Genomic DNA, 576,716 nt, shown 5'->3' with positions numbered 1-576,716 from the left:
TGGAAGGACTTCAAAAAGAGAGAGACAACAGTAAATTTATAGATGAATGTTGGACTGCATGGGAGTTGCTGCCCCTAACTCCTGCATTGCTCAAGGGTTAACTGTATATGTACACAATATTTATATGGCTTCCTTGGTGGCTGGGATGGTAAAGAATCTGCCTGCAATGCAAGAGACCCAGGTTTAATCCCTGGGTTGGGAAGCTCCCCTGGAGAAGGGCATGGCAACCCACTCCAGTATTCTTGCCTGGAGAATCCCATGGACAGAGGAGCCTGGCAGGCTACAGTCCATGGGGTTGCAAATGGTCAGATGCAACTGAGTAGCTAACACTTTTTTCGTAAAATATGTGTATACACATATGTATATATGTGTGTATGTATATATTTATAGTTTTCTTTTTTCTTAAATTGCCCAGAGTTAGCTGTTAGGTATGCAGCCATTATGCAGGTTTTCATAACAACCAAGCCCCCCCCCCAGTAGTATGGACCCCAGAATCTGCAGAGGCCCACTGCAGTCTCTGAGATGGCAGACAGAAGGCTGGCGCATGGCCTGAACTCTTGCCAATTGAATCATCCTGTCTGCTCCTGGGACTTTGAGTCTAGATCTAATGTTACAAAGGAACAGTGATCCCTATGTATTTATTCTGAAGGCACAAGTGGGTTCAGTGCTCCAGCCCAGCAAGAGCTGTGTTTCCAGCAGTGAAATACTATGTCTGCTAGCAGTGGGGTCCTAACCAGTCTCTTCTCGTGGTGTGATTTTCACTATTATTGCCTAGCTTCCTTTGGTTTCAAAACTGATTTCTAGGTTCTACAGTATCTTTTCAGTAACTTTGTCAAACTAGCCAATATCCTTTCAGTGAATTCACTTTCTGTTTAAGGTCACCAGAATGGGTTTCTGTTGTTTGTAAACAAGAGCCCTAATACACATAAAAGTAAGAAAATAGTTTCAATATTTTATTAGAATGAGTCCCTAAGTTCATCCGTGGATCAGTTCAGTTCAGTCGCTCAGTCGTGTCTGACTCTTTGCGACCCCATGAATCGCAGCACGCCAGGCCTCCCTGTCCATCACCAACTCCCGGAGTTCACTCAGACTCGCATCCATCGAATCGGTGATGCCATCCAGCCATCTCATCCTCGATCGTCCCTTCTCCTCCTGCCCCCAGTCCCTCCCAGCATCAGAGTCTCTGCCTCTCAATCTAGGGGTTTGGTATTTTGGGGGAATTGGTTGTTGGTGCTGCTGGTTGTTGTGCAGTCGCTAAGTCATTCTGACTCTTTGTGACCCTGGACTGCAGCACTCCAGGCTTCCAAGTCCTTCACTATCTCCCGGAGTTTGCTCAGACTCATGTCCATTGAGTCAGTGATGCCATCCAACCGTCTCATTGTCTGTCACCCCCTTCTCCTCTGGCCCTCAGTCTTTCCTAGCATCAGGGTCTTTTCCAAAGGGTTGGCTGTTCGCATCAGGTGGCCAAAGCATTGGAACTTCAGCATCAGTCCTTCCAATGAATATTCGGGACTGATTCTCCTTTAGGATTGACTGGTTTGATCTCCTTGGAGTCCAACGGACTCTCAAGAGTCTTCTCCAGCACCACAATTCAAAAGCATCAATTCTTTAGCATTCAGCTTTCTTTATGGTCCAACTCTCACATCTGTACATGACTACTGCAAAAACCATAGCTTTAACTACATGGAACTTTGCCGGCAAAGTAATGTCTCTGCTTTTTAATATGCTGTCTAGGTTTGTCATAGCTTTTCTTCCAAGGAGCAAGCATGGTGGTGGTTAGGATGGGGAAGAGCATAAAGGAATGGTTAAGACATCTGCTCTAAAGAACATCAAGTTAATTGTTAAAAAATATTACAGGTTTGAAAACCTCAACTTTCTCACAGTATTAGTATGAGGTAAAAAGTCATGCATTTATGCTTATCATTTCTAGAAAGTCAAGTTTATTTTTAAAAGGTACATTTATAATCTCAATTATTTACTTTAGGTCTTGGTACTCCTTATTTTTTAGCTGAGGAGTAAGTTAGATCTCTATCCTCTGACCAAAGTAAATTAAATAAGGCTCCTCATAAATTCATCTTCTGTAATGTGGACTAAAGGGGCTTTTTTAGTGAAGGAAATAAAACAAAAGGGCTTATATCTGGGTTATAAGTGGGCTCACATTCATCTGACCCAGCAATTCTCTCATACTGAGTCTTTTCATACAAAATTTCAGAGCAGAAATATAGGAGGCTGTTTTATGTAAGTTAGTCTGCCTAGTATATTCTGCAAAGACAGATTTTAAAAATCAACCTCACAATGTTTACAGAGTAACAGATGGCCGCAATTGAATGTTTAAGTTAATATATAATGTGCCTACTACTTGTTTAAACGGCCCGTATGTGATTTTGTTAAAGTATAAATGATTGACACCTAAGCTATGAAGATTAAAGCTGTGAAGTGTGTGTATGTGTGTGTGTGAAATCTCTTTTCCAAGGTAATCAAGTTCTCTTAGTAGAATTTATCACTTGTGAGGCAATTAATACTAAAATTTTAAATATAAGGCAACTAGAAAGTATGAGATCCAGAGAATAAGTGAGCTGGGCAGGTCATCTGACTTCAGAAAATGAAGAAAGGAAAGCAAATCCGTTTTCTCCAATCCTTTGTGCTTTCTTTTGATTTGATTATGTGATCCCCTTCTAGACTGTCAAAGAGAAGTTTAAAAGTAGTCTTTCCCTCTTTAGAGGTCAATTTCCTTTGAAACACAGAGACAAAATGTTTGTTATATAGTTTGTTTATTAAAATCCATTGTCTTCCCTCTTCTTGTAGCTAAGTCCAGGATTATCTTCAGTGTTTATTGTAGTCCTTGCCTGCAGCCAGCAAATTAACATCAGCACAGGTAGCCAGAGAATGCTTCTTATGTGAAAATTAGCACTCTTCTTAGTAGACAAAATTTATCTTCAATGCTTATCAGTTCAGTTCAGTTATTCAGTCGTGTCTGACTCTTTGCGACCCCATGAATCACAGCACGCCAGGCCTCCCTGTCCATCACCAACTCCTGGAGTTCACTCAGACTCACATCCATCATCAATGCTTATAAAAGTCTCCAAATAGCATCTTTTCCCCTAGTAGGCTTTACATACAACAGAGCAGACCTGTCCTACTCAGGCTGAAACTGAAGGATCATCTCTACAAGAAAGCACTTCTTGAGAATTGAATCTCTGGTTTCTCAGCTACCAAGGGAGTACTTTATGGTTATTACATATATTATATATATAATAAGGACACCATATATAATATATATAATAACACCTTATGTATAAGGACTTATTGTTTAGTCGCTAAGTCGTGTCTGACTCTTTTGTGACCCCCATGGACTCTAGCCCCCCAGGCCCCTCTGTCCATGGGATTTCTCAAGCAAGAATGCTGGAATGGGTTTCCTTCTCCAGGGCATCTTCCCAACCCAGGAATCCTCATCTGCATTAGCAAGTGGATTCTTTACCATCTGAGCCACCAGGGAAGCTTATTCAAATAAAGACACCTGTTTGCTAATAACTAAACTGAGGGTATCAAAACACAAGGTATTAAAAAGCAAAAAAAGTATGGGAATACAGTGCAGATCGCACATATACGCAAATAAGTCCTTGTTCTTGGTAGCTTAACAGACCATAACTTTTTCTAAGTGGCTAAATTTTCTTTCAGATTTTGTAGTATTTATTGCATTTCACTTTAATAAGCAATTATTATAGTTAAATAACTAATTACTTTATAGCAGGTGTAACAAATATCATGAGGTGTCGCCATTAAAATGCTTTATCGCTGGTTTTTCAGTGTCACAAAGTAATAATCAAAGGCAGAGCTTAAAAGAAGTAAAATGAGTTCCATTAGAGAAGCAAATTAAGATTTCATTTTCAGGGAGACTCCATATGCTTGAATGCTATATGAATAAATTAGCATAGGCTAGAGACAATAGGTCTATTGAAATGGTTTGTGTTGAATGAGTGACTAGATGGAATATCCTCTGAGTCCACTCGAGGGTGCATTCCTCCTGCAGAAGCCAGGTGATTAGGATCCTTTTGTCTTTTACTGGTTGACAGGCTGTATAGAGAAGGAGAAGGCATTTTTCAGTCTTAATTTGTGACTGTGCTACAGAAGACGTGACTGAGAAGTTAAGAAAGATTAAAAACACAGGAAACTTCTCATTCGTCTATGGGTCTGTATGGGGGTAATGTTTAAAATTAAAGACTAAGATCAAGATGTGAAGGTATTGATTTTTATAATGTCAGTAGCTAGGGATGTTGATTCATCTTTTCAGATCAGGAAGTCAAATGTAATAGGAGTTCACTAGTTCTCCAGGGATATCATGTATTGGGATAAATGTACTGTTGATATAAAACATCAAAAGTAAAAGTAACTAAGCAATCAAAGGATTTACTCCCAAATTACAAATCCTCTCTTTGATTATACATATATATGTAATCATATATATTTGTATATAGAATCATATATATCTGAATGCATATGTATCTTTGAATATATATAATCTTAGAAGTGGTTGACAGAATCACAGAATATTTGAAATATTAGAATTAACAGAAGATTTAACTGTTATTTATCCCTCTATTTTTGTAATAAAACACTGAGGCCAGAGAGTTGAACTGAGTTATTCGGTTTCCATAGTTAATGGGCAGAATAACACTTTCTTAAAGTATAATAATATTTGCATATAAATGATGATCTTTTGATGCCTCTACTTTAAAACTTCAATGTAACTCACTGGGAGAAAAAAGGATTTTGATCTGGCCTGAAATTTCATCTTTTTATTTACCAGTACAGAGGGCATCTGCATTTTTACGTAGAGTAAGAAGTTAATCTGCATTGCTTTTGAAAGTCATTTGCTACTCAGTATAAATATTCTGAACTTCGTTATCTTGCAAGTAAAAATGCGATCAGTTTAACATCCACACCCCAATCTAGTTAGCTCCAAATCCCGATCTGCCCAGGCAGGACATCAGGGCTAGTCCCTTTCCGAGTGATCTCAGGATTTCTGAGTGAACATGACTCACTCAGTAGTGCAGCTCTTAAAATTTCCCTCCAGATTCAGATTCTTGGTGGTCTGCTCTCCCTAGGTCCTAAGCCGCTGCTTTAAGATGCTGCTGTTGTGTTTAGCGCAGAATCAGGGAGACGATTTGTGGCTACTTGGTGTCCAGTGCACTGGTAAAAAATCTGCCTGCAATGCAGGAGACCCTGGTGTGATACCTGGGTCAGGAAGATCCCAGGAATTGAACTCTGGGGAAGGGATAGGCTACCCACTCCAGTATTCATGGTCTTCCCTGAAGGCTCAGACAGTAAAGAATGTGGCTCAGACAGTAAAGCCTGCAATGCGGGGGACCTGGGTTGGGAAGATTCCCTGGAGGAGGGTATGGCCACCCACTCCTGTATTCTTGCCTGGAGAATCCCATGGACAGAGTAGCCTGATGGGCTACAGTCCATGGGATTGCGAAGAGTTGGACACAACTGAGCGACTGAGCACAGCACAGGTGTCCAGAGTAGAACTTCAGAGCCCCAGAACGTATTCATACACTGCTACTGAATCCTTGAGCTTCAGTACTCAGGCATCATCCATTTTTCTACTTCTTCTCTATACTCTCCCCTAGCCTGCCAAAGCCTCTTCCTTTTCCAGAAAGTATTAGTAATATAAGGCAAAAGGAAACTTCCAGAGTGCTGTTCATGTCACTTTTGAAAAAGCACTTATGTTCATCTTCATCCAGCCAAAATAACATTTTAAGAAGATTTTGAGATACATTTTACTCTCTGAGAACTGGCACGAATGATGATGGATCATCATTACTCTAATTAATCACTTCTTGTAAGGATGATAAAGATTTGTGTGGTTTGGCCAAAATATTGAGTCTCCATTAAGAAATATTTTCTCAATTATTCAACTAAAAACCCATCTCTGGAGCAACTTCACAAAGGATAACTTCATTTTAATCTGTACGTCTGGTGCCTTACTTTCTATGAGGTCCAAATGGATCTCAAGTTTCTGGGCCATTGACATGGAAAATGATAGTTGGCAGTCAACGGTCATTAAAAAACATTCTTAGGTTGATGCTATAGCATTGGGTAGCCATTACTGTCATGCTGTGAGTGAAAAAGGTAGAATCATGGTATTTTAAAAATGGAAGGGAACTTAGAAATAGTTTTGTTCAACTCCCTTGTCTTATAGATAAAAGCAATCATATAACAATTTGTCATTTTATACCCAACTTAGAAGTTTTCAGTATTCTTCTATGAAAAGAAGACATACAATCAAATAAGGTACTATTCCTTGCAGAGACAGTTTATTTGAGCATCTCGTTTCTATTCCATTTAACCACTGCACTGGTGTAGCCAGTGGTAATTCTCTTCCTTGATTTATAACGATCCCAGGTGCATTTTATACTCCATCCATGAAATGACTGAAACACCTAAAAAATAATTCACATTTTAGTAAAGAATTCCACAGAAATTCTTTCTTGGATGGGAATATTTTGCAATAAAATGAAATTAGGTAGATAAAGCAATTTCTAAAGTAGTAGGATTCTTAGAGCACTGATAAAATTAGTTGAAGCCTGAATGAGTATCTTGAATGGCTGAGGAGGAGGGGCTCCAAGATAAGAAATTTAACTTTGTGTTTTTTTGGATAAATGCAGTAACATTTAAGTTTCTGAAAACTCAATCAGAATGTTCAAATGTACTTCCTACTGATTGCCTTGTTTCTCTTGTATCATGTTAAACCAGCCTTGGATCTTCATGACTCCCCAGTGATTTCCAATTCTTTACCCTTCCTAAGAGCCGTCTGTTGTATTGCCGTTCCCACTAGATCTGACATAAACATTTATGTGTGAGTTCATCTCCAGCAGAGACTGTGCCTAGTAAATTCCTGGAACTCTGTACCTCCCAACACTTAGTTACTAAGTGTATTTTTTCTCAAGGGATCTTCTCTGAGAAAGGTTATATTGCAGAGCTAATTTAACTGAAGCTAGCACACAGACTTTTTCTAATTAATCAAGACCTTGGTGATAAGGGTGTTGGTGATCACTAAGCGTCAAGGATGGTACGAGCTCTTTTCACAGGTGTTGAAAATCTTCATCTAAACAAAATGGTCATAAGAATTGAAAATATTTATACAGTATTCTTCCCATGAGTCAAATTCAGATAATGAAGATCTACCAAAGGGATTGTATTGACATAGTTTGTTTAAGGGCCATCAAGGTACCATTGACTAGAAGCAAATTGGTTATAATTCACTTGAGGATGTTGTGGTTCCTTGTGTTCATCATCTTCTGAAGCTGACTTATAAAATCAAACCAGCGTCCTCCTGGACATATTTAATAATGCATTCAAGTAGGCATTTTGCCAAATCCCTTTGAGACAGTATTAAATTGAAAGATATTTTAAACATTCATTTGGATGAATGTCACGTAGGTAACGACCTTGTCCAATTCGCAGAGCCTAGTACACAATGAAGCATTGACTAACAGTTTGTTAGAGTAAGATGGGATTCATTTTTCTACATTGGAATTTACTTCCCTCAGTGTGTTATTTCAATTTTATAGAGTTTTTTGTTTTGCTTAAGAAATTAATACATGTTCACTGTAGAAAATTAGAAAAATGCCAAAGAAATGGGAAATAATTTAAAAAATTAACCTGATTCAGAAAAATGACCACTATTTCTATTTTGGTCTCAATCTTTTAAAATGAAATGTATAAATACGTATTTATTTTTATATTTTTTCATTTTTTATAATTTTTAACTTTAATTTTATTAAAAATTTTGTATCAGTCATTATAAAACTAAATAGTACATATTGTTGCATATTTAATATTTTTATACAATGCATGTAATGGAAATATATAATGTGTGAAGTATTAATTATATGTTCAGTTCAGTCAGTCAGTCATGTCTGACTCTTTGCGACCCCATGAATCGCAGAAAGCCAGGCCTACCTGTCCATCACCATCTCCCGGAGTTCACTCAGACTCGGTGTTCATCGAGTCAGTGATGCCATCCAGCCATCTCATCCTCGGTCGTCCCCTTCTCCTCCTGCCCCCAATCCCTCCCAGCATCAAAGTACTGGAGTTTCAGCTTTAGTATCATTCCTTCCAAAGAAATCCCAGGGTTGATCTCCTTCAGAATGGACTGGTTGGATCTCCTTGCAGTCCAAGGGACTCTCAAGAGTCTTCTCCAACACCATAGTTCAAAAGCATCAATTCTTCAGCACTCAGCCTTCTTCACAGTCCAACGCTCACATCCATACATGACTATAGGGAAAACCATAGCCTTGACTAGACGGACCTTAGTTGGCAAAGTAATGTCTGTGCTTTTGAATATGCTATCTAGGTTGGTCATAACTATATGTAAGCAATATAATTTTTTTCTCTTTCTATAATTGGGCACTTGTGTAATTTCTCTTTGTTGCTATTATGAGTGATTCTTTGAACATTTGTGTTCTTAAATCATGGTCTTTTTGTAATTATACAAAATTTAAGCATAAGATTGTCTCTCGTGCAAAATTCCCAGAAGCAGACACTTGGATAAAAGGAGGGGAAAACTGTTAACTAATCTTGCCTTGCAGTGTCAAATTTCTCTCCACAAAATTTTATACAATTCTTCACATTATCAATTTAGGAGAATCTGTTTCCTCCTCCTTAATTAATGTTATCAATTTCTATAATATATTATCAGTTTATAACCCGTGTGTTTCTATGAGAGAAAAATATTTGCTCATGATATTATAATGTCTAAAACATTTAAATAAGCCTTTTACTTTCCCAAAGTAGCGTTCGTATGTATAATTTATAGGAAACTGTGATAGTTTCTACTTTTCTTTCTCATCTTATATTGGTATAATTTAACATCAAATATTTACTAAATGGCTACTATGTATAACGCCTCACTAGAATAATAATGAACAGAAATGTCAGATTCTTGGAAAAGGTGTGTATAATTAGGTATCAGGTTTGGCCCATGATCAGGAAGGCAGACCTCTGGATACAGACTGGGAACAGTAGTTGGTCCTCCTTTTAGCGGAAGTGGTATTTTATGACACACCTGGGATGGCACAGGTGTGGACCAATCAGAAGGGACAAGATTGTTAGATAGTCAACTAGGGGATAGGGCTTCCCTGGTGGCTCAGCGATAAAGGAATCCACCCGCCAATGCAGGAGACATGAGTTCGATCCCTGGGAAGATCCCCTGGAGAAGGAAATGGCAATCCACTCCAGTATTCTTGCCTAGGAAATCCCATGGACAGAGGAGCCTTGCAGGGCTACAGTCCATGGGGTCACAAAGTGTCGGACACGACTGAGCAACTGAACAACAACAGCAACGCTTGGGGATTGCAGAGCAGAGGCCTGAGGGTGCTCAGTGAGCTACATCCTTGAGAAATCTCTACATCCTTGAGAAATACCTATGTCTTGCCTAGAGAAATAACAGCCCTATTTTTCAGGGTCAATGCTCAAATTCTCATTGTTATTAATTTTTCTTATTTTAGAAAATGCCATTGGACAGTCTGCTCACAAAATACATATTAAATTAAAGCACTATGTAGGTATTAAATGTAAATATCTTTAATACTACTTTAATACTGTAACTACTCTTCAGATCCCTTTTATACATAACAAAATAGCCAACTTTGGTATCCTTTATCTTAGCCACTTTGGCATTATAATCATCTTCATTGTTCTGAAGCTAATTTTATTTCTAGAAGTTGGAATTACTTTGTATGATGAAGTACTAATAGTAACTTTACCAACATGGAAAGTGTAGAGAATTCCTCTGGGGCTCCAAAAGAGTTTTGCTATTTTAACCTTTAACTTTATAGACATCTAAACTACTTTAAATTACCAAAATGTATAAAATTAACAATGCGTTTATTTGTAAATAGGCAAGAATGCATGGTGGGCCCTTCAAATAACATCTTTATTTTTTGTAGCATTTCACAAATCACTTGGCATACAATATTTCATATAGTTATGGCAAAATAATTCACAATTTATATATAAGGAAACTGAGGCTCAGAGAAATCAAACTATTTGTCATAAGTACCCAGCCTATAAGTAGCATAATCACAGCCAAATACACACTGCTGCTGTTGCTAAGTCACTTCAGTCGTGTCCGACTCTGTGCAACCCCGTAGACGGCAGCCCACCCCTCTCCCCCATCCCTGGGATTCTCCAGGCAAGAACACTGAAGTGGGTTGCCATTTCCTTCTCCAGTGCAGGAAAGTGAAAGTGAAGTCGCTCAGTCGTTTCCGACTCTTAGTGACCCCATGGACTGCAGCCTACAAGGCTCCTCCATCCATGGGATTTTCCAGGCAAGAGTACTGAAGTGGGGTGCCATTGCCTTCTCCGGCCAAATACACACTACTATGTGTAAAATACATGACTAATGAAAACCTACTGTATAGCAAGGAGAACTCTCCTCATTGTTTGGTGGTGACCTAAATAGGAAAGAAATCCAAAAAAGAGAGGCTTCCCTGGCAGCTCAGATGATAAAAATCTGCCTGTAATGCGGGAGACCCGGGTTCAGTCCCTGGAGGGGGAAGATCCTCTGGAGAAGGGAATGGCTACCCACCCCAGTATTCTTGCCTAGAGAATTCTATGGACAGAGGAGCAAGGAGTCAGACATGACTGAGCAACTAACACCAACACAGGGAACTCTACTCATTGCTCTGTGGGGACCTAAATAGGAAAGAAATCCACAAAAGTGGAGATAGGTGTACAAAAAGTTGATTTACTTTGTTGTGCCACAGACACTAACACAACACTGGAGAGACTATAGTGAAAGTCGCTCAGTTCTGTCTGACTCCGTGAGACCCCATGGACTGTAGCCTGCCCGGCTCCTTTGTCCATGGGATTATACAGGCTGGAATACTGGTGCAGATACTCCAATTTGAAAAAAAAAAAGATCCTCTTTCTAGCTGTATGATTATAATGTATTTAAAATGTCAATACATATATTAAATATATAATATAAATATTACATATTTATAAAAATATAAATTTATTAGTATATTTATATATCTTATAATTATGATATTTAATATATATGTAATGTATATCTCGAAAGAGCTTTAATATAAGGTATTAATGTATTTTGCCTGGAGAATCCCAGGGACGGGGGAGCGTGGTGGGCTGCCCTCTATGGGGTCGCACAGAGTCAGACATGACTGGAGTGACTTAGCAGCAGCATTAACGTATTTAAAATGGTATTATGTATAAAATTATATCTATATCTGTATCTATATTCCATTGGTTATGTTTCTTAGAGAACCCTGTCTCGTATAACCATAAACATCCTTATTTTCTGGTTGTGCTGGATGGAATGATGATCCTTCCACCAATATTCACATTTTAATCCTAGAAGCCTGTCAGTGACCTTATCAGGAAGGAGACTTTGCCAGGATGATAAATTTAAGTGTCTCCATATGGAGAGATTATGCTGGTAGCCCCTAAATGTAATCACAAGGTTCTATATAGGAGAGAGCGGGAGGGAGATTTGATTACAGGAGAAGATGATACTGTGATGACAAGCCAGACACCAGGCACTGGTTTTGATGATGGAGGAGGGCCCCCCTGCCAAGGAATGTCACCAGCCTCTAGAAGAGGGGAAGGGCAAGGAAATGGATTTCCCCCGTGAGTCTCTAGAAGGAACCAGCCCTGCCTTCAGACTGCCTTCAGTCCAGTGAGACTGATTTTGGACTTTTGACTTCCAGAACTGTAAGAGAATAAACTTGTTTTGTTTGAAGCTATTAAGTTTGTGGCAATTTGTTACAATAGTAATAGGAAAAAAAAATGTAGGAAAGTAGGAAATAATAGGAAAATAATTCCTATTACAATAGTAATAGGAAATAGTAAGTGATGAAAACTATTCTGGACTTAGTTTTCTTCTCTCCTGATAAAATTCCTCTACTCTGTGTCTCTCAGGCATTTCACAAGGTGCATTTGCTTCTGGACATCCCAATCCCATAATTTTGAGAGGCCATCTTTTACAGAAAGTCATGTGGATAGGGCCAGGTGTGAGTCCCGGGGCTTGATGAAAGTCTTACTCAAAGTTTCTGGAATGGCTCCAGGAAAAGGCAGTTAAGGATCTGTGGGTCTGGTTGGGCTCCAGACAAGTTTGCCTGTGCACACTTGACACTGTGTTCCTCTCCGCACACAGTGGTCAGTCCTTAGGAGGGAATAAGACAGCCTGAATCTTGGCACTTGGTCCCCTGCTCACTCACACATCTGTATACACAAGCTGATGATGGACAAACCAAGAGAGCAAGCAATATTCTCTGTGAAATATCCCTACAAAGTGCAGTACATTTCTAGAATCATTTGATCAAAAGAGAGATATCTGAAATGATGAAACCCAGAAATTGTCCAGGGAACAAATTTAGCATAATTTAAGGGTAAGTTCTTTGGTTCATTTTTAACAGACCAGAGGTAAAAAGAAAAAAAACAAAAACAAAAAAAACTCTAACACCCAAAGCTTGGGAATCTATGCTTTATTCCCCCAGTGCGGCATCCCTAGGGTTTTCTCAAGTCAGAACTAACAAGAGAATGCTGACCACGAGCCAGCTGCTCTTTCCAGGCAGATGGGCTGGCCACAGTGAGGCAGACATATCAGCGAGGAAATACCAACTCTCACTTCTTTTTTGCTGGCTTAAGACTTGTTAGTTGCTTGATCAGCTAAGAAATCTAAATTGCAAAGCACAGAGTCTATACTTCTGGATAATAATCTGTTTACCCCTGGGAGCCCTGTCCTTTGCTTGACTCATCTGCTGCTCTGCCTTGTTCTTCTTTGAGTCACAATCTACTTGAGATGACATAGCCTCTTAAAAAAATTTTTTTTTTCATTTATGTATGTATTCTTTTTGGCTGTGCTGGGTCTTGGCTGCTGCATGGGGTTTTCTCTAGTTGCGGTGAGTAGGGGCTACTCTCTCGCTGTGGAGCGCGGGCTGCTCATTGTGGCGGCTTCTCTTGTTGCAGAGCTCAGGCTCCAGGGTGTGCCGGCTTCAGCAGCTGTGGCTCATGGGCTCAGTAGTTGTGGAATATGGGCTTAGTTGCTCTATGGCACGTAGGATCTTCCTGGATCAGGGATCAAACCCATGCCTGCTGCATTGGCAGCCCGATTCTTTATCACCGAGCCACCAGGGAAGCCTGACATAGCCTCTTGAAGTGACTTTTCTGTGTTGCTGTGACTTGCACAGGTTTCAGGATACAGAATTTTTACCTTTGACTCACAGCTCTCCGTTTTCCTTTGAACATGGACTAGGAGCAAACCTAACGATTACAGTAGTCAATCGTGACTCATTTTGAATCTCCTAAGAACTGTGGTCAGTCAGCTTATAAGTTGTAGGATGAGTTCTTTCTTGGAAGTCTCCTTAGAAGGAGACTGAAATAAGCCTCAGAAAGGCAGTTCTGGGCATCTTCTGTGGTTGAGATAAAGTATTTGAACTCTGCAGAATTGGTTTATTTTCCCAGAAGATCATCAGCTGAATGGCTATAGACTTCTATTGGGTTCTGCAATTAGTTTACCAGGTTTGATCAGAAACAGACACGGAGGGGACATAGCCTATGCTCGGGCTGGATTCTGATGACATGTGGAAGAAGAGTAGGTCGCAGAAAGGATCTGAGGCTGCAGAGTCTGCAGTGAGCACAGGGACAGGGCGGCTGGAGAGCGTGAGGTCCTGCGGAACACCTGGGAGGAGAGCTTTGAAGGAGAAGGGCAACACCTCTATTTGATTTGTACTGGCTTTTACTCAATGCCCTGATTTTTGGCTCTTTCTGCCTCTCTGTCACCTATCACTGTTTCTTGCTCCTTGGTATTGGAGGGGACAGGCAGCTGAGAGAAAGCACAGGAAAAAGGGGAATGAGATGTGCGGATAAGGCTGACCTCTGGGAAAATTTCCTGTTACCAACTAATGTGTAGAGACCTCAGGTTGTGCACACAGTGGTGAGGGCAGCAACCCAAGTGGATTCACCAGACATTCCCATTCTCAGCTCCCTGAGACATCTGGAATTATTGCCAGTGGTTATCAATTGATACATGCCCTGAACATTGCCATTGTTCATAGACTGAATAAATAGTGTTTGCCATTTACTGGTGCTACATTTAAAATATAACAGAATATAAATTTACTTTTAAATGCTAGTAAATTTACATGGAGGGACTTCATGTAAGTTTACATGAACTATTACTTTTTTATTCTTCATTTGTTCCCCAGTTTACCATAGTAAAATAATAGTACCATTATGTGGACATCTGGAAAACAAAGATTTTTTTTTCTTCAAATTTTATAAAAATCAGTTCAGTTCAGTTGCTCAGTAGTGTCCGACTCTTTGCGACCCCACGGACTGTAGCACGCCATGCGTCCCTGTCCATCACCAACTCCTGGAGTTTACTCAAACTCATGTCCATTGAATCGGTGATGCCATCCAACCATCTCATCCTCTGTCATCCCCTTCTCCTCCTGTCTTCAGTCTTTCCCAGGATCAGGGTTTTTTCAAATGAGTCAGCTCTTCACATCAGGTGGCCAAAGTTGGAGTTTCTGCTTCAACATCAGTCCTTCCAATAAACGTTCAGGACTGATTTCCTTTAGGATGGACTGGTTGGATCTCCTTGCAGTCCAAGGAACTCCCAAGAGTCTTCTCCAACACCACAGTTCAAAAGCATCAATTCTTCAGTGCTCAGCTTTCTTTATAGTCCAGCTCTCACATCCATACATGACTACATGACTATTTCAAAGCCTTTGACTGTGTGGATCACAATAAACTGTGGAAAATTCTGAAAGAGACGGGAATACCAGACCACCTGACCTTCCTCTTGAGAAACCTGTATGCAGGTCAGGAAGCAACAGTTAGAACTAGACATGGAACAACAGACTGGTTCCGAATAGGAAAAGGAGTATGTCAAGGCTGTATATTGTCACCCTGCTTATTTGACTTCTATGCAGAGTACATCATGAGAAACGCTGGGCTGGATGAAGTACAAGCTGGAATCAAGATTGCCGGGAGAAATATCAATAACCTCATATATGCAGATGACACCACCCTTATGGCAGAAAGAAGAACTAATGAGCCTCTTGATGAAAATGAAAGAGGAGAGTGAAAAAGTTGGCTTAAAGCTCAACATTCAGAAAACAAAGATCATGGCATCTGGTCCCATCACTTCATGGCAAATAGATGGAGAAACAGTGGAAACAGTATCAGACTTTATTTTTGGGGGCTTGAAAATCACTGCAGATGGTGACTGCAGCCATGAGTAGACAAATTCTGACATCTTCAAAGGACCAAGTGTTTTGTTGGATAAACAGAGCCATAACTTCCTCCAATACAGTAGATATGCTGTCCATACAATACCAACTTGTCATTGGAGATGTTGGGGGAGTGTGTAACTTCCTCAGTTCTGTCTTGCCACAGCAAAGATTTGAAATGATGGGCCAGTGTTACAGTTCGGTTACAGCTCAGAGTTTTATTTGGCAAGCAAAGATTAATACACCCTCAAGGCGTGAGGGCTGGCAACCCCAAAGGAGGGGCCTCAGTCCGTCTTGGCTTCCTTCTTTTATTCATCTGTCTCCTCCCCCCTAGCCTGCCCTATGCAAATTGGACTAGCCAAGAAGGGGGTGTGTTTGTTTCACCTGAAGTTCTCACTCCCGGTCTGCAGGTTTTCTTTTGTTCGGTTTTCCTGGGCTTTCCCTTTCTTTGTCTTTTAGGTACTGCCATTTTGGACTCCTTTTTCCTATTCCAACTACCTAGCACTCCCCCCTCAAGAGATGGGAGGCCCAGTTCTTTGGGAGTAGGGTCGTTGAGGTCTCTCTGGCTACTTCCTGGGGTGGCGACGGTCATTTGGGCCTCCCCCTTTTGCTAGTCCCAAGCCTCAGAGTCCTTACAGCAGTGTCCATCTAAGGGTGAGTGGTATTTTCTGTGGTCGGCTGTCATTTTTTACATCCTTGTTGAACTGGCACTGAATGTTGTAGCTTGTTGACCTGGGAAGAGACAAAATGGGTTAGACAATTGATTATACATGGAGCAATCATAAACAGCATTCTTATGGTGATAACAGGGATTAATAGGGGCATTAGCCAACTCCAAATTCCCCCTCACCAGGAAAAGGATCCCCTGAAGAGAGGGTGTAGCCACCCAGAGAACTCTCCAGCTTGTTCTTTGAGATCCTGTAGGATCTGAGTATTTTCCTTTTTCCTATTCTAACTACCTAACAGACATGTTTTGTTCTTTCATTAAAATATACATTTGATAGTTCACCTATTAACTTTCAAATTCAGTGGTTTGTCATCAGGTAATGGTGTCATTTGTAATTAAAATATAAACAAAATTTTTCTCTTTATAAAAATAGCATAGATTGAAAAGGGGGAAATTCTTCACTATTCTGCCACTCAGGATATTTACTATTAATCTCTGGGTGTGTATCCTTCTATAACTTTTAAAATACCCTTGCTTATATATATTATTATTTAAAAGAGATTTTTTCCAGGTTCTATATATAGCTTTTTGTCTTTTTTTCTTTGATTTACCAATTTAGGATTAATGTCTTTCTATGAGAAGACATCTTGTTAAAATTTGGAATTCCCTATTAATTCATTTGCAAAAGAATCTGTGATTGAGGTAAATCCAAGTTTCTAGAGAGCAGAAAGAAATTCTTGTTTTCCTTTGAAAGCATGCCTGGAAGGTATGACAAGTTAAGATGATGGCACAGATTTTTTCTAACATGTCTTTCTTCCAACTAAATAATTATGATTTTTTTCTTGCTGCATGTTCTTTTATGCTTTTATTCTCAGTCTGTGATTAAAACCTCTTTAATTAGGAACTAGAGAAATCAGTCTAATTTAGGATTCATTTAAAATTTACTGGCCTGCACTTAATTCTAATCTTTCACTGCTTGTGACCATTTACTAGGGTGATTTTAGCATTACATATCTTCCTCTCCTAAAAATAAAAGTTTTTTTCCCTGAGGATTGCATAGATATCAAACAGCACATTAGTATTTCACATTTTAGCTTAAATGAGATAGAAACTTGCAAACCAAATTTCCCTTAATAAAAACACAAGCTTGAAAATTACAGACTCTATAATATTTCCCTGGCTATAACCTCAGGAGGGGCAAAATGCATCTTCATAGGATAAATGTTAGACTGTAAGAATAACAAAATGAGTTCAGAGGAGAATAACAGAATAATTAAAGGCTTAGACAATGATATCTGTAGAGCAAATAACAGAATTGTATTTATTGCCTTGGTAAAACGGCTGTTAGTGATTATAAACAGAGTTTACAATGGCAAATTGAATATTGACCACTGTTCACCAATGTGAAGGATGAAACAAGAACTAGAAGCCTTAAAGGTCTAAGTTATATCCCTCTAAAAGATTTTTTTTTAAGAACAAAAATGTCATTTATTAGAAAGATGGCAAAGTTGATGGAAAGTGTATTGGATCAGAAGTGAGGAGATCTGAGTTCTGTTTGGGCACTGCCTCTGCCTCATCAGGCAATCCTTCAAACATCCTATTATCTCCCTGGGTGAGCATTTACCATCTTTTTAGTAAAAAGATGGATCTAAGATGTTGATAATATTCCATCAGCCCTGACCTGCTCCAATCAGGGTAATATCATTCTTGTCCACTGTGGCAGAGGCCATCAGTTACCTTTCCCAGCATCTGTTTTCCCCTTCCACCTCAGAAACAAATCCTAATCATTTTAGCTGGCATAATTTTTCCTAGAATAAAAAGCTGTATATCTTTGTTTCCCTGTAGCGCAGTGTGGCTATGTAACTAAGGACTATAATAGTGAGTGAAGTGGAAGCAGATGAGTTGCATGGGACCATGGGAAGGTAGATTTAAGCGAGTTAACCTGGCTTCAAGGGGTCTGTTTTTTTGGTCTCCTTTAGATACAAGACTCAGATGAGCTGGCTTAAACTTCAGAAATCACCTTAGACCATTAGGTAATCTTGAGAACGGAAGCAATTGTCTAGCTAATGGAACAAAGATAACATCCTGGGTCTCCTTAGTGACACCATGGAGTCACCATACACACGCTGGTCTCTGTTCTGTGCTTTTTCACATGCGACAGAAGTTTTATCTGTCTTTGTTAGGCATTGCTAATTGTTTTCCTCTTAAAGCAGCTATATCAAATTCTAATGGATGCAGTCAATCAAATGTGATTATTGTTGATTTAAAAATAACTACAGCTAGCAATTATTTTGCACTTAGTAGATGCCAAACATTGTGCTAAAGGTTTCATGGACATTGCCTGATTTGATTTGTCCAATACAAATACTTATGAGTTGGGTATTATTATCTAATAATCTACAACTAAGAAAATGGAAACTTAGAAAGATTAAATAGTAGCTGCAGAATCATCATGGAGCTCAGAAATGACCCAGCCTGGATTCTAAACCAGTGTGTTATGATTCCAAAGCTTGTTCTCTCAATCATTGTCATTAGTTTCATGCAGTCATTCTTCTCTGTGAGTAAAAGATGTACAAGGAGCACCATGTTAGCTGATACTTTGAGAGAGCCTTATAGAATTATTTATATGTAGACGACATGACATTCAATCTATTTCCTGAACAAAAGTAGGAAACAAAGATCCATTATACCTGCAGTAATACAGGTAATCCAGATTGCCAGGAGAAATACCATTAACCTCAGATATGCAGATGACACCACCCTTATGGCAGAAGGTGAAGAGGAGCTAAAAAGCCTCTTGATGAAAGTGAAAGAGGAGAGTGAAAAAGTTGGCTTAAAGCTCAACATTCAGAAAACAAAGATCATGGCATCTGGTCCCATCACTTCATGGGAAATAGATGAGGGAACAGTGGAAACAGTGTCAGACTTTATTTTTGGGGGCTCCAAAATCACTGCAGATGGTGACTGCAGCCAGGAAATTAAAAGACACTTACTCCTCGGAAGAAAAGTTATGACCAACCTAGATAGCATATTCAAAAGCAGACACATTACTTTGCCAACAAAGGTCCATCTAGTCAAGGCTATGGTTTTTCCTGTGGTCATGTATGGTTGTGAGAATTGGACTGTGAAGAAGGCTGAGTGCTGAAGAACTGATGCTTTTGAACTGTGGTGTTGGAGAAGACTCTTGAGAGTCCCTTGGACTGCAAGGAGATCCAACCAGTCCATTCTAAAGGAGATCAACCCTGGGATTTCTTTGGAAGGAATGATGCTGAAGCTGAAACTTCAGTACTTTGGCCACCTCGTGCGAAGAGTTGACTCATTGGAAAAGACTCTGATGCTGGGAGGGATTGGGGGCAGGAGGAGAAGGGGATGACCCAGGATGAGATGGCTGGATGGCATCACGGATTCGATGGACGTGAGTCTGAGTGAACTCCAGGAGTTGGTGATGGCCAGGGAGGCCTGGTGTGCTGCGATTCATGGGGTCGCAAAGAGTCGGACACGACTGAGTGACTGAACTGAACTGAATACAGGTAATAACTATCCCAAAACCTTACTTAGACAAACATTTTACCTTATAAGAGATTTTTATAAATGGAAATAACATTCCTTGATATCAAAGATTATGTTGGCTATTAAATACAATGAAATATATACAGTTCATAGTGGAACACCAGGTACACAAGAAGTGCTCAACAAATGACACCTGACAGCATTATTATTTACAGAGTCCACAGCGATGATGTGAAAATCTAAGGGAATCAGAAATATTAGGTGCAGATGTAACCTCTGCAACTTGGTAATTACATGAACACAGTTTAGTCATTTAACCTTGAGGCATTTAATTTTCTAAGGAATGGGTAACTTATTTTACAGAATTGTAATTAGAGGTAATGTTTTTCAAGTACCCATTCCAATGCTTGACATATCCTAGAATCCCAGCAAATGGAAGTATTCATATTAGCATGATTATGATTCTCAAAGGACTCTAATAAACTCATTTGCCAACAGTAATTTTCTCCTATATTTATCAGCTCACATGGAAGAGTGTTTGCTCTGGGGTGTGGCTGAGTGACAGCAGCGTGTGTCTGTAGTTCAGAGGCTGCTGTGGGGAGGTTTCTATCGGAGCAGACAGTTGAACTGTGTTCCGAGGCAGACAGTGCACCGGGCCATTCTGCTGTCCCTGCCAAACTGCTGTGGAATTCAAGTTTGTCTCCCCCGATTATTGTTTCTGTGCATGCCTTGATCTCTTTTCTGCCTTTGCCCTGTAGCCAAGGTTGTCCCGATCTCAGTAGGCCAAAAGGAGACTGGTGCTTGCTGGAAACACAGGGCATAAGTATCATGGGAGGGATGCACCCCCTGGCTAGATGAGACTTTACAGAGCGGGTGTTCTCCGTGAGAACATTTTCATGTATTTCTATTTATCATTCTTTTGGCAAATGTTCATCCTTTTGAAAAGTTTTTCTCATAAGAATCAAATAATAGAAGAGTATAGAATGCAAAGGTTTTCTTATAAAAATATTACTTATTTAATTCTTTCCAACATTGACAGTGCTTTTAGAACTCTGTCGGAAGGTTGTCCCCAGCTATTTAGAGTGCATGACTCTCCAAGCCTCACACAAAGTCCTGAACTAGGAGAAATGTTTCTCCATCTCTCCTGATTCCTTTCCCCTCCCTGTCAAGTTTTATCTGAGATTAAAATGTTTACATACCTTTTTTTTTTTTTTTTCATTTAAAAATTTCCAAATTTTCCCATATCCTGCATGGAAAAAAAAATGTGACTCTAAACTCTCGCTTCTAGGCTGCTCGTGATGAAGAATCCACTGGAAGCTCTGGAGGACAGGTGCTTGTCGTCTAATGTTACGCAGCTCTCCTCTCAACTTACCGCCCCAGGAAAGGAATTTTTGCCAGAGCAGGAGGGAGCTGAGGAAGTCTGGGCAATCCACGACAAACCATCTGAAATCAGTTTCGCAGGCAGCGGAATAAACACCTAGCCAGACGTTACGTTGCTTTTCAGAGAGGTGAGTCCTTTCCTGTTTCCTAACTGCCATCTAGAAAACTCTAAACAAAAATTAAGCTGTTGATGCAGAAATAGTTCTTTTTTAAAAGGAAGCCATTTTTTGGGGTGGGGGGAGTGGAGTGAGGGTATCTGAGTGTCATTAAATTGCGGTTTTGAAACCAAGGTCAGTTTTCTTTGATGATAAAGTATGTGTAAATCAGAAAGGCTGAGATTACTACAAAAGAAAAAAAAATGTGTAGAGGATTGAGTGGTTTAATTGTGCTTACGTTCTTTTTTTATAACTGCATTCTTTGAAGGCAAATGTCAAGTTCTGTTTAGACTTTGCAGAGAAAACTTTCAGAAAACCTAGCTTACTTGGAGTATTTCTCTCCCTCTGCTTTTTCTGCTACCATTACTCCTGCCACCCCTGCAAGGATGACATTAAAAACGGCAATGATGTTAGCTTAAGGGCTGCTAGACTGCAGGGCTCTGGGAGGGCAAACTATGCTTCTGACATTCAGTTCAACACCTGCCATTATTTCCAAGGGTGTTACTGTCATATCTCTCTGATTACGTCTTCCTTTGGGCTCTCATAGCAATTTGTGTGTAACACTATTGTGTGTAACACTATCAAATCACTATCTAACTAGCTGTTTATGTGTCTTCTGTACACATGATTTTTTTTTTTATCAGATAGCACTATTTCAGCAAAATTTTTCTGTTTCCAGGGACTGGACTAATGCTTGGTACATGCATGTATACTAAGTCACATCTAGCTCTTTGCGGCTCTCTAGACTGAAGGCCACCAGGCTCCTCTGTCCATGGGATTCTCCAGGCAAGAATGCTGGAGTGGTTTGCCATGCCCTCTAGGATCTTCCTGACCAAGGGGTGGAACCCTTACATCTCCTGCTTTGGTAGATGAGTTCTTTACCTCTAGTGCCACCTGGGAAACCCAACTTGGTACATAGTAAGTGTGTATTAAATTTTTTATTGATTGAATGAAAGCTCTCTAGGCCATGCTCTTCACTTGTAGACAGAGAACCTTAGGGTGTAATCGGATTTAACATTTGATCTTTGGAAAACACTTAGTGAAAGTGTTCCAACAACACTCTTTCATAGAATAAATTTAGTGTGACATGTAAGAGTGTATTTAACCCCCAAATTAGCTTCCTAATCCATGATGAGCTATCACAGCAGGTTGTGTCTGGATGTGTTGTATTGGCTCACTCTGGGTGTGATATCAAACCATTTTCCTCCATTTCTCCCCTTCTCAGATGTTCTATGGAGCCCCTGTCAGAAGTTCAGGGCCGAAAGGAGGGCTGGGCACAGTGTTCCACTTCCACAGAGCATCTCTATTTCGAGCAGAGACTGTAACCTTCATCAGGTGCACCAACCTGTACCATTAAATCCTTGCTGGTGATTTTCTCTGTTTGCACTTCTGGCTCTTTAATAAATACAGCACTTCGTGTGCAGCTCTGCTTCTTGGAGCTAGTGAGTCCGGGTGAGTTAGGGTTGCTCCTGCCACTGCTGGTAGGCTGACCTCCCAGAGGGAGTCTACTGCTTGCTGAATTAGCCATGTCTGCTGAGTCAAGCTGGTGTCAGCCGATGCACTGAAGGCATGCGTATGTGGCAGTTGAGTGCTGCTTACCCACGAAACTTCCCTGATAGCTCAGTTGGTAAAGAATCTGCCTGCAATGCAGAAGACCCTGGTTCAATTCCTGGGTTGGGAAGATCTGCTGGAGAAGGGATAGGCCACCCACTCCAGTATTCTTGGGCTTCCCCTGTGGCTCAGCTGGTAAAGAATCTGCCTGCAATGTGGGAAACCTGGGTTCGATCCCTGCATTGGGAAGATCCCCTGGAGAAGGGAAAGGCTATCCACTCCAATATTCTGGTCTGGAGAATTCCATGGGCTGTATAGTTCATGGGGTGGCAAAGAGTCAGACATGACTGAGCGACTTTCACTTTCTTGGGCTTTCTGGGTAGCTCAGACGGTAAAGCATCTGCCTACAATGTGGGAGATCTGGGTTCCATCCCTGGGTGGGAAAGATCCCCTGGAGAAGGAAAGGGCAACCCACTCCAGTATTCATGCCTGGAAAATCCCATGGACTGAGGAGCCTGGTGAGCTACAGTCTATGGTGTCACAAAGAGTCAGACATGACTGAATGACTTCACTTCACTACACTACCCACGAACAGAAGCATTTATTCTACCAACTTCTGGGAGTGTTGGCAACTGAAGGGTTTGCAAGCCGTTACAACTGCATCACAGTTGAACACTTTCATCCACTCAATCCTACTTCCTTCAATTCTCCCCGGGATATTGGTCCCATAAACTCTCTGAGTGCAAATCTCCATCTCAGATAGGTTTCCCAGAGAACCTCACCTAAGACAGGTAGGAACTCAAACCTACATACCTATTGAGACTTCACGGTGGATGTAGGGAATAAACGTGGGAGAAAGGGAATGATGTCAGCACCTTATAGACACATGACAAATAGTTCTGCAGGCTTTTGTTCATCTGGGTCCCTGAATTCTCCCAGGCTCCAGTGGGAACACTCTGACATCAGCTATGATCAAAGTCCTAGCCTTTCACGGGCTGAGAGCCTGTAATCATTACCACAGGGAATGTCCTGAGCTGAGAGTCATCACACATTCATAAAAATCCATCTTTGGAAATCACAATAGGGAAATAAATAAGCAAAATTCTTAACATCAAGTAAGCTTGAGCTCAAATCTTTACTCTTGTAATCATGAGGTCAATAATTCTAGGTTACTTATTTCGCCATTCTAAGTTTCAGTGTATTTGTTAGATGGTGGTGTTGATGATGATAATAATAATGGGCTTCTCAGGTAGTGCTAATGGTAAAGAATCTGCCTGCGAACGCAGGTGATGTTAAGAGATGTGGGTTTGATCCCTGGTTTGGGAAGATTCCCTGGAGGAGGAAATGGCATTCCATTCCAGTATGCTTGCCTGAAGAATCCCATGGACAGAGGAGTCTGGCAGGCTACAGTCCATGGGGTGGAAAACAGTTGGACATGACTGAGCATACTACTACTAAAGACCATTTGAAATAATACTTGTGATGTTTAAAACAGAAAGCTCATGCAAAGTATACAATTCCTGACATATTGAAAGCACATGGGATTTTTAATTAAGAGAGTCTAATTCTAGGCTTGAATGTACCATTTCAGTCAGTCCAGTTGCTCAGTCATGTCGACTGTACTATTCTCTGCCTGTACTATTTATTCTCTGTTTAAAGACTTTGTGGGAGGACTTCCCTGGTGGTTCAATGGCTGAGACTCTGTGCTCCCAATGCAGGGAGCCTGGTTCGATCCCTGGTCAGGGAACTAGATCCAACGTTTCACCTGAGATCCTGTGTGCCACAACCAAGACCTGACACAGCCAAATTAATTAATTACCTAAATATTTTAAAAAAGACTTTTAGGATGGGCTTAATAATCATTATCTCAAGATAAAGTTTTGCAACTTTTGTTATAGAAACCTCTTCCTAACAACAGACCCAGAATCTTCCGCAGAAGTTTCTCTCCCCTTCTGCTTATGGCGATCCATGTTTTATATGAATGTTCTAGCTTGTTGCATATTTTCCTTAACCTAAAGTTATGAAAATTTATTCAGATCCTCAGTGAGTTAAACAAACTTCAAAGAGAATATTTTCATCTCTGTTCAATAGGTTCTCTGTAAAGTAGTTGGGCAGGGGGGGAAGCCTTATGATGAAACCCACGAAAACTAATGTTTATCTCAGGCTTTCCTCAACTTTGAATGTTGTGCTACTTCTAAGGCAATCAAAGGTTTCCAAGCAAGTTTATACCCACACTGTTTTAGAACTCTGAAATTTCCTGTGTGGCATCTTTAGACTGGCCTGAGTACAGTTTTTGTGCCCACACAAAGGGCATATGGTTGGATGGCATCACTGACTCCATGGGCATGAGTCTGAGCAAGCTCTGGGAGTTGGTGATGGACAGGGAGGCCTGGCATGCTGCAGTCCATGGGGTCGCAAAGAGTCGGACATGACTGAGCCACTGAACTGAAAGGGCATATGAGCACCCCGATCCTCGATGGCACATGCTTCTCATTTCATGCGACTCTCCACCCAGTCCTGGGCAGATCCCCAGCCCCTGGCATTCCAAGCCAGCAGATGGCACCTGCTCTCTCTTTGCTCTTGGGCAGTAAGTGGTGTGGTCGCTACCTCCTCACTGGGGCCACCTTTTCCTGTCAGGACCCCATCCTCTGGTTTCCTTATTCCCTCTTAGAGGTGGGTTCATCTGGCTTTCTTCCTGATTTAACTGTTATGAAGCAGAAGCCATTGGCTTGGTCTCAAAGCTCTGGGCAGGCCCTTGCCAACCAGCTCAGCTCCACAGACCCGCTGATGTCTGCCATTCCCAGCATACTCCCCCTCTTCTTAAAAACACCATATACATGACCTACCAGGAAGTAAAATGACTAATATGTATGGGAATATCTTTTGAGTGTGATGGCAAATATGTGTGAGATAAGGGTTAAATATTTACCCTAGACAGAACTTTGGAGTTTTCATACTCTGATGTATAATGGGTCGGCGGAGGTGAGGGAAAGGAAGTGAGGGAGTGGTGATGAAGAGAGCGAAGCAGGAAACTCCTGTATCTGCCTCCTGCAGGTGCTCGTGACCCAGATCTGGGCAGAGCTGGGCAGCAAACCAGGTCTTCATTCAGCAGGATGTATCCTGGTTGGTTCTCTGCTCTTGCCCTTTCATTAGGTATGCACAGAGTAAGCTTTTTCTCTGGTGCCCTGGGCATTTAGCAAGCTGGTTCAACCTCCACACCACCTCTCTGCTCTTCCCCCATTTGTTTGTTTGTCTTTTTTAAGCATGAACTGAAATGTAGAGAGAGATTCCTCTTTTTGGAAATGAGTTCTTTTCACAAGGTCAGTTTTTGCCCATTACCCACCAAGAGGAGGACAATTTGAGCAAATGATCACCCTTAATTAGGAAAAGTATGAAACTCATAATGACAATGGGCAGTTTGAGTAATTAAAATTACTTTAGCAAAATATTGATTTCTTTTAAATTAAAATGTGCCCAGAAGCTTATTTGTATTTTATATATATTCAAATGACTTTTTGGTTATTCAGTTTTTCTCATTTTAAACCACTTGTGAGCTGAGTTTTCCATTTATGCTGGAGGATGTTCGATATCTCAGAATAATAATTGAGAATGACCCATAAATACTTTAAATTTATGAACCTATCTCTTACTAGCTAAACCACAATTTCTTCAGTATAATAGCTGGGGAAAAACATAGTAGAATTCTAGAGAAAACAGTTCTTGGCTTACGTTCTTATGTTCAGCAGCCTTATTATTGTCAAGAGTCCCCAAAATTAAAATGCAAAACTAAGCTTCTTGGCTCGGCTCGCTTACTTAACCTTAACAAAATAGAAGGGTCTGTTTCATTAATCAGAAGAACACCAGACAGAGTGCATGAATTCTATCTTCCACTTTGTCCTCTGTATTTCAGAATGATGATAATAATAATAAAAGTCCTTGCATTTTGCAGTCAGACAATCATATTCTTTTTGTTTCTATCATGTTCCTATGTAAAATGAATTTCTCAGACAGACTAAATGCCTTAAGGGGCAAAAATTCCTATGATCCTCTCCCCAGGAAATCTTTAAAAATAGAATAAACTTTCATTTGTCTGGGTGTGGTTTTTTCGGCACAGTGTGTCTTTGGCAGAGGGATAGTTGAGCTGACCTGTGGATGTTGCCTGGAGCTGCATGATCACTTAGGTGGAGAATTTTCCCTTAATCTTTGCCAGGTTTAATTTATCACAACAACACATGTGCTTATAAATGCTGTAAAACAAAAATGGGGTGCAATCTTCTTTTCCAATGTAAAGTAATGAAACAGCTTATTTCTCAAATTTGGGAAAGTAAGATTACATCAGGGAAAAGTATGATTTTTTTTTCCTCTTCAAACCTCTTCTGAAAGATAGTGAAATATGATTAATAGCATGCTACTTATGACAATGTGTTTTCAAACAACTGGACCAAATCAGCAAAATGGAACCATATGCTCCATCAAGACCACCTTCATGTTCCTCACTCGAATCTGACGCTGGGTGTCTGGACAGACAGAGGGGCCTGACCATGCTCAGGTGTGCTGATGGGCGCTGACAGGGTGGGTACTGGGTGAGGGCCAGAGAAAGCGATTTCACAGATACGGTTACAACCTGTTATGCTTACATCATCTGTCCTCCTGCTGGCCTCCTAGACATGTTGCGGGCAGCCACAAGTTCCCTGCTGTCCAATCTCCCCTGCTGGGAATGATTATGCTATGAAAGTTTTCACTTTAGCATAACTCCAAAAGAAAAGAATAATATTATCATTTCAGTATGTTGATCATTAACTCACATATACACGCATACACAGAAGATGACAGTTGGTCAATTTTTACAAACTATATTTTGTCTATGGGCAAATTCCAAATCACATTTATTCTTGTATTTACCAGTCCCCTTTTTTCCTCTCTTTCAAAAGGAAGTCCAAAGTTAGTCTGTTTTTTTTAACAGCCAAGGTTTTTTAAGGTATTAGTTACATTATGTGAAAATGCAGGCATGCGTGCAAATTGATTTTTTTTTTAGTGGATTTATAGAACAGTGTAATTATCGCTACATCCCAGTTTAAAAATGTTTCCATCACTCCAGTAAGTTCCCTGTGCCCATTTGCTGTCAATCTCATCCCCCACCTCTAGCCCAAGGCAAGCACTGATTACTTTCTGCCCCATAGATTCACTTTCCCTCTTTTTTTTTTAAACTTATTTTTTATTGAAGGATAATTGCTTTACAAAATTTTGTTGTTTTCTGTCAAACCTCAACATGAATCAGCCATATGTATACATATATCCCCTCCCTTTTGAACCTCCTCCCATCTCCCTCCCCACTGCACCCCTCTAGGTTGATACAGAGCCCCTGTTTGAGTTTCCTGAGCCATACAGCAAATTCCCGTTGGCTATCTATGTTACATATGGCAATGTAAGTTTCCATGTTACTCTCTCCACGCATCTCACTCTCTCCTCCCCTCTCCCCATGTCCATAAGTCTATTCTCTATGCCTGTTTCTCCACTGCTGCCCTGTAAATAAATTCTTCAGTACCATTCTTCTAGATTCCGTATATATGCATTAGAATAAGATATTTATCTTTCTCTTTCTGACTGACTTCACTCTGAATAATAGGTTCTAGGTTCATCCACCTCATTAGAACTGACTCAAATGAATTCCTTTTTATGGCTGAGTAATATTCCATTGTGTATATGCACCACAACTTCTTTATCCATTCATCTGTTGATGGACATCTAGGTTGCTTCCGTGTCCTAGTTACTGTAAATAGTGCTTCAATGAACAATGGGTTACATGTGTCTTTTTCAATTTTGGTTTCTTCAGGGTATATGCCTAGGAGTGGGATTGCTGGGTCACATGGTGGTTTTATTCCTAGTTTTTTAAGGAATCTCCATACTGTCTTCCATAGTGGCTGTATCAATTTGTTTTCCTACCAACAGTGCAACAGCATTCCCTTTTCTCCCAGCATTTATTGTTTGTAGACTTTTTGATGATGGCCATTCTGACTGGGAGGCCTGGCATGCTGCAGTCTATGGGGTTGCAAAGAGTCAGACACGACTGAGTGACTGAACTGAACCGATTCTGACTGATGTGAGGTGATATCTCATTGTAGTTTTGATGTGCATTTCTCTAATAATGAGCCATGTTGAGCATTTTTTCTTGTGTTTGTTAGCCATCTGTATGTCTTCTTTGGAGAAATGCCTTAGATCTTTGCCCCACTTTTTGTTTGTTTTTCTGGTATTGAGTTGAGTTTTTCTGGTATTTAATTGGTTGTTTTTCTGGCATTGAGTTGTATGAGCCGCTTGTATATTTTGGAAATTAATCCTTTGTCAGTTGTTTCATTTGCTATTATTTTCTCCCATTCTGAGGGCTGTCTTTTCACATTGCTTAGCAAGGTATCCTTTGCTGTGCAAAAGCTTTTAAGTTTAATCAGGTCCCACTTGTTTATTTTTGTTTTTATTTCCGTTACTCTAGGAGGTGGGTCATAGAGAATCTTGCTTTGATTTGTCATCGAGTGTTCTGCCTATGTTTTCCTTTAAGAGTTTTATGGTTTCTGGTCTTACATGGAGGTCTTTAATCCATTTTGAGTTTATCTTTGTGTGTGGTGTTAGGAAATGTTTAAATTTCATTCTTTTACATGTAGCTGTCCAGTTTTCTCAGCACCATTTATTGAAGAGGCTGTCCTTGCCCCACTGTATATTCTTGCCTCCTTTGTCAAAAACAAAGTACTCATAGGTGCATGGGTTTGTTTCTGGGCTTTCTATCTTGTCCTATTGGTCTATATTTCTGTTTTTGTGCCAGTACTATACTGTTTCAATGACAGTAGCTTTGTAGTATAATCTGAAGTCAGGAAGGTTGATTCTTCCAGCTGCATTCTTCTTTCTCAAGACTGCTTTGGCTATTCGGAGTCTTTTGTGTTTCCATATGAATTGTGAAATTTTTTGTTCTGGTTCTGTGAAAAATGTCATTGGTAATTTGATAGGGATTGCATTGAATCTGTAGATTGTGTTTGGTAGTATAGTCATTTTCACAGTATTGATTCTTCCTACCCAGGAACATGGAATATCTCTCCATCTGTTTATGTTGTCTTTGATTTCTTTCATTAGTGTCATAATTTTCTGTGTACAGTTCTTTTGTCTCCTTAGGTAAGTTTATTCCTAGACATTTAATTCTTTCTGTTGCAGTGGTGAAGGGGATTGATTTCTCTTTCTGATTTTTCATTGTTGGTATATAGAAATGCAAGTGATTTCTGGGTACTGATTTTGTATCCTGCAACTTTTCTAAATCCACTGATTAGCTCTAGTAATTTTATGATACTATCTTTAAGGTTTTCTATGTATGGTATGGTGTCATCTGCAAACAGTGAGAGCTTCACTTCTTCTTTTCCAATCTGGATTCCTTTTATTTCTTTTTCTCTTCTAATTGCTGTAGCTAGAACGTCCAGAACTATGTTGATAGTGGTGAAAGTGGACACCTTTGTCTTGTTCCTGATCTTAGGGGGAGTGCTTTCAGTTTTTTCACCATTGAGAATAATGTTTGCCATAGGCTTGTCATATATGGCCTTTACTAAGTTGAGGCCTTTACTTCCCTCTTAGAACTGCTTTTGCTGCATCTCATAGGTTTTGAATTGTGTTTTCATTTTTATTTGTTTCTAGAAATTTTTTGATTTCCCTTTTGCTTTCTTCAGTAACCTCATTTTTCCTCTTGATAGTGGTGAAAGAAGAGAGCGAAAAAGCTGGCTATGTTGAGGTAGGTTCCTTCTATGCCTATTTTTTGAAGAGTTTTAATCATAAATGAGTGCTGAGTTTTGTTAAAGACTTTTTCTCCATCTATTGAGATGATCATATGGTTTTTATCTTTCAATTTGTTAATATGGTGTATCACATTGATTGATTTGCATATATTGAAGAATCCTTGCATCCCTGGAATAAACCCAACTTGATCATGGTGTGTGAGCTTTTTGATGTGTTGCTGAATTCTGTTTCCTAAAATTTTGAGGATTTTTGCATCTGTGTTCATTAGTGATATTGGCCTGTAGTTTTTCTTTTTTTTGTTATTGTCTGTATCTGGTTTTGGTATCAGGGTGATGGTGGCCTCATAGAATGAGTTTGGAAGTATTCCTTCCTCTGCAATTTTTTGAAGGAGTTTTAGAAGGATAGGCATTAGTTCTTCTCTAATGTTTGATAGAATTCTCCTGTGAAGCCATCTCATCTTGGGCTTTTGTTTTTTGGGAGATTTTTGATTACAGCCTCCATTTCAGTGCTTGTGATTAGGTTGTTCATAATTTCCATTTCTTCCTGTTTCAGTCTTGGAAGATTGAACTTTTCTAAGAATCTGTCCATTCCTTCCAGGTTGTCTATTTTATTGCCATAGAGTTGTTCATAATAGTCTCTTATAATCCTTTGTGTTTGTGTATTTTCTGTTGTAACCTCTCCTTTTTCATTTCTAATTTTGTTGATTTGATTCTTCTCTCCCTTTATTTTTTGATGAGTCTGGCTAAAGGTTTGTCAATTCTGTTTATATTCTCTAAGAACCAGCTTTTAGTTTTATTAATCTTTGCAATTGTTTCTTTCACTTCTTTTTCATTTATTTCTGCTCAAATCTTAATGGTTTCTTTCCTTCTACTGATTTTGGGGGGTTTTTGTTCTTCTTTTTCCAGTTGTTTTAGGTGTAAAGTTAGCTTGTCTATTTGATGTTTTTCTTGTTTTCTGAGGTAGAATTGTATTGCTATAAACTTCCCTCTTAGAGCTGCTTTTGCTGCATTCCATAGGTTTTGAATTGTGTTTTTATTGTCATTTGTTTCCAGAAATTTTTTGATTTCCTTTTTGCTTTCTTCAGTAACCTCATTTTTCCTCTTGATAAGGGTGAAAGAGGAGAATGAAAAAGCTGGCTTAAAACTCAGCATTAAAAAACTAAGATCCTGGCATCTTGTCCCTTACTTCATGGCAAATAGAAGGAGAAAAAGTGGAAACAGTGACAGACTTAATTTTCTTGGGCGCCAAAATCACTGCTGAAAATTAGAAAGACACTTGCTTGTTGGAAGAAAGGATATGACATCCTAGGCTGTATTAAAAAGCAGAGTCATCACTTTGTGGGTGGTATAGATCCACACAGTCAAAGCCATGGTTTTTCCAGTCGTCATATACAGATGTGAGAATTGGATTGTAGAGAAGGCTAAGTACAAAAGAAATGATGCTTTTGAATTGTGCTGCTAGAGAAGACTCCTGGAAGTGTCCCTTAGGCTGCAAGAGATCAAAACAGTCAGTCCTAAAGAAAAGCAACCCTGAATATTCATTGGAAGGACTGATGATGAAGCTCCAATACTGTGGCCATCTGATGTGAAGAGTTGACTAACTGGAAAAGATCCTGATGATGGGAAAGATTGAAGGCAAAAGAAGAAAGGGGTGGCAGAGGTTGAGGTGGTTGGATGGCATCACTGACTCAATGGACATGAGTTTGAGCAAGCTCTGGGAGATGGTGAAGGATAGGAAAGCCTGGCATGCTGCAATCCATGGGACTGCAAAGAGTCAGACATGACTGAGTGACTGAACAACAACAAAAAAGAAATTTATAGATATCATATAAGAGAATATAATATGATTTTTGAAATGCTTCTTCTACTTAACATATTATTTTTGAGGTTTACCTGTAGTGTTGTACCAGTAGCTTCTGTTTTTTAAATTATTATTATTGGTGAATACTATTCCAGTGTATGGGTATACCACATTTTTTTCAATCAGTTTACCAGTTGATAGACATTCAAATTGTTCACAATTTGGGACTGTTGTGAATGTACTGCTGTGAAAATTACAGATACAAATCTTTGTATGAATGTCAGTTTTCATTTGGACAAGTGGCCAATATTCATTGGATGGATAAACAATAAAGGAATTTTTGTGTCATAAGTTTGTGTTTAACCTTTTTTAAGAAAGAAAAAGTTTTCCAAAGTGATTGCATTATTTCTCATTTGCTTCAGCAATGGGCAGGGGGATCCATATTTTCACCAGCAGTACTTTTTATTGTCTGAATTTTGATTATGGCCATCCTAGGGTGTGTGAAGTGGTATCTGTGATTTTGATTTGCATTTATCTAGTGATTTAGTACTCTTGCCTGGAAAATCCCATGGACAGAGGAGCCTGGTGGGCTGCAGTCCATGGGGCCGCTAAGAGTCGGACAGGACTGAGCCACGTCACTTTCACTTTTCACTTTCCTGCATTGGAGAAGGAAATGGCAACCCACTCCAGTGTTCTTGCCTTGAGAATCCCAGGGACAGGGGAGGCTGGTGGGCTGCCGTCTATGCGGTTGCACAGAGTCGGACACGACTGAAGCGACTTAGCAGCAGCAGCAGCAGTGATTTATGATGTTGAGCATCTTTTCAAATGCTTGTTGGTCATTCAGATTTATTTTTCAGACAAGTGTCTATTTAGATCCTTTCCTTATTTTTCAACTGGAGGTTTTTATTATTGAGCTGTAGAAGCTCTTTATAGATTCAGGACACAAGTCCTTTCTGAGATATATGATTTGCAATATTTTCTGTCAATCTGTGACTTGTGTTTAATTTTAAAATTTAGAAAACAAAAGGTTTGAAATTTTGATGAAGTCCAATTCATCAATTTTTCTTTTATATATAATAATTTTAGTGTCATATCTAATAAATCTTTGCCTAACCTATTTCAAAAATGCTTTTCTCTCATGTTTTCATTAGAATTCTTAAAGATTTTTCTTTTACATCTAGGTCTATATCCAATTTAAGTTGATTTTTTGTGTGGCATCTCATAAAGAGCTAAGACAATGATTACTATTGCTATTTTTTTACATATGGGTATCCAATTATTTCAGCACCATTTGTTGAAAAAAACGTATCCTTTCCCCCTAAATTTCTTTGGCGTTTTGTCAAAAATCATAATATAAATATTATGACCATAAATATTATGGTCATAAATATTATGACCATAAATATAAGGGTTTATTTCTGAACTTTCTATTCTGTTCCATCGATCTATGTGTCAGTCCTTACACTAATCACACTGCCTTGATTATTGTAGCTTTATAGGAAGTTTTGAGATTGAATAAAGTCCTCCTGCTTTGCTCTTTTTTTCTAAATGGAGCCAAATCTTATCTTAGTAATACTCCTTCCACCATATGAAATAGTTTAGTTTCTAGTCCTAAAAGAATTATAAAAAATCATGAAAAAGTGCTTTCATGTAAATTGGTCTTTGCAACATAACAAGCTACCTCAAGACTAGTGGCTTAAAAAACAACTGTTTGTTTGGCTTACAATTCTGAGCCAGCAATCTGAGATGTGCTTAACAGAACAGCTTTTCCCCTGATCTTGGTCATGTGTCTGTGGTCAGCTGCCAGTCACCGTGACTGTTCTGCTTCTGGAGGTTGACTGGGTGTCAGCTGGGGCAGTGTGGGTAACTGGGCCATGTGTTTCTCATCATGCATCTGACTAGACTGAGCTTGTTCCCATGGCAGCAGGGTACCCACAACAGAAAGAGGAAAGACTTCTGAAATCTCTTTTTACATCACTTTTGCTAATGTCTCATTAGTTAAGCAAGTGACAAAGCCAAGACCAGCATCCTCTGTGCGGGATCTATCAAAGGAGAATAGAAGATTATATAGGAACTAATAGGCATTACTGGGGTCCATCCACCACATTTTGTAGCAACCTGGAGGAATTAAATGCTTTGAACATGAAGAGAATCATGTTTCTGGATATGCAAAATGAGTTATTTCAAAGCAACCATTTTTTGTCATTGGAACTGACCTAACACAGATTCCTAATCTATTGAGACTCATGTATCATCCAGTAGCTAATCCTAGAGAAGAATATAGAGAAATAAAATGGTTCCTTATAATTTTCCTTCAGATAGAAAAGCTTTGAGGAAACCCAAAGAAACAAAAATATTTCTGCAATAAGAACAATTAGGGATTTCCAATTCCATTCTTTCTTAATTTAATATGATTTACTTTTAGAGCTATGTAGTTTCAAGAGATTCTGCTGCTGCTAAGTCGCTTCAGTCATGTCCGACTCTGTGCGACCCCATAGACAGCAGTCCACCAGGCTCCCCCGTCCCTGGGATTCTCCAGGCAAGAACACTGGAGTGGGTTGTCATTTCCTTCTCCAATGCCTGAAAGTGAAAAGTGAAAAGTGAAAGTGAAGTCACTCAGTCGTGTCCAACTCTTCACAAGTGCATGGACTGCAGCCTAGCAGGCTCCTCCGTCCATGAGATTTTCCAAGCGAGAGTACTGGAGTGGGCTGCCATTGCCTTATCTTTCAAGAGATCCTAGTGGTCATTGCTGAGGCTTCCCTTGTGGCTCTGACAGTAAAGAATCTGCTGCAATGTGGGAGACTTGGATTTGATCCCTGGTTTGGGAGGATCCCCTGAAGGAGGATGTGGCAACCCACTCCAGTATTCTTGCCTGGAGAATTCCATGGACAGAGGGGCCTGGTGTGCTACAGTTCATAGGGCCGCGAAGAGTCAGACATGGCTGAGTGACTAAGCACAGCACAGTGGTCATTGTTGTTCAGTTGCTAAGTCATGTCCAACTCTTTGTGACCCCATGGCTGCAGCACACCAGGCTCCCCTGTCCTTAACTACCTCCTGCAGTTTGCTCAGATTCATCTGCATTGAGTGGGTGATGCCATCTTACCATCTCATCCTCTGTTGTCCCCTTCTCCTCCTGCCTTCAATCTTTCCCAGCATCAGGGTCTTTTCCAATGAGTCAGCTCTTTGCATCAGGGGGCCTAGTGGTCATATAGACCCAAATCCAAAGGTTGTACCTTACAGCTCCATCAACAAGATAGACATCCTGACATTAGGATCCACTGCTGCTGCTGCTGCTGCTAAGTCGCTTCAGTTGTGTCCGACTCTGTGTGACCCCATAGACAGCAGCCCACCAGGCTCCCCTGTCCCTGGGATTCTCCAGGCAAGAACAATGGAGTGGGTTGCCATTTCCTTCTCCAATGCGTGAAAGTGAAAAGTGCAAGTGAAGTTGCTCAGTCGTGTCTGACCCTTAGCGACCCCATGGACTGTGGCCCACCAGGCCCCTCTGTCCATGGGATTTTCCAGGTAAGAGTACTGGAGTGGGGTGCCATTGCCTTCTCCGCTACTTTTGCATAAATAACCAAGTCATACAATATTTTGTTGTACTTTTCTGGGAAACAGTTACAAGCAGCTACCAGTATTTTGGTGGGAAGACAGAGCTTTATTTCCAAATTCACATTAGTCTAAATTAATTCATTATTGTTTTTTTCTTTATATGTTGTGGATCAACCATTGGCTTTAGTATTTCTGCTGACACTGCTTTTTATGAAAAGACTTGAAATGTTTTAGCAAAGGGGAGGCTTGAAAGCAGATGAGAGGAAGGAAATTTGAGTAGTCTGGACATAGCCCATCAAGTAGAGCTGTGTGGATTCAGTGAGTAGTTTTATTATGTTAGGAACAGTAGTTATGGATGAAATATCTACCCCGCGTCCGAGGTCAGTGGCGGCCAGGAGGAGACAACCCGGGTCCGAGGTCAGGGCGGCGGCCGGGAGGAGCTACCCTGCGTCCGAGGCCAGTTGCAGCTGGGAGGAGATGCCCCGCATCCGAGGTCAGGGGCAGTGACCCTGAGGAGCCACCCATGCCCGAGGCTAGGGCCGGTGGCCGGGAGGAGCAACCCGAGGAGGGGTGGCTGCGCAGGCACAGGAGGGCCTAGAGGAGCTATCCCAAGTTGAAGGTCAGGAATGGCGGTGGTAAGGAGATACCCCTCGTCCAAGGTAAGGAGCAGCGGCTGTGCTTTGCTGGAGGAGCCTGAAGAGATACCCCGCGCCCAAGGTAAGAGAAACCCAAGTAAGATGGTAGGTGTTGCAAGAGGGCATCAGAGGGCAGACACACTGAAACCATACTCACAGAAAACTAGTCAATCTAACCACACTAGGACCACAGCCCTTGTATAACTCAATGAAACCAAGCCATGCCTGCGGGGCAACCCAAGACGGGTGGGTCAGGGTGGAGAGGTCTGACAGAATGTGGTCCACTGGAGAAGGGAATGGCAAGCCACTTCAGTATTCTTGCCTTGAGAACCCCATGAACAGTATGAAAAGGCAAAATGATAGGATACCAAAAAAGGAACTCCCCTGGTCAGTAGGTGCCCAATATGCTACTGGAGATCAGTGGAGAAATAACTCCAGAAAGAATGAAGGGATGGAGCCAAAGCAAATACAATACCCAGTTGTGGATGTGACTGGTGATAGAAGCAAGATCCGATGCTGTAAAGAGCAATATTCCATAGGAACCTGGAATGTCAGGTCCATGAATCAAGGCAAATTGGAAGTGGTCAAACAAGAGATGGCAAGACTGAACATCGACATTCTAGGAATCAGCAAACTAAAATGGACTGGAATGGGTGAATTTAACTAAGATGACCATTATATCTACTACTGCAGGCAGGATCCCTCAAAAGAAATGGAGTAGCCATCATGGTCAACAAAAGAGTCAGAAATGCAGTACTTGGATGCAGTCTCAAAAATGACAGAATGATCTCTGTTCGTTTCCAAGGCAAACCATTCAATATCACGGTAATCGAAGTCTATGCCCCAACCAGTAACGCTGAAGAAGCTGAAGTTGAACGGTTTTATGAAGACCTACAAGACCTTTTAGAACTAACACCCAAAAAAGATGTCCTTTTCATTATAGGGACTGGCATGCAAAAGTAGGAAGTCAGGAAACACCTGGAGCAACAGGCAAATTTGGCCTTGGAGTACGGAATGAAGCAGGGCAAAGACTAATAGAGTTTTGCCAAGAAAATGCACTGGTCATAGCAAACACCCTCTTCCAACAACACAAGAGAAGACTCTACACATGGACATCACCCAATGGTCAACACCAAAATCAGATTGATTATATTCTTTGCAGCCAAAGATGGAGAAGCTCTATACAGTCAACAAAAACAAGACCAGGAGCTGACTGTGGCTCAGATCATGAACCCCTTATTGTGAAATTCAGACTCAAATTGAAGAAAGTAGGGAAAACCACTAGACCATTCAGATATGACCTAAATCAAATCCCTTATGATTATACAGTGGAAGTGAGAAATAGATTTAAGGGCCTACATCTGATAGATAGAGTGCCTGATGAACTATGGACTGAGGTTTGTGACATTGTACAGGAGACAGGGATCAAGACCATCCCCATGGAAAAGAAATGCAAAGAAGCAAAATGGCTGTCTGGGGAGGCCTTACAAATAGCTGTGAAAAGAAGAGAGGCGAAAAGCAAAGGAGAAAAGGAAAGATATAAGCATCTGAATGCAGGGTTCCAAAGAATAGCAAGAAGAGATAAGAAAGCCTTCTTCAGTGATCAATGCAAAGAAATAGAGGAAAAGAACAGAATGGGAAAGACTAGAGATCTCTTCAAGAAAATTAGAGATACCAAGGGGACATTTCATGCAAAGATGGGCTCGATAAAGGACAGAAATGGTCTGGACCTAACAGAAGCAGAAGATATTAAGAAGAGGTGGCAAGAATACACGGAAGAACTGTATAAAAAAGGTCTTCACGACCCAGATAATCATGATGATGCGATCACTCATCTAGAGCCAGACATCTTGGAATGTGAATTCAAGTGGGCCTTAGAAAGCATCGCTATGAACAAAGCTAGTGGAGGTGATGGAATTCCAGTTGAGCTGTTTCAAATCCTGAAAGATGATGCTGTCAAAGTGCTGCACTCAATATGCCAGCACATTTGGAAAACTCAGCAGTGGCCACAGGACTAGAAAAGGTCAGTTTTCATTCCAATCCCAAAGAAAGGCAATGCCAAAGAATGCTCCAACTACCACACAATTGCACTCATCTCACATGCTAGTAAAGTAATGCTCAAAATTCTCCAAGCCAGGCTTCAGCAATACGTGAACTGTGAACTCCCTGATGTTCAAGCTGGTTTTAGAAAAGGCAGAGGAACCAGAGATCAAATTGCCAACATCCGCTGGATCATGGAAAAAGCAAGAGAGTTCCAGAAAGACATCTATTTCTGCTTTATTGACTATGCTAAAGCCTTTGATTGTGTGGATTACAATAAACTGTGGAAAATTCTGAAAGAGATTGGCATACCAGACCACCTGACCTGCCTCTTGAGAAATCTGTATGCAGATCAGGAAGCAACAGTTAGAACTGGACATGGAAGGACAGACTGGTTCCAAATAGGAAAAGGAGTATGTCAAGGCTGTATATTGTCACCCTGCTTATTTAACTTCTATGCAGAGTACATCATGAGAAACGCTGGCCTAGAAGAAGCACAAGCTGGAATCAAGATTGCCAGGAGAAATATCAATAACCTCAGATATGCAGATGACACCACCCTTATGGCAGAAAGTGAAGAGGAGCTAAAAAGCCTCTTGATGAAAGTGAAAGAGGAGAGTGAAAAAGTTGGCTTAAAGCTCAACATTCAGAAAATGAAGATCATGGCATCTGGTCCCATCACTGCATGTGAAATAGATGGGGAAACAGTGGCTGACTTTATTTATTTATTTATTTAGGCTCCAAAATCAGTGCAGATGGTGACTGCAGCCATGAAATTAAAAGACGCTTACTCCTTAGAAGGAAAGTTATGACCAACCTAGACAGCATATTCAAAAGCAGAGACATTACTTTGCCAACAAAGGTCCGTCTCATCAAGGCTATGGTTTTTCCTGTGGTCATGTATGGATGTGAGAGTTGCACTATCAAGAAAGCTGAGTGCTAAAGAATTGATGCTTTTGAACTGTGGTGTTGGAGAAGACTGTTGAGAGTCCCTTGGACTGCAAGGAGATCCAACCAGTCCATCCTAAAAGAGATCAGTCCTGGGTGTTCATTGGGACTGATGTTGAAGCTGAAATTCCAATACTTTGGCCACCTAATGTGAAGAGCTGACTCATTTGAAAAGACCCTGATGCTGAGAAAGATTAAAGGTAGGAGGAGAAGGGGATGACAGAGGATAAGATGGCTGGATGGCATCACCAACTCAATGGACATGAGTTTGTGTAGGCTCTGGGAGTTGGTGATGGACAGGGAGTCCTGGTGTACTGCAATTCATGGGGTCACAAAGAGTCGGACACGAGTGAGCAACTGAACTGAACTGAATTGATGAAGAAATGGAGGTGTGCCCTTGGTCAGAGATGGGCATTGTTGCTGCCGTCTATAGTGGTGATCGATTAAATCACCTGCGGACTTCAGGCTCTATTTAAATATGTGGATGAAGCAAGAAAGATGATGTCTGTCAAAGATGAGTTCCGTCATTAATTAAATTAACAGCACATTTTACTAGCTCTAATTAGTAGAAAATAAGCCACAGAAATATAGTGATTAAAGCATGCTAATCTGATTAGCATCACAATACTGTTATAGGATACTTGATAATAGAGAATCACCAGATAAGACTGGAAAGATGCAGGGATCTGTTTGAAAGTGGATTGTGTGGGTGTTCAGTTGCTTCAGTCAAGTCCGACTGTGCAACTCTATGGACTGTAGCCTGCCATGTTCCTCTGTCCACGGGATTCTCCGGGCGAGAGTACTGGAGTGGGTTGCCATGCCCTTCTCCAGGGGATTTTACCGACCCATGTATCAAACCAGTGTCTCCTGAATTGCAGGCAGATTCTTTACTGCTGAGCCACCCAGGAATATCCCTGAAAGAAGAGGGTAGTTGCAAATGATACCTAAACCTGGAGCTGCTGTTGGATTGCCAGAGTGTTTGAAGGAATATGCCTGAAAAACAGCCTGAAAATCATAAGATATTGTTGAATTGATAAAAAAACCTTCTTTCTAGAAGGAGGGCTATAAAATATAGGACCAACTGCAACAAAAGGAGCTAAATGTTAAGTTCAGTGCTCTCACTAGCTGAGCAAGATTTTAGCCAGTAGGGGCCGAGCCTCTCAAAATTTCAAATTTATGCAGTCTGTAGAGTAGAAAGGTTATGAGCTGCCTGTGCTTTGCTTTATCCAAACCTACACAATGAAGGCAGTGTCCATTTGAGACATTTAGACAAAGGGTATCCAAGTATATTGTGGTTTGGGAGAAATGCAGTTTTGTTCAATTCAATGCAGTAGAAATCATACCATTATATTATCATGCGCATCCTCTCCAGTGTTCTTTCTTGGTCTCACTTTGTATAGAACTAACTTTAGTTTATGGATGTAGATAGATGGAAACTGTCCATTTTCTTTCCACCAGTTTCCAGCCCTCCCTCTCCCCCATTTTCTGGTTTGTAAAGATTCCAATTACCTCAAAAACTGAATGCTATACTAGGTCATCTGTCTCCAGTATTTTCTATATGTATATACGGTGCATTGTTTATGAGGCTTTTGTAATATTTAGGTAACCATAAACCAGCAGAAACCATAACAAAGGTTCACTGTTAAATCATAACTGAAGTTTTTAGAAGGTATTCAATTATAAATTAAATTAAAAATGGTATAGTTTATATTGACTTAGTCTTCTAAAATCTGGCATCGACTATTTTAAATTTTTATTTTCAGTATGGGCTTATTATAAGAATAGATTTTCCTTCAGTTTGGCAAATGCTGAGACATAAGAAAATCATTTTACGGGGCCAGTATTATAACAGAAGGTTACGGCTATTTCAAATCAAACCATTTTTTAAAAAATAGACATTTTATTGTCAAGTCAATGTCATAGATTTCAGCCACACTTGTGTCACCCTGCCTATTGAAATGATTTAGTTCAAAATAAAACAATATATTCAGTATAGATTTTTTATTAAAAATTTCTACTAAGAGAAAAGAATTGTTTTTGGTGCTCATGGCTAGAAAACAAAATGACGTAGTGAAAAATTCTGGGATAGTCTCCAGTTAAATTTATTAACCTAATTCCTTCTATGTATTTAATTCATTAGTTGTTATTCACCATATATAATTTATAGCTCTCACAAACTATGATGTGAAATTCGATTTCAATTGAACTATTACGTGTTTGACAAAGGAAATATATGTATTTTTAGCCAATGAATATTTGTTGAGAACCCCATAAGATACATTATTCTGCCCTGTGCATTTGGTATCTTTTCCCAGGAATATATATGATCTGGTGAATAGAAAGGATACTTGTCTTAGATTTTTAATGAAGATATGCTGATGTGTGTTCCGCACAGACGCTGAATGACACAAACAATAACCAAGTAGAACGCTGACTGTTTCCGTTCAAAGTCTGTTCTTCCTTTTTTCCTTCCTTCTCTGTCTGGAAGCTTTTAGACAGGGCTGACCAAGGTGTGCACCTGTAAGTGGGGAGGGGCTGTGACGCAGTAAAGAGGTAATTGCTTGAGCAAGTTGCAGATGGTAGCTGTGCCCTTGGAGGTGACGTTTTACAACTCAGTTGGCTGAGTGGGTTTCTGCACAGGAAGTGGTAGGTGGGAGCTTGTGGAAAACCCAGTGAGGGGTGCTGGAATTAGAGCAAGTGGAGAAGGTCTCCTTGAAAGGAAGCAGAGGTTTTGGCAGTGATGGGTGTAAAAGGCCAATTGGAGGAAAAGGAGAAAGTCCATGTGAGGAGTGTGGGGGAGCTAAAGTACAATTTATCCATTTTTCTGTTATAGATCACAACTTCAGTGTTCCATCTAAAAAAGTCTTTTGCCTAACCCAGTTTCAAAAATATTTTCTCTCATGTTTACATTAGAATATTTATAGTTTTCTGTCTTACATTCAGGTCATGATCCATCTTGAGTTCTTTCTTTTGTATTATAAAGAGTTAAGATGGTGATTACTATCATGATTTTTTTGCATGGATATCCATTTTTTTCCAGCACCATCTGTTGAAAAGAATTATCCTCTCCTCACTAAATTTCTTTGGCTCTTTTTCAAAAGTAAACTGACTATATATATATATATATATATATACACACACACATCAATATAAAGGTTTATCTCTGAACTTTCTGTTCTGTTCCATTGATCTATATGTCAATCTTTATGCTTGTCACACTGCTTTGATTACTGTGGCTTTATTGTAAGCTTTAAAATTGAGAGGTGAACGTCCTCCTACTTTTGGGGGAGAGGTGGTGCTTCAGAGGGTCCAAAGGGCGTGTGGACAGTCTGACAAGAAGCATCAGAGCCCGAAAGAGAGGAGGAGATTGCCTCTGTGTGGGTGTTGGCGATGAAACCCACCATGGGCCATGAAGGCTGAGATCAAGGTGATGAGAGCATCCTGGTGGGGGATAGAGGTAATGACAGCATTATCCATGCATAAGTGTTGGAGCCCAAGCCGTGTGTGCGGGGCACCTGTGCGGGCATCGTGGCTGGGGGCAGGGTGGGGAATAGGACGTCGGCAGGAAGATTGGTGATAAGGCTGGTTTGATGAGGAACTGGTTACCTTCTGGGGGACTGAGTGAATAAGTAAGTATAGTAAAGATAGAAACAGGTTTCTCATTGTAGGAAATAAGGAAAAATAGAACACCGGCATAAGCTCTGCGGTGTTAGTTTGGAATTGAGGTATGGGTTTGAACTCATGGTTTTCAATGTATAGATAATAGATAGATAGATATGCATGTGTGTACGAAGCTGGTACTCCAGTATTTTGGTCATCTGACGTGAACAGATGACTCATTGGAAAAGTCCCTGATGCTAGGGAAGATTGAGGGCAGAAGGAGAAGAGGGCATCAGGGGACGAGATGGCTGGATGGAATCACCAATGTAATGAACATGAACGTGGGCAAACTCTAGGAGATGGTGAGGGAGAGGGAGGCCTGGCGGGTTGTAGACCATGGGGTCACAAACAGTTGGGCACAACTGGGTGACTGAACAACAACAACAAATAATATAATGTATAGTATGTGCATGCACACACATGCATATATTCACTAGCTCTGTCCAATGAGAGGACTCGAGAACAGTGACACTCCGGTGCCATCCTGATGTTGCCATGTAAAATCCACGCGCCGGTCAAAGAACCAGGACTCCTCAGAGAAACGGCTGATGTAGGGTGGGATTAGGGAAGTTTTAAAATAAATGCAAGACATCTCATTATACTGGAAAGTAAGAAAATACTGAAAGAACAATCAGGACATTTCAAAAGGACAGAGAAGCCAGGCAGGCAAATAAGGGACAATTTTAGCATCAGAATGAAAAAAATGATAGTTGACCTTCTCCTAACAGTAGACTATTAACTGATTAATGTTTAAAAAAGAAGAACATCGTTTGGCAGCCATCATAGTAATAATGCAGGCCAGAAACACCCATGGCTGTTCATCAGTGGTAGAATCTTTGATGAGGAATGGATTATTGTCTTAAAGTACCTTCACAGAGGGACAAAGAGCGATTTTACAGTGAAGAAACCTGGCAGGCTACAACTTAGTCAGGGGGTTAAGGTGAACATTACCGAATGAGACAAAGCAAAATGATACAGCACTGATAGGCTGCACTGAGAACACAGCATCACATTTGAAATGCCCACCAAAAATATATAGGGCTTTCCTGGTGGTAAAGAATGTGCCTACAATGTGGGAGACTTGGGTTCGGTCCCTGGGTCAGGAAGATCCCCTGGAGGAGGGCATGGCAACCCACTCCAGTATTCTTGCTTGGAGAATTCCGTGGACAGAGGAGCCTGGTGGGCTACAGTCCATGGGGTTGCAAAGGGTCTGATAAATAGTTATGAGGAAGCATCGAACAGCCAGAGTGAAGAACATCTTCTTTTTTTTTTTTAATTTTTACTTTATTTTACTTTACAATTCTGTATTGGTTTTGCCATACATTGACATGAATCCACCACGGGTGTACATGCGTTCCCAAACATGAACCCCCCTCCCACCTCCCTCCCCATAACATCCCTCTGGGTCATCCCTGTGTACCAGCTACAAGCATGCTGTATCCTGCATCGGACATAGACTAGCGATTCGATTCTTACATGATATCATACATGTTTCAATGCCATTCTCCCAAATCATCCCACCCTCTCCGTCTCCCTCTGAGTCCAAAAGTCCACTATACACATCTGTGTCTTTTTTGCTGTCTTGCATACAGGGTCATCATTGCCATCTTTCTAAATTCCATATATATGTGTTAGTATACTGTATTGGTGTTTTTCTTTCTGGTTTACTTCACTCTGTATAATCGGCTCCAGTTTCATCCATCTCATCAGAACGGATTCAAATGTATTCTTTTTAATGGCTGAGTAATACTCCATTGTGTATATGTACCACGGCTTTCTTATCCTTTCATCTGCTGATGGACATCTAGGTTGTTTCCATGTCCTGGCTATTATAAACAGTGCTGCAATGAACATTGGGGTACATGTGTCTCTTTCAATTCTGGTTTCCTCGGTGAAGAACATCTTCTAAATAACTGACCTATTATCTTCCAAAGTCTCAATGTCATGATAGCCAGGGAAACCTTGAGAAACTCTTTGAGATTGAAGGACACCAAAACACATGGTCACCAAATAGAGTTTTAGATTGGTACCTTTTGCTGAAACACAAATTCTGGCCAACTGGAGCAATTTGAACATGGATGAGATGGTTGAGGGCTTCCCCAGTAGCTCAGTTGGGAAAGAATCCACCTGCAATGTGGGAGACCTGGGTTCAATCCCTGGGTTAGAAAGATCCCCTGGAGGAGGGCATGGCAACCCACTCCAGTATTCTTGCCTGGAGAATTCCATGGACAGAGGAGCCTGGTGGACTGCAGTCCATGGGGTTGCAGAGTCAGACACGACTGAGCGACTAGGCACAGCACAGCACATAGATGGTTGAAATATATTAACACTAAATTATCTATTTTGATTACTGTATCGGAGATTTGTAGGAAAAGATATTACTTGCAGGAAACACATTGTACAGTAATTGAGGGTGACAGGGCATCAAGGCAGCAAAACTGTTGAAATTTGAAACCATTTAGAAAGAAAAAAAAGGAAAAAACATCAGGAATCTGAAACTATCTATTTTCTGGAGCAGGCTGTGCAGTGACCTGAGTCTTTGCAGGAGAACAAAGCACCTCATCCCATTATGTTTCCATTTCTTTATCTCTTAAATGAAGGAGTTGGACTCACTTATCTTAAATTCCCTATAGATCCAACGCTTAAATTTCTCTAGTTCAAGAGCACTGCAGTTAGGGGTTAGATGAGACTGGGATAAGGGGTCAGAAGGTCTAGAAGAAGAAACACTGGCCGTGTTTTGTGAGAGGTGAGTGTCTCTGTGAGGCCAGGCAGAGGGTGAGGACTCTGAGAAAGGAGAAGCCTGCAAACAGGATTTGAAGGAAGTTGCACAACTGGTAGAGACAAGCTTTTATTTTTCATTGGGAGGTTTCTTGATTCCTTTCTCTTTCTCTTCCCTCCCTCTCTTTCTTCCTCCCCTCTCTCCCTTCTTTGCTTTCTTTCTCTAGCAAACATTTATTAAGCATTTCTCACATTCAAGGCACTGAGTGAAACACTGTGGGGAGAACAGGCAAAAAAAATATATAGTTTCTGTTCTCAGGTTGTTTACAGTCTAGTAGAAGAGAAACTCAGACAACACACACACGGACACACAGCGCTCTGCTGAAACTTCTTTGTGTTTCTCCCATTCTGATGGTCAGAGCTGAATGAGCCTCTTGATCTTGATGTCTTGAGAGATTCCTTCCTCTCTCCCCTCCCCCGAGACACTGCTAAGTTGCTTTAGGCGTGTCCGACTCTGTGCAACCCCATAGACGGAAGCCCACCAGGCTCCCCCGTCACTGGGATTTTCCAGGCAAGAACACTGGAGTGGGTTGCCATTTCCTTCTCCAATGCATGAAAGTGAAAAATCAAAGTGAAGTCGCTCAGTCGTGTCTGACTCCTAGCAACCCCATGGACTGCAGCCTACCAGGCTCCTCCGTCCATAGGGTTCTGCAGGCAAGAGTACTGGAGTGGGTTGCCATTGCCTTCTCTGTAGATGAGGTGACATGTGCCCTTTCTTTCATTGATGGCTGCAAATTTTATCAGAGAAAGGAAATACCTTAGTCAAGTGAGCAGTATTCCAGAGACTTTATCCACCTAATGATTCCAGGGATAAAATGGAAGTTATCACTTTGATTTTTAAATCTCAGAGAAACTTGACTTTCCCTTTCCTATCACAGAGAAAACTGCAATTTAACAATTTATGTATAGAATGGATACCTTTATTAGGGTGAAACTGTGAAAGACAATATGAATGAGGTTCCTCTTAAGGAGGTAAACCATGTTTTGAGCAGGTAAAATGATGGCATGTGTTAATTTGTACACTATTGCTCTATTATGATATTATACTATAATGTTGGAGGATTTTATATGTATGCCAGTGAAAATCAGTAAGAGAGTTCATCCTTAAAAATCCATATTATTTACTTTATAAGTAGTTTTGGAAGAGACATGGAAAATGATATGGCTTGAATAAAATATGTTTTAAATGAATTTCCAAATAAATTTTCCCCTAATGGTCATCCTTGTTCATTAAGCCTACATAAAAGAGACTGAAGCAGCCATTAAGTAGTGGTTCAATGGCTCTCTGTTTAAAGTGTGTGCTACTGTTCCAACCAATAATGTGTCTATTGTCTTGGAAAATGCTAATTGCTAAATTGATTGTGATATTCATGTTCCAACACTCCAGTCAAACACTGAACAATGTCCCACATGATGATGGAAAATAGCTGTTGTTTGATGCACAGCGATAGCAGGTCCACATCTATCGCAGTCATGAAAGGTGGTTTCTGTACCCTGATTGCTTTTCTAATCGAGAATGGCTCAGATTAGAGAAGGGTAGTACAAGATACTAAACCATGCTTATTCTTCTCATTGGTGAAGTTGCCCAAGATTAATAGATGCTGAGCAAGGAAACATTTTCCATATCCGTGCTTGATTCTGCCCGTGCCTGAGAAAGCTAGCATGGCATGACAGAACGCATGACGCTCTAGAGAGTTCGAAACTTGGCTCTAGTTCTGCTCTGGCCCTCTCAGGTTTATAATGTTATAAGTGACTCTTTGAGATCTCATCAAAGAAATAAGGGCTTGGATGAAATAACTTCTGAGTCCCACTTTTTAAATGAAAAATATCACTATCAAATTTTTGGCTGAGTACTTAATATGGGAAAAACTGACAAGTAGCTTCCAACAAGTCTTTCATAAAATAGTTACCAAGTCTGTTTATGTGGGAGAACTGTGCTTATGCCAAAAGTACAAAGATGAAAGTAAATATTAAAATATAGTATGTGTCATCAAGAGTTTATAATCTAGCCTAATACTGGGAGATGAGTGATAAAGTTAGTAAAGCAGTGTTACAATAAATAACAAAATATCATCAAATGTAATGCAAGATCCTGGATTGGATAGTGAATCAGAAATTGTTGCTGTAATGAACATGGTTGGGAAAATGTACTGAATGACTATCAAACCAATAGAATGTGGTAACTGTATTGTGGTTTTTAAGACTATTCTTATTCTTAGGAGACATGTTAAAGTACTTCGGGTCATGAAATGTGCAAGTTAATCTCAAATGATTCAGCAAACACACACACATATACATACACACACCATGTATATATACATATATATGTGTGAGAGAGAGAGAATGTAGCAAAATGTATACAGTTGGTAAAAGTGGTATATGGGTTATTTCTTTACGGTTTTTACAACTTAAAGTTTGATTTTTTCAAATTAAAATAGAATAAATAATGTGTGATACAGTGCTACAGGAATGCAAGATAAGTACATTCAAAATAATTATAACAGTGAGTCCATTGAAACAGGATGTTGAATCATCTCATTTTGTTTCTGAGACCAAAGATGAGATACACTGGTGAAAAGTGTCCTATGATTCTGAAGAGTAGCCCTAGGCACATACCTCCACAGGTAAGAGATGGCCCGCACCAAGCAAGGTCATCAGTCTCTCCCTGCTAATAGCAGAGAAGAGGAACAGTATTCTGAGGCACAGAATGTTTAAATAACTTGCTCAAGGTCACACAGTAGCGAGTTGAGTCGAGGAATCAAAGTCGCCCGTTTGCCTAGCACTTTCCCCGCATTACTTCTTCCCTATACTGCTTCTGATAACAGTGTTGAACTCAGTTTGGATGTTAGACTGTTTTTATTTATTTATTTTTCTCTCCGCACTTTCATCTTTAGTTTGGAATGAAAATTTCTGAAAGAGCCCAAATTATAGTTGCATGATTATTAGTGAATTAGTCAAATTGAAACTTTGCTGATTTGATTACTTCCACAGCCCTAATTAATGTGATTTGTCCTGTCTTAATGATTATATGTGATTATAAATGGTTTGTCCAGACATTGATTTTGAAGACTTTCAGAGTAATCAACTCCACTATGCTGCAACTTGGGTCTTTAAAAATATTATATGTTTTAATACATGTGTCTAAAGGGAAGCACTTACCATCCAATTCTTGATTAGTAGGACTGAGCTTAAAATATGATGAAAGTGATACTGAGCAAACTTTCTCAAGTTCTCATCCAAGATGCTTTTAGGGGAATAATGTGTTACAAGAAAAACACTAGATCAACTTGAGAGTAGAGAAGATATTTTGAATTTAGGGGAGTAGAAGTATTTCAGAAGACATTCACGACCACAGTCATGAAAATGTTTAAATTTCAAAAAAAAGGTACAGTCACCTGCTTAGACAAGATATTTTGGAAAGACAATTGTGAATAGTAGCACCTTTAGAATAATTCTCTAAAACAGTAGAAGAAAACCAAGACAGCATAGGGGGAAAGAGGCTAGTCTTTTTACTGAAAGTAATGGTAACCTTTGGATTCTGCAATTTGGGGTAAAGTAGTCTTACATATTATATCTCTGAAGTTTGTTTCTCTTCACTGTGAAGATTCAACCTTCGAAGTAAAACCTAACAGGACGTGCTTTGTTAATCTAGCTTTCTGGGAAACTGGCTTCAGTTGAATAATAGCCACAGGTCTGTGAGTCCATTCACATTTCAACCAAGTGGCAGCTGCAAACTTAAAAGAGCCATACTGAAGTGCTTCCCGTAAATAACCTCAACTTGAGTTTTGAATACTGTTACTTTTAGGTGTTTTTAAAAGCTTTACTATGTTCATCATGAAGTCTAATGGAAGGCATTCTTGCACTTTGAGAGGAATTATAGTGTGAATATTTTCCAGAATCTAAATTATTTAAATGGTAATCCAAAGAAGTTCCATCTCAGAAGTAACATCATTTAACACGTGCCGTGGAGGAGGAGTCATTGTGCATCGCAATCGGGAACGGTCAACAGTGTCTCGTGTAGACAGAGCAGTTACACAGTTAATCACTAACATGTAATATGTTCCTTTTTCTGGTATCTGATATTATTTTTAATAGTATTTCTGTAAATTCTCTTGGAATAACAGTTTCTCTACATTAAGAAAATTCTTATGTTTTGTGCACAATTTATACCTCTTTTTTTTTAACTTTTCCTCTCTCTATATATTTTTACTTTTTTCAGATTTGTTGTGATATAATTGACATACAGCACTGTAGATGTTTGCATACAGCATGACTTATGGATCATCTGAAATGATTACTGAAATAAGTTTAGTAGGCATCTATCATCTTGTCTAAGTACACAAAAATGTTTTTTTTTCCCCCTTGTGATGAGAACTTTTAGGATTCATTGTCTTAACAACTTTCAAGTGTACCATACAACAGCGTTTACTATAGCCATCATACTGTGCCTCTCAGTAGTTATTTATTTTGCACCTAGAAGTGCACCGTTTGACCACCTGTACCCATTTCTACCACTTACTACCCCTTGCCTATAGTAACTACCAATCTGATCTCTTTGTCTATGAATCTGGGTTTTTCTTTTTTTAAGTTTCCGCATGTAAATGTAACCGTACAGTATTTGCCTTTCTCTGTCTAACTTACTTCGCTTAGCATAATACTCTGCAGGTCCCTCCATGTTGTCACAAATAGCAAGATTTCCTCCTTTTATGATGGAATAATAATCCATTATCCATTCATCCATTAATAGACCGCAGGTTGTTTTCATGTCCTGGCAACTGTAAATACTGTTGAAATTAAATATTTTCCATTTGATATTCTCCTTTGACATTTGAGGGCTGAGCTGTATGAATAATGATAATAAACTGTGGAAAATTCTGAAAGAGATGGGCATACCAGACCACCTGACCTGCCCTCTTGAGAAACCTGTATACAGATCAGGAAGCAACAGTTAGAACTGGACATGGAACAACAGACTGGTTCCAAATAGGAAAAGGAGTATGTCAAGGCTGTATATTACTTATTTAACTTCTATGCAGAGTACATCATGAGAAATGCTGGACTGGAAGAAGCACAGGCTGGAATCAAGATTGCTGGAAGAAGTATCAATAACCTCAGATATGCAGATGACACCACCCTTATGGCAGAAAGTGAGGAAGAACTAAAGAGCCTCTTGATGAAAGTGAAAGAGGAGAGTGAAAAAAAGTTGGCTTAAAGCTCAGCATTCAGAAAACTAAGATCATGGCATCTGGTCCCATCACTTCATGGAAGATAGATGGGGAAACAGTGGAAAAAATGGCTAACTTTATTTTTCTGGGCTCCAAAATCACTGCAGATGGTGATTGCAGCCAGGAAATTAAAACATGCTTACTCCTTGAAAGGAAAGTTATGACCAACCTAGACAGCATATTAAAAAGCAGAGACATTACTTTGCCAACAAAGGTCCATCTAGTCAAGGCTATGGTTTTTCCAGTAGTTATGTATGGCTGTGAGAGTTAGACTGTGAAGAAAGCTGAGCAATGAAGAATTGATGCTTTTGAACTATGGTGTTGGATAAGACTCTTGTGAGTCCCTTGGCCTGCAAGGAGATCCAACCAGTCCATCCTAAAGGAGATCAGTCCTGGATGTTCATTGGAAGGACTGATGTTGAAGCTGAAACTCCAATACTTTGGCCACCTGATGCAAAGAGCTGCTGGGAAAGATTGAGGGCAGGGGGAGAAGGGGACAACAGAGGATGAGATGGTTGGATGGCATCACCAACTTGATGGACATGGGCTTGGGTGGACTCTGGGAGTTGGTGATGGACAGGGAAGCCTGGTGTGCTGTGGTTCATTGGGTTGCAAAGAGCTGGACACGACTGAGCAACTGAACTGAACTGTATGACTTAGTCTTCAATTGTATTTACTTGATCAAGTATCATAAAATGTTTGCTCTACATTCTGTTTCGTTGTATTGCTTCTTCTCAGTTGTGAGACATGCAGGGACCTCCACAGAGATGGAGAGGAAAAATAAAATAGAATCAGGCTAGTGGGTACCCCTTGTGGAGGGCTGGTCTGTACACGGGGAAGGCTGGTGTTATATTTAACAGTGTGTTAGGAACAGCGGTGACTCTGATGATGGGCAGCATTGGGTTACTATTCCAGAGGTCCCCGATCTGTTGTCTAGGACAGGTAAGTAGGAAGTCACTAGACAGGGTTAAGGAGGCTGTGAGGGGAATGCCATCACCTAAGCTTTAAGATGTTCTAGCTCTTTTTGGTCTTAAACCTATATTTTTAAAATTGAGGTATAGTTGATTTACAAACTTATGTTAGTTTCGGGTGCACAGCAAAGTGTTTCAGTCATGTGTGTACACACACACACATATACACATGTGTATGTTCTTTTTCATATCCTTTTTCATTATGGTTTATTACAGGAGTGTTTGTATAGCTTTAGCTAAGGCCCCACCTGGCAATAATTACCAATCATTATCAAACGATATATACCTCAAGTCATGAAAAGTTACCAACTTTTATCTCTATCATTTTCTTTTTAGATGATAGTGTACTAACATACTCTGAAAACCCAAATTAACTTTATTTAAAATCATATTTTACATGATAACATAGCCAGTAATTGGCCATGTTTAAGCTTTTCGTTGAAAGAGATATTAAAATTGTCATAATTATCATTTGAGTTGAATTCAAGTTTATATCTTTAATTATGCCTCAGGGACTTTTATTGCCTTAGGGTTTTATAATTTACTCTTATAAAGATAAGAAACAATTAGTTGAAAGTAATTGATGGGATTTCCCTGGTGGTTCAGTGTTTAAGACTCTGTGCTCCCAAAGCAGGGGCACAGGTTCAATCCCTGGTGGGGGAACTAAGATCTCACATGCTGAGCCAGCACAGCCAAAAAAGAAAAAGTAATTGAACTTGTACTATGGTATATTAAACAATATTTAGCTTATTAAATATTCATCATGTATAAAAAATAACAAAATATTACATATTTAATTGATCTAACTATATCTGTATATAGCCACCCATTTACATATATACACTCTTATTCATGTATTCAACACATTTAACAGGAACTTGCCTGATTCCACGCATGTTTTTAGAACAGGAAATATAGCCTGAGCAGGACCAGCATGAGGGTATCTGCCCTCACAGATCCTGCCTGGCACAGGGATGTCCCTGTCTTCTACCCTTGCTCCCTTTGCAGGCATCGCTAATCAATAAAGACATTCTCACCCTGGAGCCTAGATCTCCTCTATTCAGTGCTCCATTACTGGATCAGAGCCAGCATGGAAGTTGAAATTGATTTGCCATCCCTGGCTCTATGTAAATGACCAGGCAGTCTATTAAACTGGAAGATGAAAATGATTAAATAAAGTTCAAACTTTTTATTTGACAACCGGTTATATGATTTTGAGTCTCTTTCCAGGGACTCTTCACCAAGATAAAATATTGAAAGGTTGAGTAAGATTGGAACAGGATTTTGTCAAGTAACAATTGGGAAATTTTCTATGTCGAGAAGGCATCAGGAACCACACTCCCCTTAAGGAGTCACACTCCTTTCGTTTGAGGTTATTAAGGGATATTTTTAGGGACAACTTGACAAGTTTGTGGTTAAAAGGCCATAGCACCACAATTATGCTCAAGAAAGTCAAAGCGGTTTGTGTGGAAGAAAAGAACTCTATATCTGGGAAGAAAATGAATCCCCATCAGTGCAAGTCAGCAGAGGTGTGGCTACTCGGCCAGAGGATGTCATGATGATGCCATTTCAAAACGAATCTTGCCCGAGGGCTTTTCCTACCAGGGACCCAAGTGGTAACTGGATGAAAGGTGTACCACCAGGAACAGAAGCTGATGTGTGATTTTCAAAGCTGAAGACTCAAGGAAAGACACTACCCGTGTCACAGGAGTGGCAAGTGGAGGGGCCCAGCAGAGGAATCATCAGAGAACACACACAAGCACTTGCACAAGGAAGTCAGCCTTAAAACATGTGCAAGGGCTGAAAAGCAGGAAGCAGACCTGTGACATGTAAACACTCATGTAAAGAGCATGAGTGTTCCCGTCACTTTTATATCCAACCTCCTCCAACCCCGTCTGGTAAAAACAGGAAAGGAATTTCACCTCCACTGCTACCTACAGGCTGCGGTTGAGGGAGGAACTGAACTTTCACTTGAATCCGCTCAGAATTTTTCAATATTACCTAGGAAAGGAAATTTACATTACTTGAGACTGTATTCATTACTTAAAGTTTTCATGGGCCTTTCTATTATCTACATCACCATACAAGTTGTACAAATGTCCTCGTTGTTCTGCCAAGGGCAGGGGGTGTACTATAAGTACCAGCTAGGTTTAATGGGACAGTTAGAAACAAAAGTAAAATTGCTTCTAGAGTTTGTTCATTCATTCATCATCCATCCATTCATCCAGAATGTACTGATACATTGTTGATCAGTTGCTAAATTGTGTCTGACTCTTTGTGACCCCATGGACTGCAGCACGCCAGGGTTCCCTGTCTTTCACCATTTCCTGGAGTTTGCTTAAACTCATTTCCATTGACTCAGTGATGCCATCCAACCATCTCATCCACTATCGACCCCTTTTCCTCTTGCCCTCAATCCCAGCATCAGGGTCTTTTCCAGCAAGTCGGCTCTTCGTACCATGTGGGCAAAGTATTGGAGCTTCAGCATCAGTCCTCCTAATAAATATTCAGGGTTATTTCCCTTTAGGATTGACTGGTTTGATCTCCTTGCAGTCCAAGGGACTCTCAGGAGTTTTCTCCAGCACCACAGTTCAAAAGCATCAGTTCTTTGGCACTCAGCCTTCTTTATACTGATATATTTTACCACCTCTACTTACGATAATTAACCTTTTACCCACTGGTTTAAGTTAGTTTAGCAAGAACATTATTGCTTTCACAGTCTGCACCAGACGTAGTCCCAGTTTCTATGTCAGATAAAATAGACTCGCTGTCTTTGAGGAGCTTATCATATCATCTAAAGAGCTGTGAAAAAAGAGACATGGAAATTTGTGATTTAAACTTTTATAATGCCTAGAATATGAATTTATAATTTCAGTGAAATATGTCAAGAGCTCTGGTAAAGATACACATTATTACCTCTTTTTAATTTCTAATTCCTGCATACTTTCTAATAATAACAGCATTTCGACGTGAGACGAGTTCTTTATTTGTCTGTTTTTGTCTGTGTCGGATCTTCACTGACGTGTGGGCCTTACCCTGGTTGTGGCGAATGGGGGCTACTCTGTAGCTGCAGTGTCCTGGCTTCTCGCTGCGGTGGCTTCTCTGTTGTGAGAAATGAACTCCAGGGCGTGAGCGCTTCAGTAGTTGCGGGTACATGGGCTCAGCAGTTGCAACTCCCGGACTCTGGAGTACAGGCTCAACAGTGGCGGCACATGGGCTGAAGTTGCTCCACGGTGCGTGGGATCTTCCTGGATCAGGGATCGAACTCATGACTCCTGCACTGGCAGGTGGATTCTTTACCACTGAGCCACAGGGAAACCCTGAGACAAGAGCTTTTTAGTAAAGGTTACATGTAATATTAATAATGGGGTACCAGACAGATTGTAAATGCTGATGTTGTATGTGTTAATTGCAAAATATGGATGTTAATCCTGAAGAAATATGTGTTAATAATGTATATTGAATATACTGATTAAAATTGTCTGATTAATCCAACCGTAAGTGCTCTAGAGGCATTAAATTGAGTTTTTAAAGAGTTATTATCTACTAGAATCTTTTTAATTTCTCAAATGCTCCTAATGTATTATTTACTACTTGCTAGTTTTTAAAATCATGAGACTAATGTCATTTGGATGCTGAAAAATATATAACTAAAGTGATAAAATAATAAATCTTTTTTCTTCCAATAATCTACCTTCCCTTTCTAACCTTACTTTGTAGTTAGCTGTTATACACAAATAAATCCCTGGAGACATTGTAATACTACAAGGCTTGGTTTCAAAGTGTATGTTCATATAGAATTTCCTTTGCTTAGCACTTAGAGTTGGAATTATGAACATAATATATATATATTAAAACCTAATTCAGGAAAGGAGAGTAGGTCAGCCTGCTATGGTAGAAGATAAATAGAATTCAAGTGCTCAAAGCTAGAGCATTCAAGGAAATAGACACTTATTTGTTATGGGGCAAGGAGAATTAGGCCTCAGCAGGACATGAACCTAGAATTTCTAGATGTGCAAGCTGAATTCAGAAAAAGCACAGGAACCAGAGATCAAATTGCCAGCATCCATTGGACCATAAAGAAAGCAAGGAAATTTCAGAAAATGTCTACTTCTGCTCCACTGAGTATGCTAAAGCCTTTGACTGTGTGGATCACAACAAACTGGAAGATTCTTAAAGAGATGGAAAGACAAGAACACCTTACTTGTCTCCTGAGAAACCTGTAGGCGGATCAAGAAGCAACTGTTAGAACCTTACATGGAACAACTGACTGGTTCAAAATTGAGAAAGGGGTACAGCAAGGTTGTATATTATCTCTCTGTTTATATAACTTCTATGCAGAGTACATCATGTGAAATGCTGGGCTGGATAAACCTCAAGCTGGAATCAAGATTGCTGGGAGAAATATTAACAACCTCAGATATGTAGATGATACCACTCTAATGGCAGAAAGCAAAGAGGAACTAAAGAGCTTCTTGGTGAAGCTGAAAGAAAGCGAAAAAGCTGGCTTGGAACTCAACATTCACAAAATTAAGATTATGGCATCCAGTCCCATCACTTCATGGCAAATAGAAGGGGAAATAGTGGAAAACTGACCAATTTTATTTTCTTGGGCTCCAAAATCACTGCAGATGGTGATGTAGCCATGAAATTAAAAGATGCTTGCTCCTTGGAAGAAAAGCTATGACTAACCCATACAGTGTATTAAAAAGCAGAGACATCGCTTTGCAACAAAGGTCCCTATAGTCAAAGCTATGGTTTTTCCAGTAGTCACGTACAGACATGAGAGTTAAACCATTAAAGAAGGCTGAATGACAAATAATTGTTGCATTCAATTTGTGGTGCTGAAGAAGACTCTTGAGAGTCCCTTGGACAGCAAGGAAATCAAACCAGTCAATCCTAAAGGAATCAACCCTGAATATTTATTGGAAGGACTGATGCTGAAGCAGAAGCTCCAGTGCTTTGGCCATCTGATGCAAAGAGCCAACATGAGTTCATGGGAAAAAACCTCGATGCTGGGAAAGATTGAGGGCAAAAGGAGAAGGGGGTGGCGGAGGATGAAATGGTTGCATGGTTTCACTGACTCAGTGAACATGAGTTTGAGCAAACTCTGGGAGATAGTAAAGGATAGGGAAGCCTGGCATGCTGCAGTTTATGGGGTCACAAAGAGTGAGACCTGACCTAGTGACTGAGCAACAACAAGGAGAATTAAGAACATAAGATATTCACAGAATTTGGCTTCCACTAAACAACAAGCATTTTATAGAATACAATAATGCATGTTATCAGTTTCATGAGTAAAATTAAGAGATTTTAGATAGAACTAGCCCACAGGAACTAAGCATCACACAGAGACTTTTGAAGACCATGATGACTGTACTCACAGAGCATATGCAACATGGGGATTTGCAGTTGCTGTGTATGAAATGCTGTGTGGCTCTGTTTCAGTGTCAATAACACTGGGTGGTGCATAGTACAATATGTCTACTGCATATTGACATATCTCTGTCCTTTGTCACTTTCCATTTTTCATTCCCTTCGTTCCCCCAAGGAAATAATCTAGAACCGGGGACTCTCAAAGATAATTGTATATCTCTGCTTGGCATGAGGAACACAGAGAAGGAAGTGAAGCATAAGAATGGACATTAGAGCAAGTAGGATCCTAGTATAAACTATAGGCAAGTGGGATCACACTCTTAAAAATTTTTATTTATTTATTTTTGACTGTGCTCTGTCTTCATTGCTGGGCGTGGGCTTTCCCTAGTCGCGGCAAGCAGGGCCTTCTCTCTAGTTGCGATGTGCGGGCTTCTCACTGTGGTGGCTTCTCCCGTTGCAGAGCATGGGCTCTACGCTGGGCACAGGCTTCAGTATTTGCGGCTTGTGGGCTTAGTCGCCCCGCAGTATCTGGAATCTTCCCAGACCAGGTATTGACCCTGTGTCCCCTGCACTGGCAGGCGAATTCTTAACCACTGGACCACCAGGTAAGTTCGAATCATAGTCTTTATAGACATATTTCAGGGTAATTCCGAAGTTCTGTTTTTAGGAGCTTTGGTGGTATTTCTCAGGTCTGACCAAACGTGGGTCCTCTGGACCAAGAGGACAACTCTTCCGAGGGATGGTCTATGTATGGGTTTCATGTGCATGTGAACTTTTATGCTTATGCACAGGTTTATAAAAGCGCTGGTTTGTTGACAACCTGGATCTTGCAGTCACTGTTGTCATTTTCCCAGTGATGGAGGAAAATATGGCTTCACTTGACCCCTGTTATCCAGACCTTTATGCATCCTCTTTCTATGAGATATTTCCTAACACAGCTTATGGATTGAAAGCTGAACAAACATTATTAAGTGGCTCCTAAATGGTTTTTAGGTAAAGTGGATCATAAAAATTCAATTCCACTCTTCCTCACCTGACCCTAAAATACTTGGTTTTAGTTTATTTTTGTCAATAGTTTCTTATTCTATACAATATTTAAGCAAAGGACTGTAAAAAGAAATGTAGAATTAGTTGTGGAGATAAAGACCATTGCTGTAGTATCTTAGTGGGTTGGGAATTTGGGTGTTAAGGCCTATAGGTAGAATTTTGTTGTTATTTAGTCACTAAGTCGTGTCTGACTCTTTGCAACCCCATGCATTGTAGCCCACCAGGCTCCTCTGTTCATGGGATTTCCTAGGCAAGAATATTGGAGTGGCTTGCCATTTCCTCTTAGAATTTTGTTAGATGGTATCAAATATATCACAAATATGAACCTATCCCTAGAAATGCCAGTTTTATATAGAAAAGTGGCTAATTTTTGTTGAGATTCAGTTCCGTCTCTAATTTTGGTGCATTTCAACAATGAATCTTTTGTTATATGTGCATACATAAACTTGTCATCTGAATAGCATTCCAATACTAAGGCTGTGGAAATATGCTTAGAACATAGAGACGTATTTTTAGAGAAAGTGTTCATTCTCCCTGTCTGTTTAAATCATTCTTTTGAAAGCATTTTGTAGATTTTCTGAGTATGAAGGATGTTAGCTAGAAACCTAAATTATATTCCAGTGTCTTTGGCGTGTACCTGCCTTTCATACACCATCATCACTGCAAAAAGAGGTGATTCTTGTTGCCTCATTTGTAATTCTGTCATATAAATTTTAAGGTTTCACAAATCGGCCATGACAGCTAATATTCTATTAACCTGGCTACGCATCTCTTTGGTTAGTTTACATGCTTAATTAACCACATTTCATTTTCTTTCTGGCTTTCATAGTAGCTTCTCTTCATTTGAAATCAAGATTTATGAAAGAGAATGTTTCCTGAGGACTCTCCAATTCTCCTATCTTTAAAGAAATTTCTTTTCAAAGGACCCCAATTAGTCAACGTTGAAGCCAAGAGAAGGAAAAGCAGCCCCTGATGTAGAAGGTGAATGCTGAGGGGGACTCAAAAGCAAAACTTTTGAAGTATGCTTCTGTCACTGACCGTGTGGCCTGTGTGACTGTACTTCATCTTTCCTGGCCTCATTTCACTTGCCAGTTAAAAAGGGCATAATATTTATATCCATAGTGTCTTGTAAGTCATTCATTTTTCAATTTTCCTAATGAATACTTGGTTCATATTGAAGTGAGCCTGTACTATGAACAAATGAGGCCACAATGGAAAAACTCCCTTCCTTCGTGAGAGCCCCAGGGACAGCTCCATTTCCTATTCAGCGTCACACCTTCGCAGATGGATGAGCCCTGCACTGCTGCCTAAAGGTCAGTGTGCAAAGTACTTGCTGACTCAGCTGAAAGGATAAAGCCTGAAGTTTCAATCTACCTGTGTTAAACACCTACTCTCAATCATGTCTGACTCTTTGCTGTCCCATGGACTGTAGCCCGGCAGGTTCTTCTGCCCATGGAATTTTCCAGGCAAGAATACTAGCGTGGGGTGCCATTTCCTACTCCAGGGAATCTTCCCAACCCAGGGGTCAAACCTGTGTCTTTAGCATCTCTTGCATTGGCAGGTGGATTGTTTACCACTAGTGCTGCTGGAAAGTCCCCTCTAGTACCTACTAGAATAAAATCTGGGAACACTTGGGGAAGAATAAAATCTTGTTTTTACTGAGAGCCAAAAGTTTTATGTTCCAGGACACTATTGTTCTGTAGCCATACCAGAGAAATAAGATATTGGGTGTAACTCACTTGGCTTTCAAATGTTCTTAGAACCACATGTGAACAGCCTTTGGCCAGGCCACATCTCTGGGGCTGCACTCCGCTGAACAGACCGTGCCAAGTGAACGCATGCCAGAACAGCACTTGGCTGAGTGGTCCTCACCAGCAGAGGAGTGACCTGGTTACCAGAAGGGCTCTGCTGTGGCTCCCAGTTAGTGAGGACTGATGGGGCTGGAGGCACTGGCCTAGTCACTGCTAGCCAGTTTTCAACATTTTCCTCACAATGTGCCATGTCAGCTAAACCTGTGAGGGTATGTAACATAGCCTCAAGCGTACCCGTGTTTCCTAATTTGGTTTTAGAGGGGAAACACAGTGCAGTGGTATTTCTCATTAGGCGATAGTGTAACACTTAGCAATTTGATTGAGAAAATGGGATTGTTTTATAGTCCAGTGGGCTCCAAATTCTCCTCAGATCTTTATTGCTTGGTCCTTATTAATTCAATAAGCAACCTGCATCATTAATATAGAAGACAAATAGGTTTCATAAGTGAAGTTCAAAAAAACTGAAGTGATAATAGTATAACTGAGAACAGAGTTTCATTTATTTTTTATCAGCGGCAGATTATGTTTTTGGTAACTTCCATGCAAAAAAACCAATATGGCCTTCTCCTGAAGGTGGTAATTGAGATGACAAAATTGTGGCGTCTCCATTGACTGTGCTACCATGGAAACACGTATGTGTTTGTGTGTGTGTGTGTTTAGTCACTAAGTCACGTCTGACTCTTTGTGACCCCGTGGGCTGTAGCCCACCAGGCTTCTCTGTCCATGGGATTTCCCAGGCAAGCATACTGGAGTGGTTTGCCATTTCCTCCTCCAGGGAATCTTCCTGACGCACAGATCAAATTGAGGGCCACAGTAGTTTAATTATACCAAGGGTTACTATTGGAGTAAGCAAGCACAGACACGAAGACTTTTCTGCAGTACTTCTCACCACACCCTTTGCCCCCAAACACTGCTTCCGCTTTAGGGAAAAAAAAATCACTTTTCTACAATAGCAGTTAATTAAATAACATCTGTCCCATTAAACAACTGTACATTGAATAATAACTACATTAACAGAAAAAAGCCTCTGAAGAATAACTCTTTGGCATCCTTTTCTTTGCCAAGGACTCTGGGAGCCATGCCAGGAAAATACAATAAAATTTCCTAGCCTAAAAGTTGTGTCCTTCCTTCCCCACTCTGTGTCTCCATCGTCTATGCCATTAAAAAAAAAAAAAAAAACCACTTTATTATCTTACTAGAAATTTGAGGGCCTTTCTTTAGTTTCTTTGAAACTTGCCTTGTGTTTTCAGTGTTGTGGTTCTGTTTCAGTGGGATGATATTATAACCTGTTCATAAGACCATCATCTCTCTTTGTAGCGGATTTCCCACATTTTCAGTGATCTGTATTTTCCAGATACGGATGCAAACGCTTCATCGCTGTACTTCACGGGGCTCTTATACCAGCCTTGCTACACTTCGCATGGTCTCTTCCTTTCTCTGAATCTCAAAGCATAAGGAGGCAGGGCCATTTCTAAAATCAATTCCTGGCAGGAGAGAAAGGGCCTCCATGCATCAGGAAACCATTTCAAAGGTTAACAGTATATCCAAGGGCATTAATTAAACTTCTTTCTTAAATGAAGGCTCAGTGCTGTCAAAAGGTGGAGTGCATGAGGAGACAAGTCCAAAGCTATAGCTTCCTTCAGAAAAAAGAAATGAAGCTTTTCACAGACAAAGCCTATTAAGCACGTTCACCTCCTGATTGTTAGATGTAACAAATAAGAGGGGGAGAGACTGCGGAAAGGCCCTTAACTCAGGGAACAAAGGCGCCTTCTATATTCTCTGTCACACTATGGTCTTGTCTCTTATTCAAAAAGCCCTGAAGATGGTGATAATTAAGCAAATGATTATACCAAACCAGAGATGAATTTTTAGATGCATTTGATATCAGTTTTCTTCAGGGAGAGTATCTGTTTATTCCGTTTAGCACTGATCCCCGCATAGGAGATTAAAAATGACATAACCTTTGCTAAACAGTTTAAAAGAATTAGAGAATTTTCTTTCTGAGGCTTTGACTGATGAGACCCTTTGCCAACTTATGAATGGAAAAAAATGGGGAAAAAATTACAGAATAACTATCACAGTCACTCTAGTTAGGGCATTTTCATATTTACATCTGCTATCAGCATTTGACAAAATGATGTCAAGGGCAAGGAAATAAACAGCCTGACTTTTGTTGTCACATGGGTACTAAGCCATATCAAGATGAAGTGCAGGCATTAGAAAATCCTAAGGGAACTCTGGGCACACAGACAGCCAGATAGGCTTATCCAGTCACCAGGCAGTACAGTATCTCATATTTCTTAGATGTAAGTGAGTGGCGTGTCAGAGATTAGGTAGAAAGTACATGATGCAGAACGAAAAATCCGTTTAAAATATGTCAGAAAATTTCAAAAGATTGTTTCATTTAAAATTTTCATTTTTGTATAAAAATGATTCAACCTACTTTTAAGAAGAGACATACCATGCTCAGACGCTCAGTCGTGTCCGACTCTTTTGCAGCCCCGTGGATCTTTCTCCAGGGGATCTTCCTGACCCAGGAATGGAACCCATCTCTCTGGCATTGGCAGGATTCTTTACCACTGAGCCACTTGGGAGGCCCAGTAGAGACATGATAGCTGATAATGTTCCATGAGAAGATTGACATGAGAGAACAGCCAATCCCAAGTCTCAGCCTCAGACTGTTACTTTCAGTGTCAGGAGACCGCTTTTCAAGCACCCGTTCCCAGGGCCTGTCCATTTCCGTTTTCCCCTCTGGACTCATCTGGTCTCTGTCTCAGTGGCTCACACCCCCTTACAAACACAAAAAGTTGGGGGGCAAAATAGAGGAAGAGAATGGAGTGGGCTATTTTCAAGGTTGAGGGTGTCAGGGGTGGCCAAACCTGGATGATAGCTAAGCTGAGGAAGGCCAGGAGGAAGCATGGGAGGGTCGGAACCTTGGCCAGGCGCAGGTGATAGCGTCGTCGAGAATTCAAAGCTCCAGAGGCCGGGCTACCGCGTGAGGGGCAGACAAGTCCGGAGAAGATGGACAGTAGCTCCCGAGACTCAGAGACTTGCTTGGTTCCATCCTGAGTGTGTTTTCTGACTGAGACAGGATTGGCTTAGAGCATATTCCTGCAATAGTGGGAAGTGTCTGATCCAAAATGAATCAGGGGAATCCCAGCCCAAGGAGAAAGAGAGATGGAGGACCATGCAGAATGCTGGTGTTCATAATCCAGAGGAGAGACTAGAACTGTGGAAAATATTGTAGAAACACGAAAGTCAGATGAAGTATCCCAGAATCCAGAATTGGAATACATGAAAATAAAAATCCCACAAAGGAGATCAGGAGAAGGAAGAGATCAACAAATAACACTATGAGTGAAAAGAGCTCCCTCCTCTAAGGAGAAATTTAAAAGATAATAGCAACACTATCAACAACTATATTCTTATGATTCTGAAATCTGAGTTGAAATGGCCAAATTCCTGAGAACATATAATGTGTAGAAGAGATCTAAAGAGAATTAAAAGCTTGAATAATTCTGTAAGTATTAAAATAATTAAATAAGTTCAAAAGACAGATAAGTAATAAAAATCCTCAATTAAAACTGCAGAATCGGGTGATTATATAGGTGATTTCTACCAAATGTTCAAAATGTAGAGTATCCTTAGTTTAATTTTTAATTTAACAAACTCTTCTTAATTGTCCGAAAAAGAAGGAATATCCAACTCATTTTATATCAAAAACCAAAAAAGCCATGTGAAAGGAAAATGTGCAGATCAATTTTACTTTATAATATAGGTGTAAAAATTCTAAAAATAATTTATATTCAAAAACTAGAAAATCAAATCCAATGTGTCTTAAAAAAGAAAATGTACCCAGACGAGATTGGGTTTATTTACAGCCGGCAAAGAGGATTTATATTAAAAAATATAATTCCCATTAATAAACATTTAGATGGTAAATAAAATTAACATTGAGCTTTAACATGTTAGAGGCTCAGACAAATCTTTCCATAGAAAAACCTATTTAAATTTGTTCAACTCGGATTTTTTTCAGATTTTCCTTGAACACTTAATTATCGTTCTCCTTGTTCATTCATGAAGTCGTGTGTGACTCTTTGCGACCCTATGAACTGCAGCGTGCCATGCTTCCCTATCCTTCACTATCTCCCTGTGTTTGCTTAAACTCATGTCCATTTTGAGTCAGTGATGCCCTCCAATCATCTCATTCTCTGTCATCCCCTTTTCCTCTTGCCCTCAATCTTTCTCAGCATTAATTAGGGTCTTTTCCAATGAGTCAGCTCTTTGCATCAGGTGGCCAAAGTATTGGAACTTCAGCATCAGTCCTTTCAATGAATATTCAGGACATGAAGAATTACTTAAGCATTTGTTACTGAATATTTAAGCTGTAAATATATAAAAAATGTTTGAGTCTCTCCAGATAGATTCTATATATGTAATTTTTCTTTTAGAACATCATGGTGTGATGCATTAGAAGGGACTCCGGGGCAAGAGGCAAGAGGAAGGAAATTGTAGCCCTTTCATTACTAAATGAGCTAAGGACTCTTTGACTTGTTTGCATCACATCTTTCTAAAATACAGAATTATAATCTTTATCATTTATTTCACCTCCCTAGAGTTTTGAGCTCTCTAGATTAGAAAAATATATTTTTAAACACTGAACAGCTTGTGCACATTTTGTATTTGTGGTACTTTAATAAAACTCACCAACTAAAATTTCTTCTATCACTTTGGATAAATTGTGTGGTACCCATTGTCTAATAAAAAAAAGTTTCGAGAATTGAAGCCTCTAACTTCCATAATCAAGAGCCCACGAGGAACCACAGGGCCCTCCCTTCTGAGCATGTGGCTTTTTGGTGTGGTCATTCTGTCATGCTTGCTCCGACATGGGCATGTTCACTTGAGAATTATTCAGACACTGCATTTTTTGCATGGAGTACATGATATTTACGCAGATGTCATAATGAAAAATAGAAAACCACTAAACTTTTCACTACAAAGCATTATAAAATTTTGTGTGAAACATACAGCCTCCTCCAATCTCTGATTCTCAACTAGAACCTAAGCTCCAACTTCTCCCTGAGTGATACTGTTATCTTAGAAAATCAAAATGCCTTATGGCCAGAAGGGTACCTGAAAAATAGTGGACACTGGTTGATGACTTTTAAAGGACTGAATGGATGATAACTAGAATTTTGCTTTCCATACTGACACCCCACACCCACTCTGGAAGGCAGGACTTTTTTCTTCCTTTTTAAAATTGATAGTGTGCCTAGTTCTCAAAACAGATCTACATGTAATGGATGGATGAATAATTATTGCAGTTGTTAAAGTGAATGACTGAGGCTGTTCAATCTAACACAATAGACATTTATTGAAGACATACCACATTTTCATATGATATGTGTTTGCTTCTAAGGAAGGTTGTTGAGTATGCATAGTACAAAGAATAAAAATAATGAGGACTAAGGCAAAGGGGAAGTCTGTATGAAAAAATAAAAATAATAGCCTCTGCATTGGTCCCCAAGGACCTCACCTCTTTGTCTCCATGCTTTTGGGCAATTCCATCCCTTCGAATATAAGCTGGACCTGGTGGCTTCCTTTTAATTGAATAGAATGTATCAGAAGTGATCACTTCTGAGATTAGGTTCCAAAAAGACAGTGACTTACATCTTCTCTGTTGCTTTCTCAGTATGCCATGAATGTGAGCTGACTTGTGATCAAGGCACCTCAATAACTGAGTGAGTCCTCTGACCAACAAGGACAAACTAAGGACTTCAGTCCAACATCCTGTGAAGAGTCACATCCTATCAGCAACCAGATAAGTGATTCCAAGAAAGCAGATGCTCCTTTCCATAAGCCCTTAGTTGAGAAGACAGCCCTGGCCAAAATTTGATCACAGACATGTATGAGACCTTGGAACAGAGACACTCAGCAAAGCTGTACCCACAGAAACTATCAGGTAATAAATGTTTATTGCTTTTTAAGCCCTAATGTTTTAGATAATTTATTATGCAGCAATAAGAAACTAATACATTCAGAAATAAAATTAACACATCAATACATATATTGTATTGCGTAAGTTAATGGAGAGCCAAAGCAGAGAGGGACACCATTATTTACAAGAAATAATATCCAGACAATAAATACAACTCAATTGTTTATTAGAATCATTGCTTTCCTACGTGTTGCAGTCAGAAGAAATATTTCCCATTAGTTCTTTTTAGGTGATCCCTGGTGATAGCCTTAATATCATCACTACAATGAATAAATAGTGATCCATAGGTTTACTCTCAGTAGATAACATCTCTAAGTGTATGTCAATGGCAGAGTGCTGAAGCTTTGTGAGTATTTTTCTAAGAGGCAACAAAAATAGTGTAAAATACATATTATTTTGATGGTCAAGGTTGATCTTAGAAACTTTAGAATATGCAGATATATGTATGAATTCTAGCTCTTTTCTTAGTAAGAATCGGAGAGTGTAAGCTTTAAGGTTGTAATCAAAACAAGAACCAAAAGTAAAGATATTTTGTCTTGCAATTTTAATGGTTTTTTAATAATTTATTTTATTGAAGTATAGTTGATTGACAGTGTTGTGTTAGCTTCTGGTGTACAGCACAGTGATTCAGCTTCATATATATATTTTTTCTTTTTTTTCTTTATGGTTTATTACAGGATATTGAGTATAGTTCCCTGTGCTATACAGTAGGACCTTGTTGTTTATCTGTCCAATGTATAATAATTTGTATCTGCTAACTCCAAACTCCCAATCCCTCCTGCCCTCACCTGCCTGCCACCAGCAACCACAAGTCTTGATGTCTGTGACTCTGTTCCTGTTTCATAGATAAGTTCTTTTGTGTCATATTTCAGATTCCACATATCAGTGACATCATATGGTATTTATCTTTCTCTTTCTGACTTACTTCGCTTAGTATGATCATCACTGGATCCATCCATGTTGTGTTGCAATTTTAAAAGATCCAAAATTTTTTAAAAAATCAATAGGGTAGAGGGTAGAATCAAGGTCCTTTTAATAAAATTAAGTACAATGACAGAATGTGGTCCACTGGAGAAGCGAATGGCAAACCACTTCAGTATTCTTGCCTTGAGAACCCCATGAACAGTATGAAAAGGCAAAATGATAGGATACCAAAAGAGGAACTCCCCTGGTCAGTAGGTGCCCAATATGCTACTGGAGATCAGTGGAGAAATAACTCCAGAAAGAATGAAGGGATGGAGCCAAAGCAAAAACAATACCCAGCTGTGGATGTGACTGGTGATAGAAGCAAGATCCGAAGCTGTAAAGAGCAATATTGCATAGGAACCTGGAATGTCAGGTCCATGAATCAAGGTAAATTGGAAGTGGTCAAACAGGAGATGGCAAGAGTGAATGTCAACATTCTAGGAGTCAGCCAACTAAAATGGACTGGAATGGGTGAATTTAACTCAGATGACCATTATATCTACTACTGTGGGCAGGAATCCCTCAGAAGAAATGGAGTAGCCATCATGGTCAACAAAAGGGTCTGAAATGCAGTACTTGGATGCAATCTCAAAAACGACAGAATGATCTCCGTTCGTTTCCAAGGCAAACCATTCAATATCACGGTAATCGAAGTCTATGCCCCAACCAGTAATGCTGAAGAAGCTGAAGTTGAACGGTTTTATGAAGACCTACAAGACCTTTTAGAACTAACACCCAAAAAAGGTGTCCTTTTCATGATAGGGGACTGGAATGCAAAAGTAGGAAGTCAAAAAACACCTGGAGTAACAGGCAAATTTGGCCTTGGAATGTGGAATGAAGCAGGGCAAAGACTAATAGAGTTTTGCCAAGAAAATACACTGGTCATAGCAAACACCCTCTTCCAACAACACAAGAGAAGACTCTACACATGGACATTACCAGATGGTCAACACTGAAATCAGATTGATTATATTCTTTGCAGCCAAAGATGGAGAAGCTCTATACAGTCAACAAAAACAAGACCAGGAGCTGACTGTGGCTCAGATCATGAACTCCTTATTACCAAATTCACACTCAAATTAAAGAAAGTAGGGAAAACCGCTAGACCATTCAGCTATGACCTAAATCAAATCCCTTATGATTATACAGTGGAAGTAAGAAATAGATTTAAGGGCCTAGATCTGATAGATAGAGTGCCTGATGAACTATGGACTGAGGTTTGTGACATTGTACAGGAGACAGGGATCAAGACCATCCCCATGGAAAAGAAATGCAAAAAAGCAAAATGCCTGTCTGGGGAGGCCTTACAAATAGCTGTGAAAAGAAGAGAGGTGAAAAGCTAAGGAGAAAAGGAAAGATATAAGCATCTGAATATAGAGTTCCAGAGAATAGCAAGAAGAGATAAGAAAGCGTTCTTCAGCGATCAATGCAAAGAAATAGAGGAAAAGAACAGAAAGGGAAAGACTAGCAATCTCTTCAAGAAAATTAGAGATACCAAGGGAACATTGCATGCAAAGACAGGCTCAATAAAGGACAGAAATGGTATGGACCTAACAGAAGCAGAAGATATTAAGAAGAGGTTGCAAAAATACACAGAAGAACTGTACAAAAAAGATCTTCATGACCCAGGTAATCACGATGGTGTGATCACTCATCTAGAGCCAGACATCCTGGAATGTGAAGTCAAGTGGGCCTTAGAAAGCATCACTATGAACAAAGCTAGTGGAGGTGATGGAATTTCAGTTGAGCTGTTTCAAATCCTGAAAGATGATGCCAGCACATTTGGAAAACTCAGCAGTGGCCACAGGACTGGAAAAGGTCAGTTTTCATTCCAATCCCAAAGAAAGGCAATGCCAAAGATTGCTCAAACTACCACACAATTGCACTCATCTCACATGCTAGGAAAGTAATGCTCAAAATTCTCCAAGCCAGGCTTCAGCAATACATGAACCGTGAACTCCCTGATGTTCAAGCTGGTTTTAGAAAAGGCAGAGGAACCAGAGATCAAATTGCCAACATCCGCTGGATCATGAAAAAAGCAATAGAGTTCCAGAAAAACATCTATTTCTGCTTTATTGACTATGCCAAAGCCTTTGACTGTGTGGATCACAATAAACTGTGGAAAATTCTGAAAGAGATTGGCATACCAGACCACCTGACCTGCCTCTTGAGAAATCTGTATGCAGGTCAGGAAGCAACAATTAGAACAGGACATGGAACAACAGACTGGTTCCAAATAGGGAAAGGAGTGCGTCAAGGCTGTATATTATCACCCTGCTTATTTCACTTCTATGCAGAGTACATCATGAGAAATGCTGGACTGGAAGAAACACAAGCTGGAATCAAGATTGCCAGGAGAAATGTCAATAACCTCAGATATGCAGATGACACCACCCTTATGGCAGAAAGTGAAGAGGAACAAAAAAGCCTCTCGAGGAAAGTGAAAGAGGAGAGTGAAAAAGCTGGCTTAAAGCTCAACATTCAGAAAACGAGGATCATGGCATCTGGTCCCATCACTTCATGGGAAATAGATGGGGAAACAGTGGAAACAATGTCAGACTTTATTTTGGTGGGCTCCCAAATCACTGCAGGTGGTGACTGCAGCCATGAAATTAAAAGATGCTTACTCCTTGGAAGAAAAGTTATGACCAACCTAGATAGCATATTCAAAAGCAGAGACATTACTTTGCTGACTGAGGTCCGTCTAGTCAAGGCTATGGCTTTTCCTGTGGTCATGTATGGATGTGAGAGTTGGACTGTGAAGAAGGCTGAGTGTCGAAGAATTGATGCTTTTGAACTGTGGTGTTGGAGAAGACTCTTGAGAGTCCCTTGGACTGCAAGGAGATCCAACCAGTCCATTCTGAAGGAGATTAGCCCTGGGATTTCTTTGGAAGGAATGATGCTAAAGCTGAAACTCCAGGACTTTGGCCGCCTCATGTGAAGAGTTGACTCATTGGAAAAGACTCTGATGCTGGAAGGGATTGGGAGCAGGAGGAGAAGGGGACAACAGAGGATGAGATGGCTGGATGGCATCACTGACTCAATGGACATGAGCCTGAGTGAACTCCAGGAGTTGGTGATGGCCAGGGAGGCCTGGCATGCTGTGATTCACGGGGTCACAAGGAGTCGGACACGACTGAGCGACTGAACTGAACTGTCAATGGTTAAAACTTTTGTAGTAAAATATAAGCAAGCTACATTAGAAAGAAGTTGTTGAAAGTGAGGGTAAGACAAGTCATCTCCTCCTCCAGGAGCTGTTCAGGCAGGCCAAAGTCAACGACTAGTTACAAGGCATAAGCTTGTCTGTGAAACAGCCCATGGATGGTGACCAGAGCCTTCTCGTCTTCATAGTCTCAGTTGTACTAATTTCCTCTCTGTGCACCTGCTCACTTTATCCTGAACTAGGAAATAACTCTACAATGTGTAGAAATGAAGAGCATCTGTTTTCCTTTGCTCACTGGTAGCATGTATTCTCTCAGACGGACAATTTATGCCATTTCAAACAAACAGGATCCTGTATTCCACATGTTATTAATGACTAGGTCATGATTTTTTCGATTAAGAAGTTTTATTTACTTGATTCTTTTTCCTTTTACTCCTCTTTAATTTTCTTCAAACATTATTTCTGTCATATTTATATCCTTGATGTAATTGTTCTCCTGGAGACCTTTAAAAACACACTTTCCACTTATGCAGGCTTCTAACAGAGCAAAAATCTCATTTTCTGCTCTGTCTTTTCCCAGATTTGATCAAAAGGAACATGAAATTGTGGGGATGTATGCAGGGAGATTTGTCAGTGTTTTCTTATTTACTTCGACTGTGAGGTATAAATTGAATTTGGGGCCCTCTCTTCAAGAATACACTATTTACTATCAAATAAGTTGATGTTAGTGGATCAGATATGGGTAAGGTTTTCTATGATAACCTTGTGAGGTGGGTTAGAGTGCTTTGGGGTTCTGGAATAATGGCTTGCTTTCTTTAATGTGTAAACTTGGCTTTTGTTTCTATCTCCTTTGAACACCCTTGGTCTGCTGGAGAGTCAGTATATTTTTTATGTAAAACTGAATGATCTGAGGACAGCTGGATCACTTATTACTGCCATTTTAACAGACACAGAAGATGATCACATATTGACTTAGTGATTGTGATCATTATTGATTGTGAGAATAGACTACAAGCAGCAGTTAATACCATTATGCCTGCTTCTTGGTTGAACTCACATGGCTTTACTCATTGGTAACTGTGGCTTGCCCAAGTTTGAGGCGTGATTAAAACTTGGAAACTGAGAAGATAATGAAAACCATTTTAAAATAGGAATGTGGCATATGTTAATGTAAATCAGCCATCCAAATTTCTTAATGAATTCATTCAGTACTTAGATAATTATTCAGATATGGAAATGGTGGAGCCATCTGATAATACCTCAAATGCATTGAAGAGCATCCATATATGTGGAATAGATTATTATCCAAAATAATTAAAATTCAGCTGCAATTATAGAATGAACATATTACCTCCTATATCTCAGCACTGTTACATTTCTTTTTTAAAGTGGGACTTATTTATCTTGTGATTACTCTGTGATAATCAATTATTTGCTGTGGGGCTCCTCATCATTGCTATGAATTAACAAAACGGCTCTGTTGTCCTTAGTAATCAGCTGAGTAGAAAGTGAGGAAAAGACAACACATTCTGAGGGCTGCTCAGCACTACCTTTATCTGTCTTTAATATTTGTTAGCTAAATATGGAATTTTAATTCCCTCCCTAATTATCAAGGACTCTTTTGCTTAATGGGCATACCCCTCAGGCACCTTGATTACTTGTACTCTATCTTTTCACCTTACTCTTTTGAGATGTGTTATTTGTAAACTGGCACAATAGTCTGCAAGTATTTCTATGGAAAAACAGAAAGAAAACACTTCACCAATATTAAATAGCATCTGAGAGTTTTGAGCCTTCTCCTGGGCATCTTCTGGGCTTCCCTGATGCGCAGAGGGTAAAGAGTCTGCCTGCAATGCGGGACACTCAGGTTCGATCCCTGGGCCAGGCAGATCCCCTGGAGAGGGAAATGGGCATCTTCAGTGATGTTGTCTCATTTGATCCTCTGGGAAGCACCTCGGAAATAGCTGTAAGGGAATGTGCTTTTTAAGGAGGAAATAGACTCCTTGGAGCATCCTATGTGTAGGTGGGTAAACTGAGATTCAAACTTAGGTCTGGTTGTAAAGCCCACAGTTGTGACAAAGCAACACGTTCCTTCATTTATCCTGCATTGGCTTAGATTTGGCCATCTCATCAGCACTTCTCTTCCGTTTTACTACTCGGCAAGTGACGCTAGAATTTTTCCGAACTTTACCTTGTCACGGAAGATCAGAGATGTTCAAGTTTATGTGCCTCTATTTTCCCTAGAATTTGTGAATATTAAGTAAGCTAATTCTGTGGCAAACAAAATTCTTATGTTAATATCAATGGGCATTTTCAACCCAAGTACAAACATTGGAAATTTGAGCTAAAATTAACCCTGTTGTGCTTCCCTGGTGGCTTGGATGGTAAAAATATGCCTGCAGTGTGGAAGACCTGGATTCAGTCCCTGAGTTGGGAAGATCCCCTGGAGGAGGGCATGGCTACCCACTCCAGTATTCTTGCCTGGAGAATCCCATGGATAGAGGAGCCTGGCAGGCTATAATCCATGGGGTTGCAAAGAGTCAGACACTACTGAACGACTAAGCACAGCATGTGTCTACAATCCAAAATATACTACCAAGCTAGGTAAACACTTGTCATTTTGGTCAATTTCTACATTGCCAATGTAATATTAATAATACCAACAGTAACTGCAATAATGAACTCTATGCTTTACTGATTGTGAAATATAGTCTAGGCTTTCACCCACACAGAAACATTGCTAAGTAGGTTATGATTATCCAAGTTTTTCAAATGAGAAGCAGTATGGTATGTCGTGGTCAAGAGATTCACCCAAAGTCTTACAGCTAGTAAGCAGCTGTGTTAAACTAATATTTTAAAACTTGCCCACCCCTGTTAACATTATATATTTCCCTATTAGTTATACGTAACCTTTTCTCCAAAAAAACCTGCCCTTGGTATTGCATTTATTGCATTTGAGTTTTGTTTCACCAAGAGTTATCATGGTGACGGCTGAAATGATTTTGAAATCAGTAGTAATTACTTATACAAAGAGGATTTTGAAAATTCACAATTCTTCACCAAACATCTCATTGAGAAGTTAAAGATCTCACTCCTTCTTTTCACATGAGAGGAGAACAGAGCCTTATGCATTATAATCTGCCTTTCTCTGTTGGTTCCCACTGCATACCTTGAGAGAGTTACCTGTGGATGCCAAGACAAGTATTGTTCAGAAAATGCTTTACAGGTAGGGCTGTGTCTTCCACAAATCCCACTGATTAGCAGATTGTGGTGCTATGCACATGGATAACTGACTCTGAGAATGATGAATTCAGATTAAAACAAATGAAAATGCCATCTGCTGCGTGGTTACATTATTAACCTCACTATGATCAATAATCAGATATGGGGATCTATCTATAGCTTTCAAAAAAGATCTTGATTAAGCCCACGTATTAATTATGATAAGTCTATAAATAGCCAAAACTTAAGCCAAACTGAAAATTACCATTCGAAAATCTTGAAAAGAGAACATTATAAGAGATCTTATTTGACATGGGTAAAAATGGGAAAGATTGAAGGTGGGAAGAGAAGGGGACAACAGAGGATGAGATGGTTGGATGGCATCACTAACTCAATGGAGATGAGTTTGGGTAAACTCTGGGAGTTGGTGATGGATAAGGAGGCCGGGCATGCTGCAGTCCATAGGGTCACAAAGAGTCAGACATGACTGACCAACTGAACTGAACTGAAAAAATAGTATTTTAGGTACAGAAGATACTGTTATCTAGAGGTCTTCCAAAACTTCAATTGCCTAATGCCAATTCATATATATATATATATATATATATATATATATATATATATATTTACACATTACACATTTACATAATACATATTAGCTTCCCTGGTGGCTCAGACAGTAAAGAATCTGCCTGCAATACAGAAGACTTGGGTCTGATCCCTGGGTCGGGAGGATCCCCTGGAGAAGAGAATGATAACGTACTCTAGGATTCTTGTTGGAGAATTTCATGAACAGAGGAACCTGGTGGGCTACAGTCCACGGAGTCACAAAGAATCAGACACGATTGAGCAACTAACACTTTCACTTTTCATAATGCAAACACAAAAGTAGAAAGTACAAGTTGTAAAATAAAATATATTTCTTCTGCCCTTGTAATGGCTTGTAAAAACTATAGAAATCCTGGAATTCTACATTGCATCATGGAGCCTAATCCAAACTTTCACCCCCATAAATCAGTTCATATAAAGTTAGTCAGCTATAATTTGGTACTTTTTGTCTTTCTCTTACCCTGTTAGGTAACCCAAATGTTTTTCTAGCAAAGTTACAAACAGTAGATAAGTCTCTCAGTTTACACTTTCTCTAAACCATGATGTAAACATTATTGGAGAAGAACATTCCTATTAATACCCTGTATCACCCATACAACTTCTGTTGGCTGTGTATTTTGCCCTTCACAAAGAGATGATACAGTCACAAACTGGAAGAAAGGAAGGCATTTGAATAGTATTTCCTTGTCAATTCATATTCACCACTTCTAAATCACATCCTCTTATTTTTTGCTACAAGGATATGGACAGAGAGATACATGTAGTAAACAAAGAAACTGCAAAAATGGAAAGGAAAGGGACAGAAGAGAGTGGAATGAAGACAGACCAGGCCATTTGTGAGGATGTTATCTACTCTGGGGTGGGGTAGCTGCTGCTGCTAAGTCGCTTCAGTTGTGTCCGACTCTGTGCGACCCCATAGCCAGCAACCCGCCAGGCTCCTCCGTCCCTGGAATTCTCCAGGCAAGAACACTGGAGTGGGCTGCCATTTCCTTCTCCAATGCATGAAAGTGAAAAGTGAAATTGAAGTTGCTCAGTTGTGTCCGACTCTTCGTGACCCCATGGACCACAGCCTACCAGGCTCCTCCATCCATGGGATTTTCCAGGCAAGAGTACTGGAGTGGGGTGCCATCGCCTTCTCCGCGTGAAGCCAGTTTTTGTCACTGGTCTGTCTCTTAATCGTGTCCAGTTCTTTGCAACCTCATGGACTGCAGCATGCCAGGCTTCTCTGTCCTTCACTATCTCCCAGAGTTTGCTCAAACTCATGTCCATTGAGTCAGTGCTGCCATCCAACCATCTCATCCTCTGCCGTCCCCTTCTCTTTTCACCTTCAATCTTTCCCAGCATCAGAGTCTTTTCTAATGAGTCAGCTCTTCCCATCAGGTGGCCAAAGTATTGGAGCTTCAGCATCAGTCCTTCCAATGAATATTCAGGATTGATTTCCTTTAGGATTGACTGGTTTGATCTCCTTGCAGTCCAAAAGACTCTGAAGAGTCTTCTCCAGTACCACAATTCAAAAGCATCGATTCTTCAGTTCTCAGTCTTCTTTATAATCCAGCTCTTATATCTGTACATGACTACTGGAAAAACCATAGCTTTGACTTTACAGACGTTTGTCAGAAAAGCAGATTTCCCTGCTTTTTAATATGCTGTCTCAGTTTGTCATAGCTTTTCTTCCAATGAGCTAATGTCTTTTAACTTCATGGCTGCAGTCACCATCCTCAGTGATTTTGGAGCCCAAGAAAATAAAGTCTGTCACTGTTTCCACCTTCCCGCCTTCTATTTGCCATGAAGTGATGGGACCAGATGCCAGCCAATTAGGTTACCTAAAGATGCTCCTTCCCTTTAGCAACCCTCAAAGAGATGATGGCTTTTTTCCAGCTGAGTGGGGAAGCCGGTTGTGTAAATTGCCCAAAGTGCTGTTGAAATCCATCTCCTGGAGGATTTTGGAACATGTCTCTATTTGAAGAGTCTAATAATTATGACGACGACAAGTATATCACCTGCAGGACATTGAGTGATGATAGAAAACTGAAATTCAGGGTTTTGTGATTCACATACTGCAGAATACATGCCTCCTGGTTTTTCTTTCCTCCCAAGAAAACACCCCTTTGATATGTTCTGGCTGCGAAATTGGAAAGTGTGGCTTGTCTTGTTTTGTTTTGATTTGGTCTTCCTAAAGAGAAATGATCCATAGATTCTTGTGGGGATAGAAAGATGTCATGTGAAGTGTGGATGTTCCTTCCTGTAAATCATCAAGCCCTTAATATTATTGGCATGTCTGACACTTGAGTGATATGTAGATTCCAAGGAGGGTTTACTTTTTTGTTTCCTCCAAGCTTCAGAAGGACAAAAATTACCAGGAAGTGGTGATTATAAACTTCACTGTCTTTTTAAGATTCTTGTTTTTCTTAAAGATGAATAAATCTCATGAAAATAATCCACATACAATATTGTAAATTAAAATAAAATAAAATCTGAAAAAAATAATCCGCATATTGATGTTTCTTACATTTTTATCATCTTCACTTAGCTATTTTGTGAGGCAGATTTATCTATCTATATAATCATAGATATATTTCTCTCTGTTATTCTTAGTCCTTTTGTGTTTTTATGTAGGATGAGAGGTTTTTTAAATTAAATTGTATTTGTTTATTTATTTATTTCTGGCTGTGCTTGGTCTTTGTGCTTTGCGTGGGCTTTCTCTAGTTGCGAGTGTGGGATACTCTCTAGTTGTGGTATGTAGGCTGCTCATTACGGTTGCTTCTCTTGGTGTGGAGCACGGGCTCTGGGGTGCGTGGGCTTCAGAAGTTGCGGCACATGGACTAAGCAGTTGCAGCTCCCAGGTTGTAGAGCATAGGCTCAGCTGTTGTGGCGCATGGGCTTAGTTGCCCCGTAGTATGGATTAGGGATTGAACCTGTGTCTCCTGCACTGGCAGGCAGATTCTTCACCACTGAGCCACCACAGAAACGCTGTTAGTCCTTTTGTTAATGACTGGGAAAAGGTCAACAAATAGGTCTTTTGTTTTGTTTACCTAAATGCAGTTTTTAATGCAGCATAAATATATTTGACAAATACTACTTTCATGTACGTGATTTTTTGTATGAATATCATCTTTAATAGCTGTTTTAAAATGTCTGTTGTTTCAATGTTAATTGAGATCTAAATGGGAAAATAAACACCCCAAAATTGAGAATAGTGATGTTAAGACAAGTATTTACAGCCACTGAAATCATTATCTACATGAGGAATTGCACAGAAAGGAGCAGAAGCCACGGAATGTGAAGTGAGAGGTTTCTGCAGTGGTTACATTTTATAATTTCCCTTTGACACCTGTCTAATTCCTAGAGCAAAGTAATTCTTGACTCATCACTGGCCAATTTGAATGTATTTTGTGGTCTACATGAAGTAAAGTCACCCAGGAATTTATAGTCCAAAAAGCATTCTTGGTACTTTGAAATCTCTTTGGAGTGATGTATGGTTATTTCATCCAAGATTACCCTCTCAACAGGAGAATGTTACCAAGTTAACTGTGCCAGAAAGAGAATGAGAGCTAATTCAGCCAAGTGATAAGAAACTCGGAATAAATAATTTTATTTTAATCTCAGGTCTTCTAAAATATTTTTAGAAAGACCTTGGAAAAAGTCATTTAACATCCTTTCACGTACTCATGAAATAGACTGCAATCATGGATTCCCAGATGGCACAGTGCCTCTGCAGGAGATGCAAGAGACCTGGGTTTGGTCCCTGGGTCAGGAAGACCCCCTGTAGGAGGAAATGGCAAACCACTCCAGGAATCTTGCCCAGAAAATCCCATGGGTGTCTCAAAAGAGTCGGACACGATTGGGTAACTAAACAATAATAATGCTTTATTTACAGCATAGAATTTTGTGAGATCCAGAAATATTGTTCATAGAAATCAGGATGAAAATAAAAACTGGCTCATGTCTTACACCTTGCAAAGTTAGACTTTGTTGAAAACTAAGTAGGAAATTAATTTTTAAGTTTCCCCCCTTTGTATCACATGTGGATTTGTGGTTATGAAACAGTCATACACTTTTAGAGCTGGAAAGATCTTAGGAATAATCTGTTTTACAAATGAGAGAATTAAGATCGAAACAAGTAAAATGGCACACCCAAATCCCCACATAGTTGAAATATACTCTAAGTAAGGTTGTTAACTTTCTGCTAATTCATTCTTCTTCACACTCAAATAAGACTGAAAATGATGATCGCACACTATCATGTCTTCTCTGAACATTTTCCTCTCCAGCCTTATGGTCTGGAGTTTAATGTGGCAAAAGCTTGTGTGTTCTTATGTGACAATGCTTCCCTGATGGTAGTCAGTTGGTCTAGGGAAGATGATGATGGTGATGCTAAAAATAGCCATCACTTTTTCATGGCTTGCCACAAGCCATATACTCTTAAAATGCATAAGTTTTTTCAATCCCCATAACACTTTGGGATGGCTATCTTTTCCAGATTTTCTAAATGGAGGGACTGAAATAGAGGTTAAGTAGTTTATCAAAGATCACACATCTGGCAAGGGGCAGTGTGGTTCTGGAATCTGTGCACTATATAGAAGGCGCTAAGGGTGGTCACCAGATAAGACTGCTTAGAGGGTGCACCTCAGAGCACTATTGCAAAAATATGCCTTTTGCTTTCATTTTTAACCAGTATTCACAACCACTTCCTCTGTGCCAGGCTCTAGACTCTGAGGTTTACAGTGAAGTGAAAGGCGCTCAGTTGTGTCTGACTCTTTGCGACCCCATGGACTATACAGTCCATGGAATTCTCCAGGCCAGAATACTGGAGTGGGTAGCCGTTCCCTTCTCCAGGGGATCTTTCCAACCCAAGGATCGAACGACGGTCTCCTGCATTGCAGGTGGATTTTTTACCAGCTGAGCCACAAGGGAAGATGTACTGAGGATTACAAGTAGGGAACAAAAAGTTAAATATAGGTCCTGTCCCGGGAGAACGTACATTCTCGTGGAGAGAAGCAGAAAGTAAAAGGAACAAACAAGCATGATAGTCCTAAGTGCTCTGTGTTGTGGTGTGCAGTGCCACAGAGCTGATCTTTGGGAGGAAATGTGGAGATTGAAGCTTGGATGGTGAGACAAACCAGCCACTTGAAGATTAAGGGCAGAGTGTTCTTGGCCTGTGGCAAAGGCAGAGGGCAGAAAGGCGCTTGTTGCACTGGAGGGACAGAAACTAGACCCCAGTAGCTGTGGCTAAAGCGGACCCCACTAGCTGGAAGGAGAGTTGGGGGCAGTGAGCGTGGAGAGGTCGGCTGGCCTAACAGATTTGGACTGCCCTCAAGATTCACGTGACCACCTGCTTGACACTGCCATCTCTATGTCTAAGAGCGAGCTCAAATATAGCATGGCCAAACTCTTACTGATTCTTTTATCCCCAAGTTTATTTCTTCTCCTATCTTTTCATCCACACAGTTGCTCAAGACTGAAGCCTATACATTATTCTTAGTATTTCTTTTGCCCTCAGTTTCCACATTCAATCCAGCACAGAGTTTTGTAAATTTTATCACCGTAATTATCTGGTATTGATCCACTATTCACCTTTACTGAGATCTTCATGTTTCTCATCACCATCATTACAGTATGGAATACAAAGACCTTCTAATTGGTGTTCTGGTTTCTACTTTTGACCCAATTAATAATTTTTAACAAGTAAGATGGCATGATTATTCAGTAACCAGCAAATCACATTTTATTCCTGATCAAAAATCTTTCAGTGACTTCTATTACCAGTAGGTTCAAATGAATCAAAATCCTTCACCATAACCTGCAAGGCATCTGTTTTCTCCCCATCTGCATCTCTGTTTTCCTCCTTCTCATTCACTGCATTCTAGCCAACAGGTACTGACTGTCTTATCCCATTGTCTGATCACATTCTTGCCAAGGCCTCTTCCTGGCACCCAGTCTAAAGTAATTCATTCCTAGGCACTTTTTAAGCACTATTGCTTTGTCTTGTTTTCCAGGAAATCTTTGATCATACTGAAATTATTTTGTTTACACAAGTACCCAAGAGGGGCCACTACACCTGTTTAGCTTCACCACTGTATCCTAGCACCTAGAACTGTCAGCACAGTGTAGAGACTCAGGAAATATCTGTTCAATATATGATCCCTTACCTCTTCAACTCATCAACCCTGTGTTTCTTATTATACTGCTAGCCTGAACAATGAAGGCCCAGGAATTGGTCAGGCAGAGACTGATATGTCCTCTATAGGCAGAAGATAGGAATAGCCCATGATTATATTAATATTGTATGCCAGTAATTAATAATAAACCCATTTTGAGTTTTCTGATGTGCTTTGGTGTATCATCCAATATTAACCTGCCAACCACCTTGGAATGTGTATTATAATAGTGTTTTTTATAATGTTGTCTGCCTTTCTGTCATCCCCTCCTTATGGGAGCAGCCTTTCCTTATTCTGCAGTTACTGAGCAGAAATCTTGTGATTGGGTGGAGTTGATCTGCTCCCCAGGACCAAATGCTGGCTGAACCCATGGCCTGGACGATCATAATTACTTTTCTTCTTGAAACCACAGTTGGTTCAGGGCTGGTCACATGACCCAAGCATGACTAATTGCACCACCCTGGGAAAGTTGCTATTTTTTTGTTTCTCTGTCAGTTCCAGAATTACATAAGTCCTCTCAACTCATGGTACCAAAAAAAAAAAAAAAACCAGAAAGAATGAGCCAGCAACTTTCCCACCACGTATATAGGCACTAGCTCCTGGCTGGGAATGAAGCCAACATGGAGAAAACAGTCACTAGTGATGGAGAGAAAGAGAAAGAACCATTATTTGGTTCTTTGAGCAAATGGACACTGCTCAAGTAAGTTAGCACTTAGCATCTTAACACTCTGGGTAATCTGCCATAATAAATTCCTTTCCGTACTGAAACTAACTTGAATTGCATTTCTAAAGCTTGCATCCTATGAAATCTTAACTTAGTCAATTATTTTTCTCATTTTACAATGTGATATAGCTCAGAGAGAAATTAAGAAATTTGCCAGAAAGAAAAACTTTGAGGAAGCCTCTCTGACTTCAGGTCCTGTGCTCTTACTTATCAGTAGATCAGCACCCTCAGGACATCTTCATGGATTACTCAATGAAGTTTCCTCTTCATGAAATACTTTCAAAATTTTACTCTAATGGCAAATAGAATAGGTCTGATATGGACAAACATTACAATTGTTTTGAGGATTTTTTTCCCTTTAAATAAAATATTTCTGCATTTTCTTTCTTTGGTACATATCCAAGTTTCCACATAGGAAAAAAACACATTACATTAGCATAATGCTTTGAATTTTATTTTTGTTCTGGTTTTCTCAAAACTTATTTTTTAGTAACTGGAATGAAGCTCAGCTAAGTGATGGAATTGAAAGCAATTGAAAATTATGTAGAATTATATAGATGTCAAGGGAAAGGTTCATAACACTTGGAAATTGATACAATTAAAGTAAATGTGTAAAACTGATTACCAAGAGAGTGAACCATCTTTTATGAAAGTAAATATAAAAAAATTATCCTCTCCTATATTGGTTGCAGTTTGAATTACACAGAATGGACATGAAAGGCTAATGGACTAATGGGTAGATAAAAAGAAAGATACGTTCTCATTTCACACTGTTGGTATTTCAGAATGCACAAATAGTCAGACTTCACGTTAACAAATGCAGAAATGAGAATGAACAAATTCAACTATTCTTTGACTTATAGGAAAGATTGAATTCAAAGGTTATGAATGCTGAATTGCTCATTAGCAGCCTCATCATATATCACTTTGCTTTTTACAGATGGTTACACTGTCTATTCCATTAATCAAATCAGAAAATTTAATCACCTTAGATTCTTCCCTCTTTTCAGTTCACCTTCCCTGTCATTACCATTTCAACTTACCACTTTTGTCTTCTACATTGCTTCTTTCAGCTTTATTGAGAAATAACTGACAAAATTTAAGGTATTTAAGTGTACTATGTGATGATTTTATATACTTATACACTGAAAGGATTTCCCCCATTAAGTTAACACAGTCATCACCTCACTTATTTGCTTACCCTCTTTCCCCATTTTTGATGAGAACATTTCATTTCCACCATTTTAGCAAATTTCAGTTATGAAATAGAGTATTACCAGCTAAAATCCTCATATTTTGTAAATTAGGTCCTTCAGTTCAGCTGCTCAGTCGTGTCTGACTCTTAGACCTTTTTCATCTTATAACTGAAAGTTTGTGGCCTTCAACCAACCGGTGTATATTTCCCTCATCCTCTAGTGGTTCTTAACTGGCCACTGCTCCTAGTTCAGCTCTTGCTCCATCACTGTCTCTTCCTCTTATTAGGCTTAATAGGCTCTGTCTGTTACAATCCAGCCTCCAGATAGCAAAGAGATTATTTAAAAGCACAGAATTGACTATGTCACACTTAGTACTCCCGAATTCCTATTATTGAAAACATAAAGTTTAAAAATAAGGTTGCCCAAAAGTATCCGTTAGGCACCCGACTTAGAGATGGAATACAAAGTAGAATAAGACGGGAGCCTTCCCCTAAAGGAATATGAATATGGATATATGATTGGGGAGGTAGAAAGTCAGCCCAAAGCAGATCATTTCAATATAACATGAAACGTGTTATAGAGGGAACCCAGAGTGTCATGGGGCTCAATGGAGGAAGACTTAACACAGCCTAAATTTTCAGGAAAGTTTCCTGGTGAGATTATTCCTGAGTCGAGGCTTAATAGATCATGCAGGCTCAGAGGGAAGGGAAGCATAGATGATTATCCAGACCGAAACAGGAGCAGGAGGAAATGAAGGGTTTTTGTTGTTCAGTCACCAAGTTGTGTCTGATTCTTCACAACCCCATGCCAGGCTTCCTATCCCTCTCCATCTCCTGGAGTTTGCCCAAGTTCGTGTCCACTGCATCGGTGATGCCATCCAACCATCTCATCCTCTGTTGCCCTCTTCTGCTTCCACATTCCCTGTAAGAGGGTGTGACATGGCACGTCTCAACAATTGCGAGGTAGGAAGCAGAGGTTCAGAAGGGTGGGAAAGAAGATAAGAAAGAGGTGTCATGAGTATACAACTTACAACCATTCAAGAACATTGATTGAGTGCCTTTTTGACCACCAGGCACTCTGTGGATACAGAATAAATCTGAGAAAAGCTGTCTCAGCTCTCTTGGAGCTCACATTGTATACATTAGGAGTCAAACAAACAAACAAAAGCAAGTGTAAGTTCTGATGAGTGCTCTGAAGGAAAACACAAATGGCTGATAGAAAAAAGTGAGAGAGCAGACATATTCAGACTTTCTGATCAGGTCCCACTTAAATATGAAAAGGAAATAACACATACAAAGTTGGAGGAAAGAGTCTCATTGCAAAGGACCTGAAGTAGGAAACAGCTTGGCTTCTTTGAAGAACTGAAAAGAAGGCCAACATGGTTATAGCAAGCAAGGGTGGCCCGGTGGCTAAAAATGAAATTGATGAGACAGGGAGGGACCTCCTTGGTAAGGCCCTCTGTGTCTCAGTGAATTATATGATTTTTATTTTAAGTCTAATGGGAAACCTTTAGATGGTCTAAAACAAGCAAGAATATAGTATGAGATGGAGTTTGGCTGGATTTCTTGAGTAATGGGTAACTGATAGTAGGTTCTAATTAGGAAAACTTATAGTCCTGTTAAAGGTGAGTCATCTTAGTGTTGGAGATCTTGACTGGAAGAATATTGTAGTCATGAAAGCCCCAGATGATGAGGCTGATATTTGTATAGAGGAAAGAAAAACTTTAAGATATACATAGGAATAAAATCCCCAGAATATTGTAAGGGAGGTTATAATAGTGGAGATGAAGTAGTCTAGCATGATATGGTGACTATGAGTGACATGAGCTGATACTGGAGAATGGAAACAATAGGGAAGGTTTGGAGGAGGTCCTTCCATTATTTCTTGGATTTTTAGAGTCTGGATATTGTAGGATGGCCAAGTGAAAGTTGGCTAAATAAAGAAATCTAAAACAAAGGAAGACCAAGCCAGAGAGACCAATTTCAGAGTCCTCGTTGGGTGGATATTTATCATTTCAAACCATGAGTGAATGTGAAATTACTTATGAACAGTGTGAAGAATGAGAAGAAAAGTAGAATAAAGGCTGAATCCTGAAGAATATCAACATTAAATGGTAGACAGAGAAATATCCTATGATAGAGAATGAATGGTTAAAAAAAAAAAGAGCTCAAGTGATGCCAAGATACTAAAAAGCATAGAGTACATGTATGACACTAACAGCTGCAGCAGAAGACCTCACTGAGGTCATTTTAAAATGTCCCCTAGAGTTGATGACAACAGGGCCAGCGATGACGTTTGTCTAGACACAGGAGGTGTTCACTGGTGGAGCAGAATCCCAGTTACAGTGGTATTAGGAGAAAAGCAATTATACAGATCGATCATCGGAAGTAAAGGGTAGGAAAGAGAGCTTGGTGGCTGGTGAAGATTATTCAGCTTTTTTTTTTTTTTTTAGTTATGCAAAATACATGAAGCGGTTCAAACACTAAAGAGAAAACACAAGAAAAAGGAGAGATTGATGCTGAAGGAGTCTGTTCATTAAGCATGATCCCAGGGAAGAGGTAAAGAACTGAGCTGAACGTCTCTAAGTAGAACGGCACAGGAGCCTGATCTGGAGGTAGACGTTAAGCAGAGAGCAGCATCAGGGGGGCAGCCGTCCAAACTCCTCAATGTGGCCCCAAGAGCATTCACAAGCTGTCCCGGGTCTACCTTCAAGTATCGCTTTTCACCACTCTGCCTTCTGAAAAATGTCAGCCCCTTCCTTATCTTCACAATCTGCTTTAACCACCAGAGAGCTCGGACTCCAGAAAATGTCATACACTTTCATGCCTTCATTATGCTGCATTCTTAACCTATTTCTACTGACTGCCCCACCCCTGTTTCTACTTGCCCTGTGTGCTGTGCTGTCCTTGGTCGCTCAGTCGTGTCCAGCTCTTCGCGACCCCACGGACTGTAGCTCTCCAGGCGCCTCTGTCCATGGGGAGTCTCCAGGCAAAAGTACCGGTAGTGAGCTGTCTGCCCTCCTCCAGGGGATCTTCCCAACCCGGGGACTGAACCCAGGTTTCCAGCACTGCAGGTGGATTCTTTTCCATCTGAGCCATGAAGGAAGCTCTACTTACCCTAGCTCTGCCCATTACCCATTTTTCTCCCACCCAAAGTTCACATGAAGAAATATCCCAATCAACCCTCAAATCTCATAAAAATATCCCCCAAATTGCTCACCTAGACACATATAGAAAATTGATACTTCCTTTCCCACATTCTCAAACATCTGTAGACTATGCTTTCTCATGCTGTATACCTGGGGAAAATGGAATTTCCATGAGACGGAAAGTTATTCCTTCTTTATCTTTGAACCCTTGATGTCTAATGGAATCCCTGGGACATCGTGCTCCTGACATTTTGTTGAATGGCTGAATGAATATCCGCAGCATCCATGTTAAGGATAGCAGCCTTCATATCTCCTCTTAAAATTATTTCTCTAATTATTTAGACATATTCTATCGCTTGAAACTTTAAGACAGTCTTAGTAATATTCAGGTCCCCTTGGAATTCTTGATGATGCTCTTTTGTATCTTCTGATATTACTTCATGACTTGGAGCTGAATAACAACAGCCACGTGTGTGTAATTAATAAAATATGCAAATAGTTTGTATCATTATCTTTCAGCCTACAAACAAGAATGAATAATTGTTACATTTAATGTGTTTGGTTGCATATCTTTCTTCAAATGACTCTTTCCCTCCAAATTTATTATATATCTCATTACTCCATTCATTCATCAAACACTTTTAGCCAGACATACAGATATCAGGAAGAACACACCTTCCTTGTTAGGCGTTAAATCCTCAGGCCTTTTCATCTTATAGATGAAAGTTTCTACCCTTTTCCAACCTTCTCCTATTTTCCCTACACCCCCTTCCCATGGCAACCAGTTTTCTATTGTCTTGTTTTATGTTTGACATTTTTTCTTAGATTCTACATATAAGTGATCCCATGCAGTATTTGTCTTTCTCTATCTGGCTAATTTCACTTAGCATAATGGCTCAAGGCCCATCCATGTTGTCACAAATATCAGGATTTCCTTCTGTTCTCATGGCTGAATAACAGTCTGCTGTATGTATATACCACATGTTTTGTCTGTTTATCTGTTCATGGACACATGGTGACTGTAGCTGAAACTCTGTATTGTATAATTGAAAAGAACATGCAGTCCGGTAGACAGCACTAGGGAAGAATGTTGAAGTTGTTCTGCTCAGTAGAACGTTTGCCCACCGAGTAAAGGATTCCAACTTTAGATCACTGGCCTGAAGTTTGTTTTTGGGGGTAGCTTCCCCAGATGACTGGGAGTTCTGTCTGGAGTTTCCTGAGTCCCGGTTTAGTTGTTGTGGAGAAGGCCTGTGAAGCTTGGGCTATGGCAGGCTATCCTGGAGGGGAGTTGATATTTCTATGTGGTTTTGCAGAGTACAGTCAGCCCTCCGTATCTGAGGGTTCTACATTCAGCTAACTGTAGATCAAAAATGTTTGGAAAAAAATTCCAGAAAATTCCAAAGGGCGAAACTTGAATTTGCTACATGCTAGCAACTATTTGTGGCTTCCCAGGTGGCTCAGTCGTAAAAAAAAAAAAAAAAAAAAACCCTGAAGGAGGAAATGGCAACCCATTCCAGTATTCTTGCCTGGGAAACCCCATGGACAGAGGAGCCTGGTGGGTACAGCCCGTGGGGTCACAAAAGAGTCAGACAGGACTTAGGGACTAAGCAACAATAACAGCAACTCTTTACATAGCATTTGCATTGTATTAGGTATTATAAGTAATCTACAGATGATTCAAAGAATGTGTATAGGTTACATGCAAATATATGCCATTTTATATAAGGGGCTTGAGTATCTCAGATTTTGGTATTCCTTGGTGTCCTGGAACCAATTCCTTGCAGACATTGAGAGAGGATTGTATCCTACTTACAGGGAAGAGAATAGGCCTGAATTCAACACTCTAAGTCCTGCAAGAGAGAAGTTAAGGTTCCTGCCCCTCTACACCATTTTTTGTTCTTTGTCAAGTGGATTAAATACAAATCTGATTGGCCACATTTACTTATTGTTTGCTTTGAAAAGTGAAAGTGTTAGTCACCCAGCTGTGTGCTATCTTTGTGACCCCGTGGACTGTAGCCGACCAGGCTCCTCTGTTGGTGGTTAATTCTCCAGGCAAGAATACTGGTGTGGGTTGCCATTTTTTACTGCAAGGGATCTTCCCAACCCAGGGATCAAACTCAGGTCTCCTGCACTGCAGGCAGATTCTTTACCATCTGAGCCACCAGGGAAGGCTGGTTTATTAGCTTCCTATTTCTTGGAGTTGGCTGGATAAGAAAGCCAGCAGATATTAGTATCTTTTTTCTTTTTTTAATATTTTACTTTTATTTATTTATTTGACTGTGCCAGCTCTTGGCTGTGGCACACAAGGTCTTCATTCTTTCTTGTGGCACATGGGACCTTTAGTTGCGGCATGTGAGCTCCCAGTTGGGGCATATGGGATCCAGCCCCCAGTCAGGGATGGAACCCCAGGCCCCCGCACGAGGAGCACCGAGTCTTAACCACTGGATCGTCAGGGAAGTCCGGCTCTTCTTTTCTTTGTATGTAAACACTGGTTGCTTTAGTTTCCTGTGGCCATCTGGTGGTAAGATTCATTCTTGGGAGGCAAATAGATTCCACTTGGGTCTAGTTTGAACCATCTGCTCAGTTCACTTTACCAAATAATAACTGGGTTTTCTAGTTTAGCCTAGTTAATAACTAAATGACCTTTTGACTTCCTTTTTATATCTGCCACTTAGATATCCCACTGGAGAAGGGATGGCTGGGTCATGACAAGACTCAGGTGTCCTTTGAAACTCTGGACAAAATCGTATCTTATTGCCCTTAAAAGAATCTCTATAGCTATATATGCTGCTCAATCAATAGGAAATAAGAAAACGATTCTCAGTTATAGATCTACGCACAGTGATATAACTGCATAATCAGAACAACTAGATACATTCTACTTTTCATTTTTCATATTGTTTCATGTTACTTGTGACGGATTTGATCATAATTTGCAATTTTTATGAGATTCTTCCCCTTTCTCTACTGCAGCAGACGTATAGACATGATTCATTCAAACTGCATGGAGACCAGGCCATGGTCCCAGAGATCTCTTTGCTCGTCAGAAGATAGAAACATTCATCTGAAAGCCTTTTAAGGCTTTCAAAGAATGGGAATCAATTATTTCTCTTCAGGGAGGAGCTGGTAAAATTGGAGTAACTATTTTATCATATATAACAAAAGCTTTTGAATAGACCTATTGTCAGACTGTAGGAATAATTACCAGGGGAAATGCTAAGCTTCCTTCATTAAAGACATGTAGGAATTATCTCGGTTAGACAGAGTTCTTTCTGAAATAAACAGCATTACTTATATGTAATGCTGTGTGTTTCCTTTCAAAATACTATGCCACGTTAATTCTTCTATGATTATATTTGATTACTACATTTAACATAAAAGTTATAACTTTAAAAACCTGTTTTTCTCCAATACATACAGTGATGGGAGTTTGTAGCCTATGTATTCCCTTTCTAGTAGAGTTAATGATGACACCATTACCCGAAATGCTCAATAAACCAACTGTTTCATTATACTCATTACTTGATCAACTAAACTGCTAGCTTCACAAAATGTAAAGGTTTGTACATAAATGGAAAGAGACTATGGTTTCTAGATGTTTTAGCCTCTTTACCTCAATTAAGAAAAATCCTCATAGCCTCATACATTTCCTGAGACAAAACTCAGTGTGTGTGTGTTTGAGGGAAGGGGGAGAAGAAGGGAACAAAAGGATGGCAGTCATTAACTTCTACAAATCATTTTTACTGTTTCAAAAATAAGAGGTCAGTTTGTTTCTGTAATACAAATATACAAAACACACACTTTTGTTTTATCTTTGTTTTCTTGGAAAAGTATATACCTACCTTAATTTTAATTTCATCTTTGAAATCCCTTTTTTTTCAGATAGTTGATCACACATTATGATTGTGTGGTGGCTTTGCAAATTTGCAGGTGGTTATTACAAATTGTATACTTTATTTCAGTTCCAAACCTCAAATGATACATAATTTCTTGAGTTATTATTATTCGGCAACTTAGCATTTTCTGAAGAGTTGCTGCTTAATAATTATTTGGGTACATAATATGATAAAACATTTTCAGTAAGTTAGATAAGAATATAAATAGCATTAACACAACAATTTGCTCTCTGAACTTCTGATCATTTTATGAGGTTCTTTGGTGTTCATAAGTAAAACACTATAGTCCCTATCAAAGATTCACTTGACTTTTTCCAGATTTTCTTTTGCAAAAACTAAAACACTATTCATTGAAAGTATACAACTTTTACTTAATGTAATATTGCCCAAATATAAAGTTTTTAAGCTTCAAATATTGTATTACAACTGATATGACTGATAAATAAATATAAATAATTCATGTGCATGCATTTATATGTATACATATGATAAACTTACAAAACAATATTTAAAATATGAAGATTCTTGGTGCCCATCTGATGTGATTTCAGATAATATCTTTTCTAACACACTAAAGATTCAAACATGCACCCAAATCCAAATCAAATATTTAGAATGTTGGAAGGAAAAACAGTCATTTGTTTTCTTACACTTATACTCTATCCAGCTCAAGATTGGAAGCAAAAATTATAAACTACAGGGAAATTGCTATGTTGGGTCATAGGCGTCTAACCCCAAATTACAGACCATCTTTATCCTGATCATCATCTCTTATTTACTAACTAAATTACTTCCAGAAGTCAAATCATTCTTCAGTAGTAAATGAGACACTTAGGAAGATGCATATAGCGTTTAGAACCCCTGAAAGAACCCCGTGCCCTGGGTGGGGGTGTTTTACTCTGGTTTGCTGCTCTCTGGGTCTTCACCAGACATCTTGGATGTATCTACCCAACTGGAAGAGCTGTCATAGCCATGCTTCTGAATATACTCAGTGATAGGGTCTCTGCACTTTCTAGTTCTGCAGTGCTGGGAGAATCTTAGTAATCTTGGGTATAATCTCGACTTTGTCTCTGTACCTTTACAGTAGTATCAAGACTGTCTCTTATGACCACATAACGATGTTAAACCAGTTCTGCAGCCTAGGTCTCTAAAAGTAAACTATGAGATAACATATCTTCTGAAGAGGAAGCATGGATTTTGTGCTGCAGAGTTTTTCTCAAAATATACTTTTAGGTAACTGTACAAATGCCATGTATTTGGATTGAAATAAGAAATATTCAATTGACAAATTCCAGATGCTTATTTGCGGTCATGTCGCTCTCTCCAAAAGTGAGGTTTTAATAAGAAAGACAGTTTTGAGGAATCATCTTCCTTCCTCTACCCTATTTTTCTCTGCATAGTAAAGTTTCATGAGTTTTTAGATGGAGGTATATGGAGAGTTCTACAAAGATTTTGACTGTGATGTCATATGATAACGTAAAAATATTATATTTTAATTGAAAAGTTACAATCTAACATCCTTGTAGTTTTATTTTTTCCTTTGTTTCTTTCTAATTCCCATCTTCCATCAACTTGGAACATACCCAAAGTAGAGAAAATTGACATTATTAAGGTTTTCATTTTGTTCCAAGAATACTTTCCTCTTTTTTCCCTTTCTCCCTTTTTTCCCTAGCTCCTTTTTTCCCTTCCTCCCTCCTTTTCTCTTTCCCCCTTTATCTTCTGTTTATTTTATTGCTCACAGGAGTAGAAAGCAAGCTCTCATGTCTGTATAAAGAATTCACCTTTTCTAATGTTATGCTTGGGAAATACATGGAACTTCTAAGGGTTAGACAGAGCTAAGCCTGAGTCTTTAAAACAAGTGAAAATGAAGAGTGCTAATTAATTCTGTTCAGATGTGCGTGTGTGTAGAAAATGGCTTTATAGAGTTCAGCCTGTTTGCTGGGCTTTTTGATTGAGGTTGTTTTTGTTTTTTTTCTTGCACATCAGGGTGATAGTTTCAAAAGTTCTTTTGCACCCATTAGTAACAGCCCACCACAGTAAAATGAACCTTTGGTTTGCTTCATCTGACTGCCCCGTTTGCCTTCCCTCAGATGCCATCAACACGAAAACTGAAACACAGCCAACTCTGGGTCAAAACATACAGAATAATTCCTGTAATGAAAGGAAATATTCCCGTGCCCAGCTTGACTCTCTAACTTCTGATTTCTCTGGATCCACTCTAGCATTTTCTAGTGATGAAAAGGCAGTTCTTGTTAGGTTCTTATCACCAGTGCCTGCAGAGTTAAGAGGCGAGGAAGAGGAATGCACTTCATGTGCCTCTTGAGTCCTGTAGTCTTGGAGGAAGGTTGCAGGTTACCAAGAGGCTGAGTTCAACACCTTGCTTTACCCTTTCCAAAAAAAACGCTGTCTTTATGTAGCGTGACTGCCGAGCCCTCAGGGCAGTCAGCTCGTGCACCCTGGTTGAGCGAAGGTCATGAAGGGGTGAGTGGAGGATGGGGAAACCTTTTAATACATATTTTATATACTTCAGATCACTAATCAGAGCTCTACAAATATATCAACATGAATATCTACCCTTGGGGCTATAATTCTGTTATTAAGTTTTCTGGTAAGAGCAGGAATCAAAAAATTAAGACTTAAAAAAAAATACACCTGACTGATAGAGAAACGCGTAAGTGTGGCACATTGGTTTTGTATGTTTTAAGCTAGACAAAGAAAAATAAACTTTGTTCCGTGTATGTCATCAAGAGAATAGATAAATTATCAAGAAAGTAAAACAAAAACAGAGAAAAGAAATAGTCCAAGAAGGAAAAAAAATGCTTTATATACACCACCTACCCTTAACTTAATGTTTGTGGCACATGTGGCTTCTTATAACATTATTTTGAAACTGTTCAGGTTATGTCAAAGTTTCCATATTTAAATAAAAGTTTTAAATTCCCTAATGTGACGACTTTTTTAAAAGCCCAAGGATATTCTGATGCTTCAGTAAAATTCCAATATTTGAATATATCGCTCCGTTTATGTAATTACTATATATTGTCTTGCTGGGGAATTCTTGTCAGTTTCCATTTTATAAGAGAAAGTTATATCTCACAGAGGTTTTAGCCTTTGGTCCTAGTTGATAGCCTTTGTAAAGAGTAGGCCCAGGGCTGAGGTAGTTCTCTTCGTATCTCTGAAACTCTTTTGTATGTTTGGAATTTATTTTTTATTTTATTACAAACTTTTTTTTTCGTACAGTTTTACTGAGATTTAATAGTCATACATCACTGTACAAGTTTAAAGAATACAGCATAATGATATGACTTATCTATATCATGAACAATGACCACAGTGAGTTTAGTGAACATCCCTCATCTCATATAGATACAAAAGAGAAGTAAAAGAAAAAAAAATTTCCCTTGTGATGAGAACTCTTAGGGTTTACTCCTTTAACTTTTATATATAACCTACAGCATATATGTAATATATGAAAGTTACTCAATGGACATGAGTTTGAGCAAATTCCAGGAGATAGTGAAGGATAGGGAAGCCTGATGATCTGCAGTTCATGGGATCACAGAGTTGGACACGACTTAGCAACTGGACAATAACATAACATACAGCAGTGTTGTTAAATAATACATTTAAGGATTTGAAATGATTTATATTTATCTTTATTGAAGATAAATTATATTCATCATGTTGCACATTACATCCCTAGAGCTTATTTGTCTTGTAACTGGAAGTTTGTACCTTTTGATGGCCTTCCTCCAGTTCCCATCTCTACCCCTGCCCACTTCTTTACCTTCTCCCCACCACCCTGTCCCCCTCTGGCAACACTTGTTTGTTCTCTGACACTGTTTCCATTTTGTTACGTTTGTTCATTGGTTTTGTTTTGTTTAGATTTCCACATATAGTGAAATCACATGCTATTTGGCTTTGACATATGTTACTTAGTCCATGTTTAGAATTTGTTGATGAATATGACGGTCCTTTCTTCCTTTTCACTGTAACATTGCCGCAGTGACCACAAAAGAAGCAAATTGACTCAGAGCTCTTTACTCTAAGACTTTCTCCTTGACCACTGACCTGTGTGTCTCTGAGCTCCAGCAGAGACAGTGAGCTCCAGCAGCTCAACGAAATTGGAAGGATTATAAAGGGCCGTATCGGACACTGGAGCAAGGAATCCATGGAGCATCAATTAGCTGCAACATGCCAATAAAGAGGGATCCAGTGCTTCTCTGACTCTGCCAGCATCTGCAGCCGCCCGTGCCCATGAGAAGTGTGTTAGACACATTGAACTTGGCTCAGCCTTTCTGCTCAGCTGGAAGCAAATTGTAACAGAGAGATACATACTGTGAGATGCATGACCTTCTACAGCAAGATGGTAAAGGTAAAAGGAGGGAAGTACTCTAGGCAGCTCATGCCTTTCAAGTGAATGCAAACTTTCTTTCAAATGAGAAGATGCTTGTATGTAGTAGCATTAAAAAAAACACAGGTGTGCACAGGTGTACAACAATACAGGAAAAAAAAAAGACAAGCAAAACCAATTAAGAAACTTTGGTATTTAATTCAAATTCACCCACTGACTCTAGTAAAAAATTTATATAACTGAATTGGTAATGGAGCAGAAATTAAAACTCATGAGTTATGTTTTGTGCATTTTGCCAAGTTCACCAAATATCAGTGAATCTTTGGATTGAACCATTTTGTCCCTTCTGCTGCAAATTCTTGCATTTTGATTCTATGTAGGCATACCAGAAATAGAGGCAAAAATGAAAGAAAACCAAAAAATCACAAATTCAAAGGTACTAATATCGTCATCAAACGGAATTTCAAAACGCAGAAGCAAAAGAGAAATTCCTCCTCATTGTGTTCATATCTGTGCATAATATTCTAATTGAACCAAATTAAAACTGACCAACTATTTTTAAGAATGAGAGGGAAACAACACGGTGAGTGGTTTAAAGAAAATGAAAAGACTTGTGCTCAAGTAAAACCATCCTTATTTGAGAGGTAAAGCTGTCATAATGCAGGCAGTCACAAGATTTCTCATGCATTGTAAATACTGCTGCAGTGAATATTGGGGTGCATGTGTGTTTTTGAATTATGGTTTTCGCTCAATATATGCCTGCTACACCAACTTACATTCCCACCAACAGGGTAGGAGGGTAGAGTTTTCTCCACACCCTCTCCAGCATTTATTGTCTGTAGGTTTTTTGATGATAACCATTCTGACCAGTGTGACATAATACCTCATTGTAGGTTTAATTTGCATTTCCAGTTATAAAAATAAAAGACTGTCTACGCCTTGGGAGCTATAAACTCTGCCCTTTTCTAAGTGACGTGGGGGCAAAGTCACTAAAATTTTTTTTTTTTTAATTTATATACTGCAGACAACTGGAGTGTAGTTGTCTCACAACGTTGTGTTAGTTTCAACTGCCCAGCAAAGTGAATCAGCTATATGTATACAAATAAACTTCTATGAACCTTGTTTTCAATATAAATTTAAAAAGCGGGAAATATTACACATGAGAGTACACAGACTGGGAGACAGGTTACTGGTGTGTGGTTCTATTATTATTGTCTATCAATAGATATCTGCACTCCCATATCCCAGTGACTAAAAAACCTAAAGACACTGAAGCACTGGCATCATGGTTATTAGTATTTTTAGACAAGTAGCTATAGTATGGAGAAGGCAATGGCACCCCACTCCAGTACTCTTGCCTGGAAAATCCCATGGACGGAGGAGCCTGGTGGGCTGCAGTCCATGGGGTCGCTAAGAGTCGGACACAACTGAGCGACTTCACTTTCACTTCTCACTTTCATGCACTGGAGAAGGAAATGGCAACCCACTCGAGTGTTCTTGCCTGGAGATTCCCAGGGATGGGGGAGCCTGGTGGGCTACTGTCTGTGGGGTCGCACAGAGCCGGACATGACTGAAGCGACTTCGCAGCAGAAGCAGCTATAGTATTCTTGCCCCCTAACATTGCAATTTCTTGCTCTATTGCTGCAGCTCAATGACAGAAGTTCAGAATTATTCCTGGCACCTTCTTGGAAGTATTTCTGAGTATTAAAAAGCAGAGATATCACATTGCTGACAAAGGTCCATCTAGTCAAAACTATGGTTTTTCCAGTAGTTATGTACAGATATGAGAGCTGGACCATAAAGGCTCAGCACTGAAAAATTGGTGCTTTCAAACTGTGGTATTGGAGAAGACTCTTGAGAGTCCCTTGGGCTGCAAGGATATCCAACCAGTCCATCCTAAAGGAGATCAGTCCTGGGTGTTCATTGGAACGGCTGATGCTGAAGCTGAAACTCCAATACTTTGGCCACCTGATGTGAAGAGCTGACTCATTTGAAAAGACCCTGATGCTGGGAAAGATTGAGGGCAGGAGGAGAAGGTTGGGTGGCATCACTGATTCAATGGGCATGACTTTGAGCAAACTTCGGGAGATAGTGAAGGATAGGGAAGTTTGGTGTGGTGCAGTCCATGGGATCACAAAGAGTCAGACACGACTGAGCAACTGAACCACAGTGACGGGAAAATGCTCTAAGAAACTGCCCGTCCTCACCCCATAAGCCTTTTCTAGGAGCAGTAAATGCCTACAGCTTTCTCAAACTCATAGTCTCCCAACCACACTTACTACATTTGTGGTCCCTTGGGAAGGCTTTGCTTCCTGGACCATGGTAGATCCCTGCCCCATTACTCACTTCACTCTCTGGCATACTATGAGATTCTGACATAGCTCTTTTTCTACAATCCAGATTCCAGAAAATAGAGATTTCCCAAGGGCCATTTCTCTTAGCTCTTATTGCTGTGCATATTCCAAATAGCAAAATTATCTCTGTGCAAATATCAGACATCTTTCTGTGTGTGTATAGCATGTTAGAAATGCAAAAAGTGAATGGTCAGAGTTTTTAAAAGAGCAACTAAAATGAAAACAAGTTATTAAAGTCTGGTTGGAATTATGAAAGAGACCTGCAGAGGAAATTCTAATTCAAGGGGCTGCTGAGCCTCCATTCTTAGAGCCCTGGAATTGCATGCATTTTCTGATTCCTCTGAATACATCTGCCCTGCCCCCTACCTGCACCCCACACTCTGAGCTGGACCGGCAGCTGCTGACTCAGTCCTCAACTGGCTGCACGTGGTGGGAGGAATGTTAATTATTGCCTATAATCTACACATTATCCTGGAGAAAATAACAAGGTAACTGCCCATGTTTAAGAAATACATTTATGGAGGTGAGTGCTGCAGTCAAGGGAATGGACGTTTTGCAGACAAGTATTTAGGCAGGAATGTGAACCCTTTTCTCTCACCCTCTACACAGGCACCCGAGACAGAGATTCATCAAGCCAGAGAATGTCAAGACTATGTTCTCATGCTGAAGGGATCTTAGCAAGTATCTGTTCCTTTCCCAGGTAAGGAATCTGAGGCTTGAAAAGACTTAAGTTATTTGTTCAGTTTAACAGCAATAGTAAAAGTTTAATGGAGGAGCAAAAGAAAAGAAAAAAAGCTCTGCAATTACCTTAAGGAGAGTTCCTCCTTAATATTATTAATTAGTTTTAATACTCCATTGATATTAACTTATATTTGTCTTTTTCTCCCATTTCTTTGGGATGCAACACAGGAGAAGATTCCATTCTCTGTATCTCATAGGTGCTAAAATACAGCTCCCTGTATGCATTCTCCGTTCTCAGATCCTTGCAGTCCTGAACTTTTTAGCTTTCCTTACCACTCCAGTGTTCTTGCCTGGAGAATCCCAGGGATGGGGGAGCCTGGTGGGCTGCCGTCTATGGGGTCGCACAGAGGCAGACACGACTGAAGTGACTTAGCAGCAGCAGGAGCAAGACATGGTAAATTAGGGGACAAAAGGTACTCCTTCTATTTGACAGCAGCATTTTGGAGAGGCTGAACCTGGACCTCTGACTCAAGGCTGAGTTATTATAAGAAAAACAGAAAAGGAAGGAAGAAGGTTTGCATTTCCCAGTGTTGAAAACAGTTTGTCAGGATGAGAGGCAGACGCAGCAACGTGTAGCGACTTGCTCTTCTATTTGACAATGGAGAGGGTGAGGGTTTACCCATGTTGTCTTCAAGGCATGACCTGGAATACAGAGTGACCTGGTGTTTCTGGAATGCAACTCTGTCTGAAAGCCCAAGAAAAGATGATAGGTTTTCAAGGCACATTTGGGTGTTCTCAGGCTCTCCTCCTGTAACCTGAATGGAGATGTTCCTGAAAAGCTGTCTACAGAGATAAAGAAATCTGGTTAAAATTCCATTATGTTTTTCTTTGGCCGGCACTCTATAATTGAAGATGTCTTCAGAACAGAAACAGATCGTTGCTTTGTGTGGGGGAAGAAAAAAGCATACATCACATTGCTTAGAATGTGAATAGAAACGGAGAACCTTGCCACTCCCCAGTTAAGGAATACGTCACTCTCAGAGGTCCGACTGCCTGTGCCTCCTTCATCAAATCAGTTCTTCTATTTTGCTGCCACCAGAGACATCTTCCTAAATTGATCTGATCTTGCATTAATTCTCAAAATCCTTTGGGTTGCTTTTTTCTTATTAGAAAATTCAAATTTAGTTCTGTTATCTCATCTCCCTTCCCTTTCTGTTGTCAAAATCTCTTTTCCCTAGTAAGGCTCATTAAAAAAAAAACAAAACTATTTTTAATTCCATGGAGTGGGGGAGGGGAGGCGCAACACAATTTTTTTCTTTTATCCAGACCGTTCTATCCATTCTTCAAAGTTCTTTGCATCCTCCAAGGTCTAGTTGATCAGCTAGGTCTCTCAACAAATAGATTTCTAATTTTCTTGCATGAAATGAATGTGCCCATCCAGTCTGGATCCACTTCTTAGGTGTGGGACACACACAGTCACACATGGCCCCAAGCTCAGAAGCGGCCAGTGCTTAGCTTTGTACTCTGCTCTTAAAATTTGAACAAGGGCCTCTGCATTCTCACTTTGCTCTGGACTTGAAAGTTACACAACCAGCCGTCTTCCTGAACTCCTGAAGTTAATTTAACAATGCTATGTTTCTGCTCTAACAGTTATCATCCACACTGTTGTTCTGAGCTACTTCTGTGCATATTTACCTCCACTAGAGAAGGAGCTCTGGAGAGTCAAAGATCTCCTTTGCTGTGTTTCCACAACACCTGGAAGAGCAGTTTCCACAGAGTGAAGACGTTGATGAGAAGGCAAGAAGCCTGCTCAGAACTCTTCAGGAAAGAATGAATTAAACCAACATCTACAGAGAATAAAGGTAACAAGTTTTGCACACTTAAATGCACCAATCACTTGTGCTTTGTACTGTTATAAGAAAACCCAATCTAACCCTTACAACATGAAGAATAGGTACTACTATGGCGTGATTTCTCCAGATGAGGAAACCGGGGCTTAAAGAGGGAAGGAGGCAGAGGTCACATCAGAAGTGACAGAGGGACTTCACTGGTGGTTCAGTGGTTAAGACTCCACATTTCCACTGCAGGGACATGGGTTCCATCCCTGGTCAGAGATCTAAGATCTCACATGCTGTGTGGTTTGGTAAAAATAAATAAATAAATAACGTGGCCAGATCAAGAGAGTCAGGTCTGGCTCGTATAAAGTCAATGAGCCTATGTTCTTAACTCCTAGAGGATAGTGAAAGTTTCAAGCAATTTAAAAAAAAAAAATCTAAGTAATTCTTTCTAGAACCAAGGCCAAAGCAACAAAATTGGTCTCTCTAGTAGTCCCAGCCCTGAGTTTATAAAATCTGCCTACAGACCCACAGATTTAAGTTGTCAAAAAAGTTTCTTGTAAGAAAGCATTTTTTAGTTTACACAAACATTTTGCTATCTGCAGCCTCTCAGATGATTCCTTCAACAAACGTACTATCTTCATGCTTTAATGTTGTTCTTGTGTTAGTTGCTCAGTTGTGTCAGACTCTTTGCAACCCCATGAACTGTAGCCTACCAGGCTTGTTTAGTCCATGGAATTCTCCAGGCAAGAATACTGGAGTGGTTGGCCATCCTCTTCTCAGGGAATCTTCCCAAACCAGGGATAGAACCCAGGTCTCTTGCATTGCAGGCAGATTCTTTACTGTCTGAGCTACCAGGGAAGCCCACTTACCTTTTGGTAATAAAATTTCATATGTAGAGAGAAAAAGCATTACAGAACATGAATACAGAAAATCTAAGGAGAAATGAATATTACAAAATCAACTGAGCAAGCAAATCCAGCGAGAAGTCAAACCCATGTCAGCTATCATACCAAGGAAGGCCATGGTTTTCCAGCATTCACAGGCATAACAAATTCAGGGAAACTGACTACTGAGAGTTAGTGCAAAAAGACATTTTACTGAGTTGAGTCAATTAGCAGTTTCAACTCACTGATTATTAAATTATGTTTCCTATAATAAACAAACTAAGCCTTCTGTTTTGCCCCTTAATCCAAATTTAAACCATGGATGAGATGTATACAGTGCCTTGAATGTGTTACTTTAGGTAATATATAGTGGTAAAGAATGGTAAAGAATCTGCCTGCCAAGCAGGAGGCCTGGTTTGATCCCTGGATCAGGAAGATCACTTGGAGAAGGAAATGGCAACCCCCTCCAGTATTCTTGCCTGGGAAATCCCATGGACAGAGGAGCCTGGTGGGCTACAGTCCATGGGGTTGCAAGAGTTGGATACTACCTATTGACCAAACTTATCCTGATGTGTTTAAGAATTTGCATTAAACACATCAGGATATCTCCAAACACAATATATATATATACCATAGCTCTGGATATATATTAATTTCTTTAGCACAAGGTTTTCAATAAAAACCTCACAGCATTTGTCTTCCCATTATTAAGTCACTAAAATGTCCAAAATCCTCGGTCTTTTTACAGCTGTTGTCCACCCAAATCTTTTTCAGTAAAAAATACAGATTTTGCTGCCTCATTCTGGAGGTACAATTATTACCATGTCCTTGAGCTTCCTGGGGCTTTGTTTTCAAAGTTATTGTTTTAATTTTTAAGTAAATTGGTTTTCTCCTCCTGGTCTCCAAAAGGCATGGTATAAAGAAATAGAAGTTTGGCTTCTACTTGAACAGGAGTAAATACTATGCTAATATAGCATATGTCCACTTTCATAATGTTGCTTTAAGCTATCTAGAGGCATCTTTATTCTCAATCCATGAATATCAAAGTTCGTTTTACAAAGTAATTTCTAAGTAACTCTAGAAACACATGTATCATGTTCCCATTTGGTCCTTGTTGGATATCTTTTAAATCCTAATTTTGGAAACTTAAAATCATGTGTACAAGGACTGATAATGGGTCCACATGGTTCTTACATCATATAAATGCTGATTTTGTTTGCAGTGGAGAATTTACAAGCAGTATCAGATCTCTTTCTCACCCAAGTCTTGAGTTAGGATGTTTATCATTTTTCTAGCTAACTAATTATTTAGGAATAAAGACTTTTTTAACTACAAAAATGAAATTTACTGGACTTTCACCCACGATAGTGAACAGGTGACAAGGCACCAGTGAAAACTGCCATATAAAGAACAACTGTAAGTGTTGCATATATTTTGATTAATGCCAAACCAGTTTTGATCATCCAAATTAAGATGACAATAAAATGTTCAGAGATCTATTTCTCAATCAGTCACTGGGTAACTCATCTGTAACCCAGTCAATATGGAATATGAAGGAAATCTGTTGTAGCAAATGAGAATAAAACCTGAGACTCTTTAGACCCAGAAATGAAGAAACAATAACAACAATTGTACATATATTGTAAAAACCATTCCAAGAAAGAAGAGAACTCACATTTTACTCAACATTCACCTCGTATTCTCCTAGGTGCTGCAGATGTTAAATAATTTAACCTTCACAGAACTAATGAGCAGGAATTCTTTGTTTTCTTGGCAGATAAAGAAACTGAGGACAGTAAGTCTGGTTTATCTAATTCTGAAACTTAACTTCCTTTCACCAAACAATGGCAAGGATCATTTTGATCTTAAAATTGCTTCAAGATTTTTGGCGTGTTGATCTTTACCTTCGTAAGTAAATGGAAAAGTCTGATATTCTGTACATGTTCATCCCCACATAGTGGATAATAAAAGGTTTTAATTTGTCTATGAATTCCTTAATGGCAACATTTATAATAATAGTCTGGGTGTAAGAAGGGATAACTCTTTTCAGCTCTCTGTGCAAAAATCCAGACAATGATTTCTCTTCCATTTCTAATTCTTCATCTATATGTGATATTTAAATTGAAGTCATCAGCAGATCATAGTGGAAATCAGTTTGTGCCACAAGGCAAAATCAATTGACCGTATTAGAAGAAAGGTTAATAGTCATCTTCACCAACCGCAGCTTTGGTACCAGGTTTATTATCACCCTTGAAATAGAACCTGCATGATCAATTTCAAATATCAGAACATAACACATACTCTACAGGGAACCCATAAAAGAAAGCAGAGGAGGCAATAGCTCCACGGTTAGGAAAAAACACAGTTTTGATCGTGCATGGAAAACATCAAATTAAACCTGGTACTTGGTATTGACTCAGCATACCAGCTTCTCCCAGCATTCCAGCTGAAGTTTAATCTTGGGCTATCTACCCAGAGTGAGGCCTCTGCTCCTGTGGCACCCTTGCTGGCAGTACAGAATTAAACAGGTGCCAGCTTCAGGGGAGGCTTATGATTAGTTTCTTCAAATGTGCAAAAATAATGCATATAGGAGAGCACTCATCAACAGCTTATCATTCAAAACAAAATCAAGAAGAATGAGGCTTTCAAAATTTCTCCTTTTCCTATGATTTGATCTCAGATTTGATGAAAAGTTTGTTTTAGAAGGATTTTTTTTTCTCTGCTCCCAGCTTGGTCTTCAGTCCTTTGCCAAAGTCTTGTGCTCATCCGCTTCCTTATCCCTTTTATTTCTGCACAGCTCTGTATTACTGGGGCCACAGAGGTCTGCTCTCATGACATCCAGACTGAGGCCGTGACAAACTTCTCTCTGTGTGCAGAGAGGCTGGAAGCAGAGAAGGTAATGTTGAAAGGGTCAAAGTGATCAGGGTGAGCTAGAGAAAGTGGCCAACTTACTTACCGCTGCCAGACCTCAGGTGTACCCTGGAAATCCAGGAGATAATATCATTGCACAGATGCCAAGAAATAGTGCATTCTCATACCATCGAGGGTCATTATTTCACCTTGTGGTTGTGTCAAGAATGTTTATTTTAGGTGAATAAGCTTGACACGTTCTACAGTATTTGAGGAAGGCAGACTTGTTGAATGAATGGATAAGAAAGAGAGTGAATCCCATAGATAAAGGCAGACATCTACAGAAAGCACTGAGAGAGACTCTTCTATCACTAAATATATATTTAAAAAAAAACTCAGCGAAACCTGAGCAACCAAACCGAGCTGATATTTCCTAATAACTGTGTACTTGGCACCATGCCAGGTACTTGACATGTCTGATTTATTTAAATGCCAGCCACCATCCTGCTAAATATCTTCTGGTGGCCAGACTTGAAGATGATGATTCCCCCGTGATCCTCACCTCCTGGTATTTGTGCCTCTGTGCAGTCTCGTCTTACAGTGAACAGGGCTGACCTGTGTAACTGGTAAGAGACTGCAGAAAGGATGGTGTGTGGCTTTCGAGGCTAGATGACACAAGCCACGTGGCTTCTGCCTTGCCCACTCTTGGGTCGCTCTAAGGGAAGCCAGCTCCATGTCGCTGGGACACTCCAGGCAGTTCTGTGAAAAGGACCACAAGCTGAGGAACTGAGGCTTCCGATCAACAACCTGCATTATTTGCCAGCAATGCAGAAATAAACTCAGAAATAAAGCTTCAGCCCTAATTAAGTCTCTGATGACTGCAGCTTTAGCCAGTTTCCTAAGTGCAACTTCATGAGACTTTGGCTAGTAGACCCCGGTGCTAGGAACCCAGCAAAGCCAATCCCGGATTCCTGGCACCTAAAAATAATATGAAATAATACAATTTTATTGTTTTTTTTTTTATGGTTATAAGCCACTAAATTGGGGGGTCATTTATTATACAGCAGTAGATAGCCAGTAAAACCTTTATTACCCTCAATTTACAGATGAAGAAATGAAAACTATGAGAGCTAAAGTTACAAAAACACTAGTACTTCTCTTTTTTCAGTATATGCCGATAAAGACAGATCAAAGAGACTGGATAAAGTATGACGTGGGAGCCGAGGAGGAGAGTAACCAGGAATGGACCTACAGGCAAAGTTCACTTATTTATTCATTCATTCAACAAATAAATTCTTGAGAATCTACTGTATGCCAGACACTGTTCTGAGCCATGAAGATTCTGCTAATACCAACATCAAGGAAATCCCCTGCCTGCCGTCTTGAAGCTTACATTCTAGTGATGAGTATGTAAAAGAATACACCAAAATGTAAATTATGAGGTACAATAGAAACGGAAAGAGAAGCAAGTCTAGGGAAGAACAAGACCATGAGAAAGGCAGGCTGCCATTGTTTCCTTCCTGCATTGTGGCTTCTTATGACAAAGTCCTGTAATTCCCAACCCAGGGATTGAACCCAGGTCTCCCGAGTTGCAGGTGGATTCTTTACAGTCTGAGCCACCAGGGAAGCCCCTTGTCTGAGGTGGCCTGAGTGTACTGCTCTGCTCTGTGACATAACACGTGTTAGACGCGGGTCATTTTTCTCTTTTGTATACTCATCTATCCCATGTGCCTAGAGCTGAGCCTGGCATGTAATAGGTCTTTAGTAAATATTTATTTCAATGATTTAATGTCTTAGAAGAATAAAATTTTTAGGGAATTTAGTTGCCAAATAAGCTGTTTTAGGTTGAGCATGTTACTTAAGACAGAGTGAATTCTACCAGTGTAACTCCTCTTCCATTTTCAATAGAACACAACTCATTGTGTAATAAATACGATTTTCCTCTCGGGAGCCATCCCAGAAATTAATTTGAGTGTGCAAGATCTTACAATCTAAACCTAATGCCGTCAACACACAGTCAGGATTCTAGGATCCTCCTAGAAATCAAAATACAATTCCTCAGAATGTGAGTCTATACTCAGAGGTGAACCAGGATGTATGGTGTATGCCTGCATTGAAGGGAGATGGGGGACTCAGACTTTGAATGCAGGGTAACCATAGCCTTCTTAGAATTAGGCATCATGGGATTAGAGTGGTTTCAGTCCTGGAAACATCATGGGAGTGGATTTCACAACAGCAGCTGCAAGGTGAATCCTTGGAAATCATGATGCAAAAGCTTTCCTTCCCTTAGAGAGATCGATTCAGAAACCTGATGAGGTGTATGGGTGTGTGCTCATAAGTGGGTTTGTTTGTGTACATATGTGATTATATGCCTTTGTTTTTTGAAACAGAGGTGTGTGGTGAACACCTTATTAGAACAAGTAGGTGGATAAAGTGTGACACAGCAGCCAAGCTAAAAACCAGGGAAGCGAAGCAGAAGAGCTTAGACTTAATTTTGTGCATTTAACACATGACTCGTTTTGTTTAGGAATATTCATGAATTTGCCTGTACTTTTATTATGGAAAGTGGTAATTCCTTGCATACATAGGTTATATAGTGCTCAAATATGCATGGTTTATACATATTTAAATATGTCAAATCTTTGAGTGAAAATACTGGACTACTGAATATTATCCTAATATTATACTGCTTCGGACTTCCCTGGTGGCTCAGATGGTAAAGCGTCTGCCTACAAGGCAGGAGACCCGGGTTCAATCCCGGGGTCAGGAAGGACCCCTGGAGAAGGAAATGGCACCCCACTTCAGTACTCTTGTCTGGAAAATCCCATGGACGGAGAAGCCTGGTAGGCTGCAGTCCAAGGGGTTGCTAAGAGTTGGACACGACTGAGCGACTTCACTATTATCTACTTTTATACTTCTAATTGTATTAGAGTGGGGTATATCTCTGTCTGTTTGTGGTTGGCAGAACAATGGCCTCTTAAAAAAATGCCCTGTCCTAATACTTGCAACCTTTGCATATGTTAAATTACTTGGTGAAAGAGGAGAGTGAAAAAGTTGGCTTGAAGCTCAACATTCAGAAAACGAAGATCATGGCATCTGGTCCCATCACTCCATGGGAAATAGATGGAGAAACAGTGGAAACAGTGGCTGACTTTACTTTTCTGGGCTCCAGAATCACTGCAGATGGTGATTGCAGCCATGAAATTAAAAGATGCTTACTCCTTGGAAGAAAAGTTATGACCAAACTTGACAGCATATTAGAAAGCAGAGATATTTGTCAACAAAGGTCCATCTAGTCAAGGCTATGGTTTTTCCAGTGGTCATGTATGGATGTGAGAGTTGGACTGTAAAGAAAGCTGAGCGCTGAAGAATTGATGCTTTTGAACTGTGGTGTTGGAGAAGACTCTTGACAGTCCCTTGGACTGCAAGGAAATCCAATCAGTCCATCCTAAAGGATATCAGTCCTGGGTGTTCATTGGAAGGACCGATGTTGTAGCTGAAACTCCAATACTTTGGCCACCTGATGCGAAGAGCTGACTCATTGGAAAAGACCCTAATGCTGGGAAAGACTGAGGGAAGGAGAAGGGGATGACAGAGGATGAGATGGTTGGATGGCATCACTGACTTGATGGACATGAGTTTGGGTGGACTCTGGGAGATGGTGATGGACAGGGAGGCCTGGCGTGCTGTGGTTCATGGGGTTGCAAAGAGTCAGACACGACTGAGCAACTGAAATGAAATGGGAATTAAGGTAGCAGATGAAATCATATTTGCTAATCTGATGGTTTTGAGATAGATTATCCTGGATTGTCCATTTGGGGTCAGTGTAATCATCAAGGTCCATAATGCAGAGGAAGGCAAAGGAGTCAGTGTCAGAGGAATAGGTTATGAGTGGACTGGCCATTGCTTGCTTTGTAGATGGAAGGGAGCCAAGCCATAAGGGCAGCTTGCAGAGCTGGAAAAGGCAAGGAGACGGATTCTCCTCCAGACCCTCCAGAGAGGAGCAAAATCCTTCCAACACTTTGTCTTTAGCCCGGAATAACCATTTCAGACTCCTGACCTCCAGAATTCTTAAGATAATACATTAGTTGTACGCTGTGAACCACCAAGCTTGTGGTAACTTTCTATAGCAGCAATGGAAAAGAAACTCAGTGCTATATGCATTTGTAAATTTTATGAAAACACACATGATTTCAAAAAGTGAAAGATTCAGGACTTGCCTTTGCTTATAGGCTGAAAAGTTCCATCTGGAAGTCAGATCCCAGGAATAGTTCTTTTACTCCAACCAGCATCATAATCAATAATACTTAACGCTATCTTGTGTGTACTTGTTGATGCCTTGCAAAGCTGCCTACCATGCCATATATTTCCTAAACAGCAGCATTTAGAGCAATTGTTTCCATTTAAATACTGCTTTCTACAACCATTTGTTTCTTTTTTCTTTCTTTAATGCATTTTAATTAAAGGTAAGAAGAGAATGAAGAAGATGAGAGAACTAACGCAGCTGCAGTGTGTAGGTGTAAGATATTGCAGCCCTAAGCCTTATGCTCAGTTTGAAGGTAGAAACACAGTGATTATAGATACATTTCTACATGAAATTCTACATAAATCCTTGCTTTGAACATGAGACTTTATGGAAGGCAAAACCGACACTGTGTCTTTGTGTGAATGCACACTGATTTTTTTTATGTTTAATTAATTCTAATGATGGAAATCTATGTTGCAAGTACTCATTCAACAGAAAGGTATTTTTAAAAATACAAATAATTGCACCAATATTTGTTGGGTAAATCCTTGCAGTTACTAATAACAGTGCCAATTTCGACACACAGTATTTTAGCATACAGAATTACTTGCCCTTGCCAGGCAGTAAGAAACATTGCAGAATCAAACAGTCAGTGTGAGAATTTAAAGCCATACAAAGGAGAGCTAATTTAAATATGGCTTCCTTCAGGGACTCTGCTGTATTTAGACCAGCTGACATGTGCTTTAAAGAAGGAAACTCACTTTGACATAAGTAAAACAAGTCTGCCTCAGAAACACTCTACTGTGAAAGGTCTGCAGGTCACCCACTGTCTTCAGTAGATGATGGTGTCTCTTATCACCATTTAGATGATCACAAGTGATACTGAAATCTGTTAAAATATATCACTAGTAAAATATAGAAGTCAGTGGCAAAACTAGAATAAATAATATCTTGTTTCCTACATCGTTAAACTAACAGAAAAGACTTTGTAGGAATCTCAGTCACTGCTGGTGTATTACTGTCATTCATTATTAATGGTAATAATTTTCTCGCCTTATAACTAGTAGCTGGTTTTGTCTTTTTTTTTTAATTTAAATTTATTAATCTTAATTGGAGGCTAATTATTTACAATATTGTATTGGTTTTGCCATACATCCACATGAATCCGCCACGGGTGTACATGTGTTCCCCATCCTGAACACCCCTCCCACCTCCCTGCCCGTACCATCCCTCTGGGTCATCCCAGTGCACCAGCCCCAAGCATCCAGTATCATGCATCAAACCTGGACTGGCAATTTGTTTCTTATATGATATTATACATGTTTCAATGCCATTCTCCCAAATCATCCCACCCTCTCCCTCTCCAACAGAATCCAAAAGACTGTTCTATACATCTGTGTCTCTTTTGCTGTCGCACATACAGGGTTATCATTACCATCTTTCTAAATTCCATATATATGTGTTAGTATACTAAATTGGTGTTTTTCTTTCTGGCTTACTTCACTCTGTATAATAGGCTCCAATTTCATCCACCTCATTAGAACCGATTCAAATGTATTCTTTTTAATGGCTGAGTAATACTCCATTGTGTATATGTACCACAGCTTTCTTATCTATTCATCTGCTGATGGACATCCAGGTTGCTTCCATGTCCTGGCTATTATAAACAGTGCTGTGATGAACATTGGGGTACACGTGTCTCTTTCAATTCTGGTTTCCTCGGTGTGTATGCCCAGCAGTGGGATTGCTGGGTCATAAGGCAGTTCTATTTCCAATTTTTTAAGGAATCTCCACACTGTTCTCCATAGTGGCTGTACTAGTTTGCATTCCTACCAACAGTGTAAGAGGGTTCCCTTTTCTCCACACCCTCTCCAGCATTTATTGCTTGTAGACTTTTGGATGGCAGCCATTCTGACTGGCGTGAAATGGAACCTCATTGTGGTTTTGATTTGCATTTCTCTGATAATGATTTTGTCTTTTAAAACAAAGTCAGTCCCGTGGCTCTCTATCTGCTCGGTGTTCAACTCTACTATTTCCCGATGCTCTGTCCTCTTTCTTTTGTAAATTCTCCTTAAGCCTTTCAGTATCTTTATGGAAATTAATATCTTACCAAATAGAGTTGAGGGAGTTATTTTTATTTATACAATAAATTTGTACACATACAAAGCTAAAACAAACATACTCATTTCAGTTAAATTATTTAACAGTCAAACAGGAGTTAATACGTGAACTTAATATTAAGAATGAAACTATTTCTATGAGAGAAACTTGAATTTCAATCCTGCTCCATTCCTATGTAGTCTTGTGGTCTAAGACAAGTTACTTATTGTATTTGAACCTCAGGGTTTTTGTTGCTGTTGTTAAAAAATTTTAAATCTTCCCCTACCTTGTTGTATTAAATATGTTCATCTAAATTAGGTATACTATATTGACTATCTAAAATATCCTACCTCTGACCCCCTTCTTTCCCACTGGAACCCTGATTTGGTTCAGGTACTTTGATCTTAGGGTACAGAGGTATGTTCAAGAAGTAGGCATAACCTCCACTGGACAATGAGATAAAACAGGAAGACTTCTAAGGCCTCCCTGCAAAGATAGAAGGGGGTGAGGAGACTCTTTCTTCCATGCTGTCACCTGCTTTGTACCTTTGCGCACTATTGCATGGAAATACGGTACTTAGGGTTGCTCCCCCATCTAGTGATGAACAAGGCAATGTCCTCATGGCTGCTGGACTGATGGGACAATCCAGAGCACACCAGCACCAGGATGAACCCGCACCATCTTACAGGCTAGCCTCACACTGACTAAGGCCCATCTCATTTCTCTTAGAAATGAGAGACAAACTAAGCACCTTCAGGCCCAGCAACAGAGCTAGGGGATTTAAGATCATGTGAGCTGTCGATTCCCTCCTGTCCCCTGGCTGGCTCTGAACAAAACCAGAAATAGAAAAGACAGGACTTACTCACTGTCACATAGTATCTCATCATCACGTCATCTATTTTGGAACATTTCAACTCTTTGTCAGATTTTCCAAATGTTTATCTTTTTTTGGTTTTTCCCATCCACATTTTTAGAATTTTTCTATTTTTTGGTGGAAGTCTATTTTTGAAAAAAAAAAAAAAAAGGCGCATCTTTGATTACCTTGGATAATTAGAAATAAAAATAACATTGAAAAGAAATTACAGTGTACCTAAGAATAGGCAAGGATTGTGGCAGTTGTTAAATATTATGATGATAGGTAGTATTATGATTTTGTTAGGTGATGTTATGAGGGAACAATATTAGATCTATAATTTTGCAAATGGGAAATTTGCACAGAGTTACAGATTAGTAAGAAGTGAAGTTAGGATATACCTTTGTTCTGCCCTTTTTTCTGTATTGTGCAACTCATGCATAGGTCAGTACTTACCACATTGGGTGGAAGATAGAAAAAGTAAAAACAGAGAAAGGGGGAAAAAAGCCCTACAGTTTAAATCCAATCAAATATTTTATTTTTAATCAAAGAGATTCAAAAGAGGTCAAGAACAGAGATATCACTGGATTGCTGTCAAAGTGACTGATCCTATTTTTTTATTCTTCTTAAGCCTGTGCATTTTAAAAACCCAGTGAAAGAGAAGTTTAGTGATATATTGGCATGAAAATAGAAAATATTCAAGATCTAATATATTTACCTTTAGATAGAAAATATGGGGAATAGTTATTGGCTTCATGTCTACTATGAACCAGGTATATTGTTAGACAAGAGGATAAAGATATGGTGCTTGCCTTTACTTGAGTATATCATGTCCTGACATTGTGAAGTATAATTTTTCACAGTATTTTGAAACAGGTGAAATAGGTATTAACACCAGAAAATATATATTTGAGATCAATTCTCACTTGGTAACACTGACAATTAAGGCATGAGATAATTAATGATTTTACAAGAATAATCAATGTTTAGTTTTAAAGGATTTTTGAATAAAGACTATTTTAGGCTTTAAAAATTATTGTTTAAATTTTAAAAATTAAATGTGAACAGTGTGCTTATGCTTGTAGTTTTAGGATTATATGATTTTTGAATAGCCCCAATAACCAAAAATCAATCTCAGTTGATTTTAAATATTTGTCATAGTTTTTAGAGCAGTCAGTCATTTCATGACTTCATAAAATGGAGGTCATCAGTTTTCAGTAGCATGGTTTCAGGTCTGCAGTGTACATCTAAATTGCATTTACCCATGATTTACTATGTAAGTTTGATTAACTTAAGTGTGTGGTACATTCTTTTTGTTAAAGTAAATGCAACAAATTAGTGTTCTAAATAGAAGGGGAAATAGAATTAGAGGAAGCAACCCAAATATCTGAGGTTATCTGGGCTGCTTTTAAATGCTTTTTTTTCCTTCTGTTTAAGTGAAATCTCATGTCTATAATTGAATTTAAAAAGGTTGTACCTAAATAATTAAGTTTCTCCCAGTTGGTATGTTCCTTTAGTAACATCTAAATGTTATAGTGTTTTATATATATATATATAGTCAATAAAGTGAAAGAAAGTGAAGTCGTTCAGTCATGTCTGACTCTTTGTGATCCCATGGACTGTAGCCCACCAGGCTCCTCCCTCCATGGGATTCTCCGGGCAAGAATACTGGAGTGGGTTGCCATTTCCTTCTCCAGGGGATCTTCCTGACCCAGGGATCGAACCCAGGTCTCCCACATTCCAGGCAGACACTTTTAACTGCTGAGCCACTGGGTGATGTGAAAGTCTTTTAGAGCAAGTAAGAATTATGCTTTTAATCCCCTCCATCATCCCATCAGATTTTGTTGCCATAATATGAAAGTAGAATTTCTGATTGATCGAATTTTTTTATACTGCACTTTTTCTACTTCTGGATGATGAACTTGCATCATTTTTCTTTGTTTTTTATGAACTCTGAACATTTTAAACATCAAAATAAACAGATCCTTCATAATCAGAAAAAAACTTCTTCAGTTTTGAAAACCATCATTTTATTATTAAAACTTATCCGAGTGATGTAGAACACTTATCATTTTAATGTGGAGACACATTATTCAGTACAGATGACTTGTTAGGGAAAATTAAGTCCATTATCCTCTAGGGTTAACCACAATGTTGTACTGGGTAGATAAGTGGATAAACTCTCACACCCTGGCATGGAAACTCTCAAACTGTGCCACCTGTTATCTGTTTTACCTGGGGAAAACAGATACTCAGTGATTTTTCTGCTTAGCTTCCTCTTCTGTAAATGGTTATAAAAATAGTAGCTACTTGGTAGAGTCGGTGTGAGGATTCAGTGCATTAATCTATGCAAAGCCCTTAGAAAAAATCCTGACATTGTATCATGCTATATTCAATGTCATTAAGACCCTGATGCTGGGAAAGATTGAGGGCAGGAGGAGAAGGGGACGACAGAGGATGAGATGGTTGGATGGCATCACCAACTCGATGGACATGGGTTTGGGTGAACTCCGGGAGTTGGTGACGGACAGGGAAGCCTGGCGTGCTGTGGTTATGGGTTCGCAGAGTCGGACACGACTGAGCGACTGAACTGAACTGAAGAGCCGTAATAGAGTATGAGGCTTCTAGGTGTTGCAGTGGTAAAGAATCCATCTGCAATGCAAGAGACACAGGTTCACTTCCTGGTCAAGAAGACCCACTGGAGAAGAGAATGGCAACCTATTCCAGTACTCTTGGTTGGGAAATCCCATGGACAGAGGATCCAGGTGGGTTACAGTCCATGGGGTGCAAAAGAGTCAGACACAACTCAGTGACTAAACAACAACAATAGAGTATGAAACACTCTTGAAAAATTAAGTCCCCAAACAGGTTATTACGGAAATATTAAGAATAATTGAAAACATTCTGTGCCATTTTCTCAGGCCCTCTTCTCTGTGGGATGACACAGCTCCAGAAGAGAGGGCAATTGAGTGTTTGCCCTAAGGATGAAGATGGATAATGCCAGTGGATCCATGAACACCAGAAACATGCAGATAACTTAAAGGAAAGGAAATACAAATGGCCAATTAACAGTGAAAAGTCTTCAACCTTAACGATAACCAAGGAACTGCAAATTAAAATAAGGACAAGATATGATTCACTTACCAAATTTGCAAAGATTATCAAATAACATCTAAAATCCAAGGTTTCAAGGATCAGAAGCACATTTTTATACTCCACTGATGAGAGAAAAAGTTAATCAGCCCTTTGAGACCTATTTAGCAGTGTACTGCTAAATAAGCTTCCCTGGTGGCTCATATGGTGAAGAATCCACCTGCAATGAAGGAGACCTTGGTTCGATCCCTGTGTTGGGAAGATTCCCTGGAGAAGGGAATGATTACCCACTCCAGGATTCTTGCCTGGAGAATTCCAGGGACAGAGGAGCCTGGCTGGCTACAGCCTACAGGGCTGCACGGAGTCGGACAGGACTAAGCAACTAACTCTAAAAATAGAGGAAACATTTAAATGCTCATAACCCACAAATGAACAGGGCTCTTTCTGGGGACTTACGCTAAGGAAATAAGAAAGACATTCACACCAGCAATACTTTACAACACTAAAGACTTGAAATAATCTAAATTTCTAACAAGATGTGATTAGCTTAATAAATTGGAGTACAACCACATGATGAATATGGTACAGTGATTATGGTGATTTTCATAAGTAGTTTGTAAAGGTTAAAATTAGACCAGGAGTGTTACTTAATCAATACTGATTAAGTTCCCTCTAGGTGCAGGGGACACCATGGTTGGTGCCTCCTGGGTTTACTTGCCCTGTTCATTATCCATGTTGCCCCTCGTTAACTAGCAACTTTGAGTCATAAAACTGAGCATGATCTACTCAATCCTTTTTCCCTGGTATCTGACTGCTGGAAGACTTCTGTTTTCTTGTTTCTCCCCAGTAACAGAATCTTTCTCCCAAGTCCTGTTCTTTCCAGCCACATAAAAAAGCCTGTTTTATCCAATACTGTCCAAGACAGGATTCTCAGTCTGCCTACCTCTGTGACTCAGTTGAAAGATTATGTGGCTATCATACCAAGCCACATACCAAAGCTCAGCTTTTATTAATAAAAAGGTATGTTGATTTCCCATCTCCCAGTCCTGTTTCCTATCTTTTTCAAAAACTTCGTGGGGAAGAAAAATGTTACCTTCCAGGGGACTCTCTACACTCTCCTATATTGAAATTATATAATGACTTCCTTCAAAATGTAGAAATTATTTTAAATCAACAAACACTTTTTAATGTCATGGTTTCTGTGGATGAGGAAAGTGAAAGTGAAAGTGAAGTAGCTCAGTCGTGTCCAGCTCTTCGTGACTGTAGCCCACCAGGTTCCTCTGGCCACGGGATTTTCCAGGCAAGAATACTGGAGTGGGTTGCCATTTTCTTCTCCAGGTGATCTTCCTGACTCAGGGATCGAACTCAGATCTCCTGCATTGCAGGCAAACTACCGTCTGAGCTACCAGAGAATCCCTGTGGATGAGGAATCCAGGCACAATTAATCTGAATGCTAATGTGATAAGGTCTCTTAAAAGGTTGCAATCCATTTGAACTGCATCTGTGGTCTTACATGATGGTTCAACAGGGGAGAATTCATTTTCAAGCTCATTCATGTTGTCATCAGAATTCAGTATCTTGCTGGCTGTTGGCAAGAGGTCTCCCTCAGCTCCTTTCCACAAGAAACCTCACCTAGAACAGCTCACATGTGGCAGGCAGCTGGCCTCACTCAGAGTTTAAGGAGAGAGCAAGAGAGTGGACCCAGACAGAAGCCACAGTCTCTTTGTAACCAGTTCTCGGAAGTAGCATTCCAATTACTCTTTGCTATATTCTTTTCTCTGGCAGTGAGTCACTGGTCTCTTCTCTAGCATTAAGTCATGGTCCACACTCAAAGGTAGGAGATTACACAGGATGCAAATACCCGGAGGCTAGGATCACTGCAGACCATTTTAGAGGCTGTCCACGCCCCAAACTAACATTCACATACCACCAGCCAAGCACTTAGATTATCTCGCTTAATCTTTGTAACAGCCCAATGAGGCAGTTATGTGATTAGCCTATTTTTAAAATCAGGAAGCTGAGGCTCAAACATGTTAAGTATGTGACTTAAGAGCTCACATTTCAGTAAGTGGCAGATCAGGGCTTGGAACTGTGGCTGTCTACTTTCAGATTGTATTCATTTAACTACTTAGAAACTATTAAGGAAAAACAAACTGCAGGCATAGGAGTACATTTCATGCTCTTATTTATGTTAAAAAAAATACACAGAAAAAGGTGGAAGAAAACATGTTAAAATGTTTTTAAAAAGCCATTTAACTTTTGGGTGAAGGGATTATGAATGGCTATTTTTTAATGCCAATATTTATTTTCCAATGCTTAAATTGCCCTTAAATTTATCTAATGTAGGGGAAAAGCCATGAAAAAAACCAAAAGCTATCTCTGTTCTAGTGGGGTTTGCATTGATGCACTAAGGGTGAAGCAGAGGGATTGTTCATCCTGAATGCAGGTAATAAAGGGTGCACTGTCTGTAGAGAATTAAAAAAAAAAAAAAAACCACCAAAAGTCAATCATTTTTAATATCACTCAATTCTGAACAATTTCAGTGATACTCTTTCTTCCTGGAGCATACTGCTGCCACCATCACTTCCCTCTCACCCATTTTATTAGTCTGGGGATAAAGAAAATAAACACACAATTAAGTTACTCACAATTAAGTCAGATAGAGGTAAATTTTACAAAAAATAAAGCAGAGCCTAAGGGGAGAGCAGATGATGGGAAAAGGTACATTTTAGCAAAGGCAATCAATGAAGACCTTCTCCAATGGTAATATATAGAGACCTGAATAAGTTGAGGGATTATGCATTGTTTTTACAATCACAGAAACAGAAAACACTGGCTGTTATTGTTGTTGTTCAGTTACTAGGTCATGTCCGACTCTTTGTGACTGCACCACGTCAGACTTCCCCATTCTTCACTATCTCCTGGACTTTGCTCAGATTCATGTCCATTGAGTTGGTGATGCCATCCAACAATCTTATTGTCTATCACCCTCTTCTCCTCCTGCCCTCAGTCTGCCCTGCATCAGGGTCTTTTCCAATGAGTCGGCTCTTTGTATTAGGTGGCCAGAGCATTGGAGCTTCAGCTTCAGTATCAGTCCTTCCAATGAATATCAGGGTTGATTTCCTTTAGGATTGACTTTGCTGTCCTACAATCTGTGAAAATTTTACCATCCATTCATTTCTACACTCAGTCCCTTAATCATTTCAGTTAATCCATTTTTATGGAATGCCTACTATGTGGCAAGAACTCTGCTAGACAAGGGGAATTTAAGAGTGAGTAAAACAAATATGCTTTCTTCACCCACTAGTTTCGGAATAGAGTGGGGGGGGGCACAGTTCATCAGTGGGTGACTGAGAGATATACACTGATGAATGAACACCAAAAAAAAAAAAAAGATGTCCTTTTCATCATAGAGGACTGGAATGCACAACTAGGAAGTCAAGAGATACCTGGAATAACAGGCAACTTTGGCCTTGGAGTGCAAAATGAAGCAGGGCCAAGGCTAAAAGAGTTTTGCCAAGAGAACACACCAGTCACAGCAAGCACCCTCTTCCAACAACATGAGAGAAGACTCTACATATGGACATCACCAGATGGTCAACACTGAAATCAGACTGATTATATTCTTTGCAGCCAAAGATGGAGAAGCTCTATACAGTCAGCAAAAACAAGACCAGGAGATGACCCTGGCTCAGATCATGAATGCCTTATTGCAAAATTCAGACTTAAATTGAAGACAATAGGGAAAATCACTAGACCATTCAGGTATGACCTAAATCAAATCCCTTATAATTATACAGTGGAAGTGACAAATAGATTCAAGGGATTAGATTTGATAGACAGGGTGCCTAATGAACTATGGATGCAGGTTCGTTACATTGTACAGGAGGCAGTGTTCAAGACCATCCCCAAGAAAAAGAAATGCAAAAAAGCAAAATGGTTGTCTGAGGAGGCCTTACAAACAGCTGAGAAAAGAAGAGAAGGAAAAGGCAATGGAGAAAAGGAAAGACATACCCATCTGAATGCAGAGTTCCAAAGAATAGCAAGGAGAGATAAGAAAGCCTTCCTCAGTAATCAGTGCAAAGAAATAGAGGGAAATGATAGAATTGGAAAGACTAGAGATCTCTTCAAGAAAATCAGAGATACCAAAAGAACATTTCATGCAAAAATGGGCTCAATAAAGGACAAAAACAGTATGGACCTAACAGAAGCAGAAGATATTAAGAAGAGGTGGCAAGAATATACAGAAGAACTATACAAAAAAGATCTTCATGACCCAGATAATGACAGTGGTGTGATCACTCCCCTAGAGCCAGAGGTCCTGGAATGCGATGTCAAGTGGGTCTTACAAAGCATCACTATAAACAAAGCTAGTAGAGGTGATGGAATTCCAGTTAAGCTATTTCAAATCCTAAAAGATGATGAAGGACTGATGCTGAAGCTGAAGCTCCAGTACTTTGGCAACCTGATGCGAAGAGCCAACTCATTGGAAAACACCCTGGTGCTGGGAAAGATTGAAGGCAGGAAGAGAAGGGGATAACAAATGATGAGGTGGTTGGATGGATGGTTGGATGACTCAATGGACATGAGTTTGAGTAGGCTCTGGAAGTTGGTGATGGACAGGGAAGCCTGGAGTGCTGAAGTACATGGGGTCACAAAGATTCGGACATGACTGAGCGACAGAAATGAACTGAACTGAATCAGGTATTTCTTAACTTCCTATTTTTGCATTCCAATCCCCTATAATTAAAAGGACATCTTTTTTGGGTGTTAGTTCTAGAAGGTCTTGAGGTTCTAGAAGATCTCACTTTTTAAAGCACTTTTATGTGATTTCATTACTTTTATCCCCACGACAAGCTGGTGAGGTTGTCAGGACATACATCGATCAATTCCCATGATTTATCTATGGAAACACAGTGTCAGTCATGCTAATTCAATTCAGTTCATTTGCTCAGTTATATCTGACTCTTTGCGACCCCATGGACTGCAACACACCAGGCTTCCCTATCCATCACCAACCCCCGGCAACCTCACGTCCATTGAGTCGGTAATGCCATCCAACCATCTCATCCTCTGCTGTCCCCTTCTCCTCCTGCCTTCAATCTTTTCCAGCTTCAGGGTCTTTTCAAATGAGTCAGTTCTTTGCATCAGGTGGCCAAAGTATTGGAGTTTCAGCTTCAGATCAGTCTTTCCAATGAATATTCAGGACTGATTTCCTCTAGGATGGACTGGTTGGATTTCCTTGCAGTCCAAGGGACTCTCAAAAGTCTTCTCCAACAGCACAGTTCAAAAGCATCAATTCTTCGGTGCTCAGCTTTCTTTATAGTCCAACTCTCACATCCATACATGACCACAGGAAAAACCATAGCTTTGACTAGACGGACCTTTGTTGGCAAAGTAGTCTCTGCTTTTGAATATGTTGTCTAGGTTGGTCATAGCTTTTCTTCCAAGGAGCAAGCATCTTTTAATTTCATGGCTGCAGTCACCATCTGCAGTGATTTTGGAGCTCCCCAAAATAAAGTCTGCCACTGTTTTCATTGTTTCCCCATCTATTTGCCATGAAGTGATGGAGCTGGATGCCATGATCTTTGTTTTCTAAACGTTGAGTTTTAAACCAACTTTTTCACTCTCCTCTTTCACTTTCATCAAGAGGGTCTTTAGCTTTTCTTTGATTTCTGCCATCATGCTATTTAGAAAATATTAGGAGACCCAGATCTCTTGACTATGGTGCCAGTGCATTTTTAATATCATACTACATCTCCCTAGTCTCCTAAATCCACTAGGTGTAATGATGGAGTTCATAGCTTTAAAAAAGGGTTGAAGACAGTGAAAATACACCAAAGGCAAGGTTTGGCCCTCTTACTTCTTGAGACCCAGTCAGATGTTTTCTTTACAGTCATGGAAAGGAAATTAAATATAATATACAAAGTATGCTTATAAAGTCCACTTGCAATGTCTTTTATGTGAATTGAAGAACACTGTAAATACTTGTCTGCTCTTAAACTTTTTTTCACTGGTCTGCCTTCTCAGTACAGTTCCCCTAAACCAGCTCTGTTCAAGGAGTCCACTCGACAGCAAGGAGGTGAAACCAGTCAACCTAAAGGAAGTCAGCACTGAATATTCATTGGAAGGATTGATGCTGAAGCTGAATGTCTAATACTTTGGCCACCTGATGCGAAGAGTCAACTCACTGAACAAAACTCTGATGATGGGAAAGATTGAAGGCAGGAGGAAAAGGGGATGATGGAGGATGAGATGGTTGGATGGCATCCCCCACCTGATGGACATGAGTTTGCGCAAACTCCTGGAGGTGGTGAAGGACAGGGAAGCCTGGCGTGCTGCAGTCCATGGGGTTGCAAAGAGTCAGACACGACTGAGTGACTGGACAACAAACCAGCTCTGGATGCCAGAGCTTCTGGAATTCTGATACCCTCTGGCTCTGAATAGAACTCTGCCCCACCATGCATCTTGCTCAGTAATATGAGCAGCACAGTTTAGACAGCATCTGCAGTTTGATGAAATTATGTATATTTTTACTAGATGAGTGTGTAAGAATATTCTGGAGAGAAACGTGCCAAGCTATATGGAGGTAAGAACACAAATGAAATTAAATAAATAATATTAAAGTTTAACAGGCTGAGATGGTCTCATCCCAGTGCTTTTGTTTTTTAATGTAGTCAAGAACACAGCACTGATTCTATTATCAAACACACACCATGGCTGTTCCATATGTGTAGACATGGATTTCCGTGGAAGAACAGGTAAGCTTTTTCCAGCAGATAATGAGGGTCCTAGAAGATAACTGCACTTGTTTCCAGCTCATCACTTTGCTCAAAGACACATTGAGAAGCCAGTCAGTTCTTCCCCACCCTCTTCTCCAGTCCTGCTGATCTGTGCCACATTCTCTTTTCATTCTTGGTATTTGTAAATCCTTTTTGCTCTTCGTGGAAATCACTTCCTCTCTGCTCTGGCCTCCAAAACCCATCTTGCCCTCCATTAACCTGCTTAACTCCAGTTTACCCCTCAGGTCTTTCTCCAGGAAGATTCCTCTGACCACATCTCCTCCCAACTCCAAGGCAGTGTTCAGAGTCTCCCGTGCCTTTCCATAGGGCTCTCTGTCTTCCTTCCACACCCTTAGCTGGGAGTCAAAGTACTAGGAAGTTCTTGAGGACAAAATTATCTCAGTCTGTGTTCAATGTCCAAGGCCTAGAACAGTACCATTTAGCCTTGAATCCAGGACTATTGTTGGGCCTTAGACTATTTGTTCCATCTCACACTAATTGCATTTCCCTTTGAGATAAACTAATAGTATCTACTTTTGAAGGCCCTGTAAGAGTTAGATAGTGCTCATAAAACACCAACTTGTCATCATTTCATTTGGAAATTATTTTACTTAAACCAGTGGTTCTCAACCAGGACAGGGGCCTTTTGGCCGTGCCTGGAGATGTTTTTGATGGTCATACCTGGGGGGTATTGGTATCAAGTGAGTGAAGGCCAGGATGGTACTAAATATCCCACAATGCATAGGACAATGGGTCAGAGCAAAAGCTGTTAATCATGACCCAAAGTGTTAATAGTGCAGAATTTGAGAAACCCTGCTTTAAGACTATTCTCAGTCTTCCTTTCTAATGTGAGCACATCATTTTTTCTTTGCCACAGCTCACCAGCTCTTTATGGCATGCACTGGCCTTATTTCACATTGCACCTACCAGGCTTGCTAGGGTAACAGGCCAGGTGTGGTTGGCAGTGAGATTTAGTGCATAAGACTAATGCACTTTGAACTGAGGCTGTAGATTCAGGCTTTTTTTTAATGGATGGAGTAATTGTGAAACATGAATATTCTAAAATAATCACATACAAAATGTTCCTAAAATTGATTGAAATAAACAGATGTTCTGTAAGAGTTAAATTAATTCTTTTCAGCTACCTTGGATTGGGTAGGAAACAGAAGCAGCAGAAATAATAAGATTCAGTTTACACCTTCTTTCTATGCAGGCTGTAGGGTGGGGAATTACTTCTGAATGCTGTTGCTGTGCTAAATTTTCCAAACAAGCATGAGGAGAGCTTCTCAAAGCACTTGAAAAATATATTTTGACTTCCAGTTGTATAAGGAATGTGGCTAACCCTTGTGCGCTGGCGGATAGGTCACTCTGTAGTAGATATGTTTGAATCCTGCCTCAAAAAGGTTTGGCTCCTAATCATCTTGCAGTGATTTTAGTTATTCTTGATTTTTTTTTTCTGTTCTACTCTATGAATTGTACAGAAACTCCTATTTTTACAGAAGGCAGCATTCTGCCATTGAGGGTTGGTTATTCCATTTGCTACCATTTTTCTCTCCCCACCCTGATTCTTTTTTATTCTATTAATACAACTAATTATCTTACAAGTGAATGCCTGGCAGTTCAAAGCAGGTTGAGTGTTTACCTGATGCCAAAACTACTGGTGGTTTGGTTAATCTCACCAGACCACTCTAGTATCTGAGTGTTCTTATTATAATTAATTCCAATGACTAGCCATATTGGTCAAAACAGCAGCTTTATCAGCCACTGCATACAGAGGAATATATGAGATATAAATTTTGAAATCTGGATTATGTGCCCTATTTTCACATTTATAATTAATGGTTTTCAAATATAAATAATGAAAAGTAGGGAGAAAACTGGGATAAGGGAAAATTCAATTACAATAGAAAGCCTATTTGAGACACAGCTATATTGATTCAGCAGCACATCGCTGTGTATGAAGGAACTGGTTCTTTCTACCTCTTCTCTTTGCCTTCTATTATGTTAGACTTGTGTAAGACTGGCTGCTTCCATGACAGCAAAATGCTGAAGTCCCAGGCTTTTTTTTGTACATCACAGACAGACTAGAAGAGGAAACATTTCTCTTGAAAGCTCTAAAAGAGCAAGATTTCTGTCTCAGAAATCCCAGTCAAACTCCTCGTGTGTCTTGTTGGCCCTATAATATATCCCGTGCCCTTTTCTAAAGCAAGGTCTGATCAGGGTAATGTCAGAACTTTTTGACTTAAACATGGATAACAGAATCAGTTTTAAGGACAAGGTGATGGTATTACCCTGACTGACTCCATCAGTCAGTTCCCCTGGAAGTAGGGGTGTATATCTTGATCTGTGTTCTATGACCATTGCCTATTTTGTGTGTCTATCTAACTAACTAGAGTGTGAGTTCATTAGAGCAGGGCTCCTGACTTATTCCTCTTTATATTTTCAGATCGTAGTTCACATCCTTTTGCATCACAGACATTCCAAAGGTTTGATCATTGTGAACAAAATAGTAGTTTCCAATGTAAACTGCTATTAGGTTTCTTTCCTTTCGTTGATTCCAAGATCACTCTCTTGGCACCTACATGATACCAGGTGTATGGAGGTCCCCTGGGAATAAATAGATGATCAATGACCTAGCCTCTGATCTTAAGGAACATACAGTCTTAAAGAGAAAACAAAGATAAATATATAAACAATTTCAAATAGATGCAACTGCGCCACTGCAGAGCGGAGCAGAGCTCACAGTCCAGGTTCCCTGGAGCTTACTAGGCTTCCCTGGAGCTGAGGAGGCAGCCCTGAGGAAGCCACATCTGAATCTTGATCTGGGATATTTATGGAATTTCTCCAGAAGCAGAGGGGCTGGAGAAGGTGCAGGAAGAAGGATGGTTCACTTTGAAAAAGGATATGACAAAACCTGGTATGATGCTTATGAACTTTACAAAACCTCCCTGGAGCTGGTGAAGTATTACCCATGTTAGATGGGAATGGCCAGTTGCTTAGATGAGGAGCTCACACCTCAGGGTGGATCCAGTTGATGGGGAAGACCATTCTTCAGAAGCAGCTCCTACACGTGTTTCAGCTTGGTTATGTCCCATCACCAGCTGAGGGGCTTGTTGTTGCTGTTCAGTTGCAAAGTCGTGTCTGACTTGTTGCCACCTCATGAACTTCAGCATGCCAGGCTCCTCTGTTCTCCACTATCTTCTGAGTTCAGGTCAGTCCCTCAGTCACATCTGACTCTTTGCAACCCCATGGACTGTGGCATGCCAGGCTTTCCTGTCCATCGCCAACTCCTGGAATTTACTCAAACTCATGTCCATCCAGTTGGTAATGCACTGGCTCTTGAAGTTTGCTCAGATTGATGTCCATTGAGTGATGGTGATGCCATCCAACCATCTCACTCTCTACCGCCCCCTTCTCCTTCTGCACTCCATCTTTCCCAGCATCAGGGTGTTTTCCAATGAGTCAGTTCTTCATATCAAGTGGCCAAGGTATTGGAACTTCAGCATTCATCCTTCCAGTGAATATTCAGGGCTGACCTCCTTGCAGTCCATGGATGGGACTCTTAACAGTCTTCTCCAGCACCACAATTTGAAAGCATCAATTCTTAAGCACTCAGCCTTCTTTATGGTTCAACTCTCACATCTGTACATGACTACTGGAGAAACCACAGCATAGAATATATAGACATTTGTGGGCAAAGTGATGTCTCTGCTTTTCAGTACAGTCTAGGTTTGTCATAGCTTTTCTTCCAAGGAGCAAGCATCTTTTCATTTCATGGTTACAGTCACTATTATTTAGTATAATTAACCTTAGAAATGAGTTTTCATTGGTAAAGTTTGAGATGTGCAGGATAACATAGTGGGTGTTAGAAACTTACATGGGTGATGTTAGTGGTATTCAAGGAGTGAGTGGGCATCAGTGTGCTGGAGACATTCCCATCCTTGTAAGAATACAGTGTAGTTATGATGCAGTCCTGTTTCAGTTCAGTTCAGTCGCTCAGTCATGTCCGACTCTTTGCGACCCCATGAATCACAGCACGCCAGGCCTCCCTGTCCATCACCAAATCCCGGAGTTCACTCAAACTCACGTCCATCGAGTCCATGATGCCATCCAGCCATCTCATCCTTAGTCATCCCCTTCTCCTCCTGCACCCAGTCCCTCCCAGTATCAGAGTCTTTTCCAATGAGTCAACTCTTCACATGAGGTTGCCAAAGTACTGGAGTTTCAGCTTCAGCATCATTCCCTCCAGAGAAATCCCAGGGCTGATCTCCTTCAGAATGGACTGGTTGGATCTCCTTGCAGTCCAAGGGACTCTCAAGAGTCTTCTCCAACACCACAGTTCAAAAGCATCAATTCTTTGGTGCTCAGCCTTCTTCACAGTCCAACTCTCACATCCATACATGACCACAGGAAAAACCATAGCCTTGACTAGATGGACCTTAGTCAGCAAAGTAATGTCCCAGCTTTTGAATATGCTGTCTAAGTTGCTCATAAGTTTTCTTCCAAGGAGTAAGCATCTTTAATTTCATGGCTGCAATCACCATCTGCAGTGATTTTGGAGTCCCCAAAAATAAAGTCTGACACGGTTTCCACTGTTTTCCCATCTGTTTCCCATGAAGTGATGGGACCGGATACCATGATCTTCATTTTCTGAATGTTGAGCTTTGAGCCAACTTTTTCACTCTCCACTTTCACTTTCATCAAGAGGCTTTTTAGTTCCTCTTCACTTTCAGTCCTGTTTACCTGTTCCTTTAGGGATGATGCTTGAGGCTTGACTCAATAATGGTTCTGTGTTGGACTATGAACTTTAATATGAACTGGCTCTTACCTCTAACACAGAGTGACTTTTAAGTAGTTACTTTCCTGATAGTGAACGTTTCATGATAGTGACACCAAGCAGGACAGGAAGCTGGGAATTAGCTTACACAACACACAGTAAGGATAGTTTTGAACCTGTTATCTGTCACTCACCTAACTCTATCTATTGACAGTAATTGTTATTAATAATAAGAGCCCCAAAATATTTTTTGTGAGGCTGTTGACTTAGGACATTTTCAAGGAGCCTAGAGTCAAGGAAGAACATGACCTCATCAGATATACTAACCTTTTATTTGTTTATTTTCTGTTTGTTTGTTTATTTTGGTTTTTTATTGGAATTTAATTGGTTTACAATGTTACATTAGTTTCTGCTGTACAACAACATCCATCAGCTATCTGTATACCTATATCCCCGCTCTCTTGGACCTCGCTCCCTGCACCCTCCATCTCAGCTCTTTAGGTCATCACAGAATACAGCCTGTGTTACACAGAAGCTTCCCACTAGCTATCTATTTTACACATGGTAGTGTATATAGTATGAATGTAGTGTGAACATGCGTGTATACACACACTGCTGCTGCTGCTGCTGCTGCTGCTGCTGCGTCACTTCAGTCGTGTCCAACTCTGTGCGACCCCATAGACGGCAGCCCACCAGGTTCCCCCGTCCCTGGGATTCTCCAGGCAACAACACTGGAGTGGGTTGCCATTTCCTTCTCCAATGCATGAAAGTGAAAAGTGAAAGTGAAGTCACTCAGTCATGTCCGACTCTGTGCAACCCTATGGACAGCAGCCCACCAGGCTCCTCTGTCCATGGGATTCTCTAGGCAAGAATACCGGAGTGGGTTGCCATTTCCTTCTCCAGCAGCTGCCTTAACTAGCTGATAAAAGTATTATAGCTTGCTTGAGAGGTCTGGCCTTAGAATGAAGAGGGGGAATTCACACACTACACTGGCTTTTTAGAATAGGAAGAACAGTATGTGAGGTTACAAGGCAATGAGGATGGTGTGGCAGGGAACTCAAGCGGAGGCGGAATTACCAGGATGCAGGGTCAAATGCTGCATAAAAGTTTGAAAATGTCAAGACTGAAACATGAACATTAGATTTACCAACTTGAGGACTGCTGGTGACCTGAGCAGTGGAGGGCAGTGAAGTGAATAGTAATAATAGTTCATAGTGCGTAACTGATAATTGCTGTTTGCTATGTCTGGCACTTATCTAAGTGCTTTAGCTGTGCCAACCCCTTTATTAAGATAAGTAGGACTGTATTCCCCCACTTTCAGATGAGGAAGCAGAGACACAGAGGGGCTGAGTCACTTGTCTAAGGTAGCAGACATAGTGAGAGACAGACCCTGAACCTCAACCACAGCTCTCTGGCTCCAGAGCTACTACTGAAAACACTACTATTATTACTGCTACTATTCCAGCTACTATTGTTGGTGGGAAGTTCCCTTCAGAAAGCCTGGCAAGCTCCAGAAAGGCTATCACAGTAGGAGGGATGTAGGGGGCTAAGACATACTTTTTCCTAATTGGAGAAATTTGAGAATATTTACAAACTAATGAGAAGCTAGTATTGACACAGGAAAAAAAGATGATTGAACAGAAGTTTCTCAGGAGGCAGAAGAAGGTGAGATCCAGGTGAAAGGGGAAAACTTTGTACCAGGAAGGAAGAAGGAAAAGATTAGAATGGAAGGATGTGGGGAAATTACAGGGTACATATGAAAGAATGGTGAGAGAATTGGGAGATGATGTAATTATTTTCTTTATGAATTGTGGCCAGAGTGAAGGAGGGACTAGAGCAAGAAGTTTGAGGAGAATGGATATTTTGGAAAATAATTCATGGAGAATGAAGGACCTTCCATGGAGTGGAAGGTTGATGATGAAACTAAAAAGGATTATCTAGTAGAGAAGAGAGCCCAGGTGGGTATGGAGAGCAAAAAAGTGGCAGTGGTGTGTTGGTACGTTGGCTCTTTGGGGAAAAATGAATGTCTTGATTTGAGGTATTTGTCAGTTTCCCTACATGGGTGATGTTAATGGTTTAACAGTTCACTTGAAAACTTTCTGAATATTGCTTCAGTTCAGTTCAGTCACTCACTTGTGTCTGACTCTTTGTGACCCCATGGACTGCAGCATACCAGGCCTCCCTGTCCATCACCAACTCCCGGAGCCTACCCAAACTCATGTCCATTGAGTCAGTGATGCCATCCAACCATCTCATCCTCTGTTGTTCCCTTCTCTTCCTGCCCTCAATCTTTCCCACCATCAAGGTCTTTTCAAATGAGCCAGTTCTTCGCATCAGGTAGCCAAAGTATTGGAGTTTCAGCTTCAGCATCAGTCCTTCCAATGAACACTCAGGACTGATTTCCTCTAGGATGAACTGCTTGGATCTCCTTGCTTTCCAAGGGACTCTCAAGAGTCTTCTCCAACACCACAGTTCAAAACATCAATTCTTTGGCGCTCAGATTTCTTTATAATCCAATTCTCACTTCCATACATGACCACAGGAAAAAACATAGCTTTGACTAGATGGACCTTTGTTGACAAAGTAATGTCTCTGCTTTTTAATATGCTGTCTAGGTTGGTCATAGCTTTTCTTCCAAGGAACAAGGATCTTTTAATTTCATGGTGGCAGTCACCATATGCAGTGATTTTTGAGCCCCCCAAAATAAAGTTAGCCACTGTTTCCACTGTTTCCTCATCTATCTTCCATGAAGTGATGGGACTGGATGCCATGATCTTCGTTTTCTGAATGTTGACCTTTAAGCCAACTTTTTCACTCTCCTCTTTCCCTTTCATCAAGAGTCTCTTTCGTTCTTCTTCACTTTCCGCCATAAGGGTGGTGTCATCTGCATATCTGAGGTTATTGTTATTTTTCCCAGCAATCTTGATTCCAGCTTGTGCTTCATCCAGCCCAGTGTTTCTCATGATGTACTCTGCATATAAGTTAAATAAGCAGGGTGACAGTATACAGCCTTGATGTACTCCTTTTCCTATTTGGAACCAGTTTGTTGTTCCATGTCCAGTTCTAACTGTTTCTTCCTAATCTGCATACAGATTTCTCAAGAGGCAGGTCAGGTGGTCTGGTATTCCCATCTCTTTCAGAATGTTCCACTGTTTATTGTGATCCACACAGTCAAAGGCTTTGGCATAGTCAATAAAGCAGAAATAGATGTTTTTCTGGAACTCTCTTGCTTTTTTGATGATCCAGTGGATGTCGGCAATTTGATCTCTCATTCCTCTGTTTTTTCTAAATCCAGCTTGTATATCTGGAAGTTCACAGTTCACATATTGCTGAAGCCTGGCTTGGAGAATTTTGAGCGTTACTTTACTAGCGTATGAGACAAGTGCAATTGTGCGGTAGTTTGAACATTCTTTGGCATTGCCTTTCTTAGGGAATTTAATTGCTAGATCTCAGAAGAATGATCTGCCTCATGCTGTTACTACACTGCATCTGTTTGCATGGCTTCCTCCCCAACATGATGTGGGAACAGAAGGAATGTTTTTGGGTTGGTCCAAGATTGTGGTTTGGTCCCGGTGAATGGTACAAAAGGAAAAAGGAACAGGAAAGGTAAAAATATTACTAAAAAGTAAATGTTTACTGTCATTTGATTATAGAGAATTTAGACTGTATAAAACAGCAGAGGTGCTGAGAGACTAAATTTTTAATAAAATTGAAAAACAAATGTACTAGGAATAGTGAAAGTGTTAATCACTCAGTTGTATCCAACTGTTTGCGACCCCATGGACTGTAGCCCAACAGTCTCCTCTGTCCATGGGGTTTTCCAGGCAAGAATAGTGGAGTGGGTAGCAATTCCTTTCTCCAGGGTCTCTTCCCAACCCAGGGATAGAACCCCGGTCTCCTGCATGGCTGGCAGTCTTTACTGTCTGAGCCACCACTGGGTGTTGACAATGGGGGAAGGTGATTAGTTGTTTAAAGAATAAAAATAACCTTTGGGTGATCAAGATCAAGCATAAACCCACCCCCCTACACCTAGATCTCCTAGTGTACTTCTTTAGATTTCTGACTTTTCTTTTTATAATTTCTTTGATAAATTCACTGCTTTAATTTTTTTCTCTTTTCTTTGTATCCCTGAATCTTGCTATCTTTAAGCTTTTTAGTTTAGATTTCTTCCATTTTTAAAAAAATCCTGTTGAGTCCTCTTCAGCTATTGTATTTAAACATCTCTTATTCTCCATTTTTATAGTATCTTGTTTCAAGGATGTATTATATTTTTAAATTTGTCTGAGAATAGGAATCCAACTTTTATTTTTTTTCTGGTGTCGTCTTGTCTAAACTAAGTCTCTTTACTCCAATGTGAGCTATTCTGTCATGTTGTGTTTTTTTTAATTTATTTTACCTTAATGTATAAAAGTAAAAGTAATCTACAAGTCTCTTCATATATCTTTGTGAATGGGACAAATTTCATTCAGAAAAGTGAGACAGGAGGTAAGTGAACAGAGGAAATTAGAAGTTTACAAAACCATAGGAAGCACTGGAGGTGTGTTTTAGGTCCAGGAAGTTGGTCCTGGTCTTTAAAAAATCAGTGAGTTCAGGGACCAGAGCACTGAGTGACTTACAAGAGGACCCATGAGCCATGTTGGCAGACGCTCACTTCCGCAGTCTGCGGAAGCCGTGCCTGTCTTCTTCTCCTCTGCCTTCCAGAGCTTGTGCAGGTGCCGCCTCTGAGTCAGTCTAGGAAATGTACTTTCCAGGCTTCCTGCCTGTGCATAAAGGGAAGCAGACACATTTCTGAGATGCTCACAAGCTGCTCACACAACTGCTGTTGAATTTGCATTCTAATCGGCAGGTGGGAATCTGGTGGGAACTTCACTTGCTGCTCTTTTCTAGCCTGGTCTCCCACCCGACTGAAAAACATGACCAGGGACCTGTGAACAGAGGTGATGTCATGCTGATTAGTAAACCCTCTTTGCAGTGAATAGATAAGGAGCTAGCTGTCAAACTCCAAATCCCCCAGGAACAGAACAAAGAAAGATTTATTCTGGAATGTCAGCATCCATGCTGGGAGCAGTAGCTTTCCCCAGACACTTTCTATTTGTCCAGAGAAGAACTAGGGTTTGACACCGGGGTAATAGCAGCTCTCAGCTGTTTCCCATATTGGATAAAGATGAAGGGTAAGTGCTGATTTGATTCTTCTTTCTCTCTCTTTGGCTGCACCCCACGACCTAAGCCGTCAGCAGTCCCTGCAGACCCGAGCCTGGGACCTTTCAGAGCCTCATGGGTGGACAACCCTTCCCCTGTTCTCAGCCTCTCAGCACACAGCAGTAGAGTAGGCTGTGTACACCCTGCCCCTCAACAATTTTCACAAGTCTGTTGTGATCACTTCTTATGGTTGATACCCAATTGCATTGTTGTTTTTCATAGTTTAGGTTTATTCCTTATTGTATTTCTGGACTTTTATGTCATTGAGGCCCTAAAGTAACAGAGGGCAAATGCAAATGCCTAATCTGCCATTTATCTTAATAAGTTTTGCCCACTTTGGAAGGCGTATTTGGCTCCTTGATATGGAACTCTGTCTCATATTTGTAACGTGGTTTCCATAGCCATACTTTCCTGGTGGACTTCCCTGGTGGCTCAGACAGTAAAACATCTGCCTACAGTGCAGGAGACCCAGGTTCAATCCCTGGGTCGGGAAGATCTCCTGGAGAAGGAAATGGCAACCCACTCCAGTATTTTTTTTTAATTTTATTTTTACTTTATTTTACTTTACAATACTGTATTGGTTTTGCCATACATTGAAATGAATCCACCACGGGTGTATACGAGCTCCCAATCCTGAATCCCCCTCCCACCTCCCACCCCATATCATCTCTCTGGATCATCCCCATGCACCAGCCCCAAGCATCCTGTATCCTGTATCGAACATAGACTGGCACTTCGTTTCTTACATGATAGTATACATGTTTCAATGCCATTCTCCCAAATCATCCCACCCTCTCCCTCTCCCTCAGAGTCCAAAAGTCCATTCTATACACCTGTGTCTCTTTTGCTGTCTCACATATAGGGTCATCATTACCATCTTTCTAAATTCCATATATATGTGTCAGTATACTATACTGGTGTTTTTCTTTCTGGCTTACTTCACTCTGTATAATCGGCTCCAGTTTCATCCATCTCATTAGAACTGATTCAAATTTATTCTTTTTAATGGCTGGGTAATACTCCATTGTGTATATGTACCACAGCTTTCTTATCCATTCATCTGCTGATGGACATCTAGGTTTTTTCCATGTCCTGGCTATTATAAACAGTGCTGCAATGAACATTGGGGTACATGTGTCTCTTTCAATTCTGGTTTCCTCAGTGTGTATGCCCAGCAGTGGGATTGCTGGGTCATAAGGTAGTTCTATTTGCAATTTTTTAAGGAATCTCCAGGCTGTTCTCCATAGTGGCTGTAGTAGTTTGTATTCCCACCAACAGTGTAAGAGGGTTCCCTTTTCTCCACATCCTCTCTAGCATTTATTGCTTGTAGACTTTTGGATCACAGCCATTCTGACTGGTGTGAAATGGTACCTCATTGTGGTCTTGATTTGCATTTCTCTGATAATGAGCGATGTTGAGCATCTTTTCATGTGTTTGTTAGCCATCCATATGTCTTCTTTGGAGAAATGCCTATTTAGTTCTTTGGCCCATTTTTTGATTGGGTCGTTTATTTTTCTGGAATTGAGCTGCATAAGTTGCTTGTATATTTTTGAGATTAGTTGTTTGTCAGTTGCTTCATTTGCTATTATTTTCTCCCATTCAGAAGGCTGTCTTTTCACCTTACTTATAGTTTCCTTTGTTGTGCAGAAGCTTTTAATTTTAATTCGATCCCATCTGTTTATTTTTGCTTTTATTTCCAGTATTCTGGGAGGTGAATCATAGAGGATCCTGCTGTGATTTATGTCTGAGAGTGTTTTGCCTATGTTCTCCTCTAGGAGTTTTATAGTTTCTGGTTTTACGTTTAGATCTTTCATCCATTTTGAGTTTATTTTTGTGTGCGGTGTTAGAAAGTGATCTAGTTTCATTCTTTTACAAGTGGTTGACCAGTTTTCCCAGCACCACTTGTTAAAGAGATTGTCTTTACTCCATTGTATATTCTTGCCTCCTTTGTCAAAGATAAGGTGTCCATATGTGTGTGGATTTATCTCTGGGCTTTCTATTTTGTTCCATTGATCTATATGTCTGTCTTTGTGCCAGTACCATACTGTTTTGATGACTGTGGCTTTGTAGTAAAGCCTGAAGTCAGGCAGGTTGATTCCCCCAGTTCCATTCTTCTTTCTCAAGATTGCTTTGGCTATTCAAGGTTTTTTGTATTTCCATACAAATCTTGAAATTATTTGCTCTAGTTCTGTGAAAAATACCGCTGGTAGCTTGCTAGGGATTGCATTGAATCTGTAGATTGCTTTGGGTAGTATACTCATTTTCACTATATTGATTCTTCCAATCCATGAACATGGTATATTTCTCCATCTATTAGTGTCCTCTTTGATTTCTTTCATCAGTGTTTTATAGTTTTCGATATATAGGTCTTTAGTTTCTTTAGGTAGGTATATTTCTAAGTATTTTATTCTTTTCATTGCAATGGTGAATGGAATTGTTTCCTAAATTTCTTTTTCTACTTTCTCATTATTAGTGTATAGGAACGCAAGGGATTTCTGAGTGTTGATTTTATATCCTGCAACTTTACTATATTCATTGATTAGCTCTAGTATTTTCTGGTGGAGTCTTTAGGATTTTCTCTGTAGAGGATCATGTCATCTGCAAACAATGAGAGTTTTACTTCTTCTTTTCCAATTTGGATTCCTTTTATTTCTTTTTCTGCTCTGATTGCTGTGGCCAAAATTTCCAGAACTATGTTGAATAGTAGCGGTGAAAATGGGCACCCTTGCCTTGTTCCTGACTTTAGGGGAAATGCTTTCAATTTTTCACCATTGAGGATAATGTTTGCTGTGGGTTTGTCATATACAGCTTTTATTATGTTGAGGTATGTTCCTTCTATTCCTGCTTTCTGGAGAGTTTTTATCATAAATGGATGTTGAATTTTGTCAAAGGCCTTCTCTGCATCTATTGAGATAATCATATGGCTTTTATTTTTCAATTTGTTAATATGGTGAATTACATTGATTGATTTGAAGATATTGAAGAATCCTTGCATCCCTGGGATAAAGCCCACTTGGTCATGGTGTATGATCTTTTTAATGTGTTGTTGGATTCTGATTGCTAGAATTTTGTTGAGGATTTTTGCATCTATGTTCATCAGTGATATTGGCCTGTAGTTTTCTTTTTTTGTGGCATCTTTGTCAGGTTTTGGTATTAGGGTGATGGTGGCCTCATAGTATGAGTTTGGAAGTTTACCTTCCTCTGCAATTTTCTGGAAGAGTTTCAGTAGGATAGGTGTTAGCTCTTCTCGAAATTTTTGGTAGAATTCAGCTGTGAAGCTGTCTGGACCTGGGCTTTTGTTTGCTGGAAGATTTCTGATTATAGTTTCAATTTCCATGCTTGTGATGGGTCTGTTAAGATTTTCTATTTCTTCCTGGTTCAGTTTTGGAAAGTTGTACTTTTCTAAGAATTTGTCCATTTCTTCCACGTTGTCCATTTTATTGGCATATAATTGCTGATAGTAGTCTCTTATGATCCTTTGTATTTCTGTGTTGTCTATTGTGATCTCTTCATTTTCATTTCTAATTTTTTGATTTGATTTTCCTCTCTTTGTTTCTTGATGAGTCTGGCTAATGGTCTGTCAATCTTATTTATCCTTTCAAAGAACCAGCTTTTGGCTTTGTTGATTTTTGCTATGGTCTCTTTTGTTTCTTTTGCATTTATTTCTGCCCTAATTTTTAAGATTTCTTTCCTTCTGTTAACTCTGGGGTTCTCCAGTTCTTCCTTTTCTAGTTGCTTTAGGTGTAGAGTTAGGTTATTTATTTGACTTTTTTCTTATTTCTTGAGGTATGCCTGTATTGCTATGAACTTTCCTCTTAGCACAGCTTTTATAGTGTCCCACAGGTTTTGGATTGTTGTGTTTTCATTTTCATTCATTTCTATGCATATTTTGATTTCTTTTTTGATTTCTTCTGTGATTTGTTGGTTATTCAGAAGTGTGTTGTTCAGCCTCCATATGTTGGGATTTTTAATAGTTTTTCTCCTGTAACTGAGATCTAATCTTAGTGCATTATGGTCAGAAAAGTTGCTTGGAATGATTTCAATTTTTTTGAAATTATCAAGGTTAGATTTATGGCCCAGGATGTGATCTATCCTGGAGAAGGTTCCGTGAGCACTTGGGAAAAAGGTGAAATTCATTGTTTTGGCGTGAAATGTTCTATAGATATCAATTAGGTCTAACTGGTCTATTGTATCATTTAAAGTTTGCATTTCTTTGTTAATTTTCTGTTTAGTTGATCTGTCCATAGGTGTGAGTGGGGTATTAAAGTCTCCCACTATTATTGTGTTATTGTTAATTTCCCCTTTCATGCTTGTTAGCATTTGTCTTACATATTGCAGTGCTCCTATGTTGGGTGCATATATATTTATAATTGTTATATCTTCTTCTTGGATTGATCCTTTGATCATTATGTAGTGGCCTTCTTTGTCTCTTTTCACAGCCTTTGTTTTAAAGTCTATTTTATCGGAGATGAGTATTGCTACTCCTGCTTTCTTTTGGTCTCTATTTGCATGGAATATCTTTTTCCAGCTCTTCACTTTCAGTCTGTATGTGTCCCTTGTTTTGAGGTGGGTCTCTTATAGGCAGCATATATAGGGATCTTATTTTTGTATCCATTCAGCCAGTCTTTGCCTTTTGGTTGGGGCATTCAACCCATTTACGTTTAAGGTAATTATTGATAAGTATGATCCCATTACCATTTACTTTATTGTTTTGGGTTCAGGTTTATACGCCCTTTTTGTGTTTCCTGTCTAAAGAGTATCCTTTAGCATTTGTTGGAGAGCTGGTTTGGTGGTGCTGAATTCTCTCAGCTTTTGCTTGTCTGTAAAGCTTTTTATTTCTCCTTCATATTTGAATGAGATCCTTGCTGGGTACAGTAATCTGGGCTGTAGGTTATTTTCTTTCATCACTTTAAGTATGTCTTGCCATCCCTTCCTGGCCTGAAGAGTTTCTATTGAAAGATCTGCAGTTATCCTTATGGGAATCCCCTTGTGTGTTATTTGTTGTTTTTCCCTTGCTGCTTTTAATATTTGTTCTTTGTGTTTGGTCTTTGTTAATTTGATTAATATATGTCTTGGGGTGTTTCGGCTTGGGTTTATCCTGTTTGGAACTCTCTGTGTTTCTTGGACTTGGGTGATTATTTCCTTCCCCATTTTAGGGAAGTTTTCAACTATTATCTCCTCAAGTATTTTCTCATGGTCTTTCTTTTTGTCTTCTTCTTCTGGGACTCCTATAATTCAAATGTTGGAGCATTTCATATTGTCCTGGAGGTCTCTGACGTTGTCCTCATTTCTTTTAATTCATTTTTCTTTTTTCCTCGCTGATTCATTTATTTCTACCATGCTATCTTCTATTTCACTAATCCTATCTTCTGCCTCTGTTATTCTACTATTTGTTGCCTCCAGAGTGTTTTTGATCTCATTTATTGCATTATTCATTATATATTGACTCTTTTTATTTCTTCTAGGTCCTTGTTAAACCTTTCTTGCATCTTCTCAATCCTTGTCTCCAGGCTATTTATCTGTGATTCCATTTTGATTTCAAGATTTTGGATCATTTTCACTATCAATATTCAGAATTCTTTCTCAGGTAGATTCCCTATCTCTTCCTCTTTTGTTTGGTTTGGTGGGCATTTCTCCTGTTCCTTTACCTGCTGGGTATTCCTCTTTCTCTTCATGCTGGTTATATTGCTGCGTTTGGGGTGGCCTTTCTATATTCTGGGAATTTGTGGAGTTCTCTTTATTATGGAGTTTCCTCACTGTGGGTGGGGTTGTATCAGTGACTTGTCAAGGTTTCTTGATTAGGGAGGCTTGTGTTGGAGTTCTGGTGGGTGGAGCTGGATTTCTTCTCTCTGGCCACTCCAGTATTCTTGCCTGGAAAATCCCACAGATGGAGGAGACTGGGAGGCTACAGTCCATGGGGTTGAAAAGAGTTGGACGTGACTGAGAGACTTCACTTCACTTTCACTTTCCATAGCCATACAGCACATGTGCAAAGTCCCATGTCTCCAATAGAAACCGAATTGTATTCTGAGCTGAGATGCTCACTTTTGACTGTTTCTTTGTAGACCTCAAAGACCCTCCTCCCCACTCTCTTCTTCTGTGTATGTGAACAGTCCATCAAGGCAACATGAAATCTAGTTTCCTTTGTCAAGCTGAATCCAGCTAATTGCAACTTTCTCCCTTTTTTGAATTTTAATTGAAGTATTATTACATGATAAAGACATGTGTCTATACAGGACACATGTGTCTATATTATATTTAGTGCTACATCTATACAAGATGAAAAGTGAAAGTCCTTCAGTTCTGTCCGACTCTTTGCAACACCATGGACTATACAGGCATTCTCCAGGCCAGAATACTGGAGTGGGTAACCTTTCCCTCCTCCAGGGAATCTTCCCAACTTAGGGATTGAACCCAGGTCTCCCACATTGCAGGCGGATTCTTTACCAGCTGAGCCACCTGGGAAGTCCAAAAATACTTCAGTAGGTAGCCTATGCCTTCTTCAGTGGATCTTCCTGATCCAGGAATCAAATTGGGTCATTTTCTTTGCATGCAGATTCTTTACCAAGCTATGGGGGAAGCTCAATGCAAGATGATGTGGCACTAAATGTAATACACTTTTTATGATATAATTATTCATAGAGTCTGATTGATTAAGTAATGCCTTAGTGGATTCCAGAAGTTATTTAGGGTAAACCATATAAAACTGCACTATAATTGGATTTAATGTGCTGAAATCAGTGCCGTTTTTTTAGGGCATAGCATGGTGCTGGAGATACAATAAAATATCAATAACATATGGGGTGTGTGTGTGTTCATTCACTCAGTCATGTCTGACTCTTTGTGACCCCATGGACTGTAGCCTATCAGGCTCCTCTGTCCATGGGATTATCCAGACAAGAATACTGGAGTGTGTAGCCATTTCTTTCTCCAGGAGACCTTCCTGACCCAGGGATCAAACCCATGTCTCCTGTGTTGTAGGTGAATTCTTTACCACTGAGCCACCAGGGAAGCCCACACATATGATCAATTTAAATTTACTCTGTAACCAACTTATATCTCTCCTAAACATACTTTATTTTTAATTATCTTGCTCATTTTTTTTTCTTTTCTGAATTTCCCAGGAATATAGCTGAAGATGTCAAAGAAATCAGAAGACAGTGAAAAGAAAGTGGAAACAGTTTTAAAAGGTATTAATAATTGATACCCAGTTAGTCCCTCTCCTCTTCCTTATTACTTTCATAAATTCCGTTTCTCTTTCTTTGTATGACAATGAGCATTAGCCTTTTCCTATGGTAGTTTGGTGCAAGGGAGTTGAATGAGCATTCTTATAAGGCTGAAGCAATTTCATAGCCTGTCCTGTTAAATTCACATAACTTTAGTGAGCTTTCCAACTTGAACATGTTCTGTGTCCTGTTTTTAATTTTTATAACAAAGAATTGTCCACTGAGAAAGAGTGAAGTGAAACTTTTTGTTTCAGTGACTGGGGAAAGAGATGAGAGTAGCATTTCCAGTGTTAGAGAGAGTACATCTCTCTGGCTAGAAACCAAAGGACATTGCTGTGGGGTTTTGACAGACTTGTTACATTATTAAAGTCCATCTCTTTCCTTGGAGCACACACCATTACAACAATAATCTCTGTAGGAAAACCTTCTTCCTGTTTTTGGCTGGAGGCACCCCTGCATCTTTGAAATGATTATTTTGTTCGTTACTCAGAAGTTCCCTGAAGAGCCAGCAGCTTTCCCTATGGTGTTTGAGCTTTGACCTTGAGCACTTTTTGTGACATATTATTTAATGATCTTTAAAGGTGTGCTTTATTCATTTTTCTTATCTAATATTCACATTGAAACTAAAACTTAGAAATGAATGACAAGAAGGGAAAATTTAAATGAGGGCCCAAATTTAGCTTTTTCACTCTGTTTAAATATTTTTCATTAGCAGAGGTGTTATTTTGTGTGAATTTTCTTAAGTTTTTCCTTCCTCTTTCCAGGTGTGGATTAAAACTTTATATAAAAATTAAAGCACAATGTGAATTAACAGATAATAATGGTAAGTCATTATTTTAAAAATAATACATAGAATTTTAAGACATGAATGCTACCATATAAATTAAGTACATTGTTTCCTTATATCCATCTAACATTCATCTATAACATGAATGATGTGACTGTATATAATGTTCACATATTATATATCTCATGTACCAGATTTAGAATTAGACCTGGATATTCTCAGAAAGCCAGTTAAATCCCTGATTGAAATGAACACCCTAAGCAACTAAGGATTATCACTCTCTGTGATAGGAAGCAGGCAAACTATTGAAATAAGTGGAAAAAGTAGATCCTTTATTTTCCCTTTTCTTTTGGCCTTTGTTTTAGAGTCTTAAAAATCTATTCTTTGTAATATGCAAATAAGCCATAATCATATGCTTTTCAAGTTTATTTTTTAACTTTAAATTTAAGTTTTAATGCTATAGGACAGAACTCTCCAATGGAACTTTCTGCAATAATAGAAATCCTGTATAGCCACACTGTCTAATAAGGTAACCCTAGCCACATGTAGTTACTGAACACCCCAGAAACGTGACTTCTGTGATTGAGGAACTGAATTTTCATCTTTATCTAGTTTTAACTCATTTAAATTTAGTGCCGTGATTCATGGGGTTGCAAAGAGTCGGACACGACTGAGCGACTGAACTGAACTGAACTGAACTGAACTGATATTAACATAGCTGTAGACTATTGAAGAAGAGATGGCAACCCATTCCAGTGTTCTTGCCTGGAGAATCCCATGGACAGAGGAGCTTGGTGGGCTACAGTCTATGGGGTCACAAAGAGTTGGACACAACTGAACCACTAAACCTCCACCACCAGACTATTGAAAGTATCAATTTTCCAGTGTTTAAGAGTGGCTGAATGAAAAGATGCTCAACATTGCTCATTATTCAGTTCAGTTCAGTCTAGTCGCTCAGTCGTGTCTGACTCTTTATGACCCCATGAATTGCAGCAAGCCAGGCCTCCCTGTCCATCACCAATTCCTGGAGTTCACCCAAACTCATGTCCTTTGAGTGAGTGATGCCATCCAGCCATCTCATCCTCTGTCGTCCCCTTCTCCTCCTGCCCCCAAATCCCTCCCAGCCTCAGAGTCTTTTCCAATGAGTCAACTTTTCTCATGAGGTGGCCAAAGTATTTAAAGAAATGCAAATAAAAACTACAATGAGATATCACCTCACACCAATCAAAATGTCCATCATCAGAAAGTCTACAAACAATAAATGCTGGAGAGGGTGTGGAGAAAAGGGAACACCTTGCACTGTTGGTGGGAATATAAATTGATACAGCCACTATGGAAGACAGCATGGAGATTCCTTTAAAAATTAGGAATAAAACCACTGTATGACCCAGAAATCCCACTCCTAGGCATACACGCTGAGCAAACCAAAATTGGAAAAGACACATGTATCCCATTTTTCATTGAAGCACTATTTACAATAGCTAGAACAAGGAAGCAACCTATATGTCCACTGACAGATGAATGGATAAAGAAGTTGTGGTACATATACACAATGGAATATTACTCAGCCATAAAAAGGAATGCATCTGAGTCAGTTCTAATGAGGTGGATGAACCTAGAACCTGTTATACAGAGTGAAGTAAGTCAGAAAGAGAAAGATAAATATCTTATGCTAATGCAGATATATGGAATCTAGAAAAATGGTACTGAAGAATTTATTTACAGGGCAGTAGTGGAGAAACAGACATAGAGAATAGACTTACGGACATGGGGAGAGGGGAGGAGAGGGTGAGATGTATGGAAAGAGCAATATGGAAACTTACATTACCATATGTAAAATAGATAGCTAATGGGAATTTGCTGTATGGCTCAGGAAACTCAAACAGGGGCTCTGTATCAACCTAGAGGGGTGGGATGGGGAGGGAGATGGGAGGGAGGTTCAAAAGGGAGGGGAATATGTATACATATGGCTGACTCATGTTGGGGTTTGACAGAAAATTCTGTAAAGCAATTATCCTTCAATTTAAAAAAAAAAGAGTAGCTGAAATGTAAGATGTTTCTTAATTATACAAAGGTAATTTTTTGAAAAGATATTAAGAACTTTTTGTCCTGCATATATTGAACTAATTTTAAAGCACTTTAAAAATAGAGTAGCATATATAAATATGTATTGAATATACATATTCATGCATATATATTTATATATAAACCAGAAAGAATTTGCAAGGCTTGGTTATATAGTAATATTACCCAAAAACTGAAGAAGTTGTATGGCTGAAAAAAAAATGTTGTCAGTGAGTACTGGTACATATCTAGCAATGAAACACAAAAACCTTAATTTAAAAATAAATCCCACCCTACATGCAATACCAAAAGCACAGGTGGTACTGAATTTTAATGAATCTTGATAACTAAAAATGTAAGGCGCTGTAAAATAAGTTTGATTGGATTCTTCTGAAGGTAACCATAATTCTTGAAGACAGTTTGCCAAAAAGAAGCAAACTATAAATAAAATAGTAATTTTGAAGGAAATTCAATGTCATGCTCTGGCATTCAGAAAAGTAAATATTGTATACCTACTAACAGGTGAATGAAAGTAATAACTTGCTGATCAAAACTGTTAATAAAATAACTCGAACTTTATCTCTGATCAGTCTTGTGAAATAATATTTGCTGTGCAGTTTTAGGAAAACAGGATGACCAACAAGCTCTGAAATCTGTGCTTTTGAATTGATGGTACATGGTGCTTCTTGCCGTCACCAAGGATAGTATAGCCCCCCTCACCTTTTATCTTTGATGCTAAGCCTTGCCTTGTCAGTATTTGCTCTTTAGATATATAATAATTTGGAGAGAAATAGGTCTTATGCACTGGGAAATACATAGATGTATAGATTTTTCACATACACCTAATGCTTTGCTGCTGCTGCTGCTGCTAAGTCGCGTCAGTCGTGTCCAACTCTGTGCGACCCCATAGGTGGCAGCCCACCAGGCTCCCCCGTCCCTGGGATCCTCTAGGCAGCAACACTGGAGTGGATTGCCATTTCCTTCTCCAATGCATGAAAGTGAAAAGTGAAAGTGAAGTCGCTCAGTCGTGTCTGACCCTCAGCGACCCCATGGACTGCAGCCGCCTACCAGGCTCCTCTTTCCATGGGATTTTCCAGGCAAGAGTACTGGAGTGGGATGCCATTGCCTTCTCCGACCTAATGCTTCAGTCAAGGTCTAAGCATTATTGTAGGTTTGCATGTTATGTGTGTGAGGGGTACATTTGGGAAAAGGAAGGTAGAAGATGTTTATATATATAATTTTATTTATTTTTGGCTGTACTAGGTCTTCACTGCTGTGCTGGCTTTCTCTAGTTGTGGAGAGTGGGGCTACTCTCTAGTTGCGTGTGCAGGCTTCTCATTGCAGTGGCTTCTCCTGTGAAGTACAGGCTCTCGGGAGTGTGGGTTTCAGCAGTTGGGGGTCCGTCTCTGGAGCACAGGCTCAGTAGTTGTGGGGTATGGGCTTAGTCACTCTGCAGCACATGGGATCTTCACAGATCAGAAATCTAACCTGCCTCTCTTGCATTGGCAGGCGGGTTCTTTACCACTGAGCCATCTAGGAAGTCCTGGAAGGTAGAAAATATTTAATCTGGGAGAGTCGTGAGTTTAAAGATGCAGGTCTGAATCCCATTGCATGTGCTATTATGATAAGGAGCAAAATCTAAGACAACGTGATAGGTTGTATTTTAAAATTATTTATTGAACCAAGCCAAATCTTAATGTACATTTGGCACAGTGAGGCACTAGCTCCTGTAGCTCTGAATATATTTCTTCATTGCTGCTAAATCTATAACTGCAGTTTGACAGGATGATAAAAAATTATGTTTTTGTTCTTTCTACCATTTGTTTAAAATTTGTTTGCAAGTGCGTGCATTAGAAAGAAACACAAATCAATTGGTCAAGAGATTGTTATTCTTCTGACTCTTCCCCTTTATCTCTCTGTGATCTGCAACAAATAATGTTCTTGGATCTCAGAAAATTAGATAGATGTTCTCTATGATGCATTTAATTAAGAAATAATTCCCCGAGATGAAAGAGACAACGCATTATACAAGCAGTACTGTTTCCAGAAGAGACATGTGTATTAGTTTGCTAGGGTTGATCTAACAAATTACCACAAACTAGATGGTTTAAACCAAAAAAAAACTTATTAGCTCATATACTGGTGTGTTAGTTGCTCAGTTGTGTCCGACTCTTTGCGATCCCATGGACTATAGCCCACCAGGCTCCTCTGTCTGTGAGATTTCCTAGGTAAGAATACTGGAGTGGGTAGCCATTCCCTTCTCCAGGAGATCTTCCTGACCCAGGGATCAAACTTGGGTCTCCTGCATTGCAGGCAGACTCTACTGTCTGAGCCACCAGGGAAGCCCTCTCACATATACCGGCTTGGCCAAAAAGTTCATTCAAGTTATCCATAAAATGTTACGGATAAATCCATGTGAGCTTCTTGGCCAACCCAATAGTTCTGGGAATTGGAAATAGAGATAGTGATAGGGCCATGCTGACTCCGAAGGCTCTAGGGAAGATCCTTTCTCGCCTCACCCTAGCCGCTGATATTGATGGCGATTTTTGGTGTTTTTTGGCTTATAGATGTTTCATTCCCATCTTGGTCTCTGTCTTCTTGTGATCTTCTCCCTGGGTGTCGATGCCTCTGTGTCCCCATTTCTCGCTTCTTATAAGGACACCACTCTAATCCCGTATGACCTTATCTTACCTTGAGCACATCTGCAGAGACTCTATTTGTAAATAAGTCACCTTCACAGCTCTTGGGGTTTAAGAATTGATGTATCTATTAGGAGACACAGCAGAACCCGCAGGAACACCAGAAAGCACTGGAGTGGGTTGCCATTTCCTTCTCCAGGGGATCTTCCCAACCCAGCGATTGAACCCAGGTCTCCCGTATTCCAGGCAGACACTTTTAACTGCTGAGCCACTGGGTGGTGTGCAGAAAGCACAGTCTATTTCTACTGAAGGAGACACAAGTCTCAAATAAAGGAGTGATTAAATCCTGATATCTAGATGCAGTGAGGGAGGAATAATGGACACACAATATGAATATATTTCATATCTATTGATATAAAAGTATGTACACATACATAGACATAAACTGACAGTCATTGTGAATGCTAGAAATATGAAATAAAACAGAAAAGCCTATTTTAGTTTGAATGAAGTCAACTCATTTCCATGGAAAGGCATGAAGGAGGTCTCAGCAGGAAGAAGTCAGCTTGAAGAGTCCCAGAGCCTCCATGAGCTGACCTTTAACTTGGACTCACCACAGGCCCATGACTGCCCTCAGTTTTGAATTCTCAGAGAACGGGATCTTAGTAGTATTTCCCAATTGTTGGGACTCCTCATGTGCAACCTCAGGTTAGTGTGGTTCAAGGGAAGCGAATATAGCAAAGCAGTGTCCCATCCATTTCCAGTAACACCCCTTAGAGCCAAACTGAAAAAAACTAACGTTATTTGTTTCAGAAAAGTTCAGTTCGGTCATTCAGTTGTGTCTAGCTCCTTGCAACCCCATGGACTGCAGCACGCCAGACCTCCCTGTCCACCACCAACTCCTGGAGTTTACCCAAACTCATGTCCCATCAAGTTGGTGATGCCATCCAACTATCTCATCTTCTGTTGTCCCCTTCTCTTCCTGCTTTCAATCTTTCCCAGCATCAGGGTCTTCTCCAGTGAGTCAGTTCTTCACATCAGGTGGCCAAGGTTGGAGCTTCAGCTTCAGCATTACTCCTTTCCAGTGATTATTCAGGACTAATTTCCTTTAGGGTTGACTGGTTTGATCTCCTTGTGGTCCACGGGACTCTCAAGAGTCTTCTCCAATACCATAGTTCCAAAGCACCAATTCTTTGGCGCTCAGCTTTCTTTATATTTCAACTTTCACATCCATACATGACTACTGGAAAAACCATAGCTTTGACTAGATGGACCTTTGTCAGCAAAGTGATGTCTCTGCTTTTTAATATGCTATCTAGGTTGGCCATAGATTTTCTTCCAAGGAGCAAGCATCTTTTAATTTCATGGCTGCAGTCACCACCTGCAGTGATTTTGGAACCCCCAAAAAATAAACTCAGCCACTGTTGCCACTGTTTCCCCATCTATTTCCCATGAAGTGATGGGACCATATGCCACAATCTTAGTTTTCTGAATGTTGAGCTTTAAGACAGCTTTTTCACTCTCCTCTTTCACTTTCAAGAGGCTCTTTAGTTCTTCTTCACTTCTGCCATAAGGGTGGTATCATCTACATATACAGGTGCATATGAGGTTATTGATATTTATCCCGGCAATCTTGATTCCAGCTTGTGCTTCATCCAGTCTGCCATTTTGCATGTTGTATTCTGCATATAGGTTAAATAAGCAGGGTGACAATATACAAGCCTTAATATACTTCTTTCCCAATTTGGAACCAGTCTGTTGTTCCATGTCCAGTTCTAACTGTTGCTTCTTGACCTGCATACAGATTTCTCAGGAGGCAGGTCAGGTGGTCTGGTATTCCCATCTCTTGAAGAATTTTCCACAGTTTGTTGTGATCCACAGAATCAAAGGCTTTGGCATAGTCAGTAAAGCAGAAGCAGATGTTTTTCTGGAACTCTTGCTTTTCCTATGATCCAACAGATGTTGGCAATTTGATCTCTGGTTCCTCTGCCTTTTTTAAACCCACTTGAACAAGTTCTCGGTTCATGTACTGTTGAAGCCTGGCTTGGAGAATTTTGAGCATTACTTTGCTAGCGTGTGAGATGAGTGAAATTGTGCAGTAGTTTGAACATCCTTTCATTGCCTTTCTTTGGGACTGGAATGAAAACTGACCCTTTCCAGTCTTGCGGCCACTGCAGAGTTTTCCAAATTTTCTGACATATTGAGTGCAGCACTTTCACAGCATCATCTTTTAGGTTTTGAAATAACCCAGCTGTAATTCTATCATCTCCTCTAACTTTGGAGTGATGCTTCCTAAGGCCCACTTGACTTTGCATTCCAGGATGTCTGGCTCTAGGTGAGTGATCATAGCATCGTGGTTATCTGGGTCATAAAAATCTTTCTTCTATCATTCTTCTGTGTATTCTTGCCATCCTGTCTTAATATCTTTTACTTTTGTTAGGTCCATACCATTTCTGTCCTTTATTGAGCCCATCTTTGCATGAAATGTTCCCTTGGTATCTATAAGTTTTTTGAAGAGATCTCTAGTCTTTCTCACTCTATGGCTTTCCTCTATTGCTTTGCATTGATCACTGAGGAAGGCTTTTCTTATCTCTCCTTGCTATTCTTTGGAACTCTGCATTCAGATGGGTGTATCTTTCCTCTTCTCCTTTGTCTCTCACTTCTCTCCTCCTGTACAACATCACGAACCTCTGACCATAGTTCTTCAGGCACTCTGTCTATCAGATCTAATCCTTTGAATCTATTTGTCACTTCCACTGTATAATCTTAAGGAATTTGATTTAGGTCCTATCTGAATGGTCTAGTGGTTTTCCCCACTTTCTTCAATTTAAGTTTGAATTTTGCAATAAGGAGTTTGTAATCTGAGCCAAAGTCATTTCCCAGTTGTTTTTGCTAACTACACAGAGCTCTATCTTCAGCTGCAAAAAATATAATCAATCTGATTTTGGTATTGACCATCTGGTGATGTCCACAAGTAAAGTCATCTCTTGTGTGGTTGGAAGATGGTGTTTGCTATGACCAGTGCATTCTCTAGGCAAAACTCTGTTAGCCTTTTCCCTGCTTCACTTTGTACTCCAAGGCCACGGTTGCCTGTTACTCCAGGTATCTCTTGACTTCCTACTTTTTCATTCCAGTCCTCTATGATGAAAAGGACATCTCTTTTGGGTGTTAGTTCTAGAAGCTCTTGTAGGTCTTCGTAGAACCATTGAACTTCAGCTTCTTCTGCATTAGTGATGTACTGGAGTGGGTTGCCATTTCCTTCTCCAGATTGGGACATAGACTTGGATTATTGTGCTATTGAATGGTTTGCCTTGGAAACGACCAAAGATCATTCATGTTTTTGAGATTGTGCCCAAGTACTGCATTTTGGACTCTTTGGTTGACTATGAGGGCTACTCCATTTCTTCTAAGGGATTCTTGCCCACAGTAGTAGATACAATGGTTATCTGAATTAAATTCACTTATTCCAGTTCATTTTAGTTCACTGATTCCTAAAATGTTGATGTTCATGCTTGCCAACTCCTGTTCGACCGCTTCCAATTTACGTTGATTCATGGACCTAACATTCCTGGTTCCTATGCAATATTTTCTCTTGCTTGGTTAGGACTTTTTTTAGAGAGAGGTGTCTTCTCCTGTCAGAAGCTACACCGGAGCCAGATGAAGTATCTGAGTCACCTGCTCAAGTGTTTGAGGACATTGGGTCTTGCTAGCAAGGTGCATCTATCTCCCCAGTAGACAGGTATTTATTTACTTGAGTCAATCTGACTTGTCTTCGGAAAAGTCAATGATTTGGATCAAACAACCACATAGAATATAATTTCAGAATTAGAATGGACATCTTTTCTCAATGCTTCCTGAAATGGTGCTTGTGGGTGAGAGAGGGTAAGTTAGTTCTCGGGGGGGGGAGGAGGAACCCAACTAAATTATATCAGAGTCCTTGATACGGAACAAAGACTAAGCACATACATATTATTCTCAGAGCTTATGCATATCCAGTTATTTCTCTCAGTGGATGTCAGAGAGAGAAGGATTCCTGAAGCAAAGTCGCAATACATATTTGTACAGTCCTCATTATCCATGGATTCAATTTTTTCAAATTTGCCTGCTCACTAAAATGTATTTACGTGTATGTTTTAAAGTTATTATTTTTGGCTGAGCTGGGTCTTTGTTGTGGTGTGTGGGCTTTCTCTAGTTGCCCGTGGCATGTGGTTCCTGATCAGGGGTGGAACCTGTGTCCTCTGCATTGGATTCTTAATCACTGGACCACTAGGGAAGTCCCACTAAAATATGTTTGTAATCCCTGCATTAATACACGTGGGGATTTCATGGTCATTTGCAGAAACAGGCAGAGTAGCAAAACATTTCAGTCAATCTGTGCGTGAGTGCCCAAGTGAAGTGGAGCAAGGCGACACTCTGCCTTCATGTGTCTGCTCTTGGACTGGACACAAGTGTCCTTTTCACAGTCCATCTAGTGCCACCTTTTCCTCATTTTTTATATTTTTCATTGGTGAGTTTTCTGTTTAAAAGCGCCCCAAACATTGTGCTGAAGTGCATTCTAGTGTTCCTAAGAGCAGGGCTTATATTCTAGAGAAAATCAGTATGTTAGATAAGCTTCATTCAGCCATGAGTCATGCTGATGGCTCTAAGCTCAACATTAATAAATCAACAATGTACATTGAATAAGGTATCTTTAAACAGAAACACACATAATACAAGATTATGTATTGATTAGTTGACAAAAATGTGACCACAGGCTCTCAGGAGACTAACCTTGTATTTCTGTTAGAGCAATGGTTCAGTAGTCCCTAATTCAGTGTTTATAATGACTGTGTAGAACAAAACTTTCATGAATAATGAGGACTGATGGCGTACACACACACACACACACACACACACACACGTACGTATATATATCCACATGCAAAAAATGAAGTTGAGCTCCTGCCTTATATCATATACAGAAATTAACTCAAAAGGCATAAAAGCTTAAATGGGAGAGCTAAAACTATAAAACTTGGAATAAACCTTAGGGGAAAATCTTCATGACATTGGATTTGGCAGTGATTGCTTGTATATAGCACCAAAAGCACAGGTAACAAAATGAAAGATAATTGTGCTGCATGAAAAATTTAAAACTGCATCAAAGGACACAATCGAAAGACTAAAAAGACAATGCATGGATTGGGAGAAAATATTTGCAAGTCATGTATTTAATAGGGGTTAGTTCCTTTCACTTTTCACTTTCATGCATTGGAGAAGGAAATGGCAACCCACTCCAGTGTTCTTGCCTGGAGAATCCCAGGGACAGAGGAGCCTGGTGGGCTGCCGTCTATGGGGTCGCACAGAGTCGGACACGACTGAAGCGACTTAGCAGCAGCAGCAGCAGCAGTCCCTGGTGGCTCAATTGGTAAAGAATCCATCTGCATGCAGGAGACCTGGGTTCTATCCCTGAGTCGAGAAGATCCCCTGGAGAAAAAAATGGCAACACATTCCGCTATCCTTGCCTGGGAAACCCCGTGGACAGAGGAGCCTAACAGGCTATAGTTCATGGGGTCGAAAGAGTTGGACACGACTGAAGCGACTGAGCATGCATCATATGATTCAGCGATTCTACTTCTTGGCATAGACCTAACGAAGTGAAAGCAGGATCCTAAAGAGACGTCTGTACACACATGATTATACCACCATTACATACAATAGCTGAAGGAAGCCACCATGTGCCCCTCAACAAACGAGTGGATGAAATGTGGTGTATACATACAATGAACGGTTATTCAGCCTTAGGAAGAAAAGGCGGATGCATGCTGCAACATGAATGAAACTTAAGGACATTGTGCTAAGTGAAATAATCCATCACAAAAAGATAAATATTGTACAATTCTACTTACATGAGATACCTAGAGTAGGTCAAAATCATAGAGACAAATGGAATTGTAGTTTCTGGGGACTGGGGAGGGGAAATGGGGCATTATTATTTAATAGGTACAGTTTCAGTTTTGAAAAATGTTCTAGAGATAGGTAGTGGTGATTAAGTACAATGTGAATGAAATTAGTGCTACTTAACTGTAGCACTCAAAAATGGTTAACTGGGCAAATTTTATGTCACCGGTATTTTGCCACAATTAAAAAACACATAGCTTACTATAGAGGAATTTAACACTATAATACATTCTTTTAAAAAACATTTTATTGGAGCAGAGTTGATTTACACTGTTGTTTTACTTTCTGCTATACAGCAAAGTGAGTCAAATATACATATATCTCTCCACTTTTTTAAAGATTCATTTCTCATATAGGTCATTACAGGGTATTGATACATTCTTATTCTATCATTTTAACCAATACAGCTGCTCAGTCAGTTTCAATAGCATATAACTGATAAGAGTATGGAAAGGAAATTTTAAAAAATCTATAAAATGTAATGTTTTATACAAATGTTTTCAAGAGACCAATAAAATTACTTTTTAAAGGGAAACATTTATGTTTGAAAGAAATGATACGTTTCTTTTTAAGAAGAAACGACAGTTGCATACCTCACTTCTAATGCACTGGGTTCTGAGAATAAGGTTCAGTGTTTTAGGAAAGCTTGGTGGGCTGCCGTCTATGGGATTGCACAGAGTCGGACACGACTGAAGCGACTTAGCAGTAGCAGGTGTTTGAGAAAAACGTTTCTGCCACAGTCTGCCATTTACAGAGGATTTTAAGAAAGGTAATACGTTACTTTCAAAACACACATGTAAAATATTCCTGCACACATTAAGAGCAGCTGTGAAGTTCTTGGAGCTGAAGAGAGAAAACACGAATGTCCTAACGCTTATTTTACAGTTCATGCCTGTGTGACCTCAATTTCCATTTGCAAAAGACTTGTTTTTGGAAAAACAGTTTGTGTGCTCAATTATTTATTTTGCATATTGCAATTCGTACGGGACATGCATAGCAAGCAGTCAGTGCATGGTACCTGACTGTTACTTGGGAGCTGATATTTGCAAGTCTTATCTGTTAGATGAATGTCCCTTTGGTCCCCTGATTTCCCCTCTGCTCAGTTGTGAAACTCTGGTAACAGTGAAGGGCTGACCTCTGTGGACCGAGTTAAAAGTGGCATGGCATATGGAATGCTTTCTTATCTACGGTGATTGCAGGTGAAATGCCTCTGGGAAGACGTTTTCTCAGGTTACAGACTACACTTTGGTAGTTTGCGGAATGATCTGAGGTGAGGGAGAAAAAAGCCAGTCGGGACCTCTATGACGGTATTTGTGTTAATGTATTACTTCACAGCTTCAGTATGAGGCCCTGGAGGCACCTTTTCAGGAACGCACAGTGGAGTGGAAAGAACCCGGGCTTTGATGACAGACAGTCGGGGTTTGAATCTGGCTCCTTTAAAGACTCTGTGACCTTAGTTCAGTTAATTAACCTCACTGGGCTTCCCTGGTGGCTCAGTTGGTAAAAAAAAAAAAAAAAAAAAATCTGCTTCCAGTGTGTTAGACAGGGGTTCGATCCCTGGGTCAGGAAGATCCCCTGAAAATGACCACCCACTCTCGTATTCTTGCCTGAGAAATCCCATGGACAGAGGAGCCTGGTGGGTTATAGTCCACGAGGCCGCAAATCCTTGGACACAGCTGAGCAACTAACACACATACATACATACTGATCTTCAGGCTTTTTAAGCTGGAAATAACAAGACCTGTATGTGAAAGATTATGGTGTGGGACGTGAGAGTTGGACTGTGAAGAAGGCTGAGCGCTGAAGAATTGATGCTTTTGAACTGTGGTGTTGGAGAAGACTCTTGAGAGTCCCTTGGACTGCAAGGAGATACAACCAGTCCATTCTGAAGGAGATCAGCCCTGGGATTTCTTTGGAAGGAATGATGCTAAAGCTGAAACTCCAGTACTTTGGCCACCTCATGCGAAGAGTTGACTCATTGGAAAAGACTCTGATGCTGGGAGGGATTGAGGGCAGGAGAAGAAGGGGACGGCAGAGGATAAGATGGCTGGATGGCATCACTGACTCAATGGATGTGAGTCTGAGTGAACTCCGGGAGTTGGTGATGGACAGGGAGGCCTGGCGTGCTGCGATTCATGGGGTCGCAAAGAGTTGGACACGACTGAGTAACTGAATTGAACTGAACTGAACTGAACTGAAGACTATATATGAAAGGAACATGATACGTGAAAGATGATAATGATGTATGAAGAGAGATCCTATGTTAAAAGCAAGTGAAGTGTTTGACATGTAGTATCTGCTCAATAAACGATGGCTGATATTGCCATTTAATTAGGTTCCTATTGCATTTGAGAAGGGTCTCTAAGGAAGGTAAGATGTTCTTTGAGAGTTCAAAAAAGACCCCTCACCCTTGAGGGATGAGAGAATCACGAAAGGAACTTCAGCTCTTTACTTCCTATAGCAGTCAACCCCCAAATAGTGATTTGATTGATTCCCAGATTTTTAAAAACATTATCTCCATAAATGTGAATTGAATAAACATTTTCTACTGCTTGATTTTTGGCTTTGCTGAGTCTTTGCTGTTGCTTGGGCTTTTCTCTAGTTGTGGCGAGTAGGGGCTGCCCTTTGTTGCCGTGTGGGAGCTTCTGGTTGCTGCGGCTTCCTTGTTGCTGAGCATGGGCTCTGGCGAGCATGGGCTTCAGTGGCTGCAGCAAGTGGACTCGGTAGTTGCGGTCCCTGGGCTCTGGAGCACAGGCTTAGTAGCTGGGGCACGCAGGCTTAGTTGTTCCGCAGCATGTGGGATCTTCCCGGATCAGGGATCAAACCCACATCTCCTGCATTGGCAGACAGACTCTTTAGCACTGAGCTACCAGGGAAGCCCTGATTTGGAGCTTTTAATTACAATCTGATAGTTTCCAAAGAATGCCAAAAATAAGATGGAAAAATTGAGAGACTACACTTTCTGACACTAGGTTCATCTCAACGATGAAACAGAAATTCCTGGAGGGCAGACTCAAGGCTGTTGGTATCATTATTATTTTTTATTCACAACTTTCTTTCCTATGTTGAGTAAAATATACCCTGTTAATTGAACAGGCTTGAATTCCCGGGGAAGACTCAGAATGAATTACTCATGTTTTTGCTACTAGAGTTGCATAGAGATGTAAACTTACTGCTTTACATGAAATCTGCTAGAGAGATTTAAAATTTATCAGTCCTCTTAGCTTTGCTGCTTTTAAGACCACAAAAAAATGACCTGTCTCGGAGAAACTTGCATATTACAGTTCAGTTTTTAGACATGGCAGGAGCTCATTCACAGTGGAATTTATTTCACATTACATTTGGGGCATGCATGAGATTTAAAAGCAATGCTTTTTCTCTAAAGTACTCACTACAAAAGATATATCACACATACTCAGGCTATTTAAAACTCAGCAAGGGGAATATCAACAGATTTTTCTCCAAGAATGCTCTCTGATCAACCGGGGAAATCTTTCTTATGAAAAGTAAGGAATTGAAACAATTCCGGTGCATTAAAGCCTAGGGGTACCTATCCTGTTTGGTTGGAATTTTCGGCAGCTTCAGATACGGAGGTAGTATTTATATAGGTGTATGTGTATTGAATGCTATTTTTGCCTTTATGAATGGTTTTCTCACTTAGATGCCTTCAGTGTTTTTAGGAATATTTATGTTCCCTGATAGCTCAGCTGGTAAAGAATCTGCCTGCAATGCAGGAGACCCCAGTTTGATTCCTGTGTTGGGAATATCCCCTGGAGAAGGGATAGGCTACCCACTCCAGAATTCTTAGACTTCCCTCGTGACTCAGATGGTAAAGAATCTGCCTGCAGTGAGGGAGATCTGGGTGCAGAAGATCGCTTGGAGGAGGGCATGGCAGCCCACCCCAGTATTCTTGCCTGGAGAATCCCATGGGCAGAGGAGCTTGGTGGATTACAGTTCATGGGGTCCCAAAGAGCAGGAGATGCCTGAATGACTAAGCACATGAAATAACAAAATAGCTTTAGTGATTTTTTTTAACTTGAGTTACTTATGCATCAATCAATAATCCCTCAATCATAAGTAACTGAAATCAAACTAGTGCTATTTTTCTGTATAGAAATCGATAGGCTCTTCAACTGGGACATTCCAGGGATGACTAGCTTCAGATATGGTATGATCTGATTAAAAATTATCATCACAAATGCCTTTTCTCCAGGGAATCCTTGAGCACTGTTGATGGGAATGTAAACTGCTGCAGTCACTATGGAACACAGTATGGAGGTTCCTTAAAAGATGAAATATAGAACTACCTTATGATCCAGTGAGAAATTCCTGGGTATACATCCAAAGAAAATGAAAACAGGATACCAGAAGATATCTGCACTCCCACGTTCATTGCAGAAGTATTCACAACTGCTCACGTATGGAAGCAACCTGAGTGTCTGTCAATGGATAAGTAGATAAGAAGATGAGGAATATGTAACCATATTCCACTGCGTGATATGTCACAGAGTGGAATATTATTCAGCCAGGAGGCAAGAAGGAACTCTTGATATTTGTAACAACATAGGTGGGCCTCGAAGGCTAAGTGAAATAAGCCAGATGGAAAAAGACAAATACTACATGCAATCACTTACATGTAGAATCTGAAAAAGATTAAAAAAGTCAAATTCGTAGAAACAGAGAGTAGAAAAGTGGTTGCTTTTCTACTGGTTGGTAAAAGGAGGGAAGAGAGGTTCAGCTATAAGAGAAATAAAACATTCTGAAAAAGGTAAATATATAAACAGGTGTGGTGATAAGTGCGCTAATTAGCTAGATGGGAGCAATGCTTTCACGATGTATCCTTTAAATATCTTACAATTTTTTGTGACAATTAAATCTCAGTAAAGTTGAACAAATACTTTTTCCCCTTCCACTCTGAATACATACATACATGTGTATGTATCTTACTGGTTTTGTGTCTCAAAAAGGAGTCAGAGGTGGAGGGAAAAGAGCATTGTTTATTTTTCCATATATGTTTTTACATATGTTGAGAGAGAGAGGAGGGATTTGTTACATTTCCCAGGAAGCACGTGCAGTATTTCCTACTTTCCAAATGCCGCGCTGTTTCACTCTTCCTTTCTTTGCCTGAATCCGGTTCACTTTTGTGATTTTTTTCTACTGAAGGGCTCAGTCACAGAAACCTGCCTTGTTATAAAATCTTGTCTTAACTTGGCCTTCAGCATTATTTTTCCTTTGGGGGATAAATAAAATAAAATGGTAATAAATGAATAAAAAATATTATCTGAAGGCTGTTGATAATAAAACCTGAAAAAGTAGACTAATCACTTCCTTTAATTCCGTTTCCGAGCTGTGCGATAGGTCTAAACCAGCCACTGGATCGGCTACCAAGGCATGACTTCTGCCTTTAGGTCTGTGGCACTCTGATTCTGCAGCACTAATTCAGTGTTCTGTACTATTACTATAACATCTTCTTCTGTTGTTCAGGAGCACTTTCTCAACTATACAGCAATGTATATATATACTTCTTAACACCAGTGTGTATGTGGTAGGTTTCCAAGAAATAATTTTAAAAATTGCTCCAATTGGTACATTTTAAAAATGAAGATACAATGAGTGGGCCCTTATGGTAACCACTGTGAACAGCTTTTGATAATTTTTAGAAATCTATTGGTGTTTTTCTTTCTGGCTTACTTCACTCTGTATAATAAGCTCCAGTTTCATCCATCTCATTAGAACTGATTCAAATGTATTCTTTTTAATGGCTGAGTAATGCTCCATTGTAAGTATAATTTTCCAAAGACAGGATTTTTTTTTTTTCTTTTCAAAAATTTGAAACATTAAAAAGGGATTGTGTCTACTGGCACAAGGTCTTTAAATACATCAATTCATTTAAATTTCCATTACCCTTCTCTAGAGACAAAAGTGATTCTCAGCACATCTGAAGACCCTTCCCTTAATCTCAGATCAAGTTAACTGGGATTCAAACTCAGGTCTTTCCAGACTAAAAGCACTTGCTCTTTAGGAATAACAGTCCCATGTTCTACTATCATACACAGAAAAGACTCTTAATTTGCCTTCAAAACTAATACTTCTGAATATTCATATTAAAAATTCTGACATAAAGTACAAAAACATGTTGAGTGTTTAGAATATGGAGTTAGTAAGCTCTGGGCAAGTATATATATAAAGCTTGCTTCACTAATTTGTGAGGATGAAATGAGATAAATAAAGTTAATTTCTTTGTTTCATTCCCTATGGGAGTTTGGATGAATGGCACTCTGGTGCCATAAAAGCCACTGCTCAGACATACCATCTCCATATATTACAAATTAGAATTCCTCCTGGGAACAGAGGAAGTACTTTAGGATGTAAACATCCTAAAGGTTGGAAGGTTAAAGGTCATTTTTCATATTCTCATGGGCAAATTATTAAAATCACATGAATATATATACTGGCATAGGATCTCTGAATGGAATGTTTTATAGTAAATAAGTAGAAGTGGATAATTAGGAGCCTGGGTTCCTGGATAGGGTGGGGATGACTGATTTCCTTGGGACTAATGTCTGGGTGTTTTGTGTTGTTGACCGTGAAGGAGAGAAGAGAACACAGAGGATTTCATGGAGGAAGATGAACATGGCCAGAACAGAGCTCTGCCTACATTGCAATTGTGTAGGGCTTGCGAGGGGACCGGTACCCTCAGAGCTGTGCATGCTGCCCTTAACCCCCCTCTCTGCACAGCAGTGACCTCCTGGTTGTAACGGCGATGGAAGGGACACAGGGCTGCTTTCTCTCAATCGTGTCCTCTGTGCAAACTGGTCTAGGGGCCTGCTGTCCAGCCTCTCCACTTCAAGTCGGTGTTTGCCTATCTCCTCTTCTTTCCTCTTGTAGGATATTTGGTCTTGCCCTGAAAGCCTCTAAGATGCTTAGTTCATGCCAATAGGTCTTTGATGTACGGTCCTATCCAAAACGCCCATAAGACATTTCATCCATTTGCCTGATAAATTTGCTGTTGTTGAGTTACTCAGTCATGTCCAACTCTGCAACCCCATGGACTGCAGCATGCCAGAGTTCTCTGTCCTTCACTATCTTCTGGAGCTTGCTCAAACTCATGTTTATTGAGTCAGTGATGTCATCCAACCGTCTCATCCTCTGTCATCCCCTTCTCCTGCCTTCAATCTTTCCCGGCATCAGGGTTTTTCCTAGGAGTCACTGGAATGTTTCATTCCAATGAGTCTTTGAATCATGTGGCCAAAGTATTGGAGCTTTGGCATCAGTCCTTCTGGTGACAATTCAGGCTTGATTTCCTTTAGGATTAATGGGTTTGATCTTCTTGCTGACCAAGGGATTCTCAAGAGTCTTCTCTAGCACCAAAGTTCAATGCTCAGCCTTCTTTATGGTCCAGCTCTCACATCTAGATGACTACTGGAAAAACCATCACTTTGCCTGATAACTAGTGGTACTCCAAACCTCATTTCTCACACACTATTTTAATTGTGCTTGTTTTGGCTAAAGCATTCTCATGAAGGAAACCAGACTCAATGTGATTAGAACATTTGTTTTGTCCTGTTCCTAGGACCATAGTGGTTACACCTGGAGGAGCTCCCTGGTTCCTGTTTTACAGGGAAGGAAACTTGACCATGGAATGAAGTGAACAGTTCTGGACAGATTGGGGCCACAGTCCAGACCTGCTGGTCATTCCCATATGATGCTGCTATTTTGGTGGTGCTTCAGAACCAATAACCTGTCTGTCACCAAAAGGGCCAGGTTGGATATGCTAAAATTTTATTTCAGTTTCCATTTGGCAAGAATTGTGAAGGTCTTAACTGAAACAGTACTATTAAACAAGGCTCCAACTCTCTCCATCCATCAAATCTGAAGCTATTTCATTAGGGCTACTACTGAACTTACTCAGGAAACCTAATCAGCAATAAAGAACCTGACTGATTAGTGGAATATGAATTTTACTGCTGTGTGGAGACATGGGTTTATGGTGCCATCAGGGAAAATCAGGTCTAATTGGGAAATGAGTGACTTACAGCCCTCCTTGCATCATTCCTGCTGTCCATGCAGGCGCCACGCCAGAGACTGCTTCCTCTTAGACTCAATCTGATTTTTAAACTTTTCCTGGATTTCTTGTTTCTCTTAGATCCTACATCCGACATAAATCTAATGGGTCTAGCATATTTTTTGGCTCCTTAACAGCTCCTGAGAAATCCTGTTCTGTTTTTTTTTTTTTGGCTGAAGGCTGTGAAAAGACCAAAATGGGCTGGGGAGAGACATTTAGACCATGTATAGACTGCTGTTCAGATTGTCCATACATGCAGAAGGAAGAAAGCCATCCATCAATACTTCAACACTAAACAAGTAATCCTATTTCAATTATAAGATTTTTTTTTTTAATCCAGAGGAAATCTGGCTCCTAGATGAGGACTCCAACTTTCCCTGTCCTGAGAGAAGTTGGTGAAGGCTCCACTGGAGTACACGGGATATTGCTGCTGCAGCCGTGAAAGGAGCCGGAGGAAACTGACCAGAGAACAGGTCCATATTCAACACTCTGTCTTCTGTGCTCACATCCAAGTGGGCCTCCTGTCAAAGTGGATGTGCTCCTGAGCAGGGCAGCATTATCAAAATGTGCCTTTCCTCTGGCACGTGACATCTTCAGATGGCTTCTTTTGTGCCTCATCCAAGTCCAGCCCCTCTCACACCAGAGGGTCAGAAAATGAGGCTCATTTCTTTTGGAATCGGTTGTTTCCCACTGTGTAGACATATGCTACATGATATGGCATTTTACAGTTTACTTTACATCAAGAAATTTCTATGCCCTGATTCATATGTTTTGTGTTGGAAAAGTGTGATGGCTGCATTATGTTGATGCAAATCATTGCTAAGAGGCACAAAACCCGATTTCAGATTTTGGACAACAAATCTATCTAATTAACCTTGGTGGATGCAAAAATCTTTGGGTAAAACAGAAATGTTTTCCTCTGGTGTGGAGCAGCTGAACATGTTTTTAAATGAAGTGGGAACAAAAGAGAGACTTCCAAGTGCGTCCGGAAAAGAAGCAGATTTGTTTTACACAATCAGACCCCAAGGAGAACCTCTGAGAACAGACTTGGTCATCCCCAGAGATTTTGAAGTTACTGGCAGCAGTCAGGTGGAAAACAGGACATCTTATTTGGGAAATGCACTTAAATATCTTCTAATGTAATAAACAGGCAGGGACATTTCTCCCAATCTGACATGTACCATTGGAAACTGCAAAGGGAACCCCTGCAAAATGCAGGTGACGGGAGTCAAATCCAAGTGAAATACCAAGTCTGGGAAACCAAAGCCAAGCACCGAAATGTTTAGTCAATGGAAAGGGCACATGCAGACCCTTCATGAGGTTAGAACTGACTATTACAATTAGAGCTGAATAGAGATAAACCAAATGCTTTGTAAGAACTTTGATATCATGTGATTTAAATATTTTTAAGGTTTTTTATTCTACAGTATAAAAAGCAACAGTAAAGGCAATAAAAGAACATTTTCCTCCTTCTGTAGAATCACACCAGGTTTTAAAGCAATAAAAAGGTACTATCCAATTAAACTTCAAAACAAAGCAACTAGGATTGAGAAATACCGTCCTGGACAGACGTGCGTGTTCAGCCGTGTCTGACTCTGCTACTGCATGGGATTCTCCAGGCAAGAATACTGGAGCGAGTTGCCATTTCCTCCTGCAGGGGATCTTTCTGCCCCAGGGATCAAAACCCCGCCTCTGTGTCTCCTGTATTGGCAGGTGGATTCTTTACCACTGAGCCACCTGGGAAGCCCTAGGAAATAGAATTTTCAAGCTAGACATTAGTAGTATGAAAGTAAATTGAAAAATAAAGTGGTCTGGTGTGGAAAAGCTCTTTCAGGGGTTGGAGGAACTTAACTCCAGTTTCTGCTCTACTAAGGAAGTTATTCTGCGATCTCCATTTTATCACTTAATCTTTTCAAGCCCGAGTTTCCCTATCTACAAAATTAGGGTATTAAGACCCAGTGCCTTCTGGCACTAGTATTTTCTTGATTTTTGAGATGTTATATCAAACAAATATTGGCTCAAATTTAAGGAATCTCATAGAAGAACTTTTTATGAGAATGGGGTAGGAAGGTTGGCCTAAATTATTCAGAAATCTGACTTCATATTTATTATACATCATTTTGAAGGAAAAATTAAAAACTCATGAAGAGAAAGAAATTGTTAGAAATTATTTAACTCATTTAATTTACATTAATTATGAATTCATTTGTTGTGTGCTGGTATAAATGAACCACCAGCAGAACAATACCCCACATTTTATGAATATTAATTGATGGGAATATTTCTTCGAACAGACTAAAGAAGAATCGAAAGACCATCCAAAACTATGTGGATAATGGCTGTCTTTCTGCAGTCTCTGTCTTAGTACACAACCAAGGACTTATGGTGAGGAATGTGTCCTCAAAGATACCTAAATTTAGGGCAGATTTTTACCACAGAGATGGAGGGAACAAAAAGCAAGACTTTTTTTATTTTTAAGTATAATAGAAAAACCCTAATTATGAACTTCCCTGATACTGATAGTCTTTATGTCACCTCAAACCCTTGACTTTCATATATGCTTGATTAGTACATACTAAAACATTGATACTAAATGATTTTCCACCTGAGGCTTTTTGTTTTCCTCTTCAGTGAACTGGTCTGTAAAAAAATATGGGAGCTGTTTTGCTAGCCTTTTGCTTCTTCTTTTAACTCAGCAAATAAAATTTAACTTTGGGTGTGTCCTTACATACTTTTATCAAGCATGTGAAAAACTTCCTGGTACAGTTTTCTGACCAGGAGAAATACTTTTTTTCTTTTTTTAATTCTGATTCCCCCCCGCCTCACCCGCACCCCATTTGAAGGGAGATCCGCAGGTGTACTTGTGCTGGGCTTTCTCTACTGCCGGTGGAACAACTTATCTGATTGGTGAGCTTGGAGAAATCTAGAATTTTCTCTTAAAAGGAAGCCTGGCTATAGAAAGTATACATTTAACTCTGTTCCTTCAAACTTCCAGTGTTCTGAGGGCTGCCTGTACTTGGATAAATAAGTGTTTCGAACTGGAATTCAATTATAGGAGGCCCACTTTCCTCCTGAGTTAAGTCATATCCTTCAGTCTAAACTTTGTCCACAATAAAGGCAAAAATTTGGTCCCCACCTACCTTAATCTTTTGTATTGTTTCTTAGTTGGCTAGGAAGACAGTATATTTTTAAAAATTGGATCCTCTTAATGATTCCTTAAAGTATCTATATATTCCTTTGTGAAAAATTGGAAAATAGAAAAGATGAAAAAGTCTTATTAGATTCCCAATTGTCTAATCTTTATGGCCATGCTGTGAATACAGACTAATTCTCCAAATGAATTATTAAATGACATGCTTTTAAGGAATAAGAAAGGTGCCTAATTCTCTATGGATTGTCCTGGTATAATGCAATTTGGCAAATAGGAACTATGGAATCAGCCAGGCTTGAGTTTTAAATACTGATACTATAACTTAACAGCTGTACAGTGTTGGAGATTCCTCTTAATCTGAACTTCAATTTTTTTCAACAGTAGAATGAGAAGAATACTAATCAGTCCATAATTAAATGGATATGTATGAGGAGATCAATAAGTGTTAGTCCAAACTTCTCTCATATATACTCCTTTTCATCAAAGAAATTGTACAAAATTTAATTACGAACTGTATGATCACATTTTGGCAAACATTTTCTAAGGGAAGCATTCTTGGGAATGAGGTATGACAAATATAAAAACAGGAAAATACATGAAGGGTATATTACAGAAAATAGAAGTTTGTCTAATTGAAAGTGTTATTCTTTTTTTGTAAAATTTGCAAATAGCAAAAATAAAAGTCATCTCCAAACTTAATTCTTGCAGAACAAAGTTGATTGGAATAATGCTTTCAAGTGTACAGTTCTTTCATGTTCAAAGCCTTCTTACCATTAAAGAATGTCCTTTCTCCTTTCTGTAACCAGTCTTGTTCATTAGAACGTCTTGAATGATTTGAGTTCTCCTGAAAGGACTGCTGAGACAATCTGGAACAATCCCTTCAAATCTTTAGTCCCTCTACGCTTAGAAGAGCTAGTTAGTTTCCTGTGGGAAACTTAATCCCTTCTGTTCACCTAAATTCAGAGATGCTCAACTTTGCTGTTCATCTGAAACTTTTATGAATATTTTTTCAAAATATATACCAGAGATTCTGATTCAGACATTCTGGGATGGGCTATAAGTATGGATAATTTTTTAAAATTCTCTACAGACAAGTTTGAGAAATAAAGCTTCTTTATTTTACCACTGCTTTAAGTTGTTCAGTTTGTATTGGATGGATTCAAGGCAATCCAAGGGAATCCCACAGTGATCGTCAAGCAGCATCCTGAATTCTTGGTGGAACCCAGAACTAATCTTACTTGACAAATTTCTATAGGGTGTATGCCAAGATTCACTGCCATTTCTGCAAATTAGGGGGTGTGCCAGGCTAGATTTTCCTTCTGTGGTATCCGAGAGACTAATCCAGAATGAATTTTTTCCCCTGGTTTGTAAAAAGTACTGTAGTTTTATGTGATTCACTTATTTGATTCCATCAGTCACCATTGCTTTTCTTTTCTTTTTCTTTCTGAAACTTCTCAGCAAAATGTTGAATGGAACTCAAGAATGCCATAAATATTCCTTGACCACTCACCAGTAATACTGTGTTCTTTCAGTTACAGACAGAATTTAGTAAAGAATACGCCTGCAATACAGGAGACATGAGTTCAATCCCTCTGTCTGGAAGATCTCCTGGAGGAGGAAATGGCAACCCACTCCAGTATGGTTGCCTGGGAACTCCCATGGATAGAGGAGCTTGGCAGGCTACAGCCCATGGGGTTGCAAAAGAGTCAGACACAACTTAGCGACTACACAAATTCCCACCTGGTTTACTTTGCATGTGGATAAAATCTGGTTGGAGGTGGTGGAGGCTTATTCAAAGTCTTTCTCCAGATTTTACTTAAATCCTATAGGGTTTAGACCTACAAGGAATTCACCAGAGTGGAGAAACAAGTAAAGAGACTACACATCTGGTGAGCTCACAAGATGGACCTGATATTGCCTGGCAGTCTGGATTGAGGGACAATGAGGAGGGTTCGCTTTTCAAGGTAGGATGTGATCACTCCATCTTGCTGCTGAACACAGACACCCTTCGAGGTGGCTGTTCTTCAGGGAGGTATGATTAACTGAGCAAGATCGTTCTCTGTTGTGGGTTTGGAAGAACAACTGGGTATGATCACTGTGTTTAAAGAGCACATTTGTTTGGTCTAAATACCAGTGTCTGTCCATAACTACACCCACAGTTTAGATTAGTAATTCATTTCATTTCTGATTTAAATGCATTCTCTGACTCTTAGGAAAACTATGTCCGGGGAGGAGAAAATTACCAGGGCATCCACCCTCCCCCCAAAACCTTTCAGCAACAGAAGACTTTTACTTGCTTAGCACATGACTTTAGAGAAACCGCCCCCCCTCAAGCTTGAAAATACTAATTTTTTCATTAAAGTGCCAGAAAATTCAAACCAAGAGTTTTAAGCCGTGGTTTTCACATACTATTAAAAGCTCTATAATAAGCAACTTTTGGAATCAGGATGAAAGCTAATTATAGAAGTTCTTTGCCATGGCTGTTTCTATTTACATCTTCAAAACCACAGAAGCAAATATTGTAGACTTTCCTAACACATCAGCATCTTCTTGTCCTTAAATTTCTGACTTCTTTGAAGCTGCTCTTAAATCTTCCCCTTGAAATCCCATTGCGGTTGACTATTTCCAGTTGAAGGACAATTTCAGTTTATCGTTTGTAGTTCGAGTGAAATATTCTTTCCCTATAATACTGAATCTCGAGACACACTCAAATCAGACAAAAGAGCAATGCCATTGTACCTACAGTGTGTGTTATCCAGGTCATTTCATGTGTGTTTAATCTTTCTGTGATCGTTTGCTTCATCAGCAGCAGCAAAATACAGAAGAAATAGAGTCAATAATATAAAATATCTGTATGGTATGATCTTTGCCACTAGGAAAATGCAAAGGTAACATTTGGGTTGATTTTTAAGAAAAAGACAATTTTGAAAGTGAAAGTAACCGTCCAGAGCAAAAAAATCTCAAGATATTGCAAAGTCCAGCTGAATTGGATGTTTTTGTCCCAGTCTTCAGAGGCTCTGTAGCCAGTTTACTTGGTGACAAGTGACTCGGTTGGCTTGGAGAGTTGACTGATTGTGAAGGTCTTTCTCTCCATGCCCAGCCCCACAAACACACCCAACTGACCCTGAATTAATCAGTACCCACCTACGCCATGATTCTCAGTCTTGCTTGCACATTAGAATCACCTAGGGAGCTCTTAACACTCCCTGTACCAGGTAATTAAATCAGACCAATTAAATTACCATCTCTGGAGGGCGTGGTCCAGTCATAAGCACCTTTTAAAATTTCCCAGGTGATTATAGTGGGCAGCCAAGATTGTAAAACCACAACTCTTTGTCTAGAGAGCATCCATCCATGAGACTGATTACTTTGGCATTTCTATTTTTTCATTTTATGTAAAATGGGGTAATAGGCTGCCTAGAACTCTGAGAAAGTGTTCCATTAAAAAAAAACAAACTCTGACTTGGGCAAACAGACTTATAGAAAATGAGCAAAAGATAAAACAAAATGTCTACCAAAGATTTATAATTTCATAAATCTTGATTTTGTAATTGTACATTTTTCTAAAGGCAAAAATTTTATGTACCAATTATATATTATGGCAAGAATGATAAAAAGAATTTAATTCTCAATTCCTTTGGGATTGTAGGAAAAAAGATATCTCTAAAAAAGTTTTCAACTGAGTAGAGTTGATTTACAATGTTGTGTTAGTGTCTGGTGTACAGCAAAGTTATTCAGTTACATATATATTTTCACATTCTTTTCATCATTAAAGGATATTGAATATTGTTCCTTGTGCTATAAAGTAGTGTCTTGGTTTTTATCTATTTTGTATATAATAGTTTATATCTGCTAATCCAAAACTCCTAATTTATCTTCCCATCCCCTTTTCCTGTTTGGTAACCATAAGTTTGTTTTCTGTGTCTGAGTCTGTTTCTGTTTTGTAAACAAGTTTATTCGTATCATATTTTAGATTGCACATATAAGTGATATCATATGATATCTCCTCACTTCACTTATTTCACACAAACAAAAATTTCTTTTCCCGATCCTTTTAAAAACACATGCAAATATCTATTCTAGTGTCTGGCTTACTAGATACCCCAAAATGTTACCATATAGATAGTTATGCTATTATCTGCTAGGAACTCTTCTTTTCCTAGGAAATACTTCCATGTGCTAAACTGGGAGATTCCATGTTCTTACAGGATCCAAACTGGCCAATTAAAATTCTTTTTCCTCTTCATAATTAATTGGTATATGAATGGATATGGGATCCAAATCAAGCCAATTAAAAATCCTTTCTGGGTTTTCTGTTTGCTTGGACTTTGGGCTGTGTGTGTGTGTGTGTGTGTGTGTGTGTGTGTGTGTGTGTGTGTGTGTATTTTACTGAAACTGAATGATCCAGTCCCCTTTTAGTTTGGGAAGCTATGACACATAGAGTTTAGGAGATGTTAATGATCATAAGACCAAGTCTCTATAAGAAAATAAGCTATTGTCATGTGAAAGAGACTGAAGCAGAAGCAAGAGGTAAGGGATGTTCTGGCCTAATTTTATACTGTCCCTTCTTCTAACTTTTAATAAATATATTATTTGGATTCCATGAGCCAGTGAGGTATTTCAATTTGCATCCTTAACTCTTAAATTCACAAAATTTTTTTCTAGCTTTTCCTGTTCTTATGTATAGTCATAAAGTTATGAGAATCAAAGACCCTAACATATGAACAGAATCTAATGAAACCCCATAGATACGAAGTATCCTTAGTAGTGATTTCTGTTTTGTTCTTTTCCCAGCCCACAGCAGAAGGAAAGCAGAAGGGAAGGAGTTTTCAAAGATGCGCAGCACAACAGCAGCCAGAAATAAGAGCTCCAGTCTGATCAGGAGAGGTACAAACAGAAAAAGCAGCTCAAGTGATCCTTGCTCACTTCTGAGGCCTTGAGTGGGTCCCAGAACCAGGAAAATGTGAATACCTGGTACATTTCTCCGAAGTTGATCAGACATGCCAGAGACTGTAGAGCTGCACCTCCTGAAAATAATGAAGATGAGGAGAATATGTTGGGAGTAACTAGTAAGACTTTGCTCAGGTTAGAGAAAAGCCAAGGTGTTTACAAGACAAGAAACGAATGTATTTGAAGGTCTCAAATTAAACCCCTTCCATGTAGCAGAGTCAGCGATCACTTTCAGCACAGGGCCAGATAGTAAATATTTTCAACTTTGTGAACCACATGAAGTCTTAGTCATATGTTTTTCTTTTGTGTGTGTGTGTGTTTTGCTGCACTTTAAAAATGTAGAAAACATCCTTAGCTCACGTGATATACAAAAGCAAGTCTTGGCCCACAGATTGTAGTCTGCTGACTTCGAGCAACGGCGTACTGTAGGAGGTGACAGCCAGGTGTCTTTTACAAAATTACATAAATTTACATAAATTAATGGGACAGGTGTATATGTCTGCATTTCAAGTCATCTCAAAACCACACTCCCTGTCATTTTAAATAATGCAATCACTGGGGATGATTCATGCATATGTGCCACTACTTATAAACTGGATTTTTCACCAACCAAAGTGGTAAGTGTTGAAAGTAGGACTCATATACACATCTGGGAGAAAAGTAAAAGCATATCACAAAATAAGAGCTGGTATTTATTGCGACGTTACTATGCGCCAGATAGCATATATGTAGTTGCTCTGGATGGAATTGTCTTCTCCCAAAATTCATATGCCAAAGCCCTAAACCCTACTATGACTGTATTTGGAGCAGGGCCACTGAGGAGTCCTGTATTTTTATAAATAGATCCTTACTGACTAGAACCATTTAAGAGAATGTTAGTCACTCAATCATGTCCAACTCCTTGCGACCCCATGGACTGTAGCCTGACAGGCTTTTCTGTCCGTGGAATTCTCAAGGCAAGAATAGAGGAATGGGTAGCCATTCTAGGGATTCACTATTCCAGGGATCGAACCCTGGTCTCCTGCATTGTAGGCAGATTCTTTACTATCTGAGCTACCAGGAAAGTAATAAGGTTACAATGGGCGCACAAGAATGGAGCTCTAGTTCATTAAGACTGGGGTCCTTCTAAGAAGAAGAAGGTACCCCAGGAGTGTTTATACACAAAGAAGAGGCTAGATGAGATTGCAACAAGAAGGCTGCTATCTGCTACCCAGAAGGAAAGTCCTCCCTGGAAACCAACTATGCTAACACATTGACCTTGGATTTCCAGCCTCCAGAATTGTAAGAAAATAAGTGTCTGTTGTTTAAGATACATGGTCTGCAGTACTTTATTGGGGCTGCCTAAGCAGATGAATACAGCATTATTTAAAATAAGTTAAATCCTAAGATATCCTTGAAGGAAGGTGTTATTGTTATCCTTACAGAGAAAACATAGAGGCAGAGAAAGGTTAAGTAACCTTTCAGTCTTGTCTAGTTAGTCAGTGGCAGGGTTGGGATTTGAACCCAAGCAATGTAATCTAGGGCTTAGGATCTTTCAACCCAAGTGAGCCAGCTACGCTGAGGCTCTTCTCTGTTTTATATTTAGGATGGCTTCCCACTTAAAGAAACAAAACCCAGAGGAATAGCTGACTAACGTAGAACAGTGGTCCTTAAAGTATTCTAGCACATGACCACCTGAGGACTTCTCTAAATCTTAATCGTACAAATTTCACTGCTTCCAAAAGGAGCAAAACAAAGCGGAGATCAAATAGCCTTTTTCTTGGTGGAATGGTTTTTGGAGTCGTCCCAAAGGTAGAAATACAAAGCAGATTTTATTTTTCTCCTTATACATAATATATATGCACTTGTAATGTATACCATGGCAACTTTGGTATAGACATTTTTATACAAACCATTTTTTTTTTCAAAATGTGATGTATACTAAAGGTTGATTTTCCAAAATAAACTGGTCTTCCAGATTTTTATAGCTGTGAAGGGGATAAAGCAGACATACTCATGCAAGCCAACCTTTATTTTGGCAGTCCTTCCTTACGCTCCCTCTCTCTCCTCTGTTGCTCCTGATCTCTGAACTTAGAATCCAGCTTTGGCTAATCCTCAGCAGTGGTACACTAGAGAAATGCTCCGACTTCTAGATTAATTCTGAATTAAATTCTAACTGATTACACAGTTGAACATCATTGCCATGATGGGAAAACCATGGCTAACATGGGCAGGAATTATCATGATGGGATTCCCATACTGTCAACACTTGTGCTTCCCTGGCCTACAGTTGAATAATCAAACATATAGCCTCCATGGTCTCGAATGGGCTCATCTGAATATTCGGAATGAAAAATGCCAAACCAGAATGCCTCAGGAGTGTGTGCAAAGATTCCACATACCAAACCAGCCCTCTTTGGAGCAGTAATAGATAAAATGACATTCATTTCACTGAGTCCCCAAGAGCCTGCAATTTTTGTCATACAGAAATGGCTTTCTGAAATGTCTAAGTAGGCATTTTTTTATTACTTTTCTATAAAACATGTCCTGAATACTGATGATAAATATCCATTTGAATTATAGTAGAAACAAAGCCTGAAACATAAATGTTAGGCTTTATCATTTATTAGAAAAGGAGAAATTTTTTGAGAAACCTTAATTGTGTAAGCCTGACTGACTAACCCAGTACAGAAAGAATTAATTATATTATTTTTCTTTCATTCTTATAAGATTGATATTCAAAAATGTTAAATCTGTGACAGGAGTCCCTTGTTGGATGCTAAAAAGAAATGAAGCTGTGTGACTGTGGTGTATGTATGAAAAGACAAGTGTGGCTTGTGTTATTGATAGTATCAACAATAATAGCCAATAGGTTTTCGTTCAGTGACCAACCCTTAAGAAGTTCCAAAAATGTGTTGAGCTATTTAGCTAGCTACTTGCCGTATACCAGTAAATAAAGCAAAGAATTCTGCCCTTGGGGAGCTTCCATTCTACAGATGGGAAATAAAAATGAGCAGTGAGCATGACAAATAAGTAAATCCTATTGCATAAAAAGTTTTGGAGGAAGATTCTAAACAATTGAAAATGGCCCCTGGCGGGAGAAAATATAAAGTGGTTGGTCTGATGCTGGAGTGCAATGAGCAGGGGGAGTAGCAGGAGATGAAGCAGATGAGACGGAAGAGGTGGCAGGAAAGATTAGGTTGCACGCTGTAGGATGAGTTTCAGCATAGGATTGGATTTATGGTGCGACGAAGGGAAGCCATTAAAAGGTGCTCAGTGACAAGGGATGTAATGTAACTCACATTTTAACTGGATCACTCTGATGTAATGTAACTCACATTTTAACTGGATCACTGACTTGTTTGTGAGGAAGACCTTAAAGGGGCAATGGAGTGAAAAGCAGCACCTTTAGGGGGCTTTAGTGGGGTCTGGGGGACTGGAGGAGAGGTGGTAGAGATGTGGTCAATTTTGAGTATAGTTTGGAGAGAAGCCAACAGGATTTTCTAACATGTGAGGAGTAAAAGGAAGAAATACTACTCAGCCCTTAAAAAAAGGAGAAATCCTGCCCATTGCAACCAACAGGACAAACACAGTGACCATTTTGTAATGTATAAAAATATTGGATCACTATGTAGTAACTTGAACCTTACATACTATTGTAGGTCAATTAATAAAAAATGATAGATTTTAATTTACTAAAAAATTAATAAAAAAGGGGAAAAGATGAATTTATCTGTAATAAAATCACCTTCTCTTTGGCATAGGGAAGGGACATGGAGAGGAGAAATGTAGTTAGTCTTCTCACCCATGTTGATTATGACCACAAGCCCAGGGAACTGCACACCCAAAGAAGCATTTGGGCAGCATTTTAGTTTTATGCTATTTTTGAGTTCATAAAGAAATAGACCGAAAAGGCAGGGTGAGTGGTAGCATTCAGTATTGCTTTTTCAAGGATAATAAGGTTTGCCCCCCTTTACTCCCAAAGAATGTGTTGATGGATGTGAGACTGGAGCCTACATTCAGGCTGTGAGCCCATGTTCTGTCAACAATGACATGATCCTAAATTATATTAACTTGAACACATGACGCCTTAGGAGAATGGAAAATAGACTTTTGCATTAGCCTAGCACGGGAGTGACACAGATGAAACTAGAAAGACCAGTTGGAAAATTTGCAACTATAAGACACAGAGTTTTAATGCGGTGAATGCTAGATCACTGGAGGGTTTTAAACAGGAGACTAGTATAGAGAGATGTGCTTTCAAACAGTCCCTCCACTGAAACGACAGATTACATTTTATACCGACGCTTTTCTTTCTAAACTTTCTTGTAAGTGATCTCCTATCTACTAGATGATGAGCAACAACCAATTGCCTGCCAGAGGAGAGCTGCATCACTATACCAGAAATGTAAAGAGAAGAAAAGTAAGTATTGGTGTTTTGTTTTCTCCAAAATAGTTTCTTGAAGCTCACCTGGCTTCCCATCAATACTTTTGAGAGACAAAACAAATTCCTTTGCAAAAGATGGATTTATGGAAAGAAGATAAGATTCTTGAGAATCAACCACAGGACCTTAATAGAGAAAAAACTAAAGTTTATTTAAATGCTTTAAACTGGGAAAAGGGCAGGCGCACACAGTGAGGGTCACTTCTGATAAGATGAGGTATCCTGGGAGAGGAAACGTGGATACGTTGCTACTTTGGAGGAGGGCAGGGCCAAAATTTGCCACTTGCACCGTGCTGTCTGGGCTTTTTCTCTCAGTAGTTAACACACTCAGAGGCCCTTGGATGCAGAGTAGGAGAACCTTGAGGAATTAGTGGCAGCAAGGGCAGTGAGCCCTCCTCCAGCTCCAGCACTTCAACTATGGGTGAGTCAGGACCACGGTGTGAACCCAGCGTCACTTCCTTCTGCAACCACTGGGCTCCCTTTCGGCTGCAGGGTTGAAGAGGAAGACAAAAGAAGGCCATACTGGGGAGTCTGGTGAAGAGTCTGGTGACTGAAGGCCCAGACTGAGGCACTGGAGAGGCCACATTTTCAGAAAAAATATGTTTCAGGTTTGTAGTTTCCCAATTTTGTCAATTTTATTGTGAAGATTTTAAAACCTAAGCTGTTTTCTCCTACTATCCATGTAATACGAAATAGCTTTTTCATTGGCATGGGAATTAAAAAGAAAATTAGTCTAAGCAAAACATAATTAGAAAGATAAACATACTTCCTTCTTAAGCATATGATATATGCAAAAGCCTAACAGAAAATAGTCCGCCGTCTTTGCTATTCAGTATTACCTTTGTCGCAGCTACCCATTCCCACCCCTCCCTCTGAGACGCATTACAGAAGATAATAATGAGTTGACTAGATACAGTGAAGTCAAATTAAGCAGTGATATAACCAGCAAGAGTTACATGAATTCTTTACTTCCCACTCAGCAGATGATTCTCTCACAGGCTCTTCTGTAAGCTGGTGGTTGGACCAGTTTTGGAAATTAATTAGTCAATTAATTGCTGTGAGCCTAGGCAAGAGTGCAGCCTAAAAAGGGATCACCAATAGCCTTCTTCTCTCATCATTTCCCTCTAACTTCCTCTCCTGGGAGTCTGGCAGGGCACAAAGATGCTTGGCATTCTGATTCAAGGTTTTATGTCTGAGATCTTCCGAAGGACCCACTGCTGGCACTAATGGAACAACTCATGTTGGACGGAGGATCTGCAGAGCTTCATTGCAGAGCATCAGCATGCTCTTTCTGATCACCCAGCAGCATTCGGGGTGCATTCACAATAATTCACAATAACTGGCCTGTGTCAAACATTATTCTCTTTCCACTTGCGTAGGTATGCAGAGATTTCTCTTGGATATCTTCTTTACAAGCGTAAAAGTTGGAAAACGCATGAGCAAAATTCCCATCTAAGCTTTTTCTAATGTTCTTTTTTTAAAAAAAGAATAATTTTAAGCATATTTAAGCCAATGTAAATTTCATTTTTCCCTAAGCACATTTACATACCAAGCTATTCTGTAGTCCATCAAGAGAAATGACACAGTCTACATTTAAAATTATTTTCTAGGATTGGGAATGACTGCAAGTTGGTTCCACCCTTATTCTTTGCCAAATCCTGCTGGTTGCAAAGCTCTCGTTTTTGTAAGTCTGTGGGTTGAGAAAACGGGGGATGTTGCTGAAGACTTGAACAGAGAATTTCAGTTATGTTAGCATAACATTTTGTCATAATTTTTTGTCCAGTTGAACCTAATAGTTTCATCAGCAGTGCAACATGTATCATTTTTGTTCACTTAATAAAGAGTATAGTGAAGCATCTGAAACAACCTGAATGCCCAATAATGATTGGATTACCTGTTAAATGATGGTACATGAATTTAGCAGCATATTATACAATTATTATGTGAAAATTATAAAGTTCTACAGAAACATAAAAATGCTACAATGTAGGAAAAGGAAGCAGAATAAAAAAATTCTATCATTCTGTGTTACAAGTATGAAAAATTATGGAAGTGTTCATAGAAAAAGAGAAACTAGCTTATTCGTTGAGATGGCACAATTGCTATTAAATTTCTTCTCTGAAATGTTTCCATTTATGCGTCTCCTGATACAATGCACTGAGAAGGGTACCACATCACTTATGGCAGCACCCTTGCTAGAAATGCATAAACTGACTCTAATCATGAGAAAACATCAGACACACTCAGAATGAGGGCCAGTATACAAAACAACTGACCTATACTCTTCAAAAATACCAAAGCCATGGAAGACTGAGAAGGAATGAAGCCCTGTTCTAGATTGCAGAGACTAAAGGGACATTAAAAACTAAAAGCAGTGTGTGATCCTAGACCAGAAAAAAAAATTGTAACTGACTCTACTAGGACTGGTAGACATTGGCTAATTTCAAAGAAAAACTCATTTCTTAACAGAAACGATTGAAATTTTAGCTCACACTCACTTAAAACATTTATGTAGAAAATAATTAATGATCAAATATTTTGTCACTAAAAATTCAGTATTTAAGTATAATTTGTAAATAGTGATAAAATGGTAAAGTTTTAAATTTCTGTATTTTTAACTATTATAAAAATTTTAATTTTATTCTAAGATTTTATTATATTTTTCCTTTGGCCTTTCTGATTTTTTATAGTCAAAATTGCCTGAAATAAGTTACCCTATGTTGCTTTATATTTTTCAGAAAGTTTAATAATCTTTATAGCCCCTGTCAATATTCCAGGAAAAAAATGGTAGTAGTCTAACAATGGCAAATAATTGGTCAGATTATTGCTTTTTCTTGGCTTAGTGATACTAAATTTGTAGCATATTAAACTTTCAATTGCAGCAAGGATGTTCTTCATTGGAATAAAATAACCAGAATTTAACATTTTCATGCTACTTGATGTGAATGATCTAGTTGCAGTTGAGCTAAAAACAAAAGAAAAAACAGCAACAACAGGAACAAAAGCAAAGGAAATATAGTGATGTTATTATTATTGTTATTTCAGTGTTACATGAAGGCAAAAGAGAAAAACACTCATTATATTGTAGCTTTTCTTGGATTGAAATTTTCTGTATACATTGGGCTTGGGATCCAATTTATTCATCTAAATTATTCTTTGTCTTCTAGTCAATAATGTAGCTGCCATTTTCATTTTGTGTATGAAAACTGATTCTTTTACTTACCCTAACAGCAAATTTAATGGGTTAGAATTAGATTTTAACACAGATGTTACTCTGCTCTGGTAGATTATTTTCAGATCAATGGTAACAAGGAAAAATCCTACCATAGTACCTTACCTTAAGGTTATTTAATGTTTGTCTGGTCCTTTTGGATTAACTATGATTGCAGAAAAGTCTTTATAGCCCAGAATGACAATTACTGCAGCTGTGATTGATTCAACAAGTTTAAAACTGCACCCTGCTCTCATTCAGATCATCTTGAGACCACCAACTCAGATTTGTTGTTCAGAGTTAAGAGTTGGACATGGTATACAGTGGAAATAATTTGATCACCACAGGAATTCAGCTTCTGATTGGGGCCTTGCTGTGTTCTAATCAACCAAACTAATGAACTGTATACACCTTACATTTATCTACTAGGAAGACTTGGATTTTCCCAGAGCCAGTGATAATCAAGTTTGCCACTATTTTTCATATTTGATCATAAGAAAATCAAGTCTATTAATGCCCATATTAAAAAGAAAATCACTGATTCCATGTATATATATATGGTTGTCATTTACTTGCTTTATGTAAATGGACCCCACAGAGTTATACAACATTAACCTCCTTCAGCACATGGTGTAAAGTGCAAAGCTTTCCCTGGAATCCTTCCTCTCTTCAATGACTTTTTTTTACACCTAAACTTGCATTTGTTCATGGTAGCATGATGAAATTTATTACAGCTAATATTTATACATAATTCTATAAAAACATACAAATTATTACTAGTTTTCTGGCTTGAGAGTATTTGACTTTCGCTGGTGGGTCAAATGGTAAAGAATCTGCCTGCAATGCGAGAGGCCCAGGTTTGAGCCCTCAGTCGGGAAGACGCCCTAGAGAAGGGAATGGCTACCCACTCCAGTATTCTTGCCTGGAGAACTCCATGGACAGAGGAGCCTGGTGGGTTAACGTCCATGGTTACAAAGGGTCAGACATTACCGAGTGACTAAAAACAACAACAAACTCAACAACTCTTCGTTAAGAAGCTATTTTGTGCCCGACATCGTGTCATAGACTAGAAGACAGGGAATGTGGAAATGGACAAAGAGGATATGATTGCAGAGGAAAACAGGATAACTTCATACTCAACATTTATATCATACTGATTTATCTTGTAGATAGAGTTATAGATGTGGTAAAGCTATTACCCTCAGAAGACAAGAAATAGATATAAACATATATTTCTTGGTTTTATTAGTTAGCACTTAAAGTATTGAAGCTTTTCCTTCTCTCTTGGTTCATAGAGACCACTCTGTGAGATGGATTGAAACTGTGAGAAAGTACGAAGTAATCCCTCCCTAGCCGTAAGTACTCCAAGAAACTCTAGCCCATGGACTTAACTTATGTATATTTTTCCAGAGAACTAGAATTAGAAAGGATAGGAAATTGTGGGTTAAATGAGGCTAGAAATAGAAGGTAGAGTAGATTTCAAAGTAGGAAGTGAGGTTTTTACATTAAGGTCTTGGAAGAGACTCTTACAGACAAAGCAGCCAAAATCCTTGCTCTGAAAGATTTTACATTTGAGGTTTAATATTACAATCTGACTTTGCCATGAGACAGGGAGTAGTTTTGCAAATTGTTAGATATTCAGTAATACAATGGAAAATAACAGAAAGCTTTTGCAAAGTGAAAGGGTGACCATTGTAAAAGATGCAATATTCTGTGCAGTCAATAAAAGTGATAGGAAAGAACGGAGCAGATCACAACAGACCCAACGACAAATGAAAGCCCATCTGTCTATTCCAGCTAATAACTGAAGAACAGGAAAGGAAACAAAGATGATGAATAATAGGTAAGTAAAACAGAATGACTTAATCATCAAATAATTTTAAAAGATCATGGGAAAATTTGATGAAAACTAAGAATTCTTTTAAAAAATAATAAATGGTTTAATTTTGCTTTTAAATAATAAATGAAGTATGAAATCTTGTATCTCTATATCATAATATTAATGAGAAAAAATAAAAGCCCAATTCATCTAACTAATATTTGATTAATTTGATTCTTAGAAAACTAACATATTATAATCTTATTTTTATTAAAAGTAAAATTAACTTATTTTATAATTTACAACTTTTTGACTTTTCATGAGAAAGTCTTAGTAAAACCATTCTCCAGCCCACTCCTCAGTATTAACTGTTACATCAGACTCTGTTATATGGATTTAAGTGGCTTTTATCAAATATCAGTGATCAAGAGCCTTCTTTTTGCATGACTAGCCCTCTCTGCCTTCTAATTTTGAGGTCCATCTAAGATAGAATTAACTTCACTTTCATTCTGGATAAGCAATTTGCAGAGTTACCTACATTTCCTATTATTATATTCATTTCACTGGATTCTAAGAATATCTTTTTATTTACACTGCCTCTTTTGTAATTTATGCACAAAATTATTAGATAAAGTTAAACCTTTGGTATAAACATACTACTAATAGAACATTAGAACTAGAATAAAATATTTTTTTACAGAAAAAGCTATGTTCACTAGAAATTTTCATGTTATACATTTTTTTTAGACTTAAGGAATAAGAAAGAATACCCACTACCATTCCAATTGTCCAGCATTTATTTCCTCAACAGATACCTGTCTGTCACCCACCATCCTCCCAGCACTCTCCTAGACACTGAGGATTCCACTGGAATGAAAACAGTCAACACAAGCCAATCCTCACAGAACTTACATTCTATCAAGAAGTAGAAAATCAAATAATTGTCTATATTTGAGTCTAATGGTAGGTAATAGTGCGTCTGTGCTTAGTCGCTCAGTTGTATCTGACTCTCTGCGAGTCGATGGACTGTGGCCCTCCAGACTCCTCTGTCCATGGGAGTTCCCAGGTAAGAATACTGGAGGGGGTTGCCATTTCCTCCTCCAGGGGATCTTTCTGACCTAAGGATCAAACCTGTTTCTGCATTGGTAGATTCTTTACCACTGTTCTACCTGGGAAGTCCAAGTAATGGTATTATGAAGAAAACACAAGAATGGGGTAAAAGAATATTGGGTGGGAGTCAGAAGCTTAAATAAATGGATTAAAAAGGTAGTATTTGAACTAGGAGTTGAAATAGGTAAGGAGATGCTGGAGATTCTGGCCAATGCAAAATATAACTTTTAAAATGGGACCAAGAGAGATAAGGGTAGAAGTGAAGAGATACAAACTTTTGTCAGAAGACGCTCCGGTCATTTACATAGAAAATTGACACAAAATAATTCATGTTAACAAGAATTCAGCAAATTTCCAAGAATTAAAGCAACCTAAAACTCTTTAGCACCCCTTTACATCAGTAAAAACAAGTTAAAACACAACAGAAAATTAAACAGCGTTCATGTGATTATCTTGAATTTAACAGAGAATGCGTAAGACTTATATGCACACATATATGCTTTAAAAGTTCTACTAAAGAACTTTAAAGAAGACCTAAATAAGTGGAAAGCAGCATTGTTTTGTGTCAGTTCTCTCCAAATTAATGTAGATATTGATTATTCAATATTGCTAAAAAATTCTAACAAGATTTTACTGGGGAATTTGAAAAGCTGAGTCTAAAAATTACATTGAAGATCAATGGCTCACAATTAGGCAGTTTTAATAATAGAAAGCTAAGTATAAGGCTTCCCTGGTGGCTCAGAGATAAAGAATCTGCCTGCAGTGCAGGAGACATGAGTTTGATTCCCTGAGGGAAAATCCCCAGAGAAGGAAATGGCAATCCATTTCAATATTCTTGCCTGGGAAATCCCATGGACAGAAGGAGCCTGGTGGGCTTCCGTCCATGGGGTTGCAAAGAGTTGGACACAGTGTAGCAACTAAATAACAACAATAAAGCTATTAAGACATCACAAAAGTATATTAATTAAAAGAATATGGCATGAGCATAGAAATAGATACTGAATTAAGGATAGATTTGTTCAGCAAATCCTTATATATGTGAGAATCTGGTATACACTTCAGCTGGCATGACAATTCAATGGTAAAGGAAAGAATATTTGTTAAATCACATTAGAAAAACTATGTAGAGAAAAATGACTTTGAGACTACCTCAAAGCATATTACAAAATAAACTCCAAATGATCTATAGAGCTAAATTTGAAGAGCAAATTTATAATTTTAATGAGAGATATGACTCCTTATTAGTTTTTGTAAAAAGATTTCTAAAAGTCATCAGTCAACTAATTTCAAAAGCATCCAAGCTCTGAATTGAAGCTCTGTTTCTCTACCTCTTCTTGATAATGTTTACATCCAGGAGGAGGTTAGATTTTCTAAGAGAGGGTGTCCAACTCTGTAAAAATAGGGAGAATTGGTTTAGAAGAGGCCAGTAGATTTGGTATTCAGGAACTTGTCTGAAACTTTAGCCAGCTGAGGACATAGCCTTACAGGGAGTTCAGCTCAGTGCTTCATGATAACCTAGATGGGTGGGATGGGGGTAAGGTGGGAAGGAGATTCAGGAGGGAGGGGATATATGTATACATATAGCGGATACATTTCATTGTACAGCATAAACACAACATTGTAAAGCAATTATACTCCAAAAAAAAAAAGGAACCCAAAGCATTTTGGATGTTCTATAGGTGGGCTCAGCTTGACTAAATATCTGGCAACAAACAAGCATTACTCAGCAAGCCATTGAGAAATACACAATTGTTGAGTTTATTTTTGTTTTATTTAGAGATGCAGATGAGCTCCTGTAGCCAAAGCAAAATTTGGATCCACTTTGGATTTTGGTCTCTGAGTTTAGATTCACTCTTTTGTTTTTCTAAAAGATTTGATGGTACTTTTGACAATCACTGGTTTTCCCTGGTGTCCTAACTGACATTATCTCCCTTCACAAAATAGGTTCTCAAAGCCAGGCTGTGGTAAATAATTCCTGAAAACACAATATTCATGCCACTCTTGCCTCCTCAATTACTGCAATGTTATCTTTTAAACATTCTAGAGGGAAGGCTCTACAAACCCAAGATATCTGGGTCTATAAGAGAAGGGATCATAAAGAAAAGATGCTCATAAAGCCATTATTATTTGTTTTGCCAAGGGAATTGATTGTATTCCTTTCTGTTCATGTAATTCGTTCGTAATGGTAAGAGCTTTATTGTAGTAAGTATTTTTCAAGTCTTCGGAATTTAGGAGTAAATACACAGGATAATCCATCCAATGTTCCAAATCATGGGTCAGAGGCTAGGAAGCATTCTGTGTGTCACCCTGTAGAGAGAAAGCTGCTGTTAATTTACAGGAGGAGAATAGAGTTTATCTCTAGAAAAAGAGGATTTTCTCATTGCATGACTGCTTTTCGGAACAGAATTGTAGGGCAGAAGAAGATCAGGTTTCTAATGAACATGTAAAAAGTAAATTTGTAATAGAGTTTTCAGAAGGAGAAACAGACTCTCTTTAAAGAGTAGTGAGTTTCATGCAACTAGAGGTATTTAAGCAGGGGATGTGTAATCAGAAAAAAGAAAAACTGTAAAAGCTTTCAGAGGGCCCAACTGCCTTCCCAAAGCAACAGCGGATTGGGTGTAAACTTCAGTTTAAGCAGACAGCTTTGGGCGGGGGAGAGTAGGGGGCACGTGGAAGCTTTCACATTCTCCTTGGCTCCATAGGACCCTGTCAAGGTGGAGAACTAGAAGGAACAACATGAGAAATGAAAGCTATAACCATCAAGGGGAGCAATGCAGGTATGGAAAATTTTCGTTGTTTTCCCTACATGAACACAGTCACGTCCATACCATTCATCCTTGTTTGAGTCCCTCTCCTCTGAACCCATCTCCAGCTGTGAAAATTCAACCAGTGTTCCTGTCCCAAATCAAATGGAATTTCCCCATAAAATAACTCCCTGATTCATAAACAAAATTAATATAGTAATTCCCTGATTCAGGCTTCCCATAGATCTTTTCATTTGTTCAGTTTTAGCTCTTAACAGGGACTTCTCTTGCAGCCTGTAGCTTATTCTAAAAGTATCTTTTCTCACCTACTGAAATTTAAATTTTTGAAGACAGAGAGTGTGTCTAGTAGATCCTTGCACCTCAAATGTGTAATGACACCTCCATGTGTAACTCTCTACCTTGTAGCCAGTACATTTCAATAGACGGATACTAATGAATGGGAGAATGAATGGAACATTCTGAAGAGGAGGAAAATGTCCAAGTGGCTTCTTGGCAGCAGGGTGCTTCTGTCTCCCTTTCCTTTGATCGAACTTCTTTCATTTCAGACTTTGGGCTGGAAAATGACAGCATCAAGAAAACAGTAGGGATACAAAGTTGGGAGGTTTGTTGAGAGCATGTGCAACTCCATGAAATAGCAGTTTCAAAGATCCAGGTAAAACTTTTTCCCCCTTCAGGTAAGGAAAAAACTGTGAGTGAGTGGAATTAGCAAGAGGAAAAAGACCAAGTGAAATATCATCACTCATCATGAATGGTATTAAAATAGAACCACTGAGAAGATTATTGAGACAATGACTTTCTTTCCAAAAGGGTAAACCCTGTCAACAGTAGGAGGTAAAAACTGCAGTCAACAGCACTGAGTGAAAGGTAAGAAGATTTCAGGCAACTTAAAGAAACAGAAAATAAAAATCTTTAAAGATATTAGTGACTCTCTTCCACATTTCCATGAAGGTTCTACTCATAAGGAAAATATTCCCCTGTATTCCATAGCAATATATCTTATTTTTTTTTAATGCAGCAACACCAGCCAACTGGTGAGGTGGAGACACTGAACAGCTACCTTGGCACTCGGTTCTTAATATCCATTCAGAGGGTTAACTTTCAGCAAAGCCAAAAAGATGACAGCCAGATAAAACAGTCGCAGTCCTCAGGGTGGAAAATCATGTTGCCAGGCCAGCCAAAATATAATTTCTCGTATGTCTTTTCTCTCAAGGAAGTACTTCTGAAAAACACCTTTCCAGCACAATAGTCATTGAATCCAATTATATATTTTTAGACACCACTAAACATTCTTTTTTTATTTCTTCCATTTCACGAAAACTCTCCACATCTGGAAAGAACAGCAATGAAGAACAGGAACTGGCGCGTTCATGCTTGGCTCCTACCGGGCATGTTTCATTTAATTTCCTCCATTTTTATGACATTTTCCTATGCTGCTACTCCAGACGTTCAATAAAACACCTCGCCGCCGAGAAACCATAGGGGAAGGAAAATCTAAAGAAACTCTGACGGAAGATCTGAGAGTGAGATCACCTCGACCGTGAGCACAGGCAAGAGGAGCCTGTGTTCCGGCTTCTAAGCACCGCTTCCCTGGGGTCTCTCCTTGGCCTGCGTGCATCAACGCTGCTGACCTGTGCACTCTGATCCACCACCGGACGAACGGGTGCACTGTCCTCCTGGAGCTTGTTTTCTGTAGTCTATCTTCCTTGCAGTGTCAGAAAGACCACAAAAGCCTGTATTGTCTATTCAGTTTTCCAAACTTCAGCCATCGAGTCCACAATCAGTTTTTCCCCAGGACAGTTGAGAAGTCATTTCTTTTTGTTTTTTAACAAGCAAGAACCAGCTATGAATACAATCTAGAGCAAGAGTATGGTCTAGCGTAGACAGGGAAGAACCAGATATGAGATAAACAGGTCAAAAACGGAACCATGACCTCAGCTGGAAGCATGATGGGGAAGCAGGGCAAACGTAGTGCCTAGGAAAGCCATCTGTTCACAAAAAAGATGTCAGGTAGGTGAAGAATACTTAGCACCTAGTCTCTGTGTCTTCATTATCTAAGGGGGGTAAAAAAACAAACCTGGCTTTTCGTTACTTACAATATGTGAATGAGTTTCAGGTCCTTGTTGAATAGGTTGGGAGAGTCCATGAGGGCGCTAAGTGTCCACAACACGTGAGACAGGAAAGCACAAAATGGGGAGTGTTGACCTTCGACTGCCAATTACTTCTCTAACAAAAACAAAAATGGGTTTAATCAGAATCAGCAATGGCTGATTGTGAGTGGCAATGGTGAGCCACTCACAAGTCCACTCATAGCAACCAGAGAAGATCGCTTTTAAAGAAGGGGAAAGGACGTTGAGAGAGCTGTACTAAACAGAGAGTCTGTTGGAGGAACTGAGAGTTCTAAAGTATAATGGCTTTTCACCTGCTGCAATGCCAGTCTCTCATTGGCTGAGCTCTTGCCGGGCAAGAAGAGGAAGTCTTTCTTCTTCCGGTTGAGATCTGCAGTCTTTTAGGCCGGAGGGCGCCCCCTTCTGGCTTCCTGACTCCATTTAAATTAAGATGGCTTTAAAATATACATGTATTATGGTGAGTGAGGGCTCCTCCTCAGTTGCGGTGAGCAGGCTTCTCATCGCAGGGGCTTCTCTTGTTGCAGGGCACAGGCTTCAGTAGTTGTGGCACATGGCTCAGTAGTTTGGGCCTCGAGACTCGAGCACAGGCTCAATAGCTGTGGCACCCCAGCTTAGTTGCTCCGCAGCATGTGGGATCTCCCTGGATCAGGAATTGAACCGGTGTCTCCTGCATTGGCAGGTGGATTCTTTACCACCGAGCCACCAGGAAAGCCCAAGATGTCTTTTCGTTAATTTTTACAGGAGGTTATGAACTCCAAAGCCCAACTGTGATAATTCTGTAAACTTTTCTGGGGACAACTCTTGGCCTATTTTAAATAGCCTAAATTAACTTTTTCCTTCACTACTCTTTCTCCCTGCCAGTTAAAACAGAAAGAATTTCTTGTCATATCTCTATTGGGAATAAATAAATTCCTTGGTTTTTTTTTCTTATTCATCAAATATTTATTACCTGTATTCAATCAGTACAAGTCTTGTGTTAGACACTGAGATCAGAATGATTGTATTTTCAACTTTTAATTTTAAAGGTTTACTATGAAAGTAGTATTTAACATGAGATCTACTTCTTAACATTCCTTAACTGTACAATATATTATCATTGACTATAGGTACAATATTGTACATCAGCTGTTTAGAGATTACTCATAGATATCTCATATAAATGGAATCAAGCCATATCTGTCTTCTGTACTTGGCTTATTTCACTTAGTATCTCCTTAAGGTTTGTTCACATGATTGAGTATTGCAGATTTCATGTCTTTTTAAAGGCTAAATAGTATTCCATTTGATGCACATACCACAGTTTCTTTATATATTTATCTGTTAGTGGACTTTTGTTTCCACAGCTTGGCTATTGTGAATAATGTGGCAATGAACATGGGAGTGGTAAAACCTGTTTGGATCCTGCTTTCAATTTTTTGGGGTAAATTCCAGACGTGGAATTGCTGGATCTCAAGGTAATTCCACTTTTATTTATTTTTTAAAAATTGTATTTAAAAGGTGGACAACATGATGTTTTCTTTCAGGAGTTTTATGGTTTCAGGCCTTATGTTTAAGTCTTTAATCCATTTTAGTTGACTTTTATGTATAGTGTAAGATAGGGGCCTATAAACAAACCCGTAATTAATTCTTTCTTTCCGTAAACCTTTTTTCCCCTTTACTTGCTCATTTTCTCCATTCCTTTACTCCTAATTTGGTCAAGAAACTGTTAGGTAAAGTGGTGAAAAAAGTGTCATCCATACAGTATTATGGACAGTACCTAAAGTGGGGGGCTTTCAGAATCTGAGTGAGGTATGAGAGTGTCTGGGGGCTTGGAGGCACAGGGGTTGGGGGGCAGCCTGGCCTGGTTACTCCAGGATGATTCAGTTGAGGAAGATGTCTGATGGGGGAGGTGAGAAGTGGTATCTAATGTGAAGGACTGAAGATTGAATGGGGTGAGGATGGCATCCATGTAGAGGAATGAAGTGGTAGCAACTGGTATAGGGTATTCAGAAACCAAGCAACTTGGGAAGTTTGTCTGCATCAGTGTTGAGGAGATGGGGAGGATAAAGAGGAGGGTGATGGTGGCTCTGATATGAGTTGAGTACTTAAGCAGGTAAATAATCAAATAGTTATTTATACTGAGAAAAGCTGAGTTTGATTTTTTGCTGTTGGAAAAGGGAGTTACAGTATGGAAAAAGAGAAAATGAGAATAAACCCTGGAATGCTGGAAATATGGAAATATTCATGTGAATTTAATTTTCAATAGATTAGAAAGAAAATAATGAAGGAAGGAACAAAGGAAGGAAGGGAGAGTGTGGGGATAAATGATGTAATTCTATATGAAGTGAAGTGAAGTCACTCAGTTGTGTCCGACTCTTTGTGATCCCATGGACTGTAGTCTACCAGGCTTCTCTGTCCATGGGATTCTCCAGGCAAGACTACTGGAGTGGGTTGCCATTTCCTTCTCCAGGGGATCATCCTGACCCAGGGATCGAACCCAGGTCTCCTGCGTTGCAGGCAGACACAATGAATAATAAATTCTATATAGTATAGTTCTAATATACCCTAGTCTGAGAGAGCTTGGGAGCAGAGATACCCCAATAGCAACGAGCATATTGTTCACTCAGATCTTCCTTTGTAAACACCATTCACACTAAAAGGAACCAGAGCTCCTTGGAGGAATTTCTGATTCCTGGGCTGGAAAAGGGAAGAAACAAGTGAGTCAGGAACAGCTTGATGTGCCAGAAAATAAAGAAACGTTCCCCTAGTGATGGAACCATGTCAAAAGGACACACAAACTACTTTGAGATCCCTACTAGTCAAATCTGGAACAACCTGAGCATTAAAATAAGAAATACTAGAAATATATTAGAATCAATTGAATAAAATGGAAATAAATCTACAAGTTCATGCAGATATGAATGCATGAATAGATGAATGAATAACTAAATGGAAGAGTTTAAAGATTTTCAAAACAGGAATGCCGACTAATAGAGAACTATAGAATAAGATAATTATTTGTCAATCATCAGAGTAATAAGTAACTCAGCAAAAAAAAAAAAAAGCAATGCATGTAAAATACTTTGGTGAGAGTTAAATGATGCACAAAATATTACTATTCAATATTAGATTCAAAGCATTCTGCATGAAATACTTATCAATTGCAAAAGTAAAAGAGAGCATCTTTACAACTGGGGAAACTGAAAGAAAATACCTTTTGTCAAGCGCTTACATTTAATATCCCCAGTAATGGCATGCGTTGAACTTACTTATAAGTTGATAGAATGCAATGAGAATAATTCAGTATTACTTTTCTGATACTTCTTCCCAAAATACGTAATTTGAATCTAGTCATGAAGAAAAATCACACAAGCTCAAATTGAAGGACATACTATCAAATAACGTACCTACAATTTCTAAAAGTGTCAAGTCATGTAAGTCAAGATGGAGGGACAGAGCCACTGTGAACTGAACTTAACAGATATGCCGACTAAGCAGAACTGGATCCTTTCCTAGAAAGGATGTTATTGGAAAATGGTGATATGTGAATCAAGTCTGGAGATTAGATGGTAATAATGTATCCATGTTAAATTCCTGATTTTGATGGTAATTCTGTATATGTGAAACTGTCCTTGTTTGTTGGAAATTCATACTTAATATATTTGGGGCATCAGGTTGGCAAACTTAAAATTATTTAGGGAAAAGAAAAAATGTTCCTGCTATTATTTAGTTTTTTTAGTTTTAGTTTTTTTAAGTTTAAAGTTACTTTAAAACAAACATTTAAACACGTATGCACATTTCCCACACATAGTAGTACAGATAAACTGGGGAGATCTACACAAGACCTATGTGTAGATTCCATCAATGTTATATCCTGGCTGTGATATTGTATTATAGCTTTGAAAAATGCTTCTACTGAGGGAAATGGGTTTAAAAGTAAGAAGAAATTTCTGTATCATTTTTTTACAACTCCATGTGAAGCCCTTATTATCTCAAACTTTTACAATATAATATTAGTTTTAGGTATACAACATACAATTCTTTACCAGTTGTATTACATTTAAAAGCATTATAAAATACTGACTATATTCCATGTGCTATCATTACATCTTTTTATCTTATTTATTTTCTTAAGATTTTTTAAAAAATTTAAAACAATTTTTTATTGGAGTATAGTTAATTTACAATGTTGTATTGGTTTCTGCTATACAGTAAAGTGAATCAGTTATACTTATACATATACAGACATTCATTCTTTTTAAGATCCTTTTTCCATATAGGTCATTATGGAATATTGAGTAGAGTTTCCTGTACTATATAATAGGTCTTTACTAGTTATCTATTTTATATTCAGTTGTTGAATCTTTATAATGGCCTATGACAGTGATATTATGCTTACCATTCAGATCAAGGAAGCCAGGTTTAAGTAATGTTAAAAATTTGACTGTTAGTAAATAGAAGAAACGCGGATTGGATTAGAATTTTGTCTTGTTTTACAGCTTGAAAAAAAAAAAAAATTACTAGAAAAAAAATCCAGAAAAAAGATTCTAAATGCACCATATCACTGTTACTGTTGGAAACTTGTTAATAAATATATACTTCTGTCAAATATAGAGTTAAAATATAAAAATTAATACCCACTAAATTTTATAGTCAGGACATGGAGTAAATACTTTTGATTTTTATAATTCCACAAAACTCAAAAATTCATTATAAATCTACAAATAGTATTTTCACAATTCAGCTACAAAGAGCGTCCTAAGATCCTAAATGGAGCCCAAAGTGCATGAGAAATGTCTGGTATTTTTGTGCCTGACATTACAATTTATAAACCAGACAGCTAACAGTAAATATGAGAGCACTCAAGAGCAGTATGAGAATACAGGAATTGAAATGAGACGTGGGAGTAAAAGTACTGGTTATCTGAGTAGGAGATTCTCTTCTTCTAAATTAGCACAGGCCTAGTGTTGGATGTATGCAATATGCTTTTTGAGGGGGCTGATTCTTCTATAGAAGATGGAACATCGCAGGGCGAATTAAATTGTTGCCAACACTAGAATCCAGATACAGCCCTTTTAGAAACAGCACTTTTTGGTAGAAACATTGTACAAGAAGAATGGCTGTAAAATGGGAAGAATTTCATGTCAATATGTGGAAGCAAACTGGGAGACCAGTTACTGAGACTATGTGGAAGTAATAAGCAGCATTAAAAATATTAATTCGAAGGAGTAGATCTTTTTCCTATCATGGTGAACACATTTTTGACTTTTTCTCTGGCCCCAACAATGAAAAAAATAGATTGTGAGATGGACATCTGAGTCCATCTAGGAAAGTTCAAGCATTTAATTAACTTTCTCCTCCAACCTAATATAGAGCTTAGAATATTCTTCACTGAAAGAATGCTTCAAAGATGAGGAATCATAGTCATAAAAGCCTCTATTGGGGTGTGTGTGTGTGTGTGTGTGTGTGTGTGTGTGTGTGTGTTAGTTGCTTAGTTGTTTCCGACTCTTTGCAACCCCATAGACTGTAGCCCACCAGGCTCCTCTGTTCATGGGATTCTCCAGGCAAGAATGCTCGAGTGGGCCACCATTTCCTTCTCCTCTAAAGTTACCAGCTGGCAAAACTGATCTAGCTGAAAATTTATAAAGACTTTAGATATATTTACACTAATATTTAAAAACATATTTTTATTTTGTAGGCTACAATGCAAGGATTTAAAATTTTTTTTATCTTCTGGACATTATACTTCAAATGTCCATATTTACCCACCTGGTATGTGGAGATAGCTAAGTCCTCATATTAACCTCTAGACTTCCTATAAGGGCGATTAACTGAGAGATTTAAACCAAAGTCCCTTTTCCACTCTTTTAAAACATGAAGAGTGCTTAACAGAGCTATACTTAGTGTCTATGAGAATTACTGTCTAGTGCATTTAAATACTGTGAATTTAAATGAATAATATATAATTTAGGTCAGAATTTTTTTTTACAAAGTTAAGTGTATTAAATACATTTCCCTCTAATCTTCAATTATTATTCATGCTGATTTTTTTTTTTCCTCATTCTTGAGTAAAATTAGCTCATTCCAAGCCTTTACTGGGTCCTCCTGATTTTATGGTAGTTGTCAATGGACTCTCAGCTGGGAATTAAAATACTTTATTCAAGTATCAAACATTTTATAGCCTTTTTCTCTATCTTCTGTAGACTTCCACTTCCCTTATTATCCCTCTATTAAGAAAGACATAATTAATTTCCTCTTAGAAACAATCAATGAGAAGTCATAACTTACATTTCAGGTTCCAAGCTTCCCTGTTCTTGTCCACTTCCTTATGTTCCAACTGTGTAGTTGAGTGATATAAAGGTTTGGGGAAAATGATACTCTTTTAAACTTTTTCATATAAATGTTATTTATAGATGTTCTTTACATTTTTTCTCTAAGTGCCCTTCCCAAGCAGATAATTCACAAATTGTGTTTATCTTCTCTTGCTACTCAAGTTGAAAAATTTTTTTCAGATAACTTGGAGTATATTAAGCAACTTCCTAAGTCTTTTTAAACAAATTTTTTTTAAGGGGGAAAATAACAAACTGAAAAGAAAAAAAAATTAGAGATGTTGTGAGACCAGCATAGACATTATTCTGCAAATATTTGGAAAATAATCTTCAGACTGGCAAACACTAATGATGCTTTTCCTCCCCACAGATGTATCTTCATCTGTGATTTGCTGGCCCTATCATTAGAATTTGCTGAGCTTCCCCCTGCCTCAGGACCTTTGAACTTGCTCTTTTTGTACCTGGAATGATCTTCTCTCAAGTTTGCACATGGCTCTCTGCATCTTGTTACTTGGTTCTCTTATGAAAATATCCTCGGAGGGTCCTTTGCTGACCACCCTAACACAGGTAACTGCATGCTTAGAAATTACTAGTTATGGTTTCTTTACAAACTTCAGCTCCTAGAGCATTGTAAACAACTGCAAAACATCATTTGGTCCTAGTCCTTTATCTTCACAGAGGATTTTTCTGCACTTTCTCGTATCTTTAACTTAACTACTATGAATTTTTTATGAATTTTTTCCCTCTGATGATTAAAATCAGTGCAGATCCTTTATGCTACCATAGCAGGCATTGTTGAGTAAAGAAGAGAGAGGATACAGGCACTGTCAAATGGGCACATGTACCAGCATTGTCCTCTGTGCCAGGCATGTAGCCGTGAACAAAACAGGCATTTTTAGGGGAAACATGAACTTAAGGACAACTTTCATATGACAGGATATTGCAAGTGAAATGAGGGCAAACATAAAGATATGCTTCTGAGGAGTCATAACAGCAATAACAAGGAAAGTGAGAGATTCGGGGAGTTTACAAAGTAGGTCCAGATGAGTTCTCGAGGGTAGCCTTATACCATGGTAGATTTCTTTTGAAAATATGTGCAAAAATCTTGCTGCCACTGTCGCAGCACTTGAACCTAACATCTAATATATTTACAGGGCTATTCCCTTCCCGATCCTGCCAGTGTGAGTTCTGGTCCCCTTTGGCATGGGAGTGATAAAAGGATGCCATAAGGTATGGAGAGATCTGTAGATTTCTAAGATTTTTCTCTCCAGAACAGCACAATTTCCTAAACACTGCCGCTAATCATGTTCCAGCAAGACTTCAGTATTGCTCAGATGACAGGTTTGTGTTCCCTTCTCAAGTGAGATGCTGAGTGTGATGTGGTTAGGCTGAAAGGGATTAATGCAAAATAGGATATGGGCTGATTATAGAGCTGAGAGAAATTTGAGTTGGAATGTAGTTGGTGATTGTTGTGCAAATTTCTGTTAGATGGTTGAAGCAAAAAACGATGGCAAGGGAGCCAGACTTGCCCCTTGGTATTAGAGTGATCCCTGGGAATTTGTCATCAAGTGGAGGATGGTTTTTAATTCTAATTTCACCTGTGTGAGAGTGGTCAGGACATGTTATTCTGCTCTTGACCAGGTGATGATATTTATAAGCCATGTCTACACATGATCCAGTCTCTCAAAATCACGTTAAAAGGAAACACTAATCTGACTCCAGAAGCTCTGAGGCATCATTTTTGCTTTTCACCTTCTTAACAAGTCCAGCCAGGCCATTTCACTCTCTCCATGACACAGGAGGTTTTACCACACATGCTTTCAAATATAATCTCCTCTTTCAATATTACACATTCATGAAAACCACACATCACAAAAGTAAAAATTCCTGTTCCTTCATGCCACTTTGCTCCTCTGGTTCACTTGTTCCCCCCTACCTCATAAGCCTCACTCAACACACTCTCATGCACCGTGTCCACCACACCTGAGTCACCAGACCCTCTGCCCTGTGACATTTCAGCATTCTCTTGCTCTTGGTACAGCTCCTGGGAAAGTGCAGTCTCACAGGCAGCCTGCTGTTTGGATTGGAGCTACAGAGAAGAAGTCAAGAGATGGCCTTTCAAACAAGAATCTTTGGAATTCAGGAGAGAAAGGCTGTGGATACTGGCATAGTGATAATTTCTTTTTTTTTCTACTGCATTGTTATTATGGCAGTAACATTGTGCAGACAGCTTTGGGAACTGGAGGATGAAGCCAGAAGGTGGGGGGAATAGAGTGTTCTTGGGATATGTGGAAAGTGTGTGCTATTGTAAAATGCTCCAGTGAGTGACAGAGTAGCCTGGTTGATTTGTTTGTTGGTTATACAGCACCACATGTTTTATTCAGGAGTTCATTTAAAATATTTAGGCTTCATCTTTTTTTTTTAAAGGATTTAAAAAATATGTATTTATTTATGGTTGCACCGGGTCTCTGTTGCTGCATGTGGGCTTTCTCTAGTTGTGGCGAGCAGGGCTGCTCTTCATGGTGGTGCCTGGCTTCACACTGCCGTGGCTTCTCGTTGCAAAGCACAGGCTCTAGTGCACAGGTTTCAGCAGCTGCAGCATATGGGCTTCAGTAGTGGTGATGCACAGGCTTAGTTGCTCTGCAGCACGAGGGATCTCCCTGGACCAGGGATCAAACCTCTGTCCCCTGCATTGGCAGGCAGAGTCTCATCCACTGGACCACCAGGGAAGCCCTGGTCTTTATCTTATAAGGAGAGATAACAACATGAGGCATGAAATTTCGTTTGAAAAAGGACTGAAGGGAATATCCTAAAACTAGGTGAGTTAAGATATTCTGTGGTTAAAAAGCCGTAACTCAAGAGTATTTCTGAAGGCCTGGTATGAAGAAGGTCATCTTTCAAATGACATTTATATTCACAGGAAGAATCTCATGGTCCTGGGATAGAAGTTGATCAATGACGAAATCTGAGGATAAAGATGATCAGAGGGACAGAGAGATGCAGAGATAGAGAAAAGAACTAACCATGGGGAAAAAAATGGCTTCTAGATTCCTAAATCTGTCCCAAGAGCAACATATAATTTGACCATTAAAAAATAATTTTAAAAATAGCTTAGAAAAAGCAATGTGGACAAATGCAATTTTATAGAACATAATTTCGCTGAAAGCAATTTAGTTAAAAGCAAGTTGGTCAGCAGGTCATTTTGGCTGAAATGATGATGGGCTTTAAATCGAAATTCCTAGACATTGCCTTTTTTTTTTTCTTTTTATTATTAGTTATATTTGGTGCACCTTGGGACATTTTGCAGACCTTCATACATCATTACATGTTTTTTTCCATTGATAGGTATTTTTCTACTTTTTTATCTTTTAATATTTAATATCATTTCAGTCATGTTCTTTCATATTTAACCAATCATTTCACCTTAGTCTCAATCTTCTTGTTTTCATATTTCAAATTCATAATAAAACTATTTCTGCACATTCTGTTTAAGTTATGAAGATGTTCAGTTCAGTCACTCAGTCATGTCCGACTCTTTGCCACCCCATGAATCACAGCACACCAGGCCTCCCTGTCCATCACCAACTCCTGGAGTTCACTCAGACTCACGTCCATCGAGTCAGTGATGCCATCCAGCCATCTCATCCTCTGTTGTCCCCTTCTCCTCCTGCCCCCAATCCCTCTCAGCATCAGAGTCTTTTCCAATGAGTTAACTCTTCACATGAGGTGGCCAAAGTATTGGAGTTTCAGCTTTAGCATCAGTCCTTCCAAAGAACACCCAGGACTGATCTCCTTTAGAATGAACTGGTTGGATCTCCTTGATGATATTGGAATAAAGTAAATATCATTCGGTAAATTGCCTGAATAAGTTATTGTAGGTTACAAAATAATGGTATGATCCCAATTTTGCTAACAACTGAGATACAAATATTTAAATAATATATAATAAACATACTTTGTATTTAGAAAGCAATTTGTACAGATAATTAAAAGGTTAATAGATAGTTTGGATAGGTAAGATTATACAGCTTTGTGCTTCCTTTTATATTTTTCTATTTTAAAATGCTTAAAAACTTGTATTTTTGAAATAGAAAAATTATGTTTTTCTATTTTAAAATAAAATATACATTTCTCTTTAAATATGGAAAAATAGGAAAAGAAGCCAATAAAGAATCATTTAAAAAAAATGAAATTTGAAGGATAGAATTTTTCTACTTTGAAAATAACAGTTTAAAGACAGTTATGCCTATTCTGTTTATCTGACTCTGTTTTCCTTTTTGTACAAGGGGAAAAAAACTTAAGCAATTTTTTTTTTTTTTTAAGTAAGCCACTTTTGTTTGCTATTTGAGTTAATCTAATGTCAGTAAAGAATCTGCCTGCCAGTGCAGGAGACATGAGTTCAATCCCTGGGTTGGGAAGATCCCCTGGGGGAGGAAATGGCAACCCACTCCAGTATTTTTGCTTGGGATATCCCATGGACAGAGGAGCCTGGTGGGCTACAGTCCATGGGGTCGCAAAAGACTCAGAGATGGCTGAGTGACTGAACAACAACAACGTTTCTCCATGAAAGCTGAAACAGTGGGCATTATCTAGAATGGATTAGAACTATAGGTAAAAAACAATGAAATAAGCAGATAACGCCTCATAATTGCTATTGCAAAATTAGAGAAAGATTTTGCTTAGAAAACTAACATACAGGAAAAATTCAAACTTGTAGCAACATGAAACAAAATAGCCTAAATAAATTATGGTAAGGTAAAAAAAAACAATGCTATATAAATTTTACTGACAAAACCTCAATATTTATATATGATATAATACACACTGCATTTTAGAAAATGATCTGTACAATATTACAAAGGTCAATAGGTGGTTGCACAATATTTAACAAAATATTTAACAGAGTTCTTATATGTATTAATTTTTGCACAAACTGTTGAGTTAAATTGCTTATTTTCAGCCAAACTGAATTCAGCCGAATTTAAGCAGCTTTTTCCTACCAGCTACATTATTGATTGTATCACATGTCAGGCAGTCCTGGGATACTAGAAATCATAGCTAAAGTTTTAATCTGGAAACCAAATCTTCCACAATCTGATAGAGCTAACTGAACTGGGAAAAGACAGAGTGCATGGGGATGAGAATTGACTAGAGGGACATATTGAAAAACACATAACTGAATTTAAAGGAATCTTCTCGATGTGTTGTTCTGTAGATTGAAGAATGGCCTATGTATTTTCTAGGCCTTTCTTTCCCTTAAAGAAAATAAAATGTTCAAATATGTTTAGTACATACTTGCTCACTTCTGTTACAGGAGGCATCTATAAGGATATTCACACCAGGATGATCTCAAACATATTCATAGATTGATGTAAATATTATAAATTTTCATCACAAAGTGAATGGTTAGATAATATCCTAAACTATATAAAAAATACTACTCTGTGGCAGCTGAGAAAGCAATGCTTCCATATTTATATTTTTCAAATAAAACATGGAAACATTTTAAGACCTATTATTATGATAAAATAATTTTGCATATATGATTCCATTTATATTGATACAAAGTTATTCTAAATTATGTAACATTTTATCCATTTACGAATAAATCTGTTGTTGTTGTTCAGTTGCTAAGTCCTGTCCAACTCTCTGCAACCCCATGGACAGCAGCACTCCAGGCTCCTCTGTCCTACACTATCTCCTGGAGTTTGCTTAGATTCATATCTGCTGAGTTGGTGATACTATCTAACCATCTCATCCTTTGCCACCCCTTTCTTTTGCCTTCAATCTTTCCCAGGATCATGGTCATTTCCAGTGAGTTGGCTCTTTGCATCAGGTGGCCAAAGTATTGGAGTTTCAACAACAGTCCTTCCAATGAGTCCATCTATGTAAATGCATAAAACAACATTCTAAAGTTATAAAGTATACTGCTTTTATTCCTTCTGGGGAGGGAAATGAGATTGGTAGCAATCGTGGAGGGTTTGGAATTTTACCCAATATATTTCAGTATTGTTTGCATTGATTCTAAATAAATGTATTTTTGTATTGCTAGCAGATGTAGCAAGTATAGAAGACTTGAGTAGTTCAAATAAATGAACTAAATGGAAGAGCATTAAATCTTTTAAATATTTTAAATACTTAACATCTAATTGAGTCTTCGAAGTGTTACCTCTTCTGAAAGATATAACCACCCTACTTCCCCACAACACACACCATAAGGAGGAAAAGGAGAAAATAACATTTATTGAAAATCTACAGCATGTTCAGAAATTTCTTATGCTTACAAAGGTTTGTTTCTTTGCTACTAGAAATTATGTCCCTAAAACTATTTAGGTTAAGGAACCTGCCTGCCACTGCAGGAGATGTAAGAGACGTGGATTGGACCCCTGAGTTGGGAAGATCCCTTGGAGGAGGGCATGGCAACCCATTCCAATATTGATGCCTGGAGAATCCCATGGACAGAGGAGTCTGGTGGGCTAGGTTCATAGTGTTGCAGAGTCGGACACAACTGAAGCAACTTAGCACAATATTAGGCTTCTCTGGAGGCTCGAATGGTAAAGAATCTGCCTGCAATTCAAGAGACCCAGGTTCAATCCCTGAGTTGGGAAGATCCCCTGGAAAAGGGAATGGTTACTCACTTCAGTATTCTTGCCTGGAGAATCCCATGGACAGAGGAGCCTGGTGGGCTACAGTTCATGGGGTCACAGAGAGTTGGACACAACTGAGCAATTAACACTTTTCAGGCTCAATATTACCATAGCATTTCTACATTTTAAACATGAATTGAAAAATGTTAGAATTTTCATTGAGTCAGAAAAAGAATTCTCATAAGCATTTCTTTTGTATGACTTTTCTCTTGAAAGTGTTGAGTGATGACCATTGCTAATGAATTAGGATGTAATGGCTAGCTAGTTGGAGTTTTCTTTCAATGATGAATACATTTAAGTATCTCAGGTTGATGAATTCTTGTCTACATATGCAAGATGGATTAGTCAATTATCCAATAAATCAGGGTGATAAACCTATTACAGAGTAAAGATGGGGGTGAGCGTTATTTCTAAGATTGATGGCTTGTATTAGTAAAATTTACTATCTTCTTAATTTTTCCTGGCACAGGATAACCAAACAAATACTTTTCTTAATGGGTCAGAGTCTTGCCTATAGAAAGCCCTCAATGAATATTTGTTGCACAAAATTGAACTTGACATAGAGAGGTTTTCAAAACATGCTGTATTCACCTAAAATGCTATCATTTTGTCTCTTTTATGTACTACTGTATTTAATTTACTCTTTAAAAGGTTAAAGAAATACATTTTTAATGGATTAGTCAACAATTTTTGAACCAGAAGATAGAAAACAACAAATCTATGGAGGAGGTTCTTGAATGGTTTGCTTCAAAGTTGAACAATAAATGGACAACAACAACAAAAATCCCTAGGCATCTTCTACACAAGCTCCCCAGAGACTCTGCAGTTTGCGGGTGCCTGACTGGCTTTTGCAGTGTTCACATTTTCCTCTGTATCAGTGTTATACAGCTAATCACATGCATCTCAAATCTAAAGGGGGTATTCTTTTCTCCCAGCCTTTTCCAGGGTGCACCACTACACCATCCTTATCTTAAAGGGAAGAGAAAACCCAAAGTCTTCCCCAAATCAATGGGATTCATAAGAGATTTAACAGAGTTGCTGATCAGAAGATTCAAGGTATTAAAGTCGACTTTATTTTTATATATTAGCAAATAATGCTTAGGATTTGCTAAATAAAAGATAGCACATACAAATGCAGCAACAATGTGTCATAAGAATAAAATGAAAAGCAATGTATGAGTCTCTTAGGAAGGATAGAATGATATTAGCTGAAAGAAATCAAAGAAGACCTAAATAAATGAAAAATTAGACCATGTATATTGATAGGGAGAGCTCAGTATCATAAAGCTGTCAGTTTTCCCCCAGATTGGTCCAGAGATTCTTGGTACTGCCAGTAAAATTTTCAAAGTGGTTCTTTGGAACCAATATGACTTAAATGTAAGATTAAAACAGAGCAAGAAAACAAGCAAACTGGACACAATATCAGCCACACATTAAAACTGTAGCTAAGAAAAGTGTAAAGAACATATAAAATTGAATATATAAGCAAACAACCCATTAGAACAATATGTAAAAGTGCGAACAGGCAGTTCAGGATAGAGGACTCGTTAATGGCTCAGTTCAGTTCAGTTCAGTCGCTCAGTCGTGTCTGACTCTTTGCGACCCCATGAATTGCAGCACGCCAGGCCTCCCTGTTCATCCCCAACTTCCGGAGGATACAAAAAAATGTTACTTAGGAATCAGATGAATAATGATAAAATCACTGTTAGTTGCCATTCGACCCAACCTTCTGGAATAATTTTTAAATCTAAGCTTATAGGTGTTCAGAAGATTAGGTTCTCATTAATCTTGTTAATCTCATTAACCAGTAGTTCTTCGGGAAAAATTTTGACTTTACCTAGTTAAAGAATATATGTATATTACCTAAAACAGCAATTCCACTCTTTGGAATATACTTTAAGGAAACTTTTTTGCTATATGTACCAGAAGGTATGTACAATAATGGTCAGGGCTGCATTTGCACAAAAGCAATAACTGGGAAGCAACTCTTTGTCTTCTAAGAACAGAATAAACAAATTAGATTTCCAAATTTATGCATGCAGCTCAAAAGGTTAATATTGAGAAATAAAAGAAAATCACACGAAAATCACACAAATCTCCACATATATCGTGGTGTGATTCCATCATTATAAAAGGGGAATTAGGACAAACCAAATAGCATACTGTTAATTAATAGTAATTAATAGTAATATTAATTTTACATAACTATAAAAAATCAACAGAATAACAAGGTTATGGTAGCTAAGTAGATATTTGTCTCACCATTCTTTAAATATCATATATATTTTTGACATATATTTTAAAATAATATGAAATAATGCTAAAAAAATTAATGAAACTACAACATGAATTCTTTTGTTGGCAAGTTACATTGAGAGAGTTGAGAAGTTTTCTCCTCTCTGTATTTAGTTTAATGTTAAATATAGACTCATGAGGGCCTCCCTGGTGGCTCAGATGGTAAAGAATCTGTCTGTGATGCGGGAGACATGGGTTTGATCCCTGGGTGGGAAGATCCCCTAGAGAAGGGAACCCACTCCAGTATTCTAGCCTGGGAAATTCTATGGACGGAGGAGCCTGGTGAGCTGCAGTCCATGGGATCACAAAGAGTTGAACACGACTGAGCGACTAACACACACACACACACAGACTAATGCTTGGTTAAATTACTTACATATTGTTTGGTTAAATTACTTAAATATTGCCTTTTCAAGCTTCCTTGACTGCTTGTTGTTAAAAACTCACAAATTTCTATTTTTATGTCATTTCAATGCTATATATTAGCATATTCCAAAAAACAGTGAGTTACTGTTGGACTCTACTTGGTTTTCCTGTTTTAAAAAATATTTCATTAAAAAAAAAGCATACTATAGTGTAATCGGAGAAGGCAATGGCACCCCACTCCAGTACTCTTGCCTGGGAAATCCCATGGACAGAGGAGCCTGGTAGGCTGCAGTCCATGGCTCGCGAAGAGTTGGACAGGACTGAGCAACTTCACTTTCACTTTTCACTTTCATGCACTGGAGAAGGAAATGGCAACCCACTCCAGCCGCCGTCTATGGGGTCTCACAGAGTTGGACATGACTGACGTGACTTAGCAGCAGCATAGTGTAATACCAAGTCATTTCAGGCAGGTGAGAGGTGTGCGGTGGGTTAGTGGCTGGACTTCTGGAAATGCGCAGATCCTAGCGTATGTTAGGTGAAGATGCTGTTCACAGAGGAAACTTGTGAGATGTGTGGGTTCCCTGTTACTCCCTGAAACAGTGAGGAAGACCCGCGCCGGATGGCCTGGGGTGGTGCGAGATAGGACAGAGAGCAGACCATCAACCAGGTGGACACTGTTCAGTATAAACTGAGCCACTGACTCCAAGCACCAGTCTGGATGGGGCATTATCCCACCTCGTGTTACAATGTATCCAGCCCAAGGATGGAGGGTTCCTTGGTGGCTTAGATGGTAAAGCAACTGCTTGTAATATGTGGGAGACCTGGGTTTAATCCCTGAGTCAGGAAGATCCCCTGGAGAAGGAAATGGCAACTCACTCCAGTACTCTTGCCTGGAAAATCCCATGGATGGAGGAGCCTGGATGCTACAGTCCATGGGGTTGCAAAGAGTCGGACACGACTGAGCGACTTCACTGGTTCAAAGAGGGAAGAGGAAGCACAGTAACTGAAGAATAGACACTGAGATCTTTGAGGCTCAGTCCTTCTTAATGTGGAGAATTAGCGGTTGGGTGAAGCCACCCTGCAAAGCCTGGGTCCTTGAACATCAGCAAGCTTATTTTTAAGTCATTATTATTATTTTTTTCACTGTGACACATCTGATTGGAAATCACTGCTTGGCAAAACAGCAAGTCACATATTGAGCTACAAGTAAAATATGCTAATTTTTTTTTTTTTTTTACTATTTTATAAAGAATTTCACAGCAGAAGATATTACTATCACTGATTTGGAGGAAGAATGATAGAGAAAACACGTATGTTGTGGATTGACTAATCTTGACAGCTCTTTTATTTATTTAATTTCATTTTTAAATTTTATCTTTTTTACTTTACAATATTGTATTGGTTTTGCCATACATCAACATAAATCTGCCACAGGTGTACACGTGTTCCCAATCCTGAACCCCCCTCCCACTTCCCTCCCCATACCGTCTCTCTGGGTCATCCCAGTGCACCAGCCCCAAGCATCCTGTATCCTGCATCGAACCTAGACTGGCGATTCGTTTCTTATATGATATTATACATATTTCAATGCCATTCTCCCAAATCATGCCACCCTCTCCCTCTCCCACAGACTTCAAAAGACTGTTCTATACATCTGTGTCTCTTTTGCTGCCTCGCATACAGCGTTATCGTTACCATCTTTTCTAAATTCAGCTCTTTTAAAAGCAAGAAGGAAGCATTATTTCTGAGACAGCTTCACGGAGGTCTTTAGCATGTAAACAAAGCATGCGAGAATTAATAGCAGTTGGGCTAAGACTTGGGAGAACCAAGGAATTACTAGAATAAAAAAGAAAAACAGGTAAGAAGTCTCTCCTATTTCATCTGAGAAGCTCGGAATGGAATACCTTCTCTGAGATAATGGGAGAGAGCAGTTTGATGCTGGCAGAAAATGGTACTAACTGCTCATTACTTTTAACTGCGCAATTTAAATACTCAGGTGCATCAATGGAAGGAAGATTTAAATAGCAAGCTTCATTGCTATTTGCTCCTAAAAGAAACTGATCCCAACAGATTACTGCTTTTCATTTAAGTCAACGTGGGGGTGAACAGCAGTTTTGCAGTTTGAGGAGAAGGGCATGTGGGAAAATCGAAATGTGAACAAAACAACAGTTGGGCTTTCTTTGTTTATTGGTGCTGTGGGAATCCTCTGCAGCTTTGTCTTTCATGGTTGCTTAATAAATAGAAATACAGTACATAGCCTACACACTTGGGGGTTGATTCACAGAATGGCACTGATTCACCTAAGGGACCCTGCCTGGCTTAGTCCAGGGAGCACATCTTCCGAGCATCTGGAACCACACTGGCAATTTCCCCATAGGCCATGGGCTTGAGTTGTTTTGCTAAGCATTTACACAGACCAGCTGAAACTATGTAGCCGTCTGTATTCTTACGCACTGAGATTGAGTAAAATGAATTTACAGTCTTGAAAGCATTCAACCTTGATATCCCCTTCACACTGATTTTTATCCTTTTCAAACAACTGTGGAGTCTGGGACACACTGAACCTGCTCATCCAGGGAGCCCATCCATCCTCGTTTGCTTTGCTGCCCACCACTCTGCCTTCTCAGTACTGTCCCCGCAAACCACCATGGACACTCTAAAACTGCTGGGCAAGCAGACTCCAGAGTGAGGCTGCCTGGGTTGAAATCTCCAGTTTGTTATCTGCTGGTGATGGCAGGCAAATGGCTTTGTGTCTTGGTGCCTAATTCCTCACCTTGACAATTTCTAAGGAAAAGAATATATTCTTTTTTAAAAAATTATTTATTTGGCCATCCCAGGTGTTAGTTGCAGCATGTGGGATCTAGTTTTCAAACCAGGGATCGAACCCTGGCTCTCTGTATTGGGAGCATAAAATCTTAGCCACTGCACCATCAGGAAAGTCCCAAGAATACATTCTCATAAGATCACCATGAGAAAGGAAATGAACTCAGCAGGTTGCTTTGTATGTACCAAGTACTCAATAAGTGGTGGGTATAATTAGCGACATAGTTATTTTATTCCATCCTAAATGGAATCATTTACTTATGGCAGGTAGGACTCCCTCAATCAGGATGAGTGTCAGCTATTAGTGACATAAGAAACTAGAGCTTGGAGGCCAAAGTGTTTCCCGGAGATGGGAGGTAATCTCCAGGGGAGGTGCAGAATATGGAAACTCTTTAGATGGCATTCACAATATCGTGATCATGGTAATGTCATATGAATGCCAGGTTATATTTAACTGAAACTAGAGTGGGAGGAAAACTGACAAAGGAAATTAAAGACAGATGACTCAAAAGCATGCATTACCTCAAAGGGCAACGTTAGGTAAAAGATATATTGATGTTTTAGGAACCTGGAAGTTTTGGTAGCAAGGGGTAGAAGGCAGCATATCACAGGGTGAAAGGATTTCTTACTTTGGCAGAAAGGCAGTCAGTATTATATGAAGAAAAACAGTCGAGTCATTAAGTTATTTGAGGTCATAAGGAAAAATCACTCAAGTAAAATATATTTTGCAAACAACATTTATAAGAGTTCTAAAGGTGTCAGTTCATTTCTGGACATCAGCTAATGAAATGGCTGAGACAAGACAACTGGATTTTTTTGATGATGCTTTGAGAAAGATGGCTTATTTGATTGCTAGAAATTAAATTTGTTAATAGATTTGCCCGACTTGCTATTCTCTATATAATTAAAAAAAAGATTTTAGTTGAGTTTTGCATACTAATAGAGGAGGAGGCGATGGCACCCCACTCCAGTACTCTTGCCTGGAAAATCCCATGGACGGAGGAGCCTGGTGGGCTGCAGTCCATGGGGTTGCTAAGAGTCGGGCACGACTAAGCCACTTCACTTTCACTTTTCACTTTCATGCATTGGAGAAGGAAATGGTAACCCACTCCAGTGTTCTTGCCTGGAGAATCCCTGTCCCTGGGGTCACACAGAGTCGGACATGACTGAAGTGACTTAGCAGCAGCAGCATGTACTAATAGGAATGTTAAATGAAAATGCTCAACAATTACGTAGGAAGAGTTTTCTCTTCAATGTTGTTGCCTATCATTGCCATCATTATCCCTCCAGAATATTTATCTTTGTGCAAATTGCAGTTGTGAGACAGGAGAGGGACCCCAAGAGCAGCTGGTCTTCCCTTCCACTTTGGTGATCTAGTTCCCAATATTTCACCTGCCCATTGGCTCTAATGCATCCAGATACAAAGTTATTTGATAGAATTAGGCTTTGCCCATCTAAAAATGTAGAAGCTTCTTTACAAATGCAGTTCACTCGGTGGGCAGCAGAAGTTGGCCAAACTAAGAACAGAAAGTGTAGTGAGTACTGATTCAAAAGAACACTTCCCTTCGGACAGGTAGAGCTACGGAAGCATTGAGGATGACAAGCCAGCTCCAAAGGAAGAGAAAATAAAGAGGCATGGTGTTTGGAGGTGAAGCAAGACATGTATATATTCAATTTCTGACTGTGACATTTTCCAGTTGGGGAAATGGCCATGGGGTAGTTCATTGAACAAACGAAGCTTTCTAGGTTTCCATGTGAAAAATGAGGATTTCAGTTTTTGTTGTGAGCACCCTGAAATAAATACTTACCAATCATCATTATTAAATAACTCATTACTTATAACATGGCTTACTTTGCAAGAAGTACTGTAGACAGCGATAGGCTGAAAGTATGTATGGCATGGATATAAATACTTTGATAATGTGAAGACAGTGGAAAGGAAACACAAATTCAAATTCACAGCAGTAGTCAAATAAGAGAAGACCACTGGAAGATGCATATGCAGCCTTCAGGTAGGCCTGTAGCTTCCTAGACACACTTCATGCTGCTTAGGGGTCTTGACTGGCTACATCCTGGCCCCGGTTAATGTGTGGTCCGCTTCCCTGGGCTGTGCTGTCGCTTCTCAAGCTCTAGAGGACAAATGCGCTCACATCAGTACCTGACTAGTCTTACATTTCTCCTAGAAACTGTTCTGAATGTTCAATTTGGTGTCAACAATTAAAAATCAGTTGGATTTCTTTCTCTTCAGGCATTTGTTTCTGGTAAGGCCACGAATAGGCACATTTTAAGGCTTTTTAAATGAGAAAGCAAAGAATTATAGAAAGAGATTAAAAGTCCACTTTAATTTTCTTCTAATCTTCTTGACTTTCGCTAGTCCTCCTCCTGCTCTTCCCCTCCCCTCTGCAGTTAACAAATCACTTATCAATTTACTTCTCAGTATCTTGAATGTCTTAAATGAACAAACGTATTCTGTCAATCACAGTACTTGGATAACCAAATGTCCTTTTTATAGTCACATTAACCATAGCTTTGGATTTAATTGTACTGAAAATCCTATCCCACTGAATTAAATATCACACTTCAATATCAACCCTGCACTGAAAGCTCCGATCTTGAATTGGTGTAATTTTAACCTTCTGAGAGAGCTGGTTGGAGTGGAGTCTCTAACCAGCCAGGACACGCTTTGACTTTCAGAAACCTTCTTTGAAGGGCGTTTGATTACTTTCAGGGGTTAGAGCTGTCCTTTTGTCCCGACAAAGCTCACTTTTCCATTCTTGCTGCCAAAATTTTTGACCATTGTGGGATTTTCCAAATCATTGCTTGGAATTTAAATTAAAGGTCTTAGGCAATTTCAGCTTTACAATGCCATGTAACAGATAGAATGGAGGTTGAGACGGAATTCTGCCAGTGAGCAAGTTAGGTCAGATCTGCACAGCTATGGGTGAATATGGATAAAACTGAAACCTTTGGGTTTTTCCACTTCACTATTACTTTCTAAGTCTGCAAAAAAGGCAGAAGCAGAATCTGTCTTCCTATTGCTGGGAGAAAAATTATTCTAGAATTTTTTTTAACAGCTTCACAGATCCTCAGAGTTTTTAGGAAATACAGTGGATGTTTAATTAATTTGTGGGGGCTTCCCAGGTGGCCCAGTGGTAAAGAATCTGCCTGCTAATGCAGGAGATGAAGGTTCAATCCCTGGGTGGGGAAGATCCCCTGGAGTAGGATATGGCAAACCATTCCAGTATTCTTGCCTGGAAAATTCCACGGACAGAGGAGCCCGGAGGCCTGTGGTCCATGGAATCTCAAAGAGTCAGACATGACTGGGTGACCGAGCATGCACGCACTTGAGTTTAAAAATTGAAACACAGTATTTCCTTCTTAATACACTGAGTGGAAGTAACTCTATAGGGTCAATTGAAACTTCCTTTATAATTCTTACTTTCTCAATGTCTCACCTCAAATTATCTTTCTACAGTTCTTTCCCCCCAGCTCAAAGGCTGAGTTGACTGATGACTAGGACAAGGTGGGAGTAAGATTATAGAGGGTTTAATTACTTTTCTTCCTGCCCCGTCCCCATTCCCCATAGCCCTGAGGAACATGAAGAGAATTGCTGGAGTTCAACCTCTGAAATCTGAAAAGCTACAGAAGGACGAAGGGGCCAGAATAGAGGAAATTACAAGTCAGAGAGCCCCCCTAATGAACAGAGGGCGGGGTGGAGTTCGGAAGGGAGGCTCCGGAAAAACCTCACCACATGCAAAGAGGGCGCAGCTTTCTTCAAACTTCCAGACTCAGAGAATGAAACCTGCCCACCAAAGCAAAAAGGATTTTCCAGATCCCTCTTCCTACCCTCCAATCCTTCCTGCCCCAAACCTGGAAGAGCAGAAGTAGCAAGGAAAGTAGAAAGTAGCAGAAGTAGCAAGTAGAAAGGGAGGGGAAGGGATAAAGGGGAGAGGCTGGTCATTTCTCTCCCCTTAGCTGTATGGCAGAGGAAAAGGACTGAAGGACTGTCTTTGAATGATAGTCTTTGAATGATATCTTTGAATGAAGATCAAAGTGTTGATTATTTCATGTAACTAAACATTTTATTTGTTAAAAAATGTAATTTGTATTTTGTGTCTTAAAAGTCACCATTGGATACTGTATTACCTAAGAATGTTCAGAACATACTGAGACTGCTTTTCTTTTTTTTTTTGGTTAATCCAAAAGTAGGATAAAATAGGATCCTAGGAAACCTAATGAAAATAAGAATTTGAATGTTTGCTTTGTGATAAGCATCTCACACTCATCAGGTTTGTTCACTGAACGAGTTCCATCTCCAGAGTTACATCAGGGAATCTGGAGATGACAAGAATCCTAGAAATCTAGTCTTTCCATGACATACTAGGAAAGTATAGAAAATCCAAACCATTTGGAATAGTTTACGTTCAGGGATAAGTATTTGATCAGCTGGAGTACACTGGTCAACAATCAACAGCAGATAAGTAAGGCTAGGAAAGTCAGAAAAAGTATATTATGAGGGTTGAATCTTCACTAGCTTATGCGGTATCTCAAATGATGTCATCTTTCATCTTTTGTCAGAAACACAGGTAAATCCTGATGGAGACGCAAAAGGATCTTGTGGCATCTTGCTGCTGACTCTCAAATATGGTACAACTTCTCAGTGATATAGTTTCCTGGATATTCAAGGTCACTTGACACACAAGGTAACAGGTCATATTATAGTTCTTGAGCTTTGCTTTTATTTTTTAAATTTATTTATTTTTTAATTGAATGAGCCCTGCTTTTAAATAGCATGCTTCTTTTTACTGACTCTTGCATTTCACATCATTAAATCAGGAAGAAGTTTCACACCTTAAAGTATTACAAGTCTTCCAGTCTGTGATTGCAATTCTTCCCCAAAAAGTCTCCAGTTCCATCACAAATTAGAGAAAAGGTGATTGTCACCATGTAAGCGGGTCAAAAATTATCTGAAGCATGTATCACATGGGGTATCACTGATTTAAACATGAAGATAAGGAATAAAAACTATACTGGCATTTAAATTCATTTTTAAGTGAAAATAACACTGCTTTTGAATTGTAATGTTGACTAGGCAGTTGGAGGTATTTGGAGCTTGGAGAAAACAACTGTGTTTGAAAGTAAGATTTAGGATTGGTCAACGTAAATGTAATTTGAGTTGAAACTATAAGAAAGATGCTCACTTTGAGGTTAACCACAAGATGCGGTTGCCAAAGCTGGAGTTGTGAGACAAAACAAAGCTAGAAAACCTCAAAGTTAAGAAAAAGAAAACTTTATTTTGATGACCTGAACTCTTAGGAACCCCTCCCAAGAAATCTTGTGAAAATTCATTAATTATGAGAACTTAATCATTATTAGCACAAATATTGGTCTTTATATTATTTCTTTTTAAGTTAAAATTAAATAAAAGTATTTGAATAGTGATGGAATGGTTTCACATCCAGGGAAAATTTGTTAATTGTTCATAAACAGTAACTATACTTAAACATATCTAATTTAGAGGATATCAAACATCTTTGTAAAATAATAGAATGTGAAAACCAGAAAATATTTCCATAACATTAACTTATCCCTGAGATAAAGTATTTACCCTCATAGTCTCAACTTTTCTAAAAGTAATTTTTATCCAGAAGCACTGAAATAATTTTAATGATCTAACTGCAAAAATCAGAATCTTTTATAATATCCTTGGCCAGTTACAGTTAAGTTTATATTTTTGAGAATGTATAATAAAAACATCCAAAAGTGGGTATCCCTCTTTCCTTCTCTCCCTTCTTCCTTCTCCTTCCAACCTTTCCATCAACAAATAGGTGCATGTCTATGTTCAATGTATTATACTAGGTGTTTTGGCTGATGACAGATAGAGTAATATAGAGTAATATAAGACATATACAAAGATAATTATAACACAAGGGAGAATATTTTCTGGTTCATTAGATATGAATTATTGAACGGTGGTTATAAATGTTGAATGAACAAGTTCTCTGTTCATTTCTGATTGATTATGTTTTGGTAGTAATGTAAGACAAATCAGGATGGAATGATGGTTAATTTAAAAAATCACAATGCTATAATTTAAAAAAGGTACCTGGTATATAATGAAGCAAATAAGCTTGCTGTGCACTTTTAAATTTCATATTGATTTAGCTTCCTGCAGAATATTTGCAGCACTGTAATTAGTTTTGAACGTTCAGATAATGTTATTGTCAGGCCATGCAGATTTAATTCATAGTGAGCTCTTAGAGCGCGAAGTGCATAAAATCCAAGCTGTTGACTGTTAGTTTCGGTAAGTGCATTAGGGCAATTTTTAACAAGTGCTCTTTATTTATTTATTTTGGCTGTCCTGCGTCTTTGTTGCTGCGCAGGCTTTTCTGTAGTTGCAGTGAGCAGGAGCTCCTCTCTAGTTGCTGTACGCAGGCTTCCCTTGTTGCAGAGCATGGGCTTAGGGTGTGCGGGCTTCAGTCATTGTGGCTTGTGGGCTCAGTGGTCATAGCTGTCCGGCTGTGGAGCACAGACTCAACAGCTGTGCTGCCTGGGCTTAGCTGCTCTGCAGGGGAGCCCAACAAGTGCTCTTTAGGTAATTCAGATTTTCAGGCTTGATTATGAACCCTTCTAGAGCATTTCTCGGAGAAGGCAATGGCAGCCCACTCCAGTACTCTTGCCTGGAAAATCTCATGGACAGAGTAGCCTGGTAGGCTGCAGTCCATGGGGTCGCGAAGAGTCAGACACAACTGAGTGACTTCACTTTCACTTTTCACTTTCATGCATTGGAGAAGAAAATGGCAACCTGCTCCAGTGTTCTTGCCTGGAGAATCCCAGGAATGGCAGAGCCTGGTGGGCTGCTGTCTATGGGGTTGCACAGAGTTGGACATGACTGAAGAGACTGAGCACCAGCAGCAGCAGAGCATTTCTAGGCCAACTAAAATTTAAACAGGGAGATTTGTAGACCAGGCAACCCACTCCAGTACTCTTGCCTGGCAAATCCCATGGACGGAGGAGCCTGGTGGGCTGCAGTCCATGGGGTCTCTAAGAGTCAGACACGACCGAGCGACTTCACTTTCACTTTTCACTTTCCTGCATTGGAGAAGGAAATGGCAACCCACTCCAGTGTTGTTGCCTGGAGAATCCCAGGGACGAGGGAGCCTGGTGGGCTGCCGTCTCTGGGATTGCACAGAGTCGGACACGATTGAAGTGACTTAGCAGCCCCAGCAGCATGTCAATAATGTCTAGCTGGACATGTCAAGAGAAAAAAAATGTATATTTTTTGAGATTTTAAAGGTTAAAACATGGCTTATAACGCCTTAGTCATAATTGAAAAGAATTTCCTAAAGATTATGAATTCACTTAGCAGTGCACACGAATCTTAATTACATAATTACTTGAAGCAACCACTCTAATCCATCTTGTTCGTTTTACACTGTGTAAAGGAAACAAACTAATTATGGCTTTTCATTCAAGAAAAGTACAAACTGGTGCCACATTTACTGGGTTCATTCAGCCCAGCACACTCTGCTGCTTAGGCAGGCAGGAAGCAGAGGAGGGAAAGAGTGGTCATTAGGCTGCTTGCTGTAACAGACTTCTTAAAACTGAAGCAACCCTCAGGGAATGTGGAAGGCCTGGTGATATTCTTCTACAATAGAAACTGGCAGCAACAGGTTGACCAGGGAGCCACACACAGTCAAGGAGACTAACTTGAAATGGGCCAGTTTTAACTGGGCGAAGGTGGATGTGCAGTGACAGGAGAATGAAGGAATCATCAGCACAAGGTACAGGCCAGCCTGATGACAAGTGAGACAGCAGTGTGTTAATGTTCACGTGCATGGCCCCATATACAAACAAGGAGCAAAATGGAGAGGAAATCTCTGAACATCTACTTATGCTGGTTCACTGTGAAGAAGGGCAACTTTGCCTCTCTGAAGACTTTCAATTGAACTATAATGACCTGGTGTATGGGCCCTGAAACATATGCTTGGAAAGGATAGACAAATCGGGAGCAAAGGAGCCAAAGGCAGCTATTAGAGTTTGAAGGTTTTAGAGCCTTGGAACCATGGATACAGTCACGGATAATAGCATGGAGCCCAGGTGGCCCAAAAGGTTCACTCCAGTCTGAAAACCACCAGATGTGGTCTTGGAACAAGTTCATGCCGGATTACTGCCTATGTGAGACACCAATGTAGGCAAAAAAAAGACCTTGAAGTTATCAGGAAAGGTAGGGCTCAATTTGTGCCTGAAGTGAGAGGTGAGCACAAAAAGCTTGGAAGTGGGGTCACTGCCTGTTCCAAAGTCAGGAGCTCAGCTCCAATGTGAGTTATATGCATGGTCACAGCATTTTACAAACCTGACAAGTTTACAGGAAAAATACTGGGATTACTCCAATCATTTGATTAAGTATTATAGGGTAGTATCAAATTTTATTTCTAGTTAGCAATATCATACTTTTAAACTACTATTTAATATAGATTTAGATGATAAAATCTGAAGTGGACCATCATTTGAGGGCATATATGTTGTTTATTTTACTCAGTTACATGTTTTATCTAAAATAAAGCTGGCTTTCTGGATCAAACACAATTAACTTCCATTACTTCTTACACAGGTCATAAAAGGAAACCAGTACCCAATACGTACTATGCGTGAAAGTGCAGCGTGCAGTCGTGTCCGACTCTGCGATCCCATGGACTGTAGCCCGCCAAGCTCTTTTGTCTATGGGATTCTCCAGGCAAGAATACTGGAGTGGGTGGTCATTCCCTTCTCCAGGGGATCTTCCCGACCCAGGGGTTGAACCCAGGTCTTTCACATTGCAGGCAGATTCTTTACTATCTGAGCCACCAGGGAAGCCCCAATATGTACTATATCATCTTTAAATGGTTGATTTTAGATTGATGAAGCTGTTTCTCTAATTATAAAATTCTCCCACAACTGTTTTCCATGTATTTTCACTCTTGGATTAAGGTAGGGATAAAATGGCCACTATTTCCTTTTGAAATTTGGTAGTTTTTGAATTTGTACATTGCCAGTATTTCTCCTAGCATCACATGACAGCAATCAGTTAATATTACATTCAAAAATTCTCAATGAGAACATTTATCATGAAATCTATTGATCATTATTAATTGGAATTCTATGACTTTCAATATAACCAACCCATATTGACTAACAAAAAAGAATCTGTTGTACATATCTGTTGAAAGATAATTTTCTGTGTCTTTCATTTTTACATGTCTTAGGAGCAGAGGCACTGTCTTTTGTGGTTCTTGTACTATATTTTCAAGGATTTTTTTTTTTTAATAGCAAACAGCCTTAGAAGACAGAGATAGTGTCACTAAAACAAAAGGCAGATTGCTTATAATAATAATTCTACCAAATTTATTATACTATACCATACTAACATTATACTATATCATATTACATTATACTATACCATACGGAGAAGGCAATGGCAACCTGCTCCAGTACTCTTGCCTGGAAAATCCCATGGGTGGAGGAGCCTGGTAGGCTGCAGTCCATGGGGTCCCTAAGAGTCAGACATGACTGAGTGACTTCACTTTCACTTTTCATTTTCATGCATTGGAGAAGGAAATGGCAACCCACTCCAGTGTTCTTGCCTGGAGAATCCCAGGGATGGCAGAGCCTCGTGGGCTGCCATCTATGGGGTCGCACAGAGTTGGACACGGCTGCAGCGACTCAGAAGCAGCAGCAGACCATACTATACTATGTTATTTTCCTCTAGAACAAATGGTCAGGCATATTTGCTGCCCGTTATAAAAGACTTGAATTCCTAAGCCCAGAGTTCCTCTCCTTTACTGCAACCCTTTAGTACAGGTACAAGTGTCACCTCTCCTTTAATACAGGTACAAGTGTCACCTGACCCTGTTTGAATCGCCCTTTGGGGAATTAGGCTTGTGGAGCAGGAAAATGCTGGTATTCTAGCCACTGCTATTTCTTGCATAACAATGTTTTTTGTCACTGCCTTTTGACAGAATCCATGAAACTTCGATGGGCTCCTTAATTTGCTTCTAGTCAGTATAAAATCTCAGACCCTCCATTGTTCTTGACAACATCCTGAAAAACACGAAGGAGAACTGGACTTCTTTAGCACACTTTCACTGTATGCACACTTTGTGGATTTCCACCTGTGATATAAACGTGTGTCAGTTACTCAGTCACGTCCAACTTTTTGCGACCCCATGGACTATAGTTCACCAGGCTTCTCTGTTCATGGACTCTCCAAGCAAGAATACAGGAGTAGGTTGCCATTACCTTCTCCAGGGGATCTTCCCTACCCAGGGATCCAGCCTGGGTCTCCTACACTGCAGACGGATTCTTTACCATCTGAGCCACCAGGGATATAAATGTGGGGGAAAGGGAAAGTGAAAGTCGCTCAGTCGTGTCTGACTCTTTCTGACCTCATGGACTATAACAGTCCATGGGATTCTCTAGGCCAGAATATTGGAGTGTGTAGCCGTTCCCCTCTCCAGGGGATCTTTCCAACCCAGGGATCGAACTCAGGTCTCCCGCATTGCAGGTGGATTATTTACCAGCTGAGCCCCCAGGGAAGCCCATAAATGTGGGTACATGCATTAAATTTATATGATTTCCTTAGTTGGTCATAGTTTCCTTAGTATGTGTATGTGTGTGTGTGTACGTGTTTATAAGATAACAGGCTCCTGACAGTTGTTGCAAGGATTCAGGAGCTTAGCTTTTAAAGACAGCTGGTTGATATCCTCCGCCACTACCTTGGCTAAGAAAAAGCAGAGAATCTACCAGGTGGAAAGAATATATATAATTTTTAGCTTAAAGTCTATAGAATATTGAGGGTTTTGAAATAAAATTTGACAGATCTCTGAACTAATCTATAAAATGAATTTAAGACAGTTTATTTCATGAACCAGGTCAGACTCTCTCAAATTCTCTTTGTCTAGAGTGAGCCTGGTGGGTGCAATATAGGCGGTATGACTTCCGAAAAAGGGGGATTAGCCCCAAACACACGGTGGGCTCCCAGAAGCTCTGTGAAAAAGTCCTTCTGAAATAACGCTTCCATTTGCTCTCAGATGCCTGAAATTCTTTATCACCGAAAGGAAATCCTTTCATCCAATGTTTGTAGTAAAGGATTAAAATGCACCCACACGGGGAAAGGTGACTCCACTGTGGCATACATGAATGATAGATTTCCTAAAAGCAGGCTTTCTGTCTTAAACTGGTAGAAGGGCTTAGCTTTATAGAGAAGAGAGAAAAGAGGTCATAGTGATTTTATTAAGATAATTATCAGTAACCTTATCCAGGCCAGCAAGTAGATTTGATCTTGCATGCAAACTCTACTTAACTGTCAGTGGCTTCCTAGAGGGCTGCTCATGAAGAACTCGAGGGCACAGCCAGGTTTAGTAAAATTCTGTTGTCAGCTAGTCATGGCGACCAAAAGTATGGTAGGAGGCCTGACACACCTGCTGGATTTTTGGTATCTCTGACTGACATTTTGTAAATGGCTTTCCAAGAGAAAATGTGTCCATTTAGGATATAATAACATCTATCAGCCAGGAACTGATGTTAAAAATTGATGAAAATTCATTACTTCATTTTTAACTTTCCCTACGACAGCACACATATTGTTCTTACTTTCAAGTTTAATACCCAGGTTCTAGCTAAACCAGAAGGTCATAGATATCAGGCCAAGTGAAAGTCGCTCAGTTGTGTCTGACTTTTTGTGACTCCATGGGCTATACAGTCCATGGAATTCTCCAGGCCAGAATACTGGAGTGAGTAGCCTTTCCCTTCTCCAGGGGGATCTTCCCAACCCAGGGATTGAGTCTAGGTATCTCGCATTGCAGGTGGATTCTTTACCAGCTGAGCCACAAGGGAAGCCCAAGAATACTGGAGTGGGTAGCCTATCCCTTCTCCAGTACATCTTCCTAACCCGGGAATTGAACCGGGGTCTTCTGCACTACAGGCAGATATCAGGTAATGGATACATCATGGTGCATCCAATAGGCCAGCAAGAATCTATTGGTGGCTGATTAAACTTCCTAGCTCTAATGCTGTTATAAATATTTTGCCACAAGTGACAGAAATTCAACTTTAACCAGCTTAACCCCAAAGAGGAACTCAATGGCTCCCATTACGAAGGGCTGGGTCGTGGCCTGGGAGAGTGCTAGAACTGTGGTTTTGAATACCATCAGGATGCCCTCAGTTTATCACTGCTGCCGCTCTTCATAAACAGACATCCTCTATGACACTGGCACCAACAAAATCAGTGACTTTGGTTTTACCATCAAACAGAAAGGGGATCTCGTTTCTTAGTCCCAACTAGAGAAAAAGATAAACGGTGAGGCCAGGAAGGTGTGTCTGCAAGATTACATCAGTTCCCTCTGAACCACAAAGTTAAAAGAAAATCTTTCCCAGAAAGTGGGAGAGTTCTGCTCCTCCTCCTGATTCAACTCCTGACCAGTCAGAACCAGCTAAGTATCTTACTGATTTGTGGATTCCATGGACAATTTTGATCAGAAATGTAAATCTTATCTGAAAGAGTTGTGTCTCATTTCTATAAAACAAAAAGCAGCATGCTAATTTCCTAAAGAAAAACTTTAATAGTTTCTGTCAAGTTCAGAGGAGTGTATCATTGTTTTTCAGCAAAGCCTAAAGGGTTTTTAACCACTCTTCTTTCCTACCTGTCTTCTTCGTCTTGTTTTCTACCATTCTCTGTCACTTCCAAGCACCTTTCCAAAGTCTATCCATCCTCCCACTGCTGAATCGTTTATCAAATTAACTGTGACTTTTCCTAGATCTGTGCTTTAGCCTCTCTGTCAAACATGATGAATTTTCTCAACTTAGAGAAATTTCTACTTATTTTTCAAGATCTAGCTTGAAAGTTTCCTCTTCTAGGAAACTGCTAACATTCCATTTTCTCACTTGCCCTACCACACAAGGAATTACTTATTTTCTTTTCCAACCCTCAGGAATACTTTTTTGTTGTCATGTACTGCCTTGTATCAGCAGCTTTACTGCTGCGTGATCTGTGTGCTGTAACGTCATTTGAATATATTCACAGACTTGTACAACCGCATCGTCTAGTTTGAGAGCATTATTATCACCCCGAAATCCTAGTGCTCATGATCAGTTACTCTGGTCCTCCTCTCTAGCTCCACTTACCTCTTCCTCCCTGCAGACAACCACTCATCTACTTTCTCTACAGATTTGTCTATTCTGGGCATTTCATGTAAACAGACATGTGATCTCTTGTTACTCACTGGCTTTTTTCAGTTAGAATGTTTTTGAGGTTTAATCTGCGCTGTAGCATGTTATCCACTCCAGTATTCTTGCCTAGAGAATCCCAGGGATGGGGGGAGCCTGGTGGGCTGCCATATATGGGGTCACACAGAGTTGGACACGACTGAAGCGACTTAGCAGCAGCAGCATGTTATCAGTGATTCATTTTTTTTTCCTGATGAATAATATTCCATTGTATGACTAGAACACATGTAACTTATTCATTTCTTAATAGATGGACACATGGATTGTTTCCATTTTCAGCTATTATGCGTAAAGCTGCTATGAATATTTGTGTACACATTTTTGTGTAGATAGAAGTTTTCATTTCTCTTGGGTGATACCCAGGAGTGGAATTGCTGGGTAGTGTGGTAATTCTGCCTTTTTTTTTTTGGCCTCACTGTGCAGCATGTGAGATCTTAGTTCTCAGACCAGAGATCAGACTCCTGCCCCCTGCACTGGAAATGTGGAACCTTAACCACTGGACTGCCAGGGAAGTCCCTGGTGTGGTAATTCTATGTTTCCTAATTTGAGGAACTGCCAAAATCTTTCCCACTGTGGCTCTACCATCTTATATTTCCACCAGCAATGTATAAGGGCTATAATTTCTATACATCATGACTTGTATCTTAATTATTATTCACATATATATCTCTTCCAATAGACTGAAGAATGGGCTCTATTATGAGTTGGTTTTCATTCATTTTTATATAATCAGCATTCTCTAAAATTATGTAAAAACTTCAGAAGAGAAGAAAGATTGAGTTTGTATATAAATTTATAATTAAAAATTAAGATTTTTTTGTTTTCCATAAACTAATTTTTTCTGACATTCTTAACAGGTGGGTTTTAATGTGCTTTTTAGCCAGATTGCCACACTTATTACTACTGGTACTTAACATCTTAAAATAATAACTTTGTCAATATTTTCTCAGGATTATGACCAAAGTGCCATGAGAATGTGAAGTAGCAATATAATTTCTGAACTTTTTTTTAAAAAGTAAGTCATATTCAAATGATTATGTCCTTAGCGGTGATTTCATGAAGGGAAAGACAAATTTATGTTCAGCAATGGTTGTGAGCAAGAAACAAAGGAGAATTTAGAAAATACAGTCTAAACTCAAAATCATTTAAACTAAAAAACGATTTTTTCTCAAATAAAAGCTATTAAACACTATACTTTTGCACAATGTACATTGAACTTACCCATGGCCTTGTCTATTTTACAGAACAATTTCAAAATTTACATAGATGATACGAAGTACACAGAAGTTCAGAGGGGTGACTTTACAATATGCACAGTTCCATACTGCAACCTCCATCTCACAAGAAGGCATGGGTGACTTAGAAACTCTTCTGTCTAGGACCAAGACATCAATCAATGAACCATCAGCATTTATTGATCACATCCCATAGCATCAAGAGTTTTTTTATAGGCATCTTTGGATTAATGACTAAAACAGAATATTAGTGCAGTGGAAAAAGAGGCTCAGAAATTGTTCTGGCTACAAATTTGGATTTTAAAAATATTTCAAAATGCTTTAACGTTATAATGACAGGATATCTGGCTGTACTAGATGTATATCTATAAGTCTCCATATTGTTTCACAATAAATTCTTCTAATTTGTGTTATTGATTTTTTTTACTTTTAACTCTTACAGGTTTAATATTTTCCAAGACCATCAGCTATATAAGAGCATGCTCTTGATAGTAAATCTTCAATGTAATGATATGGATTCCAGCACAGGTATGTTAGATTTTTAGAATCAATTTTTCTTGGTGGTCTGACTTGAAAGCTATTACATATAGAAAGAGAATCAATTATCCTTAAAAAGAAAAAAAAGCAATCCAAATTTCCCCACATATATTAACAGTAAAATAAACCCTAATTCTGAAATTCCCTTATATTTTTATGTAACTTTTTTATGAATACAGATACTGAAATGGATCATGTAACTCTTTATCACTGGGTTTTATTAATGAAAAACAAAAATCTTTCCAGTGGCAAGACCAAGGAAAGGTATATAGTTTACAAAACACAATGTTTACAGACAGTTTTTCTCTAAATACAATATGGAATGAATTCAGAGGGGTCTGTTCCATTCAAAGTGTCAGAAAATGCCTACTGTGAACTGTAACTTAATTTTTCTAGTTTGCTACCCCAAAGTTCGGGCTTATAGCAGATCTGACACTTACAAATAGGAAGAAAATAAAGTGTCCTAGGAAAGTACTCTTGAAACATAATTTAATTAAAATCCTTTCAAATGATCGTTTCCTTCAGTTATATTATGGTTTTGAATCATATAATAATTTATCACATTTTTTAACAGCAAAAAGAAGATTAGCCAGGAAAAGTACTTTAAGACTCATGCAACTCAGATTTTTATTTTCATGGCAAGAAAATACTGTCCATATTTTTAAGGTCTTCTTTTCAATGAAAACTCAAAATCAAATTGTGCAACAGCATTTAACACAATAAGAACATAGATGAAAAAGAATAATCCCTGTTGTTTTGCATTACATCATTTGATAGGGGACCTACCTACGAGGGAGCTAGGTTATGAACTTTTATTGCTACTTTAATTAATAACTGCTATGTTTCATGAGTTTACAGTGTGGATACAGTTAGCGTGTCTCAATCTAGAAATTGATTAAAGAGAAACAGATAATGATTCTAATTACTTAGAAATTTAACTTTGAGACAGTTGTCACACGGAGAAGCCATTTTACTTCACTGTAATACTGTGCATTTGTTATTATTGTGGGTTTTTTTTTTTGGCATATTCTCTACAGTTACATAAGATGGCTATTTTATGTAAAATTTCAGGTAGATTAATAAAGGTCTAAAAATTCAGGTGTATAATAAGTACTGTCTGGTAAACTACAAGTACTGCTAAGTAAAATCAGTCTTGAGCTTGGTTTGCAATTGTTCATCCTTTCCTAGGTAATCTTTTCCTTCACAACAAAAACATGAGCATTTCATTTGTTCATCTGTTCACCAACTGGATATTCATGCACACCTACTGTACACCGAGCACGATTCTGGGCATTGGAACAGCGTGGTGAATCAGAGAGGTAAGTCCCCAACTCTCATGGTGCTTACAGGCTAATGCGAGAGACAGCCAGCCAGTTAACCAAAGAACAGTAACTAAAGATCAAAGTGCTGTAAAAATCAAACAAGGCAATATGGAACAGGGAGTTTGGGGTGCTTCATGAAATGGGATAGTTAAGAATGACCATTCTCAGTAGATGGCATCAGAGCTGAACCCTCCATAATGAGAAGCAAGAAAGCAGGCAAAGATCTTAGAACGTTTCCTTCCTAGCAGAGAAAACAGCAAAGTAAAGTGTCTGTGCCTGTGATCTACCATCATTTGCATTCACTTAGCTAAGGTTCTTTGCATAAACATTTTACTCATGCTAATAGAGCATAATTGCGTCTGTAATTATTAATTTTACTCAGAGGATTGTGTAATTTGGAGGAAAGATTGACTGATGATCTTTACCTTTACTCGCAAGGATAGCATACTGCATTTTACTGGTGCAAGTAGCAGTTAGGGTAGAACTTTCCTGAATTTTCAGACTAAATCCTCCCTTGAGATAGTAGTAGGGGAAAATGGCTTTGGGAGATGAGAGAAGAAACCAAAGAAATGTTAGCTTCTGGTCTAAAACAACAACAAAACCTGTCATGTTTCAGCTTTTGTTTTGTAAGGAAAATCAAGGAGTTTATTTTCTGAACTGTCATCGTTATCAGGCTGAACTGGCATGCTTGTTTCTGTCCTTAGAGGCATACAGATGCATGAATGAATTCTTTAAAAATAGGAATTTCTGACTATTGTTCCAAGGATTTTCAAATTAGCCTCTGCACTTGATCAGAGTACAATAAACAACATGCTTATTATAAAGCTACCTTTTATAAGGTTTCACACACATTATGTGTACTATATACACACATAATGCATAGGCATAGATATATGTATATTTATATCAGCATTACTGAAATCATCTAACACCATTGATTAAAACAGAAAAACAAAATTAAACTGATACACCCCAAAGAAGTCAAACCCATCAGGTGTCTGATTAGCTGTACCCAGACGCTTGCACTCAAAACAAGCAATCACACACAACCAGTCCCCTCTCTGAAAAAGGAAAGGCTGGTGACATCAAAGAGCTAGGCTAAGCTCACATGGAATCATAATGGTTGGTGTGAGAACAGAACCTAAGACTTTAGGTAGTCAATTCAGTTCAGAGCTCCCTCCCAGGGAAAATGACAGGCCAGCCTGGAAGGCAACTGCACAGACAAGGGCCTTATTCTTTCTTTACTTTCCTAATTTGATATTTTTTTCTTTCCATAATAGTTAAGTAGGATACTTTGGCAGGCACTTAAAAAGAGAGGTGCCAGCTAAAAATGTGGGAGTCAGTGGGTGATTTTGCTGCAGGACTGAGGAAGTAAGTAAGTATTGATTATGTTTAGAGGCAGAAAGGGCCATGGCTTCAGGAGTGTTCAGTGTTGCTGATAACCCCGACCTTCTTGTCTCTCTGTTGGAAAATAATTACAGGGCTGAATTGCCCTTAACCATGATCAAAGGGGGAAAAAAGATTGTGTTTGAAGCACTGCACCTTTTTTTTTTTTGCTTTATTTAAAAAATTTTCCTTATCAGTACAGCTTTTTTTTTTAACATCATGGTTGTGAAAATTGTTCCATAATGTCAGGCTACTCTATGTTTTCTTATCTTGAAAAATAGTAGTGAATAATGAGTGGTTTTTTTCCAGTTTCTTATCACCCTAGTACAACCAATTATACTTAATCACAAACCACTGTTAGTCTTAAGCTAGATGTTTGTTCTATAGCCACAGCTGTAGGGACTGTTTTTGAATATTCTCTGAAACATTTTTTACAAGTCAAATAAGATTAGCCAACATCGTTATACCAAATCTTCCTTATTCCTGACAAATTTCCTTTGTCAGCCTCCTGAACTTCAATATCTCTGTGTATGTGTGCGCGCATGCACGTGCTCAGTCAGGTGCCACTCTTTGCGACCCCATGGGCTGTAGCCCGCCAGGCTCCTCCGTCCATGAGGATTCTCCAGGCAAGAATACTGGAGTGGGTAGCCATGCCCTCCTCCAGGGGATCGTCCCAACCCAGGGATCAAACCCAGGTCTCCCACACGGCAGGCAGATTCTTTACTGTCTGAGCCACCAGGGAAGCCCTCCAGGGGGTAGTAACTGGCAAATTCTAAGAGAGATAAAAATATACACGTGCTGTGTATGAAGGACCTGAGAGGATTACACATGCATTTTCAAATCTCATATCCTCTAAAGTATTCTTTGTTATAGAGTTCCATACTCTAGGTGATTATTTATTAATCAGTGTAAACTCCTGGAGAAAGGGGCTGTGGGTTATTCATCTTTCAATGCTCAGTGGATCGCTCAGATCCTGGCCCAAGGGCAGATTTTAATAAATGTTTATGTGATTCAGAATTATTCATGTTCTATCATCTTACGGAACAAGTTTCATCAACCAAAGTATATATATCTTTGTAAGTGAAATATCTCATAAAATCAGTTATCTGATACACAATTTTATGTGTATATTCCCCTTTTTTTAGCTGAATTGTTGCAAGTGCTAAGCACTAAGATCAGTTAAGGGATACTAGATAACGATTTTCTCAATGTTTTGGTTATATAGTCTCCAGTACATGCACCTTTATTTACAACAACATTCATGGGTCTCATAATAATTGGCAAAAGACCAGAAATGTGCTTTCCATTACCCTGAGTATCTTCTAGAACTCACCTTGTGAGTGACTTCTTGAACCTGGATCTTCCTCTGCCTTTTCCCCACCAGCTATAGCTCTCTCTTTCATCTAGACTAATTTTACAAAAACGAAACAAAACCTCAGAATCAATTGGCAAGTGATTACAAGTCATTAGCTTCTTGCTGGGTTAATTAGAAGTCATTAACATTAAGGGTTAAGACACACTGAATATCTGTGTCTCGAGTTTCTGAACTTAATTTGAAACTATATATGAAAGAGAACATCTAAATATCTTTATGAAAATATATTTAAAATGTAATACAAGCTTACATCCTGAAAATCCCAGTGGAGTTCCAAAATAAACACACATACAAAACTAAAAACTCAATTTTGAAAAATGTGACCTCCTATTGAGTTGGACGCTAGCCAAAAAGACTGTTGGACTGATTCCTGTTAATCGAGGCAGTTTTCCCAGAGGCAACCAGGTACTAAAGTTCCAGCTCCTTTGCCCTAGAAATGTATTGGCTACTATAGAGCACTTGTCGTGTTATCTAGCATTACCTGCAGAACACACACACACACACTCACACAAATACCCATACACACCTAATTTCTTGATAACATGACAATGAAAGGCAGAATAGAGCTAAAGATGGAAAGACAAGCTTTAGAAAGTATTTGCCTTCTTCACAGTACTTAAGTCTGTACTTGGCATTTGATAACTTACCTATTTATTCCTAGCACAGTTAAGCTAACTTTGTTCGGCATTCATTGGGCATTTAAATTATTATATTTAATAGTTCCGTAACAGTATACTAAGTCTGCCTAATAAGAAACTTATTCAAAGAAGTAGTTTGTATGAAAATTTGATAAAGAGATTTTAAACTATAATGATTTCAGATGTTAAAAGCATGTTATAATAATTTAGTTTTGGTTCAAAGCTTACCTGCACTTAGAATTTTGAATCTCACTCTCATGCAATATCTGTACCTATCTCCAAAAATGTGTATGTATTAAACACATGTTTTCTCATTAATTGAAAATATATTATCAATTATTAATTAAAATGATAAACTAGAAAATTGGACATTCTTGGCTTTGAAGACAATCTCCACCAAGCGTTGGATTTTCTATAATCCTGCCATGATTTAAGTTTACTTTCTTTCCAGTCTTTTAATTTTATTTTTCTTGCTTAAGTGAACTGGGTAAGGCCTCTGGTACTATGCTAATTGGTAGTGCTGTTAGTGAGCATCTTAATCACACTCCCAAATTCACAGAAAACGCATTTAAGCTTTCTCTAATAAATATGATATTAACCATAGTTTTTTGCAGATGTTCTTTTTCAGACTGAGGAAGATAACTAAAAAAGTAACTAGAATAGAAGGCACCAGAGTGTTTGGCTATTGGTGTGGTACTGTTTTGTGAAAGGTCTCTTTCACTTTTTACATATACCTAAGGAAGATGGATGTGAGTCTGAGTGAACTCCGGGAGTTGGTGATGGACAGGGAGGCCTGGCGTGCTGCGATTCATGGGGTCGCAAAGAGTTGGACACAACTGAGTGACTGAACTGAACCGAAGTATAAACACACACACACACAATGTGAGTTTGCGGGCTTTAAAACTGTTTGAGAGCTGTTACCCTAGAAAAACCCAATTCAGAACAATTCTCTTTATAACCTTGCTGTAGTTGCTTGCTCTTGCCAATTCATCATTGTACCTACACCTTCTGTTCTACCAAACCGCATGTTTAATAGGCTGCTTCTTGTATCAAAGCGCAGTGTGCTTATAAACAAACATACAAACCACAAAGTAGGGCTCAAAGACTGTTCATGTGAAACACTTCTGTATCCTTTATTCAGGTCAAAAATATCAGAACCTTAGATGTTTCCTTTATGCTTTTCCCCAGTCTCTGATTCCCTTCCCAAATAACCACTCTCCTGACCTCTAACATCATTGATTTGCTTTTTTCTGTTTTGATCTGCGTATAAAATATGAATAAATGCTCTTTATTCTCGATTTTCTCTGTCATCTTTTGCTCAATATTATGTTTATGAGATCCATCCATGTTATAGTGAAGGGCATGATTTTGCTCATTTTCTTTGTTGGATGGTATTCTTTTGTATAACTCTCTGAAAATCTAATTATCTGTTAGATGACTGATGTGCATCTGGCTGATTATACTTTTGGCTATTAAATAATATAAATACTCTTTTTGACGACTGTTTGATGTGGTCCATTTTTAAAGCCCTGTTACAATATTGCTTCTGTTTTATGGTTTAGTTTTCTGGCTATGAGGCAAGCACCCCTACCAGGGATTGAACCTGCACCCCCAGCATTGGAAGAGGAAGTTGTCACCACTGGACTGCCAGTCAAGTCCAACTATATATATTCTTGAACATACCTTTTAATAAACATAAGTATACTTTTTTAAGGCATATATTAGAAATAGAATTTCTGAGTTTTCGGGGTTTCACTAATATTTGCATTCGATTTATTTGTTCCTTTGTATCTTATCCCTTTGAGTTCTCCCACCCAACTCCCATCCTCTCTCTGAAAGCAGCGTTGCTTCTTGGCTCTCGGCACTTCCACGCCATTTAGCTCTGGATCATTCTGGCTAGGAGAAGTGAGGCCCAGCCACTCAGCTCACTCTTGCAAGCAGCCCCTCAGCCTCTCTTCTTACTTCTGTTTCTTTTGTATGGAGGAGGTTGTTTGCTGCTTTCGTTTCTTTAAGACTCTGGAGCATTGTGGGTTGTGATTAGTGTTGTGGGTGGTTTCCACAACACTAATTTACTCTCCTTATCAAAAATACAGGAGATATTGTTGCTACATAACCTTGACAACACTTATTACTGCAGTTTCTTAAATTTAAATACATTATATTTAATTCTGGTAAGTGTTAAGTCCTATCTCTATCCTTAACTGTGGCAAAAACAAAACAACAACCAAAGACAATTTTTACTCTGTGGCTTCACTTTTATTGGTGTTGAACAGAATAGAGTAATTCTAAAATATCTTCCTGTCTATTTAATGCATTTCATGTTTAGTTTAAGTAGTCTTTCCCTAAACCAAGATAATTCAAATATGCTCCTATGTTTACTTTAAGAAACCTTATTATTTTACAGTTAACATTTAGATCTACAATTTACCTAAGCTGCTTCTTGCATATAATGTGAATCAGGTATAGAGATTTTATATATATTATATATATATATTTCCAATTTCCCCTCTATCAGTTTTCAAAAGGTCTGTACATTTCCTCTGAGATGAAGTGCCATCTTTGTGGTAAGTTTAATTCCATCTACGTGTGTCTATTCTGGACTCTTATGTTCCATTTGTGTATTTTTTCTCCTTGCATTAAGTCATATTGTATTAACTGCTATAACTTCATGTCTTGAAATACAGAGTTAAGGTTGTTAGCTTTGGTTTTCTCCTTAAAGATTGCTGGGCTGACGTTGTTTCAGCCATGACTGAGTAGCTTATAAGGTTAACCCTCCTGCTGATAACTATATGAAACCTTGAGAAAATATAAAAAACAACTCTTTGAATATATCAGAGAACAAGGACACAGAAAGTACTTGAGAAAAAGAAATCGGGCATTACCTTGGTTTATTCCCTCAGGGCAACAGCCGAAGAAGACAGCAGAGCTTCATGGTACTCTGAAGACGAGGGTAGGTAACCAGAATTATCAAAATTTGAGGGGCAGAGACAGAGAACGCTGTGACAGTGAGTCCCTGAATTAGTACACAAATTTATCTTAAATCTTTTATATTTACTCATATATTTATCATTTCATGTATTTGCTATTCTTTCTTGCCTAGTTTTCCTTGGGTGTTATTTCTCTTTATTCTGAAAAATCCCTTTACTACTTCTTACAGTGAAGAGTCACTACCTCTAAGTTCTCTCTGGTTTTTATCTGAATTGATTTAACTCATATTTTGAAGGATACTTCTGCTAGAAAGAAAGAGTATTATGATTCTGGCTGGTTTGTTTTTTTTTCTTTTAAAAACCCTTTAAAAATGCCATTTCATTGTCTTCCGGGCTTTATTGTTTTCGATGAGAAGCTCTAAATTAAATCGTTTCTCCTCTGTATAAAACTTGTCTTTTCTTCTGACAACTTTTAAGATACTTTATTTTTGATATGCAGCAGCTTGATTGGGGAAGGCAATGGCAGCCCACTCCAGTACTCTTGCCTGGAGAATCCCATGGACAGAGGAGCCTGGTGGGCTGCAGTCCATGGGGTCACTAGGAGTCGGACACGACTGAGCGACTTCACTTTCACTTTTCACTTTCCTGCATTGGAGAAGGAAATGGCAACCCGCTCCAGTGTTCTTGCCTGGAGAATCCCAGGGATGGCAGAGCCTGGTGGGCTGCCGTCTATGGGGTCGCACAGAGTCGGACACGACTGAAGCGACTTAGCAGCAGCAGCAGCTTGATTAGATGCACCTAGTTGTGGTTGTCTCTGCATTAATCTTGTTCTGGGTTTGCTGAAATTCTTGGATCTGGGTTAATGGTTTTTAACAAATATGAAGAAATGCTTTCTCTGGCAAAAAACTTACATGAAATGTTATACTGCTTAATGTCATTCCACAAGTAACTGCAGTTAAAAAAATATTCTATTTTCTGTTCTTCAGGTTGGATAATTTCTAATTTTTTATCTTTAATTTCATTGTCCTTTCTTCTGTGGTTGCCAATCTGCTGTGAAGTTCATTTGATGAATTTTTATTTCAGATTGCATACTTTTCAATTCCAGACTTTTCCATTTGATTCTTTATAATAGATTTAATTGCTATGCTGAGATTCCTCACAGATTTACTTATTAGGTCACCTTTTCCTTTAAGTTCTTAAAGATATTTATTATAGTTTTAAAATTTTTGTCTGGTAATTTCATCATTTCATATTAAATATTACATACCTGTCTATGAAAGGACAGCCTCCTATTTACAATTATTTTATGCATTCATATCATATTAATTTTTTCTTAAATTTTTCGATATTTCTAAGCCACAAGGCTCATCTGAGAGTTTTTTCAAATTGTCACAAATCAAAAAATTTTCCAATATACTTATTGAAAAAATCTGTAATATAAGTGGACCTGCACAATTCAAACCTGTGTAGTCCAAGGGTCAACTGTATATTAAATATGTTGGCTTCTTGGTATGCTTAGAATCCTTGCTTCTCAGACTTCCTTCTCCAGGAGATCTTCTGGACCCAGGGACAGAACCCTGATCTCCTGCACTGCAGGCAGGTTCTTTACTATCTGAGCCACCAGGGAAGCCCAGAAATGTGCATAATGACACCCATATCATCAAAAGAAAATGGAAAGCAATGTTCTAGAGCTTTGTTAAAAAATTCTAAGTGTTTTCCTCTCCAAAGACGATTTAGAGAGCAGACAATAAATTTCCAAAACTAATTTGGTGTAATGAAAATATAAGTGAGCTGTGGATCAGAAGTTTTGATTTCTACTAAAAATGAAGTATAATTCTATTAGGTTCAGTTTTCTTATCTATAAAGTGAATGGATTAGATAAAATCATTTTGAAGGTATAATTTAGATTCAAAACATCATGACACTAATAACAACTATATTTTCTTTTTTTAAGCTGGATTTAAAGATAGGTGAAAAACAGGAAGGAATCACTGGAAGCAAGAATGGAGATCTCACAGTGAGTTTTGGAGGCCAGGGGAGAGCCTGCAACCTGTGGGTATTTTTTCTTGCCTAAAGGTAAGATGCGTGGATGAATCAGAACAGAGTATCTTAATTCCTAATTTATATTGAATACAGGATCTGTGAATAGAAGCACATATACTGTTTTCTATGTAGTTTCTGTGGTTGCCTCCTGATTGGTAGCATGTGTGGATTAGCATAAAAGGATTTCGTGTTTTGAGAGCGCAGAGACATTATCTGATTATTTAATACTTCTTTGACTGATGCTGAAACCAGATAACAGTATCCTGGTATTTGCCACTATTCAAATCTTACCTCAAGTGCTCAGTGTAATCCTCGTAATCTTAGCAAAGAGTTACAATAAAGATCAAGCTAACACCTGACAACTGTTCAACATTTCATTTGTTTTTAAAATACAAAGCAAACATTCAGATTGAATTATTGCCTTAATCCACACGGATCACTTTGGTCATGGGCAAACTAGATGAAAGTCAGCGAGACTCAATACTATAGCTCTAAAAAGATTTTGCCACTCCAGTGTTTAACAATACAAACTCAGACTGCATACTTTTTTTTTTTAATGCACAAACTGAAAAAAGCCTCTGCTAACATGTGGACCCTTCAGTCATTCTGTAAAGGTAACTGAAAAGAATGTATCAGATACAGATTAAGTATTTGTCCTGGAGTCGCTCATTGACAGAAAAGTGAAATTCCCAAGGAGTTATTCTGACTCCATGATAGGTTTTTTTAGCAATTATCACAGAGCTAGCTGCACTCGGCCCCAAGTAGGCCAATTAATTGTCATGACCCAGAAGGGAGCATGGAAAGGGAAATATTAGAAAGCAAACCCCTCAATTTTCACATCCTAATCACAGCAGTCTGATCTCTAGAAAGACTTTTATGAAAGCAGTTTTGTATTTCTCCAGATCCTTTCAGGCAAATAACCCCGGGGCTCTGATTTCTGCATTCATTCTCTGTAGCCACTGTGGAATGCACACAGCCTTTTAACAAGCCCAAGCAGAGCTGCACTGCCTTTTTTTTTTTCTTTAATGAAATAAACTTTCATTTGTAAAACAAAATATAAATCTTAGAAGTGGGGAGTTTGCAGAACACCCAGATCACAGCCTTCCAACTTTCCTCCCACAATGGAGAGCTCTCCAGGGTTGTGCTCACACACCCACCTGAAGCAGAAAGCCACAGTTTACTTTCCTTTGTGACACTAGGTCCTGGAGTTACTCTAATGTGCTTGGAGAATTAAAGGAGAGTAATTAGGGCCTCTTTAGTCTGTCTACTCCTGTGCGCTGGACTCATGGTACAGTGAACTGGGCCTTGAAATATAGTTCCAATAACTTTAGGATCAAAAGTATCAGGGTAATGGGACTTCCCTGGTGGTCCAGTGGTTAAGACTCCACATTCCAAGGCAGGGGTTGAGGGTTCAATCCCTGGTCGGGGAGCTAAGATCCTACATGCCTCGTGGCCAAAAAAACAAAGCATAAAACAGAAGAAATATTGTAACAAATTCAATAAAGACTTTAAAAATGGTCCAGATTAAAAATACCATGATACTTTTTAAAAAAGATTTTTAAGTGCATCTATGAAAATAGCATATGGCAAAATGGCATATAAATTGGTTATAAAAGAAAGCTGACCACCAGAGAATTGATGCTTTTGAACTGTGGTGTTGGAGAAGACTCTTGAGAGTCCCTTGGATGGCAAGGAGATCAAATCAGTCAATCCTAAAGGAAATCAACCCTGAATATTCATTGGAAGGACTGAGGCTGGAGCTGAAACTCCAATACTTTGGCCACCTGATGTGAAGAACTGACTCATTTGACAAGTTCCTAATGCTGGGAAAGATTGAAGGCAGGAGAAGGGGACAACAGAGGATAAGATGGTTGGATGGCATCACCAACTCAATGAACATCAGTTTGAGCAAGCTCCGGGAATTGGTGATGGACAGGGAAACCTGGCGTGCTGAAGTCTGACTGACTGAACTGATCCATAAGTGGACAAAGTATTATAGAAGCCAAATATGTCTAGCGAGAATGGGCTAACATGGTGACTTCCCCACTGTCTTCTGGGTTTATCATAACTGTATGAGCCAAAGCTGCTGTATGAGATAATCTGTTGTATAGACTGACATTAACTCTAGGGAAAGAAGTCTACAATTTCTCCAATCTGGTTACACCTTTTCAGAGAGATCATTTTAAAGGCTCTATTGTTTCTCTTCTTTTGTTTGCTGAAAAATTGCTAGATTTAATTTTCTTTCAACATATGGATTTATAATAATCAAATAAAATGTCTTTATAATGTTATGTAGTGACTCATGATGAATTAATGATTAAATCTGTGGCAAGAGAAATAGGAAGTTAATTAGCATAGATTGACTTTAAAAAAAAATCAATTAAAGCTTATATGTTAACCTGGGTTAGTCCACTATATAATAGAAATCACTGATAAATGTATGAAGTACAAGGCAAAATTTACCCTCCCTCAGTAAACCAAGCTGGCCCTGAGAATATGGTTTTCCTTTTAATTATCACTTAATAGTAATTCTGGGCCTCTCTTTTAAAGAGCCTCGGCAACATAATTTGGCACAGAAGTTGACATATTTTGCTTATTGCCAAGTTCCCTCTAGCTTCTTTCCTGTATTATTATGTTTCTTTAAACAAACCTGTCAATATTCACAGAATTAGATAAATAGAATTGAAAAAAATCTTCATGGATGATGGAGACTTTCCTCTGACTCAGGCCAAATTACTGTCTACAGACTTTTTTCTTATTGTTTGGCCTGGCTTTATGACAACATGAAGAGCAACGTATGTGATATCACTCTCCTTTTTCAATGTTCATGCCTATCTAGGATTCCCTAGTTAAGTTCTGACTATTTTCAATATTTCTGTTTTGCGTCTCATTATGTATTTTTCCAAATTGAACCCTTTTAAAATTATATCTAATAACTTTGTTTGCTTTTTATTGTCTAGGCTTTCACATTCCACTGCAGAAATTGCATATGGTAGTGTTGTTGGGGAGCCCATTCAACAGACTCATGGAAAAATCTATAGAATCATTCTATTGCAAATTACTCAGTTGCCAGAACTCCTTTCTAGAACAAAGTGGAATAGAAATGCATAAACAGGTAAAACATTTTTTTACCTATAAGGTGAACCACATGCATGCTATGTATATACCTATGGGAGGGTGGCATGAGTTGTAATTGAAAAGACCGAGCCTTTACCTGGAATAGACGCAGTTAGTGCAGTTACTCTAGAAATGCTGGAGGAATGATATGCATTCTTCACAAACAAGTTTAAGTATCCTTTTCTTCTACTTCCCAGTTGAATGGAGGGGAAGAAATATTAGACCTATTATAGAAGAAATTTATCTTTGCTTCCAAACATGCATAGCTATGGTTGTCCCCCTGCAGCCCTGAGGTTAAATATGCGATTTATTTTGGGAAAGAAGAGCAAAGACACATAAAAAATGTTAACATGTTTTGTTGTTGTTGTTTTTGTAAAAATGGAATCCATCACCATGGCCACATCCACCCAGTTTTCTGTTAGGATATTCCTGCTCTTCTGTAGAAATAGTCATCAGTGTCTGAGAAGGAGAAGATAAGGGCATTTCTCTGAGATGTGATTTTGTTTTCTGCGGGCTGTGCTATGGTGGCTCCAGTTTACCTTACCTCCTCAGGTCCTCCTTCAGGATCTGTCGCCTTTAAAGGAGACAAGTTGAATAAGACGGGGTCCTTGTGCTCAAGAATTTTATGCCTTATTAAGGGAAATCAGACAGACACAGACAAATCTATAAACTCAGGGAATAAGGCAGTGTGTGACAAGTGCCAGGTGAACAGAGCAAATGAGGTATATGCCTCAGGCAGGGAGATCGAGTCTTACTGAATGAATTTATTTTCACTTAAGTTATACTCCAAGCACTCTAGCTGTATAACATGGGGAGAAAAATACATGATAAAGAAAGATCTCTAAGGCTGGATGATTTAACAGACCCTTTAAAAGAATGAGCAGAAAATGCATTTTGGTTCACAGCAATAGCTGTAGAAAGAAATTAAGTTTTCCTAGTTTTTCTATATTTGATTTTGCATGCTCCAGAATCAATGGGTTTTCTTTTGACTTTCACTTTGATTTTCTTCTCTATTCTTTCCACTCCTGCTGACCTCTTCAAACACCACTTCATTCTGATTCACAAGGCCTCTGGGTCACTTCGCAGAAAGACTGGCGTTCAGGGCAGCATCAAGTCACTGACTTCCCTCAAAGGAGAAGCAGCAAGCTGGCGTGGGACTACGGACCCTGGGGGTGAGATTTGTGACCCTGGGATTCCCAGAGTCATAAAATTCTTATTTGGGGAATACTACGTAGCTATTTCAAGAGCAGGCCAAGTTCTTTCTAGGAGGTGTAATACACAGCATTGCTTTTTCCGTGAGAAAGTAAGCTAAGCCCCTCAGGGATGCTGTGGGAATAAGAGCCACAGTGTTGTAACTAATCTGCTTTAAAAGTTGAATTCTTAAAAGATGCATTTTACAATTTTTAAGTCATTATTTTCACAGTTGAAGCACTCAGGGTAAAGGGCCATCCAGGGTATTTTGAAAAGATTATACACTGTATTTTGTCAGAACATTTTTTCCCTATGATTTCATAGCCTCTCCTTCATGGAAGGGAAAAAAAAAATGTTTCTCTTTCTCTCCCTTCTCTTGCTCTTGTAACTGTTCTCAGAATTCTTAGGGAGAGAAAAGAGTTTAAAGATGCTCCAACAATTTGCTGGTCTATAGTTAGATTTTGTTTTTCCTATTTAAAGTGTGCAGTACTTTGTAACCGGACTGATATCTGGGCTGGTTGCCCAGTGGAAATTTCAGAAACAGAGGACAGTGTGTTTCTGTACGTTGTTTCAAATAACTCTCCTTGCTTCTTTAGGGAGATATAATAGGCATTCATATTAGGCCAGAAGGTTATTAGATCTCCATGAGGCTCCGTCCGGCTACATGCCATGAATATTATTCTGTCAACACAAACGTCATTAGAATCTGCTAAAATTGAATTACTCTTAGCAGCTTTACAGCTGTCTCACAACATTTGACAGCTACCAAGAAATGCATCTTGGCATCAATGAGAATTCTTCACTAGGCCGATTTATATCTAAGAACAGTGGGAAATGAAGGGGAATAATGGTATCACAGTTTCAATGTATAATGTTTACAAAATCAGTACTGAGTTTTTCTCTCACAGGCTGGGATTGATTTTCCCACCCCCCTTATCCTGGTACCTTTATAGCCCTGGTGACTATAAATAAGTTGCAGGAAAATGACTTCTCTCCTGTTTCACGATGCTTTTCTTATCTGACTGCCACAGCTGTCACATATCCACATGCTCTTATTTAAGATGTCTGTATCTGGAAACATTACTGCTTCTGTTCTTCAGTAGCTGAAAAACATTATGATAGTATTTTGTGAATCTAATTCATTTCTTCTCTTTTGCTTTACTACACTTTTAATGTCTAGTTCTCTCTGTGATCTTCAGTCTCCTCCATAGGGTTCCTCTGTCTATACAGTTAATATTTATCCCAAAGAAAAACTGAATTTCAGATTTTAAAAAGAATCTGTGAGTCTGAGCTTCACATCTTGCTCTTGGATTTCAGTATTAAGGTGAACCTACAAATAATGCTGATCCTTTTCACTAGTGATAAATCTTCACGGTCAGTGTGAAGAGCTTCATAATACCCAGCATTAAACAACATTTCTATATGTTCTCCTCCACGCTATTCTGTTTGCTTTCTTTAAAATGAGATGCCCTTAAAATGCACATAGGAAGTGAAATATTGCGTGGATGAAGCACAACAGTATCCATTTGAAAACCAGTAGAGTTAAAGATTTTGCATGCAGTTAAATTCTGTATACTTACATTTCCTTGCAAACTTACTGCAATTCAGTTTCTCTTTAGTTAATATTATTTATTCCGTCTAGAGTTCTTGTTGTCAAAAATATACACCTTGAGATTAAATAAAATAAAATGCAAAGTATCACACAGGAGACATTAAGTCAGTGTTTTACAGTATTTTGTTCAAGAGCTAGAGGATCTACCTCGGTACAAATTTCATTAAATACTCTTGTCTAATATATGTAATCAACTGTGCTCTCATTATTTTAAAAATGTGACTCTTGGATATGTAGCATACTTTGATAACATTCTCAGGTAAATTAAAGTCATTTTTAACATCATATTATCTTGTTGCTGAGTCTTAGAATGAAGTAAAAAGTCAATTTGTCACAAGAATCAGGACAGACTACTAGTGGAGTTTATGGAAACAGCAGAACTTTACGTGGAGAACTGCAAAATTTCTGCTTCACAAAATTTCCCCCTAAATCATTGTGTGAGAAATAGACCATTTATTAAGTAAATGATAAATATTGGGAGAGGGTCAGTTATTACAGAAAGAAAATACCCAAAATCATGGTGAAAAACACTGCAGATGTCTTCTAATGGGCAAAAATGCATTATGAAATTATTTCCCACAATGCTCAAAGATTGCAAAAAAGAGCCCACAGTGCCAGGTAGAAAGAAACAGAGAGCCCAGCCATTATTTTGAGGGTTTGATCAAACTAGTCACTCAATTGGCATAATTTTAGCCAAATTCCTCCCACTTTCTCTACTGTAGAATTATTCTTAAACAGCATAAAAGTATGATCAAGTGTCTTTCAAACTATGTAATTTCTACTATTACTAGAGAAGATCCTCTTAATTTTAGAGGAAGATGATGGATTAGTTCTGAAAGTGAGGAAGTAATCAAAGGATCCGGATTGGAGTGGCATCCAGATTGGAGTGTCAGAGAACAAAAGTTTTCTTTTATTGAAGGGAGGACTCTTACTTTACAGGTAGTGAGAGATGCAGAAATGGAGGGAAAAAGGTGAGAAGAACCAAATTCAATCAGATTTCATACTAGAGGTTAACTGGAAGCTACTAAAAGGTCTACACGAAAACAAGAGAAAGGAAGTATAAAAAGATGGTTTTTATAGGACAAATGAAACATATGGAGCACTGAGAAGCTTTCGGAAATATGAGTATTCACATCAGAATGATGTTAGAACATATTGCATACTCTGTTTACTCTTAGAGATATATTCTAAGCTTAAAAATGCTGAGGAATCTTAAAATTATCTCAGTTTCTTTGTCTTCATAGTAATTATTGTATTGTTTAAGATCCAAGAGTTGCAATAATATAGAAAAAGAGATATATGCAGACAAATTTTAAAAAATGCATACAAATTTAAAACCATGTAATGTTAAAAAGTTGAAAATATCAAATAAAAATATAATTTTACAAGATATATTTTCCAGCTCTCTCCATCCAAAAACAATAATATTCCTTGTGGAAATCAGCACTTCTCAAACCCAGTTTTCATTTTCTAATTATTATTCACACGGAAGGAATCAGAGACACTTAGGAAATGGCTGATTCCAAAGGAAGAAGCAAAGAAGTGGAAGGGAATGGTGACTGCCAAACCTTTAACACCATGCTGCTATGTCGCTTCAGTCGTGTCCGACCCTGTGCGACCCCAGAGACGGCAGCCCACCAGGCTCCCCCGTCCGTCAGATTCTCCAGGCAAGAAAGAACACTGGAGTGGGTTGCCATTTCCTTCTCCAATGCATGGAAGTGAAAAGTTAAAGTGAAGTCGTTCAGTCGTGTCCAACCCTCAGCGACCCTATGGACTGCAGCCTACCAGGCTCCTCTATATTCTGAGAAGGAAAGTATTCAAGGATAAACAGATTTTGTTAAAAGGACACAGTTGCCAGCCTAGAGCGACTCCTCCTGATCCAAATTGGGAACGTTCAAACACCAATAATAACTGTAATTCATTGGAATCCATTACATAAATATACATCATTGAGTTAATAGTAAGGGTAAGCAAAGGGACTATAAATCAAACAAACTCATTGATCACCTCTGGAGATGACGAATATACAAATTCCTTACTTTTGAAAACTGGTAATTAAAAGATGACAACAATGCAGGAGGCCATGTTTGAGCCTGGCCGGAAGATCCTGCGTTCCACGGAGCAGCTAACTACTGAGCCTGTGCTCTGGAGCCCAGGAGCCGCAACTCCTGAACCCACGTGCCACAGCTACTGAAGTGTGAATGCTCCAGAGCCCGTGCTCCACAACAAAGGAAGCCATCACACTTCAAAGCCTGCACACCATGACTACGAGAGTAGCCCCTGCTAATCACAACTAGAGAAAAGCCCTCGAAACAATGACGGTCCAGCACAGTCCAAAAAAAAGATGAGAACAAGATATAATATCTTGTTTTTTCAACAAGAACTATAGATGCAAGAATTTTTAAAAAGTGGACCTAGTTGATAAAAAAATTTTTTTTACTTATTTATAGGATAATAATAAATGTAAAAAAAAAGTAAAAAAAATCACTGCTAATCTTAATGAAACAGCTAAAGGAAGAAACCTCAATGGCTGTGAACATTTTTGGTGAGATGTTGGTAAACAAAATATTCACATAATGTTGAATGTCTCCCCACAGATTATTTAATTGAAAAAGAGAAAACATACCTTTGTGGTGAAAGATCTGACTAATGGAATTAATCTAGTGGTACTACTTACTTGCAAACAAAACAGACATTCTGTAAATTAAATGCAACAAGAAATTCTGATTTTCCCATGAACTATTTTTTTCACAAAAGTGTTTAACTTGTGTCAACCATGACGTTAGTTTTAAGTTTCAACTTATAGAAAATATAGGTGATAGAGAAATATAAATTATGTGATGAAAACACCCCCACACAAATGCAGAATGTAAAACATTCTATAGGACATCTGTGTAAAGAAGTTAATAGCAGGGGCAGAAATTAAAAGTGGTAAAAACTACTTGACTTAGAAAGACTTAGAGACATAACAAATGTATTGAGTCCCTTATGATTGAATCCTCATGAACAGATATGTGGGAGAATTGGAATGTAGACCAATAGACTGGGTATCTGATTTTATTAGGGAATTATTGTTGATGTTAGATACAATCATGCTACTGTGATCATATGGAGAGCATTTCTTCTCACACTAAAGAATTTGGGGGAAAGAATCATGATATATATAAATTATTTTAAGTGTTACAGTCAAAAAGTTAAGTATAAGCAATGATACAAGTATAAATTTATATAGAGAGTATACATCTAGATTGGGCTTCCCAGGTGGCTCAGTGGAAAAGAATCTGCCTGCAATGTGGGAGATGCCGGTTCCATCCCTGGTTTGGGAAGACGATCTGGAGAAGGAAATGGCAACCCACTGTAGTATTCTTGCTAGGAGAATCCCCATGGACTAAGGAGCCTGGGGGGCTACAGTCCCTGGGGTTGCAAGAGAGTCGGGCATGACTTAATGACTAAAACAACACAAATAAAACCTATAGATTAACAGAAAAGGCAAAAGGTTTACAGGTGTTGAATCTGGATGGTAAGTGTATAAGTCTTCTTTGTGGTATTCTTTCTATTTTTCTGTATATTTTAAAACTGTCACGATACAATAGTTTTTATTTTTAAAGAATATTTGTTCCGTCTCTGTCCTATCCGACTCTCTGCAACCCCATGGACTGCAGGATGCCAGGCTTCCCTGTCCTTCTGTATCTCCAGAGTTTGCTCAAACTCATATCCATTGAGTCGATGATGCCATATTTAAAGAATATGTATAATTATAAAGCCCCAGAAGTTACAATAAAAGGTACAGTACCTACATTCTCTTAAAGCCCTTGCATTAGAGATTCAAATAGCCTGCATCTAGGATTCAAAGAGATAAATATTTAATTTGGGGAAATCAGTAGCTTTAAAGGGAGCTCTGAAGGAGAAAAATTGTATGATATCCCTGATATGCAGAGTCTAAAAAGAAATGACTCAAATGAACTTATTTACAAAACAGAAATGGACTCATAGACTAAGAGAATGAACTTACAGTCATCAGGGAAGAAGAGATAGGGAGTTTGGGATCAACATGTATACACTGCTATATTTAAAATGGATAACCAACAAGGACCTACTATATAGCACAGGGAACTCTGCTCGATGTTATGTGGCAGCCTGGGTGGGAGAGGAGTTTGGATACATGTGTGTGTATGGCTGAGTCCCTTCGCTGACCACCTGAAACTATCTCGACACTGTTAGTCAGTTATACTCCAGTATACAAGTTAAAAAATAAAGGGAGCTCTGCTATTGGAAACACTGGAATGCATACCTGTAAAATGGATAGTATGTAACTGCTTCAACGCTGCCCTGGAGAATTCTTGACCCTGGAAGTTCTCTGCGTGTAGTTTAAGAGTGGCATGGCCCCACATGGGCCTGCACCCACTCCTGAGCCTTCCTGGAGCCAAGCTGTCCCGGGTCAAGTCCTCCAGGCCAGTACACGTCTGAGATCCCAGCTCCCAACCCAGATCCTCCTAAACCAAGGGAAATGAACTGACAGTTTCAGAATTTGCTTTTGCTTCCAGGAGAGCTGGAGGAGAGGTCCTCAAGATGTCATCGCTAGGCTACCCAGTGCCTACCCCACATCAGAATTCCCCGGAATGTCAGGTCAGTCGGATTCTTCAACTCAGTAACACTTGGCTAGTCTGCAAATGCCCCGTCACTGGGAAAATACAGGACAGAAAGGGTCCTGTCCATAAACTTCCACCTCGAGTCGAAGCATTATAAATCAATTGTCCTTTCAACAGCCTCTTTTTAACTATTCCAGTCTTATGACTGATTCTCTGCTTCCTAGGTCTTTGAATGGTAATTTCCGTGAGAGCCAATTATTTTATGCAGAAACATGTTTTTCACTAGAAAGGAAATTCTTTTTATCTTACTAAAGTTGGAACATAATAGTTTAGACATTTCCGTTCTCTAAAACATAAAACATCTAGTGCATGGCTGTTACCTGAAGCACTAAATCAAAGTACTCTTCTAAGGCAGGAGTTTTCTAGGAGTTAGAAAACTCACTAGGTCAGAAAGTACTCACTAACCTCCTACAGCCTGAAAAGCAAAGTGTGGGGCCACTTAACGGCAAATGTCAGTATTAGCCTGACTGCATGTCTGCAGAGAGTTACAAATATTGAGGGGAGAGAAAGGAATTTAAAAATAAGCTAAGGAAGCATATTTTCTTATTTTTCTAAGTAATTCTTAAATTACCCAAATCAGGTAACAAATACTTCACCTTCCATTCATGTCATTTCCTGGGTGAATATGACCATTTCACTTACACTTTTTTTTTTTAATGAATCAAAGCATCTTTCAGGTTCATATTAGTCTCATAAAATGGATATCTGGGTATTTTATATAGCAAGGCCTTGTGGTCTTATAGTTTTGTATAAAAAGTGTGTTAATATGTGTGTGTGCATGTATTGAAAATTCCACAGATTCTTGATTTTCACAAACAGGCAATATACTCCTAATCCTCTTGAAATTTATGGTGAACTTCAGTAGAGGGAACTATGTCTCCATAACTGGCTGAATCTTAGCTATCATGAAAAAGGCGTTTAGTCAAGTGGTAGAGGAGGAAGAGAGTCTCACTTTGGTCCAGAGAGCTGCCTTCAGCTTTGGAGATCACTGGTCATTTTACCATTGGAAAAACAAACGGAAAGGCAGGGTTCATGTTAGCATTGTGAGGAAATAAGCAAGATACTCACCAACAGGGGAATCTTGGTTCCTAAGTTGTGGACTAGGGCCATTGACTCTGACGAAAATAATACACAATCCCTGAGGATATGACAGTAGTCTTTAATCAAGAGGATTCACTGTCCTAGTATTACTTAAATAGGCTTTTTATGTAATGTGACAGACTCAAAGGCCCAGTAGAGCTACTAAAACTGACTTCTCCTAATGAAAATGTATTAGTTTAAAGCAAGGTTTTCAACCCCAGCACTACTGACATTTGGGATCAGAAGTTGTTTGTTGTGGGTTCTGTCCTGTGTGTTATGGGATGTTATCAGCACCCACGGCTGCTGATGGCACGCCATCAGTTACAACGACCAAAGAGATCTTCAGACACTGCAAACTGTCCCCTCTGGGGGAAAATGCTCCCAGCGGAGACCACTGCACTAGGAATTCAAACCTGTATGCTGATACCATGTATTATAGCTACTTCGGGAAAGTGAATACTTAGTATAGTCTACATCCTTAAGAAGATCCTGACTCATTCATTTTTTTAAAAAAAAATGTCTATTTATTTGGCTGTGCTGGGTTTTAGATGTGGCATGTGGGATCTTTAGCTACAGCATGTGAAGTCTTTGTTACAGCATGTGGGATCTAGTTCCATGACCACGGATCAAACCCAGGCCCCCTGCACTGGGAGTGTGCAGTCTTAGCTACTTACACCAGGGAAATCCTTGACTCATTCCTTCATTCAGCAAATATTATACTGTTGATATGTCTCTTCTAGGAAGAGGGAATAGCATCTTCCAAGGCCCTGGGGCAGGACAAGCCCTGGGTATCAGAGGAAAGTTCAAGGTATTAGACCAATTGGTGTTTCTTGAATTTATCCTTAAAAGATCAATTTTGCTCATATAGAGTGTATGTTTGGTTTCGTCAAAACCTTAAGTCTGAAAGTTAAAACAATGATTGTCATTTTTGATAATGGCAGGTATACATATACTTTCTGGGATCTTTTTTTCTTAAATATCATGAATAAAAATGGGTGTCATATTTAGTCACTAAAAAAAAAAAAAAAACAACTGAATAAACTGTCAGAGTTTTAGGTATGTGGGTATATCTATCAAGAAGTAAAATCTGATTCTTCTAGGCCAAAGAAGTTGAATTTGAAATATATAATTTGAAAGGCAACATGTAATGACTAGGCAATCCATTTTCTACTAAACATTGATATATATATATATCTATATAATTTGAAATATATGTGTGTATATATGTAAATATATATCTATATATCAGTGTTTGGTAGTTCGTATTTATCAAAGCTTCTAGGCAATCTCTATTCAGTATCCAGTGTGGTAATTTCTGAATAAAAACATTTGACTCTGCCCACTCCCCCATTAAAATGCTTTCATGGATCTGTACTGACAGTGGGGTAAAAACAAATCTGAGCACGATCCATGGATTTACCACCGTAGCTACATCCCAGACCACATGCGCTCTCCTTCCTCGCTCTAGCTATCCAGACTCCTTGGACCACGGCTTGCCCCAGGGTCTGCACACAATGTTTTATCTGTCTGGAAGGTACTACTCTCCTTTTCTCACATACTTAGTTCCTGCTCATTCTTTAGCTCTCAGTTGAGCTCTCTCTCCCTCCAAGGTCTTTTCCCTACCACTCTGGCTACATCAGTCTCCCTGACACATACTCTTAGAGTACCTTTATCTTTTTGTCATACTGTTGTTCATATCTGGAGTTTTTCAGATCTACCGTGTGATTAGCAATATATCTTTCTTCCCCACCAGGGCACACACAGACAGTACTTTCTTGCATATGGAGCCTGTGTCCAACTGGTTCACCATTACACCCAGCATCCAGCATCCAGCGTGGCACACATAAGACCTGCATAAACCCCTGTTGAATGATTGAATGATAAACCCTCCCAGCTCCTTAAACACACTGTGCTAATATGTGCTCCACACTTACGCCCTGAGTGCGTGCCTTGCTTCCTTCTTTTACGTCTGCAGCCATCTCCCCTAAGAAGTTGCGGTGGTGGCGATGGTTCACACATGCAGGGTCGGTGCTGGGTGGAAAGTGATGTCACACAATTCCTATGGGCTAGGAAGGAGAGAAACCTCTGAGTCTCCTAAAGCCTCATCTGTTAGAAACAATTTTTTTTTTCTGAGTCTGCTTCTTTTATAGTTTATTCCAATTTCGATACATTTAGATTCCCCTATATCTCATTCAGGGTAAATTTAAAATTCCATATCTGACCCAGTCTACAACCTTGCTACAATGTACTGAATGTTCGTCTGTCAGGAATGTACATGTTGAAATCCTAACCCCCCAAGGTTATGGTATTAGGAGGTGGGGGCTTTGGGAGGTGGTGAGGTCATGAGGGTAGAGTCTCCATAAATGGGATTAGTGCCCTTATAAGAAAATAAAAAACGACAGCTCCACCTTGAAAGGTGACAGCGTGAAGATGGCCATCCACAATTCTGGAAGGGTCCTCACTAGATACCAAATTCATCAGTGTTTTCATCCTGCACGTACCAGCTTACAGAACTGTGAGAAACTGTTTATGGCATTTGTGCCATAGCAATCCAAAATGAACCAAGAAACTTGTATGATAATACATAATCTCTCATCCCTTCAAGTCATTAAAATTAAGCTCAGTGGCTTTGGGGTGGGTGGCTAAAAATCATCTAAAGATTAAAAAAAAATTTTTTTTTCAGTTGGTTTTGTATTTTTGGTTATAAAGGTTTCTGAGAAGCTTTTCATTGCTAGTGAAAGTCTCTCAGTTGTGTCCGACTCTTTGCAACCCCATGTACTATATAGTCCATGGAATTCTCCAGGCCAGAATACTGGAGTGGGTAGTCTTTCCCTTCTCCAGGGGATCTTCCCAACCCAGGGATTGAATCCAGGTCTCCTGCATTGTAGGCAGATTTTTTACCAGCTGAGCCACCAGGGAAGCCCAAGAATACTGGAGTGGGTAGCCTATCCCTGCTCCAGCAGATCTTCCCAACCCAGGAATTGAACCAGGGTCTCCTGCACTGCAGGTGGATTCTTTACCAGCTGAGCTACCAGGGAAGCCCTTTTCATTGCTAAGCACAAATCAAAAATCTTGAATTCTTTTAGTGAAGAGACTGTTAAAAATCTCGATTGTACTAGAAGAGCCATTGCAGTGAAAAACATTCTGAAATATACTTCGTTTTGATGTTACTCATTTTGATGCCTTTTTAATCTGTATATGCAATGTGTATCTCCCAGAACTTCTTATAAAGAATCTGAAATTGACTAACCATGTAGTTGCTAACTTTGTTCTAGATGCATCAATAATTAAAAGTAAAAAGATAAAAAATAGTTCTGAGTGATTGTGTAAAACACATGAATCCATCATACCACCTGGAAAAACTGTCAATGGAAATTTCATTTGTAGGGGTTTGGGTGACTGCATAAAGTGTCTACTTTTTAAATAAATAGTACTGTTTTGGGAAGTTTTTCAGGCAGTGTCTAGAGTGTCCCATAAGGAGGTACAGAGATAGAAGCTGATATGAGCTCCTTTGAGATTCTGTCACTAGATGGAAGAACTTGTACTATCCACACCATAATTCCTAAATCCCTCCCTGCGCCTTCTTCCCTTGAGTCTTAGAGTGGCTGCTCAGAGTCATTATGGACGAGTGAGGGTCACCTCCTGCTAAAATGCTGATTTATGGATCTGCTTCTGTTTCTGCTGTTGTTTAAAGGCTCCTTGCCCCCCTTCTTGCCTCCTTCCACTATGATAAAATGGGGACTTTTAGGTCTAGTCCACGAGTATAAGTAATGATCAGGATGACTGTTCTTCAGATTCAGAATTCCTAAAGTACCTAGTGAGAACTTCATGAGAAACAAAATTATTCTCGTTTATAAATACAATTAAAATCAATCTTATTGTGAGTATCTAACTGGGTACATCTATAAGAGAGTATTTAATAAGATACCCTTAAGAAGATTTAAATAAGATATCCTCTTGATTTTATCCAGAGAAGAGAAAGAGGAGAGAAAAAGAGAGAGGGGTTACTTTTGATCTCTGATTATTATAGAACTAATGATAATATTAATATTTAATTTAAAAATCTGCATGTGCTTTTTTTTTTAAGATGAAAGGAAAACTTCAGTGCCCATCAGATAAGTTTCTCAAAGAAGAAGTCAATGAAGAGGTATAAGATGAATGCTCTGGACTAATTGGATAAAATAAAATATGTGCAACAGCATGCTTCTCCAGAGTCTTAAAAGGTATTCTGCACTTAAAAGCAAATATTCAGTGCTCTGCATGCATTTAAAATATGAACAATTACTATAGAAGAATGTTTGATTTTTATGTCATGAGATTTTGTAATATTTTATACTTTTAAAATGTTTACAGGATTTTAAAAATAATTTGATTGTTTGAATCACTAAAAAATGAACTGAAACACAAAAATTGTATCTATGATTTGTAAATAATAGTGGAAAATATTTTTTCCTAAATGTTGATGTTAACTATTTCATTCTTGCAATTTGTGAATTTCCTTGTTTGTCCTCTAATTTGTCATTAAATATTGGAATTCCTCTTTAAGCTATATAATTGTAAATAAGGGAATTCTCCCTAAAATCAAAAGGATGCCCTTGACTATTATTTTATTGCTGGTTCTGATATGTTCACAACTGTAGACTGTATCAGTTTAGTTCAGTCGCTCAGTCGTGTCCAACCGTTTGCAATGCCATGGACTGCAGCACGCCAGGCCTCCCAGTCCATCACCAATTCCCGGAGCTTGAGTAAACTCATGTCCATTGAGTCGGTGATGCCATCCAACCATCTCAGCCTCTGTTGTCCCCTTCTCCTCCCGCCTTTGATCTTTCCCAGCATCAGGGGAGACTATATAGCACGATCTTAACATTGTAAAGCTTATTGACATATCAGCATTTTCATGTTAATTGGTCTGGTAAGCGCTTTTGATACAACAGATTTTACTTATAAACTGATCAAAATATGTTTTAATAAAAGCCTTCTGGGGTTTCCCTGGTGGCCTGGCAGGTAAGAATCCACCTGCCAATGCAGGAGACATGGGTTCCATCCCTGATCCAGGAAGATCCCACATGCTGAGGAGCAGCTAAGTGTGCACGCGCCATGACTACTGAGCCTGTGTTCCACAACAAGAGAAGCCACCGCAATGAGAAGCTCACGCACGGCAACTAGAGTAGCCCCTGCTCGTCCCAACTAGGGAAAAGCCCGAGCAGTAACAAAGACCCAGAACTGCCAATAAAAAATAAGATTAAAAAAAACTTTCTGGCATATTTTTTCCTTATTCATTTTCTTCTCATGATGATTGATTGATAGATATTCTAAGAAGTAAAGAAGTATAGGTATTGCTTTACCATCTATACACTATCACATATATTTTTTTAAAAGCATAGTCACTTAGTCGTGTCCGACTCTTTGCGACCCCATGGACTGCAGTCCGCCAGGCTCCTCTGCTCATAGGATTCTCCAGGCAAGAATACTGGAGTGGGTTGCCAGTCCCTTCTCCAGGGGATCTTCCCAACCCAGGGATCAAACCTGGGTCTCTCCCATTACAGGCCGATTCTTTACCATCTGAGCCACAGGGAATATTTTTAAGTCACTCTTTATTGTCAGGTCCTTAATACCTTAAGGGTATTACATAGAATATTCAATTAATTCCTACCAGAACCAAGTATGTTAGGCATTAACGGGCCCTTTGTGTAGACACAGAGACACAGGCTCAGAAAGGCATTTTAATTGCCTGCATCTCAACAAAGCCAGAAGTGACGATAGAACCAGAATTTAAACCTACGTTGGCCTGACTTCAAGAAGTGTATTCCTTCAAATAAAGCAGTTAATAATAAAATGATACCAAAAACTGGCAAATACTTAAATATTTTTATTTAAATAAGAAAATTTCTATAACGTGCAGAGGATAGGCGTACCTCAGAGATATTGTGGGTTAAGTTCCAGATCACCAAACTAACGTGAATATCAAAAGAGAGTGAGTCACACACATGTCCTGGTTTCCCAGTGCATATCAAAGTTATGTTTACACTATACTGTAGTCTATCAAGTATACAATTGCATTATGTCTTAAAAAGAACAAGTACAAGCTTAATTTAAATATACTCACTTTGCTCAAGTCAGAGAAGGAGAAATATCCTATGACATCCTTATCTGCAGACAATAAAAAGAAGAGATACAAATGAACTTGTTTGCAAAAGGGAAACAGACCCCCAGGCTTAAGAGAATGAACACATGGTTGCTAGTAGGGGTAAAGATGAGGGGAAGGGATAGGTAGGGAGTTTGGGATGGAATTGTACACACTGCTACATTTAAAATGGATAACTAATAAGCATCTAGTATAGAGCACAGGGAACTCTATGTTACGTGGCAGGCTGGATGGGCGGTGAGTCTGGGGGAGAATGGATACATGTATATGTATGGCTGAGTCCCTTTGCTGTTCACCTGAAACTATCACAGCATTGCTAATCGGTTACACTCCATATAAAATAAAAAGTTAAAAAATAAAAATACTTCATTGCTAAAAAATGCTACCATCATCTGAGCCTTCATCAAACTGTAATCTTTTTGCCGCAGTAACATCAAAGATCACCATTCACAGATCATAACAAATACAATGAAAATAAAAAAGTTTGAAGTATCTCAAGAATAATCAAAATTTGACAAAAAGACAGGGAGTGAGCAAATGCTGTTGGCAAAACTGCACGATTAGACTGCTTGACGCAAGGTTATCATAAATCTTCAATTTGTAAGGGGAACAAAAAACATATCTTTGAAGCACTATAAAGCAAAGTACAATAAAATAAGGTATGCCTGTACCTAACACAATCATATAATTAGAACAACAGATAGCCACAACTTTTAACCAATCGTTAGAAAATTGTGGTTTTACAGACGTATTAGTTGGGAAAGGCTAACTTTTATAAAGACACTGAGCCAAAAATCTCAGTTATTTAACAAAATAAAGGTTTAATTCTTACATCTGTCATAGTCCAATCAGCAGCGTCAAGATGAAGTTTTGGAAATGAAATTGAAACCCCAGTGGAAAGGAATAAAGTCAGAGGTGAGCCTAAAACTCCTCCCTTTAAGAAGAAACCTAGACTTGTCTCCAAAATGAGCTACCAAAGATTATTCACTTTCAGTTCAGTTTAGTCGCTCAGTCATATCCGACTCTTTGCGACCCCATGAACTGCAGCACGCCAGGCCTCCCTGTCCATCACCAACTCCCGGAGTTTACCCAAACTAGTAAGACGCATTTTTAATATTAAATTATTCACTTATTTAACATTAAAAATACATATTACTAGTTTGTCCTCTTTTACAATGCCAGGGTAAGCTAAGCCTGGGTGTTTTAATTATAACAGTGATTTTGTTGTAAATTTAAATATTAAAACTGGTGTGTTTAATAAACGTCCAAATTACGACATCATTTTAAGGGACCATTAATTCACACCTTGTTAAATTGTGAAGAATATAAAATTACAGCTTATTTTTAGAAATAAAAAACAAGTTTTCTTGTAAATTGTGTCATTCTTGAAAGGAAGAAAAAGACTAATGATACTATCTTGAGCCCAAATACAGTAGAAGCAGCAGATGAAAAGCTGTCTTCCTCTGACTCTGCCAATGTACACAATCTCTGAGATATATCACCACACCCTATTTACTATCCTTGGCTTGGCTTCAGCTGGAGACTGCCAATTCCTTCTGAAACAGCCAGAAATTTGTGGCAACCTTGTTACACATGGTCTATGTTTTTTTTTCCCAGGGAAATATTTTACTCCCTATATTTTTCCATACTATGACTTTGAGAAGAACTCCATCCCAGGATTGTGGCTGTTGAAAGATCCACCATTACATTTACGTACTAAGCACCAAGAAAATAATTTCTAAAAGGAAATTTGTGATTTTAGCACTGTTGATATTTTAGTTCAATTCCAAATTTCATTCTTCCATGCATTTACTGATTCACTCCAGAATATTTCTGGCTTATCATCTAGATGACAGGCAGTGTGTTTAGTATTAGGAATCCAATTTGAACAGATCCTCACTCTTGATTCACACATTCATGGGGAAGACAAGCAAGTAATCACATAAGTAAAATAAAATCCAGACTGTGAAAAGCGCTACAAAGAACAAGATGGTATTTCTGGGTCCTTATTTTATAATAATCATATCTTTAAAAATACAGGGAAAAAAAAATACTGAAGGACTTACTCTAAGATGATTTGGATGGTTTCTGTGGTGGCTCAGTGGACAAGAATCTGCCTGCCAAGGCAGGAGACATGGGTTCGATCCCTGGTCTGGGAAGATCCCACGTACTGAGGAGCAACTGAGCCCATGCAGCCTAGCTATTGAGCCTACCCTCTAGAACCTGTAAGCCACAACTGCTGAGCCCATCTGCTGCAACCACTGAAACCCGGGTGCCACAGAGCCTGTGCCCCACAGCGAGAGAAGCCACCGCGGCGAGAAGCCCAAGCACCGCGACTAGAATAGCCCCACCTGAGGCCACTGCAGAAAGCCCGTGCCTGAGAGCACCCCAGCACAGCCACAAATGGTGGTGGCGGCGGTCAAGTCGCTAAGTCATGTCTGACTTTCGCGACCCCGTGGACTGTAGCCCGCCAGGATCCTCTGTCCATGGGATTCTCGAGGCAAGAACACTGGATTGGGTTGCCATTTCCTTTGCCATAAATAAATAAATAAAATTATTTTTTTTTAAAAGATTACATTTCAGTATTGTAAAGTAAAATAAAAATTTAAAAAAATTATAAAAAAAAAAGGTTACATTTCAGATGATGTGGAGAGCCCTTTATAGAGATTAGGGTTCAACTCAGACAGTGGATGAGGAAGATCCAGTCATATGAAAAGACAACAGAATCTATGAAGGTCTTAAGATTGGAAAGTGTGGTGTATGGGCGGAACAGAGGTCAGTGGCTGGGGAAATGGGGTGGCTAGAAAGGAAAGCAGGGCCCAAGCTGTGCAGGGCTCTCTCAGTCACAGAAAGCCACTGAAAGACTTTAGTGGGAAGTGTCTTGCTCCTACGGTAGGATTTACATTAAAGAAATTATTTTTGTGCCTTCATGGTTGAGAAGGTTAAAAAGGGGTAAAAGTGGACAATAGGAGAGAAGTGAAGGAACAATCCAGGCAAAACGTACCTGTGGTTTGGATCAGGGTGACAAGAGGAGAGGTGGAGGAATGCAGCTAGGCCGAGAGAGCGTCATGTGGAGTGAAGGCGGTCAGACACAGAGACAAAAGTCAGATGAGATTGCTAATGGGCAGACTCTTTAAAAATGGCACAAATAAACTTGTTTACAAAGCAACTGTTAATATGTACATGATATACTATTAAGTGAATAACTGGTTACAAGCATTAGGCATAATCTGGTCAGTTTTCATTCCAATCCCAAAGAAGAACAGTGCCAAAGAATGTTCAGACGACCGTATAATTGCACTCATTTCACATGCTAGCAAGATAATGCTCAAAATTCTTGAAGCTAGGCTTCAGCAGTATGTGAACCGAAAACTTCCAAATGTACAGGCTGGGTTTAGAAAAGAGAAACCAGAGATCAAATCACCAGCATTCACTGGATCATAGAAAATCAAGGGAATTCCAGAAAAACATCTACTTCTGCCTCATTGACTATGTCAAAGTCATTGACTGTGAGGATCACAAGAAAACTGTGGAAAATTCTTCAAGAGATGGGAATACCAGACCACCTTACCTGTCTCCTGAGAAACTGGTATGCAGGTCAAGAAACAACAGTTAGAACCAGACATGGAACAATGGACTGGTTCCAAATCAGGAAAGCAGTACATCAAGGCTGCATTTTGTCCCCCTGCTTATTTAACTTATATGCAGAGTATATCATGTGAAATTCTAGGCTAGCTCAAATCAAGCTAGAATCAAGATTGCTGGGAGAAATATCAACAACCTTAGATATGCAGATAATAAAACTCTAAAGGCAGAAAGCGAAGAGGAAATAAACAGCTTCTTAAAGAGGGTGAAAGAAGAGAGTGAAAAAAGCCAGCTTAAAACTCAGTATTAAAACAAACTAAGATCATGGCATCTGGACCCATCACTTCATGGCAAATAGAAGGGGAAAAAGTAGAAGCAATGCCAGATTTCCTTTCCTTGGGTTCTAAAATGACTGAAGATGGTGATGCTGTCATGAAATTAAATGATTGCTACTTGGCAGGAAGGCTATGACAAACCTAGACAGTGTATTGAAAAGCAAAGACATCACTTTGCCAACAAAAGTCTGTATAGTCAAGGCTATGGTGTTTCCAGTAGTCATGCACAGATGTGAAAGCTGGACCATAAAGAAGGCAGAGAACCGAAGAACAGATGCTTTTGAACTATGGTGCTGGAGAAAACTCTTGAGAGTCCTTTGGACAGTAAGGAGAGCAAACCAGTCCACCCTAAAGGAAATCAACCCTGAATATTCATTGGAAGGACTGATGCTGAAGCTGAAGCTCCAATCCTTTGGCCACCTGATGTGAGGAGCCAGTTCACTGGAAAAGACTAGTGATGGGAAAGAGTCAGGGCAAGAGGAGAAGGAGACGACAGAAGATGAGATGGTTGGATAGCACCACTGGCTCAATGGTCATGAGTTTCAGCAAAATCTGGGAGATAGTGAAGGACAGGGAAGCCCGGCATGCTGTAGTCCATGGGATCGCAAAGAGTCAGACATGATTTAGCAACTGAGCAACAACATCAAAGCAGAAACAGTCACAGATGTTGAAGACAAACTTATAGTTACCAAGGGATAAGGATGGGGGCGGGATAAACTGGGAGATTGGAACTGACATATACATACTATAATATATAAAGTAGCTAACTAAGAAGGACCCGGAGAAGGCAATGTCAACCCACTCCAGTACTCTTGCCTGGAAAATCCCATGGATGGAGGAGCCTGGTGGGCTGCAGTCCATGGGGTCGCGAAGAGTCAGACATGACTGAGCAACTTCACTTTCACTTTTCCCTTTCATGCATTGGAGAAGGAAATGGCAACCCACTCCAGTGTTCTTGCCTGGAGAATCCCAGGGACGGGGGAGCCTGGTGGGCTGCTGTCTCTGAGGTCGCACAGAGTCGGACACGACTGAAGCGACTTAGCAGCAGCAGCAGCAAGAAGGGCCCACTTGCACAGCACAGGGAACTCTACTCAATACCCCTGTAACAGCCTATATGGAAAAAGAGTCTAAAAAATGGATAGATGCATAGGTATAACTGATTCTCTCTGCTGTAGACCTAACACAACACTGTAAATCAACTATACTCCAATTAAAAATTTTTTTTGGAAAGATCTATAACGGAAAGAAGCATCAAGACAGGCTGATGAGTGGATGTGAAGAATGAGAGGAGGGAGGAGTCAAAGGTGAATCTTAGGTTCTCGGCTAAACTAAAGGAATGAAGACACCATTCACTGAAATGTGGATGACCATGCTAGGAACATGTGTGGGAACGTCAGACAACATATCTGGGGCAATCTAGCTAGCTGACATGCCCAAGAGGCATTTACTGTAGATTTCAAATGGATATAAGCCTAGATCTAGGGGGCATTTGAGGTTAAAGGTATTAATATAATTTGTATTTCTCAGCTTATATTTAGTATTTACATTCATGGGGATGGTTGAGATTAACTGGGACAGAGTGTATATGAGTAAGAAAAGAATGCTTAGCACCTAGCCATGAGAAACGTCAATATTTAAAAGCTAGGCAGAAGAAGACATTCATGCAGAGTCTATATCCAAATGGCAGTGACTGAAAGAAAATGGCATTAAAATCAATCAAATATTCTCTTTACTTGGAACTGTCTAAACTGTAGATGCTTGAGAAAATAGAAGAGATGTGATCATGCATCCCCACCAGATACTTGGGTCGGCTTCTTTACTGCAGAAGTCATATATAAGATGCTGTTTTAATGTTCATAACAGATTTCCTATCTAACATTCCTTATAATGTTCATGTGTATAAAGATTCAACAAAACCAGTGCCATTTGCATTTATTTTGTCTAGATGTAAAGCAGGCAGTATGTCACATTACACATATTGTTAAAATCTCTGCAGCATAATGTATACAGATTTGTGAATTTTGAATGATTCGAAGTTCATGAATATCTCAAAGTTGGTTTGTTCTGTCTTGTTCAAATCCTGGATATCATATTTTTGCAGTTTAATATATTTCTTGACCGGAAAGAAATGTTTAGATTTGAGCTAGATGTAAGACTGTCAGAATAGAAGGTAAACATATAGAGAAACAAAGGTAACACATTTTGTAAAATATTAGGGAAACTTTCAAATAGTCTAGAGAAACACACTCAAAGTGTTAGAGGAAAAAAAGGTTAGCTTTGGGGAAAATTAATGTATATTGTGGGGTGAGACATAAAATGATGGCTCAGTACTCTGTTTTTTAGAAAACACATAATGAAATTTTTTTGAACAGTATTACCATAGAAATATAATACAGGGATGAAATGTATACAGGTGTTTAAATTTGATAATTTTTATCTCATATGCTATTTTCATAAAAACGAATTTTCCATACCTGTCAAGCTGACAGGCGAGAAAGTCAGCTTGCCCTTGAATGCCAAAGCCTATTTTCAGACCCTTGAGTTGTCCCATTAATCCAATCTGTTTTGCATGCTTCTTACATGCCTTTTAGAAGGCCAACTGGCTTATATTCCTTCCTTAAAGCCTATTTATTAGGTCAGGATTCAAGGCCATCTACAATCTTGCTATATCTCGCTTTCGATCTATTTTGCTTACTACCCACGATTCCCAAAGCAATCTCTGTATTATTGGGTTGGCCAAAAGGTTCTTTCTGGCTTTTTTGTAACACAGAAACTCGAAACTAATTTTTGGCCAACTCAATATAATATTCATTCATAGTTTTTCATTTCATGTAATTCCTGTTTCAAATATTTTCCATGTATCTCTACCTCTGTGTTGCAGTCACTGTGCCATCGAATCAGTGGCATGTGCTTCCTTCTTTTACATAAGAAAAGGGTAAGTTGGGTTTTACAATTCTTTGTCTTCTTCACATTGCCTGAACTGGTGCCATATTGTAGACAGGTTATCTGTAAATGTTTCTTGGTTAATTAGATAATTTATATACAGAATCCTCTTCATGGATCACTGCCTTGTTTTGGCGAAGGGGCTTGCATAACTCAGTGAAGCTATGAGTCATGCCTTGTAGGGCCACACAAGATGAACGGGTCATAGTGGAGAGTTCTCACAAGATACGATCCACTGGAGGAGGGAATAGCAAGCCACTCCAGTATTCTGGCCACAAGAACCCCATGAACTGTATAAAAAGGCAAAAAGATATAACACTGAAAGTTGAGCCCCCCAGGTTAGAAGGTGTCCAATATGCTACTGGGGAAGAGTAGAGGACAATTACTAATACCTCCAGGAAGAATGGGCCAAGGTGGAAATGATGCTCAATTGTGGATGTGTCTGGTGATGAAAGTAAAATCTGATACTGTGAAGAACAGTATTGCATAGGAATCTAGGTCCATTCCTATGTTAGGTCCATGAGTCAAGGCAGATCGGCTGTGATCAAGCAGGAGATGGCAAGAATAAACAATGACATCTTAGGAATCAGTGAACTAAAATGGATGGGAATGGGTGGGTTTAATTCAGGTGACTATTATATCTACTACTGTTAAGTCATAGTAGATATGGGAAGGAATCCCATAGAAGAAATGGAGTAGCCCTTGTAATCAAGAAAAGAATCTGAAATGCAGTACTTGGGTGCAACCTCAAAAATGACAGAATGATCTCAGTTCATTTCCAAAGGAAACCATTCAGCATCACAGTAACCCAAGTCTATGCCCCTACCGCTGATGCCAAAGAAGCTTAAGTTGATCAGTTCTATGAACACCTACAAGACCTCCTGGAACTAACATCAAAAAATGATGTCCTATTCATTATAGCATATTGGAATGTAAAAGTAGGAACTCAAGAGATACCTGGAGTAATAGCCAAGTTTGGCCTTGGAATACAAAACGAAGCAGGGTGAAGGCTAACAAAATTCTGCCAAAAGAACACACTGGTCATAGCAAACACCCTTGTTAAACAACACAAGAGACCACTTTATACATGGACATCACCAAATGATCAATATTGAAATCAAACTGATTACATCTTTGTAGCCGAGGATGGATAAACTATATACACTCAGCAAAAGCAAGACCTGGAGCTGACTGTGGCTCAGATCATCAGCTCCTTATAGCAAAATTCAGGCTTAAAACTAAAGAAAGTAGTAAAACCACTAGGCCAGTCAGGTACTAGCTACATCAAATCCCCTATGATTATACGGTGGCTGCTGCTGCTGCTGCTGCTAAGTCGCTTCAGTCGTGTCCAACTCTGTGCAACCCCACAGACGGCAGCCCACCAGGCTCCCCTGTCCCTGGGATTCTCCAGGCAAGAACACTGGAGTGGGCTGCCATTTCTTTTTCCAATGCATGAAAGTGAAAAGTGAAAGTGAAGTTGCTCAGTCATGTCTGACTCTTAGCAACCCCATGGACTGCGGCCCACCAGGCTCCTCCATCCATGGGATTTTCCGGGCAAGAGCACTGGAGTGGGGTGCCACTGCCTTCTCCTTATACAGTGGAGGTTACCAATAGACTCAAGGGATTAGATCTAGTCAATAGAGTGCCTGAAGAACTAGGGACAGAGGTTCATAACACTGTACAGGAGGCAGTGAACAAAACCATCCCAAAGAAAAAGAAATGCAAGAAGGCAAAGTGATTATCTGAGGAGGCTTTACAAATAGCTGAGGAAAGAAGAGAAGTGAAAGGCAAGGGAGAAAGGGAAAGATATATCCAACTGAATGTAGAGTTCCAGAGAACAGCAAGGAGAGACAAGATGGCCTTCTTCAATGAACAATGCAAAGAAATAGAGGAAAACAACAGAAAGGGAAAGACTAGAGATCTCTCCAAGAAAACTGGAGATATCAAAGGAACATTTCATGCAAAGATGGGCACAATAAAGGACAGAAATGGTAAAGACCTGATAGAAGCAGAAGAGATCAAGAAGAGATGGCAAGAATACACAGAAGAACTATACAGAAAAGGTCTTAATGACCTAGATGACCACGATGGTATGTCACCCAGAGCCAGACATCGTGGAGTGTGAAGTCAAGTGGGTCTTAGGAAGCACTGCTGCCAATGAAGCTAGTGGAGGTAATGGAATTCCAGCAGAGCTACAAGATGATGCTATTGAAGTGCTACACGCATTATGTCACAAATTTGGAAAACCCCAGCAGTGGCCACAGGACTGGAAAAGGTCAATATTCATCCCAATTCCCAAGAAGGGCAGTGCTAAAGGATGTTCAAACCACCGGACAACCGCACTTATCTCCTATGCTAGGTAAGGTTATGCTCAAAATCCTTCAAGCTAGGCTTTAGCAGTACATGAACCAAAACCTTCCAGATGTTCAAGCTGGGTTTAGAAAAGGCAGAGGAACCAGAGATCAAATTGCCAACATTCACCAGATCCTAGAGGAAGCAAGGGAATTCCAGCAAAACATCTACTTCTGTTTCATTGACTATGCTAAAGCCTTTGACTGTGAGGATCACAACAAACTGTGGAAACTCTTAAAGAAATGGGAATATCAGACCGTCTTACCTGTCTCCTGAGAAACCTGTACGTGGATCAAGAAGCAACACTTAGAATCTGACAGGGAACAACAGACTGGTTCAGGATTGGGAAAGGAATATGTCAAGGCTGTGTATTATCACCCTGTTTATTTAACTTATATACAGAGCACATCATGTGAAATGCCAGGCTGGATGAGTTATAAGCTGGAATCAAGACTGAGAAATATCAACAACTTCAGATATGCAGATGATACCACTCTAATGGCAGAAAGTGAAGAGGAAATAAAAAGCCTCTTGACGAGTGTTAAAGAGGAGAGTGAAAAAGCCAGCTTAAAACTCAATATTAAAAAAATAATTAAATTTAAATATTTAAATAAATATTCAAATAAAATTAAATTTAAATGAATATTTAAAACCTATATATAAACACACACACACACACACACACACATATATATATATATACACTAAGATCATGGCATCTGGACCCATCACTTCATGGCAAATAGAAGGGGAAAAGATAGACACAGTGCCAGATTTCCTTTCCTTGGTTCTAAAATCACTGAAGATGGTGATGCTGCCATGAAATTAGATGATTGCTACTTGGCAGGAAGGCTATGACAAACCTAGACAGTGTATTGAAAAGCAAAGACATCACTTTACCAACAAAAGTCTGTATGGTCAAGGCTATGGTCTTTCCAGTAGTCATGCACTGATGTGAGAGTTGGACCATAAAGAAGGCAGAGCACCAAAGAATTGATGCTTTCAAACTGTGGTATAGCAGAAGACTCTTGAGAGTCCTTTGGACAGCAAGAAGATCAAACCAGTCAATCCTAAAGGAAATCAACCCTGAATACTCATTGGAAGGGGTGATGCTGAAGCTCCAATACTTTGGCCACTGATGCAAACAGCTGACTCACTGGAAAAGACCCTGATGCTGGGAAAGATTCAAGGCAGAGGAGAAGAGGATGACAGAGGATGAGATGGTTGGATAGCATCACCGATTCAACAGACATGAACTTGGGCAAACTCCAGGAGATGGCGAGGGTCAGGGAGGCCTGGCATGCTGCAGTCCATGGGGTTGCAAAGAGTCAGACACGACTTGGGGACTGAATATACACACATACATAAAGAATGCTTTTGATGAGAAGGATAAACATGATCAAAGAATCTAATGGATTTAAATTTGCCTTCAAAATTTACATCTTTTGTACTATTTCACACTAACTCCCACAAAGAAAGAAAGCAGTGTCAGCAGTCACCTCCTAGATTCCTTTTTTTTTCCCTCAAATAATTTCATGAGTAAAAATGTCCTGGTCAGTCCCTGGTGTTTTCCAAAAAGAAGGGTCTGTTAACATTTGCAGCATGCATAAAGGGAATCTTGTTTGAGAATTTAAGGAGTTGGCGATCATAGATAGATGACAGATTTTCAGGAGACGTTTATTTTTTCCTCCAATTTTTCCAAATGTTTTTTAGACTGAACTTCTAGTGGCTAGGCAACACTTAACCAAGAGATGGGATGTGTAGTGGATGCTGTCATTTGACACCTAGATCCTCCCTTCAGGATGGAGAGAACTGAATACCTTCGCTGCTGGGACTACTGGGTACTGATATCTCATAGCTGAGTCCTTATGTGAAAATCACCCTTGGCCGAAGAGAATCACTTGGTTCAATGTTATGTCTCCATCCTAAGGGAAGCCTGCCTCCAATGCTGATCAAAGAGGGGCATATATAGGACTGTTCCCCTTGCCTCAGTGAGGGACAGCTCTGTAGGAATCTCCATTCAAGAACTCCCAGGAGGATCCATTTGAGGTCCATGCTGCAACAGCATGATGGTTCAGCCTTGCCCTGTGCTCAATCCTGCTTCTTTTACTCTCCTGCATGTGTAAGTCCCAAGACCAATCCCCAATAAATCTCAAGCACACAAATCTCCAATTGAGAGTCTGTTTCCAGGGAACCCAGCTAAGACAGCACACATTCATAACCGACATTAGTGCCAGTCCGCTCTCACTCTTGCTTCTGCATACTGGAGAGGTTTGTATGCGTGAAACTGTGAACCTCTCAGAGCTCAGTTTCTTTTCTTCTTTCTGCTATCTGCCTCGAATTTACGGAAATTAATCTCAGTGTTTTAGGGATGTAGTCAATAGTTCTCTAAAAAGTTATTTATGTCTTTTGTACCTTTGGAGCAGTAGCTTGGCTTAAAAGAATAAGCAAGGACTCAGAAAACTCAGGATTATACTTTATACATCATACTTTTTACTCTTAACTTTTCCACGTCTCAGTGTTTACAACTTAAAAGTCAGCTTAGTGGCATCTACCCTGTGGATTTCTGATGATATTCCAAATGAGATTAGACATAAAAATAAACCAATAAATTAGAAATAGGCTATCACTTATAAACATGATAATATTTTTAAAAGAAAATACCAATTATTAAAAATAATAGGTGAATTTTTCACAATCATGCATTTTTAAATGAACCTTTTCTGATTTTTCTCAATCCGAATTTGTATATGACTTAAAAGTATAAAAATTGAGTGTCAGAAGACTTTCAATTCAGTTCAGTTGCTCAGTCATGTCTGACTCTTTGCAACCCCATGGACTGCAGCACGCCAGGCTTCCCTGTCCATCACCAGCTCCTGGAGCTTGCTCAAACCCATGTCCATTGAGTCAGTGATGCCATCCAGCCATCTCATCCTCTGTTGTCCCCTTCTCCTTCTGCTTTCAATCTTTCCCAGCATCAGGGTCTTTTCCAATGAAAAGATCCCTAAAGAAGACTTTAGGTATTGTCCATTCAAATTCTCTTTCTCACAGATGAAATGGAGGTAACATAAAGGCCTATTATTATATGATTAGTTAGAAAAAGGTTCACAACTAGACATGGGGGAGTCCCCATTTCCCTACTTCTTTGTAGTTATTTTTTTTAACTTACAATGATCATAGAAATTTGGCAATTATGTTTGACTTGTAATCCTTACCTACCAGTATTTATTGCTTTGTAAAAATTATTCCATTCTTTCCATTTTGAATAATTTTCAGATTTCCCTTCCAACTCAAATACAGCTTATCAAAATGAGCTTACCCAGGACTGTACTGAATATTGCCTCCAAAAAGAGCATGCAAGCCCTTTAATATAAAATTGGCATAGTACTAAACACAGACTTAATTCAGTAAACTGACATCTTAGGAAAATGCTCTTTTTACCTCTGTGGACAAGTTGGTGTATGTGTGTGAGTGCATGTCTTTGCATTTTAAACAATGGAAGTTTTACTTGGCTACAAAAGCACTCTGAATAAGAAAATAAGTCACACTTGCCATATAGAAGGAGCGATGGGACTGGTTATAGCTGACTTCTGTCTCTGATTTCTCCATTCCCATTATTCTGTTTGACATTTCTGAAGCCAGTTTTAACATTTTAGTAGAGTCATAAATAATGGCAATAACCCGGAAAGGCTGGAATATACAAGACTGGAGAAGAGAGATAAATAACATATGTATGTTCTTACATTCAAAGGGCAAGGGGGCATTAAACATTGGGCGAACCCAATTCCAAGCAGAACACACTGAGAGACTGGAAAAAAAATACATGGACCGTCTCTAGCCCTCAATTCAATAGGAGGGTGGGTCCTTCCTAGTCTTAAGGGTGTTTTCCCAGGATTTTGCATTAAATGACAATGAATGCCATTCAGGTAAGCTTATGGTGATGAGGGGTCTGTCCCTGGCCTGCCTACTATTCTAAAGCTGGGGCCACCTCATGGAACAACTCCAGGAACAACCTACCCAAGAAACAACCCTCACCTCTGCCTTTGCTCTATGACCCACTCTGCTCCCCTCCAGCTCACATAGCCCACTGCAGCCCCGCATGAGACCGGGTAAAAAGAAAAAGCAAAAAAGATTTCCATTTGTTCTCATTTTATTTTCTCTTGATTATCCTTTCTTGTGTTTATTTTTGAGGTGCAGACATTTAAAATTTAGATTTTCCTCTTTCACGACAATGCAAAACATTCCCGACTCATTCACAATTTATAAACTCAGCAAATGCAGGCACTTCTGGGCATTGCCTGCTTGTTTGTTTGTTTTCAAATCTGGTTAAGAAAATGGCTCTGGATGGTTTCTGTAGGAGCTTGAAGGGCAGCGGAGTCTTGCCTCTGGTTCCCAGACAGTGTAACTAAAGATTCTGAGATGATTCACTACTCTTATTCCACGAAGTGAGTGATTTCTGGGCAAGTTACTGTTTCCCTGTGAGAAATAATAGCCAGCATCTTAGATAAGACTAAAGTAAGGCAGCAATGGAGCTTCTGATTTCCTTGGAATCAAAATCTTACCTGAAGGTTGTTTACCAAAGGGCTGGAACCCAGATGAGGATTGATTTAAGAAGCAAGACTGCCGAGGTGACAACACACAGTTGGGAAGCCTAAGATAAGCCCTGTCTGATAAGGATGATGATCTGATTGGTAAATCTGAAGATGCAACTGTCAGGATTGAGAGGAGATTACCAGTAAATGATGGTAAAGATTACAGAGAACAAAACACTGCTTTCCTGTCTGAGTAATGACAAGAATACAAAACCAGGAGCTTCAATTGACATTCTCGTCCTGGTGCAGAGAAGATGGGGACTCAAGTACACACTAAGCTATCCAGTGCATCTCCACGCCACTGGACCCCAGACCAGATCATTACATTCCTTTTCTTTCCAATTCATCTTTCATCAAAAAGCTGTGTGACCCATCGTCAATAAAACCAACTAAGATGGCTGGGAAGTAAGTCTCCAGACATCTCAAGCCTTCTCAAACCAAGGAAATAATACATTTCAACCACTCATACTGATTTTTTTTTTTTTTTTTTTTTGAATGCCAAGCTTTGCAGCTCAGCTGTCAGAGCAGTGAAGTGAAAAATAAAATTAGGGGCCAAATGCCTAAACCCTCAAGAAATGTCATGGAGAAGAAGCAAAACAAGTAAAAGGTTTTCCTTATTATTATTTTCTTAATGTTTAAATATATGGATTTTGTTATCAGTGCTCTGAAAATGAAATCAGTGACCCATTGGACCAAATCCTTATGTTTAAGAAATGCCTTGAACTTTAAATAAACACCATTTTCTTTTCTCTTGGGTTAATTTACTTGCAGATGTGTGACTCTGTTCAGGAATATATACCCAGCTGAGAAATACAGACAAGGGCAGGGCAGAACCTAATTTTCTTACTGTTCAGACTTTATTGAACAGACAACATAGCTTTCAAAAGAAACATGAACTTCTCTTTCTTATTCACTTCAGGGACAGAGGGATAGAATTGAAGGCAGGATTCAGTTTCCTCCAGTGACCACAAAATAGCATTTTAAAGTCTTGTAGTGTTTTGTGTTTGCTCGTTTTGATGTTTTTTCTTCTTTAGCTAGGGAGCTGTGTGCATTTCTAAGCAGCCCAGTCTTGCAGCCTCCTTGGTCCTGCACTTAGTAGCAGTCAGAATGCATTAACTGGATTGTGCAACTACAGGGAATTCACAGCACCTCTCTGGGCCTTACAGCTTTTCTTTAATCTCAGTGAGTTTCACTAAATCATGTCCTGTTCCAGTGTCTGGTCTATTTTCTAGATCTTTGGAGGTTTGCATGTCTCCGTGTGGGAAGATGGAATCTCTTACTACAGCCCCGAATACTAGAGGATCAGCTAATTAACGGGCCATAGCTGAAGAGAAAGTCCTGTTGATTTGTGAAAGAGACTGAGTGAATCTGGTCTAGAGTCCCTGGAATCTAATGGCTCTTTTTCCCCCTTTCCCATTAGATGGCTTTTTCCTGTTTGCGGTTTAGTGCTCTATAGATCTGTACTTCACTGTGACCAGTAACTAAAGAAAAAGGCATTATCATTTCCATGAATAATTAGAAAACAAACTGAAAAATTAAATGCATGCCCAATCTTCCCATCTTAGAACAGCAGGGAAAATATTTACGTTGGATGGTGAGCCCATGTCAAATGAATGAACAGTGACTACAGGGTAGTCATTGTCCCCGCTATACACTATCTCCTTGTTGTGATTCAATAGTTTGTTAAACTGTTGTTCAGTCACGAAGTTGTGTCCGCCTCTTTGAGACCCCCATGGACTATAGCTGTTTTTATACTCTCTTCAATGTGACTGAGAAACCATTTAAGTTTTTAAAACTATTCCTGAAATAACTCAAAGCCATCTAAAATGATTTCTGGATTTAGACTTCCCAGACACATAAAACCTACATCATAATCTAACATAATCTAACAAGTAAAGAATCCGTCTGCAATGCAGAAGACCCTGGTTCAATTCCTGGGTCGGGAAGATCCCCTGGAGAAGGGATAGGCTACCCACTCCAGTATTCTTGGGCTTCCCTGGTGGCTCAGATGGTGAAGAATCTGCCTGCAGTGTGGGAGGTTTGATCCCTGGGTTGGGAAGATTCCCTGGAGAAAGGCATGGCAACCCACTCCAGTATTCTTGTCTGGAGAATCCCCATGGACAGAAGAACCTGGGGGTACAGTCCGTGGAGTCACAAAGAACTGGACATGACTGAGCAACTAAGCACAGCATGGACTGCAGGGCAGTTTGTTGAATATGTTAACATTATTTAAAATAATATTTTGCTGTCCTACAATAAGTATAATTTTAAATTGTGTTTGTCAAGGAATTGTTATTTATAAATAAACCTCTGTCTTAGTGAAATAACTTTTGTTTATTACTAAAGCTAAACATTGTCCCTGTTAGTTTAAATAGAACGAAGTAAAAGATTTAAGAGGTGTGTCCGTTTCCTAAGGCTGCTGCAACAAATTGCCACAGGCCAGTTGACCTAAAACAATAGAAATTTATTCTCTCATGGTTCTGGAATCTGGAAGTCCAGAATCAGGCAGTGGCAGGGCCGCTGGCCCTGAAGACTCATGGGGAGAATCCTCACCCGCTTCTCATGTAGCCTCCCGTGGCTGCCCAGCCATCCTGGCCATTCCCTGGCTTGTCTAAGCATCATTCCAAGCTGTGTCTCCATCCTTCATCTCAGCTTTTACATCATCATCTCCTCTATGTCTTTGTGTTCTCCTTTTCAGTCTCTTAAAGGGACATCCATCACTGAATTTAAGCCCCACCCTTGTCCAGAAACGATTTCATCTCAAGATCTTGGCTTATATCTACATAGACCCTTATTACACACAGGGTCAATTCTGAGGTTTTAGGTTGACATGTCTCTTGGGAGGTTACCATATACTTTGGTTTGAGCTGATATAACAAATTACAATAGACTGGGAGGCTTAAACGACGCACATTTCTCTCTCATAGTTCTAGAGGCTGGGAAGCCATAAGTCAAGGTGTCAGCAGATCCAGAACTGCTTCCTGGTTTGCTGACAGCCTCTTCCTGCTGTGTCCACACATGGTGAGGAGCCAAGACAGGAGGTAAGCACTGTACTGTCCCTGCTTATAAGGGCACCAATCCCATTCATGAGGCTCCAGCCTCATGACTTAATTACTCCCCACCACCCTCCCCTAAATACGATCACACTGGAGATTAACCTTTCAACACATAAGTTTAGGGGGGCAGACATGAACATTCAGACCATAACACCATTCAACTCACCATATAAGGGAAGGTCGTGGAACTCAGATGAAGACCCAGCAGCTGGGCCTCAGAAGCCACGGGAAACAGCAGCTGGCAATTCCCTCGGAGACCAAGCCCATGCTCTCAGCCATCCTCCGTCTGCCTCTGGGGCTGCCTGGTCCTTCCTCTGTTTCTCTCTGCCCATCAGCTCCCATCATTTTTCTCTTCATGGCAGAAGAGGACCCTGCAGATCTTAGTTTTACACGCCTTGAGCTCAAGAGGCCCGTGGAGAGTGACTGGCCTCTCTCAATCCTGCTTTTCTGAAACAAATGGTGTCACGGGCCAGTGTAGATCAAACACCTCTCATGGGTCCCTTCAGCTACAGCTAGGGGTGCGGTCAGGTGAGTGGAGTTCGGGAAGGGAAAGGCATTAAACCAAGTCACAGTGGCCTGGAGATTAATAATAAATAAGTTTTTATACTCTCTTCGATGTGGCTGAGGAACCATTTAAGTTTTTAAAACTATTCCCCAAATAATTCAAAGCCATCTAAAATGGTTTCTAGATTTAGACTTCCCAGACACATAAAACCTACATCATAATCTAACTATAGAGTTGAGTGTTCTATTATCAGTCTGGGCCTGCAAGGACTGTCAAGGTAGTTGCAGTGACTTTTCATAAAAATCTTTAAGAAAACCCCAGGCTGGGAGTTAGATACAAACTATTACATTTAGAATAGATAAATAGCTAGTCCTACTGTATAGAACAGGTAACTATATACAATCTCCTGGACAAACCATAATGAAAAAGAATACAAAAAAGAATGTATATATGTGTATAACTGAGTCACTTTGCTTTATAGCAGAAATTAACACAACACTGCAAATCAGATATACTTCAATAAAAAATTAATTTAAAAGAGGAAAATCCCAAGCTGTATTGCCTGCCAACTAGGAAACACATTAAACTTTGATCCAAAGGTTTTTTTGAGTTCCATGAAAATTTCTGGGTATATATTTGAGTAGGAGGCTAAGGGGCCAATGAGAGGCAATCTCTTTCTTTTGAAAAGAGGTTTCTACTTGGCAGTAATGGGAGAACATACCCTGAGAAAGACGGTGTACATGTGCCTGGAGGTGTGGTGGACAAGGGTACGTGTGCTAATTGCCATGGCAGGACGGGGGCTGCTCAGAAAGCTGGTGGGAGAGGAAAACTGGAAGTGATAAACTGGTTGGAAACTAAAAAATCTCATGGAGACAGAGTTAAATATGATGATAGCAAGTGAATAAGTTCTCTTTCCCTTTGACAAATCAGTGAGCCTTCAGAGCAGTGTGAAACTTGATTTTCAGACATGCAAAGCAAACACTTACGAGCATGAGGGGGCTGGCACTTAGGTACAGCTTCCAGATCTCAGAAGGCTGGGAGGATAAACAACTCCAGGAATCTTAGCATGAAATTTAGGTACTGGAGAAATCTGAAGAATAAAAGCACTACAAGTTCAGATCTCATAAACTAGAACTGGCATGTATGAGGTAGGGAACCGGCTGGCATGGGAAAAGAGGGGTTGTTGATTTCATATACCAAGTGCTGAAATAATGCTTTGTGTGTTGACTGAACTTAACAGGAGAAAATGTGATGAGAAAGGCTATCCTGTTACTGAGATAAGACCAGAAATGAAAGACACGGGGTTTGGTAAGGTCTACAGAGTAGACCTTCGATGTTAGATGACCTGACAATTAATTATAAAAGATTATGTTACTTTTCTGAATAAATCTGTTTAACAGTGGTTTACTATAGTGGTTACATAGTATGGACTGAACTGTTCACCACCACTCTCCCCCGATTTCTATAATTAAGCCCAGCCTTAACCTCTGATGTGACTGTATTTGGAGACTGAGCTTCAGGGGGTAATTAGGGGCTTCTCAGTGGTGAAGGATCCACCTGCCAATGCAGGAGCCTCAGGAGACATGAGTTCGATCCTTCAGGTTGGGACGATCTCCTGGAGGAGGAAATGGCAACCCACTCCAGTATTCTCGCCTGGACAATCCCATAAACAAAGGAGTCTGGTGGGCTACAGGCGATACGGTTGCAAAGGGTCGGACACAACTGAGCAACTGCACATGCACACATACACAGGTTAAACGAGATCATGAATGTGTGGCCCTAATCTGATAGGATTAGTGGCTTTATAAGAAGAGTCTCTCTCACTCTTTCTCTCTCTCCATTCACAAGGAAAGGTCATGTTAGGCCACAGCTGTACAGGCCAGCAAGACGGCTCTTCTGACCCTGTGGGACTTTGATCAGGAACTTATAGACTCTAGAAGTATGAGAAAATAAATTTCCACTGTTTAGCCCACCCAGTCCATGGAATTTTGTTGCAGCAGCTAATAAAAACCAATGCATACAGCCATAAACATCATATTTACACACATATATATGTTTACATACTTTTCTTTATGTTATCAAGTAACTCTCACATAAGGCTCATATTTGGAGTAAAAAGATCACCTACTGTTATTTTCTTTTCTGGCATTTTGTGGGTAAATGGATTTCCTTCGACAAAATTCAGAATCAAATTGCCAGCACGATGGCAGGGTAAGTCACAAAGGCTGGGGGCTGGAGACGGGGCTGCTGTGTGGTTAGAGATACAGATGAGCAATGCTACGCTAACAACTCTTGGCTCTTCTCCTAACTGAATATATAGCCTTGTTAATTGTCGGTTTCCATTAAGAATCCAGAGGGGCACAGACGTCTGCCCATATCTGTGTAAATTTTTGGCATGTCTTTTCTGAATGGGTATTAAAAAAGCTGTGAAACACCAGGAAACTGAGATACTCTGTCCAAGCAAGACCCCACCTGGTGACAACCACGCCTACATCTGTAACTAAATATCAGGGACTTCATCTCATTTTGCAGTGGTTGTTTATGTGTGGTTTCTTACAGCTGAACTCTAGCCCACCTTAAATAATACACTTTCCAATTCCTTTGTCCATGATGGGTTCTGCACTGGGGCCAAGTGAGTGCTGTTTCAATACAGATAATACGGGGATTTTTCTGAGGATTCTGAAATATTTGTTTTGAAGTTTTGGGAGATATTCGTTCCCAAACCCCACTCTTAGCAAAGATGTAAGAATAAAGTGGGGACAGCAATTACAGATCAAAGAAGGGCAGTAGGTACGATAGACTTGGTATGTATGGGAAGTGTGGGGATAAGAGACCAAAAACCAAGTTTGCAAAAGCAGCTTCAGGTAGCTGGTAGCTCAGTGGTAAAGAATCCACTTGCCAACATAGGAGACACGGGTTCGATCCCTGATCTGGGAAGATTCCCCCATGCTGTGGAGCGACTCAGCCTGTTTGCCACAGCTGCTGAGCCTGCGCTCTAGAGCCCAGGGGCCACAACTACTGAAGCCCACGCATCCGAGCGCCCGTGCGCCGCATCAAGAGAAGCCACTGGAGCGAGAAGCTCGCACACTGCAACTACAGAGGAGCCCCCACTTGCCACAACCAGAGAAAAGACCGCACACAATGAAGACCCAGCAGAGCCAAAGACAATATAGGCAAGTAAATTAAAAAAATCATATTTTAAAAGGCCCTTCAGGGGTTAAACATTTACAAGACGTTTAACAAGGAAGCCAACTTAGAAGGGACTGTTTAAATCGCTCAGATACCAGAAAGCTGGGTAGAACACAACTGTGTTGGATTCGCATTTTCGATCTATACCTTAGCCATATCTGCCAGCTCCTTATCTGTTATGAAGGTGGAGTGGACGTGCTTTTCTTTGAGCTTGAGTTTCACTTGCCTTTCATTGAGGCAAAGTTCTCTTGCAAACAGGGATCCATTCTAAATGTTACTGCCTGATCCAATAACAGAAACAGGTAGGACTTCGTGAGTCTTGTCTAATCACGTAATAATTCACCAAATCCTCACAACAATCACAGGAGATAGTCAACATGAGCATTTTGTATCTGGGGACACTGAGGCTTGGAGAAGCTCAGGAACTTGTCCAAACTGCACACACGTCGTAGAAGTAACAGAGCACGGATGTGAATCTGATTAGCTCCACATGCCGCTACCATTAGCCCCTGGTGCCATTTTAGCAAACCAGCTAGCATAGTATATTGTTCTACCGAAATTACACATGATATTCTAACGTTTGCAACTTAAATCCAAAATAACACTTTTCTCCCCTTATATTCTGAGGCTGTCGTCATCTAATTCATTTCTACAGATCAGTACATTTCTATCATAAATATACTGATGCCAGTGTAGCATCTAGGCATGAAAATGGAATATATTGATATTACCTCGAACCACCCAAATTTGGCCAGTGGCTTAAAGAGTACTATGGCTACTTCCTGTCCTCCTGACCCTATATAAAGTATAAGAAAATATCCATGACAACATATATCCAACTCATAGATGTCTTACCTTTTCTTGAAAGCTCTCCAGCGCCTCAAGCTTGAGCACATAGAAGCCACATGATGCTGAAGACAAATCATAAGACGACGGCTGGAGTGTGAGAGGGCTACGCAGATGGGAGCTGTGCTCCGGGAACAAGGAGGCTGGGTCACAGTGGGCGTCTGGGATGGGGGCTCATCACAGCACCTGAGACAATCAGATGGCAACTGTGTGTCAGAACTGAAGTGTGCTGAGCCTGCTAGAGGAACTGCAGCCTGTTACATGAGCCTGTTACTCCAAACCTACTTTGGAGTCAGAAGGTGGGCTGTGTGGGCCAGCCAGGGAGCACTCTTGGGAGAGGGCAGTCTTCTTAATTCATCCAAATCTCATCTCCAGCTATGCTCCAGAGAGCCTGTGTGCTACCCTGAGTTAGAATCCCGAGTTCCCAGGAATGAAAACAGGAGGAACGACTGACGGACTTGGCTTTTCAGAAGCAAGCAGACTTCCCTGGATCCACCTGCTCGCTGCTCCCCTCCAGTGAGTCAGCAAAGCTAGAGGATCAGTGGTCAAAGCAATGGCTCCTGTGCCTGCCCTTCGGAGGACACACCACAGCTTCCTTTCGAAGCAACTATGCCATCTGACATCCAAAGTTTAATGTGGACAGAATATGTAAAGATGTAAACAGTGGAAGTTTTACTTGAAGCCTGGGAATGGGGCTTCACAGCTTTGTCTCCTAGTTAGGAGTATTTTCAAGGTTGCCACCTGAATGCCTATGCAGGGAAGAGAAAAAAGGAGGGTGTTGAGGAAGAAATGACAGGGGCAAATCTCGATAAAAGCGTGATTCACTCACAATCAATAGGAGAAAAGACATTACCACCTGCATATATTAGCACGTTATTAACACACCCACTCAGGTTTTGAAATATCCATTTAAAATAACTTAATTAAAACCCAATTATAGAAACTTTCCACCCTAACAATGAAACATCTATTTTACGATCATTCTTCATGTCAGTGGACTTTAATTTTTAAAGGTGAACTGCAACTTTTAAAAGGAGCACTAAAAGGGAAAACTCACATTATAATCATACTGTCTCAAAGATGTTTTTGCCTTGATTTGAGAACACGAATTCTGGTTGTCCTCTTGAATACAGGGAAAACAGAAAGCATTCTATGCATTTTAATCTCAGGTGTATTAAGTAAGTAAGCTACAAAAATTTATGTTTTAACAACTGTATAAGAAATTAATTAAAAAATATAGACATAGTATGCATGATGTTTTTATAAGATGCCATCCAATTGTAACTTTTTAAATGTATTTGTACAGAAAAAATTTATTGAGCATTTTAGAAACCCTGAGAGATACAGTAATATGAATATAAAGCAAGATTTCTAGAAAATCACTTCCGTTTTGGTATTTGGGGCCAGAGTCCTCGTTCATCAACACAATGGTGAGCCAGCCCTCACGATGTGATAACGGTGCCTTTTGTTGCTGGCCTGCACATAACTTGATGCCTCATCACCCTCTGCTTGGCATGGTCTTGAATCTGGTTCCGCATCCATGAGTGTGCTATCCAGCCTCCCCTCTGGGAAGCCAGCATCTGCCACAGCTTCCGTGGATAGGAAGTTATCCTACACTGCCTAGTGAGTCCCGCTAGATGGGATTTCTTTAGCCTGTGCATTTTAGGACTTCAGAGTTAAGAACAGAATTCTAAACCACAAGCCAAGCTGTGCCAGTGTGCATTTCACCTGCATTCTCGGTTACAGCAACTCCTGTGCTGTTTACCTGTGTTGTTTCCATGCTGTAGATGGAGCTGTCTCTGCTGTTGCCAGGACTAACACGCAGATGGAAGGATTATAAGCAAACTTTGAAAAGAAGGATTTATGCTTTTAATGTTAATGCTGACTGAGAGTCTCACTTAAGAATGTCAATAATACATTTGTTTATTTCCTGCCTCAAACACATTTTTCCTTGCATGATATATTTGTAATATATGAGTGCACAAACACATCAATGTTTACACATTGAAAAACTGAGACTTTGAGAGTTAACGCTGCCATTAGGCTCTTTGTCAGGCTTTTACCACTCAAAAACATCTGAGTTTTTCATATTTTCTGCATGATCAAACCCAAACGCCTCTGTCTGGTGGTGGATCCACACTTTCTCCAATCTGGCTCCATCCTCCTCATCAAACCGCACAGGCTTTGAGTTCTCAGCACGCACACACTCCTCTTCACCTGTGTTCACCTTCACCAATTTCCAGGCAACTCTCTCAATTCAAAGATCAAGCATTCTCTCAAACACATCGGTCCTTACACACTCAACTTCCTAATTCAGTGCTTACTCTGGTATTTAGCTATATATGATGCTGCTTTTTAATTATTTTCGATGTATTAGTTTATTTCCCTCAACTCTTCTGGAAGCATAAACAATTAAATCATGAAGAGGTAAGTGTGAAGTTCAAAAACAAAGTGTTAGTGGTGCCATTTCCTGGCTTGGATGCCGAGAGGGTTAGGATGCTTGAAGGGAGAAGGCGACTCCAGAACCTGCTGGTTTCTGGCAAGGAAAGCAACAGGAACTTCCTCTCTTAGCAGCAGTCCCATCCTACAGATATGAAGGGGCTTCCCTGGTGGCTCAGCAGTAAAGAATCCATCTGCAGTGCAGGAGACATAAGAGAGGTGAGTTCAATCCCTGGGTCAGGAAGATCCCCTGGAGGAGGGCATGCAACCCACTCCAGTATTCTTCCCTGGAGAATCCCACAGACAGAGGAGCCTGGTGGGGTACAGTCCACGGGATAGCAAAGAGTCGATCATGACTGAGCAACTAACACTTTCATAAGATTGAAAATATAAACAAGAAAAGCTTTAGATTTTTTTAAAACTTAGGAAGGACAGGTTGCAAAGAGTTGGACACGAACAACTGAAGCGACTTAGCAAGTAGGCAGCCATCCTACCAAGGAAGTAGCTTTTTGCTCTGGCTGGGTCCTGAGAAATCCAGGCTGAGGAAGCAGAGAGAGGAAGAGGAGTCTCTGATCAATGGAGGATTTTCCAGTTATAATCTCATTGCTCCAGGAGTTGTTTTAAAGATACAGCCAAAAGAAATTAAGTCTGCCCTGACTTTTCAATTCAGATGGGGGAAAAAAAAAGGGAAGCATTCATGAAATACAATTCTAAGATGACTTTTTTATAATTGTATTTGCTTCCTGGAAATGGGATAGCAAAGGCTACAATGTTTGTAGAATTTTAATTTATTAAGTTGTAAATAAAATGCATGCCTTTGAAATGCATTTATCATCATTTTATAGTTTCATAGACTTCACCTCTATATTTACTCAGATTTCTTTGCCTAGATCTATCCAGACACCTTTAAACTTTCATATATTTTAATCTTCAGTGAGCAATACCGAAGTGAAATAGGTCATTTCTTTCCATGGTGGAGCTGATGGCTGACTCCAAGCTGTGACCAAATGATCGCCCTTTGAGGCCAGATGAGAAATATGTACATGGGACTTATTTTTCCTTATGTGTATCCTCAAGAGTCCATTAATAATTCTACTTTCATAATGAGGAGAGTTAACTTTTAGAACCATTTTAGTAAAAAAAAAAAAAACACAAAAGACTAAGAGAGAGGTCTTTATCTCTTCAAGCTGACAACTTTGGCTGGGGAATTTTTTAAAATACTAGAGGACAATAATGTGTGTTTGGGAGGAAAAATGTGGGCTGACTCAGAATCCTGTAGACATCTCCATTTGTCTTTATAAAGTCTATATTCTGAAATATATTCCAACTGTTGGAAACTTTTAGTTCAAATCAATTTGAGTTTTTCTGCTCAAAGTCATTAATTCAGTTTTTTAGACTCAGACTGTCTCTTTCTTAACAAAGTGGAACATAAAGAACTCAGACTTTCCAAAGAAAATGAAAGAGTGGTAGACAAGGTCCTTATACATAATTTCTAATATATATTTATGCTCACTCTACGGCCAGCACTGTGCCAGATTCTTTGCCTGCATCATCTCATGTTATCTTCAGAGCCATCCCATGAGGCAAAGACAATTAGCACGATCATTTTCGGAGGAGAGGACTACAGTTTGGAGGGTTTTAGTTCCTTAATGTCATAGAATTTTGTCAGGTCCAAAATTCATACCTGGCCATTCTGACTCTGAAGCTAAAGCCTTTAATCACTAGTCTATTTTGCCTCCCAGACAAAAATCAGCCTTAACTTTCCGCTTATTTTCAGCTGAAGATGAGAATCTTCTTGAGAACACAGTTTTATAATGAGAGCCCAGAAAGAAGCCAAAGACCTCACACCCAATTCCGACGTGTGGGTCTTTGCCCCACACCTAGCAGTTCCCTGGCACCAACCGGGTGTCCTACAAATTCAACTCAACTGTGATGCCATCTGTGCCAGTCAACGCTGCTGAAGCTCCAGGTCGAGGGCTCACTTCTACAAGGCTGCCCTCCACTCCAGGTGTCCATGGCAAATCAAAGTTGTCACCCGTGCTTCTGACCCATGGGCTACCGATGGGAAGTTCCAACAACCTCTTCACTGGGTTCAATTAATTTGTTAGAGGGGCTCATGGAACCCAGAGAATCATCTTACCTTCCAGGTGATAGATAATAAATAACTCAGGCAGCCAAACTGAAGACACACATAGAGCAAGTGTGGAAAAAGGCACTGAGCTCCCGTCCTCTCTGCAAGAGCATCACTGCCCCCAAACCTCCATGCCCTCCCCGACCCAAGAGCCCGCCAAACTCCAACTATCATTTTGAGGAGGCTTCACTGCAGACAGGATTGATTGAATTATTGGCCATTGCTGATCAGCTCAACCTCCAGCCCCTTTCCTCTCTCTGGGAATTCAGGGGATGAGACTGAAAGTTCCAACCCTCCAGTCACAAGATCGGTCTCTTGGAAACCAGCTCCCATCCTTAGAGCATCCAGTTACCTCATGTCCACAACAAAAGATATCTTTACTGCTGTCAACACTTTGGAATTTTCAAAGGTTTTAAGAGCTCTGTGCCAGAAACTGAGGCTAAATATGCTTTTTTTTTTTTTTTTTTACTATAAATCACAATATCACAAAGCCCTGTGAACAAAGGAAAGAACTTTTCCTCTTAAAGATGAAGGGCAGCTGTAGATACACTTGGCATCCCCTCCTCTCCCCAGCACACAGTCCTAAATGTCTGCTTGCTTGGGGAGTACACTCTCCCGGGCAGAGGAGACACCCCTCACTGATATCCTGGATATAGGTGGATGCTCTAGCTTGTTCATCTTTAACTCTATGGACAACTTAGACTATTTTATAAACTTCTCAGATCTTCAGCATCCTCAAGCAATCTCTGTGTGCTTCCCAGAGTTGATGTGGTATGTTTTGGGAGATCTTTTGAAACAAACAACCTGGCAAAACCAAATGCCATTCAAACATTAGCATCTATATTTTATCAAATATGGGGTCTACATTTCAGAAGGTTTGCACTAGATTTCCAAATATGGCCTATGAGAAGAATTTCTTAAAATGAGATTTCACAGATACATGCTTTACTATTTGAATGGCTTAAATATGGATCATGATAACATCCCAGTGTGATCACGTGCTTTGTGTAATAGCTCCTGGGATGACTCCTGGGAAATATTTTATGTAAGAATTACCAATCTCCCTTGATTTCTGATGGGGTTACATCTCAGAAATCCATCATAAACTGAAAATAATCCTTCAACTGAAAATGCATTTAATACACTTAACCTACTGAAAGTGGGAAGATCCCCTGGAGAAGGAAATGGCAACCCACTTCAGTATTCCTGCCTGGGAAATCCCATGGACAGAGGAGCCTGGCGGGCTACAGTCCACGGGATCACAAAAGAGTCAGACACAACTTAGTGACTAAACCTTAGTGACAAACCTACTGAACATCAGGGCTTAGCTTCGCCTACTTTAAACGTACTCAGAACACTTGCATTAGCCTACAGTTGGGCATAATTACTGAACACAAAGCCTATTTTGCAGTATTGAATGTCTCCTGTAATATACTGTACATTGGAGCAAACGTGGAAAACAATGGTTTTAAGGGTATTGGTTGTTCACCCTTGTGATGGTGGGTCCCTGGGAGCTGCAGCTGCCGCTGCCCAGGATCACAGGAGAGGATTTTACCCAGTATTGCTTGCTGGCCTGAGAAAAGATCAAAATTCAGAATTCAAGGTATTGCTTTCACAACGTCCTAAAGTGGAAAAAATCATAAATCAAACCAACGTAAGTTGGATCCCATCACTCTCTTGTTCTGCCAGATGAAGTGACAGGAACTTTATCCACTCTACTAGGACATAAATTAACTCTAGAAAAGTAACAGGAACTTTGCAGTGTGCCAATGCTGCCTGGAGGTGCACGTGTAGGAAGAACTTTGGAATGGGAGACGGGGAAAGGAAGAGGGACTCCTCCGCAAGAGCGCAGGCTTCCTGGACCACTGGCGGGACATGGGCAATGAAAGTTCCTTTAGCAGAGAAAGGCGGCTACATCTCCAGGAAAAGTAACCTACTATTTTTTCTAAATATTCTCTGTAAAACACATGAAGGAACACACTTGCTTTGTGTTGCTGGAACTTTGGGGAATTCAGTGAGGAGGCAGGACTCCTAGTGTGCAGGCTGTGATCCACAGCACAGTGAGCAGACGGCCAGGGCTGAGTGGAGCAATGGTCACGGCCCAGGAGAGGGTGGAAAGGAAGGTCTCAGGCAGGTGAGTGAAAGGCAACCCTATTTTCAAGTCCTAGAGGAAGATGATCCACCATGGAGAGAAAGGGTGCCTGTAGAGGGTGGAATTTTGAGTTACTTCACTTAGGTATTAAAAGGAAGCCCCCTCTGATCCACACAGATGACCTCACTCAACCGTGTCTCTATTGCTTCCTAGTAACCGCTGCTGATCCAGCCTATAAACAGCCCTTTTCCACTGTGCACTGGCAAACATGGACCACAGCTGCTGGTTACCCTGGAGGTGATGTCTTCCCCTGTCTTACCTGGGAAGAGCCTGCTGCACCTAGGTCTCTGCTTTGAGCATCTTCACTCTTCAGTGTCACCAGCAGTGATTTTATAGATAGCCTTAGCTGTTTGGGGTAGAAAGATGCGGCCTTCTGGCTGCGGACAACCAGAAAGAAGGCTTTTATCTTTGTTGCTTGCTGTGACACGCTGACAAACTCCCCCACCTTTATCTTGACTTAGAGATCAAGGACTTATTCCTCTTGTTTGCCACTATAGCCCCATTCGGCAGCGCTTGGGCATATGGTAAATGCTTAGTCAATACTTATTAAGTTCATGAATGAGTAAACATACTCCCTGTCATCAATTTCCTCATTTTCCTGCTTGTGATTGCATTCCTAAAATATTCTCATTTTGAGAACTTGCTCAAATTGAGACTCTGTTGTGTAGTCACTAAGTGGTGTCCAATTCTTTGTGACTCCACAGACTGCAGCAGGCTAGGCTCCTCTGTTCTCCATTATCTCTCAGAGTTTGCTTAAATCCATGTTCATCGAGTCAGTGATGCTATCTAACCATCCATCCTCTGTCATCCCCTTTTCCTTTTGCCTTCCATTTTCCCAGCATCAGGGTCTCTTCTAGTGAGTCAGCTCTTCACATTAGGTGGCCAAAGTATTAGAGCTTCAGCTTCAGCATCAGTTCTTCCAATGAATATTCAGGGTTGATTTCCTTTAGGATTGACCAGTTTGATCTCTTTGCAGTCCAAGGGACTCTCAAGAGTCTTCTCCAATACCATAATTCAAAAGCATCAATTCTTCAGTGCTTAGCCTTCTTTATGGTCCAACTCTCACATCCATATATGACTACTAGGGAAACCACAGCTTTTACTATATGGACCTTTGTTGGCAAAATGAGACAAATTGTTAAAAATAAATATTATTCACAAAAGAATAAAATTCACAAAACTGAGCAAGATGATCAAGCAGTGGATAGACAAAGGTTTTGAAAACGTATATTACATATAGTTCTGTTTTCTCTTTCTTGAAGAAAAGTTTGTTAACCAAACACAAAAACTTACTCCTGGAGTAGATAAAGCTGGACTAGGAAATACATTTTTCACAAGCGTATGGTGTGGTTTTACGATGAGTATGGTCAATAATTAATCAAAGACCTGACATTATTTAGTAGCAGACACAGAGTGATCTCTGTCTCTTCCTGGTCCAGAAAGTTCTTCCACATGTTTCCCTTCTATTTTTTAAGAACTTGTTTTGACTCCCAGTGATCAATAAAAATTCAACTTGAATATACACAGTAACAAGGATGTCACTGTGTTTCTTCCTTTCTATTTTGGCCTTGCTTTTGACCAAATAATTTGGCCTTTCTTTGGACCAAGTTACTCAGTAAGTTAAATGATGACAACCTGAAAACAATTTTTTTTAAAAGGCTCCTGAATCATAACAAGCACAAACAAAAACAGAGCAATAAATCTGGAAAGCTTGAGGAGTTTTCTCTCAGATTCAGTGCATCAGTTTGCCTTTCTATTTGGAGACACTGTGTTGTGCTTAGTCGCTCAGTCATGTCTGACTCTTTGTGACCCCATGGACTGGAGCCCGCCAGGGTCCTCTCTCTATGTGGGTCCTCCAGGCAAGAATACTGGAGTGGGTTGCCATGCTCTCGTCCAGGGAATCTTCCCAACCCTGGGATCGAACCCAGGTTTCCCACATTGCAGGCAGATTCTTTACCATCTGAGCCACCAGGGAGACACTGGTTTATGTGAAAACTCAATTATCACAATTATTAGGAATTGACGTTTCATAGCTGAATGGATGGAGCATTCCCTAATAAAGAATGTATAGGCAGAGAGAGTAAAAATTGAGCAGACCTCTCACTTTAAGATATAATCTTGTCAGCTGAGGGTTTCAGGGAAGCATTCCTCTTCACTCCTTATTATATAGTGACTATGCTATTTACATAAGAACTCTCTTCCCTGGTTCCTTAAACTTCAGGCACTACTTATAGTTGTCAGCCATCTTAAAACTAAGTTAACAATTTCAATGCTTAAGAGTATTTAACTCACTAAATGACTTTACTAAAATTAATTAATTTGTAAAAAGGTGATATTTTGTATTTAGAAAAAGGTAGTTTTCTAACTAAATATGAAACAATTTGAAGCCCATATATGGACAACAAAATTAAGCTGAATGTGAAGTCTTTGTAAAAGACACATTGAGATTTCTTTGTATGATATTTTTTCCTGAATAAACAAAAAACCTTTTTTTATATGTAAGTCAAATGAAATACCTTAATACATTTTTTAACTTCAAGGCCGGACATGTTAACTACATTTTTTAATGCTTGAAGTGATAAGCAAGCAAAAGTAAATGAGCGATCTTAGAATGTATTTTATTCCATTAAACTAGTGTAACATAAGATTTTTGATAAATCACAATAATGTACAAAGTTTTATTTATTTGAGCTAAAAGACAATACTTTGAGTAAGAGGAAAAAAGTAAATTTCTCTGCATTATAAGGGTCTTTGGAGCTCTTTCAACTAATTTTGTGAGTTAATGAACCATAGTATTTTTTTTTTTGAGGCATCAAGTGAATTTAGGTGATGAATTACTTTCAAGCAGTACAAAGAGTTCTAATACCTAAGAGACTTTTTGGATGGTTCTAATAAGAAAGTAGAAATAAAATTAATAATTTGTGAGAAACTTCTAGTCCTTGCTTTATGTATATATACTTTACAAATTTCTTTTTACCGATTGTTACAATCCCAACTAAGATCCGGTGGCTTCCAGTTGGGGCTTCCCAGGTGGTGCTGCAGGTTAAAAACCCGCCTGCCAGTGCAGGAGATACAAGAGATGCAGGTTTGATTCCTGGGTGGGGAAGATCCCTTGGAGAAGGGAATGGCAACCCACTCCAGTATTCTTGCCTGGAGAATCCCATGGACAGAGGAGCCTGGCAGGTCATAGGGTCACAAAGAGTTGGACATGGCTAAAGTGACTTAGCGCAGCTTCCAGTTGGTTTAGGGTTAGGATGAGCAACTGTCATGGTTTTAGCACTAACATCCCATGTCCAAGGACATTTTCAGTGCCAGACAAATATACATGGTTGGAAATAGGGTTTTTACTGGACATCTTATGCTGGCCTCAGAGGCATCCAACTTTATGCCTCTTGCGCTATGGGTTTGGCATGATCAACTTCCTGACACCTTTTCTTCCCACATACCATCTTTTCCCTTCCATGAACCATCTCTCATATGCTTTGGAATTCTTTGTGTAACCCAAATTCCTCAGTGTGGTACCCTACTCAGGAAGCAATCTGTGTCTAGTAAAAGCCCTATTTCCAACAGTCACATCAAAACCTTCTCTTTGTTGTAGGAACTCAGTCTCTGTGACACTGAGTTGACAAATGGACAAATTAAACTGTGCTAGCTAAAGATACTATTCTGTTAATACTGTTCACAGGGTTCTTGTGGCAAAGATACTGGAATGGTTTGCCATTCCCTCCTCTAGTGGACCATGTGTTGAAAAGGCAAAAAGATATGACACCAGAAGATGAGCACCGCCTCCCCAAAGTTGGAAGCCAATATGCTACTGGGTAAGAGCCAAGGGCAATTATTAATAGCTCCAGAAAGAATGAAGAGGCTGGGTCATAGTGGAAATGATGCTCAGTTGTAGATGTGTCTGATGATGAAAGTAAAGTCTGATGCTGTAAAGAACAATACTGCATAGGAACCTGGAGTGTTAGGTCCATGAATCAAGGTAATTTGGATGTGGTCAAGTAGAAGATGGCAAGAGTGAACACCAACATCTTAACAATCAGTGAGCTAAAATAAACGGGAATGGGCAAATTTAATTCAGACGACCATTTTATCTCCTACTGTGGGCAAGAATCCCTTAGAAGAAATGAATTAGCCCTCATAGTCAACAGAAGAGTCTGAAATGCAGTACTTGGGTGCAATCTCAAAAGAGAAAGAATGATCTCAGTTCATATCCAAGGCAAACCATTCAACATCATAGCAATCCACTCCTGTGCCCCAACCACTGATGTCAAATAAGCTGAAGTTGAATGGTTTTATGAGGACCTGCAAGACCTTCTAGAACTAACATCAAAAAAAGATGTCCTTTTCGTCACAGGGGTATTGGAATGCAAAAGTAGGAAGTCAAGAGATACCTGGAGTAACAGGCAAGTTTGGCCTTGGAGTAGAAAGTGAAGCAGGACAAAGGCTAACAGAGTTTTGCCCAGAGAATGCACTGGTCATAGCAAGCACTCTCTTCCAACAACACAAGAGACAACTCTACACTTGGACATCACCAAATGGTCAATACCAAAATTAGATTGATTATATTCTTCTTTGCAGCCATAGATGGAAAAGCTCCATACAGTCAGCAAAACTAGACCTAGACCCATCAGCTTCTTATTGCAAAATTCAGGCTTACTGGGGAAGAAAGTGGGAAAACCACTAGCGTATTCAGGTATGATCTAAATCAAGTCCAGTGATTATCAGCGGAGGTGATGAATAGATTCAAGGGGTTAGATCTAGTAGACAGACTGTCTGAAGAACTATGGATAGAGATTTGTAACACTGTACAGGAGGCAGTGAACAAAACCATCCCACAGAAAAAGAAATGCAAGAAGGCAAAGTGGTTGTCTGAGGAGGCTTTACAAATAGCTGAGGGAAGAAGAGAAGTGAAAAGCAAGGGAGAAAGTGAAAGGTATACCCAACTGAATGCAGAGTTACAGAGAACAGCAAGGAGAGGTCAGAAGGCCTTCTTCAGGGTATGATGCAAAGAAGTCGGGGAAAACAACAGAATGAGAAAGACTAGAGATCTCTTCAAGAAAATCAGAGTCATCAAAGGAACATTTCATGTAAGGATGGACATGATAAATGATAGAAACGGTAAGGACCTAACAGAGCAGGAAGAGATTAAGAGGTGGCAAGAACAAACAGAAGAACCATACAAAAGAGGTCTTAATGACCAGGATAACTGTGATGGTATGGTCACTCACCCAGAGCCAGACACCCTGGACTGTGAAGTCCAATGGACCTTAGGAAGCGTTACTATGAACAAAACTAGTGGAGGTGACAACATTCCAGCTGAGCTATTTAAAATCCTAAAAGAGGATGCTATTAAAGTGCTGTACTCAATATGTCAGCAAATTTGGAAAACTCTAGAGTGGCCATAGGACTGGAAAAGGTCAGTTTTTATTCCAATCCCAAAGAAGAGCAGTGCCAAAGAATTTTCAAACTTCTGGACAATTGTGCTCATTTCACATGCTAGTAAGGTCATGCTCAAAACCCTTCAAGCTAGGCTTCAGCAGTATGTGAACCAAGAACTTCTAGATGTACAAGCTAGATTTAGAAAAGGCAAAGAAACTAGGCTGTCACCGGAGAGCCACCCTTCAAAGTCAGTCCCTTGGCTGGATCTTTGTGGGTTGGGAAGTCGGCTGTGGGTCCTAGAACTCTCCCAGCAGTGTGAGAGCTTCTTTGGTATAATTGTTCTCCAGTTTGTGCATCGCCTGCCCAGTGGCTCTACAGTGGGGCTAATGGACAATAAAAAAGGCTGAGTGCCAAGGAAGTTATCCCTTCACACTGTGGTTTGGACAAGACTCTTGAGAGTCCCCTGGACAGCAAGGAGATCAAACCAGTCAATCCTAAAGGAAATCACCCCCTGAATATTCATTGGAAGGACTGATGTTGAAGCTGATGCTCCAATACTTTGACCACCTGATGTGAAGAGCTGACACTGGAAAAGACCCTGATGTTGGGAAAGATTGAAGGCAGGAGGAAAATGGGACAACAGGATGAGATGGTTGGATGGCATCACTGACTCAATGGACATGAGTTTGAGCAAGCTCTGGGAGATGGTGAAGGACAGGAAAGCCTGGCGTGCTGCACTCCATGGGATCTCAAAGAGACACAACTGAGTGACTGAAAAACAAGAACAACAAACAGAAGCTAGAGATTGAATTGTCAGCTTTCATTGGATCACTGAGAAAGCAAGGGAATTCCAGAAAAACATCTGACTCTGCTTCACTGACTAGGTGAAAGCCTTTGACTGGATCACAACGAACTGTGGAAAATTCTTAACGAGATGGGAATACCAGATCACCTTACCCGTCTCCTGAGAAATCTGTATGCAGGTCAAAAAGCAACAGAACCTTACATGGAAAAACTGACTGATTCAAAATTGGGAAAGGAGTACGATAAGGTTATTTATTGTTACCCTGTTTATTTAACTTATATGCAGAGTATACCATGCAAAATGCCAGGCTGGATCAATCACTAGCTGGAATCAAGATTGCCAGGAGAAATAACAAACTTTAGTACACAGATGATACCATTCTAAAGGCAGAAAGTGAAGAGGAACTAAAGAGCCTTTAGATGAAGATGCAAGAGGAGAGTGAAAAGGCTGGCTTAAAACTTATATATATATAAAAACTTTTATTTATATATATATACATATATAACTTATATATATATGTGTATATATATATAAAAGATCATGGCATTCAGTGCCATCACTTCATAGAAAATAGATGAGGAAAAAGTGAAAGTAGTCGCAATTTTATTTTCTTGGGTTCCAAAATCATGGAAGGTGGTGACTGTGACCATAAAATTAAAAGACGTTTGCTCCGTGGAAGAAAAGCTATAACAAACCTGGGGGTGGTGGTTTAGCTGCTAAGTCGTGTCCAACTCTTGTGACCCCGTGGACTGTAGCCCACCAGGCTCCTCAGTTCATGGGATTTTCCAGGCAAGAATACTAGAGTGGGTTGCCATTTCCTTCTCCACGGGATCTTCCTGACCCAGGAATTGAACCCAGGTCTCCTGCATTGCAGGCAGATTCTTTCCCGACTGAGCTATGAAGGAATCCCATGACAAACCTAGACAGCATATTAAAAAGCAAAGACATCATTTTGCCAACAAAGGTCTATATAGTCAAATCTATGTTTTTTCCAGTAATTATATATGGATGTGAGAATTGGACCATAAAGAAGGCTGAGCGCTGAAGAACTGATGCTTTCGAACTACAGTGCTGGAGAGGACTCTTTAGAGTCCCTTGGACAACAGGGAGATCAAACCAGTCAGTCCTAAAGGAAATCAATAAAATACTCAATGGAAGGACTGATGCTGAAAATAAAGCTCCAATACTTTGGCCACCTGATGCAAAGAGCCGAGTCAATGGAATAGACCCTGATGCTGGGAAAGATCGAAGGCAAAAAGAGAAGAGAGCGGCAGAGGATGAGATGGTTAGATAGCATCACTGACTAGATGGACATGAATTTGAGCAAATTCTGGGAGACAGTGAAGGACAAGGAAGTCTGGCCTGTTATAGTCCAGAGTTAGACATGACTTAACAACTGAACAATACTTTTGACTGGATGTAGAGAAATAACGGATTGCTTTGCATTCTGGTTATTAATTCTCTTAATCACCTGGGCTTTGCATATCACGTTAAGGTTACTATGTGACCCTGGAGCAGAATACATTGTCTCCCTGGTAAAACTGGATTAATGTAGACATACTTCCCTTTTTCATCATCATATATTAGAAAAAAATACATTGAAAAAAGGTAACAGGGGAGAGTATTTCAAGTTTTGAGCCTGAGCTCAGTTCCCCCCAAAATTCAGATGTGTTTCGTCATGGACAGGAAGCAGAACAAAACCCCACCATCGCAGGAGAGTTTCTAAGTGCACAAGTCAGGTCCTAAGTCAGTGAGTCAAGGTGAAGAGATCTCACTTCCGTGGTTTCCTTGCTCCACTTCTTCCCTGCCCAACCTACATCACAGACTTGTGTTTGAGCCCTTAAGAGGTGAGGTGGCCACAGAATGTATGGAAAAGCAAGTTCACTAAAGCTCTGTGCACCCTTGCAAGTTCAGGGCACCCATCCAGGGAGAACACCACCATGCTGTACAGCCAGATGTCGTCCAGGGCTTGCATCAGGTAAAACTGTAGCCTGTGGTCAAGGAAACCACGAGGCCAATGCCTGGAAAAGACGGGACTCCTGCGTGGCGAGGGACATCAGCCATACCCTACACAAGTGAGGACAAGCCATTCTGTTTGCCGCTCACACAATCCCTGAAGGAGACACACTCGGCTCCTTTGGCTTCTTTCTGAGTTTTGTTACAGACTCTTGAGGTATAAGCATCACTGAGGAATGATTTTGTGACTATTTAACTATTACTACTATTTATGGGGATATTTTTACTCTCATTAGTTGTATGACCTGTGAAAACATAGGTGATAATTATATAATACAGTCTATATGACATATTATGTGTGTATTCAATTTACCCAGTCTTCTGATTACATATGTGACTATATACATTTATAACTCTATATCTCTATCTCTACATATCTGTATTTATTCTACCTGGCCTTCTGACTAGGGGAGCTTAATCCACAGAAACTACTGTTGGCATCACAGTGCTGTTCAGAAGGGGACTGTAAAGTTGAAAAGTAACTCTGTACTTATAATACAGGGAAATGTTTCATGTGTTAAGAAAGAAGCAAACAAAAGTCATCAAACATCAAAAACCTCCAAAATATTATCCTCCACACACTTAATTTCTGTTACATTATACTTTCATTGTTCAATTTAATTGGGTATTTAATCACTCTTAAATTCTAAAATTAGTTATACATTAAACTCCTTTGGGGGGAAATTTGAATGACTAGCAGAGAATTAAAATAAAATCTTCAAAGGAATCAGCCCTCTAATCCATTTTAGTGAACTTGGAGAAGACACTCTTTTTCAAAGCATGCCAAGTGGAACTAAGGAACTCAGATGATCTACATTCACACAAAAATGAATATTCACTTTTTACTTCTGATGGTCTTCAGAAACAGCCCCACAACTATGTAGATATATGAGAGTTACTCGGGGATAATAACATGCTAATGCTATCAAATATAAAGTCTTTACCACATTCAAAATCCCAGGCAACTTTCTTTTATGTGTTCCCCTGAGCAAGGATTTCACTGAAATAGGATGAGACAAGATTATAGCTGCCTTTTAACAGCCGACTCTACTCCACCTTCATCAAGCATTCTGCTTACTCCTGATAACTTGTTCTCTTTGATATGGTTCACACATTGATTTTGTGTGACATTCCCCCCACCCCTCCTTGCGACCCCCTTGGGAATTGTCTCAGGTAGAGATGGAAACTTGGTGGCTTCCCAGGTGGCTCAGACAGTAAAGCTTCTGCCTGCAGTGCAGAAGCCCTGAGTTCGATCCCTGGGTTGGGAAGATCCCCTGGAGGAGGGCATAGTAACCCACTCCAGTATGCTTGCCTGGAGGGCATGAACAGAGGACTCTGGTGGGCCACAGTCCACGGGGTTGAAAAGAGTTGGACACGACCGAGTGACAAAGCACAGCACAGAGATGGAAACAAGGGAAAGAGTGACAGGCTTTCTTTTCTTGGGCTCCAAAATCTCTGCAGATGGTGACTGCAGCCACGAAATTAAAAGACGCTTGCTCCCCGGAAGAAAAGCTATGACAAATATAGACAGCATATTAAAAAGCAGAGACATTTGCCAACAAAGTCCGTCTAGTTAAACATTACTTTGCTGACAAAGGTCTATATAGTCAAAGCTGTGGTTTTTCCAGTAGTCATGTACGAATGTGAGAGTTGGACTATAAAAAAAGCTGAGTGCCGAAGAACTGATGCTTTTGAACTGTGGTGTTGGAGAAGACTCTTAAGAGTCTTTTGGACTGTAAGGAGATCAAACCAGTCAATCCTAAAGGAAATCAGTCCTGAATATTCATTGGAAGTGAGAATATTCATTGGAGCTGAAGCTCCAATGCTTTGGCCACTTGATGTGAAGAACTGACTCACTGGAAAAGACCTTGATGCTGGGAAAGATTGAAGGCAGGAGGAGAAGGGCAGGACAGAGGATGAGATGGTTGGATGGCATCACTGACTCGATGGACATGAATTTGAGCAAGCTCCAGTTGTTGTTTATGGACAGGGAGGCCTGACGTGCTGCAGTCCATGGGGCTGCAGAGTCAGACACGACTGAGCAACTGAACTGACTGAAGAGATGCTGTTTATGTATCATAAATGTCAAGGGTCATTCCCTGAGGCTATCTACCAATAAGCACAGAAGACGGGAGCCATTGTTTCACCACAAGGACCTTACTGTGAGTCCCAGTGACTTCAAAGTAGTTGCCTTGAGCTTCGCCTTACTGCCCTGCTGTTGCCAGTCATCTAGAGAGCCCTGTTCCCTCACCCAGGACTACCTCTTCTTGTGGCACAGTGGTCAACAGAGGGGGGACGCCAGGCAGAGGATGGAGCTGTGTGTGAAGACAGCAAATTCAGGGTGGGGTCTGGAGGAGACTTAGCCCAGGGTCAGATTATTTGAGTTACCTGACCTATCACCCTCCTGTAGACACCATGGTGGAACCAAAAATCATCCTATTTCAGTGCATTTCTGGCAAATGACCCAGTCATCCAGTTGCTACTGTTTTTAGAATACTCCTCCCTGTAAATGCTTTCCATCACCAGATTGAGTGAGAGAACACAAAATTGTGGGAATAATTTCTCATCACATGTATCAATCTGTGAATTTTCTTCCAGGCAGTGTTGCTGAGGGTTCTATAAAATTCATCTGTAATTATAAATGTAGTAAGAATATCTCTCTGTACATCTTTGAAGGGACTTATGCAAGAGAGGTCATCTCATTAAAGTTGATCTTGCCGGAGGGTGTCTCAGCTCAGAAAGGCTAGAAATAATTTCTGCAAATCACAAAAAAGAGTGATGATGTATGGCTCACAGATGCTTCATTATTTGAAAAACAAACATGGCAAAAGAGGTCATGTGTTAACTGCTGAGTTTATATATAGAATTGCTATATTACATGTTATGCGTGAATAATAAAACAACAAGTCAGAACTCTTAAGCTGAGAAAACTACTGTGAGAAAAGCCTGTGATTACTGTTGCATTTCATCACAACCATTCACCTGATTCTAATTCAACTATTATATTCAGAAATGTATTGAGTGCATGAGTTAAATCAGTTCTTCAGTGGACAAATATAAGACATCAGAAGATGTCCTTTTCCTCTTTAAAGAGTTCGGAGGGTCACTGCAAACAAGGGATCCTATATTCTCCTTAGAAACATGGCATATGTCCTTTCCTGTCCCAAATATTTTTTTCTAAAACCATGAATACTGTCTACTTTCTAAGAGTTTTTCCTAGTCCATGGGGTATTGTGGTTACGGTGGAGGAAGGAGAGAAGAGGTTATCTATTTGGCCTTCAATCTGGAAAATCCCATGGATAGAGGAGCCTGGTAGGCTACAGTCCATGGGGTCACGAAGAGTCGAACACGACTGAGCGACTTCACTTTCACTTTCATGCACTGGAGAAGGAAATGGCAACCCACTCCAGGGTTCTTGCCTGGAGAATCCCAGGGACGGGGGAGCCTGGTGGGCTGCCGTCTATGGGGTTGCATAGAGTCAGACACGACTGAAGTGACTTAGCAGCAGTAGCAGCTTGTGTTAATTCACGTTGATTGATTTCATCAAGCCTGAGAAATCAATCAGGTCATGGGTCTAGATGAATTTAAAAAATATACCATATTATTTCCAAAATTATGGCTGCATTGCTTGAATATTAAGTCAGTTTCAGAATATAATTTACAAAGTGAAGTAGAGTAATATTTTGGAATATATGTTCATGTCTTCCACGGACAATTACGATTCGGTAATGATGGACTGCGTGGGGAACAGGTCTGTGGGAGGCTGAGCAGCGATCAGGGACTGACAGGAAGGAACTTCTCTCCTTCCGAGCTCAGCCTCTGCTCACACACATCACTGTTTTCCACCCCCTCTTGCATCCCTGGGATCACACTCCCTAATAAAAGAGCAGCATTTGCCAACACTTGTTGTTCAGTCATGTCCTACTTTTGGCAACCCCATGGACTGTAGCACGCCAGGCCTCCCTGTCCTTCACTATCTCCTGGAGTTTGCTCAAATTCATGTCCATTGAGTCAGTGATGTTATCTAATTGTCTCATCCTCTGTTGTCCCCTTCTCCTTCTTCCTTCAATCTTTCCCAGCATCAGGGTCTTTTCCAGTGAGTCAGCTCTTTGCATCAGGTGGTGAAACTATTGGAACTTCAGTTTCAGCATCAGTCCTTCCAATGAGTATTCACTGTTGATTTCCTTTAGGATTGACTGATTTGATCTTCTTGCTGTCCAAGGGACTCTCAAGAGCATTCTCCAGTACCATTGGAGAAAGCATCAATTCTTCAATGCTCAGCCTTTTTTATGGTCCAACTCTGACATCTGTACATGACTACTGGAAAAACCATAGCTTTGACTCGATGGACCCCTGTCAGCAACGTGATGTCTCTGCTTTTTAATACACTGTCTAGGTTTTTGTTTTGGTCTTGCTATATAGGGACCCAAGTCCAAACAATGATAGCAACTTTATTTTGTACTTTGCACTTTGGTCCATAGCCAAAGTGACTTAAAATAAGCAAACCATTTTTTGCAGAGTATGCTTGGTGCGATGAGTCAACTCTTCTCTTTCATATTCAAAAGCTTCTGATCTGGTTCATGTAAAAAGTGAATCTATCTTCCCACATAGATGAGCACATTTATGACCTTTGCCTGGCAGCCCTCCCACCCTTGGTGGCGGCAGAGAATAAAAATACTGAGGGAGTCATAGATGGCAGGAAATTTGGAAAGAAAGGGGGTTGGTTGAGAAGGAATATTCTCATCAAAACTCAGTCTCATCAAAAATATCAAGAAATGTAAGAACGCCTTTACAGATATAAACTTGTTTCTACCGACTCAGAGCCGATAGCTTGAAGGTAATTTAGGATAAAGGTGGGGATAGCGTGCAGAAGAGTAACCCTTAGTGGTATTGCCCTGCCCTGGGGGCTTTGAGGAAAGCTGCAGGCACATCCGGGTACGTCTCAGAAACATGTGAAAGGGGAAAACTTTCACTTCCTGAGTCGAGAGCCTTCTGTTAAAAGAAGAGGGACCAGCAAGGCGAGGAAGAGCTTGGTAAGACCTGGAGTGGTTCAGCCAGTCACCCTCAGCATCACGTACGTTGGTAACAAGGGACACCACGGCATCCACCATGCATTTCTCAGTCAACACTACCTAGAGTATGAAGATCCTAACAATGTCTTTAGACAGAAAAATAGACATATAGGTGTTCTTTGCACGCAGGGCAAGTATAAATTTGTCCTGTAGTCTTGGTAGCTTTAAAGCACCTGAATGGGGCTAGAGGATCTTTGGGCGAACTGCTTTGAAAACAATTCCCCATGAGGCTGTGCTCACAGCAGAGCTAAGTGCTCAGAGGAGGCTGAGTTAGTACAGTGACATTCTGCATCACCCAAAGAAACCTGTTTGAGGGCTACAATTTCTGGACAGTTTCAGGAAAATTTCCTCGTAGCTTCGTCATCCATCACATGGTCAGCAGAGGTCCATGAAGTGGCGTTTCCTCAGGCAAGTGAAAGGGAGGAGAAGCCATGTGGTAGGATAATGAGACACGTAACAGCCTCTCAGAGCAGTGGCTCAGGCCATCTTGGGCTGGATGCAGTGATTCAGCAGTTTTGTTACATGCAGGAACAGATGTTGACAGAACATTTAAATGACTATTTTTTTTATATATCTCCCTTCATATTTTTTAAAAGAGTAAGCAGTTTTTGTTCCATGACAGAATAGGATGAATATTTTGAGACAAGAAAAATATGGTTCAATATCATGGGACAGGGCTAGTAGGGAATACTAAGATACTGAACAGAAGTTTAGACCTTATTCCAAACTGTCTAAGACATTTTAGATTTTCTTATCAGTATTACAAAGATAAATGACTATTTTCACATCTTCCAAAGTCAGAACAATATTGTATCAAGAATTTATTTGGTGATGCTTAGCTGCCCTCCCAGGGTTATTGAAAAGAATAACTAAAATGATGGTTGTGAACTGGTTTTATAAAAATATATGTGGCAAACCCATGATGGTTATTGTTATCGCTGTTACGGTAATAGCTGGATTTCATCCCAATCTTAAAGGGAAACCCTTAGAATATGAATTGCCTTTATTTGTAGAAGTCTTATGACGACTTGCATGTTAGGAGTAGCCCTTTTCAATCTCACTCTATTCAGTCTTACTATTAAATACTTGGTAAATTGAGTTAAAAGTGTGCTAATTGGATTTGTGGACAATCCAAAGCCAAGCATAAATGCTTTAAGAGAAGATTAGAGTATAATAGGATTCTGATAAACTTTCGGAAATAGGCCACTGTCCACTAAATGAGATTTCCTAAACGTGTCCACAGAGGCCCAAAGTATATAATAAAACATAACGCCTATAGTAACAAGATACATTCATCTCTGAGCAACATTACCTTTGTATACACTTAGTGAATTTTTATTTTTCTAGTTTTTCTTTGTTTCTAAACTCAGGTTTTCTGCCTTCCACTTCTCCCCTCTGCTTCCTCCAAGAGTGTTTCTCCTATACTGAGTTTTCCCCATTGTTCTTCCCTGCCGTGTTGAGTTAAAAGGTGAATCTATGCAGATGTTATTAGTTACAGGGAAGGATTGTACTGGTGATTTCCAGGAAAGTTGTCAAGTGGTTCTGAAATTGGGGATGCAAAAAACAACTCATGGAAATTTCATGAAGCCTTTCCATGCACTACCCTGTGGTCAGGAAGGGCTTCCCAGGTAGCTCAGTGGTAAAGAATCAACTTGCAATGCAGGAGACACAGCAGACATGCGTTTGCTCTCTGAGTCAGGAAGATCCCCTGGAGGAGGGCATGGCAACCCACTCTAGCGTTCTTGCCTGGAGAGGCACCTGGCAGGCTATATAGTCCAGGGGGTCACAAAGAGCATGCATGGTCAGGAGAGAATGATATGCTAAGTCTCTCTTGGGACAGAGAGAGGGGGAAGCCAGTAGCTGTTTTCTTCACATGCATCTTTACCAGCGGACTCTGGGCATCATTACTAGTTTCACCATGGAATCATCTCACACTCTTCCACCATACAACATCATTTTTTCTTTAAGGCGCTTGTGATAGGTCACAATCTTTGCTTTTCACCGGCTGGAACACTAAATTGCTTTAGCTTTCTTTTCTGTATTTGTTTCTGTGTGATTATACTGTCCACCTATAGTGTAACCGCTTTTTGTGTTGCTTGTAATGGCCATCTTTAGGGGAATTTTGATAATGACATCAAACGATCTTGTGCAAGTAAGATCACCGGCTCCAAAACCATCACTGAGTTTCTGTTCAGTCTCTAGCTCCTTTCACTGTCTGACAGGTGCCTCCTATAATTATCTAAAAGTAGTATTGATTGTGGTTGCTGCAGGCTCATGTGTTTCTCCCAAAGGGAACTTTGTTGTTAAAAGAAATGATGGAGAGAGGCTAGAATGGGTATGGCAATCCACCTTCAAGGAACGCTCTGATACCCCCTTGGCTGGGATGCTGACATCAGAGGCTCTTCAGCTCTTTTCCATCTTCAGGGGCAGGTACAGCTTCCTGTGTCTAATTTCTGGATCTGAGTCAGTTTTCAGGCTTCACATCACATGATTGAAAGGGAACTGGGATTCCAAGGGTCAGGCCCCTGAGACAAGGCAGCGACTATTTACAGCAGTGATTTCCCAGTCTTTCCCCAGTAGGACTGATGGCCATTTATTCAGGCCACATCACACTAGAGAAGAGTGCACTGAACCCAAAGAGGGACAAGCCTGAGTTGCTGTTGACAACTAGAGCGTTGACGTGTCATCCCAGCTCCCCTATGAGGGCAGGGTGATGGGGGTCAGGTAACACACGATGCCCTCTCTGAGACGAGGCTCATAGTGGGTCTGTGCCATCTGCTAACCCCTCACAGGTCACTTTCCTGGCCCTCACATGTAGAAATCAGGATAGATTTGCTTGGTATTTGGGTCAGTCCACACTGAGTACTTTGTCTAGAGAATAAGAGGTCTGATAGTGGGAAGGCCAGATGAAAGCCCTTAAAAGTCATCCCTGACTCACCAACATAGTGAATAAAAGTAGTGCTGCACCCCAGGGGGTGGGGGAAATGGCCCAAATCAGTGCCTCCCTGAAGATCTAAAGGATCCTTCTCCATTTAATATGCTCGTCCAGAGGATAACCACAGACCACAGGGAGCAGCCCCAGCTGCAGGACCCATGCCTGGTGTCGGATCTCTACTTAAGATGGCCTGGAGGTACATGACAAGTGGTGTTTGATCTGGCAAGAGAGTTTTTCCCTCTCCTTATCAGAAAAGAAAATCAGAAGCAATTTACATTCACTTATAATATATAAGAGTATACATTCACTGCTCTGCCCTGGGGCTTTGTGAACTTTCTCCTTCTGCCATTATATAATCTTCCATGTTCAGAACTGTCACATTGAGTCACTGTATTACGCTAACAATAAAGTCGGATATGCAAGAAGGGGCTAGCATGTTGGAAGCTCTGTTTAGTGGGCTCCATGAGGTGGGATATAAACCTCATGAATGGTCAGAATACTTCCTCATTAATTAAAATCAGCAGCAGCCAGAGATCATGGACAATGTACCAAGACACACCAGCCAAATTATTAATAAAAGATAAAGTACTGCATCACACCTCCCACCACGAATAACACATTAAATGAAACAATAAAACAATAAAACCCATGAATAATACCTCCCACCATTAGATAACACAATGCCTAGTTAGCCTCTTTGGGTTTCGGAGTTTGTGTCTTCCACACCTGGAAATACTAATCTAGACATGTACTTAATAACAGAAAGAACTGCCAGCTGAGAGTGGTCATAGTGGAATAGACAGGTACTGGCTTCTATACTTACCAAAGCTGATTAGCTGTTTCTGCCATCCGATGATCAACTTGCCAGTAACAGAGGCCAATACTGGCACCATCTCTCAAAAAAATGAACTGGCCATTTGGTGGCAAGTTGAATACACTGGACCCTTCCACCTCCGAAGAGCAAACAATCACAGAACTAGACACATACTCCAGACTTAGGTTTGCCTTTCCTGCTCCAAGAGTTTACAAAGTATTTGATCTGCTGACATGGGATTCGGCATAAACTGGGCTCACTCTATAGAAAAGGAGAATTTGAAGTAGGATATAATGGGGCCCACTAGTCATGTTACAGAATGCTGCAGGTAGGACGGAGCATTAGCATGGCCCACTGAAGTGATAGCTGGCTCAGTGGTGCTACTTTCTGAGGATGGGGCACATCCCTTTAGAATGCAATATCCACCTTGAATCAAAGACCTTAAATAAAAAAGTGAAGTCACTCAGTCGTGTCTGACTCTTTGCAACCCCATGGACTGTAGCCTACCAGGCTCCTCTCTCCATAGGATTTTCCAGGCAAGAGTACTGGAGTAGGTTGCCATTTCCTTCTCCAGGGGATCTTCCCGACCCAGGGATCGAACCCAGATATTCTGCATTTTAGGCAGACGCTTCACTGTCTGAGCCACCAGGGAAGAGAGGGGAAAAAAGTTAAAAAAGTAAAACACTCATAGGACCTTAAGGCTTGCTCTCTAAGAAGTGACCTGTATCACTTCTACTCATTTTCCATTGGTCAAAATAAGCCACAGGGCCAAGCCTAATTCTAATCCTTACCCAGGGAGAGGCAGCAAATATTTTAAAACAAGAATACCTTTAATGACAATAATTTATATTATATGTAATTATGAAATTACCAGGACAGAAAAACAGTGAAGGAAACTAATAGATTATCCCTGTTATTATGCTATGTAAATTATTAAAATTATTTGGAGACATGAAAAGTCAAGGCATTCAATGTAATCACATCTTTTAAAATGTTTATTGTTTGTATCATAAAATGGTAGCATAATTAATGCTGAAAAGAGATGATCTAGGTTCTGGAACTGCTTTCATTTTCATAATCTTAAATAAATCTTGATTTATGTATTTTAAGTCTGGACTAGGCTTAAAATTGGAAAATAAATAAATAACTGTGTTGTGGGGAAGGAGGGGAGAAAAAGCCAAGGTGGGGATAAGTGGGGACAGATCAGGGGCTCTATGGCTGAGAATCCAAATTTACTTAAAAAAACACTAGTAAACACTGAGCTGTAATAAATGTCTGGTCCTGCGCAAATGGTGCTTTTAGCTACATTTTTATTATTAACTTTTCCTTAAAAATTTTTGAGTTTAATTTTTTTTTTTTTTTTGGCCAATGAGAAACTATACTGAATTCATCGGCTTTTATGTGGCAGAACTAAGGTTTAAAACCAGAATATCTGACTCCAAGTTCACTGCTTTTTTCCTATCAATATCAGTCCACACATTTAAGGATCTAAAGGGCTGCACATGAAATTTATAGAGGAGCACGTAGTTTTGGGATCAAACACAGAGAAATCCTCTTAACACCTGGGCCGCGGTGTGCAGGAGAGAGATGCTGGCAGTCCATGATCTGGAAGCTGCCAAAGCACTGCCATCTTCAGCTCAAATAACTCACGGCTTCTCACTCAGGGCCACCTGGCCTGTCTAGCCTGGGAGATTTCATGCTCTTCTACATTAGATAAACTTCTCCCATTACCCCTAAGCTTCAAAGAAGGGCTCCCAGTTTGGTTGAAAGAAGGAGCTCAGACAGGGTTTCAAATCCACACACAGGACGACAGGCTCAGAGTTCCAGAATTTCTCCATATTGCAGCCATTCTTCCATGTTAGGGAGAAGCCTGGTCTAAGGTATATTCGAGTAATAATCAGTGGTTGATTAACTAGCTTTATTATTCACAGGACATGTTATCTGGGAGTTTTGTGATACTGTTTTGTTTTCAGGTTCAATGATGATGGGCATTTTCCTTCCTATCTAGTCCCATTTATGACCATTTAACCCTAACCCTAACCCATCAGATTCATTTATAACATGACTGCTACTGCTACTGCTAAGTCACTTCAGTCGTGTCCGACTCTGTGTGACCCCACAGACAGCAGCCCACCAGGCTCCCACATCCCTAGGATTCTCCAGGCAAGAACACTGGAGTGGGTTGCTGTTTCCTTCTCCAATGCATGAAAGTGAAGTCGCTCAGTCATGTCCGACTCCTAGCGACCCCATGGACCACAAGCCCACCAGGCTCCTCTGTCCATGGGATCTTCCAGGCAAGAGTCCTGGAGTGGGGCGCCATTGCCTTCTCCAATAAGATGACTAGTTGGAGGCAATTACTGCCACTGGACAAAGCAGAGCACGCGGGTAAGATTCGCCTGTAGAGTGATTTCACTAAGTGAGCTAAGTACATATATTTATACATTCCACAAGCATCATTCCTTAGATTACCAATAGTGATACTTGGTTTTCACATTTTTATCTGACTCTTTGCGACCCCATGGACTGTACCCCACCAGACTCCTCTGTCTACGGGATTCTCCAGACAAGAATACTCGAGTGGGTTTCCATTTCCTCCTCCAGGGGATCTTCCTGACCCAGGGATAGAACCTGAGTCTCCTGCATTGCAGGCAGATGCTTTACCATCTGAGCCACCAGGGAAGCCCCTCTCCTGCTGATGGCTTTCCCTCTCCCTTGCCAGTGATTGGCTCAAGACAATCTGGACCAACATGATGCATTTATTCTTCATTCATACAACAAGTATCTATTCAGCTTCTATTTCTGAAGGTCATGCTGTGCTCAGTCGCCCAGCTGTGTTGACTCTGTGACACCATGGACTACAGCCCGCCAGGCCCCTCTGTCCATGCGATTCTCCAGGCAAGAATACACAGGTTGCCATTTCCTTCTCCAGGGAATCTTCCCCAATCAGGGATCGAACCTGCATCTCGTGTGCCTCCTGCATTGCAGGCAGATTTTTTTTACCACTAGCAGCACCTGGGAAGCCCAAGAAAATTAAAAGAGGTCCCTTTAGGAGGGACCTCACTAGGTCTCTTGTGCTCTAAGTCCTATGTCGCAGGTTAGATTTCCTGGGAAACAGACGTTAAACAGAGTTTAGGATGCAAGGTGTTTTTGTCTTTGGCATCAACAGCAGCAGGAAGGAAGCAGGCTGGGGCCAGCGGGAGAGAAAATGGCTTCTCAGAACCCTCCTGTTGTTGGGGCAAAATGACCAGACATTTGTATTATCATTATTAGTCATAAGACGTGGGCCACTCTGGAGGGGGCTCTATGCAGATGAAGCAAAGCCTGAGAGAGGTCACAAATACAGACTGGCAGGACTCGTAGCATCTGGGGCAACAAGGGGTATCTAGGCAGTGGTTCTCCTTATCCATCACAGTCAATCCGCTCACTTCAGTCATGTCTGACTCTTTTGCAACCCTGTAGACTGTAACCTGCCAGGCTCCCCTATCCTTGGGGTTCTCCAGGCACGAAGACTGGAGTGGGTTGCTATGTTCTCCTCCAGGGGAGCTTCCCAACCCAGGGATGGAAACTGCTTCCTTTAAGTCTCCTGCCCTAGCAGTCTGGTTCTTTATCACTAGCGTCACCGGGGAAGCCCTAGTCAACCTCTGATGCCACCCAAGCCCTTTCTATGGATACATCCGAGGAGCAGTAACTAAGGCTGCTGGTGGACTCCGTGCCTAAAGGCAATGCAGCGCAGGAAGGCTAGTGCCCCCACGCCCACAGCGGCTCCCCATCAACTCCCCCTCCGCCGCACGTTCTCCATTCCCCACGTCCCCACGCCTTGCCATTGTGGCTTACGCAGGAGGATAATACACTGTCAGCCCCGAAGGACAGACAGAGACCCCAAGTGAGCCGTTCCCCGCTGCCCCCCTCCACTGTGACCAGTCCTGCTCCCACTCAGTGGTCCAGTCAGTCACCTGGCCAGGCTGGTTTCCCCTCTTCTTAAGTTCAAGTCTCTGAACACAAGGAACCCAAAGCAATCAGGCATGAGGCATAGTTTATAGCTGAAGAGGACTCTCATTATGTCCACTGATGAAAGTGGTTTTTGTTTTGTTTTGTTTTTTTCATTTTCCTGCGAACATACTAACATATTTCAAACAAAAGGGATATTCTACAATAAATATAGTTCTGATGTCTCCTTTATTTATCCATACAGCTTGTTAATGAAGACATTCAACAAGCACCCATGTTTGCTAGTCAGGGTGCTAGAATTCTTAAAAAGTAGGCAATCAGAAACTGGTTAATTTACAGAGGAAAGGAAAATACTGGAAGGATACTGGGTAGTGCATAGAATGAGTCAAATTTGGAAACTGGCAGTCTAGGCAGGGACCAAGGAAGAGGAGGAGGAGGTGAGAGCTGGCCTTAGGAACCGCACCTCCTCCACACCCACTGGCACTGAACGTATTGCCCCTGGACCCCAGCAACTCTGTCAGGACCCTTGATGGCACCTGGCAATGTGGATCTAATGAGTGGATATGTGGTGTGCACTATTCTCTCACGTAGTAAGGGGAGTCGAGCCGCCGATGTTAGAGGTGAATTATCTTGTCAGCAGTCTCTCGGGACATGTTAAGGACCCCCGGGCCTTGACTGCTTCTCCATCTGACAGTTTGGGGAGCAGTCTGACCTTCTTGCAAGGTGCATGGTGACCCTTCAGGAGCCACTGTTAGTTTTGGAGGTTTTTAAGTGAAGTGGACCATGTAATTTGCGTTCTTAGTCCTTCCTGGGTCTGTCTGACCTTGGGGAAGTTCAAGCGAAGTGAAAGTGGCTCTTTACCTGAGGATGTTTCATGTCGATGAGCTCGGGGAGATGCTACTCAGCAACTCAGAAGAAAGCGCTTCTTTCCGAGAGTGAGATATTTTTCTCTCAGGACCAATTTGATCCTCTGCTGTAAAATCCTTTATTCATTATCATTTAATCAGCAGCACTGATTAAATGTGCAAATGTGCAGAGTGCTGTCCTAGGAACTGTAGGACCTTAAAATCAAAAGCAGGAATTTATTACCTAAGAGGTGTCATTTAGCACCTTGGACCTGATGGGACATCAGCTGTCCAGTCACTCTGGAATGCTTCAGGCTCCTGAGTGCGCTGTTTTAGTTCTGGAAAGTTTTTGGAGTTTGCTGCTCTGTGCCGTTGAAACTCCACAGTCCTAGGATAATATCGAGTGTACAGAGAAAATGTAAATTAAATGTACACTATGATTTTTTTTTCCCCATGAACTCTACCTAATGCAAAGGATGTTTACTCCATCAGTTTTGAACCACTACTTTTTTTGGAGCAATTCACACTAGGTATTGCCATGGAGCCTCAGTGAGTATAAAACAATCTCTGTAGGCTTTGTCCAGTGTTGCTCTTTGTAAGCTGTAGGTATTACAAACCCCATAGCAATTCTGACCTAAGTGGTTGCACTATGTACTATATCCACAGCAAAAAGATGCTCTAAATATTCTAGCATGACGCTGGGTTTTCTGAACCATTTTCTTATATTATTGGTCCCATAAACCTTAATATTGATATTATCCTGCAAATCTCAACTTTTTTGACACTCAAGCTTCATCTGCAACACTTATTTTCATCCTTAGAAATGGCATAAAAATTCTTCATGAAATGATCTGTCCTGACTTTGGTTTAGTGACATGCACAAACTGTGTCTTTCTATTACTAGTATTTCATCAATTACCTCCCTCTATCCCCACCACCAGTATAATAAAGGCTCAAGCTTCAAAAAAAATCAGTACCACCAAAGGAAGCAGACAGAGTTGATAGGCTGGTGGCTATCCTGACAGATTTCCAGATGAGGTGGGTAAAATAACATTACAAGTTCTCAATAATTTTATGCAAATGAAATGTTTTGCTGCATGCTGTCCCTCACAGGGAGATACATGACTTTATATTTGTCCTTGTGAAAACTCTCTTCCTTATTCCTGTGCCTAGAGTGTCTGTGTGTCTGTTCAGTCCTGAAGAAGCAGTGACAAACAGCCTGAAGGCTGAGATGAAGGGCATTAAGAACCACACTTGGTTCTTCCAGCTCCCTGGGAAAGGTGCCTTGTATCCTGTCAGAGACGGATGATGTGAAGATGTCTGTGAGTCAGGCGAATCAGAGCTGAGCAGTGGACCAGCGATACGTTAGCACAACCACAGAGCAGAAACCATCTGGCAGTTGGTGGGGCAATGACTACCTGGTATTTGCGAAGTCTGGCGGTAACTTAGGTTTCTGCGAGGACTTCTATTTCATTCCTGGGTGCAACTGGAAACTAAGATTTCTGGCCCTTAAAATAAGGACTCTGACTCATCATTCCACTAGCTCTAATATCTGCTATCAGGGATGTGATGCTGCCCTCCAAGGAGATCTTCATATTGTGAAGCCTGAAGAGATTACTACTCCCTAATCTGTCCTACAGAACAAGGGTAAAATCACTCAAAACCTTTAAGGGTATGACAGACGTTTTCATTCCATCCTTGGGTTAAACAGGGATGCAGCAGGAGGACTTGAGAATTTCTGTGAACAAAGAGGACCTAAATTACAGACAAAAAAATTTATAGACAGAAAACTGAAAGAGTTTTCACATAAGACATAAACAAATTTAGTAATCTGTAATAAGTAATTAGTAATTACTAATAAGTAATTAGTAATAAGTAAATTCAAGATAATATAAAAGGAAAACATCCACTGGAGAATAAGATGTACATTTTTATTAAAATTATCCATTCTATTTTACTTCATTTTAGTTTCTGAAAATGTGATTTTCTCATATGTTATCATAAATACTAAAGAGATTAACCCACTCTTTCACTTTTCATTAAAGTCCTCTTTAATCCTTGGACAGAGTTTTATTTTATTTAATTATTTTTTATTTAAAAATTGAAAAAAAATTTTTTTTTCTTTGGGCAGAATTTAAAAAGTGTCTAGACTGTCAGTAATTCCCCCATGCTCTGAGATCTTTATAACCTGGCTATTTACCTAACCAAGCTAGATTACTATTCTATTAAAATTCACTTCAGGTGTAAAATTATTTATAATGTTGGCCTACTTTCAGTCATAGAACTATTTCAAACAATTTCCTTAGCCTAAAACTCAAAATGCATAACACAGACATTACCTCTAATTTTCAAGAAGTATTTAAGGAGGCTGCCAATATATAACAATCTATATGAAATTACCTAACAAGTCATATACTCAGCAATTGATTCATCAGTTTTGAGTGCCTAATACATATCATGCTAAAAACTAAGCATAAGAATTCAACTAGTGGAATAATAATAGAATAGATACTATCAGATTGACCTCACATATCTTGTGTACTCCTATATAAATAAAAATAAAAACAAAATAAAAATAATTTGCAGGAAGTAGAATAAATGTCTAGATTTCTACCTCTGATTTAAAACAGTAAGGCTGACTAACAAAATTATCATCTATTTAGCATCTATCCATCTCTATCACAAGCTTCCCTTGTGGCTCAGCTGGTAAAGAATCCACCTGCAATGTGGGAGACCTGGATTCGATCCCTGGATTTGGAAGATCCCCTGGAGAAGGGAAAGGCTATTCTTTTCCTTCCCCAGAATACCCTTTCCCCAGTATTCTGGCCTAGAGAATTCCATGGACTGTATAGTCCATGGGGTCACGAATGGTCAGACACAACTGAGCGACTTTCACTTCACATCTCCATCATCATTTTTTTTGCAAACAAATACAGCAGTATTAGTTTGTATATAGGCATACCTATTTAGGTACTGAAATAAATTGTTGCTTAGGTATTCGTGAAACTCCTGTAAGAAAATTTTTGCTTAATTAGACTACATTTAAAATTCTCATCTTTATATATTTTTTAATTTTATTTTCTGTCTGGGATAGAGGTAGGTACTTGATCTTATGTTCACTTTAATTGCATCTTATCATCTTTATTACAATATAAATTTCATGATGTTATAATGCATGTAAATATTTGGAAATTAAATATTCATTAGTATTTGAAAATCTGTATAAACATTTATCTGAATATTTAAAACTTGAAAATATGCCACAAAGTAATACCAAATATTGGAATACATCTAATAGAGGAAAAATTAGAAGATAAATATAATTAAAAATATATATCATATTTATATCATTGGGTATTAAAAACACTTTGTTATGAACATTTTGAGTCAAGTTTTAAAATGTTCATTATCACTAAATGTGTTGATTGCAGAATTAAACTACATAATTAATAAGGGATGATAATTTAACAAAATTATATAAAATATCCTAGTCTTTTAAAGAATTTAAGATGTTAACAGTTCAATGTATCTTATAAAATTTTGCTTTATTTAACTAATGAATGAAATAATTTTTAAAATATGATTTTATTTTCCATTTTCTTCTATAACTTTTACATTTTTATTTAGCTGTCTCCAAGGTACAGAAATAATTCACAATCTATTAAAATAAATGTAAGATTTTCATTGTATCCATCTCCTGGCTACTTAATTCCTTTCTTCATTATATCGCAAAAATCTCACAAGAGCAACTATTGAAGAAGTATATCAATTCAGAGTCTCCTCAAGCCTCTCTGTTTCTCAAAATGGTACAACAATATACAGGTGCTTTCTTACAGGCTTGGACTTGTAATAAAGGCATACTTGTGCCTAATTTATCTTTCTGAGGCATTTTATATCCTGGACCATTTTTTTCTAGTACAAAAATATTTTCAGTGGTCAATAAACATTGAGTAGTTGGAAAAAGAATCTCAAATTGTCTCTGTATTGAAAGAAGAAAAATTTTATTTTCCTAGATCATTTATTTTTAATTTTAAATAATTTAATAAGGTAATAAGAAGGTATATATTTTTAACATAAATGATATTATAGAAATATTTATTAAATACAATTATACAAGGTACAAACTGAAAGACATTTTGAAAAACTATGAATCCTATAAGGGAGCTGAGGTTTTTTATTTTGGATCACTTTTTTTTAAAAATCTAGTTCAATTCAATACATATTTACTGACAAATTATTTGTTCTTAGCATTATGTTACATGCCAAATAAAGATGATATGGTCTCTGCCCTTAACAAGAACTTAAAGATATTTTTCTTTGTCTAACAAGTTTACCTGTTGAATTATGAATTTAATTCCACTGAGATCACAGTTACAAGACATGGGACTCTGATTGCTTGGAACTGGTTATCCACTAGCATAAACCATGCTATCACTTGATGAGAATCTGTATTCTTTGGCCATAAATTTAAAACTTAAACTGTGAGGCATATTTAATATAAATTGTAAGAAACATCTTGACCTTTATGAATAATCAATGGTAAATTGGGGGGAGGGCGCGAATTTTGCCCAAAATATCTGAAAAACACACTCAGGTAAGAGTTTTCAATGATCAGATAAATTTAGCTGAAATGGATTTCCAAAATTTCTTCTATTAGAGATGATGGAAATGAGACAGTCAGTAGAAAGGAATTATCAAGTGTGACAATTTACGTATCAAGAACTACTTTTCAAATCTTCACTATCAATGGTAAAGTAGTTTGATAAAGTTGCTTATTAATAATCTCCCTCTACATTGCAAAACAATGAAAATACGAAATTAGAAGAAAACAATATAAAAACTAATCTTGCTATGTTACAGTGGGAAATTAAAAGTTACCTAAAAATAACAAACACTTCCCTGTTGGCTCAGATGGTAAGGAGTCTGCCTGCAATGCGGGAGACTTGGGTTCGATCCCTGGATTGGGAAGATCCCCTGGAGAAGGAAATGGCAACACACTCCAGTATTCTTGCCTGGAAAATCCCATGGATGGAGGAGCCTGGCAGGCTACAGTCCATGGGGTTGCAAAGAGTTGGAGATGATTGAGCGGCTTCACTTTCACAAAATTAACAAAACTGTAATGATTAAAGAACACGATGTATGAAGAACAACAACAAAAAAAACTACACAAAAATCTGGTAGATTCCAAATTTATTCACCGGAATATGAGCTGTGGTTGGTATGTGTAACTTGCCTGTCGTGATAATTCCTCTGTGGGCACTCAGCTATGGACTGGATTGCTAATTAGATCCCATAAATTTAAAATGTTTCTTCTTTACTCTTTAGTCTTTGATAATTTCTGAATAGCATTCTTAGCTTCCCTATAGCCAAAACACACCCACACAAACAAAGTTTATATACTATTAAATATGCCAATTTAAAAGACAATGACATGAAATGGCAACCCACTCCAGGATTCCTGCCTGGAAAATCCCATGGACAGAGGATCGTGGTAGGCTACAGCCCACGGGGTCGCAAAGAGTTGGACACGACTGAGCGACTTCACTTTGCGCCCTTAGCACAGTGTATAAAGACAAACAAATAAAAGGAACTTCTCTTGACACTACCTCCTCATTTGTAAAATAAGTGTACTGGACAAAGGTAATCTAAAATGTTGTCTTAAACCTGCTGGTTCCCATATGGCTCTGTGGGTTTTATTATTTATGCAGTGACAGCCGCTGTTTTATATAGCTCCTCTAGTGATACTTTCGCACAAACTGACAGCCAGTGATGTAAATTACATATGACTTTTGAAATGAATAAAAATCTAAACACAAATATATGTGAAAACCTTTTGGTTAACAGTGTACATAAATAATTTTTTCCACTATACTATAAGTAGCTTCAGTTACTTATAATATTATAGTTACTCTCTTTTTCTCTCTCTCTATATATGTTTACTCTACAAATTATATAAATAATAAGTAGCTAATATATTGATAATAAACATAAATATGGTTGTATATAGTATAGCTACTATACATAAATATCTCTATAGTTACTAAAACATAAGAACATCACAAAATGTCCAACATAGAATATCCCTAAAAATCAACATCTTGGGGGAAAAAGCAATTATTTTCAGAGGTTTTTTTTTTGGAAAATTTTTTCTTTTGCTTTTAACTAGCTTAATTTTTCTGTTTCTGAACAAAATTTTACCATATGGGCACTGCCAGTTTCCAGCAGTGATTCTATATGAGTGGATAAAAATAACCAACCCTTCAGATACAGAAATATACTCCATGTTTTTTCATGTGGAAATTTGCTTAATAAGAATTTAATGAGGATCAACTACATGCCAGATTCTGCATGATGTATAATTACACAAGGATTAATAAGCCAACATTCCTGTATTTGAGCCACCCTACCTGTACCTACAGCTCATGCTTAGAACAAAAACTCTAATTATTAAAAAATTGAAATCCGTACTTGTTTCTTATAATTTGATTGTAATTCAAACTGTGATCATGTATTAAATTCCACTGTTGTTTAATTATCTCTATTTACTTATGCCCAACTAATTTTTAGCTAATTGAAATCACATTAATAATTTGAGCAATTCTACGGACTATGTAGTGACTCTGTCAGACTATGGGAAGAAACCCAGCTATGCTCACAAACTGCCTCTTTGAGGAAAAAAAGTATCCTTATGCATAGTGTTTGGCAATTTTGGGGTGTAAATTCTCCTACCATGATTGATTTTAAGTTACCCACAATTTAACAGCCATCTTGCAGAATTCCTGAATGTCTAGAGATCATCTCTAACAAGCTGGTACTAGACAGCCAATTACCAGATAAAACTCAAGTTATAGTCTTCTCACCTTAGTAGGGAGAAACAGGAAAGCATCTTTTGGGATCATTGCTTTGGTGAAAGTTCTCTGGAGGAGCCCAAGAGGAAGTAATAATGAGTGGCTAGGCGAACCCACTCCAGTGTTCTTGCTTGGAGAATCCCAGGGACGGGGGAGCCTGGTGGGCTGCCGTCTATGGGGTCACACAGAGTCGGACACAACTGAAGCGACTTAGCAGCAGCAGCAGCAGCAGCAGGGAAGGCTTTTGGCTTCCCATGTGGTGCTAGTGGTAAAGAACCCACCTGCCAATGCAGGAGACGTGGGTTTGATTCCTGGGTCGGGAAGATTTCCTGGAGAAGGAAATGGCAACCCAGTCCAGTATTCTTGTCTGCAGAATCCCATGGACACAGGAGCCTGGCAGGCTACATTCCATAGGGCTGCAACGAGCTGGACGTGACTGAAGAGACTTAGTGCAACAGAACAGGCTTTAGAAAGGAGGTGATAACTGAACTCCATCTTGAAGGATGAGTAGGCATTCCCTGGTTCCCCAGGTTGAAGAAAAGTGGCAAATCAGGAGATAGAGTATCTGGGGGGTGGAGGGGTGGGCACGGGAAAGAGGCAGTACATGTTAAAGAAAAGAAAGTAAATAAAGTATGACATGGTATTTGGAATAATATAATCCAACCAAAGAGGGAGAGGGGCCACGAGACAAGGGGAACATACAGTAGGAATTAGGAGGGTGTGAGGGTGTCTGATTAACAAGACCCTTAGGCCACGTTAAGGAATCAAGTTGGATTCAGCACCTGCCTCCATCTGAACAGTGGAGTGACATGCCTGGCTTTCTGTTTTAGGAAGAACACTCTAGAAGCAACACAGAGGGTATATTGGAGGTGAGGAGAGAATAGTGGTGGTAAGATTACTTGGAAGGTTACTGTGGTATTCCATGAGAAAAATAATGAAAGCTTGATGGGAAATGTTAAGTTTGAGATGCTTGTGAAAATTGTTTGGCTTTTTGTTTGTTTATTGAGATGCAATTTTTTTTTTAATGTCAAAAACTATGGTCTTTTGTGGCAAAAACATGGACAGAGCTTCTTAAACACATGAGAGAAACCCATAAAGAGGACATAAGGTGTGCAATTGACATAAAACATTGTATAAGTTTAAGGTATACGTGTGAAGATCTGATACAGCTATATATTATGAAATGTTTACTACAAGAAGTTAGCTAACCTTGCACACACGTGCTCAGTCGCTCAGTCATGTCCGAATCTTTGCGACCCCAAGGATTGTAGCCCACCAGGCTCCTCCATCTCTGCCTCACATAATTACTACTCTGTCATTGTTGTTATTATAGTGAGAACATCAAAACTCTACTCCCATGACAACTTTTCAGTGTAAAATACAGTATTGTTAACTACAGTCAGCATGCCGTACTTTAGATCCTTGAAAGTTATCCATGATAAAACTGGAAATTTAACCTACATCTATTTCCCTCCCCACTCAGCCCCCTGGCAGCTACCATTCTACTCTGTTTCCGTGAGGCTGATGTCTTTCGATTCTACGTGTAAGTGATATCATGCAGTATTTGTCTTTCTCTAATTTATTTCACTTAGCATAATCCCTTCAAGGTCACCCGTGTCGTCACAAATGACAAGACTTCCTTCTTTTCTATGGCTGAATAACATTCTATGGTATCCATGCATATATACTTCATGTTTTTAATCCATTCATCCATCGATGGACGCTTAAGCTCTTTCTTGATTACCGTGAAAAATGCTGCAGTGCACATGGAGGTGGTGTGGATATCTCTTTGAGACAGTGGCTTCATTTCCTTTGGACATATACCCAGGAGTGGAACTGCTGGATCATGTGGTAGCTCTGTTTTTAATTTCTTGAGGAATCCGTGCTTTTTCCATAGTGGCTGCACCAATTTACATTCCTACCATCAGTGCATCAGGGTTTCCTTTTGTCTATCTTTGCTAACACTTCTTGTCTTTTGTCCTTTTGATAACAGCCGCAGGTGTGAAGTGATTATCTCGTGGTTTCGACTTGTAGTTCTCCAGTCATTAGTCATGCTTAGTACCTTTTTTATGCACTTGTTGGCCACTTGTTGGCCACTTCTGTGTCTTCTTTGGACAAATGCCTATTCACGTCCTCTTGATCTTTTTTCATTGTCTTTTTTGCTATTGAGCTGTATGAGTTCCTTATATATGTTTGGATATTAAATTCTAGTAAGATCCTTTATTTTTTTTTAAATACCTCCCCTAAAAGCCAAAGACAAAATGTTGTTTTGTGATCATAATAATGAAGAACATAGCACAGTTTCCTCAGTACACTTTCCCTTTTCACTCTGAGACTACTGTTGACAGAGAAATCTTATTGTCTTCTCCTTTGTGTAATTAAAAAAGTAAATTGTGTGGAATGTTCCTTTCTTGTCTCATTTCCATATAACCTTGCTCCAGTCAACCAAATTATACTCAATTCTAGACCTAGGAACAGATCAAATGTGGGGAGAGGATATGAACAAGAGTGCATCTGATTCTAGTGGACATTTCTGTCTAGTCCAGCGTTCAAAAAATTAGCTATGTTACGGATATTCAACAATCTCACCAAATGAGAAAATAAAGCCTTAATCTTCCTGTAAGAGGCATGTTTTATAGAAAGAGCTGTTCTTCAAAACCAGATTCATGTGCAAAGAATCTGTGTGATTTTCTTGTCACACATTCACTTTCTCATCCACATCTATTGCCCTCCTGCCTTTGAACTCACACTTGCGTGTTTCTAACGCAGTGGCAGTTCTTTATTCTCTATTTGAGAGCCACAGAGCATCCCAGGGCAATGATAATGTCAGCACACATATAAGGTTTCCAACACAGGCATCTGGCACCGTCTATCAAGCCTTATAGTTCCGCGTGGTGGTTACAGTGGAAATGCCGTGTGGAAATTTAAAACTCCAAGCATTTCGAGTTTAAACTCCAGGCAGTTGTATTTATTTGTGGCATCCTGCCAAACTCAAACACAGCCACTGTTTATGACATATTAGCAAGGATATTAGTGGGGAGAATAATCCAAAAACCACGGGTATATTTGCTTATTTGCAAAGCTACTTTTCTGCTAAGCATAAAAGCATTTACTTTTCATTACAGAGAAGAGATAAGCTCAGACTTCTATTAGGAAAAAGAAAAAAGTTTAAACCCAAGTGAAAGCTGCTTCAAGAATATGTCTCTTTGAGCATGTACATTAAGGAAGTAGCATGCTATGATGCAGTCACAAACCAGTGACCTCCAGGGCTAATCCACTCTTTTCTGTCTTTTGGGGAAGCATACTTAATGTCTAAAAAATAAATTTTGTCGTACTCTATTATATAGGTAAAATACTGTCAAGATCTACTCTCCTAATCTGAGGATTCTGACCTACCACTGACAGAGTTAACCACCTTGGGAATATAAAAATGCAGACACTAGGAATTAGACACTGGTTGAACATCCGCTGGATCATGGAAAAAGGAAGAGAGTTCCAGAAAAACTTCTATTTCTGCTTTATTGACTATGCCAAAGCCTTTGACTGTGTGGATCACAATAAACTGTGGAAAATTCTTCGAAAGATGGGAATATCAGACCACCTGACCTGCCTCTTGCGAAACCTATATGCAGGTCAGGAAGCAACAGTTAGAACTGGACATGGAACAACAGACTGGTTCCAAATAGGAAAAGGAGTACGTCAAGGCTGCATACTGTCACCCTGCTTATTTAACTTATATGCAGAGTACATCATGAGAAACACTGGACTGGAAGAAACACAAGCTGGAATCAAGATTTCCGGGAGAAATATCAATAACCTCAGATATGCAGATGACACCACCCTTATGGCAGAAAGTGAAGAGGAACTAAAAAGCCTCTTGATGAAAGTGAAAGAGGAGAGTGAAAAAGTTGGCTTAAAACTCAACATTCAGAAAACTAAAATCATGGCATCTGGTCCCATCACTTCATGGGAAATAGATGGGGAAACAGTGTCAGACTTTATTTTTGGGGGCTCGAAAATCACTGCAGATGGTGACTGCAGCCATGAAATTAAAAGATACTTACTCCTTGGAAGGAAAGTTATGAGCAACCTAGATAGCATATTCAAAAGCAGAGACATTACTTTGCCAACAAAGGTCCATCTAGTCAAGGCTATGGTTTTTCCAGTGGTCATGTATGGGTGTGAGAGTTGGATTGTGAAGAAAGCTGAGTGCCAAAGAATTAATGCTTTTGAACTGTGGTGTTGGAGAAGACTCTTGAGAGTCCCTTGGACTGCAAGGAGATCCAACCAGTCCATTCTGAAGGAGATCAGTCCTGAGTATTCATTGGAAGGACTGATGCTCAAGCTGAAACTCCAATATTCTGGCCACCTCATGTGAAGAGTTGACTCATTGGAAAAGACTCTGATGCTGGGAAGGATTGGAGGCAGGAGAAGGGGACGACAGAGGATGAGATGGCTGGGTGGCATCACCGACTCGATGGACATGAGCTTGGGTGAACTCCGGGAGATGGTGATGGACAGGGAGGTCTGGCATGCTGTGATTCATGAGGTCGCAAAGAGTCGGACATGACTGAGCACCTGGACTGACTGACTATTTTAAAATTACTAAGTTCAACTGTCATATGAGAATAATATTGTTCAACTTATGTAGATTTTGAGAAAACTTAATAAAATCACCAATCAGTGAAAAATGTTTGCACTTAGTCGGATCTCAAAATGGTTCCTTACTTAGCAAGTAAAATTAATTATAAATTCCATATAGAATCAAAATAATTTAATTATAATCCCTTGATTTCTTCAAATAGTTCACCTCTGATTTTAATTCTCCATCACAAATTTTCTGCCTTTCTCTTATTTTAATTGTATTCCTTACTTTAAACTTTTAGGAATTTAGGAGTTGTTTTACAGCTTCCCTGGTGGCTCAGACAGTAAAGAAGCTGCCTGCAGTGCGGGAGACCTGGGTTCGATCTCTGGGTCAGGAAGATCCCCTAGAGGAGGAAATGGCAACCCACTCCAGTATTCTTGCCTGGAGAATTCTATGAATAGAGGAGCCTGGCAGGGTCGCAAAGAGTTGGACACAACTGAGCAACTAACACACACACACACACACACACACACACACACACACACGAGCTGTTTGAAAGTGTGGAAAGTCATCCTGGAGGTGAATCACCTTTTGTGAGTTCTCCTATGCTAAGGTCTGAGTGTTTCTGTCCCCATCCCCCAAATCCCTGTGTTGAAAACCTAGTGCCCAAGGTTGACGGCATTAGGAGGTGGGATATTTGGGAGGTGATTGGAGCCCTTATTAAAGAGACCTGTCAGCACTAGCTTTTCCCTCCATCACGTGAGGATACAGGAGAAAGAAGTCTGCAGTCTGGAGGAGGGCTTGCCCTCAGCCCCATGAACACCCTGATCGCAGAGGTCCAGCCTTCAGGATGGTGAGAAACAAGTTCCTGTTGTTGATAAGCTCCCCGGTCTGTGGTATTCTGTTACAGCAGCCCCAACACATTTACAGCCTTCTATGTCCCCTGCTTGTAGTGGGACTATCTCCAAGTTCTATAAGCAAACATTCCAAAAACACAGTGAGATGCTGCATATGTGACTTCATGAGGTAATATAATCTCTCAATTTCTCAAAGCACAATGAAGAAAATACAATAAAGCCAGCAAGTGGTAAACATTACCAAGATAAACTAATTCTCAAATGAGAAAATCTGTACTGAGAAACTATTAGAAAGGAGCAATCCCAAGGACAGATTGGAAAACCGAAGGTCATTTTCTGTGTATGTTGAAGAGTAATACAAACTAGGAAATAGTCTTCTCTCTTACTCACAAGTGGAAACTTCCTACTGTTCCCTGTGTTTCCAACTTCTTTTTTCCTCAAACCAGTTCATTCTGTACTCTTTTCCCCTGGGGGTATATATGACTTTCCAAGCTTAGTTCTCTCACTTTTCCCCTTGGGTTATTTTCTTGTCCTGTCTTATTTCTCCTCCTGCCTCAGGGAATCCTTTCAAAATAACTCACAAGGGTCACTTAGCCCAAAACAATATTCACCTTTGTTTTCCATAAACTCCAGCCGCCATGCAAACAGCTATGAGCTCTGCTGAAGGGGGTGGGAGAGGGAAGAAGGGCCAGGGAGATTTCAGAAGCACACAGAGCCTGCGGCCAGGGAGAGGGTTATTATGCCATGGGCTCCTGGTTCTTCAGGTCTGCCTGGAAGATCTTCTGGGCTTGAATCAACACTCTTATACCCTCCCAGAGCTTTCCTTTGCTTGTCACCACTGTTAACATTGATGCCACTGACTCAATGGTTTTTTTTTTCTTTTTTTTTACTCAAACATGAGTCTGAGCAAGCTCTGGGAGATGGTGAAGGACAGGGAAGCCAGGCGTGCTGAAGCCCATGGGGTCGCAAAGTCGGACATGACTGAACGACTGAACAACATGTGTTAACATGGTGTTTGGGTAGAGCAGGCTTTTCCACTCAAAGCTGACTTACACCAGAAACAGGTACGCAAAAAAAAAAAAAAAAAAAGACTTCTGTTTCTTGTAAGCAATGTTGTGGAAGCAAAGAAAAATCTGTTTTGCGACTCTGTACTATTTTCCCTTTCATACTTCTCTCTCTGAGTCATCCTGTGTCTATCAGGTTCCTTTGCAGCTGGCCCATCTCATTGGGAAATGATTTTTCCCTTTCTCCCAGCCCTACATTTCATGTTCTTCTAACAATATATGTACAGAACAAGATACAGTACTTATGCATCAGACTGTCAAGATTGGTTGAATTTAATCATATTTTCTTTTTTCATGCTGAATATAAATTATTTGAGGACAGGGACTGAATCTTCTCATATGTCTGTAGCTTTCAGTACTGAGTGCACTGCCCTGAGTATGATATTCCCTATAAATTTTTAATTGAATTGAATTGAACTATAGTTTTAGATTTTATGGGAGATGAAGAAAATAAAAATTCCAAATCCATCACGTCAACCTCTCTATTAACATTCCCATTTTCTAATGATTCCCTTTGAAACATTAAGGCAAGTTTAGCGGTAAAAATTCAGTTTGGGGAGTCAGATGATAGAATTTAAATCTCAACACTCGATTGTGCTTTGGGTCTCCCTCTTTGAAACTGTGAAATGAAGTAAGGTCTTCTTCATAGAGATGCTGTGAAGAATGAAAGGTGCTAACATATATCCCAACCCAGAAGGATCTGTATTTTAAAAAAGGGAACCTGGGACTGGCCAGAGCACTCAGTAGATGAATAAGTCAAAAGATAAGGCTTTGTTCCAGACACCAAGATGGGTCCCTCTCTTCCTCCACATTCAAACATTTGATTTCATTCTAGATTGTTTTTTATTGTGTACATAATAATTGTACAAATAAAAAAGCATACAGTACATGATTTGTTAAAATATTTTCTACTCAGTGGGTCTAAAAACCTGCCTTAGTTGGAAAGGATCCAAGACATACTCTCCATGAAATTTTCCTGAGAGAAGGAAAAGGAGCCAAGCAAGAAAGATTAAATCAGAGAAAATTAGGCAAATCTCCATATTGATGCCTGGAAAAGGGCATGACAACCCACTCCGGTATTCTTGCCTGGAGAATTTCATGGTCAGAGGAGCCTGACGGGCAATCTGACGGGCAATAGTCCATGGGGTTGTAAAGAGTCAGACACGACTCAACGAATGAACACCATACTGTCGCCTGCCCTTCTTGATTTTTACATAACTCCCAGAGATTACTGGCGCTACTGTGCCACAGAACAGTGGTTCTTATTACTGCTCAGTAAGGTCATGATGTTCCAAACACGAACCTGCAAGCAAGGGTGAGTTATGCCCACAAAGAAGCTACTGCCAGGAGTGAGTCTTGACAGGACTCATTTACCAAATTTACAGGAATGCTACGTGACCATTTTTATTATCACAACTTTATGTGGACATTCATGCCAGTTATCACGTGTTTTGATTGCCTGAAAACAAAAACTTCAATCTCTTAAAAATTTGAAGGAAACATTAAAGATATGTTTAGGGGATTCCCTGGGAGTTCAGCTGGTAAAGAATCTGCCTGCAATGCAGGAAATCCCGGGTTGATTCCTGGGTCAGGAAGATCTGCGGGAGAAGGGATAGGCTACCCACTCCAGTATTCTTGGGCTTCCCTGGTGGCTCAGATGGTAGAGAATCCGCCTGCAATGTGGGAGACCTGGGTTTGATCCTGGGTTGGGAAGATCCCCTGAAGAAGGGAATGGATACCTACTCCAGGATTCTAACCTGGACAATTCCACGCACTGTAGAGTCCATGGGGTCACAAAGAGTCGGACACGACTGAGCAATTTTCACGTAATCATTTTTATTATCACAATTTTATGTGGACATTCATGCTAGTTACCATGTACTTAGATTGCCTGAAGACAACAATTTAAATCTCTTAAAAACTTGAAGGAAACATTATGTTTAAATGTTAAGCATGGAGTATATGCCTACCCCAAATTATCCATCTTCAATTTTCCAGTGTTTTATTGCTCTCTTGATATTCTGGTACCTATGGTGAGCACTAAGAGCAGGTAAATACATTGGTTGTTTGCTTTCATAAATAACTCATTAAAAATCATTTGAGAAAATTAAAATAAATGTGCACATTCAAAGCATCCTTAATGAGACTGGGACTTTAAGGTAAACTGACCCTAAGAATTCCTTATATGGAGACAGTTGGGAATCTAATGAGAACATTGAAAAGACTTTAGCTAAGCTGTAATCATATTCTCTATTTTGGATGCTGGCCATTTATGTTGAAGTAAAGTCCTGAACTTTTGTTTGGGGGGGGGGAGGGGTTGATTACTGATTCAACCTCCTTACTAGCAATTACTTGATTCATATTTTCTATTTATTTCTGATTCAGTCTTAGAAGATTGTATGTTTCTAACAGCTTACTTATTTCTTCTAGGTTGCCCAATGTACAGGTGTATAATGGTTTACCGTGGTCTCTCTTATGGGACTTTCCAGGTGGCTCAGACGGTAAAGCATCTGCCTACATGTTGGAGACCCGGGTTCGATCCTTGGGTCGGGAAGATCTCCTGGAGAAGGAAATGGCAACCCACTCCAGTACTCTTGCCTGGAAAATTCCATGGACGGAGGAGCCTCGTAGGCTACAGTCCATGGGGTCGCAAAGAGTCGGACGTGACTGAGAGACTTCAATGTCAGTGTCAATGTGGTCCCTTATGGTCCTTTGTATTTCTTTGATATAGTTGTAATTCTCTTTCTTTTCTGGTTTTATTTGAGTACTCTCTCTTTCTTCTTTTTAACAACTTTAGCCAAAGTTTTATCAATTTTGCTTTTTCAAAGAACCAGCTCTCAGTTTCATTCATCTTTTCTATTGCCTTTTAGTTTCATTTATTTCTGCTCTGATTTTGACTATCTCCTTCTTTGTGCTAACTCTGGGCTTCACTCATTCTTCATATTAAGTAGTCCCTTTTTTTTTTTTTTTTCACTCACAGTGTAATTTCTGTGGAAAGCACATTCACTATTTCAGATCATTAAGTAAATTTCTGCTGCAGTGCTTCTGAACTTTTGTCTTTTAAGACTATCTCTACATACAGTCTAAAATTTTAGTGTATCTATATGTATTTTTAGAATAAATGAAGTATTGCTTTGAAACCATATCACTCAAATAAGCTCTTGAAATTGCACCTGGTCACAAAGTCTTCCCCAGATAACTGTAAGTGAGGAGTATTTGTTTCCTCTTATACTATTTGTACCTGAATTATTCCTGAGTCTTCATTTTTACCTTCGAAAAACTTATTAGACTGCTTGCCTGTTTCTTGGCTAACTGGTTTGAAGTTCCTTTGTCTAAGGACATAAATATTTCTTTTATGTTTGAGACAATGCTTCCTTAAGTTATACATCTTTACAAAACAAACCTTCTTCTGACATATTTAACTTGATCCCTTAAGAATGTCCTGGTGAGAATTTATAGAGATGAGCGTTAAATGCAAGTTTGAGGTCAGTCACTTTTTCTGAAAGGCAGGCAGGTTGGTATTGAGTTCCCAGCCTTTTCAATATTTCTTTTAATTGCCTTGAAAGTAAACACACTTCCCTTTTGAGTTGTGTTTCTTCAATTAATAAGATAACAGAGTAGTGTTTACAGGACATTAGCTGTTCCTCAGTGATAGCAAGCCAAGTGCAGAAGCTACATCTGTAATTGGTTTTCTGATACAGCCTTCGCAAACACACAGAAGAGTGGAAGTTCATGGAAGGGATAAATGGATTTAGTTACCTTCACACACTGCCTTCAAAGAGTGGTTTAATTATGTTTCCTCACAGCAGCTTCCCTTCTGCCAACCCATTAGAGCTTTCTGATTTATGACACAGCAGTGGTAGCATTCCCAGTAAAGACAGGAGTTTCTCTTGTCCGAAAGTATAGCTCCATGGTGATACTGCTCTGAGAAAATAAATGAGGTTCTAATAGTCCCAGATTATTATCAAAGGGAGGGTCAAAGAAATAACTTTTACTTTTTTTATTAGCCACACATACCAATAAAATTCTAAATTACTAATTTGTATGATTTATGCTTATATATATGTATGTATATTTATAAATGAATCAAAGAGACATCTAAAGAATGCTTCCTATAGCATCTAAACCACTCGAAAACTCTACAATTTGAGGCATATATGTTACTTATGTAGGTCAAAATAATACCTGCAGGGCCCAAGGGACATTTGTTTTTACTAACACTGCACACTTTTCTCTTAATCAGTGTCAAGATGTTTCTTCCTTGTTATTACAAAGGAAAATAAATTTTCAATGCAATCTGTTAATGTTTTCTGACTAGACTGTGTACTGGAACCTTCTCATAAGTGGATTCTACCAATAAATAATTAAACAATCACATGCTACAGGTCCTTTTACTTTAACGATTTCAATTGTTTTGAAATGTGTCTCACATTTTGTATCTTATAGGTATTACTACAACTTGAGGTAAATAGAAATAACAGTGCATGTGAGAGACCTTGTTGAATAAAGCAAAGCCTGTTTCCAATGAGCTCATGGTCCAGAAAGTGAAACCAACAAAAGAGCAGGTCATAGCATCACAATATAATCACATAGGCACAGTTATCATAATACATCCAAAGCAAGTATGAGTGTTTCTATGAATAACGTTTAAATCAATGCTTTCATGTACCTCTCACCTTACTGTGAACTCCCTAAGCTTAGTCATTGGTCACAGACAATAGTGGTAAAAGAGGTTTAAATCTCCAAAAATCCATTATGAATGGATAAAGAATATGTGGCATCTATATTCAATGCGATATTACTCAGCCATTGAAAAGGGTGAAATAATGCCATCGCAGCAACATGTATGGACTGACACATTGTCATACTGAGTGAAGTAAGTCAGAGAAGGAGAAAGATTGTATGACATCCCTTATATGTAGAATCTAAGAAGAAATGATGCAAATGAACTTACTTACAAAACAGAAAGAGACACAGACTCAAAGAATGAAGTTGTGATTGCCAGTGGGGAAGGGATAGTTAGGGAGTTTGGGATGGACATGTACACAAACATCCATTATTTAAAATGGATAACCAACAAGGACCTACTGTCTAGCACAGGGAACTCAGCTCAGTGTTAGGTGGCAGCTGATGGATGGGAGGGGAGTTTGGAGTGGAATGCTATGCTGTGCTATGCTTAGTCATGTCTGACTCTTTGTGATCCCATGGACTGTAGCCTGCCAGGCTCCTCTGTCCATGGGGATTCTCCAAAAAAGAATACTGGAGTGGGTAGCCTTTTCCTCCTCCAAAGGACCTTCTCAAACCAGGGACCGAACCCAGATCTCCCGCATTACAGGAAGATTCTTTACCTTCTGAGACACCAGAGAAGCCCAGTAATACTGGAGTAGGTAGCCTACCTGTTCTCCAGGGGAACTTCCCAACCCAGGAATCGAACTGGGGTCTCCTGCATTGCAGGCAGATTCTTTACCAGCTGAGCTCCGAGGGAAGCCATTGGGGTAGAATGGATACATATATATGCATGGCTGAGTCCCTTTGCTGTTCACCAGAAACCATCACAACACTGTTAATCAGCTATATTCCAATACAAAATAAAACATTAAAAAAAAAAAGTCTTTAGGATGATTCAGGAGCCACAACAAAGAACCAGGCTCCTAAAATGATTCTTGGTACTTCTGTATTCAGAAAAGCACCCGTGAGTGCATGATCAAGTAACAGTCACTCTCAGGAAGCTACGGAGAATGACCAGATGTCTCCTTTCAGTGGGGACACTATAAAGAGTGAGGATCAGATTTTGGCCTCTGTGAGGGAAGAGGGCAGCCTGAGAACCCTTCAAATGTGCATCCCTCATACACATTTCCCATTTAAGTTTAAGAATGGCTTTGAGTCATGTAGGTAAGACCTAAGTAAAAGTGAAAGAAAGTGAAGTCACTCAGTCGTGTCCGACTCTTTGCGACCCCATGGACTGTAGCCTACCAGGCTCCTCTGTCCATGGGATTTTCCAGGCAATAGTACTGGAGTGGATTGCCATTTCCTTCTCCAGGGGATCTTCCTGACCCAAGGATCAAACCCAGGTCTCCCGCATTGTAGACAGATGCTTTACCATCTAAGCTACTAAAAGACAGGCTTAATTAAAGTTTTTTAATCTAATTACCTCTGTTACTCATCATTGCAAGTTGTAGGGCAAAGTATTCAATCTGAAATATTTCTTTAGTGTTCACTGCAGAAGCTGAGAAAATACTCCCATACTTAATTCCGATAACTCAACATGTTGAAGTGCTTATCATATATAGTTCTGTCCTTTGCAACAGACAGTCAATCTGTATGAATCCAGGTTCCTGCCTGTATTAGTCACAATAGACAAGAAGTAGAAGTTACTCAAATGTCCACCAATGAAGAAATGCAAACAGAAAATGTACACAAACACAATGGAATATTGTTCAGCTTTAAAAATGAAGGAAATTTTGATACATGCTACACCACAGGTGAATCTGGAGGACAATATGCTAAGTGAAATAAGGCAGTCACAAAAAATACCATACGGTTCCACTTGTTACGAAGTGTCTAAAGTAATCAAATTCATAGAAATAGAAAATAGAATGGCGGCCAGTAGGGGCTGCCAGGGGGAAGAAAAGAGAAATGGTTTAGTGGGTATAGAACTTCAGCTGAGTCACTGGAAAAGACCCTGATTCTGGGAAAGATTGAAGGCAAAAGGAGAAGGAGGACGCAGAGGATGAGATGGCTGGATAGCATCACCGACTCAATGGACATGAACTTGGGCAAAGTCAGCAGACAGTGAGGAACAGGTAGACCTGGTTTCTGTAGTCCATGGGGTCGCAAAGAATCAGATGTGACTTAGTGACTGAACAATTACAGTAAAGAGTTTAGATTTCCAAGATGAAAATGTTCTCGAAACCTCTTTTATAACCATGTGAATATACAAAACACTACTGAACTGTATACACTTATAAACAATTATGATGGTAAAATTTATGTGTTTTTTTTTACCACAATAAAAAAAAGGAGATCATAAATCTACTGTTTTTACATTTTAAAACGTGATTACATAATATCTGAAAACTTGACTAGTGAAACCAGAATATATGTAGATTGACTTTGTGAGAATTATACCAGTACACTGTACCAAGCAGTGCATGGCAATTTAAAAAAACAATACACAGAAAAGGCAATGTTATCAGACTACATATCATCAAGTAATACTGACCTAGAAAATGACTTGGATGGACTCAAGATTTCCTCTCTCATATATTCTATGATAACATATTTGAAGCCTCTTCATGAACAAAGAATAAACTCATTAAGGAATATAATGAATCTGTTGTTTGGTAAATCAGATTTCATAATTAAATTCAGGAGGAAAAGAAAGAACAGAATAAAAGTGAGAGGGAGGGTAATAAAGCCTCAAAGCCAAATATTTGGAAAGAAAGACTTAAAACTATTTCTGCAGAGCACTGTCATCTGAAAGACCCACATGGCAAATGACATGGAACTTAAAAAGATTAGGAAGAAGACAAACTTCCTGAAATCTAAGGTATAGTCCTAGAAGCTCAGATATTTCATTCTCTATAAAAGGGAACCAGACTGTTACTTGTCCTGCATTTTCCCCAGAGGCTTACTCAGCTCTGGCGGAGAGCTATGTTATGTGCTTAAAATGATCAGTATGAATACTGACTTTCAGACAGGCGAGAAGTTTGAGATGAAATAGGGAAAGAGCTGCATGCTTCACACCCTATAGCATTATATTTGCTGCCATGTGTGTGAGAGAGATGTTTGGTGCAAAATTCACGTCACCAAAGCGAAATCTGGGAAAACGCCTCACGTCCGTCAGGAGCGTGTGCTTAGGGTACCTGCTGGAAGCATTTGAGGTTTGAGAAGGAAATGAGAATTAAGAGAGCTACTCTGACAATGGTGTCTGCATGGATCAAACTCAGGCACAGGTAGTTCTACCAGAGACCAATCTATTCATAGAACTGCTTAGAAACTCTGAAACTATTCTCCTTTATGTAGTCATTCTCCCCAAAAGAGCAAAGAAAATGGCTAAGAAAAGAGATTGCTGATAATAAACAGAATAGAGGGTTGGCACCACAGAAAGCAAGTCTTTAGCCTTCGTAGGTTATCAAGTTATACCTCGGTGGGGGGTGGCAGGGTAAATGACAATGCGGAGATAGTAAACGCCTTTCTTGAATGTGTGATCTATCGAAGCATCATTTGGCTCTATGTATTTCTTTCTTTACACTTTCTGTTTAAAACTAAAAATGGTTGTTCTTTTTTGTCCTGATAAACTCAGCAAATGATGGGCTGTATTTTTTGTTTTGATGTAAAGACTTGTCATGACTCGATGACACAACAAAGCAGCTACTTCACATTCTCATATTAAAGACTTAAGCACTTGCTTTCTGTTGCCAAAAAGACCCACAGAACCACAAAAGCAGACCATGACTTTTACAGTTACGACTTGAATCATGGGAGGAGTGTGAGCATATCTGAAGAAAAGATTTTTTTTAATCTGCTCTTTGTGAAGCAGGTAGAGACCTCTAGTGAATTTTACCTGAATTTATTATGCTTTTTACTTGATCACATTGTTTTTGGAAATATAAGTTGTTTTTCAAGTAGCACTCAGCAAACTTGTTAGAAATTCAGTTCTACTAAAAGGACCTACTGTCTAGCACAGGGAACTCTGCTCAATGCTATGTGGCCGCCTGGATGGGAAGGGGGTTTGGGGGAGAATGGATAAATGCATATGTATGGCTGAGTCCCTTAGCTGTTTACCTGGAACTATCACAGCATTATTAATCTGCTATAGCTCAATATAAAATAAAAAGTTCAAAAGAAAAAACAATCCTTTCCCTAAACTAGTGTGTTATAATCCTATTTGTTTGACTATGAGTTTCTGTGAAACATACAAATGGCAAAATGCAACATTATGGCAGATTATTCGTGGCTATTGTAGAGGGTAAACCATCTACTTTGTGGGGTTCACACGGTTTTTATACGCATACTAACTGTAATAAGCTATACCAAATCAACAAGAACAAAATTCAATTCTAAATATCTGTTGAAAACTGGATTTCTAGGGAAGGATCCTTTCCTTTCGGAATTTTCTTCATCTTTCTCTCCCTCCTTCTTTTTTTCAATTGCTAAAAAATTACCCCTGGCATCCAGAACATTTTCTAGGAATTACAGAAGTGGAAGAATTCACTTACTACTGTCCCATACAAGCTAACATAAACCTTGGTGTGAATCTACTCAGGAGTAAGCTCCTGTTCAGAGTAGGAGCAGCTCCATGTACTCTGGGGGCAACTGACATCTGGGCTGAACAGCAAAAGAGTAGCAATAACAGTAAGGCATTATTAGTATCATACTTGCAACTTTTTGGTATTTTCTCGATTGTCTTTTTATTCTGCCAACAACTGTGTGAATTAGGCTGGGCATATGGTGAACATCCAAATGTTTAAATGCCTTAGGTAGCACATATATATAGTCATTGGGAAGATGGGATTTCTAGATCTGATGAGAATATGGACTTGGCAGAGCACAGGGAATATGGAGGGGGAGCCGGCACATGCCAGATAGACACACCTCCCTGCACTTGGGCACCTACACACTCAGGAGATCTCTCAGATGCTTCAACCTCGCTGGGTCCCTCCTCTACCTGAAGTCGGCATATAGCCATCCCTGTGTTTGTACTTCTGCAGTAATTGCGTTATTGCCCCCAAATTACTCTTCCTAACTATTTGTCCCTCTTGTACACCCACACCAAGGGTATGGACTGGCCCTCATGAGGCTGGGCTTGGCCACATGGTCAGCTCTGGCAAACAGAAGATGGAAGTCAGGTTCCGTGGGCCGCTTCTGCACACCGGCCCGGGGAGGCGCTGCCTGGTATGGCCTCTGCCAACTGCTCTTCCCGTCTGGGAGGGTCTGCTGCTCAGGAGAATAAGAGACAAATGGAGCCTGGCTAGATCCAACCTGGAGCTTACAGCCAGCCCGCTGGCCTCAGTCAAGACGGGTTGATTCTCAGATAACCCACAGAAGAGTGTGAGTGAAAAAGGAGTGCTACCGCAGTTCACTGAAGTTGTACTATATCGCTACGTGATACAGCCGGTGGACTGTCAACAGTCACGAAACATTTTCTAATCCATCTAGGCTCGTGAACCTAGACGTAAAAAGTCTCTTGCCTTCCCTGTTCTCGAGTTATGGTAAATTAAAGCAGGCTTTTGAACTCCCGCAAAATTAGCTCAGTAATATGCTTTGCTACCTAATCAACAGCCATGTTAAGATCTTGTAGTCATAAATCACCATCCTCTGCTGACCTTCACTATTCATCTTTATAAAACAGAGAAGGTAATACTTCTCAAATCTACCTCTTGGAATTCATTTGCTAGCTTAGTCACTTAACAGTTATTGGGAACCTATTATTTTTCTAGAATATACAGTAATGAATATGATAAAGTCCTTAATGACAAAGGTCTCTGACCTACTAGCTACTATAGAAAAAATGTTACTTTCCCATATAATCAACACAGTAATGAAGTTAAGTTCTTAATAATATAGGTATACAGTGGAGGATATGTCAAGTAGAAGAGCAATATTTGAGTTGAACCTTAAAGGATTAGGGGAAGGGGAGGGAGCCAAGGTTATGTTCGCACAGGCAGAAAAAAATAATAGCTTTATACTGGATAAAGCTGTGAAAACAAACTAAGCCAAGCAATCAAAGTTAATATAACCGATAATGGCACAAATAACTTCTTCCACCTCCGTATCTGAGGCACTGAGAACAACCAGAATTACTTACATGGCATTTTGACTAAAAGTGCTTAGCCCGACCCTAATCAAGAGGGAAAAGAAGACAGATCTCAGTTGACAGATGGTCCGCAAAAATAACTGGCCTGCGCTCTTCAAAAGTGTCAGTGTCACAGAAAACAAAGGAATGTGTATTGAGGAAGTGCCCCAGATTAAAGGAGACTGAAATCACGACAACTGAATGCATCTGCTGTACAGGACATTATTGAGGTAACTGGCAAAATCTGAGTATATTATATAGAATGTCTCATAGTATCGTGTCAATGCTAATTTCCCGATTTTTAAAGTTGTACTGGAGTTGCAAAAAGCACGTCTTTGCTTTGAAGTAAACACTCAAGTACTTAGAAGAAAACAGCTAAGAAAATGTGCATGAATGTGTGGGATGGGCAAAGTAAATGTGGTAAAATATGAATATTTGAGTAATCTGCATAAATGGCATATGGGAATTTTTGCACAATTCTTGCAACTTTTATGAGAGCGTAACTTCAGCATAACTTTGAATTTATATCAAAATAAAGCAAAGCAAAACAAGGCCAAAGAATGAGAGAAAGGATTGAGCCTGTGTACAGAGATGACAGAATTAATGGTACTGAAGAGTACAACGCAAGTCATGGGTACCTGCCGAAGCTTGGGTGACCAAAGGGTCTTTTATCTGCGTTGCAGATGCAGCGTATCACTGTAGGGGTAGAATACTAACTTTCCTGCCTAAGAATAAAACCCATAAAACATGAATATGCTCTTTGGATTGTACAATGTCAATTTCCTGATTTTGATATTGTACTATAATGATGTCAGGTGTTAGCACTGGTGGAGGCTGAATGGAAAGTATTTGACACCTCCCATACATATTTTTTTTGCAATTCCCTGTAAATGTGTAATTATGTCAAAGTAAATTTTAAAAACTGCCTTTGTAAACTTTAGCCAAAAAAAGAATAAATCTCATATACGTTTTCAACCTCATACTAATAAGAATAACTTCATGTGCTGAGATTTTTATCTCTAAACAAGACTCAGAATTTTAAAATTTATGTTAATAAACAATTTTAGCAGTTTTCAAATTTAGTATAAATTTCCAAAAGCCATTTCTCTAATATTCCCTTTTAAGGTATCAAGATTCTCTCCTTGACCAAACTCTAACCAGGGTCCACTGAACTCTTTTCTTAACTAGGCCTCCAGCTTGACCTATAGAGACTTGAACAAACACAAACGTAGTTTCTAGCAGCTCAAGGCTGCATCCCTGGGAAGACTTTAGCTGCTCCTAAAGCACTTCCCTGAGAAAATTCAATGCCGCCAAAGAAATCCACTGTTTCAGCCAACACCTAGAGATTGGCCTGCGTCTCTCAGTCTCTCTGGGAAAAGAGGAGCTAAACTTCGACTTTTCACCAAGCACCAGTTAGCAAACCCTTGTGGATTTCACATGGATCAATCCCTATGCCTGCTTTTTGTAATATTTCATTTACCAGACTCTGTTCACCAAGCCCCTGATTGCCCCCTCTCTAAACCCACATTTTCTCTCTAAAATGCCCACTGACCTCTGTACACATTGAAATTGAGTTCAGTTCACGGTAGACTCTATGGCAAATTATTACAGGTTAAAATCTGTCCTTACCATTTTGACTAGTGTTCCACTTTGTTTATTTTTGGAAAAGGTTAAATTTTCTTTTTATTTGATCTGCAGCGACAGGAATCAAATTTGCCAGAGAGGCATCAGTGTTTGAGACAATCTCAAGCAAAATATCTAAAGACTTACTGTTATGGACCATCTCTCGTGTACACCAGACGTTTTGCATCTGTTTTTTCTCATCCATTGCTCATTAGAGCCCTGTGAAAAGAAAACAAACAAGCAACAACTTAGAATGTGAACTCAGTGTGTCTATATCCAAGGCTCCTGTTTGTTCTGTTATGCTTGTCAAGCTGTGCAATATAAGGCACTGTTAACTTTCTAAGGCAGCTCAATATTACATAAACAGAGCAAATTCCACGCATAATGAAAGATTCTGACTTGATTTTTGATATCTGACTGCCAACAGTTTTTTAAGCCTCACTCCTGTCTCCTCCCCTTGTATATCTGGACAAGATGACATAAAAGTCTGGGTGCTCTCTCTTTGGGGACCAAGAGGAAGTTCATGCCACTCAAAAAACCCCCATCCTCAAGGGACTGGCAACCCACTCCAGTATATCTGCCTGGAGAAACCCATGGACAGAGGAGCCAGGGAGGCTACAGTCCATGGGGTCTCAAAGAGTCAGACACGACTGAGCAACTAACACTTTCACTTTTCTGCCATTCCACCCATCACAGAAACCCCAGGCCAGGCTTCCTTCTTGCTTTCTCAAGCCTTTCTCTTTTTTGGCTCGTGTGGGATGTCCTCTCTTTCAAATGTCTTATAAACTGTTCACACCCTGCTGGTGTGTGGATGGTACCATCAGTCTTAATATCCAATCCAAATTTTTTCAGGGGTGTCATCTTATTCCTTGAGTGGCCATGACTATGCTGAATCATTTAAATGTTTAAATGTTAAAATATATATATATATATTTTAGAAGGGTGTTTTCAATTCACTTAATACTAAAGTCATAAACATAACTTGTCTCTAACTACTGGACTCCATGGCAGTCCAGTAGTTAGGGTTCTGTGCTTCCACGGCATGGGGCATGGGTTCGATCCCTGGCGGGGAAACTAAGATCCCACATGCCATGTGGCATCGCCAAAAAAATTAATTAAAAAGTAAAATAAAAACTGTATATTATTAAAAACAAAAATTACTTCTAAAATAGAGTCTACAATAGTAAATCTGTAATTAACATAAATGTGCCAGAATTCACTGAATATGTTGATGTTGACAGTGTCCATATTGCCCAATAACTGGACAAATTTCAATTTTTGTTCTCAAAGATGCAAAGATTTCTGGTTTTTTAAAATAGCTCAGAATGAGATTCATGTGAAAATAACCCATTTACAAAAACACATTCAGTGTGTGTGTTCTCCTGAGGGAATATGTATTTCTTTAGGGAGCTTAGCAATGGTTATGAAAACAATATAAAATCTGTCAGTATTCCATTATAACCCTATTTTATACCTTCATTCCTAATAAATATTTTGCACTCATTACTGACTTTTGACTTTGGATAAAGAAAACCTGAAATCATGAAATGGTGGTAACAATTTTCAGTTTTTTAAAAAAATTTGCTTAATGAGTTTCTTTGGAATAACATCTATTCCAATAAAAATAATTGAAAAAAAGTTCATTAAAAAAAAAGCTAAAAGTACATAGCGTCAGAAAAACAATTCCTTCACATTCTATTAAAGAAAGACAAATAAACTTTTATACAGTCCTTGTCTTGGCATTCTCATAAATGCACATTTTTAAACGATCAGGTTGAATGAGAAATTTAGTGGAAAGTAAAATTTTATACAGAAAGTTAGTTTCACATTTCAGTATTAACAGAAGTCTTGTAATAAATTCTCAGACCACATTCAAATAGGAATTCCCATAAAAGGAAATACCAGTGTTCAGAAGTAGTATAAGAGCCATTTGCTGTAATTTTCCCCCTATAATAGGAGACAGTTTTGACTACCTGTTCTTTATTCACATGACGCAACAAATATGGATCCTCTTCTGCTCAAGCACAGCATGGAAAAGCCCTCAGTGAATGTCCCACTTAGTGTGAGTATTTAAATTACTATCCTCTAGTATATTTTTGAAGATTCAGCCACAGTATCTATATTATACAATCTAAACAAATTCTCTTCTCTCCTCTGAGAATTTATGTTATAAATCAGATCATATTCAAACACATACGGTTTGAGTGGGGTAAATCAGTGTGAAAATAGCCAGAAAACATGTGTAAATGCTGTTCATGAGGGTGGAAAGTTTTAATGCTTTACTTCATTGCTGGAGAGTGCAGCCGTCCAACAGGCCACTATTATTTATATGCAGCTATAAAGTATACCAAGCCAAGTGCACCAAGGGAGATAGAATACTATATATGAAGCCAATGAGAAGCCATGAATAATTTCCATTTACTCATTTAAAATTTTGTCAAGTAATTATTATCCATGTTTTAGATGTTTGAGAACAAACAGGGTACAAGGTATTGCAGCTCAAAGAACTAAGTCTAGGAGACAGAAATCTGAAGGCCTTCTGCAGTGTCACGTGATAAGTTCAGTGATGGATCTGTATACCAAATGCAGAAGAAATAGTTCACTTTGCTCTAAAGGTTTAATAAACTGAGGAAGATTATGAAGCTTGTGATGCAAGAAAGGAAGTCAAGGAAGAGGTGAGAAGGGGGTGAGACATGATCGAGAGGGAATGGCATGTTGAGAACTCGAAATATGAAAGCTCATGATAAGACTCTGGCTGATGTGATGAGCACACACTGTTGGCAGTGACTGCTGAGTGCTGAGACTGCTGACAATGAGGGAGACCTTCTTAGAAGGATGGATCTGGAGGTCCCTGCAGGTCACATCTCCTACATAAGCATGGGGTCAGGGAGGATGTATCAGTCACGGTTTGGTGCCAGAACTAGAGAGAACTCTAAGTATCTTAAGCAGAAAGGTATTCAATACAGTAAGTTAGATATCTGCAAGATCTGTAGAAAGGAGCCATTGGCTGGTGCTGGAGGAACTCCGTATTTCCATGAACTTGCTTGCCAGCAGCACCATCCAAAACCTTCAGGAAGATGGACTCTGCTCATTCCTGTCTTCCTACTTTCCCACGATTGCATCCATCTAGAATCCTAGTATCAGAAGAGTCTGAAGAGCATACCTGTTAGCTCTGCAACCTTCCCAGATACAGACAAGGTGTAACATAGTTTGAGTGAGCCAACACAGGGTATCCAGCCAAAGACTATTAAGAATGGTATGCAAAAACCTTAGATACTTAAATTTTTTATTATCTCTTGTCAATATAAAAATACTGACATCCTAACAAGGGCACAAATTAAACTAGAAAAGTGTTACAAGTATATTTCAGATTTGAGGGGTTATTTACATATGGGAATTGATTGCTATGCCAAGGAAGGAAAATTTCCATCTTATAGTTAATTGGGAAACCTTGGGGCTTCCCAGGTGGCTCAGTGGTAAAGAATCTGCCTGCCAATGCGGGAGATGTAGGAGACACGTGTTTGATCCCAGGTTGGAAAGATTCCCTGCAAGAGGACATGGCAAACCATTCCAGTATTCTTGCCTGAGAAATCCCACGGACAGAGGAGCCTGGCAGGCTATGGTCCACGGGGTCACAAAGAGTCGGACACCACTGAGCATGCACGCAAGAAAAGGAGATTCTGAGAGCTCTAAAAAGAACATCCTTGGAGAACAAAGATGAATAATTATTTTTAGCCCCGGAGGAAAGTATAAAGGAAAGGAACTGAAATGTAGAATGAAGAATTAAGAAAGTCATAAGGATAGATTTGCCTGGTTTGAAAGGCAAAAGAAGGGAGGAGGGTAACTGCCTCTCCAGCAGATATTCCATCCTAGGAGGGAGCTAGTGTTTATGCTCGCACAGATTAAATACTTAAAGTGGTCCATGAGGATATCTCCCCACATAGAACATCTCCCAGGACCATGGGAACTGGGATATGGAAAGAGTGTCAACACCATTTATAGAAAGAAGGTGTCAGTGGGAATGGAATGGTCAGCCTAGGAAAGCAGAAGTAAATGCCTCTGTGTGAATTGAGCCGTGGGTAAGCAGAAGGGGATCCAGGGAACTCGCAAGAGAAGAATTCTTTCTGTGTAGTGGGAAAATTACAGGCAACTTGCCCAACACCTTGACTTCATTCATACACATCGCTTATTGCCCCTTGCTCTGATCTGAAAGTCACTAAGTCATCTTTGGGAAAAAGATTAAAAATAAAAAAAAAAACTGACCTCTCGGTACTTTAATACCAGGATGGGAAGGGAGTGAGAAGAGGAAATCCATTATGAACATACATTCACCTTTGGCTTTCTACGAAACTTTGTTGTTGTTACTGAGTTGACTCTTTGCAACCCCATGGACTGCAGCCTGATGCCAATGCCTAAGGAGCTCTCATCTATGAACACACAACGTTCAAGTGTCCAGAAGGGAGCGGCTGAGAATCAGTTACTGGAGAAGAAGTGAAGTGACGTCGCTCAGTTGTGCCCGACTCTTTGCGACCCCGTGGACTGTAGTTTACAAGGTTCCTCTGTCCATGGAATTTTCCAGGCAGGAGTACTGGAGTGGGTTGCCATTTCCTTCTCCAGGGGATCTTCCCAAGGATTAAATCTTGAGAGTCTGATGTCCTGCAAACAGCTCTATCTGCATCTCCCACAACTCGGAAGGAATCCAAGGAGGTTCAGAGATATTGCGGTTTCCCTGATGTCATAGTTAAATTATTCTGCCATATGCTCTACAAAGTAGGATTTACCCATGTCTTTGATAGGAAGGAAAGTCTGGCAAGTGTCTATTGAAATAGAAAGTGAAATTAGGAGGAGGACTCTCATCTCTCTGTTAGTTTCCTTGTGTAAATCCCAAAGAATGTCCACATGCAAAGGCAGCAATTTTATCCTAAATACCCCATGCTGATTTGATTTTTGTCATCTTAGTCATGCTTCCATACACCTCCACTAGAGTGAAATATGATAGCCAAATACCCACAACGATCTGTGAGAGGAGTTTCACATGCATCTGGGTAGTACTGCGTGAAAACAAGCACTGTGTCCTTTGAGTAACTGTCCTGCCTGATGGAGGCAATGCCAAAGTATTCAGTTGCTGCATCAGTGTTTGCTTCTATCAACCACTTCCTTAAAATATGCAAACACTCCCCTGCATCAGGGCTCCTCAACACATTTCATTCATTGTTCATGAATTTCTTACCATAAATGTGTGCCGAATTCCTCCTGTGGTGTACAGAAGACCGAATTTGGTATGAAAAACATGCCTTCATGGCTGTGTGTGTGTGTGACAGCTGCTGAGTCACATCCGCCTCTTTGAAACACCAAGGACTGGATCCTGCCAGGCTCCTCTGTCCATGGAATTCTCCAGACAAGAATGCTGGAGTGGATTGCCATTTCCTTCTCCAGGGGATCTTCCCGATCCAGGGATTAAACCCAGGTCTCCTGGCTTCCCTGGTGTCTCAGACAGTAAAGAATCCGCCTGCAATGTGGGAGACCTCGATTTGATCCCTGGGTTGGGAAGTTCTCCTAGAGAAGGGAATGGCTACCCACTCCAGTAGAATTGTCTGAAGAATTCCATGGACAGAGGAGCCTGACAGGCTATAGTCCATGGGTCACAGAGAGTCAGACACGGCTGAGCGACTTTCACTTTTAATCCTGCATTGCAGGCAGGTTCTTTACCATCTGAGCCAGCTAGGGAAGAGAAATAGGATGGTATAAAATAGTTCTTAGATAAGGAGGATAATGAATGTTAAACATCACAATGAAAATGCAGAAGAAACTGATACTTCCACTTAGAAAAACTAAGAGAGCTTGCATATCTTTGAAACCAGGAGGATTTGTTGTTCAGTTGACCAGTCATGTCTGACTCTTCGCAACCCCGTGGAATGCACCACACCAGGCTTTCCTGTCCTTCACCATCTCCTGGAGCTTGCTCAGACTCACGTCCATGGCGCCAGTGATGCCATCCAACCATCTCATCCTCATTCATCCCCTTTCCCTCCTGCCTTCAATCTTTCCCAGTATCAGGGTCTTTTCTAATGAGTTGGCTCTTCACATCAGGTGGGCAAAGTATTGGAGCTTCAGTTTCAGCATCCGTCCTTCCAATGAATATTCAAGACTGATGTCCTTTAGGATTGATTGGTTCTATCTCCTTGCTGTCCAAGGGACTCTCAAGAGTCTTCTCCAACACCGCAGTTCAAAAATATCAATTCTCTGGGGCTCAGCCTTCTTTATGGTCCAACTCCTACATCCATACATGACTACTGGAAAAATCATAGCTTTGACTAGACAAACCTTTGCTGGCAAAGTAATTAATGTCTCTGCTTTTTAATATGCTGTCCAGGTTTGTCACTGCTTTTCTTCCAAGGACCAAGTGTCTTTTGTGAGGATGGGCAACAGTTAAACAGGCACAAGTATAAGACTTTGCAGATTCAAGAAGAACATGAGTCTTTGTGGGGAAGAGTGAATCACTCATTTGGCTGGTGGGTAGGACACAGGAAAAAGCAACCATGAAGCCTTTTGGAATGTTTGCAGGTAGGTTTGTTTGCTACTGTTAGGTGCCCAGAGTAAACAATCGTGTGGCATCATTTAATGATGCTTCAATGACAACTTTGACAACCGCCAAGCACAAAACCTTTCAACATAAGCCAGGTAATCTGACCTAGTATTAGAGCCAAATTCCTATGCCAGTGTGTGGTGTTGCCATACTGTGCTGGGGTGAGAATTTGGGCCAAGAGGAGTCTAGCTTTCTCAAATCACAGCCACCTTTGCATACTGCTATATAGCATCCTGGGCTTGGACTGAGCCTCAGAGAGGATAAGATAGCAAACAAAAGCAAGACCTTTAAAGTCAGACTGCTTATATTTCAGGTCTGGTTCAACTCATTGGGTGTGTGGTCCTGAATAAGTCACCTACTTTTCCTTTAATCTTACATTAAAACAAAGACAACTGCGCCTTATTCATGAGATCATTATGAGAAATAAATGAATCAACAGATATAAAGCAACTGGTACAGAGTAAGAGATCAGTGAATGCTAGCTATGATCATGGTGCCTGTGGTTTGGCAGACACTTCAAATAGAAATGGGGTTTCAGAGGCAACTAGACCTACTTGGCAATTCCCAATATCAGATGAAATCTAAATTTGTTTTATTCCCAGGAGCTGCACTTGGATTAAATGTTGTCACTTGAAGCTCTGAACACCACTTCTCTGGTTACCGTGCTGCTCCAGATAATTTTAAAGACAAACTTGGAAAAAAGATTCAGTGTCCAAAAGATCTGCACACTAATAATGAGTATAGTATTGGTCCGAAGTTCAGGGGTCATAGTTTCCTGGTTTTACTGAAGACATCAACAGAACATTTTTTTCTTGTATGACAGCAAATGTCTTAGATATTCTTGAAATTTACATTTAAAACCTGCCTTGACTGCCTCCTCAAGCCATACACATACACTAAAAATAAGAGCGGACATCCTCTTATTTTGGTATATCCATGCAATGAAATTCTATGTAGCTAATTCGGCTCGCTAGCTCAGTTGCTTAGACTATAGTACAAGTAATGCCAAGGTCATGGCTTTGATCCCCATATGGGCCAGTTTGTACGGTGAATTTAAAGCTATTTGGGGGGGGGTTCCAGGTGGCTCAGTGGTAAAGAATCTGTCTGCCAAGGCAGGAGACGCAGATTCGATCCCTGGGTTGCAAAGATCCCTTGGAGAAGGAAATGGCAACCCACTACAGTATTCTTGCCTGGAAAATCTCATGGATACAGGAGCGTGAGAGGCTACAGTCCATGGGGTCGCAAAGAGCTGGACGTGACTTAGCAGCTAGCTAAACAACGATTTTTAATTAGCTGCTTAGAATTTCATTTTATGTATATGCCATAATTTAACAACTTTTTCTGTTCTTTGACATCGGATTTATTTCCAGTATTCTACTAGCAATAGTAAATTGCTTAAATCATATATATCAAAAAAAAACCAAGTTGTTTATTAGACTTCATAGAAAAGCATCTTCGTGTTTAACTTATATGATTAGGACTTGAGACACAGGCAAGTAAGACCTTTGCAGCTAATATTTTATTTCTTGTGCAGTACTTTTTGCAAAGGCTTAGAATTTTCTAATTTTAGATGAAAGATACTATTATTTGCTATTTATCTTTAAAGTGAAGTGCTAATGAACTGTATGTGGAATAAATAAGTAATCTGAAGGTGAAGGAGCATCACCAACGAGGTTCCTGGTATTCTCGTGAAGTTAAATACTCTTAACTGATGCTCTTTCCCCTCTCTGTTGTTTTTAACTGCAGCTTTTGCACAGGGAAAAGAAGAGAGCTCCAATCAAATCCTTCACCTTTTCTCCTCTTGGAGCTCAATGCTCAGCCTTTTGGACCCACGCAGAAAAAATTGGGAACAGGGACAATGATTCTTAATGTGTTCTTTTGTCCCTGAATTAGGAGGAGATTTAATAAAACCCCTTCTATCCTTTGTTTACCTGTCATGTTAAACCACTGTAATATTTCGTCTCCATGATTACAGAACTGAGAATTATGGAACACAGCAGCAGGCTTGGTAATGTTTAAGCTGAAAAATGTATTACATAGGAAGTACAGCCAACATTTTATAACTAAAAATGGAATATAACCTGCAAAAATTGTAAATCACTATGTTGTACACCTGAAACATATACTGTACATCAACTCAATTTCAAAAAGTTTTAAAAAAATGTATTATGTGGATGAGCAAACAAAAGTTGCTTCTTCTAAGTTGCCAAGAAACCACAAAGTATAGAGCTCAAGGACTTCAGATTTTTCAATGTTCTATTCTGTAACTTAAGAACTTTGACATTTTTGGAAAATATGGACATCTAATATGTCAATGGACTCCCAATCCTTTTAAAGTGTTTTAAGTGCAAACCTATCAGCTCTATGTTTTCTTTAGCTAAATTCCCCATGACAGAGATTCCTCATTTTTTCATCACATACCTGTTCAAGTCCTATCATTCTTATCCTTGGAAATCAAAGAGTGCTAGAGTGAAAGGTCCTATCCCATTCAGTATTTCAGCAAGACTCATCTTAAAATGGGAAAGTGGGCACTAAGCATATTAAAATTTTAAAGGAACATTTAACTGGGTTGCAAGTCCATGAGAGTAAAAATTTGTCTTATTCATCAGTGAATCCCCAGTGATACAATGTTGGGAATATAATACTCAAATAATACTTGAAGAATGTAGATGCCTCTGTCCAAAGTCACAGTGTCAAGAGTTGGCGGCACAATCAGGATGAGCCCAGCACCTATTCACCACCAGCCAAGGATTCTGCCACTGATTTCTCCCTTCCTGGTTGTCTTTTTCCCTTCAAGTAAAAATCTTTTTTTTTTTTCGCCCAGATTAAAAATATATATAGATTCTAAACATTTTTACAAATATTAGCTAAAATGGTCTACTTGAAATTCAGTTTCCTTTAGACTCCCAGATGGACATCCCCAAGATAGTAAAAACAAGTATCCCAATTATAATAAATGATTAACAAAGAACTTAAAAATCAGGGGGGAATTAAACAAACAAATGCAACAACTCTGCCATAGATTTTAGAGAAAGGGAGAGAAACGGAAAAAGAAAGAATGAAAAAAAATTAAAAAGAAAGGAAACAAGCATAAAATTGTGGTTTCTCTCCTAAGTTTGTTTCATTCTGTGTTGGGTGGTATTGGAAATACACACAGTACTAAGGGAAAAAACAAAAATCGCCAAGGCTCCACACTGACTTGAAGACAAATCCTCCCCAGGGGATACAGGGATTCTTGGTAGAGAACACTTAACACAATCTCAGAAAAGAGAAAATTCAAGTTAATCAAAACTCTACCCAGCAGGCTTCCCCAGTAGCTCAGTGGTAAAGAATCTGCCTGTCAGTGCCAGGGACACGGGTTTGAACCCTGATCCGGGAAGATCCCACATGCCAGGGAGCAACTAATCCTGTGTACCACATCTACTGAGCCCATGGGTCGCAACTACTGAAGCCTGAACACCCGAGAACCCGTGCTCTGCAATAACAGAGGCCACGGCACCAAGAAGCTGGCACACTAGCTCTGCCCACATAGCATCAGGACAGAGAAATCCACAGTTCAGAAAGACAAACAGGTTTCTGGAGAAGAGGCTGAGGGTATCAGGGTTTCCAGTTTCAGCTCAGACATATAAAGAGTTGCCACCCTTTGCCCTTATAACAAGAAAAAATAAGTTGAACAGACTGAAAACTGTTACAACTTAAAATGTATAGCATATGCATTATAGGCAGTTCTTTAAAAGATAAGAGTTACTACAGGACCCAGCAATTCTACTCTTTGATCTATACCCAAGAGAAATGAAAACATCTCCTTACAAATATGTGTACATGATATTCACAGTTGCATTTTCCATCTCAGCAAAAAGTGTGAACAACCCAAATTTTCTTTAACTGATCAATGGATCAATAAAAAAGCAGTAAAACCACACAATGGAATTATTTGGCAATAAAAAGGATGAATTCTGATATGTTATAACATGATGAACCTTGAAAACATTATGCTAAGTATAAAGTAGTCATAAAAAAACCACATAATGTATGGTATAAAATGTCCAGAATTGGCAAATTCATAGGTAGAAAGTATGGCTAGATTAATTACAGTCACTTAAGCCTACAGATGCTGACTTGGGGGCTTTCCAGGTGGCACTAGTGGTAAAGAACCCTCCTGCCAATGCAGGAGATGCAAGACACCAGGGTTCGATCCCTGGGTCAGGAAGACCCCCTGGAGGAGGGCATGGCAACCCACTCTAGTATTCTTGCCTGGAGAATCTCATGGATCAGAGAAGCCTGACTGGCTACAGCACACGGGGTCACAAAGAGTCAGACAGGACTGAAGTGACTTAGCACGCATGCAAGGCTACAGAAGATATGATGCTTGGGAGAAGGTGCGATAACTAAAGACGACAAGGTTGTCTTTAAAGGGTGATGAAAATGCTCTAAAATTGTTTGTGGTGACAGATGTCCAAGGATGTGTGCACACTAAAAACCGTCAACTGCACACCTGAAGATGGGTGTATTTTATGGTGTGTGAACTATATCTCAATAGTGCTATTTCTTTTTAAATCAGAAAAATACCTGAAGAAAACAATTCCTTCAAAAGAAATTTCAAAAATTTGGGAAATCATGAATCATCATATTTTTAAATTAAGGAAATTCAAATTCTTGAGAGAAAAAAAAAAAAGCACATTTATTTCAAAAAAGTCTCAGGTCTGTTTCGCTGTTTTTGAGTAACAAAGATAGACTCCCAAATATTACTTTTCATTTTTACTATTATTTAGCTCTATTTTTCTTGTTCAATTTTAATTTACCTTTTCATTTGTTGCTGAGAATCACTGAAATTTATGTTGAAGAATAATTTTAGATTTTTTTTAGGGTCACAAGATGATTTGAAGAAAAACAAAACAATGCTGTCTTTATTTTGAAATGTAATCCTTCACCATTAACTTCAGAGTAAATATGCATCCGGAATGACTCAACTTTTAAACAACTGCAGATCAAATCCAGGAACTGTATTTGAGCGGAGCCAGATCTCCATTCTGTAGGCCCTCGAAGGCTTTGAATCTACAGCCAGTGGTTACATTTCCTGCTGCTCTCAGCATCTTAAAATGGAAGAATTACCCCCTCATATTTTTCGTAACAATTTACCTACCACAAAGCATACTTGTTTGGAGACTTCCTCAGTGACATTTCACAATAGTAAGAGTAAATTACAGATTGCTACTACTAAAACATTTCTTTCCGCTGGTTGGCCCAACAACTTTGCGACTATGGCTAGACTTTTTCCTTTTCATTACTTTTTACTTCAACCTAACATGCACGTGAATTACCTGAATTTTTCTCTCCTTTTGGAAAAGCTTTGTATGTGTGCGCTTTGCATCCTCCTAGAAGAGTCGGCATCAGTGGCTGGTCTCCTCGCATTCACAGACGGAGACTGTCTTTCATATCATCTGTACTCTATTAGGTCATGTGATGAAAGTTAAGCCAAAGTTGGGGTTGAAGAGCAGCCAAAACTTTCTGAAAAGCTGAGAACAAGTTTTGTTCAGAATGTCTGTGTTTCTGGAATGAATATCAAAAATAGCTACTATGTGTATTACTAGGGAACTGCATTCCTTGCATTGTGAGAACTTGCGTTTTGGGAAAGGAGGGCTCCTAAGTTAAAAATGGTGTTTAAATCTAGCCTCGTACATAAATTAGCATAGTTGCTCTCACTGCCTGGTGGGTGTCACACAGGCTTTGAGATCGTGAACTGTTCTGACATCTTCTATTAATGCTGCCTGAGAGAAAATGATTTTAATTCTTCTTATTCTAGCTTTACCACATATAAAATACATCTCATTCTACCTACTTGAGAGAACTGTTGAGATAATTCATTGAAACAGCATATATAAACTACCTAGCATCATGCTGAAAACACAAAGCAGTTTTAATAGTGGAATTAAGGCTACACATCTTAAATGTAGAAGCTAGATTCAATATACATTAGTTTTTTATTCTGCTTCTTTAACCAGCTAATGCTATGGATCATAGAGCTCATTTGTAGAAATTCAAGTGTGCATGCTCAGTCGTTTCAGCTGTGTGCGACCCTTTGGACTGTAGCCTTCCAGGCTCCTCTGTCCATGGGTTTCTCCAGGACAAGCATACCAGATTGGGTTGCCATGCCCTCCTCCAGGATATCGTCCTGACCCAGGAATCAAACCCGGGGCATCTCCTGCACACTCTGCATCACAGGCAGATTCTTTACTACTGAGACACCTGGGAAGCCCCAAATTCAAGAATATATAATTCCAAATTGATTTATATTACCTAATACTTTGGGTATGGCAATTGTATGTTTTGTGATAAAGAGGAGAGATTACTTCTTGTTTTAAGTGCAATTTTAAGAAAGCTATTCCAAAATAAAACCAGTAAATTTCTGGCTAACATAATAAAATATCAGACCATGATAATAATGTACTTTTGTTCAAATTAACATATTCAAAGAGATGAGAATTTGTAAGATTATTTTCACAGGTTGACATGAATTATTAAAACTAGAATATTAATTTACACTTTTTCTATCTTTTATGGTAAAAATTTTATACCTCTTAAGCAATTCTAAATTGATTCTTACAATGTAATAAATATTTCAGCACCTACTATGTTCTAGGCAGTTTTTAAGTCTTAAATACATCAGTGAACAAAACAAATACATCATCTTTAAAGAGTATATATCCCAAAGGAAGGAAGATAAACAATAAGTTCACAAATAAAAATAAATAATCTGTATATTGGAATTTTGGGGAGAATGGATACATGTATATGCCTTGCTGAGTCCCTCGTCAGTCCACCTGAAACTATTATAACATTGCTAACTGGCTATCCCCCAATACAAAATAAATTTTTTTTTTTAAGTTATCTGGATAGTATGTTTAAAAGCGGGGATTGTTTGGAAAATGAAAAATACAATAGGGCAAAGAGAATGAAAAGTTCAATGATAGTGCAATTTTTATCAGGTGGTCAGATTAGGCTTTATTCAGAAGGATTTTAAGTGGAATCTCTTACAGGATGTGAGGGATTTAGACATGAGTCACTAGAGAAAGATACATGCAAGAAAAAAATGGCCAGTGCAAAGACCCAAGGACAGGAATGTGCCTGGCACGTGTGAAGAGCAGCAAGGGGCCAGTGCATCTTGAGGAGTGAAGCGCAACTTTCACTCAGTGTGCAAGAGGCATTAGAGATACTTCACCATGTAGGAACTTGAGGCCATTGCAAGGCTCTGGGCTTTTACTCCAAGAGCAATTAGAAGAGTTTGAATGGAGTGACCCTACTCTTACCTACATTCAGAAGGAATGCTGGCTCATGTGTTGAGAACAGACACTCTGAGGAAATGAGTAGAAGCACAGAGACCATTACATGAGGTCAGTGACGTCAAGGAAGATGACATCACCTTTAAAAGGTAGCAAGAAGGTGGTGAGAGTCTAGAGCCAGGATATATTCTGAAGCCTAGAGGATTTCCTGGTGTAACAGATGTGGGATGTGAAATAAAGAGAGAAATCAAAGATGATTTCTAAGTTCTTGACTGAACAAGTGGACAAATGGCATTTTCATCCATTAGGATAAGAAAGGCTGCAATTTGACCAAGTTTGAAAGAGGTGGAGATCAGGAGTTGAGTTCTAGGACCTGTGATGCTTCATTTTATTAGTAATCCAGATAGAGATATCAAGGAGGAAATTAGGTATATGACACCACGTTTCAGGAGAGGGGTCTTGACTTTGGAAGTGACTTTTCAAGTTACTGGACTATGGGTGATTTTTAAAGGCATCAGACTGGAAAGATTTTTGAGACAGTGAAGGCATGCAAAGAGTAGAGGACCAGAAACTAAGCTTAAGGTATTCTAACATTAAGAAGCAAAAGAGGAATGAATGAAACTGGAGGAAAACTGAAGAGAATGTAACATTCTAAAAACCAAGTTGGGTGGGGGGTGGTTTATGGAGAAAGGAATGCACAACTATATCAAATACTGCTATTAAGTCAAGAGATATGAAAACATCGTTTGGAGCATTGACATTAGATTTATCAACGTGGAGGTTGTTGGTGATCTGTGACAAAGCAATTTTAGAGGAACACATGATCTGAAAACTGGATTCAACGTGTTAAAAGAGAATGGGAAAAGAGCACCTGAGACAACAATTAAAAAAAAAAATCCCTTTGGAATAGTTATACCACAAAGGATAATAAGTGAGCAGAATAGTGAGCTGTAAAGAATAAGTGAGCAGTAATGAAATTAAAAGACGTTTACTCCTTGGAAGAAAAGTTATGACCAACCTAGATAGCACATTGAAAAGCAGAGACATTACTTTGCCAACAAAGGTCCGTCTAGTCAAGGCTATATGTATGGATGTGAGAGCTGGACTGTGAAGAAAGCTGAGCACCAAAGAATTGATGCTTTTGAACTGTGGTGTTGGAGAAGACTCTTGAGAGTCCCTTGGACTGCAAGGAGATCCAACCAGTCCATTCTGGGATTTCTTTGGAAGGAATGATGCTGAAGCTGAAACTCCAGTACTTTGGCCACCTCATGTGAAGAGCTGACTCATTGGAAAAGACTCTGATGCTGGGAGGGATTGGGGGCAGGAGGAGAAGGGAACGACAGAGGATGAGATGGTTGGATGGCATCACCGACTCGATGGATGTGAGTCTGAGTGAACTCCAGGAGTTGGTGATGGACAGGGAGGCCTGGTGTGCTGCGATTCATGGGGTCGCAAAGAGTTGGACACGACTGAGTGACTGAACTGAACTGAAAGAATTTTAACAGTTGGTAAAATAACAGTAGCAATGGTAAGGATTTGTTGGAAAAGGGAAGGCCAATGACAGAGCACAGAGAGAGAACTGCTTTCTTAAAACAGATAAAGAGTGAAAGGCTTTCATGCATACATCCTGCTGCTGCTGCTAAGTCGCTTCAGTCATGTCCGACTCTGTGCGACCCCATAGAAGGCAGCCAACCAGGCTCCTCTGTTTCTGGGATTCTCCAGGCAAGAATACTGGAGTGGGTTGCCATTTCCTTCTCCAATGCATGCATGCATGCATGCTAAGTCGCTTCAGTCGTGTCTGACTCTGTGTGACCCCGTGGACAGCAGCCCACCAGGCTCCTCTGTCATAGACCATCAATATTCTATGGTTTTGGGCAGGAAGGTAAAGTTTATGGGCAGAAGAAGGTGAGTATATGTTCTAACAAGGTTCTGTAGAAACTTTCTTCTATTTGCCTGAATTTTCTCAATGAAAGTGAAAGTGAAAGTGTTAGTCACTCAGTCCTCTCAGACTCTGCAACCCCACAGACCATAGGCCACCAGGCTCCTCTGTCCATGAAACTCTTCAGGCAAGAATACTGGCGTGGGTTGCCATGGCCTTCTGCAGGGGTACTTCCCAACCCAGGGATCGAACCTAGGCCTTCCACATTGCAGATCGATAATTTCCCGTCTGAACCACCAGGGAAGCCCTTTCTCAATGAAGAAAGAAGCAAGATCATTAGCTGAGAGTCCTGATGGGCGAGAAGTACTGAAGACTGAGAAGAAAGGAGACGATACACAACAGTCGTCTGGATGTTCAGATAGACTAGCAAGGATAATATACTCGTTGGACACGTCAGGGATGCAGTTGATATCTTTAGTCATGAATCAAATGCACGTGAATTAAAAATGAGACTGTTCAATGTGGCTGTGCTTTTTACCCACTCACATTCAGTTGCTTGAATGCAGACGTGAAGCAAACGGGTTGTGGTTTCATCTTAGCTATTAGAAACTGAATTACTAGTTTGCGATGGCTACTCTAACAAATGACCAACAACATGGTTCATGGGAAACAACAAGAATGTTTCCTTTCACAGTTTTCGAGGCCGGAAGGCCAAAGCTGCAATCACCGTGTGGTGGAGCGGCGCTCCCCCTAGAGGAGGATCCATTCTTTGCCTCTTTCAGCCTCCGGAGGCGCCGCACTCTGCTTGCTGGGGCTGCATCAGTCCAAGCTCTGCCATCATGGACACAGTGCCTTCTTGGCTTCTGTGTGTCAAATCTGCCCCTCAAACTGTCCCCTGCCGTTTCGCTCTTGTAAGGATTCACGTGACTGCATTCAAAACCCACATAGAAAAGCCAGGATAATCTCTCCATCTCAAGACAAAGAGGTTCATTAATTTAACTGCATCTCCAGCTTCCTTTTTGATATTTGAAGTAATATGCACAGGTTCAGGGGTTTAGGATATGGAATTTTTGTGTGTGTGTGTGGAGCCATTATTCAGCTCACCATACTGAGCATGTATTCAGGAAGAGCTTATAAATGGTTGATTGTGGAATCTAGCTTAGGTAGAACTGTGACAGATTACGTGCACTGGAAATAAAAAGGGATGGTCATGGAATGGTAGTTTGTTGGGTAGAAATAGTATGTTTTTATGTACTGGTAGTTGCAAGGTGTAGCACATGCCTGAGGTCGGGTGAAGAAAAATGCTATTGGAGAAGAGAAAGTCAAGAAACTGAGAAAACACACAGCTGCAACAATCACATTTAGATATACTGGAATGGTAAAAAAATTGAGATAGAAGTAGAGTAAATATATAGATAGAAACAGTAAACCAAAAAATAAATGAAAATAGCACTGAGTTAAATTCATACTTTTCACTCTACGTGTGCATAAAATTCTGATGTAAAATCATCTCATTCTCCAGATAGTTAAATAATGCCACTTAAGTTTAAAAAAAAAAAAAAACTATCAAAATCCAATTAGCATTGGCAGGATTTTTCTAACAGGTATCTTATGCCCGCCTGTGTTTTTAGGTACAGGACAACATGGCCTGGAATCACCATTATGGATGTGTTTGTCCTTTTGGGTTAGAATGTGATGTTTCCAGGGTCTATCAGCGTGTCTAGAAATGTTTATTTTCCCTTTTTGCTGTAGACAGTTGCATTTTTTAATGCTTGTGTCTTCTATTTATACTTTCTGTCACCTTTCGTGCTGTTTGGCTGTCATCTGTCACTAAATTTTGCTGTTAGTGGGCTTTTAAGCTCTTGCATTCCAATTTGTAGTTTATAAAATGTCTTAGGTAGGGCAAATAGAGAGACAAGCTAATTATAATTGTGTCCTAAAAATGAGGAATGTGACTGACGGAGACACTCTGCTTCTGAATAAAGCTTATAGACTACAAAGTCTATAGCAGATAGTCCGTCTTGTATGGCTATTTCTCATTTTTATTTGTGCTGTGGATGTCTGAAAATTTACTATTAGATGTCTATTCTGACACCATACATATGAACACTAGTAAATTTCCATTGAAATTAAAGGAGTAGATACCAATAGAGACATGCAAAAATAGTGTATGTATCAGTACAAGTCCTGTCTGGAAACAGCTCATTGAAACTGGGTATTTTGAGAGAGTTTAATAGGAAACTACAGACACAGCTCAGAGATATTGTGGGTTTCACTCCATATCACCACAATAAAGCAAATATTGTAATAATGTGAGTCCCAAGAATTGTTTTAGCTTCCCAGCACAATATAAGTCATGTTCAAACTTTACTATATTCTATCAAACTTTACTATAATCTATTAAGCATGCAATAGCATTATGTCTAACAAGAGTAATACTTTAAAAAATGCAAAAGAAAATTAATTAAAATAGTTTAACACCAAAGATCACTGATTACAGATCACCATAAAAAATACAGTAATAGTCAAAAAGGGTTTGGAATACTGAGTGAATTACCAATATGTGACATGGAGACATGGAGTGTGCAAATGCTGCTGGAAAAACTGGTGCCTATAGATGAGTCTGATGCAGGGTTGCACAAACCTTCAGTTTATAAGAAACATAATGTCTGCAATGCACAATAAAGTGGAGCACAATGAAACAAGCTGTGTCTGTAGTTACAAAGCTACAGACAAGGTTTAAGAGGAGTTACAAAGGATCGCGTGATACCTGGGGCTAGCAGCAGGAAGTTGTTTCTAGGGCTAGGTCTGAAGGGGCAAAGAAGAGACAAAATCTGAGGGGTCTTTAAAGCTGCCTGAGAGGAGCTGTGGTTTTTCCTGGATGTGCAGAGTTAGCCCATGGATACCTAGCAGTGAGAAAGCCAGAGCAATAAAGAGCCTGACCTCATCTTCCTTCCGCCATGATTTCCTACTGATGCCTCCCACTAGCCAAGTTCAATCAGAAACCAGGAAGCAAGTTCTCTGCTTCAGTTTGTATCCTTGGACCCTTAGGGGTAGAAGGCAGATAGACCTGGGTGGGGGACGGATATGGAAGGGCAATCAGAAGAAATCCAACATATTTATGAGAAAATCTGAACTAGCCTCATCAAAAGAGCATATTATATGTGGTGATTTCCATCAGTGGTGGTTTACATATTTTGCTAATATAATTATAAAGGCATGTCATCTCTTTTGGATTTCCTAAAGGTAAATTATCTCTAAAACTTAGAAATGGTCTCAGAAATAAGGTAACGACAAAAATTGCTTATGCTAATTATGTCAAGGCAGAAGTTAGGATTATTATTTTACTACCTATAAAGTCTAAAAAAACACCAGCCAACAAACTGACCTTTACCAGGATCAAAGAACTATTATTTTCATTAGTCATTTTAAATAGAAAATTCATGAAAAATGCACAGGTGACCAAAATGATATGAGGACTCTCTGAGGGAAAAAAATGTTTTTTGTTTGCTTGCTTGCTACTTATGGTAGACTTTATCCAGTCTTTCTAGAAGGAAACATAAAGCTCACTTCATGAAGTGAACTTTAACTCATCAAGTTATTAACTGGAGTAGTATGCTTTCTTATATAGCATATTCTTATTCAATCCAATCTTAAAATAGAAAAAGTCTGCATTCTGTTCTTGACAATATGTTTCTACTCTTCATACTTTCCAGACCAGATGCGATTTTCTGACTCGCAAGTAATTAATGCAAGAATTATATAAACTTTATGAGGATATTTCAGAGCAAGTAATATAATATTTAGGCAAAAAAATATGAATAACAAAATCTTGTTAAAATGATCAAAGAAAGTCACATTTAAAATGCCTACATTCCAGAAGCATTCCATCTACCAAGGATAATTTATATTTATTTTCTCAATGTTATTAATCCTAAAAATATCTGAGAACACAGTCACCCTCCAATTATCTCTAAATTATTTTTCTAGAATTTTGTTCCTATAATCAGAAGAAAAGTTCTGCATCTATTCAACTCAATGAGAGATAACATTTTAGAATGCATGGCAAAAAGACCAGCAAGAATACTGTAACTGCAGGCTAGGAAAAAGAGATAAACAAAATCTCATTATCCCTGGGTAATGTATTATTATTGTTGCAAGTGTTTCCAAACTCATAGACTCTGTTCCACATCCACTTTCTACAACTGAACAATTATGGTAAGGTCTCTTTTTATAACATTAAGTAAAAACAGAGGGTAATGAAGCTAAGTGAACCTAAATAGATGCTCATGTTCCTTTAATATTTTAAACTTTTCAGTTTAAGAAAGATGCTGCATATTCCATCTATGTTTAGGCATTTTGTTAGGCATATCAAAATATAAAAATGAATGTAACACAATTAACCATCCACACATACAAGTTTGTAACTTGAGGGCTGCCCAGCTGATGCTGGTGTTAAAGAACCCTCCTGCCAATGCAGGAGGCATGAGAGAAGTGGGTTTGATCCCTGGGTCAGGAAGATGCCCTGGAGGAGGGTATGGCAGTCCACCCCAGTATTCTTACCTGGAGAATCCCATGGACAGAGGAGCCTGGCATGCTACAGTCCATACGGTATATTCAACTTTCTAATAACCTACCCTAGTATGTTGCAGGTAGAAGGTGTTGAGAAAAGTGACATGGTCCTTTTCCAGAGGAACTTCAATCAGATAGGAGAAGAGCAGACAAGTAAATAACCTTGTTTGAGAAGCGCTAAGAGGTACACATGCACACAGCATTTTTTAGTGTTAAGGAGAAGCCCCTAATACTCTCTCTGAGGGGAGGTAATTTAGGGTGGGAGTCCGGTAGGTAAGCATGACAGGGCGAGTTAACAGTGGGACAAGGAACAGGAAGTTCAGGGAAGCACAGGTGACTTTATACAGTAAGAAGCTACAGCGAAGTTGGATATTAATTGATCAGGATTCTTAAACAAAATCAAAGTTTTCCAAACAATAAATGTACCTTTAGTAATGTTCCTGATTTTAGAAAAGAAAAATGGGGTGGAATTTTTTTGAACAGAGACATCAACACCAATTAATGAGGAAAATCTTTGCTGGTAGGAGAAAGGGAAAATATCACTCAGATTGTTCAACCCTCTGAGGTTTAGATTCGAAATTATTTTCTTGGACTCCAAAAACAGTGTGGACAGTGACTGTAGCCATGAAATTAATACACGCTTGCTCCTCGGAAGAAGAGCTATGGTAAACCTAGACAGTGTATTAAAAAGCAGAGATATCACTTTGCCAACAAAGGTCCATCTAATCAAAGCTATGGCTTCTCCAATAGTCGTGTATGGATGTGAGAGTTAGACCATAAAGAAGGCTGAGTGCCAAGGAACTAATGCTTTCGAACTATGGTACTGGAGAAGACTCTTGAGAGTCCTTTGACTGCAAGCAGATCAAACCAGTCAGTCTTAAATTCACTGGAAGGACTGATGCTGAAGCTGAAGCTCCAATACTTTGGCTACCTGACGTGAAGAGCTGACTCAGGAAAAGACCCTGATGCTGGGAAAGACTGAAGGCAGGAGAAGGGGGTGACAGAGGATGAGATGGTTGGATGGCATCACTAACTCAATGGAGATGAGCTTGAGCAAATCTGGGAGATAGGGAAGGACAGGGAAGCCCGGCATGCAGAGAGAGAGAGTGATATGACTTAGTGACTAAACAACAACCACAAAGAAGGAATTGCTTTAAAAAAAATCTAATGTTGTTGAGTAGAAATAAGTTTCAAATAGGAACTGACATAAAGGGATTTGTATGGATAAAGGAATATATTTATATGCTATGCATAATATTTAAAGTATTTTTGCTTTATAATAAAATTTTATTTTTATTACTAGTGCAGCTATTTGTTAAAAGAAAATGGCCCAGCCATGTAAGTTTTGCTGCACAACAAAGTACAATGTCATACAGTTATAAGAAAAGAATGAGGATGCTCTTAACTAACTTGGTAACAACAGAATATAATGTAAAAAAAACAAGATGCAAAACAGTGTTATTGTATAGCTCCCTTTGTTGAAGAAAAGAGAGAGATTCTATAATATATATATATGTACCATGAGAGTGAAAAGTGTTGGTTGCTTAGTTGTGTCTGACTCTTTGCAATCCTATGGACTGTAACCCACCAGGCTCCTCTGTCCTTGGGATTTTCTAGGCAAGAATACTGGGGTGGGTTGCCATTTCCTTCTCCAGGGGGTTTTCCTGACACAGGGATCGAACCTGCATCTCCTTTTGTAGGCAGATTCTTCACCCACTAAGCTACTGGCAAAGTCCCTATATATATATTTATTTCATATATATGTGCACTTACATGTATGTGTTTGTGTATTAAATATATGCACCCACTTGTATTTTTTAAAAGGAACAATGGTTACCTAAAGGGAGACAGTGCAGGACAGGGTATTCAGGAGAAGGATGGAACATTAATTCTCTGAATGTATCTTGTTTTATACTTTAAGTTCATGTAAGTACCTAATACATAATTAATAGTTAATTAGTATTGCTAATAAATAATAAATTGCATAATTAAAAGATTAACGATATCAAAAGAAAGGAATTGACAGAGGACGAGATGGTTGGATGGCATCACTGACTTGATGGATATGAGTTTAAGCAAACTCTGGGAGTTGGCGATGGACAGCGAAACCTGGTGTGCTGCAGTTCACGAGGTCACAAAGAGTCCGACACAACTAGGCTACTGAACTGAAAAATGCGAAATTAAGCCGAGTAGTGCTTTTTGTTATTATTATGTACCAATGATTCTAAACACTGTAAAGTGAAAGTGAAAGTTGCGAGAATATTGGAGTGGGTAGCTTTTCCCTTCTCCAGGGGATCTTCCCCACTTAGGGATCAAACCCAGGTCTCCTGCATTGCAGATGGATTCTATACCAGCTGAGCCACCAGAGAACCCCACTGTAAGTGATAAACTATTCCTTCCTGCTAGTGAGAACTGGCTCTTCAGGTACCACCACCTGCACCCCTCAGCCTGCTTAGTTCCTTGCTAGTTAGAGCCTCTGCATAAATTCGTCCTTGAAGACAGTTTCATGGCAGGGTATGTCAGCTGCAGGGGCCGAGATGTCACCTTTCTGATTAAGTTGTTTTGAGTGATATTGTCATCACTTCAGTTCAGTTTGGTCACTCAGTTGTGTTTGACTCTTTGCAACTCCATGGACTGGAACACCAGGCCTCCCTGTCCATCACCAACTCCCGGAGCTTATTCAAACTCATGTCCATGAAGTCAGTGATGCCATGCAAACATCTCATCCTCTGTTGTCCCCTTCTCCTCCTGTCTTCAGTCTTTCCCAGCATCAGGGTCTTTTCCAATGAGTCAGTTCTTCAGCATCAGGTGGCCGAAGTATTGGAGCTTCAGTTTCAGCGTCAGTCCTTCCAATGGATATTCAGGAATGATTTCCTTTAGGATGGACTGGTTTGATCTGCTTGCAGTCCAAGGGACTCTCAAGAGTCTTCTCCAACACCACAGTTCAAAAGCATCAATTCTTTGGTGCTCAACTTTATGGTCCAACTCTCACATCCATACATGACTACTGGAAAAATCATAGCTTTGACTAGATGGACTTTTGCTGGTCAAGTAATGGCTCTGCTTTTTAATGTACTGTTTGTCATAGCTTTTCTTCCAAGGAGCAATAAGCATCTTTTAATTTCATGGCTGTAGTCACCATATGCAATGATTCTGGAGCCCAAGAAAACAGTCTATCACTGTTTCTATTGTTTTCCCCTCTAATCGCCATGAAGTGATGGGGTCAGATGCCATCATCTTAGTTTTGTGAATGCTTAGTTTTAAGTCAGCTTTTTCACTCTTCTTTTTCACTTTCATCAAGAGCTCACTTCCCACCAAAATAACTTTAAATAACTCATGGAAAAAATAGTGAATTATGAAAGGTGAAAATAATTCAAAGAACACAGGATTAATTGAGAGAGAGAATATGTGTAGAAAGAGAATAAATTCAATCACAGAATACTGGGGACACATATGCAGGTGGAAAAATAGTTTTTAATCAAGAGCAATATTGAAGAGAAGGAGTTGGGTCAGAAGTGTTGAAAAACTATATGATTGTCAAATTTTTAGAAGCAATGTAATGAAAAAATGATTACAATACATGATACAACATTTGACCATGCTTTGTTTGTTAATATTAATGATGCCGATGAACTTAAACCAATTATAGTGTTGGAATTTAGGCGATAAATTATGTGCAAGGTATAATTTGAAGATTATGAAAAGCAGCATATTCAAACACTGGAAGTTTGGGTGATAAAAATAACCAAGGACTATTGCAGAGAAAAATGGTAATAGTTGGGGAGAAGTGACAAGAGTTGTAGAAAAACGTTTTATAAAATAGGAGTGAGTTCAGCTGCCTCACCTCTGAGCTTGTTTTGTCTTTCTTTCTTCCTCTCTCCCTCCCTCTTTCTGTCTCTATGTCTCTCTCTTTCTCCCCTCTCCCCAATATGTGTACGTGTATATACATATACATAGACACGCATAACCATAATGATTTTAGAAATCAGGAAGTGAAACAGAAGCTTAAAATAGAGCAGATCATTGCCAAGTAAGGCTGGCACCTGTAAGACTCTGCACTCAGAACACAACTCTTAAAAAAGGTTATAGAATTTCCATAAAAATCAAACTCACAAAATATTCTCTCCCTACTTCACTGCATCTCCATTTCTAGCTTACATACAGTTGGCCTAAAAATTCATACTTATCTTTTTGATTGAAAATGTGTTCATACAATGTAATCATGGCATATCCTTCATCTTTTGGGACTATCCAGTATTAGTATGTTTTTAGAAATGAATAGAAGAAACAGTAATGAAAGATGTACTCAATAGAAAAATCTCTTGGGATCCAATTTGTATGGCACTGGGGAAAATGCCCAGAAGGTCTGCAAACAAATCATGGGCCATTTATAGAATGTTCAGAATAATATAGCTGATTTTAAAAAAGAATAGAGCCTATAAAAAGGCTTTTGTGTTTAGAATGTCAAAATAGAACATAAGAACTTAAAAAAATAATTAAAAAAAAAACATCTGCATTGAGGCTATAGCAACTTTTACTTAATAAGAGAAGATTTTGTACATGGAAAATGCAGCTTCTGAATAGTAAAAATAACCCACCAAGGAAATTCATTATCTTTCTCCTTTCACATGGCCATTTATAAGACAGGAACATGAATTATGCTGAAAAAAATTGTTTCACTGTTTATGGTTTATTTTAATGTGATATTCTCAGTCAAATTCCTTATAGTAATAAAGGTTTTGCTATCATTTCATAGACAAATAAGTGAATTACTTTACAACTTCACAGGCAAGAAAAACAAACTAGAAAAATGATTGTAGCATCATTTATGGGCATATGGAAATTATGTCTTTTGTATTTTATAAAAAAGATCTTAACAAGTGATTTGGAAAACTATACTACAAAGCATCTCTACTGATTTGTTATCTTCCAATGCTCATTTGAAGTCAATTCTGAAGTTCAAATAGCAAATAAATGTTTATTGAATGGAAATGGTGTGAAACTTAGAGCTTATTGAATTTGTTAAACTTTAGTATGTTTACACAACCAGTTTTCATACTAAAAAAAAAAAAATCTCTAGGAAAGAAAGTAACATAAAGAATTGTTCTAATACTGTCAGGTAATTTGTTATCCTTGGTGCTGCCATTCTGATAGTTTTCATAACACGCTGGAGATCTATTTAGGGCAATTACACAAGAACACTAAGGCTAAATATAAGTAAAAATGGAGCTTTTCCTCTACCCATGAAGTACAAGAAAGAACACATCAAGACAGCAATAACACAATCACAATGTTGTCAGTGGACCACTGGGAACAAGATGTTCAAAGGCATATTGCATCAAAAGAAGGAGGTGTAATATTTTATATACGTTTTAAAAAGGATTTTCCTAGTCATTTCTTCACTTTCATTTGGAGAAAGTGACTTATTTAAAATTACAAACAGACTGACTGACATCCACCTAGAATTTGGACCAAAAGAGTCCCTTCTCAAACTAATCTAAATGTCAATACAGCTTGTTTTTAACCATTATGATTTTACCCAAATTCACCTTCTCATAGTCCTCCATTTTAAAAGATCATACTGAAAAACCTTTAACAGTGGTGTCAAGCAGGGCTGCAAATCAGGGCCAGAAAGTTATAACTGGTAGACCTAAAAGCATGTCAGCATTTCCATCACAAACCTGTATTATCTGGGGTTTATGCATTGACTATAGAAGTCAGGCAGGATCTAGGCACTGAAACCTTTTTGGAAAAGCATTATATTTTTAGTCCATGTAGACCAGAAGGGTGGTAACAACACAGGGTTTTTTAGGCTCAAATATAGCTATTCTTTACACACATTTAAACACATTAAAAGAAACCAGAAATGTCCCAACTATTTCTAAATTCACAGGACACAAAAAGAACACATAATTTTAGGCCACAGTCCAAACTCTCCGGTCTTATTTTGTCCAAAATCTGTCTTCCATCATGATTACGCAGAGAGCGTTGAAAGCATTTGAAAGTTTTTAGAAACCAATCTAAAAAAGTTGAGGTTTTACACACTACTCATCTTTGAAGTATTACATATGTTCAAAAGCATTCATATGAAATTCATGTGAAATAGCTAAAGCGCTTTGCCTGCCCTTTGACTTATTTTTTTTCTCTCTTCTCATATATTCAAACTTAATAAAAGTGCTTTATTGGTAGAGCACATATTATTGTATGAAATAATTTAATAGGTGGAATTTTATCTAACTCTACAGCAAAACTACACAACCTGTAATATTACCCTCATTTTATAGAGGAAAGAGTTGAGACTCAGCAGGTAAATGCTTTTACTCAGGTCACACACAGGTCTTCTGATTTCCAAGTTCTATCTGATGCTTCTGGCAACATCCTGTATCAGTCAGTGTTCTCCAGAAAAACAGAAAACCAATAGGATATAGAGGGAGGAGAAGATAAAGAAGAGATTTATTATGAGCATTAGTCCATGCAATTATGGACGGAGGCCGAGAAATCCCACAGTCTGCCATCTGCAAGCTGGAAAACCAGGAAAGCTGGTGGTGTAACTCAGTCTGATGCCAAGGCTTCAGAACCAGAAACACTGACAGGCAAGGGCAGAGATGAATGTTCCAGCTCAGGAGGAGAGAGTGAATTCTCACTTCCTGTATGCTTTCTTTTATTTAGTTCCTCAAAAGACTGGATGGTGTCAGGGCTGTGTGAGGGGCTTCTCCTCTACTTAATCTCCCCATTCGAACACTACTGTTGTCTGAAAACACCCTCATAGACACCCAGAAGTCTGATTTCACCAGCTTTCCTGGCATTCCTTAGCCCAAATTAACATATTAAATCAGCCCTCACACGACCATCTCATTTCAACTCTCCTCACTCACATTGAATCTGCTGTTCACCATCATCACGGCCCGCTTTCTTTCATGCCTCTCTATATCCACATAATTCCAGCCAGTTTCTCCTTCCTCTCTCCACAGCTGGACCTCTATCAGCCAGGCCCAGGATATTTCTCTAGCTCAGTCCTCTTACTTGGGTGAGTTTGCTCTCTAGGGAACATCTGACAATTCTGCAGACATTTTTGGTTGTCAACAACTTGGGGCTTGGGGTTGCTATTGGCAGACCAGGGATGTTGCCAAACATCTTGCAAAATGGCCCCTCACACAAAGAATTATCCAGCCCCAAAGGTCAACAGTGGTGAGATTAAGAAACCTTCCACTCAGAGCTCTAGATTACCAACTCAAGATCTTTTAACCTTCTGTTCTAATCAACCATTGAACCCAGGTGACACCATCCTCAACTTTCATAAATGTTTGAGTGAAAGTGAAAGTCACTCATTTGTGTCCGACTCTTTGTGACCCCATGGAATAGTCCGTAGAATTCTCTAGGCCAGAATACTGAAGTGGATAGCCTTTCCCTTCTCCAGGAGATCTTCCCAACCTGGGGATCGAACCCAGGTCTCCCGCATTGCAGGCAGATTCTTTACCAGTTGAGCCACAGGGGAAGCCTAAGAATACTAGAGTGGGTAGCCTATGCCTTCTCCAGCAGATCTTCCCCACCCAGGAATTGAACCGGGATCTCCTGCATTGCAGGCAGATTCTTTACCAACTGAGCTATGAGGGAAGCCCCTCTTAAGTGTTTAAGCAGAGCTTTTTAAATGTCACATGCTATTTGATTACTCTACAAGTTAGATCTAAGCTCATATAAAAACCAGAAGTGAGGTCTATGGAAGAGCTTTTGGTCTGTTTTATCGTTCGATGTCTATTGTTTAGTGCTAACCTTGTAGGACGGATGGTTCAATAAATATTCACTGCTTCAGTGAAGAAATGCAAGAATATGCTTTCTCTAGGCTATAGAAATACTTGTTGTCTTACTGAACTGAATCATCTCCAGACACAAGATCTTCATCATTCTCCTTTAATCTCTCCCCTCCTGAATCCTCTAAGCCTTCACAAAAATTATGTCCCCTCTTTCTTATCCCTTCAATTAGTATACTCTGTTAGTTTCATCATTACTGTCTTCAAATATGGTCAAAAATCTTACTTTTAGAACGAATCCTGCTACAAAACTTCTAAAACTTATTTCTTTTATTGCTAAGCTTCTGGAGCAATTATTGGCTCCAATTTCTTAACTCATGCAATGTGCAACCTTTTGAAATCTCAGTGGATTTTCCAAATCTCTACAAATACTGCTCATCTAAAATTCGATACTGACTTTCTAATTGCAAACTGAGAAAAGGCCAATGTCTTTCCAGTATCCTTGACCCTGCTAAAGTATTTGATATTTCTTTCTGTATCTCTTTCATGAAATTTCTTCCCCTGATTTCTATCAGTTTGCATATTTGGTCACTTCACTTTTATTATTAAATACTTACTCTTTATCTTTCCTAGTGGGAACGCTCACTCTTCTATCTTCCTCAGCTGGATGCTTTCTGAAATTCTGTTGCTCTCTGGGATTATTTTTCTTTTCAGTTTTCTCCCTTAGTCCTATCATTTACTTCTGTGTGAGTAACTAACAAATTTCCACCCCTAAGGTTTCATTGTTCTAATCACTGGCTAAACAGATCTACTGTTGTTTCAAACTCACCATACATAGGAGATAACTATTTTCTTCCCACCCTCTTCCATTATGCTTCCTGCTCTACAACCCTTAATGGCCAGACGGTTCTATCTCAGGGCAGAGTTGTTATAAAAACCTTATTTCTCTGAGCCTCCTCTATACTTAAATCAATCCTGCCATTTTGTCAAGTTCTTGACCTAAAATCCCGGATCTCATCTCTCCTGTCTAAATGTAACCCTGCAGAACTAGCAATTCCACTGACTTATAAGATCCCATTTCAAAACAGTAGCTAGTGCTAAAGAAAACAATCGTTCTGTAACGGTAATTGGCAATACTCGTAGGTGCCTATGCTTCTACATATTATTTAACACAAAAATTATACACATTAAGTATTACTATTATGTATATTTACGGGTAAGGAAACCCAAGCAGAGTTACATAATGTTAACTGCTAGTAAAAGAGCAGAGCCAGTATTTGAAAAGAAGTAACTTGGCACAGGAGTCTATGCTTTTAACCACTCTATTTTATTGCTTCCATAATACAGGGACACGTATAAGATTGATGGTCCAGGACTGTGTGAACAGTATAGAACAAAGAATCCTATGTATTAAATATGGGTCTAATGGGTACAGTTGGGCTTCCCAGGTGGGTCACTGTGTAAAGAATCTGCCTGCAATGCAGGAGACACAGAAGGTGTGGGTTTGATTCCTGGGTCTGAAAGATCCCCTGGAGGAGAGCATGGTAACCCACTCCAGTATTCTTGCTTGGAGAATCACACAGACATAGGAGTCTGGTGGGCTCCACTCCATAGCGTCACAAAGAGTTGAACATGACTGAAGCGACTGAGCATGCAGTGGGTTAAATAGTGGCTCCCCCAAAGATATGTCCAATAAAGGAGTGGGGTTGGGGGTGGGGTGGGAGGCAGGCTCACGAGTGAGGAGATCCATATATATTTATGGCTGATTCAAGTTGTTGTGGGGCAGAAACCAACACAACACTGTAAAGCAATTATCCTCCAATTAAAAAAAAATTTTTTTAAAAGGGATGTCCAAGTCCTCTAATCCTGAAACCTGGAAGATGATACTATTTAGGAAAAAAGTTTCTTTAGATGTAACTATACTGAGAGTCTCAAGATTATTCTGGATTTTGGATGAACCCCAAATCCAATGATAAAAGAGTCTTTATAAGAAGAGAAGACACTGAAACACAAAGGACTCGTGAGGATGGAGGAAGAGACTGGGGTACTGTGTCTTTAAGCAGTGCGTGTCAAGGATTGCCAACAGGAATTGGAAGCTTGCTGGGAGGTAGGGAACGTCTTCTCCCTCAGAGGCTCCAAATGGAACCAATCTTGCAAGCTTCTTAATTTTGAACTCCTGTCCTCCTGAACTCTGAGTAAATAAATTCTGTTATCTAAATATCAATAACCTCAGATATGCAGATGACACCACCCTTATGGCAGAAAGTGAAGAGGAACTAAAAAGCCTCTTGATGAAAGTGAAAGAGGAGAGTGAAAAAGTTGGCTTAAAGCTCAACATTCAGAAAACGAAGATCATGGCATCCGGTCCCATCACTTCATGGGAAATAGATGGGGAAACAGTAGAAACAGTGTCAGACTTTCTTTTTCTGGGCTCCAAAATCACTGCAGATGGTGACTGCAGCCATGAAATTAAAAGACGCTTACTCCTTGGAAGAAAAGTTATGACCAACCTAGATAGCATATTCAAAAGCAGAGACATTACTTTGCCGACTAAGGTCCGTCTAGTCAAGGCTATGGTTTTTCCTGTGGTCATGTATGGATATGAGAGTTGGACTGTGAAGAAGGCTGAGCGCCGAAGAATTGATGCGTCTGAACTGTGGTGTTGGAGAAGACTCTTGAGGGTCCCTTGGACTGCAAGGAGATCCAACCAGTCCATCCTTAAGGAGATCAGCCCTGGGATTTCTTTAGAAGGAATGACGCTAAAGCTGAAACTCCAGTACTTTGGCCACCTCATGTGAAGAGTTGACTCACTGGAAAAGACTCTGATGCTGGGAGAGATTGGGGGCAGGAGGAGAAGGGGACAACCCAGGATGAGATGGCTGGTTGGCATCACGGACTCGATGGATGTGAGTCTGAGTGAACTCTGGGAGATGGTGATGGCCAGGGAGGCCTGGCGTGCTGCGATTCACAGGGTCGCAAAGAGTCAGACACGACTGAGCGACTGAACTGAACTGAACTGAAGCCATCACATTTGTGGTAACTTGTTAGGATAGCCTTAGGAAATGAGTACAGTGGGAAAGATTCTTGTGACCTGAGCAGGACACAGAATAATAGAACACTGCAGATCTCTTAATGAGATTCATCTTACCGACAAAACGCCGCTTGAAGATAAGATTTTCTCAACTTTGTATAGTACATCCCATCAACAAGTTTCAGTGGTCAATATGTGATTTGGGGGATGTATGAAGAAATAAAAGATGAACACTATTTTTTTACTACCTCATAAATGTGCAGAAGTTATGTCATTTTAAAAAAGTACATGTTTTAAAACGATGGACAAAACATTTTATTCCACTTTAGATATCTACATTTATAAACATTACTCTGGCTTCATTTATTTGATCAAAAATCATCTGCTTATCATAGGTGTTATAATTTAATTTACAAATAGTTTTAGCTTTTTATAAAAAGAGAAGTATAATGAATATGTTCCAAGGTATTTATCATTTACAAATAATTTCTAGCATCTTGAAATTCAGATTTACATATCACAGAATCCAGATTTACATATGTTAAAGATGGTGAGATTATTTTTTTCAAATCAAGTTATATCATTGAGAAGTAAACTTGAGTTGAATGTAATTTTTGTAAGTACAGTTTGTTTCCTGTATATCGATTCTTGCTGGAGCAACATACTAACACTCCTTAAAAAACATGCTTTTTTTCTAAAAGAAATCTTCAAAAGAATTGATCATATAAATTATATGAATTATTTGGCAAGATGAGAATATACAATGATTATTATCAGTAGAGATGCTGGATTCTAAGTGAAAATATTAGACATAACTTTCTCAGGTAAAACACCTGGGGAAAACTATATATATTTATATTTATATATCCCCTTCCATCTGGTCCCATCACTTCATGGCAAATAGACGGGGAAACAATGGAAACAGTGTCAGACTTTCTTTTTCTGGGCTCCAAAATCACTGCAGATGGTGACTGCAGCCATGAAATTAAAAGACGCTTACTCCTTGGAAGAAAAGTTATGACCAACCTAGATAGCATATTCAAAAGCAGAGACATTACTTTGCCGACTAAGGCCCGTCTAGTCAAGGCTATAGTTTTTCCAGTAGTCATGTATGGATGTGAGAGTTGGACTGTGAAGTTGGAAATGAACTGAGATAGCATATTAAAAAACTGAGACATTACTTTGTCAACAAAGGTCCATCTAGTCAGGGCTATGGTTTTTCCAACAGTCACGTATGGGTGTGAGAGTTGGACTGTGAAGGAAAGCTGAGTGCCAAAGAATTGATGCTTTTGAACTGTGGTGTTGGAGAAGACTCTTGAGAGTCCCTTGGACTGCAAGGAGATCCAACCAGCCATTCTAAAGGAGATCATTCCTGGGTGTTCATTGGAAGGACTGATGCTGAAGCTGATAGTCCAGTACTTTGGCCACCTCATGCGAAGAGTTGACTCATTGGAAAAGACTCTGGTGCTGGGAGGGATTGGGGGCAGGAGGAGAAGGGGATGACAGAGGATGAGATGGCTGGATGGCATCACTGACTCGATGGATGTGAGTCTGAGTGAACTCTGGGAGTTGGTGACGGCCAGGGAGGCCTGGCGTGCTGCGATTCATGGGGTCGCAAAGAGTCAGGCACGACTGAGCGACTGAACTGAACTTTCATCATTTCACAGCCTAACTCCTGAAGGTGAAATAAAAAGGACCTTGAGAATTGGAAATGATTAAGAACTTAATTTTTGAAACTCAACTATCCCATATGTCATCAATCCATCAGTCATATATATATATATATACACACACACACACATATATATATATACACACACCCAGACATATATATGAAAAGTCATATATATATGAAAAATACATATCTGAGTTATAAAGGGGTCTGATATACAACTGAAATGCATGTATAGCCCTGACATATTATACATATTGACATATATTTTTAAGATATCTTTCTGATTTTCATATATATGTATGTGAGTAAAAGTTACTCAGTTGTGTCTGACTCTTTTGCAACCCAATGGACTATGCAGTCCATGGAATTCTCTAGGCTAGAATACTGGAGTGGGTAGCCTTTCCCTTCTCCAGGAAATCTTCCCAGTCCAGGGATCGAACCCAGGTCTCCTGTATTGCAGGCTGAGCCACAAGGGAAGCCACACATACACCCTTGATTTTATCCCATTTATTATTATCTTAATTTGAAAATCTTTGAAATAAAATATCAAGTATTTTTAGACATCCTGCAAAAGAAGTCATGATTAGCACATGTAGGACTCTGCAGCTAAAGGCAAAGAAATAATAAAAACATTTCTAAGGCAAAAGTTACCTATCATATCAATGCCACTTATTTCTACGCAACAAAGAAATCTTGTAACATTCACCAATTGTATTTTTTTTCTCCTTCATGGACACCCACAGCAATTTAAAGATAGAATCTTGTGAAATGAGAGAAATAATGAAAAGTTGAAATGTATGAACAGAGAACTTGTTAATTTTAGACACCTTCACATTGAGAGATTTTGTTTTATCTGTGTCCTTGTACAAGATACTCAACCTCACGAAGCTCAGATTTCCATCCTTGTAAAATATCACTGAAGATGCCTATTGCACTCAGGGAAGAATTCAGTGAGACAGTGTGGGTAAAATGTGTTCCGTAGAGGTTGCTATGTTCTTCCTCCTAGTCATTATCATGATTATCCTCGCAAGCTCAGTGCTATGCTAATGTTGTTCCAGACTAGCAAATTAGTGTTATTCACTAGATAAAATTGCATTTGGTTCCTTCCTACTTTAAATACCTGCTGGCCTTGGTTAAACACCAATCCTGACATAGAGATAACATCTGTAAGGACCCTGCGGCTTCCTCGCTAAGTAATTAACCCACATGCCTTTGATTGTTCGCTTAAACAATATATAGCATTCTTTGTGTACCCGGAGATATGCAGCACAAAAAAAAGAAAAGGTGAGAGCTTATTAAAGTCCATTTATTGGAATTGGGTATTATTTTTTAGCTTGAATAAAACGTTAATTGGGAGGAGAGTGTTTTGCAAAATACATAAGATCTATTCTGAATGAACAAGATAAAGTTTGATTGATTCATTAAGCTCAATCTCTTGAGTACTCACATCAATGCTTTTAGTTTTTAAAATAACGTATCAATTATTGTTTAAATTTCACATTGATGAAAAAAATGTCTGGCCTATATTTATAATTAATGTCATAGTTAACATAGACGTGAGTGGTGAGCTGAACTATTATATGAAAGGTCTTTAATTCTGTCATAGTGGATACATTCACAAGATATTTTTATAGTTCTGAAAACCTAAAAGAGAAATAGAAATGCCGAAGTATTTATATTTACCCTCTGTTCTCACTAAGTTAGTTTCCTTATCTGTAAAATAGGAGTGATAATGGTATGTCCCTTTGTGCTTGTTTTTAGGACTAGAAAACAAATAACTGCTCCAGTTCAGTTGCTCAGTCGTGTCCAACTCTTTGCCACCCCATGAACCGCAGCACGCCAGGCCTCCCTGTCCATCACCAACTCCTGGAATCTACCCAAACCCATGTCCACTGAGTCGGTGATGCCACCCAACCATCTCATCCTCTGTCATCCCCTTCTCCTCCTGTCCTCAATCTTTCCCAGCATCATGGGCTTTTCAAATGAGTCAGCTCTTCGCATCAGGTGGCCAAAGTATTGGAGTTTCAGCTTCAACATCAATCCTTCCAATGAACACCCAGGACTGATCTCTTTTAGGATGGACTGGTTGGATCTCCTTGCAGTCCAAGGGACTCTCAAGAGTCTTCTCCAATAGCATCAATTCTTTGTGCTCAGCTTCCTTTATAGTCCAACTCGCACATCCATACACGACTACTGGAAAAACCATAGCTTTGATATATAACAGCTTTCATAAGTAATAGTTACATATATAATATATAATTATGGCACTGTGCTATGCTGTATAAAAATGTAAGCGGACAAAATACAATAATTAAACTTGTATAAGTTGTCTCTTGCCACGGTAACGAGTTACTACAAATTTAGCATCTTAAAGCAACACAAACCCTGGTGGCTCAGTGGTAAAGAATCTGTCAGCCAAGGCAGGAGACATGGGTTTGATCCCTGGTCCAGGAAGATCCCATGTGCCGTGAACAACTAAGCCCATTCGCACAACTATTGAGCCTGTGCTCTAGACCCTGGGAGCTGCAACTACTGAGCCCACGTGCCGCAGCTACTGAGTCTTGCGCCCCCTAGAGCCCGTGCCCCGCAACAAGGAAAACTACCACAATGAGAAGCCGGCGCAAGGCAACTTGAGAGAACCCCCAGCTCACCGCCACTAAAGAAAAGGCTGCATAGCAATGAAGACCCAGTACAGCCCAAAATAACTAATTAAACTAACTAATAATAAAATTACCTAATTAATTAACAAATAATAATTTTAAAAACCCACAAATTCATCATCTTACAATTCTGTAGATCAAAAGTCTGCTTCTCATCTCAGGGAGCTAATATCCAAGTGTCTTTGGCTGAGTGCCTTTCTGGAATCTGCTGCCTTACTCATTCAGCTTGTTGGCAGAACTCAATCTCCTGTTCTAGAATCCGGGCTTCCGTTTCCCTGCTGGCTGTAAATGAGGGCCATTCTCAGCTTTTAAAGACCATATCCTGCCCCACGGCCCCTTCTTTCATTCTCAAAACCAACAGCTACGGGCTGAGTCTCTCTCATGTCACATCTCTCTGACCCACCAGGCAAGGTTTTCACTATTTAAGGGCTCTTGTGAAGAGACTGGACTCAGGTGGATAATTTCTGCACCTGAAGAATTATAGCCTTAATCTCATCTACAAAGTCTCTTTTGTCTTGAGATTTACTAGGTTGGTACAAACATAATTGCGTGAATTTTAAATCATTATAACTAGGCTCAAACACATCTTTATTAATCAAATGGCTTTTATTAACCATTAAAATCAACACATTTTTGACGATGAGAAATAAATTTGTTTATTCCTGCAGCACAAAAATCTGTGCTTTCTGATTTGATGAACGTTTTTTCCCCAACGAACTCTTGGAAAGCACTTCTTGCTTCCTGCTTGTTGTGGAAGTGTTTTCCCTGCAAAAAGTTGTCAAGATGCTTAAAGAAGTGACAGTCAGATGGTGAGAGGTCAGGTGAATACGGGAGATGAGGCAAAACTTCACAGCCCAATTCGTTCAATTTTTTAAGTGCTGGTTGCACCACGTGTGGTCGGGTGTTGTTGTGGAAAAGAATTGGGCCCTTTCTGTTGACCAGTGCCAGCTGCAGGCCTTGCAGCTTTCGGTGTATCTCATTGATTTGCTGAGCGTGCTTCTCAGATGTAATGGTTTCACTGGGATTCAGAAAGCTGTAATAACCAGACGGGCAGAAAACCACCAAACAGTGACTGTGATCTTTTCTAGGTACAGGTCTGGCTTTGGGAAGTGCTTCAGAGCTTCTTCTCAGTCCAAACACTGAGCTAGTCATTACTGGTTGTTGTACAAAATCCACTTTTCATCACACATCACAAACCACAAGAAATGCTTTGATGTCGTTGCACAGAATAAGAGAAGACACTTCAAAATAATGATTTGTTTTATTTGCAGTCAGCTCATGAGGCACCCACTTATTGAGCTTTCTCACCTTTCCACTTTGTTTCAAATGCCAAAAGACAGTAATAGAATGGGTGACGCTGAGTTCTTTGGCAACTTCTAGCGCAGCTGTGAGAGGGTCAGCTTCCACGATGGCTCTCAATTTTGTCATTGTCAGCTTTGGATGCCCAGTCACTATGCTGTTCATCTTCAAGGCTCTTGTCTCCTTTGCAAAACTTCTTGAACCACCACAGAACTGCATGTTTGTTAGCAGTTCCTGGGCCAAATGCATTGCTGCTGCTGTGGGTTGTTCCTGTTGCTTTACGACCCATTTTGTACTCAAATAAGAAAAATCGCTCTAATTTGCCTTTTGTCTAACATTATTTCTTTAATCAAAAATAAATATAAAATACAAGTAATAAGTAATAAGTCATTTGGAAAAAATTAAGCAAGAAATGCACATTAAAATGATGTATAGCATAAGCCCATTTAAGAATGTATTCCAGTATCAAACAGCAAATTTCAACATGCAAAACCAGAATTAACTTTGCACTAACCTAATAACAAATTCATAGGTTCCAGGGATCAGAGCAGAGACATATTTGGGAGAGCCATTATTCTAGTTACCACAAGCCTCAAACTTTTGTGTGTATATATATATTATATATATTAAATAATATATAATTATATATTACTATATAATTTTATATATTATGCCAAAAGACAGTCTATATATTATAATATATGTATACTATATATTATATATATAATTGTATACTATATATAATATGTATATATGGAGAAGGCAATGGCAACCCACTCCAGTACTCTTGCCTGGAAAATCCCTATGGAGGAGCCTGGTAGGCTGCAGTCCATGGGGTCGCTAAGGGTCGGACATGACTGAGCAATTTCACTTTCACTTTTCACTTTCATGCTTTGGAGAAGGAAATGGCAACCCACTCCACTGTTCTTGCCTGGAGAATCCCAGGGATGGGGGAGCCTGGTGGGCTGCCATCTATGGGGTTACACAGAGTCGGACATGACTGAAGCGACTTAGCAGCAGCAGCATATGTGTGTGTATATATATATACACACACACACACATATAGGAAATTAAGACAAGTAAATAATATAACAGTCACATAAGGCAGAAGGGGCATCTCGCTGTAGGAAACTACAAATATGACATTCAATGCTGACTGTCTAGTTAGAAGGAAGTAATATAAGTATTGCTTCACTCATGAATAAAAAACTTTGAAAAACCAATTTTTTTCCTCTCTTCTAGGGGCCTGTTTTCTGTCACCCTGATCTCCTTCTGCCTCTCTCTTCCTATTCCTACAACAGTTACAGAGCCATAAAGATGAAATGGAAATGCCATTCTTATCAGGAGGAAAACCATTTCCCATTTTTAAAAATACAGCTCCTAAACTGATGGACTTGGCATCCTGAGTATTTTGCAGATAACCGAAAATTAAGGTTTTTAAAAAATGTTATTTTATGGAATATTTGTGTAGAAATTCTCTGTTCCTTCTTTATTTACCCTTAAGAGATTATGATCAGAGGTTAGTTATGTAACTGTGGCTCTCCCCACTGCGGCTAAATTTTTGGGAACACTGTCAGTATTACTAGACCATATTCTTTTTCTCCTGTCTTGTTTATTTTTTCCCTTTTCATATCTCTATCATTATCATTTGTTGCCCTTCATCACAACCTAATTGTATTCTTCAGCTCACTCACTGCAGCACTGTGGTTCTTTTGCTTTTTTCTTGATCTTTATCTAGTTATACTGAATATTTCTTCAAGTATAAAAATATTTCCTTTCACTATTTGAGAATTCTAGGTCTTCACAATTTAAGCCATATATGTTCAATTCAGTTCAGTCACTCAGTCATGTCCTACTCTTTGTGACCCCATGGACTGCAGCACTCCAGGCCTCCCTGTCCATTACCAACTCCCAGAGTTTACTCAAACTCATGCCCCCCAGTCGGTGATGCCATCCAACCATGTGTATATACATATGTATAACATATGTAAATTTAAGTTTATATGTGTGTGTATATATGTAAATATATATGTATATACACACATATGTAAATTTAAGTTCATATATGTTTGTGTGTGTGTATGTGTGTGTATTTCCATGTATTCCTTTCTGATATGGTTTCATAGCAAAGCACCTAAAAAATTTCTGACCAAGATTGAATTGGTTAATATCTACCTGGTTTCATATAAGTAACATAATTCCAGGCTTAAAAATAGTACATTTTAGAACAGTAATGAATTAAAAAGAACAATAACAAAAAAAAACTAAGCTATGCAAACAGAAGAAATAAATCATAACATTTGAGCACATGGACTTTGAAATCTAATAGCCTAGGCTTAGATTTCAGGTCTATTGCTGACAGCCTATTGAGCTTGGGCAGGTAACGTAAATGATTGAAAGCATGAGTTTTTCTCTCATTAAATAAAAGAAAGCAATGATATCCATTTTGGATAGTAGCCTTGAAAATTAAATGAGACAACATATGTAAACTACTTGATACACAATTAATAACTGAGAGCTTAATATCTGCTCAGATGCAATTATAATAGAACTAGACCCAGATCTGCAACCAACTAAGCACTGGCAAAGAGAGGCCTCTTGTGCATCATCAAGGATGGGTGAGGAGACACAACGCGATAGGGTGGCCGGCTGAGGCATCTACCATTTAAAGCACAAGTCCTCTGTGCCTGGGACTGTGTCAAAAGTCTCAGTGTATTAGCTCTTCTAATTATCATACTATGATATAAGCATGGTAACATGTTTAATAAGAAAAAAAAAAACCTCTTAATAAGAAAGAGTAACCGTTTCTAGTACACACTGCTGCTGCTACTGCTGCTAAGTCACTTCAGTCATGTCTGACTCTGTGAGACCCCAGAGACAGCAGCCCACCAGGCTCCCTCATCCCTGGGATTCTTCAGGCAAGAACACTGGAGTGGGTTGCCATTTCCTTCTCCAAGGCATGAAAGTGAAAAGTGAAAGTGAAGTCGCTCAGTTGTGTCCGACCCTCAGCGATCCCATGGACTGCAGCCTTCTAGGCTCCTCCGTCCATGGGATTTTCCAGGCAAGAGTACTGGAGTGGGGTGCCATTGCCTTCTCCGAGTACACACTGCTAGTTGGAGGTAAATAGAACATAGGAACCCTGGTTTCTGACCCCAGAATGTGTGTTCATATTTCCACCGGAGCTATCATCTTTTCCAAAGACCAGCTCCTTTCCCAGACATCTCTATGCCTCCCAATGAAATGAAAGTCTTAGTGACTCATTTTCTCAAGTTGCATGTTATAAAATAGGCATGGTGGCTCAGATGATAAAGAATCTGCCTGCAATGCAGGTGACCCAGGTTTGATCTGTGCTTCAGGAAGACCCCCTAGAGAAAGGAATGATTACCCATTCTAGTATTCTTGCCTGGAGAATTCCATGGACAGAGGAGCCTGGCCAGCTACAGTTCATGGAGTCGCAGAGCTGGACACAACTGAGCAACTACCACACATCTTTGACATAACCAAATTAAAGCAGCATGTTGGTCATTACCTATTGCAGCTTAATAAACAACGCCAACACATAGAGGCTTAAACAGCTCTTTCATTGCCTGTCAACTCTGTGGACTGGTTGAGGCTCTGCTGGGTGTTGCTTCTGCTGCCTCACTGGCAGTTTCTCTGCAGTTGCAGAAAAATGGCAGCTGGGAGGAGGTGTAGCTAGCTGTCTAGCTCCCTAATGCCTATCTCAGTGGCTACACTTTATTTTTTTTTAAACAGAGTTTATTTTTTAGAACAGATCTATATTTATAGAGAACTTGAGAAGATAGTAGAGCCCAGTTTCCTCTATAACTAACATCTTACTTGAGTACCACACATTTATTACAATTAATGAGCCAATCATGATGCAATTTATAAAATTAAAGTCCATAGTTACTGTTTTCCACCAAATTTCCTTAATTTATAGCTCTTGTCCTTTTTTGTTCCAGGATCTCATCAGGGTACTGTGTTACATTTAGTTGTCACGTCTCCTTAGACTCCTCTTGGCTGTGACACTTCTGATTTTTGCTTTTGTTTTTTTCTTTTTCTGATGTCTTATTCTCCTGGTTCTCCCCGACATGCTTTCTCTCTGTCTCTCTCTCTCACATAAACACAAGCACTCATACCTGCGCACAGGATAATTTGGATTTCGCATGTACTGGCTCAAGGATTTAAGGCGGAGGAACTGAAAGTTCTCACACTCTGAGGTCTGGACTCACAAGCCTCAGAACATCACATGTTCTGCATCCTTAGTCAAAGTCATCTCAGAATTCACTGGAGGGCGCAAAAGTCCCACCTCTTGATGCTCAGAGCCGAGTGTATGTATAGGGAGAATGGGCAAACCTGTCAAGAGCCATCTCTAGGCCAGCGACCACGCAGATGCCAGGCAAACACCATTGATTGTTTAGTTGATCTTTACGCAGGTAACTATGAAATCGTTATGATAAAGTGAAAATAAAATGGCATATTGATATTGAATTCAAATTCTTATTTAAGCTAAATATCTCAAAATCAATTGTTACCATAGGGTATCACCTCTTAACACAGATGTATTTTTTTTTCATGGCATTAAATCATTCATAAAAAATGATTAATGTGCTATGCATAAATGTGGTACTTTATTCTTTAGTAAATATAAAAATCAGGTGAACACTTACAATAAAATTAGGTTTTACTTTTACCATAGAACTAGGAACCGTGGCTCTCTTTAGAAGTCTAGGTTGTCTCCAGGCATAAAAATGGAAATACTGATACTATGACAACACCGCCTGAATTTTCTGCTTTGCAGATGCCAGATTTATTTTTAAATGGTGTGAATCAAATCTGTGCTGAGAGGCCAACTTCAAAATATAAAAGAAAAATTGGCAATGGAAGGATTTTGCTGGTTTGGCTGGAGTGAAGCCTTCTATAGCATTTCATTCTAGTGGAGAGTCTGACTGTGAAAATCTTTCCAATTGTAATTCTCTTTTTGCTTGCCAAAAGGGGATTATGAATTAGAGTTAATGTTGCAGGAAATGTCACCTGTCCTTTGAAGGAAAATAATAAATCAAAATGGATTTGTTCCTCATATTTAAAAGGAAAAAAATGCTGACCTACTTGAGGGTCTTCTCTCATGCCTTAACAAAACAGGTAAATAAATAAAGCAGAATTTCATTGTGACTTTTCATTTTAATCCTTGCTCATCTCTAAGGAGGGAAAAGACCAATCTCTTTCCAATAAATATTCATAAAAAAGAGAAAAACAAGGAAGAGAGAGAAAGAGAAAGGAGATGAATATTGTAATATGATCCCAGAAGTAGAATTCTTCAAGTAAGATATTAAATTAAGAAAAATATTATTAACTTATGTTTTGTTCCTTTCATGGATACCACGGAACAAACTTAAGAATAAGGAATAAATAAAAACAAAATCTGGAGACTTATTCCTCAAAGGTTTGAAGTATTTGTGTATTATGTTTTAAGAAAATAAAGACAAACCTACAAATAAACACAGTAGAGCTTAAAACTGTCTGTATTTCTTTTGCCTTAATGTCTTTTCCCAGGGGTTTTAGCAATAAGGCTTCCCTGATAGCTCAGATGGTAAAGAATCTGCCTGCAATGCGGAAGACCTGGGTTTGATCCCTGGGACTGGAGGATCCCCTGGAGAAGGGCACAACAACCCACTCCAGTATTCTTGCCTGGAGAATCCCATAGACAGAGGAACCTGGCGAGCTACAGTCCATGGGGTCACAGAACTGGGCATGACTGAGTGACTAACACTTTTAGCAATAAACATTGCCTATAACAAGCTCTTGCCACTGCAGAGAAAGAAAGTGATGCTTCTGGTTTATCATGTAGACATCATGCTTAAGATGTCACAATTTCTTTTTAAAAAAAAGTAATTAGCAACAATACTTTTTATATATTAATCTGAAAAGACAGAAGAGCAGTCTGGTAGTTGACACCACTACCTTGAACCCTATTTGTTGTGGTTGTTTTAATCATCTACTTACAACAACACTTGGAATATCAATGTGGTGGTAAATTAAGAGATGGCCATAGACTTAAAAGACGGAAGATAATGGATTATGACATTAACTCACTAATATTGCATAGATGTGTTTAATGAAATGAAAGAAGCCAAAGAAGCCAAGGATAAAGGACTTGTTGAATATTTATAGAGTATTATTTTTTTGTGCATTTCCTGGTGTGGTTTTGAATAGTGTAAATAATTTTTAAAATGTGGTTTTAAAATCAGGAAGTATTGTACTATATATTTTTTCCCCTGTGCTTAAGTTTTTCTATTTTTATTTTTATTTTTTTACTTTACAATTAAAATCAGGAAGTATTGTACTATTTTTAACTGAATAAAAGAAAATGAATCAAACACAACTGTGGATGTTTTCATTTAAATAATACACAAACACAGTGCCCATTCCCTTTCTTAATCAAGGCAGTGTCATGACTCAAACAAATACCAACATTTGGGTGTGGAGATGACAGCCTTGTAATCTTGTTCTGTCCCTCCTCCATCATTGATGACTAGCATATTTTCTTTATGATTGTATTGTTAACATATTGGGATAAATGACAAATCAGTTATCAGGTCAGGAAGAAGTTAACATTTTATAAATTCTTATTTTGAACCAAAGAAAAATGATAGTAGGTAGATGATACATACTTACATCAAAACATGTGCATACTAAGTCACTTCAGTTGTGTCCGACTCTTTGCAACCCTATGGACTGTAGCCCTCCAGGCTCCTCTGTCCATGGGATTCTCCAGGCAGGAATACTGGAGTGGGTTGCTCTGCCCTCCTCCAGGGAATCTTCCCAACCCAGGACTGAACCTGCGTCTCTTATGTCTCCTACACTGGCAGGTGGGTTCTTTACCATTAGCGCCACCTTCTATAGATAGAAACACAGGCAAAACCCTCAGCAAAAACTTGCATGAATTCACATAGTTACTATGTCTTTATTTCTTCCTTGACATGGATTTCCAGGTATAGAGAGAAAATTTTTTATTTTTTTACTTTTATTGTTTTTACTGTTCAACCTTATCAAGATTGAGGGTTTAGAATTATCCGTTTAAATTTTACTGTTAGCCATTAATTCTGAGTTAGTTTCTCACCTCTCTACCATCTCATCTGAATTTTTACTGACAACAGAAGGACTCCTTCCTTTGTAGAAGCGTTAGTAAACTGAAGAGTGGGTTTTTCAACACTTCTGAATATAATCTACCCTGCAGCTCACAGCACCCAGTGAGAACCCAATAAATGTTGTTGACTGACTGCTTCCTATCTGGTTAGAAAATTGGGGAGAAATTAAATATACTTTTGGTACATTTCCCAGCTTCAACATTTTAACATCTCAAAGGAGCTAAATGTGGTTTGAAATGGTGTAAGCCATTTCAATTATGTTGCCAGAAGAGTCTGAGAACAATAAACTTATTTAGAGATGGGGCAGAAAGAAAGAGAATCGGCTTTGAAGTCAAATTACCAGTTTTTTCTCTCAACATTTTGAAACAAGTTTAAGGTATTAAATCAAATTTTAAAATGTGATTCCACATGGAAAGCATCATTCATGCATAACAAAAGCAGGGGTTAGGCTGAAGGACATACCATTCTTTGGTCAAAATGTGAAAGTTAATTATAAAATGTACATGAATAAAGAAGAAACATAAAATACAAAAGTTTTAAAACAGGACATTTTCAAGTCAATACATTAGTTTTCTACTCTCTTCAACAAATGCAATCAATTTTGAAACTCCTTGAATATTACTCAGATAACAAAAAAATACACCTTTGCTACAATTGTAAAATACCAGTCTTTGGCTATACTTCTTGAAAATAATGATGTTAATAAATAGAAAAAGGAAAAAAATGAGGTCATATGACCATCCATCCTATACTTAAATATCTTATTCCATTTCTCCCTATATGTTAATATTTTCTTTCTCTATTCACATTTAAAGGTGCAAGTACTCAGCAAATATGCTCCTATTACCTTTTTCAAAGTTTGATTTCCCCCTGTGTTCAGAACTTAAAAGATTCTGTATAGTTTCTGATGATCTTCATTCTTCAAATTAAAATTTGCTTTAATGTGACTAAAGCATACAGCTTCCCAGGTGGCACTAGTGGTGAAGAACCTGTCTGCCAAGGCAGGAGATGTAAGAGACTCAGGTTTGATCCCTGGGTCGGGAAGATCCCCTGGAGGAGGGCATGGCAACCCACTCCAGTATTCTTGCCTGGAGAATCTCAGGGACAGAGGAGCCTGATCCCTGGGTCGGGAAGATCCCCTAGAGGAGGGCATGGCAACCCACTCCAGTATTCTTGCCTGGAGAATCTCAAGGACAGAGGAGCCTGGGGGGCTACAGTATTTATAGGGCCGCAGAGAGTCAGACATGACTCAAGCGACTTAGCACACACAGGCATGCATGCACACGCATACAGAGCATATATGTTCAATTTATTAATACAAGTTCTTTAAAGATCTAGAATAAATTGACCATTTAAATTCAGACCTAAATGGTCAAATTAAATAGACATAGTTTGCATGACATACTTAGCTATAATCCTAGTAAGAGACAAGACAAAATACAGAGGAATTCTAGATTCATATGATACAATTTCTGTCATCTTCCTTGTTTGAAACAATCTAAACTTTAAAGTATGTGGCTGCACCCTCCAAAAGTGCACTAGATCAATAATTTGCTTTTATACTTGAGAAGAACAGCTAAACAAATGAATTCGCTTTAATTCAATGAATTAATTTAATTTGTGTCTACAGACATAGTGAATGTATGTTTCTCGCAAGTTACTAATCTTTGCCCAGGAAGAGCTACTAACATTTCTGTGATGATTGGTCAGTGTATTGCAGATTTGGGGGGTCATTTTCTTCCAATTCTCTTGCCTCTTTTCCTCTTGGTTCCTTTCAATTCAATCCCCATCAATCCTTCAGAGTCTAATCAAGTGCAAGTATAACCCTTGACCAAAATAGCTTTCTGAGAACTGGATGCTGTGAACTGAAATAAAAACACACAACATGAGAGTTGTGAATTTCACTTTTATTGGTGAGTCTTACTGAGGACTACAGACTGGGTCTCAGAGAGCCCTGAGGCTCTAACTCCAAAGAGGTTGGGAAGTCAGTATACATGTGATTTTTGGAGAAGTGGTATGTGCAACCAAGCCTACATCTTGGTAGAAAGTTAGATTTAGGGATAGATATTTTAGTTAATGACTTCAGTGCTTTTCTAAATATGGAAATATGCAAGAAATTGGGTTCATAAAATTTTCTCCTGAAAATATCTATCTGAAGGCCCATTCTGCCAGAGCACAGTGCCTCATTTCCAGTCTCCACCCTCAAATTCTTTCAGGGTGTGTTGAAGGTCAGCTCAGTGACTGCAGTGGCTAATGATGCAATCCTTGTAGAGCCGGACGGCAAGCAACATTCTTTAGTTGGCAATGCCCAGATATAGTTCATTTCCTGACGCTGTGTGCCAAAAATGGTTTCTTCAGCTACTGAAATTAACATTCCCACAGTAACAGAAATTGCTAACTATTTCATCAGCATTCCCACAACTTTGTTTGCAGCCCTTTGAAGCCATGCATGAGCATTAGACCCTCCAAGGAAATGGAACTGTTCACCCCCACTATCAATTGCCACTTTCCATTAGCTTTCCATCAATTAACCACTACTCTTCCCATTAATACCTAGACTGCCTTGTAACTCAAAGGATGGTAGCCTTGGCATCACCTGGACGTTTGTGAGAAATTCAGAATCACTGAATCAGAATCTGCACGTTAGTAATGTCCATAAATCCACGTGCAAGATTGAGAGGCATTGATCTAGATGCATCCACTATGCTAAATAGTAAAGCAGTGCTGTTTCCAATCCTCTGCTCTCTTTCTAGTGCTTATAAAGGTCTTGTCTGGACTTGCATGAATGATTTCCTGTTGACCTCTTTCACATCCTAATTCCTTTCAAAGTCCTCCCTTATCTGGGCAGGGCAAAGAGGTACAGTCAGTCACACACCCCCACAACCACAGAGAGACCCCTCAATACTAAGTGCCTATGGCCTGGCAATCACCCTCACAAGTTTAAAGATTTTTAAGAATTTCTTTAAAGTTCTAAAAAAAAGAAACATTTTATCTCTATTACCATTTTGAGCCTGACAATTTTTCACATAATTAATGTAGTTGAAATTCACTATTAAACATTTTAATATAAAGTTTCTCTGCAAATGTTACAGTTTATCCATTTTCTTTATGTCATCCTTGCGAGAGAGATGGTTAGCTTTACCCTGGCTTACAGATCTGGATGGACTATAAATGGATTTGACAGTATTGCAATTTAGCTTTTCCAACCTACAACTATTTTTCTGTCTTAAAGTCTATAGGAATTGCAAAGCTTGAGGAAAAGCATCATTGGTAGTTTGGGAAGCTCTGACAATTAAGTAGAGAATAATTTAGCACCAAGTTTAGTTCCTGGACAGACTCACTGCTGACTCTGATTTTAAAAAGAGAAAAATGCTGCCAAGACAAAAATGCTACTTATATTCTCTATAAGTGCCTTTCATTTGAACTTAAACATAAAAACTAGTAATATTCAGAATGATGAATTGGATTATATAATTAGTGTTAAGTGAATTCTAAACTATGGAAAATTTCTCTAAGCTTCTTGGCTCTAACTAAAAATAGTTTGAATGGATGAGAATTTCATATGTATATATTACTATGCAATACGACTCTGATTGCATTCAATATTCCACCTGGTTAACACCATTTTTCTTCATTTCTCCTCTAACTATATAACCTTCTTGAAAACTTTGCTCACTTCTCTTAGGAGCCTTTAAAATGCTTTGAATTTATTACAGAGTTATATGCCCAAGGAGGTTCATTGCAAGAACCCTTGAAGTTCCAGGGGAGCAAAACTTATCACCCCAAAATGTCTCTTTGCAATGTGGATTGTTTCGAGCTGAAAACAGTTAATGCTAGAATGTAGCTAGAGGACTTGTTCTAGAACGAGAACTATAACCACAGATAACTATAGTATGAACTTGGTGTGTAGACAAGGACGGACCTAGCAAAGTCTGTTTGTTAAAATTCCTCTCTGGGTCCTCTTGCTTATTCCTGGCCTAGCAAATGTTTATTCACCAAACATTCACTTTCCCACCTTCGAAGCAATTGTCTTCTCCCCTTCTATGTCCCAAACCAACGCCCCGAACATTCTCTCTCGTCTTTAGCTAAAGGTGATATTTAATGTGAGGGGTTTGGCCATTTTTTGAGTTCCTCAGTTTTCCTGGGTCTCTCTCATGTGTACAGGTTATTAAACTTTTGTGTGATCTTTTTTTAAAGAGAGAATTGGTCACTGAACTTAGCACCAGCTGTTTCACAGAAGTAGCCCGTTGCATCACCTTCAAGGAAAAGCAAAAGTCCAGTTTACATGCCTTTCCTATGGCACAGTTAAAGGGCCCAGAGAGAAGCAGGTAATGGATTTCTTTCTGTTAATCGGTCTCATGCGTGTATGCTAAGTTGCTTCAGTCACGTCCAGCTCTTTGTGACCCCCATGGACTATAGCTCGCCAAGCTCCTCTGTCCATTGGATTCTTTAGGCAAGAATACTGGAGTGGGTAGCCATGCCCTCCTCTAGGGCATCTTCCCGACTCAGGGATTGAACCCTCAACCCTATGTCTCCTGCATTGGCAGGTGAGTTCTTTACCACTAGCACCACGTGGGTAGCCATTCCCTTCCCCAGGGGGGACTTCCTGATCCAGAGATCGATCCCGAGTCTCCTGCAGGGCAGGCAGATTCTTTACCACCTGAGCTGCCAGGGAAGCCCTGAATCTGTCTCACGTCAATTTAATTTTTAGACCAGCCAGGAGAACCCAGAAGGATAGAGAAAAATACTCACCTTCCAAAGAAAGTAATCGAAATGTCTATAAATAAGGAAGTGATTAAATTTTTAAAATTATACAGTCATATAATAGAATCTTACGCAATGAAAAAAGGAAGGTAAAATATGATTGCTGTTTTGAAAAGATATCAAGGTATATTATTAACTTTTAGAACAAAAAGGAAAGTTGCAGAGCAAAACGTATAATGATTTCATTTATGTTAAAATTGCATGTACCCACCAACAAATATCAAGATAGACTGAAATCTATAGCAATAGAGAAAGTAAAAGTTGGGTCGTTGGGTCGATAGGTAGGTAGATAGATGTGGAAACAGAGATGGAGAGGGAAGTTTTGAAAAGGAATCAACGCTGATAACAAATGTTTGTAAGAAGTTCAAATGAAGTGTGGGAAATGAGACACTTACTTTCTTCTAAACACCTTTACAGTGTCTGTATTTTTTCATGAATGAGTATTATACTTTTTAAAAATTATGTGTTCTACAGTACATAGCATTTACTTTGCATCTCAAATATTCTGCCTCTCTCTCTTAGATATTTGTATTTAACTCGGTCATTAATTCTCTAGTGTAGATGTATTAACTATATATGCTCATTGCCCTTTGTCTGAAATAGCTTTCTACTTTGATTCTGCCTTTCTTCTCTTTTTTGAACTTTAAAGTTTACCTCTTCCAAGAAAGAAAATGACTAAATAGAGTTAGGCAATCATTTCCACCTCTTGAGGATCGTTCGAAGCATATTTTCTCTTAAACCACAAACCAATTAACTGCATTTTTAACCTAGATACTTAAATGCTTCCAACATGAGGCATAGAACTTGAAATGAAGATGGTTTCCCTATAACCATAAATGCATGTTAAAGATTCAACAATTAGAAGAACTGTCCTGAAAGAATCATGGTATAGTAAACAACAGAGCCAATTAGGAATGTAAATATAATTTAGAATACATGCTTTCAAGAGAATTGGTCCCACACTTTACCAATTAATAACAGAGTATACAAGACAATGAATGAGCACTTCATCTTCCTGGACGCTTCAGGACTGTCATTCAACTTTTAAAATCATACTCTTTCAATCATATGTCTTCATTAATGTGCAGAGAATTGGAAGGTTCCTTGCAACTTGCACTCCCCACTAGGAATGCCTTCTTTAGCAGTCACCTGATTACCAGCATGTCCCACCAACCCTAACTCCTCTGCCATGCTTACAGTCTTAATAGAGTTACCAGCTTCAATGCTATCCTTCCTATTGTGATTGTTTTTCAGTTCCATTTGTTTAGCATTTATCACTGCTTCACACAGAAGTGGTGAGTAAATGCTGCCAATCAGGTAAAGGTAATGGGAGCAGTTAATGAGCAGCTGAACTTCATTTATTCAACAACTGCTTGTTGTATATTTACTGCGTACATTGTGGTGTATATTAATGGGAGGCTGTAATATAATTCCATTTACTCATCATTACAATGAGGTCACTGAACTGCATCCAGATCTCTAAGGTGAATTGCAGGTCTAATATTCTATGATTTTAAATGTAAATTTCTAAATGAGAGAATGGAATCTCTCGCCTTGATTTAACCTTATGGATGGGGAAATAGAAATTCTGTATATAAGCAATTAAAAATATGAACAGATAATGCAGCGATGGGGCTAATAAAATATAAAGTTAATTTGAGGGGATCAGTGAAGAATGCTTCTGAGACAAACTAAAAGGTGTATTAGCTGTAACGTGAAGGGTGCAATGAGTGGAAATTAAATTTGAAAGAATTTCAAGCCGAGATTGGAGGAGTCCTAGACTGTTCACTCTCGTCTCTTTCATACTGAGAAAAGAAACCATTTACAAGGAGGAGGAGAATGTAGAGTGAAAAGGTAGATTTTAACTTATAATCAGTCATAGAAGAGGCAACAGTTTACACTATCTAAGGGTGGAGTTCTGGCTCCATGAATGCTGAGTAATGGAATACAGTATCTGGCGCATGGAGAAAAACTGGGATTTCAGTGAAAGAACTGAGGAGAAAAAGGTGGCGTGAGGAAGAAAGAAAGGAGGACTGCATGAAAGCTAGAGAATGCCCAGGGGAGTATCTAAGGACCTAAATTTTAAAGTGCTATGCTTTGCACGGTGATGGTCAGCAAAAGATCTTAGCAAGAGGAACACTAATTTCTCCATGCCCCACCCAACTCAACCATATAAAGCTGAGATAACAAGTTAAGAGTTGCCTGAAATTCTTTGTCCCTGATGTATGTATCTGGCAGATACGGAGGGCAGGTAAGGAGCTAGACATGGATGCAGGACACAGCAGCCAGGAAAACAAGTGGTTCAGATGGCTAATAAAGATCCTCTCGTGGAATCAAAACAGGAGGGTGTAGAAAGCACTCAGTCTGATTTCCCCTCGTACTTAGGGCAGCTATGCACAGGCCTGACTCCAGGAACCAAACATCTTTTTTAAAAAAAGAAAAAAAAACCCGAATTAATTGACCCATTTTCAATACTTTTTCTCCAGTATTGTTGTTCAGTTGCTAACTCGTATGTGACTCTTTATGACCCCATGAACTGCAGCACTTCCATGTCCTTCATTATCTCCTAGAGTTTGCTCAACTCACATGAATTAAGTCAGTGATGTCATCCAACCAGCTCATCCTCTGCTGTCTGCTTCTCCTGCTCTCAATCTTTCCCAGTATCCCTCTTTTCCAGTGAATTGGCTCTGTGCATCAGGTGCCCAGTGAACTAGGGCATCAGCATCAGTCCTTCCAATGAATATTCAGCATTGATTTCCTTTATAATTGACTGGTTTGATCTCCTTGCTGTCCAAGGGACTCTCAAGAGTCTTCAGTTCAGTTCAGCAGCTCAGTTGTGTCCGACTCTTTGCAACCCCATGAATTGCAGCACACCAGGCCTCGCTGACCATCACCAACCCCTGGAGTTCACTCAAACTCACGTCCATCGAGTCCGTGATGCCATCCAGCCATCTCATCCTCTGTTGTCCCCTTTTCCTCCTGCCCCCAATCCCTCCTAGCATCAGAGTCTTTTCCAATGAGTCATCTCTTCGCATGAGGTGGCCAAAGTACTGGAGTTTCAGCTTTAGCATCATTCCTTCCAAAGAATACCCAGGACTCATCTCCTTTAGAATGGACTGATCTCCTTGCAGTCCAAGGGACTCTCAAGAGTCTTCTCCAACACCACAGTTCAAAAGCATCAATTCTTCGGTGCTCAGCCTTCACAGTCCAACTCTCACATCCATACATGACCACTGGAAAAACCACAGCCTTGACTAGACGGACCTTTGTTGGCAAAGTAATGTCTCTGCTTTTCAATATGCTATCTAGGTTGGTCATAACTTTTCTTCCAAGGAGTAAGCATCTTTTAATTTCATGGCTGCAATCACCATCTGCAGTGATTTTGGAGCCAAAAAAAATTAAGTCTGACACTGTTTCCCCATCTATTTCCCATGAAGTGATGGGGCCATGATCTTCGTTTTCTGAATGTTGAGCTTTCAGCCAACTTTTTCACTCTCCTCTTTCACTTTCATCAAGAGGCTTTTTAGCTCCTCTGTACTTTCTGCCAGAAGGGTGGTGTCATCTGCATATCTGAGGTTATTGATATTTCTCCCGGCAATCTTGATTCAAGTCTTAACTGTTCATAAAGCTTTAGAAGCTTACACAAACTAATAGAAATACACTCAGTTCAATATGATCCTATCCATATTACCACTAACTGAAAACTTGACTGAGCTAGATTTTCTTCCTTATACAATTAAATAGAAATTACTATTTTCTTTGCCTATTGGATGAAGGAAGTCAAAAGGTATAATCTTCCAGTTATAAATAAATATCAGGGATGTAATGTACAACATGATAAATATAGTCAACACTGTAGTATGCCATATATGAAAATTGTTACAAAAATAAATCTTAAGTTTTCATCACAAAAAATTATTTTTTCTGTCTTTAATTTTTATCTACATAAGGTATTGGATATTCACTATAACTGTGATAATAATTTCATATGTATAAGTCAAATCATTATGCTCTACACTTTAAACTTATACAGTGCTAAACGTAAATTACATTTCAATAAAACTGGAAGAAAAAAAAATACATTACTTTCTCTGCTTTTATCCAGAATCAACTCAGCATTGAACATTCAAAAAATGGAGTTTTCAACTGAATGTAGTTTTCTTTTGTGTTAAAGCTTCTAGGGATTTATCCTCCAGCTTCATGGGCTCATGTGGCTACCTGGAGAAATCATTTTTCAGGAGTTTCTCTGGTCAAGTTACAGAATATAATTAGAAATCCAGGAATGAGATACAGCTGATATGATCTACTAGTTTAGTAGCTTTCTAAGGATCATGTTCACAGAGCTATTAAAGTTCACAGAAAATTATGAACAGGGCTATGGGGTGGCTAGAGGTAGAGGACACTGTTTGAGCCCTGAAAAGACTTCTGACATTAAACAAATTGTGAACTTTGAGATTTGTTGACATCATTTGAATTGAATTGGAAAGAAACATACAGATTTTCCAATTTAAACCCTTGCATTACTATGACAGATGTGAACACAGTTAGATTGTTCTATGAGTGAAAATGCCTTCCCTTTAATATTGATCTTAAAATCACATTTGATATATCTGTCTCGCCAAATGAGTAGGAGTTATTATGGTGAAAATATAGAAGAGAAAACCAGAATATTTCTTCTAAATAGCCACAATGGGTATAATTTTTCCCTGTCTGCTAACCTGGCAGGCATGTGACTTGTTCTGGGCTAAGTTAAACCTGGTTATTTATTTTTGGTCTCAGGAATTCCCAGGGAAACATAGCAAGCATGATTTGAAAATGTTTCCTTCAACTGTGTAATTCAATCAACCTGAACTCATAAGCCTCTCAAGACCTTAAGAACAGGCTGGTAATTCCCTCCTAGTCAAGCTTTTAAGTTGAAGAACTCCTTGATATAGTCCATTTATACCTGTTCTTTGTCCCTTAATTGTAACAGACTAGATGAAGTTGGTTTGGCAGATTATAAAGCTACTACAGAACAGAACACTGTGATGGTTTCTGCTAAATATAACCTGAGAATATAATTCCTAAAGTTCTAATATGGAGCAGTGAGTCTGTGTGCATGCATACATGTGTACATCAATATATATGTCATTTATATGTATATTATAGACATATTTTCCTTTATTCTATCACTGGGTGATAAAACATCAGCATTTTAAAAATCTTTCCTATGATTAAATAATTTTGACTTGTCAAAGTAAAATACGATTGCATTTTATGATAAATGTTAAGTCTAAATATTCAATCTTTAAACTGCCTACAGTTCCACAGATGCTTTTAAACATGTTCAGGTTCCTACCCACATACATTCAGTTCAGTTCAGTTCAGTCACTCAGTCGTGTCCGACTCTTTGTGACCCCATGAATCGCAGCACGCCAGGCCTCCCTGTCCATCACCAACTCCCGGAGTTCAACCAGACTCATGTGCATCGAGTCGGTGATGCCATCCAGCCAGCTCATCCTCTGTTGTCTCCTTCTCCTCCTGCCCCCAATCCCTCCCAGCATCAGGGTCTTTTCCAATGAATCAACTACACACATACGTTAGGGTTTGATAAAATGTGCTTCTTGAAATCATCAATCATTCTTTCAGTCATTCATCCAGTTCAGTGGAGAGCATTACTCTGCACTGAGCACTGGTCTAGGCTCTGCGGATGCAGCCATGGAACAAAGAGACCTTTTACTCAGACAGACCTAAACATCATCATACAACACAAAGGAGTAAAATAAACACACTGTTAGAAGGTGATGAGTATTGTGGAGAAAAGTATGGTGAGTGGGAAAAGGGAACAGAGATGATGGGGTGTACAATGTCGTTTAGGGTGGGCAACCAAAGATCCCAATGAAAGCCTAACATCTGGACCAAAAATGAGAGCGGTGAGAGAGCAGACATTCGGAAGAAGTGAGTTCCAGAAAACGGACCAGCAAATGCGGAAACCCAGAAGCAGAAGTGGACTGATGTTTTCAAAATGGGCAAGGAGGTTGGTGACTGGAGTGGAGGGAAACAGAGTAGAAGATGAAGTCGGGAAGGTGAGGATATGGCAGAGCAATCCCCTTAAGGCTTTGAATGTCTTCAGAGACTTTGGTTTACATACTAAGTGAGTCAGTAAGCCTCTGGAAGGTCAGAGCAGAGCAGGGGTGTCAGACATGCGTTCACAGAATTACTCTGACTACAGTACTCTGGGTGGACTGCTGTGACATAAAGTGGAAGCGGAAAAGGCCAATTAGAACACTAATGAATGTCATCAAGTTCACTATTTTTAGGAAGAAAGGAAGAATGGAAGGGAGTGGGTGGATGAGGAGAAAGAACAGAAATTCAAGAACCCTCAGGTCCTTAAAAAATAAGACGTGACAATACTGTCATGAAAACTTTGAATGAGTTTTGACCATTTAAATTTAGAAATTAGTATTGACAGTAGACAGAGAAGATTAATATCATCAGGGGAAGACTAAGCAAAATCATCAAGTTGAGAAATCTAGGGAATCCCCAGCAGACCGCTGGTTAGGACTCAGAGCTTTCACTGTAGTGGCCTGGGTTCAGTACCTGGCTGGGGAACTAAGATCCTGCAAGCTGAGCCAAATTTAAAATGATGGCATAATGGTCAAAAGTTTAGGCTTTTATGATCAGAGGAATAATGAATTTTAATCTGTAGCATTTGCCTGTTTGGTACCTGTGAGACTTTTGATAAATAACTTTACATTTTGAGCCTCAGTTTTCCTATTTGCTGATGCTGATAATACTAGTATTAAATGCATAGGGTTATTAAAAATATTAAACAAAAATAACTGATTAAAAACACTGAACAGAGCACCTGTTAAATTTTGAGTGCTTGATAATAATTAGTAGTTCTCAGCTACAGTTTGTTCTGTTACGAAATGTACCAATTATTTAAAGGTGAAAGAAACTTTATTTTAGGGAATAAAATACAGGATCAAGATACTTCATATATATGTGCTTGAAATATGCAACTGCCTTAGAGATTCAAAACTTTGTCAGCAAAGATACCCATGTGTTGACAGAGTGAGTTTATGTAATTGGGCTGCAAAGAGATCAAACCAGTCAATCCTAAAGGAAATCAACCCTGCATATTAATTGGAAAGACTGATGCTGAAGCTCTAATACTTTGGCCACCTGATGCGAACAGCCAACTCACTGGAAAAGACCCTGATGCTGGGAAAGACTGAAGCCAAAAGAAGAAGTGGGTGGCAGAATATGGGATGGTTAGATTGCATCACTGACTCAATGGATGTGAATTTGAGCAAACTCTAGAAGACAGTGCAGGACAGAGGAGTCTGGCGTGTCACAGTCCATAGGGTCACAGAGAGTTGGACACAGCTTACCAAATGAACAATAACAACAAAATCAATTTTTACTTAACTAACTCAACAGTTAATTAATGTTTTTATTTATTCTGTTAAACACACCTGGCATTGCCCACTGAAATCATGTGGCTGGTTGCTATACTCCACTATCATGGAACAAGCCTTTTTTTTACAAAAATATTTTATTTTATTTATTTCATTTTTTGGCCACACCACACAGCATGTAGGATCTTAGTTCCCTGGCCAGGGAGTGCTAACCACTGGACATCACATAATTCCCTCATAGTATAATTCTGTTCCCATTTGTTAAGTTCTATATTTAGCAAGTGCTACTTGTATTTTTTCCTAAATCTGTTTATTCCAGGCTTACTTATTATTACAATTAAATATTTTAGTTAGCTGCCTAATAGATAACTGGTGGAATGTGAGTACAAAACGAAAGAGTTGCTCTTTCTATGAAAACTAATAAAAATTCACTTAAAGACTTTTGAACACAAACTGCTAAAATACACCATTGATTATACATTATACATAGACAACTGAAACAGACTGGGATGAAGACAAGTTTATTAGGATTCTGCATCCATCTTGCTGTGATTGTCATTAAGTTCTAATTCATTCTAAAGAAACCATAATTCTAAAATTACAAAGATGCATTATGGCTGTGATTTATGAAAAAAAAAAACTGGTTCCCCAATCTGTGGCTCCATATTCAAAAATGGGTTTGGCCTCCTATCCAAAGCTACATAGATAATAAATTAAAAGCCAATTAAATAGATGGATAAAATATCAAAGTATATAAGACCATGTTTTACCTCTCCCATTTGCTAACTTTTTCACATAACCAGTTTGTAAGAAGATATAATTGAATCACGGAAGAGTGCAACTCCAGATGACTTTAAATGACCATTGAAATGGTCAAGCTGCTCAACACCAAAAGCATTTACTCCTAGACTCTCAGTGTACAAGACAGATCACAGAAAACCCTTACGTAACCTCTGTCTAAGGCATGTGGCACATGATAAAAGGGCAGGAAAAACAGGGCGGGAGAGGCATTTCTCTAAGACAAGTGATGTCTCTTCAGTGCTAAGTCAGAGCCTGGGGCACGTATCTCCTCCTCTTTCCAGGAAAGTTGGTCATATAACAAAAGATATGGAAGGGACTAAAACATTTATGTAGATTTTAAAAATTCCAATATCAATCAACTATATAAAAGCTGATTAATTTTGTAAGCACTAGTATAAGCTTGGAAGTTATCATATACCAAGAGTCCTGGGATAAGTAGAAAAGAATATGTTTTACTCATGTTAATAGTATCAGATAAACTGCTCAAGCAGAGGAGATCTGTTAAATACAGTTCTTATACTTACCAGACTCCTATGTAGCCATCACTAAAGACTAGCTAAGCAGCTCTTACATGATTCACTTCACCTAGTTTTATTTAATTTGGGCCCCTCTACACACAACCCCAGAACTGAACCAAAGCAGAGGAGAGAGATTATAAATGAAACTGCCACCTAATTATACAACAGATTGTGGAGGAGGCTCTCTGAAAAATTTTCTGTAGATTTTTTGAGGTTGTATTATTATAATATTGTTTGAACAGACCATCATATTTCATAGCACAAGCCTGGATGTAAAATATACTGGAGTTTTGATTGCATGTATGGAAATGAGCAAAAATTAAATATTTAGACAGGGCCATTCTGCAAATAACATGAACATTTTAATGGATTTGATGGTATTTTTGGTCATGCAAACAAAAACATTTGCATTCTTTAATTTGCTTTCTATAATGCTATTATATTTTTGTTAGGATTACCTTAATCTTGTCAGCTCAAGTCTACTGAGTCTTATATTGGGTTGGCAGAGCATTTTTTTCCTAATATTAAAATATTATTTATTCATTCAATGAGTATATTAATGTGCTGACAAAGGGCTAAACCAGGTACACTAATCAAAAACACCAATTTGCTTGTTCAGCGATGTAGAGTAAGAATTATGGCAATTCCTTCCTGGTTGACCTTCCTTCAGTTTCTCTTCCCCTATCATACCATCCGCTGTGAGACTCTTCTCCTAAAATGATAGTTCTAATCTGGTCATCCTCTGCTTAGGATCTGCAAAGGCTACCTACCTACTGTCCCCAGAGTGAGAGTGAAAGTGAAAGTCACCCAGTCGTGTTTGACTCTTTGTGACCCTCCATGGAATTCTCCAGGGCAGGATATTGGAGTGGGTAGCCTTTCCCTTCTCCAGGGGACCTTCCCAACCCAGGGACTGAACCCAGGTCTCCAGTGTTGCAGGTGGATTTACCAGCTGAGCCACAAGGGAAGCCCAACAATACTGGACTGGGTAACCTATCCCTTCTCCAGCCAATCTGCCTGACCCAGGAATCGAACCAGGGTCTCCTGCATTGCAGGTGGATTCTTTACCAACTGAGCTATCAGGGAAGCCCTGATACTGTCCCCAGGCTACTCTCAAATCCTTACCCTAACCCTAGTCTCAGTCCCTGTTACTTCGTTAGTTGCTACTGAGAGCTTGTGCCTCATTTTCTGTTTCTCCACACCCCTCCCCTACACGCCAACACAGCTGTTTAGTTCATGCATTTCACACTCTCTGAACTTGTTCAAAGTATCTCTCTTCTCCTCTACGTCTGCACATTCCAATTCTAGACCCTGTTCCAACGCTACATTTTTCAAGGTTTGGATTTCAGTAGCATTTCACTTACATGTTCAAAAGAGAAATCACAGCTTTCTACCTTATGCTGAACATCTTGTGCCTATGCCTTGCCCTTCCTACTAGAATGTAACATTCTTCAGAACAGGATTAACACTAATTTATCTCTTTTAACTTTTATAATAATTGTCATAGTTTATATGGCTAGCAAGGACTCAATAAATATTCATGAATAAGGTGGCAAGGATTCATTTAAAAGGTAAAGTTTAGATCAGACAAAAAGCTAAGGTTCACTGAATATAACTGAGTCAAGATTTAAATGGGAAGGGAGGCTAAAAGATGATTTTGGTTTGTTTTTTTGGTCTGTATTTACAAATTATAAAAATAAGGCAGAATATTAAGAGATTTGTTTATAATCCTGTATCACATAACCCAGGTAAGATGAAATTTACAGCTTCAAAATGTAACCACTCACTTCATTTGAAGTCATTCCCACACATATCCCAGAGCAAGTGACCAGCTCAAATATACTGCTGAGTCATAATCTCACCATTCCACCATAATCAGCCCTTCTCTCCCCTTCTTGTTCACCTGACCTAACCAATGACCGGCTTGTTTTGCTTCTTTTATTTTGACCTATACAGAGACTTATGATACACGACCATGTGGAAAAGAGTAAGCATTTTCTAAGCAGGTAGGCCTGGTTCTTACTCCCTGCCCTGTCACTGCCTGGAGTCATCGTCTGTAGCAGATAGGCACTCAGACCTTTGGTTTGCTTGTTTGTAAATTTAGGATTTTAAAAAGATATTGATAGATAATATTATTGAGGCCTTGCTAAGTATCCACTGTTCTAAATGCTTGGTGCATTAAGTCTAGGAACAACTCTATCAGGTAGGTGCTATTATTATTCCTGTACATAAAGATGACTTAGTTACTATAATTATCCTCACATTATAGGTGAATTAACAGAGGCACAAAGAGGTTAATTGATGCCCAGAGTCACTCAGTTACTGAGGAGTGGAGCCCAAACTGAATCTCTGCTCTACGGCTTCAGATCTCGTACACAAAATGATGACAGTGAGATTTATTTGCAAAGGTCAATGTGTTCGTTACCAAGGGTGTTTGTCAGGGCTTAAGTTGAATGCTTATTCAACAAGATATGCATTATTATTGCTGCTGTCCAGCTGCTAAGTCATGTCTGACTCTCTGTGATCCCCATGGACTGTAGGGGTGGCCTACCAGGCTCCTCTGTCCATGGGATTTCCCAGGCAAGAATACTGAGGGGGGTGCCATTTTCTTCTGTGGGGTATCTTTCCAACCCAGGGATCGAACCCTTGTCTCCTGCACTGCAGGTGGATTCTTCACTGCTGAGCCATCAGGGAAGTCTCACATAAGCATACTATGTGTTAATTTCACCCTGTTACAAAAACTCCCTTGGTTGTAGGATTTAAGGAATGTGCTAGACCATGATCTCTTCCTACCTGCTGACTGTAAGTCTTTAGCCAACTTTTAATGTTGCATTTCTTAAATTCTCAAATGTCATAAATTTCATAAAATTTCTCTGATTTCATAAAAAATCAACAGCACTTGTCCATGTTGCCAGCAGAAAGAGTCTCACTAATGACCGGACAGCCATGGGCATTATTGTCCTTAACTTTTTTTGTTTCCTGTACATGCCTTTCTCACTGTCTTTGAGCACAAGGAAGACTAACCATCTAAATCCTGCCCCCAGATTGTTCAACTGATTTTGCAAATTATACTTTCCTGAACTATTTAGTATATTTCTACACACTGGATATTTTGCCTTCTCCATCGAATTTCCTTATTTGAGCTTTTATAATTAATATTGTGCTTTAAAAAAATTACATTCCTTAAAACTAGCCAACAAGTACAGAAAAAGTCTTTAATGGACCCATAAATCACTTGTAAAGGCACGGGCTATCTTTAGAAATCATCAGGGAGAGAACAAAACTTTAAAGATACTCATTTGCTGACATTTTTTCCCTACAACACTAGTTAAATCTCTTCTAAAACAAAAGCTAGTTGGGACAACAAGGCCAGTGACTTTTACTAGACTATAGGTGCCACAGTTTCATTATGTGCTCCCTGTAACAATATGGATCTAATGTTGTTGGTTCTGGCTTGTTGGTATGTTATGAAAGAGTTTTTATAGACATGAATTTTCCAAAAAGATTGCAAGAACCAAAAGATGCTATCTCCAGGCATGATATTTGTCCTTCTGTCTATAAATTTGCCTTTCATCCATAAAAGAGGCTTGTGTTTGGAGTCCAGCAGACTTGACAGCCATAAAACACTGTGAATTTATGGTCCAGAGGTGGATGGATGGGACAGATCAGTGAATCACCTGAACAGCAGGCAGGCATTTCTGTAAGGACTGAAATGTATCACACATGAAAGTCATCCTTCTCTTCTGTTTTCTCCCACCCCCTGCCACCACCCTCCTGCCAAGTAACCTCCCAACAGCAGGTTGAACAACACACACACGTTGTGCTTATATATTCTTAATATCAACTGACATTTCCCAGCCCCTGGAGTCTACATGAGATTTGCTCAAGCTCCATCCCAAACACTGGAGATAACCAAAGCCTCCACGAAGGTTTTGTGAATCTGAGGGTAGGAAAGGGAATTTGAGCAGAAGACAAGAATGGTATCTTCACGGTCCCTCGGTTTGTCTCAAAGCTCCTTTTCATCTGCATTTCTTGGTTACTGGATTTGATTACTTTATTTGCTATCCTCAAAACTCATGATTTCTTCCTTTTCTGCTTTGAATCCACAGAAAAACCCTTTCTTCTCCAAAAGTGTTCACAAACGCCTCTAGCCTGAACCACCATGGGCTGAGCACATTTCCTGGTGGCTGAATAAGCTCAATTCAATACAAATAAATTAAAGAAGAATAAGCAAATTGTCTTCACATTGTGAATGCTCATTAAAACTTGGAAGTGCAGACATGTTCCTTTAGAAATATGGTTTCATCAACAGATTATTGAAATTTTTCAAAACTGAGTGTCTGCTGTGTATGGAAGTGTTATATTGATGCTATTATCTTGGATTTCATCTCCCCACTTCTTTTGATCATGTTATTCAGCATTCCATTAAGATTATTATTTAAAAGTTTTAACATAAACCTTCTCCCTCTTTCTCCAAAGTTGGTGGTGCAATAGAAATGAAATATTAATAAGTGCAGAGCAGGAATGCTAAGACTCCTGCTGTTTTGTGGATCAGAAATGGGACTCAGAAAGTTCCTGGAAGAGACCAGGCTATTTTTGTTTGTTTTTCCACTCTCTTTATACAGAGGGCAATTTACATAACATGTTGAATTTTGTTGTCAGAGTAAAAGAGCATTGGAATTAAGGCCTGACCTTGAAGAAGCCCATGCTCTTCAACACTGCAGATGGAGCATGAAGGCAACACCACAGGCTGCGGGACAGGAAGGCTGCCGCAGCAACACCTGTCACTGCTGATAGGATCTTGGTGACGTTATCGACCCCTCAAAGCCCCAGTTTCCTCACCTCTAAAGTGATCCATAAAAATAACTTTCTTAGTAAAGGCTAAAGCCAATCAATAATGATAGTGACAATAAATCAAAAAATTCTGGGCTTCACTGGTGGCTCAGTGGTAAAGAATCCTCCTGCCAATGCAGGAGACACAGGTTCGATCCCTTGTCTGGGAAGATCCCACATGCCAGGGGGCAACTAACTCCATTCGCCACAATTACTAAGCCTGTGCTCTGGAGCCCGGGAGCTGTAACTACTGAGCCTACGTGCTTCAGTAACTGAAGCCCACTGGAAGCCACTGCAATAAGTCCATGCACCACAACTAGAGAATAGCCCCCACTTGACGCAATTAGAGAAAAGCCTGCTCAGCAACGAAGACCCAGCAGGGCCAAAAAAATAAGTAAACAATGTTTTTAAAAAGAAGCAAGACAAATTAAAACAAACAAAACAGAATTCCACATTGGATAGATCACATGAAAAATGCTCCATAAATAAAACACACTCGTTTTTGTTAGGTCTTGATTTGGACCCATTTGAATATATTCTGTACCTTCCTAAATACTTCAGTCAGTTTTCGGGAGCAGAGCTGAGTGCACAGTTCTGGTGGCAGTAAGCTGTTAACAGAATGTTTAATGACCTAATAAGCCAATTCCATCAGCAGCATACCCAGCACTGTGGTGTCGTGGGGAGCAGTGTTTTGCTGTGATAACATTAATCACCAGTAACTGCTGGAACTAAGTTTAGGGCCTGATGGCCACTGACTAACTTGAAATGACCTAACATATTCGATAATTAACTGTTCACAATAGTAGAGAATTGAAAATGCAACTATTGCATGTAAATACTATTTTTCATCATGTGGTGATACAATTAACTCTTAATGGAAACTGAGAGTATCTAACCAAGAGGGACAGATATCTTTATCATTGTACAGGTGTATTCAGTTGTTTGCCAAGTGGGTAAACATTAGCATTTATGAATCAGAACTATGTCTTTGTTCTCTTTGTTTCTGGTGAAAAATAAATTCCGTGAGATTGCCCCAGGGCCATTTATGGCACTCTATGTTTGAGTGAATGTTTGGAATATTACAATTGTGTTCAGAAATGATACTAAAGGAAGAGAATTTAGAAAAAATTCAGAGGAATTAGAGAAGTAGGACAATGTTCCTTGTTTTTCTTGATTTTCCCTGTGGTATTTTTCATAACTATTTGAAATTCTTATTTAAGTTGCATTGCATAGGTTTCAGTAGAAAAATTTTAGATTTACCAAAGAGGAATTGTGACTGACCTTTAACAATTTTATAAATTTAATTTGGAAGTTTTATTAAGCTAATTAAAGTATATTGTAAGGCATATTTTTTTATTCAGAAGAGATTATTTTTAGTTATATGCATCTTTAATAACCATGGGTTGATTAGCATTTCAGCATAACAGGTAGATAAGACCTTCAACTTGCTGATCTAGCTTTTGCTTTTCCTATGTTAATCTATGAATAATTTATATTTGGCCCATGGGCATTTTACAATACACAGTGACATGGATATCTTGATAAGCTGCTAATTAACAATTTTATCAACAACCTCTCCCCATTATAGAGCAGATATGCCTTAGGGACTCTGTGCTTTTAACTATGTTTACTATAGTGCTTTACAAGAGAGGTGGTAAAAAATAAAACACAACAAATTAAGGAATTTTTAGTTTCTATAAACTATTTGAGGAATATTTTGAAAGTCACTTCAAGTACTTTTCATAGAAAACTAATACCCACTTCTCTTCTAAAAGGCATCTATCTATCCGTAGGCTGCGACACTTAACTGCTGATGATTTCAAGTGGTCTGCAAAGTTATCACCTAAAGACAATTTTCTTGTAATAGAAAAATGAATAAAAACATACATATGCAAAAGAAAATGCACCTCAACTATGAACTACATAAAGTACTTGTAATAAAATAAATAGAAAAATTTTTAAATAAAATATGGTTTCTATTACCCAATGAGAAGCTATTTAAAAAACTGAAGAAACCTAGTGATAGGAAGGGGTATCATACTCTTTCCAATGAAGTGGGCAGTAGCACAATTCTTCAGAGAGTAGTTTGGTGTTATGTAGTAATCACTCCAAAATTATACACATTTTTTTTTTTGACGTAACAGTTACACAACTAGGAAATATGGTCTAAGAAAATAATCCTAAATTCAGAAAATGCTTCGTGAAAGAAGATGTTTATCAAAGAATTCTTTATAATAGGGAAGACTCAAAACAATTTTATCAGAAAGAAAATGATTATGTATGATATTACCATATGATGGAATATTATAGACTCACACTCATAAAAGAGTATAATAATGTGGAAGATTACTTTAAATTACATTATATAAAAATACAGCATAAAACTGTACTCAATAATATTATGTTTCTTTCAGAAGACTGGATTATGGATTGCTTTCTCTTTTCTACTTTTATGTATTTATTGACTATATTTTAAATTACTATATAATAGTTGTATTAATATAATGCAAAAAATAAATCACAGGACTCATTCCAATAACATAGAGATTGTGCTATAGGCTATACCAAGGGCTTCTCTGGTGGCTCAGATGGTAAAGAATCTGCCTTCAATGCAGGAGACCCAGATTTGATCCCTGGGTCAGGAAGATCCCCTGGAAAATGGACTGGCAACCTACTCAAGTATTGTTGCCTGGAGAATACCATGGACAGAGGAGCCTGGCAGGTTACAGTCCATGAGGTCGCAATGAATACGACATGACTGAGCAACTAACACACACACACATAGACTATTCTATATCCCAGAAAATGATATCATGTTAAACCAAGATAGCAAAATAGAAAATACATGCTCAAGCTTTCTCAGAAGAGACCCATTCAAGATTCATCTAACGCAGTCAAAGGCAGACACACCAGCATTTGTGAAAATGCTGACACTGGTTGGAACTCTGTGTGTCTAAAGAACTGAAGCATGTCAGTAGCCAGTTTGGCTGCAGCGGAGAAGAGCAAGCCTAGTACCAGCAGAAAGGCTGAAGTTATGGACAAGAGCAGATCCTACTTACCCTTATTCATCTTCGGAACGATGGGAAAGTTTTTAGATTTGTGAATAGAAAAATAACAAGACCCAATTTATATTTTGACTTCATACTCTGAATTTATACATTTACTTTAATTCTTTCAAAACATGTTTGCATTCTCTTTAGTGAATCTAGTTTTTACGCTAAAGTTTTCTTTTTTCTTTCTTGATATTGGTTAACTTGTGTTTTCTTTTTTTGCCCATTGATTTGTCTTGATAGTAGTTTATCTTTTTATTATTTTTTAAAAAATAAACCAAATTCTGTCTTTGTAAATTTTCCTCTATTCTGTATTTTCTATCTTAGTGAATTCTTTGGGGTTGTTTCTTTGCGGGGGTGCAGGCGGTGGTTGGCTGCACCAGTTTGGCTTGTGGGATCTAAGTTCCCAGATCAGGGATTGAATGTGGGCCCTCCACAGTGAAAGCACGGCACCCTAATCACTGGACTGCCAGGGAAGTCCTGGTATTTTAGTGGATTCCACTCTTATCTTATTGAGATCAAGTTTAGATCATTGTTTTTGGGGTTTTTTTTTTTTTTTTTTTTTTAGTATTTATTTTCTAAAATACACACTTAAATAGTAGGTTTCTTCCTAAACCTCTCACTGGTTTAATGGGTTATGTATTCAATGGTATTTGGTATAAATGTGGTTAAATTTATAATTTTATTCCTGTTTTGGACCCAAGGAATTTTTATAAACACATGACTCAATATCCAAGAGTGTGGGAAAAAAATTAGTTGTATATTTTGACATTTGATGTCTATATTCTTGTGTTAAACTCAGTAATAGAGTTCACAATATCTGATGCAAATTTTTCTAATACTTTCATTTACTCATCTTACAGAATCCAACTATCTTGTAAAATTTTCATCTTTTCATCTATTTCCTACTTTTTCCTTTTTTCTTGAATATATTAATAGTTACATTGTTTTTATCTGCTGATTATAACATTTAAATCATCTGTAGGTCTTTTAGGTCTGTCAGTTCTTTCTCTTGGTATTTATTATATGATTCTTTTATTAGTAAGTAAATATAGAAATAACTTTAAGAGCAAAATAATATATATTTTTTAAATGTGGAGTTTGAGAGCTTTTATACATTCTTCTGCTAGACAAATAGAGGAGCTGATCACCTTAAAACTGAGCTGAGTAAAGCCTGGGTTTCAGTTTAATTAAGACCTAGTCTATGTCTGGCTCATTCCTATTCTCATGATAGCTCCCAGCCGCAGGCCAAGAGCATATTCTCAGACCACCACATCCAACGTTGTAAATACTCTCCGAAACATGTCCTCACAGAGGACCAGCTCACCTTTTCAAGGCTCTCTCCTCTCCTGAACCATAGTCCCCCTAGTACATGTTGTTCTCTGATGCTAATAAAATTGATGCAACTCAAAACCATATAAGATAATAATTCACACTCACTAGGCTGGCTGTAAACAAAGATACAGACAATAATAAGTGTTGACAAGGACATAGAGAACTTTGAAACCTCATTCATTCCTGATGAGAATATAAAATGGTACAGCCACTTTGGAATTATTTTGGCAGTTCCTCAAAATGTTAAACAGAGTTACCATATAATCCAGCACTTATACTTATCCAGTATATACCCAAAATAACTAAAAATATATGCCCACACAAAAGTGTGTGCACAGATGTTCATAGTGGCAGCATCCCAAGTAGCAAGAAACGGAAACAATATACACATTCTTTAAGTAATGAACAGCTGAAAAAATACCTAGATGTTACTTGACAAAAGGAATGAATGGACTTGAAAATATTATGTTAAGTGAAAGAAGTTACAAAGGACACACAATGTATGACCCCATGCGTATAAAATGCTCAGAATACACACATCTATAAAGAAAGAATATTAGCCTAGTGCCCAGCACTTGTGGAACAGGGGAGGAAGGATTATGGAGTGAATGCAAATAGATATGGGATTTATCTTGAGTTGATAAAAATGTTTCAAACTTAAATTTTGGCCATGCTTGTACAACTCTGTGAATATACTAAAAACCATTGGCTTGTAAATTTCAAATGGTATATCAATTAGACAATAAAGATGCTAAAACTGTTACCCCAAAATGCAATGGAAACGACACTCAAGTATGAGCACAAAATGTTATATTAAAATTACATCACAAGAAAACACTTGAATTATGTATCATAATATTTATATTTAAGTGTATCATCATTTATTTAAATGTATGATCATGAGCTTGGCAGTTGCTTGCTAATCCAATTTCTATATTTCTGCCAGTATCATTTAATTTTTAAAGGAACCTTTAGGAGATCACAGAGTCCTTCTACATTTTTCTGCCAGAAATGATGGTAAACAGAGTTGAAGATGGGTTTCTTTCACAGTTGATGGAAGATCCTGATCTACTTTGAAAAATCACTGCTGTTACAAGAACATGCTCCCTCAACCCTAGTGTTCTGTAGCAGTATAAGCAGAACCATTCATTCTCACAGCATACTTTTCTGAGAAGAACTTGATATGACTTATTTCTATTTTGGGTCACAATTTTTCCCAGTAAGTTCAAACTTTCTATCGCATTCAGTGCTAGCAATGCAGAGATAATGACAAAAAGCCCAACAGTAGAAATGTACATAGTATCATCCCTCTTTGTAGTTTAGAATGAAAAACGCAGAGTGGAAGGTTTGCATGATTCCAAATCTTCAAATAGATAATAACATTTAAAGCCAAGTAATAGGAACTATACGAGGATAATGATATTAAGAGTTTCTAGTTTTAAGTATCTGTATGTGGCAGAAATTGTATAAAATTGTATAACCTTCCAAACAATTCTGCATGGGTACAAAAGAAGAAACATGAGCTCAGAGAGGCCAAGCATGTTGCCTTGAGGCTACAGTTAATAAGCAGTGCACAGATCCTAAGTAAAATAAAATAAAGTATCCTTGGCTCATGTCACATATATATCTAATCTATATGTATTTTGAAGAATTGATGCTTTTGAACTGTGGTGTTGGAGAAAACTCTAGAGAGTCCCTTGGACTGCAAGGAGATCCAACCAGTCCTTTCTGAAGGAGATCAGCCCTGGGATTTCTTTGGAGGGAATGATGCTGAAGCTGAAACTCCAGTACTTTGGCCACCTCATGAGGAGAGTTGACTCATTGGAAAAGACTCTGATGCTGGGAGGGATTGGGGGCAGGAGGAGAAGGGGACGACAGGGGATGAGACGCCTGGATGGCATCACTGACTCGATGGACTTGAGTTTGAGTGAACTCCGGGGGTTGGTGATGGACAGGGAGGCCTGGCGTGCTGCGATTCATGGGGTCACAAAGAGTCAGACACGACTGAGCGACTGAACTGAACTGAACTGATACACACATATATCACATAACCATATATAGCAGAATATCATAACAGCAATAATTGTTTCATATCAGTTTATAGTTTTTGAAATTTATTCATCAAGGCTCAGAAACAGTAAGTGTCTTGCTTACCAGTGCTAGAGCTAAGACTAGACTCAAATTTAAGACTTCTGCTGAAAAGACATTTAAATGTGTTAAGGGATTCCTCTGGTATAATTTCTTGCCTTTGATGAATACCAAGATTTCTGTTTCAGGTCAAGGAGCTGACATCTTCTGTTAACTTTTCTTCTTTCCCATATCTGTCCTGTTTCCTTTTAGGTGTTTGAATTGTGCATTGCATTAATAGACATCCACTTTGATTTTCTCTCTCTTCCAATTTGCCCTTCTCTTATTCAAACTGCTCATTAGAAGCTGTGTGCATATCTTCAAGTAAATCGAGAAGTTGAATAATTCCGTAATGGTATCGGAGCTCCAGTACTTTGGGGACGGTGATAATACCTGACCAATCAACTTTTTTTCATAATATCCACTGAATAATTCCACTATTCAATTCTCTATCATTTAAATGATACAAGCCACAACTGCCTACATTATCAAAACACTTCCTCTGAATTTACTATTTCCAATCTAAAAAGAGCCACCTTTCAGAACACGTCTACAGAGATGAACTCTACCAGTTTAAAAGAGGGTACAGCAGTGTGTTGGTGAGAAAAGAATAATAATAAAATAAATTCAGAGAACATGTAGGATTTATGGATTTTGGATTCAGGGTCTTTAATATTCTTAGTATGTTGGTTCACTTCTTTCTCTTCCCTGTCACCAAATTCCCAAATAACATAATGATGTATTGGTACCCATACTATCCACTATATTATATTATTATAAAAATTTTATTGAAAAGGAAGCATTTTTGTGCCCTGTTAGTTTGGTCTGCTTTAATTTTACTCGCTTCTCTTTCTTTTAAATATTTTTCACATTTAATTCTTTCAAGAAATATGGTGCTGGCAAACATTACCAATTTCAATACCCTATCCTCCTGGACACAACTGGCCAGGGATGGACATGTGACCCAAACTGGCCAATTTAAAAGTCTCTCTAGAGACTTTTCTAAATGGAGCTGGCAGAAAAGATTATTGGCTCAGATGCTAAAGAATCCACCTGCAATGCAGGACACCTGGGTTTGATCCCTGGGTAGGGAAGATTCCCTGGAGAAGGAAATGGCTACCCACTCCGGTATTCTTGCCTGGAGAATTCCATCGGCAGAGGAGCTTGGCAGGCTACAGTCCATGGGGTCACAAAGAGTCAGATACTACTGAGAGGCTAATACTTTGACACACTTCCACAAAATATCTCTTAGCCCCATTTTACCCTTTTTTGAATCCCCCCAACTTTCTTTCCCATGTCTATAGTAAAATTAGCTGAAAATGTATCTATTCATCTATTTTCCTATTTCCATTAAATTCAGTCCCATCAGAGTTTTGTCTCATTATTCTCATTAATGTCACCTGCAAACCCTGTGTTACTTGTCTTATCTGCAATATTTGACTAAGTCCATCACATTTTCTACACTTTCTTCACTTGGCTTCCAGCACGTAACACTCTCTGGGATTTCATCTGACCTCTTTTGCAGCAAGTCTTTAGTCTCAGTTTTGAGTTCTTCCTCTTCACCTAGACCACATAAATTTTCAGTCCCAAGACATTCAGACCTCGAACCTCTTCTCTATCACGCTCACTTTTTTGTTAATTTCATCCAATCACTTAGCATTAGATATTATTTGTACACTAATAATGCCTTGCTTTCTCTGTGAAGCCCAGTCTGCTTCTGTGAACTTCAGACTCACGTCCTTGCATGTGGCCCTCTACCAACAGTGCCTTCATTTTGAGCTTCACAGGGTGACTTGCTTTGGTTAATGGAACATGGTGGGAAGCAGCAATGTGCAAGTTCTAGGCCTAGGCTTTAAGAAAAATCAACTCTTCTGCCCTCTAAGAATATGCTTCAACCATCCTGCTAGTCCAAGAAGGCAGTGGAACAACTGTGTCCTAACCCATAGGCTGGAGCCACACCCGGGCAAGCTCAGTTCCTGCCAGATGACGCCAGCCAACAGTCAAGTGAGGAAGAATATACGACTGTTCTTTAAATCCATTCAGCTTTTGGAATGCTTTGCTACAAGCCATCTTTGTGACAAGGGCAAAGTAAACTCAACTCCGAATTTTCCTCTAACATTTTTTTTTTTCACTCAGCCATTCTCAACAATGGTGATGACAATTCCACTTGTCTCACTTCTTGGGCCAAAAAAACTTAAGTTATTCTTGGCATCTTTCTTCTTCTGACACTCCACATTCTAACTATCAGACAATCCTATTTGCTATACCTTTAAAATCTGTCTGCATTATAACCATCCCGCAAGCTTGCTAAGTAGCCTGGTGCAAGCCACCACCAGCTCTCACTTAGAATGTGGCAATAGCCTGCCAAATGGTCTCCCTGTGTCTATTAACAGCTGCCCTGGCGCTTATAGAGTTTGTCTATAAACTCTTTACTGATGAAGTAGCAGCACATAACAAGGGGATCAATCAGAATCAACATTCCTGAAATCAAATTCTCCTGGTTCAGCTCTATACAGTACTGGACAATTTTGCTTAACTTCTCTGTACTTAAATTATCTGTAAGATGATAAGATTCTTAAAAGTCCTTTTCTCATTGGCATTTCTCTGTTTATTAATGAACATCATCACGTACTCTGAGAATTATGTGGATATCCTTGGTTTTAATTTCATTACTCTACAGAAAGAACTAGCGGTTCAAATAATCCAAGAGAATATCAAGAAAATAACATATGATGGCCTGAAAAATATTGAGAAAAGTATGTATTGCCACAAACACTAACCCACCTTTGCAAGTTCCCAACACCTTCAGTTCCGCCCTGTATTTACAAAAGACATAGAAGATAAGGAGTTTATTAATTTAGAAGGAAGGAAAAACTATTAACATGTCATTAAAAGTAATATAGCATTATAAAGCAAAGTGCTTTTGTGACCAATTCTTGAATATTCTTTGTATTTAGAGATAGCAGCTGTCATACTGATATATAAACTGTATGTATGGCTGCTTACTTTTTATACAAAACCAGTAATATTTTGCAATATGAACATGAAACTATCATCTCTTGATTTGTGATTGTACCATTCATTGAAAATCTTACAGCAGTGTATTTAAACTCTGTTTTCACCTTTGGTCTAACATTCCCATCAGATTTAAAAGCTTTTATTTGTTTTTTAACTTAATTTTACTTTGCTGTGTCTCTTGTATACAACATGTAGCTAGATTTTTGCTTTTCTTTAATCCATTCTGACAAACTCTATTTATTTTATTTTTGGCCTCATGGTGCAGCATGCAGGACCTTAATTCCCTAACCAGGGACTGAACCTGTGCCCTGCTGCATTGAGAGCACAGAGTCTTAATCACTGCATTGCCAGAGAAGTCCCTAAAATTTTTTATTTTTAAGAAACATGAACATTACAGCTTGCATCTTCCTACCCTTAAAAGTAATTAATGCAGAAAAAGTTGCATATCTATAAAATGGAATACTATGCAAACATTCATTTATATTGATACAGAAGAAACCTTCAAGATATAGGCAACAAAAGGAAGGTGTAGAACCATCTTTTGCTAAGGAAAGTGGAGAAGTAATATATCTTCATATATAAAGAAACACTGAAGGATACGGCAGAAACACAAAATGCGGTTGTGTCCCACTTATACCCTTTATAAGTCATTTTGATTTTTAAGCCATGAAAAATTTTTTTTAAAACCTATAAAACTTAGAGCATTTTTATATTATTGGATAAAAATAAAATAAAACATTCACACACAAAAAGAGCTTTCTTTCACCTCCCTCTTCTGGAAGCAGATTAAGATAGAAAGGGAGAGTAATGGCTTATTACTGTGTATTTTCCAATTATTGTTTTCATTTTTATGAGAATGAGGATATAAAAAGAATGCTGCTATTTTTGCCAGGCTACTGTGTACTGTAAAATGAATGTTTTTAGAAGAGTCTTTTTTGTATTCACTCGGAATTAAAACTTATTTCCGTCCACAGCTGCTTTTGGACGCTTGTAGCTATAATCGGAGTGCTGCAGATGACTCGCCAGCCAGGAGCCCGCAGAACAAAGCAGCAGAAGCTGGTGCCCTCTGCTTGTTTGTGTTCATGCTCTCTGTTTGGGCTTCTGTTGTTTTTGGAAGGGCTGACATTAACGCAGTGAAATCAATCCTTTTCACGTGACACTTAATATTTTCATTTGCTATGTAATCATGTAATCCCTACTCCTGATGAACCCTGAAGTAGGCTTGGGAGGGTGTCCGTATTTATTGAATGGAAGGAAAACATAGCAATGCTAGTTTTCTAAAAGCCAAGTAAAAAGATGTTTATGGATATTAACTAACTTTTTATAGTGAAGTGAAGTAGCTCAGTCGTGTCTGACTCTTTGCAACCCCTGTGGGCTGTAGCCTACCAGGCTCCTCCGTCCATGGGATTCTCCAGGCAAGGATACTGGAGTGGGTTGCCATTATAATGATCTGTAATTTCCTTAGTTTCTTGTATATCTAAGTTTGGTGAATAATTTAGCCATAATATATATGGCTAATACATGTATGCAAACCAAAATATGCATAATTCATAATACATACATCCCAAAATACAGAAGATTCTGTTACTTCTGTTACTACTTAACGTTCTATGACTGGTTGACTGACTCTCAATATTTCTACAGGTATCAGTAATGACACTGTCGACTACATATTTATAGTCTAACTCTTCAAAATTTTTAGGAAAAAATATGAGTCCCAATCAATAATTATAAATATTTGTTGATTGGATTTGGTAGAGAAGAAAGAGCTTCCTTGGTAGCTCAGACGGTAAAGAATCTGCCTGCAAAGCAGGAGACCTAGTTTCAGTCCCTGGGTTGGGAAGATCCCCTGGAGAATGGCAACCCATTCTAGTATGCTGCCTGGAGGATTCCATGGACAGAGCAGCCTGGCAGGCTATAGTCCATGGGGTCACAAAGAGTCGGACATGACTGGGTGACAAAGCAAAGCACAGAGGAAAAAAAAAAATGCTAAGAAAAATGGCTAAGGATTGAGTCTTCTCTGTATATGAATGACATCTAATATGAACAAGTTCTCAAAGAATTGCTAACCCAGCAAGAGTTACAGGAACAAAGACAGAAGTGCAATTCTTAATGGAAATTTATTCCAGCTATTCACCACCTTAGTGATTAATCTGAAATCTCCATCTATGAATTCTGCAAATTGAATAAAATTTTTAAAATAATTTGATAAAAGTTAACGAAATGGTCACCTCTGGAAATCTGCAGAAATTCCACATATCTTGTCCTACAGAGTTGTTTTCTTAAATTTTGAAAAGAGAGAACACAGGTAGCTATGCTAGTATGTTATTTACAGCATCAAATGACCTTTTAACTATCAACCACTATCTAACTACTATCACAGGTAGTCCTGTGTATTGGGTGGCAAATTTCAAGAAGTTTCAGTAAATGCTTACTTAAAGATAATTTAAACTGTTCAAGTAACCATTTTCTTTATGTGTAAGGAGATAATTTCACACTGACCTCGAGCCACCCCAGCATTCTGAAGGGCCTTCTGAACTATCAAAGATGCAGTTATGGTCAATTTAATTTTTAGTACTAAGAATATGTTAATATGAATTATTCAAAATTGTAACCCAAGACTAATATCTCTATATAGTTGCTTATGTTAAATAGAACATTAAGTTCAGAGACATTCTTACTGATAATATGTTTACAATTTGTTACACTTGCAAGTTTTTAAAAAGGATAAACAATAATAATAGTGCTCTACAGATGATCTTTTGAAACACATTTCCCCGCTTTCAGAATGCCTTTTTAAACTTTTTCATATTGAAATAAGTGATCCTTCCTTGAGCTCCCATAACAGCCTCTTTCACTGAATGTTATATCGCAATTATATTTGTTTACATGTTCATTTCTTCTTGAAGACATTTAAAGTCTAAAGGGCAAGAATTATCTCATTCATGAATAGTGCATGAACATACATTGAATTTTGGGGGAGGGGGTGGTTGTCAAGCAAGGTTTTTGCTTTGCTTCTATTTTTATTGAAATATAATCAGGATGTAAGTTATATTAGTTTCAGGTATACAATCTAAGTGCTTTTTTTTTAAAGAATTTTTTGTTGTGGACCATTTTTAAAGTCTTTATTGTTATAATATTGGTTTATTTTATGTTTTGGTTTTTTGGCTGCAAGGAAAGTGGGAAATTAGCTGACCCAGAATCAAACCCACATCCCCTGCACTGGAAGACGGAGTCTTAACTACTGGACCACCAAGGAAGCCCCCAACATAGCTACTTGATAATTTTATACATTAGGAAATGATCATTCACAAGAAGTTTAGTTAATATCCATCTCCTTGCATAGATACAGTATTTTTCCTTGTCATGAGAACTTTTAAGATCTTCTCTCTTAGCAACCCTCAACTATGCAATACAAGATTGTTAATGATAATCACCACACTGCACAACATTGAATTTAATAGAAGGATATGGCTGTCTCCCATCTCAGTGCCATAGGTACCCAGGCCTCTGTTTAACAAGCACATATTGAACTCCTGTGATATGACTTGTCAGTATATGAGGACAGGAGCATGAAAATGAAAAGAACAGAAATCCAGAGCTGCTTGAAGCTGATCTCTGATCAGTGTCATCTGGTGAAAGACATGGACACACAGGCAGTAATTACAGTTCTAGGAGATCAAGGCTGTCAAGGTCAGTGAGGATATAAAGAAAACAGACACCTAGGTGGAGAAGCGAAGGTGGCACTTGAGTGAAGTGCTAGAAAGCAAGCTAGAGTTTGTTCATTCAGAGGAGAGACGAACACACAAAAAAACATGGACCCAGCAGAGGCCCCTCAGCACTGAAGATGATGAAAATCTCAGTGGATCTGGGGGCACAGACGGGAGGCGACCCTGGAAGGGAGGCCTGAGTCTAGACGTGGAGGACTGTGTACTTTTGTCCTATGGATTAAAAGACACAAGTGGGAAAACAGCAGAGGGAAATGAACAGTGTGGAGGCTTGATTAGAAGCAAAGAAGAGATAAAGAAAGAAAATCAACAATGAACCTACTTATGAAAACAGCTACTTTCTAGCTGGGCAGAAAGTAGCTGGCTCAAGTATTTACATATGTAATTTAATTTAATCCTCACAACCACCCCATGGGTTAAGCGCTAATAATGACCATTATTTCCACTTATAGATGAGAAAGGCTTCATGGTGTGCAGTCACTTGACCATCCATGAGGCAGGCAAATGGTACAATCAAAATTCACACCCAGATACATGTTACTCCAACGTGTATACATAGCATCACTAAGTATATGCCTTATATCTAACTTGAAAAACAAAATATTGCCATTTGACAATAGAAATGGACCTGGAAAGTGTTATGCTTTGTGAAAAGAGACAGAGAAAGACAAATACTGTATGTTTTCACTTCTACGTGGAATTTAAAAAATGAAACAAATGAACAAACAAAACAGAAAGAGATTCACAAGTATGACAGAGGGGAGGGCGTGGGGAAAGGGTAGAAGTAGGTGAAAAGGTTTAATAGGTACAAAGGTTAGGTATAAAGTAAATAAGTTACAAGGATGGACTGTGCATGACAGGGAATACAGTCAATATTTCACTAACGTAATATTAATAACTGTGTATAAAGTATATTCTATCAAAATTATCAAATGACTATGTTGTACACACGAAATTAATATAGTAACAATACTGCAAGTCAACTCTATTTCAATTTTTTTTTTAAATGGACGTTACTTGGAGTGTGACCCAGAGGAGATAAAAAACAAAAACAAAACAAGGTATCAGAGCCCTGGCCATTCTCCTTAGGCATCTTCTGTTCTCCCTAGGCACATCCAGGAACTTCTGCCACAGGGCATGCCGACTCTGACTGCAAAAAGTACATGACATTGAGGTGATTACCTGTAACATGTGTTGTTATGCTAATGGAATTCTTAACTGAAGGTAGATCGTAGAAGGCTTTTATCAACCGCACAGGCTCAATTTCCATGGAGCCCTAAAACTACTGAAGGAAAAAAACAAAACCAAACAAAGCACTACAAGGGTAGCACGGCGGCATATGCAAATGGACTTTACAGAATATATAACTTTTGGGCAAATTGCCTGACATCCCTGTGATTTTATGTACTCTGTTGTTTAAATATCCATATTATGAGTTTGCTCTCCTTTGGCCTGTGAAATTGATCTTTTGATTTTTCTTTTCAATTCATTTCAGTAGGTGTTCTAATTTACATTTAAAATATATGGGCAATGAAGTAATAGCCCCTAGAGGCTCCATTATGCTGGTACCAGGGAGTAGGAACACGAGCACACTGTATTGGCCAATCTCTCAGCAAGCGTGACAGAGGGGGCCCAGAACAGACGGGGGCCTTTCAACCATGACCTACTTAGCTATGTTTTCCTTCCTCTGACTTGCCATTTCAGCCTTTAAAAAGCAAGGCATCAAGTAAATGTTAAGTGCAGGGATTTATTTATTTATTTAATTTCTGGCAGCTGAAAAATATAGATGGATCAAGTGTGTGGTCTTAGAACTAGAAAGCTACTTACATCTATCACCACGTGGGTTTGACTTGGTGGTTGGGAACCTCAATCCCCATTTAATTAAACTCCTTTGCTTTTTCAAATGAAATCTTAGGAGTGAGCGTGCGCACACATGTGCACACACTCACACACACACACACTGCATTAGAGCAAGGCTTCTGTGTCTTCATTGCATCCTGACTGCTTCATTTCCACAGAAAAAGTCTAATATGTCCCCTTTTTGTCTGTGCCCTCTAACCGATTTTATTTGTGAATAATTTGGAATTCAAGCTGTATGAATACTAATGAAGGCTCGCTCCTTGAATTTAGTGCGAATTTCTATCATAATGCTGCAAAATTTTAGCAATAATAAATAATGTAACACATAAAATTTTGACCAAATTAGAAGACTCAGAATGTTTGATTTTATAAAAGATGTCTGTATAATACACAGAAATTAATGTCAACATTAGTGCCTTTTACAAAGATCTGACATTCTCAATAATTAAAAGAAGAATAGAGAAAGATTTCATGAATTATGCTCTGTACTCTCTGCAAAGCAAACACAAATATATTATGACCTGTATTAGATGAGACAGGAGGGAAGGAAGTGTGGTGGGATATGAGTAAATAGACATTATATACATTACAATCAGGACATCACAGATTTTCTACTAATTTCCCTTTACATATCTATATTCTTCTGAGGATCTCAAAGAACTTTATATTAAGTTATAAGCCAAATCAGTCTATTAAAAGTAGATATTATATTGTTGCTAGAATATGCTCTGTCACAAAACAAGCAAGTAATTATTATTAACTTTTATCATAAAGAATAATTATGGTTGCTCACATGATAAAGAATCTGCCTGCAGTACAGAAGCCCCGGGTTTGATCCCTGGGTCGAGAAGATCCTCTGGAGTAGGAAATGGCAACCCACTCCAGTATTCTTGCTTGGGAAATCCCATGGACAGAGGAGCCTGGAGGGCTACAGTCCATGGAATTGCCAAAAATTGGACACGACTGAGAGACTAACCCTTTTTTTTCACTTTTTCACAATATGCCCTACCTCAAAACAAGCAAGTAATCATATATCAACTTTTATCATAAAGAATAATTGTAAGTTATTTCTAATAATTTTATCTTATCTTTTCATGAAAATACTTTTTATAAATGTCTAAATATCTGCCTTCTATTATTCATTTTCATCTTACTAGTCTATTATAAGATAATATTGCCTATTTCCTATGACAAAAGATTGCAATTGTAAATGCATACTGATGAATTAAAAGTTGAAACAAATACTAAGATTTAGGAATCAAGAAAAATTAGAGTAATAGTGTCTGAATTATTAACACGTAAGTGATAATGAAGAAATTATGTTAACCAAATTTTAAAGTCCCCATGAGAAAGAATTACATTATTAGGCAAATATTTTATGTCAGGCCACACAAGCTGTTTTGAATACTGTTTTGCTGTTATCAGTGTGATGAATATGTGGTTTGCAAGATGAGACCTGATACAGTAATATGAATCATTTCTTTGAGATCAGCTCAGCCCAAAGCCCATTCTAGAATCACATCATATACTTAATTACCTCAACTATTCATGTTAAAAAAAAAAAGAAGAACGTTTTTGTCAAGTTATTGTCAGGTTAGTAATTAAGAGAAACCTTGACTGAATCCCCAACCAACAAGGACCTAGTCTATAGCACAGGGAACTCTGCTCAGTGTTATATGGCAGCCTGGATGGGAGCGGAATTTGGGGAGAGAATGGATACATGTATATGTGTGGCTGAGTCCCTTCAGTGTTCACCTGAAACTTCCAAAACATTGTTAATCAGCTATAGTGAAAGTCGCTCAGTTGTGTCTGACTCTTTGTGCCCCATGGACTATACAGTCTATGGAATTCTCCAGGCCAGAATACTGGAGTGGGTAGCCTTTCCCTTCTCTAGGGAATCTTCCCAACCCAGGGATCAAACCCAGGTCTCCCGCACTGCAAGCAGATTCTTTACCAGCTGAGCCACAAGGGAATACCCCATTATAAAACAGAAAGTTTAAAGCTTGAAAAAAATTTGACTGGATGCCTGGCTTATTAAATAAATGCTTCATATCATCTAAATTCAGCATATATTTACAAAACTTTCTCAATTTATTATTTATGCAAGTAGTCCTAACGATCATTACAAATGAGCATACATGAAACAAGTTGCCAAATTTGGACTGTGGTGTGTCCCATGAGGGCAGAGTGGCCAGGCCAATACTTGAGGGGTTAACAAGAGGCATTGCTTGGGGGACTGGCTTCAATCATACTACGTTCCTCATCACAGAATGTAGATGAAGACACTGCTTAGTCATGGTCTATACTTTGCCATCATGTAAGACCTGGCTTAGCTCAAGGCTGCTGGATCCCAGCAGGGACCACGTAGCCTATTCAAACAGGACACTGGAGGCCAGTTTAATAAAGAGTCTCTTTGCAGAGATGTGTGCAGGGCTTTGCAAACCAAGGAAGATGTGGAAGCATCCTGGCAGCAACAGAAAGTCATCACTAGTCCTGGGCTCAAAGAACCAGAGTTAGGCAACTGCAGCTGTAGGGGTGGGACGCTGAAGAGGGGCTCTGGCCTCTGGGAGAGGAGGATAGCCATTGCCCCTACTCTGTAGGAAAGGGACTGGTAAATAACACCCCAGTCTCACAGTTCTTGTGTCTTCTGATAACCTGCCCAACTTTTCTACTGGCTGAGCCCAATCAGAAGGCATAGAGCAAGAAAGATCATTAATGCAAGTCTCTAAAGATCAGCCTCCTACAGTAGGAAACAAGTGAGAGAAAGGTGGAAAGAGTTTGGAGGGACAAATAATCACCAGCACAACAGGCCTGCTGAAGCGTATGACCACAGTGCTGTTGGTGGGAACGCAAACTGGTGCAGCCACTATGGAGAACTGTATGGAGCTTCCTTAAAAGGAAAACAAACAACAACAACAAAAAAAAAACCCTAAAAACAGAACTACCATATACTCTTGCAATCCCACTCCTGGGCATATATCTAGAGAAAATCCTAATTCAAAAAGATACATACACAATGTTCACCGCAGCACTACTTAGAACAGGCAAGACACGGAAGCAACTAAGAGTCCATCGACAGATGAATGAATAAAGAAGATGTGGCATGTGTATACAATGAAATAGCAACTCAGCCCTAAAAAAGATAACGCCATTTGAATGAAATAATGCCATCTGCAGCAACATGGATGGACCTAGAGATTAAAATACTAAGTGAAGTAAGCCAGATAAACATCATGTGATATCACTTATCTGTGGAATAAAAAATAAAGATACAAATGAACTTACTTCTGAAACAAAAACTCACAGACATAGAAAACAAACTTACAGTTGCCAGGGGAAAGGGCAGGTGTGGGGAGGGATAAATTAGGACGCTGGGATTAATGCACATACAACACTGTATATAAAATAATCAACAATGACGTATTGTATAGCATGGGAAACTATATTCAATATTTTATAACACCGTATAAGAGAAAAGGATCTGAAGAATATAACTGAATAGATGCGCTGTACACCTAAAACTAACACAATATTTTAATTCAACTATATTTCAAATATACAGAATAAGAGCCTAAATGAAGGTCCTGACAGTGGAAATAGAAGCAGCATTGGAGGCAGTGTGGAGCCGATATGCCACAGCATTATCTATAACAAAACTATTTTTTAAAACCTCAAAGTAAGCAACACAACTTCTCATTTTAAAGTTCATCTGAAAAGACGCAATAAAACTATGAATTTGCTGAAAACTGCAACTCTCCCACCCATCGCTCATCATGATTCTCTAAACTGAACAAATAATGGAAATTATCAGCCCCATCTATACAGCACAGATATTTGTCTTTATACTGAATACGCTTTTTCTGAAATGATAAAGGTTGCATTTTAAATGATTTTTCTTTCTTTCTTGTACAGACTTCGTTTCTGACTTTATGTCTTGGCAAGTTGAAGATTTTAGCATTGCTTACAATTTGACTCAAATGCAAATACATTTTTGTTTCAAATGCAAACAAATTGCAATTATCTGGTGGTAAATGTTTTCTAGAATGTTTTCTGCAGCACTTAAGTATTTTTCAGGAACATGTGACATGCATAAAACCCTTGATGTATGAATTCTCACAGCCCCTGCCTTTCTTTATGAATCTTCTGAGAAGACGACAAAGGACAAAGTAAAATCAGTTGTTCCCAATATGAATATCCAGGGAATATCCAGAGCCTTCCAATAAAGCCATTTACAGATGAATATGGGTCAAAATATTTTTATTCTCAGAGCTGAGAGATTGTCATATTCATGAATGTGGGTGAAAACAATATATTGCAAAAATCATCAATGAAGAACAAAAGTTAAACTGAGGTGTCATCTATATTATTATGAGCTATTGTTCCACCACTGCATATTAAGACTAAATGCAAATATATGCAACCAGTTGTAGATCAGAAAAGAATATTCACAGCTTCAGTTGAGAAATGCATAACTATTTACCCTTTGTCTTCCTATTCCCTTCACCATCTTTTGGTTCAAATCTCTGTTTTGTTTGCTTCAGAAACTGCTCAGGGTCACCCCCTAAGCAGTCACCAGTCTGAAAGAACCAAAGTAGCTCTTGCACAGGGCTGCGCTCATTATTATTTTAGCAAAATGCTTTCCTGTTCTGTGTTTCCCTCTGATGCACATCTCAGAAGAATCAAACTGACTCACGGTTATTCATTTGTGTTCTCAGAAATCTTTGTTTATGCATACCTGCCTAATATTCAGAATGATCTGAAAAGAGTCTTCTCTCTCTGAGAATCTGATGTAGAAGAACATAGTTCACCATTCCACTGCCAGGAACAAAACTCAGTCCCCCAGGGCTTTGAGTCCACAACGCATGAACTCTGACTGCCAATAAAAGAGATTTCAGGTTTAGAAAAGAAGTTGCAAGGAACTGGGGGTTCTATATTTCTTGCCAAATCCAATTTTCTGTTCAGTTGAGTTCAGTCTCTGAGTCATGTCCGACGGTTTGCAGCCCTATGGACTGCAGCACACCAGGCCTCCCTGTCCATCACAAACTCCCGGAGCTTATTCAAACTCATGTCCATTGAGTCGGGGATGCCATCCAACCATCTCATCCTCTGTCATCCCCTTCTCCTCCCGCCTTCAATCTTTCCCATCATGAGGGTCTTTTTAAATGAGTCAATTCTTCACATCAGGTGACCAAATTAGTGGAGTCTCAGCTTCAGCATCAGTCCTTCCAATGAATATTCAGGACTGATTTCCTTTATGTGGACTGGTTGGATCTCCTTGCAGTGCAAGGGACTCTCAAGAGTTTTCTTCAACACCACAGTTCAAAAGCATCACTTCTTTGGCGCTCAGTTTTCTTTATAGTCCAACTCTCACATCCATACATGACCACTAGTAAAACCACAGCTTTGACTAGACGGATCTTTGATGGCAAAGTAATGTCTCTGCTTTTTAATATGCTGTCTAGGTTGGTCATAACTTTTTTTCCAAGGAGCAAGCATCTTTTAATTTCATGGCTGCAGTCACCATTTGCAGTGATTTTGGAGCCCCCCAAAATAAAGTTTTTCAAGGTTTCCCCATCTATTTGCCATGAAGTGATGGGACCAGATGCCATGATCTTGTTTTTCTGAATGTTGAGTTCTAAGCCAACTGTTTCACTCTCCTCTTTCACTTTCAAGAGGCTCTTTAGTTCTTCTTCTCTTTCTGCCATAAGGGTGGTGTCATTTGCATATCTGAGGTCATTGATATTTCTCCCAGAAATTTTGATTTCAGCTTGTGATTCATCCAGTCCAGCATTTTTCATGATGAACTCTGCGTATAAGTTATACAAGCAGGGTGACAACATACAGCCTTGACGTACTCCTTTCTCTATTTGGAACCAGTCTGTTGTTCCATGTCCGGTTCTAACTGTTGCTTCTTGACCTGCATACAGATTTCTCAGGAGGCAAGTCAGGTGGTCTGGTATTCCCATCTCTTTCAGAATTTTCCACAGTTTGTAGTAATCCACACAGTCAAAGACTTTGGCATAGATCAATAAAGCAGAAGTAGATGTTTTTCTGGAATTCTTGCTTATTTTCAATGATCCAGCGGATGTTGGAAATCTGATCTCTGGTTCCTTTGCCTTTTCTAAATCCACTTGAACATCTGGAAGCTCATGGTTCATGTACTGTTGAAGCCTTGCTTGGAGAATTCTGAGCATTACTTTGCCAGTGTGTGAGATGAATGAAATTGTGTCCATAGTTTGAACATTCTTTGGCATTGCCCTTCTTTGGGATTGGAATGAAACTGACCTTTTCCAGTCCTGTGGCCACTGCTGAGTTTTCCAAATCTGCTGGCATATTGAGTACAGCACTTTCACAGCATGATCTTTTAGGATTTGAAATAGCTCGACTGGAATTCCATCACCTGCACTAGCTTTGTTCATGGAGATGCTTCCTAAGGCCCACTTGACTTTGGCTCTAGGTGAGTGGTCACACCATCGTGTTTATCTGGGTTGTGAAGATCTTTTTTGTGTAGTTCTTCTGTGTATTCCTGCCACCTCTTCTTAATATCTTCTGCTTCTGTTAGGTCCAGACCATTTCTGTCCTCTATCGAGCCCATCTTTGCATGAAATGTTCCCTTGGTATCTCTAATTTTCTTGAAGAGATCTCTAGTCTTTCCCATTCTGTTGTTTTCCTCTATTTCTTTGCACTGATCACTGAGGAAGGCTTTCTTATCTCTCCTTGCTATTCTTTGGAACTCTGCATTCAAATGGGTGTATCTTTCCTTTTCTCCTTTGCCTTTCACTTCTCTTTTCATAGCTGTATAAGGCCTCCTCAGATAACCATTTTGCCTTTTTGTATCTCTTTTTCTTGGGGATGGTCTTGATCATTGCCTCCTGTACAATGTCACAAACCTCTGTCCAGAGTTCTTCAGGCACTCTATCAGATCTAATCCCTTGAATCTATTTGTCACTTCCACTGTATAGGTGTAAGGGATTTGATTTAGGTCAAACCTGTATGGTCTAGTGATTTTCCCTACTTTCTTCAATTCAAGAGCAAAATTGGGAATAAGGAATTCATGATCTGAGCCAGTTAGCAGCTGGACTTGCTGAGTTATAACTATTTGAATTAGAAATAGGTTACATACACTGATTTGTAACTCAAAGGAGAAGTTAATTTGTTTTATGTGGTCTCTTCTCAACATCTCGTTCTCTCTTTTTCCCTTCATTGTTGAATTTGGTGGAAACTAAACAACTTTGCCTATTTCTGAATTCTGTCTATGTCTAAACACCAACCTACAACTCTTAATCATTTCCATCCTTCTTGAAAAGGTGATAACAAGGCAGCTTTGACATTTAGTGCAAATTCATCCCCACTGCTGGGAAAACCCCTATGCCTAAGACCTACAGATGGAACATCAATAATCTTCATGTCATAGGTGAAGACTAGCAAAATTAGCACTTAATGCAGGCAATTCTTCGTGGCCTTCTCAAGTACATTTATGAAAGGAAGCAGATTAGTCTTCCTTGACTCTTAGCTCTTCAATTTTAATATATACTTTCTCTCTTGAAGACATCATTTATGTCCATGGATTTCATATCAACCACTTGGTGGTTGACTTCTAGCCCTCTCACTAAGTGGCTACAAGGCTAAATTATCTGACCCCAGGTTAACTTTCCAGCCTCACTGACTTGCTTTCCCTTCACTCCTACTTCCTTTAGCCTCAGTTAGTAACTATTGCTCAGTCACGTCCGACTCTTTGACCCGATGGACTGTAGCCCACCAGGCTCCTCTGTTCATGGAATCCTTTTAGGCAAAAAATACTGGAGTGGCTTGCCATTCCCTTCTCCAGGGAATCTTCCCAACTCAGGGATCAAACCCAGGTCTCCTGCATTGCAGGCAGATAACTGTCTCAGCCACCAGGGAAAACCTCCTGTGGTCTTGGCAGAATGGAAATCCTCTGTTCTCCATACTGGTGCTCTTCTACACAGATTAGCTAGTTATTCTAATGAACTTTCATTTCTCAATTAAAAAAATGCACCCAGCTCAACTGTTTCCTCCCTTTTTTGGAGCATCTACTTGAAACCCTCTATCCTAGAGGAAGAGTACATTTTAATTTTTTTTAGCTCCCAAAGCACTTTATCCTCAAATTTAGCATACTTCATTGAGGTTGTACAAGAATTCTCACAGACTAGATGCTCAATATATATATATATATATATATATTTTTTTTTTGCAGCTTTATCTAACTGACTTAGAACACTGAGTTAGTTTAAAAAGTACAATGTGTTGACTGGATACAGTTATAATCTTGCAAAATGATTGCACTGTGGTGTTAACGAGCATCTCCATCATGTCACATAATCACCACTTATTTTTTTGTAGTGAGAACGTTTAGCATACACTCGCTTAGCAACTGTCAAGTGTATAATACAGTATCATTAACTATAATCACCAGGCTGGATATTAGATCCCCAGAGCTTATTCAGCTAATAACTGGGAGTTTGTGCCCTTTGACCAGCATGTCCCTATTTTCCTCAACCCCAGCCCCTGGCAGCCACCAATCCACTCTCAGTCTATGAGTTCAGCTTTTTCAGATTCCACATATAAATAATATTATACAGTAATAGTCTTTCTCTGATTTATTTTGCTTAGTATACTGCTCTCAAGGTCAATCTGTGTTGTCTCAAATGACAGGATTTCCTCCTTTCCCATGCTGGACAATATTGCATTATGCATATCACATCTTCCTTATCTATACATCTACTGATGCACGTTTGGGTTTTTTTCCTTATCTCCTCTATTGTGAATAATGCTACGGTGGATGTACAGATCTCGACTGCATCCTGTCTTCATTTGTTGTACAACTCAAATAGCAAGACAAATTTGATTTTTAAAATGGTCAGAGTACTTGAACACTTGTTTTTTTTCAACAGTGGCATACAAATAGCCAACAGGTACAGGAAAAGGCATTCTTACCTCACTTATCTTCAGAGAAATACAAATTTAAACCACAGTGAGATCACCACATGCCTGTTAGAATGATCACCATCAAAATGACAAGAAACACTAATAACAAGAGTTTGCCAAGATAGGGAGAAAAGGGAACCCCTGTATGGTGTTGGTGTCAATGTACATTGGTGCAGAAACTATGGATAACAGTATGAAGGTTCCTCAAAAAATCGAAAATAGAACTACCATATGATCCAGCAATCCCACTTCTGGGTATTTATCCAAAGCTAATGCTTCCTTAATTCAATGAATTGCTTATCTGTTATTCTCAGCAATTTCTTCTTCATGCTCCCAACCATGATAAGCTCCCTCCCCTCTGACACGTGGAAGCTGAACATTCCTCTACTCAGCCTTTGTCACAATGCATCACAACGTGGTTTTTCCTCTGATCTCCACTAGACTGCAAACTCCTTGGGGTCACAGTCTCTGCTATCACTGAGACTATCAGAGTCTATCACTGTTTCTTGCATACAGGGGTCCCCCACTCAGTACTGAATGGAGAGAATGAACTCAAAGGGCAGCACACTTAGTCCCCAGGGTTTGCAACTTCAGTGACCTTTCTCTCCAGTGATGTCTGACCATGCTTCTCATTAGTGTCACTCAGTTTAACTTGTGGCTATAGCCTATTCTCTATTTTCTGCTTACTTTTTCTTGTCTGTAAATACTGTCTCTCCACTAAGCTAATTCACTGAGGGCCTTGCAACTCACATCTCCCTAATAGGGAAGAATGGATTGCTGTAGTGATACAGGTTCTTAAGGACTTGGGATTTTCTTTTTATCAGGAATTACCTCTAAAACAATCCCACTGGAGGTCACATAGAGGTCATAAGACAATAATGGGTGTACAGCCAAATGGAATTGCATTATGGGGAACATCTGAAAATTCAGTGGAGATGGTGAAACACCTTCTGAAGCAATCATGATAAAGCTTTTGCAACACATTAAAAACAAGATCATCAGTTAATCTGACTGGTATTAGATTGCATTCATAGTATCTAAGTTTTTCAGAAGTTTTCTCCTGAAACCACAAATTTGGGGGAGTTTTATTTTGCCTCTCATCCAAAACACTGACTACTGTATAACAAGTTTAAATCTGCTGCCTATATAGCCATGAGATTTATATAGCCTATAGATCTCTTCAAGAAAATTAGAGATATCGAGGGAACTTTTCATGCAAAGATGGGCACAATAAAGGACAGAAATGGTATGGACCTAACAGAAGCAGAAGATATTAAGTAGAGGTGGCAGGACTATACAGAAGAATTTTATAAAAAAGATCTTCACAACCAGAAAACCACAATGATATAATCACTCACCTAGAGCCAGACATCGTGGAATGTGAATTTAAGCGGGTCTTAGGAAGCATCACTATGAACAAAGCTAGTGGAGGTGATGGAATTCAAGTCGAGCTATTTCAAATCCTAAAAGATGATGCTATGAAATTGCTGTACTCAGTATGCCAGCAAATTTGGAAAACTCAGCAGTGGCCACAGGACTGGAAAAGGTCAGTTTTCATTCCAATCCCAAAGAAAGGCAATGCCAAAGAATGCTCCAACTACTGCACTATTGCACTCATCTCACATACTAGCAAAGCAACGCTCAGAATTCTCCAAGCAAGGCTTCAACAGTATGTGAACCATGAAATTCCAGATGTTCAAGTGGATTTAGAAAAGGCAGAGGAACCAGAGATCAAATTGCCAACATCTGCTGGATCATCAAAAAAGCAAGAGAGTTCCAGAAAAACATCTACTTCTGCTTTATTGACTATGCCAAAGTCTTTGACTGTGTGGATCACTACAAACTGTGGAAAATTCTGAAAGAGATGGGAATACCAGACCACCTGACTTGCCTCCTGAGAAATCTGTATGCAGGTCAAGAAGCAACAGTTAGAACTGGACATAGAACAACAGACTGGTTCCAAATTGGGAAAGGATTACATCAAGGCTGTATAGTGTCACCCTGCTTATTTAACTTATATGCAGAGTACATCATGAGAAATGCTGGACTCGATGAAACAAAAGTTTGAATCAAGATTTCTGGGAGAAATATCAATGACCTCAGATATGCAGATGATACCACCCTTATGGCAGAAAGTGAAGAAGAACTAAAGAGCCTCTTGATGAAAGTGAAAGAGGAGAGTGAAACAGTTGGCTTAGAACTCAACATTCAGAAAACCAAGATCATGGCATTTGGTCCCATCACTTTATGGCAAATGGATGGGGAAACAGTGGAAACAGTGAAAAACCTGATCTTGAGGAGGCTCCAAAATCACTGCAGATGGTGATTGCAGCCATGAAATTAAAAGACGCTTGCTCCTTGGAGAAAAGCTATGACCAGCATAGACAGCATATTAAAAAGCAGAGACATTACTTTGCCATCAAAGGTCCATCTAGTGATAGCTATGGTTTTTCCAGGAGTCATGTATGGATGTGAGAGTTGGACTCTAAAGAAAGCTGAGCGCTGAAGAAGTTTAGCTTTTGAAGTGAGGTGTTGGAGAAGAATCTTGAGAGTCCCTTGGACCTCAGTGAGATCCAGCTAGTCCATCGTAAAGGAAATCAGTCCTGAATATTCATTGGAAAGACTGATGCTGAAGCTGAGACTCCAATACTTTGGCCACCTAATGCAAAAAACTGCATTGGAAAAGACCCTGGTGATGGGAAAGATTGAAGGCAGGAGGAGAAGGGGATGACAGAGGATGAGATGGTTGGATGGCATCCCCGACTCAATGGACATGGGTTTGAGTAAGCTCCGGGAGTTAGTGATGGACAGGGAAGCCTGGCATGCTGTAGTCCATGGCGTCGCAAAGAGTTGGACACAACTGAGTGACTGAAGTAAACTGAACTGACATAGCCATGAGAAAATTCCTCCATTTTACTTTGGCAAATATACAAGAAGTTTAAAAGGGAAAAATATTTTGTCTTAAATACCCAGTGCTAATGAGAGAATGAAGATATTTTTTACCTTGATGTATATTTTCAATTGACTTCAACATATTACTTTTCTCAGTTAAACAGATACAACTAGACTTATAATTAGCTTTTAAAAAGTTGCTCTAGTTAGTGACTATTTAATGATATAAGATAATCAATTTTCTTTATTATTATTATATATATTTATTCAAGTCTTTCATCAAGGGCCACCCCATTTTTTCATGCTTCCCTTTGTTTTCCAAGGGAAGAAATGAACAAAATAATCCCTAGAGAAGAAAAGATCAGAAATCATGAATTACCTGAAAGATATTGGAATCTGTACTTAAAATTATGTTTTTGTAGGAGAAAGGCAAATCTAGAAGTTATTCTACTAAGTAGAGATGGTGGTGAAGTGTTGACATGCTGTGGAATGTAGTACTGTTTTCTGTTTGTTTGAAGCTGCTACCACTAGAATAATTACCGGCACAATGGAAGGTCAAGCTCAAGAGCCAAAGCAAAAAATATAATCAATTATATAATGGATTCTTTATGAAGTTATGTATTAAGTTAATGGTTTCCAACTGCACAACTTTAACTAATACTCTGTTTGCATGACATACAGATTGTCCAGGTTTTGTATTTGTACTACAGCTTTAGTATTTCATTTAAGGAGAATAAAACAAGGTTGTTAATCAACTATCTTAAATTTTAAAGTAACAAATCAACTCACAGAGTTGTGCTTCACATGGTTTGTTACATGGTGTGATAGATGAACAGAACATGGTCCCTGGTATCTAGGGACATTTATCATGTAAGCATAAAGATAACTCACCTCTCTAAATTTTCCTTTTTATCTCTATAAATGAGAGTACCAATGCAGCCTCACATAACTGTAGTGATCATTAAATAAGATTATATATTTAAAGGGCTTCAGAATAGTGCTTAGCATATTTAATCTATTTAAGAAAACAGTTAAGCTGTTACATATTAAAAAAGCATCATTATGGCAAAGTCACTGCAAAAGGGCTAGTCAAATAACATGACTGAATCGGTCACTAGATCCATTGCATTTTAACATATTTTGTGGTCTTATCTTTGTTGGGAGGAGGGTATTTAGACAAAAGTGAGTGAAGAGGAACTAAAAAGCCTCTTGATGAAAGTGAAAGAGGAGAGTGAAAAAGTTGGCTTAAAACTCAACATTCAGAAAACGAAGATCATGGCATCTGGTCCCATCACTTCATGGGAAATAGATGGGGAAACAGTGGAAACAGTGTCAGACTTTATTTTTTTGGGCTCCACAGTCACTGCAGATGGTGATTGCAGCCATGAAATTAAAAGACCCTTACTCCTTGGAAGAAAAGTTATGACCAACCTAGATAGCATATTCAAAAGCAGAGACGTTACTTTGCCGACTAAGGTCCATCTAGTCAAGGCTATGGTTTTTCCTGTGGTCATGTATGGATGTGAGAGTTGGACTGTGAAGAAGGTTGAGCACCGAACAATTGATGCTTTTGAACTGTGGTGTTGGAGAAGACTCTTGAGAGTCCCTTGGACTGCAAGGAGATCCAACCAGTCTATTCTGAAGGAGATCAGCCCTGGGATTTCTTTGGAAGGAATGATGCTAAAGCTGAAACTCCAGTACTTTGGGCACCTGATGCGAAGAGCTGACTCATTGGAAAAGACTTTGATGCTGGGAGGGATTGGGCGCAGGAGGAGAAGGGGACGACAGAGGATGAGATGGCTGGATGGCATCACTGACTCGATGGACATGAATCTGAGTGAACTCCGGGGGTTGGTGATGGACAGGGAGGCCTGGCGTGCTGCAATTCATGGGGTCGCAAAGAGTCGGACACGACTGAGCGACTGAACTGAACTGAACTGAACAGAAAATCTACTAACTAATGGATTAGACAAGTAGATTTATAGTTCTTATTCAGAAGTCTGGAGTGGACTCAAGACAGAGTCTGATCCTCATGAGTGTAATCAAGGGTTCAGATTTTTCCTATCATGCTGTTTATAATCCTTGGTGTGGCTTCCTTTTCACAGTCACAAGATGGCTACTGCACTTTCAGCATTACACCTATATTCCAAACATAAGGCAAAGGGATAAAGATCCCAAAACCTTCCCCACATAAGGATTTTGTTCATTATTTGAAAATGTGATCACATCCCCAGCAGAGTTTTAATTCTATCTCATTAGTAAGAAGACACATACCAAATGGTCATTCAACATGAAGAGGACTGGGAGGCTTTAAACTAGGCACAGAGCCATCCCTCCGTATTCTATTGCATAGATATATTCAAGGAGTAAAGGGAGAAAGAGGAATGAATACTGGATAACCAACCAGCAGCGTCAGTCACAGTCATACCCAAAGTATTCACTTTATAGTTTAAAACAAGGCAGGTCATTCATGAGCTCAAAGACAAGCACAATTAAAACATGTCCATGCATGCTCACATGCGCTGTATGCGACGGTCCAGTTTAGCAAAGAGAACTAGGGTAGGACTCAGGTCCTGAGTGCCAGCCTTGCGTCTGTCATTAGTTTGCTGCTCAGCTTTGCGCAAACTGGCACATCATTTCCTCCTTCACTAGTTTTCAAGGTCAAATGAGATATCTGACTTCTAACATTGCTTTCCAGTTTTAAATTCTGTGGTTTCGTGATTATATTTATTTCTTTCCTTTTAAAAACCAAAAATAATTCCCCAAAGCTTAGTAATGTCTTAGAATATTTGAGTTCCGATTAAAACAATCATCTAAAGTTATGCATTGCTCTTAGAATTGTGCTAGGCAACAAATAAGACACAAACAAGTTAAAGCCATGTTCCCTACTCTCCACTTATGAAACTAAGCGTACCTGACACGGCCATTATTCACTGTCAGTGCAGGAGTTCCAAGAAAAAATAGATCAGAATGACGCGAAGAAGCTGGAGATGGCTTCACGAAGGAAATGGAATTGGAAGTCAGTTCCACCTCAGCGGCATCTGAAATAAAATACAAAGTCGAATAAAGGGACTTGATGAGATGGAGAAAATATGAAGGGGTATCTCTGAAAAAGAGTTACAGTATTAAGAGAGAGACAGACTAGAAGGTAAGCTTACCATTTAGGGGACCAAGGAAAGAGCCAATACTCATTAGGTGAGAAAGTATATGCTGGTGACTGATAAAAATTAGATTGACTATAGAGTTCTTTCTGCCTGTAATTCTTGTTCTCAGTGCAAATGTTCAGCTAAGACCAGGATGTCAAGTCACCTTTAAGTTTCTCTACCCCTAGCATGCACAGCACGTTTGCTTAGATTCAGAGCAACCTGTACTTAAGCTTTGTATAAGTTCATGTGACTCCAGAAGTATAATACATCCTTTCATTTTATGCTGTGTACCAGAATCAGACTCACGGTATGTGCACTGTGCCAGTACTACATCCAGACATAGCTGACTCCTGGATCCTGGACCGTGCCAAGTGCTAAGTCACTTCAGTCCAACTCTTTGATTTTCCTGAAGGAAATCCGTCCTGAATACTCATTAGAAGGACTGATGCTGAAGCTGAAGCTCCAACACTGTGGCCACCTGATGAGAAGAACTGACTCATTGGAAAAGACCCTGATGACAGGAAAGACTGAAGGCAGGAGGAGAAGGGGACAACAGAGGACTCGATGGACATGAGTTTGAGCAAGCTCGGGCAGTTGGTGAAGGACAGGGAGGCCTGGCGCGCTGCAGTCCATGGGGTCGCAAAGAGTTGGACACGACTGAGCAATTGAAGTGAACTGACTCCTAGACCTTGCTAAGTGCTAAATCGCTTCAGTAGTGTCCAGCTCTTGCGATCCCATTGACTGTAGCCTGTCAGGCTCCTCTGTCCATGGAATTTTCCAGGCGAGAATACTGGAGTGGGTTCACTTTTCTTCAGGAGATTTTTCCAACCCAGGGATTGAACCCACGTCTCTTTTGTTTCCAGCGCTGGCAGGCGAGTTCTTAACAAGAAGTATCCCTCTGTATTTTTGTTTGCTCTTTAATTGTGAACCAATTAATCACAGATTACAACCTAATTCTCACTAGCCATTGCCTAACTGGTCAGGTCTCCTATGCATTGTTCTGAGAGACTGAAGAGGCACAGTATTGATTTACTGATTCATTGAAAAAAGAAAAACCACTGGCACTTGAAGAGAAGATGGACTGTTCTACAGAGTTTTGTGTCTCAGCAACATTTGAAAGAAAAAACAAAGCAGTTCAGCATCAGGAAGATGAGGTAGAGGAATTATTTCAGAGGAAAATGAGGAAGACCTAGATTAAGGAACTGGACTTTTCAGTGAGGGGAAAACTGATGGGATTTGAGCTTTAGATTGGGAACAAGGAATGAATCGGAATACAGGGCACGCAAGTATGTTTATTTTAGACCTGTGCTGGTACCATATTTGTGCATTTCCTGCCTTAGCTATAGGGCCTGGATGATTGCAGAACCTGAGGTCCTTTTGAGAACATGAGGGTACCAGATCTACCTGGTTAGAAAGGAATCAAGGGTGGTCCCATGCAATGGCTGTTCATTCAAAAAAAACACAGGCAATGAGAGAGAAATCTGACTATGGCTGAGATAAAGCCTTTAGCTTTCTAGCCTGCATGGAATTTATAAACCTTGACAGGAAATTCTAAAGGAGATACCATTTAAGTAGTTACACTTAAAAATAAGAAAACTTTTAAAAAGTCCTGTACACTTTAATATTCCTACAGTACTTTAAGCCTGTGTTAGCTTCCCTATAGATTTCATGTTTCTAGATGTAATCTAGGAGAAGGCAATGGCACCCCACTCTAGTACTCTTGCCTGGAACGGTGGAGCCTGGTGGGCTGCAGTCCATGGGGTCGCAAGGAGTCGGACACGACTGAGCGACTTCACTTTCACTTTTCACTTTCATGCATTGGAGAAGGAAATGGCAACCCACTCCAGCTTTCTTGCCTGGAGAATCCCAGAGACAGGAGCCTGGTGGGCTGCTGTCTATGGGGTCGCACAGAGTCGGACACGACTGAAGTGACTTAGTAGCAGCTTAGCAGATGTAATCTACCTTATCTCTTTATAGCCTCCTCAATTTATAAACTATCCAATATTTAAAATACTTGATTATATATATCCCCATTATGTTGATAATGTTGTTAAAGTTTGACAACTGTAAACTTAAAAAAAAAAAACATGTTTAGTAAGTAAGGTAATAGAAAACAAGGAAAGAAAAGTATACGAAAGCACTTTCAAATAATGGAGTTGTAATTTTAGTTCAAGTTCAATTGTTAACATATACTTAGGGGATTTTCAAAGGAATACCACATTATAATCAGAGGTTTTTAAGCACTAATTGGGAAACAGAGCTTTTCATAGTCTAAATCTCCAAAAATATCTTTTTTTTAAATGACTTTCTGATGTGACTTCTCTTGGTAGCTAGAATAACTTAACCAACAAATCCCCACAGGTTCACAAGTCACTAACCAAATCAAACTTAATAGCTCCTGGGGAATCATTAAAGATTACTGCATTGATCTGCTTGCTACATATGTGACCTTAGCTAAAGTTACAAGTGTCTTTTTTCCTGTTCCAGGTGATTTTTTTCTTCATAATTATTTGAAAGATTTAGTTTTTCATATTTAAAAGGTAAAATCCAAGTACGGTTTACTCTGAGAGTGCTGTTTTAATATTTAGGGCTCAGGTTTCTCTTTGAAAATCTGATAAGACTCAAGATGATGCATTTGCTGACATGATTTCAGAGGATTCACCAACTCTCAAAGCCACTCTATGAAATGTAGATGAAGACTCCTCCAAACTGCATGGTTAATTAGCAACTCATCAATGCAATAATCTCAACTGAAGGAAGACTTCCAACTGGGATAAAGATAAATCTGTTCATTGGAGCATTGGTCCTGAAGATGTTGATATGGTTGCTCCCTGGAGGTGAAAACCAAACCTTACTGAGTCACTGATGGCTGGTGGGAAAGGCTGTAAGCCTCGCAACTGTGGAGGAAACCATGACCCTGCAGTTGCCTGTCATTTTTCCTGGGGATTTCACACCCATATTATCTGCTTCTCTGTCTACATTTCTCTGTCATACATGTGACAAACAGTTATTGCCTACTGTATATCAGATACTCGAGACAAAACAGAACTTCCTGCTCTATGTGACTTACATTCCAGGGGACAACACAGAAAACAGAAAATAAATGTGTTACACTGGTGTTACAATGACTCACACGAGGGGGGGAAAAAGCCAGCTAAAAATGCTTGTAGTGTACCCAACAAGAAATGGGGTGTGGGTCTCTCTTATTTGAAAACTGGTGGGATTTCTGTCTGCTTTAGCCAAGAAACAACTGTGAAGGTGACTCTGTGTTGATGTCCAGTCCCAGACCTGGAGAGCCTAGACAATTCCTCTTCTGTTTGAAGTCTGGCTAATCTGATGGACAGTGCATGTAAAAATCCCAAGAGTTCATGGAGAGGGATGCGGGTGTGCGAGTCTCCAGCCACCTTCCCAAGGTGCCAGACATGAGAATGAAGGCTCCACCAGCTACCAGCTGGATAAACTGAGCGACCCGTCGATTCCACGTGGAACAAAAGATCCATTCACTTTCTCTGCTCTAATTTATGACCCAGAGGTCATGAATCTAATATAATGACCATTGATTTAAGCCACAGAATTTGGGATGGTTTGTTAGTCAGCTGTAGATACTGGAACCATGGTGGCTGCCTCCACAAAAACAAACAAAAACTCATGCTATGTTATTTCAGGCAAGTCCTCAGTGGTCTTGTCAGTGCTTCACTGCATACTAATTAACCCCTTTCTTATTTCTGACAGCACTGTTCTGGAAGTTTTCCACTCCACTCAAACTCAAAACACATCCCTTACTCTCCACATGGTCATCACAAGACTCTGCCTTGCCCTAAATCAAAAAAAACCAAGATCATGGCATCCAGTCCCATCACTTCATGGCAAATAGATGGAAACTAGCAGATTTTACTTTCTTAGGCTACAAAATCACTATGGATGGTGGCTGTAGACATGAAATGAAAAGACACTTACTCCTTGGAAGAAAAGCTATGACAAACCTAGACAGTATATTAAAAAGCACAGACATCACTTTGTCAATAAAGGTCCATATAGTCAAAGCCATAGTTTTTCCAGTAGTCATGTATGGATGAGAGAGTTGGACCATAAAGAAGGCTGAGTGCTGAAGAATTTATGCTTTCAAACTGTGGTGCTGGAGAAGACTCTTGAGAGTCCCTTGGACTGCAAGGAGTCAAACCAGTCAATCCTAAAGGGAATCAACCCTGAATATTCATTGGAAGGACTGATACTGAAACTCCAAACTTTGGCCACCTGATTTGCAGAGCAAATTCATTGAAAGAGATCTTGATGCTGGGAAAGATTGAGGGCAGGAGGAGAAGACAGCAACAGAGGATGAGATGATTGGATGGCTTCACTAACTTAATGGACATGAGCTTGAGCAAATTCCAGGAGACAGTGAAGGGAAGCCTAGGGTGCTATAGTCCATGGGGTGGCAAAGAGTAGGACAGAACTGAGCAACTGAACAACAACAAATTAAAACATAAAGATATCCTAATTTAATATAGAATTATCAGTATTAAAACTTCTCAACTCTGCTTTAACTCAGAATCCTGTATTTTCTACCATTTTATCCCCCACAGTGGAAGTGAAAAATAGATTTAAGGGTCTAGATCTGATAGATAGAGTGCCTGATGAACTATGGACTGAGATTCGTGATATTATACAGGAGACAGGGATCAAGACCATCCCCATGGAAAAGAAATGCAAAAAAGCAAAATGGCTGTCTGGGGAGGCATTACAAATAGCTGTGAAAAGAAGGGAAGCGAAAAGCAAAGGAGAAAAGGAAAGATAGAAGCATCTGAATGCAGAGTTCCAGAGAATAGCAAGAAGAGATAAGAAAGCCTTCTTCAGCGATCAATGCAAAGAAATAGAGGAAAAGAACAGAATGGGAAAGACGAGAGATCTCTTCAAGAAAATTAGAGACACCAAGGGAATATTTCATGCAAAGATGGGCTCGATAAGGGACAGAAATGGTATGGACCTAACAGAAGCAGAAGATATTAAGAAGAGGTGGCAAAAATACACAGAAGAACTGTACAAAAAAAGATCTTCACGACCCAGATAGTCAGGATGATGTCATCACTAATCTAGAGCCAGACATCCTGGAATGTGAAGTCACGTGGGCCTTAGAAAGCATCACTACGAATAAAACTAGTGGAGGTGATGGAATTCCAGTTGAGCTGTTTTAAATCCTGAAAGATGATGCTGTGAAAGGGCTGCACTCAATATGCCAGCAAGTTTGGAAAACTCAGCAGTGGCCACAGGACTGGAAAAGGTCAGTTTTCATTCCAATTCCAAAGAAAGGCAATGCCAAAGAATGCTCAAACTACTACACAATTGCACTCATCTCACATGCTAGTAAAGTAATGCTCAAAATTCTCCAAGCCAGACTTCAGCAATACGTGAACCATGAACTCCCTGATGTTCAAGCTGGTTTTAGAAAAGGCACAGGAATCAGAGATCAAATTGCCAGCATCCACTGGATCATTGAAAAAGCAAGAGATTTCCAGAAAAACATCTATTTCTGCTTTATTGACTATACCAAAGCCTTTGACTGTGTGGATCACAATAAACTGTGGAAAATTCTGAAAGAGATTGGCATACCAGACCACCTAACCTGCCTCTTGAGAAATCTTTATGCAGGTCAGGAAGCAACAATCAGAACTGGACATGGAAGAACAGACTGGTTCCAAATAGGAAAAGGAGTACGTCAGGGCTGTATATTGTCACCCTGCTTGTTTAACTTATATGCAGAGTACATCATGAGAAACGCTGGACTGGAAGAAGCACAAGCTGGAATCAAGATTGCCAGGAGAAATATCAATGACCTCAGATATGCAGATGACACCACCTTTATGGCAGAAAGTGAAGAGGAGCTAAAAAGCCTCTTGATCAAAGTGAAAGAGGAGTGAAAAAGTTGGCTTAAAGCGCAACATTCAAAAAATGAAGATCACGGCATCCGGTCCCATCACTTCATGGGAAATAGATGGGGAAACAGTGGAAACAGTGTCAGACTTTATTTTTGGGGGCTCCAAAATCACTGCAGATGGTGACTGCAGCCAGGAAATTAAAAGACACTTACTTCTTGGAAGGAAAGTTATGACCAACCTAGATAGTATATTCGAAAGCAGAGACATTACTCTGCCGACTAAGGTCCACCTAGTCAAGGCTATGGTTTTTCCTGTGGTCATGTATGGGTGTGAGAGTTGGACTGTGAAGAAAGCTGAGCGCCGAAGAATTGATGCATTTGAACTGTGGTGTTGGAGAAGACTCTTGAGAGTCCCTTGGACTGCAAGGAGATCCAACCAGTCCATTCTGAAGGAGATCAACCCTGGGATTTCTTTGGAAGGAATGATGCTAAAGCTGAAACTCCACTACTTCGGCCATCTCATGCGAAGAGTTGACTCATTGGAAAAGACTCTGATGCTGGGAGGGATTGGGGGCAGGAGGAGAAGGGGACGACCCAGGATGAGATGGCTGGATGGCATCACGGACTCGATGGACGTGAGTCTGAGTGAACTCCGGGAGATGGTGATGGACAGGGAGGCCTGGCGTGCTGCGCTTCATGGGGTCGCAAAGAGTCGGACACGACCGACTGACTGAACTGAACTGAACTGAACCCCTTTCTCAGGAGGAAGAACCTACACTTATTTCCAAAGGTAACCTTCTACTTCACTGGCAATTTCGATCCATTTGGTCTCTTCCACGTAACCCTGGTGATGCTTTTGTTCTTCCGCTCCACCCTCCTGCTTTTCTTATGTCACACAGTTGCCTTTTCTCCTGTCTTGTTCTATTTCACACTGGCAACATTCTTTTCGAAACATTGTCTTTCCTGGTTTTCTAAGACACTGAATTTTAAACCACCCTGCACATTGCTGCCATAATTATCTTTCTAAAACAAGCATTCTACTATGTAATTTTTTTCCTCATGAACCATCAATGTCTCCACATTGCCTTCTAAATAAAGACCACAATCTTCTCATGATAGACTTAACCCACATAAACAACCTCACTGTTTTGGCATCTTATTTTGTAGGCCTTTATTCAGTTGAATGTTTCAGACATCTCTGATTTCTTTCACATTGAATCCTCATCTTAAAAAACTTTTCTTCCCTTCCTGAATCCTGCCCATTCTTTAAAGGCACTGTGGAAATCCCAATCCAACTTCCCGAATCCAACTTCCTCAATCCAAGCTTCTAGAATGATGAACACATTATGAACGCCTCCTTCTTCCTAACTACATCTAACAGCTGCCTTGCATTTCTATTGCATCATTCTTCTTCTGCTTTGTTAAATGCCTTGCATCATCATTACTTTTTCACAACACTTTTAAGGTCAGTCAGGTGTCAGGCCCTGGGAGCCATGCTAAGGAAACAGAGACAAAAGCAGCTGTTCATTCTCAAGAAGCACACATTCTAGTGTGAAGACAATGACTTGCAGTGAGCTTCTTTCAAACGCTGACAAAAGTCATGGTTTAAAGGGGATGTGATGCATGGATGGATGCTCATTCTAGTTAAGGCCGAAACTGAGTCTTTAAACAATGTGAACTTATTCAAGATAAATGGGAAAGGCATTCTAGATGAAGGGGGAAACAGATATGAAAGCACTGTGGAACACGGAACAAAGTGTGGGCAGACTGTTGATGCTGAAGACTGGGATGCAGGCAGAATGAAGAGAAAGATGATGCTGGAGAGGCAGGTTGGACCAGACAGACCATGGCTGATCTCCTCTGCCAGGACAAAGAGCTTGACAAGCACACTGAAGACGCACAGACAACCTGCACAGATACAGAAGTGAAATGACATGACGAGAGATTCATTTGGTAATTCCGGTTTCAAGTCAGCTTTCCCCACTCAAAAAAGTCAGGATTTTGAAAGAGATGGTATTGCATTTATTTCACGCTTGTATCACTGCTAGAATTTTATGCAATGCCTCACAGGTAGGAGATAGTGTGTAATGATTTTACGACTAAAGAGTTTGGAAGTTACTGTGTTTACTTTGCACATTAGATTTGTTCTTTAGTCGCTCAGTGGTGTCTGACTCTTTGCCACTCCATGGACTGTAACTGGCCAGACTCCTCTGCCTATGGGATTTTCCAGGCAAGAATACTGGAGTGGGTTGCCTTTTCCTTTTCCTAGAGATTTTCCTGACTCAGGGATGGAACCCAGGTCCCCTACACTGCAGGCGGATTCTTTACCACTGAGCTCTTGGGGAAGCCCAGATAACGTTCACTAGATATGTTGTTATTATTATTGTTTGATCTTGCAGTGAAGGAGGGGAAATAGTGTTCAGGGAAGGGAGACAGTGACTGCATCCTCTCCCACTGATCCTGCACTGGAGCCTGGGCCTTTCAGGTTCTGGAGGCCTAATGCCAGACTGTGGTCTCTTATGCCTCTTTCAAGACAGAAATGCCTATTAAGCACACAGGATTTCTGGGCACCGTTCTCTACACCTTCTGCTTAGATGAAGAGAAACAGAATGCATCTACAGTGGTAACCACTCATTTGAGTAGGCTACCAAGTTGAGATCTCAGGAAAAGTTTTACACAGGAGTTGGTCTTATTTTTGTTCACCTGAATGCGTAGTTGCTCACTCGTGTCTGACTCTTTGTGACCCCATGGACTGTAGCCCACCAGCCTCCTCCGTCCATGAGATTTCCCAGGCAAGAATAGTGGAGTGGGTTGCCATTTCCTCCTCCAGGGAATCTTTCTGACCCAGGGATTGAACTTGCGTCTCCCGTGTCTTCCTTCAAGGCAGGTCAATTCTTTACAGCTGAGCCACCAGGGAAGGCCTATTTTTGATCATACTCTGATCCATATGTTAATAAGCTCGACATCTTTTGTTATACAATATTCAGAAGAGCTTCCCAGAGCCACACTCCTGTTGGTAGGTAGCCCATACCTATTTCCTGTTGTAACCAGACTGGGGCCTCAGATGACCATTGGGAGGAAACCCAAGCCTTCTTAAATCAGATACTTAAATCAGATCAGACACCCAAATCAGATACTTTAAGTTAGCCGAAAGAGATGAGGAAGGTGGAGCAGATGTTATGCGAAGCCTCCCATCCCTCACAGAACTGTTGACAGGGGCCTCCAAGGGGCAACGCCAAAGAAACTGTGTTAGGAACTGCACCTTGGCGTGGTCTTTGCTGAGTGTCAAATTCTTCCTACTTCCTTCTCATCTATTTTACTCTCTGTGTAAGTGGTGCTGACGGAAAACACATGATGCTTGGACAGGTAAGGGAAGAGAGGCTTTTCCAAATAAAAAAGTTTTGACCTGTATGTAAGTGCAAACCACATACCTTTCAACAATGTGTATGAGAGTGGGGTCAATACTTATGACGTGCACTAGAGAAACAAAACCTGGAGGATGTTTCTCTGATGTTTCCAAAAGCTCAGATATCCAAGGACGTCGCTGACCTTAGGTAATCTGCCAGGGGTGGAGCTGACAGAATAGCTCTGCAAAGGGCCCGTGTCACCATGCTTCCCCGTTTTCTGTCCCTTCTCAGTAATGTATGTCTGGTTTATGGGCAATCCTTTTACTTCTTCCTGGTAACCTCCGAGTGAAAATTGCTTCTGGGAGAATGTCAGAATTCAGAGAGGGTCTGAAGAGCAAGCTTTGTAGTTTATCTTACCTCACAAAATTGCCAGCAAGAGAAAAGTGCAAACTTGGCCTCACACAGCTCTCCCGTTTAAAGGATAAAATCTTGTTGAGGGGGTGATGAATGTGATAGAAAACATATAATTTGTTTCCGATGTAAAGAACGCTGACAGCTTTAAAAAACGTCGCTTTACCTGGCTTTCTCGGCAAATTTGGTTTGCAAGGAAAGCAGGAACTAGCAAATGCCCAATTGTCATTTTGGTGGAAGCAGCACCATCTCTATTACGCAGCTAGGTGACTCATTACAGAACTCTGGCTATATCACAAAGCCTCACCCACTGATAAAATTCCCCAGCTTGCGTCGCAATGGTACCAGAAAGTTTCCCAAAAGGAAGTGACATTTGTTTCTTGGTTTATGACTACAGTCAATGTTGCAAGGTGGGAGAAGTTTAAATGGACATGGCTTTGGGCTTCTGGTGCTTTGAGCGAGGGAACTGTTGATAAATGACTGAAGTCCTTTGAGCCTCTGCTTCTATATAAGCAAAATGCATGATAAAATCTACTTGGTGGGAATACTGTGATACTTAATGACAACATCTGTGTTAAGCAGTTAGCCCATTACTTGGTATTTGGTCATGGGTATCTACAACTACTCTTTCCTATACTTTTTTCTGTCTACACATCACTAAGTAACATCAGCATACAGTGAAAGTACATATGACTTTGTTTCATTTCAGTTCAGTTCAGTGCAGTCGCTCAGTCGTGTTCGACTTTTTGTGACCCCATGAATCGCAGCACGCCAGGCCTCCCTGTCCATCACCAACTCCCGGAGCCCACCCAAACCAATGTCCATCAAGTCGGTGATGCCATCCAGCCATCTCATCCTCTGTCGTCCCCTTCTCCTCCTGCCCCCAATCCCTCCCAGCATCAGGGTCTTTTCCAATGAGTCAACTCTTCACATGAGGTGGCCAAAGTACTGGAGTTTCAGCTTTAGCATCAGTCCTTCCAATGAACACCCAGGACTGATCTCCTTTAGGATGGACTGGTTGGACCTCGTTGCAGTCCAAGGGACTCTCAAGAGTTGTTTCATTTAGAGAAGCTCAAAATTCTCCGTATGATTAATCTTATCTTTGTACGAAGGAAAAGTAAACACGACTTTCTCAGTTTTATCTTTTTCAGTCTTTTGCCAGCTAAGTACTGTAACTGAATAATTTACCACCATTTTACTCCAGATTGATTAACATATTCAACAAAAACTTATTTGAACACGTGTTGATAGACCATGTGCTAGTGTCAGGTTCTCTTCAAAACCAAGGGGGCACTCCAAAAAATAAACCAAAATCCGTGCTTTCATAGCGCTCATACTCTAGTACATACAGGCACCGGGGCTGGAGAGAAACTGACAACAAACAGAGGTGCGTGATGTGCCAAAGAGTGCTAAAAGCCTTGGGAAACGACAATGCTGGGCAAGCGACTGCGCATGGAAACAGAGACGGGTATCACAGGGTAGTCAGGGGAGGCTGTGCTAGCAAGATGTCATTCAAGCGGAGGTGCAGGAAAAGTTTATCACCAAACATGTTAAATGCACCATTGGGTGGCTAGAGTAGAGGTGACTTTCAACTTGCAGTAGGGCTTCTGCTTATCAGAAATGGATGCTAAAAAAAAAAAAAAAAATGCATCAGCTTTTGTCTTCCTTTTGTCTGCTTCTCAGGCCCGGACTTCACCACATGCCAGCAACTAACACCATGTGGTAGCTGAGGATGAGAAACTTCTGCACTTTCTGTGAGTCATGGTGGATAGAATTCCAAGTGCCTATATTTGTCTAGAGTGGAACGAACTTTCTTTTCTAAATATATCCCTTACCACTTCCCATTAACCGAATTCCCAAACATAATTTCTGCTGGGAAAGCAGAACACAAACCATTTTGTTCATGTAAAACAGCAGCCAATTTTCCTGTTACTGTCAGACTTAGAGCTGACAAAGTAAAACTAACATATTTGATGACAGAGATTTGAAAGACCTTGTGAGGCTGGAATTACAACAAAATCAATAAGATCAAATTAAGAAAGATGCATAAAGTCCAAAATTTGAATTTTAAAAAAAACACAACAGCACATGGTTGGAATTAGGGTGATCTTGAGGTATAGCAAATCTTCTAAAATAGGCATAGATATTCAATTGTCTAAAAACTTCAGATATGAGTTACTTAATCATATTTTGCTTACACCTCAAAGATAGTACTTATACAATATCACAGTATATTAAGAGGATATCTGTAGTCTGTCAGATATGGGCTTCTTAAACCAAACAGTTTTACTCACCTTTCTATCTCAGCCCCCAGACAACTCCTGGCATATATAGTATTTTAATCTATGTACTCTTTGGATCTAATACAATGTTTGATCATCATAAAGAAATATACCGAACATAGCAACTGAGGAATGTCTTCACTAGGTTGCAGTGCTTAGGCTGTGTAGCATCTGTGATGCTACATTCACATCTGGGTACCACACTGGAGTGAGTCCATTGGAATACGATCACAGAGAGCTGAAAGGCTTTAAACCAACATCACATAAGGAATTATCACATGAAATGGAGTGTTTTTAATCTTGGGAAAAGGAAGCTTGGGGAAAAATGAAAGCTGTGTTCAGATACATGAAAACTTGTCATATAGAAAAACAATTAATGTAGCTTCAGGAAAAAGAACAAAGATCAATGGATGAAACTATACAGGGCAGATTTCAACTCAGCATGAATAATCCATGGCTGCCTCCAAAATGATTCCCATCACTGGAAGCATTCAAGTTGAGTCTGGATCAGCACCTTTCCAGAAATGGGAAGTTGAAATCAGGGGGTCCTAAGGTTCTCCCTAACTTTAATCCTTTATTCTAAGCTTATTCAACTTGCCAGTACTAAGAAACATCCTTCTGAGACAATTAACTGAGAGAAAGTGTTATCAATTCTCAGGCCATTATTTTTAGATTTTCTTCCATGTGAACTGTGCTCTCTTGACCAAATTATACCATTCCACTGAGCAATTTCTTGCTTGGGGTTTCGAAGTTGATTTTAGGAAATGTGGAGTAATCTGTGTGGATTTCTAGGTAGTGTAAGAAGCTAATATGTCATCCTGCTCATAATTTCCCAAGATACTCTGTGTCACACTGCTATTCCTTGCGTGCCAAAGGGCTCAAGGTTCTGTGAATTCATGCTCTGTCTATAGATAAGCTTCTTTGTCACAGATTGTAACCTCTAATACGGAAAACCATGTTCTTTTGGCACTAGTTAGTGTGTTACTGTTCAAGCATAGACGTATGCATTCATTTGTTCAACATTTAATAACATTTATTGAACTCAAGTGCATGTGTTCTAAGGATTTAGTGCCAAATAAGATGTCCCTGCCTCCAGGAACTTCCAGCTTAGCAGAGGAAACAGAAATAAAGCCAAGTTATTACAACATAGTGGCCAGTCTGCTGTAACAGTGTTTGTGTAAGACCCAAAACTAGTGAAGAGAGGCCACCAATCCTGGGTAGATGAAAAACAGTTCCATAACGGAATCTATAAAATAAGTCTTGAAGGACAAGTCAGATTTCTTTTTTCTAGGTAGACAAGTCATTTCAGCAAACAGAACAAGTATTGTCATGGAGGAGAATTGTTTTTGCCTGGGTGTTCAGAGAACACAAAGTGGCTTCCTGAGCCTATTTTAAAGTGCGGTGCCTGAGGAGTTACGGAATGGGTGGGTAGGGCATAAATCACATGGGGGGCTGATGGAAGGTAAAGACTAAAGGACAGGAAAGTGACTTCAGAAATGACTGCAACTGTTCCACATGAGAGGATGAACTAAAGTGTCAGAAGTGAGATTTGAAGGCAGAGCTATCCCATGGGCTGTAGCCCAAGAGGCTCCTCTGTCCATGGAACTCTCCAGGCAATACCGGCGTGGGTTGCCATTCCCTTCTCCAGGGGATCTTCCCGACCCAGAGATTGAACCTGGGTCTCTCACATTGCGGGCAGAATCTTTATCATCTGAGCCACCACAGAAGCCAAGTAGTAAGAGGACATGTTTAAAAATGAAAATTCCCAGGACTTATTGATCACTTAGCAGGTGCTGTGCTAGCAATGAACGATTAAAGATGAATACAGATAATCCATTGCTTTTAAGAAACTAGGAGGTTCTTGGTAGAGACATAAGCTTCGGTGCTAGAGAGTCCTTATCAGATGCTTACTCTTCCTTTCAGAATCTGTTTGCATTTCAGTTACCTAGTCTGTTGCCTTGAGAATTTCTGTTCACTATCCCCACCTGGAAAATCACGTAACACTGTCATGGCTGCCTGTCCATAGGAACCCTTCTCCAGGACCCTCTCCCCTCGGAGGAAAAGCACTATAATTCCTAAAGCATGGTATGCAACGTAACTGAGGTAATGGAAGCAGAGGCACGGCACACAGTATGTGCTCAACGAAACATGCTCTGAAGATTAACGCCATATCCTTCGTCTTTAAAAAAAGATAGCATTTTAATAAGGAATGAACATGGGTATTTTTCTAACCATATAATGATGTACATAATATTTCTTTTGATAAGTCAGTTCCCTAAAAATAATCACTTCTGTAAATTTAAGGATGAGCTCCAGACCATTGATTTTTAGACCTTCCAAAAAGTCATTTTAGATTTTTAATTTTTAGGTGACTTTATCAATATTCTCTAGAAGAAAAAAGAAAGAACAAAACTCACAGAAAGAAAAGAAAGGATAAATGTCATGTCTGGGTAGTTTTCACTGCGACCTTCTTTTCTGTAAATACCTTTGCAGCAACCATTTCTGTGGCATTTTTGACATGTAACTAACCGGTTGTATGGCAATTTTGCCATGAAAGATAAAATAACTAGTTGACAGTTTGGTTTGACACCTACAATACAAAGAACATGACAGATGACAAAGATCTGCCCTAAGAGTTGGTTTCTTATTTTAAAACACACTACATTTGAGGAGAAAGAGGCTGAGGGCTTAAAAGGCACAGAGTTGAACCCACATTTCCAACACAACTTTGAAATATCTATCAATGAACATATTGCCAAGAACGTTCAACCATGTAGAAGCTGCCACAATACACTACAAAGATCACTTACAAATCCGCATCCCAGTACTTGGAAATGGACACCTCTTTTAATGAAGAAAGAAACTTTAGTAAAAAAGAAAAAGTACAGTGTTGAGCAAGGAGACAAATCAACAAGAAAAAAGAAAAAAGTACAAAGAGTTGGAACAGAAGTGCTTAGGTATAATCCACAAAATAAAAGTTATTTCACAGTGGCACCATGAATCTATACACAGCTTAAATGTATTCAAGTATTTTGTATTTTGCAATAAAGGATTTTTATTTTGATACTTATGCCTCACAACTCATTATGTCCTTCTTAATGTCTCTCTTTTATTTTTTGCTATTTTATCTTCTATGGTAAAAGTGCTCTATGCAGCAATTAGTTACTATGCAGCGAAAATGCTTGTGGCAAAGATGTCTATAGCAAAGAAGTTTACAACAATAATACCTAGAACTGACAGATGCTGTGAAAATTAATATATATTTGATTCCTAAAATATAAGATGATTGTATTTATTTTTCAATAAATTATAGTGTTTCTCACATGCTTCTCTTCCTATGGTATATATTCCTTCTATTACTGTCATGAGCATCTTATTTTTTCAAATGAGCTTATCAAATGGCCATACTGATTAGTTAAGAATATCAATAAAGTTTTCTGACTGATCCCTCAATTATGGAATTTACAGTTGTTTGGAAAATGTTTTGGTTAAAACTAACTACCCAGAAATTTTTTACTTCATTATAAAAGCAAATGAATGTTCTATGAATTTTTAAAAATATCAAGTCCATATTATTCCACATGCTGCCCATATTGTTGACCACCTCGCTCATCCACATTTGACTCAGCATCAGGTGATGAAAAGGAAACAAACTGACTAGATACGCACTTGTCAAGCTCTTGCAATTTGGTCTTTCTGATCTGAATGGTTTTACAGGTAGAAGGGTCTAAATTCATGTCCAAAATACTCATTCATATTAATGGTAAGAAAAATAAATCTGCACCATTATTTAGTCCCAATCAAATAGAGAAATAGATTCTGATACAAAAAATAAGCTTTGCTAGTGCCACCCTTGCTTCAAATGGCAGAAACAGTGAAGTTAAATCTCTTTAAGAAGTCAGAAAAAGCAGCAACAGCAGAAAAGAAGAAATATTATTTCTGTTGGTTTCAAAGGAAAGAGCTCAGACTGTTTACGTATGTAGGATTTACACTCAAATGTTATCTTCACTAATTAGAAGCTTAAGTCTGTATTTAAAGATTTCCCCAAATGCAAATTTATCCCAGGAGCTGAAGCAGAGAGATTTTAAAAATCTAATTATTTTCTAAATGATTTTCACCAGATGCTGTGTACCTCTGTTTGGTGCCTGGTGCCTAGGAACTCCACATGAAGCCAGGCTAGCTGTGTTCCATAGACCATTCTCGGTGGGTTAGCAGCATAATCCACCCTCTGATTAATGGGAAGGCAGGACTTTTGCAATGTGTAATCTGACACACTGATGCTCGCAGTGATGACTGCTGTGCACTGAGAACTCAGACATAATAAAGTCAACTGCCCTGCTCGTGTGTTTTCTTCCTTGTGAAACCATTCTTTCTATACTTTGCTGTTGTTTAGTCGCTAAGTCATTTGACTCTTGCGACTCCACAGACTGCTGCCCTCCAGGCTCCTCTGTCTATAGGATTTCCCAGGTGAGAATACTGGAGTGGGTTGCCATTTCCTTCTCCAGGCGATCTCCCACACCCAGGGATCGAACCCACATCTCCTGCATCTCCTGCAGTGGCAGGCAGATTCTTTACCACTAAGCCAACTGGGAAGACCGCAAAAATAGGAATATAATCTATTCTGCTGATAACCAAATTCGTACATAATGTGAGGCTGGCTCTGTCCTCTGCCTAGACTTTTCTTTAACCTGACAGGTAAAAACTCTTATCAGGCGATAGGAGGAAAAAAGTAAAGCAGGATGGAGGGCAAAAACTGTGTTGTGATGTGCCTGGCTGACCAGGGGAAGCATGAAAGATGAGTTGGTCCCCGATTCCCAGCACTGTTCGGACCAAATCTCTCCAGATGCGCCTGACAGGCTGATGAACCAGGGCCACCAGCTAACACTACTACAGCTATCCTGGGAGTCAGAGTGAGCTGCAAGACCCAGCATACCTATCTGTAGTTAAACGCAAGAGGACGAGCTCCATCAAATGAAGTCCAGATTGGAAAAGACCTGAAGTGGGGAATGAACCATGCCATGAGGTGATGCTACATGATTCTACACTTTATGTGAATCAACAAAGTTCATGGACTCCCATCATTATGATATGGGGATAATAGAAAGGTGACTAGCTGCTTGACTATATGCATTTCTGTGCTCTTTGGAAACACATCAGTAATAAATTCCCAGATCGTATTATCTGAAATGCTTCCAAAGACCCCCTCCTAGGATTTTTTCCATCCCTCCTAGAATCACATGACAGTGTGCTGTTAAGTTATAATGGGAAAAGTACAATCTTATAAATATTATAATACATTCTTTATAGGAGTACCCTTTAGATATTTACCATATTACATAACATCTTTACTGTGGGAAAAAAAAGTCACCTGGGGATCTTGCGAAAGTGTACACACTGATTTAGTACATCTGAGTGGGAGCTAAGATTTCACATTTATAGCAAATCCCCAGTGATGCCGATGTTGCTGATCTGTGTACCACACTTTGCATAGCAAGTTTTAATTGATGTCCTATGGAAGAAACGTACTATGAAAAACTGTGATTGCTGGAGAAATGGTTTGTTTTCACTATGCTGCTAAATCACTTCAGTTGTGTCCCACTCATGACCACTGCCGTGATCCCATAGACGGCAGCCCACCAGGCTCCGCCATCCCTGGGATTCTCCAGGCAAGAACACTATAGAGTACTGCAAATTGCACCAAGCTAGACCACAAGAAAATACCAATGTTTGATCATTTTTAACATATATTGGGCAATTTCTTGTAATATAGATACAGTATAGTAAGGGTGGTGGTTTAGCTGCTAAGTTGTGTCTGACCCTTGCGACCCCACTGACTGTAGCCTGCCAGGTTCCTCTGTCCATGGGATTCTCTAGGCAAGAATAGTAAGGGTACTATATACTAATCAAATTTTTTTTCTTTGAGTTGATAGCTAGGGAACTTGTAACCAAAATTGTGGGCCCCTTCAGCAAAGTATAGAGAAGCATTTACATGAAATGCATTTCAGGCACTGAGGTCCCTTCCTTTATAAAATAAGAAATCTTTAAGTTACAAGTCAATGTGAATTGACTCCTGGGGGGAAAAATTCTGACTTACATATTTTTGTTTACCTTCTGAAAAGGGGGGAGACAGAGACTCAAATAGTCACATCAGTCCTGAGTTTAATGCACTCTACCTCTCAGTTTTGTTTTCTTCTATGATTATTTCATTCTTAGTGTCTTTTTCCACCTAGATAGTTCCTTGCAGCTCCAAGATTATAGGTTATCTTCTTAGCAATTCCAACATAACAAGAATTTCTCCATCCAGGACCTGAATTTCATTGGTCTTACTTTGACCAGAGAAATGGACAACACTGGTTAGCTAAACCTAGCTCTCTGGATCTGGGTCAACCCTGTCAAACCCACATTCACTAAGAGTTGGCAAGGGATTATCCTTCAAGGGAAAATTGAGTGTTATTACCAGCAAAAACAAGATTATTCAGAGTCCTTCCTTATGACACCTACATCCTCAGAAAGCGATCCATCCCCACCCTAATGCTGTCAGCACTGGCTTGGAACTTGCTTCGGCCAATGACATGTGAGCAGAAGTGATATGTGTCATTTCTTTGTGGAAGTTTTAAGAATGTGGGCATATCCTGCTATGCTCTCTCATTCCACTGCAATGTCTCAGATAAAACCAGCTCCATTTAGTCTGGGTCCTGGAGTGAGGATGACAGCAGAGTCAGAGCTAATTCATATGAACATGCAATGTGGGCAGCAGATAAGCCTTTGTTGTGAGCCACTGAATCCTGGGGTTTGTAATGGAACCAACTCTCAGCTTGAACTTATTGATAAAACAGGCAAAAATAACAGCTGTTCATAATATTGAACATTTCATTCCAACATGCACACTGATTCTTCTTTTCAAACATGCAATTTCAAAAACACCCACATCAAGTTCAATGCACATGTTAATTACACGTCTAAAATCCACTAACTCCTTCCACCTAAATAAGGGGGTCATAAAATCTTGTCCTCTGAACAAGGATCTGCCTCCAGATCCAAGGTCAGGATCTTGGGGTGATAGGAATTTCTCTAGGTCAAGTCCAGATTAGCTTTTATTGGTAGACCAACCTATGGTTAAATGATATATTTAAATATATGAAAATTATATATTCAACTATCCCCAATATATATAATATACAGTGGTGGAAATTTAAAAAAAAGCATAATTAAAAAACAAAACAAACCCTTCCTCTTGTTTTGAAAAGGAGGTGAATGAACACAAGAGAATAGTAGGTGGTCCAAAGCAAATAAGAATTGGAGCCCTCTCAGGAGAAAGAGCCTCTTGGTCAGCCAGCCTGTCTTTTCCAATTCTCTCTGGAAGAGACAATGTGAGAATGTGATGTCACTGTCCCATCTGAGATGGCAATAGATAGGATTCTCCATCTGGGGCTGACCCAACTTACGGGGCTCTTTTGGATCTCTACCAGGACATTAGAACATAAACCTCAAGTGAGAAGTCCAAAGGGACTTGTCCCTTGTCCTCAGGCTTCATTTTAGGCTAGGCTTTTTATGGTAAAGATCTTTATCAGGAGATGCTTGGAGGGACTTTTTTTCTTTGGTTTTTTTCATGCTTTTATACAATTTAGTTTTAACTAAAGTAACACTAGCCTCTTTTCATAGAACCTTTGCAAGTTAGTCAACACACGCCAAAATTCTGTCATTTTTCTGCCAAATTATTAATTTCTATCTAGGAAGTATGTGAACTGATTTCCAAGGAAATTAGTTAACCAATCACTTTGCTACAATATCACAGTGTTTCAACTGCTGGACCAGGGAGATGGGTCTCACTAAGCTTCATGTTACTTCAGCTCAGCTGGTGATACAATTCTGTGATTTGCAAGATCTTACTTCTATATCTATGCTCCAACCACTAATGCAGAAGAAGATGAAGCTGAATGATTCTGTGAAGACCTACAAGACCTCCCAGAACTAGTACTAAAAGAAGATGTCCTTTTTATCATAGGGGACTGGAATGCAAAAGTAGGAAGTCAAGAGATACCTGGAGTAACAGGCAAGTTTGGTCTTGGAGTACAAATTGAAGCAGGGCAAAGGCTAACAAGTTTTGCCAAGAGAACACGCTGGTCATAGCAGACAACACAAGATGATTCTACACATGGACATCACCAGATGGCCAGTTCTGAAATCAGATTGATTAATCCTTTGCAGGTGTAGATGGAAAATCCCTATACAGTCAGCAAAAACAAGACCTGGAGCTGACTGTGGCTCAGATCATTGTCTCCTTAATGCAAAATTCAGGCTCAAATTGAAGAAAGTAGGGAAAACCATGAGACCATTCAGGTATGACCTAAACCAAATCTCTTATACAGTGGAGGTGATGAATAGATTCAAGGGACAAGATCTGGTAGACAGAGTGACTGAAGAACTATGGACAGAGATCTGTAACATTATACAGGAGATGGTGACCAAAACCATCCCCAAGAAAAAGAAATGCAAGAAAGCAAAGTAGTTGTCTGAGGAGGCCTTACAAATAGCTGAGGAAAGAAGTGAAAGGCAAAGGAGAAAGGGAAAGATATACCCAACTGAATGCAGAACTGCAGAGAACAGCAAAAGAGATAAGAAAGCCTTCTTAAATGAACAATGCAAAGAAACAGAAGAAAACAATAGAACAGGAAAGACTAGAGATCTCTTTAAGAAAATTGGAGACACCAAGGGAACATATCATGCAAAGATGGGCACAATAAAGGACAAAAATGGTATGGACCTAACAGAAGCAGAGGAGATTAAGAGAGGTGGCAAGAATACACAGAAAAACTGTACAAAAAAGATCTTCACGACCCAGATAACCATGTTGGTATGGTCACTCACCCAGAGCCAGACATCCTGGAGTGTGAAGTCAAGTGGGCCTTATGAAGCATTACTACAACCAAAGCCAGTGGAAGTGATGGAATTCCAGCTGAGCTATTTAAAATCCTAAAAGATGATGCTATTAAAGTGCTGCACTCATTATGCCAGCAAATTTGGGAAACTCAGCAGTGGCCACAGGACTGGAAAAGGTTAGTTTTGATTCGAATTCAAAGAAAAGCAATGCAAAGAATGTTCAAATTACAATACAATTGCACTCATTTCACATGCTAGCAAGATTATGCTCAAAATCCTTCAATCTAGGCATTAGCAGTACATGAACAGAGAAATTTCAGATGTACAAGCTGGATTTAGAAAAGGCAGAGGAACCAGAGGTCAAATTCTAAACATACACTGGATCATAGAAAAAGCAAGGGAATTCCAAAAAACATCTGCTTCTGCTTCATTGACTATGCTAAAGGTTTGATTCTGTGGATCACAACAAATTGTGGAATATTCTTAAAGAGATGGGAATACCAGACCACATTACCTGCCTCCTGATAAACCTGTATGTAGGACAAGAAGCAACAGTTAGAACTGGCCATGGAACCATGGACTTGTTCAAAATTAGGAAAGGAGTACGCAAGGTTGTATATTGTCACCCTGCTTATTTAACTTATATGCAGAGTACATCATACAAAATGCTGGGCTGGATGACTCACAAACAGGAGTCAAGATTGTCAGGAGACATATCAACAATCTCAGATATGTGGACGGCACCACCCTTATGGCAGAAAGTGAAGAGGAACTAAAGAACCTCTTGATGAAGATGAGAGAGGAGAGTGAAAAAGTTGGCTTAAATCACAACACTCAAAAAACTAAGATCGTGGCATCCGGTCCCATCACTTCATGGCAGCAGATAAGGAAACGATACAATCAGCAATAGACTTTATTTTCTTGGGCTCCAAAATCACTGCAGATGGTGACTGCAGCCATGAAATAAAAAGATACTTGCTCTTTGAAAGAAAAGCTATGACAAACCTAGACAGTGTATTAAAAAGTAGAGACAGCACTTTGCTGACAAAGGTCCGTATAGTCAAAGCTATGGTTTTTCCAATAGTCATGTATGAATGTGGGAGTTGGACCATAAATAAGGGTGAGCAGCAAAGAATGGATTTTCAAACTGTGGTTCTGGAGAAGACTCTTGGGAGTTCCCTGGACAGCAAGGAGGTAAAACCAGTCAACTGTAAAGGAAATCAAACCAGTCAATTGTAAAGGAAATCAATCCTGAGTATTCAATGGAAGAACTGGTGCTGAAGCTCCAATACTTTGGCCACCTGATGAGAAGAGCCAACTCACTGGAAAAGACCCTGATCCTAGGAAATATTGAAGGCAAGAGGAAAAGGGGGTGACATAAGATGAGATGGTTAAATGACATCACTGACTCAATGGACATAAGTTTGAGCAAATTCAGGGAGACAGTGAAGGACAGGGAGGCCTGGTGTGTTGCAGTCCATGGGGTCACAAAGAGTCGGACATGACTTAGCAACTGAACAACAACAACAACCTTTAGGAACTTCTTTAAAATCAGGTATCCTATGGTTGAAACCAGAAAAGCCAAAATCTAACTGATTTAAGGAAGAAAAAAAATTTTTTTAAGGTCTGGACTAGATCACAGAAACAAAGAAAAAGTTAAACAATCAGACTTTAGATAGGATGAGATCCAAGAAGCTCCAGAAATACATGTAGCAGAAAAGAATGGTTTTTAATTTGGGAGAAAGATTATTCTCCAAAGGCAAGAAATGCCCACCACATCCCTTGTATTCTCATTTTTATTTTATCTTACTTTATTCTACATAGCATTTTAAGCTACTGAAACTCCTTTGGGAACAAGATTTAGAATAAAAAATAAATAATATCTAACATATGCATTAATGAAGACATCAGTTCTTTCTTGAGATTGGAGAAGCTCATGGTCTCTCATTTGAGTAGAAAAGGACACATGTGGATGTATCATCTCAAATCAAACTCTGTGGCTTCCTTATCCTTCCACTATTTTTGCTGTTTTGTCTCCCCTAAACCTGCCTAGAAGCTAGTTCTCCTCCTTCATCTTCTAACCTGTTTAACAGCACCAGCAATCAACCCAAACACCTTTCGTAAAAATTGAAGTAAAATTCATCCCCATAATTTGTTCCTTAGAATGTCCCTGCATTTGTTCCTTAGAATGTTTTCTTATTTATTTTGGAATCTTCCCAGATCCCTTAAATAGGATGTAGCATATGATACATACTAGTTAAACAGGCAAGTAAATAAATACATGTGAGTCTGTAAACTCGTAAGAGTAGTAATTATATCTCTCTTGTTCACTGTTCCCTGAAATCTTCCCTGGTGGCTCAGGCAGTAAAGCGTCTGTCTGCAATGCAGGAGAGCCAGGTTCAATCCCTGGGTCAGGAAGATGCCCTGGAGAAGGCAATGGCAACCCACTCCAGTACTCTGGCCTGGAAAATCCCATGGACAGAGGAGCCTGGTAGGCTGCAGTCCATGGGGTCGCAAAGAGTCGGACACGACTGAGCGACTTCACTTTCACTTTGTTCACTGTTATGCCTGGGCTTTGTCACACAATGCCTGACACAGCATATCTGCAATAAATATTTGAGAATGAATAAATCTGTGAACAAATTACTATGACAGCTTTTGATAGCATCTACAAAACAACATGGAATTTATGTACAGCATCTCATTAATCTAGATATGAATTTGAGTGATCAAAAAGGAAGTTATTTAAGACTTATCAAAATGGAAGTATCTTTTCAATTAGCAAAGTAACATGTGTGTTACAGATATTTAGAAGAGAAAGATAGACTGAGAAGTTGCCTCTAAGAAAAAGTACAGATTCCAAGTCTCATTCACTGTCCTTCTTTTCTACATTTCAGGGAGCTTCTATCTGGAACACAAGGGGTAACTTCTGCAAAGGGGATTCTGTGTTAAGATGGATACAGACAGAGGTGAGACTGTAACTTAATGGCAGAGGGAGAATGGCGGTGACAGATACTTCCTGACTTTGGCTTTACTTCTCCACGGGGCTTCTACTCCATATATTCCTGGCAATTAGCAGTCCAACAAATCCATCATTAAGTTTTAGGGAAGATGCAGGAACATTCAGTACTAAGTATATTCAATCATTATCCTTTAGGCTGTCTCTCCTCTGAGTTAATTAAATTCAAATAAGTATCTTTCCATTCCCTGGGACTTGGGAGGAGGAGTCCAATGCACTTGAGAAGTCACAAAACAGCCATTAGATGTTAATAACTAAGAACTGTTCCAACCTCTGCTGCTTTCAAATGAGAAGACCAGAAGCATAAAGCTCCATTGGGCATTACTAACTTCCTGAGGCACTCAGCTGCTGAAAATGAATTCTTCAAATAACAGTTTCCTTTTCCAAAATTTAGCTGGATCAGATATTTTTAGTTTAAAGGTCCTAATGAGACTTTGCAGGAACATGCACAGCAAGGGGGGTTCCTGCACAATAAATCATTGGAGGTGTGCCACCTTACGGCTGGAAATTGGAATTAATAACTTAGTTGATTTATAGCAGATGTTTTTTGCTTAGTGGTAGCCCACCAAAGCACATGTTATACAGCAAACTCCATGAGACTCAGAACCATTTCTGTCTTGCTCACTGCTATCTACATGGCACTGGGCAAAGCCTGGCAGATAGCAGGTGCTTAAGAAAATTTTCTGAATGGACAAATGTAAGTCTTATCTAAGTGCACTGTAATCTTCTCTGGTCAATTCCATTGAAATGCAAGCAATCAGAAGAGTTTCAGTCTTCAGAGAGAAGAAATAGAAAGCAGCTATTTTGAAGTGAAAATGCTTTTGCTTAGTAAATTCCTTGATGGGGTGGAAATCATAGACTAGAAGCTTGAGGGATAGAGTGGAAGCCTTTTGCTTGAAACATTGTTCCTTGAAGATACATTGCTCTTCATATACAAGGGGTTTGCACATATATTTCTCAATTATTATTTGTATTGCATCCGTCTAGTCTCAGCCCATAGCCCAGTGCCTCTAAGTTTGAGCTTAATAAATGTACATTTTAAATTGTATGAATGTTTATTTTGGTCAAATTGATCATAAGGTGTACGCTCAGAATTTACAACTGTACAGATGTGCTTCTTCCAAGGCAGCCTGTTCTTATCTTTAGTCTTCTTCATGGCCAAGGGTTCTGTTGAAAAGAGACTGGATGAACATAATGGCGGAATCAGTAGATGTGATTCTTGGCAGTTCCAAAATGAGAGTTATAATAGCACCTAATCACAGAGTTATTTTTACAGACTAGATGACTCCACATATGTAAAATATAGAAAATCCCCTGGCGCTTAGGCTTTTAGAAAATGTGATCTATTATTAGGTTTGTTGTTGTTACTGTTATGAGTCACAGCTTCAATTCCTTGTACCTCGGAAGACTGTAGCTAGCTAAAGGGGAGTCAATCTAAACTAACAAATCACTGTAGTAAATTAACCAGAATGCTTGGTCTTTTTCAATTTTTCTTGTAAAATAGGAGTATTTTTACAGAGATTTTCTAGGGAAGACATTCCCATCTAGAGCAAGAAATAGACTCTTAATGTTGAACAGTGCAATTTCTGACTGAGCAGAAAGGTGTAGAAACATCAGAGCAGGTGGCTCAAGGCAGACACACCGCGGTGCGCTGTGTCCCTGACAAATCCATCAAGCAGGACATGTGCCCAGCCTCTGTCCAGAGCCAGGCCAATTCCCTGTCTACTTCTGTGGGCCCCCTTCCTTCTCCTGTTCTTGCCTCCTCTCCACTCACTCTCTCTTCTTCCTATTTCTATGCCTCAGTCAAACTGTGTCTCTTCTTTGGAGAGCTGTGACTGGGAGGATGGGATGCATTCCCTCTGTAGGCAAATATCCATAGTTATCTACTTTGTGACCCTTGCTGTGTTCTCTGAATAATTAACTGGCAGTGCACAGGAGTAGAAGGGAATTCTCCATAGTGCAGCGATTCTCAAAATAGCCTTGGGAGATCTGCTAGGAATCTGAGTCATTTTTATCTTATATTTTAATTTTGATAAAATGCTTTGAAAATTAATATGAGCATTTTCTCAATCATCTAGAGGACCATCTTCTGGTTGTATATTGCTATGAAATTTCAGTACCCACCACAGATATTGTTGTATATTATCACATAGTGATAAACGATCATCTAAAATATTTAGATTAATTTATGTTATATTCCTCCAACTGGGATCAGTAGAATCCTTGAGATTACCTTGGGACTCCGCAACTTTTTAAGTTTGAGAAACAAAAAGACATACTGATAGGACTGAAGGGAACCAGAGTCCATATCAAATAAAAAAGTGACTATGTGGTTTTCAATAGAGGTAGAAGGTAGATAACAAAGAACTCTGGGTGAAATTTATGATGAGTCTTAATCTTCATTAACAAGTACAGAATGAGGTTTAATTATGTACTAGAATTTCTTGAGTTCTGTCCATACAGAAACACATAAAACTTTGTTGCTGCCCTCAAAAGTTTGTCAACAGAAAAGTAAGACAGGCACCAATCAGGGCCTTCACTGTCAGCATTAGAACAGAGGCATTTTTAAAGCGCACAAGTAACACAAACTTCCTCTTTAAAAAAGAGCTGGAAAAGGCTTCAGAATGGAGATGATATTTGAGTTGGGTCTTGAAACCTATCTGGACATGCATGTGCATCGAGAGATGGGAGCGCAGATGAGAAAGAAGAGGGCATTCTGGCAAAGAAACAGAGAGAAGGTGTCTTTAGGAACGAACAGACTTTAGCATGGCCTGAGTTTCAGTTTAGTGCAGAGCAGGACAAGAACTTGGAGATGGGAATGGCTACAATTGAAATGCACTTTGAAACCAGATTTTGGAAGCTCTTTTATACCCTATTAAGCAGCTAGATCTTTACTTTATTGGCAACAGTGAGCACACAGAAATTTTAAAGCAGGTTAGGACATGATACATATTTTTCCAGGAAATAACAAACAGTCAATAGCATGGAAGACAAATTAAAAGCACCAAAGAATGGATGCTTTCAAACCGTGGTGCTGGAGAAGGCTCTAGAGAGTCCCTTGGACTGCAAGGAGATCAAACCAGTTAATTCTAAAGGAAATCAGTCCTGAATATTCACTGGAAGGACTGATACTGAAGCTGAAACTCCAATACTTTGGTCACCTGATGCAAAGAGCCAACTGACTGGAAAAAGTCCTGATGCTAAGAAAGATCGAAGGCAAAAGGAGAAGGGGGGCGGCAGAGGATGAGATGGTTGCATGGGAACGCTGACTCAAGGGACACGAGTTTGAGCAAGCTCCAGGAGGTACTGAAAGACAGGGAAGCTTGGTGTGTTGCAGTCCATGGGGTTGTGGAGAGTTGGACACAACTGAGTGACTGAACACACACGGAAACTAGTTAGTTAGAAGGTTATGACGATACCCCTAGCAGTGGCAAAACCAATGAGAGTCTCTGACTCAGATCTTACGACAGAACTGGAAGAGACAGAAACAAAACAGTAACTTTGTGGGAAAGAAAACTGAAGCAAGATTCTGCAGCTTCTAGTGCAGAGCCTGAATAGACATGGAGGGGACTGACAATGAGATAGGAGATTCAACAAAGAAAAAAAAAATCGAGCTGCTGGTAGGCTATGATTGAGAGCAATGATATGGGTTATTATGGAAATGTAGAATGTGACTTGATTTGATTAACTGTGAAAGAACCTACCTTCCTCTCCAGGTATGATCCTTTCCTTGCATCTCACGCAATTTTCAACTCATTTCAGTTCAGTTCAAGCCCCCAAATCCCCAATTAATCTGCTTTCTCAAATACCAGCAAAGTATTGAATCATTAAAACCAGTATTCTCTTTCCAGGCCTCAACTTACTTGCTCTTTTACAGAAATTGAAGGTAAGTATTACTATAGCTAAGGCAGCCATATACTTTATTGTTCAAATAGACACTTCTGATTGTGTAAGAGGCACTATTAATAATTGCATTGGGATAGTCCCGAAGAAACCAGAATATTTGGTCTCCAGAGAGTCAGAAATATGCCAGGTCTGGAAATTGTCCCAGAACTGGCAAGAATATCTTGAGAAATAGTAAGGCCACCCAAAGTTTATCTTGAATAATAGTGGAATAAGGAGTCTGATATTTCAAGGACATCAAAAATTTTCCTTTCTCCATCAGCACCGGGCATACTCTGGTGGGGACTGGCGACGGGGAGAGCCTTTCCTGAGGTCAGAGGAGCAAATGGAAGTGGGGGTTGGGAGGCAGCATGATGCTTTCCAGGCATCCAGGCTACAGCTAGCTGGAGGATGAAACTTAAAATACCAAAGACAAATACCCTAACTTCCAATTTTGCCCAGTTACCCTAAGAAAGAAAATCGGTCACATGACACATGTTGGCTCCTGCATCCATAAATTACTTGAGTGACACATAAATGGTGGAGTTCTAAATGGGTAGAAGAGATTCTAGACTCAGATGACTCTGCTTCTTTAAAAAGAACTATGCAATAAATGAGGACAAAAAAAACAGTAACAACAAGACTGCAAAATGTGAATTATCTCTTGATTTTTGAGACCAAACAGCATGCTTAGCACTAAGCTAGACTTACTCACGAAGATTTCTAGTTCTTAATTTCACATCTCCCTATGAAAAAGATACATATCTGCCTTATAAATGTTGTAATTTCTAACTTTTAAAACCCGTGTATAGAACAGAAAGATTAAAAACAACCATTCCTTAGATTTGTACTACAATATGCTAATCTCCACATTTTTAATTTTCCTAAAGCTTGACCGTCAGGAAGATATTGTTATGCCTTTCCAATTTGCAATTTTAAAAGATCAGACTTCTGCAGAGAATACTGATGCTTTAAAGCATTTCTAAAGCTATAGACCATCTGAAGAGGTTTCTTACTGGGCCTAAGAGCCACTTTATTATCATTTAAAAGCAATGCAAGCTTTAGACTTTGAAAAAGTGCATTTTTGCCAAAATACTGCTAATGCTGACATATTATGGTTTTGTGCCTTTGATTTGTGATAGAAAATGTTTTTTTTTAATAGAAATCATAGTGGTTTATATGTAACTGTTTTTCTACAACTAAAGAGCCCTAAATTGTATTTTCTATTTTAGCAACTGATCATACACTTTTACCTACAATTTATAACCCTATATGGCTACCATTTAACCTTTAAAAAGTGCCATTAATATTTTCTGAACTACAGAGAAGTTGGCTACTCTTTCTGTTCAATGAAGGAAATAAGAAAAATAGACATATCAAGTGAGGATCAAAGTGAGAGAATAGAGGAAAAGACCTGAATTTAACATTTAAAATGTTCTATCTGATTGAATTTTACGACGGCCAGAGAGAGAAAAATGCAAAGCCCCATTAAGAAGTAAGTTTAAATATGTGTTATTAATCTTCTAGGCTGGCTGTTTCATAATCTTAATTATTGAAGTATAGCATATAAAAGGCCTTAGCCCTGAATTAGAGTAAGTGAGATGGTAGTTTAGGCATCAGGGGAAAAAAAACCCTGATTGTAATAAAAACAACAAAATTGCACTTATCTACCTATTAAATGTTCCAGTTTTGTTCCAAAATGAAAAGAAGCAGATAACCAATGAAAAAAAGTAAGGAGGAGGGAAGGGAGGTCCTTTTGTGAAGACAGGGTAAAGAGAATACACCAGTGCTGAGAGTGCCAACTGGACAAACCAAAATCATCTTCTGGGTAAGCCTAAGAAGTCCATTAAATATCGTTAAATTCCTATAAAATCTCACCTACTTGAAGTAAGAAAGATTTGTGATTTGGCTATTTGAAATAGCCAAGAAGTTTTATGATAGTTTAGGCCTCCAGAATTGTTGCTGCCTGAAGAGAGAGGAAGAAAAAAAAAAAGAAAATCTTTTCCTTTAATGATTAAGAAAAGACAGGGTTGGATTAACAGTAACAGAAATAACTTCACATCCACTGCCTAAGATATAATGAACTTAAATTGAAATGTGTGTTTAACCTTGTTCTATGTTCTACCCATCTGGGGGCAAATAATTTAATATAGTTAGCATTTTATATTTACTACTTCAGTAAATAATGATATTTCTTAGTAAAACCTTGAGTGTATTACAAGATAAAAGTTTTTAGATCTAGCTACTTCACCCTAGGGAAATCTAGTTGGTAGATCCATACAGTCATAACCCAAGGCACAGACTTGTTGAATAAATTGTAGCCATAGAGTCAGGAAGGAAAAAAATGAGCGTCCACAAATCTATTGCTGCAAATCCAAATCTAAAATTGACGGGGACAATCAAAGAGATAGAGAAAACTTGCTTTAAGAAGTAAAACTCAGTTTCCTCTATATCACTATGTCTTTCAATGGTTTTCTGAGAATTCTGAATTGGTTTTTGGTAGAAATAAAGTTTTGAAGATTGGCTGTTATCACCAAATATTTTTTCTGCATCTACCATGTGCAAGTAAAACCAATTTTCTTCTAGCTTCATCCCCATAGGAGGATTCCACGGGCAGTTTTCCTGTGTCTCCTTCTACCACCAAGGATCTCCAGCCACGAGATCTTGGTCTTCTTCAAAATACCCCACATGCCTATGGGTCCAAAAGTTTCACATAATAGTAATTTTCTGTTTCTCCCAATGAATGAAGTCACTTCCATGGAAGAAGAGATGAAGCATCTCATGAGTTCAGTTGGCATCTGAAACTAGTGATAGGTCTGACGTCAGTGCCAAGGGTAGGGTCAACTAACACTCTCAAGGTACCGCCCACCTGGATGAAGAGGGAGACCCCATATTTAGCCAGGCTGGAAGAGCTGCTTTCTGTCAATGGGATTTAGGGAATAGGAAGCTTTGCTTATGGAAACCCTTGAATGATGAAAGTAAGAACTATGGACCAGTTTTGACTCTGTGAATTTGGGCCCTACATTTCAAGAAAAAGGGCTTCTGAAGTTTTGACCCGTTTAAATTCAGTTGCTTGTTCATCTTACCATGAGAGGAATGCACAAAATCAGAAATGCATAAATAAGAGGATGTTTGGAGGAGATTGTTGCTCAAAATATATGTATTTTCAGAGAAATGTAGCTTAAAAAAAAAAAGAGCAATTCCATACAGGAATTAAAATTCAACTGAAAAGACAGACTTCTAGCAGCCTAGAAGAAATAGCTTTTATATTAGCTTAGTATCAGTGAACTTAAACCAGATGAATTAAGCTTCTTAAAATTATAAAAGCTAATTCTCTCTTCTTATAACTCAGTGAATTTTAAAAGGACAAGGGTCTCAGGTAAGGAATGCTTTGTAAAATGTGTCTCAGTTTTGTAAACTGCTCTTTGGCTTTCAGAATTAAAGGGGTTTCAGATTTTTATAAATGCTCATTCTGTCTAAAATTCACTTTTACTAAGTTTAGCTTCAGATGTAAATTAATTTTAATATTTTAAAAAATCATGCCTGTTGGCCTAGGAAAATAATGTCTTTCCCATTAGAAACTATATCCAGATTTTAAGGACTTAACGTCATAAAAATGTCCATTCCCCCCAAATTTATCTACAAATTCAATATAATGACAAAAAAATGTTTTACATATAATCTGACAAGCTGATTCTAAAATTTATGTAGTAAAGGGCCAGGGAAGGTAGGGGTTTATTATCAGATAGTGAAGTGAAGTGAAGGTTGCTCAGTCGTGTTCAACCCTCTGAGACTCCATGGTCTGCACAGCCCTCCAGGCTCCCCTGTCCATGTAATGTTCCAAGCAAGAACGCTGGGTTGCCATTTCCTTCTCTAGGGGATCTTTTCAACCCAGGGATCGAACCCAGGTCTCCTGCATTGCAGGCAGATTCTATACCATCTGAGCCAACAGGGAAGCCCTATTATCAGATATATTGAACCTTATTGTGAAGCAAAGGTAATTAAGATAGCATGATGTTTGTCTAGAGATAGACAAATAGACCCAAGAAAGCAGAATGGAAACTATAGGAATAAACTCTCACATTTAGAAATTGATCCTTCGTGAAATGGGGCTTGTAGTACAATGGTAAAGGACAGCTTGTTCAGAAATGGCATGAGCGCGTCTAGTGTGCTCCTGCCTGGAAAATCCCATGGACGGAGGAGCCTGGTGGGCTGCAGTCCATGGGGTCGCTGAGGGTCGGACACGCCTGAGCGACTTCACCTTCACTTTTCACTTTCATGCTTTCGAGAAGGAGATGGCAACCCACTCCAGTGTTCTTGCCTGGAGAATCCCAGGGACGGGGGAGCCTGGTGGGCTGCCGTCTACGGGGTCGCACAGAGTGGGACACGACTGGAGTGACTGACTTAGCAGCAGCAGCAGCAGTTGTAGATAAAAAGTAATAAAAATTATATTTCTACTTCACATCCTCTCCATGCGTAACTTTAAGGTAGATTAAAGAATTATATATTTCAGGCAAAAGCACAAGCTTTTGAAAGACAATAAAAAAATATCTCAGGATAGGATATTGAAAAGGACATAAAAGGCAACCATAAGATAAAGACTGATAATTATACTATGTTAAAATAAAGAACTTCTGATCATGAAAAGAAACCATTAAAAAGTGAAGGGACAAGCCTCAAATAGCAAGGATGTGTTTGCAAAACACAAAATCAACAAAGGTTTGGTATGAAGAGCAGAGAAAGGATTCTTACAAATGAATTCTTTCAAATGACAAATATTGTAGCAATTGGTGAAAGATAAGGGGTTTCTCAGTAAAGGAAGCACAATGGATGCCTCACAGAGGAAAACACTTTCAAAACTCATTAGCAACCAGAGAAAAGCAAGTTAAAACTACTATAAGACAGCATTTCCCACCCACCTGTGGGGCATATGTCACTGATAGTAAAATACACATCTAACTTTGTGCCCTAGCTTCTCCATTCTGAAGATGAGGATAATTCTTTTCATCCATATTCCCCACAGTCTGCTCTGTTATTCTACCTTCCTTTGGATTCTAATACCCTGCTTCCCTGGTGGCTCAGTGGTAAAGAATCCTCCTGCCACTTCAGGAGACCTGAGTTCGAACCCTGATTCAGGAAGATCCCCTGGAGGAGGGCATGGCAACCCGCTCCACTGTTTTTGCCTGGAGAGGTCCCATGGACAGAGGAGCCCAGTGGGCTATATATAGTCCACGGGGTCACAAAAGTGACTTCGTGACTTCGTGACAGGTTTTCACTCACCATTTCTATTATATCCTTTCCTTTCACCTTTACAACAATTCTAATGAATTTAGCAGGACCTGGGAATTTCAAATTGTGGAAAATATACAAGGCTTGGAAATGGAAATGGAATTTTCAGGCCACCAGATGTCTTTACGCATAAACATAAATAACACTGCCATAAAATTGACCCCAGCCTACCTCTTAAGTAGGAAAATACCCTCCTTTAATTCAACTCCGGTAATTATGGATGATTCATTTGCTACTAATTTGCTGAAAACCCAATGCAGAAAATGCTAACAATACATATATTAAGCCTTAAGTTAATACATGACATTCAACAGAAATCTGTTCAGTCTGAGACTCTTCTTCTAAGGAAGTCTTTAGACTGTGTTTCCTAATCAGTATAATGAGCTTTCTGGAATTTATGAAAACTAAGCCTCCTTTCAGCTCTAAAGTTTCAGCTCTGTGTTTTCACTATTAATGATTGTTTACTTCTAGAAAGACAGACTGAAGAGCTATTATGGGTCTTCATTTTTCTTCCCTCATCCCGTCTGCCTCTATGTATAACTAATGTTCTTTCTTTCTCCATGTCTTTCTGTCTCTCTTCTTTCACTCTAGCTCTTATCATCTCTCACACTATTATTCTTTCACTCATTTCATAATTAAAAAAAAAAACAGTTAAACTCAGACAATTCTACTAACTCTTTAACATTGTGAAAAGTAATCCTCACAATACTAAAAAGTACTGCTAACATTCTTCATTAGACAATACCTAGTTACAAATTTAGCCAAATAAGGGTAACCCATATTGGTACTTCTAACCATGATCTATTTTTGTGTACACAATGACACATATTCTCTTTTTATGAACCAATCAACCATCTTCCTGTTATTAGAAATTTGCTCCCCCAAGTCTTCCAGTCATCTTTAAAAGTTCTCAAAGCAATTGCTCACAACCTGGTCTGTCAGCAGGAGACCAAACCTCCCTTCCACTTTACCGGCCACTTTGCTCTGGCTCCCTGGGAATTCATCTGGGGAAGTTTACCTCCCATCTGCCCTTCTTAGGAAGCGCACGGACCCTGCAAGATGCTGACTCCACATGCTGGTGAAGCCCTGTCCCTGTGGTGACAAAGAATCATCAGGTTCCAGGCAGAGGGAGAGAGGATGGCTTCCTCTCTAACACATCTCTTACCTTACCATCTGGGCAATGAGATAGCTCTGTTTCTATGCTCATCTCAATTCTTCATGAAAAAGAGACTGGCCAGGTTCTGGTCTTCTCTAGGGCAATCCAAGGCAGTTCAAGGGACATGTATGGAATAGACCCCCTTCCCATGAGGGAAGGACAGAACCTCATTCTAGCCCCACTTAGAACTTCAAATCCCTCAGCCGGTGCTTTCCCCCTATAATTCATCCCCCATGTTATTTATCCCTCCAAAAATCTACGTATTTGTAACTCTGAATTTAAAATTCTCCCTTCCTCCTGGACCCCTAAGCTGCTTCTCCCTTCCCCACCCCCCAAACATTCCAGTTTAAAAAAAAAAAAAAAGCTCTGGGTTCCCTGCCTCATATAGCAAATTCCCACTGGCTGTCTATTTTACATATGGTAGTGCACACATTTCAGTGCTACTGCTCTCTTGTGGTTCTCAGGGAACGCAAAGCCAGTACTTTGTGATGACCTAGAGGGTTGGGATGGGGGCGGAGGTAGAAGGGTAGATCAAGAGGGAGGGGACATACGTATACTTACGGCTGATTCATGCTGACGTATGGCATAAACCATCACAACATGGTAAATTATTCTCTAATGAAAAATAGAAGTTTTAAAAAAGGAAAATAAAAAGCTCCCATGCCTGTCAAAGATATAAGCACATCCTAGAAGATAGATTCCCTAGCCCAAATATTCCTAGGGAGATTGTTAGCTAATTAATTAGATGGTGTCCCATAAGACATGGAATTTGAACCAGATGAGTGATCTTGGTGGGAAATACTGTCTATCACTTCTAAATGAGAGAGATAAGTTTAGTATAAATTTAGTATAAGTTTACTATTAGTCATTCAGTCGTGTCTGACTCTTTGTGACTCAATGGACTACAGCCGGCCAGGCCCCTCAGTCCGTGGAATTCTCTAGCCAATAATACTGGAATGGGTTGTCATTCCCTTCTTCAGGGACCTTCCCAACCCAGGGATCGAACCTGGGTCTTCCACCTTGCAGGCGGATTCTTTACCATCTGAACTACCAGAGAAGCCTAAATGGGAGAGAAACCAGCATTTATTCACCTTACTGAAAGTTTGAGTCCATCTTCCCATCTAGCTTTCTCAAGCCTCTCTGTCTACAATGCTGTAACTTTTTCTGACTGCATATAAGTAAGTGCAAAATACTTGAAAATTGTACAAAACTATAAGAGAACTATGTAAAAGTCACTTTGAAATGCTATCACACTGGCACAATCTCTGTTAAGATCTTGGCCTCTCTACTTCATGCTCCTCTTGTGAACATACAAGTAAATACAGATTAATTTTACATAAATGAGATCATATCGTACTCCCTGGGTACATCTTTGAAATGTTTAATGCTGTCTTTTTTTTACTGCCCCCACTCTTATCAAGTTTTTCATTCCTCATAACATTCTCTGAGAATATCTTTTTGTGGGTATTTCTCTCTCTCTCTGACTGCAGAGTTGCCTTAAGAATGAGACCACAAGCATTCATGTACCCAACCAGTTCACTAAAACTAAAATATTATCAATACAGCTGATATTTCTTCCTCATCCTTCCCCCAGTGACATCCTCTACACATGTATTAACCACTACCCTAACCTGGGGCTTCTCATTCGTGGGAAAGAATCTGTGTGTCATATATGTCTTTGTCACTCAACAAAATATAACACTATCTTAAATGTTTTTAACCTTCATGGAAACGCTTTTTTCCACTTAACGTGGAGATGAGGAACTCTAGTTTATTCATTTTGGGTACTTTGTATTCTATGAATACACATCTAGTTATTTATCTGTTCCCTTGTTAAGGGACTTTAATATTGTTTTCAGCCTTGCGCTATCCTGAGGTGTGTTGCTGTGAACATCTTTCCAGGTTGAGAGGTGGTACAGCACCGCAGGTTTGGGCACGGATTCCAATGTCAGATTTTGTGAATTTGACATATGGCTATCCATTCAGTAGCTAAGCAAACTTGGCAAAGTTAGTCTCTCTGGGCCTCAGCTTCCCATTTTAAAAGAAAGATAATGCTGCCTACTTCATAGAAATATTAAGAAGAATATTGGCCTGAGGCATATGTAACTGTGATTTTTATAGGTAAAAAATAGTCAAATATCAGCCTTTTCAAATGGTGCAATGTAATAAAGGAGCTACTATATATAATATGCTTATGGTTGTACCTGTAAATAAATTGGAGAAGGAAATGGCAACCGACTCCAGTATTCTTACTTGGAGAATTTCATGGACAGAAGAGCCCGGTAGACTACAGTCTATGGGGTCGCAAAGAGTTGGACACGACTAAGCATGCACGTACGCACATACATACTCAGTAAACATTCATCGTGATGACAACAATGATGATGATGATGTCTCTTTGTGTATTTACATATCAGAGTTCCTCTGGCCTGTGCATGTGGGAACAGAACTGCAGGGTCACAGGATCTGTATAAAATCAATGCTTACTTCCAAATTATTCTGCAGAGATTTCCTATCCAAAATATTTTTACCTTTCCCTATGTTTGGTTCTTCTTTAATACAGTTCAATGAAGTTTATAATATTGTTCATAAAGGTTAAGTTTTTCTCCTTCTCTGTCCCCTGCCCTACACCCTCCTCCTCCTTCCATTGTTAATAAAATATTTTTAAATTATACATTCTAGATATTGGTTTCTGATATATAACAATTTATTCAATGGTAGCTGTAGTGTCAGTCACTCAATCGAGTCTGACTCTTTGCAATCTCAGAAACTGTAGCCCGCCAGGCTGGTTGTCCATGGGATTTTCCAGGCAAGAATACTGGAGATCAAACCTGGGCCTTCTATATTGCAGGCAGATTCATTACCCTCTGAGCCATGGGGAGAGTACATTTGATGGTGGGGAGGCTTTAATATTCCACATTCAAAGGCTCACATCCTCGGATATTAAGGGTGGAGAGGATTCTGAGACTCTATTCAGGTCTTGTGACTTTTTCATATTTTTGATAGATCATCATGTTCTTCCTGAGTCAATGACTAGGCAGTCAAATGATCAGACGTCATTTTTGCTTTTATGGGTCAGAAAAGCTTTTTGCCAGTCCCTCGCTAGGATGGCCATCCAGAGGTCTTAGACACTGTTCCTTTGGATTTCTTTTAGCTCCCAAAGGAGAAGAGTCTGCTCTAACCCTGTACCCAGAGGCCCAGTGGGAGCCCTTGGCTTTCTTTGCTCTCTGCTACCAGACCTCTTCTCAGCTGGTCCCAGCAACCACAAGTGGTGGTTGAATTGAGCTGCCATCTTCCCAAATCCCTCTCCATTATTCTGTATTTTCCTCTCTCCATTCAAAGGATCAAGAGATTCATTCCATTACATAATATAAGTTCTTTTAGTTCCAAGAACAAGGTTCCACCTAAGAATAGATACATACTGTTGAGAATGGCCAATTAAACCAAAATTTCATTAGTTACATGAGCAATGATATGACCTAGAAATTCGTTAGTAATAAGGGAATGCTAAGTTAATATAAGCAATTATTAGTAATGAGCCTTGTGAATAGTTTCAGGATAATGCATAGTAAACAATTTAACACCTGATGATTAAATATTAAAATTAAATAAATTAATTAGAATTAGAAAAGAGATAACTACAAAGAGAATTTCCATCATAAAGCACAGAGCAGAATATTTTTCCAGATATATGTGTATCATATTTGAAAGAAATATAACTATCTAAAATGTAGTTCTTTCTGTAATTTCCTTATGCTAGGATTTATCTCCTCTCTTTCCTTTTTTTTTTAAATCTACCTTTTCCCTATCTACTGGACCTTTTCCCATCAGCACTGAAATCTAATTTAGTATTTGCCATTCTTAAAAATAAGAACAAAGCAACTGCCTGCAAGCGTAGTTCTCTCTCCGCTTTTCAAAGCCAACTTTCCTGAAAGCGTTAATTACAGTTTCCGTCTCCTCCTCTTCAGCGCCCATCTAGTCCTAGGTTCTCTTCGTGACGGCTCACCAGTCACACGCTACACCCAGCCGGCATTCGCTGGGGCCACTTGCCGTCTTCCTCAGGGCGCCTTGGAGTCCTCATCTCCCCGAGCCTCTCAGAAGCTCCAGGCTCCGCAGTTCCACTCTCATTCCCTCCTCCCCTCCAGCTTCTCTTCCTCTGCAGTAATCTCTTTGCCAGCCTCTGCTTCTCTCTCCAGCCACAAAGTCCAGCACTTTCTTTTTCATCCTAGGCACATACATTTTTAGTTTCCAGAACATTCTAGACTCTTTTCCACATTCTGTTCCCTCTTCTTGTGAGGTTCTTCTTTAGTTTTTCACATGGAAATACTTACCCAGCAAATGCTACTTGAAAGGGAGGCCCCCTCTGACCTCCCAGCCTGATAAGGTCCACCTATTATATATTCTCCTTGCAATAAATGATTGGCTTTCACTAAATATCTATCTGTATATATATGTTTATATGCATATATTATTCTGTTATAATTTTGACAAAATAAACATTCATGTAAGAAGGTGTTGGATGTTTATGTCACAACTAAATTCTAAGCTCCGCTAAATCATAAACTGTAACTTTCTTATTCATTCATATATCTCCATAATTAGCATATAGTAGCATAGTAAAATATTACATTTTTAATTGAATAATTGTATTAAAAAACTTTACATATAACCCATACAGAAAAGAACATGCGGAATGAAAACGAAAATAAAATTTTCCTACTTAGAGAGAGATCCATTGGAATCTTTCCTTGGACTGAGAGCATCCTTTGCTGTGAAGAGAAATGGATGTTATGTCCAGATGGTACACCACTAATACTGGTATAATTTGCCTCATGGTTCATATCATTGAGTTCTTTAAATATTTCAGTATACTGACATATCTAAATGGAAACTTTTATCTGAAATTGGCTGTATTTTCATGTATTATCCTTCTTGAAGAAAAGGTAAGGTGCTTTCCCATCAGAATGATTTATATTCTGAATTGTTAGTTGCTCCGTCATGTCTGACTCTGTGCAATCCCACGGACTGTAGCCCAGCAGGCTCCTCTGTTCATGGGGTTTTCCAGGCAAGAATACTGGAGAGGTTTACCATTTCCTTCTCCAGGGGATAGTCCTGACCCAGGGATTGAACCTGGGTTTCCTGCATTGCAGGCGGATTCTTTACTGTCTGAGCCACTAGGGAAGCCAACATTCTGAACAGCAATTATTCAGAATGTTTAAGAATTAAAATTTTTAAGACAAAAGCAAAAAGTCAAGGTAGATTTATGAGAATATTTAATAAAAGCTTTTTCTGTGTTATCACTGATAGGAAGTTTATGTTTTTTCTTATTACAGGATGGGAAAACCTCACTCTGCACAGAAATCTGATGTTTCTGATTCGGAATTCTACATACAGTCACTTCCCAAGGGAGCAAGACAGTCATTCCTTTATATGGGCCATTTCCAACTGGGCTGAGAAAGAAACACTGAGACTATTCTTTGGAGAACTATTCAACTCTGAGAAAGGATTATGTAACCTAATAAGTTTCATTTAAATTTTTTTTTCATTTTATATATTTCTCAGGAAAAAAGTTCTCACGTGTAGTCGTTAGACAAGGATCATAATCCTCATTGGTAATATGTGATACTTAGCTCTGCTAAATGGCTTGTAAGATATTAAAATTAATTTTATCAATAACACAATAACATGATTTTAAAACAAGAAGAAAATGATGGGAACAATGAGAATGCAGTATATAATCTTCAAGAAAAAAGTTATAAATATGGACTTAAACCACAGGTACACAGACATTTTTATTGTTTTTGCATTCCTATGCCATAATATGAATGCCAGAGGCTCATGTCCTAAAGTATCATTATTGCATCTTTTGTCCTCTTTATGCTTAAAAGAATTTGAAAGCTGCTACTTCATCCTCAGCTTCAAAGCACCTACCTCGAGGTGGGCATGCTGTATTAATTGAGGTGACAGGGTGCCTATAATAAGTCATGGCTTCTCCATCCTGTATCCTGTGGATCAGATACATTTTATAAGCCTCAGAAAAGGTGGTGATGAGCGAATTCTTACAGAATTACCCAGCAACAGAACCTATCTAAAATATTTCAGAATATCAGCTAGTTATCTTTCTTTCATCTTCTCTCATTTACCCTCCTTCCCTTCCTCCCTCCCTCCTTACTCATCCACTTAACCTATTTATCAACTATCTCTCTCTATATGTACCTCCATCCAATCTCTCCCTAATATTGTTTGTCTTTGTAGTACTCATCACTACAGCACTAAGTAAGTAAGTGTTAGTCACTCAGTCATTTCTGGCTCTTTGCGACCCATGGTCTGTCCATGATCTGTCCATGGAATTCTCTAGGCAAGAATACTAGAGTGGGTCACCATTCCCTTCTCCAGGGGATCTTCCCCATCAAGCAATCAAACCTGGGTCTCCAGCACTGCAGGCAGATTCTTTATCAGCTGAGCTACCAGGGAAGCCCTCTAGCACTAAGAGAACTTCTATGATGCTGGTGATATTCCTTACTTGGTAACAACCAGTAGTTACACTTGAGCAATTGAATTATTTCAAGCTGTTGAGCACTTGAAATGCAGCTAGTGCAATGGAAAAAGTGAATCCTACCTATTCAATTTTAATTAATTTAAATGTGCATTTAAATAACCAATATGGCTAGTGGCTAGGATATAAATATGAACAAAAGGCAACCCTGACCTTTGGACTATCACATTCCAGGGCGCTTTTACTGACAGCATCCTATACTGGATAGCTGGAGGTTTCTTGCATTAGCAAATAGCATGTTCCTTATCACACGTGAGTTCAACAAACTAAAAAGATAATAGAGGGTCATCCCCATGCACCAGCCCCAAGCATGCTGTATCCTGTGTCAGACATGGACTGGCAATTCAATTCTTACATGATAGTATACATGATAGAATGCCATTCTCCAAAATCATCCCACCCTCTCCCTCTCCCTCTGAGTCCAAAAGTCCATTTTACACAGCTGTGTCTTTTTTCCTGTCTTGCATACAGGGTCGTCATTGCCATCTTTCTAAATTCCATATATATGTGTTAGTATACTGTATTGGTGTTTTTCTTTCTGGCTTACTTCACTCTGTATAATCGGCTCCAGTTCAGATGTTATGGGGAGGGAGGTGGGAGGGGGGTTCATGTTTGGGAACACATGTAAGAATTAAAGATTTTAAAATTTAAAAAATAAATAAATAAATAAAAAATAAAAAAATAATAATAATAAAAAGATAATAGAAAATCAAGGCAGATAAAGCAAATTTATATATGCATAAATAAAGACTCAAGACAGCAACAAAATGCAATACTAAAAAGCACATTAAAGAACAAAATGGAGTACGTAGGTTTAGCTGAAGGCATTCGTTTTCCCAGTGTCTTATATTCTCCTTGAAATAAATTTTATTGATGGGCCCAGACTTTTTTCCAGGCCAGGCTCTTCTATCATCTCATTCTGTGACACCAAACAACTCAAACTGATCGTTCTCTATGAGCCCTGAGTGGCTAAAACTAGGTGTGGGGTCAATCATCTATAAAAAACTCCTGCTATATGACTGCAGAAGTCAAGCTCTTGGAGACTTTTTCCATGACATTTTTAATTTACTACATACTTTGCTATGTCTTAACTATTAATCTAGAGATGTACATGGAGAAATACTTAAGTCTTCTCCATGTCTTTATACTTGCAGTATTTTTAATACAGATACTAAGTACAGTCTTAGGTTGTTGTGAGAAAGCAAGAGGCAGACAAGGAGAGACAGAGAAGGCTAAACTGAAACCATAATTAATTTTCAATTTTAGACAGCTTTTCCTTTGGTAGAAGGATGGTCTCCAAGTACAACTATGTGTGTTGATACAGCATGGTCTTTCATCCTACAAACAAAAATGCCCCTAAGAAGCATGGGCTCACTATGCCTTTATAGGAGCTCTCTTTAGCTCCCACTAAAAAGATGGCCTTTTGAGAATATGCTATGAGTGTTTTATAGAAGAGAATCTGAGTAAAGAACTTGTTTGTCTAGACTATATCCATCTTGCTTTCTTAGAAAATTTTTCATAAATATTTCGGAGCTAAGGTCTGGTGTGGTGTCTAGACTATTATGAAGGAAACTCCAATCTGTGTTTACTTAATAAAGTGATACTGTGGTTCCCAGAGTTTGGGCAGCCCACGAGTTGCTTTTTACTTATAATTTTAAATAATTGTGGTGTTTAATTTCCCTTTTCCCAGACACTGAATATCTCAAAGAGTTATTATTTCTTCTTTCTCTACTTTCAGGAAAGATTTATAGCAGCATTAAACACATTCAGTAATTGTGATAGTCACTTTTGTAGATAGAAAGCCTAATTCAATTGTTCCTGTATAGAAAAGATGTTCAGTCAGTTCTCTATTATCCCCACTAATGGATGGAAGCAATCGAGCAGATAATTTAACTCACCAAAAGGACCAAAATCCATTTTATATTTTACTCTGGAATATGCTTTCATATTTACATTTGAATGTGGGCATGATTGATGTTCAGCCATTCAATCTAAATGGTGAAAGCAAACATTTGGAAGGTCTATCAGGAGGAGCAGGAATGATGCCTGGGTCAGACCTGCCTCGCTCGCCTCAGTATTCTAACCTTCACAATTCATCGCTGAAAATGGAATGCATCACTTAACATACTGATGAGAAACAGGAGGCTGGAGCAGAATTTCCTTATTTCTCTAAGTTTCTGCCTCAGATCTTTCCTGGGATAGAGAGACAATTAAGCATTCTGGTTTAGACCATTTCTTTTCCAGTTTCTGTTGGAAGAGAAAAGTTTAATTACCCATGAAAGTGAAAGTGTCAGTCACTCAGTCATGTTCAACTCTTCGGGACTCCATGGACTGTGGCCTGTGAGGCTCCTCTGTCCATGAAATTCTCCAGGCAAGAATATGGAGTTGGTAGCAATTCCCTTCTCCAGGGGAATCTTCCTAATGCAGAGATGGATCCTGAGTCTCCTGCATTGCAGGCAGATTCTTCACCATCTGAGCACCAGGGACACTCACGGTAGATAATAAAACCAGTAAGATTCTGTATCGATATCACTTTGAAAGGCAACTGAAGAAGCCCCTAGGCCATGCTTTGTGTCCACTTGTTAAATATTTCTGTAACTACATTGCACAGTGCAGGCGCTTGTCTTCTTTCTCAGCCTATTGTAACAGGGCAGCCACCACTGTAGGAATTTCACAGACTCTACAAAGGATGCTGCCTGTGTGTTAAAGCTGTTCACACACAGGTACATGTATTACTTTGCTAATGAAAATTTCTGGTATTATTTTGCCAATAATAATCAAAATTGTGATCATAAAAACATTATATTTTTAGATAAAATAAAATGTCTTTTATCGTTTTGGGAAAAGTGAATTTCAGAAGTGCCCAGATGGCACCCCACTCCAGTACCCTTGCCTGGAAAATCCCTACGGAGGAGCCTGGTAGGCTGCAGTCCATGGGGTCACAAAGAGTCGGACATGACTGAGTGACTTCACTTTCACTTTTCACTTTCATGCACTGGAGAAGGAAATGGCGACCCACTCCAGTGTTCTTTCCTGGAGAATCCCAGGGACAGGGGAGCCTGGTGGGCTGCCATGTATGGGGTCGCACAGAGTCGGACACGACTGAAGCGACTTAGCAGCAGCAGCAGCAGCAGCAGCAGATATTTTTGCAAGTGCATTAAAAAGTAAACTGCTTTTGTGATAACATGAACATACCCACATACAACTTTTTTAAAGGACTGTTTCTTGCCAAGAAATAGGCATCAAAAGGGACTCTTCAGGGACTTCTGTGGTAATCCTGTGGTTAAGAATCTGCCTGCTAAAGTAGGGGACACGGGTTCGAGCCTGGTACCGGAAGATTCCATGTGCCGTGGAAAACTGAGCCTGCATGTCACAGTTACTGAAGCGCAAGCTCTGCACCCAGAGACTAGCCCTGACTCTCTGCAACTAGAGAAAGCCTGCAAGCAGCAAAGAAGACCCAGCACAGCCAAAAATACATTTTTTTTAAAAGTAACTTTTCAATTACTTTTCATCCTTAAATTTGTGGAGAAAAAAAAAAACAAACTATAATTTGTATGTTTTTGTTCTTGCCTAGGCAAGAATACTGAAGTGGATAGCCATTTCCTCCTCCAGAGGATCTTTTTGATCCAGGGATCAAACCCAGGTGTCCTGCATTCCAGGAAGATTCTTTAACATCTGAGCCACCAGGGAAGCCCTAGTTTGATACAATGATGCAAATATGCTGGATTTGCCCACAAATCTTCTTTCTGAGGAAGTCAATTATTAATATCCTCTAATATTCTAGAACAACTGCAACTTAATATATAAATTTCATTTAAAACCTGATGACAAAATGTTGAAGTCTATGTTTAAGTAATCCATAAATTCATAAATCAGATCAACATCTATTCCACTGTAAGATGGTTGATTACAAAACATTTTCACTGGACTTTGTCTATGATGATGCTACGAGAACACGTTTCTTTTTATCATGAGAACAAGTTCCAGAGAAAATGCTGAAACCCCATCCGCTGTATCCCTTCATGTTAACCACATTTGGTCATATATCCCTGGGTCTCTTTATCTCTTTAATTTTATAATTTAACACTGATATCACCATTTTTTAAATTATTAAAGAAATTGAAAACAGTTCTCAATTAACTGGTAACTCACGCTAAAGGAAGACCTAGTGGTCACTTACTTTTGGCTATTATAGCAGAAACAGACCTTGAGTGTAGTGAGTTAAGACAGCATAGCGTGAAAATGGATTTTAAAACGTACACGCTGAATGAAGATAGTATAGTATTTACATAGTTAAGCATTTTAAATGAAACACACCAGGCAGGCATAACCAAGGAATTAATGGATTCTTCATTAACAATATCTAGTGACAGTTTCCCTATGTTCATTATCAGTTTAGGGAGGATGAACACGCAAGAGATGTATTTTGTGTTGATAAAAAGCACAAATATAAGTAAATGATTATACCCCAGAGGACCTACTTTTGAATGAACAATACAGTGTATGTTAATCTACTATATTTGCCTTTAAAACTGTATTATATTGAAATCCAGGTTAGAATAGGGAAGTGGTTGACTTCTAAGTAATTTATAGAATTTTAAATGTTTCCCAGAGTCTGTTAGAATAAATGAAAGATTCTGCTGTAATACAATACATGCAAAATAATAATGGTTTAAAATTTGAATTGAAAAAACTCACTCTATATGAATAGAGAGAATGACTAAAAGAATAATTAACGGCATCTGAAAAGAACAACATGAGGTTGATGATCACTTGCCATATTTTTGAGCATTTTAGTCTCAGCCTTGTCTCAAGTTGTAAGACTATTCTTGAAATTTTGGTCTCAATTCTATGCAATTGTTAAACTGCAACAAATCTGATTCAGAAAAAAAATTAATCATGAGAATGCTAGATTCTAATTTGCATGTTTAAAACATTTGAATTTTTTGTGTGGATTTGTTTCACTGCAAAATGTAATAGGAAAATTGTAAAGTTTTCCACAGACATCTGTAAATGTATTTTAAAGATAATCCATTTAAATTGTAAAAGCACAGCTAAGATAAATGTTAATAGTTACACTTTTATCTCTTCTCTGTTATTTATCTATATTCCCAACTTGACTCATTGTTGGCCTCTAACATATATGTATTAATTAAATAATATTCCACCACATATGGCTGGAAACTAAGCAGCAATGCAAGGTGTTCAGGAAACAAAAATTTTGACTGGGGTGGTGCAGGCTTCTTGGTGGAAAAGGATATACTTGAGCTGGGCATTGAGGGATTCATTGTAATAACAAGGAAAAACAATAATGGCATTTAAGTTTTACACTTTTTTGATTTTACTTCTAGAAAACTATTTAAATATACTTCTTCAGGAATATAAGCCCAAAACGCTGTTGAGACTTCCCTGGCAGTCCAGTGGTTAAGACTACATGCTTCCAAGCAGGGAACATGGGTTTCATCCCTGGTCAGGGGGCTCCAATACTTTGGCCAGCTGATGCAAACAGCCGACTCGGAAAAGACCCTGATGCTGGGAAAGACTGATGGCATAAGGAGAAGGGGACGACAGAGGATGACATGGTCGGATGGCATCACCAATTCATGAACTTGGACAAATTCTGGGAAATGGTGAGGGACAGGGAGGCCTGGCGTGCTGCAGTTCATGGGGTCGCAAAGAGTCAGACAGGATGTGGCGACTGAACAACAGCAACAGGGAGCTGAGATCCCACGTGCTGCACAGTCAGCAAAAGACAAAAACAAAACCGAAAACAAACCAAAAGCCCCCAAATACTGTTTGCCACTACGTGAAGATACTCTCAGCAAATAAACCAGCAAATAAACAGTTTTAAAAACAAGACAACCGGATCCAAATGGAGTCACTCATAGGTCCCACCTCACGACACCGAGCTTTCATTACCATTTCAGTGTTTCCAGAAATAGAATCTTACGCCAGTCAATAGGCATCACCTAACTGGCACTAGTTAGCTAATTTGCCTGATAGACCCTACCGGCCCCTCAAGGAGAGTGGCCTTGTCATAACGCATCCGATTGTTCTGTCTGGTATAACTTCCTTGTTCCTGCTCCCTGCTGCCTAATAAGTCTTTCCATTTTGTTCAGCTGCTTGGAGCTCTTTTCTGTTTGCTACAGGGGATGCTACCTGATTATGAATTATTGAATAATACCAATAAGATCTTTAAAATTTACTCAGTTGAGTTTTGTTTTTTAACGATAGGAATTTGAATTCTAAAAAGAAAAAATATAGCAACAATTTTTGATCTATGGAGATAAGGACAGAACATATTTCTCACACGTCCTCAGAGAAGAAGTAGAGACATAATACATTCCAACTAAATATAAGCTGATTCCTGTCCTGAATATTCATACTATGAGGCCAGTTCTTGCCTATCTGGCAATACCCTCAAAATTCCGAAGGGAAGAGAAAGAGGAGTTGATGTTTGTATATCATCTCACCCATTACTTCATTTAACTCTAACAATTAATAGCATGATAATATTAATACCTTGATAATTACAAAGTATTTTGTACTCATTTAAAGGCTCAGAAACTTTAAGTGACATAATAAGTGGTGGATCAGGAACTCAAACCCAGAAATAGAAACCCAAAGCCAAAGCCTTTCTGCTACAACACTCAGTGTTAAGAGAGAGAATAGAGTTTAGTAATTATTTGGCAAGTTTTATTTATATTTTCAGAAAAACTAATTAAAATTATGCTTATCCTTAATAAATAGTTTCAAAGTAAGGCAAATTAACCATGCAGAATAAATTAGTTAAAATTCAGGAAAACAGACAAGAGAACTTGTGGATATTAAAATTTAAGTAAAATTATATTTCTACTTTCAATTAATATATTTGTTCCCTATATGCCATACAGTGCAGTAAGGATTGGATATACCATTATGAATGACATCATTTTCGCCCTTGAGAAGTTCATATTGCTTGGGATGTCCATATTTTCAGTTTTGCTTAATGGGAAATTTGTTGCTATGGGGATCAGCAAGAGACAAATGTGAGCACATTTAAGAGCACGGTGTGATTCTGAAATAAGAAGACCGTTCCATAAGCCACCCAGGAATATTTATCTAATTATATTATCATCACACTGGGTGCCTAATGATTTATTTTAACTTGTTTCTGCTAAAAGGCTCTCAGAAACCCTTCCTGTTTTCACCTTGCTTTTCTTCCTCATTTTCTCATCACTCAAGCTCTACCCTTCACTCACTGTTTTGGACTCCTATTTGGATTTGTGAAACATTTTTCAGACCCCTCCCAAGGTCAGCTCCTCTGTTCTTTTCAAACATTAATGCATTCTTTGCAAAGCCTCACCAACATTAAGAATTCCTTACAAGTATGCATTAAGTTTTACCACTAGTAATAAATATAAGACCAGCCAGGACTGGGTGCCTACATATGGACAGAAAAGGGCATTTATCATAAACATATTTTAATTAAGAAGTATTTTAACTTGATTGAAGAAATACTGTCCTTTTTTTTTTTTTAATCTGCCAGCACAAGAAGTAGTGCCTGATTTTATAATATACCTTATTATGATTAAAATGAAATTTTGTCTATAATAGCTAATCTTTTTAATTACAAAATACAGAAATTAAAGGAAGCGCAAAAGGGGACCCATTATCCTGTACAGGGCGAGAACAATGCCTTTCTAGAAGAGATTTCTGTGCTGAGACATGTCTCATTACATTTCCATGTACTCCTCTAAGACTGCATCCAAAAAAGGTGGCCATTTACTTCACAGAAAAGGGATTTCATTTACTTTCACTCACCAAAGTAATTCCATCAGCCTTTGGGTAACTTGTTTCGACAGAGTCTTCCTCCATTTTGAACATCGCCTTTAAATATATGTATATCGGATAGGTTAAGGCCAAGAGGTAAGAAACTGTAGTAGTCTGACATAAATCCATCTGTATGACTGGAAAAATGCATGGCATATATTTTCTATTGAATTTGGGCTTTTTTCATCTGTAATATACAGCTCTTTGTTATTATCACACAAGCATCTAATGTCAAACAGAAAGTATATTTCAAAAATTTGATAATACATCCTACTTTTTAGTATTTTCTCATGTACCAAGGGACTTTTAGTAATTAGAAGTTGTCACAAAATCCAGATACATAAAGCAAACATTTTCTTTGTTTCCTCAGGTAGTTAAGCCCTCCTTGCTGTGCTGTGCTCAGTCGCTAAGCCATGTCTGACTCCTTGGGACCCCACTGACAGTAGCCCGCCGGGCTCCTCTGTCTGTGGGAGTTCCCAGGCAAAAATACTGGATGGGTTGCCATTTCCTCCTCCAGGGGATCTTCCTGACCCAGGGATTGAATCCAAATCCCCTGTGCCTCCTGCACTAGCAGGCATACTCTATTCAGCCACCAGGGAGGTCCTTAAGCCATTCTTGCTTGCATCCTAAGTCACTTTAGTCATGTACAACTCTTTGCAACTCTATAAACTGTAGCCCACCAGGCTCCTCTGTCCATGGGATTCTCCAGGCAAGAATTCTAGAGTGGGTTGCAGTGCCCTCCTCCAAGGGATCTTCCCAACCCAGGGATTGAACCCACGTCTCATATCTAACCTGCATTCAGGCAGGCTCTTTACCACTAGTGCCACGTGGGAAGTCTCTTATGCATTTATAAAATGGTTCCTTATTCTGGCCTAAGTTATATAAAATCTACCCACACAAAGATATAGACAGAGAATCATAGATGAATGTTACAGCCTCAGTCCTAATTTTCTTCTGGCTTTATATTTACTTGGATAGGCTTTAGCCACCACTATACAAAAGAATATTCAACTTTTTCCCACTCATGTTTATTAGAATAGATGGAACTGCAGATCACTGTTCCCTACCTATCCCCGATTGCACTAAGGAAAGAAAAAAATCTGAATTAGGTGAACAATGGAGATACCTTTGATAAGGAATAAAATTACCTTTGATGAAATCTAATAGAGAAGCCTGTTTTTTCCTAAATATTACAAATCAAATACTTATAATAGAAATGTAAGGATAAACTAATAAAACATTAACATAATAAATGACCAGTTATTAAAACCTAGAAAACTTTCATGGACCCCTATGAAACATAACCATTGTTTTAGGAAAACTATTGATAGTAACTTTGTTTTCCTGTAATTGGTCATTGTTAACTTCTTTGTCTGTGGGCAAAATTTTCAACTCTACTCTTTTATCAGAACTTTTCAGGAAATACTTTAATGAAAATGTGAAGTGACTGAAAGTCACTTAGTTGTGCCTGACTCTTTGTGACCCCATGCACTGTAGCCCTACCAGGCTCCTCTGTCTATGGAATTCTCCTGGTAAGAATACTGGAGTGGGTTGTCATTTCCTTCTCCAAGGGATCTTCCAACATGGATCGAACCCAGGTCTCCTGCATTGCTGGTGGACTCTTTACCCACTGAGCCACCAGGGAAGCCTGGTGAAAATGTACAAACTGCCAAATTTAATATTAGAGTTAAACACTCAAATTCTAGATACTGAGAAACTAATAAGTTAGAGACTTTAAGGGAGCTGAAAAATAGAATCAACCTGCAAATGAATTTATTTTAAATCATTAGAATCGAAATATGATACTACTTCTAATCTAGATGACAATAGCTAAAAATTTTTGCTTTTATTTTCCATTTTACAAAGGTTCCAAATTCTTAATTTCTAATACTAAACTTCACCATCATGAAAAACTGACTCTTTCTGGGCCTTATGTCTTTTATTCTTTTAAGATAAATGGTAGCTGTGGGAAGTTATCTTATTACCTCTCAGGGGTTCTATTTTATACTGAAACATTGCTAAATAAGGGTATGAGATAGAAGGACCATATATAAGGGAGAAGAACTATTGTTAACTAAGAAATGCCTAGTTTTGTGAGAAAAATATAAAAAACAGAGAAAAATTAAAATTTAAAAGTAGACATGGGATCTAGTTGAAAGAACTGAAATCACATTATTAGGTAAGAAAATAACTAAATCTTGAACTTGAATAGACAAATTGTGTAACTTTTTTTCTTAAAAATAATGAAAATAAGAAAATGGGGGATTTTTTACTGAGAAATATTATCAGATAGAAAGTGAATAGAAGCTGTCATTTTCTAGGAGAGTGTCTTATACACAAAACTCTTGATGTACTGATAAATTAAACTCAGATTATCTTAAACAATGAAGGGAAATCACTAGCTCAGCAGACTTGATCAACTGGTACAATGATGCTACCATAGACAGATTTCTTCCATCTCTTCCCTCCCTGTCTTCTAAGGATTATTTCCGTCCAAAACTGGCTTTGGCTTAAATCTAAAGCTCTCCTTTTAGTTAGAAGATAGAGTTGAGCTGCCAGCAAGAGAGACAAAATTGTATTCAGTAGAAAGACGGATTACTTTTTCCAGTATACTACTTAGAAAAACAATCCAAATTCTTTCCAAGAAGTCTGCAGAAAATGTCTCCATGATCTGTATATGCCCAAATTATGTTACGATTCTAGTGCGGTGACTCTGTGGAAGTCAGCTTTCACAAACTACTCATGGCCAAAACATACAAACTGGCATACAGTAAACAAGATGAAAAGTGAAGGGATCCAGAGCAATTCAATTTGGTCCATCTCTACTAGGGGGAGGTTATTTGCTCTTGCAGTAGGCAATGAGATTCATCCTGGCTTTTGCTACTGTGATAAGGAAAATTGGAGCTCACTTATGACAGGGACAATCTGTTACTGAGATCTTTCAGAGCATGCTGCCACCTTCAGTTGAGAGAAAATGGACTTATCTACTGATGATCGAAGTGCCCAATATATTTGAATCTGAGTTTGTTTTCCTCTCCATTGTTTTTTCTTTTCCTTCTTACTCAACCCTCACTCTCAGCAGACATACATCTACACATAATAGACAAACAAGAAAAGGTACAGGAATTACCTGATACGGTTTCTCTGAATTGATCCAATTGCTTGCATCTTTTTCTTCTTTTCTTCCACGTCAGCTTTCTTTACTTTCTGATCGTGTGTTTTATTCTTCCATATCATCTACTAGCTTGTAGCATTTTGAAAAATTGTGCCTCTTAGGATTCCTTCAAAGCAGTATCGAAAAATTTTAGACAAAACAGATAAATATATGCTTTAGTATAATTAAATTTGATGAGGAAAGTCTTTTGAATTATATAAAACGGATTCTAAAAGAAAAATTTTATTTGCTAAACGTATTAATATGATTATCTGTTCTATGAGAGGAATTCTCATTAATATGAAAATTCTGCTGTATGTTAAATACACACATTATTTAAATTTTCATATAATTTTTGAAAAGAATTTGAGAAATATATAAAACACAGAATGGTAGATTGTAGCAAAATGCCTTTAAGCGTGTGTGTGTGTGTGTGTGTGTTAGCTTTTCAGCAGTGTCTGACTCTTTGTGACCCCAAGGACTAGCAAAATGCCTTTAAGCATGTGTGTATGTGTGTGTTTGTGTGTGTGTGTTAGCTTTTCAGCAGTGTCTGACTCTTTGTGACCCCAAGGACTGCAGCCTGCCAGGCTTCTCTGTCCATGGGATTCTCTAGGCAAGAATACTGGAGTGGGTTGCCATTTCCTTCTCCAGGAGATCTTCTGACTCAGGGATCAAACCTAGGTCTCCTGCATTGCAGGCAAATTCTTTACTATCATAATTATTTTATTACATATCAGATATATGTGTAAATTTACATAAATTAAAATCAAATATATATTTATAAATAGGATATATATATATATATTGTTTTGTTCATTAAGACTATAAGCTGTCACAACTTCAATTGAAAATTTAGTGAAAATACTGATTTAGAAAGTAAAATTACATAGGAATATAACTGGGTGTCTCCTTAATTTCAAATTAAGGTTTAATTTAACAACAGAATTCCTTATGAATAATTTTTATTTCTTTGGAGACAGATGTCCACCTATTCAATGTTTCTAAAATGTTTGTTGTTTTTAAATGTTCACTGAAAAAGATATTCCTTCGGTCACATTATCACGCAACTTCAGTGGAATTTTAAGATATCACATCATGAACATATATATGTATCTCTATCTTATTTGATTGTGTACATTATAAAATGAGGATGTTCCTTCAACTTTGCATCCCATACATGCAGAAAACTGCACTGATTTTATTTTTTTCATTTAGCTGTCTAGATAAATTTTATAAAAAAACCAAATTACTTGTTTAAAATAAAAACATTTGTACAATTCCTGGTTGCTATATATTTAGAGTCAATATGTGGCCCCTAATAATTTGACAATCATCAAAAATAAAAAAAGAAAAAGATTCATTAGAATGTTCCTTTTCTTTTAAAACTTAAGATTATAACAATTTCAGTATCACAACAGTAAGTCATTCAATCTCATAAAGCAATATTCATGTATAATTTCAAATAATAGACCACAGTGTGTGGTTTAGTCTAATCAGTGTGGTAAATAATATATAACAATAGCTGAATTCACAAGAATAGCTTCAAGTGATTTGAGAGATTGTCAAGCACCATAAAAATGCTAAAATAGAAGACATTTTGGAATTGAGACAGCTGCTCGTGATGTAGAAGAACATAGGATCTAAATATCATAAATGTATCAGGTTTTACATACTAAGTCAGAAGCATAATACACATTTCTGTATATATCCATGCTTTGTCAAACCAAAGATCATTTGATTACACATAATATCTAACCCATAAGTATTTAAGACTTCAACTAAAACCTGTATTTTTAAAATACAGAGAAAGAAAGAAGAGTGAACACAATGGTCTATTCACTGTAGGTAGTGTTTATACTACTTTAACTACATTGCTCCTTTTTAATATTGATTTTAACAAATAAGTGTTTAGCAGTGTGAATTGAGATTGATAACATTTTAATCACAGAAACTAGTCATCTCTATATAGATCCTGTGAAAGTGATTTTAGCTACCTTAATCAGGCCAGTCATTAGACTTTTATAGTTATTATTTTTATATACTACTTCTTAGTTGTTACCAATATAACATTAATATATTTACTTTTTTATGTATTTTATTGGTAATACAATTAACCAGTTTGTTCTTTCAGTATAATTGGTGAGTAACGTTTACTCAACGACTAAAACAGGTTTTAATACATTTTACTGTAGTAGCCTTGACTGCAGACTGAGAAGAATAAGAGGTATAAATGCCTATTAATATCAAAATCATGACAGACATTAAAAACTTGCATATAGGTAGAAATTGTCAAATTAATTCAGAAAGATTAAACACACCCTATAAATGCATATAATTTGGGGGGACTGTTACAGACCTTCTGTCTGTGTCAACATTTCCAAACTGGCATGGTTTTGTCATAATCACTGAAATGTTTAAATGTACAATGACATGAATAAACACATGAAATCCCTGCCAAGCCGAATCTTGGAGAAATGTTTCTAAAAATTTTATACATGAGAAGAGGAAATATTAATAAAAGATGGTATATGAGGGCTCCTAATGATCTCCGTCCAACATCTTCCCCAATAACAATGTTCAGGGCAGTGTGGGTAGGAGATTCAAGGGTTCTGGAAAGTGTGCCATTGTGTCTGGGGTGGTCCATCTTTCTTTTATTGAGAAGGGTCATGTTGTATTGAAGTCTGAGTATACTGATCTTCTTATTAGGTTTGGGTTAGGCTATCTGGAGTAGTCAGTGTCCCATTGCTATCAGTATATGAAGATCATCTGTGGTTTTCAGCTATTTCATTGCATCTCACATGCCACTCTGATCAAAGTCATAAATCTACAGAAAAAGTCAATCTGTCTGAGTTGGCATTATGTCTTAGGCAGCTAGGACATTTATTACACTTTCCTATTTTCTGACATCATCTTCTTGCTGGAAACCATCCAAATGGAACCCACTGTCCATATGACATTAGTCTGAAGGATTTCTTTGCTCCCATTGTCTGAGAAATGCCCTCTGAACTGTGGATACTTTAAAAGAGGACTCACTTTGTGGGGAGACAAGGCAATCTTCCCTTGTCTCACAGAGCCTCGGCATCATCTCTGCAAATCCTACCTACAATGACCCATTAATCAAGAAGATGGTAGAAGGCAGCACAGAGACATCACCATAGTCCAGACTCCAAGGACACCAGACACTTGTGTTACACGAGAATTATGCAAGATAAATACCAATACAAACAAGAAGGAAAACTGACCTTGAGGGGGAAACAAAAATAATAAACAAAATAAAATTTTTTCATTAAAAAAATAAGGAAATAACTTCAAACAATTCTAATCCCTTAAGGAATTTGAGAACATGTATAAGCAAACTATAAAATAAGAAGAGAAAAGAGAAAAGAGCCTTCAGAGAATAAGAAATGGTTCTTAGAAATTAAGACTAGGTTTTCAGGTGATTATTGCCTGAGCAAAAGATCATTATTAATTAGCTGGAAAAAAAAAAAGTACAGGAAATTTCCCAGAATATACAATAAAAAGGCAAAGTGACAATGTAAGAGAAAAATCATGAGAAATAAAGGCCAGATCCATATGGTTCTATAAACATCTAATAGAAGATTTTGAAGGAGAGGTCTGTGACTATTGGGAAAAATGTTTCTTTTCCAATAGTTAAAAGTCCTGGAATTGCATCTTAGTGGACTAATCCAATTGTAAGCCTGTCCTTCAAGCAATTTCTATACCAGGGATATGGAGAGAAAGGAAGGGCCATATATCTATTTTCAGATCTTAAAACTACCTAAATAAAGATTTAATATATGCACTGATCTGAATGCAAATATTATCAGTTTTGCCTCTGTCAGGGTACAGCTGACAGAGGATGAGAAAAAGAATTAAGGATGAGATATGTAAGGGAAAATAGATGTTTTAACAAGTTGGGGCATTAAGAGATGTCTAAACTTGCTAAGAAAAGAAAAACTAAACATTTATATAGATTTTAAAAGTATTTAATGAAATCAATAGAAAAACTAAAATAACAATTTGCCTTAAAAAGAGAGAGGGTGAGAGGAGGCAGTGGTAAATAAGCTGAAACCTCCCCTCTTATATGGAAGGGAATTAAGAAATAATATCTAAAACTGATAAAATGTACAGAAGATTGTAGTTTAGGGATATGGCAGTAACCACCAGCACAGATGAAAAGAGAAATGTTTCAGTTTTTTCTAGCAACTAGGATTATGTTCATTAAGAGGTAATTTCTAAAATTCATAAAATGTAATGACCAGGAGGAGCAACCCCACGCCCAAGGAGCGGTGGCTGTGCGGGCACAGGAGGGCCTAGAGGAGCCATCCCACGTTGAAGGTCAGGAAGGGCGGTGGGAAGAGATACCTCTCATCCAAGTTAAGGAGCAGCGGTTGTGCTTTGCTGGAGCAGCCGTGAAGAGATACCCCTCGCCCAAGGTAAGAGAAACCCAAGTAAGATGGTAGGTGTTGCAAGAGGGCATCAGAGGGCAGACACACTGAAACGATACTCACAGAAAGCTAGTCATTCTAATCACACTAGGACCACAGCCTTGTCTAACTCAATGAAATTAAGCCATGCCCGCGGGGCAACCCAAGACGGGCGGGTCATGGTAGAGAGAGCTGACAAAATGTGGTCCACTGGAGAAGGGAATGGCAAACCATTTCAGTATTCTTGCCTTGAGAACCCCATGAACAGTATGAAAAGGTAGGTGCCCAATATGCTACTGGAGATCAGTGGAGAAATAACTCCAGAAAGAATGAAGGGATGGAGCCAAAGCAAAAACAATACCCAGCTGTGGATGTGACTGGTGATAGAAGCAAGGTCCGATGCTGTAAAAAGCAATATTGCATAGGACCCTGGAATGCCAGGTCCATGAATCAAGGCAAATTGGAAGTGGTCAAACAAGAGATGGCAAGAGTGAATGTCGACATTCTAGGAATCAGCAAACTAAAATGAACTGGAATGGGTGAATTTAACTCAGATGACCATTATATCTACTGCTGTGGGCAGGAATCCCTCAGAAGAAATGGAGTAGCCATCATGGTCAATAAGAGTCCGAAATGCAGTACTTGGAGGCAATCTCAAAAACGACAGAATGATCTCTGTTCGTTTCCAAGGCAAACCATTCAATATCACCATAATCCAAGTCTATGCCCCAACCAGTAATGCTGAAGAAGCTGAAGTTGAACGGTTCTATGAAGACCTACAAGACCTTGTAGAACTAACACCCAAAAAAGATGTCCTTTTCATTATAGGGGACTGGAATGCAAAAGTAGGAAGTCAAGAAACACCTGGAGTAACAGGCAAATTTGGCCTTGGAATACAGAATGAAGCAGGGAAAAGACTAATAGAGTTTTGCCAAGAAAATGCACTGGTCATAGCAAACACTCTCTTCCAACAACACAAGAGAAGACTCTACACATGGACATCCCCAGATGGTCAACACCGAAATCAGATTGATTATATTCTTTACAGCCAAAGATGGAGAAGCTCTATACAGTCAGCAAAAACAAGACTGGGAGCTGACTATGGCTCAGATCATGAACTCCTTATTGCCAAATTGAGACTTAAATTGAAGAAAGTAGGGAAAACCGCTAGACCATTCAGGTATGACCTAAATCAAATCCCTTACGATTATACAGTAGAAGTGAGAAATAGGTTTAAGGGCCTAGATGTGATAGATAGAGTGCCTGATGAACTATGGAATGAGGTTCATGACATTGTACAGGAGACAGGGATCAAGACCATCCCCATGGAAAAGAAATGCGAAAAAGCAAAATGGCTGTCTGGGGAGGCCTTACAAATAGCTGTGAAAAGAAGAGAGGCGAAAAGCAAAGGAGAAAAGGAAAGATAGAAGCATCTGAATGCAGAGTTCCAAAGAATAGCAAGAAGAGATAAGAAAGCCTTCTTCAGCGATCAATGCAAAGAAATAGAGGAAAAGAACAGAATGGGAAAGACGAGAGATCTCTTCAAGAAAATTAGAGATACCAAGGGAACATTTCATGCAAAGATGGGCTCGATAAAGGACAGAAATGGTCTGGACCTAACAGAAGCAGAAGATAGGAAGAAGAGGTGGCAAGAATACACAGAAGAACTGTACAAAAAAGAGCTTCACGACCCGGATAATCATGATGGTGTGATCACTCATCTAGAGCCAGACATCCTGAAATGTGAAGTCACGTGGGCCTTAGAAAGCATCACTATGAACAAAGCAAGTGGAGGTGATGGAATTCCAGTAGAGCTCTTTCAAATCCTGAAAGATGATGCTGTGAAAGTGCTGCACTCAATATGCCAGCAAATTTGGAAAACTCAGCAGTGGCCACAGGACTGGAAAAGGTCAGTTTTCATTCCAAACCCAACGAAAGGCAATGCCAAAGAATGCTCAAACTACTGCACAATTGCACTCATCTCACACTCTAGTAAAGTAATGCTCAAAATTCTCCAAGCCAGGCTTCAACAATATGTGAACCGTGAACTTCCTGATGTTCAAGCTGGTTTTAGAGAAGGCAGAGGAACCAGAGAGCAAATTGCCAACATCTGCTGGATCATCAAAAAAGCAAGAGAATTCCAGAAAAACATCTATTTCTGCTTCATTGCTATGCCAAAGCCTTTGACTATGTGGATCACAATAAACTGTGGAAAATTCTGAAAGAGATGGGAATACCAGACCACCTGACCTGCCTCTTGAGAAATCTGTATGCAGGTCAGGAAGCAACAGTTAGAACTGGACATGGAACAACAGACTGGTTCCAAATAGAAAAAGGAGTACGTCAAGGCTGTATACTGTCACCCGGCTTATTTAACTTATATGCATGCCGGCAACGGAATGAAACACCAACACTGCAGAGTGGTTTAAATCTTTATATTTTAACACTTGCTTCTTACAGCTGCTTTATTTTATATCCCTTGCACAACAACCTACAGGGCAAGCTGCCAAGCACTATGATTCAGAGACTATACAGTGCGCAGGCGCAGGGCGAGATAACCTTTATCTTGACTTATTTACTGCAGCTAAGACTTTGTTTTGGGGAACTTCCTTATCAACTTAGAATCCGTTTTGTCCCAGGGTCTGTTCGTTTTGAGGAATCAGAGAAACATCCTGTGTGCAAGAAATGTTCTTTTCCCACGGGAATAAACAGGATTCTTAGCTGAACATCTCGTTTGCAAGAATGTTCAGCTCAGGTTGAGAGTCTCGTTTGCAAGCACTTCTCAACCTTCCTTAAACCTAGTTCCCTACACTGGGCAGAACATCTCGTTTGCAAGAATGTTCAGCCCTGGTTGAGAGTCTCGTTTGCAAGCACTTCTCAACCTTCTTTATACCTTGTTCCCTACATATGCAGAGTACACCATGAGAAACACTGGACTGGAAGAAACACAAGCTGGAATCAAGATTGCTGGGAGAAATATCCATAACCTCAGATATGCAGATGACACCACCCTTATGGCAGAAAGTGAAGAGGAACTAAAAAGCCTCTTGATGAAAGTAAAAGAGGAGAGTGAAAAAGTTGGATTAAAGCTCAACATTCAGAAAATGAAGATCATGGCATCCGATCCCATCACTTCATGGGAAGTAGATGGGGAAACAGTGGAAACAGTGTCAGACTTTATTTTTGGTGGCTCCAAAATCACTGCAGATGGTGACTGCAGCCATGAAATTAAAAGACGCTTACTCCTTGGAAGAAAAGTTATGACCAACCTAGATAGCATATTCAAAAGCAGAGACATTACTTTGCCGACTAAAGTCTATCTAGTCAAGGCTATGGTCTTTCCTGTGGTCATGCATGGATGTGAGACTTGGACTGTGAAGAAGGCTGAGCGCCAAAGAATTGATGCTTTTGCACTGTGGTGTTGGAGAAGACTCTTGAGAGTCACTTGCACTGCAAGGAGATCCAACCAGTCCATTCTGAAGGAGATCAACGCTGGGATTTCTTTGGAAGGAATGATGCTAAAGCTGAAACTCCAGTACTTTGGCCACCTGATGCGAAGATTTGACTCATTGGAAAAGACTCTGATGCTGGGAGGGATTAGGGGCAGGAGGAGAAGGGGACGACAGAGGATGAGATGGCTGGATGGCATCACTGACTAGATGGATGTGAATCTGAGTGAACTCCGGGAGTTGGTGATGGACAGGGAGGCCTGGCATGCTGCAATTCATGGGGTTGCAAAGAGTCAGACAGGACTGAGCAACTGAACTGAACTGATGAGTCGGATGCTTCAAAGAGTTGGACACAATTTGGCAACTGAATAGCAGTTTCCATGTTACTATCAGAAAAACAGAAAGATACTTTTAAAATTAAAGAGAAGTACAAACCCAGGGTAAACACTCATGATTTGAAAATATAGTTCTAGAAATGTAAATTTTGATCTTAAAAAATCAATGAAGGAACGAATTTATCTACTAGATTCTGCCACAAACAAGTTAAATATGTTTTATGTGTATAAATGAGTACACTTTTATGTGCAATGCGGAATATACTCATATGAGCCCTAGTGAATGAACACTAGGTTGTATCAAAATACACCGTCTCATTTTGGTTAACTGTCTCATAATGCTGTTTCAATCTTCCTCTCAGGGAGAAATGTATCTGATGTCAGAGAAGTTGATGTTTCTACAACTAATGTAATTTCAAACTATGTAACCTAACAGAGCAACCTTGAGGTTTGAAGATATTTTTCTTACAGAATATGAGGACTCACAAATACATTTCTAAACTTACTTTATAGTACCCTGAGTCCTTATCAACACTGACACTGTGTTATCCCAGGTACCAATATTATAAATAACCAGATAATAATCATCTCACAGTCTCTGCAATAAAAAGATCCTATGTAATTTATGCTTCATAGGATTTCAAAAACACAAATTTTTGGCTCCACAGCCTTCATTTCAAGCACCTTCTAAATGTGTGCCATTTCTGCAATCAGGGTGCTCAGCAACCTAAGGCTCCTGATAGAAGTGTTCAGTGGTGAATCCAATCAGACCAGGGAGGGGTAGGGACCTCATCAGTTCCAGTGAGGTCCACATTGAATGGAGAGTATTGAATAATCAAAATTTCAAAGCAGTCATCTTTGGCACTGAAAATCTATAAATATTCTACAATATCAGTGCTATAGTAATGTCATCTAAAATGCCTTTTTAATATTTTAATAATAATGATAGCTAATCAAGAAGTCATGCTTACCATGGGCCAGTCACTATTCAAAGTGTATTGACATACAGAAAATCACTTGATTCTCACAGTGATTTTATAACACAAGTATACTATTACTTGAAGATTGCACAGTAGTTAAATTGTGTAACTAGGATTCATTCAGTTCTGGCAGGTTACTGTAGAGCTGAGACTCTTATGAGGTGTTATGATAAACATATTGTGAAGGAATTTGTCCTTGTTTAAAGCTACGGAAATTAATCTTCACATCATCATCACTATTATCATTTAAATATAGAGCAGACTTGGATTCAAATCACAGATCTGAGACTTACAAGCTCTGTCACCATCATGAAATTTCTTGAGCTCACAATCTCTAAATCTGTAAAAGGATACCATATCTATTTGGCACGGTTATTGTGAGGAGGTAATAATATATATTAATAACATATAAACTACCAACATAGCTTCCTGGGACACACATAACAGGTACTCGACACAAGCTGTCTTTATTACAAATATGACAATGAGAACAATAAATGCATGTTAACATGCATTATATTAAAAGTTAACCAAGTGATTAAGCAGACACAAGTCTGGGCACAAACAAATGATATAAATCCCAAAGAAGCAAATAGGTCAAGAAAATATTTCAAGCAGCATATTAAGTCATTAAAAAACAGTGTCTCATAGTGCTTTGCTGTTGCAGACCCCATGAGTTCAGCGAATAGTCACTGGTATCCTAGGATATCTGTATCCAGATTTCCACCCTTAGTTTGAAAACAGGGAGTTCAAAAAAGATGCTCTGTCAGTGCTTTGTGCTAACATTTATGCTGAGTTTCAGTGGTCATTCTCCTACACTGCACAGTTTGACTGAAAATATCTATAAGCAAATAGCAGTTGTGTGCAGCACCTCAAAATTACATTTATATTGAGTGCATATAATTTGTGTAAGATTGGGGACTTTGATGTTACTATTTCAAATGAAGCCGCTTTACCATAAGGCAGTGGTTCCCAATCTGCCAGTCCATAAAATCCTTCATGATGTCCACCCTTCTACAATGTACCAAGCACTGTTTTCAAACTAATCTCAAGCTGCCATTCTGATTGTTGTTGTTGTTCAGTTATTAAGCAGTGTCCGATTCTTTTGCAACCCCATGGACTGTGGCCCACCAGGCTCCTGTGTCCATGGGATGTCCCAGGGAAGAATACTGGAGTGGGTTGCCATTGCCTTCTCCAAGGGATCTTTGCAATCCAGGGATAAAACTGTGTCTCTGGCATTGGCAGGTGGATTCTTTACCACTGAGCCACCTGGGAAGGCAACTATTCTGATTATTAGCCTCCAAATAACTTGGATGGATTGCTAAAGTCAGAGTAGCCTCTCTGTGTGTCTGCATGTGTCTGGTGTACATAGGTTTCTTTGGAATAAATGCCCAAGAATGTGATTACTGGATCATATGCTAAGTGTATTTTTTAATGGTTTAATTTTTAACAGACTTTTTTTGGAGTTATTTTAGATTCACCACAGAGAGTTCCCATGTATCTTCTGCATCCACACATACAGCTTCCCCTTCTATGAACATCCTGTACCAGAGTTATAATAGATGGATTGATACCTCATTATCACCCAAAGTCCACAATTTCCATTAGAATTCAGTCTTGGTGTTATGCACTCTCTAATTTTGGATAAATGTGTAATGACATGTATACACCATTTGTAGTATCATACAGAATAGTTTCACTGCCCTAAAAATTCTCTGTGTGCCATCTATTCAACCCTACCTCCCCCTGAATATCTGGCAACCATTGATCTTTTTACTGTCTCCATTATGTTGTATTTCCCAGAAAGTCATATAGTTGGAATCATACAGTGTGTAGCCTTTTCAGGTAGGTTTCTTTCACTTAGTAATGTGCATTTAAATTTCATGGCTTATTAAAAAAAAATACATTTGAATCAGTTCTAATGAGGTGGATGAAACTGGAGCCTATTATACAGAGTGAAGTAAGCCAGAAAGAAAAACACCAATACAGTATACTAACACATAGATATGGAATTTAGAAAGATGGTAATGATAACCCTGTATGCGAGACAGCAAAAGAGACACACATGTATAGAACGGACTTTTGGACTCTGTGGGAGAGGGAGAGGGTGGGATGATTTGGGAGAATGGCATTGAAACATGTATACTATCATGTAAGAAATGAATTGCCAGTCTATGTTCGATACAGGATACAGGATGCTTGGGGCTGGTGCACGGGGAAGATCCAGAGAGACGATACAGGGTGGGAGGTGAGAGGGGGGTTCAGGATGGGGAACTCATGTACATCTGTGGCTGATTAATGTCAATGTATGGCAAAACCAATACAGTATTGTAAAGCAAAATAAAGTAAAAATAAAAATTAAAAAAAAATAAAAAATAAAAATAAATAAATTTCATGGCTTAACAGTTCTTTTTATTGCTCAATAATATTCCACTGTCTGGATACACCACAGTTGATTTATCCATTCACTTACTGAAGGACATCTGGATTTTGGGAATTGTGAATAAAGCTACTATAAGCATGAATGTGCTGGTTTTGGGGTAGATAAATGTTTTCATCTCACTTGGGTGTATACCAAGGAGCACAATTACTAGATCATATTGTAAGAATCTGTTTAGCTTTGCAGGAAACTTTAATTTTGTAACTACTTCCAAAGTGGCTATACCATTTTGCATTCTCACTAGCAAACAGATGTGAGTTCCTGTTGCTCCACATCCTCACCAACATTTGATGTTGTCGTGTTCTACATTTTAGCCATTCTTACAGACATGTAATTGCATCTCTTTGTTTAATTATAGTAGCTTTTATTGCCATATATTTTCTCAATACTTACATGGAAAAAATGTACAATAATTTACTCACGAGGAAAAACTCAAAATTTTGATGTGAAAGAGAGACCTTCACATTCACACATGTTGGGCACCACTAAGTAAGATCATCTTGATAAGCATATTGTCCATTTCAAAGTATGTGTGTAAAAATGTCCCCTTTTTACCTTGGACTACATCCTGTTCTTTATCTGAAACCCAAAGGGAACCTACCAAGTCAGAGGGCAATTAAAGTACATGAGAACGAAGAAAAATTAGCTGGGATTATAGAATTTTAGAGCTGAAAAGGGCTTTTAAAGAGCATCTAGTTCAATCCTATAGAAATATGTTATTTAACCAAGGTCACTGAATTGAGTCAGTTGACCATTCTTTCCCTTTTAAAATGTCATTTAGACAAATAATTGAGAAAATAAAGAAAATCTGAAAGTATAAAGTTAAAGAAACTATCTCTGAAGACAGTAAATTTCCAAGAAAAATTCTGATCTTTAAGATGCACACAAATTGAATCTCTGATTTTTTCAAAAAGTTTTTTTTTTTAACTTTTAATTAGAAGAAAGTTTTGTTTGAAATATTGGCATTACTTTAGAAATTGTGACCCAAGTATGTGTCGTAATCTGAATCATGAATCTGAGTCTTTGACCAGCAAATTGCAGCATAAGTAAACATTTTCTAATTTCAAGGTTCCTATTCTTTTAGTCATTTAGAATTCAGACTTCAAGCCAATCTATACAAATGCCAGGTTTCTGTTCATTACAAACAATTCATCTTAATTAGCCAGAAAAACTTTTCTAACAAGAGATAAATTATTGAGTATAGAAAGCAAGTTTTGTGAAATGTTGAATGTTCATTTAAAATCCCTTTCAAAGCAAATGACAGTTGAGAACGTGAAAGGTTAGAAACAGAATGTTGGTTGCTGGATTGATTTCACATCTTCCTCTGGCTGTGTGCAGGTGTAGCAGTGTTTACTTAAAAATTTACTGTAACAGATCACATCATTATAATCATGATGGTAATCAATGTTCATTAAGGATACAACAAAAATTCTATGATGAAAGGCTATTTGTTTTATCACAATAGGATCATTTATTTATTTATTAGTGGCTAAATTGTTACAAATTGCTCTTCTTTGGAGCAGGAGGAGTACAAAACATGAACTTGAAAATCGAAGCCAAAGAGTCCTTCACTGGGTGAAATTCTAGCAATTCAAGGAGAAGGCTGAGTGTGGCACATGTAAGAAATGGTTATTTTTACACGCTGCATAGTCTTACCATATGGTGTGATGGGACCAGTTCTGAGCGTTACTTCAACTAAACTGACTCAGTTCTTCCCTTTTCTTAAACATGTCAGGGTGCCTCTGGGCTCTATTCAAAACTGTTCAAGCAGCATGGAAATTGTGCTGATGCCTTTCTGTAACTGTACAGCGACTGTGCTGTATCACAGGAAGATAGTGGGAGAGATTATAATAGCTTCGTCGGCTTGTTTGTTTTCGTTCCTAAACCAAAACCAAAGTGTCAAATCTATTCTAAAGGAGAGTGGGAGAGTCACGCAGAGATTGAAAAGTGTGGCCATTTCCAATGAAAAGAACTTCTTTCCCGGAATCGATATGACTCCCTTTTTTACCATCTAGTTCAAATAAACACTGTCACACTTCACACACCCGGTGGATTCTCCTACCCACATTCAAATTCCAGTCAGCACAAACAAATATTTTTCTGAGACAAACTCAACTGCTCTAGTGTAAAACTGTTTTGGGCTCATCTCCAGGCCAAACACATTGCCTCAGGAAAACCTCTTTGCTGTCAGACAAAGGCTGTTACTGTAATTCTCATTCAGAGTTGTTCTTAGAGGATTTTGCCTCAGCTGATCAGATGGGGTGAGTCAGACCATCTTAAAGAAAGAGAAAGGAAATACCGCCCACCCACTCCTTGCAGGTTCCATTTGAAAAGTCACATTTGATCGGCTCTCTCAAATCAGGGTTGCAGCTATAGTAATACTTTGTTTTTTACAACTCACTGGGCAGGAAATATTACTCCTAGTTCCTTGTGGACAGATTGCATATTTCCAAAAACTCTTCTACTTGGAAGAAGAAAAGTTGTTCAGGAATACCAAATAGGGCCAGATACTCTTGTCTCCAAGAAACATAATCTGGTGATCCCTTAGGCCAGAGAAGCATGGGATCCTGGTTTAGCACTGACTGGTAAAACTAATCAAGAGAAAACATGCCAGGAACTTTCGCCTGCTCTGACCTCCAATCCCCCCGTGTCCGATTTCATGTTGCCTAATGATTGCAGCCATGAAATTAAAAGACACTTACTCCTTGGAAGAAAAGTTATGACCAACCTAGATAGTATATTCAAAAGCAGAGACATTACTTTGCCGACTAAGGTCCATCTAGTCAAGGCTATGGTTTTTCCTGTGGTCATGTATGGATGTGAGAGTTGGACTGTGAAGAAGGCTGAGGGCTGAAGAATTGATGCTTTTGAACTGTGGTGTTAGAGAAGACTCTTGAGAGTCCCTTGGACTGCAAGGAGATCCAACCAGTCCATTCTGAAGGAGATCAGCCCTGGGATTTCTTTGAAAGGAATGATGCTGAAGCTGAAACTCCAGTACTTTGGCCACCTCATGCAAAGAGTTAACTCATCGGAAAAGACTCTGATGCTGAGAGGAATTGGGGGCAGGAGGAGAAGGGGATGACCGAAGATGAGATGGCTGGATGGCATCACTGACTCGATGGATGTGAATCTGAGTGAACTCCGGGAGTTGGTGATGGACAGGGAGGCCTGGCGTGCTGCAATTCATGGGGTCGCAAAGAGTCTGACAGGACTGAGCGACTGAAATGAACTGAATGTCCCAACTACAAGTGAAAAATTCAGACACAGGAAACTTCTGTTTATGCAAAACCAAAATCCAGAAGATACTTCTTTTACCTTTACACAGTTAATCTGAAAGGTCTCAAGTTTATCACCTAATCCCTAGTTCTAGTTTTAAGGTTGGACAAGAACATTGGTTAAGAGGTTATACCCTGGTGGGAATTGACCAGGATTAGGATTTCAGTCAATGCTGTACTTAACTCCTTATTGAACATTACTTAATATAATGAACTCTCCAAGCCATTATTTCCCACTCAAAATGAAGGTAAGAATAATATTCATACTGTGAAACAGTGATCAAGTTAAATAACATGATATATGGAAACTTTGTATACACACATCCCTAAAGATGTATAGGGATACATCTTATCCCTCCACATATGTATACCTAAGTATACACTTATCCCTAAAGAAGAGAAGCCTAAAGATTTATTTTTACTAAAAGTTTAAGGATTAATTTCATACTTATTTTTTTTGTTTTCCTTGATAACCACACACAGAAACTGGAAAACAGAAGAGAGACAGGGTTCATCATCACAGAAGCCTAATTCTGTTAGTATTACTGTACAATTTCCCAGGATTTTTTTCCTCTATGGATTAAAAATAAATAAATTTATTGAAATGCATATAAGACTTTGTATCAACTTTATGCACAATTTTATCATGAACATTTTCCTGAGCGCTCGTGCTCGCGCTCACACTCAGTCATGTCTGTCTCTTTGCGACCCCAGGGACTGCAGCCCACCAGGCTCCTCTGTCCGTTGGATTCTCCAGGCAAGCGTACTGGAGTGGGCTGCATTTCCTTCTCCAGGTCCTGTGTTCTATGTAACTGTAATCAGCAGCATTATGCTTTTTATTATAATATTTTTCTTTTTTAAATTGAAGTGTGGTCAATTTACAATGTATTCATTTCTGCTGTGAAGCAAAGTGATTCAGTTATATAATTATACACATTATTTTATATTCTCTTCCATTATTGTTTATCATACTATATTGTAACCACCAGCATTATTAATGGCTATCTTATATGCAACTAAGTGAGTCATTTGATATATGCATAATCACCCCCTGTGCTCTGCTGTGCTTAGTTGCTCAGTCGTGTCCTACTCTACGTGGCCCCATGGACTGTAGCCCTCCAGGCTCCTCTGTTCATGGGCATTCCCCAGGCAAGAATACTGGAGTTGGGTTGCCATGCCCTCCTTCAGGGGATCTTCCTAATCCAAGGATCAAACCCAGATCTCCTGCACTGCAGGACTGCTGTCTAATAAGTTGCCAAAAATGGAAAGAAGAGATTATGATTAATATTTTTCTGCAGAACACTTTTCTGCTAGTGTTTCCATGTTTCTTACATTTATCTTTATGTTCTCAGGGTAAATCTCAAGAAGAGGGATTACCTAATCAACAAGCACAAGCATTTTTAAGGTTTTCAATGGTTGCTGCCAAGTTGTTTCCCAAGCAAATGCTGAAGCAGGGTATGAAAGTATCAGTCATGCATTGTCTTTCTACCACTGGATTTATGCGAGCTTTAATTAAGAAACATGTCTATGTCATAATCAATCAACATCTTTGCCTTAATTATTTACCTGCCTTTGTTTGTCTGTCTTCATTCAAGGTCAGTTAGAGAAAGAAATAAAGAAAATCATTAGGTATTTATTAAGTTAAAGCTCCTTTAACTGTATATATTTTTTTATATTTGAGAGGCTTCTCTGGGAGCCTGTAAAGAATCCACCTGCAGTGCAGGAGACCTGGGTTCAGTCCCTGGGTTGGGAGGATCCCCTGGAGAAGGAAAAGGCTACCCACTCCAGTATTCTGGCCTGGAGAATTCAAAGGACTGTACAGTCCATGGAGTTGCAAAGAGTCAGACGCGTCTAAGCAACTTTCACTTTTCTGGTGGTTCAGTGGTAAGGAATCCACCTGTTAATGCAGGAGATATGGGGTTGATTCTTGGTCTGGGAAGATCCCACATGCCACAAGCCCCTGTCCCACAACTACAGAGTCTGTGCTCTACAGCCTGGGAACCATAACTACTGAGCTCACACATCACATCTTCTGAAGCCCACGGACTCTACAGCCCAGGCTCCACAACAAGAGAAGACACCACAACGAGAAGCCCGAGAACTCTGATGATTAGCCTGTGCTCAACTGCCTGTGCAGCAACAAAGACCCAGCACAGCCAAACACAAATAAATAGATAAAATAATCTTTAAAAAATTTTGAAAAGCTATTAGGATCTAAAACCAAACTCTTAACTGACATGAAAAATGATGATTTTATCTAGATACTATTTGGTTTCATTTAATACAGCACACACATGGGTGAGGTACCTTTTTTCCCCTCTTAAAATGTTTGCCATACCCTAAGTTCCATATCACTGGACCATCTTTTTTTAATATGTTTTTTATTTTTTTATTGAAGGATAATTGCTTTACAGAATTTTGTTTTCTGTCAAACCTCAACATGAGTCAGCCACAAGTATACATATATCCCCTCCCTTTTGAACCTCCCTCCCGTCTCCCTCCCCATCCCACCCCTCTAGGTTGACATAGAGCCCGTCTGAGTTTCCTGAGACAAACAGCAAATTCCCGTTGGCTATCTATTTTATATAAGGTAGTGCAAGTTTCCATGTTACTCTTTCCATACGTCTCACCCTCTCCTCCCCTCTCCCCATGTCTATAAGTCTATTCTCTATGTCTGTTTCTCACTGGACCATCTTTAACTTAGATTTTTCTTTGAGACCAAGTACATTTGACTACATGCAATCAAAGTACCCCTACAGATTTAATTTGGCCTTGAGAGGAAATTCATAAGGGTAAATTTAAAGTACCAGAGTGAGCTTACCTTGCTAGTGTGGATTTAGAGTTTCAGCAATCATGCTCTATCCGTTCTGTGGCGTGGTGCTTCTATTGGTTATATACTCACTGTGATTTGACTCTAAAACCTCTGAGAATATCTCTGAAAGTACATATTTATTTGTTGCCACATTCGATCAACCAAAATACACATCATGCCCCTATTCCTATCTAGTCATCAGGGATATAACAAGAAACAGGACTTGGCCATGCTCTGGAAGAATCCATCGGCCTAGTCTCAGGACGGTCATGAGCTAAGCTTGAGTTACAATCAGCGTGGGACAGTACCCGTCATGGTACTTAATCAGGCACCACTCTGATTCCTCATCTTTTAAAATGCACTACATTTCTAGCATAAATGGGTCATCCAATAAAGGAATATGCTTCTTTGCTCATCTTCTGCAATTAAACCAGATATTATTTTAGAGTTGTTCATAAATTATTCTGACTTCTAATATCAACAAATTTTGAAACTTTCTTGTTCTCACTTAGACCATGGTGGTCTTTCCCCTTGAGGTATTAGGCATACTTGTTAAATACTAGGCTACTAATGTTCGAGCAACTTGAATGACAAATAGAGTGAAAGCCAAGATTTACATGGGAATTTACACGTGGAGCCTCCTACCACGTGAAATTTTTGTGAAAACTGAAAGGAAAAAATTATATATATATATATATATATATATATATATATATATATACACACACACACATATATATATGTGTGTGTATATATATACACACACACACACACACATACACTGACATAACCCTAGCCCAAAGATAAAATAAACACCTGGTAGAATCAGTGACCAGTAGATACTGTCTTCATCATCAACATCCAGATAAAAGAACAATGGCAGCCACTTTGAAAAACAGTTTGGCAATTTGCCAAAATGTTAAAACATAAAACTGCCCTATCATCTAGGATTCCATTCCCAGGAACCTAATCAAAGGAAATAACACAAATACCCACACAAACACTTGCACATAAATGTTCACAGTAGCATTATTCATAATAGTAAAAACCCAGGAACAATGTAAACACCCATCAACTGGTGAAAGAATAAGCAAAACATAGTATATTCATATGATGGAATACTAGTTGAGACTGCTAACAGATGCCACGTCATGCGTGAACCTCGAAAACATCAGGCTAAATGAAAGAAGTCAACGTCTTCAAGGGACCATAGACAGTATGATTCCATATATACGAAATATCCAGAAAAAGCAAGTAGGTTAGTGGTCACCTGGGGCTGAAGGCGAAGAAAGGGATTAAATATGCAGAAGGGATCAATGTAAATATGCAGAAGGGATCTTAGCTGGGGCATGAAAATGTCCTGAAACTGAGTTACTGGTGATGTTCATAATACTTGTCAAAGTGACCAAAAATCATTGACTTGTACACTTGAAATGGCTGAACTCTATGACATGTAAAGTACATCACAATAAAACTCATAACCAACCAAAACGTAATACAACCAAGGCCAAAGTATACTAATTTTCTGCTTGCCTCCTTTATATACTTAGATAACCTATGTCTGCTATAATTGTATTTACTCAGTTAAAGGTAAGACTAAAAAACTCATACTATTTAGTTGATTGCCTCAACATAAACATTACTGGTAATTCAGAGCTTAAGGTGATTTTTAGATTCTGAATGATATATTCATTTGTTGTTTTCGAGATCAAATAAAGCTTTATTCCATACATAAATATAGCAGTAATCGTGTAACCTGTAGCACAAACAATCCAGTTCTTCAGATACACACACAAATACACACACACACACCACAGATAAAACAGCCACCAGTACCAGCAAAATTGGACATAACCTTCTGCTCACATAGCGTCTCCTCTATGTGATCCTCTTGCAGAATAGAGGTGACAGCCCAAACCAACCACCTCAAACCCCATGTTTTACAAACTTTCTTCAGTGTTTCTCTGGCATCAGTCTTCACTTGTTCCCAAACTGCTCTCATTCTGACCCTCCCAACTCTGAACTTCCAGCTCTGTGACTCTGATCTTGATTCCTGACTCTGTATTTACAATCTAGAATTGACTTCTCTCATTTTGGATTGCTTGTCTCCTGCATGTCTCTGGTAGAAACCCTCAGCTAAGGTCTCATCACATCCAGTTCTGACCCAGGTCTTCTGACTTTGCCGCCTTTCCTCTTTCACCATCTCTCAGTCCCTTCAAAAAAACAGCCTCATCCTCTTTTCCACAAAGCATTTCATCTGTGCATCTGCTTTTGAATTTGGGTTCGATCCCTTGGCTGAGAAGATCCCCTGGGGAAGGGAAAGGCTACCCACTCCAGCATTCTGGCCTGGAGAGTTCCATGGGCTCTACACTCCATGGGGTCGCAAAGAGTCAGACACGACTGAGCAACTTGCACTTTCACTGTTAAACTCAACACATCCACTGTATATTAAATATAGTTATTTATATAGCTGTCCTAACCCCAACTGTTTCATCTTTGCTAAATGTCCCCACAATATCCAGCACAGAGCTTTGCTCATTAAAAAAAAAAAAAAAAAGAAATATAGTTTCTGATGTGTACTGATTGATTGAAATATCTATAAAGATTATATGAATGAGTTGGCCCTACAATCCTTCATTTCAGTCATCAGTATAGTATGTACCAATGCCTGGCTTATGGCCTGAAAATATTAACTTTCTAGTCTTCTTAAAATATTTCAGAAGGTGTGATAAAAGGCTGACTTCGTCCTGAGTTTTAAACACACCAGAGAAACATTAAAACACCTGAATGGCTTATCAATGTGAACCTGTTTATATGTACATATTTTTAAGATCATGAGTAAACAGATTTGGGGTGAGGGGGTTGCGAAAGGACTGCCTGGTTATTTTAAAATAGGATTGAGAAGTCAGGCTCATGTGGCAGTTTGTAAAGATACAGAATTCCACAACTAGAGCAAAAAAATTTCCACATCCCCCTCTATCTTCATTGTGTTCTTTCTTAATGCTGAACTTGGCACGACAAAGAAGTCTGATGTTTCAGAGGTGAGCTGCAAAGTGGCCAAAACCGCTCTTTGGTGCACTATAGCTTGACATAATATTTGCTGCCAGCTTTTTGTTTAAAAAATGCCATCAGTTTAACATTAACTGAAAAAGTAATTATTCTCCAGTTTCACTGAGCTATTAAGCAAAAAAAAAAAAAAAAGTTCATTGAAACTCCAGGAGATGAAATATTCTGCTTTCAGGTTTTGTTGGAAGCCTTTCAACATTCAGAGCAGAAAAACATAAATTAATTAAGAAGGGGATTTAGGAACTTTATTGAATGAAAAGCAAGAAAATTATGCTTCAGGAGAGATAGTCTGGATCAACAGAATTCAGCCAACTCTGCTTAGTTTAGACACTTTTCACATATTCTAGAAACAAGGCCATTTACTTCTATAGAATCCTCGAGACATGACCACACACACTTTAGCCCTGTGTACTAAACCAGAAAAACATCCAATTAGTTTGAACTATGAAATGCTGTTAGTTACACTAATGACCAAATGTTTCTTTACATTCAGTCACCAAATGGTATGGAGCATGGGTGAGTATGAAGAGATGAAGGGTGCATGATGGGAAGAGGAGACAGCTTTTACAGAAACATCCAGCACGGGAGATCTCTCCCTGTAATAACATTCTCAATTCAGTTGTGAAGACAGAAGATAACATTCAGACGACGACTGAGGAAAACCTTGCTGGTGCATGTAGAATAAACCGAGTTTACATAAATTGAAGAAAATGTAAGGAGTGGTAAGGAAGGTAGGATCAGGCGTGGAGAGGTTTTACAAGGATATGCAGATGGCAGAATGTCTGTAGAGATATAAAGTTTAGAAATCACAAGATGTGAATGTGGGCTGTGCATCTTCTTTGCTAATTAACTTTGAACAAGCAACTCCTTGAACCATAGATATATAGGGCTGGAAGTGCTTTGCAAACTGCAAGATTGCTCAAATATTGGTTCTTATTCAGAAATGAACTCCTGAAGCTTTAGGCAGAAAAGACTACTTTTTGAGCAAATTACAATTATATATCTTTACTGTCAACATTTTCTTGATACCTTTATGAAAATTTTTAGTTTACATGTTTTACTACTATGTATTATTCAGTAATTTTAAGATGTATGGTCAAAAAAGAGAAGGACCTAACTGGAGGAATGTTGCTAAATGTTATAAACTCATTTTTATCACTGAAAAAATAAGACCTTAACTCTCATTTCTGGATTCTTGAAAACTAATCAAATATACAACTGTTTAGCTATCACAGAAGATAATATTCTAATCTATTGAAACATTACAGAAGAGAGCGTTTAATTTAAAAGTCTAGAAAGCAGCAGTCAGCACCAAAAGTTATTTCATTTGTTGTTTTAGTTTTAGATTTCATTTGTTGCAAAAAAAAAAAAAAAAGAAAAAATAATAAAAAAAGAGAATATCTTACATTGTTTTATGGTCACAATTAGAGCAGAGTTAGAGAATCAGACTATGCCGATGGCTTTGCAGTTAAGATTTTTTAACAACTGCTGTTTATTCTGGGACATCTGAACATCACATGGGCAAACGAGCAGTTTTAAACTGCATGTGTTACAAGATAAACGTGGGGAAAATCTCCCCAAAGCTTGACTTTTCTTTGACATAGTAAAATAGGAGGGAAAAGGATGGGATGGCCATAAAAAGCCATAAAATTTGTTCTTTAAAAGGATTATTTTTGTACTCTGTATCTGCCCCAAAATTGTTAGAAAGACTCAATAAAGCATTATAGGAATGAAGCTAGTATAACCACTGAACACAAGATGTATGGATCAGTGATGTGGTGGCAAGATGCAATGTACTGATAGCATCTCTACACAAATACCATGTGTACTGCGATCCTATCAAATTTGGAGACCAGTCCACTTATACGGCATGCTGGTATTTCTGAAGATGGCACAAAAATAATAGACAACAAGCAAACACATGCTCAGTGAAGGCCTTGAATGTTGGGATCAAGTTACAGAGGTTTGAAAAGTAGATCGTTTTGATATCAATGGGCTAATCATGGTTGACACATTCTTAAATGGGTCTTATAGTAGCAGAGACAAGATAGATTCCATTAATTACTTCAACTATTCACCCTCCCCGGTATCCACCTCTTTGCCCTGTGACTTGGCAATCTCTTTCACAACAGATGATTCTGGCATCAGCAATTTGATGTGCTCTAGCCACTAGAATGAGATGGGATTGACAGTGTGTCTGGCCTTTGAGGCCCTGCATGTCTCTACTTCCTCCTTAATGCTTCTACTGCAGACAATCCTTGGATACCAGGAGGAGTATAACCGACAATGGACATGAGCCCACTCAGAGACTCAATGCAACACAGACAGCCAATCTTCAGTTGGCTGTATGTATGTTAGCTGGACTAGAATGCCCCTTCCTTGTCTTATCTAGTTTCACCAACTGTGAAAACTTGCAAGAAATATTCAATGACTTGTTAGAAGCTGTGGAGCTTGAGTGCTTGGTACACAGCATTACATTTTTGTAAAAATAATTAACTGATAGGACTTCCCTCGAGGCCCAGTGGTAATGAATCCACTGCCAATGCAGGGGACGTGGTTTGACTGCTGGCCCAGGAAGAGCTCACATACCTGGGGGCAACTAAGCCCTTGTGCCACAGCTACTGAACCTGAGCTCTAGAGCCTGCAAGCCACAATTACTGAAGTCTGCATGCCTAGAGCCCTTGTTTGCAGCAAGAGAAGCCATCGCAATGAGAATACTGTTCACCGCAACTAGAGAAAGCCCAAGTGTAGCAACAGAGTGTAGCAACCAGCACAGCCAAAAACTAAAATTTTAAAAAATAACTGATAAAATACCTAATCTCAAGATTGTGATCTTTTTCTATTTATTGCACTTCTTTTAGGAAAAAAACATTGCTTTAGTGTATATATGATTACATGCTGGGCTTTGTCTTCAAGAAATATATATGTGAATCATGCTCAATCTCAAGATGTAGGTCAAATGTAGCTGAATGAATTGATTAGTGAAATTCAGAATAGGAAAACTTTTAATTCTCTGTTTCACACTAATGAACATACAAGAAGCTCTTCAATTTCTATATTTGCTAAAAATGTAATTTCTGTTCATGTCACTTTGCAAACAATATATTTATATGCTTGTTCTGCTCATTAGATTATTTCCTTTAAGAAAATATATTTGGAATCAGATAAATTTCTCTATTCAATGTCTTCAGTACATTTTCATGCATATAAACAAGCACACAATTTTTGTTTCATGTTTGAAATATCAACCACAGCCATCTGAAAATTATCAAGAGCTTTAAAACTAACCAACAATTATTTTTTTCTCTTAAGAATATAATATAAATTTACCTTTTGTTTGATGGATGGGATGAAAGAATGAGCAAGTTCTGTGAAAATATGTCAGATGGAAGTCAAAACTATATCTTGTACTGTACATTAAACACTGAAATTTGAAATTAATCAGACAAATACTTAAATAAAATGAAATCTGCCCAACCAAAGAATATCTAAATATTGTACCTACACAGTCATGGATTCATCAGAGACCTTCAATAAAGCTAACAGATGTGGTGTCAACAGCTGAGTATCATGTAGGAAATAAGGGAATCCCAAGGTTATAACATAATTGAAGAAACACATTCATGAACAGAGCTGAAATAGTCAAGTGACCAATATTCTTTGAGGAAGTGGAAGTAAATGACCTAAGGGTATTGGAGTTGCTTCAATTTTTACCTGTTATTTCCTCCAGTTTTTCTTCTTGGTTGGAATTAAAAACATGTATACTCTTTATGGGGCTTCCCTGATAGCTCAGTTGGTAAAGAATCCACCTGCAATGCAGAAGACTCCAGTTCGATTCCTGGGTTAGGAAGATCTGTTGGAGAAGGGATAGGCTATCCACTCCAGTATTCTTGGGCTTCCCTGGTGGCTCAGCTGGTAAAGAATCCACCTGCAATGCGGGAGACCTGGGTTCAATCCCTGTGTTGGGAAGACCCCCTGGAGAAAGGAAACGTTACCCACTCCAGTATTCTGGCCTGGAAAATTCTATGGACTATATAGCCCATGGGTGAGTTTATGTTTGAATTATGGAAGATTCAAGAATTAATAAAATGTTTAAATAAAACCTAAGTAGGTGTACTTTTAGCTAATAAAATAGATTTGTTGCTGAGATAGTGTTCATAGACTCAAAAAGGTTTTTAAATTGCTGTTTATTAGCTATAACACTTTGTTTTACTTTTTGAATGTTTCATAATATGCATCTTTAGCTTATCAAAGTCCAACTTCAAATAATACTGAACACCCCAACCTTATACTTGCAACCACCCCTGCCCACTCAGTCCATCATTTGTTTTGGTACCTTTCATTTCACTTTACTTTCTCTATATTTTATAAAACCTAAAATAACTTATTTTGCTTTTAAAACCCATTCTTACAAAAACAATTTTAAAACACAAGAATATTTTATATTTGCATATATATATATATAATTTGTTGTTCATCATTACTTTCTAAAGATTCAAGTTTTCATATGGTATAATTTTCCTTTGCCCTGAAGAACTTCTTTTAACTTTTCTTGTAGGGCTAATTATCTGGTGGCTAATTCTCTCAGCTCTTTCTTGAAAATGTATTTATTTTTGCTTCAATTTGGAAGGATATTTTTGCCAGATGTAGAAGTCTAGATAGAAAGAGACTTTTGCTTTTGTTTTCGTCACTTTAAATACTCCGTATTATCTTGCATCCATTATTTCTGGTAAAAAGTCAGCGTATGTCTTATCTTTGGCTTTCTTTCATCTCTGCTTTCAAGAATTTCTCTTTTTAACTGATTTTCAACAATTTGATTACACTGCATGCTGATGTATTTTTCTTAGTTGTTTATCTTGCTTGGGGGTTTGTAGATTCCTTGGATTGATGAGTTGTATTTTTCATTAAAAGGGGGGAGGAGCATGATGCACTGAGACACTAGCAATGATGGGAAGCGGTTATGACTCCCTGGATGTAGAGACACGAAGGCAGCAGCATTTCCAGAAGTAAATTAATGGCAGGGTCGCCTGGGAAGAGCAGAACTCACTAAAGGAAGAAATGCTTTGATTTTTCCATACCTTCGACTCTCTCTAATCTTCTGCCAATACCTCCCATAGGCTGAACTTACCAAGAAATCAGAAGCCAAGAGACCCTCAGGAAATGCTAGTCCCTACCACGAACTGCAGAGCATAGAAGGTTAGCATTGCTGAGAGCAAGTCAGCAAGCAGCAACCTTCACAGCAGGACTGCGTTCCTTCTCTGTCCCTGTGGAATCTGTATCACAAAGAAGGCACATATTTGATGAATGCATGAATGAATGGGTAAAAGAATGAATGAATAAAAGATCATTTCTAAACTCATGGCTTATTACTGAGGAAACTGAAGCTCCTATAGGCGTCACAATTTACTCAAGTAGTTAGTGGAAGAACTAAGACTTAGATTTACCTTCTCTGATTCATACTTCAGCAAGCAACTGCCTCTCGTTTCTGTAAATCAAATCATGTTTTAAATGCCTACCAGAACTCTCTTTCTGGAGGCTCTCAATATTGAATCTTTTTGTAAAAATAAAAATCCTTTAATTAGGTGGACTTTTTCTGAACCTTTGCTTGGTAGTTTTTTCAAGTTTCAATTTCTCTCCAAGCTCTGGACTATTTCTAATGCTAGGATTTTTTATATAACAACTCTATTTTTGAAAAGGACAGAGCATTCCAAAAGGGTAGCTTTTTTTTTCTTCTTCTTCTTTCATTTTGGTGGAAGAATCAGTACAATGGAAAAGAAAGAACTTGGCTTTTGATTTCAGATAAAATTAAATTCTGATCCAGGAGTTGCCACATAATCGCTGTTTGAACCTTAGACAAAACATTTAACTTTTCTGGTCCCTGGTTCTGGTCACTGTAAATTGGAGATAACAGCATCTCTCATCACTACACTGAACTAAGAGAGCAAAATTAGATGATACAAATCTGTGAATATACATGTTGTTATTCCTTAGCTGTGAACTACCTTTTCTCCAGATCTCTGTTTATTGCTAGGATAAAGTCCAATTCCACGATTATGACAGGTAGCAGTGGTTGCAGAAAACAAGTGGTTGAAACGTAAGAGGCCACAACAACAAAAACTTCATTGTCCAATGAGAGTGAGCCAAAACAATTAGACTCGTAGGTAAAGGCACAGCAAAATGTTGATAAGATCAGTAAGAAAATATATGAGATAAACACTTCCCTCTCTTGTACTTTCCACCCTAATGAGCATTTTCATTAGTGAGGAGGAACAAGAAATCTTTACCCAGAGACTGACAGCCCAGTAAAAAAGAACCATTGTGATACTTTCAATGTTTGTTCTGGGCACCACTAAAGCCATAAAATGTTTTAAAACAGTTTTATTGAGATATAATGAATATGCTACACAATTCACCCACTTAAGCACAAAATTTAGTGGTTGACCTTTAATAACTACAGAGTTGCACATCCATCGATCATCTATAACCAATTTTAGAATATTTTCATTATTCCCCAAAGAAACCCTGGATCCTGTAACCAACACGCTCTAGTCCTCTGCTCCGTGTTCCCAGCCCTGGGGACTCACTGATCTACTTCCTGTCTCTATGGATTTGCCTGTTCTGGACATTTCACAGAAATGGAACTGCACGCCAATGGAATATTGTGTGTCTGTCTTCTTTCGTTAGCATAGAGCATCTGAGGTTCCTCATGTTGTAGCATGTATCAGTACTTCATTTCTTTTTACGGCTGACGTTGTTATGGTTTTTTGAAGCGTTTCACTTCATTGCTGTTTGAACTTCCAATGATTTACTTGTCCTAGCAGCTGAATATTAAAAATGACAAGAATTCTTAGAGATCATGAATTCGTGCATGCTAAAGCTGCTTCAGTCATGTCCAACTCTGCGTGACCCCATGGACTGGAGACTGCCAAGCTCCTGTGTCCATGGGATTCTCCAGGCAAGAATACTGGAGTAGGTTGCCATGCCCTCCTCCTGGGGATCTTTCGGACCCTGGGATAAAACCTGCACCTCTTACATCTCCTGGATCGGCAGGTAAGTTCTTTACCACTAGTGCCACCCAGGTAGCCCACCTTTTAATTTAATTTAATTCAACTACCTTTTAATTGTGAAGAAAGGAAAGTCTAGATTGAGTATCCAGTGTTACACTTTCACCTGTGTACTAGAGAACATGGGTCCAGTTTCTGCCCTCTTATTGTACACGCCTTAACTTCTTTAGCATCTACTCTAAAATGACAGTAGTTCACTCTCAGATTGAATCTAGTTTATAAAATGCTTTCATATACATGGGTCATGATCAGCATACAAAACTTGTTTTGACAAACAGGCAAGAGAGAGAGGGAGATACTAGAATTTCAAAGTATAATTACTGATCAAATTATCAGATTAAAAAAATAGACATATCCCCAAAGGACTTCCCAAATAGCCTTTAGAAATGACAAATCCATATACACACTATTGATACTATGCATAAAATAGATAACTAAGTGAGAACCTACTCTACAGCACAGAGAACTCTACTCAACAGTCCATAGTGACCTAAATGGGAAGGAAATCCAAAAAAAGAGAAATATATTTTAAAAAGGGGGATATACGTAAATATACAGTTGATTCACTCTGCTGTACAACAGAAAGTGATACATTAAAAAGCAATTATACTATAGAAAAAAATTTCATAAAGAAATGACAAATGTAAACACCTGGCCAATCTCATTGACTACTTCTTAAATTCCAAATATTATGACTTTCTGTTCTTACAATCCATAAAAATACAGATATAAAAAACTATGACAGTCTTGATGTCCATGCAGAAGCATTTCTGTGTTGGGAAAAAAAAAAAAATGGTTCTGATTTAGATCTGTTAGAATATGGATGTTCTACACCCAAATGTGACTGCTCCTTTCCTCTCCATAATACGTCATAAATTTTCTGAAATCTTTTATACCAAAGTGACTCAGAACATGTATTTATATGCCATTTCGGAAGTTTGAAATGCAGTAATTCAATATCAGTACTGATAGAATATAAGCTGCAGAATCAAATGCAATTGGTCCTGCTACTTGGTCAAAAATGAGTAACACTAGTATGAGTAATGGTGAAGTCCTTTCCAAAGATTTAACCCAAAGGTTAAAATCTTATTTCCCTTCTTAAGCACCTTTTCATCTTTTCTCCAGTGCAGTATTTGCATGACTTATTATGCCATCACTGAACTGCTCTCTGACCTCATTAACATTCTTATCTCCCTGAAAAAAAAATGTTGCAGGAGACTGGCTATTATCTCTACCACCTAGGGCTTAAAGTTTGGCTGTCTGCTTCAAACACATTTACACTGAAATATATCTAAGGCCACTTTCCCAAAAGTGCTGGGTTCTAACGTTAGAGATCCACTCCGTCTGTTTTCTGTTTCACACTTCATGATTCCTCACGCAGGAAATGGCCCAAAGCAGTAACTGCATTTGGAAAACAACAACAACAACAACAACTAAGCAATAAAACGCTAGGACTGTTACACTCAGTAGGATAAACAACAGAATAGAGAGATCCTATAGAAGAGAGATCTGAGTTTATTCCATTGTTTTGGTATGTATGAAATTGACTTTTGCAAAAAAGAGAGATTGCTATTATATTTGTGCAATGTATAATATACTAATTACAGGTTTGACAATTAACCCACTGCATTTTCAAATAAGAGTAGTATGGAAACTGTGAGATGATTTTTTAAAAAGGCATATATATCATATTTTGAGATCAAGAAACAATATTTTCAATAGTGACTGAAATAATATTACTTATAAGTACATGTTTTCTGAACACTTCCTATTTGTAGTAATGCCCCAGTAGCTCTGTTCTCCCTCCCAAGTTCCTCCATTTCTACTTTCACTTAAAGGAAATAATGTGATACCTTAAATCAAAGAGAATTTTAACACAATTTGGTTTGAGGATTTATCTTTCTCATGGGGTACTTATAACTCAGTCTACATGGTTTGTTCCTTTTTTAAGCCCCCTACAGAAGCATGATTTAAGTCAACATATAGGTAGGGTATACAGGAGTTTACCCATAAATTACTGCCCATAACACACATACCTACATACATATGTCTGTGTATATGAGTAAAATGTGTCTGTGTTCATATCTTTATCAACTTCTCTACCATTGGGTCAAGAAAACAAAGAAAGCATTCAAGTTTCATTTCATTCTTCTACTCCTGAGTGGCTTGGGGTGGGAGATACCTTTCTTTATAACGGGGAGTTGTTTTCCATTTCTTTTTTTTTTTTTTATTTTACTTTATAATTCTGTATTGGTTTTGCCATACATCAACATGAATCTGCCATGGGTGTACACGTGTTCCCAATCCTGAACCCTCCTCCCACCTCCCTCCCCATACCATCTCTCTGGGTCATCCCAGTGCACCAGCCCCAAGCATCCTGTATCCTGCATCAAACCTAGACTGGCGATTCGTTTCTCATATGATATTATACATGTTTGAATGCCATTCTCCCAAATCATCCCACCCTCTCCCTCTCCCACAGAGTCCAAAAGACTGTTCTATACATCTGTGTCTCTTTTGCTGTCTTGCATACAGGGTTATCGTTACCATCTTCTCTTTTTATTATTATTATTTTTTAGATTATGAAAGTATGATAACACATTTACAGGAGACTTGGAAAATACAAAGTTACATATAGCTTCACTATATATTACAATGATTTTTTTAAGGAGATAAATTAAGATTTGTTTAGTTGGAGTCCCAATATCAAACTCTCACAAATTCACAGAATATACAGAGAAGTAGAAGGATATAGTAGACCTGAAAAACATATGAATAAATTCAACATAGTCAAGATTTATACAGTTTTCACACAACAGTAGGATGCAAATTCTATTCAAGCTCCTATAAACTAGGAGACACTGGACCATATCCAGGGACATAAAACAAGGTACGAATATTTCATGGTCTAAAGGCACTGAAATCATATAGAGTCTATTCTCTTATCAGTGTGGAATTATGTTAGAAATCAATATCAAAAGATATTTGAAAATAAACCACATATTTTCATGTGAAATGTGACATTTACCAAGAGACCTTTGACTTAGCTATTGAAAGCCTTAATAAAGTTAGAAGAATAAAAATCAGAAAGGTTATAGATAAGAAAGCATTTAAATGAGAGATTAAAATCAAAGATACTTTAAAAATCCTACGTACTTGGCAATTAAATGTCCACTTGTAAATATCTAAGAGGCCATAATAAGGAAAAATTTTAAATATCGTAATAGAATAGAAAAGAGAATTTGCCAGAATCTGTTGCAAGCAGCTGAAGTGACTCAATGCAATAAAATACAATGTGGAGTCTTGAACAAGGAATGGAAACAAATAATAGATGGTAGCATAAAATCAGTTAATAATACAGTATCACATGTTAATTTCCTGTTGTTTTTTTTTCTACATCTGTTTTCTGTTTGTTACTCTTAATGAAATCCTGGATTTCAGATGGGCATGTGGCCACTCAGAATAAAGATTGTATCTATTTTCTCCCCATGGAGTCAACAGCAGTAATGTGTACAACTGCCAGAACCCGTTTCATTTTGTTTTTTAAGGAGCACACTGTCTTTTTCTTTCTTTCTGGCAGGAAGGCACAGCTTCGTCCTGTACTACAGGGCTGTCACTAAAACAGCAAAGCAGCAAGAGTCGAGGATACTCACACTGGACTAAGGTTGTGCCATAAACAAACAGTCTTCCTTCACATCTAATTATTCATCAGGTTTACGTAGTTTTCTCCTTTTATGATCCCTTATGGGATCAGTCTCGTTTTTACTTCCCACGTCTAAATTCAATTTTGTACTCAATCTCTCATCTAGGTTTTGAAATGACCTCAGAATTGCTTCTTCAGCCTCCTTCCTTTCACATGTTGCCTCCAAAATAAACTATGTAACGCACAAGCCTGGTCATAGAAAAATAGTAGTGTCAGAATTGTAAACCACCATCTTAATACAGAGCTGAAATCTCTGAGATACAGTGGATAGCCAGGAAGAGAAAGAGTAGACCTACTCAAAAAATGGGCATACTAAAACTGATCAGACCTGAAGTGTGCACGGGACTCTGAGTAAGCCACGGTGGATATGCTCGTGTCCAGGTTGTTTCAGAGGAGAAGGTAATGGCACCCCACTCCAGCACTCTTGCCTGCAAAATCCCATGGACGGAGGAGCCTGGTAGGCTGCAGTCCATGGGGTCGCCAAGAGTCGGACACGACTGAGCAACTTCACTTTCACTTTTCACTTTCATGCATTGGAGAAGGAAATGGCAACCCACTCCAGTGTTCCTGCCTGGAGAATCCCAGGGACGGGGAAGCCTGGTGGGCTGCTGTCTATGGGGTCGCATAGAGTCGGATACGACTGAAGCGACTTAGCAGCAGCAGCTGCAGCAGGTTGTTTGAGATATTGCTGGCCTGTATGTCGGATACGACTGAAGCGACTTAGCAGCAGCAGCTGCAGCAGGTTGTTTGAGATATTGCTGGCCTGTATGTCATTTGCACCTTTACAAGCAGCCTCGTATCTGAATTAGTGTTTTAGAAACTCAACATAACCTGGGATTACGATGAATGACCAGCTGCTAAGAATGAACATGGGACACAGGAAATAATCCTTTTCAGCATTCAGAACCACTTTCTGCATGCATTAATCCCTAACATTGACCTATGAGACTCATTCTCTTGCTGTACATTCTCTATGAGAAATAGTTATGGTTGCTCAGTTACTAGTTGAATCGTTCCTTAGTCTAGTCACATGCACTCATTTTGTCTATTCTACCTATTTGAAAAATTCTATACTTCTCCATTTCAATCCACAATATAGTAGTACATTAAAAGAAAAACACTAAACATGAATATGTTTAATTGAACTGAAAACCTTATAACTGATGGAGAATTAAACTTTTCTGAAGAGAAATTTCTTGATGTGAAATATTAAAAAAACTCATGAGTCCAGTACAGTGATGGGGCCAGATAACATAGGATTCTGATTCTTAGATCTTAAAATCACTTGACTTACAGCCTGAAACAGACAGAAATTTTATGATCATAAATGAATTAATCTTAGTTCTTCCCAAACACTTTACACCAAAGTCCAAGTGAAGCAAAATCAGATGAAGCAAAATGGTGGCTTTCAGAGTGAAAAGAGACAAATGTACCTCCTTTACATAATTAAAATACTATTTGCATGAAACATATGACCTACAATGAAATGGTATTTAATTAGAAAAGCTGTGTGCTTCCTAATGCTTATTTAGTCTAGTTAAATAACTATGTTTTAAAATAGAATTTTACTATCAAGATATTTGCTTAAGTACCATCTTTACAATCTGTTGTCTGTAAATAATTTCTTTAACTAACTGGTGGCCTTTTATTCTGTGAGGTATTTAACATTTAAATCTTATCTACTTGCTTTTTATGTGTTCCAATGATATGACTGCCTAATACTTCTGAGCTAGGACAATGGCATCCTCCTTGGAAAGACCAGGCTACCATTAGAAATGGGTCATGAAACAAATGTCATTAACTTATTTTTAAAAGGGCAGAGCCCAACAAAGCATTACCGACAAACCTGCTTCCTTGTGTCCATTTGTCTTTATGAAATATCACATTTAATATCTACCTCCACGCATGAGATGGCATCCTGAAACATCTATAAAAACCTTAAAACCACTCTAAATTAAATTTACTTTCAGGTATTTACTTTGAAAAAAACAACCTGATTCTTTTATGAAAGATTAAATAGTAAACTAAGTATTAACAATTCCCACTAATAAAAATCATGATTCCAGAGTTACTACTTTGAAAGCATCCATGGGCTCTCAGAAAAGGAAAATTCAATGAACAGAGGCAATGATGGAAAACAGGCAGATCAACGCAGGTTCTTTTATTTTCTCCTTGATTTTGGTTGCGAAGAGACAACTTGAGACAAGTATCTGCATATTCTCCACATATTAAATGAGACGTTTATTAAAAAATAATGTTGAAATAATAACAAAAGTGATAGGGAACGATAATTCTATCCCTACGCAGGTAGACTTTCTGTACTAACTTTACACATTTTATTTTAGAATGAGCTTCTGCCTTCAGCATTCAAACGGAAATTTCTTATAGTAAGGAAAGATAATCTATGCTCTGTAAATCCCCTTCTAGGAAGAAGAGCTTGGTAGAATCCATCTTTATATCCGTTTTCCTCCGTGGTAGAAAATTTTTATGAATTTTCTCCCCTTTGGGTGTCATTATAGAGGACACTGCCAAATAAGGCCAGAGGCAGTTCTTGTGAGAGGAGTGTCCAGTCAGACAAAACACTTCGGAACTTTCAGCACCGGTCAGGACAGGGAGGAGAAAGGCTACATGGAGTAAAGGTCTGTGTTTCTGCTCCACAGCAGGCCCCAGGCGAGGAAGTCAAGTGTTGGCAGCTTTGGTTATCTCATCAAAACAAGTTCTGTTTTGTTTTCTTTTATTTCACTTATAATGAAGTCTCATTATCTCAGATATACCTATGAACAAGTAATAAGAATTTAAATACTCAAATTTTTAGGACTACATGCAAGACAATCTGTTGTCATCTAAAACAGAAATAATACTATTTTATAGGCAAAGTAAAACCCATAATTTTATCAGTTAGACAAACCCTGGGGTTTTGCCTTTTAGTTTTGCCATCATTTATTCTGGGGTTTTTAAAATTAATTTATTTTTTATTGAAGGATAATTGCTTTACAGAATTTTAATGTTTTCTGTCAAACCTCAACATGAATCTACTTACAGGGCAACAGTGGAGAAGCAGACATACTTTACTCGTGATGCTTCCCAGGTGGTACTAGCAATAAAGAACCCACCCACCAATGCAGGGGAGGTAAAAGGTGAAGGTTCAGTCCATGGGTCGGGAAGACGCCCTGGAGGAGGCAATGGCACCCCACTCCAGTGCTCTTGCCTGGAAAATCCCATGGACAGAGGAGCCTGGTGGGCTGCAGTCCCTGGGGTCACTAAGAGTCAGACACGACTGAGCAACTTCCCTTTCATTTTTCACTTTCACGCATTGCAGAAGGAAATGGCAACCCACTCCAGTGTTCTTGCCTGGAGAATCCCAGGGACGGGGCAGCCTGGTGGGCTGCTCTCTATGCGGTCGCACAGAGTCGGACACGACTGAAGCGACTTAGCAGCAGCAGCAGCAGCAATGCACACACACACATTCTTGATTCTAACCTGTTCTTTATTTCCTTCTTCCATCCTCCCTTTTTCCGCTCTCTTCCTTTCTTCTTCTGCCTATTATACCATTTTCTTTTTTTTTTTTTTCACATTCTTTTCTGTCTTTGTTCTTTAGGAATACATAGTCTTGTATTTTAAAATTCTTACTCCCCAGTCACAACACGTATCAGATATTCCATAGCAGATCATCTGAGAGCAACCAAGAGACTCCACCTACTCCATTAGAATCTCTCCATGAACGGATCTCAATGTCTACTTCTCAAAGCTGCTCCATCAAGGCCATCTCGTTTCTACCGGTGGCCACCTTCTCAAGTCAGTGGTCTAACACAAACAGCAACCCTGTTCTTGCAGTGCCCCCAGTCCTGGATCTGAGTTCATTTGTGTCTCCCTTGGTGGTTTCCTATCTCTACTGTGACTGACTCATCATTTGGTTTCATTGTAGGGTTGACTCCTGTCATTCAGCACTATGTCAACTGCATAAAAAAATGTCTAACATCTTTGATTTATATTTGTTTCGTATATGTTTTCCATCCTCTTATTTTCAGTCTTTCTGAGTATGTTTGCTTCCAGTTTGTCTCTCCTGCAGACAACATATTTCTTCATCCAATTAGGGAGTCTTGGTCTTTTAATAGTTTATTCTGAGCACTAATTGGTGTAATTACTATGAAATTAGATCTTATTTCTGGCATCTTAATTCACAATTTCAATTTAAATGTAAATTATAATTGTTGTTAAATTAAGATCTATCTCTGCCACCTAACATTTTTACTTATTCTTCTCTTTTGATACTTTCCTGCTCCTTCCCTACTTTCAGTAAAATAGATTTTTCTCCTTCTGCTTTAAAAGTTACATACTCTACCATTTTAAATATTGTCTTTATCAAAAGACTCATACTCTTTTGTCCTTGTTGATGTCCTAAATGTGTAAACATATCTTCTTTCTAACATTAAAAACTTGATTAGTTCTAATATTTCCTTTGTCTTGTCTCTATTATGCTATAATATTATTAAGTAGAATTTTAGTTTTGAATTACTGTCAATATACTTTTTTGTAATCTAATTTTTATTTCTATAAGTATAACCATTAGTTAATAGTTAACTATTTTTTACAAGTTTGGTATTTGTTTATCCCTGCTTTCTGTTTCTCTTTCAGCATTTCCTAGTTCTGTTCTTCAAAAGATGTTTTCAATGAGGGCCATTTCATAGTAAATGTTTCTGGAGGCCTCTTATGTGTAAGAATAACTTTATTAAATGGTTCTCTTTGTATACCAACTTCTTTAGCGATACTATTTTAGATTCACTGTTCTTATGCTTGAATACTTTTATTTTATTTTATTTTTTTTTAATTTTAAAATCTTTAATTCTTACATGTGTTCCCAAACATGAAACCCCCTCCCACCTCCCTCCCCATAACATCTCTGTGGGTCATCCCCATGCACCAGCCCCAAGCATGCTGTATCCTGCGTCAGACATAGACTGGCGATTCAATTCTTACATGATAGTATACATGATAGAATGCCATTCTCCCAAATCATCCCACCCTCTCCCTCTCTCTCTGAGTCCAAAAGTCCGTTATACACCGCTGTGTCTTTTTTCCTGTCTTGCATACAGGGTCGTCTTTGCCATCTTTCTAAATTCCATATATATGTGTTAGTATACTGTATTGGTGTTTTTCTTTCTGGCTTACTTCACTCTGTATAATCGGCTCCAGTTTCATCCATCTCATCAGAACTGATTCAAATGAATTCTTTTTAACGGCTGAGTAATACTCCATTGTGTACATGTACCAAAGCTTTCTTATCCATTCATCTGCTGATGGACATCTAGGTTGCTTCCATGTCCTGGCTATTATAAACAGTGCTGCGATGAACATTGGGGTACAAGTGTCTCTTTCAATTCTGGTTTCCTCGGTGTGTATACCCAGCAGTGGGATTGCTGGGTCATAAGGTAGTTCTATTTGCAATTTTTTAAGGAATCTCCACACTGTTCTCCATAGTGGCTGTACTAGTTTGCATTCCCACCAACAGTGTAGGAGGGTTCCCTTTTCTCCACACCCTCTCCAGCATTTATTGCTTGCAGATTTTTGGATCGCAGCCATTCTGACTGGTGTGAAGTGGTACCTCATTGTGGTTTTGATTTGCATTTCTCTGATAATGAGTGATGTTGAGCATCTTTTCATGTGTTTGTTAGCCATCCGTATGTCTTCTTTGGAGAAATGTCTATTTAGTTCTTTGGCCCATTTTTTGATTGGGTCGTTTATTTTTCTGGAATTGAGCTGCATAAGTTGCTTGTATATTTTTGAGATTAGTTGTTTGTCAGTTGCTTCATTTGCTATTATTTTCTCCCATTCAGAAGGCTGTCTTTTCACCTTGCGTATATTTTCCTTTGTTGTGCAGAAGCTTTTAATTTTAATTAGATCCCATTTGTTTATTTTTGCTTTTATTTCCAGAATTCTGGGAGGTGGATCATAGAGGATCCTGCTGTGATTTATGTCGGAGAGTGTTTTGCCTATATTCTCCTCTAGGAATTTTATAGTTTCTGGTCTTACATTTAGATCTTTAATCCATTTTGAGTTTATTTTTGTGTGCGGTGTTAGAAAGTGATCTAGTTTCATTCTTTTACAAGTGGTTGACCAGTTTTCCCAGCACCACTTGTTAAAGAGATTGTCTTTACTCCATTGTATATTCTTGCCTCCTTTGTCAAAGATAAGGTGTCCATATGTGTGTGGATTTATCTCTGGGCTTTCTAGCAATCAGAATCCAACAACATATTAAGAAGATCATACACCATGACCAAGTGGGCTTTATCCCAGGGATGCAAGGATTCTTCAATATCCGCAAATCAATCAATGTAATTCACCACATTAACAAATTGAAAAATAAAAACCATATGATTATCTCAATAGATGCAGAGAAGGCCTTTGACAAAATTCAACATCCATTTATGATAAAAACTCTCCAGAAAGCAGGAATAGAAGGAACATACCTCAACATAATAAAAGCTATATGTGACAAACCCACAGCAAACACTATCCTTAATGGTGAAAAATTGAAAGCATTTCCCCTAAAATCAGGAACAAGACAAGGGTGTCCACTTTCACCGCTACTATTCAACATAGTTCTGGAAGTTTTGGCCACAGCAATCAGAGCAGAAAAAGAAATAAAAGGAATCCAAATTGGAAAAGAAGAAGTAAAACTCTCACTGTTTGCAGATGACATGATCCTCTACATGGAAAACCCTAAAGACTCCACCAGAAAATTACTAGAGCTCATCAATGAATATAGTAAAGTTGCAGGATATAAAATCAACACACAGAAATCCCTTGCACTCCTATACACTAATAATGAGAAAGTAGAAAAAGAAATTAAGGAAACAATTCCATTCACCATTGCAACAAAAAGAATAAAATACTTAGGAATATATCTACCCAAAGAAACTAAAGACCTATATATAGAAAACTATAAAACACTGATGAAAGAAATCAAAGAGGACACTAATAGATGGAGAAATATACCATGTTCATGGGTTGGAAGAATCAATATAGTGAAAATGAATATACTACCCAAAGCAATTTACAAATTCAATGCAATCCCTATCAAGCTACCAGCCATATTTTTCACAGAACTAGAACAAATAATTTCAAGATTTGTATGGAAATACAAAAAACCTCGAATAGCCAAAGCAATCTTGAGAAAGAAGAATGGAACTGGAGGAATCAACTTGCCTGACTTCAGGCTCTACTACAAAGCCACAGTCATCAAAACAGTATGGTACTGGCACAAAGACAGACATATAGATCAATGAATACTTTTAAAATAACATTACATTGTCTTATTCTCACTTTGCTATTGAGAAGTCTATTGCTATCCTCATTCCTTCTCTCTCTCCCAGTTAGCTCTAAGTCCTATCTATTTGAAGTCTTTCAACTTTCTTTGATTTTGAAAAGTATCTATTAAATCTTCACATTTTCTTTTTGCATGTTTCTCTCATTCTGGACTCTTTCAAAATTTATTTATTCTATTTTTATGTCTTTTAGCTTTTCTTTTATATTTTCTATCTCTTCATTCTTCACTTTCTCCTTTATAAATTTTATTAATTGATCTTTTAAGCTCACTTATTTGTTCTACAGTTGTGCCCATTAAGATTCCTAGAATCTTCTTGATTTTAATATTCAGTGAAATATTTTTGAATAAGACCACTAGATCTAGTTTCATAGTAATGTCAGGAATCCAAATCATGGAACTTGTTTGGTGTCCAGTATTTATTTTGGTAAGTGTTCATATTTCTTATTAAATGGATCTTGCTGAAAGCAACTGTAGAAATTACAGCACGTAGAAGCATGAGATAAATTCTGGATCACACTAATTTTTTAAAGAACTAAGCATATGTTCTCTTTGTCCAGAAATCCTAATTTAAAATTAAATAAACCACAAGATAAATAATCCATAAATAATTTTTGGTTTTGAACCTTCCCTGGTCCTATTTTATCTCCTGTCTTGCCTTTTAACTAGCTGTGCCCTCTAACTATATCCTCCAGCCATACTTTCCAATTGTTACCGTTGTTTATTCACTAAGTCATGTCAGACTCTTTGCAAAGATATAAACTGTAGCCCACCAGGTTCCTCTGTCCATGAGATTTCCCTGGCAAGAATGCTGAAGTGAGTTGCCATTTCTCCAGGGGATATTCCTGACCCAGGGATGAAACCCTGCACTGCACTCTATGTCTCCTGCACTGGCGGGTGGATTCTTTAACACTGAGCTATTAGGGAAGCCCCAAAAGGAATTGAACTGCACTGGCTGGGAACTGAACCCAGGCCTCCCAGGTAGTAGGTGAACCACCTAATCTACCATTGAGCTACCTAAACTCCAACGAGGTTCCCAAATTAGCCAATATTTGTATTCATTTCCAAATCTTTGTCTATTCTTCCTCAGTATGGGATACTCCATTCCTCTCAACATTACTTCCTTTTTTGCCAATCCTCTGCTTATGCTGAAGACGCTTTCTGGTGCTTTTTATGTGACCTCCTCCAGGAAGCCTGCTGTCACTCATCTTCCCAGCTAGGGTTCAGGGTCAGGTCTCCTTGTATGTTACCATCATATTCTGTGCTTAGATTTCTTAAAATAAATTCTACTTGACTTTTCTTTCGCTATAATATAGGGTCTGTGTACTTAGGGACTCTATGTTTTGTACACTTTTACACCCAAACTTAGGCCCAAATCGTTATTGGGCAATTACTGAAAAAAAGCAAGCATTCTTTAGGTTTTACTAGAATTATGCTCTGAAATGCACTTGAATTTAATGACCAAGAGCTTGGGTTCCAGGGTCCAATCTTGGTTCAAACTGTCCCTCCATTGATTACTACTTGCATAACTCTATACTTAGGTCATTTAACCTTAGTCAACTTACCAAGTCTGTGTTTTCTCAAGAGCAAAGTGAGGCTAACGGTGGTTGTGCTGTGTGTGCTTGGTCGCTGAGTCATGTCTGACTCTTTGCAAGCCCATGGACTAAAGCCCACTAGACTACTCTGTCCATGGGGATTCTTTCTGGGCAAGAATACTAGAGTGGGTTGCCATGCCCTCCTCCAGGGATCGAACCCAAGTCTCCCACATTGCAGGCAGATTCTTTACTGACTGAGCCCCAGGGAAGCCCTAGTGGGTTTCCTGGTTACGTTATGGTAACAGTAGTTAAAGTGAAAGTGAAGTCACTCAGTCGTGTCCAACTCTTTGCAACCCGAGGACTGTAGCCCACCAAGCTCCTCCATCCATGGGATTCTCCAGGCAAGAATACTGGACTGGGTTGCCATTTCCTTCTCCAGGGGATCTTCCCGATCCAGGGATCGAACCCAGGTCTCCCACATTGCAGGCAGACGCTTTAACCTCTGCACCACCAGGGACATAAGCAAATTATAAGGATTACTAAGTTAGTTCATGTAAAGGGTTTAGCATTTCTAGTTAATACAAAGTAAGCTATCAATAAAGACTTTAACTTATCATTTGATCAACTCAGATTCCTTTCATGAATAAAAGGCTAAATGAATTACATTATCCACTGGTATTCTCAAAGTCCCTTCCCATCTTTTCAGTAACAACTTTGTGTCTTCATGTGACACTAGACCCTTTCCCCACAGAAGAAATCTGATGAAGAGATTTACATAAAGACGTAAGTAAGAATGATTCAATGAATTATCTTAGTCTGGTCAATGCTAATCCAAAGGGGGAAAAGTGTGTAATGCTGAAATTTCAGGCACCAATATCAAAAAGGTATTGGAAATGATTTGGGACAACATGGCCTTTTGGGACAAATAATAGAAATCTTACTATGCAAGGAATCTGCTTATTTATTCACTCAATTGAAAATATATAATGAATTCTTACTGTGTGAAATATCCTACCTAGGGGTGTAGTGATACAAAGATTTACCTTACTTAATTTTTTCTTCAAGTATGCTTTTCACCTAATGAAGCAGTTAATAACATCTTATATTGATAATGCTTTAACATACATTATCTCACTTAGCTATAACAACTATCCTGTGATAAAGGCTTGGATGCTTATTGCAATGTCCCTGTTTGGATAAGTTACTGGGTTTTCTTAAGGTCACACAGTTAGAAAGAGGTAGCATTTGGATTCAGACACAGTTCTCCTGAATATAAAATTGTTTTCTTTATATCATAAAGCTTATACAAACAGAATTTAAATAAACTTAAATAAATTTTAAAAAAATGATATCGTAAGTATCATAAAGTATTCAAGACATTTAGATGAAGGCAACATTAAAATTTTCATTTCACTGCAATTTCATAATGAGGGGTATTACTCCGTATATAGACACCTGAAGAATGGACTGGATTCTGATAGTAAAGATGGTGGAAGAGGACATTCCAGATGGAAGAAAAGGCAGGGAGTAGACAGCAGACATGAGGGAGAGCAGATCGTATGATGGGAACAGAAAAAATCCTGCCTGACTGAAATTTGGGATACATGAAGGAAGTGATTTGACAATATTTAAAAGACAGATTGGGATCCAGTTGTAGAGAATTGGAAGTTTGCCCTTTTCTCCATGAGCCAGTAGTTTTCAGCCCTGGATGAGTATCATAATCAATTTTCTGAAATGCCCATGCCCTGGCACACACCCAGAGATCCTATTACTACCTCTTAGGGGCATGGCCATCTGCATACTTTAAATATCCTCTGTTGATTCTGCTCTGTAGGCACAGTGGAAAATCCGTGTCATGGTGACTGAGGTGTGGCTTACTCCACATGTCATCTGTAGACTGTGCCAGTCTATAAACTGTTACCATCCTTGATGAGAAATTGAGAGTATGTGCATAAAAATTGTGCAGCAATTTAATGATGTAATTTTATATCTGTTAAAACATATAACTTAGGAAGTGGCACTGTTTTTGGTATGCCATTTTTTAATCTATGTGATTCATTTTACTGTATTTTACAAAGGTGTTCTTTCTTGTTAAATGGAAATCAAAAGCAAAAACAAAACTGGGCTTTCAATACAGATAATTAAGAAGTAGTCTCTAAGCCACAGTGGCTTCTGTGAATATGAAATAATGTTATAATTATGGTACTGTTCTAACATTGATAAGGCTCTGGCACATCAACTAGATGAGAACAGAATCCAGGTAGAAGCCCACATGTTGGGACATGCTTGGATGCAAGTACATCAATGGTAAAGGAAAGAAAGATTAAATGAATCAGAAAAATACACAAGGAAGAACAAGTAAAAAATCGAAAATTAAGTGCTATTATTAGCAAATGAAGCAACTGACAAACAACTAATCTCAAAAATATACAAGCAACTCCTGCAGCTCAATTCCAGAAAAACAGACGACCCAATCCAAAAATGGGCCAAAGAACTCAATAGACATTTCTCCAAAGAAGACATACAGATGGCTAACAAACACATGAAAAGATGCTCAACATCACTCATTATCAGAGAAATGCAAATCAAAACCACAATGAGGTACCATTTCACGCCAGTCAGAATGGCTGCCATCCAAAAGTCTACAAGCAATAAATGCTGGAGAGGGTGTGGAGAAAAGGGAACCCTCTTACACGGCTGGTAGGAATGCAAACTAGTACAGCCACTATGGAGAACAGTCTGGAGATTTCTTAAAAAACTGGAAACAGAACTGCCTTATGACCCAGCAATCCCACTGCTGGGCATACACACCGAGGAAACCAGAATTGAAAGAGACACATGTGCCCCAATGTTCATCGCAGCACTGTTTATAATAGCCAGGACATGGAAGTAATCTACATGTCCGTCAGCAGACGAATGGATAAGAAAGCTGTGGTACATATACCCAATGGAGTATTACTCAGCCATTAAAAAGAATACATTTGAATCAGTTCTAATGAAGTGGATGAAACTGGAGCCGATTATACAGAGTGAAGTAAGCCAGAAAGAAAAACACCAATACAGTACACTAACGCATATATATGGAATTTAGAAAGATGGTAATGATAACCCTGTATGCGAGACAGCAAAAGAGACACAGATGTCTAGAACAGTCTTTTGGACTCTGTGGGAGAGGGAGAGGGTGGGATGATCTGGGAGAATGGCATTGAAACATGTATAATATCATATAAGAAACGAATTGCCAGTCCATTTTCAATGCAGGATACAGGATGCTTGGGGCTGGTGCACTGGGATGACCCAGAGGGATGGTATGGGGAGGGAGGAGAGAGGGGGGTTCAGGATGGGGAACATATGTACACCCGTGGCAGATTCATGTTGATGTATGGCAAAACCAATACAATATTGCAAAGTAATTAGCCTCCAGTTAAAATAAATAAATTTAAATTAAATAAAATTAAGTGCTATTATTAAGAGATGTGAACATCAGTAAGAAAATGTGGAGAGAGAAGAGGGAAGTGAGTGGGGGTGGAGATAAAGATTTTTAGCTTTATGTAAATTGAGTTTAAGATGTTGAAAATAAATCAAATGGAAATCTCCCAAGGCCATTGAAAATACGGGATGGGGACTTGTTAGAGAGGTGACAGTTCAGTTCAGTTCAGTCGCTCAGTCGTGTCTGACTCTTCACAACCCCGTGGACTGCAGCACACCAGGCTTCCCTGTCCATCACCAGCCCCCGGATCTTGCTCAAATTCATGTCCATCAAGTCGATGATGCCACCCAACCATCTTATCCTCTGAGAGATGACAGATGGGAATAATAATCATGGGTGATATTAAAATATATAACCACCAGTGGAGCAGCACACTAGCAAGCCTGAGGGCTCCGTGGCCATGAACACACAGCACTGGCCGGAGCCTGCCAGCGGGCTGCGGGCTCTAGATGCAGGCGAGACAGCTATGGGTGGGTGGGGACAGGCAAAAGGATCGCTGAGTGAGAAAGGGCTATAAGAAAAAAAAAAAAAGAATTTGATGAAAAACTCTTCCAGGTCATCCATACTTTGTAGGTTTGAAGTGAAGGAGAGACAGAGGGTATTAAAAAGACAGGACTGTGTTATGAAATTAATTTTCTCTTGAAGTCCGGGAAGAGGAGAAATTTTAAGAGGAAAGAAAAAGACTATAAATAGTGATGAATTTCATAGAGAAATTGAGGAGAATGAGAAGCAAGGTAAAGCATATGGATTTAGTGAACAGGAATAAATAGGAAAACTTGAAGAAATCAGGTTTGATAGTATAGGGAAAAGTTAAGATACACAGCAATAAATAACGATATTTGGTAATAATGATGCAGAGCCAGAAAATATAAATTCTACTTTAATAAATGGTACCAGAAGACTCAAGGGAAATGACAAGGTTATAGTTTAGAAGGTGAGAAGAAACAAAGGCCATCAATATTTGAAGAGTGAATGGATGAGAATTTTCCAGATTTGATGAAATACCTCAATTCGTAGATACTAAATCCCAAGAAATCTTAAACAAGTAATCTCAATATATTTTAACAAAATTTTTCCCATATCAAATACATGGAAATCTTTAAACTGTTGGACCTCAAATACGTGGAAATCTTAAAAGCTGGCAAAGATGAAAGACCACACGAAAAAATGCCGCATAAACCAAAAACATTTCTTGGTAGAAACAATGGAAGCTGGAAAATAGTGGAATCACAATTTCAAAGTGCTAAAAGAAGACGCAGAGATCCATACCCAGCAAAAATCCTTCAATAGAAATGGAGGCAAGCTAAAGACATTTTCAGATAAACAAATGAAACAGCATGCCTCTGAAGAAAATTTTCCTGACTGAAGGAAAATGATTTGAGCTGGAAAGCTATAGATACAGCAAGGAACCAAAAACAGCAAGACTAGTATATACACAGAAATTTTAAGTAAACATCAACTATACAAAAATTTTAATTATGCTTTGTGAAGTTTAAAACATAAAGAGACAAATTAAAGTAAATGATAGCAGCATGCAAATCATGAAGGGGAAATGGTGTATTTTACAGAACTTGAGAAAGGGAGAATGTGGAAGAGGCTAGGCCCTCTTGATATTCTAGAAAGACCATTATTACCACAGGATGAGGGGCAGCTAAAGCTGTCAGGACACCAATGCCTCAAAGAGGAAGGAAGCATCAGTGTCATTTTGAAAGTGAAGAGTTGAGCTGTAACTGTTATTGAAAGCAGTGTTATGAAGAAGATAAATATGCTGACACTCAAGAATGGTCAAGGTGGATGGGTTCACATATATTGTCTTAACCTGTGTGATTTAATTCTGGCTCCTGTTAAGCTTTTATTATTACCTCTACTTTACCAGCGAGGAAACTGTCTAGGCGGAGCCACCCTGAGTCAGAGGAAGTGGCAAAGGAGGGACTGGTGAGTCCAGGCATCATCACCTCCCCTAAAAGAAAGGTGTACTGGGGCTGGGGAGTATCTGTGTTTGCCATTCCATGGGTGTCAGGAGCCTCCGAGTTCCAGGTGTGGCTGCCCCCGTTTCTGCCAGGTTGCAGGGAAAGTAATGCCACATGTATGAGGACAGGACTCTTTCAAGGTTTCAGTAAGTCATGAGAAAGTCTCATTTTCTGTAATCCGTCACTCGTCTGGATGAGTCATCTTCCTCCAGGATGAAACTCACTTCTGTCGAGTGCTCTTCTATAGACTGCATTGCTAAGTCTTCCCCTTCATCTGGTTTCACAAGTGTCCATGATCTTGCTCGCCCGTCTCCACTGCCATTTTCTCCTACATTGTTAACGTGCTTTGGTTTTCTTAGGTCATCGTCACTTGCTCCATGTTCATCCCCTTTTTGCCCCTCTTCTCTTTTTTCTTTTCCCAAGCAGATAAACCTTCGCTGCTTTTTGTAAGAACTGATAGCTAACAATAAGTCTTAGGGGGCCACTTTACAACATCTACAAGTTTCGAGGAATCTACTAGAAATTCGGTTTCTTGATGTTCAGCTGCTAAGTCATGTCCAACTCTTAGTGACCCCATGGACTGCAGCACATCAGGCTTCTCTGTCCTCCACCGCCTCCAGGAGTTTGCTCAAATACATGTCCATTGAGTCAGTGATACTATTTAACTATCTCATCCTCTGCCAACAGTTAAATGACACTTCACTGCCTGGCACAAGTTGGGGCTCCTGGTGCTCGAGCTCAGCCTGGCAGGCAGAGGCAGGATTTTAAACGACCACTACCAGCCTCTCTCTCTGATGGACACAGCTCCCTCAATATACCAAAAACATCACTGCATCATCATCCAAATTATAAACCATTTCTTGTAACAGCAGACCATCAACTATTTTCCCACACTTTTTTCATAAGAAAGGAAAAAAAAAATCATATATTCATACAACAGGTGAGACATGGAAATAGAGCCACAAAAACATTTCCCGAGTGTAAGGTTCAGAAAATATGGTTAATCAGCCAGTGTTTTAATTACGCTGAGGTTGGACCTTCAAACCAAAAACTCATAATCTAATTAAAGAAGTCCATCATATAGACAGAACATAAAGCAACATGCAATTAACATTTCCTAAAAATTAAACTGATCCAAGAACATTTTGATTTATTCTAATTATACTGTTAATTCTGTACCTAATGCAGCAATGGTTTTGCATTAAGAAAAAAGTCCTTGAAAGGTCTTTCTTCAAACTGTAATAAGCTTATATTTCTCCCACTGTAGCTGCTTGTAACATACATAAAAGAATTACAAAGAATTCTCAATCTGTGGATATTATAAAATATAGATGACAGAAACCTGGCCCTGAATGCTCCCATAAGAACAGTTTGCTACAATCACACTACAAAGAGTCTTAAGGATAGCACTTTGATCAATCTGCTTCATTCATCTCCATTTACTTGAAAGAATGTCTTAGAAAGGGCTAAAAGCCAATATTTCTGAATTCTTAAACACAGACTTGCACTTGGTACTCTGTATTGCTCCCACTGAGCATGGAAGAATTGATGTTTTTGGACTCTGGTACTGGAGAAGACTCTTGGGAGTCCCTTGGACTGCAATGAGGTCCAACCAGTCCATCCTAAAGGAGATCAGTCCTGGATGTTCATTGGAAGACTGATGCTAAAGCTGAAACTCCAATACTTTGGCCACCTCATGCAAAGAGTTTACTCATTGGAAAAGACCCTGATGCTGGGAGAGATTGGGGGCAGGAGGAGAAGGGGACGACAGAGGATGAGATGGCTGGATAGCATCACTGACTTGATGGACATGAGTTTGAACTCCAGGAGTTGGTGATGTACAGGGAGGCCTGGCGTGCTGTGATTCATGGGGTCGCAAAGAGTCGGACACAACTGACTGAACTGAACTGAACAGTGCCACGAACCCACTAAACCTTCAGAAAGCATTGCTTCCAGCATGGTGGTGGGTACTTTCTCTAATAGAACATGCTATGGTATACAACTGATCATTGGGAAAGCTGATGAATTGCATGTGACTCCTGGTATTTAAAGGTTTCAAAAGCGAAGATACTATATTCCAAAGTGTGATATTAAACATGAAGTAGAAGGGAACTTGAGAAAACTTCCTAGTCCCATTATTTTACAGGCATCTAACACCCAGAGAGGTAAACAATTCTGCCTATTTGTACACCAAGTCCTGTGAAAGTTCAGTTCGGTTCAGTCACTCAGTCGCATCCAACTCTTTGCGACCCTGTGGACTGCAGCACAGCAGGCCTCCCTGTCCATCACCAACTCCCGGAGTTTATTCAAATTCATGTCCATTGAGTCAGTGATGCCATCTAACCATCTCATCCTCTGTCGTCCCCTTCCCTTGCCTTCAATCTTTCCCACCATCAGGGTCTTTTCAAATGAGTCATCAGGTGGCCAAAGTACTGGAGTTTCAGCTTCAACATCAGTCTTTCCAATGAATATTCACGATTGATTTCCTTTAGGATGGACTGGTTGGATCTCCTTGCTGTCCAAAGGACTCTCAAGAGTCTTCTCCAATACCACAGTTCAAAAGCATCAATTCTCTGGCACTCAGCTTTCTTTATAGTCCAACTCTCACATCCATACATGACCACTGGAAAAACCATAGCCTTGACTAGACGGACCTTTGTTGGCAAAGTACTGTCTCTACTTTTTAATATGCTGTCTAGGTTGGTTATAACTTTTCTTTCAAGAAGTAAGCGTCTTTTAATTTCATGGTTGCAGTCACCATCTGCAGTGATTTTGGAGCCCCCAAAAATAAAGTCTGACACTGTTTCCATTGCTTCCCCATCTATTTGCCATGAAGTGATGGGACCAGATGCCATGATCTCAGTTTTCTGAATGTTGAGTTTTAAGCCAACTTTTTCACTCTCCTCTTTCACTTTCATCAAGAGGCTCTTTAGTTCTTCACTTTCTGCCATAAGGGTGGTGTCATCTGCATATATGAGGTTACTGATATTTCTCCCTGCAATCTTGATTCCAGCTTGTACTTCATCCAGCCCAGCATTTCTCATGATGTATTCTGCATATAAGTTAAATAGCAAGGTGACAGTATACAGCCGTGACATACTCCTTCCTCAGTTTAGATCCAGTCTGTTATTGCATGTCCAGTTCTAACTGTTGCTTCTTGACCTGCATACAGGTTTCTCAGGAGTCCTATGCAAAGTGCGAGCCAAATCAGCTCTACTGACTCCTAGATCTTTGGAGTCAGAAAGATCTGGTTTTAGATCTGACTTTTTGCACATAAACATATGAAAATGCAAGTTACTTCCCTAACTCTTGCTTTCCTCATCTTTAGAACAGAAACAGTAATGCAGACCCAGCAGGATGCGAAGATAAAATAAAATAATGATAAAATACCTTTGATCTGGCTGCTCCTTTAAGCTGCAGAACCCAAGTTGATGGTTTTCCTTCTAAGGATATGTGAGGATTATCTTAAATACCCTCTATAGAATGTTGAAAAAGAGAAAGACTTCCATATGCACCAGAGGTTAGCAAAATTATCAGCTCCAATTATTAAAGTTTCTTCACCAATATCAAGAGAATTATAAATGAGATCTTTGGAAGTAAGAGGATAAGAGGTTCTTCAAAGAAGCCATGTAAGCCTTCTATGATGGATGAGCCCAGACAGTATCTATGCCTTCAAATCAGTCCATTACGACATTTTGTATTCCTTTTTTTTCAATCACTCCTAATATTTATTGTGCTAAATTTATCTTGCTATAGCCACAGAAGCCATATTTTCTGTCCTTTCTTAATTAAAAGGTGGTGTGTGAAGGATGGGGAGGAAAGCTAGATGTGTAAAGGAGGAAAAGGGAAGAAATCTTCTCTTTAAATTTTTGTTGTCTTTTTTTCACTGGAGTATAATTGCTTTACAAAGCCCAGGTGGCACAGTGGTAAAGAATCTGCAGGTTCGACCCCTGGGTTGGGAAGATCCCTTGGAGTAGGAAATGGTAACCCACTTCAGTATGCTAGCCTGGAAATTCCATAGACAGCAGAGCTTGGTGGGTCCATGGGGTCACAAAAAGTTGGACACAACTGAACACTATCCATACAATTGCTTTGCAATGTTGTGTTAGTTATATACCACTATACAACATAAACTATGGTTTTGCATGCTGTTAAAATTCTGTAAGTACTATAATTTTGAATTTTAAAAAAAAGAAGGAGCCTAATAGGGCTCTTTCCCCATTTCAGAACAGAAATTAGGGAAAAAAGGAAATAATAACTTTGAATAAGTATAAAGTTGTAATTACAAATTAATTTCTAAACTGAAATTTACAGACTATTTTTATGTTTTGTAAAGTATTCGTGGCACTTTTTATTTATCTAAGAATGACTAGAGAATCACAGAATTTGAGCTAACTGCCATCCAAGAAGATAGGAAGAATTAGTCCCACAGAACTGCTTTAACAAGAAATGAACAGACATTGACCAAAGAAGATCTGGTACATATATGCAATAGAATATTACTCAGCCATAAAAAGAACAAAATAATGTCAGCTGCAGCAATGTGGATGGACCTAGAGATTATTCACACTAAGTGAAGTAAGCAAGTTAGATAAAGACATATATGATATCACTTACATGTGGAATCTAAAAAAAATGACAGAAATAAACTTATTTACAAAACAGAAATAGACTCACAGACTTAGAAAACAAATGTATGGTTACTAAAGATAAAAGGTGGGGGAGGCATATTAGGAGCTTGGGGTTAACATATACATACCACTATACATAAAATAGATAATCAACAAGGACCAATTGAATAGCACGGAGAACTCTACTCAACACTCTGCAATAACCTCAAGAGTAAAAGAATCTGAAAAAGAATAGATATATGTTAAAAAAAAAAAAGATCTTGAGAGAATATTGAATTAAATTGGAAACATAAATTTTAAAAAGGACGTGACCAGGCATTAAGTTGATATCTGACTATATCCCATGAGTCTTGCCTCTCCAATATAGCAGTTAGACCACAATAAAGATTTTTTTACAATTAGATATTTTTAGTATTTCGTGTAGGTGCCACAATTTACTTAACCAAATCTCATTTGTTAAATCATTTTTTAAATCATGATTGACAATATTTAAATGAATGTAACTTTATATAATAAGTTTTTCATGCTTTTGAATTATTTACTTAAAATAAATACCCATAAATGAGGCTTATGAACTTGTGGGTATGCATTATTTTTGCTCTTCACATGTGTTACCAAATTGCTCTCTAAAGAGACTTCATCACCTTTACTGCTACCAGCAATATATGAACATTTCTGTTTTTACTAGAATTAGATATTATTAGTTTAAATGCTAAATTAACATCTATAAAATAATACCTAGCTTTTAAACCTGAATCTCTTTACTACAAAACATTCTCCCATACATTTACCATCTATATTTTTATCTCTGAGGAATGGTTTACATTTATGCAAATTCATCCCAATGGTATGTTCTGATTAAAGGATACTTGGTATCAATCAGGCTGTCTGGTTGAATTTATAGCAGCAGGAAGGAAAGGAACATCATAGAGGGTAAAACAGTCATGAATATTTGTAGAAATGCCACTCTCCAGGTTCCGTATTCCCCAGGCATTAGCACTTAGTGATGAGTCAAAAGACAATGGAATTCTTAGAGAGATCTTCTTCTTGGGAAAGGAACTAATTTCCTTGTTTTGTAAAATACATACTATTAAGGATTTAATTGAGATCAAAGATGGAAAAAATCAAGGGGATTTTATCTCTTGTATAGTGCTTCTAATAAATTTTATCAATCCGGGGATAATCAGCTTCTTTTCACATTAAGTTTAAAATAGGACACTGAATACCTTCTTATCCAAAATAAAGTAAAATTTTACTGTTAAGCAACACTAAAACAGAATAAGAAACTTCTGTAGTAATTAGAAATTCTAGTTTCTTAAAGATTGTTTTGGGTTTGATTAAAACATAACTTTACATTTTTAAAAAAAGTAAAGATACATATTACTTTTAAACAAGAGGAATTTAGAGAAACATTTGTGTATTGAAACACTGCAAATATCAAAAAACATGAGTTTCACAGAAAAATACAAAAGTGGCAGAGATGATGGATAATGATGGTCACAAAGAAATGGTTAGAAAGATATTTCACAACAACATCCAAACAGCAAAGGTATATTTAGTTGTAGAAATCATAAAGCAAAAAATACATTTTCAAAATCAGTGATATTTACCAAACATTTGAATTTTGGATAGTAATATATTTCTACCCAAATGAACCCTGCTATTATATCTATATGACAGCTGCCAAACTGTTCCGGAAGGAAATCTGGCTCATGTGCTTTACAGCAGTTCATCCACTTAGTTTCAACAGCTGGCAAGGTTCAGAAATACCAGAATTAGGACATATTAATATGCAAAGAGCAGTTCAGAGTGAGGGATATTTTCTTCTGCTCAGACTTGCTCACAGTTCTGTAACTTTAAACAAAGATACAATCATAGAAGCTTTGACTTTAACTGGCATGAAGTTTGGGTTGTAAGATGACAGTTCCTTTAAGGACAGTTTCCATCATTTTTCTCAGGAACATGAGAGAAAGGACAGAAAGCAGAGAAAACACAGTTTCCTCTCCTTGGTTTCCTTTGGATCCTAAGAACTTTCCCTTTTTCTCCAGTATTCCTGAGGCTGGTCCTACATTTCTACCTAATCTCTTCAAATCTCACTTCATACTCTGACCTGCCATAGTTATTATGAGTTTTAGAGATGAGTGATTCTACAGAATTCTTTGATAAAATCCACCCTCTGGAACACCTGTGCGCTGTTGGTGAGGATAAACTGGTGCAGCCACTACAGAAAACAATACAGAGCTTCCTTCAAAAATTAAACACTGAACCACCATATGACCCAGAAACTCCACTTCTGGGTATACATCCAAAGCAAATGAAGCCGATGCCTCGAAGAGATACCTGCACTCGCATGTGCACTGCGGCATTATCCACAATAGTGAAGACATGGAAACAAACAGTGTTTAGCAATACAAGAATGGGCAAAGAAAACGGAATGTTACTCAACTGTGAGAAAGAACTCCTGCCACTGCAGCAACATGGATAAAACTTGAAGGCACTGTGCTAAGTGAAATGAGTCAGACACAGAAAGGTAAGTACTTTATGATGTCACTTACATGTGAAATTAAACAACACAAGAAATTACAGGTACGGAAAGCAAATCGGTGGTTACCACAGGTAGCGGGTGCTGGGTGGGAGAACTGGGTGAAGGTGGTCAAAAGGTGGAAACTTCCAGCTATAAGATGAATAAGCTTTGAGGACATCATGTACTGTGGTGAGAAGAGTTAGCAAAACTGCATTGCTTATTTGGAAGCTGCTAAAGGAGACCAGTCCTGGGTGTTCATTGGAAGGACTGATGCTGAGGCTGAAACTCCAGTACTTTGGCCACCTCATGCGAAGAGCTGACTCACTGGAAAAGACCCTGATGCTGGGAGGGATTGGGGGCAGGAGGAGAAGGGGACAACAGAGGATGAGATGGCTGGATGGCATCACCGACTCGATGCACATGAGTTTGGGTGAACTCTGGGAGCTGGTGATGGACAGGGAGGCCTGGCGTGCTGCGATTCATGGGGTCGCAAAGAGTCGGACACGACTGAGCGACTGAACTGAACTGAACTGAAGAGACTAGATCTTAGAAGTTCTAATTATAAGAAAAAAATTGTAACTGTGTGATGATGGATGCTAACTAGCCTTATTGCAGCAATCATTCTGCAACATATACATGTACTAAGTCACTATTTTTGTACATCAAAAACAGATACAATGTTATGTCAATTATATTGTAGTAAAACTGGGGGTAGGGGAGAATTCACCCTCTTTCCTAAATAAAACAAACAAACAAACCAGCAAACAAATAAAACAATTATTTAGCAAACAAAAAGAAGAGGAAACTTGTTGACAGAGGTAGGTACCAGTAATATTCAATCTGTATAATATTTGTCAGGAAACATCAGAAACATTCATTAAATATTCCAGCAATAAGACATAAATACCCTCTATCAGCAGTAGTACTGTTCAACACTATATTAGAAGTTCTGCCAGGTAAAATACAAGGTCTATTCTATCACGTAGAATAATGAAAAACAAAGAAAAATATTCTACGTGGAAAAGCCAAGAAAATCAATCGACAAACTGATAAGTGATTTCAGCCAACCCATGATAAAAAATAAAAGTAGACCAAAATCAATAGCATCAGCAATAGCCAATTTGAAACCATAAGTAAAAATGCCCAATTGCACTGGCAACAAACATATTAAAATAGTTAGGAATAAACCTAATGAGAAAAAATGTGAGTTCTATATAAAGAAAACCATACAATTATATTTAAGAACATAAAGGAAGGTATCAAGAAATGAAGCCACACCTCACGCCAGATTAAGAGAGTTCAATGTAATGGAGATGTCTGTTATCCATATTTTAATCAATTCAGTTAAAATTTAGCATGTTTTCCAAGAAACTCATCAAACAGACTAAGCTTCATTTGGAAAAATGAGTTTAGAAGACACAAATGAAGGAATAAACATATCTATACACTGTATGGTAGACTAGTTTAAAATTTTTTAAAGAAAGGATTGGAAGGTAAAGGTAAAAAACTAGCCATTAAACATATTAAAAAAAAAAACAAATTATAAGCTTGTGGTAGTGATTAACATTTACTTACGGTTCTAAGCAAAGATTTGTTACAAGAAAGGGGAAAACAATCAGTGCCACAGAATAGAAAATGCAGAAACAGATCTATGTGTGCAAACTCAAAGGATGATAAGGGTGACCTTATAAATTAGTAGGGAAAGGATGGGTGGGAAGACTCAGTAAACAGGGCTTACAAACTGGTTATCAACTTGTGGAGTAAAAATAAACTTACAGATTATATATCACATATTCTAAATGTAATGAAACAATAATATTATTAGGTAAATTATTATTTATATTAATAATATTAATAAAATAAAAATAATATTAGGAAAAATATACAATGGATCTTTAGACTATAGAAGAGCTTAAAACAATACAGGGGGGAGAGCAACAAAGGTAAAGACTAAAAAACTTAAGGGATGTAAAATACAGGCTTCTGTATAATAAAGTACCAAGGAAAGTACCAGTGTACTTTTGATACTAAAACACTCTAAACTCTTCTGTTAAGAAACAGAAGACAGAGAGAAAAAACTCTACTACATGAAACATAATAATATCAGATGCCTCATCTAATATTATATGTTGGTTAATAAAATCAACTCCAGGTTTGTTTGATTATCAGAGTTTGTACCCAACTCTGCCAGCTACTGTGACCTTGGGCAGGGTTTCTCAGCTTTCTGGTCTCAGCTCCCTCATTTGTAAAGTGGAGACAATCCCACCAGGTTTGTTGTGCAGAAAGAAGTAAGTTAGTTAATCCACATAAAGTGCTTAGGATGGTGTGTGGGCTCATTGGCCACAAATGTCATCATTACTGTATACAATAAAAAATATTCAGAATATTTAAATATGTAAAGAATTTTTTAATTTTTTAAAGTACAAAGAATGTAATTTACAAGTGAATAAAATGTTCAGTTCAGTTCAGTTGTCCGACTCTGCAACCATGAAATGCAGCATGCCAGGCCTCCCTGTCCATCACCAACTCACGGCGTTTATCCAAACTCACATCCCTTGAGTCAGTGATACTGTCTAACTATCTCATCTTCTGTCATCCCCTTCTCCTCCTGCCTTCAATATTTCCCAACATCAGGGTCTTTTCAAATGAGTTAGCTTTTTGCATCAGGTGGCCAAAATGTTGGAGTTTCAGCTTCAACGTCAGTCATTCCAATGAACACCCAGGACTGATTTCCTTTAGGATGGACTGGTTGGATCTCCTTGCAGTCCGAATAAAATGTAGGGATAGATAATTCATAGAAGAAATATAAATGACCAATAAACATTAAAAAAAATCCTCAATGGTAATATTCTAAGAAATGCAAATTCAAACTCCAACAAGATAACAATTTGTATCCATCAGATTAAAAAAACTAATCAACAGAATGATTATAGGGCCAGTGAGGTTATAGAGAAACAGCTCCTTAAATTCAATGTTGGTGAGTATAAATTTATGCCTACTTTTGAAGAAGAAATTTATGGGAACATTATAAAATAAAAAATATATATACTATCACCTAACAAGTCCATTTCCTAGAATCTGCCTTGGATAAATACTCTACTACTACTAAGTCGCTTCAGTCGTGTCCAACTCTGTGCAACACCATCGACAGCAGCCCACCAGTCTCCCCCGTCCCTGGGATTCTCCAGGCAAGAACACTGGAGTGGGTTGCCATTGCCTTCTCCAACTCATGAAAGTGAAAAGTGCAAGTGAAGTTGCTCAGTTGTGTCTGACTCCTAGCGACCCCATGGACTGTAGCCCACCAGGCTCCTCCGTCCATGGGATTTTCCAGGCAAGAATACTGGAGTGGGGTGCCATTGCCTTCTCCTGGATAAATACTCTAGTACTGCAAAAATACATTGTTTATAATTAGGGATATGAGAAAATCCCTAAATGTCCATCAGTGTAGCTAGGTAAACAGTGATTCATGGTTTAATGCAACTGTTTAAAATAATAAGCTCTATCTACATATACTGCCAAAGAATTTTCAAAGCCATACTGTTAAATTGAAAAACAAATTGAAGAAAAATACATAATAATTGATCCCATGTACTTTTTAAAGTCCACAAAACAGCATAATATATAATTCATACATACACATGTGTACTATACAAAGCATATTTGTAGAAAAATATATATGCTTTACTTGTATATGGATATATGTAAACCACATAAAGACAATGGTCAGTTGGGGACCAGGCAAAGGAGGGGGTGGGGCCTGCAGGAAAATAATTTTATCAAGGTTGAATTTTATTTTATGTGTATTGCTGAATCCTTTACAATGAAATGCATTCACTTATTTATTGTGAAATTTTAAAATTCAACAAAAGCAATGAGACCTAGCACACAGAAACACTCAAATAATTGTTGTTACTGTAGATATGAATATAATGATTAACCCTGAAATTATGTGCTGCTTTTACTCTCAAGGCACTAAGAGTCTAGTTTTCTGAGAATCAGGATGAATACCACTCTCAGCTCTAAAAGCATTACAATTTCTCAAACAGATTTCTAAAACCAATGTAAAGTGAAAGCTTGCATAGCTTTCAAGCAATCAGGAATCCCTGCTGGATTGATTCAAAATGAAAGAGAATCCTCAGTCCTCCTCTTCAGTAGATGTGGCCTAACTAACACAGAGCTTGGTTTTGCAAAGGCCAGCATACTTTCAGATTCAAAGAGCAAGAAGAAAATTCACACTCTGAGGGTGGTTTTTTTTTTTTTTTTTTGCTTTATTCGCATTTTCATTTTTTAAAATTACTCCCATTAATATCCTATGTCTGTGCAGCTGACAGAAATACAATTTATTTGAGAAACAGAAACATGACTTGCCCCAGGTTTTAAATTTTGTTTGTTAAAAATATGATACAGCGAATGCTGATTTGAAACCTCTAAAAACAAGCTCTGCAAAATTCAAATCATTTTTAGATAAAATGTTAAATTTTCTACAGCAAGTTTGTATCAGGGAAGCATCAACTATTTTAGGTCTGCCCTTCAGTTCATACCATAGAAATCTCAGTCTTTTCTTGGTCTGTCCTTCAATTATAGATGTAAGGTCAACAGTTTGGTATATTATACTTAATGTAATGGTTGTATCCAATTTATCCCTTTCTTATCCAATGATAATTTTTATTAATGTAAGTTATGTGGAATAGATGGAGTCAGGCCAATCATAAAGTCCCCTGACTGCAGTTATGAAATTCGTTCAACTTCATAATGATGGAAAGTCATATCTGGAAATTCTGAAGGTACCTTCAACTTGGAAGTTAACTTCTTTGAGTAAATTAGGACTGTCCTTGGCGAATGGTAAAGGACCTCACTAAATAAAATGCATGATTAGATTTACACTGACATAAATGTATTTCCCTATGCCTCAACTTATTCATTTTAAAAATGAGATTGGATTAGATGATTTAATCCTATCTTCCAGTCCAAAAAAAGGCGGGGGTGCAGGGGGGGGGGGGTAGGGGGGTGCGGGGAAGAAAACTTAAGTATATGTTTTCTAATAGAAATCACTTCAGAGAAAATTAGGTCAATTTTAAGTAAGAAGTATAAAATAAAATAAAAAATATCTATATCTCTGGTGAAATTCTAGAACAGATTATCAAAGATGTATATGGTCCATTAGTATGTGGCCCATCATGTATATGGTTCACTTTTACTTTGACAAATTTAGTAATGATCATAATAACTTAGCAAAGGTTGCATATGAAATTTCATCAAATAAGAGGTTTTTTTTTTTTTCTTTTTAAAGCAGGGTAATTGGATTAAACAATGAAAAAAATGCTGGAAAGATTACATGCATTCAGGTTGTTATCAAGATATTTGAAGATTTTTTCACATGAAGATTGAAAAATATGGATAATGAGGTCTTCTTATGGCTTGGGAGACAAAAAGGACTGATAACTGTTTCATTACCAAGATAAAGTTCATGATCAAATTGAAGGACTAATTATTTATTAATGATTTATTATCTGTTTTGAAGGTTTTGCCCACAGTCTTGATTCCATTGCTTTTTAAAAAATCAATAACTAAAGATATAAAGAGAATCAAATTTAGAAATCATTTAAGTCAAGGAAGCATGGGTAACTGTACATCTAATCACAAAGCCTTAATTCCAAATGTTTAACAGGCTAAAGTGACAAGATTAAAAGTATGAGAGGAAATGTAGGTAAAGAAAAATCTTGCCTACCAGTAACAATAAAGAAATAATAAAAATTCTGGCTATTCAATACTCCATCAGTACTATGAATATGACACAGTACTTACACATCTAAAACAAGCTTGACATGAACCAGTCGTGTGCATGATTTCATGTTCTCCCTCTCCCAAAACAACTGCAGTTTAAACTTGGCTACTAGTGTCCAGGAAAATCTATGTTTCAGTGTTCAGAAATCTATGTTTAGTTCTGGCTACCCTATTTAAAAGATAATGGTTACCTTTTTAGTTCTGGCTACCATACTTAAAAATACATTAGAGACAATTTTAGACAAAAGGCAGTTTTAAATATGGTAACTAAGAACTGTATCACATAAAGAAATTAAAGATATTTTTAGCTTAGAAATTCAAAGTGTGTGCACTTGGGTTTGTATGTACAATTTTTAGAAAAGAAGTAAAGGGAAGTAGCCAGTCCACCCTATAGGAAATCAGTCCTGAATATTCATTGGAAGGACTGATACTGAAACTGAAACTCCAATACTTTGGCCACCTGATACAAAGAACTGACTCATTTGAAAAGACCCTGATGCTGGGAAAGATTGAAGGTGGGAGGAGAAGGGGACGACAGAGGATGAGACGGTTGGATGAAATCACTGACTCAATGGACATGAGTTTGAGTAAACTCCGGGAGTTGGTGATGGACAGGGAGGCCTGGCATGCTGCAGTCCATGGGGTTACAAAGAATCAGACACGACTGAGTAACTGAACTGAACTGAAAGGGAAGCAAAATGAAAATACTAATATTTGTAGGATTATCTCTTGGTAAACAAATTTGTTTCACATTTACTTATTTTTATCCTGTGTTATTTTTGGAAACAGATGTTTAACCAAAAACAATAGAATTATTCTTCACAGCCACCATTTCTATAATCAGGAAAAGAGAGAAGTGGGAAGAAGAGATGCACAAACATCCTAGTTGCACTCATGTTTCTCCAGGTTTATTCATCTTGCGTATTCAATGTCAAGCATATTGGCAGGTAAAGAGCAGATATTCAATAGGTTTAAATAAATGAATGTTTAAATAAATGAATAATGGAAGAATGAATAATTATGGAGTGAATGACTGAAGAGGTCCCAGACACTAGAAATGTTCCAGTCAAGGTTGGATGACTGTTTTTCAGGAATCTCTTGAAAGGATTTCTAAAAGAAGATAATGAGACTAGAGGACTTGAAGATGCCTTTTAAATGTCAAATTATTTAAGAGATCAATTATTTCCTATAGTTTTGATCATTATTATCATTTAAGCATTAGAACTTGTTCAAAGATACAAGTTTATTATTAAAGGGAGAGAGAGTGATACATAAATGTAATGTTTAAGATTACTGGTACGGGAAACTTGCATTTTTCCATATGTAAGCATTTTTCCATATGTAAGTAAATTATGTCAATTTAAGTGTAATGCCCTTCAGAAAGGAAATAAAATATATAATTTGAACGGCAATGTACAATTTCACTTTTGTCATGAACTACTAAATCCATTCTGCAGTTTTGACAAAAACATAGCAATTAAATCACATTCTAAAACAATATCTGTGTATTTTGGGATCCTAACTTACCTATGTAGCTTCAATGCATTTTACATTGCAATTAAGTATTGTTTCTATAGATTAGTGACTCCTGTGAATAAGTAGCTACTTATGTTTCATGTGTAAGTTTTTTATTATAAATATTTTATAATACAACAATGTTATATTCTATTAGGCTTATTTTTTAAACAGAGAAATTTTTGTTAAAGTATTTAAAATAAAATGTATTACAGACAGTGTTAGAAAAAGAAGGATAGTGTACATAGATAAACAAAGGCATTAACCATATCCCATAGGATATTGAAATGATCTACTCTTAAAAATTATTGAAATGTTGCAAGGTTTTAGATATACAAAGAATAATAATTTTAAACTAATAATAAAACATTAATCTGAAGAGTTTTAGAAGAACATAATTATGTAAAAACCTGTAATGAAACACACAAATTTTAATGGTGTTTGCCTTTTGCTAGTGGGACTGTGGGTGATTTCCCCCCCCATTCTTTTTACATTTTTATAATCAGCATCAACCATTTTCAAAAAAGTTTTCATAAGAGTAAAATAACACATGATACATATTTCAAAAGCAAAATATTTATGCTAATTTAAAAATTATTATTTAACTTGAATGTCTTTATGTCACACAAATGAAAAGCTCTCCTATAACACATCTTAAGGGTACCTGGGGCAAAGCCCCTTGCTACAGCGCTAGAAAAGGAATTACTGAACTGAATACTCTTGTTGGGCAGTCAGAGTAGGGAAAAGGGGCACCCAGAATGTTGGTCAGAAGAAGTGGCGGCTAAACCAAGGACCTGAGTGAAGCCTCCTGGCAGGAAAATGAGTCTGGCACACCCCCTTCCCTGATTGGTCTCGGCTCATGCCTTATTTGCATAGGGTACAAACAATCAGGCCCCAGGAATGCCCAGAGGAGGAAACAAAGGATTTAAACAGGAAGTCAAAAGCAGGGCAGGACCACTCCTGCAGGAGTTGGTCTGCTCACACATTTCCAGAGCGTACAGCTGAATAGATCTTGCCTGCTTGGGCTATCCTGGTCTTTCAATTCTTTGCTACAATGAGACAAGAACCAAGGGAGAGAAGAACCAACCTAATAGTCCAAATAAGTAAAGTCACTTTTTTTAAGCAGTAAAATCATTGGAAAATTAGACCAACTCATAAAATTTATTTTTTTCCTGAATCATTTTAAGGTCCTTTCTTGCTTTCATGATGAGATCAATATTTTTTAACCTTCTCTACATGGTTCAGCAATATTTTGTGGCTGTCAGGGATTTAATATGGAGCACTCAGTGCCTGCCAAGGTGCAGAAGGGCATTGGTGACAATAAAAGTTTTAGCTTTAGAGTTATAGCGTTTATTCCTCACACAATTTCTGTGCTAGATATTAACACTTATTAGACATTAATACTTCTTATTATACATTACCACTGTTATTATGTCTTTCTTTACCTTTTACTGTTCTTCCCTTGACTTCCCCTAGTCTATGGCTTCAAATACCACATGGTATAAAAATAAATTAATATTGCTTATGGTTATGTTTAATAAAGTCTCTTAAATTTATTCATCAACAAATATGTTCCATGGCCAGGCATACATCAAAGCAATTGAGGAGCTGGGAGCAGGGTGCGCTTGAGCGGGTCCAAGTGGCCAAAGTGAAGACAGACTGGTAGTGTAATAGAACATGATCAGAGATGAAGTAAAAACCCAAGTTATGCGCTGCACTACAGGCAACATACAGATTTTAGTTTTAACTCTAGGTAGGGAGCTGCTGAGTGGTGTTAGAACAGGAAGTCAATATGTTCAACTTTAAATTTTTTATTATTCAGTCCACTCCAAAATTATGGTGGTTCTAACATTCAAAATATACTTTAAATCTATTTACTTTACATCTCTAACGTCACCACCCTTATGTGAACCATACTCTCTTTTGCAGGAACTATTTTAGTTGCTATTTAATGTAAAGCATTCTTTCTTTACAATCTTGGCCCTAATCATGAAGTGTTAGAGAAAAAGAGAAAACAAAGATGACTCTAAGGTTTCAGTCTGAGAACTGCAAGAATGGTATGGCCACTGAGATACAGAGCTCTGAAGAAGGCTAATTTGGTGAGGCCACAGGTCAACATAATTTTGAAAAATAAAAACATGGTTCAGTTCAGTTCAGTCGCTCAGTCGTGTCTGACTCTCTGTGGCCCCATGAACTGCAGCACGCCAGGCCTCCCTGTCCATCACCAACTCCCGGAGATTACTCAAATTCATGTCCACTGAGTCAGTGATGCCATCCAGCCATCTCATCCTCTGTCGTCCCCTTCTCCCCCTGCCCCCAATCCCTCCCAGCATCAGAGTCTTTTCCAATGAGTCAACTCTTTGCATGAGGTGGCCAAAGTATTAGAGTTTCAGCTTTAGCATCAGTCCTACCAATGAACACACAGGACTGGGCTGGATGGATCTCCTTGCAGTCCAAGGGACTAGCAAGAGTCTTCTCCAACACCACAGTTCAAAAGCATCAATTCTTTGGCGCTCAGCTTTCTTCACAGTCCAACTCTCACATCCATACATGACCACTGGAAAAACCACAGCCTTGACTAGATGGACCTTTGGTGGCAAAGTAATGTCTCTGTTTTTGAATATGCCATCTAGGTTGGTCATAACTTTCCTTTTAAGGAGTAAGGGTCTTTTAATTTCAAGGCTGCAGTCACCATCTGCAGTGATTTTGGAGCCCCCCAAAATAAAGTCTGACACTGTTTCCACTGTTTCCCCATCTATTTGCCATAAGGTGATGGGACCAGATGCCATGATCTTCATTTTCTGAATGTTGAGCTTTAAGCCAACTTTTTCACTCTCCTCTTTCACTTTCAACAAGAGGCTTTTTAGTTCCTCTTCACTTTCTGCCATAAAAACATGGTTAGAGAACTTATACTTACTGAATTCAACACTTTTGTAAAGCACTTCTAATCAAGAATATGTAGTATTGAAAGAAGTACAGAAATAAAGATTAATGAAACAGTCTTGAAAGCCCAGAAATAAACTCTTACATATAAGATCAATTAACTTTGACAAAGGCACCAATTCAGAGAGGAAAATGTTAGATAGTTAACAAACAGATGATCTTTGCAATGAAAAGCTTTGGAACAACTGGATAACACCAGATGAAAAGAGGAATTTAGACACTTTACTCACACAATACTCAAACACTAACTAAAAACAGAGCACAGACCTAAATGTAAAAGCTAAGATTATAACATCTCTAGAAGAAAACACATAAGAAATTTCTTATGAACTTGGGTTTGGCAAAGAGTTCTTATATGTAACTCTAAAAGCAGAATTCATAATAGGGAAAAAAAAAGATAAATTGATCTTTGTCAAAATTAAAAATATTTATGCTTTCAAAATTCACCTTCAGGAAATGAAGACAAGCTACATACAGGAAGAAAAAGTCTGCAAATCACACGTTTCTGATAAAGGACTGGTTTCCAGGATATACAAAGGCTCTTATAAATCTATAACAAGAAGACAAATAACTTAGTTAAAACTGAGTAAACAATTACAAGACATTCACTAAATAAAGCACGTGAATGATTGATAAACATATAAAAAGATGCTTCCCTCCAATGTCATTAGTCAATCAGGAAGTTCAAATTAAAGCCACAATGAGAAACTACTTCATATCTATTAGAATGACAATGATCAAAAAGCAAGAAATAACAATATAATCTATACCATGTGAACCAGGTATTCTACTCCTAGGAATTTACCCCAAGAAATTATGCAGATAGCCACACAAAAACTTGTATGGAAATAGTCATACTAGCAAGAAATGGCAAACAGAGAGACACAAAGCAGATTAGGTTAGTGGTTCTCTAGGGCTGGAGTAAGGGTGAGCATTAACTGAAAATGGGCACAGGACAGCCTTTTAAAATGAAAGAAAAGTTCTAAAACTGATTATAGTAACTGTTGCATAAGCCTATAAATTTATAAAATTTGTTAAATTGTACACTTAACGCCAGAGGAATTTATGAGATGAAATTATAGTTTAATAATATTGTTTAACTTGTATGCAAATACAATAAATTGATTACTGATAAAAGAACAAAAGCAATTCAACAGGAAAAATAGTCTTTCAACAAATGGTGCTGGAATAATTGAGAAACCACGTGCAAAAAACAAATCTAGACACTCATCTTACACTTTTCACAAAAGGTAACTCAAAATGGATAATTCAACTCAAATGTAAACCAAAATGCTATAAAACTTCTAGAAGAAAACATAAGAGAGCAATCTACGTGACTGAAGAGCATAAAAAAATAAACAAGGAGAAAAATAAATACCAGAAGAAAGTATTTGCCAAAGACACATATAATAAAGGACTGTAATCCAAAACATACAAAGAATTCTCAAAATGTAACAATAAGAAAACAAAAGACTGGATTAAAAACAAGGTCAAAGATCTTAGCAGATGCGTCACCAAAATATACAGACAGCAAATAAATATATAAAAAGAGGCTCCACATTTTATGTCAACAGGGAAATGCAAACTGAAACAACAAGGAGACTTCACTATACACCTATGAGAATGGCCAAGATTCAGAAGGCAGACCAAAGGTTGGCAGGGATGCAGGGCAACAGGAACTCACTTACATTGGTGGGAATAAAAATGGCACAACCACTTTGGAAGACAGTCTGGTGGCTTCTTAGGAAGCTAAGCATATTCTTAGCATAACAGCCAAGGATCACGCTCCTTGGGATTTACCCAAAAGAACTGAAAACTTAAGTCTACAGTAAAACCTGTGGCCAGATGTTTACAGCAGCTTTAGTCGTAATTGTCAGAACTTGGGGACAGCCAAGAAGTCCTTCAGTCGTTAAATTGTGTGTGTGCACGCACCTGGTCAGTGGTGTTTAACTCGCTGAGTCCCCATCCCGCCAGGCTCCTCTGATTTCCCAAGCAAGATTACTGAAGCGGCTTGCCATTTGTAGGCAAATGGGTAAATAAATTGCAGTATAGTCAAACTATATTCAGTGCTAAAAGGGAATGAGCTATTGAGCCAGGAGAAGATATGAGTAACCTTAAATGCATATTCCTAAGTGAAAAAGCCAACTGAGTCAGTGGTAGTGAGGTAGATGAACCCAGAGTGTCATACTCAGTGAAGTAAGTCAGAAAGAGAAAAGCAAATGTCGTATATTCATGCATATATTGCATACATGTGGAATGTAAAAAAAATGGTACTGATAAGCCTATTTGCAGGGCAGGAATAGGGCCACAGCTGTGGAGAAAGGACTTGCGGACACAGCAGGGGAAGCAGACGATGGGACAAACCGGGAGAGAAGCACTGACGTGCATGCGCTACCGTCTGTCACAGGTAGCCAGTGGGAGGCTGCCAGGTAACACCGGGAGCTTAGCTCGAGGCTCGGCGACAACCTAGAAGGGTGAGAGGCTCAAGAGGGGCAAGGTACATGTAAGCATACAGCTGACTCCTCTTGATATACAGCAGAAACCAGCACACCATTGTAAAGCAATTATCCTGCCATCAAAAAACTTAAGAAGCCCATCTGAAAGGTTATATATTGTATGATTCTAATTGTATGACATCCTGCCAAAGCAAAACTATGGAGACAGTAAAAAGATCTGTGGTTGCCAGGGCTTAAAGGGGATGGAGAGATGAATAGGTAGAGCACAGAGGATTTTTAGGGTGGTAAAACGGCTGTGTATGATACTATAACGTGGAATACACGTCGCTACACATTTGTCCACCTCCAGAGAATGTACAACACAAAGAGTGAGTCCTAATGTAAACTGTGAGCTTCGGATGATAAGGATGTGTCAGTGAAGGTTTCTCAGTTGTAACAAATGTCCCATTCAGGTTGGGGTGCTGATAATGGGGGAGACTATGTGCGTGTGGGCGCAGGGAGTGCATGGGACATCTCTATATCTTGCTGTGAACCCAAAATTACTCTAGAAAATAAGTTCATTTTTGTTTTAAACTTATGTTACCTTGACCTTAGCAAGGTGATTTCAGATACGACACTGATAGCATAATCAACTGGAAAAAAAAAATTGTCAAGCTGAATCTTATTAAAAGTTACAACTTCTGCTCTGCAAAAGACACTGTCAGGAGAGTGAAAAGACAAGCCAGAGATCAGGAGTAAATGCATGCCAAACAGGTATCAGATAAAGGACATGTATCCAAACTGCAAAGAACTCTTACAACTCAACAATAAGAAAAAAACAATTTTGAAAATAGACAAAATGTCTGAAGAGTCTTCAAAAAGATGGCAAATAACCAATACAATATTGTAAAGTAATTAACCTCCAATTAAAATAAATTTATATATAAAGAAGATGGCAAATAAGGATACAAAAAGATGCTTAATATCTTGTCACTAGGAAATCAAAATTTAAAACAACAATATGATACCATTACACATCTATTAGGATGGCTAAAATCTAAAAACAACTCACATTACCAAATGATCATGAGGATTACACAGCCACAGGAATACTCATTCATTTGGGGGTCAAATGAACAAAAATGTATAGAAGACAATTTGTCAAGTTCTTATAAAGCTAAGCATAATCTTACAACACCATCCACTAATTGTGCCCCTAGGCATATATTGAGTTTATCTGAAAACTTGTATGAATAACTATAACTGCTTTATTCGTAAGTGCCAAAAACTGGAAGCAAACAAAAAGTCCTTCTCTAGGTGAATGGATAAACAAAGTGTGTTATCCATGCAACAGAATAACATTCAGTGATAAAAGGAAATGAGTTGTCAAGACACAAAAAGCCATAGAGGAAAGTTAAATGCATATTGCTGAGTAGAAGAAGCCAGTCTGAAAGGCTACAGACTGTATAATTTCAATTCTGTGACATTTGTAAAAGGCAAAACTACAGTGATAGTAAAAAGATCAATGGTTGCCAGGAGGGAAGAAGAGAGGTGAATTAGCAAAGCAGCATGGATTTTTAGGAGAGTGAAACTATTCTGTATGATACTGTGGTCGATAGACGGATAACATGCTAATGGTAGATGGATAACATCATACATTTGTTAAAATGATAAAATTTTATAGCGTGAAGAATAAACGTTAATGTATGCACATTTTTAGAAAATAGGAAACTGGAGACCCCAGAAATAAATGCAGAATCTGAGAAGAGAATCCAACTGTATTATAAAGACATGAAATTACTTCACTGGAGTGGTAACGTGGGGGTGGAGGAAGAAAGATGCTGACCTAAGTAACTTCGGAATTAGGTACATTCCCTCAGCTTAATGGAGAAGGATATGGTAAGCCACTCCAGTATTCTTGCCTAAGAAATCCCATGGACAGAGGAGCCTGGCACCTACTGCCCGTGAGGTCATATGAGAGGTGAACGCAAGTGAGCAGCTAAACAACCTAAGCTTAAAGGGGAAAAATTTTTGCACACAGGCATTCTACTCTAGTTGATCACCTTACTTCCCATGAGGGTAAAGTTCAACAACTCCTATGCCGTTATACATGTACACTGGAATCCAACGCCTCCGTAAATGGGTGGAGGCAGTCAGGTTTCTTAGTTGGAGTGAGAATTTACAGATGAGCAAGCAGAGGATGTTAGAATGATGCATAAACTAAGGGATCAGAGATGATGACATCACTGTAACCTCATGTTCAGCTGAAAATACACAGAAGTGATCACCTGTATAAATATTGATAGGTGTGTACTCACATGCATTAGAATTTGTTGTTTGCTGTTGTTTAGTGGCTAAGTCGTGTCCCAGTCTTTGCGACCCCATGAACTGCAGTATACCAGGCTTGCTTGTCCTTCACTATCTCCTGGAGTTGGCTCAAACTCATATCCATTGAGTCGGTGATGCCATCCAGCCATCATATCCTCTGTTGTCCCCTCCTCCCATTCATTAGAATACATACATATATTTCTTTCCACTGTCAGCTGAGAAGGCCTAAAATAAATGGCAAACCAGAAGCAAGGAACACACCGGGTGCCCAGATCTGGCTTTCTAGTGCTTTCTCCCATAAAAGGAACCAGGGCTCTTTAGAGAAATGGCTGATGCTCGCACTGGAGCAGGAAATTCACAGGATAAGCCTCGAGTGTCTTGTAACACAGAGTAAGGCAGTTCTGTCTCTCCCCAAAGTAAAACCCCACATGGTGAGGGCAAGTCAAAGGGGCTCAGAAGGCAGCACTGCTGATAGCCAACACCGGACCAGTTTGAGAAACAAAGTAGAGCTGGGCTACAACCTAAAGTATAAAATAAATATCCACAAGTCCTTACGAAACGAATGACTGACTAAATAAACTAGTCAGGAACAGAAACAAACGTCTTAAGCACAAAAATTTATGCGGCTACTCTGTTCTTCAGGAGGTGGAACATAACTCCCATTCCTCAAGTGTGAGTTGCACAGAGGGACATCCTGCATCTTTTCCATTATAGAAAGAGGGAGCATGGCAAGATAACTCTGCAGTGGAAAAAACTGCCGAAACTGCCTCAGTGAGGTACAGTCCAAGTCATCAATCATGTTGAGTGTACGCCCGTGACATGATGCGATGAAAATGGCCCTTGGCTTTTGTAATCTCCCTCCCCAAAACCATAACTCCAGTCTAATCACGAGAGAAACATCAGAAAAATTACAGTAGACAGCAGCCTATAAAACACCTGAGCAGTCCTCTTCAAAACTGATAAGGTCATCAAAGATAAGGAGGGTTTAAGAAACCATACATCCAAGAAGAATCTAAGGAAACAAGACAAAGTAATGTGGCTCCCTGGGTAGGATTCTGGAACACAAAATGGACAGTGTAAGAACTAAGGATGTCTGAACAAAGTATGAAGTTTAGGTAATAAATAATTAACTATATTAATTCATTAAGTAGTCTAAACTCATGTGAGACGTCAATAGTGGGGACTGGTTTGGTGCATAGGAAAGCTATCTGGAATGTCTTTACAATTTTAAAAATAACTCTGTAAGTAAATATATAAATGTGAGTCCTATTTATTCTACAGTCTCATCTTTGTATTATTCTTCCTCTTGGGACTTTGAACAATTGTCCCTCTGCCTGGAACACTTTTTCCCTAGTATTCTTCTAACTCACCCCTAATCATTCTTTGAATCTCACTTAAAATTACATATTTTGTATTACTTATGTGTTATTTATTTGTTAAAACTTACCATTTCCATAGACTACAAGCTCCATAAAAGCAAGTCATATATGTTCTCAGTATTGCGCCTGAGAATAATATTCAATATTACACAGTTTCAATTAATAGATGACAGAATAAGTTTATCTCAACCTCTCAAAGGTTATTTACAGACCTTTGCTTCTTCCTTGGCTGCATACAAGATTATTTATATTCTAAATGATTGATAATTGACTTCTACATAACCAACAAGGTGATATAAAAGACATTTTAACTAATCATGTATGACTTAACACTCATATCAGGGATATATAGGCATAAATGTCTAGCAGTTTTAACTCCATAAAAGAGCAATATTTTGCTCCATAATTTATACTGCTGTTGAGTAGGTACTTTATTGAAACAGAGTAAAATCTCTCAGTTTTGAAAATAAATAAATAAATAAAGCATCCAAAAGCTTTAAAAACAAAAGGCTACCCAAGCAGCATGCTGCTGCTGCTGCTAAGTCGTTTCAGTCGTGTCCAACTCTGTGCGACCCCATAGATGGCAGCCCCAAGCAGCACGCTGCTGCTAAGTCACTTCAGTATGTCTGACTCTGTGCGACCCCATAGATGGCAGCCCACCAGGCTCCCCCGTCCCTGGGACTCTCCAGGCAAGAACATTGGAGTGGGTTGCCATTCCCTTCTCCAATGCATGAAAGTGAAAAGTGACAGTGAAGTCGCTCAGTCGTGTGCGACTCTTAGGGACCCCATGGACTGCAGCCCACCAGGCTCCTCCATCCATGGGATTTTCCAGGCAAGAGTACTGGAGTGGGGTGCCATTGCCTTCTCTGCCCAAGGAGCACAGTGATCTGCTATTTGAAAAGCACAAAATAAAAAATTCCAACCAAGAGTGGACTATTGACAATCTCATGAGGCATCAACATAGAAGATAAAATATACAAATAAGCACTTTAGTCAACACTACAGCTAGATAGTAACAAGAAAACTTTATTCTGCGATCAGCAGTTTATAGCAGACAGCAGTGTTCTTGCCTGTAGAATCCCAGGGACGGCAGAGCCTGATGGGCTGCCATCTATGGGGTCGCACAGAGTCGGACACGACTGAAGTGACTTAGCAGCAGCAGCGGCGACAGCAGCAGCTCTTAAAGGCAGGTAACAATATTAAATTAAATTGTGTTAAGAGTATCCTCTATCACTGACCATAATGCATTAAGATTAGATCTCAATTACAGGAGAAAAACTACTAAAAATTCCAACACATGGAGGTTGAACAACACACTTCTGAATAACCAACAAATCACAGAAGAAATAAAAAAAGAAATCAAAATATGCATAGAAACTAATGAAAATGAAAACACAACAACCCAAAACCTGTGGGACACTATAAAAGCAGTGCTAAGAGGAAAGTTCATAGCAATACAGGCATACCTCAAGAAACAAGAAAAAAGTCAAATAAATAACCTAACTCTACACCTAAAGCAACTAGAAAAATAAGAATTGGAGAACCCCAGAGTTAGTAGAAGGAAAGAAATCTTAAAAATTAGGGCAGAAATAAATGCTAAAGAAACAAAAGAGACCATAGCAAAAATCAACAAAGCCAAAAGCTGGTTCTTTGAAAGGATAAATAAAATTGACAAACCACTAGCCAGACTCATCAAGAAGCAAAGAGAGAAAAATCAAATCAATAAAATTAGAAATGAAAATGGAGAGATCACAACAGACAACACAGAAATACAAAGGATCATAAGAGACTACTATCAGCAGTTGTATGCCAATAAAATGGACAACGTGGAAGAAATGGACAAATTCTTAGAAAAGTACAATTTTCCAAAACTGAACCAGGAAGAAATAGAAAATCTTAACAGACCCATCACCAGCACGGAAATTGAAACTGTAATCAGAAATCTTCCAGCAAACAAAAGCCCAGGTCCAGACGGCTTCACAGCTGAATTCTATCAAAAATTTAGAGAAGAGCTAACACCTATCCTCCTCAAACTCTTCCAGAAAATTGCAGAGGAAGGTAAACTTCCAAACTCATTCTATGAGGCCACCATCACCCTAATACCAAAACCTGACAAAGATGTCACAAAAAAAGAAAACTACAGGCCAATATCACTGATGAACATAGATGCAAAAATCCTCAACAAAATTCTAGCAATCAGAATCCAACAACACATTAAAAAGATCATACACCATGACCAAGTGGGCTTTATCCCAGGGATGCAAGGATTCTTCAATATCCACAAATCAATCAATGTAATTCACCACATTAACAAATTGAAAAATAAAAACCATATGATTATCTCAATAGATGCAGAGAAGGCCTTTGACAAAATTCAACATCCATTTATGATAAAAAGTCTCCAGAAAGCAGGAATAGAAGGAACATACCTCAACATAATAAAAGCTATATATGACAAACCCACAGCAAACATTATCCTCAATGGTGAAAAATTGAAAGCATTTCCCCTAAAGTCAGGAACAAGACAAGGGTGTCCACTTTCACCGCTACTATTCAACATAGTTCTGGAAGTTTTGGCCACAGCAATCAGAGCAGAAAAAGAAATAAAAGGAATCCAAATTGGAAAAGAAGAAGTAAAACTCTCACTGTTTGCAGACGACATGATCCTCTACATGGAAAACCCTAAAGACTCCATCAGAAAATTACTAGAGCTCATCAATGAATATAGTAAAGTTGCAGGATATAAAATCAACACACAGAAATCCCTTGCATTCCTATACACTAATAATGAGAAAGTAGAAAAAGAAATTAAGGAAGCAATTCCACTCACCATTGCAATGAAAAGAATAAAATACTTAGGAATATATCTACCCAAAGAAACTAAAGACCTATATATAGAAAACTATAAAACGCTGATGAAAGAAATCAAAGAGGACACTAATAGATGGAGAAATATACCATGTTCATGGGTTGGAAGAATCAATATAGTGAAAATGAGTATACTACCCAAAGCAATTTACAAATTCATTGCAATCCCTATCAAGCTACCAGCCATATCTTTCACAGAACTAGAACAAATAATTTCAAGATTTGTATGGAAATACAAAAAACCTCGAATTGCCAAAGCAATCTTGAGAAAGAAGAATGGAACTGGAGGAATCAACTTGCCTGACTTCAGGCTCTACTACAAACCCACAGTCATCAAAACAGTATGGTACTGGCACAAAGACAGACATATAGATCAATGGAACAAAACAGAAAGCCCAGAGATAAATCCACACACATATGGACACCTTATCTTTGACAAAGGAGGCAAGAATATACAATGGAGTAAAGACAATCTCTTTAACAAGTGGTGCTGGGAAAACTGGTCAACCACTTGTAAAAGAATGAAACTAGATCACTTTCTAACACCGCACACAAAAATAAACTCAAAATGGATGAAAGATCTAAATGTAAGACCAGAAACTATAAAACTCCTAGAGGAGAACATAGGCAAAACACTCTCAGACATAAATCACAGCAGGATCCTCTATGATCCACCTCCCAGAATTCTGGAAATGAAAGCAAAAATAAACAAATGGGATCTAATTAAAATTAAAAGCTTCTGCACAACAAAGGAAACTATAAGCAAGGTGAAAAGACAGCCTTCTGAATGGGAGAAAATAATAGCAAATGAAGCAACTGACAAACAACTAATCTCAAAAATATACAAGCAACTTATGCAACTCAATTCCAGAAAAATAAATGACCCAATCAAAAAATGGGCCAAAGAACTAAATAGGCATTTCTCCAAAGAAGACATATGGATGGCTAACAAACACATGAAAAGATGCTCAACATCACTCATTATTAGAGAAATGCAAATCAAAACCACAATGAGGGACCACTTCACACCAGTCAGAATGGCTGCGATCCAAAAATCTGCAAGCAATAAATGCTGGAGAGGGTGTGGAGAAAAGGGAACCCTCCTACACTGTTGGTGGGAATGCAAACTAGTACAGCCACTATGGAGAACAGTGTGGAGATTCCTTAAAAAATTGCAAATAGAACTACCGTATGACCCAGCAATCCCACTGCTGGGCATACACACCGAGGAAACCAGAATTGAAAGAGACACATGTACCCCAATGTTCATCGCAGCACTGTTTATAATAGCCAGGACATGGAAACAACCTAGATGTCCATCAGCAGATGAATGGATAAGAAAGCAGTGGTACATATACACAATGGAGTATTACTCAGCCGTTAAAAAGAATTCATTTGAATCAGTTCTGATGAGATGGATGAAACTGGAGCCGATTATACAGAGTGAAGTAAGCCAGAAAGAAAAACACCAATACAGTATACTAACACATATATATGGAATTTAGAAAGATGGCAATGACGACCCTGTATGCAAGACAGGAAAAAAGACACAGCTGTGTATAATGGACTTTTGGACTCAGAGGGAGAGGGAGATGGTGGGATGATTTTGGAGAATGGCATTCTATCATGTATACTATCATGTAAGAATTGAATCGCCAGTCTATGTCTGACGCAGGATACAGCATGCTTGGGGTTGGTGCATGGGGATGACCCACTGAGATGTTATGGGGAAGGAGGTGGGAGGGGGGTTCATGTTTGGGAACACATGTAAGAATTAAAGATTTTAAAATTAAAAAAAAAAAGAAGAAAGAAAATATCATGAAACTACTGTTGTCTGTGTTAAGAAAGAATAGAGGTATCCTCTTTAGAAAAAAAAAAAAGATAGTTTAAACTTTACATTTCTCTTAGTTTAATATCCAGCTAACTTAAATAAATAGACCATGACATAAAACTATATCAACTACTCCAGCATTAGTTCTAATTCTCAAACTAGGATTTCCAAAACTGTATAACACCACAAGCTGCTTTTAATGCCTTAAACACTGTCCTACCATTATGAAAACAAGATATGGAGTGAAAGGAGGAGAAAATTGTTTAAATTAATAGAAAATGCAATATGGAAAATAATGATCATCTAAAGAAGGTTGTAAATGTTGTTAAATGCAAGGAAGATTTGTATATACTAGCTACTGAAAGAAATGCTAAATTATTTGAGTATTTGCTATCATCATTTGACAGAACTTAAATCTGAATGCAAACGAGTGTATGATTTGGCAAATATCAGGGCATGAATCAAGGTTAAAGACAGTTAACCTAGTTAGTCTAGTTTTTTCTTTATCAACCTGATGAGTCTTCATTTAAAGTCAGTCATGACCAGAAAGAGCCAAAATATAAATCACTCCTCTTCACCAGTTTGCTTGGCAAGTGACCCAGTGCTTAAGGTTTTCTTGTGAGAACAGAGAGGAGGAAATAATCTCACACCACAAGAATTTATAATGATTAATGTTAGTCTAATAAGCAACAAAGGAAGTGATCACAACTTGCTACTTGTAAAAGCGTTGCCCAGTTTTCCAGTGAGAACCCATCACTATCTTCTTCTGCAGAGCAAGGATTTCAGACAGAAGAGAGAGGATGTTGTTGCTCTCTTCCTGAGCAGGCTCTGCACCTTGCTGAACGCATCACAGGATTAAGCCAATACTTGTGCGAGGTCCCCCCTGTTTCGCCTCTTGACCTTCCTCTCTCGACTTGTTAGGAACTTGACTGTCTGCCAAGTTTGAGACTGCATTCCTGGAGAGTCCTGCTCCTACCTGCCACCCTTTGGGCTAAATAACTTCTCTGCTCTTCTGTCACAGACAGTTCCTTCCACAAAATTACCACCTTGCTGTCCTTGGTGCATTTGCCAGCAAACCGTGCCTCGGGCTTCTGGTGTGCTTATAGCTAAACCTTAGAAAATACTCACGCATGAAAAGGGAGACTTTGGATCTCTTGCCACTAAACTCAGCACTGAACAGCTTTACCAAAACGATTTGAAACTTGCCTGCTCTTCAACTGCCTGCTCTCTGATGCTATATGATTTTAATGAGCGAGGATTCCAAGGTTAGAAAAGAACTTACTTTTCCAAGAAAATTCTGGTGAAAAGGAGTATTAGCTGTTCCTTGACTCTTCTTGCCATTTAAGTCATATTTGAACTGTTCTTGCCTCACGTGATGTGGATGTCTAAAAATGCCAACGAGGCATCCATTTATTTTCAGAATTTGCAAAAACCACAAACTTGACTGCCGTAAGGTGGGATCCCACAGGAATTCGCGTAATTCTGTGGTATACCATTGACTTTAAGTGGCTCCAAATACATTCTTAAAATGTCCTGATGTGGTCTATATTTGTGGTGACCTTCACCGTAAAGTACAGTGAGACAAATAAACACATGCTTAGTAATAACTTGCTAGCCTGAAGATGAGTGCTTTGCCCATGTGGCGCTGGATGTATCAAGGAGCTCTCTTGCTTGAGCAAAAACCAAACTTGAAACGTGAATGCATTCTTTCAGGTAGCGAGATAATGTCAGCTTTTCGCATCATAAATTTCAGGTTAGAGGCCTAAAATAAATCACATCGCATTCAGAGTTTTGTAGTTCATTAGTTAGGCAAGAGAGAGAAGGTTTTGATTGTAGGATCAAAGTGTGTCTAAAGGGCGTGAGTAAAGGAGTTCCCCCAGGAAACGATTTCAATAGCCATTAGTAATGGCACTACATATGTGATTCATAAGGTATGAAAAAAGTTTATGGCAAGAACAACTTCTTGTTCTGTATTATGCAATTTCTCCAGTTTGGAATCCCATAGCCTGTAGTTTTTAGATTATTTCCTGTAATATGACATCTGAAAACGTCCCCACAGAGTTAATTTTTAATGTATATCATTTCACGACCTCCTTCTTGTGGAACCACTGAGTGTACAATGTCAGTTTCTGGTTAAAGACGAGCATGGTGGTTTCAAGAGAAAAAAAGAAAAGTGCTATAACCAAGAAATAAAGCTTGACTCTTTTTCAGAGAAGAAGGAATAACTATTATAATAAACATAATGACTCTTTCTAGTTAAAAAATAAATCTCACTTTTTCAAGATTAGAATAGTTTTATCTAATACCTTATCTCTTTATTCTCAAATTTTCATTTGCTATTTTGAAAACTGTATTTTATTTATTTTAATAGCAATGACTGGGCAAATGTCTTGAATGCCTGTGCTTTCTTGTTTGTTCTGCATTTTTTACCCTGCTCCTCAAGACAGGTGACTGTAAGCTGTTCTCTAGTTGTCTATTTTATGTGTGTGTGTATTGTGCTCACTTACCTCAGTCATGTCCAGCTCTTTGCAACTCCACAAACTGTAGCCCACCAGGCTCCTCTGTCCATAAGATTTTCCCAGCAAGAATACTAGAGTGAGTTGCTATGCCCTCCTCCAAGGGATCTTCCTGACCCAGGGATCAAACCCGTACCTCCAGCATCTCCTGCACTGCACCATCCTGGATTCTTTACTGCTGAGACATCAGGGAAGTATGCATGTGTATACATACACACATACACACACACACACACACACACACACATATATTCTGGCCCTTTATTAATACAAAGACAACAAAAACTGCAACTATCTATTTGGGATCATTTTAATAATGCAGAACCCTCTCTTTTCTCTGCACATCAGCAGTAAAATTAGGGGACTGAATCAATCACAGCAAAATCTCCAGAGGTCTTTCTCTGGGCCGGTCTGGTTTTTAAATTCTTATTGTATTCTCCATACAATCACAGGGTCTATGGTGGCTCAGATGGTAAAGTGTCTGTCTACAATGTGAGAGACCTGGGTTCGATCCTTGGGTTGGGAAGATTCTCTGGAGAAGGAAATGGCAACCCACTCCAGTACTCCTGCCTTGAAAGTCCCATGGACGGAGGAGCTTGGTGCAGGCTACTGTCCATGGGGTTGCAAAGAGTCAGGCACGACTGAGCGACTTCACTTTCACTTTCATGCTAACCTGAGTTGCAGTTTGAGATACATACCAATAGGTGGCAGTGCTACTCACACAGCAGACCGGACCTGAGGAAAGACTCTTTACCACCGAAGTATGCCATTAATTACAGACGGTTCAGAAATATGTCTAACAAACTTCTTGTTTGTCAACACAAAGATCAGTCAAATAAATACACATAAAAAAACTAACTTGGAATTTGCAAGACGGTATTAAAAGAAAACATGCTTCTTCAAAGTTCTGATTCTTTCCTCACACTGTTTATGAGTTCAAATTGCTGCTTCCACTTATGGACTCCTCATTTGCTTCAGAGACCCAAGCTGAGGCTTCCTGGAACCCGGCCATAGACACCTAAAGTTTCGTTAGTGTCTAGATACATGAAAATAATCTTTTAAAATCTGTCCTAAGACCACTTAATTCATGGCTCTTATTGAAGAGTGGTTTTGCTAAAGGAAAAGTAAATTTAGATTTAGATGCTCTCCACAGAGGCTCAACAATATCCCCTTTCTCCTTAGTTCCCTGCTCTCTCACAATCTCCAAAGCAGACAGTATCCCTTTCTGCCCCCAACCCCAGATCTGAACAATAAACAGAGAAGCAACGGGTTCGCAGGTGGTCCAGATGGCTCCAGGAGCCCCTTCTCCTTCCAGGTAGCCTGCTGCCACTCTAGTCTGGATGTGGTCAAACTGATAAAAGATGAGAGATGATTCAGGAATGTTTGTGCTCGTGTTACTTAGCTTTATGAATTTATATGGGTTATATAATCCTTTATATGGGCAATATAATCTCATGATGTTTGTCTGTCTGTAACTTCTGTGCCTACCCTGAGCCTGTGGCAGCATAAACTTCCTAATCAGGGGCTACTCACTCCCTGAAGAGCACAGCAGGATACTTGTTCCTGGTGGTCTAGCTATATCCTCAGCTATTTCTACACTAAACAAGCTTGCTTTGCTCAAGGAACTCAACCCGTTTCTTTCCCAGCCAAATGCATTTTAACTTAAACTCAACATAAAATATTTTAAATGATTAATTAGCAACTGCCCCATAGACTTGGATGAAATTTATTCAAGTTAGGCACTCTATGGAAATTTCATAAAATGGGTAGTTCAAAATCAAAAGACAGAAATCACAGGCATAGGTTATATGTTTCAAGAGTTATGAATTAAGTTAGATCTTAAAGAAAAGTTTCTGTTATAATGATAAGTACTGAATTCTCATTTATATTTTTTGTGGAGCCTCTAATATCTGTAAGTTCCAAGTTTATATTTTATAGCATCTCCATTTTTAAGCTGAGGAATCTTAGGAAGAATGTTTAAATATCTTGCCCAAGGACACCCAGTTAGTCCTTCGGCAAAAGCCAGGAAAATTGCCAACAAACTGACTTTCCGCAGTGTGTTAACCTGAATCATGCTTTCTTGCAAGTCTAATTCTGGACTGTGATATTTCTACTCTAACAGCTTACAGTGAAGAAGGAAAAAAAAAAAAAGCAAAAACCTGATATTATATACACACCTTGAAGTCCTTTAAAGTATGTGAAATATTTTTGCAAATATTCAGACTGAGTTTAAATGAAGGAAAGCATTCTGTTAGCAGTTTGCATATCCGTTAGAGTAAATGAGCTGACGGCCAAGATAGCCTATGGCCACACAAGATGATAAAAGTTAAGGTACAGTTGGATAGATTTTCACTTGGGCTGGCAGCAAGAAACACCTGGTATAGAGTGACAGATGGCAGAAGGACTCTTGTTTTTGGTTTTAAACTCCTATTAGCTGAAGCACTGACTCTGCTCTAAAAGCAGCTGCTCACCTTCTCTCCTCTTGGCTGGAAAACAGCCTACTGTAAGGCTTACAGGACCACATGACCACCAGGAGGTGGCCAAGTCAAGAGCAGAGTTAGAGACAGGCAACAGATTTCATGTGGAAAACAAGAGGGAAAATTCCTCTTGGAAACAAATATGGGAATATAACTATACTTTTAAAATGTGTGTGTATTTTTATTCTATCTTAAATAATTTTCTCTCTCTACAAGAATATAGCTTGAAAGTGTTAGTCGCTCAGTCATGTCTGACTCTGTGAGACCTCAGGGACTGTAGCCTACCAGGCTCCTCTGTCCATGGAATCCTCCAGGCAAAGAATACTGTAGTGGGTAGCCATTCTCTTCTCTTCTCATCAGGGGATCTTCCTGATGCAGAGATCAAACTTTGGTCTCTTGCATTGCAGGCAGATTCTTTACCATCTGAGCCACCAGGGAAGCCCTCCTGTGTAAGAACACTCAATAAATCCTGCATTCTCTATTTAAAGGCTTCTTAATTTTTCTTGAAAGAAGTCATCATCTCTGAGACTTTTATTTTTCTGAGATCTCCATATTTTAATCAAACATTTCTTCAAGCATTTGATTATAAAATATCAGCTTAACTCAGTTATAAAATTATTTTAAGTCATTCTTGGGACTTCCCTAGTAGTCCAGTGGTTAAGACTCTGCACTTCCAATCCATGGGGCATGGGTTCAATCCTTGGTCAGGGAACTAAGATCCCACATGCCACACAGCCAAAAAAAATAAATTAATTAAATAAAATCATTTTAAGTCACTCAGTTACCAAATCATGTATACAGTGATGATGCATTAAATTTTAAATCTGATATATAAAAGGTTGAACACTACACATATTTTTTGTTGCAAACTCATAATATATCAAAACCACAAAATTTAGATTTGTAATTTCTTTGCTTTTTAAGCTTGCAAAACTCTACAAAAATGCATCCCATAGATTTATTTTGGGTTTTGCTTCATAGTGGCTCTTTATTCTTTTATTGATTTTATACTATTAAATTAGCAAAAACAAATGTAATATTTAGTTTGCTAGGAATTATGTTTTGTGAGCTGGGACAACTGAAAACCTACTGATGGCTACACTAAGAAGTAAGTTTTGCAAATAAAAAACCTTTTTTAACACCCTATCAAATAGTATTCCTTTCATTTATGTAAGTTTTCCTTGAATATTTTATATCTATTGTTTTAGATGGGAGATCATTATTTATCTTAAAACTTCTAAATTTGTTATTTTAAAAAAGAAAAGAAAAAGACTGCTGTACAGATAATTCTTAAATTTTTCTCTCAATTTTCTACTGAATATAACCTGAGAGAAGAATTTCTAAAGGTTTGAAGGAAGCAGAAGGAGTTGCTCTAACAAAGTCCTTGTATTAATAACTAAGAAATCTGTTAACACTGCTGTCAAATTTCTTAATTGATATGGAAATTTGATTGGGTCCCGTGGGGGGAGTCGTTTTCCTGGGAAGCTCTCTTAAAAAGAATGGTGCAAAATCAGAAGTTGAAGAAAACCATGTAGAAGTAATCAGGCTCTGTCTTTAATTCAGTGTATATCAGATAACTAAGAACTTCATTAGTAAGAGAATCAGCACAGGTGGAGTGAAAGTAAAACATCTATCCAAAGTAGACACTACTTTTTAAAATATCTGAACTTCAACAACAACACTGAGCCAAGTATAGATTGTTTAAGAGTAATTAACAAAGCAAAATCATAGCTGAGGTCACCTTGTCTTTCAGATTTCTTACCTACATTTGCTGGGCACTCTTGAGTCTGGGTGCCACCTGGTAATTATCTAACAGAAAACTGGTTTCTTCATTTCTTAATCATTTTCAGGGTTCATTCTCCAGAGCCCTGATCTGACTCAGACACTTTGGGTCCAGACTCACTCTATTCACTTTCCCTCAAACAAACCTGACCTAATGAAATAAGACATGGTTTGGGTAATCTTACAGAGTATATCAACGTTATAGGCTGGTTCAGTTTAATTCTTTTTAGGAGAACAATAACATTCTAGGTTCAAAGGGAAGGGATCATTTGGGAGTGTGTTAAGGAATATGGGATACAGAGAAGCAAGGAAAAACAGTGTATTGTGCAAATAGAAGGGGGTCATTTTAAGCAGATCACTTAATTTGTCTTGAAAGAAATACATGAACAGGTTATTGTAGCAGAATCATAAACAAGGAAATGTGATTTAAAACTAGTTTACAAAATGTGTCATGGAAAAAATAGAGTGATATAACTCCGGGGATCAAGGCACCTTTACGTGCTTTTAAACCTCACAGAGCCTCTATCTGTGGATTTCCTGCTCCCATGTACAATGTCAGAGGAGGGTGGCAATAATACTATCTTTGAGTAAATTTAGTTATGATGGCAGGAGATATGAATAGATCATATTGGGGATTCATTCAAAATCTTTGTTACCATGGTGCTAAAAAAAAATTCAGTATCTGTGATTGATTTATTTATTCCTCACAGAAAAGGTGCTTTGGCTGCAGATTCACAATGAAAAGAAACATGGTCCTTTAGAAAATTTGCCAGCAATTACTTGGTCTCCAGTTCCAATTTATCAATTGAACGATCTGTCTAAACTTGTATTAATGTACTGCTATTCTAGTCAGCCACCGGGCAGCTTTACGATATTGTGACCTTTTTACATATTGAAGACAAATAAAGTTGTTACATTCTTCTTTTACTAGCACTTAAATTCCCAAATTTCTACATGCCAAAATTGTTTTGGCAAAGAAATATTTAGCAGAGAAAGTATACTATTGGTGAGAAATGTAAGTTGGTGTATCCACTGTGGAAAATACTTTCTCAAAAAAACTAAAAACAAAACTACCACATGACACAGCAACTCCATTCCAGGGTATATTTCCAAAAAGAAGAAAGAAAGAAAAAGAAAGCACTAATTCAAAAAGATACATGCTTTCCAATGTTCATAGCAGTGTTATCTACAATAGCCAAGATATGGAAGCAACCTGAATGTCAATCAACAGATGACTGAGTAAAGACGATCACACACACACACGCACACACAGTGGAAAAGTACTCAGCAATAAAAAAGAAAAAATTGCCACTTGCAACAGCATGAATGGACTTGGAGGGTATTATGCTAAATGAAGCAAGTCAAACAGAGAAAGACAAACCCTGTACAGTAACACACGTGAAACTTAAAAAATAAAACAAACTACTGACTGTAACGAAAAGAAACAGATACAAAGATATAGAGAAAAAACTAGTGGTGACGCTTGCTCCTTGGAAGAAATGCTATGACCAACCTAGAGAGCACATTCAAAAGCAGAGACATTACTTTGCCGACTAAGGTCCGTCTAGTCAAGGCTATGGTTTTTCCAGTGGTCATGTATAGATGTGAGAGTTGGACTGTGAAGAAGGCTGAGTGCCAAAGAATTGATGCTTTTGAACTGTGGTGTTGGAGAAGACTCTTGAGAGTCCCTTGCACTGCAAGGAGATCCAACCAGTCCATTCTGAAGGAGATCAGCCCTGGGATCTCTTTGGAAGGAATGATGCTGAAGCTGAAACTCCAGTACTTTGGTCACCTCATGCGAAGAGTTGACTCATTGGAAAAGGCTCTGATGCTGGGAGGGATTGGGGGCAGGAGGAGAAGGGGACGACAGAGGATGAGATGGCTGGATGGCATCACTGACTCAATGGACGTCAGTCTGAGTGAACTCCAGGAGTTGGTGATGGCCAGGGAGGCCTGGCGTGCTGCAATTCATGGGGTCGCAAAGAGTCGGACACGACTGAGTGACTGAACTGAACTGAACTGAACCAGTGGGGAAAGGGAAGGGGGGTGGGCAACATAAAGGAGAGGACTAAGAGGGCCAAACTACTAGGTGAAAAATAAATAAGCGAAGCCCAGCATCTCCCCACACTCCCAGCTGCCACCATCTTGAACTGAGGTATGGTTGCTACCGTTTTGCACCTGGAACTCTAGTCATAAGTGCTGTGTGCAAGACCTCTGCAAGTGGCACCCTCTGAACAAGTGAAACTTAACTAAGCACAAAAGGAAAGCAAAAGAGATCAAGCCCTGAGCCTTTGGAGTGAGAGCAGCACTGACTTCAAGAGCCTAGACTACCAGAGAACTAAGCCTAGTGAGTATCAAATACTGAGAACTCACACAGAGGAAACCACTTGAATACAAGACCCGGCATCACCCAACCACCAGTAGCACTGTGTGCAGGATGTCTCTTCTAAACAGCAAACAGAACAAAAGTATAAACCCAATCATCAGCAGACAGGATTATCACCTCACTCAGCCTTGCCCATCAGAGGAAAAACAAACAAACAAACACTCAGCACTGTAGCCCACCAGGCTCCTCTGTCCATGGGATTCTCCAGGCAAGAGTACTGGGGTGGATTGCCATTTCCTTCTCCAGGGTATCTTCCCGACCCAGGGATTGAACTCAGGTCTCCCGCATTGCAGGCAGACGCTTTAACCTCTGAGCCACCAGGAAAGACCACCCTATACAAAGCTAACACAAACCCCTGCACCAATTAGGAGGGAAGAAAACAAAAGGAAGAAAGAATTCAACCATCTTCAAAGAAAGAATTCAACTTTCCTTGAAGCCGTGAAAAGAAGACTCCAAACACAATAACTTACAAAAAAATAATGGAAAGGGAGAGGAATACTGCACAAATGAAGGAACACACTAGAAACACAGAAGTCAAAATAAATGAAGAGGAAATAGGTAAACTACCTGAAAAAGAATTCAGAATAATGACAGTAAAGATGATCAAAACCCTTGAAAACAAAATGGAGAAAATGCAAGAATCAATTAATGAAGACCTAGAAGAATTGAAGAATAAACATACAGAGACAAACAATTACTGAAATTACAAATACTCTAGAGGGAATCAATAGCAGAATTTCTGAAGCAGAAGAATGAATCAGTGAACAGGAAGATAAAATGGTGGAAATAACTTCTGAAGAGAATAAAGTAAAAAGAATGAAAAGAGCTGAGAACAGTCTCAGAGACCTCTGGGACCATATCAAACACACCAACATTTGAATCATATGGGTCCCAGAAGAAGAAGAGAAAAAGAAATGGTATGAGAAAAATTCTGAAAAGATTATAGTTGAAAATCTCCCCAACATGGAAAAAGAAATGTCAATCAAGTCCAAGAGGCACAAAGAGTCCCATACAGGATAAACCCAAGGAGAACACACGAAGACACATACTAATCAAACTAACAAAGACTAAACACAAAGAAAGAATATTAAAAGCAGCAAGGGAGAAGCAACAAGTTACAAGGGAAACCCCATATGCTTAACAGCTGATCTTTCAGCAGAAACTCTACAGGTCAGAAGGGAATGGCAGGATATATTTAAAGTACTGAAAGGGAAAAATCTATAACCATGATTACTGTACCCGGCAAGGATCTCATTTGAAATTGATGGAGAAATAAAAAACTTTTCAAACAAGCAAAAGTTAGGAGAATTCTGTATCACCCAACCAGCTTTACAACAAATGTTAAAGGGACTTATATAGTCAAGAAATACAACAGAAGAAAAAAGATCTACAAAATCAACCCCAAACAATTAAGAAAATGGCAATAGGAACTTATATATCAGTAATTACTTTAAATGTAAATAGATTAAATGCTCCAACCAACAGACACAGACTGGCTGATTGGATACAAAAACAAGACCCATATATATATGCTGTTTACAAGAAACCCACTTCAGACCTAAAATCACATATAAACTGAAAGTGAGAGGATGGAAAAATATATTCCATGCAAATGGGAAGCACAAGAAAGCTGGAGTAGCAGTCCTCGTATCAGATAAAATAGATCTTAAAAACAATTACAAGAGATAAGGAAGGACACTATATAACAATCAAGGGATCAATCCAAGAGGAAGGCATAACAATTGTAAGTATCTATGCACCCAACATAGGAGCACCTCAATACATAAGACAAACACTAACAGACATAAAAGGAGAAATTAACAGTAACACAATAATCGTAGGAGACTTTAACACCCCACTCACACCAATGGACGGATCATCAAAACATAAAATTAACGAGGAAACACAAGTCTTAAATGATACATTAGATGAGATGGATCTCATTGATATCTTCAAGACATTCCATCCAAATTCAGAACAATACACCTTCTTTTCAAGTGCACATGGAACATTCTCCAGGATAGACCACATTTTGAGTCACAAATCAAACCTCAGTAAATTTAAGAAAACTGAAACTGTATCAAGCATCTTCTCTGACTACAACGCTATGAGACTAGGTATCAATTACAAGAAAAAAAGTATAAGAAACACAAACACATGCAGATTAAACCACACGTTTCTAAACAATCAACAGGTTACTGAAGAAATCAAAAGGGAAATCAAAACATTTCTAGAAACAAATGACAATGAAAACACAACTCAAAACCTATCAGGTGCAGCAAAAGCAGTTCTAGGAGGGAAGTTTAGAGCAATACAATCCTACCTCAAGAAATGAGAAACATCGAATAGGCAATCTAACTTTATACTTAAAACAACTGGAAAAAGAACAAACACCCCCAAATTAGAAGGAAAGAAATCATAAAGATCCAAGCAGAAATACATGGAAAAGAAATGAAAGAAACAATAGTAAAGAGTAATAAAACTAAAAGCTGGTTCTTTGGAAAGAAAAACAAAATTGACAAAGCTTCAGCCAGACTCATCAAGAAAAGAAGAGAGAAGAATCAAATCAACAAAATAAGAAATGAAAAAGGAGAGGTTACAACAGACAGTGCAGAAATACAAAGGATTATAAGAGACTATTATGAACAAATATATGGCAATAAAATGGACAACCTGGAAGAAACGGACAGATTCTTAGAAAAGTTCAATCTTCTAAGACTGAACCAGGAAGAAATAGAAATTATGAACAACCCAATTACAAGCACTGAAATTGAAGCTGTGATCAAAAATCTCCCAAAAAACAAACCCCAGGACCAGATGGCTTCACAGAAGAATTCTGTCAAACATATAGAGAAGAGCTAATGCCTATCCTTCTAAAACTCTTTCAAAAAATTGCAGAGGAAGGAACACTTCCCAACTCATTCTACAAGGCCACCATCACCCTGATACCAAAACCAGACAACGATAACACAAAAAAAGAAAACTACAGGCCAATATCACTGACAAACATAGATGCAAAAATCCTCAACAAAATTTTAGCAAACAGAATTCAGCAACACATCAAAAAGTTCATACACCATGATCAAGTTGGGTTTATTCCAGGGATGCAAGGATTCTTCAATAAACACTAATCAATCACTGTGATACACCATATCAACAAGTTGAAAGATAAAAACCATACGATAATCTCAACCGATGCAGAAAAGCCTTTGACAAAATTCAGCACCCATCTGTGATTAAAACGCTTCAAAAAATGGCCATAGAACAAAACTACCTGAACATAGTCAAGTCTATATATGATAAGCCTATGGCAAACATTATTTTCAATGGTGAAAAACTGAAAGCATTCCCCCTAAGATAAGGAACAAGACAAGGGCCTCCACTTTCACCACTATTATTCTACATAGCTCTGGAAGTCCTAGCTACAGCAATCAGAGAAGAAAAAGAAATAAAAGGAATCCAGATCAGAAAAGAAGAAGTAAAGCTCTCACTGTTTGCAGATGACATGATAAACTTTTTCCATGTTCCTGGGTAGGAAGAATCAATATTGTGAAAATGACTATAATACCAAACACAATCTACAGATTTAGTGTGATCTCTATCAAATTCTCAATGTCATTTTTCACAGAACTAGAACAAAAAATTTCACATTCATATGGAAATACCAAAGATCCTGCATAGCCAAAGCAGTCTTGAAAAAGAAGAATGGAACTGGAGAATCAACCTTCCTGACTTCAGATTATACTACAAAGCTACAGTCATCAAGATAGTATAGTATCAGTACAAAAACAAAAATATAGACCAATGGGACAAGATAGGAAGCCCAGAAATAAACCCATGCACTCATGGGTACCTTAGTTTTTACAAAGGAGGCAAGAATATACAATGGGCAAAGACAGTCTCTTCAATAAATGGTGCTGGGAAAACTGGACAGCCACATGTAAAACAATGAAATTAGAACACTTCTTAACATAATACACAATAACAAACTCAAAATAGATTAAAGACCTAAATGTAAGAAAGGAAACTATAAAACTCTTAGAAGTAAACATAGGCAGAACACTCAATGACATAAATCAAAGCAATGACCCACCTCCTAGAGTAATGGAAATAAAACCAGAAGTAAATAAATGGGACCTGAATAAACTGAAAACCTTTTGCACAGCAAAGGAAACTACAAGCAAGGTGAAAAGACAACCCTCAGAATAGGAAAAAATAATAGCAAATGAAACTGACAAAGGGTTAATTTCCAAAATATACAAGCAGCTCATACAACTTATACCAGAAAAACAAACAACCCAATCAAAAAGTGGGGAAAAGACCTAAACAGACATTTCTCCAAAGAAGACATACAGATGGCTAACAAACACATGAAAAGATGCACAACATCGCTCATATTAGACAAATGCAAATCAAAACCACAATGAGATATCACCTCACACTGGTCAGAATGGCCCTCATCAAAAAGTCTACAAACAATAAATGCTGGAAAGGGTGTGGAGAAAAAGGAACACTCTTGCATTATTGGTGGAAATGGAAATTGATATAGACACTATGGAAGACAGTACAGAGAGTCCTTAAAAAACTAAGAATAAAACCACCATATGACCTAGCAAACCCACTCCTAGGCATACACCCTGAGGAAACCAAAATTGAAAGGGATACATATACCCTATTGTTCATTGCAGCACTATTTACAATGGCTAGAACATGGAAGCAACCTAGATGTCCATTGACAGAAGAATGGATAATGAAGTAGGGGTACATATACACAATGGAATATTACTCAGCCATAAAAAGGAACCCATTTGAGTCAGTTCTAATGAGGTGGATGAACCTAAAACCTATTATATAGAATGTAGTGAGTCAGAAAGAGAAAGATAAATACCATAATCTAACACATATATATGGAATATAGAAAAATACTATCGAAGAATTTATTTACAGGGCAACAGTGGAGAAAGAGACATAGAGAATGGGCTTATGGACATTGGGGAGAGCGGAGGAGAGGGTGAGATGTATGCTGCTGCTGCTGAGTCACTTCAGTCGTGTCCGATTCTGTGCGACCCCATAGACGGCAGCCCACCAGGCTCCTCTGTCCCTGGGATTCTCCAGGCAAGAACAGAGGAGTGGGTTGCCATTTCCTTCTCCAATGCATGAAAGTGAAAAGTGAAAGTGAAGTTGCTCAGTCGTGCCCGACTCTTAGTGACCCCATGGACTGCAGCCTACCAGGCTCCTCCATCCTTGGGATTTTCCAGGCAAGAGTACTGGAGTGGGGTGCCATTGCCTTTTCCAGGTGAGATGTATGGAAAGAGTAATATGGAAACTTACATTACCATATGTAAAATAGATAGCCAATGGGAATTTGCTGCATGGCTCAGAAAACTCAAACAGGGGTTCTGTATCAACCTAGAGGGGTGAGATGGGGAGGGAGATGGAAGGGAGGTTCAAAGGGGAGGGGATAAATGTATATGTATGGCTGATTCACCTTGAGGTTTGACAGAAAACAGCAAAATTCTGTAAAGTGATTATCCTTCAATAAAAAATAAATTTAAAAATAAATAAGCTACAAGGATATACTATACAACACAAGGATACAGTCAATATTTCATAATAATTATAAATAAAGTATAGCTTTTAACATTACACCTCAAATTTACATAATATTGTACATTATCTATGGGCTTCCCAGGAGGCACTAGTGGTAAAGAACCCACCTACCAACACAGAAGCATGAGAGACATAGGTTCAACGCCTGGGTTGATAAGATCCCCTGGAGGAAGGCATGGTAACTCACTCCAATATTCTTGCCTGGAGAATCCCAAGGACAGAGGAGCTTGGTGGGCTACAGTCCATAGGGATGCAAAGAGTCAGACACAACTGAAGCAACTTAGCATGCACACACACACCTACATTAGCTATAACTCAATTTAAAAGAGCACAACTCATAAGAGAAACAGTGATACACTGTACTTCATGAACATTAAAAATTTAAAGCTTCAAAACACAGAGAAAGAAGGAAAAAGAAAGAAAAAAAAAAGACAATACCCTGGCAGAAAATATCTGCAAATCATATCTCTTGATAAAAGCTTGCATCCAAAATACAGAATTCATACAGTTCATTAAGAAGACAAACATCCCAAATAAAAACTGGGCAAATATTTGAATAGATATTTCACAAAAGAAGATAGACATATGGCTGATAAGCACATGCCAAGATGTTTAACATTTTAAAACTACACTACTTTATACCAACTAGACAGGCAATAATCAAAAAACAGACAGTAACTAGTGGAAAAATTCTTATACAACCCTAAAGGAAATTTAAAATAATGTTAATGACTTTGGGGGGAAAAAATGCCAGTTTCTTGAAAATTAAACATAAAATTACCTTATGATCTACTCCTAGAAATTTACCTAAGAGAAGTGAAAATATATTTGCATACAAAGATACATATGGCATATTTACTGCAGGCTTATCAGATTCAACAACTGTTAGATAGCAATTCAAATGTCTATTAATTGACAAATGAACAAATAAGACATATTATAAAAAATCCATGGAATATGGTCAGCAACAAAACGAATAAACTGCAGATAAATGCTAAACATGGATAAAAAACAAATATGCTACATGAAAATAGCTAGAATAAAAAGACTAAATATTTTCAGATTTTATTTATATGAAATGAAAGTTGCTCAGCTCTCTCCAGCTCTTTGCGACCCCATGGACTGTATAGTCCATGGAATTCTCCAGGCCAGAATACTGGAGTGGGTAGCCGTTCCCTTCTCCAGGGGATCTTCCCAACCCAGGGATCGAATCCAGGTCTCCCGTACTGCAGGTGGATTCTTTACCAGCTGAGCCACAAGGGTAGCCCACAAGAGAATGTCCTCAAAAGGCAAATTTATAAATACAGAAAGCAAATCAGTGGCTGCCTGGGGTTGGGATTGAAAGGTTGTTGTTGAATTATGACGCCGGGATTTTTGGCCCCCGGAGGAGAATTTAATCCGGGGCCAGAGACGAGGCTTGATCGCTCAGAGCTTTTGTGTAAAAAGTTTTATTAAAGTATAAAGGAGATAGAGAAATTTTCTGACATAGGCATCAGAAGAGGGCACAAAGAGTACCCCCCTGCTAGTCTTTAGCTGGATGTGATATAGTCACCAGCAGTCTGTTAATGAAAGAAAGGAATGTCTCAAAACTTAGAATGGCAGCAGGCCCCTCACCCATAAGATGTATTTTGGGATAATCTTGGCTCCAAATGCTTCATCTTGGGCCATAAAAGGATTAACTTGAATCCTGAAGAAGGGCAGAGCACCATACAAATAGTGTCATTTACATAGATTAGAGGAACAATGTCGGATACTGGTTTATCAAGTAGGTTCTGAGCCCAAAAGGCGGAACCTACTTGAAGACAGAGTTTGGGGTCAATGCATAGTACATTCGCATAGCTTAAGATAAACATTTCCATAAGAAAAAGGCATTGGTTAACTTCAGGTGAAACCAGGCGTCATGACAACCCAGAATTTTAAGAGAAACCTCCTTTTAAATTTGTATAGAGAAGGAAAAAAATATCGCTAGTTTGTTTCCTCCTGCTGCTTAAGGGAGATAAAAATGTCTGACACTTGCAGGCTATTTCCTCCCTTTGGAAACCCCTGGCCTTCCTGCCTGTTACCCTCTCAGGATCAAAACCAAACCTACAGGCTGGCACAGGCAAACTTGGAGGGAGTGGTGAAATGTATTCAATAACTGGCTTGGGCACTGGCTGCCCAACTTTTCACATTTATTAATAACCACTGAATTGTACGTACACTTACAATGTATGATAAGCAGAATAACGACCTTCCTAAAAAATGTCTACATTCCAATCCCCCAAGCTTGTGAATATGCTACCTTACACAGGAAAAAAGGATTATCTAGATGTGATTAAGAGTTCAGACTCTGAAATGGGAGGTTATCCTAAATTATCTATGCGAGTCCCTAGAATTACATATGTCCGCTAAAGTGGAAAAGGAAAGCAGAAGATTTGGTCAGAAAGATGCAACATGTTTGATCCTCCATTTAAGCTTTGAAGATGAAGAGAAGGAACAAGGACTTCTAGAAGCTGGCAAGGGCCCTCAGCTGACAGTAAGAAATGGAAGCTTTATTCCCATAACCACAATGAATTCAACTATGCCAAGAAACTGAATGAAATTGTTCCCTACAGCCTCCGGAAAGGAACAGAACTTGGAGACATTTTAGTTTTAGTTTGGTGAGACCTATACCAGACTGTTCATATGCATAACTGTGAGATAATAAATTTGTGTTATTTTAAGCCCCTGCATTTGTGGTAAACTTGTTAAGGTGGCAATAGAAATGCAATGCATGATGGGAGAAAAAGAATTATAAGAGAACTTTTATGAATCACATCAAGGGAAACTGTTTAAAACTGGGGGAAAAAAAGACTCCATGTTCTTTCAATGTCATATAGAACATAAATTCAAACAGGGATTATTTAATCCTCTAGAAGACTGTACCTGTTTTCATTTTGCTGATTTTACTTAATTAAGAGTTGAGTTTCTGTAAGGTAACATGTTAACTTAGTGGATATTTCTTTTTGGTAGAAAAAAATTATCTCCAATGGTTATGGCTTTGTAGCCCTGTAACGACTCTTGACTAATCCAGCAACATTATGCCAAAGAAACTTGTTTTTTAATACCTAAATACTCTGTCATTCAAATGCCCTCAGAAAACCTTTAAAATATCTCTCCTATTCCTCCACCTACAGCCCCTGGCAACCTCCGTTTTACTCTCTGTGTTCACTAGTTTGACTTTGATTCCACACGTAAGTGATATTGCACAGTATTTTTCTTTTCAGTTCAGTTTAGTTCAGTTGCTCAGTCATGTCTGACTCTTTGTGACCCCATGAATCATAGCACGCCAGGCCTCCCTGTCCATCACCAACTCCCGGAGTTTACCCAAACTCTTGTCCATCGAGTTGGTGATGCCATCCAGCCATCTCATCTCTGTCGTCCCCTTCTCCTCCTGCCCTCAATCCCTCCCAGCATCAGAGTCTTTTCCAATGAGTCAACTCTTCGCATGAGGTGGCCAAAGTATTGGCATTTCAGCTTCAGCATCAGTCCTTCCAATGAACGCCGAGGACTGATCTCCTTTAGGATGCACTGGTTGGATCTCCTTGCAGTCCAAGGGACTCTCAAGAGTCTTCTCCAACACCACAGTTCAAAAGCATCAGTTCTTCGGTGCTCAGCCTTCTTCACAGTCCAACTCTCACATCCATATATGACCACTGGAAAAACCATAGCCTTGACTAATGGACCTTTGTTGGCAAAGTAATGTCTTTGCTTTTTAATATGCTGTCTAGGTTAGTCATGGCTCTTCTTCCAAAAAGCAAGTGTCTTAATTTCATGGCTGCAATCATTATCTGCAGTGATTTTGGAGCCCCAAAAAATAAAGTCTGTCACTGTTTCCACTGTTTCCCCATCTATTTGCCATGAAGTGATGGGACCGGATGCCATGATCTTAGTTTTCTGAATGTTGAGCTTTAAGCCAACTTTTTCACGTTCCTCTTTCACTTTCATCAAGAAGGTCTTTAGTTCTTTGCTTTCTGCCATAAGGGTGGTATCATCTGCATATCTGAGGGTATTGATATTTCTCTCGGCAACCTTGATTCCAGCTTGTGCTTCGTCCAGTCCAGCGTTTCTCATGATGTGCTCTGCATTAAAGTTAAATAAGCAGGGTGACAGTATACAGCCTTGACGTACTCCTTTCCCAATTTGGAACCACTCTGCTCTTCCATGTCCATTTCTAACTGTTGCTTCTTGACCTGCATACAGATTTCTCAGGAGGCAGGTCAGGTGGTCTGGTATTCCCATCTCTCGAAGAATTTTCCACAGTTTGTTGTGATCCACACAGTCAAAGGCTTTGGCGTAGTCAATAAAGCAATAGATGTTTTCCTGGAACTCTCTTGCTTTTTCAATGATCCAACTCATGTTGGCAATTTGATCTCTGGTTTCTCTGCCTTTTCTAAATCCAGCTTGAACATCTGGAATTTTTTCTTTTACTGACTTACTTCCATTAATATAATACCCTCTAGGTCCATCTACATGTTGTCACAAAGGTCACAATTTCTTTCTTTCTTAAGGGTGAGCTGCATATATTTCATTGTGCTATGCTCATGTATATTTATATATATATAACACAATTTCTTTATCCATTCATACATCAAAGGACAAATTTAGGTTGTTTCAATATCTTAGTTTTATAAATACTTCTGCAATGAACACTGCTGCTAGTGCTGCTAAGTTGCTTCAGTCATGTCCGACTCTGTGCGACCCCATAGACGGCAGCCCACCAGGCTCCCCCGGCCCTGGGATTCTCCAGGCAAGAGCACTGGAGTGGGTTGCCATTGAACACGGGGATGTTTATATCTGTTTGAGCTTGTGTTTTTTTTTATTTTCTCTGAATAAATGCCCATAAGTAAAACTGTTGGATCAAATGATAGTTCTAGTTTTAATTTTTCAATGAACTTCCATACAATGAACTTCCATCAAATTCATACTTTAAGCATAATTCACTGTATCCATAGTGGTTGCACCGATTTACATTCTCACCAATGGCACACAAGAGTTTCCTTTACTCTGCGTCCTTACTAACCCTTGTTTCACACCTTTTTGACAGTAGCCCCTCCAACCCCATTGTGGTTTTGATGTGCAATTCCCTGATGAATAGTGATTTTGAGCACCTTTTAGAGAAACGATTTAGTTCCTCTGCCCATTTTTTAAATGGATTTTTTTGTTTGTGGTTTTCCATTACTGAGTTGCTGATATACATTTTGGATACTAGACCCTTATTTGATATATGGTTTGCAAAAAATCTTCTTCCATGCTGTAGGCTTCCTTTTTATCTTGATGATTATTTCTTTTGCTATGCAGTGGAATTGTTTATATTCCCATGGTTACTTCTCTTTTTAAAGATCTCCTAGGTAGAATTTTGAATTTTAACACATTTCTACAGCCAAGGCTTTATTCTTCTTCCTCAGACTAGATTCCTGTGCCTGTAACAGAAGCCCTGGTAAACAATTCTGCTTCATATTAATTGTGTATTATTACAAAGTCCCTCAAATGATGGGCAGTGCCCCATATTTGGCATTTTATGTACATTTCTAATCCTCACATCAAACTTAAAATATAGGAAATATTATCCAAATTTTTTTCATCAGTGTTGAAGAAACTTTGGCCAAGAGAAGTTATGCAACCTCTGTCTAAGGTCACATAGTTAACATCCACATCCAGGTCTATTTAAAGCCTCAGGCTCTGTTCTTTCCATTAAAAGGCCAGAACTGGGAGGTCTGAGTTCTGGAGCAGCTTTGTGACCTGGAGTTAATCATTTTACCTCTCAAAACCTTTGTTTCTTCAACAGTAAGAGAACATGGTCAGACTACGTTATATTGAGTCTCTTTTTCAACCTGAAGTACAGGCACAATGCATATTACCTTGTTTACACTGTATCCTTTTTGCTCTCATGAGGAGATCCTTTGATGAAAAATAAAGGAAATTTGGGATGCAAACTTCCTCTCAGCTTTTCAACCAGGGCAGCTTGCCTTCCTCTCTAGACGGTATATATCACACAGCCATATTAAAGTAGCCCTAGGGATAGGGTGGGAGGTAGGAAAGAGGTTCTAGAGGGAGGGAGTGTATGTATACATATGACTGATCCATGCTTCTGTAGAGCAGAACACAACACTGTAAAGCAATTATATTCCAACAAAAAATAAAATAACCCTAGGATTTTGCTACTGGCCCCCAGAGATGTGCATTTTGGTTGCATGAATAGATAATGTTAGATAAAATGTTTGGATTAAAATAATATTTGCTTTATAATCCACATTCATGATGTTTCAAAATCCACGTTCATGTTTTATATTTCAAACAATATGATGTTTCTATATATATATATATATAATTAGCTTTCAAAATATTTTTCATTTAATTTGAGAATCAATGTGTTTAACAGGTCTTAAATGAAGAATAATTTTTTTTCTTAAGCATGAAAGCATGTTAGGTAACTGATAATTCCAAAATTAAATTAAAGTATTAAGAAAGAGATTGCAATAAAGACTTCAATCTAAAGGGGAAAAAAAAAAGCAGTTAAGACTGGACTTAAAATAAGTTACATGTACCCACTCGAAGCTGAGTTTAACAAAATATGATTTATGTGCACAGCCTTTTTGCTACATAATTTATGAAGCAAAAAAGTGGAATGTAGTCAGCATATGGTGACTTGGTTTTGAAGAGAGAATTTAAGCATAATTCAGTCTCTAGTTTATGCCTTATTTGAATAAAGTATCTGTCTTCTCTCTGCCTGTTCCCATCCTCAGGACTCAACCCCTTACAAAAACACACTATCATATCTTATGTATTTTCTGCATTGCTTTCATTATTTATTGTTTTTGACCTTAGAAAAGCAAAGACTTCTTATTATGCACTTTTCTTTCACAGGACTCAAGTAGTGTGCAGTATGCCTCACCTAAAATAAATAACTAGCAGGGTTGGTTTGTTTTTGTTTATTTATTTCCAAATCCCAGCTTTCTCAGGGTCCTTTGTGAAATAAAGAGAAAGAATAGAGAAAAAGTGGTTCTGGCAACTCTGTTTCATTATTTCAGACATGCATGGCCTCCTATACAATTTGCTTATTGATCTCAATAATGGAGACCAGAAAATTACATCCTCTCTCATCTATGGAGCCTATGAATCACAGATTGCTCAACCACTGTCAAATTAAACCACCTTTCCTGTGACTGATAAAGGATTCACACAGAAACTAAAATGATCATCAGCCTTCTGTTGAACCCAGTATATCATTTATGTTAAACATAGTTACCATCACTTAAGAGAGCTGTGCCACCTCCCTCAAGTCAATTCAAGAAATTGTCCTCCTTTCCAACCACTATTATTTCCATAAGGCTTGAATACTGTCATTTATGAAGAAGATTATGCTAGATTATCTTTCTTTCCTGGAGAAGAGATGCTCAAAAACAATTAAAATAAAAGTCAAGTCAAACAAAGGGCATTGGAAGACGGTGGTTTCTGGTGGTATAAAAGCTCCCAGTTGACACTGAAACTACTGTTTTCTAACACTAATGTTTGAACATTCAAGGTCTAAAAAATAAATAGAATTATTCCATAGTATTCCTCTAATTAAATTCAGACTGAGGTCAATCTGCAGAAGTAGGCACTCACTCTAAATCACACAACTGTACCAAAAAGCTGAATGGCTGAAGGGACAGAACTAACAGTAGAATCTGGACTCCCAGCACTGCAGTACCCAGAAGTGTGTTGCTCATTCAGAATTCCACAAAGGACAGCAGTATTTATGAAAGTAACTCAAGGGTCAAAAGCTAAAAATTTATCTAGGTCCACTCTTCTCATGATATGAAGAATAAGGATATAAATTATAATGAACAATTTTAAAGGGAATTGTTCTTAAAACCAAAGAAATTATTTTGGACAAGTTTCTTATATTTCCCTGAACTTCAATTTCCTTACCTAAACCCGAGGCGTTTATGATGTAGATGTTTTTAATAATGCTAACTTTCTATATTTTAGTGCCTGCATAATGTTTAAAGCCCATCTTAATTCTAAAATTTAAAAATAATTCTTAGTTAAAGATTTCAGTGAGCTTGGATAAGCTTCAAATTTACATTTACATATATTTATGTAATTTTTCATGCAAATTTAAATGCATTACTTCTGCCCATGAGATCTTAAATTGGAAGACTCATCTATGCTAGGAATATACTTAACCTATTAACATACATCTCCTGAGATCCAAATCAATTTCAATATCAATCCTCTTGGTTAGGAAATTCTCCCTTTTGTTGATTTAATTAAGTTTCTGTTTAAACACTCTTCACTAAAGATGAAGAATGTTAGCTGCCATCCTTTTTAAAATAATCTATTTCAAGTTTAAATTTCATCAATAACTAATTTCTATAACCTTGTTTTATCAAAATAGTATGACACCATTTCTTTAACTATAAAATCATTTGAATTATTTCTGTCTTTTAAAAATGTAAAAGCTATGACAGATAATATAGATATCATATTATATAAAGAACATGCACATGAACTGGATGGCCTCTTCTTATATGCATTAAACAAAAAGGAAAGCTGGAATACATTTTAGAAAATTATAAAATGAAATGGACACATTTAAAGAAGAAACGAAATCAATTCTACACGAATTACTCCAGAAATGAGAAGAGGAAAAACTACTTCCCAATTCATTCTCTGATTTAAAAACATATAAAAACATTATAAGAAAACTATAGGCAATATTCTTAAGAACACTGACACAAAAATCTCAGCAAACTTTTAGGAAATTGAACCAAGTAAATATAAAAATGATAATACATCACAACCAAGTGAGGTTCATTTCAGGAACACAAGCCCATTTCAACATTTGAAAATCAACCAACGTAATTCACCACATTAACAGACCATACAAGAAAAACCATATGATCATCTCAATAGCTGCCAAGAAAATCATTCAACAAAATTCAACACCTATTTCTGATTTAAAATGAAACGAAACAAACATACAAAAACTCTCAGCAAACAAATGAGGGATATCTACTGTCAAAGAAGTCTTCAGCTAGTAGCACACTCAATGCTGAAAAATTGAAAGTTTTCTCTTTTAATTGGGAACCAAAGATGTATATTCTCATCACTCCTAGGAAACATCTTGGTGATGCCGCACACTATGCAAGAAAAAGAAATAAAAAGTACATAGATTGGAAAAGGAGGCATAAAATGGTCTTTATTCTCAGACAACCTGACTGTTCACAGAGGAAATAAAAAAATACCTAACAAAAAAAAAAAAGCTTTTAGAATTAGTACATGAATTTAGCAAGATTCCAGGATATAAGGAGCCAAATATCAAATGTATTTCTATGTGTTAACAATAATTTTAAAATTAACTTTAAATGATGCTGTTTACAAAGGCATCAATAAATCAAATACTTAGGGATAAAACTAACAGCAAAATATGTGTAAGATTTACCTATTCCAAACTACCAAACACTGATGAAATATGTATAAGAACTAAATAAATGAGGAGATATACTGCATTTGTATATCAGAGATTCAATATTGCTTATGTATCAACTCAACACTAAACAGACCTATGGATTCAGTTCATAGAAGGCTCTTTTTTTTTTTTTTTTTACTGATTCTAAAATTCATGAAGAAGAAAATCACCTAAAATATTCGAAACAACTTTGAAAAAAACCAAAGTTGTATGAGGCAAAGCAAAGAGTTGCAGGTAGAAAGACAAGCAAATCAAAGGTCCTAACAACATCCTAAGCATGACTTGGACTGAACAAAGCTTAATTTAAACACAGCTTTATGTGTTGAAAAGCACAGATCTCCCAGCATGTTAATTAGCAGTCACTATCACATATGTTGACTGAAACAAAAGAAAAGCACAGTGTGAGCAGTGAGTTAAGCTTTATTTGAAGCAAAATGAGGACTATGGCCAGGAGACAGCCTCTCAGCTCTGAGGAACTGCTTTGGCGAGGTAAGGGTGGGGGAGTCATGCATATGCGATTTTGGTGAATGTGGTATGTGCAATCAAGCACGCATTTTGGCAGAAGGCTGTTGCTAGTCACAAGAAGGTTGCTGCTATGAGGAGCAGATCTTTCCATTAAAGATTTACTGCTACTGCTGCTGCTAAGTCGCTTCAGTCGTGTCCAACTCTGTGCGACCCCATAGATGGCAGCCCACCAGGCTCCCCCCGTCCCTGGGATTCTCCAGGCAAGAACACTGGAGTGGGTTGCCATTTCCTTCTCCAGTGCATGAAAGTGGAAAGTGGCAGTGAAGTCGCTCAGTCATGTCCGACTCAGGGACCCCATGGACTGTAGCCCACCAGGCTCCTCCGTCCATGGGATTTTCCAGGCAAGAGTACTGGAGTGGGGTGCCATAAAGATTTAACATCTCCATTAATGATTTTAGTGTTTTTCTAGATATGGGAGGATGCAAGAAACTGGGCTCATAAAGTCTCTTGCAAAAATACCTAACTATCTGAAGAACTGTTCTGCCAGTTTTTCCCAGAGCACAGATTGCCTCATTCCTAATTTCTGTCCTGAACTCCTAGGCTGTGGTGAAGGTCAGTGACTACAGTGGTTGGTGAACTCATTCTTGTAGTGTCAGCTAGTGACAATTTTTAGTTGGCACATACATAATTATTGGTTCAATTACATATTCTGGTGTAAGAGATTCTGTGTCTTGAAAAGAGGATTCATTTCACTATCTTGTAAAAGATGCTGAGACAAACATCCATATGGTGATGAACTATGAATTTAGTCCCTGCTCTCAGGTTTCCTTAAAATTTATGATGGCAGAAATCAACAACTTATCAGAAGAAAGGAAAAGAGATAGGCACAAATGAAAGAGAAAGATTAGACAGGATTATAAAAAGATGGACTTCCCTGGTGGCTCAGGTGGTGAAGAATCTGCCCGCAATGAGGGAGACCTGGGTTCGATCCCTGGGTTGGGAAGATCCCCGGGAGGAGGGCATGGCAACCCACTTCAGTATTCTTGCCTGGAGAATCCCCACGGACAGAGCAGCCTGGCGGGCTATGGTCCATGGGGTCACAAAGAGTCGGACACAACTGAGTGACTAAGCACACACAAGATTTGGCGTGGGTCTTACACGGTTGAAGAAAACTAACATTTTGATATTTTGGGTAGAATTTTAGAATAGACAAGCAACACAGTGCTGAATGGTGGAGTCAGTGAATAGTTCCCACGGAGTAAAAGAACAACAACAACATAAAAGAAAAGAGCAAACAGAAATTTAAATAGAAAGTGGATCAAAATTAATTTTGGATGTCAATTATATTTAGTCAATGTGTGAAGAGAAGATCTTTTACTAGCTCTGTTTTAGGGCTATAATGGATAGCATGTCAAAGTCAATTGTTAGTAACACTCTTTATCATTTTTTGGAAGGGCAGTACATATTTACTGCTTTATTCACAGGAAATAACTTTCTATTTTAAGTTCTCACTGTCCAGTTTTGCACTGTCTAGGAGATTTGTCAACCACTAATAAACAAATTAATCAATTCTGCCTGTTTCTCCACCTAGAGATCTGGTGTTAGGGTTGGGCATGGCTTAACAATCAGCTCAGTCCGCAATCTATGAGTCCATCTACCCTGGGAGCTGGAGAAGGCAATGTCACCCCACTCCAGTACTCTTGCCTGGAAAATCCCATGGACGGAGGAGCCTGGTAGGCTTCAGTCCAAGGGGTGGTGAAGAGTCAGACACAACTTAGCGACTTCACTTTCATTTTTCACTTTCATGCACTGGAGAAGGAAATGGCAACCCACTCCAGTGTTCTTGCCTGGAGAATCCCAGGGATGGCGGAGCCTGGTGGGCTGCCATCTATGGGGTGGCACAGAGTCGGACACGACTGAAGCAACTTAGCAGCAGCAGCAGCAACCCTAGGATCTGACTGCCAGCCTCCGCTCAGAGGTCCCTTCCCACACAAACTTGTTCTCTGCCACGTAGTTTATATTTTAAATCAAATGATTCCAGACACATCCTCTAACATTTGAATAAAATCTGGCTAGTCCATTTATGTGACACAGATTTACCACACAGAAGCGCCGCTACATTTATGCAACCAGAATCTACCCTCTTGAGGCTCTTCCTAAATTTATAGTTACCCAAATGCCAACGTGGTTACTGTTCATGACTCAGCTTCTTTACTGTTTATGACTCAGATCATTTACGCCCTCATGGAACTTGCTTACTGAATATCTGCATACCTGATTTGAACCCAATTAGCTATTTCACTGGTTTATATATTCCCCTTTTGGCCATGCATGTCAAAGATTATAAACATTTCATAACTTGCTCTTAATTTTATTAGTTGGAGAAAGTTCTTTATATGTAAAAAAAAATACAGTTAAGGAACAAGGTAACTTTGTATCTTAAATTTTAGCTGTCTGATAGGCCAGCCAATTTAGAAAATAAATTCATCCAGAATTTCTGACTTTATCCAGAAACCTGGTCAGTTGGATATGTTAATATATTCCTCCCTTGATTTATCTGACCTGCACTCTTCCTGTTTTTTCCCTGTAATCTGTCCTTTTATATTAATGTATCAGTATCTTTGAAGGTTCTAACCTAAACCCTATTCTTTTCCCATCTTTACAGCCTCTCTGGCTAATTATTAATATCTACGCAGTTGACTTTAATTATGATGCACATTATTAACTACAATGTCTCAATCTTTAAAAAAATAAATCTTTTTTTCTAAACCTCTACTCATTTGTTTGCTCAAGCACTCTATTGAGATGGCGGGTCTGTTCTGAAGAGTTCTTTCTTCTGACCCTAAGGTCTGAATGCTTCTGGAGCCAAGAGTGGACTTCCCAGACCACTAACTTGCAGATTTCAGTTTTCTGTCTCCCAAGGAAACAACAGAATAGTGTGGAGTTCTTAGAGCAGCAATGCCCAATAGAAATATAGTGCACTACACATGTATAATTTACAAGTTTCCAATATTCACATTAATAAAGTTTAAAGAAACGTGACATTTTAATAATATTTTATTTAACCAAATATATTTTAACATGGACTCATTATTTTTTAAAAAATAACAATCTATCTTACATTCTCTTTTTGGTACTCAAGTTTTCTGTTCTGATGTGTTCTCACTCTTAGATCGCATCTGCTTTCTGGGTAGCCATACGTTAAGTGTCAATAGGCTTGTGGCTGCCACACTAGACAGTGCTTTTTTAGGGTCTTAGCAGAATCAATCATGTATTCCTCAAAAATAAAAGACTCACTATTCACATACCAAGGATTACAGAGTCAAAGCCCCAAGTCAGATTCAGAGTGTCAAAGCTTGCTTGAAAGAGGTAATCTTTTCTTTCACCAGGGAACTAACTCTAGGTATGAGTCTAGAATTTGATTCAGAGTGCACTTCAAGGGCCTAAAGTTTAGGGTGTAGGCTTGACCTACAGTGATTAATACACTAAAGGAGAGGTTGAAAGATCCTGCAACTGAGTCATGACAGACACCCTGAATTATAACAGTGGAGCAGTGATACCACTTGGCTTTTCGATAATGTATCTGTTAGAGTCATGAAGTTACCTGTCTTTAGAATCACCGAGAGCCAGTTCTAGGATAATTTAATTGACTCCAACACTACAGTAATTATGATATGTGACCTATGGGAATAGATATCAAATACTCTGTTGGAAAACAAATTACATCATTTCATGAAGTTATCCATTTAAGGGTGACTACAAAAGCCATGAAATCACCCTGTTTTCCATATTCCTGTTTTCTAGCTTTATTCTTATTCCTAAACTAATGTTTAAAAAGGTAATTTAATTTTTGGTATGAAAGTAATAATTCTACATTAAAATATACTAGCTTTTGTATTATAACTTTAAGCTTATCTCTAAGGTAGTAACAGTATTAAGCTTAAAACGACTGCCTGGGTTCATATCCTAGGCTCACTACTTAGTAGCTGTGTGACCTTAAGCAAATCACTGAGCAGTTTTGACTTTTGGTGCCTTGTTTGCAAAACGAAGCAATTCTATACCTTCTTCTTAGGGTTGATGTGAAGATTTTATGAGTCGATAGGTATAAAGTACTGCAAAAGTCCTTGCTACAGAGTAAATGCTCAATTTATTATTGTTTTTGAATGCTTACTATATGCTAGAGACAAGGAGAATGCTGCACTTGAGTAATTAAATAGGATAATGCTTGCACACACATTATCCCACTTAATCCACATAATAATTCTGGGATGTAGCTGCCTCCATCTTGCTTGGAGAAATTTGCTCAAGGTCACGCCATCGGACAGTGGTCAAGTTAACACAGGGAAGGTCAAAGCCAGTGAAAACAAATCTTCAGTGATCTTAACACTTCTTCATAGCCTTTCTTTTCTCAGATTTCTCAGAATCTTTTAGTCGGTTCATGTCATCTACTTAGTCCACTCTCCAGAAATCATGAGATTAGATCTGAATCTCAGTCAGTCTTGTCCTTGATGCCACTGGGAATTGAAATCCTTTCAAAGAATATATATCAATATAAAACTTGATTCTTTCAGAGCTTTGTGAGCCATCTCAATTTTGCTGATGAATACCTGCTCCAGCTTACACTGCAGATACTACTCCCCTGAATTTTTTTTTGTTTTATTCAAAAGAGTTTGCACACTTTTATCCTTTTGAGAACAAGATTTTCTGCAAATCCATCTGAGACATACAATATATGCATGTGGATTTTGTTCTGAAAGTAAATGCACCACTCTGCCCTTCAGCTTTTTCACAAAGTCTCAAGTGTATCAAAGTTTGTTACCTCAGGGGTTGAATGCCACTTTTATATCATCAAATATTTATCCACATACTTTTCAAAGTATTGTCAGAGAAGTATTTTCTCTGCAGCAAGATTTAACTTTCCATATTCAATTAGATGGTTAGTCGTGTTGTATTTATTTCACATCATATCACCATTGCTTCCTATCAGACGTCCTGCTCTGAGCTGAGTCAGATATTAACAGTAAAATCTCTGCAGTAAAATTACTGCAGCCAGATGACCCCTGAGATGACAATATCATGGTTCAGGAAGGACTTACAGCTGCTTGAGGGAGATGACCACATCACATCATACTGTCTTTGAACCCCAACTGCCTAACTAAGAGGCTGACCATTAGTACACACTCAATAGTGTTTCATGAATGAATGAATGACTTAAATGTTTGCCCTCCAAAAATTCACTTACTAAAAATAAAGCAAAACTAGACAATATTTAAAAATTACTGATCTTATTTTTCCCCAAGAGAAGTTTCCACATGTAAGGAGAAAAGACTAAGACAATACTGTTGATTTTGATTTTGATTTCTAATGTATACAAGTAGATTTACTATTCATCAAGTGCTTATTGAGACCTAACTAAATATTAGGAGTTTTGCTGGATACTGGTCACCTGGCCAAGCAAAACCAGAAATGTCTTCCTGGCCTATATCCTGCTTATTGTCTTGAGTGCATGTGTGTGAAACCCCAGCATAGAAACCCTAAACTGCCCTTCAATGAAAGCCCAAAATGGTCCAGGTGATGATGGGCATAATGTGATACTAAAAACTGCAAGTAGAGTGACTGCAACATATTCACTGTAAAATAGTGCAATCCGTTGGAAGAGACCCTGATGCTGGGAAAGACTGGGGACAGGAGGAGAAGGGGATGACAAAGGATGACACAGTTGGATGGCTTCACCAACTCAATGGACATGAGTTTGAGTAAACTCTGGGAGTTGGTGATGGACAGGGAGGCTTGGTGTGCTGCAGTCCATGGGGTCACAAAGAGTCAGACATGACTGAGCAACTGAACTGAACTGAACTGATAGTACCTTATATATTAAAAGAAAAAGATACATGTCTATGTTTTTGGTTTACCACTGTACTTTGGATAACATAACATTCTTAAAAGTGAAAAAGAATCTTTTAAAAATAAAAATCTTAAGAAAAAGCTTAAAACAAAAAAACTATGATAAATCTAAGTTCTTAATCTGTTAAAATCAGTTTTTCAAAAACATCTTTATCGATTTGCTTATAGGAGAATACAGTACTTCTTCATTAACAAAACATTCCCAAACCTTAATCACTGATGCTTGATTAAACTATTAATAATATATTATTGGAAACCACAGACAGTAAATGATTAATATCTACATTTATAATAGAGTAAGATAACAATTGGAAAAGGAAATGGCAACCCACTCCAGTGTTCTTGCCTGGAGGATCCCAGGGACGGGGGAGCCTGGTGGGCTGCCATCTATGGGGTCGCACAGAGTCGGACACAACTAAAGTGACTTAGCAGTAGCAGCAGTAAGATAACAATTACAGCAGATCTATTCAAAACACATACAAATTTTATATACCTACAACAACTATAGGTCCTGAGGTTGAGTTATTTTTAAAATGAATTTTAAAAGAAAATAATTTAATTATCAACATAAACACTGCGAAACAGAGTTGGTATCTTTTGAAAACAGAGTCTGGCATTTTCTCATGTCGTTAAACAGAGTTAAAATACAATCAAAAATTTCACTCTCACACTTACACCCCAGAGAAATAAAAACAATGTCCACTCAAAAATAAGGATAAAAATGTTCATAGAAGCATTACTCATAGTATATAAAAGTGGAAACAACTCGCATGTCTATCTGATGTACAGATCAATGAGGTATATCCATACAATGGAATATTATTCAGTAAAAAATAAAAGGAACAAATTACTGACACATATTGCTACATAAATGAACCTTTAAAATGATATGCTTAAGTGAAAGCAGTCAGTCACCAAGGGCCTCATATTGTGTGATTCCATTTATATCAAGTGTCAAGAATAAGCAAACCTACAGTGTCAAAAGGCAAGCAAAAGTGGTTACCTGGGCCTGGGAATAACAGAGGACCAGGGTGGAGTCTAGGGGTGCAGGGTTTCTTCCACGAGTAAAACAATTTTTCTACAATGGTGGTGATAGTTGCACAACTATGACCAGACTAACAACTGACTTACACTCTTTAAGTGGGCAAACTGTAGGGCATATGAATTATATTACAACAAAGCTGGGTTTTTAAAATATAAATTTATTTATTTTAATTGGAGGTTAATTACTTTACAATATTGTATTGGTTTTGCCATACATCAACATGTATCCGCCACAGGTATACACGTGTCCCCCATCCTGAACCCCCCTCCCTCCTCCCAACAAAGCTGTTTTTAAAAAAAGAAGAGAAATAGAAAAGTGGGTCACTCTTAGATGAGAGAAATTTTCATTTCCCTCCAGATTTGTTTAAAGATCTTGCCAAAGTGTATTGTATGTAACATACTGAATTAATACAAAGGATTTGAATAATACCAGTTCTTAACCATACTTTAATAATTCTTAATAAAAAATATATGCTAGATGAATGCTGTTCAATATATAATTACTCTTTGCATGGGTTACAATGTTTTTAAATAGCATACACTGTAGTTATGAAAAGTCTTTGGAATGACTATTCCCCTTACAGAAAGAAATAGATCCTTTGGAAATAATTAAGCATATGTATAATTATTTCATTTCAAAATGTTTGTTAATATTGTCTACAATAGTAAAACTTAAGACAACCAAAATGTCCAGCAATAAGCATTAGGTTAGACAATCTCACATCATTCATTGATGTAATATGTACTCATTTTAAAAATATTATGGGAATAACTATTGAAATAAAAATGCATATAATATACAGTTGGGGACAAAAATAGGTTTTAAATGAGTATATACAGTATGAACCCTTTTTTTAAAGATATGCACAGAAAATTACCTGATATTATTGGGGTGGCATAATCATGTGATTATGGATATATATCTTTTCTTTTGGTTCTCTATACTTTTCTATAATGGCTTTCTGTTGATTTGTTAATCCACATGATATTTTTCATTACCTTTTAAATAACTAAATAGCATATTAGTTTTTACAGCAACCAGCCCAAGGCATTGTGTCCCTTCACAATATTTTAGCCAAGAGGTTAACTCAGGTTACTCTGAAGGAAGATGATAAGAAATGGTGAGCCTGGTGGAATATATACAAAGTTAGAGCGACATTCTTACCCACCTGTCTTTCCATGAGAGACGAATATTCATCATGAACTGATGAATGGTACTCACCATTGCTCAGGCTGTTTTCATCCATCATTGTCCAGTCAACCCCGACCTCATACCATCCTAATCCTGTGGCGGGAAAAGTGACAGACTGTACTTCAAACAAGATTTCCAGTTGTAAGCAACAGACAATGAGTTTGGCTCTTCTAAGCCACAAAAGAGTCTGGAAGTACGTAGGGGACTCACAGAGGTAAGAAGACCTGCTTAGAAAACCAGCAAGAACCAAAGGGCTTCTAGAAGCTAAGACACAACAGATTCCAGGATGGGATACCACCATCCACTACTGCCTTTATGTCCAGTGGGAAGGTTAAAAGGCCTATCTTGGTCCTTTTCTGAATATGACCTTTCTGAAGCAAAAGTCTGTGAAGTTCAGGAAACATGCCTGCCCAGAGTCCATCCCTGCCTTCTTGAGCAAGCTCTGGCTGGATATACAGGACCCCAGAATTCCCTTAAATACCCTGAGCCTGTGCAGATCTCTTCACAGCCTCAACCCACTCAAGAGTGGACCACACACGGGAGTGGCCAACATACAGCTTTATGCTGGGAAATATGAATTTCCCAAGGAGGATGAATTAAATTGACCCCAGGATTATTAGCTGAGTAAGGACGGTCCTCTTCCTCCTGATAGAATGAGTATTTGCATCTGCAGGCCAGGGTGTCCACGTGCATGGGCACGAAGCTCCTAACAAAGCAGGACAGAGCCTGGAGCAGGAAGAGAAAGAGGGGGTCAGCAGACCAGGGCCAAGCACCAGGGTCCACTTTCCCCAAGCTTTCAAAATGCAGCCCGCAACTCCGAGGGCTCTCAGAATTCTAATTCAATCCTGGCCAGCTGGGTTTTAATGAAAATTACATTTGTCAAGGTATAAGAATAGAAATACATTATTAAGCAGTTTCCTTAGATGGATTTACAATGTTTAAATATTTAGTTGTACAGGATGTGGGCCTCTGTGCACCGCTGGGCCTAGCAAATGCTGCTGGCAGCAGACACAGCCCACAGAACTATATTCTCATCATTCCTTTATTTTTTTTTTTCTCAAGATTCATTTTTCCTCAGATTCAATTAAATTGACTGAGCCCAGGTCATGAGCTACACCCTTGCTGCCAGGCACTAGGAAGAAGGGGACCAGGCCCTTTATGGTTTCCACGGTGGGGGGCAAGGCCCTGTGAGCCCCAGGACCACAAATGACAGTGACAGTCCATGAAGTTCACATGAGGCAGCCAACGGAACCAAACACAAATACACATTCTTTCAGGAAGAAGATGACCATCCTTACTCAGCTAATAACCCTGGGTCAATTTAACTCATCCTCCTTTCCTTCATATATAAAATAACCATAATAATTCTTGTGTGTCTTGGGATTGCTGAAAACGTGAAAAAGATGATTCTTTGAAAAATGCTCTGGGACTTCCCTGGTAGTCCAGGGGCTAAGACTCCAAGTCCCCAGTGCAGAGGGCTGGGGTTCAATCCCTGGTCAGGGAACTGCATCCCACATGCTGCAACAAATATCAAATATCCTGAGTGCCCCAGTGAAGACCTGGTTCAGCCAAATAAATTTTTTAAAATTTTAAGAAAAGAAAAATGCTCTGCAAACTGCAGACTGCTATCGGAACGATCACAGTAGTGTTATCACATTCTAGAGAGAGCTCTGACAGCTGCTAATCAAGAATTAAGAGAAGCAGACTCAACAGGCGAGGCTTGACAATGATGCAGGGTGACAACAGGCATGACTGTACCTGCTGAAACACTCTTCTACTCAAACCTTTACATTTCTGTGCTACGGTTCAACCTTTCATCAGAAGGACTCTCTCTCATACAAGCTGCACAATTTCCTCACACTAAATTTGCTGGCTTCATTTGGTCATCCCCATCAATCCAATACACTTTAAGCAAGCTGTTAAATACATCCAAGGATTTCACAATGAACAGCTGAGATCCAGTTATCATTAAAATGAAGTGCTGACACTGGAATAAGGCCACAAGGAAGTATTTACTGCTACTTTCCTGGAATTATAATGATTTCCGTGCTGGGCTTTTAAAAGACTGAACTATCTGATGCCTATCTGTCTTGTTTACTAATAAGATGTTTGAAATACAAATATTAACATGCCCATGTATACATGATTATCAGAACTAGAAACAATCCTAGCACTTAGTTTACAAAAAGATAGCTTCTTTGTTGGTTGCGGGCCGAAGGGGGAAGGTGGGGAAGGGTTGAGGAAGGGAAAGTTAGGGAGTTTGAGATCAGACCAATATATACACACTGCTATATTTAAAATGGATAACCAACAAGGACCTACTGTAGAGCACAGGGAACTCTGCTGAATGTTATGTGGCAGCCTGGGTGGGAGGGGGGTTCAGGGGAGAACGGATACATGGATATTTATGGCTGAGTCCCTTTGCTGTGTACCTGAAACTATCACAACACTGTTAACCGGGTATACTTCAAGATAAAATAAAAAGTTTTAAAAAGATAGCTTCTTTGTTAATTGCCTACATTCCCTATCTCTGCTGGATGCATAAAATTTTATGAGATCATGCTGCTGCTGCTGCTAAGTCGCTTCAGTCATGCCCAACTCTGTGCAACCCCAGAGACAGCAGCCCACCAGGCTCCCCCGTCCCTGGGATACTCCAGGCAAGAACACTGGAGTGGGTTGCCATTTCCTTCTCCAATGCATGAAAGTGAAAAGTGACAGTGAAGTCGTTCAGTCATGTCCGACCCTCAAAGATCTATTCATAATTTTAAAACTCAGTCTTAGAACTTGAACTTTAAACATTCCTAACATCTGCCTAGAGGGAAAAATAAACAAAGAAATGGAGTGTGGAATGTACTGGGCCTCGGGGTTCCAGATCTTTATCATTTGTTGTCCATGACTCATCTGCTAATCATCACTTGTACATCTGAGACCCAGTTTTAGTTCATCCATTTATCTATTTATTTTGATTAAATCTTCATTCACTGAAAATAATACATGATTAGTGAAAAAAACCAAAGAACAAGACACTTGAATACCCCTACTTTTAGTTAACATCAAGATAGATTATACCTTTTACTAATAAATATCATTGCTATATATTATCAATTAATCAATATAAGGCTATATATCATTATATTATTGGCCCATGTTAATCTTTTGCTTCTATAGCTTTTGAGAATACAATAAAAACACTGAAAACAAGTCCCCAAACCAGACCAGAACCCAGGCCATTACTCACCTGGCTCTCTGTCCCATAGCACTCTGAAGCTCATGACCTTGATCACCATGGAGGCTAAAGTCACCTTGAGCTTCTATTTAGTGTGAGAGACGCCGGTCATTTTCCAACTTCACAGAATATAAGCTAAGAAGTATTGGAGAGTTTGAGAGGAAACTTGACATTGAGTAGGAGGTAAAAGATAAAAAGCGAAGGCTTTTTAGGAGATGCACATCCAAAGAGATTTCTGTCATAGAGACAGAGAATCTTCCTGAGAAGCTCACCTCCATGCAAAAGAGACTAAAGATAAGCATCCCAGCAATTAGAGATTACGTATTCGAAAGAATATTTGAATCAGGATGGATTTAAGACACTTAGAAAAAGTCAGGAAAATGAACATTGCACTTTGCTACTTTCCTCTCTTTTTTTTTTTTCTTTGACCTCAAAATACAGTTCTTTTCTGAAACAAATAAGTCTATGGGCTACTGACAAAATCTTATAAAATAAATGTCAGAATAAGAGCAAGCAAAGGTATGTCAATTTACTGCCAGAGTCTTGGATTAAATTCCCACTTCTTCTCCTGAATTTTCACATCTATGGTTTGGAGAAGTGATTTCATGAGTTGTTACTAACAGTAATTAATGTCTGGTAGTGTATTTTAAGTATGAGTTTTAAAACATCACTTTGTAGGGAGCAAAAAGAGCTTCTGAAACTCATAATTCTCAAAAGAGAATGAAACAATGCTATGGGGGCTAGCTGACAAATGGCTGTGTGTGTGTGTGTGTGTGTGTGTGTGTGTGCGTACGCACTCATGCACTCAGCTACGTCCAACTCCTTGCCACCTTCTCCAGGAGATCTTCTCAATTCAGGAATTGAACCTACCTCTCTTACACCTCCTGCACTGGCATCCACCAGTGCCACCTAGGAAGACTCACAAACAGTTATGGGGCAACTAAAATAACTTGATCAAACCTATGCATTTTACTTGCTATGGAGCATTTTATTGATTTTGCTCAAATAACTTCAACCTCATTCTTTCTTATGTCTTAGCTTTTTTCTAGGGATCTCAAACTCGGTATTTCTCATGAAGAACTTGCAGACTCTCCAACAGAAAGGGCAATGTGACATATATTATCTACTCCGGAAAGCAACACTTTACTGAGCAGGATATAACATTCAGTACCAACGAGATCTCTTCGGTTGAGAACAAATCCTCCAACGACAATCAAGGTTCTCAACGAGGGAGGCCTCTGCTGTTTCACTTTCGTCTTTCTGTGTTTCCCTACCTGGACTCTCTTGGCCATGTGTGAAAATAGTCTTTCATTTCTTTTGTTGTCTTGATTTCATTCTTGCTTTTTCTTCACCTTAAACATCTAGCCCTGCCCCCAGCACACATACTAGGCACAGCTCAACATCTCTGTCCACATTTTAACATTTTCTAAGATATTGCTGCTCAAATTGGGGTTGATGGATCATCCGCTTCTGAATCACCTGGAGTCCTTGTTAACAATTCAGATGTTTGAGCCCAATGCCAAGCTCCTGAATCAGATCAACTGCGGGAAGGGCCCGGAAATCTGCATTTTAAACAAGATGCCTTGCTGAGTCTGATGCACAGCTAAATTTGAGATCAGCTGTTCTATAATTTCTGTAAATTCCTTCTTGTTCACTCAGTTCCCCAGTGATTCACTAATACCCCTAGCTTAGAACCCTTATTTCCTAAACCACCTACAGGGGAAATGTATGGCATCCTGCCTGGTGATATTTCTTACTTTGCTTAGTGGTTTTGTGAATCTTTATAATAATTTTGACTGTGTGTATGTGACTTTCTTCCCAACATCACTTCTGTAATTTTGGGGGGAAATCCTGATGTCACACTGGTTACGTGCATCAACTACAGGGCCCAAGGCAGTAGCTTGTGTACATAAAAAGCATAATGAACACTGACAGGCTGACTTTACACCAGACTCATCTTGGATACCATTCTGGTTTCATTCATGGGCTTCTCTTCCGCTTAGTTCTACTTCTGACTGTTTTGTCTTGACTTGCCGGTTTTTTCACTTTATATTTCTTTGTGAGTGAGTAACCATTTATGTGATTTTCTGTGATTGGCCTGTAGATGGTTAGCCTGCCCAGACCCTCTCAAACTCCAGATAAGTATATACCTGCTCAAGGGACATCCCTCTTTAGATGTCTAACAGGCACCTCACATTTAACATATTATCACATTATCCACATATACCTCATTACTTTTCTCCCAAACTCTGTGTCTGCACCTGAATTTTTTCTGGTGAATGGTAGAACTGGCCCTTAAGATCCTCTCACCATTGCCCTTGGAAGTATTATCTGATGCCTCCTGGTACACATATTCTAAAGTCAGATAAATCTGATTCTGTTTGTCCAAATTCTGGTTTACCAATATCTGTGCAATCTCAACCAAGGTTTCCAAATTCCCTGAATCTCAGCTCCTTTATCTTTAAAATAGGTATCTGGTACTCATTCTGTAGGTGTGTTATAAGGATTAAATGAGATGCATTCACAAAATACTTAGCATCCTACTGGTTTATGACATATTTAAAGTTAATGATTACTATTCAGACCGTGATTACTTCTTGCATTGATTCCATGTTTTCTAAGGTCTTCTTATACTGTTGTAGGAATGTAAATCGGTACAGTCACTATGGACAACAGTACAGAGGGTCCTTTTAAAAAATAAAAAGAGACCTACCATACCACCCAGAAATCCCACTACTGGGCACATACCAAGAGGAAACCATAATTTCCAAAGACACATGCACCCCAGTGCTCCTCGCAGCACTATTCACGATAGCCAGGACATGGAAAGAACCTACATGTCCAACAGCAGAGGAATGGATAAAGAAGATGTGGTGCACACACACACACACACACACACACGCACCCATACAAAAAACACACAGTGGAATATTACTCAGCCAGAGAAAAACAAATATATATTAACACATATATGTGGAAACTAGAAAAATGGTATAGATGAACTTATTTGCAAAGCAGAAACATATACTCAGATGGAGAGGGCAAACGTATGGATACTAGGGAGGGAAAGGGGAGTGGGATGGGTCGGGAGATGAGGATTGACATACATACACTATTATGTATAAAACAGGCAACTAATTAAGACCAATTGCATAGGACAGGGAGCTCTACTCAGCGGTCTATGGTAACCTAAATGGGGAGGAAATCTAAGGAAGAGAGGATATAGGTATTCATGTGGCTGATTCACTTTGCTGTACAGCAGAAACTAACACAGCATTGTAAAGCAGCCATACTCCAATAAAAAAATAATATATAAAAATATTCTTCCTGCTCTCATCTTGGTTCCCCACATGTGCCTTCCCCACAGCCACCAGAGGCTATATTTAAATCACATATATGGACATGTCAATCTTCTGCTTAACACCCTTCAATGAGTCCACAGGGCTTTCCTGATAAACTGTTAACTGCTTGATTAGCACATGGGTCCTCTCTCTGACTGGGTACACTCTGTTCCTCTAAACATCTCTTTGTTACCCTCAACATTTGCAATTTTTGCTTTAGATCCTGCTTTGTGTCTGTCCAATGAGTCATGCAGATCAAGCATCCATATATTCCTCCTGGATGTAAAAGGCATGATGTATTATTCTCATCACTCAGATCTTGGGGAAACTTCCTTTTTTTATCACTTAGATTCTCCTGGGTTATCTCTTAGCACTGTGGGTGCATGTTGGTCACAGAGCTGACTGCTTTTTGGTGTGGATGTGATTTGCTTGTTTACTTCTCCCAAGTAATTAAAATGTGTCCAATTCACCTTTTGATCTGACAACACCAGACACTGTGCCTGGCACATAATAGGTGCACAATGGATAGGTGTTAAGTATGCTGGTAACATATTAAAATGAAATCTCTTCTCTTTCCCAGTTCACTGTGATCCTCCTCTCCTTGCTTACTATGCTGACTCTGCTAGGATCCAACTTAGCATTTTAAGACTGGCGGAGGTGTTAGTAAAGTGCTCCACCTCTCCTTGGAACCAAGAGTCTCTACCACACCCTAGCCTCAACTTAATTTCAGAAATGAGTGAAAAGAAAAAATCCTAGGAAAGACTATCTGTATTCCTGTCTCTTACCAGCAAGATATAATCCACAGCACTTCATTTAGCACAAGGCAGGAATCTGCTTCTAGGTGAAAGATTCAACTGCTATTTCATACATGTGGTGCTGCTAAAACTCAAAATGGGTCATGAGGCCAACTATCGTGACGATGATATCAGATTTGAGGAGACCCAGGTACTTCTCTCTACACAGGATTATTCCTTGGATGAAAACTGGGCTTAAACTCCCTTTCTTTTATCAGTAGGGATCAGAGGGATTTGGGGAGTGAATCAATAGACTGCCCCCCTTCTCCTACTACATCAATTTACCCTCCAATGGAAAATAGACAATTCAGTTAAGCTCTGCATTTCCTGAACTCCTTTCAGATCAATAGTTCATTGCCTGCTATATTTGGCGATATGCAAAAATGTTCACAAGAGTTTCTGCAATTAAATGAAAACCTATATTTACAGACTGTGAAATGATTTAAAATTCAAAAGGTCTTCTTGCTATTTTTATTTTTTAGAGTATTAGCTTTGACTCTCATTCTGCTTGTCAGTTTTTCTTTAAGGAATATGCAGTTCTAAGTGCTTCTGCTTTAGACAGCAGCCTTGACATATAACACAAGCGGACCTCTCACCTTTTACAAAACAAAAGCTAGTTATCAGATTTCCTGGCTTCTCAAACCACTGTTTGCTGTCAGGTGGGAAGGACTATCCTCGTGGGAGATCAAGGGCCATTAGATATAATTAACTGACTCCATTCCTTTCCTCTTAAGAGATGATTTTAAACAACCACTACGCATCCCACCCTGGTTTGTGATTACATTCTATTAGAGGTGATGAAGCATCTTCAGAGAAAAGAGCCATCATTATGAAGTGAATTTAAAAACAAATTCCCATGAGATCTGATAATTATCTCATGGAGTAGAGATTATCTGCCTACAGTAAGAGGATTTATTTTGTTCATTACTGTACTCATAATAATAGCTTGCAGCATGATACCAAAAAATGAGAGGGCAAAGCATGAGTCTCAGGAGAACAGAGATCTCACTTCAGTTCAGTGAAGGAAATCAGCCACAAGAAGACAAAAACTAAGTGTCAACAACCATCGTTCTCTGGAAGATAACTTGGTCAACTTGCAGTTATCTTTCATGGTTCATACAGATATAATTAAACAGAGTGGCTCACAGTTAATATGGTTTAGTATCTCTGGTTTTCATTTCTACATGCCGTCTATGCATCAGTAACCAAAGTACTTAATTATCTCCCCCCAAATGAGAAAAGTAGTGATGAGAAAATCCACTGAGGAAGGGAAAGAAAGAGAAATAGGGTACAGAAAAGGCCAGCTTAACCCAATAACTGTCATTAGGGAGAGAGGCGATTGTGATTTAGGCATTCGGCAGGGGATAGGGAGTGAGGGACAGCTCTGAGCAGAAGGCAGGAGGAAAAGCTGAGAGTGGCACTTCAGCACTTTGATTAAAGCACATTTCCAAACACTCATATCCGTACATATGTCAAAGTACAAAATGACATCCCCAAGCCAAACATAAATGCATTGCATACCGTGTACAACTTCAAATGAAAACACAAGGAGAGTGGATTCTGAGACCTGTGAACAACATACAAGCATTCCCCTAAAGGAATCAGGATCTGAATACATCACAGAAATGAGCACTTTATGCCGCCCGGCAAGAGCATTTGCTTCCATTCTCTCCCTTTGCTGATAAAGACTCTAAGCCAGAGAAGTGACTCATCACACTGTCTGAGCCAGACTGGAGCTTCCCTCCTCGTAAAGCTGTGTCGAGGTCATGTTTACATTACATACAAGTCAGCAGTACGTGCTCGTGTACATGTGTCTGTTGGTTTAACCTTTTTTAAGAACAGTGCTTCAGTGGTCCAGGTTTAAGCATCATATGTCCCCAAACATGAAAATGTTCAGAATTCTAGTGAATGGAAATAATAGAATAATGTTTACTGCACAGCTGCTATGTTGAAAACTAGGTCTGTGACTTACTGCATTTTATCCTCAAAACAACTCAAGGGAAACATCCCATTTTCCAGCCGAGGCACCAAAACTCAGAGGACTGAGGTACCTGTCACCACACTGAAGAGGAAACAGCAGAATCTGAGTTTAAATCTGGGTCATTCCGAACCTACGTGCAGTCCTTCTTACCCCATTAGCTTGGCCTTGGAAAATTCTATTTGTGAAGTTCCTGCTTGCGTTTTTGCAAGTAAACAAGTGGTTGGAAATAACAGCACTGTGACTCCAGCTCGTGACTTTTCATGAAATGACCCATTGGCAG

The sequence above is a fragment of the Capricornis sumatraensis genome, chromosome 4 (assembly GCF_032405125.1).
Source record: "Capricornis sumatraensis isolate serow.1 chromosome 4, serow.2, whole genome shotgun sequence".
NCBI classification, from domain to species: domain Eukaryota; kingdom Metazoa; phylum Chordata; class Mammalia; order Artiodactyla; family Bovidae; genus Capricornis; species Capricornis sumatraensis.
Note: the sequence above shows the minus strand (reverse complement) of the source record.